A 479,062-nucleotide genomic window follows, 5' to 3' on the forward strand; every position below is an offset into this window, starting at 1 on the left:
CAATGTACACGCAATATTTTGGAACAAAGTATATTTTTTATATAATAACCACTTTTTTTTTAATGGATGATAATGGAATGGTAACCCCACCCGCGCTATCGGTATACACCGGCAGGATTGAAGGACCGGCACCAGTGAAGGATGATAGGTGAGGATGAAGTAGGTCAGTTAGCCCATTGTAACGAATTCAACAAGAATTGTTCACGATGGTTTCCAGGGGAAACCACGTGGAGGTCGACCTAATAAGGTATATTGCTAACAATGGGGCTGTTAAACTCCATTGCTAACAATCCCTTTCCTAACTAAGCTAACTACCTAAATTAAACGAACTAAATTAAGAAAATTTATTTTCAGACTTAATCTTTTTAGGTTTTTTTTTTTATATTTTGTACATAGGACATGTTATTGCAATGAATTAAATACAACGGTTTTAATACTACAACTTTACAAAATAAATATATCAGAAGAAATGCAAGGTTCGCAGTTTATGTGGTTGGTTGGAATATTAAAGAAATGTCTACCCATCTCGTTCTGATATACGTCCGTCTCTCACAATTTCTCATTTCACCGTTCACTTGTTTAGCGAGTCGTTATTAAGTATGACCGAGTTCTTACTTAGTATAAAAGAAATACGTTTTCAACCTTATTATTAGGGTAAGTAGGGATTTTTTTGTTGACACGGAGAAAGTAAAATGGAACTCTTTCACAGTAACTTTTCAACTGCAATATGTATGTTTCTTATTTTACAGTGTTAAGTTGGTCAGTCGGCTAGTGGGTTCTTCGGTGTGACACCGGACGCACGTCTTGGTTCGCTGTTAATAGAATTATAACTGAAAAAATATAAGAGAAAAAAAAAATAAAATAAAAAATGCAGAAAAAACCGTTCAGATGCCGGCAATAAAATAGATGCATTAAAAAAATAAAATGTGAACGAAATTCGAATTTTAAAATCTTAGGTGAATTATTAAAGAAGCTTATTCCATTTTTTTTTAATTTACGCGGGAAATCAAACTTTTTTTTTTTTTTTCTTCGGGTTCACAAATCAAACTTCACGATGACAGTTCGTGTGTGGTTCAAATTTGGAATTATCCGTAGTGATGTGAAACAGCTGGTGTTATTGTTTGTGTTGTTATCGATATTGGACAATTTTCCTTTGATATGTAAAGGTGAAGACTATGACAGAGGTAAGAGTATAGATAATATTTTTCTATTTTATTTGATAAAAACCATACATAATATATAAACATATAATAGAATTAAATTATAGATATATGTACATTTGAAATATTTAATAAAAATTAACAAGAGGGGTTTAAATAAGAGCATTAGGAGAAACAATAACTGTTAGATTGTTTGTCGTTCTATCAACGTGTTTGCTTCGGTTTAACACAAAAACTACTGCACCAAATTGGATGCAGTTTTCACAACTGTATTTATGAGGATCTAACTTAATATCTGATAAAATTTTATATTAGATTAAAATTTCTATGCGATCGCATACAGATTGATCAATCTGTAAGTATATATCTCTTCAAATAAAAAAATAATTTTCCAAATCTGTTTCCAAATTTGTTCTGACGAAGTTATGGGGTAACAAACATAAAAAAAGTACAACCGAATCGAGAACCTTCTTCTTTTAAAATTCAATTCTTTGATACAATTATAGGTTGCTCTATGGCAACACAAATTTATTTTTTCTCACATTTTGCTTTACTTGTGAGTTTGTTGTAAACATGTTTATTTAACAAATGAACATAATCTCAAAGATGTGCAAACAAAGAGTTCAATTTTGTTTAATTTCTTAAATTCTTATCAAAAAATATATAACTAGTAACATATAAAAATATTTGCTCTTATTGTTTGCGGTTTGCAAAAATGTCGATCACTGCCGAGTTTCGACCACAATTGTGTTACACGTGTTTATCGACAAATCACGATAGCACTAGTTGATTGTGATAATTAAAGATTGTGTCCCACAAAAAAAAAAACTGATTTTACACACATACATACATACATACATCTGTCACGCCTGTCTCCCATTAGGGTAGGCAGAAACAATGGAACGCCAAATGCTTCGACTTCAATTGTGACAAAACCAGTTATTTTGATCTAAAAACTAAACCACTGAACCGATTTTGATAAAATTTCTATGAGGCCAATCTGTAAGTCGGCCGTATGGTCTGGGCATAGAATAAGCCTCCCCTCTCTATCCCGTGGATATCGTAGGAGGCGACTAAGAAGGATGGGCAGCAGCGTCCGTCTTAAAACATCTCTAAAGTCTGGCTACGGTTGTCAATCCGCCTGCCAAGCGTGGCAACTACTGGCAAAATCCCCCAAGGGGGAGGCTTATGTTCAGCAGTGGACAGTTAAAGGCTGATATGATGATGATGATGATGAATCTGTAAGTATATCCTTTCAGATATCCTTTCATGTCCTACAGCCTCAATGGTCGCGTACTGCGCGGTTTCAGAGATGTTTCCTCCCACGAACACTCAGGTTGTGGAATGAGCTCCCTGCCGAGGTTTTCCCAAGAGACTACAGCATGGCGTTCTTCAAAAGGGGGGTAAAGAGGTTTCTTTAGGGTCGGCAATACGCGCGCATAATACCTCTGGTATTGCAGGTGTTCATAGGCTACGGTAACCGCTTACCATCAAGTGGGCCGTATGCTTGTTTGCCACCTCAGTGGTATAAAAAAAAAGATAAAGAAATTTCCAAATCGATTTACAACTGACGGAGTTATGAAGTAAAAAACATAAAACAAAATATAACCCAGTTGAGAATGTCTTTTTGAAATTGAAAAAAAAAATTAGAGGTAATATTCTATTGTTATATGCCTTATTATCTTTACTAGTCATACACTCCGGCTTCGCACGGTGTTTTCTGAACTAATATTATTCAGGGAAAAGTTTTGATTTTTGTATATTTATTTGTAATGGAAAAACTCAAATACCGTTTAATAGATTTTAAAAAATCTTTCACCTATAAAAAGCTACATTGTCAGCGAGTTTAGCAGTGGGAGACTGTACAAAAGTCGTTTGCTTGGGCACCTCTGTCCCATTCGTGTTTCTACCGTGAAGCATTTGTGTTTTGGTTTTGTCTACATTAAATTACCCTATTTTTATGCAATTTAGAATGGCAAACAAGCTGACGGTCCACCTGATGGAAAGTGGTAACCGTCGCCTATAGACATGAGCAGTACCATGGACATAACAGAGTATACTGTTTCGCCCATGATACTCCCAATGCGTTGCCATTCCTGAGGACTCAGGTGTTATTCCTCTGTACCCTGTAAATTCACTGCCATATCGCACCCTCCAAACCGAAACACAGCCATGCAAACACAACTGCTTTACGGTAACTTCTTCTACTTTCTGTTATTCCTGTGTATAGTCGACTGGCACATAACGCCATATGGTGTTATGTCCGCCATTTACACTTTCTAGGTTTATTAGAGTTTAATATATATATATATATATATTAAACTCTAATAAATTTCAGCTTAACACACAGAATACTTTATCTAATTATCAGCATTCCTAACTTACGAAACAATATAAAACAATAAAATTTAAAAGCAAAACATTATGGTCTTATAAAAAAAAAAAAAGAAAAAAACAAAAAACCGAAACGCCTGAACCCGTTTCTCAAATAAAAAAATATAATTACGTATCATTTATTACGTCACAGCCGGCTAATATAAGGCACTCGTGACCCAATTCCTTTATGATTGAGAACCTCAGTCATAAGGTATGGTTAGAAAAAAAAGTAAAATACATTCTATTTTAGAATTATTGCGGTAATTTCAAAATTATTACCATTATTACTGTAATTAGCCATGTAAAATATTATACAAGGTGTAATCCGTTTGATAATATTAGGTTAATGTTCTCCTACCGTGAGAACTACGCCCAGCATTGAGACCTTTTTGAGTTATTATGATTTTATATCAGCCGTTAGCTGTCCGCTGCTAAATTTACCACCAGGTGAGCCGCATGCTCGTTTGCCCCCTGTGTTGTAAAAAAAATATATAGATAGATAGATAGATAATTTATTTATATTACTTACGGCACACAAATTACAATAAAAAAAAATATAATAAAATCCAACAAAAAAAATATAGGCCTTCCAAATAAAAGAGGGTTTTGCCAGTAGTTGTAACATTTGGCAGGCAAGTTGGTAACCGCAGATAGGCTTTGGCGATGTTTTAAGAGAGCGTTGCTGTTCGTCCTTCGACCATTAAGTTCCCTCAGTTACGACACCCACGGGAAAGGAAGGGGTGGCCCTTTCTTCGCTTAGACTACATGGTACGGAGTTATTATGATATTTATATTGATCTATTATTTATTAAAATTATTGACTTCGCTGACGTGAATCAGTTATATACTGTTATATAACTGATTCAGTCAATAATTATATAGTGTTATACGCTAAGTTAGTAAATAGGTAACCTATCCATGTATCAAATTTTAATCGAAGCCGTTTAGTGGTTTTTGCATAAAAGAGTAACAAATATCTATCAATACAGTGGTAGGATAATAATAACATTATTTACTTTTTGGGTCTGTAGGTTACGGTAATTGTTCGAGACAAGGCATACCGTATAGTTACTGATGTTATGAAATATGCATAAAATATTTGTACAGAAATAATAATACATTATTTACAATAAACAGACATAATTTTTTTTTATTATTATTACTATTAAGGGCTTTTACCTTCTTTAGGTATATCAGTCCTATCGTACCCTGAACTGATTTCTCAAACAAAACTCTATCTACTTTCCCTAGACGCGGAAAGAGAAGAATTAATGGGCATCAATAATTTACAGATATTTAAATCAAATGTCTTTATTTCTTTACTAATGTTATAAATGTGATAGGGAGTTTGTTTGTCACCTTATAGTGCCTCAACAGTTTAACCAATCACTATGAAATTTGGTACAAACGTACTATATGGAATAGAGAAGGTTATAGACTAATTTTGTATCCCCGTAATCTAATTTTGGTATACGGGTGGGTAACTTACTACCTAACTTAGCACATAGGATACTTTATATATTGATTCAGGAGTAAAGTCGCGGGATACCGCTACTAAGAAATAATAGATTGGTGTTATTAAGAAACACTTATATGATTTATGGTACATTAAAAAAATTGAGAAATAGAAATTCCCAATTTTTTCCAAAGCCTAACTGCCAATCTAATTACCAAGCGTGGCAACTACTGGCAACCCCCCCCCCTCCAGGGGGAGGCTTATGTTCAGCATTAGACAGTTAAAGACAGTTAAATATGATGTGGTATGTTAACTTATACCTCTATTGTTAATAAACATTCATTAATTAAAAAAATTAAATTAAGTAAATAAAAATTTAAATTATTTCGGTTACTTTGCTGACCGTACTTCTTGAAAGTGCTTTCACCCGACATTATGGATTGAAGTATAACTCCAGGCTATTTATTTTCCAAATATCTTCCTAGAATCTTGTTGAAGACTGTCGTATTGTAGTATTGTAATTTGAACTTTATGCGTCATACCATAAAGTTGTTTTTAACTTTAAATATGATATGACAATAGTACTACGAGAATTTACAGGGTATAGAGGAATAACACCTGAGTAACACCCAACGCATAATGGATGTTATGAGCAAAACAATATACTCTGTTATGTCCATGGTACTGCTCGTGTCTATAGGCGACAGTTACCACTTTCTATCAGGTGGGCCGTCAGCTTGTTTGCCATTCTAAGTTCTGTAAAAAATAAAAAAAAAACAAGTTATTTTGATCTAACAATTAAACTACTGAATCGATTTTGATAAAATTTCTATGAGACCAATCTGTAAGTATATCCTTTCAGATTAAAAAATATTTTTCAAAACCGGTTTAAATTTGACGGAGTTATGAGGTAACAAACATAAAAAAATTCAACCGAATTGAGAACCTTCTTTTTTTGAAGTCGGTTGAAAATAGAGTTTTATCATTCAGGTTTGCTTTTAATAATCCGCTTGTTGTCTTAATACTGGTCTGATTTCTATGCTGTATCACAGCGGTATGACTTTAATGTGTAATTATGGTATAATGAGAGCATCGCCCTCTAGTGTCAATAGTTTTTAGAATATCTTTGTATTGCATATGGGTTATGGCAGTCTATGGAGGAGGTCTATGTTAAGCAGTAGACAAATAATAGCTAAGATGATGTTGATGATGAGGATATATAGCTTACTGGACAATGACTTTAAAAGCCCTCCGAAGCACTGAACGAGTGACAATTATTTTTAAATGATCCAAATTTGAAATAAAAAAATCAATAATTTAGGCTTGAAATCCCAGAACCAAACTCAAGTTTTGTCTGATTGTAGTATATTACAACACTAACTTATACTTGTAACTCTGTCTGCGTGACGTGATTCATGAATCCGGATAAAACCACGTGACCGGAATATGTTCACTGACCGGCATAAAAAGTTCTATGTTCATAATGATTGATTAAGCCATTAAAAAGCTAAGAGATAACAAACAAACATACAAACAAATTCACTTTCACATTTATAATATTAGTAACGGTATTACAAAATAAAAACTTTTTATAAATATATTGTTCGAATTGTACGTACATATAAAAGACATCAACGATCTACGTCACCGTCCGCTAATATGATGTACATTCGGCTAAGATTGTAAACAGTAATATTAGATTTACGCTTTCCACTAATATTATATAGGCATATACCGCAGAATTGTTCGAGTAAATTATTAATAAAATATATTGCGATTGCCAGTAGTTGCTACGCTTGGCAGGCGGGTTTGGCAACCACAGTTGTGTTTTGATAATATTTTAAGAGGAACGCTGCTGCCCATCACTCGACCATTAAGTTCCTTTATACGCCTTTTACAAAACCTACGAGAAAGATAGAGGTTGCCCATTATATGCTGGAACCAGTCGGTATAGAAAAATAATAAAAAGTATCATTTTCCCAGGCGGTATCTGTCCACTGTTGTACCCCATACACTGCCATAAGGAACGATCAAAAGTTACCTGCATCCACTGACTCCCTGTAATATATTTGAGGTCGTTCCATCTAGTGGGGGGTCGTCCTATAAAAGTATATTACATCTTAATCCGTGATATGGATCGTCTGTATAAGAAATTTTATTCAAATCTGTCGAACTATTTAAGTGTAATTGAGTAATAAACATTCAAACAACTTCACATACTTTCACAGTTAGTGCTACGTATCCTGTAGCGTTTCTCGGTATTATTATGAATTAGGCATGTATAATATCGGTAACGCAACGGTATCTATATATCGGGTTCCTCTGGACATTCAACTAATACGAAAAATATCAAATTGATATTTCTCGTATTAGTCGGATATCTCGATTTATTTCAATCAGGTCTTTATTTCGATATTATATATTGAGTAATCTATATTTAATATATCCTATACTAAACAAATATATAGATATTATAGCTACAATATACCAGAGGGAGACTTTGTACAAAAGTCGATTGCTTGAGTACCTCTATCCCATTCGTGTTTCAATCGTAAATCAGGTGTTTTTTCATGGCTGTGTTTAGGTTTAAAAGGTGGGATATGTGGCGTGAATTTACAGGGTACAGAGTAATAACACCTGAGTCCTCAGGAATGGCAACGCAGGGGGTATCATGGGTGTACACTCTGTTATGTCCATGGTACTGCTCATGTGTAATGAAACTTTCCATCAGGTGGGCCGTCACTTGTTTGCCATTTAAGTATAAAAAAAAACAGATATTGCTGTATATATCAACACCTAAAAAGTAGTGTGTTAGTCTAGAACGTGACAGCTGCAAGATAACTCAGAATGCAACTAGCTATTTTAATAAATCCTGAGTATTTATTTGTTAGCTCTTAGCGGTCAATTACTCTTTTAAATCTCTGTTAACAATATGTGTATTTATTTAAATGTACTATGTCTAAAATTACATGGTCGTTAAAAGCCCATGCATGATCGATTAACACTATGCACATTTGTCATTCAAGCAATCGTTTAGTGTGTAATAGGCTTTGTTCAATAAGTGTTTCTTAGTAACAGTTTATACATACCCGTTTAAGAGTAATTAAGTACTGCTCATGTCTATAGGCGACGGTTACCACTTTCCATCAGGTGGGCCGTCAGCTTGTTTGCCATTCTAAGTTACATGAAAAAAAAAGCAAGTATTGTACAAAAATCGTTTGCTTGGGTACCTCTGTCCCGTTCGTGTTTCAACCGTAAAGCAGTTGTTTACATGGCTATGTTTCGGTTTGAAGGGTGGGATATGGCGTGAATTTACTGGGTACAGAGGAATAACACCTGAGTCCTCAGGAATGGCAACGCATGGAGGGTATCGTGAGCGAAACAGTACTCGTATACTCTGTTATGTCCATAGTACTGCTCATGTCTATAGGCGACGGTTACCACTTTCCATTAGGTGGGCCGTCAGCTTGTTTGCCATTCTAAGTAGTATAAAAAAAAATATTTAACATATTATGTGTATGTTTATATTAGTCTAATTATATGTTTATAATATATATATATATATATATATATATATATTATTAAATATTACTTTTATATTTCTTCAATTCAACAATGCACTGCCTACTTATTTCTCGGTTTGCTCAATGGTTGACTAACAGAGAATCATCATCATCGTCATATCGGCCTCTAACTGTCCACTGCTGAATATAAGCCTCCTATTTGGGGGAGTTTTGCCAGCAGTTGCCATGCTTGGTAGGCGGTTTGGCAACCGCAGTTAGGCTTTGGAGATATTTTAAGAATGTACTGCTGGCCAATCCTTAGACCTCCCTTAGTCGCCTCTTACGACACCCACGGGAAAGAAAGAGGCGATAAATTCTATGTCAGGACCACACGGCGGTCCCAGCATAGAATAAACCACCCGTAGTAGAGAATACCGTCCGTTTAAATAAATATATATTTAATACATATTTTCACGTCATAATATTAGTAGGAACTATTAAAAATTAATTGAATAGTGAAATTAATCCAAATGCTACTTGTTGAATATTATCACGTCCCGGGTACAACCCTGGCATACGAAATGTTGTGACCGCGTTTTTGTACTGCCACGAATTACAGCTCAGGCGAAATTAGTAGGGTTGTCAAATTTATATTTGAAATTTTTTTCACTTTTAATTACTACATATTAGGTACATTCGTCATGTGGTCCCGGCATAGAATGGGCCATCTCTTCGTTATCTGTAGGTATCGTAAGAGTAGAGTAAGAGAACTAAATAATCGAGGGATGGACAGCAGCGTCCCTTTTAAAACATCACCAAAGCCTAACTAACCAAACACTCACATAAAACCTCATCTATCATAGATATGGTGTCAGCGATTAAGAGCAGTCGAACTGTGACAAAGTCGGAATAATTTGTCACTTTTCAAAAACAATTGAAAACAACTTTCAAGTATCTCTAATTCATATTTATACTAGCAATATCAGTAGACCTATCAGGTCGACCTACACGCGGTTCCCTCTGGAAACTATCGTGACTAATTTATCGTTGAATTCTTCGCGATGAGCCAACTGGCCTGCTTTCATCCTCACCTATCATCTGTCACTGGTACTCCGTCAGCGTAGCCAATAACGCAAGCGGAGTTTGTTTTCACCCTTTTAAAAAATCATATTTATGAATTGCTCTTTTTTTTCGCAACTTAGAATGACAAACAATCTGACTGCACCTGATGGAAAGTGGTAACCGTCGCCTGTAGACATGAGCAGTATCATGGATATAACAGAGTATATTGTTTCGCCCATGATACCTCCCATGCGTTGCCATTCACGGGGACTCAGGTGTTATTCCTCTGTACCCAGTAAATTCACGCTATGCTAGCGAAGTAAAATTTTGGTCATTCAATAACATTCTTCGATAAGATATGTCAATAGCCATCTTTGAAAATATGAATATTGATGAAAAATAAAAAAAAAACCCAATCCAATTTTATAATAATTAATTAAGCCATTAACGTGCCAAGTGGTAACAAATTCACTTTCTCACATGTATAATATTCGTAAGGATTTATTGAAGTTACACGAAGTTGCCAACCCTAATTTGCAGTCTTACTACGTCCAACCGAACCGGGTCAGTCCCGGACAAGTGTTTTGGCAACCGGTCCCCGTTACCGTAGCAATGCGGCCGTTAAAGCGTTGATTGAGATCAAATTTAGCGAAATATTTAATTATATATTCTTTATTGCAATCAAAACATATAATAATAATAATAACATAAGCAAAGGTGAACTTATCTCTAAAAGAGATCTCTCCCAGTCAACCTGACACAGTGGTATAGGAAGTAGTAGTGGACAGCAGTACATTTTATATACATACATATATATATATATATATATATATATATATATATATATATATATATATATATATATATATATATATATATATATATATATATATAATAGCTATATATCTAGATATATCTATCTATCCTATTTAAGAGCTGCGCTCTTGTTGGTGGAGCTCTTGCCACTCACTACAATTTTCAGCGAGTCTCTTCACCTCTTGATACGACACGACACCAACTCCTTCCTTGATCTGCCTGATGTAACTATGTCTCGGTCTCCCTCTCTCCCTTCTTCCTTCTATCTTACCTTCTATTATAATGTATGTTCATAAATTCGTCGTGTCGTATCAAGTGTCCCAACATTTTTCCCTCTTGTCCTCAATAGTTCTAATAATTTGTCTTTTTTCCTTAACCCTAAGTAGGACCTCCTCATTGCTAATTCGATCCCTCCAGCTAATTTTCTCCATCCTTCTCCAGCACCACATTTCAAAGGCTCTAAGTTTATCCATTTCCTTCTGAGTTAATGTCCACGTGTCACATCCATACAGAGCTATACTCTAGATATAGGTTTTGATAAGCCGCTTTCTAATATAATAATAGATATATATATATAATGCTAAAAATAATATACAGTATATATTACATAATAAAATGTTAAATCTAGTGAAACAAGATGTTTAAAGCCCTGGATTACACCAAGCCTTAGGTATGACAGAGATAAACATAAACTACATGCAAAGACAAGTATAAATATTTATTTATTTATAGCAAGGCAACAGATTATGAATTAATACATTAATAAAATCAATATTACATAAAACAGTATTAAAAATGTACCCCAATAACTGCTCTGCATAACATTCGATATTATATATATTAAAAGAATGACGGCTATATATATATATATATATATATATATATATATATATATATATATATATTCATAATTTATGTAACATTTTTTTTGATGTCAATAAATGTTTTCTTTTTTCTTTCTTTCATATATATATATATATATATATATATATATATATATATATATATATAATGGAGTGACGACCTCAAATACATTGCAGGGAATCAGTAGATGAAGGTGTCTCAGGACCGTTTATTATGACAGCATATGGGAGAGGCCTATGTTAAGCAATGGACAGGTGATGGCTGAAATCGCATTGCATCATGCAAAAACAAGTGGGAAACAAAATGTTTCATACCATTCTAGCGCTCTCAATACACTAATCTACATATTTCTACACAAGTCGTAAAACACCGTCCGTTTATCTGAATTCCGTTGTTATCTCTCTGAGTCAGGTTAACGTAACTGACGTGGGTGACAATATATGATAATAAATATGAATAGCAACATTACTAATTTGCTAGACTTTTATTTATATTTATTTAAACTTTAATGCACAGTAAAATTTTATATACATTTGGCGAACTTAACACCGGACGGTGTTCTCTACCAGTCAACCATTGGGCGAACAGGGAAATAAGTAGGCGGTGCATTGTTTATTAGAGGGAATAAATAAAGCAATACTTGATTTTTTTTTTACACAACTTAGAATGGCAAACAAGCTGACGGCCCACGTGATGGAAAGTGGTAACCGTCGCCTATAGACATGAGCAGTACCATGGACATAACAGAGTATACTGTTTCGCCCATAATACCCCCCATGCGTTGCCTGAGGACTCAGGTGTTATTCCTCTGTACCCTGTAAATTCACGCTATATCCCGCTCTTCAAACCGAAACACAACCATGCAAACACAACTGTTTCACGGTAGAAACACGAATGGGACAGAGGTACCCAAGCAATCGACTTTTGTACAAAGTCTCGCCTCTGGCATTGATATGTTCATATAATATAAACATATAATTAGACTAATATAAACATATTTTAATATACTAATATAAAAATATTTTATATTATTTTACATTATTTAATTTTATTAAAATGATGAAATTGTAACCAGATGTCTGTACATGGGAGGTATTTGAGAAAAATTGACATGAGCGCTCTTTATGGGAGTAATTTGAGTAAATTTTATAATAATACATACATAAATACATATCTGTCACGCCTGTCTCCCATTAGGATAGGCAGAAACAATGGAACGCCAAATGTTTCGATTCAAACAAACCTATTTCGCTTCTTCCACATTCTTCTTATAATAATAATCTTTGGAATTTCTATCTTTCTGTATCTTTGTTTTGATATCTCGCAAAAACTATTGCGCCAAATTGGATTCAGTTTTAATTGTTGTATTCTTGAAGATAGAACTTTACATTCGTTGTATTTTTTATATTTATTTATTTCTAATTGCATTCCATAATATAATTAGTAGATAAAATTTCAAGTTCAATTATGGATACATTATCTAGAAGTAGTTTATTTAATTTATTTTCCTACTTTTAAAGTCTACGCGTACAAAATTAGTATAACTATTTGATTTATTATTAATATAAGTAGTATTTATGTGTTATATGTGTATTTCTTATGTATTATTAGGAGTACAAATAAGTTTCCGCCGTTTTATTGTGGATGGCGCGGCACGGAGTTTCGGTTAGCTTTCGCAGATGATAACCGGCTTAAAAAATAGTTTCGACATTCAAGACCAACATAACCTATTAATATTATTGATTTGATATTGGTAAAATATAATTTTTATAACTTGAAAATGTCAAAATTTGAGCCAAATAAGCGTCATTTGCGGGAAATATTAATTTACTTCTTTAATTTAAAGAAATCTGCTGCTAAGGCGCATCAATTGCTCGTAGAAGCATATGGTGAGGGTGCTTTGAGTGAGAGAACGTGTCGAGAGTGGTTTCAAAAGTTTAAAAACGGTGATTTCGACGTAGAAGACAAAGATCGCAGTGGAAGGCCAAAAATTTACGAGGATGCAGAATTGGAGGAATTATTGGAGGAGGATTCATCTCAAACACAAAAAGAACTTGCTCTAACATTAGAAGTCACTCAGCAAGCAGTCTCACATCGTTTAAAATCATTAGGAATGATTCATAAACAAGGAAATTGGGTTCCGTACGAATTAAAGCCGAGAGATATTGAACGCCGATTATGCTTAAGTGAAATGCTGCTAGCTAGACATAAAAAAAAGGGTTTTTTACATCGTATCGTAACTGGTGATGAGAAGTGGATACATTATGACAATCCAAAAAGAAAAAAATCATGGGGATTACCTGGCCACGCGTCAACATCAACAGCAAAACCGAATATTCACGGAAAAAACTTATGCTGTGTATTTGGTGGGATCAGCTAGGTGTAGTGTATTATGAGTTGCTTAATCCGAGCGAAACAATTACTGGAGCCCTCTATCGAACACAATTGATGAGATTGAGCCGAGCTCTGAAAGAAAAACGCCCTCAATACTATTCTAGACACGAAAAAATTATTCTTCTGCATGACAATGCTCGTCCACATGTTGCGGCTCCCGTAAAAAAGTATACTTGATTGGGAAGTGTTACCCCACCCGCCGTATTCACCAGACATTGCACCGTCCGATTATCACCTGTTTCGGTCCATGGCACATGCTCTGACGACGCAGCGGTTTACATCTTATGAGGATACCAAAAATTGGGTTGATTCGTGGATAGCCTCAAAAGACAAGGAGTTCTTCAGACGTGGAATTCGAATGCTGCCTGAGAGATGGGAAAAAGTGGTTGCAAGTGATGGGCAATATTTTATATAAATCTATATTACCGTTCTTCTATAATAAATATTTAATTTGTGTTAAAAAACGGCGGAAACTTATTTGTACTCCTAATATTATGTATAATTATTTCAGTATGTTGCTGTCATTATGTCATATATTTTTCACCACATCTACCCTTCATACGCTTTCTGTTTTTACCTAATGGTTAGCTGGTAGAGAATACCATATGGCATTAAGCTCGCCATTTGTACAAAGTTTTATTATGCAATAAAGAATAAAAAAAAATAGCAGGTAAAAGCTAGTTATAAATAAACCTTCAGGAACACAGCAATGAGAATCTCATCAAATTTGGTGCAATAATTTTTACGCTTATTATTTTTTCCCTTCCTCCTTCTCCCTTCTCCCTTCCTCGTATTATTTTTTTCTTAAATACCTCCCATGTACTGACGTCATGTACTTAAAATTTTATTACATTATTAAGATAAGATAAAATGTTTTTTTTTTCAAAAGAAAAACTTAATACACGTATTGTATGAGTGTCGAAGGTCATCACGAATTCCATGCAGAGTAATTACCTGCTGTACACCTGGACGCACAATGGTAGGCGGCGGTTGCTGCCGCGCTCACACTAACGCGGTTTCACTTTCGTTGACCTATGTAACTTACTTTCTACCGCGGCGTAGTCTGACTACGTACGGATTGAGTATGTTAAAAAAGTCCTAAGACTTTAAATATTAAAAAAAAAACACTCATATTAAAGCAAAGCAATGTTGTCTGCTTGTTTGTATGTTATCTTTTTGACAATTTTTATGAATTTTGGGATAGATTAGAACTTGAAGAAGGACATACACTTTTCGTATTCGTCTGTAAGAGACTGCCCTAGCGATAAGACCGTTTTTTGTACCTTTATGTATATATTTTGATTTGTACTTTATTTCACTGTATTTAATTTGAATTGTTTATACGTCATTCTTTATTTTTATGTTTCTGGTGCAATAAAGAGCTAAATAAATAAATAATACTATTTTTTGTTAATTTATTTATTTATTAAATATATATCTATAATATAAAAACGAATCGCTGAATGTGTCGCTAAGCGCAAATCTCGAGAACAGCTGAACCGATTTCGCTAATTCTTTTTTTTAGAATATTCCTTGAAATACGAGAATGGTTCTTCCAGAGAGAAAAATTTAAAAATATGCCTAAAAGAGTCTAAAAACAACACTTTTCTATACTCCCATACAAACGATTAGTAATAATACTTACAAGGCAATTTGAGCTTTAATACCATACCATAAAGTTCCAAGTGTTAGTGGAGAGGTTTCTGAAAGGCAAAACAACCGAGTGACGTTACACAGCGTGTTTTATAATTTTAATTTTTCGACATATTGTAATTGTTGACTTATTAACTTTTTTTTTCTTTTTTTATCAGAATAAGTATTTAAAAAAAACTAAGAAATTAAAGAATCGACTGTTAGGCGGCACGAAGTTCGCGGGGTCAGCTAGTTAGATATAGTAACCATTCAAACATACTTGTTTACCATACAACGCGGTTTCATAGATGTTTTCTCCCACAAACACTCAGGTTATGGAATGAGCCGAGATTTTCCTAAGAGACTACATCATGGGGTTCTTTAAAGGAAGGGTAAAGAGGTTTCTTCGGGGTCGGCAACGCGCGCGTAATACCTCTGGTATTGCCGGCGTTCATAGGCTACGGTAACCGCTTATCATCAGGTGGGCCGTATGCTTATTTGCCACCTCAGTGATATAGAACTTATTATTGTGAATTGAATAGAAAATATTTTCTCACACCCATAACTTAGAACCTGGATGGTCGCGTATAGAGCGGTTTCAGAAATGCTTCCAATTACGAACGCTCAAGTCATGGAATGAGCTCCCTGTCGAGTGTTTTCCTGAAGATCACGGCATATGGGTTCTTAAAAAATAGTATAAAGAGGTTTCAGCTAGGGTCAGCTACCATCAGGTGGGCCACATGCTTGTTTGCCTATTCAGTGGTATAAACAAAATGTAACCGAAAGCAAGCAACCCGGGTGTATTGTATTATGTTTTTATTTTATTTATTTATTTATTTGTTACATCCACTGGGTGAGCCTTACAGTCTTCCAATACGCTCATCCAGGATTTTATTTTATCTTTATTTGGTCTCCCAGCAATTGTTACACTAATAAGATCTAATATTAAGATTACTACCTATTTATAAATAGTTTACAATCATTTTAAAGGAAACACAGCATGCTAATTAACAGATAAACAATAATATAATTATTTTGAGATATTTAAAATAGGTATAGTTTTCAAATTCAATAAATGATTGCTTCACATAGACTTTTGCTATTCAATTAACTGCAATGCTTTCCTATAAAAATGCCTTCCTGTCCGATGTTCCGATTTCTTACAGTCAACCTTTGAGTAGCTGAAAGAAAACTATAGAATAGAAGTCATAGATAGATAGATACTCTTTATTGTTTCCTCCATAAGATTACAATAGTAAACTTATTATAGATATAAACAATTACAAGAAATAATCACAGTGAGAAAACAATGGGCGGCCTTATCGCTAAGAGCGATCTCTTCCAGGCAACCTTTGAATAGTGATTATAGAAGTCTTAGTGATTGGTTAAGGACGGATTCGACCAAACTTTAGTTTATACATGAATAAATATACCGCCGATAGTCTATTCCATGATCTTAATCTCGAATAAATTAAAAGTAATTTTTCCATGCAATCTAACGTATAACTATACTTGGAATAACTATTCGTGACTAATAAAGTGAACGGTGACCGAAAATGATACCCGACAAATTAACGTTGTCCTACAGGGAGATGACATAAAAGCTTATTTATTTATTTTATGCTTTATTAACCACATTACAAAAAAAATGTCTGGTACAAAAGGCGGACTTAATACTATATAGCATTCTCTCGCAGTCAACCTTTGGCTAAACAGAAATTTTATTATGCGGTGAAAAAAATTACAACACATACAATAGAGATTATAAAAATATACATACATATAAGCTTATGTTATATCAACTTACTTTTGTTGTATTGTAGCGAATGAAAAGAAAATGCATGCATTTTGTTAATGACAACTGACAACCACGTGGTATATTTACATTTGTTGCATTTTGTTAGTTATTGTTGTGTCATATCTGCTTTTTCTACTTATTTTGCAAGAAAATGGCTAAAGATAAACGGAAACATAGTCCAAATTGAGTACCAGAGGGAGACTTTGTACAAAAGTCGATTGCTTGGGTACCTCTGTCCCATTCGTGTTTCTGCCGTGAAGCAGTTGTGTTTGCATGGCTGTGTTTCGGTTTGAAGAATGGGATATGGCGTGAATTTACTGGGTACAGAGGAATAACACCTGAGTCTTCAGGAATGGCAACGCATGGGGGGTATCATGGGCGAAACAATATACCCTATTATGTCCATGGTACTGCTCATGTTTATAGGCGACGGTTACCACTTTCCATCAGGTGGACTGTCAGCTTGTTTGCCACTCTAAGTTGTATAAAAAAAAATTGGCTACAATCGGAGAGAGTTACTGTTAAGTTTAGTGGAGGCCCACTATAATATTTTATATATAACATTTTATTTATTTAATACGAAAGTGAAACCAAACCGAGATTACCAGTACTTAATTGTACTACGTATAGAAATCACCACACGCATTTGACAGCTTATGAATCTTAGATCATGTGGTCCTGGGACGCCATTTTATTTTACTATTCTTGGAATATCTCTGTTATACCGCGCAAGATAGTGGTATAGTAGCTATTCCCGAATAAGATCGTTAATCTTAGAATTGTAAATGGTAAAACGTAAAATTAATTTATACTCGAACAACTAGCACTTTAATCTAAGAATAAATTTTATTCTCGTTTGATCGAATCCGCCCTAAGCCGTTAAGGCGCTATAAGGTAACAAACAAACAAACTTTCACATTTATAATATTAGTAAGGATATTTCAATGCTATCACACCGTCTTACGCAAATGCTGCGTCAAGATTTTCTCTTTCAAAACTTTCGCTGTTGAGTGAGTTACTGCGACCCGTGACGGTCTAGTTAATTTAACTATTTAACTTGATTCGCGGAAATCTGTTTGCGTATAAAACATGTCACTCTCGTTACGAATCGTTTGATCTTTTTTTTTCTTAGCCGACTTAAAAAAGAGGGGTTCTCGGTACGGTGTTTTACGGTCTTGTTATCTGAGTATATTTAATGGTATTTTTTATGGTATTTTTTTAAACCAAATACTTCAAACGATATTACATTCGGTGGTACATTTTTATTGTTTGCTACCTCATATGCCATGTGGTCCTGGCATAGAATGAGCCACCCCTTCTTACCCCTGGGTGTCGTAAACGATGATTTTGTGTTAATGATTTTTGTATGTTTATCCCTTATTTCAGACACAATGTACATTGTTTTTTGAATAAATGACTAATGGGGGAGGGGGGGGGGGCAAGGAAGAACAGAAACATTCCTTTTAAAACATCTCTAATAACATTACTGCGGTTGCCAATTTGCCTGCCAAGCATGGCAACTACTAGCAAAACTCCCCTTATGGGGTAGGCTTATATCCAGCAGTGGACGCTACTGGACATAACTACTTCACAACTCCGTCAGTTGTGAAACGATTTGGAAAATTCTTTTTTTTTTTTTTATTTAAAACGATATACTTTCAGATTGGCGACGATCATATGTACAAAAGCATTAATAACACATGTCGTTGTTATATCAGCCATTAACTGTCCACTGCTGGACATAGGCCTCCCCCATAAGGGGGGGTTTTACCAATAGTTGCCACGCTGGGCAGGCGTAGTTAGGCTTTGGTAATGTTTTAAAAGGGACACTCCTGCCCATTCCTCGACCATTAGGTTCCTAAATCGCCTCTTACGACACTCACAGGAAAGGAAGTGGTGGCCTATTCTATGCCGGGACCACATTGTCGATTAATAACATATATTGCAAATTAAATAAAAGCTTTTAAAAATAACTGCGTGTAAAAGTTTACAAGCAAACAAAACTGCCGCGATAGCCGGTTATCAAAGAAAAAACTAAAGTGTGCACTTACCAAACTTTTGAAACCAGTTTAAAATTATCTGCAGATCAGGTTAAAGTTAACTTCTTACCAACTTTCTACGGTAAACATGTGAAAACGTGGCCATTAAGTAAACTGCGGTTTTGAGAAGTGAATAAAATGACAGTCAAATATTATGTCCGTTATGTAAAATAGTTAAACTGGACGCTTTTAGAGTAGTTCTAATGAATCTATATATTAATACGCGAAGCAAAAACTTTGTATTCCTTTTTGCGAAAATTGCGCGGACGGAGGAGTATGAAATTTCGCACACTTATAGTTTATATAGAGAAGGAGTACAGAATGCTAATATTTTTTTTTAAAAATACATGAAATCAATAAAAACAATTATACGAGGTTTGTCCGGAAAGTACGTATAAAAGTTTTTAAAAATTTTATTTTACAATTATTCAGGTAAATCAATTTTATCCCCTTCAAAGTACTCCCCCTGTGACATAATGCACTTGTGCCAACGCCGTTTCCACTGTGAGAAGGCTCCTTGAAAGTCCTCTGGTTGTAGGTTTCTCAGCTGCCCCGTCGTAGCTTTTTTTATCTCATTTATGTCCCCCAAATGCCGCCCCCGAAGTACCAATTTGGTTTTGGGAACAAGAAGAAGTCACACGGGGCCAAATCCGGCGAATAGGGGGTGTTCGGTCACCGTAATGGAATTTTTACTCAAAAACTCACGGACAACAAGAGAGGTGTGGGCAGGGGCATTGTCGTGGTGAAGAATCCAACGCCCCTCTCGCGCCAATTCTGGACGAACTCGTGCCACACGAGCTTTGAGGCGTCTGAGCACATCGACGTAGAATTTTCCATCAACTGTCTGGCCTGGAGGGACGAATTCTTGATGGACAATCCCCCGAACATCGAACTCTTTCTCGGCCCTCTCTGAATCTTTTTAGCCACTTGTGGACGGTTGGTTCCTTCACAGCATCATCCCCATAAACTGTTCTGAGATCGGCAAAAATTTCACGGCCATTCTTGCCGAGTTTCGAGAGAAACTTGATTACGACGCGCTGCTCTTCAACGGAAGCGGGCTCCATGCCGACGGGGTTTCGTTAAGAGGTAACTTCACAGATGGCGTGACAAGCCAGTTCGCACCGCACGGCGGTCAGACCAGAACTGAAGCATTGTTAGGGACATAAGGAAGGGGTCCTGCGCTTACCTGGCCTCCCCACTCCTCTTTCTCGCATTCCAGAACACTTTTATACGAACTTTCCGGACAGACCTCGTACACACTACCATGTATTCGACACACACACGCATATATACTCTTTTGTTTATAGTTAAAGTCTGTGGTCGAATTGAGAATATATTAATATTGTTTGTCTGTTAATATTATTTGTCTATAGTCTTACTGAATGTCAAACGTAACCATAATAAATTCATTTATTACAATATATGTATATTACAGTCGAATTTTTACCACTGGACGGCCACTAGCAAATATAAATAATTAAAATAAAGCCTGTTTTAATAAAATTAAATAAAATACCTTTATATTAAATGTGTTAAACTTTCACAATATACCACTGCATTTACCATAGTCGATTTGTCAAATCGTTTGCTTGGACACCTCGTTCCCATTCGTGTTTCTACCATGAAGCAGTTGTGATGCCCCCCATGCGTTGCCATTCCTGAGGATTCAGGTGTTATTCCTCTGTACCCTATAAATTCACTGTCATATCCAATCCTTCAAACCGAAACACAGCCATGCAAACACAACTGCTTCACGGTTGAAACACGAATGGGACATAGGTACCCAAGCAATCGACTGCATGACCGGAATATGTTTACAGACTGGGATAAAAAACAGCCTATATCTTTCCCCGTCTCATATAGTATGTAATATACTAAATTTCATAGTGATTGATTAAACCATTAAGTTACAATGAGGCAATAACCAAACTGACTTTCACATTTTTAATATTGAGTAAAGATTCGAACGGGCAATGCCGCGGGATATAGCTAGTAAATAATATTCTAATAATGAGAGTTCCACGCCTAATATCCACTTAATAATTTATCAATATTTTTTAACACAACTGTTGTGAGATGACCTTTTGAAATGTAGGTCACTGAATACGTTCAAGATCTTAAGGTTACTTGAAACGTATCACTTTAGATTTATAGAGATTAAACGACAGACAAAACACCTGTCTAGTGTAACAAGTACATTGGGCTTCACAAGAAGAAAAAACATCCTCTTAAATATTGAGTGTCAAAACACACCAAAGAACGGCGATATGTATCATAGATACCTTACATTGATAAGCGTATTATTACAATGTATAAAATCAAATGTGTACACACACCTACACACAAACTCGCACACACACACACACACACAAACGCGTGCGCGCGCGCACTTGTACACATACAGGCAAACGCACACATAAATACTTAAATATCGCATGTCTACAAGACACGAGAGTAAACACCAACGATTACAACAAGAATTGTCGTAATCAGCGGGTCTACCATGAAATGAAATTCCGAAATTTCGGACTCAATTTCGTGTTTTTGTTTATACCAAAATCGGACCAATAAATGGAGTTGAACATTTCGTTCGTCATACATCCTATCAAAAAAGTCCAAGGGAACAATATTTTAACATTTTTAATATTTCCAAACGGCATGTATTATGTAATTTTAACATCAAATATGTATTTCGTTTGGCTCCGAAATTTCGGAAAACATTTCATGGTAGGCCCTCAGTTTCCAATTAGCGCAAAAGTAATTTAATATTACCACAAAAACAAATACACAACCGCTTTCTTTTAGAAGTCACTAATTTATTTAATTGACTATCAATCTTATTGTCTGGGGGAAGGGATTGTTAGTAATGGGGTCTAACTGCCCTATTGGGTCAATGTCCACGCGTATCCCCCTAGAAACTATCGTGGTTAATTCTCGTGAAATTCAGCACGATGGGCTAATTGACCTTTCATCTTCACCTATCACTGGGGCCTCCATAGCGTATACCGATAGCGCGGACGGGATTACCATTCCATCGTCATCCATTAAAACAAATCTTATTGTCTAGCATCTGGAACTAGATGGCGCTGTTCAGAGCTATTCAATTAAATTAAAAATTAAATTTGTAGAAAGACATCAAAAAATCACTTGTAGTCGTTTGTGAAAGCCACACACACAGTGGTATGAAAGAAAATGCGCGCAAGGGCGCGTCGCCTACTCATTTTCACTATTCACACGTAATAAATACATACAAAAGGTCATTGTTTGTTGGTGATGAACTGTTGGTGAGAATGATGTTGTTCACAGGTGGCACAAAGAAACTTATTATGATACACCTCACTCATTTAATTATGTGCTTAATGACATTTCCCGTATAAATTTAACGTGTGCAATTTTTTTAGGGTTCCGTACCTCTAAAAAGAGAAAATGGAAGACCTTTGTTATACGTCTATGAAACGAGACCTTGTTTCTCAGGAACGTGTGAAGATATCGTTCTGCAATTGATATCAAATTTAATATTATATCAACCGTTAACTGTCCACTGTTGGACATAGGCCTTCCCCACAAGGGGAGTTTTGCCAGTAGTTGCCACGCTTGACAGGCGTGTTGGCTACCGCAGTTAGTCTTTAGTTGTGTTTTAATAGTTATAGTAGTCTTATAGTAGTTAATAGTTAGTCTTTAGTTGTCTTTTTTCTCTCTGGCAACACTGCCGATAACAGTCTTTGTCAGTTGGCTCTTATTTATTTATTGTTTTTAATTTATTACTTGCGAAATAACGATACTAGTGTATATAATCAGTGAGTTTTGGTCATAAGTAACGTCGATTGTTGTTGGTGTGTAAATCTGTGATTTCTTTGTGACAAAAATCTACGTTACAAAATTTGTGGGACCGCCAACTGTCAAAGTATTGGTAATTTACAATAGAAGTCTTGGATTTCTATTGACTCCTTTAATAATTAAATACAGTTATTACACTTCACTATTACTATATCCATTTACAAATAAACAATAATATTAAAGTCAAATATTCGATAGTGAAGATCGGTTGTTGTTGTTGAGAGGAAAAAAAAAAAAAAAAACTACCCACTAACATAAAATATTATTGCAATAATTACAGCTCATAAAATTTATTTATTATCATATTGATAATATATTCCAAATAGCTGTGCGAAACTAAACTTATGTATTTTATTAAATAACAATACAATATTAGTAATCCATAGCCATTGCTAGATATCATATGACAAATTAAGACATATTTACTGTAGTGGTAATATATAAGATTAATTATTTTTTTTTTTTTTGTAACAGTATTGGTATTTAAAGTTTTTACTAACAATATTTATTTATTTATTATTAAATTATTTATTGTATTATTTTATTGAAGGGAAATAGCGCACTTTCAACACTGTATTTCTTCTATTGAATAATATTCATTGTTGTCTTGTTTCGTAGATATTTAACATAATAATTAAAAATGATGTCCCGCAGAGCATGTGATCTTGATGCTAAGCTCAAGGTGACACTCTTAGAGTTAAAAAAATCCAATGAATTAAATAAAGCCTTATTACAGGAACGAGATGAAAGTGAGATTGAAATTAAGTTGATGTCTGATAAATATGTGGCTCTGAAGAATGACCTAGTGAAGATCAGTACAGACTTTGAAGTTCTACATATCGAAAAAGAAAAACTTCAAGAAATTGTAAATAAATATGATCTGTGCAGAGACACATATGAGTCAGCATTGCAGAAAATCACTCATCTAGAGCGGCACCTTGAGGAAGTTCAATCACAAAATAAATCTTTGTTGGATCACAGGCGGTTGAGTAGTTATAACGAGACCATGGATCTGTATACAGAAATGTTAAATACTACTAGTGATCAAACATCTGCTCTGCCCCTTGTGACCATAGATTTGACAAATACACCAAGCTCCTATAGTCCTAATAAAGTACCTATTAATAGTAGTAAGAAGTTAAAAAAATATGTAAAATTAAATAAATTTATTCGAAAATCAGAAAATTTAGTGAAAAGTCATAAAAAGTGTTTAAAATCAATTATTACTAGGAAGCAAAAAATTGACTTATCAATAGAATTAAATAATTGTAAAGAAAAAATATATAACAAAGATTTAGAAATAGATGAATTATCACAAAAAATTAAACTATTAGAGAACTCGTTGTCCAATTTATCTTTGAAATACGAATCAGCTGAGAATGAAATACATGAATATTCTGATCAGTTGGATAATTTAATAAAATTGGGTAACTACAACATGGAGCGGTTTGTTTCTCTTACGGATAGATGTCACTGTAATTCACCAGAGTCTGATAACTATATCCAACCGTCCCACCATAATCAGTTGAACATTGATATCTCATCCGTCACGGAACCAGACGTTTCATGTTTACCCACACGAAACAGTACAAAAGTAAATAAATGCAGCACTGTACATGAAACCATCAGGAGAACAATTGTTTATTCAGATGAATTTGGCAAGGATTTAGGTAGTTTATTATCGAACTGCCTCTCGCAACAAGTAATAAATAATTGTTTTCCGGGATCAGGTATATATAAGATTATAAAAAATATAGTAAATGAAAAATATGATATTCACACGACCCTAGTAATAGCGTTAGGGAATTGTTTGCATATGCGTAAATCTGATATAGTTAATTTAATAAAATCATTATATAATATAGTGGAGCTTGGTATAGGTAAAATATTATTATGCGCATTTCCCTACTCTCAATCCCTGACTAATGAACAGAATAAGTTCATTTATAGTATAAATAATTTAATTTATTCGATGACATATCATTGTAATGATATATTTTATTTTGAAAGTAACAAATTTGTTACAAATTATTATATGACGGGAGGTAATTTTTATCTTCTTAAAAAACAAAAAAAGACTATTGCTAGTTTACTAGCGTATAACATTTATGATCCCATTATAAGTAGTATAACGGGTTTAATTAGTAATATTAGTAATTATACTAATAATGTGACATGTGTTAATTTAAACTAACATCTACGACATTGGTTAAGCCACAGGATATGGTCATTATTCATCAAAATATTCGTGGCTTCTCCAGCAAAGAATTAGAATTAAGTCTTTTCTTAGAATCTAACAATGTACAGGTGTTATGTCTGACAGAACATTGGCTTAAACAATATGAAATAATTTGTCCTTTTGAACATTATAATATAGCTAGTTTTTTTGCTAGAAACAATGCCATTCATGGCGGGTCAATTATTATTTTAAAAAATGATGTAGAATATAAAAACCGTCAAGACATTGTAAATATTTCTATTGAGCAAACAATTGAACTATCTTGCGTAGAATTAGTTACTTGTATAATAATTTGCGTTTATCGTACGCCATCGGCTTGTTTTGATTCTTTTGAACTGGCTATGGAGGAAGCATTGAGACGAGTCGCACGGAGGAATAAAACATTATTTGTATGTGGCGATTTTAATGTTGATTTATTATCGGAATGCTCAATAAGCTTAAGATTGATTAACTTATTTAAATCATTTAATTTGCACAATCTTTTTTTAGAACCCACTAGGGTCGCAGGAAATTCTGCCACTTGTATAGATAATGTTTTTTGTAATTGTGAAGTAAAGGTGAAAATGAATTTCGACTGTCTTGGATCTGATCATTACGGACAAAAAGTTATAATTGAAACTAAGGGATCCAAAGGGACTCAAACAATTACATGCAGACAAATAACACAAAAGAATTTGGCACGTTTTAAAAATAAAATTGAACATAAAATATCTAGTGTCATAGTACCTCAATATGACCCGGACATTGTATGTGAACATATTTTTAATTTAATTGAACATGAAGCTAGCAGTGAATTTAAAACAAAAACATTTTCAACTAGTGTAAAATCAAAGTTTTGTGACTGGGCCACGTTTGGTATTTATAAGTCTAGGGCTAATCTTTACGAACTTTACGAAAAACGAAGCTATATATCCGATCCCTTATTTCATGAACATGTAAAATCTTATTCGAAAATATTTAAAAAGGTTTGTCATACAGCTAAGTCTCTCTATTTAGGTAAAATAATAACTAAATCTAAAGATAAAATAAAAGCCACTTGGAAAGTAATAAATAGCGAAACTGGAAAAGTTAATTTTCAAAATAGCAAAATAGCTTTAAATATTAATAACAAATTGGTAAATTCCGACACAGAGGTCGCGCATACATTCGAATCTTATTTTACTAATATTCCATTAATTACGACACAGGCTCTAAAATCTTCCCCGTCTGCTGCTGAAACTTTACTAACAGACAATGTTAGCAAGTCATCAGCTGTATTTAACTTTAGACATACATCATCAGTAGAAATAATGAAAATATTCAAACAACTTAATAATAAAAAAACAGAGGATCTATGGGGTATATCTGTTAAAATACTGGATAGTATAATGGAAATTATTGCGCCCTCTCTTGCTTTTATTTTCAATAAATGTATAGATGAAGGTAAATTTCCTAACATAATGAAAATTAGTAAAATCATACCGCTTTTTAAATCTGGAGATAGGAGTGACCCAATAAATTATAGACCTATATCCATACTCCCAGCACTCAGTAAAATTTTTGAAAAAATAATCCTTATGCAACTTGTCAGTTATTTCAATTTAAATAATTTAATCCACAATAGTCAATTCGGTTTTTCCAAAGGTCGTTCAACTACAGACGCAGGTGCAGAGTTGCTTAGACACGTATTTGCTGCATGGGAAACTAAAATGGATGTGATAGGTGTTTTTTGTGACCTTTCTAAGGCTTTTGATTGCGTTGATCATAATACATTGCTAAAAAAACTTGCTTTTTATGGCGTCAAAGACAATGCTTTAAATTTAATAAAATCTTATCTATCTGATAGAACACAGAAAGTGAAGATTAGCAACGCTACGTCTGACGGGTCACTTGTGCAAATGGGTGTACCTCAAGGATCTATTCTCGGTCCATTTTTATTCCTAGTTTACATTAATGATCTCCCATATGCCATGCAGGATAGATGCGGCATAGTATTGTTTGCAGACGATACTTCATTGATTTTTAAAGTTAATAGAATGACTAATAATTATGACGATGTAAATAGTGCTTTGCGGCGTCTCCTGCACTGGTTTACAACTAACAATCTTATGTTAAACGCTAAAAAAACAAAATGTGTTAATTTCTCTCTATCTAAAAGTTTTAATATTAATTGCAATATTAAATTAAATGACGAATCTCTCGAATTTATAGAATCTACTGTCTTTCTAGGAATCACACTAGATAATAAAACACAATGGGGTGCACAAATTCAAAGCCTTGCAGCGAAACTAAGTTCAGCAGCTTTTGCCGTGCGTAAAGTTAGACAGTACACTGATACTGATACTGCTAGATTAGTCTATTTTAGTTATTTTCATAGTTTACTCTCTTATGGAATATTACTATGGGGAAAAGCGGCAGATATTAAGAATATATTCATATTACAAAAACGTGCCGTTCGAGCGATCTACTGTATGAAGAGTCGTGACTCATTAAGAGAGAAATTCAAAGAGGCAAATATTCTCACCGTTGCTTCTCAATTTATATATTCAAATATTCTATATGTTCATAAAAATCTTGACTTATTTCCAAAAAACAGCAATATTCATAATATTAATACTAGATTTAAAGACAAACTTGCTGTCCCCAAGTATCGTTTAGAAAAAGTTAATAGGTCTTTTATGGGAATAGGTATAAAAATTTACAATAAGATACCAAAGGATATGTTGGAATTACCCTTAAATAAATTCAAAACATCTGTTAAATCATATTTACTGAGCAAAGCCTATTACTCACTAAACGATTACTTGAATGACGAGTGTGCATGGCAATAGTTGTTCATGCACTGAATTTTCATTTAATGTTAGACATAGACACCTATATAAATATACATTGTAAATAAACTGGCTTTAAAAAAAAAAGTAATTCAATTGAGTTTCTTGCCAGTTCTTCTCAATTGGATCTATATACCGAACTGGACGGTAGGGAAAATATAAAATTATAATGTAAAAATTTGACGTTCATAAGCGGCTAAAATGTCCTACATGAATAAATGATTTTTGAATTTGAATTTGAATTTGAATTTGAATAGAAACGCTGCTGCCAATCCGTCGACCATTAAGTTTTTTTTTATACAACTTAGAATGGCAAACAAGCTGACGGCCCACCTGATGGAAAGTGATAACCGTCGCCTATAGACATGAGCAGTACCATGGACATAACAGAGTATACTGTTTCGCCCATGATACCCCTTATACGTTGCCATTCATGAGGACTCAGGAATGGCAACGCATGACTTCAGGTGCAATCGCGGGATGCCCGGTCAGAGGGTTAAAGGAAAAATCTGAAAATCATATTGTATTACAGTTAAATCACAATTTTATTATGCAATTTTTTTTTTCTTTATAATTCGTGCAGAACCCTCGATGCGTGAATTTGAACCACACTTCGCCGATTTTTTGTAATAATGTCACAATATGCTAGCACACCATTCTAAGTGAACACAGGGACAATATGATCCATGAATAAGATCAATCTAAAAGAAATCTACTCTCTAAGGTTGGCTGCACTATGCCAGCTGACTAGGTGCTTTTTTACACTACGTTTGAAGGATTCGAGGTTATATGATAAAGGAGAGGCCATCCCACAGTGTTACGGTACGGGTCACGTGGGGGGAAAGGGATTGTTAGCAATAGAGTTCGACAGCCCCATTGCTAGCAATATGCCTTATTAGGTCGATCTCCACGTGGTTCCCCCTAGAAACCGTCGTGAACAATTCTTGTTGAATTCGTCACGATGGACTAACTGACCTACTCCTTCCTCACTTATTATCCTTCACTGGTGCCTCGCCGGTGTATACCGATAGCGCGCGTGGGGTTACTATTTCATTATCACCCATAAAAAAAAAACAACTTGACGGTCCACTTGACGGAAAACAGTACCCGTCGCCTATAGGCATGAAGTATACCATGGACATCCATTGCCAGAGGGAGACTTTGTACTAAAGTCGTGTGCTTAGGTACCTCTGTCCCATTCGTGTTTCAACTGTTAAGCAGTTGTTTTCATTGTTGTGTTTCGTTTTGAAGGGATATGGCGTGAATTTACTGGGTACAGAGGAATAACACCTTAGTCCTCAGGAATGGCAACGCATGCGGGGTATCATGGGCGAAACAGTATACTCTGTTATGTCTATGCTACTGCTATTGTCTATAGGCGACGGTGACCACTTTCCATCAGGTGGGCCGTCAGCTTGTTTGCCACTCTAAGTTGCATAAAAAGAACCCAACTTAGCCAATTTGTCACCTGCGGCAATCCGAAACGAATCAGTTCAACTCTACTGTTACTTTCTATCAAAACGCTAATGAGGTTACGTGTTTTTCGATAGAAAGTGACAGTAATATTACAAATCGAACTATAAATAAACCGCCAATGTTTTTCAATCGGTTATGGTCATTTCTAGCGAAGTCTCATTTCCTTTTAACTTTTTAATTATTGATTTATGAATTTGTTATGATCATTTAGCTGCGTGATTGTTTTTTTTTTTCTAATGGGTGATAATGGAATGGTAACCCCGCCTGCTCTATCGATATACGTTGACGGGGCTGGTGACGTCACCTATCATGATGGGTCAGTTTTATTTATTTATTTATAAAAGACAAACCAACAATCTATCTATCTATCTATCCATTTAAGAGCTGCGCTCTTGTCGGTGGAGCTCTTGCCACTCACTACGATTTTCAGCGAGTCTCTTCACCTCTTGATACGACACGACACCAACTGCTTCCTTGATCTGCCTGATGTAACTATGTCTCGGTCTCCCTCTTCCCCTTCTTCCTTCATCTTACCTTCTATTATAATGTTCATAAATTCGTCGTGTCGTATCAAGTGTCCCAACATTTTTTCCCTTCTGTCCTCAATAGTTCTAATAATTTGTCTTTTTTCCTTAACCCTAAGCAGGACCTCCTCATTGCTAATTCGATCCCTCCAGCTAATTTTCTCCATCCTTCTCCAGCACCACCAATATGCTCACAATAATTAAGTAGACAATATACAGTGTTATTAGTAAGTAAAAGAGAAAAACTACTATTAAAAAATGCTTATATCACTAACACTAACAATCCCCCCCCCCCCACCGCGTGACTGGGTTAAGCCTACTGACCAGGATGAAAAGTGGCCAATAGACTTTATGAAATGCCAATGAGTCTTATGTCCAGCAGTAGACAGTTAACGGCTGACACGAAGATCACGAACCTTAAAATATTCAAAATTTATTTTTTTTATTCATTAAACGATTGTAACGACCAGTAATGACAACATTTGTGAAATCGCATGAAAATGTACCTAAATTAAGGTACTTTACATACAATAATTGAAGAAAATAAAAAGAAAATTCCATTAATTCTAATTTCACTTTGTTAATTAACTTTTAAAAAAAAAAAGTGGTACAAATTCAAGTTCGTGAATCTTGTGACCAATTGTTGAGATAAGATCAGTTCCACTTTCATTAGTGCACCATAGTTGCCTTCGTTGTGTTGGTAATTAAATTTGAAATATTTTATCTTTATAGTGATCATAAATTTGATTAAATGATAAATGGCAGAAGAGAAAATTATAATTAAATACTAACTTTTGCCCGCTACTTGGAACGCGTGGATTTTTGAAGGAGGAAAACTATTGAAATAGACGCCCACTTCTAGATGGCATATGAAGTAATATATATATATGTACATATCTATTAAATATTACTTTAATAAAGTTTAAATAAATAAAAGATATACTAGTTTTAAAGTTAGACCTTTATTTTATTTTATTTTATCTTTATTTGGTCTCCTATCAATTGTTACACTGATAAGAATTAATATTAAAATTACTGTCTATTTATACTTAGTGTACAATCATTTTAAAGGAAACACAGCGTGCTAATTAACAAAACAATAATATGGTATAACAATCTCTTGAGGTATTTGACATTGGTATAGTTTTTTAGATTCAATAGATGATTGCTTCACATAAGTTTTTTAGCTATATACCTTAAACAATATCACTGCAGAAACTACATCCAATTTGGTGCAGTAGTTTTTCTGTAATACCGGAACAAACAGACATATAGACGGACAGTTAAAAATTCTAAACAATATTTCACAGCTTCCATTGCTGTTATTATTATTGATACTTCGTTCTCTCTTCAATATCTTTCATGTACAGACATCGTTAAATTATAATTTTATGACATAAATAAGATTAAAACTAAAAAGTAAAACAAATCCGATATTATGTTATGCTTATCAGATATAAACATATAATCATTAGATAACTCAATATAAACTGTTAACTACAAACGCATCAAAGCCGGAAGTTCCATATAGCAAACAGAGCGTGGTAGAGAAACGCATACCACGATGCAGCGCGGTGCAGTCTCACGACTCAAAAACTGCACCGATCGGGTCAACGGGCTCAGATTAATCGGCCGAATGCAATATTATGTACGTTTAAGATTGATAAGTTGATTGTGACAATGTCACCATTAACTAACCGGTAAAATTTTTAACAATATATTTAATTTATTTAATTCTTTATTGTACACACCAGTTATAAGAATATGACAGAGGTAATCAAATGTACAAAGGCGAGCTTAACTCTAATAGAGTTTCTTCCAGCAAACCCAAAGTGGAAAGGAACATCAATGTCAACGGGTAGAGTGTGTATACGTCGAAACAGATTATTCTGGAAATGTTATGAGTCAAAAACTGCACCGATCGGGTCAACGGGCTCGGAATAATCGGCCGAATACAATATTATGTACGTTTAAGATTGATAAGTGGATTGTGACAATGTCACCAATAACTAAGTAGTAAAAGTTTTGATAGTTTCTGTTGTGACAATATGTATAAAGAGAATGCCATAGAAATGCTATGAGCGTTTGCCTTTTTTTAAGGGATGACAAGTGAATGGCAACCCCGCTTGCACTAATGATATACACTGGCGAGACACCAGTGAGCGATGACAGATGAATGAAAAGGCAGGTCAGTTAGCCCATCGTTATGAATACACCTGGAATTCACCACAATGGTTTCCATAAGGGGGACCACGTGGAGGTCAACCTGACAAGGTATATTGCTAGCAATGGGATTGATAGTCCTCATTACTAACAATCTTTTCCCCCATGAGCATTATAGAATAGCAATGGAATGACATTATTGCGCAAACGAACAAATAAAAAATATACCTACTCTTTCGCGACATACACTAGTGGCATAGTTATTTCATTTGAACGGGTAATGTTTTTTAACTATGTCGATATACGAGTATATGTATAACGGGAATTTTATGTTTACTATATTTGTTTAAGTATCTATTTACAAGTGTAATGACTGTTTGTGCTACAATAAATTAAAGAAAGAAAGTTTGTCGTTTCCGACACTTGTTTCGACTACATCCGAAAGTCTTCTTCAGGGGGTGTATGGCGCTTTGCGTTTCAGCATCTCATCTCGCACTGTGAGTTTTAAGCTCCCAGAGATAAACTGTTAAATAAATATATTAAGTTATTATTATTTTTTGAATTTTTATAAAATTCACATATCCTCTCTTAAGGAGAGGAGATGGCAAAATAACCCCCGGTAGAAGCACAGCCGGCCGGGGTTCAGGGCCCCAGGGAGAGAAACCGGCGTACAATGCGGGCAGAATCTAAGAGCATCGCTTTCTGCATCTTTCCCGGGAGTGAGCCGCCTCGGAATCCCAACCGTCTGAGATGTTGTTCCAGACTAGCTGGGATAAGACCATTCACTGTTAAAACGATTGAAATGATTTCGGTGGACGTCACCCCCCACATTTCGGTCACCTCGTGAGCCAGGTCGAGATATTTTCTTTTTTTCTCGGTTTCGGCTTTCACGAGGTTCTCGTCATGCGGTGTGGTGACATCCACCAATTATTATTATTATTGTCAGCCGTTGACTGTCCACTGCTGGTCGTAGGTCTCCTCCATAAGGTTTTTGCAAAGAGTTGCTATACTTGGCACTTAAACTTTTGGTGATGTTTTAAGACGGACACTGCTACGCATCTTTCTACCATTAAGTTCCCTTAGTCGCCTCTTATGATACCCACATGAAAGAAAGGGGTGGCCCATTCTATGCCGGGACCACATGGCAATATCGTCTGAATAACTAAATAAATATTATCGCAATAATATCTTGTAAAAAGAATAAAAATTAACTTCAAACTCTTAGTAATTGGGGGGAGGGATTGTTAGTAATGCGGACTATCAGTCCCATTGCTAGCAATATATCCTGTCCGGTCGACCTCCACGTGGTCCTCAATGGAACTCGTCGTGCTGAATCCCATGTGTAATCATCACGATGGGCTAACTGACCTGCCTTTTCATCCTCACCTATCATCCCTTACTGGTGCACCGTCAGCGTATATCGTTAGCGCAGGCGGGGTTACCATTCCATACCAGACATAAAAAAAACTCTTAGTAATAAAATAAAAAGAAATAATAAAAGGGCTACATTATCAATATGCAACACGGGTTGTATATTTTTTAAATCTATCTTTCCACCTGTCCACCCGTGCGAAGACGGGGCGGCTCGCTAGTCTCTTATATAACCGCATGAACTTTCGTGGCCAATAAATTTCAAAATTAGCGTAAACGCTATAACGTTGCGTGTGTTGTTGAGAACAAAAGTGGACTTTCTCTTTTCTACAGAAAAATATGACGTCACCCATAAAATCGTGTTTCATCGTGCAGTATGAGTCATTTTAGAAACAATTTCACGTTATTTTTATACGGAAACGTAACTATATGAAATTAATATAATTCGAAGACTGTGTTTTTGCCGCGTACTGTGGCCCCGGCATAGAATAGGCCACCCCTTACTCCTCTCATAGGGATGGGCAGCAGCGTCCCTCTTAAAACATCTCCAGAGCCAAACTGCGGTTGCCATTTCGTCTGCCTAGCGTGGCAACTACTTGCAAACCCTTACAAGGAGGAGGCTTATCTTCAGCAGTTGATATGATCCTCATCATCATAATTTCAGCCATTATTCGTCCACTGCTGGACATAAACATCAGTTGATGTGAATGATGATGATGAATGACTGTGTTTGTAATGACTTTTTACCAACCCGAATCTAGCAGTGGAATTAAAAAAAAAAAAATAACGGTTTAAAAAAGCTTATAAACAAGTCTATTTTAATAAAGATTATTTTTATTCTATCCTATCCTATTCTATCTTATTCTGTCCCATTCTATCATATTCTATCATGTTCTATGCTGTTCTATCCTGTTCTAATTTATTCCATTCTATTCCATCCTATTCTATCCGATCCGGAAAAGAAAATAACTTCCTCAATTACAAACCAATTTGGAAAATCATTTCCAGAACGAGAAGTACAGAAGTCGTCTGCTTGGGTACCTTTGTCCCATTTGTATTTCTACCATGCAGCAGTTGTGTTTGCATGGCTGTTTTTCAGTGTGAAGGGTAGGATATGGCAATGTAATTACAGGGTACAGAGACATAACATCTTAGTCCTGAGGGGAAAAGGATTGTTAGCAATGAAGTTTGACAGCCCCATTGCTAGCAATATGCCTTATTAGGGCGACCTTCACGTGGTTCCCCCCGGAAACTATCATGAACAAATCTTGTTAAATTCGTCACGATGGGCTAACTGACCTATTTCATCCTCACCGATCATCCTTCACTAGTGTCCCGCCGGTGTATACCGATAGCGCGGGTGGAGTTACCATTATATTATCATCCATTAAAAAAAAAACACCTTGACGTAACGAGTATAACAAAAAATACAACCAAAAGAACCTCTTTCTTATTGAAGTTGGATGAAAAGGAGGAGATTTTTCCTGGAAACCATTGTGCTGAATTTCAGGCGTATTCATCACGATGGGCTAACTGATCTGCCTTTTTATTCTCATCTGTCACCCCTCACTGGTGCCCCTTTAGTTAGCGCAGGTGGAGTTTTTTTTTTTGATGGGTGAAAATGGAATGGTATCCCCGCCTGCGCTAACGGGATACGCTGGCGGAGCACCAGTGATGAGAATGAAAACAGGCCAGTTAGCACATCATGATGAATTCATCATGAATTAACGATGATAGTTTCCAGGGGGAACCGCGAGTAGTTCGACCTAGTTGGGTATATTGCTAGCAATGGGATTTTCTGTCCCCATTACTAACAATCCCTTTCCCCCGCGCAGGCGGGGTTACCATTACATTATTATCCATTGAAAAACACTAGTTTACTTTAGTTGCTTTTTTTTTCTTTGTGGAACACGATTTTAAATTATTACACTTATAAACCTACGCATAATCTCTTTTAGTGAATCAGTTCGCATTTCTTATTCATTCTAACATTTTACTATTCAGCACACACGTCGACATACAAAATACATCCTGCACAATTTGTAGCAAGTCTTCCGTCAAATTGAATTTGACCTGTTGCCCTAGATATCAAGGTCGAAAATTGAGTGACGGTTCCGCTGTTCTTGGTAATTTAACCTGCTTCTTTTTGAAGTCGGTTACAAATACAATATATTTGCAATAGCGCAATAGTCACGGCGGGCTAACTGACCTGCCTTTTCATCCTCACCTATGACTTGTCATTAGGTGCCCCGCCAGCGTATCCCGTAAGCGCAGGCGGGGTTACCATACCATTTTCACCCATCAAAAAAAAAATCCTGTAATGTTGGTGCAATAAAGTGTTAAATAAAATAAATAATAATAATAATAAATAGATTTATTTTTTCTTCACAATTCATCACAGTGAATAACAATGAGGCATACTTATATTAAAGTAATTAAATTATAAATATAAATGACTGAGAAACTGGTGCCTGAGATAGGTATAAGAGTACCTGTATTACAGGCCACCAGGGCCTCACTCCGCAGGATTACTTACTAAGTACTTGTAGTAATGTAATTTCAATGTAATTTGCATGGCTGCGTTTCGGTTTGAAGGGTGGGATGTGGCGTGAATTTACTGGGTACAGAGGAATAACATCTGAGTCCTCAGGAATGGCAAAGTATGGAGGGTATCATGGGCGAAACAGTATACTCTGTTATATCCATGGTACTGCTCATGTCTATAGGCGACGGTTACCGCTTTCCATCAGGTGCGCCGTCAGCTTGTTTGCCATTCTAAGTTGTATATATATATAATTTAATCTGGAAGTCGTGTGTGTGTGTGCATGTGTTGCGTGCGTGTGTGTGCGCGCGCGCAAATAAAATAAAGAAATAAATATACTACACTTAATTTCAATTTGTCACCCGACTGGGTAATTTGCGATGCCATTGTTTACAAATCTGTATATTATGCTAAACATAGCAAATGTAGTTGGTTGCTAACGGTGCGACCTGCCCCAGTCTCCTAGCTCTTAATTTAAACGCTGTAATGTTTGGTCATTGTGGATTTACCAGAGGCAGTTCTATTAGCCGTTAACTGTCCACTGCTGAACATAGCCCCCCTCCCCCCCTATAGGGGAAGTTATGCCAATAATTCCTATGCTTGACAGGCTGGTTGGCAACAGTTAAGCTTATGGTGATGTTTTAAGAGAGACGCTGCTGCCCACCCCTCTCCCATAAGCTCTCATAGATGTAGCTACATGGGGACTTTTGTCCCATTCCTGTTTCTGTACAAAATAAAATTATTCAAAAGGAAACAGTAACAATCCCATCCACTTGTTTGGATATTATTTTTCCCAGCAGACTATATATATATATATATATATATATATTGTGATGCTACATATGTGTGTGTATGTGTGTGTGCGCGTGTAAACGGAGAAACAGACAGACTCACTCATCTCACAGACATCTGTGAGTAATTTTTGTTTTATTATATATTCAATTTTTTACTAGGTATTATTTAGTTTATCTTTAACTGTACAGTTATTACCCTTGTACATTCTACAGTTTTCTTTCAACTTCTCAAAGGTTGACTGTAAGAGATCCCTTTATGGGATAAGTCCGCCATTGTATAATGGATCTTTTGAAGAATTATGAATTGTGAATAATGTACAATAAAGACTTTACAATACAATACAATACAACTCTAATGAAAAAGTCTCTCATCAACAATTTACTACATCATCATCATTTCAAGCATTAACTGTCCACTGCTGAACACATACCTTCTCCATAAAAGGATCTTTTTGCCAATAGTTACCACGCTTAGCAGGCGATTTGGCAACAACAATTAGGTTTTTCGAGAAGTTTTAAGAGGGACGCTGCTGTCCATTCCACTATACCATTAAGTTCCCTTAGTCGCCTCTTACGACACCCACAGGAAAAAAAGAATTAGCCTTTTCTATGCCGAGACCACATGGAAAATTTACTACGTAGCACGCTATTACTAATAATAGTACATTACTGCAGCGGCCAGCAACTGAGGTATTGATGGACGAACGTGCAAATGTGGGCCGAAGCGTGGCCGAGGCACACATACGTGAGTCCATCAATTCCTAGTTGTGGCCAAGGCTTGTATAGTACTTTTCTCAAACAATGCGAGGAAATCAAAAACACAATTTTACTTTTTAAGTTCAATGATGAATAACGAACAATAATAATTTTTCACGCGCCATAATGTTCCTTTGATTTTTTTTTTTCAATAAACAGCTTTCTATTCAAGCCAGTTCGAAATTTAAATAAAACCTTTTATTAGTTACCTCCTTGGTAGCCATGTTTCGAAGTAAAAGGTCAGTCCATTTTTAAATTACAGGACAGATATGAGTTTACATAGTAATTTAACTGGCCGCAAAACACGACAAATATAAATTTTCATACAACTTTTGCAGAACGGCAATTTTGATTTATCTCATTACCATTTTAATGAAATTCCAATATCTCAGGAAAGATTTCTATGTTGAAACCGGGAGTTTCCACCGCATTCGCAAATCGTAATCAAGTCACGTAGTTAGCTTTCTAAGTCGATTGAAATTTCACTTCGGATGTGTCAACTGTTGGATTACGGTTCATATATTACACTTAACTTTTTAACTAAATTATTTTTTTTATTTTAACTTAAATTATTTTTAACTTAAATTATACGGAATTGACGTGTGGTCCCGGCATAGAATAGGCCACCCCTTTTTTCCGTGGGTGTCGTAAGAGACGACTAAGGTAGGGCGAGGGATGAGCAGCAGCGTCCCTCTTAAAACATCTTCATAGCCTAACTGCTGTTGCCAATCCGCCTGCCAAGCGTGGTAACTAAACCCAAAAGGCAGCTTATGTTCAGCAATGGACAGTTAAAGTCTGATATAATGATGATGATTATATAGAATGACGAGAAAAGTCAAGGACATATTTCTGTCTGAGATAGTAATAATTTTTTCTCAAACATGCTTGGAAATGTGAGCATTATTTTGACAATCTTCTTCGAGATAAATCAAAATTGCCATACTGGCCAGATACATGCGGGCAGCGGCCGGCAAAAGTTGTATGAAAATCCATATCTGTCGTGTTTTGCGGCCAGATAAATTACTATGTAAACTCATATATGTCCTATAATTTAAAAATGGAATGACCTTTTACTTCGAAACATGCCCACGTTTGCACGTTCGTCCATCAATGCCTCAGTTGCTGGCCGCTGCAGTAATGTACTATTATACACATTACAAGTAGATTGTAATCTATTATCTATTCATACATTTCTTGGGCCACGTCTTCCTTTCCCGTGGGCATCGTAAGAGGCGACCAAGGAAATTTAATTATCGAGAGATTGGCAGCAGCGTCCGTCTTAAACATCAACAAAACTTAACTGAAGTTACCTACCCGTCTGCAAAGCGTGGCAACTGCTGGCAAAACCCCTCTTATGGGGAAGGCGTATGTTCACCAGTGGACAGTTAACAACTGAAATGATGATGATGATGATGATCTATATCTTATAATGCCTGAATCGATTCACTGGAATAAATCCTTTTCTATGAGCATCAAGTATTTACGAATAAAATTATAGCTATTAAAGACACAGTTTTAGTTGCCAAATTAAAGTAATATTAATTAATAATTTAAACAATACTTATTATAATATTGTGGTCCACAAAATAAAAAAAGAATTCAATTTGTAATTACATCCCATCAGAAAAAAAGTTAATTTTCCAAATCGGATTATAACTGACGGTAATAAACATAAGAAAATTATACAACCGAATTTAGAAGAACAAATTGGTCATTACTCAGTTCACTGCTATACAACTACTTACTTACAACTTTATTGAAACAGCACTATAACTGATTTTCTATCATGACCAAAAATTGGACTCATCATTTATCTTTGCAGTAAACACAGTAACACAAACAAAGTTTACTTTGTTTAAACAAAAAATACTTGCTAATTGAGAAGTTCTATTTCTTTTTTCATAGTAACACTGCTTTTTTTTTTAATCAAAATACTGAAATAGAATTGCTATATTTTTAGACTCGCTTTTAAATTTTTTTTTCTCTTTCCAGATTCATCAAAATTATTCGGCGGCTATCGAATAACACCGACGTACTGTAAAGCTACAAGAACAGCAAAATACAACAGAGGCAACACAATATGCATGTTCAATCACGAATGCATGCAACGCAAGGGAGAAGTAGTTGGCGCTTGCATGGACGGATTCCTGTTCGGAGCATGCTGCCAACTTAAAAGTGATAGTCAATCACATATACCAAAAGGACCTGGAGTAGTTATGACGAGCTACTTAGATTATCCTGACCTAGAATCAGAAACAGCCGACTACGAAGCCGAGCAATTAAACGCTTGGCACAATAGCTTTAAGCCCGTAGTAACACCAGGCTACAAACCAGATAGAAATCAAGTCTCATCCACTACCTCACCTGAAGATAAAGTTAGTGAAACACAAGAACTTATATCTGAAGGATTCAATCAAATTACTAATACATTGTTAAATTCCCCACCAAAAGATGATATTTATATTAAACCTGAAAGACCTGGAGGGATATATACACATAGTACAATAGATCATAATATAGCTGATACTATACTCTTTCATAAGAATGGTTCGATCGCCGATAATATTGCTAGGCCTTCAGACTTCAATATACAAATATCGTCAATGCAAACCAAACCGACGTATTCACCTATATCAACATCGACATCACCTCCTAAAACAGTGTCGACCCATTTGCCTATTTATCCTAAGCCAGTATTCAAACCAAAGCCAGCAAAGAAAAATACAACGCAAAGCAGTACAGAAAATTATGTAATAGTATCAACAGTTACGAAGGAGAATCAGAAAATTACGGAGCTCTCTTCAATAAACAGTATAATACAAATGCTGAATGACAGTACACCAAGTTTGAAAGAAGATACAACATCTCCATCGTCTGATATATTAGAAAATAAATCGTCACCGTCTCCAACATATAATTATTATGTATCTCCAGGTCATTTCGTAACAGTTAGACCTGGTGCTAGTGTATACAGTACTACTTTTGCATATAGTACTAAAAAACCTTACACAACAAAGAAGCCTTACTTCACTACACCTAATAGTATACCTGAAGTGGACAAACCCACAACAAAACCCCAATACTCGTCACCTATACCTAGTCTTTCTACTAGTCAAGCATTAGAAGCTTTCAATAATTACCCAACAGACCCTAATAATTTTGGGCAATCTCTAACAACATTTAGTTATGTAAGTTCAACTACTACCCATAGACCGACCACTACAACTAGAAAACCACCATCTACAAGTTACGTGACTGGATCAAGTCCTTTAAGGAGACCTGTCACTTCACCATCAAGTATTATTTCAAGTTATGACGCTGGGGATACATTTTCGAGCGTAACCCCAACAGTTATAGTCCTACATGGTCTGCACACACCCAAACCAGAGACATCTACAGAAGAAAAGGAACCAGAATTCGTCGAAATAAGCCAAGAACCATTCAAGAAGCCTATCAGTCAAATAACAGTGAACAATCATATAGAATCAACGAATAACATTTTTGTAGGTAAACCTCCTCAAAAATATGACAGGCCATCATCTCCTACTGTGCTTATTACTCCTAAACCAACCCCGAATACCACACCTTATCCAGTGAAAGGAACCACTCGACCTGTTTCTATAACTAGTCCTGCGTTCGATTCATATACTGAATACTATTCTCCTACAACGCTGAGACCAGAACTGCAAACGTCACCTGATGATCTGATCAATTTCCCACCAGTCAGAAATCCAATGCTTAACGCGACTGGTTCGAATCCATTAATATATAATACAAGCATAACATTATCGAATGACGAAATAGAAAATATTCCTGATATTGACTTCACAACACCTTCATGGCAAGAAGATGAAAATTTGAATGAGAAAATGAATTTGTTTGTTAATAAAATAGTGGGTAGTCTCCAAGGTACGTTCCAAGAATTACACGATATCGTTATATTGGATAAAAAGACAAATATTACATCGGTAAATACTAAAACAACCACACCGAAAACTATTAAAAAGACTCCAGCCACGACTAGAAAACCGGTCAGAGTGACTACAACTAAAAAACCTACTAGATTGACCACTACGACTAGGAAACCAGTGAGAACTACTAAAAAACCAACGAAATTGACAACAGCTGCTAGAAGAACTACCACTATTGCTCCGCAGACGACTACCACAGCTAAAAAGCCGGTAAGTATTATTCGACAATAAAAAATATTATATTCCGGCTATGTTATATATTTTTAAATTGGCATATTTTGTTCATAACGCCCACCAATTAGTATTGAATATATCATTGTATTATTAAAAAACTCTAAATACTAGTAATCGTTATTAAAAAAAAATTTAAAGTCTACTCTGCATTTGCATTACAAAAATACATTTTTATTTTCCAATAAATTCGCTAATCGAAGATCGAAAGTAAGAAAAAATATTTTTAGTTTTAACTAATTACATTTTAGAATAATAACATTATTTTAAGACTGTGCTCTATCAATAAAACGTATATGTTTGTCAAAGAAAAACAGATCAAAAAACTCTATTTGAGCCTCACATAACTGATAAATCGCATCCAACTATCAAATTAATACAGAAAGCTTTTTTTTTGTTAGATTACGACAGATGTTTATTTGGAAAAAGTAATTAATTAAAAAAAAAATATTCTAACATCCATATCCATATCAGCCATTAACTGTCCACTGCTGAACATAGGCCTTCTCTTGGGCGGTTTTGCCAGTAGTTGCCACACTTGGAAGGCGGATTGGCAAGCTTTGATGGTGTTTTAAGAATGACACTGCTGTCCATCTTTCAACCATTAAATTTCCTTATTCGCCTCTTACGATACCCGTGGGAAAGGAAGGGGTAGCTTATTCTATGCTGGAACCATACGGCACACACGCTTTTCTAACATAAAATTATGAAAAAAGGAACCTCAGTTGTATACATAGGTATATTAATAATACAGATTAGAAGGTTGTCGCATAAAACATAGCGACAGATTTTTTTTTTATACAACTTAGAATGGCAAACAAGCTGACGGCCCACCTGATGGAAAGTAACCGTCGCCTATAGACATGAGCAGTACCATGGACATAACAGAGTATACTGTTTCGCCCATGATACCCCCCATGCGTTGCCATTCCTGAAGACTCAGGTGTTATTCCTCTGTACCTAGTAAATTCACGCCATATACCACCCTTCAAACCGAAACACAGCCATGCAAACACAACTGCTTCACGGTAGTAACACAATTGGGACAGAGGTACCCAACCGCCACCGCCGACCGTCGCCTATAGACATGAGCAGTAATATGGACATGACAGAGTATACTGTTTCACCCATGATACCCCCCATACGTTGCCATTCCTGAGGACTCAGGTATTATTCCTCCGTACCCAGTAAGTTTACGCCATATCTCACCCTTCAAACCGAAACACAGCCGACACAACTGCTTTACGGTTGAAACATGAATGGGACAGAGGTACCCAAGCAATCGACTTTTGTACAAAGTCTCCCTCCGGTAAAAATTAACTTTTAAGTTACGAATTTGTTAGTGTAACCAAAATATATACTCATATTAATTGACCGGGCCAAAAAGCAACATGTATATCAAATTTTATGACGACAAGTCGAGCCGTTGTATTGTCAAGAGGTGGCAATGGCAAACAGGAAACTCATCTTCATATATAATACTAGCTTTTACCTGCGACTTTGTCTGCGTGACCGGGATAATAAATAGCCTATACCTTTCTCCATCCTATATAGTACGTACATACCAAATTTCATAGTAATTGGTTAAACCGTTACATTTATAATATTAGTAAAGGGAGAATTGTCTTTACCACTAATCAAAATTCTGAAAATTCTTTAACCTACTTGTTTTCCGGGTATGTGATTGTATCATTTGCAGGCAACCACCACGAAAAAGACTAAGCCAACAAGGAAAGCGACGACTACCATCCCTACCACCACTTTCACAGAGCAATCTGAAGAACTCACCACTGAGCCGTATCGTGACACGACAATAGACTACAACGACAAAAATTGTAAGTACTACATTTATTTCTCATCAAGAGCTGACTGTATGCTTGTTTTTTTTTTTATACAATTTAGAATGGCAAACAAGCTAACGGCACACCTGATAAGAAGTGGTAACCGTCGCCTATAGATATGAGCAGTACCATGGACATAACAGAGTATACTGTTTCACCCATGATACCCCCCATGCGTTGCCTTTCGTGAGGACTCAGGTGTTATTCCTCTGTACCCAGTAAATTCACGCCATATCCCATAAAAATAAAAAGCCTATATCTTTCTCCGTCTAATAAACGAAGAAAAAATTGGAAAGAAAGAAAGAAAGATATAGATAGAGATAAAGAAACAGACAGAAGGAAAAAAGATTGGTCAAGCCGTTAATGTAACAAACAAACTTCTTTGAGACATAGCAAAACAGTATTTTTTAAATAAAGTAACAAAGCAAAAACAGCATTTTTCGAATTTTAGTTTATCTTTCTGTGAGTCTGTATATTTATTTGGGGATTCACGCAAAAACTATTGCAACAAATTGAATGCAATTTTCACAGTTGTATTCCTGAAAATTTAACTTAAAATCTGGTATATGTTTCACTTCAATATATTATCAAGAAGTAGTTATTTAATTTTAAAATTAAAGCGTACGAAGTTATCAGCGAAAGCTAGTGAAATGTATGATCTAAATCCAGTACGTATTCTACATTTTCAGTGTGCGGTGTTCGACCCCTAGTCAAGTCAGGTCGGATAGTCGGCGGCAAGAATGCTGAGTTTGGAGAGTGGCCCTGGCAGGTACTCGTCCGGGAGTCCACGTGGCTGGGACTCTTCACCAAGAACAAGTGCGGAGGTGTTCTGATCACGAACAAATTTGTCACAACTGCTGCGCATTGTCAACCAGGGTATGTAGAGTATAGATTTCTGTTTAAAATAATAAGTACAACACAAAAACACCAAACACTTGATTCTCAAGCTAAGGAACTCGGTGTTATGAGAAACGAAACAACGAACATTTGGGGGAACAACCCAGACCCGAGTTAATCAGACTACTCACTTGCTCCTTAAGCTAATAAACTCTTTATTATGACATACAAGGCAACAGACGTCCGGAGGCACAACCCAGAACATCCAAACTTGAGAGAATTCAGAATAGTTCGCTTCATAAGTAGACCCGCAAACCTAAAATCGAACCTGAGACCTCATTTACACAAAGCAACATGTTCACCAATACTCTAAAGAAGTCGGCGATAACAATTAAAGTTCCGGATAGCTTTTTTTAGCTTTAATTATTGGAATGGGATAGTAACAGTCTGGTCAACAAAACTTAGATTCCGATCCAATTATCGTAAACAACTTCATTCAATTTTTTTTTTAATTAAAATACAGTTAATTGATAATGTAACTTTTTGTAGCTGAAAGGCTTTTTAGAGTCTATTAAGTTTTTTTTTTTTAATTTATCCATTAAAAACAAAACATTCACTCTTTTCTCTTTATAATATTAGTTTAAACATCTAAAAGAAAAATTACTTCATTACATTCCAGCTTCCTCGCTTCCCTAGTAGCGGTCTTCGGGGAGAACGACATATCAGGGGACAAGGAGCCCAGGAGACCTGTCTCCAAGAATGTGAGACGAGTGATCGTCCACCGGCAGTACGACGCTGCGACTTTCGAAAACGACCTGGCACTCCTCGAGTTAGAAACGCCTGTTAAATTCGATGCACATATTGGTAAGTACTTAATAGTCGAGGAATAGGTAGTAGTGTTCCTCCTAAAACATCACCCAAGACTGATCATCATCAATCACTCATTGCTGAACATAGGCCTTGTACCAGAGGGAGACTTTGTACAAAAGTCGATTGCTTGGGATTGGGATTACCTCTGTCCTATTCGTGTTTCTACCGTGAAACAGTTGTGTTTGCATGGCTGTGTTTCGGTTTGAAGGATGGGATATGGCGTGAATTTACAGGGTACAGAGGAATAACACCTGAGTCCTCAGGAATGGCAACGCATGGGGGGTACCATGGGTGAAAGAGTATGTGTGTGTACTGTTATGTCCATGGTACTGCTCATGTCTATAGGCGTCGGTTACCACTTCCCATCAGGTGGGCCGTCAGCTTGTTTGCCATTCTAAGTTGTATAAAAGAAAAACAAAAGGCCTTCCTCATAAGGAGAGTATTGCTAGTATTTGCCATGCTTCACAGGCGGTTTAGTAACCGCAGTTAGCTTTTTTAGTCTTTGATAATATTTTAAGAGAAACGCTGCTGCTCATTCTTCAACAAGTAAAGTCTTAGTCACCTCTTACGACACCAGGGGGTAAGGAAAAGAGGGCCATTCTATACTAGACCCACAGTACGCATGCAAATTTAAAATTATATATATATATATTCTTTATTGCACTTGTAAGTTACATATAAAATAATCTATTTATAAATGTTGTGAGCAAGGGTGGACTTATCTCTGACAGAGATCTCTTCCAGTCAACCCAGTACAGTAAGAAAGCATTTCGTTAGCGGACAGCTGAAGTGCTACAACTATTAATACATAAACAAATATACAGTTAAATAAAATATTAAAATATATAATAAAATATTACATAAATACATACACTATAAATATATACAATACTTACCTACTTATATAGTATATGTTAAAATAAATTAATATACTACATACATTAGAAATTTCGTTTAATGATTTTAAGATTTGAGAGTTCAATTAGAAAAATACAAAAAAAAAAAAATATATTACTCAAGGGAAAGAAAATGTGATTTTAACCTCTTCTTGAAAGAGGTAATAGAGGGACTCTCTTGTATGTGGGAAGGGAGTTTGTTCCATAACTGGACAGCTCGATACGAGAAAGAGTTGCCCATAAAGTGTGTCCTACACACAGGAAGTTCAAGCATCCTGGATTGCAGTTGACAGGAGCGTTTAGGACGGACTGGTGGTGGTAATAATTTAAACCGGGAGCGGAGGTACGATGGAGAATTGGGGTTATTGAGTATGTTATAAAGGAAAGAAAGGATGTGCATATCACGTCGAAGTCGGATAGGGAGCCACTTTAACTGGTTGCGAAAGGCAGACACGTGATCGTATTTACGAAGACCAAAGATGAACCTAATAGCTAGTAATAATCTTCTACATAATAATTGGAAAAGAGTAACTGTTGACATTCTTGCGAGTTCTTCTCAACACATAACGACATCTCGAACTCAGCAGTACAATCATAAAGAATTGACGATTTAAAAGAGCTTGTAAACAAGTCTATTAGAACTAACAAAATTTTTCATCGTGCCTCCCACCAAATTGTTTATAATTACTCCTCTCCATCCAAAGGTCGCCTGGAAGAGATCGCTCTTAGCGATAAGGTCGCCCATTGTTTTCTCGTAGTGATTATTTCATGTAATTATTTATATTTATATAATAAGTTTACTATTGTAATCTTTTGGAGGATACAATAAAGAATATCTATCTATCTATCTATATATTTGAATAAAAAATATTTCTATTCTGTATTCCTACCTTTTTTTTTCCCAATTATTATTTGTGGTCGGCGTAATATGTTAATATACATATTACAAAAAGATTTGGCTTTTAGTTTTACGACCGGCCGCCTGCCTACGTCATCCCTCTTTAGTAACCCTATTCTATTCTATATGTTTATTGTTATTGCAGTACCAATATGTATGCCACCGGACGACGCTGACTTTACTGGACGGATGGCAACGGTGACGGGATGGGGGCGGTTGAAATACGGTGGGGGGGTACCCACTGTATTACAAGAGGTCCAGGTATGTCTAAACCCGATCATTATCGTCATCTTCCTACCCTTATCCCAAATATTTATTTGTAGTCTGCGTAATATGTTTTCCTCTTGCATTCGTCTCTATTCCCAGTCATTTCCGTATTCACTCCCATTCTGGCCTTATCATCTTTCACACAGTCCATCCATGTCTTTTTAGGTCTTCCTCTGCCCTTATAAGCATCCACGTTTATACTTAATACCTTTTATAAAACCAATATTATAAAATGTACACACTTTTTAAATGTATATAATTAAAGTAGAGAGTGGAACTTCAAGTCGGGTTCGAAAAATTCTTTTTGCATTTGGGGGCTCAATCGTTGAGAGAGGTTTCTTTTTAATAGAATGGCGACCTCACACGCTCTATTGGTATCGGGGCACCAGTGGGATATCACCGAGAGCCCATCGTGACGAACTCCATTTAACCAAGATTAACAAAGAATTAAGAGTAACTGTCGAGTGGCTTGCGGGTTCTTGCCAACGGATAACAACTTTCTGAACGCTGCAGTTCATTCATAAAATATAAGGATTTAAAAGTGTTCGTAAACAAGTTTATTTCAATAAAGATAATTTAAATTTTAATTTGATTACAGTCTATAACAGTCTCTTGATTATATTAATTTTGTTATTCATTACAGCTAGTAAGTACCCCAACGGTCGACAGTAACCATTTATATAAATAAATAAATTAATTCACATTTTTATGTGAATAATTTATTTATATAAATTAATTTATTTATATATATATATTTAATTTTAAAATAAATTTATATAATGTTTAATTTTAAAATAAATAATTATTACAGTCTTGAATACATGTAAATGTAGTTTAAAATGTTTGTGTAAATTGTCCTTCCATTCCAGGTGCCTGTAATAGAGAATTCCGCTTGCCAGGAGATGTTCTTGACTGCTGGACACTTCAAGAACATCTTGAAATCCTTCATCTGTGCAGGATACGCGAACGGAGAGAAGGATTCTTGCGAAGTTAGTATATGTACCATATTTAATTATTAGTTATATATATAGTATTTAATTAATTTTAAGAGACGCAGTAGATAAGCAATCAAGAAGTATAGAGATACGTCTGTTGATAGGATAGACAGAGGTTTATCCTATCAAGGGTTGTTCTAAGCTTTTTTTTCTATAATAGATACATTTTTAGTTAATATTGACCTGTAAAAGCTTTTACATTGCGTTAAGTTACAATTGTGTATATAAAATAAAACACGTTTTTACCCGTTAATTCGAGCATTTTTTTAAAAAAAAAAAAACTTACACCAGATTTTTAAGTCAGCCCTTTAAGAATATAACTTTTATTTATACAACTTAGAATAAAAAACAAGCTGACGGCCCACCTGATGGAAAGTGGTAACCGTCGCCTATAGACATGAGCAGTAATATGGACATAACAGAGTATACTGTTTCACCCATGATACCCCCCATACATTGCCATTCCTGAGGACTCAGGTATTATTCCTCCGTACCCAGTAAGTTTACGCCATATCTCACCCTTCAAACCGAAACACAGCCGACACAACTGCTTTACGGTTGAAACATGAATGGGACAGAGGTATCCAAGCAATTGACTTTTGTACAAAGTCTCCCTCTGGTAAACCTGTGGAAACTGTAATTTTTGCGTGGTACCAGAACAAATATACAGACAGATAGACGACATTTTTAAAATATACGCTTTTGGTGTCTATTGGTCTTATAAAGACCCCTTGTACAGACATCGTCCAATTAAAATTTTATTATATTACTAGCGGCCCGACTCGGCGTCGCAAAGGTGGACATTTTTAACATTTCGCTTCACTGCTCTGCTCCTATTGATCGTAGCGTGATGAAAAGTATACTATAACCTGCCCAGGAGTATGAAGAATAATTGTACCAAGTTTCGTTAAACTCCGTCGAGTAGTTTTTGTTTCTATAACGAACATACAGACAGACAGATAAAAATTTTACTGATTGCATTTTTGGCACCAATATCGATCACTAATCACCCCCTGATAGTTATTTTGGAAATATATTTCATGTACAGAATTTACCTCTCTACAGATTTATTATAAGTACAGATTAAAATAATAACAGGTCTATTTGATGTTATCACATGTTTTACCTGATTTAATGCCCGCTTCTCACATACTTCCAGGGAGACAGTGGCGGTCCGCTAGTACTGCAGCGAGAAGACGGCAGATGGCAACTAGTAGGTACCGTCTCCCATGGTATAAAATGCGCCGCTCCATACCTACCAGGTGTTTACATGAGGACCACGTTCTACAAACCTTGGCTGAAGAGCGTCACTGGTGTACATTGATGACAAGGTTACCAGTTTTTATGTATGAAATTTGTGAATCAAACAAAAGACTCTATTTGTAACATCCACAAGGTTGAATGTTAAGTGTAACTAGAAGAAATTCGTTTCGAGTCGAAAAAGATTTGGATGTTCATCCACAGATGGCATTAGTGAGACTATCGTTATTTTTTTTTTAATGCCAATTGACGATAAAAAGAATTGATTTTTAATTGGCGCGTATGTCCATGTCAATTTATTGAATGAAAACTCCTCGTTTTCAAGATAATGTAATATAAAATTGAAAAAAAAAATTACAAGAAGCAAGAGACAAGAATAGGTGACCTTATTATTAAATATATTAAACTCTGATGTATAAAAAAATATTATTGCATTAATATAAATTTGATAAAATGTTTAAAATGCATCCCCCACCTTTCATTATCATAATTTAAGTTTTTATTCAACAAAAGAATCACCGACTTCAGTCTTGATGTAATTATTATGAGACCGATATAGGATATATACTATATCGATTAAAAAATTAATCATTAAAATCAGTTCTAAACTTGACGAAGATATCGCGTAACATCTACTCTCACAAATTCAGTCAATTTGAGAGTTTCCTCATTTCCGAAGTCGGTTCAAAATGTTCAGTATTTTAATTGTAATAGTTGTATATCATTTTAATTATTTATATTAACCGTGTAATTTCATTTTTTTAATTATTAAATTCAGCATGAAAAGACATTTAAATATGAAAAGCATTTATTAAAAAATTTTTTTTTATTTAACAAAAATTTAACATTTGATTTGTATTAATTATATAATTGTTTCACAGTAGATATAAATATAAAATAATGGATACTAAAAATGTGAATATAAAGTCTTAATTTAATTAATATACCAGCTCTCTATTTAATAATAAAACAGAGCTTGAATACGAAAATTGTAATATACAAAAATAAATGTATATTATTCTCTAGTATAATTTGTAAATTAAAATGCATTTATTTATTTTTAAATTTAAATTTAACTTAGTATATAAGACTGAATTTAAAAAATAAATGTATAAAACTTATTTATTACTTGTTAAATGCATTACATAGATTTAATATTTAACGTTCATATATTTTGCTCAAATATATAAATTTGTTATTTTTCTGTTGTTTCATATATAAAAATGCAAAATTATGAATCGCTCAAATGAAATGTAGGTAGGTGAATGTTTATAATTGCAATTGTTATGCATTTATTAAATATAATACATTGTATTACATAAATATTTAATGCATTATTTATTAAACCTTTTCACTACTATGCAGTTGTCACAGTGTATTTTGTAATACCCTCGGTACTGTTCATGTGTATCATCATATTAGCTGGTAACTGCCCACATAGGTCTACCCCTATTGGGGGGTTTTGCCAGTAGTCGCCACGTTTGGCAGGCGGGTTAACAACTGCAGTTAGGCTTTCGGTGATGGTTTAAGAGGGGCGCTGCTGCCAATTCCTCGATCTTTAAATTCTCTTAGCCGCCTCTTACGACACCCACGGGTAAAAAAGGACTGGCTCATTCTACGCTGGGGCCACATAGCAATGTTCATGTATATAGGTCATGGTTATCACTTTCCATCAGATGGATCGTCAAACTATTTGCTGTTCTAAGTGTCATAAAAATAAGAATAATAAAAAAAAAACTTCTTTTTTCACGCAACTTAAAATAAGAGACAAGCTTACAGCCCACCTGATAGAAAGTGGTAAGCATCTTTATTAATATTATAAAGATAAATGTATGTTTTTTTTTACCTTATAGCGCCTTATCGGCTTAACCAATTACTATGAAATTAGGTATACATGTGCTATATGGGATTGAAAAGATATAGGTCAATAAACATATCCCGGTCGCACGGACAAAGACGCGGGTAAAAGCTAGTTGCCCATAAACATAAATTTTACAACCTATTTATTTTCATTCGAATCTTATTGACTTCATAAAATATACTGTGACGCCATAGTACTATTCATATGTTACCGTTCCTGACGACTTATCAAGTTTCCATACTTATATGCGTTATTTGTTGACGGTGGTAATCATCCAACACAAAAATTAGAAGAGTTACACCAACAATGGGGATAATTAGGTAAGGTGTAATGAAAGATTGAATTAATTTGCCATCATTTATATATTATATATTTACTACTAAACACTTTAATACATTTATGCCATTTTGTGTCTATGTTTATAACAAACATGTATATATATATTCGATTGAACATTCTAATATTATAACATTTTTCATTTTACAACACACAGATTTAAATAAACATATTACAATAAAAATTTAACAAAAACATAATATATTGCAAAGTAATCAAAATTTATATTATTAATAGATTAATTATATCTATATACATATGTAAATAAATATTAATGAACTATGGTTTTGTCGTTTACATATATATGTAGATATTGGATAAAAAATGAACATAAATTTTAAAGATTAATTATATTTATATATTAATTAATTACTTTTTTTTTAATAATTATTATCACACACGTATGAACATTACTAGCCTAATATTTACTACATTTATTTAAACATTTAAATACATATATTTTATTTTATATGAATTTATAAGTAAAAATATATTAAGTTTATAGATATATACATAATATAATGTGTTATTGATTTAGCACAGCAGTATATATAATATAACATTTACTTAAATATACATAAATGTAAACTAATATAAAATGAATACTACATATCTTCATATACATATACATACATAGGTACACCGGTTACTCACTTAACAAACTAATATTTCTTTATTTATATATTAATGTTCTTTATAATGATACAGAAACTAAACTATTTGTAACATTAAACAATTATATTACAGAATGAAATAGAGTTTATATAAATATAAAATTATGTCATGCGTATAACATTGTGATACTTATAAAAGAGTTAAATAAATAAATATTTTGTATACACTCATTCTGTACATAAATAAATTCATATTTAAAAATTTAAAATTATTAACAATAATACAAACAGATAAATAATACAAAAATTATAATAAATATTCTAAGAAAATGAAATGTTTTTTTTTAATAAATATACCTACACAAATAAAAATTAAATGCATCAGTTAAGAATAGCTAAATCAAGTACAAGAACAGTGCCTTGTAATTTTTTAAGGGGAAAAGAAAAATATAAAAATATGATATATGATATAATCATTGATTTTTAACTGTCTTTATTTAATCAAATTACTATCAATAAATCAATAAATAAAATAGAATAAATAAATGGCTTTAAATTAAGTATATCATTTACAATATTAAATATAGTAACTAAATACGACATTGTGCATTAATTTATGAATAAATATAATGTATATAAGTTACATATAAGAAGTTTGTTCATTATATTTTCATAAAATATGTAGATTATTATACAGTCAATATCATTATTATAATTTAGTGAACATTTTAAGCCATATTATAAACATTTTTAGCCATTATCAACATCAATTACATTTTTTTTATATCATTCTTAAAACTATTTAAACTAGTGATTACATTTCATTTATTAAGAAACATTAATTATTAAATTCTTAATGTACAAAAAAGCGTGTATATAAAAATAATAAAGAACTAAAATTAAAACAGTTTTTAAACAAAATTTTAAGATAAATGTACGTCATTTAAGTAAAGATTCAAATGATAATTCCTGATGATCTGTACTAATCACCAAGAATCATCAAAAAATGTACATAATCTTACTAATGTAATAAAACTGTAACGACTTAACGAGACCAATAAATGCCAAAACAATAAATTTCAGAAATTTTACGTGTCTGTCTGTATGTATGTTTATATACGGCATCATACAAAAACCACTACATCGAATTATATGTATTTTCACAGTTGTATTCCTGATGGTCTAATTTAAAATCTAGTAATCAAAAATTTTTGAAAATTATACGTATGAAGTAGCAAGAAAAATTTGGTATAACGTAAAGAATATAAAAGACAAAACTCTAATTGGAAATCACAAAAACTGTATATCTAAAGCAAATTTTAGATGAAAAAATATATTTTTAACGATTAATTTATTTATATATTTATTTCTATTATACACCACACTATTAAACATCGTCTATACAATATAACATTATTGCTAAATACACATTTCGGTAATACTTTAATACCAGTAATTTAGAAGTTTACTCAGTTTAAATTTAAATTATATATATAAAATTAAGTAAACTTAAATGTTTTTTGTAACATTTTAAATTATTAAACTGTAACAGAATTTATTAAAATTTAATATTTCATATTAATTAAAGTAAGGATTATTAAATTTCGTTATTTATCAAATGAGATGTTGTATTTAGAATAAACTAGACTAGCTGTAACCTGCGATTCTGATCGCGAGAAATTTGAATAGTGTTCCTATAGTAGGTATTTATATTTATAGATAGAAAGTCGATATAATTTTTATAATTTATATAATTTACACACATCACATATTATGATAGACAAATAATAATAATAAAATGTTTAATAACCTGAATTACTTAAATAGCCACCGAGGTCTTATATATTATTTAGTTTTTTTATTTTAATAACACTGTTTAATAGCATAGTTAATTACTACTAGATACAGGGGGAGAAGGGATTGTTAGTAATTTAGACTAAAGGCCTTATTGCTTTGCTAGCAATGGGGTCGTTAGTCAATATATTCATTCAAGTCGACCTCCACGTAGTTTCCTATGGAAACCACCGTGCTTAATTCTTAACGAATACACCAAGATGGGACAACAGATTTATTTTCATCATCTTATATCATCCCTCACTGATGCTCCGCTAATCAACCAATAGCGCAAGCGGGGTTACCAAATCATTGTTATCGACATCTCAGCCATTCTTGTTCATTGCTGAACATGGGCCTTCCCCATAGACTGCCATGATTAACGGTCCTGAGCTACCTGCATCCACTGACTCTCTGCAATTCATTTAAGTTAATCATTCCATTATCATTATCACCAGTTTTACTTTTTAAATGACTCAAACTCAGCTACATATAGTATATCTCAGCTATCTGAGCTGAGTACAATTCCAATTACAACATGAACTATCTGTCGTAATTTTTCAATCTCCCTTTAAACTGAATTAAGTCTGACGTATGCGCCATCTAGCGTGTCATAAACTAACTACCGGTTTGATTGAGTAATTATTCTCTTCCCTACATTGTGCTAGGAATATATAATTTTTAATAGTACCTTTGTCTAAATATGTATGGAAAATATTTTAAAATGCCCAATTGTGCATTTCTCAATGTAGTGTAAAGATTTTAGAATGCTTTTAAAATAAAAAATAGGTACTATATGAGAATTAAATTAACATAACTCAATTAAAATTATTAAATAATTTCAATTTAATATAAATAATTTTATATAGGGGCAAGTAAAGTAAATTAAATAGAATTTAATAATTAAAATTTAAATTAAATGTATTTAAAGAATATTATAATTAATTTATTTAATATTAAATGCCTTAGCAATACTTTATCTATGATTGATATGTGTGCAAGATTGGGAAGGAAGTATAATAGAAAAACTGATCTTGACTACGCCTAGTATAAAAATTAAGTCAAAAAATTATACTATTTGTATAATTTTTTATCTTAAAGATTAAACTAAAAACGTATTCCTCTGATACCAAGTAAATTGCACCAATAGACTATAAAAGATATGTAATTATGCACCGATTTATTTAAAATTAAAATTAAATTATAAAATTAAATAATATAACATCTTTATGGAAACGTGATGTTATTTGATTGTGATAAATAATAAACCATTGACATGATAACTGTGATACTAAGTCGAAACCCAGCGATAATAATATGTGAAATTGTACAAAATATAAATATTCTCTAGTTAAAACAACTTTCCGCATGCACTTGGTTCTTAACTCGAAATCTCATATTTACTTTTAACTTTTCTTAGAAATCGTGCGCAATATTAAATAAACTACAGCATTTTCTATGTAAACATTATAACAACGTAATTTATGTGTACAATAAAGCATAAATAAATAAATAAATACAGCTCTTTCAATATTTTTTTAAAATAATCAAAAGAATCTTCAATCGTAAACAAATCGATAAACGAAAAGACATTCCGTGGATACCCTTCAATAATAAGTCATCAATAAATTCAATAATATTGTAATCAGTGTTTTTGTTCCAAATTTAAAATTTAAAATATTAAAAAAAAAATTGACAAAAATAAAACCTACATTGTCAATATTGCGTGTTTATATATAAATTTTTAAAAGTAGATTTACAGACCAAGCATTTTCTTGCTCTGTAAAGAATAACGGCAGATTTAATAGTCACAAAATTAATTTGAGACCAATATGTAGGTAAATTCTATTGATTAAAATAAGAATTGTTGTCAAAACAGTTCAAAATTGCAAATATAGTCGCAAAACAAAACCCAGAAGATCAGAACTTTCTTCTTTTGAAAATCCATAAAATGTAACAATTGATTATTTAAATAAAGAAGAATTTGTAATTATGCATGTTGCTGTAGGTAACGAAAATATTTGTAACATTTTTTACTGAAGTAACGAGTAAGTCGCTAATTAATTTCAAATATTCCAGCCAGTGTCTACTTTTCTTAATAAAATTAAATCAATATTTTATTTACTTAGATATCTTCCCCTTATAGTGCAAACATTTTTTACAAATCGCATCGGCTCTGTCTCTAATCGATTGAGTTGAAATACCTCTTTCAGATTCAGGCTTGGGGTCCTCAGTTTCGAAAGGGCCTTCACTGAATTGTTGGATCAACTTCTTAATGTAGCTCCCCGGTCCTCTAATAGTTAATTTTGCATTACAATCATCCGATTTATTATCATCCTTATCCTCTATATTATTCTGTCGATATTCGCTTAACATTTGCAGGCCGTCTTGGAAATTTTCAAACGCTTGTGTAATTTTGTCACCAATATTGAGTTTTTCTTCAATATCACACAATACAGCCTTCTGATTATCGACAGATTCGTGTATATTCTTTGAACCAGTTGGTGTTATAATAATCTCACTATTTTTCATATCTATTGTTATTTTTGCATCGTCAAGCTTTAATCCTGTAAGAGATACGTCAACAGATTTGGACCGGTATTGTCTTGATGGTGTTGGTGGTACTTGTAACTGGTTTGAATCAGAGTTGGAGTCCTGTTTGATAGTGCCGCTAGATGTCACCGGTGATAATGATAGGGATGATCTCTCGCCAGGGCTCGATCCTGGATTTAAGAAGCTTCATAAATAAACGTTTAATGCTGCATTAAATTATTATATTATTGTTCGTAGTATAAGATAGTTACATCAGGCAGATCAAGGAAGGAGTTGGTGTCGTGTCGTATCAAGAGGTGAAGAGACTCGCTGAAAATCGTAGTGAGTGGCAAGAGCTCCACCGACAAGAGCGCAGCTCTTAAATGGATAGATAGATAGATAGTATAAGATTATGGTTGGATAATATTATTTTATTATGTTACTTTTTACACTTAAAAATTATAATTCTTATATCTGTTAATATACCCTCCACCAAAATATCAGTGTCATCATTACCTCTGATTTAATGTAGGGCATCAACAGCTTCAGTATCATGTTCTAGAACATTAATAGATATAACATTTTAATATAGCGAAAAAATCCATTTCTTTCTTACTGAATTATTTTATACATATTTTTTTATACTTATTGACATAAATGTGCAAGAAACTGTGTTTATTCTTTCAGAAAATTACATTATATTTTCATATTCTTATCATTTCAAAATACTACTAAATGGTTTTGGAAGAGATTTAACAGAGAAGGGACAACAATAAATATCTAAAATTACAGTTGTAAGAATGTTTATATTAACTTCATCATCATCATTGCAGTCATCTGTCATTCATTATTGTATACATATCCCTATCTCTATAGATAGTTAGAAGAACTTGTCTTGAGACATAATCGACAGCACATTTGAAATCATTGCTCTATCTAGAAATATCATAATTATTAATTTGCATAGACAATAATTGGAGCTAGTTAAGTATGTAAGGTATGTATATATTTATAAGCAGTATATATACGAGTATTTAACATACTTTTATATTATATTCAAAATAGCTACGGCCTTCTTTCTTTTCTTCTCCACTCAAAGATTGCCTGAAGGAGATTACTTTAACGACACGAACGTTTAATGCACGTAATTTAATTATGTGTATATTTTTGTATTATTCTTCAACTGATGCGTAAATAAAGAGCAAATTAATAAATGATCCATCTCTTATAGACATTCCAAGCAATGTCATTGTATTTTGCAATAATTAGCTCTAATTTACCATTAGAAACCTTTACGTACCATTTGATATATCCTCCACGTCTTCAGAGCAAAGCGGCAACGGCTGCTCCATCATCAGACCCTGCACCATATCCATGCAGGAGTCAAGCGAGAACTTCTTACCGCACATTTTGATGCCACGGATGCGCCGGCGCATCTCTGTTATGTTAGTGTTGTTAGTGAAATGGTTCGTGGTGTTAGTAATGTTGAAACAGTACATTAGTAGATGCAAGATGCTCTTTAAATAAATGAAAGAAATGAACACAGGAATTAAACTTTTTTTATATTGTTTTCAATCAAACTGATGGCCAACACCTGATGGAAACCACAGAATAGTCGTAAAGTATCATCTCGCAGATATCATATAATCTATGGTGTTTGTGGATATTGTATGTGGATACTATCCTATTTGTGATATTTTTGACACGTGAAAATTGAACGATAGTCTCCCCCTTGCACTGATATTAAAATTAAATAAAATGTCAAGTGAAAAATTTATTGTAGATATTGTAATGAAATATGAATACAAATATTGTTATAAATAATGCAAAATTATACGAATAAGCGACCAATGTAGATACACAGGCATGGTATGTATTTAACCCCAATTATTTAGCCCCCTTACCTTATCCATTATATCAGAGACTCCACTGCCCTTTAGATAGAAAAATGGCAGATACTTAGTGACTTACCAGGACTATCCTTTGGCTCCATCTTCAATTGGGCGAAGGTTTGCGCGCAAGATGTCAAAACTTGTTCATAATCGCAAATAGCTGCATGAGTGCCATTTACGATTTTTGGACTCATTGGACTATTGGCGAGAAGTAGGCTGGTTCCAAACGTTGCATTAAGTTCTCGAGTTTCTATAAATGATTACAATTTTATAATTTTTTTATTATCAATTGTTAATTAAAACGAATTAGTAGCAATAGATATTATTGGCCACAACAGAATATCAGTGCTCTTTTGAAGGCAAAGCAATAAACTGAGTTGTGACCACTTTGTGCTATACACGTATGAAAGAAGGAAATTGTTGTTTTATTTATTTTGCTTTTTGTTTCTTTTTGTTGCTTTTTTTTTTAATTTTTCATTCTTTTATCTTTTTTACTGTGTTTGTTTATATTATGTGTATGTTTGTATTGTTATTGTTTGTGTTGTAAGTAATGAAAATAAATTATCTATCTGTCTATCAGTAGCTACTAATTAATTTTAATTAACAAACTTTAAAGTTGTTCTAGTACTTGATTCAAATTGTTAATGATCTTAATATACGAATGAATGAATTGACACTCACTCACACTCTTGATTATTCCTTTCAAAGAGTGATACAGATTATAAATATTAACAGTATGTACACAAACAATATTAATAATTAATCACATAAACTTCATTACATAAAAGCAAGTGAAAGAAGCAACAATGGGCGGCCTTATCGCTAGATAGCGATCTCTTCCAGGCAACCTTAATTATATTGTACGTCTTGTTGTATATCTTATACTGTACTTACCTTTCAAGGAAATTCTTGGTTTCTTTGGTACAATGATATTACCATTCTCCGAACCAAATACGTCTATAAGTATTTCCTTTGCCACCGTCTTAATTTCATTCCAATCGTCTGAAATTAAAAAAGGAACCAAAACATTAATAAATAGATCATCATCATCATATCTGACGTCAACTATTTACTGTTGAACATAGGCCTCCCCTTATTGATGGGGTTTTGCTAGTAGTTGCCCTGGTTGGAGTTGATAACCGCAGTAAGACTTTGGTGACGTTTTAAGGGGGACGCTGCTGCCCATCCCTCAACCATTAAATTCCCTTAATCGTCTCTTACGACACCCATAGAAAAGAAAGGGGCGACCTGTTTTATGTTATTGGATTATAGGTTAGAAAGGAGTGGTACTTCTAGTTGGTTTCTTTATTAATTGAATTATTAAATGATTGTGTTATTGTATGAATTGTATGTTGTTGTTAAAATTTTAATTCCATGTGTATAATTAAATTTATATTTTGATTAAATGAATCCATATCCTTCAATAAATCACATCAGATACCTTCGTATATTTTAAGGTAGCATACAAAAATTACCAGAGAACTCTTAGGGCAAAGTGTAGAGCACCCATAGAAACATAGAACGGATTCTTAAAACGAACTAAACCAGAATAAAGCCCGAGCTATATACTCGTAAATATGCAAAATTATGAAAATTATTCAAAACAGTACCAAATACTGCACCACAAAAATCCCATAAAGAAGTAACTCACCCAAGATGTCCTGATTGGTAGTCCGCTGAGAGGTCACTGTGAATCTGATCACATAAATGCCCTTGAAGCAAGCTGGTACTGCGTGTATGAAGCCACGAGCATTCAACCGCTTTAATAAGCGCTCGGTGAGTGCATTATCCCCCTTCAATCTGAACGCAACCATACCTAAAATTGTATATAATTTTATGCAAATTAGAATTGTAAATAGGCCACCTAAAACTTGTCAGGTCGTCCTCCATGTGGTTCCCATTAGAAACCATTGCAGTTAATTATTATCGAATTTATCTCCATGGGCTAAATAACCTGCTTTCACCCTCTCCTATCTCATCTCAGTTTTGTATCGCCAGCATACGCTGATAACGCATACGACGGGGTTACCATTTTATTTGCTTTCGCTTTTGTTGCGCAGCAATAATATTAGTCTATTATACATACCTAAATTCCTTGGTTGTGGAATTTCAAATCTCTGATCAGCTAAAACTAGGGCTTCAAATTTTTGAGCTAAACGGACACTCTGAAATACGAAAAAAAAATAAAGATTTAATCTCTTCGCCTAAATTATGCAAAGTAACAAATAGCTTAATAAATGAAAAATGATATAAATAAAATGGATAAATAAAGTCTGCACGTGCACATTATGAAAAGAAATGAGATAAAGTTGATACGTGTACATGAAAAGAAAATAACTTTAAAAATAATAGAAATATTCATAGTCATAATGATACTAAAGACAAAGATGAACTAGTTAAAGTAGAAACACAAAGTTATATTGTTGATCTATGCGATATAAGGTATATATATAGTTTTGTTATATGACGTGACTGAGGACATGACTATATTAAGACCGATACAGAAGACAAAAATAATAGTAACAACAAAAAACTATGATAATAAATTCGAGACTGATAATGATTGAGGGTGAATGAGAAAAGAACATTAATAAAAACAATAGAAGAAGCAAAATGCTAATTCCCTTTATAATACATGACGATTTTTTAAAGAGTATACTAGAAGGAAAATAGAAGACAAAAAAGGAAGAGGAAGACCGAAAAATAACTACATGGAATATATAAAGGAAATACTAGACGTTATATCGTATAGGAAGATCAATAATATGGCTTGGGATAGAGCTGGCTGGAAGAGAATGCATGAATTAGTTGCTCCGACAAGAGAAAAGTTATAAATGAAAAGGAAAAAGAATAACACAAGACATTATAATGATCATACTAACTTCTCGGATATGCTTCTGAATCCCGGAGACACCATAATTCCTCAATACGAACCATAGCTTCAAAGCTCTAAAACGTCGACTCAATGGTATTTGCCAATGCTGTAAACATATAGATGATATATAAGCATGGAATAAGAATGAAAAATAATTATTACAATGTACTTAAAATTAACTTTTTAAACAAGCAAAATTTTATTAATTTTATTGGATTTTTTCAAGTTCTCATAACAGATACAAGCGTGCTTTATAAAAATCGCATGCGTTTATTTTACAAACAATTATTAGTTTTGTTGTATAATTTTTAAAATTAATCTTTAATCGCTTGTGTGTTTGATAAAAGAAAGCTATAAACAGATTTGGATATACAAATAAAGAGGTTTTTTTCCTAGAATTGTATGTTTCTTTATATATAGTAAAAGAAAAATGGAGAAATGAAGACAAAAATGTTAGTCAGTAATAACTTATATAATAAAATGATGAAGTTTAAAACGTTTAGTATTAATCATCATTTCCAATCACCATCACTATCAACAAATTAACCCATCACCTAATTTTAAAATTCTTACAAGCATCTCCTTTTTATCAGGATTCTCCAGTTGTATAGTTTTTCCACATCCATGCGATATCTTGTTGTATCCATGAAGGTTTCTTTCATTATTATACAGGTCATTTGTATCGTCAGTTTTATCATCAGACACATCCTTATTTCTATCAGTAACTTCAACATCATCAGCTTTTTTGAGATCACCATTCATAATAGCATGCTTGTCATTATCAACTTCATTAACAATTGATGCATCACTTTTTGTATTTGGTGATTTATCAAAATTTTCCCCATCATCTTTGGTGCGAAATTTTCTTCGAGTATTTGCTTTTTGCGTACCCAACTGATTATTAAATGGAGACATTGATAGTAAATAATTAAATAAAAAGTAAATAAACATTATTTATACAAATTTAGAATAGAACAGAATTTATTAAACTACTATTATGAACAAAAAAGTAATTAAAAAAATTAATAGAAATTAAATGAAACATATTAATTAGTTAATTCCCAATCTATTGAAATTAAATAGAATTAAATTGGATTGGAACAAATTATAAATTAATTAAATATAAAATAATAGCTTACCATATAGTCGATAGCTTTGCCTGTAAATAAAAAGAATATAAAATGATTACAGTCAATTTTTATGAAATAATGTAAAATAAATTTTAACAAAACCAAGTTCAATATTACAAATATACATCATTATACGTATATATATATATATATATATATATATCTCTATATGTATTTATAAAACGAACAGAGTTTCGTGCCTCCACTCAAACTGTTTATAATGAGTCTTCTCCATGCAAAGGTTGCCTGGAAGAGATCGCTCTTAGCGATAAGACCGCCAATTGTTTTCTTAGTGTAAATGTTCTTGTAATTGTTTGTATTAACAAGTTTACTATTGTAATCTTATGGAGGAAACAATAAAGAGTCTATCTACTTACTGTAAAAACATAACATGACTTATTATTAACAATTGTAATTTATAGTAATATTATGACTGTGTTGCTTTAGTAATTAAAAAAAAAAAAACAGGGAAAAAGATGGGATGATGACATTAGGGAAGTGGCAGAAAAAATGTGGGACAGAGTGGCTCAGGATAGGCGAGAGTGGAAACGGTTGGAGGAGGCCTTTGCCAAATGGCAAACAGATCTTCAAAAAATAAATAAGAAACAATTATTAGAATAAGTTACTTTAAGTTTTTTTTTTTTTCTTTTTATTTTATGTTTGTTTTTAATGTACTAAGTTGATCTGAATAAAGGCTATATTATTATATAGCGGTAAATATTCCTGAGCATTTGTAATTAATTTTAAGATTTGCTACTGCCCATCACCAATATTTAGTAAATAAAAATTTATTCATTAATTCATACGTCGTTTCGACTCCGCTGAGGAAAAAATTTAGATTTATATGTTCGCCAAATTTTGTGTAGATAAAATTGAAACTTACAAGTTACAAGAACATGCAACATTATAAATGACGACTGGTGAGAATGAAAAGGCAGGTCAATTAGTTCATCGTGATGAATACACCTGGAATTCAGCACGATGGTATTTACCAGATGGAGACTTTATACAAAAGCCGATTGCTTGGGTACCTCTGTTCCATTCGTGTTTCAACCGTGAAGCAGTTGTGTTTGCATGGCCGTGTTTCGGTTTGAAGGGTGGGATATGGCGTGAATTTACTGGGTACAGAGGAATAACGCCTGAGTCCTCAGGAATGGCAACGCATAGGAGGTATCATGGGCGAAACAGTGTACTCTGTTATGTCCATGGTACTGCTCATGTCTATAGGCGACGGTTACCACTTTCCATCAGGTGGACCGTCAGCTTGTTTGCCATTCTAAGTTGTATATGTATATAGCGCGAGAAGTTCAACTTAACAGGACATATTGCTAGTAATTGGACTGGTAGTCCGCATTACTAACAATCCCTCCCCCCCCCCCTTTTACTAATTAATAGTATAGATAATGTCTAAAAGTGGCATGACAGAAATTACCTGAATTCTCGTGCCTCAAATAAATGGGGTTCACATTAAATGTTCTATGAAGTGCTGTACTATCTTTGACCCTGAAACAAAGACAAATGGTCGTGTCAAAATCACACAAATAGATTTTAATCTAAAATAAAAGAACCCCATTAACTTCAGACGTGGCAAAATCTGTTATTTTAATTTAAAAATCAGACTACTGAACCGATTTTGATGGAACTGCTATTATGGATGTAAATAGAGTTGATAGCCCCCACCTGTGCTCTCCGTATATATAGGCAGGATACCGATGAGTGATCATAGGTGAGGATGGTAGGTCAGTTGCCTCATCATGGCTAATTCATCAATAATTATCCAAGAATGTATCGAAGGTCCCGTTGACGTGTAGTCCCGGCATAGAATGGACCACCCCTTCCTTTCCCATGAGATGTCGTAAGAGGTGACTAAGAAAACCTAATGATCGAGACATGGGCAGCAGCGTCTCTCTTAAAACTTCACCGAAGCCTAATTGCGGTTGCCAGCCCGCCTGCCAAGCGTGGCAACTACCGGCAAAACCCCCCCATTAGAGAGAGACTCATGTTCAGCAGTGGACAGTCAACGGCTGATATGGTGTGATATGGTATGGTATCCAGGGTGAACCTTATAAAAGTGCAGGAAGCAAGAGATGTATATAAGGAAAGAGGTCAATAGCAATCGGTTCTTTCTGCCTACCCCGCAAGAGAATTGGCGTAAAGAGAAAGAGATAAAAAATAAATGTCATGCAATAACTCCAATCGTCTGTTTCTCAAGCCAAGATAAGTTATGAGAAATTTGGTGAGGAACAGCCTGATGTTCGTTGCCTCCAAAGGCACAACCCAAAAACCCCACACACGAGCCAATTAAGATAACCTCATTTCTTAAATTGGTCTGACCGAGAATCGAACCCGGTACCTCATCACGCAAAGCAATACGCCAGCCAATGCATTAAACTGGTAGTCCGCATTACTAACAATCCCTTCCCCCCCTTTACTAATAATAGTATAGATAGTCGTCGTAAGTAATACTCTTGCCATTGCATCACTGAGGGAGGAATTTCCCATAATAATACACTTACCACATGGCGGTACAGTCAAAGTTCACCATCAACCACTTGGAAGGGTTGAACGCGAACGAGTCTGCCAATTCTACTCCATCCAGCCAGTGCCTGAAAATTTAAGTAAAAATTAAAATCTACTTTTCTTTGAAAGAACAGCCAAAACAATAATTTTTAGCAATTTTATCTAGCTGTATATCCCATTCTTTCCCATGGGTGTGTGTAGGATATGGAAGTGAATTTACAGGGTACAGAGAAATAACAAAAGTTCTCAGGAATGGCAACGCATGGGATGTATCATGGACGAAACCGTATACTCTGTTATGTCCATACTGCTCATGTCTATAGGCGATGGTTTCCACTTTCTATCAGGTGGGCCGTCAGCTTGTTTGCCATTCTAAGTTGCATAAAAAAAACTGTTATATATTACTCACCCCTAGTTGACAAGACAAAAACCAAGCTATGAATAAAACACATTTTGCCAACCCCAAACAATTGGGATAAGAGCAGAAAAATGGCGATGAGCTTCCCACCCACCTGTACTCAGGACATATGAAGGCGCTGCCAGCGTATGCCGCGTCCACGTGCAACCAAGCGGAGTGCTTCTCACACACTTGACCCACCTCCCGCAGGTTGTCGAAGGCAACCGACCCCGTGGTTCCCAATGTTGCACACACCTGGAATGGACAATTTACAATACATATTTTTTTTTTATTCACACACTTTTATACCATGTAATTATTAAGATTGTTTTTGGCAAAAAATATCGACTTCAGTTTTTTTTTATGCATCTTAGAATGGCAAACAAGCTGACAACCCACCTGATGAAAAGTGGTAACCGTCGCCTATAGACATAACAGAGTATACTGTTTCGCCCATGATACGTTCCATGCGTTGCTATTCCTGAGGACTCTGGTGTTATTCCTCTGTACCCCGTAACTTCCTTGCCATATCCCATCCATACACCAGTTATTTAAATATAAAAACTAAACTATTGAACTAAACTATTGATTTTGATACTATGGGACCAATCTGTAAGTATTTCCTTTCAGATAAAAAAATAATTTTCCAAATCGGTTTACAACTGACGGAGTTATGAGGTAACATACATAAAAAATACAACCGAATTGGGGAACCTCCATCTTTTTGAAGCCGATTGAAAAATAATTGTTTGTTTAGCAAAAAAATTACTTCCATCATTTATTATGTATTTAATGTTGTTATCTCTTAAAATATTTATTTAATTTAAAAAATAAATGTTTTTGTTAAATCAATGCATCACCATTCTCTCTCTCTCCCTCTTTCTCTGTTTAGCGTAACGGTTGACACCAGTCAACCTCTATCAAGTCAGTCTCTACCAAGAGAATGCCATTAGGTCACTAAGTCCATCCTGTAGAAATATTTTAAAGAATGCAAAAATATAAATAAATAAATATTTAATGTTAAGATGTTTCATAGGTACACCTATATTTATTCATTTATTACTTTATTGTACACATTAATATAACAAAAATAAATTAATATAACAGCAGTAAGTAAATATACAAAGGCGAGCAAAACTCTACAACTTCCAACAAATTACCAGAGGGAGACTTTGTACAAAAGTCATTTGCTTCGGTCTATCGTGTCTATTCGTGTTTCTACCGTGAAGCAGTTGTGTTTGCATGGCTGTGTTTCGGTTTGAAGGAGTGGATATGGCAATGAATTTACAGGGTACATAGGAATAACACCCGAGTCCTCAGGAATGGCAACGCATGGGGGGTAGCATGAGCGAAACAGTATACTCTGTTATGTCCATGGTACTGTTCATGTCTATAGGCGACGGTTACCACTTTCCATCAGGTGGGCCATCAGCTTGTTCGCCATTCTAAGTTGCATAAAAAAAGAACTAGTCTTAGATATAGAATAGCTACATCGTGTAATCAGATAGAGAAAACTTACAAAAACAATCTTTAATATATGTACATTGTAATATAAGGTCGCGTATTCTATTAAAATCCACTTATGAACTCACGTCTATCGACGTATCACATGCAGGTTTTAATAGCATTACTGATAGGCATAGAAACGAGACTAGTATGTTTCATATATCTAAAAATGCCTACAACATATACCTCTAACCCATACAATATAGAAAGAGTACTGAGTGTCAAAAATAATTCAAATTTCAATTAGTGAAATGTGACATTGGCATTTTTTTTAATGGAAATCTTTATAAACAATGCGCGCTCAAATCTCTTAGTAATTTGATAATAAATTTCCCAGACCGTATAAATTTTAAAAATTTAAATTGGGGACTACCGTGTTTACCGTTTCTACCGTGAAGCAATTGTGTTTGCATGGATGTGTTTCGGTTTGAAGGGTTGGATATAGCGTGAATTTACATGGTACAGAGGAATAACACCTGAGTCCTCAGGAATAGCAACGCATGGGGGTATCATAGGCGAAACAGTATGTGTGTACTGTTATGTCCATGGTACTGCTCATGTCTATAGGCGACGGTTACCACTTTCCATCAGGTGGGCCGTCAGCTTGTTTGCCATTCTAAGTCGTATAAAAAGAAAGACTATTTTTTTCTAATATAATATGTGGCCACAACAGAATATCAGTGTTTTGCTCTTTTGAAAGCAAAGCAATAAACTGAGTTGTGACCATTTTGTGTTACTATGGCACACGCATGAAAAAAAAGAAATTGTTGTTTTATATATTTTTCTTTTTGGTTTTTATGTTGCTTTTTTTTTTTGTTTTTCATACTTTTATCTCTTTTACTGTGTATTATGTGTATGTTTGTATTGTAATTTGTATGCTTTTTTTATACAACTTAGAATGGCAACTTAGCTGACGGCCCTCCTTATGGAAAGTGATAACCGTCGCCTATAGACATGAGCAGTGCCATGGACATAACAGAGTATACTATTTCGCCCATGATACCCCCATGCGTTGCCATTCCTGAGGACTCAGGTGTTATTCCTCTGTACCCTGTAAATTCACGCCATATCCCACCCTTCAAACCGAAACACAGCCGTGCAAACAAAATCTCCCTCTGGTAAATACTGTAAGTATAAAATGGGCCACCCTTTCCTTTCCCGTGAATGTCATAAGAGGTGACTAAGGAAACTTAACAATAGAGGGATGAGTAGCAGCCTCTTTTGAAACATGACTAAAAGTCTACCTACGCTTGCCAACCCGACTAAAAAGCGTGGCAAATACTGACAAGACCCCCTTTATGAGGGAGGCCTATGTTCAGCAGTGAACACTTAACGACCGATATGATAATGATTTGTATAGAGGTACTCTATCTATATAATGTAAGATTAGAAGTCGAAATTAGAATTTCTTCTTGTTTTGAAGTCGGTCGAAAATTTATCTTTATCTCTCTTGTTTCGATACAAAAATAAAAACCCATGTGAAACAATAACCATCGTTCCGTTGTTACATGAGAAATATACATGTATAGATGGATATGTATCATTATTAGTAAAATATCAACTTTAAAAAAGTTATAGAGAGCTCCAGTTATAGAGAGTTATTAAACTAGATAAGATCTGGCCCAAGTTATAGGAACATGGATTTAGTAGTCTGATAGCGAATAATGACAACCAATTTGCTATAATCACTCTAATGAATGAGGTTAAATAAAATAAATAAGTTAATTAAATTATTTACTGAAGATAGCTAAATATAAACAAAGTCCGTAAGTTTACAATTAAATCTTACAAATTATTTGCATTATTGTTTAGGTTCAATAAATAAACAAATAAGCAATAGTAATCAAATCAAATCAAAATAAACTTTATTTAAGTAAGACTTATATTGTTTGAAATGGTTACTTAATTAGCATTATTTTGTTTAATTTTATATATTGGTTTATTTCTGGTATCATTAGTATGTGCATGACTGCCAACACTCGAAGATTGACTGACATCAATTATTATCAGAAGTTTTGCAACTAGCCATATTAGCCTTCAATCTCCAACTGTAATTTCGTCCACGCACGTTTTGCGACAAGTGTTCTCTTTTTTTCTATTTCGATTAATTTACAAGCTCAGTAGCATAAGAGGTCAGTAGAGAGTAAAACAATATCTACAATAGGGCTCTTTTAATGACGAAGCAATAAACTGAGTTGTGACCATTTTGTGTTACTATGGCACACGCATGAAGGAAAGGAAAGAAAGGAAATTGTTAGTTTATATATTTTGTTTTTTTTTTTTGTTTTGTGCTTTTTTTTATTTTCATTCTTTTATCTCTTTTACTGTGTATTATGTGTTTTTTTTTATTGTAATTTGTGTGTTGTAAGTAATGTAAATAAATTATCTATCTAACTAATAATATTTACTGATATAAACTCGTATTTCAAGCTCGACCCAATTAAGTATAAACAATCTTACTCCGCCCACCGCTTTTCACTTAGACCATGCCCCAATTCCTGACATTCCTAATCTCTAAAACAAATTGGTCTCACAGGGAATACAACAACTGTGAGGCCATTTTAAAATGGAAACATCAGATCTTTCCGCGGATACTAATTGGAGTGGTTTTAAATATATTTTCCATTGGCCACAAGAGAATTATGAAGGATTTCTCGAATTAATTTTATACTATAATAATGCAATTTTATTTTTTTCTTTTTTGCTGGTCAAAAACATGGATGTTAAAGTCGTGGACGATACTATGGACTGTATGCTGTATATATTTTTTATAATGAAACAATGGAGTTAAAAAAAAAAACAACAACTCAAGAAACAACGAAAGTACACAAAGATTAAGACAGCGAACTAAATAATAAAAGAGTTTTAAAAATCATCACACAAATTATTTATTTGGGGTCAGCGTAATATTTTTTTTTTCTTCCATTCTTCTCTATTCAGCCTTTTCCGCGTTCACTTCCATTCTGGCCATATCATTTACTCTCTTCATCCTTGTCTTTTACATACATGTACCTATTTTTAAGTCTTTTTCTGCCCTTATAGCCGTTAAAAGTATAAAAAAATAAAAAAATAAAATTCATAATAAACGAAAGAGTTTGCAACAAAAGTCCAAATTTAAATGTCCATCGGAAAATTAATTGATAAGATTAAAAAGTTTGTACAAAAGTCGTCTGCTTCATTTAAATTTTTAACCGTGAAGCAGTTGTGTTTGCATGACTGTGTTTCGGTTTGAAGGGTGAGATATGGCGTAAATTTACTGGGTACAGAGGAATAACATCTGAGTCCTCAGGAATGGCAACGCATGGGGTGTATCTTGGGCGAAATAGTATACTCTGTTATGTCCTTGGTACTGCTCATGTCTATAGGCGATGGTTACCTAATCTAAGACTAATCACAATGGTTTTCAGGAGGAACGGCGTGGAGGTCGACCTGACATGGTGTATTGTTAGCAATGGACTGTTTTTTTTTTATGGGTGGAAATGGTATGGTAACCCCGCCTGCGCTAACGGGATACGCTGACGGAGCACCAGTGAAGGGTGATAAATGAGAATGAAAACAGGCCAGTTAGCCCATCATGATGAACTCATCAGGAATTAACCATGATAGATTTCCAGGGAGAACCGCGAGGAGGTCGACCTGGTTGGGTATATTGCTAGCAATGGGATTCTCAGTCTCCATTACTAACAATCAGCAATGCACTGTTAGAACCTAATACTAATAATCCCTCCCCCCCTCCCTTTTGTGTTTCACGGTAGACAGTCAAGCTGAGATTATCCTTAGAGACTGCAGCATTAATTTCTTTAAAAAGGGCGTAATAAATTTTCTTAAGGGACAACAAGACGCGTGTAATCGTTAGAATTACAAGTATCCAGAGGCTACAGTGACCGTTTACCATCAAATGGCCGTAAGCATGTTTGCAAACTTAATAGTATAAAAAAAAACTAATAGGAAACTTACCCAAAACGGCACCAGGCCTTTAGCCTTGTCGCTGATGATGGCTTCCTCCAGTTGAGCCCCGCGCATGCTCTGGTTCTCGTCAGATTCGATGTATCTCATCCTGACCAGACCTGGTTGAAATGGAATAGATATTTATCTAAAATTACATTATCAAATTATTTAATTTAATTCCATTTTAATGTTTATCTAACACGAAGCATGCTGTGATTGCCTCTATATATAAGAACAGTTAGATCTAATATAGTGTATGTGTATAATAAAGTGTATTGTATTGAAATGTTTTGCTGTATCTTATGTTGGTGATCCTTTAAATAAATAAATATATAAATAAAAAAATTTGTTTTTAAACGGTGTGTGTTTATCCTCGTATATTATTTCATGGACATCTTATATTGAAATATCTATTTCGTAAAATCGCTTTTAAAAAATCAGTTTTCTACTTTGCAAAGTCAAACAAAAAGTTGTATAATCATATAATTAGTATAGGACCACCGTGAGATTAAACCCTATAGTTCTCAAAAATAGTCATGAAAATCGGTTCAGAGCTGAAAGAAACAAATTTAGAAGTTACATAAATAATTAAAACAACAAAACTCACCAATCAATCCCGCCTTCTCAACTGAGGAGTGGGCCTGATCAGAACAGTAGCAGATCAGGTGGCCGAGCAGTTCCGATGACTGGAGCTCAGGGTTCAACTTGGCAAGCTCCATGAGTGCCCTGGTGCGAGCTGCTAGCAAACTAACAAGCGTTGCTTCACTCGCTGTCGTCTGAATGAAAAAAAATCTCCCTTAAAAACAATTAAAAAATATATATAATCAGTAGTATTCTTGAGTTTTAAATTACGTTTAACGACGATAGATAGGCAAATTATAAGAAAAAAGAATAAATATTCAGTTTTTACTCAATTAAAAAGGTTAAATGCTAATATTTTCAAATTTAACTTGTTTCTTTTTTTTATGCAACTTAGAATAGCAAACAGGCCACACCACCCACCTGATGGAAAGTGGTAACCGTCACCTATAGACATGAGCAGTACCATGGACATAACAGAGTATACTGTTTCGCCCACGATACCTCCCATGCGTTGCCATTCCTGAGGACTCTGTTATACCTCTGTACCCTGTAAATTTGCTGCTATATCCCACCCTTCAAACCGAAACACAGCCATGCAAACACAACTGCTTCACGGTAGAAACACGAATAGGACAGAGGTACCCAAGCAAATGACTTTTGTACAAAAATCTCCCTCTGGTAGTTAAATTATTTAATTCTAATTTATTGTGTCAACACATTTTAATATTTAATTATACTACCAAAAACAACGACAGCCGGTCTGGGTGACTGGACGTTAATGATGAATTCAGATAAAAGTCCTCGAAGATACCATAGCGCGATATGATTACTTTGCTGTACAGTTTGAAAGCAAATTAATGGACCGCTAACGGTTATTGTGAAAAATCAACGAAGGATCTATTAATAAGAAGGTGGAATTTATATAAAAATATCAATAACCAACGACTAGCCTCAGCTATGCATTTATTTATTTATTATATTAATTAAATACAGCCCATAATACCCGCTGACAATGTTTTCTATTGGTGAAAAGGTTTTTAAAGTTGATATCTTATAATATGAGTTTATTGATTTAAAAAAAATCATATATCTATTTAGAATATTTGAACAAACCCTTATTGACATCCACAGGTATAGGTATTAATTTAGGTTTTTTTTTTATACAACTTAGAATGGCAAACAAGCTGACGGCCCACCTGATAGAAAGTGGTAACCGTCGCCTATAGACATGAGCAGTACCATGGACATAACAGAGTGTACTGTTTCGCCCATGATACCCCCCATGCGTTGCCATTTCTGAGATCTCAGGTGTTATTCGGTGATCTGCGTAGGTCTACAGAGATTTTATTCCAGACGGTGATAATGCTGATATGAGCTGTGCTTAATTAAAAAACTGTTTGTTTTAAAAATTTGTGTTTGACCGTTCCGATATATATGCTTCACCTAGATTTGGCAGTGATGTTCAAAGACATACCTGAATGACTCCACCGCCCGGACTATCGTTCTTCTCGTTGAGGAAGCAGTCAGGAAGGCCCAGTAGCTTGCCGAGCCAGTTCATGGCAATGGTCTCTAATTCTGTACCAGCTGGCGACGACGCCTGCAACGGAAGCGTTCCTTTTAGTTCTATTTTAATATAATTTTCGAAGGACTTCAAAAATGGAAGAGGTGCTCAATCCGTTACCTTAGAACTCCGCCATTTGTAAACCGATCTGGATAATTCGTTTTTTATCTGAAGGTACATTCGGATTGGCCCCATAGGATTTTTATCAAAATCGGTTTAATAGTTTAAATCTAAGAGATTTATATTTAGAATCAAAATAACTGGAAAACTTGCATAAACTGAAATCGTTTTTAACTGACTTCAGAAAGAAGTTTTCATTTCGGTTGTACTTTTTTTTTGTGGAACACAATTTTATATTTATTTAACTTTTTATACTTTAAATGATATTATCGTATTTCATTTGTTTTCTTCTTTTATGTATGTTTGTAAATTTGTATACCTCGATGTATGATGTCGATTATAGAGGACTTATCTTGTTTTGCCATCCATTATTATCTACCTATGTATTACAAAATAAATAAATTAAATTAAAATTAAATAAATGAATTTCTTTTATACCACAAAAGTGATAAACAAGCATACAACCTGTCTGATGGTAAACGGTCACTGTGGATGCCTGCAACACTAGAAGTGTCACGTACGTATTGCCGATTTCATTGGTTCGAAATCCAAGCATACATGTTACCGGTAAAAGCTAGCAATAAAAATTATAGGAAGGTCTTACCCAAGTGAAGCAGAGTACATTGAGGGCGCTGGAAAGCATGTCTCCCATGATAGACGGGTATGAAGTCAGGGCTGGGAAGTAAGCGTGCATATGGGGGCTCTGCCAGTGGACCAACTGTTAAAGATATATACCATCTATTGGCGACCGGCCGATGCAAACTCTTTAGACGTTATTATACTTTTTTATATACATTTACTTTTAGAATATTCTTATTATTTGTAATTTCAATTTTATATTTTTTGACATATCATTATTGTTCCTTGCTCGCTGTTCAATACATATATTTCGCTACTAAATTCCGTGTCTACATCATTTCATCACCTCATCACAGTCCACCGCTCCGTAATACCATCAATACGAAATTCAGTACCATCTTACTAATGTAATAAAATAGTTAATATCTGGCTCCTATTGCCAGGATTAAATCATTCATGAGCCCTGATTAAGGGGTTTTTAGAAAATTACCAGAGGGAGAGTTTGTACGAAAATTATTGGCTTGGGCACCTCTGTTCTATTCTTGTTTCTACCGTGAAACAGTTGTGTTTGCATGGCTGTGTTTCGGTTTAAAGGGTCAGTTTAGGTAGTGAATTTACAAGGTACAGAGGAATAACACCTAAGTCCTCAGGAATGGCAACGCATGAGAGGTATCATGGGCGAAACAGTATACTTTTTGTTATGTTTATGGTACTGCTCATGTCTATTGGCGACGATTACCACTTTTCATCAGGTGGACCGTCAGCTTGTTTGCCATTCTAAATTGTATAAAAAAAAACTGTTAATAATTGGCTCTTGTTGCCAGGATTAAATCATTCAAAATTCCTGATCAAGGGCTTTTTAGAAAATTACCAGAGGGAGATTTTGTACAAAAGTCGTTTGCTTGAGCACCTCTGTTCCATTCGTGTTTCTACAGTGACACAATCGTTTGCACTGCTGTGTTTCGGTTTAAAGGGTCAGTTTAGGTAGTGAATTTACAAGGTACAGAGGAATAACACCTAAATCTTCAGGAATGGCAACGCATGAGAGGTATCATGGGCGAAACAGTATACTTTTTGTTATGTTCATGGTACTGCTCATGTCTATTGGCAACAATTGCCACTTTTCATCAGGTGGACCGTCAGCTTGTTTGCCATTCTAAGTTGCATAAAAAAAAAATTTTAAGCCATTCATTCTTTTGAGTAAAAACAGTTGTGTTCTCAGAAGTCTAATATAAAAACTGGTGTATGGATTATATCGATTCTTTTTGTATTTTATATATTATACAATAAATAATATATTATTATATTAATATATAATATTGATATCATTGATAAGGTCCAGTTACCAGTATATTACTTTTACCTATCCCAATAATGAAGTACAGCGTACGTGATTCACTGTTCATCCCAGAGGTTGACTGGTAGAGAATGCTACTAGCATTAAGTACGCCTTTTGTAACATTATTTCTTTTGGTCAATAAAGTTATTTGTACAAATAATTAAATATTGTGCGAGGATCGAACCCGCGACCGTTGGAAGATAAAGTGGTACGTGGAACTCCTAACCATCAATGTCGTCATGGTCGAGTATTCGTCAGAGTTCTAAAACTCGAATGAGTATTCGATTTTTTTAAAGAATGGTAAAAATCTGCTATTGAATGCTGAATCCCAGGTGTATTGATCATGATGGGCTAACTGACCTGCCTTTTCATTCTCACCCGTCATCTTTCTCTATTGCCCCGTCAGTTAGTTACTAATGCCCATTACTAACAATCCCACCCCCTCCCCTGCAGATCACTCTGAATGAATATGACACACGTACCCCCGGCATTATATGCTCTTCGACATCTTTAAAGATGTCATCCCACTTCTCAGGCTGCTGCGGAGCCTCAGTCGGTAACAGCTTATGGAGGTAGCCCGGCTGGACGCCAGGGTAGACGCGACGCTCTCGAATGTTCTCCAGATAGTCGGCTATGTAGTCCACCATTTCTTTAGCTGAAAGAAAATTGATTAATTTAACATCAATTAAATTAATTACCTATACGTAATTTTGACTATTCGTCAACCTGAACAAAAGCCTCGCTTTTGTGGGGTTTTGCCAGTAGTTGCCACGCTTGGCAGGTAAATTGGCAACCGCAGTTAGACTTCAAAGATGTTTTAAGAAAGGCGCTCTTTCGTTATCCCTTAATCGCCTCTTACGACATCCACGGGAATACGATACTCACTGGAAAGGAAGGGGTGGCCTATTCTATGCCAGGACCACACGACCAGTTTTGATTATTATTTACTTAAATATACAATACAAATTCAAATGTCATCTACGTTTAACTATAAAAACTATGATATAATCTACATATAGTCTCGGCTTAGAATGGGCCACCCCTTCCTTTCCAGTGAGTATCGTAAGAGACGACTAAGGGAACTTAATGATTGAAGGATAGGCAGCAGCGTTCCTCTGAAAACATCACCAAAGCCTAACTGCGGTTGCCAATCCGCCTGCCAAGCGTGGCAACCACTGGCAAAACCTCTCAAATAGGAGAAGGCCTATGATCAACAATGGACAGTTAACGCCTGACTAAGGGATTGTTAGTAAAAGAGTCTACCTGATCCATTGCAAGCAATACTCCCTATCAGGTCGACCTCCACGTGGATCCCCCTGGAATCCATCGTGGTTAATTCTAGTGGAATTCGTCACGATGGGCTAACTGACCCGTTTTCATCCTCACCTATCACCTCTCACTGGGCACCGGTGTATACCAATAGCGCAGGCGGGGTTACCATTCCATTATCACCCATTAAAAAAAAAACCTGATATAATGATGATGGGCTATATTTAATTTTCAAAACTATGCGAAGAGGTGGCAATTTGTTAGTACATAATAAATGTACCAGAGGGAAACTTTGTACAAAAGTCGTTAGCTTGGGTACCTCTGTACCATTCGTGTTTCTACCGTGAAGCAGTTGTATTTGCATGGCTGTATTTCGGTTTGAAGGGCAGGAATTTACAGGGTACAGAGGAATAACACCTAAGTCCTCAAGAATGGTAAGGCATGGGGGGTATCATAGGCGAAACAGCATACTCTGTTATGTCCATGGTACTGTTCATGTGTATAGACGACGGTTACCACTTACCATCAGGTGGGCCGTCAGCTTGTTTACCATTCTAAGTTGTATAAAAAAAATGTTCTAAGTCGATTCAAATTAAACGCATTCTTATACGACCACAAGTGCATTTAGTTTCTTTCAATCCTTTTGTGGGCACAGTCGATTGCTACTTCAACAAAGGCAGTGAACAATGTTTAATTCGATTGCGGAATGTGTTTGAGCAAGTTAACAAGTCTTTTTTATTTATAAAGTTATAACTAGTCACCCTCCCTGGTTTTGCACGGGTTTTTATTTTAAATAAAATCCATTGACGCTTTCAAGCGACGAGTGAAAGATTACCTTCTTTCTATTTGACAGGTTCTTTATACCGCAGTTACACTTTAGAGATGTTTTAAAACGGACGCTGCTGTCCATATATATATATATATATATATATATATATATATATATATATATATATATATATATATATATATATAATTTTCAAATTAAAAGTACCCGTAATCGGCGAGCGTGTATGAAAAAATTGATTGATTGATTGAGCATTTGGCGTTCCATTGTTTCTGCCTACCCTAATGGGAGACAGGCGTGACAGATATGTATGTATGTATACATACATACATAAAATACATCGGTTTGTTCATCAGACTCAGTATACAATAGATCGAATCGAGATATCACATGTAAATCCAGCTATATTGTAAATCCAATGACCCAATAAATAGTGTATAAACAAACAAACGATTTAATATAGACTTCGATGTACAAATGTGTTGATCTCATTTTATTGCATCGGATAATGTTAAGGATACTGTTGCTCAACTGCGTCGATGGAAGGGGTGTAATGTTATTGTGATATATGTAAAGGATATAGGAGATTTTTTTATGGGTTATAATGGAATAGTGACCTTGTCTGCGCTAACGGTATACGCTGGCGGGGCACCAGTGAGGAATGATAGGTGGAAATGAAAAGGCAGGTCAGTTAGCCCATCGTTACGTATACAAATGGAATTCAGCATGATGGTTTCTAGGGGAGGCCTCGTGGAGGTCGACCTGACAGGGTATATTGCTAGCAATGGGACTAGTAGTCCGCATAATAATCCCTTCCCCCCTGGGATATAGGAGTTGTATATTCATTGATTGAATTACTAGTGATATAACCTGGACTCGCATGGATGAAATAAATATTAACTAACGCCCTACTTGGGCACCTCTGTCCCACTCATGTTTCTACCGTGAAGCAGTTGTGTTTGCATGACTGTGTTTCGGTTTGAAGGGTGGGATATGGCAATGAATTTACAATGTACAGAGGAATAACACCTGACTCCTCAGGAATGGCAACGCATCTTCCATGTACAGAAAATGACCAGTTACGAATTTATTATATGTATTTATAAAAAATAAATAATAAATACATAAACATAAATATATAAATATACTATTTAGTATTTAGGTCAAGGCAAATCACACGTAAAACAGGAATAAATAATGCGATTATTAATCTATATTTAATTTATTTATTTTTAATTCTTTGACATTATAATTCTCAATCGTTAATAATTATCTAAATGCAATTAGTACTAGAATTAGAATATCGCTACGTGATCGGAATATAAAATAAAATTATATATATTATATATATATATATATATATATTTATATATATATTTTATAATTATATATATTATTAATACGTATATATATATATATATATATATATATATATATATATATATATATATTGAATAATAATTAATAATGGACACACACAATTAGTTACATATTTATTTAATTTTTAGAAAATTTACATCTCTCTTAAGGAGAGGAGATGGCAAATTAACCCCCGCCAGAAGCACAGTCGGCCGGGGTTCAGAGCCCCAGGGAGAGAAACCGGCACACAATGCGGGCAGAATCTAAGAGCACCGCTTTCTGCATGTTTCCCGGGAGTGAGCCGCTCCGGAATCCCAACCGTCTGAGATGTTGTTCCAGACTGGTTGGGATAAGATCGTTCATCGACAAAACGATTGGAATGATTTCGGTGGACGTCACCCCCACATTTCGGTCACCTCGTGAGCCAAGTCGAGATATTTTCTTTTTTTCTCGGTTTCGGCTTTCACGAGGTTCTCGTCATGCGGTATGGTGACATCCACGAATTATTATTATTATTAAAAAAAAACCGGATTCGAAGCTCTACTCTTGTTTGTGAGAGGCGTGATCTTTTGTCTTCTTTCTTACTAGTATAGAATAAACTCTGCTTAGTTTGCAACTAGGTGGCGTTGTGTAATATACCGTATAAAACCTATATTTATTTTGTCTTCTAAATTTACATCATTGCTTGCATCTTTTAATGCGTAAATATTTATTTTATTTATTAAATAATACATTAAGATAATTTTTTTTTGACGGGTGAAAATGGTATGGTAACCCCGCCTGCGCTAACGGGATACGCTGGCGGAGCACCAGTGAAGGGTGATAGATGAGAATGAAAGCAGGCCAGTTAGCCCATCATGATGAATTCATCAGGAATTGACCATGATAGTTTCCAGGGAGAACCGCGAGGAGGTCGACCTGCTTGGATATATTGCTAGCAATGGGTCTGTTGGATCTCACTATTTACAATCCCTGTCCCCCCTGGCAGCCGCAGTTAGGCTAGATAGGATATTTAAGAATGACGCTGCTGCCCATCCCTCACTCTCCCTTAGTCACTTACTCGACACTCACGGGAAAGGAAGTGGTGACCTATTCTACGCCGGGACCACACGCCGACTTTCTATATATGTATATCTATATATATTAATAAAAATCAATTGCCGAATGCATACAATAGTTCCATTTTTCCTTTTGTGGTACGGAACCCTAAAAATAAAATCTTACCTTTTACCCTGAACTCCGCGTGTTCCATCTTCTTCGACAAAACTCCCGCTGCGTTCTGAAAGAAGAATATATTTTTAAAGATTTCCAAAATTGTGGTTGTTCTTTATTCATCTAATTTTCTTTTTTTTTTCTTTTTTATGCAACTTAGAACGGCAAACAAGCTGACGGTCCACCTGATGGAAAGTGGTAACCGTCGCCTATAGACATGAGCAGTACCATGGACATAACAGAGTATACTGTTTCGCCCATGATACCCCCTATACGTTGCCATTCCTGAGGACTCATGTGTTATTCCTCTATATCCTGTAAATTCACTGCCATATCCCACCCTTCAAACCGAAACACAGCCATGCAAACACAACTGCTTCACGGTAGAATCACGAATGGGACAGAGGTGCCTAAGCAAACGACTTTTGTACAAAGTCTCCCTCTGGTTTATAGCTCTGTTACTTTCCAAATAATCGAGTTGGTATCAGTACAGTCAAAAATATATACATTTATCTATTTCATTTGTGACAAATCCTTATTGCAGAGCAAAACAGATTGTCACGAGTTGAGTCGCTATTTTATTGCAGAGCAAAATCGTCTATTCGACTATACGTAAAAATCGTCCACTCTACGTCTCAACTGGTTCTTGGCCACAGCAGAATATCAGTGTTTTGCTCTTTTGAGGGCAAAACAATAAACTGAGTTGTGTCCATTTTATGTTACTATGGCACACACATGAAAGAAAACAATGTTACTTGTTTTATATATTTTGCATTTTTTTTTTTGTAGAAGCATCATTTTATCTCTTTTTACTGTGTACGTCTGTTGTTATTTGTGTGCTGTAAGTAATACAAATAAATTATCTATCTATCTATCTAATCTATCTATTCACGATATATTTGAAATAGTGTATTATACAATAGCTTTAATCCTGTTTCTCGAGTGCTACCTATCGAGTGGGGGCACACTGAAAAGCAAAAGTGCAGCGCTGCAGGACCACGCTGCAGCTTACGCTGAGTGGTGACCGTTTCAGCTGCTACCACATAATTATTATTTTAATGTATAACTATATAATGTATATCTTTAATATTGTTATGTTTTGTAGCTGAATTGAATTGATTTTCTAATTATTATTATTATTAAATACTTGTTCATTGCGCCTCTGTAATTATTGTAAATTATTTTTTATTTGCTAATAAAAAAATAATTCAATTACTATATTAATAATAATGAAATTTCGTTTGTTTATACGTGCTAATCTCTGGAACTACTAGCTGTATTTAATTTTTCATTTCATATGTTATTTTTCTATACGCTATAACTGACTTCAAAAAAAGAAGGGAATCTATTCGGCTCTTTTCGGTTTGTAACCTCAAAACTCCGTCAATTATAAACCGATATGGAAAGTCCATTTTTTATCCAAAAGCATATATATTCTAATTAATCCTATATAAATTTCATCAAAGTCGGTCTAGTGGTTTGGTAATAATTTTGATAATAAATAAGTGGTTTTGCCACGATTGGAGTCATGTTGTGGAGCAAAATCTACACGTGTACCGCAAAACTTAGAACGTGACAAAAATAAAATAACACGGTTAATAAAAGCGAATGATTACAAAACTGATTATCGTTCAATAAAATTAGTAACTAATTAGTTAAAAATTAACTATGTATCTAAACTTACTACACGCACTATTTACAACTGTTTTATCTTTCTACACATACACGTGTAGTAAAACTAATATTATAAATGTGAAAGTGAGTCTGTTTGTTTGTCACTATTTAACGCTTTAACGCCTAAACCGATCACTACGAAATTCGGTATACACGTACTAAGTGTATACGATGAAAAAAGACTCAGTCTTTTAATCCTGGTAACGCAGACAAATACGGAGGTAAAAGCGAGTGTTATTAAATATTATAAATGCAAAATGGATGGATAGATGATTGTTTATTACTCTTTCATGATAAAACTACTGAATTTTAATGATTTTTTTTTTATACCACTGAGGTAGCAATCATACGTCCCATATGAATCCTATACTGTTATGTCGATGGTACTGCTCATGTCTATAGGCGACGGTTACCACTTTCCATCAGGTGGGCCGTCAGCTTGTTGGACATTCTAAGTTGTATAAAAAAAAATACGGGTAGATATAATCCAGTTAAGACACACTAACTTGGTAAATAGGTGCAATAAAGAATATATATAGGATACTTTAATATATTGATATACACGGGCGAAGCTACTGGGAAATGAATAGTAAAGAATATATGAACCTTTCGGTTTTAGAAGTTGCTTAATTTACGCACGCATGCACGCACTCACGCACGCAAGCACGCATCCACGCACGCACGCACGCACACAAACACACACATAGTCACACAATTGTATCTTTATTATAATTCTAATAGCTTATAATTAAGATAAAATTGTACAATATAAAATCTGATATATGTTTCATCTTGATATATATGCTATCTAGAAGTAATCCATTTCATTAGTTTTCCTGCTTCTGACATTAACGCGTACGAAAGAACAGGCAAAGAGTCTCAAGTCTGAATTTTTTTTGCATCAATATGTTACTTTCTGTATTCGTAGACCATATCGAGTTGTAATAAAAAAAATATAAACGTCAAACTCTTTCAATCTTCATCAATCAACCGTTAATTGTCCACTGCTGGACGTAGGATCTCCTCCATAAGGTGAGTTTTGCCAGTAGTCGCCACGCTTGGCAGGCGAGTTGGCAACCGCAGTTAGGCTTTGGTGATGTTTTAAGAAGGATACTGCTGCTCATCCTTCGACCATTTAGGTCTCTTAGTCGCCTCTTACGATGCACACGGCAAGGGGGGAAGGGATTGTTAGTAATGCAGACTCTCAGTTCCTATCAGGTCGACCTCCACGTGGTCCCCCCTGGAAACCATCGTGTTGAATTCCAGGTGTATTTATCACGGTGGGCTAATTGACCTGCCCTTTCATCCTCACCTCTCATCCCTTACTGGTGCTCCACCAGCGTATACCGATAGCGCAGACGGGATTACCATTTCATTATCACCTATTGAAAAAAAATACACAAGGCAAAGGAGTACATTGTATTCCAGAAGTAGGGGAAGCAATGTATATCAATCATTCTTCTACTTCTAAAATCGACTTGTACAAATTACTAGGTAAAAAGTTTTTTTTATGCAACTTAGAACGGCAAATAAGCTGTCGGTCCACCTGATGGAAAGTGGTAACCGTCGCCTATAGACATGGGCAGTACCGTGGACATAACAAAGTATACTGTTTCGCCCATGATACCCCCCATGCGTTGCCCTCCCTGAGGACTCAGGTGTTATTCCTCTGTACCCTGTAAATTCACTGTCATATCTCACCCTTCAAACCGAAACTGAGCCATGCAAATACAACTGTTTCACGGTAGAAACACGAATAGGATAGAGGTGCCCAAGCAAACGACTTTTGTACAAAATCTCCCTCTGGTGAGTAAGTAGTAAGTGGTAAAAAGTAGGTAAATTATGGAAACATTCTAGTAAAAGATATTTGGCCCCGTTTTTTTTTATAATGTATTTACATATACCTTTTCTACAGTAAGGCGATAGGACCCAGTCGAACGTTTGTAGGGCTTCCGCATACTACACTTAGGGATTATCGTTTTAACTAACTAATGTTACTGTTAAAACCCAATTTTCACTTAAATTTAACGTGAAAATCAACTGTTAAATAGTTATTCTGGAACAAGAACTCTTAATTAATAGGATTAAATTAAAAAATCTCATTATACGACTGTCGAAAATAGCAATTTATAATTTTTAGAATTCATGTGTGTATGAATGCATGTTGGTATCTTTATTTCAACATAACTTCTAAATGCCGGCACGAATTGTATGTATGGAATATCGTTGGAATTCTTATACCACCCCGAGTGATATTTTGCTGTAAATGTTTGAAAAATAAATTAAATATGACAGCTATAAAGCACCGTTTTGAAGTGTGAAAATTATTCTTCATAGTACATTACTGCAGCGGCGAGCAACTGAGGCATTGACGGACGAACGTGAAATGTGGGCCGAAGCGTAGCCGAGGCACATATACGTGAGTCCATGAATGCCTAGTTGTGGCCAAGGCTTGTATAGTACTTTTCTCAAACAATGCGCGGAAAGCAAAAACACAATTTTACTTTTTAAATTCAATGACGAATAATGAACAATATTAATTTTTCACGCGCCATAATGTTCCTTTGTTTTTTTTTTTCAATAAACAGCTTTCTATTTGCAAGCCAGTTCGAAATCTAAATAAAACCTTTTATTAGTTACCTCCTTGGTAGCCATATTTCAAAGTAATAGGTCATTCCATTTTTAAATTACAGGACAGATACGAGTTTACATAGTAATTTATCTGGCCGCAAAACACGACAGATATGGATTTTCATACAACTTTTGCCGGCCGCTGCCCGCATGTATCTGGCCAGTACGGCAATTTTGATTTATCTCGAAGAAGATTGTCAAAATAATGCTCACATTTCCAAGCATGTTTGAGAAAAGTTTTAGTTCGTGTTCAGCAGGGCAGTGAGGTTTCTTAATATATTTTTTTTTAATAATTATTACTCATTTTAATTGTAATTATTTGTAACTTTGTATTTTTTGTCAAATAATAAATTTCTATTTATTTTTAAAATAAGAACTTTTAACCGTAAGAACATAAAATACAATCTCCTTTTTCAATTACTAAAATGAAATATTCTAAATATGAATATTTTCAATCTACGTTTTTACGAGGTAATTCATGGTTTGTTTATAATTATTTATGGTGTTTTGTTACAAGTGAAATCATTATTTTATTTATTAAATTTTTGTATTATTCTACTAACATTATAAATATAGAAGCTAACTGTAAACATGTTTGGATGTTTGTTACACAGTCATGTTTAATCATAATAAATCTTTTTATATTAATTTATTTTTTGCCACAGATGGCGCTAGTGAGACTAACTTTTTTTTTCGTTTAATACCAACTGATAGTAAAGACGTGCGTATTTATTAATATTTATTAATAATAGAAATAATATATTAAATGTATTTTAAATAGATATTAATGAAATTTAATACAAAATAACCTGCTTGCACACCCAACATTCACAAGGGCAAAGTTACTAGAGATAGCTAGTCACCTAATAAATTCTTATCCGTTTATTTATTGATTACTAGCGGCACATTTTTACATTTTTAAAAGTGGCCATTAAGACTGCACACGCGACAGAAGCTTAAAAGTGGAGTAACTTCTCCCGTTTTCCCAACATGTCCCTTCACTGCTCTGCTCCTATTGATCGTAGCGCGTTGAAAAGTATACTGTAACCTGCCCAGGAGTATGAAGAATAATTGTACCAAGTTTCGTTAAAATCCGTCTAGTAGTTTTTGTTTCTATAACGAACATACAGACAGACAGACATACTCGTAAATTTTACTGATTGCATTTTTGGCATCGGTATCGATCACTAATCACCCCCTGATAGTTATTTTGGAAATATATTTCATGTACAGAATTGACCTCTCTACAGATTTATTATAAGTATAGATTAATTCATCCATAAATTTTAAAACGCAAAATATAGAAACAAAAAAAATACACGCGACTTGAGAAACTCCTCTGCGTGATAGTCGTTTAAAAATAAAATGTTATCAACCATTCTCAAATAAGACAAATACCATAGAGTTTTTTTTTTTTTTTTTAAATCACGTATTGGAGGATTCAATATTGATGGATTGTGATGTATGAGAGTACTGTACTGTATCACTAGTTTACTTATAGATGATTGGCTTTCTGAGGATCTTTTGTATCTATCAAATACTAGCCAGATGCCCTGGCTTCGCATGTTTTTTGAAAATAAAATACTATTCAATTGAATCGCTAATAATGTAGCTTTCAGGAGAAATCGGTAAACATACACAAAAAAATTTTTAGTTCTCAACTCTAGTTGAACGTATGAAAGAAAAAAAAATGTATTATGCACAAGCATACGACAGCATGCACATAAAACAAAAAAATTAAAACAAAAAACAACTAAGGAAGTATTGAAATATTTAGGGGGAAAAAATTAAGAAATTAAACATTCACCTTTTTGGAGTCGGTTAAAAATAAACGATAAGTCCAAAGTATTAAATTAGTTGAGTGGTCCCAGCATAGAATAGGCCATCTTTTCCTTTCCCGTGGGTGTCATTACAGGCGACTAACTAACTAACAAAGAGAACTTATGTTCGAGGGATTGGCATCAGCGTTCCTCATAAAACATCACTAAAAGCCAAACTGCGGTTGCCAACCCGCTTGCCAAGCGTGGTAAATACTGGAAAAGGCTATGTTCGGCCGTAGACAAATAACGGCTGATACAGCAATAACTAAGTACTAATGAAATAACGTAAAAGAAATACCGATCGAAAAATAAAACCTGTTCCTATTTGGAGTCGTTTAAAAATAAACGATTACTCCAAATTAATTTAAACTACAAAATAGACCACCACAATAGACTACCAGAGGGAGACTTTGTACAAAATTCGATTGCTTGGGTACCTCTGTCCCATTCGTGTTTCAACCGTGAAGCAGTTGTGTTTGCATGGCTGTGTTTCGGTTTGTGGGATATGACAGTGAATTTACAGGATACAAAAGAATAACATCTGAGTCCTCAGGAATGGCAACGCATGGGGAGTATCATGGGTGAAACAGTATACTCTGTTATGTCCATGGCACTGCTCATGTCTATAGGCGACGGTTACCACTTTCCATCAGGTGGGCCGTCAGCTTGTTTGCCATTCTAAGTTGTATAAAAAAAAGACAAAGTCACGGGTCTGACTAGTAAATATTTAGCGTTCATATCCTTATTTCTTTTAGTGGAATCATTCTACCGTCCTTTTTGTATGGTGTCACGCTATACTAGGTCACTGAACATTCATAATAGACCGACACCCGTCCTTCTCTTAGTAATTAGTAAATTAATTTTAAAGAGAGATTAAACATAAGCTAATTATCGCCCTTCGTAGTGCTGCGGTGGACGCGTTGCTTCTTAATTAAGTCCTAGGTTCGATTCTCAGTCAGTTCTCTCCTTTTCGTTTAACACTTTCCTCTTGTAGGTGCAAATAATTCATGCATCTTCCAGCCAGCTCTATCCCAGGCCATATCTTTGACCTCCCTATACGGCATGACACCTAGTGTTTCCTTTATCAGTCCCATGTCTGTCCTCGGTCTTCCCCTTCTTCTTTTGCCCTCTATTTTTCCTTCTACTATCCTCTTTAAAAAATCGTCATGTCGTATAAGCTGGCCCAGCATTTTGCCTCTTCTATTCTCTATTATTTGTATTATTGTTCGTTTCTCATTTTCCTTTTTCAAGACTTCCTTATTCCTTAGTTTTTCTGTCCAGCTTATCCTTTCCGTTCTCCTCCATGTCCATGTTTCACACGCATATAATTAAATTAATTTAATATTATATATAATTCTCAGTCATGGCAGAAAAATTACAAAGTATGGCTTTTTTTATGGGCGATAATGAAATGGTCACACCACCTACGCTAACGGTATGTGCTGACGAGGCACCAGTGAGGGATGATAGGTGATGATAAAAGCAGGTCAGTTAGCCCATCATGATGAATTGCACTAGAATTAACCACGATGGTTTCCAGAGGGAACCACGTGGAAGTCGACCTGATAGGGTGTATTACTAGCAATGGGGCAGTTAGATCCCGTTACTAACAATCCATTTCTCCCCAGGTATAGAGGCTATTGGCAGCAGACATCTTTTTAGCCAACAACACAAAAAGAGGGGTGTTATAAAATTGACATGTTTCTGTGTCTGTGGCATCGTAGCTCCTAAACGAATTATTATGCGATTTTTTGTTTGAAAGCTGTCGTGATCGAGATGGCTCTTAGTACGTAGCTACAATTTATGGCGCATGATCAGGCGTTTCAAGGTCATCAGCTCGGGGGTTACATAACATTTTTTATTTTTAACATTTATTATTTTATTGATATATAAATTTATCTGTTTGTTTATCATTATCATATTAACCGGTAACTGTCCACTGCTGAACATAGGCTTCCTCCATGGGGGGTTTTGCCAATAGCCACCATGCTTGGCAGGCGGGTTGGCAACCGCACTTGGATGAGGGGAAAGGGATTGTCAGTAATGGAGACTGAGAATCCTATTGCTAGCAATATACCCAACCAGGTCGACTTCCTCGCGGTTCTGCCTGGAAGCTATCATGGTTAATTCCTGATGAATTCATCATGATGGGCTAACTGGCCTGTTTTCATTATATATATATCCTAACGATTAATGCCATTGTTTTTATTTCGTTCATCCTCTTTGCATTCTCTGAATTATTATTATTATTAATATTTAATTAAATTATTGATTTAATTAATTAGTTATTAAATAATAGGATATTGTATTTTTTTAATTGTATAAATTCAATGGGATTTATTCCCGTGTTGATGCTATATTAATTTGGTCACTGTTAAAGAAGCCTTTTTTCTGAAAAAATAAGAATGTCCTTCATAATATTTAATTTATCTCTTTATCACTTCTTAAAATTATGTTTAAAGCAATAATGCTTTAATTAATAATAATAGAATAAAAAATAAAAATAAGAGAAAAAAAAGGGAAAAAAACAAAGACAAAGGAAAACACACTTTTAATTTCTACACTATGACTACTTGGCCGTGTGGTTCCGGCATAGAATAGGCCACCCCTTCCTTTCCCGTGTATGTTGTAACTGGCGACGAGGGAAGGCGAGGCGATATGATTATGATGATTTATAACTATAAGTAGATTTTGCTCCGCAAAGAAATAGCAAATTCAATAATTACAAAATGAATATTGACTAGTAATGACACTGTTTTTATTTTAAAACTAATAAAACGTACCAATAAATAACGTTTATTTCTTAGATATAATAGATTTTAAAATAGATTTGAATTTAGAACGTGTCTACAAAAAGTTTTTACACCGTAACCTGCAGGATTTTGCCCCGCAAAGCTGCTGACTTATTTTCATTTTTTAATATCAAATGTAAAGTTGTTACAAAAATTGGTTAATAAAAATCATAAAATAAATTTAATATATAATTATCCTTTGTAATAAAAAAAATAACCAATGTCACTGCTCTCAAAATCTTTCGTCTATTACTGGCAAATAAATTTCTTTGCCGCTTTCTTAAATTAAATAAAAAAAAAAAAACTTTTAGTACAAACATTTATTATCATAAGACTTACCTAAGATTTATCGAAAAATAAAACACTGGCAGCCACTGAACAACTGTTTTTTTTTTATGACAAAAACAAAACAGAATATGAACAGTACAGGACGTGGCGGAGTCACTGTTGCTTGTAACTTAAGTTTACCGTTTATATAGGGGGTTGCAAATAGTCAACCGATGCGACGACGGATCGCTCGATCGGTCGGGGTGACACCACATTGCACGAGCGTAGCGGATTTCTGACGTCGGTCACGGATCGGGCGAAATGTAACATGGAATACAACATGCATTGAAAATATTTTCCGCCGTGTAAGTCCCGGCGTAGAATGGGCAACGCCTTTCTTTCCCATGGATGTGATAAGAGATGATTAAGGGTAACTTAATGGTTAGAGAGTGGATGGATTGAGAGGAGTGGGTAGCAGCATCCCTCTTAAAACATCACCAAAGCCTAACTGTGGTTACCAATTCGCTTGCCAAGCGTGGCGACTACTGACAAAATCCATCTTATGGAGAAGACCAACGTTCAGCGAGGGACAGTTAACGGCTGATTTAATAATGATGATTGAAAGAATTTGATGTCCACGTTTTTTTTTTTAATTATACTACCACATGTGACCTCACATCATCAACCTGAGCACACACAGAGGCAACATGGTCCATGTATACAAAAAATACATAAATTAAAAAATATATAAAAAAAAATTCAGACAAGCTCTTTGTCTGCTGCTTCGTAAGCATTAATTTTAGATGTAGGAAAACTAATGAAACAGATTATAGAAATAATTACATTTTGCGTATTAAGATAAAATATACGCCAATTTTTAAACTACACCTTCAGGAATGCAACTGTGGAAATCGCTTATAACTTGATGTAGTAGATGTTGCGTGATGCCAGAACAAACATACAGACAGGCAGACAAAATTTCTAATTGATTCTATTGCTCTTATTAAGAGCCTCGCACCTGCAACGTATTAGTGAAAACTACATTCAAATCTGCAAGCACACACAAACATACATACAAACAGACAAATAGACAAAAATTGTAAATATAATTATTTTGGATTCTATTGCATTCATAAAGCCCTCTCATAATAGTTTTTCTTATATATCTTCCATGTACAGACAGCAGCCAGTTACGATTTTACTATATGTATTGAATAATGATGGTATTTATAAAATCGCTACCGCTCATACACTAAGCACGCACACAGCTTGAGGACACTAAAACTAGACTAAAATACAACTTTTAACAGATTTTCCGGGTCGATGTAAAATGCGTACTTCAAACATAGATCATTATCGCCAACATAACGAGATGTTATCACATCCAATTAACGATCGCAACTTATCTCACCAAAATCTATATTTCTTGAATATATGATAGTCAAAACAAATATAAGGTCAAAATTATTATATTATATATATATATATAATTATTACTAAATACCTAACTTGACAAATTTTTATCCTGTCCAAACTATTCCGCTGTGTGAAAAGATACAACGGTATCGCTAGTATATATGTATATATGTGAGCGGCCCGTCCCGGCTTCGCACGGGTGGACATTTTTACAACATTTTAAAAAGTGATTATTGTGACACAACGATAATAGTTGGACATATAGTATCGTGAAGGTTTTTGTAGTTATTGATATTTTCTTCAATATTGTAGAACATACTTTTGTTCTATCACCGATAGTTTCCGCAGCGCACGCGACGAAAGATATTTTATAACATTTTTTTACACCTTGAGTTACGTTACTAAAGTTTTAGTAAGCATCCTTAATCTTTTCTAACAATAAATATAGCCTATGTTACTCAGAGTGAATGTATCTTTCTAATGGTGAAAGAATTTTGAAATCGGCAAAGTAGTTTTTGAGTTTATTCATTACAAACATACACACAAAAATGCATTTAGTTCTTTACGAAGTCATGTAATACTACTAAAATTTATACCTACATATTTATTAAACTCTCAGCAAAAAATAAACAAATATTCTAGTCGAAATGGCCACCTTTGGCTTTTATACAGGCCTTTAATCTGTCTGGCCACGAATCTATGGATTTACCTACGCACTGTATCCAAGGGAAATATCGCCGCTGCTTGTTCCAAAGATTTTTTAAGAGACTTAATGTCGCCGTGTCGTTTAGAGTAGGCCATGTCCTCGAAAACTGACCATAATTTGAAGTCTAAAGGATTGAGGTCTGGGCTAGATGAGGGCCAGTCTTTAGCTCTTATAAAGTCCGGAACGTTGCTTTCAAGCCAGGCTTGGGTAGTTCGTGCCTTGTGACTAGATACAGAGTCCTGCTGGAATCAGGATTGTCGACGATTACGTCGACAAAACTGATTCCAGTTGTGGCTATGTTATGGAGATTACCCCATAACATAGCCACAACTGGAATCAGGATTCACACGAATTGAAAACCTAACCTAACCTAACCTATTGGGGGGAAAGGGGTTGTTAGTAATGGAGACTGAGAATCTCGTTGCTAGCAATATACCCAACCAGGGAGACCTCCACGCGGTTTTCCCTGGAAACTATCATGGTTAATTCCTGATGAATTCATCATGATGGGCTAACTGGCCTGTTTTCATTCTCATCTATCACCCTTCACTGGTGCTCCGCCAGCGTATCTCGTTAGCGCAGGCAGGGTTACCATACCATTTTCACTAATCAAAAAAAAACCTAACCTAACCTAACATTGTTACAGCTTGTGTGGATTTTAAAAAAAATTAAGGCAGGAAATTAAAAACAGGTATATATGTATATATTGCCTACAAACTGTTATAATTAATATGACGTAGTTTATAACTAAAGCGCGTGTTGCACAATCAAATTTAATCGAATTAGTCAATCGATTTAACGACCTTGACGGTTTAGCGGTATATACTGCCTCACCTTCTGATAGTCATAGGTTCGAACCCCGCACATTTATATTTTCAACCGATTATAAAAAGAAGGCCGCGTAGTCCCGGCATAGAATAGGCCACCCCTTCCTATCCCGTGGGTGTCGACTAAGGGAGAGCGAGGGATGGGCAGCAGCGTCCCTCTTAAAACATCTCCAAAGCGTAATTGCGTTTGCCAATCCGCCTGCCAAGCGTGGCAAAAATCCTCCTTATGGGGAAGGCCTATATTCAGCAGTGGACAGTTAATGGCTGATATGATGAGAGAGAGTGTCTCAGGTACAGAATCTCACCAGAGGAAGACTTTGTGCAAAAGTCGATTGCTTGGGTACCTCTGTCCTATTCGTGTTTCTACCGTGAAGCAGTTGTGTTTGCATGGTTGTGTTTCGGTTTGAAGGGTGGTATATGGCAGTGAATTTACTGGGTACAGAGGAATAACATCTGAGTCCTCAGGAATGGCAACGCATGGGTGGTATCATGGGCGATACAGTGTACTCTGTTATGTCCATGGTACTGCTCATGTCTATAGGCGACGATGACCACTTTCCATCAGGTGGGCCGTCAGCTTGTTTGCCATTCTAAGTTATATAAAAAAAAATTACGAGTCCTTATTTATAGAATCATAAACATCTGTATTAATATACTCGTGGAACTCATAAAGCAGATAATTTTGTTTGTTTTAAAGCAATTATCTCTGGAACTGTTAGTTAGTTTTAATACATTCTTTTAGTATTTACTAGCTCATTCCTTGAGGAAGGTTGCAGGCTATTTAACGACACGATACGACTACAGACGAAGCCGTAGGATACAGTTAGATAGGTTAATAAATCCCCCTATCGACAGCTCGATCTAGTAAAATTCAAATTTACACCAGTCTGCTATCCAAGCGAAGTTTGTTCCCAGTTATAATACTACTACGGGTCGGCAACCGCTAGTGTCTTTTTTTTTAATGGTTGACAATGGAATGTTAATCCCACCCGCGCTATCGGTATACACCGGCGGGGCACCAGTCAAGAATGATAGGTGAGCATGAAGCAGGTCAGTTAGCCCATCGTGACGAATTCAACAAGAATTGTTCACGATGGTTTCCAGGGGGAACCACGTGGAGGTCGACCTGATAGGGCATATTGCTAGCAATGTCAAACTGCATTGCTAACAGTCCCTTTCCCCCCACTACTTCCATGTTAGGTTCATATTAATTTTATGACGCAATTAATTGAAGCAACCCTTTTTTCATTGCAGAGCAAAATAGCTGATTGTTGTGAAGCAAAATCTATTTATTTTATTTTTTTATTTGATCATGTAGGTCCCGGCATAGATTAGGCCACCCCTTTCTTTTCCGTAGGTGTCGTAAGAGGCGACTATGATGATGGAGGGATGGGCAGCACGATTACCAAGCCTGTTAAGCGTGGCAACTACTGCTTGATAAAAACCCTTCTTATAGGAGAGGCTATGTTCAGCGGTGAAAAGTTAATGGCTGATATAAAAAACCTATTTACGCCATTCCGTGTTCTAAATTTAAATATTTCAAATAATATTTTGTTTATAACATCTCGTCGTACATCGGTGCGTTTTATTCGTTTTACAATTAAATTTTGTTTCACAAATAAAAAATAGAAAATTAAGACAAAACCGGTTATTTTGAATTAAAAACTAAACTACTGAATCGATTTTAATAAAATATCATGGGCAGCGGTAGTCACTTACCATCAGGTGAGTCGCATGCTCGTTTGCCCCCCGTGTTGTAAAAAAAAACCAGAGGGAGACTTTGTACAAAAGTCGTTTGCTCCTCTGTCGCATTCGTGTTTCTACCGTGTAGCATTCGTGTTTGCATAATTAAGTTTCGGTTTGAAGGGTGGAATATGGTAGTGGATTTACAGAGTACAGAGGAATAACACCTGAGTCCTCAGGGATGGCAACGCATGGGGGGTATCATGGGCGAGACAGTACACTCTGTTATGTCCATGGTACTGCTCATGTCTATAGGCGACGGTTACGACTTCCCATCAGGTAGGCCGTCAGCTTGTTTGCCATTTTAAGTCGTATAAAAAAAACTGTTAATTTTTATGCAGTATAGCAACATTATTTGTGCAACCAACTTATCTATAACTAATTAGGGGATTCCTGAATGTTTTTGCATCATGATTCAACTACTTTTTGATGGCTAATTTGTTAAAAATATCCGTATATAAGTTTCACGGACAATCCAATGTCATTACGAGATCATCTCCGTACATTTAGATACTCTTAGATCGAATTAATGCAGGATTTTTTATTGTCATTTCCATCGAGTGGGCCGTCAGCTTATTCGCCATTCTGAGTTGCATAAAACAAATGCTGCATCTCCAATAATAAAACGCATATTTTTTTTTATAACTTAGAGTGGCAAACAAGCTGACGGCCCACCTATCATAAACTGATGGTCGCCTATAGACATGAGCAGTACCATGGACATAACAGTACACACACATACTCTTTCGCCCATGATACCCCCATGCGTTGCCATTCCTGAGGACTTAAGTGTTATTCCTCTGTACCCTGTAAATTCACGCCATATCCCACCCTTTAAACCGAAACACAGCCATGCAAACACAACTGCTTCACGGTAGAAACACGAATGGGACAGAGGTACCCAAACAATCGACTTTTGTACAAAGTCTTCCTCTGGTAAAAACCGTGTGTGTGTGTGTGTGTGTGTGTGTGTGTGTGTGTGTGTGCTTAAAATATTAAAATCTTGATTATATAGATAGAGTATCTCCATAGAAATGCTTCGAAAAAACGTGTCAACTTTTCCATACAATTTTGCGTGATAAATAGTTATGAGTGATTCCTTTATAACTTCTATATTTATTTTATCTTATAATTTCTGCATCTTTTTATTATTTAATATATAAACACTAATTTTATTTATTAAATAATACATCAAAACACACTTTATACGTAAATATGTAGAACACTGATAAAAAATGAGTCAGCTAATTTGACAATTAGATGACAAAAACTTGACCCGTTTTTGAGACTCGATGCTCTATCTATATAATCTAAGACTACAATATAGTGAAGAGATTCCAAATTTTGCTCCGCAATAACATACTTTTCAATTGTGGCAAAATTAATGAAGGACCAACGATCGGTGGCGTATTTAAAGTTATTTAACCCAGGTAGCAATTATACGTAATATTGACGTCAATTTTCAGTCACCGACCCTAAAATGACTTAAAACTGACGTCTTATTTGAGTCGCAGACCTTGCTAGCTGGGAATGGGTTCTGACCCCCGTAACAATGGCGTATTTACCATGATCAAAACATATCTTTAAGGATAACAGAAAACTTCATTCAATTTATGAGATAGGAGTCAGACAATTCTCTGGTGGGCATGACCCTCTCACACCCATTCTCCCCTTAAACACGCCTATGCCAACAATGACAAAAATAATTATCAAAATCTGTTCAAAATTGACAAAAAAAAATATAATTAAAAATTGTGTCCCATTAAAAAAAGAACTTCAATTGCGACAAAACCTGTTTTGTTTTATTTAAAAACTAAACTACTAAAGCAATTTTAATAAAATTTCTACGAAACCAAACTGTAAGTATATCCTTTCAAATAAAAAGAATAATTTTCCAAATTGGTTTACAACTGATGGAGTTATAAGGTAACAAACATACAAAAAAAAAACAATCGAATTTAGAACCTCCAATTTGAAGTCGAATGAAAAAATTATGTCTCCATCAAAACACCACAGTCCTTCGGAATGACGTACGTCGTCTTGAGACGTACATATGACGTCATAGTATATCCTGTGATGACCATGCTAATGTATATCTATATAGGCGGCAGTTACCACTCTCCATCAGGTGGGCCATCAAATAATTGATCATTTTAAGTTACATAGAAAAAGCACAAATCGAAAACATCACATTTTACCAGAGAGAGACTGTACAAAAGTCGATTGCTTGGGTACCTCTGTCCCATTCGTGTTTCAACCGTGAAGAAGTTGTGTTTGCATGGCTGTGTTTCGGTTTGAAGGGTGGGATATGGCGTGAATTTACTGGGTACAGAGGATTAACACCTGAGTCCTCAGGAATGGCAACGCAAGGGGGGTAACATGGGCGAAACAGTATACTCTGTTATGTCGATGGTACTGCTCATGTCTATAGGCGACGGTTACCACTTTCCATCAGGTGGGCCGTCAGCTTGTTTGCCATTCTAAGTTGTATAAAATAAAAACATCATTCTCCCTCTTCGTGACTCTTCGGCGATCTTCGGCAGTCGTCGTGTATATTCGGGAATCACCAAAAAGTGTTTTAAAATATAATTATGTTTACATTATGTACAAATTATTAGAAATACCAAATAGGTTAATTAGCTTGTAACACCAATCAATTCGCTATATCTCTGAAGGGCATCTAATATTGATAATAAATATAATATTAGTATGTAATAAAAATAACTCAAATTTATAAATAGGTACACTAGCTGCGGAATATTATTGAGATATAAATAATATGGGTGACGCAGTATTCGAATAAAGTGCATCACGGTCGGCACAGTATATCCTGTGATTTTTATGACGTTACACGAGTAAATATTTACTTTATTACAATTACTAGCGGGCCCGTCCCGGCGTCGCACGGGTGAATATTTTTACATTTAAAAAAATGGCCATTAAGGCTGCACACGCGACGGAAGCTTAAAAATGGGGTAACTTGTCCCGTTTTCCCAACATTTCCCATCACTGCTCTGCTCCTGTTGATCGTAGCGCGATGAAAAGTACACTATAACCTGCCCAGGAGTATGAAGAATAATTGTACCAAGTTTCGTTAAAATCCGTCGAGTAGTTTTTGTTTTTATAACGAACATACAGACAGACAGATAAAAATTTAAATGATTGCATTTCTGGCATCAGTATCGATCACTAATCACCCCCTAATAGTTATTTTGGAAATATATTTCATGTACAGAATTGACCTCTCTACAGATTTATTATAAGTATAGATAACTTATTATTATTTCAGCCGTTAACTGTCCACTGCTGAACAGTGCTGTGTGGTCCCGATATAGAATGGACCACCCCTTCCTTTCTCGTGGGTGTACGACACCGGTGTAGAGACGACTAGGGACGGCGAAGTATGGACAGCAGCGTCCCTCTTAAAACATCTCTAAAAGCCTAACTGCGGTTGCCAACCCGCCTGCCAAGCGTGGCAACTACTGGCTAAACCCCCTTAAGGAAGAGATTTATGTTCAGCAGTTGAAAGCTGATATTAATGATTGAAAATAAATAAATTAATTAGTATGTTAGACCAGAGAGAAGGTAGGTACAAAGGTAGCCTGATTTTGTTTTCTTTAATGTATGATAATGAAATGGTAACCCTGCGCTAACGGTATACGCTGGCGGGGCACCAGTGAGGGATGATAGGTGGAAATGAAAATGCAGGTCAGTTAGCCCATCGTGACAGGTCACCTGACCAGGAATTCAGCTCGATAGGGGGACCACGGGGGGTCGCCCTGACAAAGTGAACTGCTAGCAAGGGAACTGGTAGTCTGCACTACTTACAATCTTCTTCTTTTTGAAGTCGATTGAAAAAGAACCGGTTCTGTTACTATGGAAGTCGATGCTTCTTTGTGGAGCAAAGTCTTTAATAATTTACAGAGCAAATTCCGTAGTTTATACGTTCGTACGTTTGTACGTAAAGTTTCCATTATTTTGTTTAATGATATTTAAGTATATAACAATTAAATCAAAATCCTTGAGTTCCGATGATGAAAGATCAAGAGCAGTCATTACGCATGATTGCGTTTTCAATTAATCATTAATTGCAGCAGTGTTTTGCTACGTGCAGGAATTTATTTATTATTAACATTAGCCCGCGACTTCGTACGCGTGGAACTGAGTAACCACTAGACGATATAGCAAGATGTAACACACCAGTTTTAAAGTTAGAACTTCAGGAATGCAACTGTGTGAAAGTGCAGGGCCCCTAGACAATTGGCAAGCGAATTCGTCGATGTAATCTACATCCCTAGCGAGTCCGTGAGTTGGAATGAGCCACCCGATGTTGCTATCTCATTCCGTCTCACGGACTCGCTAGCGATGTCGACTCCATCGACGAATAAGCGAATTCGTCATCGTCATCGACATCGTTAGCGAGTCCATCAGTTGGAATGAGTCACCCGACGTTGCTATCTCATTCTTCCATCGACGAATTCTTTTTTTTTATACAACTTAGAATGGCAAACAAGCTGACGGCCCACGTGATGGAAAGTGGTAATTAATTGACATTGGACATAACAGTACACACACATACTCTTTCGCCCATGATACCCCCCATGCGTTGCCATTCCTGAGGACTCAGGTGTTATTGCTCTGTACCCAGTAAATTCACGCCATATCCCACCCTTCAAATCGAAACACAGCCATGCAAACACAACTGCTTCACAGTTGAAACACGAATGGGACAGAGGTACCCAAGCAATCGACTTTTGTACAGTCTCCCTCTGGTACCCTCCCTCTGGTGGTCTGGAATTCGCTTGTCACTTGTCTATAGGGCCAGTATTTTATTCGTGATGCCAGTTACAGACAGACAGACATACAAATGTTCTAGAAATAATTGTTTTGACTTGTTTTGTCATATAAATTTTCAATCGACTGCAATAAGATGGTGATTCTTAATTCGATTATATTTCTTTTTATGAATGTAACTTCATAACTCCGTTTTTTTTTTGATGGGTGAAAATGGTATGGTAACCCCGCCTGCACTAACGGGATACGCTGGCGGAGCACCAGTGAAGGGTGATCGATGACAATGAAAACAGGCCAGTTAACCCATCATGATGAATTCATCAGGAATTAACCATGATAGTTTCCAGGGGGAACCGCGAGGAGGTCGACCTGGTTGGGTATATTGCTAGCAATGGGATTCTCAGTCTCCATTACTAACAACCCCCTTCCCTCCTAACTCCGTCCGTTGTAAACCGATTTGGAATTTTTTTTTTATTAAAAAGGACATATTTACAATTGGATCCAATAGAGAATTTGTCATAATCAGTTCAGTAATTTAGTTTTTAAATCAAAATAACCGGTTTTGCTACAATTCAATTTGATTTTTTTGCGGAACCTAATCTCAATTATTCAGGGGGAAAAGGGAATGCACACAAGAACAGTAATTATTTGTTATATCAGCGCCATCTAATACGCTTTCATACTAATTTCTACAGTTCATGGCTTTATATTTACACAGTGCTAAGTATTAATTAGCGCCATCTAGTAGCTCTCAAAGTAATTTCTACAGTTCATGGCTTTATATACAGTGTAATTTATCCATGCTCAAGTTCAATTTAAAAAAGTTTTTCTATAAAATTCATAGATGACGTTAAAAATAATTATTATTTGGGCCACTAACAACACTTAATGGTCGAGGGATCGGCAGCATCGTCCCTCTTAAAACATCACCAAAGTCTAATTACAGTTGCCAATCCGCCTACAAAGCGTGGCAACTACTGGCAAAACCCCTCAATGATAAAGGAAACATGGTTTTCAATAGAGACTACAGAATGTTATCTTCAAAAAGAGTGTATTAAGGTTTCTTAAGATTTGGCAACGCCCGCCTAACATCCCTAGTGTTACAGGCGTCCATTACGGTAAGTCCGTTTACCATCAGACAGGCCGTATGCTTGTTTGCCACCAGTATAAAAAAGGGACGGTCTATGTTCAGCAGTGAACAAGTAACGGCAGATGTAATAATAATAACTTTCTTAAAGTTGACTACATACTTTCTACGTGGACATAGTATAGAAACTTTCATTAAAATCCAAATTTAATTTAATTATTTATTTATTTGTGTCCATATCATCATATGTAGATTATTGAAAAATCTATGAAACATCTGAAGGCATAGCAATAGTTAGGAAGGGACATTGAGGGGCAATGCCCTACTATAAAAGGCCCAATACCCTATCTTTAAATGGAGTGTCCCAATAAAATTAGAGAAAGTCGCTTTTTCAGTTAATTATGGCCATGGCCATTATTATCTGCCCTACCAAAAAGTTCTTACCTACCATAAGCTTGGGTCTAGCTACGGCCCTGCTTGAAGAACATCATAAAAGTAAAACAGCTCGACCATTCGAGCCATTAACATTAAAATTCATCATAAATATGTTTAAGATCATGTTAAAGTCCCTCGTTTCCATGTCTCTCAAGTTCTATTAATTTTTAATCGACTTCAAAAAAAGAAAATTCTTAATTCGGTTTTTTATTTATATATTAACTAATTTATTACAATAATGTCATTACAGATCTTTTGGCCTAATGCGACAACATTTAGCTATTATAATACTTATATCTATGTTACATAGCATTCGAGTAATAAAACAATGACCTTTCTGTGAACTTTTTATCGTCAATACTTCGTCACTCTCCTCTCGGCTTGGAGTGCCATCTGCACTCGCCCCTGCACGCGCCCGGTGAAGCTGTTAAGGTCATCTGTGGCCAACAGCAAGTACAGCTCGAAAAAATCTGTCGATTTCTCCGTTGAACAATTAAATATATCAATTTTGGCGTCTTCGCTTAACATCTCAAGCAAAAGAATCGCTCTGGTGATTGGCGTGAATTGCTGAAGATTAGTTCACAAAGAGTACCTCGAGCAAAGCCGATTCGGCCCTTCTAAATATATGTTTGTTGCATCAAACTTCGTCATTTATAAACCGATTTGGAAAATTCCTTTTTTTTAATTTACTCGTACTTTCAGACTAGTCCTTTATAAATTTCTTTAAAATTGGATCTTCAGTTTAGTTTTGAAATAAAAATTACTGGTTTTTTTTATTTTGGAATTAAATCTTCTTATCCTGATAAGATGTTGCTATAGTCTTGTCCAGATCAGAAGGTATTGATCAATTTTTTTATCATATCCACAGACTCGTTCTCTCCCATACCTTCGATATATGCAGTTGCTTTCTTCGCGTGATCCTCGTAAAGTTTCTTCGTCTTATCAACAGCGTCTGTTTTCAATATATTAAACTTCAAATCTTCATAATCAACGTCCTTAATATCATTCTTGCCTTGATCAATTATTTTATACAAATCCGGATTGCCTTCCAACGCGAAGAGCACAGGGGCGCTTGCTAAGCAAAACTGGTCTTTACTGTCTGATGTTAACTGTTGAAGTTCTGTAGCAGCCTGCCAAGCTAAACCCACATGGCACCCGAAATGGTATGCGTAGTTCTCCATCTCTTTACTCTGTTTGTTCAACACCATAGCCGCCTGACATCCCCTTCCTAATAAGCTGACGCCATTAAAAACAGTTCTAGCTGTCCATTCTCTTCTAGGTTTACCAATTACTTGATCGACACTAATGGATGTAGTATCGAATGTGATCTGGTAATCCTCACCTGAAGTTTTAGGTTTCCCTGGCAAAGGCATGTTCTGTTCATCTCTCTCCCCGAAGAATTCGCCTTCGGATAGATCTTTTAAAGCCGTAGATATAATATAGGACACATCAGAGTTCCTGAGACCAGCTAACATACCGTTTGCTGTAACTAGCAAGTAATCACCGAGCAGAAGAGCAATTTTATTCCCGAAAATTGCTGATTCTGTATTCTTGGAACGTTTCGCAAAAGGTACATTCACGATACCCCGGTGAATTAAGTGTCCCGTTCTGATCATTTCGGTTAGTTCCGCTAATATCCTTTGCTGTTCTTCGACTTTCTTCACCGGCAGTGTTGAGGTGGTCTTCACCGATTTGGAGAGCAGTAAGATGATGAGCCCCCAGGGTTGAAGGTTTTTAGAGTCACCGTAGAGAACGTTCTTAGCTGTCTGCATCACAAGGTGATTGCTACCGACCTGTAATTAAAAAAAATAAATTAAATTTTAAGTAATTACAAATATTATTTACAACCATGGCCGTATGGTCCCAGCATAGAATAGGCCACCCCTTCCTTTCCAGTGGGTGTAGTGAGAGGCGACTAAGAGAACTTAATAGTTGAGGAATAGGCAGCAGCGTCCCTCATAAAACATCTCTAAAAGCTTGACTGCGGTTGCCAACCCACCTGCCAAACGTGGCAACTACTGGCAAAACTCCACTTATGGGGGAGGCTTATGTTCAGCAGTGGACAATTAACGACTGAAATGGTGACGATGATTTGTGGCCTATTCTATGCTGGGACCACACGATCAATAATAATAATAATTATATCGCAACTCGAAATTCCTCATATTTTTGCTCTATAATTGTGGTTAAAACCGGATAGTATGGGGGAAAAGGGATTGTTAGTAACGGGGTCCAATAGCACCATTGCTAACAATATACCCTCTCAGGTCGACCTCTACGCGGTTCCCCCTGGGAACCATCATGGATAATTCTTGTCGAATTCATCATGGTGGGCTAACTGACCTGCTTTCATCGTCACCTATCATCCCTCACTGGTGCCCCGCCAGCGTATACTGTTAGCACAGGCGGGGTTACCATTCCATTAATCATGCATTAAAAAAAAAACCAGATAGTACAACATTCGATATTGAAAAGTCGATTGCTTAGGTACCTCTGTCCCATTCGTGTTTCAACCGTGAAGCAGTTGTGTTTGCATAGCTGTGTTTCAGTTAGAAGGGTGGGATATGGCGTGAATTTACTGGGTACAGAGGAATAACATCTAAGTCCTTAGGAATTGCAACGCATGGGGGGTATCATGGGCGAAACAGTATACTCTGTATGTCCACGGTACTGCTCATGTCTGTAGACGACGGTTACCACTTTCCATCAGGTGGGTCGTTGCTTGTTTGCCATTCTAAGTTGTATAGAAAAAAAATCATAATTTTTTTTTTTATTAAGTAAATACTTTTGTGCATTCACTTCTAATTGGGTACCTCCTTCTTTTTGTAGTTGGTTGAAAAGGTTGGTAGCATCCGGTGACCCTGCCACTAATAATCGTGCGAATTAGTTATGTCAACTCATAGTTTACCCTTGAAACTGTGATAACGAGCGTCAGCTTCTATTGAATTTTCTATATAATACACTATATGACATATGTATATAATACACATAAGGATCTAATATCACAAAATATATATATATATATATATATATATATATATATATATATATATGTATATGTATATATATATATATATAGAATAGATAGAACTCGTATATATATATATGCATGCATGCATGCATGGCTGTGTTTCGGTTTGAAGGGTGGGATGTGGCACAGAGGAATAACACCTGAGTCCTCAGGAACAGCAACGCATGGAGCTATCATGAGCGAAACAGTATACTCTGTTATGCCCATGGTACTGTTCATGTCTATAGGCGATCTATAGGCGGTTACCACTTTCCATCAGGTGGGCAGTCAGCTTGTTTGCCATTCTGAATTGTTAAAAAATACTCTATTAGTCTCATTAAGACCCGTAATTTTTTTTTCAATATCTTCACGTACTGACATTGTCTAGTTACAATTTAATTATATTAGTATTTTATTTTTGAAATTTATGAAATAAAATATAAATAAAAATACCAAATATTTATAGAATTAATTAAAATTATTAAAACTACCGTTAGCATGAATATGCGTTATGTTTTCCCCCGTGAAAGTATACAATATTCTTCGGCAATATAGTTGTAGGTTTACGTGTCTCCACTTTCTAATGCTTTCACTGCTTAGAGACAAGTTTTATAAAAAAAATATTGTTTATGGCCAGAACTTGTTACTTTTTAATTGACTTCAAATAGAATGAGATTCTCAATTTAGTTGTATTTTTTTTTATATTTAAAATTGTATTCTACAAAGAAAAAAATATTTCAATTATGGCAAAATCGGTTATTTTGATTTGAAAACTAAACAACTGAACCAATTTTGATTAAATTTCTATGCGACCAAATTGTAAGTATTCCTTACAGATAAAAAACGAATTTCTCAAATTTTATTTATTCAATAATATTATTTAAAAACCCATTTAAAAAAGAAAAAGAAAAAAAAATGTAAATTCTAACGCTTATCTATACGCTTTTTTATTTATATGAAATTATTTTACACCATACGAAGTATTTTCTTTTATAGCCGAAAAAGTGTCTACAAATTATAGAAAAATAAATTATTTACGTATATATCATATGCAATCCATAAATAAAATTAAACAAATAAAAGAAATAAATAATAGTTATTCTATAATTAAAATAAATTAAAAAGTTAAACTTACCAATTTTCTCAGATACAGCGCCAGATTAGCGAACTCGTCACTCAGCAAGCATCTTAAATTCATAAAAGAGGTCGGATATCCGACGACTTTCTCTGCGTCCCTAATTGTGTTGCTCCAATTTGTGAAAGGAGGTCTCAGCAGTATCAATATTTCATCTTTCGTCAAACTGGCCACTGTCGATTCGTATCTTTTTTGAAAAAGGAACGGCGACGCGCGCCTTAGAACGCGGGAAACCGCGTACGACACTGACATTGTTTATGATATAACTTTTTTTATTTTTTAGAGCAAAGGTGAGATCGTTATATTGCCTTCCGTATCAGCATGCAGCTGACCGAGAAATGCTTCTATAGTCGAATAGGTACCTATGGTAACAGCTCTCGATTTAAGGGTTACCATGTCTGTCTTTCACTTTACTCTATATTATATATTAATTTATTTATTTATTTATTCCTACGTATGATAATACATCTTGTTTTTATTTGAAGGCTTTATTCTGTGGCTTTATCTAACTTTTCTTTTTAATTTTAATATAAACCGAAGTAAAAATTATAAGTAAGAATTAGCCGGCCATAGATATCGAAAAAATCTGATGGGAAAAATACATTCTCTAGTGGCGAACTAGTTTATAAAAACTCAGTGACCTACCATGAATAAATGTAGCGAAGAACTTATGTGTTGAAAGAAGTCATAGATGCAAATGGCTTAGGAAGTTAGGACCATTCAGTTTATCAAAATCGGTTCAGCAGTTTATTTTTAAATCAAAATATCTTGTTCTGCCACGATTGAAGTGAATGCTTTTTTTTTTGTGGAACGGAATTTACTGGTCATTAAGTTCTTTTTAAAGAGAGTATATTAATTTTTAATAGCCTCCGAATCTATAAAAAATCTTAATACAGACGTCGTAAACTCCTCACTATTAGGTAAAAAATATTAATCTAGCAACACCGCTGATCTTGACCGTGAAGAGAAACGCGGCAGCTCAAGTTACTTCTCCACATAAATAACACAGTACAGAAATTAATATATCCATTCAATTTCAAACCCTAAGTTTCTTAAGATAGAGACTACGAATTAACATTTCGAAAGCATCATTAAAATTGTTCAGTTACACGCAACAATTCTATCGAGAGCTGTGTTTTATATGACATTTTATGGGAGAGAGGGCTCGATTTAATATTGATAATTTGAAACGACTTTTTTATTAGATTTTTTTTTATTCATAATGTATCCAAGATACTTCCGACCAGTTTCATTATAATTGTAATCCAATATGAGAAAATAGGTTAGAAAGATAACTAGGTGTTTTTTTTTTTGTTGGATGAAAATGGATCGGTAACTCGGCTTGCGTTAACGGGATATGCTGGCGGGGCACCAGTGAAGGGTGATAGCTGAGAATGAAAACAGGCCAGTTAGCCCACCATGATGAATTCATCAGGAATTTTAACCATGATAGTTTCCAAGGAGACCAGGAAAAAGGTCGACCTGTTGACCTCCTCTCACCCTCCCCCCAATAACTAGGTGTTTGGACTTATTATTATAATATAGACTTTGATAATTATTTTTGTAATAGTAGTGTTAGTTTGTATCATTCATCTGCTTGAAAAATCGATTTTTATCTGAAAGGTTTATAACTTATAGGTTAGGCTCATAGAAATCTGAAGAGTACGACCAATCTGTAAGTATATCCTTTCAGATAAAAAAAGAATCCAAATCGGTTTAAAACTGATGGATTTATGAAGTAACAAAAAATCAAATTAAGAATTTCTTACTGGCATAAAACAAAACTGCCAAACGTAGCAACAACTGTCAACTCCCTCCCCCCCCCCCTCTTTCTTAACGCTAACAAGCAGGATGCAATATATTTATCAGATTAATAAAACCAAAATATAAATTAAAAATATAAAATATTTATTTAATAAGTATCTATATATTAAATATCTTTTACAACTAATACATTTTTATATCTGATATCTGAATAGGTGGATATCAGTCCTAGTGAGTGTTCATACCTTTACCACAGATAATATAATACTATACTTTACTATGTCTATGGTTCTTACTTCAGCTTACTGAAGTGTAACAATGTTGCAATTATCTGACAATTTTATTTATTTTTATTTCATAGTATTTATGGTAGGTTTCAAGTATGTATTGATTAATTTTTTTTATACCACAAAATTGGCAAACCCACATATAACCCGTCTGTTAGTAAAAAATCAGATGCTTCTTATTTTAGAACCATTTTTTTTAATTTTAATCACAAATACAATTTACATTTTTTTTTAAACCAGTCTTTTTCTCTTTAGCGCGTTTTCCTTTTTACTTTTTCTTTCTCTAATGGGCCCCATATTTTTTTCGTTATAGACCATTGTAAATAATAAAAACCTAAGCATAATATTACGATAAAACCCATCACAATATAGAAATATACGGTTCCGTATATCTTCTGGAATATAGGGTACACCCATCTCCTGCTATCCATATACGTGTAGATTAACCTAAAAAGAAAAAAAAAAATACAATTATTTAAAAGTCGAAAAATATTTTTAAGAACTTTTTAAAAGCCCTTATAAGGTAATCCGCCGGGGGGGGAAGCGATTAATAGTAATGGAGACTGAGAATCCCATTGCTAGCAATATACCCAGCCAGGTCGACCTCCTCGCGGTTCCCCCTGGAAACTATCATGGTTAATTCCTGATGAATTCATCATGATGGGCTAACTGGCCTGTTTTCATTCTCATCTATCACCCTTCACTGGTGCTCTGCCAGCGTATCCCGTTAGCGCAGGCGGGGTTACCATACCATTTTCACCCATCAAAAAGAAATATAATCCGCCATCTTGTGGCGACAAACATTTTAAAATTATGTTATTTATTTAATCATTACCTACTTTTCAATACATTTAATTTGATACCCATATTCATATGTACATCATCCGCCATGTTGTGGCGGCGGCCATTTTGAAAACATTACATTATTAAATGTTGCGTATTCAGCTAAAATAATATTAAATAAATATACTTACACACTCAAATACAATCCTAGGTATAATACCAAATGCAGTACATTCTTGACGTGTGACTTAGGAACAGATCTAGGCTGGAAAAGTACCTCCCAAAGTGCTATAGGTATTATAGCTGTATGCATTATATGGTTTGAAGTTGGAGTCACTATTTGGTCCAAAAATGGAGGGAAAATTAAATTTCTATCTATCACATATAAAGTCCAGAAGAATGTAAAGACCAGCTGCAATAAAAATAATATACATGTTAGCGAATTTATTAAAAAATAATAAATTTATCTGTAAAAAAATATATTTAAACTAATTGCTCGCTACTTCGAAGATACATAGATAGACAATAAAGAGGAACTCTGTTTATTGTTTCTTCCAAAAGATTACAATAATAAATGTATTATACAAACTATACCAAAAAAATATTACACTAAGAAAACAATGGGCGGCCTTATCGCTAAAAGCGATCCCCTCCAGGCAACCTTTGGATGGAGAGGAGTAATTATAAACAGTAGGACTGGAGGCACGAAATTTGTATGTGTACTTCGTACGTATCAATGTAATCGGTGTTTTTTCAACGTGGGTCCTTCGCCCCACATGGGGGCAATTTAATAGTTAAGGGAGGACAATTAAAAAATGGACTCGAAGCGATTTTAACGCTTTTGCTCCAAGCCATTTAAATACAATGCTACGAGTAGATATCGGTGCCAAATTTACCAAAAAAAAAGTATATTAAAAAAAAATTCTGTAAATATTTATTAGGTATAATTTCGTATGACATTACCAAAATATCAACTGCGCAATTAGAGTCATCAAGTAAACATTGTCGGGAAAAAATTATATATGGGGGCATAAAAATTTTAGAAATGTTCAAATGGGACACGACACAAAAAAGGTTGGAAAACATTTAATGAAATAACTTCTAGATGGTATACCAAAGTCAAATACATCAAGTTTTTAGTTAGATCTTCAAGAACCTAATTGGAAAAGCTCATCCAATTTGGTGCAGCAGTTTTTGTGCGATGCCGAAAAGCAAATGTATTCATAAGATTTTTAGTCATAGAGGGAGACTTTGTACAAAAGTCGATTGCTTGGGTACCTCTGTCCCATTCGTGTTTCAACCGTCAAGCAGTTGTGTTTGCATGGCTGTGTTTCGGTTTAAAGGGTGGGATATGGCGTGAATTTACTGGGTACAGAGGAATAAATCCTGAGTCCTCTGGAATGGCAACGCATGGGGGATATCATGGGCGAAACAGTATACTCTGTTATGTCCATGGTACTGCTCATGTCTATAGGCGACGGTTACCACTTTCAATCAGGTGGGCCGTCAGTTTGTTTGCCATTCAAAGTTGTATAAAAAAAAATATAAAAAAAAACCTCATTGAATAGTTTCAATGCAAATATAATGTTTTAATAGCAAATAACGATATTACGTCTATAAATATAGACATATTGTCTATGGTTACGTACCAAAGTAGAAGGCCAAACGATAGCAGCAAAAAGCGTATCCCTGAATCCTTTGAGATATTTCGGCAGCTCATAGTTTTTCTTTGAATTCTTTAAAACCATAACATCGCATGTCAGACCACAGACTGCATAGAATATTTGCAGGAACTGTAAAAAAAAAATAATACCACTATAACATAATAATATCGGGGAGAAAGGGATTGTTAGTAATGGACACTGAGAATCCCATTGCTAGCAATATACCCAGCCAGGTCGACCTCCTCGCGGTTCTCCCTGGAAACTATCATGATTAATTCCTGATGAATTCATCATGATGGGCTAACTGGCCTGTTTTCATTCTCATCTATCACCCTTCACTGGTGCTCCGCAAGCGTATCCCATTAGCGCAAGCGGGGTTGCCATACCATTTTCACCCATATAAACCGCAAATTTGCAATCAAAAGTACTAATAACCAACAATTTTCAGTCAAAACCACTTTTTTTTTACTTTTTGACTGATTTTCCTAGTCAATAGTACTTTTGACTGGTTAAGAGTTTTGACTGCAACATATAGATACATACAAATGTCCAACGTGTGAAATATCGAGTTCTCATTTCCATATAGCCTCTGATGTATGGGTCCGCCATTATATGCTTCGGTTTGGGTTGTCCCATAACATACAAGTTTCCAACGTGAAGGGTGATGGTTGCCACGTAGCCCAATATACGAAGGTAAACGTGACGAGACATCCTGAAATAAAAAAAGAAAAAAAATTATATATTTATCATGTGGAGTGGAGACCGCGAATCGGCAAGCGTAGTGTTTTTGTATTGACGATAATGGTATGGTAACCCCGTCTGCGCTATCGGTATACGCTGACAAGACACCAGTGAAGGATGATAGGGGAGAATAAAAAGGTATTAAAAGGAATTTACTAGGTACACAGGAATAACACCCGAGTCCTCAGGAATGGCAACGCATGGGGGGTATCATGGGCGAAACAGTATACTCTGTTATGTCCATGGTTATGTCTGTTATGGCTCATGTCTATAGGTGACGGTTACCACTTTCCATCAGGTGGACCGTCAGCTTGTTTGCCATTCTAAGTTGTATAAAAAAAAAAGGTAAGTCAATTAGCCCATCGTGATGAATACGCCTGAAATTCAACATGATGGCTTCCAGGAGAGATCACGTGGAGGTCGACCTGACAGGATATATTGCTGGCAATGGTACTTGTAGTCCGCATTACTAACAATCCCTTCCAACGGATAGATAAGATTAATTATGGTCACGTGTAGGTCCCTTTACTGTAACACGCGGGAGAATCCGCGGGTTACAGCTAGTAATATGTAGATATTTTTTTTATACCACTGAGGTGACAAACAAACATACGGCCCACCTGATGGTAAGCGGTTACCGTAGCCTATGAACGCCTGCAATATCAGAGGTATTACGCGCGCGTTGCCGACCCTGAAGAAACCTCTTTACCCCCCTTTTGAAGATTTTACTACCTATATCGTTTTATGAAAATAATAAAATAATTTAACAGCTTCAATAAAATAATAATCAGGCGGTGATTAAAGAATAAAATAAAAATAAATTTGGTCACAACTTTAATGCCTAATGAAGGGGAGGGGGGATTAGTGAGTACTTTTTTTAATGGATGATAATGGAATGGTAACCCCGCCCGCGCTATCGGTTTACACCGGCGGGGCACCAGTAAAGGGTGACAGGTGAGGATGAAGGCAGGTCAGTTGGCCCATAGTGACCATTTAAGCACTATGGTTTCCAGGGGTAACCGCGTGGAGGTCGACCCGACAGGGTGTATCGCTAGCAATGGGTCTGTTAAATCTGATAACTAACAATCCCTTTCCCCTCAATGGTTAGTAATAGAGTCTACCAGCCACGCGGTTTCCCCTGGAAACAATGGCGGCCGATTGTTTGTCGAATCCATTACGATGGCTTAACAGGTATGTTGTTTATTTCATCCTCCCCTGGTGCACCGCCAGTGTATACAGGGTGTCCAAGAAGTCGACGTCAAGTCGGAATCTGGTAACGTAACACCTTATATAAGAAAATAAGGTGTAAGTAAGGTGTTATAACAATATATATACCAGAGGGAGACTTTGTACAAAAGTCGTTTGCTTGGGTATCTCTGTCCCATTCTTGTTTCAACCGTGAAGCAGTTGTGTTTGCATGGCTGTGTTTCGCTTTGAAGGGTGGGATATGGCGTGAATTTACTAGGTACAGAGGAATAACACCTGAGTCCTCAGTCATGAGGCGAAACAGTATACTCTGTTATGTCCATGGTACTGCTCATGTCTATAGGCGATCAGGTGGGCCGTCAGCTGTATAAAAAAAAAAAAAAACACTTTATAAACTTTAAATATCACGATTGGTAAACTGACCTACCTTTTCACCCTCAAGTGTCACCCCTCACTGGTGCCCCGCTAGCGTATGCCGTTGGCGTAGGTGTGAACACCGTTCCATTCCCATTGATTAAAAAAGAGTACCCATTGAACGAAAAAATATACACGGATCGGCCGTGTATCAAATTATACCCAAATCCATTCACCGTTTTAATAATTGAATAACAATAGATAAATATCGGGGGGAAAGGGATTGTTAGTAATGGAGACTAAGAATCCCATTGCTAGCAATATACCCAGCCAGGTCGACCTCCTCGCGGTTCTCCCTGGAAACTATCATGATTAATTCCTGATGAATTCATCATGATGGGCTAACTGGCCTGTTTTCATTCTCATCTATCACCCTTCACTGGTGCTCCGCAAGCGTATCCCATTAGCGCAAGCGGGGTTGCCATACCATTTTCACCCATATAAACCGCAAATTTGCAATCAAAAGTACTAATAACCAACAATTTTCAGTCAAAACCACTTTTTTTTTACTTTTTGACTGATTTTCCTAGTCAATAGTACTTTTGACTGGTTAAGAGTTTTGACTGCAACATATAGATACATACAAATGTCCAACGTGTGAAATATCGAGTTCTCATTTCCATATAGCCTCTGATGTATGGGTCCGCCATTATATGCTTCGGTTTGGGTTGTCCCATAACATACAAGTTTCCAACGTGAAGGGTGATGGTTGCCACGTAGCCCAATATACGAAGGTAAACGTGACGAGACATCCTGAAATAAAAAAAGAAAAAAAATTATATATTTATCATGTGGAGTGGAGACCGCGAATCGGCAAGCGTAGTGTTTTTGTATTGACGATAATGGTATGGTAACCCCGTCTGCGCTATCGGTATACGCTGACAAGACACCAGTGAAGGATGATAGGGGAGAATAAAAAGGTATTAAAAGGAATTTACTAGGTACACAGGAATAACACCCGAGTCCTCAGGAATGGCAACGCATGGGGGGTATCATGGGCGAAACAGTATACTCTGTTATGTCCATGGTTATGTCTGTTATGGCTCATGTCTATAGGTGACGGTTACCACTTTCCATCAGGTGGACCGTCAGCTTGTTTGCCATTCTAAGTTGTATAAAAAAAAAAAGGTAAGTCAATTAGCCCATCGTGATGAATACGCCTGAAATTCAACATGATGGCTTCCAGGAGAGATCACGTGGAGGTCGACCTGACAGGATATATTGCTGGCAATGGTACTTGTAGTCCGCATTACTAACAATCCCTTCCAACGGATAGATAAGATTAATTATGGTCACGTGTAGGTCCCTTTACTGTAACACGCGGGAGAATCCGCGGGTTACAGCTAGTAATATGTAGATATTTTTTTTATACCACTGAGGTGACAAACAAACATACGGCCCACCTGATGGTAAGCGGTTACCGTAGCCTATGAACGCCTGCAATATCAGAGGTATTACGCGCGCGTTGCCGACCCTGAAGAAACCTCTTTACCCCCTTTTGAAGATTTTACTACCTATATCGTTTTATGAAAATAATAAAATAATTTAACAGCTTCAATAAAATAATAATCAGGCGGTGATTAAAGAATAAAATAAAAATAAATTTGGTCACAACTTTAATGCCTAATGAAGGGGAGGGGGGATTAGTGAGTACTTTTTTTAATGGATGATAATGGAATGGTAACCCCGCCCGCGCTATCGGTTTACACCGGCGGGGCACCAGTAAAGGGTGACAGGTGAGGATGAAGGCAGGTCAGTTGGCCCATAGTGACCATTTAAGCACTATGGTTTCCAGGGGTAACCGCGTGGAGGTCGACCCGACAGGGTGTATCGCTAGCAATGGGTCTGTTAAATCTGATAACTAACAATCCCTTTCCCCTCAATGGTTAGTAATAGAGTCTACCAGCCACGCGGTTTCCCCTGGAAACAATGGCGGCCGATTGTTTGTCGAATCCATTACGATGGCTTAACAGGTATGTTGTTTATTTCATCCTCCCCTGGTGCACCGCCAGTGTATACAGGGTGTCCAAGAAGTCGACGTCAAGTCGGAATCTGGTAACGTAACACCTTATATAAGAAAATAAGGTGTAAGTAAGGTGTTATAACAATATATATACCAGAGGGAGACTTTGTACAAAAGTCGTTTGCTTGGGTATCTCTGTCCCATTCTTGTTTCAACCGTGAAGCAGTTGTGTTTGCATGGCTGTGTTTCGCTTTGAAGGGTGGGATATGGCGTGAATTTACTAGGTACAGAGGAATAACACCTGAGTCCTCAGTCATGAGGCGAAACAGTATACTCTGTTATGTCCATGGTACTGCTCATGTCTATAGGCGATCAGGTGGGCCGTCAGCTGTATAAAAAAAAAAAAAAACACTTTATAAACTTTAAATATCACGATTGGTAAACTGACCTACCTTTTCACCCTCAAGTGTCACCCCTCACTGGTGCCCCGCTAGCGTATGCCGTTGGCGTAGGTGTGAACACCGTTCCATTCCCATTGATTAAAAAAGAGTACCCATTGAACGAAAAAATATACACGGATCGGCCGTGTATCAAATTATACCCAAATCCATTCACCGTTTTAATAATTGAATAACAATAGATAAATATCGGGGGGAAAGGGATTGTTAGTAATGGAGACTAAGAATCCCATTGCTAGCAATATACCCAACCAGGTCGACCTCCTCGCGGTTCCCCCTGGATACTATCATGGTTAATTCCTGATGAATTCATCATGATGGGCTAACTGGCCTGTTTTCATTCTCATCTATCACCCTTCACTGGTGCTCCGCCAGCGTACCCCGTTAGCGCAGGCGGGGTTACCATACCATTTTCACTCATAAAAAAAAAATAGATAAATATCATAACTTATAATTTTGCAAAATTTCACATTTATAATATTAGTCTAAAAATGGAATACCACAGAATAAATGTATAATAATTTAATATTTAAAAAAAGAACTTACGTGAGGTGAGAGAAACGAAGGCCGGTATAAACAAGTACACAATTACAATAAAATGTAACTCAAACTCCAATGACGAACATAGTCTGACGTGGCTGACACCTCTCTAATATCACTGCAGCACTAAATCAATTAAAATAAGATTCAAATCCCCACAGAAATATTTATAATTTTATTTTTTTCCAAATAGTAGTGATGCTACCTTTTTTTTTATGGAAAATACAGAGTACGCACGCGCAGAGCGGTTATAAACAAGGTCATAGACGCTGATGTGATAGACGCCGAGTAGCGAGTGACTAAGTGATGAGCCCAGTGTTGCCAGATAAATTGGAGCCCAAGTAACTTAAAGCCGCTTCAATTTTTTTTATTACAATATAACCTAAATCGCCCAAATTTAGAGTGAGTGAAGTTACCATCATTGGCGTATTTAAGATTATTTTTCAGTGGTTGTAGAAGAAAAGCAAGCCCGTTAAAAAAGACGAATATGTACTCTTGTACATGTCTGCGAAAATTTTCTCGCATCCTGCACCAAACTATTCTGGGATGGACACAGCCTACTCAGTCCCCTCCTCTAAATATTCATGTAACTGAGAGCTTAGTGTAATAATCACTGACAACTAAATTTTGTTTCCACATTTTTGTTTAAATAAAGTTTATAATATTATTAAAAAATGCTTACCATTCTAGTGATGACAAATTAGAAAAAGTTGCCAAATGTTACTAAAAAAATAATTAATAAAAAAATTATGCTCGTGAAACGTACATATAGCTCGCTACACGTTTTAGTAAACTTAAAGTTTGTAATTTATATTTAAATAAATAAATGTCCCTTTGTGTTCGTTTGTACGGAACTCTAAAAAAGTTAAGGTTGATAAGAATGGATTCGCTCTTCTAAAGTGAAAACTTTAATTTTAACGAATTCGAAACCATGCCATAAGAACGATACGTCATGTAACATACCTCGATATGAATTTAATAAGTTTTAATATGAAAATAAGAAGAAAGAATAAACATTATTTCTTTTATACACGTAACAATTATTAATTCACTCTTGCGCCACCTACTTACTTCTGTCTGTTCTCCTTTAACCAAAGGTTGTCTGTATGAGATTGCCCTAGTCATAAAACCACCTTTTGTATCTCTATGAATATACTTTAATCTGTATTTAATGCTAGTGTATTTCATTTCAATTGTTAACATGGCATTGTTTATTTTTATGTTACTAGTGCAATAAAAAGTTAAATAAATATTTTTTTTATATGCTACAGTGTAAATATTTCAGTAAATACATTTTACCTTTGATAGCTGTCTCAGTCTCTTACTTCATTCTTATTAAATTAGTAATAAAATAGTAAACCCGAATACGTATTTAAAAACAACTTACTATCTTTTCTGTTAAGGTTCTAATAAAGCAACATAAAAACCGCCAAAAGTAATTAAACTAATTTCAGTATAAATGTTCTTTATAATCCAAAATGGTCGAATTTTTTTTTTCATAATAGCTAAGAATTTAACGATAAATTTTCTTTATATCTTAAAATGGTCGAAGTATTTTTTTACGAGTCTGCTGTCCCGACACACTTCTAGATAGCCTAAAAGGCACATTATCGCGTAATCTGGCAACACTAAAGAAGCCTGATGAGGTAGGTAACACAAGTGGTAGGTAACGGTTTTGGTATCGATTTACCGTGCGTCGCGCATTGAATATCTAGTATCGATAATATGCGTGTATTTTTTTTTTATATATCCAATTTCTTTGTATTACAAAATAGAGGGAAAGAATATATTTAATGCCTGTGTATTAAATATTATAGTATAATAATAATATGGTATATAAACTGGGCAGTTTATAATATTATATCACATATTTCTAATGAAATACCTAAATATTTTTGTTAAGGTTTGTAACCCAACCCTTAAACAACTGTAATCATATCAGCCTTTTACTTTACACTCTTGATCTATAAGCCTCCCACTTGGGGTGTTTTACCAGTAGTTGCCACGCTTGGCAAATCGATTGACAACCGCAGTCAGGTTTTGGAGATGTTAACTGTCCACTGCTAAACAAAGGTTTCCTTATAGGGTTTTGCCAGTAGGTGCTACGCTTGGCAGGCGGGTTGGCAACCACAGTTAGGCTTTTTATGATGTTTTAAGAGGGACGCTGCTGCCCATTTCGCGCCCTCCCTTAGTCTCCTCTTACGACACCCACAGAACAGGAAGGGATGGCCTATTCTATGCCGGGACCACGGCCATAACCAAATAACTGCAAACAACTGTCAAATTACACAAATCTATCAACAACAATATAACGCATCAATTAGCACCGGCTTTAAACAGATTTTGTCTTTTAAATTAAAAATTTCTCAGTTTATTTTCGTTTTTGGTTTCATTTTTCTTTTTTTATATCAGTTCATTTTTTTAATCAAGCTTATATTGTAAATCCTACCGATTGCAAAAAGAATCCTAAAAATCAATGCATAATTGACAATGTAATCGCTTAAAGCAATTGCAAGAATCCTATTTTGGTTTAACAGCCCTTTATAGATATTTATTTGTACTATATCTAATCTAATTTAATCTAATCTTTATATAAGATATGTGTGACCTTGTGACTTGTTTGTAAATATCTTTCTACTCCTAAAATAAATTTGAAAATTGGATGGAAAAGAACACAGACTACCTTTTGTACTGGTCACGTAAACGAAGTCGGAGGTAGAAATATGATAATGTAAATAACGGAACAGATTTTGAAATAATTTAAATAATTTAATTGAATAATTAATCAAAATCAGTATCTTTGGTTTAAACAAAACTACCCAGTTATTTTAAATTAAACTATTAAATCGATTTTAATAAAATTTCTTATATGATCAATCTGATAATTTTAAAATGAAAAATATCTGAATAGGTTTATAACTGAAGAAAGTGTGAGGTAAGAACCCATAAAAATAGCACCTCATTTTTTGAAATAGGTTGAAGATTATCGATAGCGCGTTATACATAGTCAATAGGCACATCCCTAGTAACAGGGAAGACGTAACCGGTTTATTGCTATCTCTTTCTGTCACCACATGATTTAATGCATGTTTTATATTTTTTTTAAAGCGAGCAACAGATTCTCGAGTAGTCTTTATTTTCTGTAGCTATTTTACACGATTACGTAGACAATTGACAGACAGTTTTTAATAATTATTTTGCACTCGAAAGGGTTTATTGCCGTCTTAGCTCTTTTAATTTATTTTTTTTACGAAGCAAATGCGGTTTAAAGTCTATAATTCTCCTAATTCCTTCATATAGTCTCTGCAAGTGAAAATGATGCAAATTAATTCAATTATTAGAATAATTTCAATTTGTTAATAATTGAAACTAAATAAAATACAATAAAATAATTTATTTATTAAAAATAAATATTATTATAACCGTGTAAAAAGATACCCGTATCCATCTTTGATACATAATTTTTTTTTTTTAGTACGTTTGTTCCGTTTGGAACAGGCTAAGGTCGGAGACCATGCTGCCTAGTCTTCAAAAAGATAATTTGTCTGGAATCTTTGATACATAACTACAATTAAAAAAAAAAACTTTGGTGAAATCTGGTTACATTAATATGATTGTATTTGATGTAAAACACTTAATAAGTATTATAAAGGACAAATTGTACACTAAAAACAATAAATAAAATGCAGTAATCGTTGATTAATATTAAAAAAAAAAAAAAACTAGATGTACATTACAAAATTCGCAACTCACAAAAATTTCAATATTAAAACAAAAAAAAAAAAAATAAGAAGTGAAGAGCCAAATACTTGTATTATGTTATTTTTTTTTTTTGTCATTTCTAAGCAGCTAGTGTGAGTTGTACAAAGATTTACGTCATTTATGTCGCGAAATTCGTGTCGAAATCTGAGTTTACGATACCACCCGCTAGAGGCGCTGCTTAGTTTTCAATATCAAAATTATGGTACGAAGTAAAAGTATTATATGATATGAACACTAACGCACTCGTAACGTAAGTCTGTGTGCAACTCTCACTAGAGAGTCAGTATGTTTGAATAATTAATGTCACTGGCTAGTTTTTTTTTTTTTTCTTTTTTTGTGGCACTGGCTAGTTACAAATAAAAGTTTATGAATGATTTGCATAAATGCATTCTATTTTTTTTTTATGTTATTAGTTGTCAATCTTTTTTTTTTACACGAATATATCACTGGCCATAGTTAAGTACTTATAAACCGTTTTAGTAATACTTAATGAAAAACTAAACAAGTTTTGTCAAAATTGAGGCTTATTCTGAATCGCCACTTTTTTAAACCCATTTCTTAACTTAATATTTAAATTTGAAGTTACAAATTTACAGTCAAATAAACTAAAATTATAAAAATAGTTCAAAAAAAAAAAGAAAAAAGTTAATATTGATCCTTACAATAAAGATGTGGCTGTAATATCAAATATAAAATTTAAATCTTAGAAATGTTTAAGAAAATGGCGCTTCAGTATCGACCTCATTATTATAAAAACTCACACTAAATACAATTAAATGTATTTTACAATTTTTAATCGGGCAAAGTATTCGTTTGTTTATTTTTTCATTAAGTATCATATAAGAAACAGGTTATTGTAAGTATCAGTCTACTATTCAAGTAAAAATCAAATGTTACCCCTATCGTCTACACTTATTGTACTAAAATAAAATTAACTTTACATAATCCTTGTACCAAAACCAGTCTTTTCTACTTATCGTATTTTCCTTTTTGTTTTCTGTTTCTCCAATGACGCCCAAGCTTTGCTCGTTAGAGGCCATTGTAAATAATAATATAACAAGCACAATACTGAGACGAAAACCAGAACAACATAGAAATATATGGTGCCGTATATCTTTTGGAAAATCGGATACACCCATTTTCCTTTTTCCACGTACGTGTAGATAAACCTGGAAAAGAAAATAAATAATATTATGCAACAGGAATTAAGTATCGTTATTACATATGTATTACTACAAGATTGATGAATGTGGAAGCAGCGAAAGAGGTTTGTTTGAATCGAAGCATTTGGCGTTCCATTGTTTCTGCCTACCCTAATGGGAGACAGGCGTGACAGATATGTATGTATGTATGTATATTACTACATATATATATAATTATTTACTGGAAGTAAGTAGGTTTAAAATAAATCACTAGTATTTTTCAATTCCAAATTCTGATAGAATTCAAATTTCCATAAAACTCCTCCACGTAAATGTTGTCGAAGTCATAACATGAATATTTGTACAACTCACACTAGGCACTCTGATACCGTAGTGTGAGTTTAACACAGATTTACATTACTGATACGTTAATATTTATATTGATAACTAACGATGCTGCCTGGTTTCACACAGGTAGATAGAATTTTCAGAAATAATGTAAACGCGGATCGTAACGGAAATGTTTGTAAATCTCACACTAAGCATCATTTTTTTTTTATACTACTTAAAATGGCAAACAAGCTGACGGCCCACCTGATGGAAAGTTGTACCCGTCGCCTATAGACATGAGCAGTACATACATACACTCTTTCGCCCATGATACGGGACTCAGGTGTTATTCCTCTGTACCCTGTAAATTCACTGCCATATCCCACCATTCAAACTGAAACACAGCCATGCAAACACAACTGCTTCACGGTAGAAACACGAATGGGATAGAGGTACCTAAGCAATCGACTTTTGTACAAAGTCTCCCTCTGGTAATGAGGCGCTAGTGTGAGTTTAACACAAAATTACATTACTTGCTGGCTTTTTATATACTCATACGGGTTCCATTTTCGTGTATGTATATTAAATTTATGTTAAAATGATAACAATGATATGATATGACATCACGACGTCGCGATTCTTTAGTACTTTTTTTAAATTGATTACAGAATAATCATTTGAAATTGTCATTTAATATCATATACCTGAACTAAACTAATATTATAATATAATATAATACAAGGAATACTGTTTTAAAATCTATTGATTTATAATCTCAATGACAGTAGTACATGATTTTTTTTTTATACAACTTAGAATGGCAAACAAGCTGACGGCCCACCTGATGGAAAGTGGTAATCGACGCCTATAGACATGAGCAGTACCATGGACATAACAGAGTATACTGTTTCGCCCATGATACCCCCCATGCGTTGCCATTCCTGAGGATTCAGGTGTTATTCCTCTGTACCCAGTAAATTCACGTCATATACCACCCTTCAAACCGAAACACAGTCATGCAAACACAACTGAACGAATTCACGAATTCTAAGAAGCTAGTACTCAGAGCCGTAAAACTATTAACTTAAGGGTTTTTTAATAATTTAAGGATTTTTTTGTTTTTTTTTTTTTTGTGAAACACAATTTCACAAAAAACCTTATAAAAAAACTTCAATCTTAACCAAACTAGATAGGCCACCATAAAATATTTTCCGAAATTTCGGGATCTAACGAAATATAAATTTGATGGTAAAGTTATATAATGTATACCGTTACAATTAAATTACATATTAAAAATGTTAAAGTATGGTTCCTTTGGCTTTTTATACTAGAATTTAAAACGAACAAATGTTTAGAACCATTTACTAGGCGGATTTCAGTACGAACAAAACACAGAATTAAGCCCGAAAATTCGGAATTTCATTTCATGGTGGAACCCCAGTTGTTTTGATTTAAAAACTAAACTATTGAACCGTTTTAATAAAATTTCTATGAGGCCAGTGTGAAAGTATATTCTTTCAGACAAAGAAAAATTTCCCAATTCGGTTATTCGGAAGATAAAATAGACGACAAAAGAGAAAGGGGAAGACTGAGGAATAATAACTACATGGGACAGATAAAGGAAACACTAGGTATCACGTCGTATAGGAAGGTCAAAGATATGGCCTGAGATAAAGCCGGCAGGAGAAGAATGCATGTATTAGTTGCACCACCAAGAGGAAACTCCTAAATGAAAAGAGAAATTGTACAATTGTTTATTATTCTAAATAAAGTAAAAAAAAAAGAAAAAAGCGATGGAATGTTAAACAATACTTACACACTCAAATACAATGCATAATATAATATCATATGTATTAAATTCTTCTTATGTGATTTGGGAACAGATCTCGGCTGGAAATATAACTCCCATAGAGCTGACGGTACTATAGCTGTATGCATTATGTGGTTTGACGCCGGTGCTAGAATTTTGTCCAAAAACGGTGGATAAATTAATTTTCTGTCCAACACGTATAACGTCCAGAAGAATGTAAAGACCAGCTGAAAAGAAATAATAACTTTATTTACTAGATGTTTCCCGTGGCTTTGTTCGCGTAAATCACTATGTAAAATAGTCTATGTGTCAAGTTGGGACATAGCCTCAAAAGAGATTCCTCCCTAGAACGCTCAGGTTCTGGAATAATCTTCCTGCTGGGGCTTTCTCTACAGACTACAGCATAGCGTCTTTCAAAAAGAGCATATTAAGATTTCTTACGGTGTTACGGCATCCATAGGCTACGGTTACCCCGTTTACCATCAGACGTGCCGTATGCTTAGTTTAGTTTAGCGTTAGTATAGGTTTACTTACCAAAGTAGAGGGCCAAACTATAGCAGCGAAAAAGGTGTCCCGGAATCCTTTGAGAAATCTCGGCGGCTCATAGTTCCTCTTCGAGTTTAACAATGTCAATACATCGCACGACAGGCCGGTGAGTGCATAAAATATTTGTACAAACTGTAAAGAGAATACGATACAAAATCTTAAAAACTTTAAGAGATTATTAAAAACTTTAAGAAAATATTAAAAAACTTTAAGAAATTCTTAAAAACTTTAAGAAAATCATAAACATTTTAAGAGAATGTTAAAAACTTTAAGAAAATGTTAAAAATTGTAAGAAAATGTTACAAACTTTATTAAAATGTTAAATTGTTTAATAAAATAAAAGTGTAAAAACTTTAAGAGTTCATGACGAAATGTGTGTCAAACATGTCTAAATCTTATATTTGTATTTAGTCCAATTTTATTTATTATAATTTAATTATAATTTATATATCAATTATAATTTATTCCTAATGGACGTGATCTCAGTTTCTATCATAGTTATCATAGACTATAAGAAACTTCTCGATTTCTTATAGTATATTAAATTTACATGCTCAAATATACATATAGAGTCCTTCCTCAGTTAACCATAGACTAAATTACTATTTATTTGTTTATTTTATTTATTTACAAGAAACATGGTAAGTGTATAGATGTTACAATAAGTATAAGTCCTCATATTTCCCCATAATTAGGCATGCAAAAAGAATACATCAAAAATGTCAACAATAAAAAAAGAAAGAAAGAAGAACGTTCAAGAACATTCGAATACTTTATAATTTATTGTCTATGATTATTAAAAAAAAAAAGTAGAAACATAATAAAAGCGATGCATTCATTTTGCCCATTGTTGCCTCTACACCTTGTTTCTTGTAATTAAGATATTGTTTTTAGTACATATTGTTAATTTAAGTATTATGCATTTTGAGAAGAAAGACAGTTTTTCATTCATTCATTCATCTATCTCATTGAGGAATCATTCGAATAAATGTTTTTTAACCTTCTAGAAGATTCTATATTCCTCTTTGTTACTTACCACTGTCCAATGCGTTAAGAAACGGCTTCGCATATCGACGAAGCCTCTGACTTTAGAGTCCGCCATTACGTCTTGTGATATCGGTTGGGTCATTACGATCCAATTTCCAACCTGTAGAGTGATTGTCACCACGTAGCCGAGTATTCGGAAGTATATGTAACCAGACATGCTGAAATGGTGATCAAAATTGATTAACTATAATTTTCGCAAGTCAAAATGCACTTTTATACTAATATTATAAATACGAAAGTAAGTTTAGATAGATAGATAATTTATTTGCATTACTTACAACACACAAATAACAACAGACATAAATACATACGCAAAAAAATACATATAAAAAAAACTGGTCAAATGCGAGTTGGACTCGCGCAAAGAGGGTTCCGTACAAAGTCATCAAGTTTATTTTTTTCTGACAAACAACTGCAAATTTACGGGTTTCGCATTTTTTCTTTTATTTTGCTACATGGCATTGCTTCTTGCCAAATTACATGATTTTTTGACAAATAACAGTTTTACGGGTTTCCGATTTTTTCCCTCTATTGTGCTGCATGGCATTGCTTGTGGCCAAATTTCATGATTCTAGGTCAACGGGAAGTACCCTGTAGGTTTTGATTCCCTTTGCGAATGTCAAAATATGCGATATAAATGGAACATAAACGGCCGTATCTTTTAATTGTATCGATTTAGAAGCTTGATTTCTTCACTGCTTTAAGAGATTGCAGAGCTGAGTATATGATTAGAGATTAGTTTCAATTTGATACCTTTAAACTTCTTAAGAAAAAAGGGTCTTGACAGACGGACGGACAACGAAGTGATCCTATAAGGGTTCCTTTGGAGGTACGGAACCTTAAAAACGGAAAATACATAAAAGAAGTAACATAATTTTTCATTTCGTGAGCGTGCCACAGTAACAGCAAATTAACACATTTCAATTTATTGTTTTGCCCTCAAAAGAGCAAAACACTGATATGTTATTGTGGCCAAAAACCAAAAAAAGTCAGCTGCGAGAATTCTTGACCAAAAAAAAAAAATAAATATAAATAAATTAAACTAATTGTGTGTGTCCATTACTGTTAATTATTAAAAATTATTATAAATTATTGTAATATAATCATTATAATATAATAATTACCGTTATTATTATATTTTAATCTAAATTAATAAATAACAAATACCATTAGAAAAGGGGGTAATGAGAGGTCATTCTCTATCACAGTCAAGCCATTCAAGTGATAAACGTTTCCTACCTATATACTTACTATATATACATACATACCTATTTTTTTTTAATTGATGATAATGGAATGGTAACCCCGGTATACCGTTAGCGCAGGCGGGGTTACCACTATCTACCTACCTACGTGAGAGGGGTGATAGGAGAGATTTTTTTTTATATACACCTTAGAATGACAATACAAGCTGACGGCCCACCTGATGGGAAGTGGTAACCGTCGCCTATAGACATGAGCAGTACCATGGACATAACAGAGTATACTGTTTCGCCCATGATACACCTTATGCGTTGCCATTCCTGAGGACTCGGGTGGTATTCCTCCGTACCCAGTAAATTCACCCCATATCCCACCCTTCAAACCGAAACACAGCCATGCAAACACAACTGCTTCACGGTAAAAACTTGAATGGGACAGAGGTACCCAAGCAATCGACTTTTATACAAAGTCTCCCTCTAGTGAAAAGACAGGTCAGTTAGCCTATCGTGATGAATACACCAAGAATTCAGCACGATGGTTTCCAGGGGAGCACACGTGGAGGTTGAATTTATGGGGCATATTACTAACAATGGGACTGATAGTCCGCAATATTAACAATTCCTCCCCCCCCCCCCTCCTACATACTTATTAGCTATGCCAATTTTGCCAGTTTGTTTGTTACGCTATTACGCCTAAACTGCTAGATCGATTATGATGGATTTTGGTATAGAGATAGATGTGACCTTAAAGACGGTTATAGACTACTTTATCTTGCGAAAAACTTATAAGGGGTGGGATGAGGGAGGGATTTTTATTGCGTCGTTCGATTTGCTTTAAACTTTGCAGAATTATTGCAGATACTTGGAACGAATCACAGCTATTCAGGCACAGTTGGTTGACAGGATGAATACGAGTGGGACAATGGTACCCAAGCAGACGATTTTTGTATGTAATGCCAAATAGGAAAAGGCTAACGAGGAGGAGGATTGTTAGTAATGCCCATTACTAGCAATATACCCTGTCAGGTCGACCTCCACACGGTTACCCCTAGAAACCATCGTGATTAATTATTATGGAATTTATCGCGATAGGCCAACTGACCTGACTTCATCCTTATCTATCACCCCTCACTGGTGCCTCGCCAGTGTATCATTATAGCGCAGGCGGGGTTACCATTCCATTATAGTTCATTAAAAAAAAATAGGGCGAGGCTGGGAGGGGGAGAGGTTGTTAGTAATGCAGAGTACCAGTTGCTAGCAAAATACCCTATCAGGTCGACATCCACGTGGTCACTCCTGGAAACCACCGTGCTGAATTCCAGGTGCATTATTTACGATGGGCTGACTGTCCATCCTTTTCATTCTCACCTATCGTCCCTCACTGGTGCCTCGCCAGTGTATACCGTCAACGCAGGCGAGGTTACCATTTTATTACCATCCATTAAAAAAATAGGGAGAGACTTAGACATATATAGACTTCCATAGCAAAATATAACCATCATTATATCAGCCAGTGACTGTCCACTGCTGAACATAGGCCTCTCCCATAGAATACCGTACATTTAAGGTCATCGCTCCATCTAGTAGGGAGTTAGGATAACTCCCACTGCGTTTACCTGTACAGAGTAGACACTCAAGTATAACAAAACCTAATTTAATTAACTAATAATTTACAAAATCAATTATTTATGTTAAAATCAATTTAAAATAAATCTACTTACTTTAAAAAAAAACAAATACACAAACTAATACACCAATATTAAATAAGACTTTAATTCTTATAACAATAAAGTTTAAATTGCTCCGAAAATATTTACAATAATAATCACAGAAAAAAAAACCTAGCTCCGTTCCATGTTCAAATTTCGAACGAACAAAGTACACAAACGCAGGTCACGGACTGTGAATAGTGACTGTCTAGTGAGGGGACAGCAACTATCGACGAATCGAATAACGGTGAAACGAGTGTGTAGGCATGGACGAATGAATGATGTTTGTGTTGACGATAATCGATTATAATTTTATCCGATTATCCATATGAATATTATTAATAATTTAAGATTTTGTTACACAAGAAAGCACCGACTTCAATTGTGGCAAACTATGTTTTTTTTTTTAAATATAACATATTGAACCGATTTTGATATAATATAGGACCAATATGAGTTGTATAAATATGTCTGTAGGACTAATATTCAAGGGACATTTGGAGCAGAAAGCGAAACTGGCTCATAAGAAACTTGGGGTGGTCCCCCCTGGAAACCATCGTGCTGAATTCCAAGTGCATTCAACACGATGGGCTAACTGACCTGTCTTTTCATTCTCACCTGTCATCACTCACTGGTGCCCCGCCAGCGACACTCATTAAAAAAAAACCGCAAATTTGCAGTCAGAAATACTAATAACCAATAATTTTCAGTCAAAACCACTTTTGACCAACCTGTTCCGTCAAAAGTACTTTTACTGATTTTCCTAGTCAATAGTACTTTTGACTGGTTAAGAGTTTTGACTGCAACATATATATGCATGTATATCTAATATATAAAATTCTCGTGTCGCGGTGTTTGTTACCAAACTCCTCCGAAACGGCTTTACCGATTTTTATGAAATTTTGTGTGCATATCGGGTAGGTCTGAGAATCGGCCAACTTCTATTTTAATGATAAGGGTGACCCACTTCAAAATATATTTTTTTTTTAATTTTTTAGCAATTTTTTTGTTTTTATTTTATTATGATTTAGCATTGAAAAATACATATTGGGTAAGTCTGAGAATCGGCCAACATCTATTTTTCATACCCCTCAATGATAAGGGTGACCCACTCCTAAATTTTTATTTTTATTTTATGACATTTTTTTATTTTTGTTTTATTGAAAAATACAACTTCAAATTTGAAGTACGGTAAATTTTCATGTATAGTTCTCCAAACTATGTATATATAACTATGTATGTATATGGTAAAACAACGTTTGCCGAATCGGCTAGTAGATATATATCATATATTGTACTAGAAAGAATTATCGATTATACCAAGTACATCTCATCGTTTATGTACATCACTAGCAACTAAAGAGAGATAACAAGTTTATTGCTATCTCTGTCCCGTCCTATCAAAGATAGGTGATAAACGGATTAATAATATAGTCAATACCTAAAACTTATATAATAAATTTAACTTTTATCTGTAAATCTATTCGGATACATTATTATAACAGTTTTATCTGAACCGACTTCAAAAAGGAGGTTCCTAATTTGTTAGTTTTATTTTATTAGTTACCTCATAACTTCGTCAGTTATAAACATACATACCTGTCACGCCTGTCTCCCATTAGGGTAGGCAGAAACAATGGAACGCCAAATGCTTCGATTCAAACAAACCTCTTTCGCTTTTTTTACATTTTGTTAATAGCCGTTATAAACCGATTTGAAAAATTTTCTTTTTTATCTGAAACCATATCTACACCGTAGTAGTGTAAAGAAAAAAAAAATATCTCCCATGTACAGTCATTGTTTTTATTATATTAGTAAAATCACTTTTTTATTTTCACCAGAGGGAGACTTTGTACAAAAGTCGTTTGCTTAGGAACTTCCCTCCCGTTCGTGTTTCTACCGTGAAGCAGTTGTGTTTGCATGGCTGTGTTTCGGTTTGAAGGGTGGTATATGGCAGTGAATTTACACGGTACAGAGGAATAACACCTGAGTCCTTAGGAATGACAACGCATGAGGGGTATCTCTCTATATCTGTTACGTCCATGGTACTGCTCATGTCTATAGGCGACGATTACCACTTCCCATCAGGTGGGCCGTCAGCTTGTTTGCCATTCTAAGTTGCATAAAAAAATTTACAAAATTACATAAATAAATAAGATAAATAAGAGTCATGAAGGTCAAAACAATCATTTTTAGATTTTTTGTCTGTCTGGCAAACTGTATGTTTGTTCCGTCATCACGCAGAATCAACTGCACCAATTTGAATGCAATTCTGTATTTCTGAAGGTGTAACTTAAAACTTACCTACATATTTAAATAGCCGTATGATCCCGGTATGAAATAGGCCATCCCCTCCTTTCCCGTAAGTGTTGTAAGAATCGACTAAGGGAACTTAATAGTCGAAATGAATAGGCAGCAGTGTCCCTCTTAAATCATGACCAAAACCTAACTGCAGTTGCTAGGGGGGAAAGGGATTGTTAGCAATGGAGTTTGACAGCCCCATTGCTAGCAATATGCCTTATTAGGTCGACCTCCACGTGGTTCCCCCTGGAAAGCATTGTGAACAATTCTTGTTGAATTCGTCACGATGGCCTAACTGACCTACTTCATCCTCACCTATCATCCTTCACTGGTGCCCCGCCGGTGTATACCGATAGCGCGGGTGGGGTTACCGTTCCATTACCATCTACTAAAAAAAACTGCAGTTGCCGACCCACTTGCCAAGCGTGGCGACTACTAGTAAAACCCCCATTGGCAAATACCGCGGGAAATAGCTAGTAATCAACTAACTTCCTCATTGACAATGTCCTCGGCGAAACATCATTGGTACAAATGATATGTTTACGACCTTAATGATAGTACTGCGATAATATTAACAGACGATAATATTGACTAGAGGTCGCTGGGGGGGGGGAAAGGGATTGTTAGTAATGGAGACTAAAAATCCCATTGCTAGCAATATACCTAACTAGGTCGACCTCCACGCGGTTCCCCCTGGAAACCTCCGCCAGCGTATCCCGTTAGCGCGGGCGGGGTTACCAATCCATTTTCATCTAACAAACAAAAAAAAAACTAGTGGTCGCCCCGTGGTCGAAATTCGACCATAACATATATTGTAATAAATGAATTTATTATGGTTACGTTTCACATTCAGTAAGACTATAGACAAGTAATATTAACAGACAAACAATATTAATCTATTCTCAATTCGACCGCAGACTTTAACGATAAACAAAAGTGTATATATGCGTGTGTGTGTCAAATACATGGTTGTTGGGGGAAAAGGGATTGTTAGTAATGGAGACTGGGAATCCCATTGCTAGCAATATATTCAACCAGGTCGACCTCCTCGCGGTTCTTCCTGGAAACTATCATGGTTAATTCCTGATGAATTCATCATGATGGGCTAACTGGCCTGTTTTTATTCTCATCTATCACCCTTCACTGGTGCTCCGCCAGCGTATCCCGTTAGCGTGGGCGGGGTTACCATACCATTTTCGTCCATAAAAAAATACTCACCTTTCAGATGAAAGACTCAATATTCATCATCATCCAGTCATTATCCGTCCACTGCTGGACATAAGCCTCCCCCATAGTCTGCCATAAAGAACGGTCCCGAACCACCTGCATACACTGATTCCCTGCAATTTCAGGTCGTCACTCCATCTAGTAAAGGGTCGTCCTACACTGCGTTTACCTATACACGGTCGCCACTCAAGAACTTTCTTCCCCATCGGTTGTCGGTTGTTCGAGCTATGGGACCAGCCCATTGATCAAGCAAGCTGAAGTGGCAATACTATTATCTATGTATTATCTATATATATATATATATATATATATATATATATATATATATATATATATATATATATATATATATATATATATATATATATATATATATATATATATATATATATATATATATATATATATATATATATATATATATATATATATATATATAAGGGTCATTAAAACAATAGAAAAATTACTAAAACGTAATTTATTCATTCAACAAAATATTTGATCTTTGGACAATGTAATTTATAATTATTAAATTGACATGAACGCTTTTTTTATACCAAGAAGATGGCAAACATGCATACTCGTACAGCCCGTCTGATGGTAAACGGTCACTGTAGCCTATTGACGCCTGCAACACTAGGGGTGTCACGTACCCGTTGTCCACCCTGAAGAAACCTTAATATACCCTTTTTGAAAAACCCCATACTGTAGCCCCTAGGGAAAACCTTAGCAAGGAGCTCATTCCACAGCCTGAACGTTCGCAGGAGAAAATTCCTTTGAAACCGCATTGTACATGACCTCTTTAAATCTAACTCGATACAGTTACAATAAACACTACCAATATGGTAACTACATATCTCCCGCCACATGCTATAAATTACAATATGAAAGTAAGTAATTAAAAGTTCAGTACCACAACGCTTGTTAAAAAAATTCAGATATTCTGTGGCTGGTATTCACTCTGGAAATCCCAAATTAAAAATTCAGCCTGTACCTCTGAATTTACATAGTCATTTTTTTTTTATTTGGAAATGATTATAACTTATCACGCTTAGTTCTGGTACTTTGATAGTTTCAAATTTGAAAACTCTATCAAAAAAAGAAACAAAAAATACTTAAAAACGGAATCGTGACTCCAGAGATATTTTAAAATACAGGGCTCTTTTATATATTATAGGCCACTGAAATTGTCTACCTTCACGCTAAATCGTTTATAAGGTACAGAGGAATAACACCTGAGTCTTTAGAAATGGCAACACATGGGGTGTATCATGGGCGAAAGAGTATACTCCGTTATGTCCATCATACTGCTCATGTCTATAGGCGACGGTTACCACATTCCATCAGGTGGGCCGTCAGCTTGTTTGCCACTCTAAGTTGCATAAAAAAAAGAAAGAGACAGTTCTGTTGAAACAAGTGCTTAATAATTCCTTGAAATTAATTTATATACAATTTAATAAATTATTTTTTCTCTATTCCGTAATGCAGTTTAAGATTTATTACGTTCTTTTTTCAAATTTTGTTTCCTAAGAACGAGAATTAATTTGCTAGTGTATTTTTATTTTGTTTTTCTCTTTCTCTAGTCGCCCCCAAATTTTGACTGTCAGATACCATTGTGCGTAATAAAAACCTATGCACAGTAATAGAAGGGACAATATAACTATATAAAAATACGATGTACCATATAGCTTCTCAAATATGGGATATATCCATATACTCCTTTCGAAGTAGGTGTACATGAATCTGAAACAAAAAAAAAACTCTTATTTTGGGTGACGGGATTATTACTAATCCCATTGCTAGCAATACACCCTGTCAGGTCGACCTCCACGCGGTTCTCACTGGAAACGATCATACTGAATTCCAGGTGTATTCATCACGATGGGCTATCTGACCTGATGTTTCATCCCTCAGCGGTGCCCCGCCAGCGTATACCGTTAGCGCAGGCGGGGTTACTCTCTCATATTTTGCATTAAGTACAATCTATTCAGAAGCGAACTCCTCAATCGTCAATTATGTAGGATTTTTATGGAAAATTATACCTTAACTTCCCTGCAGTGAAGTTAAGTAGTACCTACCCTAATTACAGAAGCCTCAATCACCCTAATGACATAGTATCAAGCTATGATGGCATGACAATCATCAAATGATGCGAGTTGCTTGTGCATGTCATTATCGTAATGATAATTTCTTCATTGACGATCATTGATCCGGTCCATTATCGTACAGGTAGAGGGAATTTTTAAAAATAATATGTTTTTATATACCTATATACCTATGTTACTCCCTAAAAATGTAGCTTTCTATAGATGAAAGAAATTTTAAAATCGGCTGAATAGTTTTTGAGTTGATCCATTACAAACAAACAATCAGATATTTCCTATTTTTGATATTAATGTATACTGGTTTTTCCTGTGGCTTTGCCTTACTATATCTACTTATATATTTAAAGCGACTTCTACAAGGTGGAGATACTCAATTCGTCTATATTTTCTGTAGCTATTACTGTTACAATAAATCTGAACCGATTTTTATAATTCTTTTTTTAACCAATAAAGTTTACTATCGTGACGGTAACGTATTTAATTTTACAACCATTTAAGTTTGGAAGGAGGGAATTAACAATATGGACTATCAGACCCATCGCCAGCAAAATTCTCTGTCAGATCGACTTCAGTCTGGGAAACCATCGCGCTGAAATCCAGGTGTATACATCACGATGGGCTAACTGATCTGCTTTCATCCTCAGTTATTATCCCCCACTGATGCCCCTATACCATGCCACCGTATACCGATAGCGTAGGCGGGATTTCATTATCATTATATATATATATTCTGACTTCATAAAAATTATGACGAAAAATATTTATATTATTATAATGTTAGAACAATGCACCACCATTAACTGCCTCTGTTTAGCGTAACACTTGATTGGTAAAAAAAGGCATTAAGTCCGCCCCGTAGACTTATTTTTAATGTGTACAAAAGTATAAAATAATTAATAAATAAATTGATTGAAATAAATACTTACACGCTGAAATACAGAGCAAGATGAAAGACCAGATGCAGCAAATACCTCGAATGGGATTTCGGGACATATCTGGGTTGAAACACCACCTCCCACAGGACTATAGGAACAATCACTGTATGCATGATGTGATTTGATGTGGACGTCAGAAAGGTATCCACAAACGTTGGATATATTAGACTCCTATCATATAAATATAGAGACCAGAAGAAAGTTGACACCAACTGTGGAAAGAAGAAAAAAAGTTCAACAATTAAAATTGGACTTCAAAATCATACCGTGATAACTAAATTGTGTTCCAAAAAAAAACGACTTCAAATGTGGCGAAACCAGTCGTTTTGATTTAAAAACTAAACTACTAAACCGATTTTGATAAAATTTCTACGAGACCAACCTGTAAGTATATTCTTAGTATATTGGTGTCTAATATTTAAATATTAGCGAAATACTCGTTCTGTTGACCCTCCCCCCCCTCTCCTACACCACTTTAATCATACTAATCTTAAATTGTTTTATTTTTTAGTTTTTTTTTAATACTTATTCTGCTATTCGCGACGCCGGGTCAACTAGTAAGATAAAAAAAAAGAAAATAGTACGTTACTGCAGCGGCCAGCAACTGAGGCATTGATGGACGAACATGCAAATGTGGGTCGAGGCATAGCCGAGGCACACATACGTGAGTCCATCAATGCCTAGTTGTGGCCAAGGCTTGTATAGTACTTTTCTCAAACAATGCGCAGAAATCAAAAACATAGTTTTACTTTTTAAGTTCAATGACGAATAACGAACAATAATAATTTTACATGCACCATAATGTTTCTTTGTTTTGTTTTTTCAATAAACAGATTTCTATTTGCAAGCCAGTTCGAAATTTAAATAAAACCTTGTATTAGTTACCTCCTTGGTAGCCATGTTTTTAAGTAAAAGGTCATTCCATTTTTAAATTACAGGACAGATATGAGTTTACATAATAATTTATCTGGCCGCAAAACACGACAGATATGGATTTTCATACAACTTTTGCCGGCCGCTGCCCGCATGTATCTGACCAGTACGGCAACTTTGATTTATCTCGAAGAAGATTGTCAAAATAATGCTCACATGTCCATGCATGTTTGAGAAAAAGAAAGTTAATAAGTTAACAATTACATTCTGACTAAAAATAAAAACTATAAAACACGCCGTGTCACGTCACTAAATTGTTTTGCCTTCCCGGAACATCTCCACTAGCACTTGAACTTTATGGTATGGTATTAAAGTTCAAATTAACTCTTAAGTATTATTACCAATCGTTTGTATGGGAGTACAGAAAAGTGTTGTTTTTAGACAATTTCAGACAATTTTTTTTTTCTAATTTTCTCTCCGTAAGAACCATCCTCGTACTTCAAGGAATATTCTAAAAAAAGAATTAACGGAATCGATTCAGCTGTTCTCAAGATTGTTCTGCGCTTAACAACACATTCAGCGATTCATTTATATTATATTACTAGCTGACTCGGCAAACGTTGTTTTACCATATACATTATTTCGAGAACTTTATATGAAAACTAGCTGACCCCGTAAACGTTGTTTTACCACTTATTGCGAAATATAAAAATCGCGATTAAAATACAGGGGTTGATCGTAAAACGATGAAAATTTAAAGTTGTATGTATTTTTCAATGCTAAATCACATTTAAATAAAAATAAAAAAAAGTTGTGAAAAAAATAAAAAAATTTTTTAGGGGTGGGTCACCCTTATTGTTGAGGGATATAAAAAATAGATGTTGGCCGATTCTCAGACCTACCGAATATGCACACAAAATTTTATGAAAATCGGTAAAGCCGTTTCGGAGGAGTTTGGTAACAAACACCGTGACAAAAGAATTTTATATATTAGATATATAATAATGTATGTACGGATGGCAACCCTATCTATCAGTATTTAAAAATATTTCACTAAGTGACCTTCTATTGATAATGGTCTCAGTATAGTTCAAAGATTAATTTTAAATCTTATATTTATGTTTTATACATTTAAAATGATCCACAAAATGGCGGCCTTTAATGACTTATGATATTTTCAAACGACATCCAAAACAACTCGTTTTTTAGGGTTCCGTGCCTACTAAGGAAAAAACGGAACCCTTATAGGATCATTTCGTTGTCCGTCCGTCCGTTCGTCTGTCTGTTAAGACCCTTTTTCTTAGGAACGCGTGGAGGTATCAAGTTAAAATTATTATCATATATTCAGGTCTGCAATCTCTTAAAACAGTGAAAAAATCAAGCTTCTAAATCGACGCAACCAAACGATACGGCCGTTTATGTTCCATTTATATAGCATATTTTGACATTCGCAAAGGGAATCAAAACCTATTACGGGATACTTCCCGTTGACCTAGAATCGTGAAATTTGGCAAGAAGCAATGCCAATGCACAAGTATAGGAAAAAATCCGAAACCTGTCAATTTGTAATTATTTCACGAAAAATACATTTGATGATTTTGTACGGAACCCTCGTTGCACGAGTCCGACTCGCACTTGACCAGCTTTTTTAGACATAAAAAGAAACCAGACCTACAATGTTGAAGATCAACTAAAAGACATGTTGACAAGTTTTTGTTTTTATTTTACAACTAGAGACTTTGTTTCACGAATAAGCAGACATCAATAGTTGTTTTGATGTAAAAACCAAACAACTGAATCTGTTTAGGTTATGAGCTATGCGTGCATCAAATTTCATCGAAATACGTTCAGTCGTTTAAGTGTGACAGAGTAACAAACACAAATGAACTACAAAACATTTTTAGAGTTGTGTTTATGAATGATTGAATGTCCTACAGCCTCAATGGTCGCGTACTGCGCGGTTTCAGAAATGTTTCCTCCCACGAACACTCAAGTTGTGGAATGAGCTCCCAGCCGAGGTTTTCCCAAGAGACTACAGCATAGGCTGTAAAGGGGGGTAAAGAGGTTTCTTCAGGGTCGGCAACGCGCGCGTAATACCTCTGGTATTGCAGGTGTTCATAGGCTACGGTAACTACTCCATCAGGTGGGCCGTATGCTTGTTTACCACCTCAGTGGTATAAAAAAAATTATCGTATATTTGCATTAAACAGTCTTTTTATGTATGATAATGGAATTGTATTATTAGTCATGCGGACTACTAGTCCCATTGCTAGCAATATACCCTGTCAGGTCGACCTCTACGTGGCCCCCATAGAAACCATCGTGTTGAATTCCAGGCGTACTGATCGCGAGGGGCTAACTAAAATGAAAAGACAGGTCGTCTTTTCATTCTCACCTATCCTCCCTCACTGATGCCCCGCCAGAGTATACCGTTAGCTCAGGCGGGGTTATCATTCCATTATCGTCCATTAAAAAACCTCGCCTGCGCTATCGGTATACACTGGCGAGGCAAAAGTGAGGGATGGTAGATAAAGATGAAAGCGAGTGAATTAGCCCATCATGATGAATTCCACAAGAATTAATCACAATGGTTTTCAGGAGGAACTGCATGGAGGTCAACTTGATAGGGTATAACTTGCTAGCGATCCATTTCTCCAGTAAACACAGTCTTTCTTAATGGGATGAAAATGGAAAGATAACAGGTGATGATAGGTGAGGATGGAAGCAGGTCAGTTAGCCCATTGTCACGGGGGGGAAAGGGATTGCTAGCAATGGAGTTCGTCAGCCCCATTGTGGCAATATGCCCTATTAGGTCGACCTCCACGTGGTTCCCCCTGGAAAGCATCATGAACAATTCTTATTGAATTCGTCACAATGGGCTAACTGGCCTGCTTCATCCTCACCTATCATCCTTCACTGGTGCCCAGCCGGTGTATACCGATAGCGCGGGTGGGGTTACCATTATCCATTATCACCCATTAAAAAATTAAGAAAATAAAAACGAATTAAGAAAACGTATGGAGGTCGATGTGATAATATACCCTATATTGCTAGCAATGGGACAGTTTGAACCATTACTAACAATCCCTATCCCCCAGTTAACACAGCCGCCATCTATCTGTCAGTTCGAAAATCGGTATAAAACCAAAATAAGTAACTTATATAGAAACATATTTACCCAAGTGCAGGGCCAAAGGATCGCCGCGAACATAGTGTTTCTGAAACCTCTGAGGTATTTCGGTAGCTTGTAATTTTCATTTCCGGAGTTCTTCAGTATTAATATGTCACAAACCAATCCACTGAACGCAAACACTATTTGTAGGAACTGTAAGAGAAATTGTAGTGATAGTCACAAACGAGAACGTTATCAACACGTGACAAAGTCACACACTGTTTCATGTATTAGAATTATAAAAAATTTGGTGTGACGAAGTCGCATATAAGTGGATATGACAAAGTCACAAACAAGTTCGTGTTGCGAAGTTACATAAATGTGGATATGACAAAGTCACAAACAAGTTCGTGTCACAAAGTGACAAAAATAATATACATATATAATTTTTGTCATCGTTACGTATAATAAATATCTATTCCTTCGTTTTTTTTTCATATAGTATTTAATACACTTTCTAAGAGGAAGAGTTTGTACAAAAGTCGTCGCTTGGGTAGCTCTCTTCCACTCGTGTTTCTGTGTTCTAAGTGGCTATGCTTTCACAGGTGTGCTTCAGGTTGAAGGGTGGGATATGGTTGTGAATTCACGGCACATACATTTATTGCACTTTAAAAAAAAAACAAAATAATATAAAATCTCTTGTAATAATAATATATATATATATATAATATAAATAAATACTTACGAAGGTCCAACAAGTGAAGAACCGAGCTTGCAGCTCAGCGTAAACCTTCACCCGCGGATCTATTGGTATGTGCTTTGCCCTAGGCTGTGCCATCACCACAATATTGCCAATATGGAGGGCCATTGTCACCACATACCCCAGTATCCTGAAGTAAATGTGGTAAGCCATGCTGGAAAAGTAAATACGATTTCATATAGTTTTCTAACATGCTTTTTAACCAACTTAAAAAAGAAAGAGGTATGTTTTTAGACCGATTTGCAAAACTTACCAGCCGGAGACTTTGTACAAAAGCCATTTGCTTGAACACCCCTGTCCCATTCGTGTTTCTACCGTGAAGCAGTTGTGTTCACATGGCTGTGTTTCGGTTTGAAGGGTGGGATATGGCAGTGAATTTACAGGTTACAGAGGGAACACCTGAGTCCTCAGGAATGGCAAGGCATGGGGGGTATCATAGGCAAATGTGTTATGTCCATGGTACTGCTCATGTCTATAGGCGACGATTACCACTTTTTATCAGGTGGGCCGTCAGCTTGTTTGCCATTCTAAGTTGTATAAAAAAAATACTTATAGATTTGTCCTATGGAAATTTTATCAAAATCGATTTCGTAGGTAGTTTAGTTTTAAAATCAAAATCGCGGGCGTCAGCTAGTATTTGTTTTCTTTTTTTGATGGGTGAAAATGGTATGGTAACCCCGCCTGCGCTAACAGGATACGCTGGCGGGGCACCAGTGAAGGGTGATCGATGAGAATGAAAACAGGCCAGTTAGCCCATCATGATGAATTCATCAGGAATTATCCATGATAGTTTCCAGGCAGAACCGCGTGAAGGTCGACCTGGTTGGGTATATTGCTAGCAATGGGATTCTCAGTCTCCATTACTAACAATCCCTTTAAGCATTATCAAAAAACATGCATAAGATTGTGTTTCACACAAAAAAAAGACTTCAACTGTGGCAAAACCAGTTATGGTGATCTAAAAATTAAACTACTCAACTAATTTTGATAAAATTTCTATAGGACCAATGTGTGAGTATATTCTTTCTAGAAAAAAAAAAGAATTTTCCAAATTGGTTCACAATTGACGACGTTATAAGATGACAAACATAATAACAAATATACAATCGAATTCAATTGAATCACCTTCTTTTTGAAGTCGGTTGATTATATAAAAAAAAAAACAGTAAATTAATACTTAAAACATACACTTATTTTTCGTCAACAAAAAATGTTAATCACTTACTTTGAAACTTTAGTTATGTCACTGCATTTAAGTATATGTTGTTTAAGTTAACAACACTATACAAGTGGTAGCGGCCTGGCTAAGTGGCAAACTACCGTTATCCCACCGAATACTTGTTCGAGTTGAGTGGATTAGTGATGTGGCGAGTCGAACTGATTCGAGTATTGACTCGAAATCACATTTATTTATTTATTTATACTGTATTGTACATACTAGTCATCATCTTCCTACCCTTATCCCAAGGGGGGGAAAGGGATTGTTAGTAATAGAGACTAAAAATCCCATTGCTAGCAATATACCCAACCAGGTCGACCTCCTCATGGTTCCCCCCGGCAACTATCATGGTTAATTCCTGATGAATTCATCATGATGGGCTAACTGGCCTGTTTTCATCCTCATCTATCACCCCTCACTGGTGCCTCGCCAACGTATCCCGTTAACGCAGGCGGGGTTACCATACCATTTTCACCCACCAAAAAAAACCCTTATCCCAATGTATTTGGGGTCAGTGTAATTTGTTTTTTTATTCATATTACAAAAAGATTTGGCTTATAGTTTTACGACCGGCCGCCTGCCTGACGTCAACCTTCTTTAGGCATGTATTTGTTGATGGTTTCCGCCACCTACAGTATGGAGCAAAGGATTGAGGAAAAAAGGAAGGGAACGTTGGAAATGAAAGCGTGAAGGAAATCGGTAAATAAGAGGAATAAAGGAATGGAAAGGGGGGGGGGATACTGCAGCGGCTGTACACACTAGTAATACATAAAATTATGACAAAATAATCAAATGTACAAATGCGAGCTTAACTCTACAAGAGTTCTTCTCCAGCAACACCCAAAGTGGAAAGGAGCATCAATATCACATTGATTACACCAATCTAATAATGCTGTGAATACCTAATAATCAGACTCTCTATATTGAGTAATCAAATATCAGGCATTCAAGTTTTTAAATAATTATATACAGCACTATGGATATTACAGGAAACACTGTGACGCCCACAGTAGCCCTCATGGCAGCCATGTTATAATTCTGTACCCTAGAATTTTATCGCTACCTATAATTCTTGAAACTGGAACACAGCCATGCAAGCACAACTGCTTCATGCCAGAAACACAAATGGGACAGAGGCACCCAAGCAGACAACTTTTGCACAAAATCTTCCATTAAATGACTGAATATTACTAGCTATATTTTGCATCTTTGCCCGCGTGAATCAATACACAAAGTATCCTGTGCGCTAATTTTGGATATAACCTATCCATGTACCTAATTTCATTTGAAATCTGTCCAGTAGTTTTTGTTTGAAAGAGCAACAAATATCCATCTATCCATCATTACATTTATATAATATTAATAATCGAATCTTTATTAAAAATAATAGAGTTGGACGAAGTACTCGAATACGCATTCGAATAATCGAATACTTATCAGAATTTTGGACTCGAGTCTTTATTCGATTGTTTTCCCATTCAGTCACAACATATTCGAATGTCAAAAAAGGTCGTTTAGGTACACCACTAACGCGGATCAACGCAGTGCGGCGATAGTGACGTGCCGTGTAATATAACAGCTGTATAAGATATGACGTTCCGTCACTTGATATATGAATATCGATAAAATATGATTTTATTTGAATGAATGAATGGAAACTATTTATTGTTCCCTTCAATGAATGATATAGATTATAAAATATGTAACGGGAGGGCCCTTATCTCAGAAGTTTGTGTAATAAACAATCTGAAATAATTATAGTTCTATGTATATGTGCTTCTATGTATATGTATGTATATATATATATATATATATATATATATATATATATATATATATATATATATATATATATATATATATATATATATATATATATATATATATATATATATATATATATATATATATATATATATGAAGCGAAAGAATTACGCTATTATTCAGTACGGAAACCTAAAAATTACGGTTTCAATTATTTACAAAATTGATATGAGACCAACATGGGAATAAACCTTGTCGATTATGTTAAAATCGGACCAACATGAAAAAGAAGAATCGACTCGGTTGATTTTTTTTATTTGTCACTTTGTTTACGAGGGATGGGAAGTGTGACAGAGATATTAGAGAAAAAGAACTGTTAAAATCGGTACATTATTGACTGACACTAACACTCGTAATCGTGGGTATGGCAGAAGAAGCATAGTAAGATAAACCGACATAAAAAAGTGTGATTAGAGAGAGTGTGAAAGACGATGTAGTGACAAAAATCGATGTTGCGTTGGTTTGGTCATTTGGTTGAGAAGAATTACGAAAGAGATTTTTTTTATTTGACCAAATCACGTGCTCAAATTAAAAACTAACCGACGAGCGTGTCAATTCTGATTTGGCGTTCCCGATTTGGAAAATTCTTACCGATTTGGAAAATTCTTTTTTCCTCTGAAAGAATATACTTACAGATTGATCCTATAGAAATTTTACCAAAATTGGGTCAGTACTTTAGTTTTTAAATAAAAATAACTGGTTTTGTCACAATTTAAGTCGGTTTTTTTTAATATGGGACACAATATTTAATTATGGAATTTGCTTAAAAATACATTTTTCTTATACTTACTAATATAAAGAATGTAATAGTTGTTTGTTTGTTTTTTCTTTCTTTTTAATTAAAGAGCTTTACCTTCTTCAGGTATATCAATCCCTGATCTGGTTTTTCAAAAAAATCATATCTACTTTCCCTAGACACGGAATTAATGAGTATCAATAATTTAGGGAGAGTTTGTTCGTTTGTTAACTCTTATCGCTCTGACGGCTCAACCAGGAGGGAAAGGGATTGTCAATTATGAGATTTAACAGCTTCATTGCTAGCAATACACCCCATCAGGTCGACCTCCACGCTGTTTCCCCTGGAAACCGTAGTGGTTAATTCTTGTTCAATTGGTCACTATGGGCCAACTGACCTGCCTTCATCCTTACCTGTCAACTTTCACTGGTGCCCTGCTTCACCCTTCACTGGTGCCCCGTTAGCGTATACCTATAGCGCAGGCAGGATTACCATTCCATATTCACCCATTAAAAAAAAGGCTTAACCAAACACGATGAATTTTGGTATGCAGGTAGTATATGGGATGGAGAAGAATATAGACTACTTGTTATCCGGATCAGTGAACAAGGGATATGGGATATGATCACGTGGACGAATTCGCGGGTAAAAGTTAACTAATGCAATGCTATTTTACTAGTTAACCTTTGGAATTACCTATTGGTAAATTACCTACGTAATGAATCCGGGTCGACAAATGTTGACCCGAGACGAAAATTAAAATAAAACTTAATTTAAGAATAGAAAAACCGAATAAACCTTGTATAGATGGAAACTCAGTAGAAAAATCGCTTGCTTGGGGACGTCTGTCCCACTCCACTTTTTTTTAATAGGCATTAATAGAATGGCATACCCCGTCAGCGTATACCGTTAGTGCAGATGGGGCTACCATTTCATTATCATCCATGGAGCTGTTAGGCTGTTACATTCCCTTTACTAATAATCCCTCCCCTCACCCCCTCATGAAGGGTATCTAGAGCGCCACAGTATACACTATGATGCCCACAGCCACTTTCTACCATCGTGCGGCTCGCCATCGACAAAGAGTTCATCCTCATGTCCTACAGCCTCAATGGTCGCGTACTGCGCGGTTTCAAAGACAAACACTCAGGTTGTGGAATGAGCTCCTAGCCGAGGTTTTCCCAAGAGACTACAGCATAAGGTTCTTCAAAGGGGGGGGGGGGGGGGGTAAAGAAGTTTCTTCAGGGTCGGCAACGCACGCGTAAACCTCTGGTATTGCAGGTTTTCATACGCTACGGTAACCACTTACCATCAGGAGGGCAGTATGCTTGTTCGCCACATCAGTGGTATAAAAAAACTGTGTTGTCCACGGAGTTGTTCACGTCTATAACTGACGTTTACAAGTCCAACACTGCGGGGGATAATTGTCAATTGACAGTCCCATTGTTAACAATATATATTGTCAGATCGACCTCCACATGGTCCCCCTTGTCCTCATCGTGCTGAATTCCAGGTGTAATCATCATGGTGGGCCAACTGACCTGCCTTTTCATCTTGATCTATCATTCCTCACTGGTGCCCCATCAGCGTGTACCGTTACCACAGACGGGGTTACCATTCCATTATTAAGTCCTCTACCCAAAGGTTGTCTGGAAAAGATTGTTTAGCGATAAAGCTGCCTTTTGTATCATTTCTCTTTAATATTTACTGTATTTTTTTTTGTTGGTTTATTGGTGCAATAAAGTGTAAAATAATTAAGTAATTTCCAGAGGGAGACTTTGTACAAAAGTCGATTGCTTGGGTACCTCTGTCCCATTCGTGTTTCTACCGTGAAGTAGTTGTGTTTGGATGGCTGTGTTTCGGTTTAAAGGGTGGGATATGGCGTGAATTTACTGGGTACAGAGAAATAACACCTGAGTCCTCAGAAATGGCAACGCATGGGGGGTATCATGGGCGAAACAGTATACTCCGTTATGTCCATGGTACTGCTCGTGTGTATAGGCGACGGTTACCACTTTCCATCAGGTGGGCCGTCAGCTTGTTTGCCATTCTATGTTGTATAAAAAAAACCATTGAGAAACCATATTATTATGGCTATTGACCTTGTTTAATATTATTACCGGTCACTGTAAATGCTGATGGATAATTAATTACATATCAATTCATAACAAATTTGTTGAATGAATAGGTGCTTCCTAGGGGGGAAAGGGATTGTTAGTAATGGAGACTGAGAATCCCATTGCTAGCAATATACCCAACCAGGTCGAACTCCTCGCGGTTCTCCCTGGAAACTATCATGGTTAATTCCTGATGAATTCATCATGTTGAGCTAACTGGCCTGTTTTCATTCTCATCTATCACCCTTCACTGGTGCTCCGCCAGCGTATCCCGTTAGCGCAGGCGGGGTTACCATACCATTTGCACCCATCAAAAAAAAAATAGGTGCTTCCGGGAGGAAAGGGATTGTTATCAATGGTGTTTGACAGCCCCATTTCTAGCAATATAGGGCATATTAGATCGACCTCCACGTGATTCCCCCTGGAAACCATCGTGAACAATTCTTGTTGAATTCGTCACGATGGGCTAACTGACCTACTTCATCCTCACCTATCATCCTTCACTGGTGCCCCGCCAGTGTATACCGATAGCGCAGGCGGGATTACCATATCATTATTATTAAAAAAAAAATTGGTGCTTCCATACACACTAACTGAATTAACCGACTTGGTTTTACACGAGATACCGCAACTTTTTGTGGTTAAAGAACTGTGTTGCGAGCTTGGCAATTTTTTCAAACTACTTCAAAAAAAGAATGTTCTAAAATCGGTTGTATTTTTTTTTTATATTTGTTACCGATTAAATTTTTTTTTATCTAAAATGATGTACTTACAGATTGGTTACATAGAGATAGTATTAAAAACAGACAAGTAGTTTAGTTTTTAAACCGAAATGAACGTACATAATGTATTTTATCTGTATTTCTTTCTCTTTTTTTTTTATTATTTTTTTTTTCAGTGGTATTTCGCGGCTCACTTTTAGCCACAACAGAATATCAGTGTTTTGCTCTTTTTAGAACAAAGCAAAAAGCTGAATTGTGGCCATTTTGTATTACTGTGGCACACGCATGAAGAGAAAAAAATTGTTACTAATTTTATGCATAAATCAAATAAATTATTTAAATCACACTGGCAGCGTGTCATTTTTATATATTTTATGTTTTTGACGGAATTTCACCTTTGCGTCATTGTTCAAAGAACCTAAATCTAAACACAAAAGGAATTGACGACGCAGCAGCCGAATATAATATTACACGAACTATTTCGAGTTACTTTTGACGCACTCACAACTCGAAACCTATTTAATAATCATAAATAAAATTTAGCACAGTTATTGCTACGCTGATTTTATAATATTTGATTTGTTAGTAAAACCTAGCCAAGCGAAATTATAAGCTTGAATTACATCCCAATCTTGACTAGGTTTTACGAAATAATGAGCTTAAGTTACATCTCAAGTAAAATAAATATATCTTTAAAATTTAAGAATTTATAATACCTATTAAGTAGTAAACATGGTGGTAATGCTAAAAAAATATTATATATGTACATTCATTTTTTCATGTCGCATATTTATACGCATACAGAGTAACTTATAAATTTTAAGATCTCAATTCTTTTTTCAAAAACCGACAAGAGAATGTTGCGTTGGTTTGAACATTTAGAGAGGATGGAAGAAAGAAGAATTATGAAAGAATGAAGATGTCGGTAAAAGCTGCCCTAGACGGACATGTCGATCATATAGGCGAGGTGCTGAAGAAAGGCCAAATTAAAAGTATCCGTGTATGAAAAGATTGATGAATGTGCAGGGAGCAAAGAAGGCTTGTTAGAACCGAAACTTTTGACGTTCCAATGTTTTTGCCTACCCTTAAAGGAGACAGGTGTGTTGGATATACATATATTTATATGTATGTATGTATGTATCGAAATAATAATTTGTAATATTGAACTTGACTCTCGTTTCACATTTATGTTTTTAATGAGATAATAATATACTCCAAACGTTCAAGACTTATGATATATGTAATCATGTAACTTTTTTACGCAGTAAAACACGTTTTTATTTTTCATTCAGATTCAATACACGACAAACGTTCATTTTGGCCTCTATATTAAATGTTTTGTGTTTTTCTAAGCAAATTACGTACACGCAAACACGAGAAGGTATGATCTATTATTTTTTATCATCATATATCTAGCTATCATCATCACATCAGCTTTTAACTATCCATTGCTGAAAACAAGCCTCCCCCTTGGGGGGTTTTGCCAGTTGCCACGCTTAGTAGGCGGATTGGCAACCACAGTTACGCTTTGGATATATTTTAAGAAGGACCTCCTTCGAGTATTAAGTTCCCTTAGTTCTCCTATTACTACACCTACGAGAAAGGAAGTGGTGGCCTATTCTATGCCGGGACCACACGGTCTTTTATTACTATACTAGTTTTTTTTTTTTTTCCAACCAACCAACGTCTTACCAAAGTCTTACTGCGGTTGCCAAACCGTCTGACAAGCTAAGCAACTACTGGCGAAACTCTACTCCCCAAGGGATCTCCCCCTTATTCAGTATTGGAGAGTTAATGGTTAATATTTATTTATTTATTTATTTATTCTTTATTGACCACATTCCAAAAAAAAATGTCTGATACAAAAGGCGGACTTAATACTATATAGCATTCTCTCCCAGTCAACCTCTAGCAAAATAGAAATTTTATTATGTGGTGAAAAAAATTTCGTATAGGGAGATAAAGGATATGGCCTGGGATAGAGCTGGCTGGAGGAAGATGCATGAATTAGTTGCACCGACAAGAGGAAACTCTTAAATGAAAAGAAGGTGAAAAAAATTACAACACGTACAATAGAGAACTACGGCACATTATGGTTATATAAATATACATACATGAATATACAAATATGTCATCATAAAAACATACATACAAATATAAATATACATATATATATATATATATATATACCTACATATTATACTAATAGATTATATACGATAACACAAATAAACAACGATAGAGATCAAAAGTGATGATGATGAAGATGATGAATATTATGATGTGATATAATGTAGCAGAGGGAGACTACAAAAGTCGATTGCTTGGGTACCTCTGTCCCATTCGTGTTTCTACCGTGAAGCAGTTGTGTTTGCATGGCTGTGTTTCGATTTGAAGGGTGGGATATGGCGTGAATGTACAGGGTACAGAGGAATAACACCTGAGTCCTTAGGAATGACTACGCATGGGGGGGCGTCATGGGTGAAACAGTATACTCTGTTATGTCCATGGCACTGCTCATGTCTATAGGCGACGGTTACCACTTTCCATCAGGTGGGCCGTCGGCTTGTTTGCCATTCTAAGTTGTATAAAAAAAAATTAGCCTTAGAGTTCGCGGGAGAAAACTCCTTTGAGACCGCACTGTACGCGACCATTTAGGTTCAAGCGTATGAGGATGAACTCCCTGTCGATGGCGAAAGGTGAAATAAATCTAAATGTAAGGTGGTAAGGTGTAAATTAATACTGCCCAGTGATCGTACCATCCTTTTTTTAACCTACTTCAAAAAGAGGGAAGTTCTCAATTCGGTTGATTTTTTTTATGTTTGTTACCTCATAACTCCATCAGGTGTGAACCGATGTGATTTTTTCTAATCTGAATCAGCCATTCATTATAAAAAAAGTATGCATGGTGCCAGTCGATCATCCTGTACGGGCTTTTCAATGACCATGTAATTTTATACGTAGCACATTTAAATAAATACACATAATGTTAACAGAGATTTAAAAGAGTAACTGTTCAGTTTTTTACGGGTTCTTTTCAGCAAATAACAGCATTTTGGGCCCTGCAGTAGATTTAAAAAAAAATACGATTTAAAACTGCTATTTGAATTTTGAATTTTATGATTATTCCTTTTTACAGTGTAATGGAGAATTTCATATATTACCGTTTACTTGGATATGTGGTGACAATATGTACGCATCTTGCCAACTTCGCTGTGGTGACGTCACGGCTGCAACAGAAACTGCCAACCAATCCTGAACTGACTATATTTCTGAACCTACAATACCGATACCTCACAGTGTGGACTGCGGTATGATAATATTATGATTTGCTAGCGACGCGCCCTGACTTCGCACGGGTAGACAGAAAAAAAATACAACCATCTCTACACGCTATGTTGTCATCGAATAGGCCACCCGTTCTTTCCGATGGGTGTCGTAAAAGGTGACTAAGGGAGGGCGAGGGATGGACAGCAGCGTCCGTTTTAAAACATCTCCAAAGTCTAACTGCGGTTGCCAATCCGCCTGCCAAGCGTGGCAATTACTGGCAAAACCTCCCTTATAGAGAAGTCTTATTTAGCAGAAGATTGTTAAAGGCTATTTTTTTATTTTTTCTAGAAAATGTAAATTATACTCTTTTTCCGCGCTAAGCCTCTGATTTGGACCATTGTGCGTATAAGTCGCTAGTACGGCTAGCCCAGCTCCGCCTAGAAGCACAGAAGCTTCCTGGGAACTTCACAGGCCTCACAGAGCGACCTATTGTTATTTATAAACCAAATGATAAACAAACCAGAGAGAGACTTGTACAAAAGTCATTTGCTTGGTTACTTCTATCTCATTCAAGTTTCAATCGTGAAGTATTTGTGTTTGCATGGCTGTGTTTCGGTTTGAAGGGTGGGATATGGCGTGAATTTACAGGGTACAGAGGAATAACACCTGAGTCCTCAGGAATGGCAACGCATGAGGGGTATCATGGGCGAAACAGTAAACTCTGTTATGTCCATGGTACTGATCATGTATATAGGCGACGGTTACCACTTTCCTGCAGGTGGACGCTCAGCTTGTTTGCCATTCTAAGAAAATAAAATCTTTACTTTATAACATTGTTTAAAAAGATGGACTACATTATGTTTGTTCCCTCATAACTCCGTCAATTGTAAATCGATTTGGGTAATTCTTTTTTTATCTGAAAGGATACACTTTCAGATTGGTCCTATAGAAATTTTATCAAAATCGATCAAGTAGTTTAGTTTTGAAGTCAAAATAACCGGTTTTGCCCCAAAAAAAAAATACGGTTTTTTTGGGGGACACAATCTTAAATTACATTAAGTTACATTTATAATGTTACATTATCATTATGTTTTTAAATTAAATTATAAAATAAAAATAATATTTTGTCAACAGGTTTTTCAGTTGACCTACGCCATTGTTGGTCTGGTGTGTGATACCTTAACAGTAATAGGAAAAAACTCACCGAGACTTAAAACTATTAGAGAATCCAGTAATAAATATTTCTCGGCCATCGTACTACCCTACACAGTGGTAAGCTTTAACTAACTTCGAAACAAAAAAAAAAAATTAAATACAATTTTGCAATTAGTACCAATTTTAAGTATTCATTTTTATTAAAATAGTTTATTCATGTGTTAAATATGTCCTCAATGGGTCCATACATACAATTTTCTAGCGTTAAGGAATTATTCGTATTAAAAAACTAGCGAGCGGTCCCGGCTTCGCACGGGTAGGCAGATAGGAAGGTAAATTAGTATGTTACATCAGCTTTAAGATATTTTGAGTTACATTATTGTAGTTTTTGTATAGGTCTCTAATTTTTCAAAAATGTAGCATTCTATATGTGGAAGAATTTTTAAAATCGGTTGAGTAGTTTTTGGGTATATCCATTACAAACAAACATACAAACGAACAAATTTTCGCTTTTCATAATATTAGTGTAGAAAGTATAAACTCTTGCCTTGTGGTCCCGGCATAGAACGGACCATCCCTTCCTTTCCCGTGGGTGTCGTAAGAGGCGACAAAGGGAATTTAATTGTCGAGGGATGTGAAGCAGAGTACCTTTTAAAACATCACCAAAGCCTAACTGCGGTTGCCAACTCGCCTGCCAAACGTGGTAACTACTGGCAAAATCCCTTTATGGGGGGCTTCCGTTCAACAGTGGACAGTTAACGGCTGTAATGATGAAGCATCTAAAAATAGGATGTTGCTAATTCGAGGGTATTTCTCGCGTATGTTTTTAAACGATTTTTAAAAATAAGTTTCTAAATTGGTATGATGATGTTGGTAGATGCTGTACAGGGTACAGAGGAATGACACCCGAGTCCTCAGGAATGGCAACGCATGGGGGGTATCATGGGCGAAACAGTATACTCTGTTATGTCCATGGTACTGCTCATGTCTATAGGCGACGGTTACCACTTTCCATCAGGTGGGCCGTCAGCTTGTTGGACATTCTAAGTTGTATAAAAAAAAACTTAGTCTATGTTATACATACTTCATTAACATTCTGTCATCATCGTCATGTTAGCCGATAACTGTCCGCTGCTGAACATAAGGCTGACCCGTAAGAGGAGTTTTGCGAGTAGTTGCCACGCTTGGCAGGCGGCTTGTCAACCGCAGATAGGCTTTCTGATGACGTTGTAAACGCTATTTCCCATTCCGCGACCATAACGGTCCTTTAGTCGCCTATTACGACACCCACGGAAAAAGGAAGATTGGCCCATTATAACCACATTACTGATTCACTATCTATAATTCATTAAAATTTCATTAAAATCAACACTGTTTGTTGCAGCTGGTCTTCACACTGTTCTGGCCCATTTATTTCTACGACAAGCCACTCGTGTTCCCACCAAAGGGCAACATGATCATAAGTTGCACTTCAAACATTATCTTTCACGCGTTCATACTACCCGTTGTCGTATGGGAGTTGATATTTCAAAGGAAAACAACGAATGTTTCACATAAACAGAACTGTTTATATATTTTTCTGATGTACGTGACATATAACAGCGCGTAAGTATATATATATTTTTTTAATGGTTGAAAAATAGCATGGAAACCCCGCCTGCGCTATCGGTATACACTGGCGGGGTACCAGTAAGAGGTGATAGGTAAGGATGGAAAGGCAGGTCAGTTAGCCCATCGTGATGAATTCCACAATAAATTAGTCACGATAGTTTCTAAAGGGAACCGTGTGGAGGTCGACCTGAAAGGGTATATTGATAGCAATGGGGACTAACCTCCTCAATACTAACAATCACCTCCCCTCCTCACCGTAAGTTTATATTTATATCATCATCATCTCAGCAATTATCCGTCCACTGCCGAAAATAGGTCTCCCTCCTCCATAGACGGCCATTAAGTAACCCCTCCCCATGGTAAGTATATATATATATATATATATATACTTGTTAGATTAACTGTTGAGTTTGTTGCGTGCTCTTCTCAACAGATAATAACTTTTTGAACCCTGATCAAAAAGTTATTATCTGTTAAGATCTCAGAAGTAGAAAAACTAATGAAATAAATCACTTCTACATTTTTTTTATACAACTTAGAATAGCAAACAAGCCGACGGCCCACCTGTTGGAAAGTGGTAACCGTCGCTTATAGATATGAGCAATACCATGGACATAACAGAGTATACTGTTTCACCCATGATACCTCCCATGCGTTGCCATTCCTGAGGACTCAGGTGTTATTCCTCTGTACCCAGTAAATTCACGCCATATCCAACCCTTCAAACCGAAACACAGCCATGCAAACACAACTGCTTCACGGTTGAAACACGAATGGGACAGAGGTACCCAAGCAATCGACTTTTGTACAAAGTCTCTCTCTGGTATGGTTACATCATAACTCCGTCTGATATGAATTAATAAATTATTTATACATTTGAAAATATTTTTAAAAAATAACCCAACACTTGTGAAGCAATAATGTATTTTGAATTTCAGGTTATTTTATACGCGCTATGGAGATTATGGTGTTTGGCCGTACCTTGTCTTGAAGGTACTGGAAGGTACAATATTTTTCCCATTATTCTTTTTATACATATTAATAGTACTATACGTCGGTTACTTTACACAATGGCGTATAAAGTCTACCGTCTGGGAACGTAGGGACAAAAGTTGTATAAAACAATCTTAATATTTAATTAATTATTAATTACAAATAACTTAATAATTAATTACTTTTATATTTTGCATTATTATACTAAATTATTTTTTAATTATGTATTTTTAATTTTTTCCTTACCTTTTTACTCTTGTTTATCATTATTAAGTTATTATTAAGAGACGTACTTTTACAAGCATAAAAATATCTGTGACACTGAGACCTTTCCATGATCTGTTGTGCTCGCCCTTTTTTTTTAATGTTCGCATCTAATTCCTATCAGTGATAGAAATTTTAAGATGCTTTCTGTGGCAATGTTTTTTAGCGATGGGACTGGTAGTTCACATTACTAACAATCCCTTCTTTTTTTTATACCACTGAGGTGGCAAACAAGCATACGGCCCACCTGATGGTAAGTGGTTACCGTAGCCTATGAACACCTGCAATACCAGAGGTATTACGCGTGCGTTGCCGACCCTGAAAAACCTCTTTACCCCCCTTTTGAAGAACCCCATGCTGTCTGTCATGCATGCATGTCTCTTGGGAAAACCTCGGCAGGGAGCTCATTCCACAACCTGAGTGTTCGTGGGAGGAAACATCTCTGAAACCGCGCAGTACGCGACCATTGAGGCTGTAGGACATGAGGATGAACTCCCTATCGATGGCGAGTCGTACAATGGTAGAAAGTGGCTGTGGGCATCATATTAAACAAAACCTCTGAGCACAATCCATTGTACACGCGGTAGAACACGCAGAGTGAGGCAAAATCTCTCCTAAAACTTAAGGGTTCGATACCGCTTGTGAGCTTGGGATCATCGACAATTCTCATAGCTCGTCGTTGCACTGAGTAGAAAGGTTCAAGCTGGTATTTAGGTGCTCCGGCCCATAAGTGACAGCAATACTCCATGTGGGGCCGGATTTGCGATTTGTAGAGCATTAATCGCTGATCCGGCGTGAAGTACTGCTTCTTTCTTCCTTTTCCCCATTATAGGTACTAGACTACACGAACCCATACTCACACAAATCCACATACATACACTCAAACACACACGATATAAATACCAGTTCAGCTTACTTTGAAATTAGATGGCGATACACTTCAATATATTTTTTATTTACTCATACATACAAATTGATGATTATATTGTTTTATTATTATTATATCAGCTGTTAACTGTCCACTGCTGAACATAGACCTCCCCTATGAGGAGTAATTTGCTAGTAGTTGCCACGTTTGGCAAGCGGATTAGCAATCACGGTTAGCCTTTGGTGATATTGTTCATCCCTCGACCATAAATTCTCTTAGTAGCTTCTTAAGACATTAAATGAGAAAGGAAGGGGTGGCCCATTCTACGCCGGGTCCTAATTACCATTGTGCAAGGTTAAAAATAAAACGCGATCCCTTTGCAAGTGATTCGAGAATAATAAAACAATAACATTTATTCACTATTGGTTACCAAACCTCATCTTCCATCTACTTTAGGTACAATGTTTTGTATTGAGTTTATAAATCAACAAAGCTTACATACAGGTTGATAGAAAACCGAATATTTTATCAGGTTACAATAAAAATGAAACTAATTAAAATAGTATATAACGTTTATATATTAATTACTTGTGTACCAATTTTCCATCAACATGTATATACAAAATACGTATTTATATATTCGACTTTCTTTACATAGATATATGTTTTATATTTGTTACTCTTCTCAATATGTTTTAAAGGTAATGTGTAAAAATACTTAATATATCATTAACAAATCAATATTTTCGTAATATAAATCATCTCATAGAAAAAACAAGATACATTATTTATTTATTTATTTTTATTTTTACTATTTTTTAAATGATCGAGATACCCGTATCGGTAGGTACCTTTGTACAAAATAGAAAGCTCTCCACAAACGATATTATTGAAATGAAACCACTAATGGAACCAATATAAAACGGGCCTAATACAAAACACACTAGCTCTCAAACAATTTCATCAATTATTCCCGTGGCGTGTCACGCATGCGTACTCAAAATATTTTATTACACTCTAACCGTTATGTGTCCAAACCTATATAATTAGTTTTAGTGGAAATTTAGCAAAACATAGTACAAAAGTTTTTAGAAATACCTACTAAAACTACCCAGCAATTAAAACGTTTACCCTATATCTATCACTATCGCACTGACACCCTTCGTATGTGCGCGAATGAGAGACGTTACGCGTCCCGTTTCGTTTTCAAATCGTCTGCACCATTCAAAGTCTACATTATATGAAATATAGAATGGACACGGCCTGTATGCGAAAAAATAGGCTTCGTATTTCAAAGTTTTTGGTTTTCTTTTTTTGTCAAATTCGACAAAAATATTACATTTTTGAAAATAGAATTCTAGATTACGAACTCGCGTAGAAACTAGTTGATTACAATCTGAACTCATTAATTAAACAAAAAACACACAATAAAAAGTTAAAAAAAAGAACGATTAAAAATTTATAGTTTTTCAACAGAATTAATTTTGAACACAGAAGCACTAAAGCCGGTTTACACGGGCAATTTTTGAGCAATAACTTCTTAGAAAATAAAAACATTCAATTTCCTATTGCACTATCTCTGGCCATCGTTACATATATAGATATTAAAAGCTCGATCTTTAATGATAACAAAATGTCCAGAATTGCACACCTAAATTGCCCGTACACGTATGTCTTTTGCACACCTAGATTGCCCGTACATCTATGCCTTTTTTACACACCTAAATTGCCCGTACATATCGTTTTACACATCTAAATTGCCCGTACATATCTTTTTACACACCTAAATTGCCCGTACATTTATATCTTTTTTGCACATCTAAATTACTCAAACACGTATATCTTTAGAATAAGAACTCATTGTTGATTACCATAGACAAATAATGAGTTCAGATTTGATTGCTTGTCTTAATTTTCATAAGTTTTTTTTTTATTGTTTTATCAATGTATTCAGCCGAATTTTCAGTCTTAGTGCTCTAAAACGTTTATTTATCGAGTTTAAAGTAAATTATATAATGGGGAATGTCCAATTGTTATAAACATAATAATTTCGTTACTCGTATTATACAAACATATAATTATGAAGTATAATTAAATAAATTAATAAAAATATAAGGTAGTAAAAATAATATTTACAAAGAATAAACGAAAAATATTAATATATAATATAAAATCAATAATTGATTGGCAAATTGCTAATAGCAACGTTATTAATTTAATTTCGCCGTATAATTATTTCAGATGTAATAGATTATTAGTTGAATTAGATTTGGAATTGGACAAGCCCCATTATTAAGCTAAATGAATCACTAATTCGTCTAATGTGCGCCTAAATTCTTATATTTAAACAAAAAAAAAAAGTTTTAAATATCGCTCAGTGAAAAAGTTACATTCACTAAAATCACTTGAATATAAGTTTTATATTTTTTTTTTTCATAACAATATCAATAAAACAAACGGGAATATATAAATGTAGCTATATATATATATACATATATATTGTGTTTAAAAATAATATATTGAACCACCCGTATATTTTTTACTATTATGTATCTCACTATTTATGTACGATTATTAGCTATATTATGTATTGTTTTAAATAAAAAATATGACGGTGCTGTAACGGGGGGGGGGGGGGATCAAATAATATTAATTCGTGTAAAAAGGAACGCATAAAAAGAAATTAACCAAAAAAAAATAAAACAAAATAAAACAAAACAAATAGACAATAACAGATTGCTTTATTTAACAAAAAATATATAATATATAGAAAGATAAAAAACAACACTTTCACATGATCGTTCAAGATTCGACATCCCGGCAGGTCATCGTGGAAAATTTGTTTTTCACTTTTTTTTAATAAAATGTAAAATTAAAATTAACCCATTGAACCTTATAATGACATTTAATATAAAATACATATGATTAATTACTATTTACAAAATACGAGTTAAGATTTATACTTCTTTTTTATTATTAATATAAACCAGTCTATAGTAAAGGCTATTCGACAAAACTTAGCGTAAATGTTAGAAAAATTGATGGTTAATATTTCTAATAGACGTAGCAGGCAATTTTAATATAGAAAAATGAGGAAACAAAGATTCGTTCTTGATACGTACATAAAAGTGCGTAAAGCGTAAAAAAACTGTAAGTATAATTTACGTATTACAAAAAAATATATATATAAATTACAGTAAAAAATGTACTTTAAAATTCAGTTGTACAGTTATTATTATGCATTGCTTACGGCATAATCTCTTGTTTATTATGCAAAAAAACAAATAATGTTGAATAAATTCCAAACATGGCACCAAAGCGAAGAACGTGCAAAAAATGAGATCAAATTTATTCTATGAAAATATGTAAATTGCCTGCTGAGACAGTACAAAATTAATTTGATCGGTACAAATTTGATTGGTTTATTTATTTATTCATTTTTCAATATAATAATAATAATAATGTTCGACTGCGATTTTGTTCAATGCACCGTACAATAATACGTTATATTCCATCTTATTATTAGTTTATATTAAGTTATTTATAATTTGAAAATTTTTCATCGCTTCACTTGTTCAAGCCAACGAAAAATAAAATATATAATAAAATGGGCAGTATTGTGTATCCTATATTACAACTTATATCATCTATGTTGAAGAGAAATAAAAAAAAAACATCAATAATAATAATCATTTGAAATAAATAACAAATTACAATATTCTTTATAAAAAAAATTGTTAAAAAATAATTAGGGACTAATAATTACAGTTCTGTTTAGAAAAAGAAAACTGTAGTGTGTACATTACGACGCTATAACGTTATAAATTTATTCACTTCTTAATAAAAACTCTATTACTATTATTATTTTTATATATAATTCTTACTTTCTCATCAAAGTTATACATTTATGATAATTATATTACGATACGCCTCTATATACAAACACACAACAAAACATATATGTATTATTATGTATTTATATAAAGCTCACAAATTCAGGTTCCATATATTCCCATAATCTACATTTGTTATGAAAAATAAGAGCATAACAAAAAAATAATATAATACCATCTGACATTACGTATGAAGTGTGAACACCTATAACGTGCCTAGATTCAAAATTAAATAAACATTTAAATATTAATATTGTACGTACGTACCTATACGTAAAATATCATTATAACAGTCTCAAAGTACATACATACAATTATAAATAGGTTAACAAATAACGTTCCAGGTGTCCACAGTTCAGGGGACAATCGAATAAAAAAAAATACATAGCTGTCAAGTCTTTAAATAAAAGTCGGCCTCACTACTGCCACCTCCGGATTTCGTAGGCAAAAATGAGATCGTACAAACCCCAATTAAGAATATAACCCATGGAATAATTTGGCGAAATTATCCGTGTGTATAATCTAGTACACTGTCTAAAGAGAATAGTTCTTTGTAGAGTGCTGGGAATACATGATGTGGATGTGCCGCTTTAAAGCGACATAACGCCTCCAAATGCATGAGCGATAGTTCTCTGTAACAAAATAAATGTAGTTGTTGTAATGTTACATATAATTCCATAATATATGTACTTAGTTATTTTATGATCTTACATTCCATTTGTCTCTGCTGGACACATAAAGGTAGGGACAAGTGAAAAAAAATCTACTATTACTCCCCAAGGGGGAAAGTTGGTAGGGGCAAGTGGAACTGGCCAATTAATTTCACATGAACGCTAATTCTGTATAGTAGTACATGTAACATATAATTTCAGAATATATGTACTTGATTATTTTATTATCTTAATTAATAATACAATAATTTTCTGTAACAAAGTAAATGTAGTTACATATAATATCAGAATGGATGATTGATTTAGAAACAGGTGATTCTAAAAGCTGAATAAAAGATAATAATTTAATAAATCTATTTATGTGTATTGATCAATAATATCATAACAAAGGATTAACACCCCACTGCTGGAAACAAGTATCTATACATATAATGAAACTGGTCGAATGTCTGTACATAGAATAAAAAAACGCTAAAAACTGAGTCATGGGGATGTTTAACAAATTTTTTAATTCTTTGTCTATTTGTCTGTTTGTAAAAATTAATCTGCAAAACTGTTGGACCGATTTAAATGAAATTTTTCATGGTGATACCTTACATCCTCGGTCAACATTTTAGATACTTTTGATCACGGAAAATTAAAGAGTTTCCGTGGGATAGTTAAAACACTATAGTAAATTATACAACTTAGTACACAACCTATTTAAGTAAAATTATTTTAACCTAAGAGTGAGAACACGTGTCACGTCACACAGTGACACGTCATTTGTTAATTTTGGTTCAGTATTCGGAGACATAATAAATAGGTAGGTACATACATCGATACATAACAAAACAGGAATAACAAAAATCATGCGGACAAAGTCGTGGACATCAGCTAGTCTCACATAAGAGAAAGCTTACTGTTTTCACGCTATTCAGAGTTCCAGAAAAGTTTACAAGACACCCCCTGTCCTAATTACGTTACGTAATACTTGAACGCCTTTTACATATTACATTACACATTTTTAATAGAATTTTTCTATAAACTGATCTAACTTAATTAGTACATATAAATTACATAATAATATAAATAAAATATACACATACCTGAAGGTGGGTATTTTCGCGAGCAATGTGTCCAGCACTGTGACGTCACCTTTGAGCGGTGCGTGGTTAGATTCGATCTCGTGGCGCATTGCCGCCATCGACATATTGAATAGACACTGGATCTCTGGATTGCCACGAACTCCATGCCGTTCTGTAAATTTATATGTAGCATAACCAGAATATGTACATATACAAAATTTATATAAAAACCAATAACCCGTCCCAGTTCCGTATAGTTGCAAAATCTGGACAATAGTGCCACTTGTCGGAATTAAAACTATCTAATTAAATCAAAAAACAATAAAAGCAAACAATACAACTTTACAATTTTTTATTAAAATCTCTAGAGAAATTTCAGAAATAAACGGATAAGACCCGGGCAACTTTCATTATGTTTTTTATATGCTTAAATATGTTTTATATTGAAACACTAAATAAATGGAAATAAAAATCTAAATACAATAGACAACTTACCTGGCCACAACAACACAAGACTCTGATACAAAGCCAACTCAGTCTCAGTCAATTTAAGTCGCGCGATGGTCTTCGCGGCGTCGAATATGCCCACCACAAGTGTCACATCCCGGGGGTCGCTAGAAACGAGAAGTAATTAAAAATTAATGAAAAAAAAAACTTGTACTGTGAGTAATTCTGAAATCTTCATCGGACGGGCTGTATGCTTGTTTACCACCTTTGTAGTATAAAAAAAATCTGAACTTAAGGAAGCGACAGAGAACATAAACTTTACACACATATCATCATTATCATATCAGCCGTTAACTGTCCACTGCTGGACATAGGCCTTCCACATAAAGCGAGTCTTGCCAGTAGTTGTCACGCTTGACATGTGGGTATACACATATATTTGTATTAAAATAACAATATAATAACAATAGATTTGTTATAATAACTCCTACGATTTTATACACAGGAATGGGATATATTAATTAAATAGTATAACAAGTATTCTAAATCAATATGGCACGTTGAGGCCACTAAGTGACACCAAGAAGTGACAAACTCCATTAAACTATAATGTTAGTAGAATTAATTTCTTCAAATATATGTGTTGTACAATTTTAAAGGAATTGAATTCACTGTCTGTGTTATAACTACTAAATTAAAATTAAATTTAACACATTAATATAAATAAATTACAAAAATATATGTAACACACCAAGTAAATTTTTATACGAATATATGTAACTCACCGCGCGTGAACACACTCCCGTATTGGCAACACGACGTCACCGTACAACACTTGTTCGCGGTTCACGTCGATCAGCCGCGACAGACGAACTATTGCCAACTCGAATGAACCTGTGGAATAATTTTACATTAATATTAATATATGAATATATGTAATGAATTATTATAAGACTACTCATGTGTTTCACATTTTAAGTAGTCGAAATGTTTCAGAAACATCAACGAAGTCATTCTTATATTTAAATTAATGTAACTAAAAGATTTCGTTAGAAATCAAATATGAAATGTATTACGGAAATAATGTGCTATTTTTTTCTTTTTTTATAAAATATTTACTTTTCCTAAATATTCGTAGAATAAAAAACTATGATGAAAGAAAATTTGAAAAATAAATATATGAAAATTATATCTTTTACCAAATGGAATCATTTCATATATATTTTATACCTGTTGTTACTTTAACTTTATCAAAATAAAGGATAAGAATTACACGAGAGTAAATCCACTCAATATATAAAGAACAAATGAAATCGGCTTAAAATTGGCGTAGACAGCCTCCACCTGTTCGAAATGGATTAAGAAAAAATCTTTATACATTTCCTACCTAATTTTTCTTGTCATTCTTTTAACATTATATTTGCTGCGATTCTTAAAACATCAATATTTCCTTGAAATTGTATGAGCTTATAATAGAGGTGCATCGTTGTACATCCTAGCCAGCATGATTGTGTATGGTGTGATTGTTTGTTATGTTGTTTTCTTTACAGCAACTAGAAACGAAAATCTCTAAAGAACTAGGTAGAGAGACAGTGGTTACTTGAATAGTTAGCATCATATATCATGGCCAGAAAGTTTTATAACTGGCCTAGTTATATACTACTTCATACAGTAAAACCACTGCCATTCTCAAACCACCCTCACCTTTTAGGGAGGAGGGACTGTTAATAATGCGGACGCTAGTCTCTAGTGCTAGTATATTATCTTTTAAGTCCACCTTCAAACGATCTTGATAAATCCTGGTTAATTCCTAGCGATGAGCCAACTAAACATGGCTTCATTCCCACCTATCATCCCTCACTGGTACCCCACCAGTGTATACCGATAGCACAGACCGCTTACTGATACCCCGCCAGTGTAAATAGTGCAGGCGGTTTGCCATTCCATTTTCATAAAAAAATTGTCTAAAATTTAGATAACAATACAATACTCACCTGACTTGAGCAGCAGTATCTGGTCGTCCTGAGAGAGTTTCATGAAGCCGGGTATCAGCTTCGCAAACTCTATAATGTTTTGTATCATCCCTGTCAACTTGTCCGCGCAGTCTAACCACATCTCCTCGTAGGTCATCGAGTTGTAAAATAAAAGTCTGTATCAAAAAATAATTTGATTTAAAGGATAGAATTGAATTCCTTGATTTTTTTTATTAAAAGTAAAAGGAAGAATAATTAAAATAAGGATAGGAAAAATTAAAGTAATTACACCTCCTAATTTATTGGGAATAGACCGAAGAATTGCATAGGCAAATAAAAAATATCATTCTGGTTGAATATGAACTGGTGTTACTAATGGATTTGCAGGGATAAAATTATCAGGATCTCCTAATAGATAAGGGTTAGTTAAAGATAGTCTAATGATTATAGGAATATATGTAACATTTAAATACATATAAATAATTAGTAAAAATCTATAAAATATTATAAGATAAATATTTAATTTTTAATCAACACAAGTAGTTACTAAAGATCTGTAAGAAATTATATAAATATACCTGAGGACTCTGGTGTTATACCTGTGTACTTTGTAAATTCACTGCCATATCCCATCTTTTAAACCAAAACACAGCCATGCAAATACAACACGAAAGGGACAGAGGTAATTGGTTACCTCAAACGCATTTTGTACAAAATCCCTTTGACAATATAGAAATATAATAATATAATATAAATTCCATCATCTCGTTTCCCATAACTTGCACACTCGAATATTTTTTTTTTTTTTTATTAAATGTCGATTAATACTAAAAAGTGTCACTTACTTAGAGACATCAGGTGGTTTTCTGAACATCTCGTGGACGTACTCCAACTTTGGATTTGTGTTCGCGTGTGCCTCAGCCAGACTCTTCACCAACACCTTGCTGATGTCACCTTCCGCTGGAAATATCATCAACATTTTTTTTTATACAACTTAGAATGGCAAACAAGCTGACGGCCCATCTGATGGAAAGTGGTAACCGTCACCTATAGACACGAGCAGTACCATGGACATAACATAGATACAGAATGTAATCATTTATTTATTAAAAAGTGTACATCTTAGTAAGTATATAAAATAACTGAATCCTTTGCTTGTTAGAATTAAGATAATTATCAAATATTTTAATTTAGAATATGATCTACCCAAATTTTATTAAATCATTTTGTTAAACAGATTTTAACATAATTTGTGATAGATCATAATCTACAATTTACGTATATTTAAGGGTTGAAAACTATTTATAAATTAACAATTTAATAGCTATATTTGTGTAACACTAACTACGACAATACGACATTTTAACAGATTATTCAATATTACCAAAACCTTATTTAAAAAAAAAAGTACCTTATAAAACAAACTTTAGCGTTAAATAAAAAAAAACAAAGATCGAGTAACAACAACATAAATGAGTTTAAAGTAACGATATTTTAAACATAAATAAAGTGAGCGAATACAGTAAATATCTAAAACGAAATAAAAAATAAAATATTAGAAGAAAATCTTCATCTACATTTTTATATAAAAAATAATAAAACAAACATAGAGTAACAATAACATAAATGAGTTTAAAGTAACAATGCTTTAAACATAAATAAAATGAGCCAATACAGTAGGTATCTAAAAGGAAATTAAAAATAAAATACTAAAAGAAACTTTTCGCCTAAATTTTACAAATAAGTGCATAAACTAGACAATTTTAGAACTGAATAAAAAAATAACATTATAACTACTATAGAGCAAAATATAAACAGATCTAAAGTTTTACTGTAAATAAATTATATTGATGTAATAGGTTATTTGAATGGAAGTAAATAAATATTTATAATAAAACACTACTCATAAAATAAACTAAAATTTACTGATGTATAAAATAAATAAAACACCTAATAAATTAACCCTTCTTTGCATAATGGTGGAAATTTCCATTATAACATTGAATGCCCAAAAATTATATAAAAGAACAAGTTCACTTTTAAGTTGATCGTGTCTGGATACCTTCTTGACGTCCATTACAGAAAAAACCCTTAACTGTCACATTTATTTTTTTAACCATTTATTCTTTAATTTTGAACATGAATTATGTCACCTTGATTTATTTCACCAATAAAAAAAATAATGCAAAGAAAGGTGAATATTTTCTATTTTTTTGTTGCAAAATACAAAAATAAAATTATTTACAGATATAGTCAATTAAAAAAAAAATTCTAAATTATGCTAATACAAAATTACCTACATGACTTTGTATTAACATACCATAGATAAAAAAAAAAAACAAACTTACGTATAACAAAAAATATATAAAAACTATTTGTAAATTTTTTTGTGGTTTGTAATAAATATGGCATTATGACATCAGAATGACAGTTTAAAGTTTACTAAATAAAATTATTATAAAAATAATTTAAATATGGCTATGGAGCCAATAACAGCTTTTATGCTTGGCGCGTGTTTGATTGCTTGTTGGCGTAAGTACTCTTTCAATATTATTAAAAATTCAAATGCTGGACGCAGTTACTGTATTACAAAACATCAGTAATTTCAGTCGTTAAATAATTAAAGATTGTGTTCAACAAAAAAAAACCGAATACAAATATTTTAATTTAAAAAGTGAACATCTTATAATTTCGATAATATAACTATAAGTATTGTTAATACTTTTTGGTTTTTCAAAATTTAAAGCTTTGATTGCGTGTGTTCAATTTTGACTGTCGTTTATTATAAAAATAGAAAATTTGTAGATGGTTTAAACATCAAGTGATATTGTGTGTTCGTTTATATATATATATATATATATATATATATATATATATATATATATATATATATATATATATATATATATATATATATATATATATATATATATATATATATAATTTATTTGTTTGCCCTTATAAACTGTATAAGTGAAATTGACAAAATTCTTACTACCAATCCTTGGGGAGTTCTCTTGCTGTTCAAGGAACAAGGTTCAAGGTACGAATATCATTAAGTAGTATATCCTTTTAGAGAAAAAAGAATTTTCCAAATGGGTTTAAAAATAAAGGAGGATTAATAAAATACAACCTTTTTTTAAAGTTGGTTAATAGATATATTCGAATCAACACAGGAGTGAACCTTATAGATTGCAAAAATAATTACGAAAATGAATTCAGATTTTGCGAATTAATTGTATAACATAATTGCAAAAAATTCAGACAAATTGAAAATTGCTTTTCAACCGACTTAAAAAACCACGAGGAAGTACTGGATACGGTTGTATTTTTTTATGTTTGTTACACCATATCTCCGTTATATACTGGGAATAGAAAAGAATAGAAGAGGAAAACATATTAGGCCGACCCCAAATAATAATTGAGATAAGGGTAGGAAGATGATGATCTCCGTTAGTTATAAATCGATTTGCAAAATTACTTTTTTATTTAAACTTTCAGATTAGCCCCATAGAATCTTTACACCAAAATCGATTTAGTTATTTAGTTTTTGAATCAAAATAACTGATTTTGCCCCAACTGTAATATTTTTTTTTTTTTATTTTCCTGTATTATGGTAGTCCTTTAACAAGTTGAGTATTGAAACAACTGTTACAAGCGTTCATAAACTATGATGACCACTTAATATCCGACAGGCCGTATGCTTGTTATTTATATTTGTAATAAAGCGTTTCTTTCTTTCTAGCATGCTACTTGCCCTGCTGTCTAGCGCTACCTATAATTTCCCTTCCTTTTGTAATTGTTCGTGAATCTAGCAGTTCGAAATGGAAGAAGCGAAATTTTAACTGTAAGTATATTGTTGTTGTCGATATAGCGCCATCTCGTGTTAAAAGTTAGGCAACCTTCATTATATACTGTTTAGGTGCAAACTATGTATTAATAAACTCTTTAGTAAAATTTGAAAATAGAAAAAGAAAAATGTTGTTGCCTAGTAACGTTAATATTTGTTGGTATTCTAAAAATTGACTTTTGTCTAAAATTGTCTTTACAAATGTTTTAATATAATAGCGCGATACAGTGTTTTATATATTTAGTGTGTGTTGTGTTATAAATAAACTGTCAATTATTTGGACTATAAAAGAGACTAAATCTATTGTGATATATTAATGCTACTTCTACTTTCACGCTGGTCACATTTCCACGTATATCTACTTCTAACAAGGTAGGTATTCAAGTGCTACTCTAACATATCCCCATCTCTCCCAAGAGACTACAGCATGGGGTTCTTCAAAAGGGGGGTAAAGAGGTTTCTTCAGGGTCGGCAACGCGCGCGTAATACCTCTGGTATTGCAGGCGTTCGTAGGCTACGGTAACCGCTTACCATCAGGTGGGCCGTATGCTTGTTTGCCACCTCAGTGGTATAAAAAAAATATATATATACTCGGACTCGGGGTCGGTAATATACAGCAATATCTATATATTTCAGTTACAAGAACTATATACTGGCCCAACAACAATAACAGACATTTACAAATATATTGTAAATGTTTTGTTATTCAATATTTAATATCGAAATGAAGACCTCGATCAAAATTAATATAGATATCCGACTGCTACGGGCGATATTGGAATGGGTATTGACCTTTTTTCCGCCACTAATGTCCAATAAAACTCAGTGTTACCCACTCCTACGAAGGAATCTGTCAGCCTACGAAACTACAAGTATAGTTATTACGTGTCCTCCAAAACACGAATCATAAGATATTTTATTAAACTCCTCTATTTATACATAAATACGTATAAAAATCAATCGTCGAATGTATGGAAGCGCCTCACTTCAGAACGATTGCATTTATTTGGTGAAATATTTTTTATTTGTAACGACAAAGTTTGTATGAAAGAATATGCTTGAAAAATAGCATAGATAAGTAAAAATTTTAAGTATTTAAACAGGAGACTTGGTCTCATTCTCTTTATAAGTACATCCGTGAATACTTCAACAGTACATAATAAAACTGAATTGGGCATCTAATATTTTATAAATTTCTAAATGATTTATTTATGTATTAATCCAGATCTCTCTCGATACCTGCTCTCTTTCTTCCTTCTCCTATTTATTTGTATTAACATTAAAATAAACAAGATTTTACAAAGTTTTAAACAAAATTTACCTACATAACCTAACATACTAAATGCTGCTAATAGAATTTTATTAATTATTGTAATTATTTTACTTTTAGGATAACAATTGTAACAATTACTACATAGTTTAGACAAACAGTGGATTCTTGTTGAAGAAAAAAAGAAACGTAACATAATTCAATTTTGTAACTAGTATTTGTAAATAAAATATGACGTCTAAATCCTAATATTATTTTTATTATAAAAAAAAAGAAACATATCTCATCCTTAAAATGTGATGCAATAAAAAAATATATAACAAGTCATTAAAAACAGAATGAGCTTAATAGACTGTTTAAAATAAAATAAAAAATCAGAATGCTACAATTTACTACTATACATATAAATGTAAAAATATCAAACTACAAGTGTACATAAAATTAAATTAATAATCTTGTAACAATATAAAGGAATGTAAATATTGAACTCGGTCAAATAAAAAAATAAATCTAAGCAAATAAAATACGAAATAGCAACCAAAAGTGTAATTCTAAACAAAGACACTGAGTAAAATACAACATGTGCGTTGAATTTATTGTATGTCAAAAACTCAGTAAACTCAGTAAATATTAAACTCAGTGTATAAACAAAAAAAATATAATAAACATCTATAGTTGTATTACAATTTAATCTAGCGTAAAATATTGCAGATGCATGATAAAAAAAAAAGATAATTTAAAACAAGGCAACCAGTGGCAACCAAACGGCAAACTTACACGGCAGGTCTTCAGAACTCGACGATCCACTGTGACTTGAACCGTGATGTCTTCTATTCGTGACAGCGTTGGGGTTAACCATCCCCATACCAGATATATTCATATTTAAAGGGTCTATCAACCTTCCGTGTCCACTACTGGACGTCAAGTCATCTGGGCTCAGTTCCTCGCTTGTTAACGAGACAGAATTCTGCCCGGACACCAACACTGAATTCTGTATGTCCATCGGACTATGTTGGATGTTAGATGGACTGTGCAGAAAGGTTGTTGAGTCCACATAACTGGCAACCAGGTTGTCTACGCCCATTGACGTCTCCGGCTTGATTTCCTGCTTAATACTAATAACTCCGCTGGATATAGAGGCTGGAGATTGAATTCTGTCCTCGTATCTATCGAATTCCTGTATTCTAGGCCTCGGCATGTCAATGGTTGACTGTCGGAGGGTGGTTGTCGATGTGGTTGCTGTTGTGGTTGAAGTGGAACCTGGTGGTCGTACTATGGCGCTTTTTGGCTGGTCGTCTATTGAAAATGTTAGCATCTGTTAATCGTTGTAACCTACTAGCTTGTTAGATTATTAATAAAAAAATCTACCTGCCTAGTTTTTTTTTTTTTTTTTTTATTAAGTTTTCTCATGCAATTATTAGCGAACGCAAGGACATCGTGATTCATGAATATAAACAAACGTAGAGATAAAATCACTATGCTGATATTAATCATAAATTAAACTCTTTTATATCCGATACGTAAAGGACCTATGGTAAGAAAAAAGAGACACCGCAGTATTCCTTCTCGCTCGCTTCTTTAACCATACAAGCAGTGACTTCTTAGTCTTTCAAATCCAATATAGGACTGTTTGCTAAATATTTCATTGAAATTTAGTCATATGCCTTGCGCTAAAAACATCGAATGAAGTTGTTTCTGCCCTATACAGTGAATATGCAAACTAATATACTAAAACACAAAACTTAGACCATTGTCATAATTATAAAATGACTATTTTTGTTGATTTTAGTATGAATGAAAATGGAACATTAAAACAATGTAGCTCATTGAAATTATTTGTTTTGTAATTTTCCCAATACCTAAAGTCACTTGAATATTATTTAAAAATAATTAATGGGTTTGTGAGAATCAGTAGTAAAAGCATAAAAAACTGATTTGCAACAGCTCAAATACTTAAGTAGGGGGGAAAGGGATTGTTAGTAATGGAGGCTGAGAATCCCATTGCTAGCAATATACCCAACCTGGAAACTATCATGGTTAATTCCTGATGAATTCATCATGATGGGCTAACTGGCCTGTTTTCATTCTCATCGATCACCCTTCACTGGTGCTCCGCCAGCGTATCCCGTTAGCGCAGGCGGGGTTACCATACCATTTTCACCTATCAAAAAAAAATGCTTAACTATCAAAATAAAGCTCACCATGTCCGATAAAGTCGGCATCCAAAAAACCTCCGGTCTGCTTCGGCTCGTATGCTGTAGTGGAGTCGACGTAATCTGCCGACACATCGTAGGGTTGCTGCTGGGGCGCCTGGGGTTGTATATTCATATTTGATGTAAGAGCTGGCCCCGCGTTCCCTCCGTACCCGTACGAGGAGAGAGGCGAAGCGTAGCCTGGGTAGCTGGAATACAAAAAAAATATAAAATATGAGTTTTGATATCATTTATAAAACATATTTTAAATACACTATTAGTATTTAACGAGAATCGATTGCAAATAAATATTCAAAATTAACTAGTTATCAACCAGGTGTAGAATATATATCTAGTTGCTTTTTAAGAGTCGGCAACGTATGCGTGACACCCCTGATATTGAACAGGCGTCCATAGACATCAGACAGGACGTATGCTTGTTTGCAATCTTGAGATTTTAAGAAAATCTAGTTTTTATACAAAATTTGTGAGTACAATAAGTACTCATATCAGCCGTTAACTGTCCACTGTCGAATATATATACTGTCCATCACAAGAGGGTTTTGTCAGTAGTTGTCACGTTTGGCAGGCGGGTTGGCAACTGCAATTAGGATTAGATGTTGTTTTAAGAGGGAAGCTGCTGTCCATACTTTGACCATAAAATTCTCATAGTCGCCTCTTATGACACCCACGGGAAAGGAAGGGAGGCCCAATTCTATGCTAAGACCATGGTATAAAATTTGATTTAATTTTATTAAAATAAAATAAACGACTGAAATTTGAAACAAAGTATCAAAACAGTAAAATATGTAGTTATAATAGATTTTCAGATCGTTTTGCAAGAATTAATAAGGGGGTAATTCTTTTTTGTTTCTTACCTAAATCGATATAAAGTATAATGAAAGTAATTAATGAAATGCATTTCAATTATAGGAGGAAATAATAATATAATAGAAAATTTAATAATGGGGCCTTCGCTAGTCTTTCTTATCAGACATTAATGGCGATCTCCAGGAAATTATTGTGGTTATTTCCTGATGGACTCGTCACAACTGACCTCATGAAGTCAGTTAATTTATCTACGACCCCTCACTGGTATCCTATCAGTGTAAATTAACAGCAATAACAAAAATACATAAAAACAATTCACAAAAATCCCGGTTGAACTAAACAGTGAAATAAATAATGACTAAGTTGGCATTAGTGTTTTATGATTTTACTAAGACGACCACATTCTATTATAAGAAATTAATTGAAAATTGTTTTCTTGTAAGAAGTCAATTAGAAAGAAAAACTATGCGGTCGCACGGCCTACACACAAACACGTGACACCGCCATCTATCAACGGATACAAGAAACATTTAATACCGCTACTCGCTACTAGACGTCGCTATTTACATTTACCGTTGTGCATCAACGTCGGGCGGTTACCGTTGCACGCCATTCAGTGTCACGCACATACCGTTGCCAGCAATAATGACATCTGATGCACCGCTGACACGAATAGACGTAATGAATTATGGGATAACAACGGTATTGTACCATTGAGGAGACAAAGTTAGCAAACAAGATACCCACCGGTGTGTATCTACCGGTAAGATGGCAACACTCGATTCGAGATTAAAAATTATTTAATTATTTTAAAACGTGAATTACAATTTTTAAAGAGAATTGAAGTTTATACAGATATTTTAGATATTTTTACTATCATAAGTGGCAGCTATTATATTCACATAACTGGGATATGCTTTGAAAAATTTAATTCTAATATAATCTATGGTATTTTCTAAAGAATTTGGTCAAATATACTTAAAAAAAAAACATTAATGACGTACTACAAGTGGCGTTATATATGGAAAAGAAACCCTACATTATGTTATTGTTTAAAATTCTTATCCCATTTGTATTGGTAAGTCCATTTTGAAACTTTGAGTACCCTTTTAGGAACCCCTGGCAAAGCCTATAAATATTTTTTTCAAGTACTATATATTACATGTAATATATATGAACTAACAATCTGTAAAACTATTACAAATATCAAAATGATACCATTAGTAGTTGCTGAGATATAACGCTGTGACAGACAGACTGACAAAGTCCGTCCTTGTCCGTACCGAAAAAGTATAAAAGAATCGTACCTTTTGGGTAGGGAACCTTAAAAGAGGTTACATTCTTTTATACTTGAAATCCTATGTTATCGTCATCGTCATATCAACCGTTCATTGTCCACTGTTGAAACTGGACCTCATATAACATATAGGAGGTTTTGTCGTAGTTGCCACGATTAGCAAGCAAATCAAATGCAATTTAACTAAAATGACAATTATTATTGCTAGATAGATGAAAGAAGAATTACGAAAGAGATTTATCGAGCAAGAATGAATGGAGATGTCGGTAGGGGCCGCCCTAGACGGACATATGTCGACCAAATAGGCGACGTGCTGAAGAAGGGCCAAATTAAAAGTATCCGTAACCGGCGAGCGTGTATGACAAGATTGATGAATGTGGAAGAAGCGAAAGAGGTTTGTTTGAATCGAAGCATTTGGCGTTCCATTGTTTCTGCCTACCCTAATGGGAGACGGACGTGACAGAAATGTATGTATGTATGTATTGCTAGATATAGTGTTAATTGCGACCGTTAAACCTATTAACGGTTATTTAAATATTTAACATAAATAACATACAGTTGTTCAACAAAGTGTAGAGAGAGAGAGAGATAACTACAAATTGTTTAGTGTACTTAAACATTTGTGTTCAGTTAGTGTTGTGCCAGTTACACACTTTATGACAAATTTCCGCGTATGTGACACCAATTGGCTGAGTTTTATCGCGCTCTTGGCTGGAGGTGTGACGGTGGAATTTTTCTGTCGCATTGTGAACTCTGTGTAGATCGGTCGGTTACCCTTGTGTTTGAATTAGGTTACTCTTATTTTAAATTGTTAATTTTAGACTTATTATAGCAAAAAAAAAGGAAAATTAACTAGGTTACTCTTTTTTACTACTATAACATGTAGTATATTTCATTTACTACTAGCGACCCGCGCCGGCTTCGCACGAATTTACATTACGTCATATCACATTTGAAACCTCTAAATTTATCAGTGTTTCTCTACAATATTATGCATGTATTCTACATATAATCCTTCCTCTTGAATCACTCTATCTACTAAAAAAAAAAACGGATCAAAATCCGTTGCGTAGTTTTAAAGATGTAAGCATACATAGGGACGAACAGACAGCGACAGCGACTTTGTTTTATACTATGTAGCAATCATTATTTCAGAATTTTATTTTACAGCGTTTTTTTATAATTTTAAAAGTTTTGGTTTAACATTTATAATTGAAAAAAAAAAAAAAAAACATTTAAATAACTCTGAAGGCACTTTTAATCCTTAATATTATAAATTTTAAAGTAAGTTTGTTTCATTGTTTGTATAAGCTTTATTGTAGATTTATTTTTAATACAAATAACAGGTTGTAAACTAAATAACAAGGTACATGGGCGAAGTTATCCCTTGAAGGGATTTCTCCCAATTAACCTTAGGAGAAACAGTCAACATTGGAACCAACCCGAAAGGAGTATCTGTAGGGTTTATATATATAAAGTTTGTTTATTGCTTCTTGATTTCTTAGCGACCTAATTGTCATAAAATTTATATATACACGGGTACATGGTCCTTCATACCAAGTGGTAATTTCCAAATGAATTCCAAATTGGAATGATGGACACAGGCAACTTTTTATCTTGATCAATTAATATATACCGGGAATGCAAATAATATTATGGGTAAAAATTTGTGTTATATACCATTATTTCACTTTCTTCTTAAAGAAATGTAGATGAAACAGAAGTGGAGATGGGCAGGTCATCTAGTAAGATACAAAGATAAAAGGTGGACTCTCCAAACAACAAAATGGCGAGGTCCAGCAGGAAAAAGAAATGTTGGAAAGCAAAGAAAAAGATGGACTGATGACATAATAAAGACAGCAGGTTATAAATAATATTATTTCACAGAATGCCGTATGGTCTCGGCATAGAATGTGCCACTCCTTTCTTTCCAGTAGGTATCGTAAGAGGTAACTAAAAGAATTTAATGGTCAAGGAATGGGCAGCAGCGTCCCTCTTAAAACATCACCAAGCCTAACTGCAGTTGCCAACCCGCCTGCCAAGTAAGGCAAGTGGCAAAAACACCCAATGAGGACGCCAATGTTTAACAGACAGACAGTAAACAGCTGTATCATCACTTCATAGAATAGAGTTCACCTCTACACCTATATATTTTAGAAATACCTGCATCTTTTGAATAACAAATAACAATTACAAGGCTTGTCTTATACCTGGACTTATATTTACTTCAATATCAAATAGGGTAGAATATATATGGTTATGATACATCGTCTAGACAGTATAGTTCTTTTATAACATGTCTGCATCTTGGCACTTCATATTTTTTTCTATAGAATGTTTTAAATGACACCACTTAATTACAGATGCTTGACAACAGACGGCGTTACTTACCCATTATAATGACCATGGAATTGGTCACTGGAGCTCGGCGTCTGTTGTTGGGCGTCATACACCGAGTCCGGAGCGGCGTCTGTCTGTGCTCTCATCTGCGCCCGATGGTAGCGCACTTCATCCTCGACCTTTTCGCGTTGTTTCTTCGACATCCGACCGAATTTCACCGCTGTAAAAGATAAAGAATGCATTCGTAAAAAATTAGTTCATCCACTCACCGTCAATAGCGCTGTTAGATAACAAACAAAAAATGTATGCGATAATCCGAAAGTGTTCTATTCGCCGCGAGAAGCGCTGTCGTCGCGTGAAAAATAAATGACATAACCGGGGAACTCTGTTTCCAATCTATTCCCATAGCTCCTTACTAGATATTCTCACGAAAAAAACACTAAAATCAGTAAGCACTCGCGTCTTCACAATACAATGCAATTAGTATGTTCTCAATGACACCTAGCAGCATCGCGCGGTTACTCAATACCTCACTACTACTACAGTTGTAGCTGTGTGCGAAACGCGTTTGTGTTGTTTAACGTAATTGTGTGCGTTACTAAGCGGCCTTTGATTGGTGTGTGCGATTTCTTCGTCGATGTGTGCGTTCGGGACACATCGGCCGTTGGCACACTGCCTAGTGGAACAACGAACTCTCGAACTTCTGACGTATGTATGTATACGTAAAGTACGTACGTGTGACGTATAGCTACGTAACGCGTCGCGGTCCCGTTCGGTGTAACGCGACCGGATCGAGACGCGCACGGGTCGTTCCATCGTGCATTCAGTTTAATGACCTACCGAATTCTATCGGATAATTTGTCGATTTGGTAGGAGTATATTTTTTTTTATGTGCAGTTGTAAATTTTCGGTCTATGAAAAGTTTTCTTTGTAGGAAGTTCGATGAACTTTAACGCAACCAATTTGAGTGGACCTCTCTTATAAAGAGTTATCTATGATCGAAAGATTGATAAATGTTGGTTATCCTAATTATTGTTATAGGCGTATTGGAACAGCGACCTCTAGCAGGCGGTATATTGTCCCACATTAACAGCCATACGAAATAAAAGTTAACAATAGATTTTCTGTTTGTGCTTGAAACATAATAAAATTTTTACTGTAGCTAAAAAATATTGGTGATTAATACTAAAAAGGTTTATCTTTGTTCATTTTCCAATAAATTTTCGTTCCAAAATGAGCTTGTCAATTCGTCTGATTTCAATGGAATTTAAACAGAAGTAGTATCTCAATTCGATTGTATTTTCTTTTTTATATTTATTTCTCATTAACTCCGTCAGTTCTAAATCGATTTGGATTTTTTTTATCTGAAAGAATACACTTACAGATTGGTTTCATAGAAATTTCATCAAAATCGATTTAGTAATTTAGTTTTTATATTAAAATAACTAGTTTTTCCACAATCAAAGTAGTTTTTTTTTTTTTTTTTTTAAATATAATATAAAAGTTTGTACAAGGTTTTAGTTTTTATGAATAAGAGGGGAAAGGAAGGAGGCAAGACATTGTATCTTGGTATGAAGATTGAAAATTTGGATTCATCACGATAGGCCAACTGATCTGCTCACATCCTCACCTGCCATCCCTTCTTGCTGCCCCACCAGTGCATACCGATTTATTTAAATATACAGAATTACCTTCTTACCAACAAAAATTAACCACGATGGTTTCTGTAGAGAACCGTGTGGAGGTCGAATAAATTAATTTAATTTATATTAATATATGGGTATACTCATATTGCAGCTCGAAGGAATCACCATTATAATAACTATTTAAAAAATCGCTTAATAAAAATTCAGATAAATTTATTTATAAATAAATAAATAAACAAATTTATTTATTTATAAATTAAACAAATAAATTTATGTACATTTCAAAATGAATAAATAAATAATTTTATTTGAAATTTTTAAATTTAACATTAAAGATAAATTTAGAGCTCCGGACTTCCTTTCTTCTTTTAGGAATTGCCTAAAAGTTTTAACATTTGGGTCATTGTGTATATCATGAGAACACAAATAATACACTGTTAACATAAATAACCGGGTGTCCATGCGTGGCGTTACGTGCACAGAACGTTGATCGATAGATGTGCGAGTATGTGTGTATGTAACACTTGCACATTGCACAATACATTGGGATGGGCCGTTATCGATCCGTCAACAATATCGATATTTTAATTTTTTTTCAATTGACTCCAAAAAGGATGTTCTCAGTTCGATTGTATTTATGTTCGTTACCTCATAACTCCGTAAGTTCTAAACCGATTTGGAAAATTGTTTTTTATCTAAAAGTATATACTTGCAGATTGGTAGCGTAGAAATTTTATGAAAATCGGTCTCAAAGAAAGCTAAAAATAATTTGTCGCAATTAAAGTCAGTTCTTTTTTGTAGAATTGCAAAAAAAAAAAATGTTGTTACAACCAGTTATTTAAATTTAAAAATTAAACTACTAGACGGATTTTGATAAAATTTCTACGAGACTAATCTGTAAGTATAACTTTTCAAATAAAAGAATAATTTTCAAAATCGGTTCACAAATAACATAATTATGAGGTAACAAACATAAAAAAAAAGTACACATTAAGAATCTTATTCTTAATTTAAATCGGTTGAAAATGTATTATTTTTATTTTTAATCCCTTCTCATAAATTCCAACTCTAAAATGTGTGTCTGCTATGTAAATATTATCCTGTTGATATATGTATATCCATTTGTAATGTCAAAATATATACTTAAATATATCTCGGCTGTCAACAATGTGTTTGTTAGAATTATATTATTTAATTCTTGTTTGTACGAATGACGTAGATTGATACGATGTTATGACAGTTTGTTTTCTTTAATTATTTACATTATTTTCTTTAAATGTAGTATATATTTTGATTTTTTTTTTAAATATATTATCGACCCAAATAATACAAATTAATGTTTCTATATTTCATTTAAGAAATAAGATGGTATAATAACAATTTTTTTTAAAGCAACAGCTGCATTTCTTGCCGCTTGTTCTTGGCTGATATTGCGTTCCGAATGGGCGGTAATAAAAAAATTTACCATTCAAAAATGCTCAAGTCTATGTTTACTTGATTAAAAATATTTCTTTCTTATTTTTTTTTAACAAACTATATGTGTGTTTTGGGGATCTAATTTATTAATATCCTTATTAATGTTATGTATGTGAAACTGAGTTTGTTTGTTATAAAATGGAATAGAATAGAAATAATCTTTAGTCACATACAATTTATAGTTCAAAGTTTCGTAAGCGCACTATATTTTAATTACCGGTTTAACTTACGTGTAATTAGAACGAACAAGCTAAATCGCTCATGACTAAGGATCACGAATTGATTCCGAAACTAATCCAGCTTTTTCGATCATATAAACTTGTTCACAAGTTCTTTTAAATCGGCAATTTTTTTATAATTGTGCTGCTAGCAGTACAAACATTAATCAATATTTGCCGAGAGGAACCCGTAAGAAACTCAACAGTTACTCATTTTAAATTATTATGTACAAGATAATATTACATTTTAAATTTGATATACATATACGTATATGGGATAGAGAATATACAGACTATTTTGTATCCTGCTCAATGAACTTATCCCGCTTATTCGGACGAAGTCACGATAAAAACTAGTATTAAAATAAATTATAAGTATATTAATTAGTTATTATTTTCTAATTAAATTAATGTATCTAATTTAAAGTCAATCAGAGTGACAGTGGTAGACTCGCCACCAGCCACGTCGATTCTAATGTGTTCGGCGAAATGTGGGTATGTTGACTATTATATTGGTAAAAGATGCAGTATACCTCTGTCTACCCCGTTAGCAATTAAACGAGTAGATACCTATCATTTTGATAAACAATAGATTACCTTTATCAACCGACTTAAAAAAAGGAGATTCTCAATTCGATTGTATTTTTTTATGTTTGTCACCTCATAACTCCGTCAGTTTTTTTTTTTTTTTGGATGGGTGAAAATGGTATGGTAACCCCGCCTGCGCTAACGGGATACGCTGGCGGAGCACCAGTGAAGGGTGATAGATGAGAATGAAAACAGGCCAGTTAGCCCATCATGATGAATTCATCAGAAATTAACCATGATAGTTTCCAAGGGGAAACGCGAGAAGGTCGACCTGGTTAGGTATATTGCTAGCAATAGGATTCTCAGTCTCCATTACTAACAATCCCTTTCCCTCCTCTTATTTATGTTGAGAACTCATTTTCTCCAACACTACATATATGTTTATGTTAAACACCAACCACAACCGACTCAGTGTCATCAAATAATTACTAATTAATTTTTAATTAATTACACTTGTTTTAACTACGCGCGCGCGCGTGTGTTTTTTTTTTTTAATTACACTGCAATGTGCGTGACAAAGGCATATTTTTCAGTAAATCTGCCAATCGGGTCATTAAAAAACACGGTTAGAGTTCGACCACCACAACCTCACCTTACAGTAATAATGGTGTTAACGAAAAATGAACTCAAACTACACGGTATATGGTATATTTTTGGATTTTACTTGAAAATATTGGACTATACAGGAATTGAGGCTGTCTACGTGGTCGCCATTTACTCAACAGGGACACCTTTTCACCAGTCTACTTCCATAGCCTATTTCGATAAAATATAATAATTAATTCTTTCCCGTGGGTGTCGTAAGAGGCGAATAAGGAAACTTAATAGTCGAGGGATGGGCAGCAGAGTCCCTCTTAAAACACCACCAAAGCCTATTTGCAGTTGTCAATATGCCTGCCAAACGTGGCAACTACTGGCAAACCCCTCTTTATAGGGGAAGCCTATGTCCAGCAGTGGATCTTAATGATAGATATGATGATGATAATTATGTCCCACAAAAACACAATTACGATTGTAACAAAACCAGTTATTTTGATTTAATAACTAAACTACTGAACCGATTTTGATGAAATTTCTATGGAACTAATCTATAAATATATCCTTTTAAATTAAAATAAGAATTTTCCAAATCGGTTTACAACTGACGGAGTTATGAGGTAACAAACATAAATACAGTCGAACTGAGAACATCTTTCTTTTTGAAGTCGGTTGATAAACGTAACTAAGTCTTGTTGAAATTATCACAGGAACATTCTCTAAATTATTTTTTTATACCACAGAGATGTCAAATAAGCATACGACCTATCCGATGGTAAGCGGTTACCGTAGCCTGTGAACGCCAGCAATACCAGATGCATTACGTGCGCGTTGCCGACCTTGGAATAAAACCTCTACACATTTTTTTTAAAACCTCAAGCTACATTCCTCTCGGGGAACCAGCAACTCATACAACTTATATTTTTATATTTTAATGTTTGTCAAACACAAGGCATGCTGTGGTTGCCTATAAATGTAAGAACAGTGAGATCTGAGCTGCCAGTGTATTGTATTTAAATTTAGCTTTATTGTAGCTGTATCTTATGTTGGTAATCCTATAAATAAATAAATAAATAAACTCGTTCATTCCATAACCACAATATCTATAAACAAACAATGAAAATAATAACGAATCGAAATATCAATTCAACTAATCGACTTTTGATTTGAACTATTATTAAACATTATTAGAGTGTCTTGTGGTTGGCGCCTACGCTAACGGTATACACTGGCGGAGCACCAGTAAGGGATGATGGGTGAAGATGAAAAGGCAGGTCAGTTAGCCTATCGTTATAAATACATTTAGGAGGGGGGAAGGGATTATTAGTAATTGGGAGGTTAGTCCCCATTGCTATCAATATACCCTATCAGGTCGACCTCCACGCGGTTCCCCCTGGAGACCATCGTGACTAATTTATCGTTAAATTCGTCCCGATGGGCTAAATGACCTGCTTTCATACTCATCTATCATCCCTCACTGGAGCCCAGCCAGTGTATACCAATAGCGCAGGCGGGGTTAACATTCCATTATCACCCATTAAAAAAAAAATAATGTTTAATTGCGGACACCGGCTCAAAACATCATTGAGCAGTTTCAATGCAAGAGGGGAGCTTGCTTAGCCAACTCTGTTCTTCTCAATGGAATCTACACTAATATTATAAAGAGGAAACATTTGTATTTTTTGTGTATGTATCTTTGTAATGAATAAACACAAAAACTACTTTGCCGATTTCAAAAATTCTTTCACCATTAGAAAGCTACATTCACTCTGAATTACATAGGCTATATTTATTGCTAGAAAAGATTAGGGATCCTTACTAAAACTTTAGTAACGTAACTCAAGGTGTAAAAAAATGCTATAAAATATCTATCGTCGCGTGCGCTGCGGAAACTATTGGTGATAGAACAAAAGTGTGTTCTACGATATTGAGGAAAACATCAATAACTACAAAAAACTTCGCGATACTATATGTCCAACTATTATCGTTATGTCACAATAACCACTTTTTAAAATGTTGTGAAAATGTCCACCTGTGCGAAGTCGGGACGGGCCACTAGTATCAAATAAGTGTCATCTACGTGCTCACACATAGCGAATGCTCCTATTGATATGGATACCAGTACAGTTTGGTTAATTTTCACCCCCCGTACTAATTTTAATTAATAGTATTATCGATATATCGATAATATTGCGAGCGACCCATCACTATTCGTTACGTGCTATTGCGCAACGTAAACGCGTCAGTGAGTTCCTTCTGCGACGCGCTATCATGCAACCACTTGGATTGTTATGGAATTGCATTGTAATTATATACATTACTAGCTACATCCCGCGGCTTCGCTCGCGTGCATCACTACGTACAGTGCTAAGTTAGGATATAACCTGTCCGTGTACCAAATTTCATTCAAATTATAATATTAATATTATAAATGTGAGTGAGTTTGTTTGTCTGTTTGTCACTTTATTGCGCATTAACAGCTTAACTAATCACTATGAAATTAGATATATACGTACTATATGGGATGAAGAAGTATATTAGCTACTTTTTGTCCCGGTCAATGAACATATCCCAGTCATATGGACAAAGACACGGGTAAAAGCTAGTAGTTTATAAATGCGAAACTTTGTAAGGATTGATAGATGGATGAATGTTTGTTGTTCTTTCACTCAAAAACTACTGAACAGTTTTGAAGGAAATTTGGTCTCACTACTAAGTACGATATTAGTCTATCATCTTCAAGCCTTGCCCCTTATGGGGTAGGTAGTGAAAACCGAGTGTTAACACACAGTAACGACATTACACCATAACAGAACGCCATAAAAAAATATAAAAAGTTCTACATCAACATAACTACCATAACAAATAATTTATAATAACATAACCACGATAATATTTAAAACGATTTTCTTAATCTCTCGCAGTTAATAAATGGAGAACAAACTCATTGGTAACTGCGAAACGCACCTATAAAATTGCGGCTTTGCGCATAGACGGAGCGACAAGAGGTAGCGTATTCTTAGTATATATATGTATATACATATTTTTCATTACATGATACACATAGGAAAATATATAGCGACTTATTTTATCGAAATTATGCAATAAAAATAAGACAAACAAAACAATTGACAAAATATCTTAAGATTTGAAAAAATTAGGAAATTAAACGACTGCATAAAGAACTTTAGCAAATGTTTAAGTAACATAGAAACCTTTACTTTAGTTTTTGTTTTATAAACAAAAATAACTAGTGGTCTTTTTCATGAGTTCACAACTAATAAATAGTTATTTCAGTAACAAGTTGTAATTTCTACATTTAAAAGTATTCCAAATTTCAAATCTTTCGCATTATTAGTTGTTGAAATTTAGCGGTGCGTGGGAAAAGGTGGACAAATGAACGAAATCTCATCATAAAGGTTTCTTTTGACTTTTTTGATATGGAATTTCTATAATACAAGAATCACAAAAGTTTTTCGATAGGGACGCAATTAAAAAAAATATTTAAATGCTATGCCAAAATGAACTATTTAAAAAAATTTGAGTCAGTATCACTTGGGATGATGTAAAAATTAAAAACTGTAAACTGCATTTAAAAGTTATTATTGAATAGAGAAACTCACATACGTATGAAATACGTACATGAACCCTAAATACATTGCATTCCTTCTTTATGCAGTCGCGTAATGAACGAAGTCGCATTATAAAGGTTACTTTTTACTTTTTTGTTACGGAATCCCAACACAAAACCCACAAGTCTTCGATAGATAGGGACGCAATAAAACTGTCCGCTACCCGCTATCCGCTACCGCCTATACAAAATAGCACGACTCGTAAACGTATAAACATAACATTACGTTATCAATACTGATAACGGGTCGTTAACCCCGAGTTCGCTTCCTCATACCGCCACGTGTTTCATCTAGGTAATGTAATTACTTTCTCACCATATCTGTTATATTTGTGTAACTATATTTCAACTTTACGTCATTGTTTGAAGGTTTATTTTAGTGATTACATTATTCTAGCTTTTTGCTCGCTACTTCGTACACGTGGATTTCAGAAGTATGAAAACCTATTAAACATACTATTTCAAGATGGCGTATCAAAATAAATTATACATCATAGATTTTAAGATAGGCCTTTCAGAACAGAACTATTAAAACAGCATGGTACAATAATTATTGCGTGATGCCGGAACTAACATACAGACAGACAGAAATAAAAAATTAAAAATTACTTTGGCATCTATTAGACTTATTTAAACCCCTCATATTAATTCCTATCTGTAATTTCATATAAATACTTGCATTTAGAATGCGGAAACGTGTGTATACATGCAGATTTTGATTCGTAACAAGCATTTTTTTGCACCGCAAAGAAATTCGGCAGCTTCAATCGTCACACAATTTATATAAGAGCAACACGAGACTAAACCCATATATTCGAAATTTTCATTATATCAATCACAAAAAGAATCCAGAAAATCGGTTCCGATTTGGTGACGTAATCGAGTGACAGAAAAAAACGGACGAATTGAGAACCTCCTTTTTCGAAAGACGCTTAAAAATAACATGTCATAGGTATCTTGTACATGAAAATGTATATTCTGAGTTGGGATAACTCAAAATTCTGGGGAGGGGGTGGGGGGTAACTGTTCGTGATGGAGTCTAACAGACCCACTGCTAGCAATATTAACCCTATCAGGTCGATCTCTACGTGGTTCGCCCTGGAAACCATCGTGGTTCATTCTTGACGAATTCGTCATGGTGAGCCAACTAAGCTACATTTATCCTCACCTATCATCCCTCACTAGTTCCCCGCTATTGTATATCGATAGCACAGGCGAGGTTACTATTCCATTTTCACCCATTAAAAGTCCTCAAAATACGTGCAATCTTTCGACGGCAGAGGGCGCCACTCTCGCGTGTTTAGTAATTATAGATCAGGACTCACCATCGCGGCTCATTCCAAGCTTGAGGCACTTCTGCAGCCTGCAGTACTGGCACCTGTTCCTGTTGACTCGGTCCACCACGCAGGCCTTGTTGCGTGGACACTGGTAGTTCACCACTGAAAGAATTCACTGTATTATTAAGGGGAATATAGTCCCACTGGTAAACACAGTACTGAGAAGAGGTATTGGCCTATGTATACTACTAGCCACGCGGCTTGAATTGTGTTTTCCAAAAAAAAAAACCTCAATTGAGTCAAAACTAGTTATTTTGATTTAAAAATTAAACTGTTGAATCGATTTTGATAAAATTTCTATGGGACTTGTAAATAGGTATATTCTTTCAAATAAAAAAAGAATTTTTCGAATCGGTGTATAATTGACAGAATTATTAGGTTACAAAAAGGTAAAAAACACAACTAAATTAGAACTTTTTTTTCGAAATCAGTTGATAAATTTAAACTCAATAACCATGTAACTGGCATAAAATCACTTTAAAATTTTGGCATAATTTTTTTTTAATTATTTAATTGTTAAAATACCTGGCGATCAATAACTTAAAATTACCTTTAACTCTTTTTTTTCATACTATATATTTTATATACACCATACCTACTCCAGTGGCGGACTAAGCCCGTTAGAGGCCCGAGGCGGCAAAACTGAATGAGGCCCCCAGTTTAAGAAGTTGATGTAATTTTACTAATTCTAAATTCATTTTTTTGTATATGCATTTTATCTTTTTCTACTGCGTATGTCTATCTATGTCTGTTGTTGTTTGTGTGCATGTAAGTAATGCAAATAATCGCACCGCTTATCATCAGGTGGACCGTATGCTTGTTTACCACCTCAGTGATAAAAAAATATATATATATCGTCATAGTCGTAGAATACTGATGGAATACTGATGAATCTTTGTCAGATCCGTCAGTATTCTACGGCTATGACGATATATCTATCTATCTACAGGCTTATTATTCAGTTCACATTTGTACGTATAAGTGTTTATTTTTATTGGTAGCAATACAGATTTCCAGTCCCATTGCCAACAATATACCATGTTAGGTCTACCTCCACGTAGTCCCCCCTGGAAACCATCGTGCTGAAATCCAAGTGTGTTTATCACGATGACCTAAGTTTCATTCTCACCTATTATCCCTCACTGGTGCCCCGTCAGCGTATACCGTTAACGCGGGCGGAGTTATTAGTACCATTTTATAAAAAAAAAAAACACTTACTGGTACCCCCCCCCCCCCGGCATATGCTGATAGCCCATTTCAATAAAAAAAATGGATGTAGTATATAATATAGTTTTATGATTTTATCTAAACTAATATTATAAAAACCAGAGGGAGACTTTGTACAAAAGTCGATTGCTTGGGTGCCTCTGTTCCATTCGTGTTTCTACCGTGAAGCAGTTGTGTTTGCATGGCTGTGTTTCGGTTTGAAGGGTGGGATGTGGCGTGAATTTACAGGGTACAGAGGAATAACAACCGAGTCCTCAGGAATGGCAACGCATGGGGGGTATCATGGGCGAAACAGTACACTCTGTTATGTCCATGGTACAGCTCATGTCTATAGGCGACGGTTACCACTTTCCATCAGGTGGGCCGTCAGCTTGTTTGCCATTCTAAGTTGTATAAATAAATATTTTAAAATATTTCAACACTTAACCAATTTTAAAATTCTTCCATCTATAGAATGCTACATTATCGGCGAATTACATGGGCTGTATTTTATTTTCCCTACCCATGTAAACCCGGGGCGTATCACTAGTCTTATAATACAAGAAGGATGATAAATGAACCTGACCTGTGCTCTGTGACCGGCGGAAGAAGCCCTTGCAACCTTCGCACGTGATCACCCCATAGTGGACCCCTGATGACTTGTCGCCGCACACCTTGCATGGTATTATTTCAATTTGGGCTGCAACAAGAGAAACAAATATATATTATTAAAATGCACACTCATATTTCGTTTTGCGAACAAGTACATTTATGACCGACTTGAAAAAAAGAAGGTTCTCAATGCGGTTGTATTTTTTTTTTGGTTTGTCGTCTAAGAACTCCGTCATTTGTAAATCGAATTGGAAAATTCTTTTTTTATCTGAAAGTCACTTTCAGATTGGTCCCTATAAGTAAGTAGTTTATCAATCATTTTTCATCACAACAGTAAATACTGTCGATTGAAAAAAAATTGTAAGAATCAGTTTAGAATTGGCAACGTCACCACGTAACATAACCACAAAAAAAAAATAGAGAACTTCCTCCTATTGAAAGTCACATAAAAAACTAGCTACGTGAGTCATAAAAAAATCATGTTTAAAAAGTCATGTTTATATAAATTGTACTTATTTGTATTAAATCTAAATACATTTTGATTCACTATTTCTTTTTTTTTTTTTTTGCTAATAAAAGAATTATCACAAAATAAATGTACGAACCAATTCAATATATTATCGTTTGATGTATTATGAAAAAAAGGCGTTAATTGATTGCAAACAAAACTGTTACGTTGTTACGAAAGGTGACAAAATTCAAATTTCGAACTGTCACGTTCCACGACGGCTACCGTTTTCGGTCGAATGGTTCATCGACCCCGAGGCAAGGTCGGAGCGCGGCCAATGACTGGCCGTTGCGTGTGTGCGTGGCTCAAGTCACAACCACATCGAACCTGGATAAGGCTAAAGCAGGGATCCCATTCTGCTATACTCGATGCGAGTCGTAATCTTGTTTTTTTCAAAGATTTCAGAATTGTTCTAAGGTTTTTTTCCTCGTTACAAATTAGATATAATCTCATCCGTGACGTTTGATTCTAACAACAAATTTGAATTTAACGATTTCAACGATTAATTGTTAATTTGTAATTTCTGCCACGTGTACCCTAAGTATATGGTACTCGTAGCAAATTATATAGCCGTATATTTCTTTTTTTTTTTTTTGAATAACGATAATCTATACTAATATTATAAAAATGAAAGATTTTTTTATATGTTCGTTTGTTTGTTTTTTTTTTTTTTTGTTTGTAATGGTTAATAAACTAGAAGTAGTCAATTTTATTTATTTGGCACACATAACAGACGTTTAAAAATAAAAATTTAAACTATAACATGCAAGTACATTAATGTACTGATCAGGTAAACTTGCCATCACATGTGCACACAGTATGATCCAATAAATGCGACTGCAACAAAACCATTCGGTTGCAACAATTGGTGATAAAAATTAAACAACAACAATTGATATTAAAAATTCTTTCATCTATAGTAAACTACAATATCAGCGAGTGGGGAGGAAAGGGATTGTTAGTAATGGAGACTGAGAATCCCATAGCTAGCAATATATCCAACCAGGTCGACCTGCTCGCGGTTCCCCCTGGAAACTATCATGGTTAATTCCTGATGAATTCATCATGATGGGCTAACTGGCCTGTTTTCATTCTCATCTATCTCTCTTCACTGGTGCTCCGCCAGCGTATCCCGTTAGCGCGGGCGGGGTTACCATACCATTTTCACCCATCAAAAAAAAAATATCAGCGAGTAACATAGGAACTTATCTTTTATACTGTGTACCCGTGAGATGCCTGGATTGCTGGCGTGTAATGATTTTGTTACGTTTTAGTTACTTGGCTCTACTGCATGCATAACAATTATGTAAGTGCGCCTTTAAATTCTAAGAATGCACTAAAACAGAATTTACATTTTATAATTAAACACAAATGAAATATTAGTAGAGATTTTCCGTTAACGAAATTTATTTTAAATTTAAAAATTAAGATAGATTTAATTTTTATTCTTTTTTTAAATTCCAATTATTGTGTTCAATTCGAGCACATATATCGTCATAGTCGTAGAATACCGACGGATCTTTATATGTAATCTTCGTAAGATCCGTCAGTATTCTGCGACTATGACGATATGATAACTGGGAGTAATGTTTGGAATTTGGAACCTAGTTTTTTTTGTGTTATAATCTCAGTTATTATCTAGATGAAATTTCCCAACAGCTTCTCAATTGTAATTTCATAGGAAATTCGTAATTAAGAAATATTGCAGGTGTCCATAGGCTATAGTACCTATTTACCATCAGACGGGCTGTATGCTTGTTTACTTTTGCCACAAAAAAAATCAAATTTTCAATTTCATGTCAAGGAATTTATTTACAGTTATGTTTTTCGTTGTTCATTTTTAAATTGCATTTTTTTTTAAATAATTTGATAAAAACTATTTAAATTATTTGCACCACAAGGACATCGCCATTTCATTAATCGATTACATTTCTAAAATGGCGTCGCGGCATAGACAATAATAGTGATGTAACAATGAGCGATTATTTTTATGTGCCGTATACCTTGCAACACCATTGTCTGTGTGGCAATATCCTACATCTTAGCCGCAATTTTATGGTTATTTGTTATTGCTAAATATTTTAGTTTTGGTCTAGAACATAGACATACATAGATAGATCTAACTTCAATATCACTACATAGTATAAAACAAACTCGCTGTCGCTGTCTGTCCGTCCCTATGTATGCTTAAATCTTTAAAATTACGCAACGGATTATGAAGCGGTTTTTTTGAATAGATACGAGTGATTCAAGAGGAAGGTTTATATGTATAATACATGCATAATATTGTAGAGAAACACTGATAAATTTAAAGGTTTCTAATGTGATGTCGTAAATAAACACATTTTTTGCGCTTAAATTGCAAACGCTGGCTGAACCCTACGAGATAAATCAAAATAATAAAATAAAATATAAATAAAATAAAATAAACGATGGATAAATTTAATCTAAATATAATTTATAATCAATAAACAGTATTGTACACTTCGACAAAAGGACAACATATAAAAAAGTCCGCTGTTTTTGGTATATGTCGTATTTTTTGTATCTCTTTTTGTTGTTTATAAAGATATTCTGTAGTAGGTAGGTATATTTAGTATCAGTATTGCACCCGTGCAAAGCCGGGGCGGGTCGCTAGTATATATTATAGAGGAGTAATCAAAGGTCTCTAGAATCAGTATGTATACATGAGACAAGTTATGCAAGTGCAAGTAAGAAATATACTAGTATGTAAGGACATACGACTTTGGCATTCAGTAACCTCTACACTTTTTGGGTGAAGATAAATAACATCAAAATATCTGTATTGTATTTTTTTGCCCGTGTCATATAGATTTTTAGAGTCATCGTAATGCATTTTTCTTTTTATACGTAGTTACAATAATGTCAGTATATTATAAACATATTTAGGTCCATTGCCCACCTCATAATATTATGGTGCCCACCCTAAAAGCTGAAACGAACCTATCAGCTGTAAGCAAAGACATGTCTAAATATACATATGTTCCTAATTTACGAGTAGGAGGTTTGAACACGCCTATACAAGTATTTTCTTTTGTTTCTGCTTATCTTTTACACAGTCTATTCATCTCTCTCCATCGTTGTTCATACTCAACGAGAACGTTTACTCCTAGATGTATTTGTCTTATAATTTCCATACTAATTTTGTCAATAGTGAAATAGGATTTTTAATTTATTAAAATGATTTTGAAAGTGTATCGAGATTATCGATACCATAAACAAATATAGATAAATAAATACTGTCAACATCTTATTTTTTTTTCTCAGCATACATCTTATTGATAAAATACACGCAATATTATTATATTACATAATAATAGAAATAAAATTTAAAAAAATCAACACTATTAAGAAAAATAAACTTTAATAAAACTGCAGGACACCACTAGTTTGTATGGAGATAAACACAGTCGTGCTTCCTGCAATCGGGTAAAAAAGGGACAAGCTATGGACCTGGCCCGTTGCACACAGCCAGCTGATCGTGACGTCACCGGTCGCCGACCCCGCAGCACCGTTCAAATATCGAACTCCTCGTTCGAAATTGTATCACGCCCGCCGTGACGTCACCGCGTTTTGAATTTGGAATACGTATTAGGTAGGTTTATTGCACCGTTACCAACGTTGGCTATGTGTGCGTTGGCAGTAGGTCATTTTTTTGTTTGATTATTTTTCCATATTACGTGTTTATTTAAGAATATTCTCTGTTTTTGTAGTGAAAAATGTATTTTTATTTATTCCTTCCATATTTAATGATTTAAATAATTTTTCTGAATGGTAATCTAAGTAGGAAGATATATTCTTTGTAAAATTATGAATATCTTAATTCTTAATTAAAAAATTTTGTTCGCTTGAAATTAAAGTTAAAGAACCAAGGGCAAGTGGTTTTTAAAGTTTATATTCACTTGACTTATTGACACCAAAAGTCGTGAGTTCAAATCTGGCTGACAATAAAAATGTCAATTTAAATTTCAGATTAATTCTACAGTTAGAAAAACCACCGTTAATAAACCAAATTAATATGAAAGACGCGGTGGACTCGCCGCCTGATGTTGGATTCAAATCTTGTCAGTGTTATATGGGCATTTCATGGTCTATGAATTTTTTTTAAAGTGGTAATCTGTCACTATCTTCTTTTTTATAAAAAAAAAAAAAGTTTATGGCGAAAACTTTCTTACCTTTGTTAGTTTTATATCTATGAATTTAAATTGTTTTTATATGTTTCTATTAACATTAACGACTCAATTTCGCACGAATAGATAAACAGAAAAATAAATTATATTAGCTTTGATAGGCAAATTTTAGATACTTTAACTTTCTTTTTTGTAATTTTCGTAGGAATCTCTAAATTTTTTTATCTAATATAGCTATAGCTCATGTTACTTTCGATAATAAAGCTTTCTATAGGTGAAAAAATTCCTAAAAATCAGTTGTTTAGTTTTTGAATTTGACCATTACAAACAAACATACAAAAAATATATATATATATTTCCTCTTTATTATATTAGTGGAGATTCTTTTTTTGTTTTTTTTTCGACAGTATTTACTGTCGTGTTGGTCTCATACATAGGTATTAATTTTGTCATGTAGATATGAAGATACCGTATTTTTTACAGAACAATATATTAAATTATATAGATTCTTAATACTTTCCTTTAGAATGCCATCAATTGTCATCTACCATCTCAAAATTATAACAAAAAAAAAAATTATTTAAGTCACGTTATTCGAGAAAGCGTTTTGCATCCAAATCGATAAAAAAAAAACTAAATGGAATGTAGTCTTGAACTTGTCTTGAGCCTATTTATTAATTAAAAAAAAAAAATAGAGAGTACACCAACACACCCACAGAACGTCACAATCGTTGGCGGTCAATGGCCTGTCGAGCCTTCATGCTAAACCTCGAACACCAGGCTCTAGTTCCAAATTTGAATTTTAATCTAACGGCTTGCGTACGTCACGGGTGAACGACCGCGGTTGTCCGAACTAACGTTACACTACCGCCTTAACTTTACCGTCCGCGAAGAAGCACGTAACACTTATTACAAAGTTAATAGAACATAATTTCGTTTAACAATTAATTTTAGTAAAGCCAAGTACATCGCCGTTCGAAATTCGTATGAGAGAATAGTGCTCGAAATAGTTTTTATGTGCATAGTGGCAGGAAGTTAGATTTTTATTTGCTCCATTCGAAATTTAATAACTAAGGAATTGTTTGATGAAAACCACTTAAAATTAAAAGCTTCTTGGAGATTATCACGCGGAATCGTAATCTATAAATGGGAACGTAATTATATAATCTTCTTTCCATTTTAGCTGGAAAAAGCTAGTTAGGTTATGATCAGAATTAATTAAAGAATACCTTTTAACTATAACTTTTTCCCCGCAAAAAAAAAAAAAAAACAGATATTTCAATAGTGATACAATTAGCCAGTAATTTAAATACCTATTCTTATTTTAAATCGAAAAAATGCACCAATGAAAGATGAGATGTTTCGTAGAGACATTACATTTAAATATTTGAATTTAGAACGCGAAATCATATACCCATGAGTACAAGTTTGCTTTGTAACAAGCGCTAATTTCTTTTAAAGAACAAGCAGCATCTTCAATGGTCCCAAAGATAATAAATACGGATATAATATTCATCATGACGGGTCAACTGACCTGCTTTCATCCTCACCTATCACTCCTACTGGTGCCCCGACAACGTATACCGATAGCGCAGACGGGGTTACCATTCCATTGTCATCCCATTGAAAAAAACCCTAGAACTGTATAGGCTGTACATACAGGAAGGAAAACAAATATTCACAAACGTAAAGAGTATGTTACATCCCTGTCATTCCTTTTTTTGTAATGAAGTCTATGTGCAAGCACTATGTGTCTAACAAAAAAAAAGTTATTTCAAACTTAACAATAAAATACATTCATAAAAACTGATGAGATGTTTCGTTTCAACATTAAATTGAAAATGTTTGAATTTGGAACGCAAAATCAAAACACAATTCCGTATTCCAAATTCAAATGTGTCCAATATTATAACCACGAATCATCTTTTCCTTCATCGCTGTATCTGTGACGACAAAGTCGCTGTTTTTTTTTTCTTTTTTGCGGAGCAAAGACTTTTATTTTTTCACATGTCCTTCAGTCAATTCTGGCTAGAGTGTTTGAAATTGACAAGCGTGCTCTTAAAATGACGGGTTCATTCACCTTAACGCGCCGCGACTGATTCCTCGGCCAAAACTATGTATATAACTATATGCAATTGTATTGAATCGATGTAAATAAACGCAGTTATTTTAAGATCGTGTCTCTATTTACAGCGACACATGCAGTTTGATAATATATATAGATATACCACAAGGACCATAAACTTTACAGAGTACACTGTAATGCCATGGTACCCCTCATGTATCATCCACTCCTAAGTACTAAGATGTTATTACTTCATACCCTGTAATTTCACGGCCATATCCCAACCTTTGAACTAGCCATCCAATTACACCTATTTGATGGCAGAAATATGAATGGGTCAGCGGTACCCAAACTAACAACTTTCTGGTTAAACTACATCTCGGTCACGTGAGCTACTTATATGGTAAATCACAACCGATCATACAAATTCGTTACGTCATATACTCTATTATTTATTTATTTACGTAATATTCAGTTAAATAATAATTATTACATAATTAGAAATTAACAAACTGTGTTTTAAAACGATGAACGAATTAAATCGATAACAGTATATCGAAACGCGAGATGCTATCAGAGATAAACCGCTGTTGCTAACTATAATCGCGTGATAACCTCCCGTAACTTTATATACGCCAATCGAGAATCGATTTAATGGCCTATCCATCAAATTGGATAGATTTTATGGATTAAAGTGTTATAAAGTCGCATACAGCTTTATTATTTGCCTAACAGGGAGTCCTAGGTGGTTATTTGAAAGACATAACTAATATGAACCTTAATTAGCACATCATTATGTTAACAAGTATATTAAACTCAATATAAAACACAAAATTTAAAATTGTTAAAATAAAACATTAAATAATGATAAATTTAGATATATTATTTTAATCAAATCAAAAAAGATTTTTCTCAACAAAGGAAAACGAGAGCTTCAATCATGATAAAATAAACACGGTATCAACAAGTTAGTAAACCCTATTAATTACACAAATAATTGACACAACTGATTCAGAATTAATGATGTCATCAGGTAACATCAGAATGTAGAAACTTCTTTAGGAAATATCCTATAATATCTAGAATAAATAAAATTTTACCAGAAGGAGACTTTGTGCAAAAGTCGTTTGCTTGGGTACCTCTGTGTCATTAGTGTTTCTACCGTGAAGCAGTTGTGTTTACATGGCTGTGTTTCGGTTTCAAGGGTGGGATATGTCAGTAAATTGACAGCGTACAGAGGATTAACACTTGAGTACTCAGGCAACGTATGTGCGAAACAGTATACTCTGTTATGTCTATGGTACTGCTCATGTCTTACCACTTTCCATCAGGTGGGTCGTCAGCTTGTTTGTCATTCTAAGTTGTATAAAAAAAATATTCAGATACATTAAGAAAAGTTGAACCTATGACCTCATTGACGCAGTGTTAATAGCGCTACAAAAGTCATCAATAAATGTTGAACGCACTTCAAATTATATAAGTCGAGTATTTTATTTATAATATTAATATTGTACATTGATAATTACAATTTATCTTTAAGTATAAAAATTGCAAACAAATAGGTACACAACCCGGCAAGTGACAATGACCCAATATCGGTCACAATGTATCATTATCGTTATCGAAGAATCGCACGTAACGCGCGTAACTGTAGTGCAGAGTGACGTTTGTGACATCACGGGGTCAATGTGCTCTCGGATAACGCGCGTTTATGTTTTATAATTGAGTATAGCCCGAGATCTTTTTTATTGACCTACCGGGGTTCATGAGTCTCCATGTTGAATTTAGAAGACATTTTTTAAAAATATTGATTCCATTTTCAAATCTATTTTTTTATTGCAAATTATGAACCCAGTATGTGTCATAGAAAAGGTATTCTTAATCTATAGTACAGGGTCTTCATAGATACTGAAATAAGTTACGCATAGGAGTTTATCTATGTACAGTAATTGATCTATTTATAACTTATGTATAATAATTATTTAAGTAATTTATCTAAGGTCATATCTTCAAAAGGAGATTCTGATACATAGATGAATCATATATTTTGTCCTATTTATTATTATTATTAATTTATTTTTCTAGTCCTAATGACTACAATTTCCTTCGATTATTTATTTAAGTGTTAATTATTTAAAACATGGCCAATATTCTAGAATATTCGTAACTCGATACAGTTCACTGAACCCGTGGCCGGATTAGTCATAATTATTGTCATTTGATTACACGTTTTATTACCACATCAAAGCAAATGCAGTGTTTGCTTATTTTTAACACTACTTTTTACTCGCGACTTCGTCCGCGCGACCGAAATATGTTCAATGACCGGGATAAAAAGTAGTCTCCTTTTTATTTTTTTTATTTTCACTTTAATGCACAGTGTCAACATATGTATATTTGGTGGACTTAACGGCGTTCTTCTACCAAATTTCAGTGATTGATTAAGTCGTTAGAGCGTTATGAGGTAACAAACACACACACATTTATAATATTAATAAGTATATTTATTATTATTAATTCAGCCATTAATTGTCCATTGTTAAACATAAGCCTACCCCATAAGGGGAGTTTTGCCAATAGTTGCCACGCTTGGCAGATGGGTTGGAAACCGCATAAATGAATGAATGAGTATACTTTATTTGCATTATACAATATAGGAAATAAGCAAGACAATTTACAAACACGACGATACAATTGTATAAGTACAACGATGGACGGATATTAGTTAGTCTTTCAAACAAAAACTACTAAAAGTTGGTACTCGTGTAAGCTATATCTTATCTTAGTATATAGGTTACTAACTCACGTGGGCGAAACCGCGAGATACAGCTAGTTTAGCGAATACATTCTTACGTAATCGCTTAACATTATCACAAAAATTTAAAATATTATTTTTGATGTCGCTTAAAAACTACAATTGTATTTAGTCTATGCTTTTTATGCCATTGTAAGGTAAAAAAACTTACCGTATCTTAATTTAAATTTAGAATCAGTCAGAATAAAAGGCGCCACTTGACTCAAAGTCATCATTCGTCAAATAAATTAGAGCGCGCTCAAAAATAAAAGTGACAGCCAAGTGTGACGTCACGATGACGTCAAAGGTCACTGAACTCTTGCCACCGCGCTGTATGGCACGTTCGATTTTTAAAGGCCGGTGTTCTTTAAGCGACTTACACATTGAGGTATTTAAGATGGGCCTGGACACTTAAAAAAAGCTCATATGCACTCTCAAAGATATCTGCGAAGCTTCGCTGGCATCTTTGGGTGGGCACTAAAAGATTCAGAGGTGGGCACGCCCTCACCCGGCCCTACGCTTAATATGCCTATGAACTTATACAAAGAGTAGGTTCTCAATTTATCCGTATTTTTGTGGTTTAAGAAACCGATTTTGATAATTATATTTTCAATCAATAGTTTACTCGAATGTTAATTTAATTTTGGGACAATTAAAGTTGCCGTTTTTCTTTGCTAAACTAAATATATAGCCGACACACGATTGCGCGTTCTAAATTCAAATATTATTTTCAAATTAGGCAATGTCTCTACGAAACATCTTGTTGCTCATATCGGTGTTTTATTCGTTTTTAAAATAAGAATGTTGAGATATTATTTTTGTTATATTTGAAATTTTAAAATAGGAATATTGAATATTAAATTTTATCACGATTGAAAGTCACTTTTTTTAACACAAATTAAAAATGTTCTATAATATTACATTAAGAAAAAATATGTTTTAATTTTTATTATACTTACGTATTCTAAGCAAAGACCATAATATTGTAAGGTTATAAACTAGCTCCTAGTGTTCTATTGCATGAATAGAGACAAACTAGACTAGACTTCTTGGTAAGTTGATAACTGTTGCAATATGAGATGACAATGATGACATCATGCAAGTAGGTGTTTGCGTTTGCTAAATTGACTGCAGTAATAATATTTTAAATAGATACCTAACTTGTACAATTTCTTTTAATTTAAAACAAATAATTGAGTATTATCATAGTTTTTTTTTTTAATAGATTCTGGTCTGAGTGTCTATTTCATTATTGTATTTTTTTAATAAATAATTATTTTCTGTAGAGTTATGTAAATAGATAAACCATCTCTATCTGTGTTGAGCGGACTTAATGCCCCTGATATTGCATCAGACGGGCCGTATGTTTGTTCACCGCCATAGTGATATAAAAAAAGCCAGAGGAAAACGTTGTTCATAATTAAAGATTATGCCCCACGGAAAAACCCGACTTTTAACTAATTGTGACAAAACCAGTAATTATATTGTGGTCTAAACTAAACTACTGAACCGATTTGGATAAGATTTCTATGGAACCAATCTGGAAGTATATCCTTTTAGATAAAAAAAAATTAAACGGAATTGTCTTCTTCTTTTTTAAAAATTGGTTGAAAAACCTATCTATGCCAGATATATATATGTAGCGTTAAAACAAGCCAGTTGTGTTTGCATGGCTGTGTTTCGGTTTGAAGGGTGGGATATGGTGTGAATTTACTGGGTACAGAGGAATAACACCTGAGTCCTCAGGAATGGCAACACATGGGGGGTATCGTGGGCGAAACAGTATACTCTGTTATGTCCATGCTACTACTCATGTCTATAGGCAACGGTTACCACTTTCCATCAGGTGGGCCGTCTGCTTGTTTGCCATTCAAAGTTGTATAAAAAAAATATCTCCTAATTCGTCCACCTCGCGCGGTGAACGCATCCACAAATTGATGGTATTCTTGAACCCGACTAAACTAATTCACTCAATTAACCAATCGTCTCATCCCGAAATATTGAACAACTACACTTGGAAAGGTCAAAGTTTTGTCTATGGTACGGGCCACAGATAATATAGTACTATACTAGTATCTATGATGAGCAGTTGGTGTTGCCATATTTTTTTATTTATTTATTCATTAGTACAAATGTGTGTACATGGCGGACTTAATGCTAAAAGCATTCTCTCCCAGTCAACCATAGGGAAGTGTCAGAATACTCGAATGCGGTACTAGTAATTGTTGATATACGTACATACTAAAATTACATATATAAACGAATAAATATATATGAATAACAAATATATTTACACATATATGATATATACTATATTATACACGAAATTGAGAATAATATAAAGCACTTACTGCTCGGATAAAGTAAGAAAGTGAGCGTGAACGCTTTTTTTGAAAGACGGTTTAGTCGGTAGTCTCTTAATGGCATCAGGAAGCGCGTTCCAGAGTCGTGAAGAATGTAGGAGAAAAGAGTTTAAAACGTAATCAGTACGGTGAGAGGGGAAAGATAATTGGAGAGTATTATTGGAACGAAGATTATATAGTCCTGGCATAGAATGGGCCACTCCATTCTTTTTCGTGGGTATCGTAAGCGGCTAAAGGAACTTAATGATCAAGGGATGGGCGGATGTGTCCCTCTTAAAACATCAATAAAAGGCTAACTGTGGTTGCCAACTCGCCTGCCAAGTGGGGCAAATACTGGCAGTACCCCCCTTATAGGGTAGGCTACGTTCAGCAGTGAACAGATAACGGCTGATACAAAAGAAAAATAGAGCTATACTTTTTTTTTTTTTTTAAGTATAGAATGTTGTCTCGGAATAATAAAATTTGTCGACAAATCATTGTCAGTCTTTGAGAAATAGGGTTTTAAAAAAAACTGACTAAACGTGAGTCCTACTTGCGCAATGAGGATTCCGTACAAATATGATAATTGAAAAAAAATTTTTGTTTTTTTGTGATATAACTACCAATTTATTTTTTGGTTATTTCCCTTCTCTGGTGTTATACGACACTGTTTCTTGTCAAATTTCACGTTTCTAGTCCAACGGGAAATACCCAATAGATTTTGATTTTCTTGCAAATGTCAAAAAATACGCTATAAATGGCCGCGACTTTTGCTTGCGTACACTTAGAAGTAAAATTTTTGATTTGAGTATTTGATATGAATTTGACCTCAATACCTCCATGTGTTCTTGAGATAAAGGGTCTTCAGAGACTAATAACAAAGTGATAATGTAAAATTGCCTTTTCCCTATTTATACGGAACTCCAAAAAACAAGTAAAAACCTCAAAATTTAAAAAAAGATATTTTCGCTATGATACTTATCTAGATAAACATTTTTTATTTTTCGCTTATGGCAACAAATAATATACAATTAAAATCTACGCAAAATACGCTAAATACAGTACCATCAAAATCTACGCAAGTCAAAGTGCAAAGGCAGTATGTCAAGTGCATTCACCCCGACGTATACACGTGCACTGTATACGCAATTGAAGAGTGACGTATGTCCACTACATATTAATCCAATATAAACCTTCACACTTAAGGAATAAAACTAAAATTTAAATGGCAACACAACATAGTGTATCATAGAACAAAAATGCAAATAGCGAATTTTAACAATACAAAATGCGCCTTATCTTCAAGTAGTACGCATTATTTTAGTACAATGCAACGGTAACTGCAAACGTTAGTCTAACCCAAATTTCCTAACAATTAACACGAATTCCGAACAAAGAAGAAAAAAATCGTTTTTAGTGGAAAACTGTATAATTTGGGACATACGCATTTAAATGCAATTGGGATCATGACGGGCAGATAACGTGATTGTTTATTAGTATTCGTAAATATTTTGTTTGTAGGTCACATAAGAGCTACCTAACTTGCCCGCTGTTTACGACAACCAGGTGTCTACCGAGTTATCGTTAGACACTAAATTAGAAGGAAAGAATTTAGTCCACAGGTAAAACAAATAAATTTTGCACAAAATAATCAGCAACTTCCATCGTAACGAAATTAAATTATTACTATTTTATACATATAAGCCGTGTGGTCCCGGCATAGAATAAACCACCCCTTCCTTTCCCGTGGGTGTCGTAAGAGGCGACTAAAGGAACTTAATGGTCTAGGGATGGGCAGCAACATCACTCTTAAAATATCTCCAAGACCTAACTGTGATTTCCAACCTGACTACCAGGTGGGAGGGGCTAGCGGTATACCCTGTCAGGTCGACCTTCACGTGGTCGTGATCTGCTTTTTCATTATCAACATATCATCCCTCACTGGTGTCCTGTCAGTGTATACCGTTAGCACAGGCGGGACTACCATTGCGTTATCATCCATTAAAAAAATTACATCTTAATATACCCTTTTTGAAGAAACCCCTACTGTAGTCTCTGTGTATGCATTTATGTATATGTATATATATATATATATATATATATATATATATATATATATATATATATATATATATATATATATAATTTGCTCTTTGTTAGTCTTGATAAAACTAAAAAACGTCTTGACCGATTTAAATATGTCTTTTAATTTGTTTTCTTATCTATAATACACGAGTGAATAAAAAGAAATAAACTTTACAGCTGAAAAATCGAAATATTACATTCTGTACAGGACTCGCTACTTCGGATTACTTTTAACAGATGGCGTTGTAAGTGATACGAGATTCATCGGGTCGAGTAGATTTAAATAAAAAAAAAAAATTACGCAATTCACACATCGATTGATAGCGTGTACAAATAGACTGACATACAGATAAAATATACCTATATAATCTATACGTTAACTAAATATTAAAGGTAAATAAACGGACTGATATTTTTATTTACTTATTAATGTCGTTATATTTAATTATCATATTTATAATAAATATAATCTATATATATATATATATATATATATATATAAGTACGTGATGCAAAAACTTTGTGCCCCTTTTTAAGAAAATTACGCGGACCCTGTTATGATCCGTCGCAATCCTACGCGGTCCGCGTAATGCCCCTGGTCACAGATAAATATAATACTATACTAGTATTGCAACCGTTCATAAGCTAAGGTAACCCGCTTACCATCGGGGGAAAAGGGATTGTTAGTAATGGAGACTGAGAATCCCATTGCTAGCAATATACCCAACCAGGTCGACCTGCTCGCGGTTCCCCCTGGAAACTATCATGGTTAATTCTTGATGAATTCATCATGATGGGCTAACTGGCATGTTTTCATTCTCATCTATCACCCTTCACTGGTGCTCCGCCAGCGTATCCCGTTAGCGCAGGCGGGGTTACCATACCATTTTCACTCATAAAAAAAACCCGCTTACCATCAGGTGGGCCGTATGCTAGTTTGCTACCTGAGTGATATTGTATAAAAAAATTATCAGAATTTACCCGCGATTTCATATGCGTGTCCGGGATAAAAAATGGTTGACAAGTTGCCACGCTTGGCAGGCGGGTTGGCAACCGCAGTTAGGTTTTAGAGATGTTTAAGAGGGAGGCTGCAGCCCGTCCCTCGACTATTAAGTTCCCTTAGTCGCCTCTTACGACACCCACGAGAAAGGAAGGGATGGCCTATCCTATGCCGAGACCATAGACCAATTTACGTCTGCACAGTCGGTTAAAAACTAGTCTAGGATACTACTGATCTAATGAACTAATAACTAATAAAAAAATATATATAATTGTAGATGATGTTTGGTCCATTAAGTAGGGTTGTCACTCGTCAATGATTATGCGACTTCTTTTCAATTTTTTAAACCACATTATATCTATTATGAAAAAATCATTAGAAAATTCTGACGCCAGAGGGCGACACTCATACGAATAGTAGAAGTAGTAGCAACTTACAAAAACATATTTTCAATTTCTTTGTATTATTATTGTTTTTTTTTTCTTTGTTATATTTTTGTGAATTGTGAACTAAGTTGTTTTAATGATTTTAATACTTTAGGCATAGGTCAACAATATAATAAATAAAACTAAAGTTATTTTTAATGACAAAGTTAGTGTAGACTATTGTTTGTAAACTTTAAACGAGTATAAACATAAATTCGGTTGATGATCGCGATTTATTGTTCTGTTTTATTTATCTCTATTATGATTTATTTATTCATTTAAAATAAAATAAAACAAGCAGTGGCAACCCTAGTAGCAAATAACTTTTATTATACGAACCTATTAGTTCTAAAGATATATTAAAATGAATCATAGTACATCTTTTAATATTGTAGTTTATGTTAATATATACGTTTTCTTATTTCACGGAAGGTGGGATTAAAAGAATCATCAAAATCGGTTTTTCATCCATAGGTGCATTGTAATTGATTAAAGTCGCTGTTTTTAGAATGCTTAAACGATTTTGATAATTTTAGCACACATAAAAGTAATTAAGAAAAGGATAAAATAATTCAAACTAGTTTGACCATACATTTTTTGTATGACGACTATAATTTACGACTTTAAATCATAGGATTCTTAAGTTGTTATTAAAAAATTTACTGGCCAGTTATAATTATAACATGCCAGAAATAATTTAAAAAAATAATAAAAAAAAATGTACCTCTAATGGAATTAGCAGCTTTCTTATCCATGAACATTCCGGATATAGAAGAGCCAAACATCCCCTCACTGCTCCCTGGTGGAGGGGATGTGCTGTCAGCAACCGAGCCTGAGGTTATGTCCATGCCCATCTGGTTATGCATCACACCTTGAACGTCAGTATGGGGCTCTCTCTTCAACTGCATCCCTTGAGGGAGTGGTGACTGCGCCTGATGCAGCATGGTAGACGCTGACGAGTGCCCACCATGCTGATCAGGGGGCCACTGCGATCCGAACAACTCGTGGAACTGGCTGTTGTTCATTTCGAAATTTGAAATTTCAACTTTTTAAAAAAGTTTTCTTAATTCAACCGTATCCTGCTTCCTTTAGGTTACTCTCGGCGAATATTTTTGCAAACGCGCGAATTGCATTCGCATTGCGTCTCTTTTTACACTAGTATCACTGAACGTTTTGGTGTTTTGATGTTTTTTTTTCTTGAATGTTGTTTTATCGACTAAGTCGATGTTAAGGCAACTTTTTTGTATATTTTTTTTAATTATATCACCATAAGAATTTTTCTTTGAAAAAACTTTATGGCACTCCCCAATGTTTCTCCAACTTGGTTGTTTGTTATTTTTGATTTTTTTTATTATTATTATTTTTCAGTTTTTAACTGATAAATATATTTCGACCGAGCGGCGATGTGAGATTTCTTTTAGCGAAATTGATTTCGGGTATTATCTTTTTGAAGAGCAACAAGTTTTTTGGCATTTTGTCTCCGTGGTTTGTTTGTTTATTTTTTCTTCGTTTCCTCTTAAATAAACATTATAAGGCACTATTCGGTTTATTGTAATTATTCACTTGTTCCCGTATACTATTATTTTTCTTACTGATCAAAATTTGCACAAAATATCTGTAAAGAGAAAACCAAAGCAGAAAGAAGAATTTATTTGATTTAAAAAGATGTTATTCGAATAAAAAAGTATAAATGCCAATTTGTGTTCGATTTTTAAATATGTAAGACTTTAGCTAACCGAACGTAGTTATGTTCAGTTATCTAAAATCCGGATAGACGAATTTACATGGGGCACGAATTTTTTATTTTTAAATTTAAAACTTTTAAACACCACTACGTTCCATTTTCCAAAGTAAAATCCTGGTCACTGCACTTCAAAGGCACTGTCACTGCATTAAAAAAAAAAAACAAGATGCGTTCACCTCACTGCTGGAAAAATTTGTACGTTATATTTTGTACTATGGTTGTTCACAACTCGGCTTCCCGACTACGACTGGCAGTACCAAGATGTTGACGCCAGGGCAGTCCGAACGTGACTGACGCGTTGACTAATCTTTACATAGGTTCACGAAAAAATTATATATTTTTTCATTCCGACCGAATAATCAACTTAGCTCATAGTGATAGTTCAATCGCCCCGGCGCAATGCGGACTATAATGGTTGAAAATATCTCCTTAAATATTGATACATAAGAAAAATCTCTTCAATAATCTTAAAGAAAAATAAATAAAATTAACTTTTTAGTTAATAAATGTTCAAATTTACTCATAAAAAGAGAGTAATTAATCAAGAAAATTGCCCATTATAGTCCGCATCAACTACAAGGCGACTCATCTTTGTGTGCGTACGTCGCTGCCGCGTACCGATGTAACGGCGCGCGCACACAGTCGAGCCGACGACACAACGGTTCATCGACCCCAGGACCCAAACAAAGTAGATTTCGGTGAAATGCTGTTGAACTCTAGTTTTGAATGTAGAATCGCCAGGGTGATAATGTTACGTTGTTCGTGATTCGCAACTCTTTTGCAGGACGTTCGAAATATGAATTTTCTCATTTCCTTTTTAACAGCCTTGTTTCAGTTCTATGATCTCCTTAGAATTTAATACGTGCCTATTTCGAATTTTAGCAATTTAAAATTTAATAGCGATGCCCATTGTATTTTAATAACTATACTATTTTCTAAACATGTTTTCAGTTCTCTTTTTAAATTAAAAATAACAGGCAGTATTAGTTATAGGCTAAGCTGTTGTATCGAAGTGTTAACAGGTCATTGACTCGGGAAAACGTTGTCAGCCGCAAATAGTTGGCGATTTTGTTTATCCTGAAGTTCGAACGGTAAGTGCCTACGTAGGCAGATAATTCGAAAACTACATTACGGATCTTAACAGAATTTATCATATTAATTAGTTCAATGCTAAAAATGAAAAATATTCATGCGTATGACATGTATTTTTTTTCATTTCCCTGCTTATGTTTTTCTATCCTAATATAATCTGCACCAATTTAGGGCAAATGTGAATAGACTGTTCATGGGCCCGCGAGCCCCATCTTAGACCATATCATCGTTTTCTATCAGGTGAGATCGTGATCAATGGCAGGACCCTTTAATAATTAAAAATAATTACTAATAAATTAAATGCAAAGATATATGTATTGTTTTCTCATTGTGATTATTTCTTGTAATTGTTTATATCTTCTATACTTATAATAAATCTGTAGAGAGGTCAATTCTGTACATGAAATATATTTGCAAAATAACTATCAGGCGGTAATTAGTGATCGATACTGATGCCAAAATTGTAATCAGTAAAATTTTTGTCTGTCTGTCTGTCTATATGTTCGTTATAGAAACAAAAACTACTCTACGGATTTTAACGAAACTTGGTACAATTATTCTTCATACTCCTGGGCAGGTTATAGTATACTTTTCATCACGCTACGATCAATAGGAGCAGAGCAGTGAAGGGAAATGTGTCTGTTACATCAAAACCACTGAACCGTGAGCAAGGACATAGGCTACTTATTTTACGAAAAACGACGGAGACACGGACGAAGTCGCGGGCAACAGCTAGTTTATAATAAGTTTATAATTGTAATCTTTTGTAGGAAACAATAAAGAGTATCTATCTATCTATGTATGTACATATGTACCTACTTTAAAAATCGTATAACTTATTTACCAAGATTATGTTTTTAGGATAGTTTTTCATACTTATATCTTTCATTTGCAGTAGTACATATATTATGATGCTGGATCATCCCTCTATGTTGTTTCTTACTTAAAGTCGCATAATTATGGATGGACTCATCAAAATCAGTTATAATATATTGTTATTATATATTTCCAGGTTAAACTTAACTTGACAATTTTTTTATGCAACTTAGAATGACAAACAAGCTGACGGCCCACCTGATGGAAAGTGGTAACAGCACGAAACCAGACCATACGAAAGTGAACCCTAATGAGTGCAAAAAATAATTTCAAATTAATTTAAATAACTTTATTGACCAAATTAAAATAAAGTACAAAAGGCGGACTTAATGCTAGTAGCATTCTCTACCAGTCAACCTTTGGGGTGAACAGTGAATCACGAATGCGGTTAAAAAAAAAATTACCAAAATGAGAGTAGAATTGACAAAGATGTTGTTTTATATTTTTACCAAAAAAAAAATACATGCTTTTTTTTTAGAAGTCTTTTTAACTTAAAAAAATAATATATTTTGTGATAGAACAATGATTCATTATTATTTTATTCAATTCAAAAATATTAACTTGCAATCAATATAATACCCATTATTAAATGTAATGACGTGAAAATAAAAAAAAAATCTTATCTTACTCATATATTAAAACTGTAAATGGACGACGTTTGTACATGGCAATTGTTTAAAATTATGTCGCACAAAAAATCGACTTCAAAAAATCAGCTCTGTAGCTCAATTTTTAAAGTCGGTTGAAAATTAATAAGACTAATCATCATTATTATTAGAAATTTTATCTGTTTGTCTGTCTCTGTGTTTATTCTGGCATCACGAAAAAACTACCACTACAAATTTGATGCAGTCTTCACAGCTGTACTCCTGAAGAACTAAATTAAAATCCCGTATATGTTTCATCTTGACAATTTATCTAAAAGGGGTCTTATTTATTAGATTTTTCTATTTCTGTAATCCACGAATACGAAGTCGCGGGTAAAAAGCTAGTTTGTAAATATTTATCTAACGGAATATTATTTTTTAAACATGTAAATATTTTCCTCGAGTTCTAAAAGCAATACGAGTTAGTAATAGCGAGAAATTGCATGAAAACGAACTTATTTGGTTAATGGTCGCATCCACATCCTAAACTATATTGATATTAAAAAAAAAAAACAATAATAAATTCACCATTAAGAAAATCCTAATTTCAATTAAACATTAAAATAAAATAATTTTTTTTATAATACAAATAATATCTAATGTTATTAACCCAGGGAAGCCGCCGACCTTGCGATGGAAAGAGACGACCGATACGTCACATATCTTCGTCCCGCTCACACTCACAGGCTAACGACCTATCGATTTCTGACCACGTGCTCACTGTACATTTCGTCATAATTTCCATTAATATTTGTCATTGAATGATTCGTCATTAATATCCAAATTCGTTATTTCACACTTCGTCACACTGTTAAAATTAGCAGTTATACTAACCTGTTACGTTATAGTTATGTGCACTCGATTCAGTCACAAGAACTGTGCCAAATGTCAAGTTCACAGCACTGCTTGAAAATTTAATGCACGTTTTAGGAATTTCTAACCTTTTTTTAATTAATTAAAATACGAACAAAATTAAATAAAAAAAAATTATAGTAAGAATACTGAAGTGGGAGGAAGGGATTGTTAGTAATGCGAACTGCCAGTCCCATTGCTAGCAATATACGCTATCAGCTCGACCTCCACGCGGTTCCGTCTAGAAACTATCGTGGGTAATTCTTGTTGAATTCGTCACGTGGGGTCAACTGAGCTGCTTTTATCTTCACCTGTCATCTTTCACTGACGTGTGGTTCCGACATAGATTAAACCAACCCTTCCTTTCCCGTGGGTGTCGTAAGAACCGACTAAAGGAAGGCGAGGGATGGGCAGCAGCGCCCCTCTTAAAACATCACTAAAGCCTAACTGCTGTTGCCAAACGTGGCCACTACTGACAAAACCTCCCAAGCCAATGCGTATGTTCAATGTTAGCCTATGTCCTTCTTCATGTCAAATACTACGTATAAGGGGGAAAGGGATTGTTGGTAATGGGGTCTAACTGACCTATTGCTAGCAATACACTCTGTCAGGTCGACCTCCACGCGGTTCCCCTGGAAAGCATCGTGGTTAATTCTAGTGGAATTCGTCACGGTGGGCTAACTGACCTGCTTTCATTGTCACCTATCATCCCCCAATGGTGCCCCGCTAGCGTATATCGATAGCGCAGGCGGGGTTACCATTCCATTATCACCCATTAAAAAAAAATACTACGTATATGCAAAACTTCATGACGATTGGTTGAGCTGTAAAAACGACAGGATGTGACAAACAAATAAACAAACTCACTTACAACCTTATATACCTTATATATATCATTTTTCATCCAATATAATAAGTGTATACCAATTCAAAAAGGGTATATTAAGGTGCCTTCAGGGTCGACAACGTGCACGTGACACCCCTAGTGTTGCAGGCGTCCATAGGCTACAGTGACCGTTTACAATCAGACGGGCTTGTTTGCCACCTTCGTGGCATAATAAATAAAAATTATGACCCACAAAAAAACCAACGTCAATTGTCATAAAAAGTTACTTTGGTTTAGAAAATTAACTACTAAATCGATTTTGATAAAATTTCTATCAAACTGTAAGTTAATATCTTTACTGATAAAAAAAATCACAATCGGTTTACAAGTGCCGGAGATCTAAGGTACAATAATAAAATAAAAAACTGAATTGAAATACTGCTTCTTTTTTTAAGTCGGTTAATAAAGAAAAGAAAAATTAAACATTTACGTGACCAAAATCAAACCAATGATCCTAAGCTATCAGATGGCGTATCGGTCAAATTAATTTTATCGACACGTTATGATACGTCCGCTCTTTTACGGTGTCAATGACATTAACGCTATTGCACAAAACTTTATTCATAATTACAGTCATCAATAATTGAAATGTGCATACATTGTTCTAAAATTTAGGTCGGTGATACACGAGGTACATTGGTTTTTAACCGACTTTAAAAAAGAATTCTCAATTCCGTTGTATTTTTTTTATGTTTCATTATATCATCATATCAGCCTTTAACTGTCTACTGCTGAACATAAGCTTCCCCCTAGGAGGGGGGGTTTGCCAGTAGTTGCCATTCTTGGCAGTCGGATTGGTAACCGCAGTTAGACTTCGGAAATATTTTAAGAGGGACGCTGCTGTCCATCCCTTGGCTTCTCTTAATCGCCTCTTACGACACCCAGAGGAAAGGAAGGGGTGGCCTATTCTATGCCGGGACTACACGGTTTTTTTTGTTTGTCGTAACCTCGTAACTCCATCAGTTCCTTTCCTGTGGGTGTCTTAAGAAGCGACTAAAAGAAATTAATGGTAGAGGGTTAAACAGCAGCAACCTTCTTAAAACATCATTAAAAACCTAACTGCAGTTGCCAACCCGCCTGCTAAACATGGCAACTACTGGCCAAACTCCCCTTATGGGGAAGGCTTATATTCAACAGTGGGCTGTTATAGGCTGAAATTTGTAAACCGATTCTTCTTCTTTCTAGTTCTTTTTTATCTGAAAGGGTATACTTACAGATTGGTAATACATGCAAATTTTATCTAAACCGGACCAATCCTTATGGCAGTCTATGTGGGGGCCTATGTTTAGCAGTAGACCGATAGCGACTGATATGATATGATAATCATGTTTATTTGTAATAAAATATCACTTAGATTATGGTATCTAGGTACTTATGTTAATAAGTGATCAAAGATTTAAACAAAATCTGAGATCGATTAGGTATTTATATATTTCTATCTTGAACGACCTATCGGTCAAACGTTGACGGTTGAATAACATGAGAATTCCAAATTCGGAAGTTTGAAAGAAGCTCTATATTCGAATTTCAAATTTGGCGCCATATTGTGAAAGTACAACGAACTATGAACTGTGTGACCCTTTCATTGTGTCACTAGCTTTGCTCGCGACTTAGTCCCAGGACATGAGGTCGCCAGAATATAAAGTATGTCCTTCTTGTACAGTACGTATATTCCAAATTTTTATAACAAATGGCTGAGCCGTTATGTAACAAATAATCTCATTTACTCACTTATACCACACTATCTATAATGGTATTTTTTTATCTTATTATATTTTTGTACACATAAATCCAACGGTGTTAGTTGAGCATCTTTATTAAACTAATATCAAATATTATTTCATAATTTCTAAAAAGTTTTAACTGAACACAATTATAAAGATCCGTTAATATGAACTCGTTAAGAAACGGTTGCTAGCTTGTTAATAAACTTTTATTCGTTTTCACTGACTTTTCTGGCACCGACGTGAAGTGAGGAAAAACCCGTTTAAAACAACTAGCTAATATAGCTGTGTCGAATCAGTTCGATCCGCCTGACCAGGGACAATATCACAGTCACGAGTCGAGCAATTGTCCAAAGAGTAATTGATTCGAAATTCAAAATTCCATTACAACAAATCGAACGGATAGTTCGGAATTCAAATATTCGCGAATTGCATCCACCAACGCCCAATGTAGCTGGCCGGCTAGACGAGTGCCGTTGAACCCGCAGTTTCGGGGTTCGTCGGCCGGCGCGGACGAGCGTCGAACCGAGCAATTTGAACGAGATAACCACTCGAAACGATATCGATCGTCGATTTGTTAGTGGCCAGTGACGGGCGAAATTGATGCGCTTCCGTCACGCGTACTCCAGACTCTGATGCGGAAGTTGAGAAAATGGTGTTCTAAATTTAAAATGAACATCTGTGAATTACTAAATTTAAAACTAACGTATTCAAAATACCTTCGTTATTATTAAATAACATTTGTCATTTGTTATATTCGAAAACAAAACACCTAAATGCCAGTACAATATTCTTTTAAAAATTGCACTTTAATAAGAAAATTATTATTGGAATTATATCAGTGCTCTTTTTTTATATTCCTAAAGCAAAGAAACATTCAGGTATAGGTATTAAAAGAAATGTTCTGAGCTCTTACGTACCATCGTAAAATTTACGTTTAGCTTATAATTATAATCTGCTGACAATTGCTCGACACCATAATTATATAGGATTGTGTTCGTCATAAAAACTTCAATTGTAGCAAAACCAATTATTTTGATTTGAAACTTAAAATACTAAACCGATTTTGATAAAAATTTTATGGGATCAATCTGTATATCGTTTCCGAATTAGATAGTATTACGCAAATCTCTTACAATTGACCGATTTATGAGGCAATAAATTAAAAAAATATATATTTGAATTGAGAACCTCCTTTTTAAAATCAGTTGAAAATAAACGATAGAATAGAAAATATTTATTGTCGAAAAAACACAATAATAATAACGGAAAAGAAAAAAAGGACAATAGCATAATACCTTAATCTGGGGCTAAGGAATTGTTAATAATACAGACTACCAGTCTTATTGCTAGCAATATACTCTGTCAGGTCGATCTCCTCGTGGACCTCTTGGAAACCATCGCGGGTAAATGAGCATGCGGCTCACCTGATGGTAACTGAATACCGCCGCCCATGATCACCTGCCACACCGGAGGAATTACAGGTGTGCTGACGACCTTTTAATAGAAATACGTTTTTATTGGAGGTTACCATTTTTTTTATACAACTTAGAATGGCAAACAAGCTGACGGCCCACCTGATGGAAAGTGGTAACCGTCGCCTATAGACATGAGCAGTACCATGGACATAACATGTCCTATTAGTTCAATTTAGTTAGTCTATGATATATCGATCGTGTCGTTGTATTCTAAATTTGAATATTATGTATCTAATAATCAATTTTGTATCTACTTAATGGTTGAGGAATGAGTAGCAAGGACCCTATTAAAAATCACCAAAACTTAACTGCGGTTGCCAACCCGCGTGCCAAGCGTAGCAACTACTGGCCAAACCTAGTTCAGTGGACAATCAACGGTCGATATAATAATAAAATCTGTGTACTCAGGATCGTTCTTTAATACAGTCTACGGGGAGGCCTATGTTCAGACAGACAGTGGACAAATAATGACAAATATGACGATGATGATGATGAGACTGTCTACAAAACATGTCATCGTTCATCGATGTTGTTTTCTTACAAATATACGACAGAAGTCGCCGTTTATTACTGGCAAACTTAATTTGTATGCCTTTTGGACAGTCTAAAGCTACATATACGAATCAGCCATTAACTGTCCACTGCTGCTAAGTCTCTCCCATGAGGGGAGTTTTGCCAGTAGTTGCCAGGCTTGGCAGGCGGGTTGGGAACCGCAGTTAGGCTTTGGTGATGTTTTAAGAAGACCTTGACCAATAAGCTTTCTTAGTACCCTCTTATGTTCTGTGTACCTCTCTCTTGTAGGTCAAGAAAAGAAGGGATGGCCCCTTCTATGTCGGAACCACACCACTATCGATGTGTTTTATCACGAATTTACAAAGAAATTCGTCGTTTTTTACGGGCAAAATGAATTTGTATGCCTTTCGGACAGTCTAAAGCAACATGTATACACAATTAAATGTAATTTCCCGAAAAAGCCACTAACCCACTTTCAAATAGCGTATAAGCAAACATCGGCGACCCAGTTCTACGTGGGTTCATCACACCCTAGCGTTTGTTTAGGAAGTCAATTTATAACGTTGTAAACTCACGATTATTTTAGACCGGCGTTTCAACAATTCTAGGTTCCTGGTTCGATTCTGCTAAAAGATATTTCAGTTCAAATGATTTGTGCGTGTGTAACGGAAACGAGTGGCGGCCCTGTGTATGCAAACGCAATAAAGTGACCCCCGATGCGATGAAGTGTCAATCTTAATAAGTATATTGTCGCCGCAAAAAATGGATCATGATGTCCACGATGAACGACGAAATATTTTGCAAACACTCACATTTCTGCATTCTAAATTCAATTTGAATTTCAAATTTTTGAATTTAGAATGCAGAAATGGATGGATATATTATTGATTTTGCTCCGCAACATATATCATAAAAATAATAAAGGGGAACAACTAGTCTGCTTGTACAACGAATTGTGCCCAGAGGAATTGTTCAATATGATGCCCACAGTCACTTTCTACCATCATACAGCTCGTCATTGACAGGAAGTTTACCTCAATACCTTAGAGCTTGGATGGTTGAGGGAGCGAAAAAATAAATATTTTTATTTTCTTTGTTCAACCTCTATTTAGTCTAAATAGAGTATCGTATAAAAGAGCATAATTTGCTCATACTAAAACCGGTTTTATATCTTTATATGCTCCGTCCTTTCCGAATTATAATAGAATATGTAGATTCGATGTAACAAAAAAAAATTCAATTATATTTTATTTACAGAAATTTCCAACCAATACCAAAGACTTACCAAAACATTCGAAAAAAAGCATTTTGAAAAAAGAACGCGCGTTCGAAAAGGACAACTTTTAAGGTTCGAAAATTGAACCGGGAAGCTTGTACACGGCGCGATAAGACGGGCCGGTTCCTCTGCAACCCACGTGGTGGGTCAACGCCTGCCCCACTGCGCAGCCCGAGTTCGCTGAACGCGCACAACAGAACACACACTGGAGAATCCACAACCTCACGCATACTTGTCAAATGGTACGATGCAAACACACACACGCACTGGGGCGTAGCCGCACAGGTGACTAATTGTATGTTCCTTTTTCAAAATCCTTTTTTATGCTACTATAGTGTAGGTGTCCTACATGTACGGGCTTGTCTGTGGTGTTCTTTTTTTTAATTTTTTGGCGCGTGATGTCATGTCTCGTTCAGCCATAATTTATATGTATTCGATTTTATCGTCGTACAATTATAATGATAATCCATTAGCAAAAGCAAAAAAGAATCGGCACATCACTGAGATACGAATACGTTACGACATCATTTACAAAAATAAATTTACGTTATATCATGTCAATTGAACATTCGCTCAAATCTATTTTAATCGATAAGTATAAAAAATACTATTTCTACAAAAAATATATTTTAAAAAGAATTTGAGATAGTTCTAAATTTAAATATCATATTTTGAACATGACGATAACCACAGATATAGAATTTTTGCAATACAAGAGTCAACTAAATCGAATCATACGCAGTTACACTGCGTCACATATATTTTTAGTGATGCAAAAACAAAATACCTATATGTTTATATGTTTACATAGCCTGTTCCTTGCTCAGGTGCGTTCAACTCTATGGTATTCCGTTCGTTTAATTATAGATACCTAGGTTGTGAACAAAACGTGACGTAGAATTGCGCAATATTTGCGGGTTGACTGTTTGAACGATCTGAACCTAAATGTTTTATTTAGTAATGAAAAAAAAGTTTATGGTTTTTCAGCGGCTTTTTTGCCAGCGACAAAAAGGAGGAGTTTCTCGAGTACAATTAATTAAGTAGTACAATTAAAAATTTCGAATCGTGTGGGATTTGAACCTTGTACCTTGTACTATGGTAAACATTTAAATATGTTTTGCTTCCTCCTATAAATCTGTAGCTACAGATTAAAGAGCTTAGTAATGGAGACAAACAGCCCCATTGCTGGCAATATCCCTGTCAGATCGAAACCCATCTCCCTCACCCACCCCCCTCCCTCCATCTTTGAAAACCATAGTTGTTAATTTCAAGTGTTCATCACAACGAACGAACTAATCTCCGCCTTCATCCAAACCCATCATCTCTCAATGGTGTCCCAGCAGAATACACCAGTTGTCCAGACGGGGTTACCATTCCATTTTCATCCCATTAAATTGTGCAAGTCTATTTTTAGTTTATACCTGAAGCATTAGATTAAATTGGGTTAAATCAAACACGACTTTTTATCTATGGATTTGAATGTACGGGTCATTTAACTGACGAGTTCATAGGTAAATGTCCTTTGGTGTGAAAGATACAACGCTATGTTTATTGTTAAAAATCAACCAGGAGAGTACTGAAGAACTAGACATGGTTCCGTAGCTATATTTTAAAATTTTCAACCGACTTCCAAAAACAGTTCTTTTATGATACTTAAAATGGCGAACTAGCTGAAGGCCTACCTGATATAATGTGACAACCGTAGCCTTTTGATATAAAGAGTAACTATAAACATCACAGAGTATGCATATCCGTGTTGCGTTCTTTTTTTAATGAAGGTTCTAAATTCGACAGTATTTTTGTCTATGTATTTTTTCAACGACTTTTTTAAACATTTTTTTTTAAACTGTTTGTCACAAAATCTACTTGCGTTTGCGTTTCTCATTACATAAAAAAGAAAAAGAAATTAATGATAAATCATCAGCTCAGATAAATTACTACACTCCAGTATTTGTTTTATATCTTTGATGTGAAGTAGAGCTAAAACTCATTAATTAAGTCCTTTTTAAATCTAACACTGAATTCTAAATTTAAAATAGAAAGAATTTCAAATATACAAAAAAAAAATATGCACGTAGAATAAACTTGGAAACTACTCAGCGACCGAACGTCACTACGGGAAAATAACGTAACATGTCACGTTAGTTATTAATCAGGCGTATTGGCGTATGTCGTAGTACGAGGTCGAGGTACGACCGAGGTACGAGGGCGTTTCCCCGAGATGTAAGTCTATCCTACATAATCATCTACACAATTATTAAACACAAAATTGAAAATGGAATTCTACATTTAAAATAATAAAAAAATTTAACAAGAGAAAAGAAAAAGAAACTTAAAATGTTTTGGTGACGTAACATGTCACGTTACTTATTAATTAATAAGACATGTTGATGTATGTCGTACTACGACGTCGACGTCCTTATGGAGTAAATACATAAACGTAATGCACTTACAGTTGCATCAACAAACAGTACATCTAATATGGAATTCTACATTTAAAAAGTGAAAAATATCAATTTAACAAAAAAAAAAAGAAACATAACTTTCGATGACCGGACGTCACTACGGGAAAATAACGTAACATGTCATGTTAGTTGTTAATTAATAACGCGTGCCAGTGTATGTCGTACTACGAGGTCGAGGTACGACCCTGAGGGCGTTTCCCTGAGGGGTGAAGACTAAACAAGCGCATTGCACCTACAACACGCGTTCATTGTGATCGTAACCGATTTGTATCTAAGCGAGTACTTCACTCGTATATTGTGAACAAGAATGTGAAATAAATATTTAAAATGCAAATTATCACATTTATAATTTAAAAAAACGAACAATAGTAAATTTTTTTGTATAATTTTTATTTACGATATTCCATTTTCAAATGATTACTTGTTATTCAAGTGTTTTTGGAAAAAATATAAATGGAATTAAAAAATTAAAAATAAAATTTGTTTTTATCGAAAAATTATCATACTTACATGTAGATATAATAGTCATAAAAAATGAGAACCTTTAATTTTGGAACCAGTATAAACAAAATTATTTCATAATTCATCAATGAAAAGCTAATGAAGTACTTACAGAGAAGCAAATTTTTAATGGTCGCTGAAATTGGAGAAGCAAAGAGCATTAACCATACTGCTTATATATTTTTAATATTATATTGTGTATAGTAATTGACTTTATTTTTGCAAATACCACTTTCATGTCAGCCAGTATAGCATCATTATCTGTGGTCCAGCTATTCACCGGTAGAATCAACTAGTACGACAGCAAATTTCGGGGGTCGACGTCCTATAGGTTACCGACCGCGCAATACTGACCTATGTTTAGGTGATCTACCAACAATATATACTTACAATATAAATCATAGATTTAGCATTCACTTTTCTGTCTTTTGGCAAATTTTATATTTATAATCTTACAATAGTTTAGTTTTTATTGCTTTGTTAAAATAACTGCCTGGAAAAAAGCGGGTATGTCTTAAATTTACAAATTATGACAAATATATATTATTATTATTTTAAGCTTAGGTTTTAGTTTTTTATATATATATTATGTTTCACATCCGAAATGGTAGGTAAAGGTATTACCGACCTGCATGAATGCTGAAGTTATAATGAGATAAGGGGCCGCCTGAAAATCAGCGCTGTATACCTATAGGTACATATCGCTGGAGATGTACATATATAGCAACAGCTGAGGCGGCTCTAGCAACCGGCAAAATGTACTTATATTTTTTTCTTAATTGTTGTTTAATTGTTTATTTATTTCATTTTTTGCAACTTAAAATGGTAAACAAGCTGACAGTTCACCTGATACAAAGTGGTAACCGTCGCCTATAGACATAAGCAGTACCACGGACATAACAGAGTATACTGTTTCGTCCATGATACCCTCCATGCGTTGCCATTCCTGAGAACATAGGTGTTATTCCTCTGTATATATACTATACATATCCCACCCTTCAAACCGAAACACAGCCATGCAAACACAACTGCTTCACGGTAGAAACACGAATGGGACACAGGTGCCCAAGCAAATGACTTTTGTACAAAGTCTCCCTCTCGTATTATTATCTGGTATTATTTTATTTGATTATAACATTACAATCATATGGATTTATACTACATAGACAAATTGACATATATGTACCTTTCAGCATTGTAATGGAAGCGAGAGAAATAGATACGAGTATCCTATTAAGACAGGACAAAAACAAAAGTTATTTCCATTTTTTTATATATAATTATTTCAGCCGTTAACTGTCCACTGCTGGAGATTAGCCATCCCCATAAGGGGAGTTTTGCAAGTAATTTCCACGCTTGGTAGTCGGGTTGCCAATCGCAGTTAAGCTTTTAGAGATATTTTAAAAGAGACGCTGCTGCCCATCCCTCTACCTCCAATGGAATGTAATGGAAAGGATGGTCCATTCTATGCCGGGACCACATGGCGACGTTCAATTTTTATATATGATAGTAGTATAACGCTGACCTACTTGCTTTTTCATTCATCCCCAAAAATAGATATCATTCGCTTCTATATTGGAAAATTATATGTACATACATAGTAGGGGTAGCAAAATAAAAAAATATATATATAATTAGAAAATTTGCAAACAAAAGGACATGCATTTACAAATATTCCTTTGTCTTATTCAACGGCAAATGCTAGATTCTACAATGCAATATATTTGTATATATATAAAAAAGAAAAATTTTGGAACAGTCATTGAACGTTCAATGACAATATTGACTCCGCACATACATTGTGCGTTGCATGGACTTGTATGTAAGCGATTATGGTTAATTAAATATTTATTTTTCTAAAGTCTGGCGAGAGATATTTGTCTACACAAGTACAGACACCTGACTAAAAGGTTTGAGTAACTAAAGCCAACAATAAATGGAATATAATTAAAAATTAAACAAACCTCATCTTCTATTGGTCAATTAAAACATTCCAATTTTAAAATGTACAGTACGCTGTACACCCGATGGTACGCTATAAACATGAACAGTACCAAGTCAGAATACTCTATCATGCCTGTGATATTTCTCATCAGTTGTCATTCCTGAGGACTACGATATGCCTTTGTATCTTGTCATTTCACTGCCTTTTGTTTTTTTTTTTTTTTGTGGAATAAAATCTTTTTTTTTTTATACAACTTAGAATGACAAACAAGCTGACGGCCCGCCTGATGGAAAGTGGAAATCATAGAGTTGTCTGATTTGTAACAAAATTACTAGCACGTGAATTTTGCAACAAAAAGTCAATTGTTAAAATTGATATATGTATTTATTATAATATTACATTAGCGAACAGTTTTTTTTATTCTGGAAAGAAAAACGGAAGTTTTAATCGTTACATGATTGTTATGGGACCACAATGGAATTAAACTTTATCGATAATAAAAAGAATTGTAAAAATCGGTCCAAAGTTGGCGACGTAATCGCGTAACAAAAAATATAGATGATTCAGTTCAACTTTGTTAGCCACTTCTTTTAAAATGATTTTAAAATAACATAATTACAACTTTTTATAATTAGAATACGAACCAATTTTTAATATTAGAATAAATAAATTAAACTGTACATACTTATCGAAATTTTGAAATTGGAAAACATGTTTTCACGTACTTCAATTGTATAGAACTACAATTACTCTAGATAATTTTGGGGGGGTCAATGTACTGAGCCGGGTTGAATGTGCCAATACATGGCTGGCATAACTTGAACACTCGATATACTATTGTGTCATATACCTTGACTGAACTTGTTGGTGTAGGTTAGCAATGTCGCGGGTTCGATTTTCGGGGTAATCAATAATATCTCTGTAGATTCAAAAATATTTTTAACCGACTTAAAAAAGAAGAAGGTCCTCAATTCGGTTGTCTTTTATTTATATTTGTTACCTCATAACTCCGTCAGTTCTATGCCGATTTGGAAAATTATTTTTTAAACTGAAGGGATATACTTACAGATTAGTCCCATAAAAGTTTGATTAAAGTCGGTTTAGTACTTTAGTTTTTAAATCAAAATTGAAGTTTTTGTCACAACTGAAATCGTTTTTTTTTGTAGAACATAATTTTTAATTATTTTTTATATTTATAAATTGGAATGGTAACCCCATTTGCGCTATTTTACGCAGACTTTACCAGTAGCCACCATTTTAATATTATGAAATTGTTTTTTAAAAATTGATTCAGTGTTGGTTCCATGTAGCAACTGTTTAGTTTTTTTTTTTTATACATCTTTTTCTTCTTAAACAGGGATTGTTTAATAAAAAAACTGATACATTATTATGCTCTATCTACACTAATATTATAAAGAGAATAGATTTATATTTTTGTGTGTATGTATGTTTGTAATGAATAAACTCAAAAATTACTTCACCGATTTCAAAAATTCTTTCACCATTAAAAAGCTACATTCACCCTCAGTAACATAGGCTATATTTATTGCTAGAAAAGATTAGGGATCCTTACTAAAACTTTAGTAACGTAACTCAAGGTGTAAAAAAACGCTACAAAATATCTTTCGTTGCGTGCGCTGCGGAAACTATTAGTAATAGAACAAAAGTATGTTCTACAATATTGAAGAAAATATCAATAACTACAAAAAACTTTGCGATACTATATGTCCAACTATTATCGTTATGTCACAATAACCACTTTTTAATATTTTGTAAAAATGTCCACCCGTGCGAAGCGAAGGGACGGGCCGCTAGTTTTAGATAAAATAGTATTTATTCCATTTTCAAATATGCCCTTTATTTGATCCTTCGACCAGAAACAAGGACTCTCCATCCACATTTTTTTACTTAGGTAATAATTTTAATCGATAAGACGCCAACCGTCCTGCGAGATAAGATTTGTATTTTTGAATACTTAATATAAACTAGCATTTTGCCCGCTACTTCGTTCGAGAATATTACAGAAATACGAAAATCTATTAAAATGACCATTTCTATATAGCGTATCAAGATAAGACATATACTACATTTTAAGGTAAACCTTTAGGAACACAACTGTGAAAACCGAATCCAATTTGGTGTAGTAATTTTTACGCGATGCCGGAACAAACATACAAACAGACAGACACGAGAGGGAGACTTTGTACAAAAGTCGATTGCTTGGGTACCTCTGTCCCATTCGTGTTTCTACCGTGAAGCAATTGTGTTTGCATGGTTGTGTTTCGATTTGAAGGGTGCTATATGGCGTGAATTTACAGTACAGAGGAATAACATCTGAGTCCTCAGGAATGGCAACGCATTGGGGGGTATCATGGGCGAAACAGTATGTATGTGTACTGTTATGTCCATGGTACTGCTCATGTCTACAGGCGACGGTTACCACTTTCCATCAGGTGGGCCGTCAGCTTGTTTGCCATTCTAAGTCGTATAAAAATGGACAGAATTATAAAAATTACTGTTTTGGCATCTATTAATCTCATTAAGTGCTTTTATATTGATTTTTCTCAAATATCGTCGTCATGGACAGACAATGTGCAGTTACAATTTTTATATATAATAATAGCAAGATAAGCAAAATTTAGTTTTATATTTGCAAAAATACATGTTTTTGCATTAACACAGCATGCTGAGTTGCCGATAAACAGTGTACAGTATCAATAGATATAAAGGTCATTCAACTTGCTAAGTACGTTGACATGCCAAAACACCAAGTCGTGTTGTTTCCACTAGCTACTCGTAATACAACACTTAGCCGCGGATTTGGATGTATTAATTGCTATTTATATGTAATTAAATTATTTATCTATTTCTATCCGTCGTGTGGTCCCGCCATAGAATAGGCCACTCCTTTTCCCGTGAGTATCGTAAGAGGCGACTAAGAGAATTTAACAGTCGAAGGATGGGCAGTAGCGTCTCTCTTAAAACATCACCAAGGCCTAACTGCGGTTGCCATTTCGTATATCAAGCGTGACAACTAGTAGCGTAACTTCCCAAGAGGTATACCTATGGTCAACAGTGGACAGTTAACATTCACTGATGAGGATAAAGTTAACCATTTTATCCTGATCAGTGAATGTTAACTTAAATAGGCGCTACGAGGTTCCAAACAAACAAACTCATTTTACATTAATTAATTAATTAATTAATTTTTTTATTAATTTAAAATATACTATGTATAGTTATTTATATATGTATTGTATGTGATTTATGTATGTATATTTTTTATAAGTATATTATTCTATATGGTTGTATGTTTATTGATCATACATTGTTATTATCTTTCAAAATATTTATTTAATTTACAATTTTTTTATTAAATCTATGATGCACCGCCATTTACTCTCTCTGTTCAGTATAACTGTTTTTTTATTGGATGATAATGGAATGGTAACCCCACCCGCACTATCGGTATACATCGGGGGGACACCAGTGAATAATGATAGGTGACGATGAAGTAGGTCAGTTAGCCCATCGTGACGAATTCAACAAGAATTATTCACGATGGTTTCCAGGGGGAACCACGTGGAGGTCGACCTAATACGGTATATTGCTAGCAATGGGACTGTCAAACTTCATTGCTAACAATCCTTTCCCCCCCAGTGTAACTGTTGACTGATAGAGATTGCCATCAGGCATTTAGTCCGTCCTGTAGACATATTTTAATGTGTGCAAAAGTATAAATAAATAAATTAATAAGGATTTGGTCAAACATGATCAGAACATATCGTGTACCGTACATACAAAAAAAAATTGATATTTTTTTAATAAAGAAATTCAAAAAAAACATTACTAAAACTTTAACCCCTGGTGGAGTATTTATTTAAGGATGAAAGGAATAGTAAATCCGGTTGCACTATCATTATACGCTGGCGGGGCACCAGTGAGTGATGATAGGTGAAGATGAAGCGAGTCAGTTGGCCCATCGTTGCCCAATCTTCACATTATCAATGAATGAATGATTCTTTATAGTTCCCTTCAAAGAATGATGATTATACAACTTAGAATGGCATACAAGCTGACGGCCCACCTGATGGAAAGTGGTAACCGTCGCCTATAGACATGAGCAGTACCATGAACATAACAGAGTATACTGTTTCGCCCATGATATCCCCCATGCGTTACCATTCCTGACGACTCGGGTGCTTTATTTTTCAGTGAATGATAATGGAACGGTAACCCCGCCTGCGCTATCGGTATACGCTGACGGGGCACTAGTGAGGGATGATAGGTGAGAATGAAAAGGTAGGTCAATTAGCCCATCATGATAAACACATCTGGAATTCAACACGATGGTTTCCAGGGGAGAGCACAGGGAGGTTGACCTGATAGGTTATATATTGCTAGCAATGAGACTGATACTCTACAGATTATAAAAAATATCATATATATATATATATATATATATATATATATATATATATATATATATATATATATATATATATATATTCTTTATTGCACTTGTAAGTTACATATAAAATAATGTATTTATAAATGTTGTGAGCAAGGGTGGACTTATCTCTGACAGAGATCTCTTCCAGTCAACCCAGTACAGTAAGAAAGCATTTCGTTAGCGCGCAGCTGAAGTGCTACAACTATTAATACATAAACAAATATACAGTTAAATAAAATATTAAAATATATAATAAAATATTACATAAATACATACACCATAAATACATATAATACCTATCTACTTATATAATAAATATTAAAATAAATGGATATACCACTTATATTAGAAAAATAGTATTACACAAAAAAAAAATTACATAAACTTAATTACATAAAAGCAAGATATAGAGACAACAATGGGCGGCCTTATCGCTAAATAGTGATGTCTTCCAGGCAACCTTAAGATGGAGAGGAATAATTAAAATTATGTCTGGTTGAGGCGCAAAAGAAAAATAATAAGACTAAAAATGGAAGAAAAAAAAAGAGCTAAAGATTGTGAAGTTTGTGACAGTTATTATGTCCATTCACATATTTTTGTTGTTAACTCAATTTTGATTTAAAAAAAGCTGAGAAGAAAACAGGAAACTCAGTTCTTGTTTGCTCTTCTCAGCTGAAAATGGGTTCCTAATTAATATTTTAAAGACAATTAATAATACTTATAATTAAGTTGTCTTAAAAAATATTTTTAATTTATTTTAATTATTAAAGTAATGGCGAACTTGTCAATTGATCCACAGATCAAGGGGCGGTAATGGACGATAGGGCGAACCTACCGCTCTCAGATTAAGGTTTGTTAACGGCGTACTCCATCGCCGGAGAATTAGTCGATACAATATTTTCGTTTGTGCCAACGACCGATTTTCGAATCCACGACCTTTGTAAAACAAGTGGGAATAGTAAACCGCTTGGTCGCCATTCAGTGTACACAATTTAATCTGAACATTTATTTATTTTTAAATAAAAATATATATAACGCTCTAAATATAAAATTTAGGCCAAAAGAAATCGAACCTAGTTACCAATGAACACCCAAATATTGCAAAGTTCATCGGTCGAACGTTCAACTCTTAAGTGTAAATGACCTCGCAAACATTTGGTTGGCGACTTAAGTGCTGTTTGATTTTTCTCTTCCTGCCCATCCTGCAGATTGTTTATATTTATATTATACATTGTTTTATAGAGAATTTAATGGGCTTTCCAGTCGTGTAAGTTTTATTAAAATCGACTCAGTAATTACAAAGTTATGAGTGTATAATTACAAGGCTTCTCTTAATATTAAATTAACAAAATATGCATTATCTTACATACATGTAAATTATCTACTATGGATACAATAAAAAAAATTGTTATCAAAAATATTCGCGAAAATATCATATTGTAGGAATAAAATCGATAAAATGGTGCAATTTTTTTTTTATTATCAGATTTTTGATAAAAACTAGGCATAGATCGCGAAAAAACCGGTGTACGGTGTAAGGTTTTCGTACATTCAACTCGGCTCGGTCGTTCGTTGACCCTAAATTTCGGCGGTCGTCGACCGGGTCGGCGGCCTCTCGTATTTATATTTATAGTGTTCGAGCGAGACGGCCGTATCGACACGTGATCGTGACGTTTATGAAGTTTTTTTTTTAATCAACAGTACTTTTTCGTAATTACAAAACTATGCAATATTTATGATATCAATTCGCAATTTAAATTTTGTAACGGCAAACGGCACTGGCCAGTTATCAAAATATAAAAGATTTTATTTATATTTGAATTTCGAACTATTCTGGAACTTGTTGACACAATGTCACTGTGAATTTCACAATATTATGACACATTTAAAACGAACTCCGAGACGCAAAACTTTGTATCATTAAATTTCCTGAGTGTTCTAAGATGTTTACATGCAAAAAAAGACTCCCATAATATCCGTGTTTGAAGTGCGTTATGACAAAATAGTGTAATGTAATCTACAGTATCTATTAAAAAATATGTTTACGACTATAGTCCCTAAAGGGGTAAGCAGAGCTATTTGTCAATTGTTGCCATTGTGGTGAACGTAACAATCCACGTGCCCATATTTCGTCGACCATTGTGGTAAAAGGCGAGCCTACCACCGTCACTCGGATTAATTTGATTAAACACAGATTTTGATGTCAGCAAGACTCGAATACACGACCTTTACGGTCTGTAAGTCAGAGTAGATCACTGAGCCGCGATGCTCTCAATATCTAATAATATAGTTTTTATTTTAACTTTTATTGTTAATATTTACAATCGAAGTAGCGGGCAAAAAGTTAGTTTATATTAAATATTTAAAAATACAAATCTTATCTCTCAGGATATGTACGTATCTACACACTATAAAACAAAATAACTTCCCGCCGTCTGTACGCTTAGATCTTTTAAACTGCGCAACGGACTTTAATGCGGTTTTCATCATTACATAGAGTGATTGAAGAGAAAAGTTTATACATATAGTTTAATATTGTTTGTATAAATTTATCGAAATATAACGATTATTTTTCAAGATGTCGGAAGAAATCAAGTCGACTGAGAGCTTTCATCAAAAATGCTGAAATGTAACAAAATAATGTATAATAGAACTGTTCCTTTTTATTAGTACTACTAGCCGTGTGGTTCCGGCATAGAGTAAGCCACCCCTTCCTTTCCCGTGGATGTCGTAGAAGTCGACTAAGAGAGCTTAATAGTCGAGGGATTGGCAGCAGCTCCTCTTTAAACTTTTCCAGTAAAATGTAATAAGTCAGTACAATATCAACAAAATAATACTAAATAAATAGTACCCAAAAATCCTGAAATCCTATCTAAATCTGAAATGTACATGTAAGGAAAAGTATGTATGAAATAAATGTCAAAATCCTGGAAATCAATATTCGGGCATATATGTATTTAAAAAAAACTTTTCCATAGTCTAACTGCGGTTGCCAGCCCGCCTGCTAAGCGTGGCGACTACTGGCAAAACCCCATTGGTATGGAGGGTCTTAATAAAAGCAATAGAAGCCTAAATATTTTTTTTTTGAAATTTGGTCTGTCTGTTTGTCTGTCTGTATATTTACCCTGAAATCACACAAAAATGAAATTTGCTCGAAATGTGATAATAATAATGGTCTTAAATATAATAGATCTACGCATTTCGCCTTATCTAAAGGCATGCAAATTTAGTATTATAATTTAGTGGCTTACGTATATTAACAGCCTAGTAGGAGTCAATCCATATATTAAAGCTTATTGGAGATATATAAAATCAAAGGAATCGGCAAACGATTTACCAAGTCAAATGAATAATGATTCTGATCTAGCAGACAATAGAGGCGATATTGTAAATTTATTCGTAAAACATTTCTTATCTGTTTACAATACTCACTCGAAATATAGTAGTTATATACCCAATTTTCCTAAATCAAATAACACAATCTCCTCTATTATTATAACCGAATCGGATATTAAAGCAACTATAAAATCATTAGATGTTCAAAGGAAGCTAGGAGCAGACGGTATATCACCATTTTTTGTTAAGAATTGCAAGAAAGCCTCTATGCATTTTATTCAATAAAAGTTTAAATATGGGCAGTTTCCCAAAATTATGGGAAATCGCTAAAATTATATCCATTTACAAGACACCCCTGACTATACCTAAACAGATAATAAAAACTATAGACGGGTTAGCATACCAGACCAGACAGACCAGAGGGAGACTTTGTATAAAAGCCGTTTGCTTGGACACCTCTGTCCCATTTGTGTTTCTCCAGTGAAACAATTGTATTTGCATGGCTATGTTTGCGTTTGAAGGGTGGGATATGGCGTGAATTTACTGGGTACAGACAGGAATAACACCTAAGTCCTCAAAAATGGCAACGTATGTGGGGTGTCATGGGCGAAACAGTGTACTCTGTTATGTCCATGGTACCGCTCATGTCTATAGGCGACGGTTACCACTTTCCATCAGGTGGGCCGTCAGCTTGTTCGCCATTCTAAGTTGCATAAAAAACATACTGAACTGTTTCACAAAAATGTTTGAAAGTTTAATTTGTAAACATATTTATTTTCACTTGAAACCAGTTATAAGTAGCAGACAACGTGGTTTTGTTACGGACCGTTCAACAACCACCAACCTCTTAACATATATACATGGTATCAATGATGGTTTTAATAAACGTTTGCATGTCGATTCGCTTTACACAGACTTCGCGAAGGCCTTCGATAAAGTGGACCACAATATTATTTGCCATAAGGCAATTAACGATGTACAATTCTAAAACAATTACTTAGTTATATAACTTATTATAATTAATGTAATGTGAACTGTATTACTGTAGCTGTGCCATTAAATAAATAAATTACTAATGACTCCATACTGGCATCACATTATTCCTATATTGCACCCGTGCAAAGCCGGGGCGAGTCGCTAGTACATATGACAACAGAGCAATAGTGTCATTGCCTCGCTGAATATTTCGATCGATAAAAAATAAACAAAATATAAAATGACTATTACCTGTAGGTACTATATTAGTACATTAACCCTTGATACAAAAAAAAAATAATTAAAGGTCAATGCACCGCAAGGTCAGTAACTCTTCCGGATACTGGATACGCGTCAACATTAGATAACACAGTCGGTATAATGCTAAACAATTGGGGTTCTGTGTTTGGGACCGACTGCAAAAATTGACAAGACTCCCGATTCGGCTGCAATTTTTACTTGACTACAGCAAAGTCAAAAAGAATAGTTGTGTGTTTCTAATTGACTTTAAAATAAAATAACAAAAGTACTTAATTCGGTTATATTTTTTATGTTTGTTACTTCATAACTCCCATCAGTTATAAACCGATTTGGAAAATTCTTTTTTACTTGAAAATATATACTTTCAGCTAAAAAAAAAATAAACAGTAAGTTTATACATAAAATTCATTCAACAAACATACCAGAGGGAGACTGTACAAAAGTCGTTTGCTTGGGCATCTCTGTTCCGTTCGTCTTTCTACCGTGTAGCAGTTGTGTTTGCATGGCTGTGTTTCGGTTTGAAGGGTGGGATATGGCAGTGAATTTACAGGCGAAGGGAACTTAACCGTCGAGAAATGTGCAGCAGCGTCCCTCACAAAACGTCACCAAAGCCGAACTGCGGTAACCCGCCTTCCAAGCGTATCAAACATGGCAGCTACTGGCAGAATCGCCGTTATAAGGGATGCCTATATTTAGCAGTAAATAGACGGCTGATATGCTGATGATGACGGGAGATCAAGAGATAACAGGTTTCAGGCGGACAAAACTATAAATAGCCTGTAGTTTAGTCATTCCTCAGTTGAGTGACCTGAGAATTGACTTTGATATTGGAATAATTAAGCAAATACACATTTCCTAGTCACATTCGACAAATAAGACAATAATAAATTTAGTTTACTCTTGATAAATCTATATTTAACTCTACAAATATTGCAGAGTCGATAGAGTAAAGATAGTGGTCCCACAAAGAAAAGTCGACTTCAATTGTGATAAAACCTGTTATTTCTATTTAAAAACTAAACGGATTTTGATAAAATTAATATGTAAATAGTCGGTGAGTATTTCCTTTCAGATAAAAAACAGAATTTTTCAAATTTGTTTTACAATTGACGGAGTTATAAGGTAACATATATAAAAAAATACAACCGAATTGAGAACCTGCTTTTGAAGGAGGTTGATAAAAATTTTTAAATTGTCTATGTTTGTACATGGAAGATATTTATTTATTTATATATTTAAGAAATATTATTATGAGTTAAAGTTGGACGATCGCAGCGCGCCTCATCGAGGTTACTGGTTACCCAAGAGCTGGTAGCTATTTTGCCCAAAAGATAAGTTTGGCAATCCAAAGAGGTAATGCTGCCAGTATCTTGGGTACGCTGCCTCGGTGTGGTGCGTTGGGGGATTACTTATAATTAGTATTAGTATTTAAGGAATTTTATATTAACTTTAATTTATTGTTGTATTGTTTTTATGTCCTGTATCTAATTTTTAATAAAAGATTTTAGAAAGTTATTATGAGTTTATGACAATATATTGTTATTTATTTATTTATTTTCTCCACAAATTTTACAGAAAAGTACAGTTTCATAAAAAAATACAACTATATGTGTATAATTATAATGGTATGTAAAACTTGTGGGAGACTGGACCCTAAACTAGATCAGAGATCTGTATCTCAGGAATCCAGGCCCACAACTCGGACACCATGTACAGCTTGCATTAAGGCTAAAATTAAAATTTGCGAAAATTTGTTTATATATATATATATATATATATATATATATATATATATATATATATATATATATACATTATGTATATTATTAACTGAGTAGGTCCCAGTATAGAATAGGGCACCCCTTCCTCATCCACGGGTTGTGTATAAGCCGATTAAGGGAGCTCACAGTGGAGGGATGGGCATCCCTTTCAGAACATCACCAAAAGCTAAACTGAGGTTGCCAAATCGCCTGCCAAGCATGGCGATTATTGGTAAAACCTCACTTATGGGGAAGACTATGTTCAGCAGTGGACAGTTAACGATTGATACAACATTTATATTATATTAATGAAAGCACATTCGTGTATGTCGGCTTAAAACCAAGAGACCCGGAGGTGGTAGCCTTTGGAGTTGAAGCTGGGGTGATGGAGTACGCCCCGAGGCCACCACCTCGCCCGCCCACACCATCTGGCGGGCCTAGAGAAGGCTATTGATGATGAAATCCTCGCGTACAAAATAGCAGGCAAAATACTAGATTCCAATAAGATTGCACAATAAATAATTTACCTCAAACTCCTCATACTTGTGTGACCTAAATTTTGACTTGTCGAGTCGACGATTCGAATTTAATACAACATAAACAAAATTTATCCTTATATACTGTAATACGAAACTAATGGAAATATGCAACGAACTAAAAATTTGTACTCGATAACATTTTTTTACATGATTGGCAAAAAAGCAGTGTAATTATTATTATTTTCAGTATGTATATATTTATGTATATTAACAATATAATTTATATTTTTTTATTTTTATTTATTTTTTATGTATATGAGTTTTTTTATTCCATCGTAACTTTCAAATACCTCAGTAGAATCGTATATATGAAATGTTTCTACCGTGAAGCAGTTGTGTTTGCATGGCTGTGTTTCGGTTTGAAGGGCGTGAATGTACAGGGTACAGAGGAATAACATCTGAGTCCTCAGAAATGGCAACGCATGGGGGTATCATGGGCGAAACAGTATACTCTGTTATGTGCATGGTACTGCTCATGTCTATAAGCGACGGTAACCACTTTTCATCAGATGGGTCGTCAGCTTGTTTGCCATTTTAAGTCATATAAAAAATAAGTACCATTAGAATTCTTACTGCCTGATACTGGCAATAATTTTTTCGTTTTTTTCTTTTTTAGTAAAATCGTGTTTTCAGTCTACTTAAAAAAAAAGGATCTTAATTCATTTGTTTTTTTTTTTATGTTTGTTACCACATAACTCAGTCCGTCAGTTGTAAACCGATTTGAAAAATTCTTTTATCTGAAAAGATATTACTTACAGATTCGTGTCATAAAAATGTTATCAAAATCGGTTCAGTAATTTAGTTTTTAAATCAAAATAACTGGTTTTGTCAGAATTGATGTCGGTTTTTTGTGGGACATAATTTTTACATTTACAATTATAGATATTAAAGTACAAATATAATATATAAATTATAGATAATAAATAGAAACTATCTAAAACAGATTTCTTGTATATTTGTATGTTTAATACTTTGAATTTCAAATACTACTAGCTGTATTCCGCGACTTTGCCTGCTTGAATCAGTACATAAATTATTCTATGTTAAAATTATTTAATTATTTAGGTCAGTAACCTAAATAAATATTGTAATAAATACATTAGTAATCAGTCCACCATATGTACTGAGAAATGTAATAAATTTAACACGAACTTATGAAGCAGGAAAAGAAATTTAATATTGGATGGATCGTTTAAGTTTATAATTATTTGTATAGGTTTATAATTAACCGCTAGCAGAACTGGCAAACGTTGCTTTGCCCTCCACCGCCACCTATCGGGTACTATTTTTGTTTTATCAAGAAAAAATCTTTCTATCTCCCAAGTTGCAGCAAATAATACACATATTATCTTAGTATCTTGTTTATTTTATTTTTTTAATACTTTATTGTACACACTAATTATACGTAAAAATATGACAGAGGTAATCAAATGTACAAAGGTGAGCTTAAATCTAAAAGAGTTCACTTCCAGCAACACCCAAAGTGGAAAGGAGCATCTTTTTTTTTATACCACTGAGGTGGCAAACAAGCATTCGGCCCACCTGATGGTAAGCGGTTACCGTAGCCCATGAACGCCTGCAATACCGGAGGTATTACGCGCGCGTTGCCGTCCCTGAAGAAACCTCTTTACCCCCCTTTTGAAGAACCTCATACTGTAGTCTCTTGAGAAAACCTCGGCAGGGAGCTCATTCCATAACTTGAGTGTTCGTGGGAGGAAACATCTCTGAAACCGCATTGTACGCGCATCAATGTCGTAGAGCGATGTGTGACTTAATTGTGAAAATTTTCAAACAAACGAACAATTCATCATCATCATCATAAAATCAGCCTTTATCTGTTTACTGCTGAACATAAGCCTTCCCTTTGGGGGATTTGCCAGTAGTTATCACGCTTGGCAGGCTGAGTAGCAACCACAGTTAGGCGGGAGGAAAGGGATCGTTAGTAATGGAGTCATACAGCCCCATGACTAGCAATATACCCTGTCAGGTCGACCTCCATGCGGTTCCCCCTGGAAACCATCGTGGCTAATTCTAATTGAATTCGTCAGGATGGGCTAACTGACCTGCTATTACCTCATCAGTTATCTATCACTGGTGCTCCGCCAGTGTATACCGATAGCGCAGATGGGGTTACCATACCATTATCACCTATTAAAAAAAAGCACATTTAAGCTTTGGAGATGTTTTAAGAGGGACGTTGCTGCTTCTCGCCTTCCCTTAGTCGCCTCTTTCGACACCCACGGGAAAGGAAGTGATAGCCTATTCTATGCTAGCACATATACGGCGCAACAAAATATAGGCGTGGTTTAGGGGGAATGGGATTGTTAGTAATGGAGACTGATCAGCTCGACCTCCTCGCGGTTCCCCCTGGAAACTATCATGGTTAATTCCTGATGAATTCATCATGATGGGCTAACTGGCCTGATTTCATTTTCATCTATCACCCTTCACTGGTGCTCCGCCAGCGTATCCCGTTAACGTAGGCGGGATTACTATACCATTTTCACCCATCAAAAAATATATAGATATAGGCGTGGAGGATAAATATAAAAAAAAAACAGATTACGTAAGGAACCGGCGTCCACTTTGTATGTATAATAAGATTATGTACGACTACTTGGCTGACATGACTAATGTAAAAGTGTCAAATGTTACACTTTCATAGTATTGCGTCTATATTTTTTTTTTTTCATAAACACCCGGTCAATAAATTACAAGGCAAGGCCCGTGGGTCCAATAACCGCGGCGAGGAGCAACGTACTCGATACACTAACCAGACGCGGGGATACCTTTGGTCAGCGCCATCTATTGTCGCGTAGATGGTATTAATAAAATGAATGAAACGAGGATTTTAATTATTGGCGTAACAAATTTACATATTATTAATTTTTTTTTATTATTTAGTAGCCTCTGTCACTGTGACGTTGGATATGTGTAGCGCGTTGAGTGATGACAGCACAAAGGTACCAGTCAATAAATGTTTTTAATTATCCCATAACGAATTACAGTCGTGACAATATTTATTTATTTTCTTTATTTTGCTTTGTAATTCCCAAAGAATTCTAATTTTAAGGAGTTCATTTTTATAATTTCATCACTTACTTGTGTCCCACCATTGCATAAAGAAGAAGAAACTGTGTCAGATCGACCTCCACGCGGTCTCACAAGAGATAAAGAAATTGTTAGTAATTAGGAGGTCGGTCCCCATCGCCAGCAGTATACGGCGTTAGTTCGACATCCGCGCGATTCTTCTTAGAAATAATTATGTTTCATTCCTAGTGAATTTGTTTGTAGTGTACCACAACCTGACCTGTCTTTTATTTATTATTATTATTTATTTATTCATTAGTACATATATATGTACATGGCGGACTTAATGCTAAAAGCATTCTCTCCCAGTCAACCATAGGGAAGTGTCAGAATATTCGAATACAGTACTAGTAATTATTGATATACATACATACCAAAATTACATATATAAACGAATAAATATATATAAATAACAAATATACTTACACATATATATAACATATACTATATTATACACGAAATTGAGAATAATATACTTTGTCTTTAGCTTCATCTATCGTCACTCACTGGTTCCCCGCCAATGTATACCAATGGCGCAGGCGAATTCACCAGGATAGATCAATTGAACTGACTTTATGATCATATTATCTTTTACTGGTACCATTCCATCCTCATTCATTAAAAAGCCATTATATTTCTTATTCATATTCTTGAAACAGTAATAGATACAGTAATTCAAAGAATAGATAAACTAGTGCTATTTTTTCAGAACAAGAGGCACAATTAATTCTCATGAGTACCAGGTGCCTCGGGCGTCACAGCATAATTATTACAGGAAACAACGCCATCTATTATCAGATAGTGGCACCAAAGTTCAACCGACTGCCAAACTAAGGTGAACGACCCAAGCTTATCTCGCATTATATGAACGGAGTGACGCATACATGAATTATTTTTTCCATATTGTGCACAAGGAAAATAATTTATTAATTGCGGTTTCTTTGTTTGATTTCCGAGATCCGGTGATGCAGAACGGATTGAATCAGTTTATGCGTTCGCAAATATAAATACAGTCTAACTTTAGTTGGAATTATCGCAGGAACACTCTTCGAATGAAGTTAGCAACAAATCGAAACGATCAATCGATTGATCGATTTTTTATTTCCACTACTATTGGATATTAGAGGCAATTATGTGTTTGTTTACGTTTTTATTATATTCTCTTGAAATAGACTATAAATAATGTTACCCTATTCAAAACAGTAAAGTCCATGTTCAGATTTTTTTTATATTTCTCGAATTGATTAACAACCTAATGTCTATTTCATTCATTTTCATTTAAGAGTTTCCTTTTGTCGGTGCAACTAATGTCTATTTATATATCTGTAATAGTAATTTTATTTATTCATAATTTTATTGTAAAATCATGAATTATTTGAATAAACTATATATTTGATTTGAATTATGAAATATATGTATTTACTTTTATTTGATAAAAACAACAGCTGTATTTCTCGTCCGTTCTTCTCAGCTAAAATTGCATTTCGAACTTGGCGGTAATTTCGTAAAAAAAATACTATTCAATGTTTCTTTTACTACTATTTATTACTATTCAAATGTTTATTATTAAGTTCACTTGAATATAAATTATTAATTATTAATGAAAAGTAGTTGCCGTGTTATTTGTAACCTGTTGTATATAAACAATACAATAAACATGGTGGAATACACTATGCTTCCATGATACTTTTCATGTATAAAACAATATAAGTGTAGATGAAAGCAGGTCAAGTTAGCCCATAGCAACGAATTCCACAAGAATAACCTCGAAGGTTTTCAAGGAGAACTGCGTGTAGGTCGACCTGATAAGGTATATTGCTAGCAATGGGACTGTTACACCCCATTGCTAACAATCTATCTTCCCTCCTCCCACCGAGGTATCGTGCTATTCATGTGTACAGGCGCGGGTTACCACTTTCCACCAGGTGGGTCGTCAGCTTACGTAAATAGCATGCATGGAGGCATATATCGTAGGTACATAGTATTTTAAAAATAGATTTGATTGTTTATTTGTTTGTATAAACTCTAAAACTACTTAACCAATTTTAAAAATTCTTTTATCTATAGAAAGCTATATTATAAATGAGTAACGTAGACTATAGATTATTTTTAAAAGTTCTATCTGTGCGAAGTCAGGCCAAATCACTAGTTCAAAATACGTTAATCATCAATAACAGTTATTCTAATGTAGTATTAAGTACTATAAACTAGTTGGTATCAATCATTTACATGTACTTGGATTGTATTATTGATCAATAGCACATTCAAATAAATGATGTGGGTTGAATGATTAGCTCATGTATTTTATCTCTTTTGATTCGAAAAGGTTTAACCGCCATGGATTTAGCAAAAACAATTTAATTTTTTTATTTATTACATGGACGCGCGGCAGCGTATCCAGCCAAGTCAGAGAATAGTTTATCTACAACAGTTATTGTAATTGTAAAATCGTTATTGTACTTACAGTTTACATTTTATTTATAATACTAAAAAAGGGTTTAAGAGTGTGTTCCAATAACCGACATTTTTAAGTCGGTTGTTAAATGTATAAGCAAATTTTGATCTATACAGAAAAAAATAGCTGCTTTTATCGTAAAACATCGATGATCGATGTGATTTTGTGATGATGTGACTTTTAAAAAAGAGGTCCTCAATTTGGTTGTTTAATAAAATAAAAATCTTAAATTGTGACAAAACCAGTTATTTTGATTAAAAACTAAACTACTGAACCGATTTTGATAAGATATCTATGAGACCAATCTGAAAGTATATCTTTTCAGATAAAAAAGCAATTTGCCCAATCGGTTTACAACTAACGGAGTTATGAGGTAACAAATATAAAAAAAAATTACAACCGAATGGAAAATCTTTTTTTTTAAGTCGGTAGAAAAACGTTACACAAACATAAGATAGCGTTACTTATATAACATAGTATTCGTATATTAATGTCGATAATATGAAACAATGGCGGCAGTCCGTCTGTCTACTTATCAGCCTGAAGTCTAGACGTAGCGTAATTTATTGCGAGAAGATAAACCACGATTGATGAAACTCAGTTTCAGCGAAAATAAATTTGTAAATAGACAAAAACGACATCCTTATTAATATTATAAATGTGAAAGTGAGTTTGTTTGTCACCTTATAGAGCCTTAAACAGCTTAACCAATCACTATTAAATTTGGTATATACATACTATATGGGATGTAGAAGGATATAGGATACTTTCCCCGGTTAGTGAATATATCCCAGTAACGCGGACGAAATCGCGTGTAAAAGCTAGTAATTGTACATTTTCTACTAAATGAATAAATTTAGAAACAGGAGGGAAAGGGATTATTAATAATAGTATCAAATAGCCCAATTACCAATATAACCTGTTAGGTCGACATTCACGTGGTTCCCCCTGGAAACCATCGGGGCTAATTCTAGTTGAATTCGTCAGGATGGGCTAATTGCCCTGCTTTTGTCCCCAACAGTTATTTATCACTGGTGCCCCGCCAGTGTATACTGATAGCACAGACGGGGTTACCATACCATTATCACCCATTAAAAAAAATTAGAAACATTATACTCTAATACACGCAGACAACACCGGTTATTGGTATTATGTATGTAAAAATTTGTAACGATGTTTAGATATTTATTAGTCAATTACTCTTAAACAGTTTATCAGATTTGACTGCAAATAAGCACATTGATAGACAATATCCAAGCGTAATATTTAAGCGAGATCATATACTATTTTACGGGGAAAGTCGAGGGTTGAATCTAGTATGAAATTATTACTGGCTGTCGCGCGTCATCGAAGTAGGCGTATTTATAGCGTTCAACAACACGGTAGTAAAAAAAACAATAAACTGCAATCGGTCAACGCACGATTAGTGCAGCTATGTACCTATATCGCTGTGATAAAAAAATATGACATAATAAACAAAGGTCGGTGGCAGAGGAAAACGGCGCCATCTAGCGATTGCGTTCTGAAAGTTAGTTAAGTTGTTGACTCCTTATTTTCACAACATATGTACAGCAAATTGTGCAGATATTTGTGAATTTCTCACTAAATGAACATAATATGTAAATAAAAATGTCAAAGACCCGTGTGTGGATATAAACAAATTACTAATCATAGATGTTTTTGTAAACATGTTAGTGTTGCTACTGGACAATAGATGGCGCTTATTTAGAAAGTGACAATCTTATTTTAAAATGCATTAAAATAATTATCTTATTGAATGTGTTTTTGCAACGCAATTTTTAATTGCATTCTTTTTAACCTACTTTTAAGATTTTGTGTTTATACTTGGTATAATATGCAATACTGAATTAGTTTCGATAATTCAAAGCAAAACACGAGGGGTTCATTCAACCGACTTTGAAAGGAGGAGTTTCTCAATTCAATTGTATTTTTTTTTTATATTATTACCTTATAACTCCATCAATTATAAACCGATTTGTGAAAATTCTTTTTTTATGTGTAGGGATATAATTTCAAATTATTTTTACTATTTCTAAAATCCACACGTACTAATATATATATAGGTATATTTAAGTACTTACATAGTAACATTATCTTACTATGAGTAAATAAACTCGCTTATGAGTCACGCATGTTTATTTTTATATATTTCTTGTATAACGAGAATTAATACTAAAACAGTTTATTTGGATTTTACAGTCCCATTCACTTTTAACCGTTTTGAACCGTGTGGTCCCGGCATTGAATGGGTCATCCCTTCCTCTTCCGTGGGCATCATCTGACGACGACTGGGGGTGGGCGAGAGATGGGCAGCAGTGTCCTATTTAAAACATCTCTTAAGCCTAACTGGGGTTGCTAAACCTGGCTGCAATGCGTGGCAACTACTGCAAAACCGCTCTTTGTGGGTGAGGCCTATGTTCAACAATGGACTATTACTGGCTGACATGATAATGATATGATAAATAAAATATATAAAATATTATGCTTTTTTTTTTTATACAACTTAGAATGGCAAACAAGCTGACGGCCCACCTGATGGAAAGTGGTAACCGTCGCCTATAGACATGAGCAGTACCATGGACATAACAGAGTATACTGTTTCGCCCATGATACCCCCCATGCGTTGCCATTCCTGAGGACTCAGGTGTTATTCCTCTTTACCCAGTAAATTCACTGCCATATCCCACCCTTCAAATCGAAACACAACTGCTTCACGGTAGAAACACGAATGGACAGAGGTACCGAAGCAATCGACTTTTGTACAAAGTCTCTCTCTGGTAAATTTTGCGTTTGTTATATTTATGTGAAAAATATCTAATATTCTATTATCTACTTGTGAATATAGCTCACTTTATTCACAAGAGTCCATAACTCTCTTTGCAGGTCCCAGTCTCAAGGTCGAGAGAGCTCTTAATGAAAAGGACCCTTTGGCGGGATTGTCGCCATTTTCTCCCGTTCCTCCTGTTACACAGTACCGTAACAATATGTACTCTGTTTTAACGGAACCTAATAAAAAGGTAACTATGTTTTGGTCAAATTATCGCAAGATACATTACTTAAATAAAATTACTAACAAATTGAAACGTTCCAACAATTAATCTATTTTTTACTATATGTATCACGCAGGTTCACCCGCGTGAATTATTATACAAAGTATGTGCTAGATTAGGATTTAACCTACCTGTTTACGGAATTTTATTCAAATCTGTTAAATATGTTAACATGAAAGAGTAACAAACATCCATTCATCGCGGCATCATTACAAACTTTCTCATGTTATTATATATCAACGTATATCATTTATTGGAGCTTTTATCCGCTGCTTCATACGCGCAGATTTCAGATGTAAGAAAACCAAGTAAATAGATTATTTTTAGATACCATATCAAGATAAAACATCCACCAGATTTTAAGTTAAGGAATAGAAATATGTTTTTAGTAGTAGAAGTAGTTTTTCTGTTATACCAGAACAAACATAGTAAATGTAAGGACTAAACACTTCTAAAAATATTATTTTTGCTCCTATATATATATATATATATATATATATATATATATATATATATATATATATATATATATATATATATAATGGCACATTAGCAGTGAGTATATATTTGTTTTTATATTTCACTATCTTTTACTCGCGACTTCGACCGCGTGACCTAGACAATAAGTAGCTTATATCCTTCTCCATCTCATGTAGTACGTGTATACCATATAGCAATTTCATGGTGATTGATTAAGCCGTTAAGGCGCTATAAGGTAACAAACAAAGTCACTTTCACATTTACCCCCTTATGCGTAAAAACTAAAACCTACAAATTTATTTTAACTATTACAAAGTTTTGTCACTTTATTTCTAATTGTGAATTTAGTGTAAAAGAAAGAGACAAAACATTTCAATAGATATAATAGGTTTATGAAAGATTTTTTTACAACACAGGGGGCAAACGAGCATGCGGCTCACCTGATGGTAAGTGACTACCGCCGCCCACGATCACCCACAACAAGGTATAGCATGTGTGCTTTCGGCCTTTTAAATTTTTATAAATAAGGGCTTCATAAAATTAGTAAGTACGAATTTGGGATTGGTATATCATTATAGAAAAAAGCTTCTAAATAAAAAAGTAAAGAAAAAGTATGAATTGTCTATGACGGTGTAAATAAAACCTACTACTGTTCTAACTTTAATGTTGCTGTCATATTGCGCAATCGGTCGTCACTGGAGACATCTGGCGGCGACCACGGACTGTGTAACACAGCAGTTTAGTTATTCCAACTACGATAGCTTATGTACATGTACGAATAGATTTAAAGTTATTTTATAGTTTACACGCGATGTTTTATGCAATCCGTTTTTAGTATTCATTGGAAATACCTATGAGTAGGTTTTGTGTCTAAACAAAACACTAACTGTTGGTCTCAGGCATTCTCTCAGGTTTGTATTAATAAATCAATCTTAACTGAACTTACTAACTAAAATTTTAAATTGACATTAGTGTTATTTTCCACTTTGGATTTTGTTTGAAGAACTCTTTTTGAGTTAAGCTCGCCTTTGTATATTTGCTTATCTCTGTCATATGCATAGAGAGTATTTAGTTATCTTTTTAGACAATTATGGTTTTTTAAACTATATAGCCGTGTAGGTAGGTCCAAGCATAGAATAGGCCTCCCTTCCCATGGGTGTCGTAAGAGGCGACTAAGGGAACTTCTAGTGGAGGGATATGGGCAACAGCGTCCCTCCATCAAAAACCAAACTGCGGTTGCCAAGTCGCCTGCCAAACGTGGCAACTACTGGCAAACCTCTCCTTATGGGGGAAACTATGTTCAGTGGTAGATAGGTAACGGCCGATACAACAAATCTTATAGCAGTATATAAATCAATACTATATACCAATTAACGTAACGTGAGATGAATAAAGAAGTTGTGAAGTCCCTACAGAAAGGCCATCCCTTTCTTTCCCGTGGATGTCGTAAAAAACAATTAAAGGAATTTAACGGTCGAGAGATAGGCAGCAGCGTTCTTCTTAAAACATCTCTAAAGCCTAACTGTGGTTGTCAATCCGCCTGCCAAGCGTGGCAACTACTGACAAAATCATCTAATAGAAGCAGGCCTATGTTCAGCAGTGGACAGCTAACGGCTGATATGATGAAACAAATACCAATTTAAGTCGACACAAAAAGATCACGAGTTGAAAGCATGTTTGGAAAATTTTCTATAAATGTTTGCTTTGAGCTTCCAAAAAATACCTGACCGAGACCTACTGCACGGGTCTCTTTATTCGAAAACGATAAAGAACTTATCATATCTTTTCGCTATAGATAATAAATTGTTAAGTCGACTGTATACAGGAATTCGTTTGCGTGGAAGTCAGGTGGTATTATTATAACTAGACATAAGTAATATTCGAACCGTTCTGACATCTATATATTAGGTTCCTATGGAAGATGCCAATAATAATCCTATGGCAATATAAATATGGTATATGGAGTGTAGTCCAGGCATAAAATACGCCACTTCTTTTTCTACCGTGAGTGTCTTAAGAGGTTATTAAGGGAGGACGAGGGATAAGCAGTAGCGTCCCTCTTAAAACATCTGCAAAACCTAACTACAGTTGTCAACCCGCCTGCCAAGTATGGAAACTATTTGCAAAAGCCCTAACAGAAGGAGGCCTATGTTCAGCCGTGGACAATTAACGGCTGATATGGTATGGTATAAATATAAATATATCCGACCGATATGAGCGATATCAAAATGGGTGATGACCTTTTTCCTGCCATCAATGTCCAGAGAAACCCAATATATAGATATCGGATCTGTATACATAATATCCATGCCTATGAATGATTATCTGCGAGGCAAAATTTAGGTACATGTTAACAAATAGTGTAGACTCCTAATGACCTCTCAATAAAGCAAACAGGTTACACAAACACCTTCCACCTTGAACTGGGGCAAAGCCTCGGCTTTGACCTCAAAAGACCTCAGAACCAAGGCCGTTGAGGTCGGTACAACCCGTTCGGTGGCCGAAATGCGTGACCTGCACCGACCTGGATGACCTATATCCAAGTTCGAGGTCACATCCGATTTCGGGAGAGGTCAATGCAATCATTAATTATGGCGAATTCACCGGCACTTTTTAATAAATCCATGCACAGGTTATTTTGAACACTGTTTCCTATTGCGCAACTTTACTGGTTTTAATGTATTTTTAATTTTAATTATTTTTCCTATTGCGTAACTTTACTAATTTTAAGTTCTTGTTTCGCAACTCATTTGAATTTAAGTAAATTTATTTCTTACTTTCTCTTCCTATTATGAATTCGTTATAAAATTTACAAGATAACTTCTCGAATCTGCGAAGAAACGTTAGTATTAAATACAGCTATCAATCTCGGTCAATACCACAGATAATAGATAAGTGAATGAATGTCAAAATCGAGGCTTCACTGCCGTATTTTTGAAACAATTACAAGGAGAAGATTCTGAATTGGGCTGTAATTTTTTGCGTGTATATTACACGATATCTGTTATTTCAATATCGATTTAAACATTACTTTTTGATATTGACAGTTTCCCCTTGTGTTGATTTAAAAAAAAAGGTGGATAATATATAACAATATCTATGTATTCCTATACCATTGTGTGGTCCCCGCATAGAATAGGCCACCCCTTCCTTTCCCGTAGATGTTGGAAGAGGCGACTAAGGGAACTTAATGGTCGACGGATGAACAGCAGCGTCCCTCTTCAAATATCACCAAAGTTTAACTTAACTGCAGCTAGTAATCCATCTGCCAAGCGTGGCAATTACTGGATATTACTATACTACTTTGATCTAAATTAAACTATATGGACTAAAATAAACTGAACCTATATGGACAAAATTTCTATGGGACCAATACATTTAGTTAAAAAAAGGAATTTTCCAAATCGGTTTACATCTGACAAAGTTAGAAGGTAAACATAAAAAACAACCGAATTGAAAACTGCCTTATTTTTATAGTGACTTGGAAATATGTCAAAAAGTAACAATGATATTGCGTGAACCCACACAAGAGAAATAAAATTACAAAATACAGTAGAATTTTTGAGCTCGCTTAAAATACCTTCACTTCACTTTCTCATGAGTATTGCTTTCAGCATGAATACGAAATTGAAAAACGTTTTATTCCGCAATAATTTAATATTCAAACGAAATATACGCTATCCACCAAAGATAATGTAACCCCTGTCCAATACAAATCATTCGATTCAGAGTGTACCCTCCGAAACAGAACTTGTGGGGGGAATACAGGCCTTTCAAGACGGCCACGTGCCTGAAAATAGGTCATCCATTGTGGCATGACAATTACAATATATCTATCCTTTTCTTTGATTTATTTTTTCACAAAAGAAAAAGAGGGAAGTCCGTTTTATGTAGTTCCCCTCAGTTATTTAATGATAGCGTTCAGATAAGTAGTTCGCTATTTTTAATAAGCACAAATGTTTTTGTGAAATGTAAAAAATATAAGAGTTGGAATGTACTAATTTTTTTTTTTATTTACTCTGTATTGAAATGAAATTAAACGGATTAATTTTACTAGAATGTAGGTAATTTTTAGTTGAAAGAGTTTTACATTTTCCGTATACATACTGCCTCTATGTCGACGTGCATTTATTTTACATTATAAGAAATTATATATATATATATATATATATATATATATATATATATATATATATATATATATATATATATATATATATATATATATATATATATATATATATATATTACACTTATAAAGTACAAAAGGCGGTCTTATCGGTAAGCAATCTCTTCCAATCAACATTTGAGTACAACTTGGAAACAAGAAAAAGGCGGTAGCTAATTGACACAATAAATATATCTTACAAAAAAGCTCGTATTAAAAAAACATAAGCAGATAATCATATGAATACCATACATAGATGTACTTTTATATGTATTGTACTTTTTTTTATTTATTTGGTTAAAGTAACAATTTTCTCTCTCATACTCAATTTACTCTTACTACACTGGATTGGCTGGAAGAGATCTCTTTCAGAAACAAACCCATGCTTACTAATAAGTATACCATCAGGTGAGCCGCATGCTCGTTTGCCCGCTGTGTTGTAAAAAAAAAAAAAAAAAGTTTTTAAATTATTTTTTTTACAAGTACAATCATCGTCAATACATATAAAAAAATCGTAACTGGTTGCTGCCTGTACATAATTTATATAAGAAAAACTATTACAGGGAAGCATCATGAATGCAGTATAACCCAAAACAATGATTTTTAGAATTCTTGTCTGTTCGTCTGTACGTTTGAGCACGCTAATCTCAGAAACGGTTTAACCGATTTGAATGCGGTTTTCAATAATGCATTGCGGTTTACTTCATTTAACATTTAGTGTTTGTTTTATTTTAATCGGTTTATAAATGAAAAAGTTTTGTCAATCTAAATAATCACATATAAAATGCTATAAAATAACCGATCAGTTGAATTGGCTGAAACTTTATGAAGGTATTAGGTACGTAATAATTATTTAAAAATAATACAATATAAGACCGGATTTATGAGGAGTTTCAATGAAAATGATATACGGGAACTTATTTGCCAATAGTGGCCACGCTTGGCAGGCGGATTGGCAGCCACAGTCAAGGCTTTAGAGATGTTTTAAGAGGGACGCTGCTGCCCATCCCTCGCCCTCACTTAGTCGCCTCTTACGACACCCACGGGAAAGGAAGGGGTGGCCCGTTCTATGCCGGGACCACACGACTGTGTGTATTTTATTACAAAGTACACTTTACGTGCGTTATCTATCGTGGTACTGAGATATAGAATTTTATCAATACACATGCGAATGTAAATATACGTTTTGCGGTTTACCATCGCAAAAATGTTAAAAAAAAAAACTTGTTTGTATTTGTTATCATATCCACAATTTATTGTAATCTGACAAATAAAGGTCTTTTTATGTACTAGCTCTATTTAGCGGCTTTACCCGTATGAATCAGGTTGACTGGTAAAGAATGCTACTAGTATTAATAATATATATATATATATATATATATATATATATATATATATATATATATATATATATATATATATATATATATATATATATATATATATATATATATATATATATATATATATATATATATATATATATATGGGCGAGATATCTATAGGCGACGGTTACTACTTTCCATCAGGTGAGCCGTCAGCTTATTTGCCATTCTAAGTTGCATAAAAAAAAATTAAGTCCACCTTTTGTACTATATTCTCTTTTGATGAATAAAGTTATTTAAATAAATAAAATCAATACATAAAATATCCTATGTGCTAAATCAGGATATACACTACCCGTGTATCAAATTTCATTTAAATAGGTTTAGTAGATTTTGCGTGAAAGAGTAACAAACATATATCCATTCGTCCATGGTTACAAACTTTCTCATTTATTACATTAATGGGTTATTATTTTAATAGATGTTATTTGAAATACAGTCAAAAAACATTTGAGCCATTTGTTTTAAATTTAAATAGTAAAGTTATAAAGTTAAACAGTTTTTCCTCTATTTTGTGGTAAACATAATCGTAAGTGTGGTAAACTAACATATTATTATTTACATTAATTTTTAAGCGACTTCCTAATGTTTCTTATATCATCCGTTTTCTTTTTTATAAGCATGTTACACAATATCTATGGTAATTCTAAACCATTTTTGTAAATTATACTGCAATCAATGGGATTTATTTCCGTATTGATCCTGTGTTAACGTTGTCACTATTGTAGCCACTTTTTTTTGTTGCTTAGGGAATTTACTTTAAAGTATTGTATAAATTACATAAATTTTATAATACAATATATCTGTGAAACATCTTATTACCACACCTACCCTCTTCAAAAGAAAGATGCTATTATAGGTAAATCTTTTTTTTTTATTAAAATTTACTAATTTGTAGTTTGGACACTGATGGTAATGCAGACTTTTCGTAATGCAACTTGATATAAGTTCTGACGTAAGTGAAAAATACATTTTCATTTGTTTTTATTTTTACAAATAATAGTAATTTTGTATTCTAATTAATGGAAATAGTAATAAAAGTATTACTTCACTTTTATGTAACACGTGCGCATATTATACCTATCATACATATTAATAATTCAATACACAACATTAAATAACCGTTGAATAAAACATTTCCTAAAACAAGTCAAACCCCTTTCTTTTACTTGAAACGAGTTATAAAATGTTAATTAATGTTACATTTATTTTCCTATTACGTGTGGTTATTATGTAAAGAGACAAAAAAAAAAAAATAACTAACAGCTACTTCACATTTTATATGAACAAATTGTAATAAACCTCGTTGCATTTTAACTATAATTAACACCGTTATTAATACTTATAATTCATATTTCATATACAGAAAACCGTTTCACACCTCTAGTTGAGTCGTTAGTAATATTAATTAGATTTTTAGCTAAAGAAAGATTTGTGATCAGCATGTCGTTAGTTATTTCAACTTAACACGTTTACTGCTATTCTCTACATCACTATTATTTTAATTTAATTACTAGCCGAGTTGTGACAACCATAGTTCAACTAATTAAAAAAAAAGAGAACTCAAACCTCCCGTCATTCCAAAAATAAAATTCCTTTCTTAAACTATATCCACTACACAACACATAACTGGTCACATAAAATTCACAATAAAACCACTAAAAAACTATGCTCGATTTTTTAAACATTCTAATTTCGAAAACGCGCGCCGAATTCTAAGGACCCGCTCACACCGAGATGTTGCAAGCGGGCCATCGGGGGAACAACTAGGAAATGAACACAGGCGCGTGGCACACCAGCAAACGAAGGCTACAAGTGTGTGCAGCGCGCTTGTTCATGCATGCCTGTATGTATTGTGGAGGTGCATTTATTTTGACAGGCACATGTGAGTTTATTTATAGGCCTATGCGTGCTATATGGCACACGTTTGTGTGCATATTTTTATAGCGGAATCCTGGCTATTGTTTTTGCAGTTAACGATTACAATGTTAATTTTATGTGTTTGAGAGTATATTAGATACTTTTTGAATAACAATCGCATAGTGTCTAACTAGAGAACAAAAGCGGATAATGAAAAGCAGCTAATGGCGATCCGGTGCAACAATTAAAATTTTAATCAATTCCATCGTACTATTCAAAATGGGAGATTAAAAATCTCGGCATAGAAGCTATGTAGCGGTTCCAAGAGAAAAATGTTACGCGGCAAAATCACAACAACCGTTATTACATAACAGTCTGTTGGAAAGAGAGGTGCAGTGGCCGGTCGATGCATGATGAAAAGAAACGACGCTATAGCAAGTCAGGTTGTGTAACTACACAGAGAAAGCTCACACGTACTTTCTTTGTACATAATAAACACTGCCTCACCGCTTTGATACTGCAGGCGCTTGTGTGCGCTAGTCTTTACATTTTTGAATTTCGAACTAAAGAGCGTAAGTGGCGGGTGCAATTTTTCAAAATGGAACTCTTTTCTGAAATATGCGAGGTGGAATTTCAAACGTTCGCAGTGTAGGCAGTAGGTTTATTTTCGGGTTGTCCGAAAGATGCATAGCTGCTTTTTGAAGAGGTTCAATGACACGTGGTTTGGCATTAGCCCGCTGATTTTTTTCCGCCATAATGTAGGCATAGTCGAAAAGTGCACAAAAGACGTTTTCACTGAACTAAAACTAGGGCATGCGTAGTTGGACATATTTTTTCTCAGCGATCGATTTTTCCAAGAAAGACGAGGATAAAAGTACGTGTATTTAGTCGTTGAATGTTTGTTACAAACAATAGCCGAGTTGATGATTTGTCAGTAGCAAGAATTGACCGAAAATGAGGACAAATAAATGACAGGGCAATAAATTATAATTTATATAGTTTTGCTATTCGACGAAAGATGGCGTTGCGAATATTCAGCACAACGATATTACATTATGCGATGATCCTAATAAAAACGTCATTTATGATCAATAACACTACATACAAAATAATAAAATATAATAAATAAATTATCTATGGCATAATTATTACTAGCGAAGTGACTTTCCCGCCAAAATCGCCCCTAAATTACAAACAAAATAAAAATATAAGGAGAATAAATAATAGGCACGTATATACATAATATACAGAGAAAACGTTACATTTCATTGATATATTAATAAATATATACGCATTAGGGCAACATTATTGTCCTATATTTATTAAATGGTTTTGTTAATATATAAATACAATAGAATTATAAAATTTGAACCGACAAAAGCTATGAAATTTTATCTCGAAGTAGTTAATATACTGCACATCGCTATTGCATCACAGCGAAGGAAGTGAAATAACAGCCATAATATTTATATAGCTATCTCCTTCCGTCGATGTGTCGTCATCTTTGTCACACGCACTGCGTTACTCATTAGGAGAGCGGAAGCGTGCGTCATATATTTATACTTGTCGCGCGTCTGCTACCGCGTATATGTCTATCTCGCTCGTGCAAGGCAACGAAGTGCATTGACCTGTCCTTGTTGTGGTAGTGTGCAGCCTTGCTTTACTGTTACATGATGTTTCTATGTAGTGAGCGTGCATCTTAAGGGCAGATCCACACGTAGCTATTTAAATTTAAATATAAAAATAATTTTATTAATATATTCAATTTAATCACAAATTTTCAACGGATGTGATTGATGTATAGTATCGTTAACGTAAACATACTGTATTGTATTCATATTATACTTGTTCAATAATTCTGTTGGGAAATAAAGGGATGGTCCGGTCGACCTCCATCCGGCTCTCTCGGGAAACCACCATAGTTTAATTATTGTTGATTTGTCACGATGGGCTATTTGACCTGCTTCATCCTCATCTATCATCCCTTACTGGCGCTCTTGTGTATAATGATAGCACAGGTAGGGTTACTATATTATTTTCTCCTATTAAAAAGATCTGTTAAAAAAATATATTAATAGATATTGTTTCAATTCTATACCATTGTATAATATATTTAGTGGTATAGCGATTTAAAACACTGTCTCGTCATCTGATGATCGCGGATTTGATGCCCGTAGAATACAAAGATTTATCTTCATGATTATCACTGTTTGTATTGATCTCGGTGAATTCTGTGATGTATAGTATATACGTATTTAAAAAAAAAGTATTGGTAGTATTAGCGCTGCTCAGTTTAAGACTAGAGGGCGCTGTGTGTATAATCGTCATCATATCAACCTTTAACTATCCACTGCTGAATATAATCTACCCTTTGAGGAGATTTGCCAGTAGTTGTCATGCTTGGCAGGCTGATTAGCAACCAAAGTTAGCCTTTAGCGTTTTAAGCTGTTACCTATCCCTCGTCCTCCCTTAGTCGCCTCTTACGATACCCACGGGAAAAGAAGGGGTGGTCCATGCAAGGACACGACAATTATTTTAAATAAATAGGTCCACCGTGTGTCTGTATAATATATCCAGTATCATTTATCATTATCGTATTTAATCTGAAACTTCAGTAAATTTACGTGATTAACTTGAATTTTTAAATCAAGGTTTATTGTAAAGTTCAAACGATATGAATTTGAAATGAATCTTCATGGAAACAATCAGTAGTATCAATCATGTTATGTTTAAAATCATTTAATAACGATCAAATGATGATGATGATAGATTGGCATGAAACGATATTTCATTATTATTAATTTATTTTAACAATATTCAAATTCAAAATAAAATACAGGACATTACATTCCTTGTACTGTATCGGTATATGTGCATGTTTTAGTTGAAGAACTATATTTTAGTTTATATATATATATATATATATATATATATATACTATATTACTCTATAATTATAAAATTCCCATATTAAAATTATATAATTTCAGTAAAAGGTAGAAGAAGTACAGATTATATTCGCAGTAATAATAGTTAAATCAATAAATAATTATCTTTAAATATCCTATTTCGTTTGTAATCCTTTGGAGGTAGCAATAAAGCATATTTGTTAGTGCATATTTTATTACTGTATTCTTATTATATCTGTTTATTTAATTATATATCAAAATTAATTATTGGACGTAGTATGGATGTTGTAATTGCTATAAAAAAAAATACAATAATGAAATAGATACTTTTGGAAAATTAAAAATTTATTTATTTATTTATTTTACATAATTGGTTATGATTATGTTGGTACTTTATATCTAATAACGTATTACAAACATGTTTCACTCATTAAAAAACAACTAAATACGAAACCTTTTTTACGCATGGGTTATTCCGGTCCTCTCAATTCGTGGTCACGTAATGCTTACCTGTTGACAAGGAAAATCATCTGATTAGTATTACACAACGGAATATACATATAGAAAAATAATGTTTTTGTAAGGATAAGATAAAGGGCGTACAATTTTTCAACAAACCCTTAAATAATTAGAGTATCATATAAAAAAGGTAAAATCATTATATTGAGATTTTTTAACGACACAATATTTTAAATAATAATTTATAATTGCATCAGTCAATAGCTCTACACCGCTGAACGTAGTCCTCACCTTATTAAGAGTTTTGCCAATAGTTGCCATGCTTGGCAGGCGGGTTGGCAACCGCAGTTAGGCTTTAGTGATTTTTAAGAAGGACGCTTCTGCCCATCCTTCGACCATTAAGTTCTCTTAGTCGCCTCTTACAACCCCCACGGGAAAGGAAGCGGTGGTCCATGCAGGGACCACACGATAATTATTTAAAAAAAAAATATATTAGAAAATTGCTGATATAATCGTCAGTAATATATTTCGTTTTAAATAACATATTTTTTTTAATATTTGTTAATTTTAAACGTATATTGATAATTATATTTTAAATCAATCCCTTCGTTGTGTCGGTCTCATATAAATTTTGTTGTTATTGAAATTATTTATCTTGTTGAGCAAAATCTACTTCCATAAAAAATCCTTCAAAATGTACGGAAACAGTTTTGAAAACAGTTAAACTTCTAATAACAACAAAACTTTATGTACAATAAAAAAAAGTAGCAACCATCCTGAAAATCCAATTGGAATATATGGAACCGCCCTAACTACGCTACGGTTATAAAAAAAAACTTGCGTCACAGTCCATAAAAAATGTCTGCGAGGCGTCAACGGTGTTACATCACTATTCTGTTACTCGCGAACCTGTGTGCGTTTCTCCACGTAATTCAACACTACACATGTGCATTCGCACACTACACACACACACCAACGTGTAGTCTACGCGTGTGTGCCTAATCTTTTGTGGAATGCGGGCTTCATACCTTTAATGAATGCTTTTTAATGAAAAGGGAAATATGCCTCTTTCAAGTTTTCAGTTTCCAAGAATTTTCTGATGATTACGCTTACGTTAATTTTAGGTTTGACTTACTGACGAAATGTAAGCACGTTTCAGTGTACGCTGCAAATGTGCTTGGTGCTTATTTTGTTATTTTTTCGTGGTATATTATACACGTATTAGCGGGGGGGGGGGGGGGGGAAGGGATTGTTAGTAATGGAGATTGAGAATCCCATTGCTAGCAGTATACCCAACCAGGTCGACCTCCTCGCGGTTCCCCCTGGAAACTATCATGGTTAATTCCTGATGAATTCATCATGATGGGCTAACTGGCCAACTGTTTTCATCCTCATCTATCACCCTTCACTGGTGCCCCGCCAGCGTATCCCGTTAGCGCAGGCTACTATTCCATTTTCTACCAATAAAAAAAAACACATATTAGCGCAAATTCCAGTTGTACAAAACGAGCATTTATTTTTTTACTATAGTTATAGTTATTTTTTTATTTTATAAAAGTTTGTAAAATTTTATTAATATATAAACAAAAGTTTGTAATGATGGATGAATGGGTGGATGTTTGTTACTCTTTCACGCAAAAACTACTGAACGGATTTAATTTAAATTCATTACACGGGTAGATTATATCTTACCTTAGCGCATAGTATATTTTATACACTGATTCACGCGGGTAAAGCCACGGGATGCAGCTAGTAAAAGAATAAGGAAATGGATATAAATAGACAATTTTTTATTAAAAAAAATACTATCTATATTCCTGTTACTAATATAATAAAATGGAAAGATTTGTTATTTGTTTGTTTATAATGGATAAATTAGAAAAACTAATCAATTTTAACAATTTTCCCACTTATAGAAACCTACATTATCAGTGAATAATTATATAGAATAATTTATTTTCAAAAATTCTATCTACCCGAACGGCTGAATCGCGAAAAAAATATATAATAAAAATAATATAAGAGAAGTAACAAATATTTTAGAAACAAGTCATTAGAATCCTTTTGCAGGAGTATAACGAAATGTACAGGCGGTTGTCAACCCGCCTGGTAAGCGTGGCGACTACTGTCCCCTCCCACCCCTCCCTACAGCTCCTTCTGTCTATGTTCAGCAGTGGACAGTTAACCGCTGGTATATGGTATTCTAATCAAACACCCGGAAATATTTAAAATATCGGTTATTGAACTAATGTATAGATACAATAATTACACATATTGCTAGGTATATATCAATTTCTAGTTCAAATTTTTTTTTTATACAACTTTGAATGGCAAACAAGCTGACGACCCATCTGATGGAAAGTGGTAACCGTCGCCTATAGACATGAGCAGTACCATGGACATAACAGAGTATACTGTCTCGCCCATGATACCTCCCATACGTTGCTATTCCTGAGGACTCAGGTGTTATTCTTCTGTACCCAGTAAATTCACGCCATATCCCACCCTTTAAACCGAAACAAACTCAAAGTGGCTAGGATGAGTTGTACTAAGCTTATATATGCCTATTTTTTTTTAATGGATGATAATATAATTGTAACTCCGCCTGCGTCAACAGTAACACTGGCACGACACCAGTGAGGGACGATAGGTGATAATGAAAAGGCAGGTTTCCAGGGAGGACCACGTGGAGGTCGACCTGACAGGCTATATTACTAGCAATGAGACTAGAAGTCCCTTCTACATCCCTCCCCCTTCCGTCATATATAACTGTTACGTATATATATTATGAGCTTCTACCAGCTTCTATTGTCCGCGTGTATTTTAGATATAGGAAAACCAATGAAATAAACCACTTCTAAATGGCATATCAAGATCAAACATCAGATCAGATTTTGTGAAAATTTATTATTAAAATTTATTATTATTTATTTTTTTGTTATTTTTTTAATTATTTTTTTAATTTTTTATTTTATTCTTACCTTTAAGAATACAACAGTGAAAACCGCATCCAATTTGAGTGCAGTAATCTTATTAATACCCCTCATATTATATTTTCTTCAATATCTCCCATATCCCAGGCATCGTTTAATTATAATTTTTTTTTATTCAAAGGTATACACAACAATCAATAACTTTATAAACATTTATATAAAGATATTATCTTTTGAGCTAGATTAAGACTCAGACAGGTGTACACACAGCATGGTTAAAGTGGTTGGCAAACAATTATTGTACCATACTATACCATATCAGCCATTAATTGTTAACTGCTGAACATAGGCCTCCCTCATTTGTGTGTGTAGAGGGGGGGGGGGGGTGATATTTTCAGTAGTGCCACGCTTGGCGGGTTGGCAACCGTAGTTAGGCCTTGGAGATATTTTGAGAGGGACTTGTCAATTTTGTGTGTATATATCTCTAAGTTTCCGAAACTTAGTCCGCTCAGTTAAGTTCAATGACTTTGTTGACGTTCACAAACGTAAATGTAAACGTGATTATGTAACGTAAATCTTTGTACGACTCACACTAGCCATTCGGAACTGATTTTCAATCGACTTTATTTTTCTTTATACAACTTATAATGGCAAACAAGCTGACGGCCCACCTGATGGAAAGTGGTAATCGTCGCCTATACCATGGACATAACAGAGTATACTGTTTCGCCCATGATACCCCCCATGCGTTGCCATTCCTGAGGACTCAGGTGTTATTCCTCTGTACACAGTAAATTCACTGCCATATCCCACCCTTCAAACCAAAACACAGCCATGCAAACACAACTGCTTCACGGTTGAAACACGAATGGGCAAAGACTTTTGTACAAAGTCTCCCTCTGGTAAACTCTGGTGACTTCAAAAAGGAAGTTCTCAATTCGGTCGTATTCTTTTTATGTTTGTCACCTCATAACTCCATCAGTTGTAAACCGATTTTGATTTTTTTTTTATCTAAGAGTATGTATTTTCAGATTGGTCTCTTATTCCATCCTCGTTGCTACTGTTAAGTACGATTATATGACATGAGTGAAACAAGCACTAGCTATTGACACAGTGTTTAAAAATACAACCCAAGTCTTGGTTGGGCCCACTCCAAAATTCTTAAGTGTACCTACCAGTACAACAGAAATTTTATTAAAACCGATTTAGTAGTTTACTTATTTTACCATAATTGAAGTCGTTTCTTTATGGGACACAATTTTTTATTATTTATGTTGGTCATCTTATAATTCCGTCATTTGTAAACCCGATTTGGAAAGTTCTTTTTTTAATCTCAAAGGATATACTTAGAGATTGGTCCATGATTGTAGCTAGGGGGGGCATTGAGAGGCAATGCCCTACCTTAAAAAGACTAATGACCTACCTTAAAATGAAAGGCGCCAAGAAAAATAGATAAATTATCTTTTTCAAAGTCACTTACGCGTCTGTCCTACCGCAAACTTCTTTTGCCCTACCCTAAACTTGGGTCTAGCTACGGCCCTGAATTGGTCACATTCACAATTGAAATGTGTTTCTTTTTTTTTTATTTATAGAATAAAATCTATTATCCTTGTGTTTAAACAGTCGTAAAATGAACGAAAAACCATTAAATGAAATAATCTTAATTAGAAATACGACACTGACCAATTTTGCGTGTTGTCGGAATGTTGACATTAAACGCTGACAGTAAGTGCCTAGACACAGGCAACCGTAAATGTCTAGAATACTAATTACCTTAATTGCGACTAAGTACTAATGTAATGTTAACCGTGTAGGTCCCAGCGTAGAATAGGCCACCCCTTCTTTTCCCATGAATGTCCTAAGAGCCGATTAAAGGAGCTTATGGTCGAAGAAGCAAACGATTTTGTACAAAGTCTCCCTCTAATAAATAAATTCCTACATAAATTGTATCCAATATTTTTTTTTATACAACTTAGAATGGCAAACAAGCTGACGGCCCACCTGATGGAAAGTGGTAACCGTCGCCTATAGACATGAGCAGTACCATGGACATAACAAAGTATATTGTTTCGCCCATAATACCCCCATGCGTTGCCATTCCTGAGGACTCAGATGTTATTCCTATGTACCCTGTGAATTTACGCAATATCCCTTCAAACCGAAACACAGCTATGCAAACACAACTGCTTTACGGTTGAAACACGAATGGGACAGAGGTACCCAAGCAAACGACTTTTGTACAAAGTCTCCCCATGGTAAAATTCAAAATTGATACGTAAAACTAACAATTTATCCACGTTATTGAAGATAGAGTAAATTACGGAAGCGATTTTGATAAATATTCTGTTGGACTAAACTGTAAGTATATCTTTTCAGATAAAAAATTTTTTTCAAAATGATTTAAAAGTGATGAAGTTATGAGGTAACATACATAAAAAATGCAAACGAATTAAGAATTTCCATCTTTTGTATGATAGTTAAAAATTACGTTTATAGAGAATATTCTAAAATTCACTTAAAAAATGAAGATCTTGAAGTTTATTTTTTATTTTACATTTAAAATTTTTCTTTTATTTATTTTTTTTTTGGCAAAAGGAACTGCCTAAGCTGATGTTCTGAGTATCCAAATACAATGTGTATAGCTGCACAACGCTAGTTTTTAACCAGTCCTTCTCTTTACATAATACAACAAAATATAAAATTTTCGAAGTCATGGACATCAAAAATCAAAAAACATCAAAAAACAGTCTTAATAATATTAGGGAGAAGGTCATAAAAAATTTGGCTGTATGATTTCATTCCCACGCTTCCGAAATACCACCGAAAAAAAGTAAAATTAAAAAAAGGCACGCCCGGAAAATCCGTTCGGTGCGTTCGAAAAAAAAGCTATTTTTTCTGCATCGCAATCACGAGACGAGCGCGTCACGCCGCGGGATCTACTCGCGTGGCTCGCGTTCTATGTGTGTATCCGTGTGACCCACTTACGATCGCGTTCGGCCACCTTCGGCTCCTTCCGCCGAACATATGCTGCGTCGCGACAGCCATCTTTACTTATTGACTACCGCGGCCAGCTTAACTTGACCTACCTCCACATTGTCATTATCTTAAATTTAGAACGGAAAGAAAAGTAGCTGGGGGTCAGGTGAAATTGGATATTTACATTACGTAAACTGTGTTTACTGGATGTTAAGTTTCTTTATCATTAGATTTTGTCTATCATTTCCTACGGTTAATTGCTTATAGATAATCTGTAGCTTGAGTAGGGATTGATAGTGCAATATTTAATTAAGTTAATAACGTTTGCTATCACTAATAGAGTTGATAAGTCAACGAAATAGTTGAGCAATGAATGAGTCATTGTTTAGGCGGGAATTCTCAGTGAAGAGAAAATTAATGTTAACGGCATGACGTGGATACAGAGGCTCTATTTTTTTAATGCATGAAAATGGGATAGTAACCCCGTCTGTGCTATCAATATACGCTGACGGGGCACCAATGAAGGATGATAGGCGAGTATGAAGCTGGTCAGTTGGCCTATTGTGATAAGTTCATTAAAAATTTACCGAAAGTTTCCAGGGGGATCCGCGTGGAGGTCGATCTGTTACGGTATATGGGTACTAAAGGGCCTGTTAGGCCTCATTACTAACAATCCCTAAGAACCAATACAGTAGACCATTTCTAGACGGCCTACCAAAATAAAACATAAACCAGAGTTCAAGTTAGATCTTCAGAACCTTAACTGTAAAAACTGTTGCGTGGTGCCGAAACAAACATACAGACAGATAAGATTCAAAAAATATTTTAACGGCCTTTAATTTGGTGCAGTAGTAAAAAACTTAAAGATGGATTTAAAAAGAATAAATCCTATTATGACTCCCCATATTAGTTTTTCTTAAATATTTTCCATCTACAGATACTGTTTAGTTATTTTTTTTATATTTGTAAGACAAGATAGCTTTCTAAGACAATCTGCATACACATACTTAGTTCTGGCCATTTATTATGTAAGAAATCAATTAAAAACATTACGTGATATAACAAAGCTCGCGTGTCGATATCCGAACGTAACTTCCGCGTTCGAAATTCAACTTTTTCGCGAGTGGTACATAAAAATTTTTTTAAACACATTTGGCGGGCAACTTTCACCGGGCATTCGAAAGTTGAAACCAGAGACGAGAGTGTGCGTTCACAGCTATTTTTGGAATGGCCAGTCCCATGGAGCTTTTAAGAATAAGTTTTTAATAACATTATAACAATATGTTATAATAACGTTTTGTAATAACCGTTCGTTTAGTGATTGATAAATCGCACGTTTAATTTATACAGTAATGTATATGCATTTGTATGTATAAAAGTAATTTATGAATTTATTACTAGTCTACGTAATTATTACGGGAGTAAACCCTATATATTGCAATAAAGAATTATAACAAGTAAATTTTGCTCTGCAAAAAACAGCGACTTCAATCGTGACAAATTTGTGATAATTATTTATTAAGTAATGTTACTGTTCTTATTTTAAAACGAATAAAATGAAACCGATGAATGACGAGATGTTTTCTAGACAGTTTAAATTGAAAATATTCGAATTTAGAACTTGTAATCGTAAATAGATTTTGCTTTGCAATAAACCGTTTTCTCAATCATCATAAAATTAATAAATCTTAATAATTAATAAATTGAAATTGAAGGATGTCTCTATATGGGAATCATTTAAGAAAAATTAATATGAAGGGTCTTAATAAGACCAATAGATGCCAAAATAATATTTTTAAAATAAATAAGATTGTGTTTGATTGAAACAAAAGCAAACTTCAAATGTGGTTAAAATCGGTTATTTTGAATTAAAAAGTTTACCACTCAACCGATTTTCATAAAATTTCTATGGGACCAATCTGTAAATAACCCTTTCGGATAAAAATAGAATGTTCCAAATCGGTCTACACTGACGGTGTTATGAGTTCTTTTTTTTTAATTGACAATTATAATCACATACTACGCAAAAAAATTCGACGAATTTAATCACCTCCATTTTTAATTATATAAATTTTTCTGCCACTGTTTTTTTTTTTTTGCTGTACGGTCACCCATCCAATTTAATACCACAGCTAGGGTAGCTTAACCCCGATGATCAATAGTACGGTGTGCGCCGCTGAAGTATCAACATTTATTCTCATTAAACGTAATCGTATACTTAGCAGAACGTAGGGACAGAACCGAAATACTTTCACCGGTTAGATAACGGACCGGTCGTGTCGTGATAAACCGTAGTGAAGCCGGTGAGTCGCTGGTAGATACTGGCCGCACCTCGGACATTCGGCCATTGTGTTAAATGGGCGGATGAACTTTTTTCAATATATTTAAAAAATAATTAAAAATTGTGTCCCTCAAAAAAAAAAAGCCGACATAAAATGTGATAAAGCCAGTTATTAAAACCGATTTTCAGATTAAGAAAAAATTTTTCAAATCGTTTTAGTTTTTTTTTATACAACTTAGAATGGCAAACAAGGTGACGGCCCACCTGATGGAAAGTGGTAACCGTCGCCTATAGACATGAGCAGTACCATGGACATAACAGAGTATACTGTGTTGCCATTCCTCCTCAGGTGTTATTTCTCTGTACTGTACTGATGAAGTTATGAGATAACAAACACTTGAAGTCAGTCGAGAAGATTCTCAATTCGATTGTATTTTTTATGTTTGCCTTATAACTTCCACAATTTTGAAGCGATTGGAACTTTTTATCTGAAAGGATATAGTTACAGATTGGTCCTATAAAAAATTATCAAAATCGGTTCAGTAGTTTAATTTTTAAATCAAAATAACTAGTATTGCTACAATTGAAGGCGTTTTTTTTTTTTATTTTGTAGAACTATAGGCGTTTTTTTTTGTTTTGTGGAACTATCTATTATATATAAGGGGAAATTCGAAATTTGGACAAGCTGGTTTTACCACAATTGAAGTCGGTTTTTTTATGAAATTCTCCATAGATAGATTAACGTTTTTAGGGAGGAAAATGGAGGGGGGTATCATGGGCGAAACAGTATACTCTGTTATGTCCATGGTACTGCTCATGTCTATAGGTAACGATTACCACTTACCATCAGGTGGACCGTCAGCTTATTTGGCATTCTAAGTTGTATAAAAAATGGCTGGTTTTGTCACAATTAAAACCGGTTTTTTTATGAAACTCTTCGTTGTCGGATTAAAGTTTTTAGAGGGGAAAAGATAGGATTTAGGATATTTGTATTTATAAAGGATAAGAACATACAATAAACGTGTGTTAAAATATTCGTACTGATGATTCGCGTGCGACGAAACACGGTGAAGGTTTCTTAAACACCTTCTGCATATTTACAGCGCAATTGTTCATCTCTGATAGATTTGCTCAATAATTAGACACGCCTAGACGTAGCCTATTGTTATTACAATGAATGTTTTTTAGCAATAACATTTTGCTCCGCAAAAAAATAACGATTTCAATCGTGACAAAATTAATATATTGACTGGTAATAGTACTATTTATTTATTTAAATGACTATCGATCAAAAGAAAATATGGCACAAAATGGCGGACTTAATGCTAGTAGCATTCTCTACCAGTCAACGTTTGGGATGAACTTCATTATTGGGCAGGTAAAGAAAATAACAATTAAAAATGTATACTTATATACAATAAATAATATATACATAAATAACATAAAATGATGATTATAATATGCAAACATAAATATAAAGAAATATATATTTATATATACAATTAGATAAATATATAAAATATAAATAATACTATTCCTATTTTAGATTCTTTTGTAAATTGTAACGTTGAATGATGAAGTAATTAATAGGTATCATTTTTTTATACAAGTTAGAATGGCAAACAAGCTGATGGCCTACCTGATAGAAAGTGGTAACCCTCGCCTATAGACATGAGCAGTACCATGGACATAGCAGAGTATACTGTTTCGCCTATGATACCCCCCATGCGTTGCCAATCCTCAGATGTTATTCCTCTGTACCCTGTAAATTCACGCCATATCCCACCCTTCAAACCGAAACACAGCCATGCAAACACAACTGCTTCACGGTAGAAACACGAATGGGACAGAGGTACCCAAGCAATCGACTTTTGTACAAAGCCGTTAACTGTCCACTGCTGAACATAGGCCTCCCCCTTTAAAGGTTTGCAAGTAATTGCCACGCTTGACAGGCGGATTGGCAACCGCAGTTAGTCTTTAGAGATGTCTAAAGTGCGACGCTGCTACCTAACCCACGACCATTCAATTTCCTTAGTCACTTCGTACACTCACAGGAAAGGAAGGGGAAATTATTGATTTGTATTTAATTATTTTTCTCGACGACCTGATGACTGTTTGTTTGGAAAGAATTTTCATTTCAAATAATATAAATTTCTGGTAAGTTTTACGAATCATCTCACATTCATTGGAATCAAAATGAACTGACCCACAAAATAAGCTGAAAAATTAATCTTCCGACATATGACAGCTCGATACCCATATCTTTCAACCACAGACTTTTTATAACTATTCTGCGAGTTTTTTTTTTTTAATAGTTTTACGGCTTTGAATACTTCCTTACAGTCTATTTTCAATTTACATGGATTTTTTTTATACAACTTAAAATGGCAAACAAGCTGACGGCCCACCTGATGTAAAGTGGTAACCGTCGCCTATAGACATGATTTTGTTGTTGTAAATAATCTTCTTGAAGGTTTCTTGATTGATTCCATATCTTGATGTTATTATTACAGAGTTTTGATAGAAGAGAGGATAAATTCATAAATAATTGGATATATTCTCTCTCTGTTAAACTAAAGAAAAAAATATTATTTAGGTGTAACATTATATTTTTTTTTAACTTTTATTTTTTTAAATGCCATCGAACATAACAGATTAAATACTATTGAGTGGAAAATTTCACCAATTTTTTTTAACTTTACAAATATTAAAAATGTTAAATTCAGTTTGTTTGTTACCTTATAGCGCTTTAACCGCTTAAGCAATCACTATGAAATTTAGTGTACATGTACTATATGAAATGCGGAGATAAACGTATTCCAGTCACGCAGACAAAGTCGTTTTTAAAAGCATATTTAAAAAAAATTGTAGACCCTCTATGCGTCCTCCGTTTATAAAGCAGTCTCTTTCCATGACATCACAGAAGTACCGTACCGGCGGAGTCACGGTGGGGCTCGCGTGCCACTCCGACCTCGGCGTTGCATAAATAAATACATAACACTTTCTGGAAGCCACTGGGAAACGTGACAAAGATAGAGAAATCAATGCTTTTTAGCGATCCGCGAATGGCATAGAATAAGGTTGCGCCCCACAAAAAAAAAAACTGCGAATTAGATAGTGACAAAATATGGGGCTATCATGGGCGTAACGATAAAATATACACCCGTGTTTATTTGAACCATATATTAATTTTGTTTACAAAATAATTGTCATAGAAGTAGATTTTGCTTATATATTGAAAAAAAAGTATCACAAATAAATTTTGCTTCGCAAAAATACTACGACTTCGATCGTGACAAGCTTGTGATAATTATTTATCAAATAATGTTACTGATCTTATTTTAAAAACGAATTAAATGAAACCGATGAACCGCGAGATGTTTCCTAGGCAGATTAAATTGAAAATATTCGAATTTAGAACATGAATCGTAAATAGAATATGCAAAGCAAATTGTATAAACTGTTGTCACAAAATTAACAAAACTTACTAATGTGATAAAATTGAAATTGGATGATGACTATATATGGAAGATATTTAAAAAATAAGTAAGAGACTTTAATAGTATGGCTTTTGGATGGGGATAGATTTTGATAGCAACAGAAGTCAAAATAATATTTTTTTAAATTGTCTATCTATCTTTTAAAGTTATGGAAGGGGTCTTATTAAGAGCAATAGATGCCAAAACAATATTGTTTTTTTGAAAATTTTGTGTATCTGTCTCTATGTATGTTTGTTCCGGTATTAGGTAAAAACTATTACCTACACTAAATTTAATGCGATTTTCACTATTGTGTACCTAAAAATCTAACTTAAAAACTAATGTGTTTTATTTTTATATGTCATCTATAAGTAGTCTATTTATTGGCTTACCTAATTCTGAAGTCCTTAAAAACTATTACATAAAAAAAAAACTTGGACACAAAACAGGCAACACTTTAGTTCTCAGACTACTCTGTGATGCCTGCGTTAATATTCATAGACCTGAGGATTGTCTACCATTACTATTCAGGTGAACCGCAACTTTTACAATTCCCAACAGAAAAAAAAAACTATCGACTCAACTGATAAAGGTTATAGGTTAGGTAGGGCGGCACTGCGGCGATGCAATATTGACCTTGTGGCCGCATAAATTAATAAATTAGCTGATAAATGTATTTTAAAACGTCAAGAAGTGATGGTAGATGTATGGAGCATGCGTGACACAATGCGTGTCAATATTGCTACTTAGAATGACGTGTACGTGCCGCATAAATATTCATAGACAACGGTATATTTTGGCGGGAGACCACTGATTTTTTTTTTCTGCTGTTTAGAAGCGATTATAGCGCAGATTTGGGGCAAAACATGTGACAGCATTTTTTTTTAAATGGCACACTATATTTTTATGCAGGCAAAGGTTGTAAAACTATACAGCCTATAGGAAATATAGATTCGTTTGTTAGTAGCTACGTTAGATGTGATATGCAGTTCTATAGTATAAGCTTTTTAAAGGGGGAGGAGATTGTTAGTAATTGAGACGACTGGCCAGATAATTAGCCATATAGCCAGTCAGATCCGTGAATATCAGTTCACAGTTCCTTCAGGAAACCATAATCATAGTTTTCATTTCTGACTTCATCCTTACCTTATTAGGTGGGGAAGAGATTTAAAGTAATGTTGTCTAAGGGCCTCATTGATAATACTATATCAAGTCAACCATCACGCGGTCCCCCCTGGAAACCATCGTGGTTAACTCACGATATATTCGTCATGATAAGTCAACTGTTATGACTTCATCCTCACCTATCATCCCTCATTGGTCTTCTGCCAGCGTACACCAAAACGCTGGCGGATTCACTACTCCATTTTCATTCATTAAAAAAACAGTTGTACACTCTATTTAAACTACAGTTCTAACTTGCGAAAGTGTTGAAACACTTGACTCTAATGTCTGGCTCACGAATCAGTTTTATTTGATGCGTTGCCCACAAGGCTGCGCGCACGCAGCGCGCGGTGACGTCACTGCGCCGGCGCATATGGTACTATCCCTTGTAAGGCTTAGCAGAAATCATATGACTGTATTTGGTAGATTCAAATAGAATTTCTTAATATATACAATAGTATTATATACAAGTGACTAAATTAATATGGGACAAAGCAAAATAATAAATATAGAAAAAAAAATCAATTTATTTAAAACTTGACAAAGTTATCTCGTGAATTAAGAGCTAATAGTTTTAATTATAGTCAATTAGGCAATTATTTGTCCACTACTGAACATAGATCTCTCCCATAAGTGGGGGTTTTGCCAGTAGTTGCCACGCTTATCAAGCGGGTTAACAAACCGCAGATAGGCTTTTGATAATGTCTTAAGAGAGACGCTGCTACTCATCCCTTGACCCTTAATTTTTTTTTATACAAATTAGAATTTGGCAAACAAGCTGACGGCCCACCTGATGGGAAGTGGTAACCATTCTGAGCAGTACCATGGACATAACAGAGTATACTGTTTCGCCCATGATACCCCCCATACGTTGCCATTCCTGAGGACTCAGATGTTATTCCTTCACGCCATATACCACCCTTCAAACCGAAACATAATCATGCAAACACAACTACTTCACGGTAGAAACACGAATGGGACAGAGGTACTCAAGCAATCAACTTTTGTACAAAGTCTCCCTCTGGTAAAATCGTTTTCTGCAAATTATGTAAATTAGTAGTTCGATAACTTTGGAATTATTTTCTTGTTTGTACGTTTTCGATTTTGTCACAACTGAAGTATTTTTTTTGCTGAGCAAAATCTACTGCGGTTCGAATCTTTTTAAATGCTTAGTTAGGACTCGCAATTAACTCGCACATCGACAGCGTACGCCTCATTCCCTTGCACGTGTATAGCGTGAGCGCGTTTTTTTTTTTTTGTAAATACTATTATAATTGTGACAACCCTCCTAATAATATGCAGGATCTAAAGCAGAATTTACAATTTTTTTTACGAATGTATGAATGATTGATAACTTTATTTGCTTGGTTATTACATTAGAAGTATTATAATAATAATTAATTACTAGTACCGCATTCGTATATTCTGACATTTCTCTATGGTTGACTGAGAGAGAATGCTTTTAGCATTAAGTCCGCCATGTACACATATTTGTACTAATGAATAAATAAGTAAATAAAAGTATTTAATTTTAAAAACATCTATCTGTGCTCAATCGTGCGGTGTACAAATATTTGATTTGAAACTTGCCCATAAGATTTTTACATTAAAATTGTAAATTTGAAATTTTATTTTTGTTAATTATTACTAATTTATTTAACATACAATTCAACGGATAATACATTAAAATAGTATTCAAGTGAATAAAAACATTTCTCAGTACGCTAATTGTAAAGTTTCTCATTTATTTTTTTGTCTTGTCTGTCTGTGTTCTGTCGGTAATTTATTATATATTTTAACTGCAATATAGTAACAATTTAGTTGTACAATGTCAATCTATATCGAGGTATTGTAAGTGGTTTCTGTACAACCTTTCTCCTTAACAAATACTTTATGTAAATTTTTTTTTGTACCACTGAGGTGGCAAACAAGCATACGGCCCACCTAATGGTAAGTGGTTATCGTAGCCTATGAACACCTGCAATACCAGAGGTATTACGCGTGCGTTGCCGACCCTGAAGAAACTTCTTTACCCCCTTTTGAAGAACCCCATGCTATAGGCTCTTGGGAAAACCTCGGCAGGGAGCTCATTTCACAACCTGAGCATTCGTGGGAGGAAACATCTGTAACACATATATATGTATACTATATGTGTTTTTTTATCAACTTTTAATGACGAATAAGCTAACGGCTCACGTGATGGAAAGTGGTCACTGTGTCACTTATGATACCCTCTCAGACGTGACTATTCCTGAGATATATAAAATATAAGATTGCCATACTACCCAAATGGATATTCTTCTTATGATGGAACTTCTTATGAATCACAAACAGGCGGATATGAAGACCATAGACAAAAATATAGTAACATTTTAATTTCTAAACATTACGTCTAAATAAAGCTGTTTGTGGGCACGACCTGTTAGTCATAGCTTTCCCTTGAAAAAAAAAATCGCCTCTGTGTTGCAATAAGGAAAAAGTATACACAATATACTAAGTACTGTTTGCAAAATAAATCACATTTTAGTATTCATAATATTTATTTGTGCATATATTTACATCAATATCTTACGGGATATGCAGGATAAATATAGGGGAAATACTCGAAAAAATGTTTTTGTATATTTACTAGTTTATACCCGTTACTTCGTCCGCGTGACTGAGATATGTTCACTATGATATGTAGCCTATGAATTTCTCCATCCCATATAATACGTGTATACCAAATTTCATAGTGATTACTTAAAACGCTAAGAGGTAATAAATGAACAAACAAACTTTCTGCTATATTTATAATATTATAAACACTCAAAAAATTTATTTATCAATTCTCTTAATATTATTAATGAGAAAGTTTGTAGATAAGACACGGGAAATAGCTGGTAATTTAAAATATGCAAAACTAAGCCTAGTATAAAATAAGAAAAAGTGAAATTTACATTACTGCTGCGTATTATGACGTGAATTTACTGGGTGCAGAGGAATAACACCTGAGTCCTCAGGAATGGCAACGCATGGGGGGTATCATGGGCGAAACAGTATACTCTGTTATGTCAATGGTACTGCTCATGTCTATAGGCGACGGTTACCACTTTCCATCAGATGGGCCGTCAGCTTGTTTGCCATTCTAAGTTGTATATAAAAAAAAAGTATTAATTTGTATTGAAACTTGCTGGATCTCTAGCGGATTATTTCAAAAACTCAGATATCTATTTTTTTCTTTTACGCTTATTAAATGCATACGATCGGTAAATTACTTGTACAATATATTTATGTTAATTGAACATTAAATGTCAGATTAGTAATTTATCACTGAGCGATTTTTGTCTCAGTTTACTTTTTTCGCAGAAAAAGTAATCCCACCTCTGAAAAAATTAATCCGAGATAAGTCATGTTCGAAAATTTTAATTTTAAATGATTGATTATGTCAACGGTACAATGGCACGAGTGTACACCCGTGAGGATACGTTGCGCAAGCTATACACACTTTTTGTTTACATTTACACTTTGTACTTCTGCTGGTATCTGTTGTTTCGTGCTTACGTCACTATGATGGCCGCGTAGGCAAAGGAAAGTGTTTGGTAAGCTTTAATTATATGGTTTTTATTATCGTAAACTGCCAGTACGAAATAGTGATGTCCATTATTAAATTAGGAAGGCTTGTATAAAATGGTTTGAGTATCTACTTCTGAGGGCAAAATAATTCGTATACTGTGTCACTTTAAAAAATCATGATAATCGTTACAACAAATCTATTGTCCACTACTGAACATATGTTTTCCGAATACTGTGCCACAAGTTACGATACCACGCTATCTATATCCATCCTTATAACATTTTTGAAGTCGCCACACTATTTCGTAAGAGTCTTTACACCACATTTGTCTATACGGAGTCGCCACTTGAGAACCTTTCTTCCTTTATGAAATATCAGAAGCTTGAGCAGTGGCTGACTACCAAGCTTAGTAGGCTGGAGCTAGGCTTCATATTTTAGGTGTAGCAAATTTAGTACCATAAAAAATTTTTTTTTTATAAAATTACGATTTTGTTGATAACAAATTTGTGAAGCTCACGCTCATGACACAGCCACTCATAACTAAGAATCCCGGATAGTCCCGACACTAGTCGAGCTTCCTCGACTAAAGTACACATAAGTTTTTTTTAATGGATAATATTCCTATCAGATCGACCTCCACGCGGTTCCCCCTGCGTGGAGGCTGTTGTGCTAGCAATGTTAAATCTCATTGCTAACAATCACTTTCCCCAGGCGCAGGCGGAGTCACTATCCCATTATCGTCTATAAAAAAAAATTCAACACCTGTAGTTTTTTTCGAGGACGTAGCAGGCAAAGGAGTTCTTGCTATAAGATCATCACGTTTTGTTTTCAAAATTTTACGTGAGTCACAACGTTAGATTTTAATCGTAACTTGTCATGTTTCAGAGATAAAACTACATATATAAATAATTACATTAGACTAAATACGGTATTGTTAGCTTAACGTTTAATGACGCGAGGTCATCCTTACATTATCTACTAATAAAAGTTGTTATGTCAATGCATTACCTTAATAGTGCGAAAACGATAGTCACCATTATTCTTACTAATTTATTATTTAACTAGCGGCCCGTCCCAGCGTCGCACGGGTGGACATTTTTACATTTTAAAAAGTGACCATTAAGGCTGCACACGCGACGGAAGCTTAAAAATGGAGTAACTTCTCCCGTTTTCCCAACATTTCCTTTCACTGCTCTGCTCCTATTGATCGTAGCGTGATGGAAAGTATACTATAACCTGCCCAGGAGTATGAAGAATAATTGTACCAAGTTTCGTTAAAATCCGTCGAGTAGTTTTTGTTTCTATAACGAACATACAGGCAGACAGGCAAAAATTTTACTGATTGCATTTTTGGCATCAGTATCGATCACTAATCACCCGCTGATAGTTATTTTGGAAATATATTTCATGTACAGAATTGACCTCTCTACAGATTTATTATAAGTAAAGATATAGATATTACTATTTTGCCGTGTGTGTAGTTTTTTTTAATGGGTGATAATGGAATGGTAACCCCATCCGCGCTATCAGTATACACCGGCGGGGCACCAGTGAAGAATGATAGGTGAAGCAGATCAGTTGGCCCATCGTGACGAATTCAACAAGAATTGTTCACGATGGTCTCCAGGGGGAACCACGTGGAGGTCGACCTATATAGGGCATATTGCTAGCAATGGGCTGCCAAACTCCATTGCAAACAATCCCTTTCCCCCACAATCCGTGTGTGTAGTTCTCGCATAGAATAGGCCACACCTTCCTTTTGATATCGTGAGAGGCGACAAAGGGTACTTAATAGTCGAGGGAAGGACAGCAGCGTCCCTGTTAAAACATCACCAAAGCCTAACCAGCGGTTGCCAACACATCACGCCAACAAGTGTGGCAACTACTGGGCAAACCCCTCCTTGTGGGGAAGGTCTACGTTTAGTAGTTGACAGTTAATGGCGGAGCACCAGTGAAGGGTGATAGATGAGAATGAAAACAGGCCAGTTAGCCCATCATGATGAATTCATCAGGAATTAACTATGATAGTTTCCAGGGGGAACCGCGAGGAGGTCGACCTGGTTGGATATATTGCTAGTAATGGGATTCTCAATTTCCATTACTAACAATCCCTTTTCCCCTAGCGTATCTAGCGCAGACGGGGTTACCACACCATTTTCACTCATAAAAAAAACCATCCATTCATGATTACAGTAGGTATTTATTATATTAGTAAGATTATATAGGATAGGATGAGAAAGTGTGTTTGTTAATTATCTTTTAGTCTTTTTTTTTCAATTGTCACGAAATTCAGTATACATGTATTATTTTGGATAAAGAATAATTAATATTTATTAATAATTTTTGTCCCGATCATTATATATGTATATTCATCACGGGGACAGAGTCACGGGTAAAAACTAGTCGTTTAATAATATTATTATTATTTAGCAAATTCCAAAAGGATTGTCTAAATTTACTTTTAATTTTACTCCCACGTTGGTAATATTAAGTTTTTCTTCCGTGTTTGTCTTGTGTTCAATTTGTCACAATGGAAGTCATTTTTTAACGTTGCGATGCACAACCCTATTTGTTGAGAAGCAAAATCTTTTTGTAAGCGCACAATTCCGCGTTCTTATTTCAAATATTTTAATTTTATTATTTTTATAGAGTATTTAACCATCCATTAGAGCGTTTTAATTGTTGTAAAATAAAGACAATGTATTTACCAGTCGATATTAATTTTGTCACGATTGAAGTCGCTCTTCTATTTTGCGGAGCAAACTCTAATTGTATTAATATTAATAAATAATTAAAGATTTTGTTTTATTATGAAATAGCAAAGGTTCAAACGTAATAAAATGCATATAGAAACATCAAGACAGTGAACCCTATCTATTGCAGAAATATTTATCAAAATCGTTACTCAATTGGCAAAGATATCGTGTAACATACACACAAAATTAGTGCCCCATGGTGAGCACCGTGGGCATTGCAGAGTATTTTGTGATTTCTGCCGTACTTTTAATGTCTGTACCACTTCCCATCAGGCGAGTCATCGGCTGATTTATCTTTTAAGTTAGATAAAAAAACTCGAATTTGAAATCGCAAAAAAGCAGTGCATTTCTCTGCATAATTGAATCACACAATTAGAAACTACCGAATAATTTATGCCTATATATTTTACGCATGATATGTATATATATATGGTTATGTTTACGCGTTATTAAAATAAACAGATAGGCGAGGGTTGCACATCCGCGGTTTTGCGCGCGCACTCATAGATAGCTCCGCAGCGGTTCGGCCTTGCGCATGCTATTCAACTCTGTGACACACTTTTGAGTTGGCTTGACGCCGTACTAACCCACAAACGATACGAACACTTATTTCTAACACCATAAGATCGAGTATGACATAGCTGAATTCAAAAATATAGTTTTAATTGAGACAACGTTCGGCGTCCTATCGCGAAATGTCGAAATTTAAATTTCGAATTTCGCGGTTTTCGCGAATTTGTATTCGATTATGTATTTGTTCGATGCGTTCAACGACCAGCCCCGCGTCGATACAAGCAACAAAACGTTTGTATGAAATCTATGCAACCAGTTCTTTAAATTCGAACAATTTACACTATAATGTAAATACTTCAGTATCAATATCGATACTGCCTATCAATATCGATGTTTTGAACATTAATAAATTATGAATAGTTGTACAATACTATGAATATTTTGCTGTATTCATACTTTTCGTACCAACTCTTTAGTAACGTAGTAATTAATTGTTCCACTCTTTTATATTATTTTTTTTTAAATTGTTCTAGGTTTAGCGAATGAGATAGGTAGATAGACAAAACTGATAAGTATTCATATTTAGAAGGAAAGATAAAAAAAAAAGTAAAACATAAATATAAATAATAATCTACGTACCTCATTTAAAATTTATTACGAAAAAGTTATAATTACTTATAACATACGAATAAAGAAATTTGATAAAATTCGTTGTCTACTTGACGAAAAGTAATAAAAGATTCTTAAGTAACATGCGATAAACTCTCATATTATCGGTCATTTCCATTGAACTGTCCTACATTTTTAAATAAATTTTAGTCATATTTAGTTTCATTTTTTTTTGTTACAATTTACGTTAATTTATTATATATTTATGAAAATTAGTATATTTATATAACCATAATGTGCCGTAGTTCTCCATTGTATGTGTTGTAATTTTTTTCACCGCATAATAAAATTTCTGTTTAGCCAAAGGTTGACTGCGAGAGAATGCTATATAGTATTAAGTCCGCCTTTTGTACCAGACATTTTTTTTTTGTAATGTGGTCAATAAAGAATAAATAAATAAAAAAAAATTGTAAGAAAAATATTGTGAAATATATGTATTTATTTCTCTAACAATTATACTGTTAATATTATAGCTTTGCAGTTTAATTGATTCGTAAAATTTAGACGTTTGTTATGCTTTTATTGTAGCAGTAACTGTCCATTGCTGAACATAATCTTTCCCATAAGAGGAGTTTTGCCAGTAGTTGCCACGCTTGGCAGGCGAGTTGGCAACACAGTTAGGCTTTGGTGGTGGTGATTAAAGGCTGATATGAAGATGATGATGATGATGTTTTAAGAGGAACGCTGCTGCCCATCCCTCGACCACTAAGTTCATTTAATCACCTATTACGAAAGGAAAGGATGATCTATTATATACCGGGATCAGACGGCAGTTTGTTAATTAATTAAGCAAAATATACGAAACGGCATCCAACGAACTAATTCCTGGGTTCTTAAATAGGATAATTCTTATGGCCAAAATTCCATTCTACAATGAGCAGAAATAATTTAAAATAGACAATTGATTGATTAAAAAGACATTAAAAATAAAGGCTCTAGATTTCTTTTCAATCGACTCCAAAAAGAAGATTCATATTCGGTTGTATTTTTTTTTTTTGTTTGTTACCTCATAACTCCATCAATTCTAAACCGATTTGAAAAAATAATTTTTATCTGAAAAATATACTTACAAATTAGTTCCATAGAAATTTTATCAAAATTGCTTAGGTTTAGGTTTTAAATCAAAATAATCGGTTTTGTCACAATTAGTAATTTTTTTGTGAGGCACAATCCTTAACGTGATATTCTAAAATTCAAATATTTTCAATACCGTACCGTAACGTATGTTGTCAAGATTGAATTCGCCTTTTTTCTTTGTGAAGCAAAGCTTTTTTTTTGTGTACACACGATTCCGCGTTCCAAATTCAAATATTTATAATCTAAAATGTATACGAAACATCTTATCGTTCATCGGCATTTTGTCACGATTGGAGTCAGAGGGCCTACCATGAAATATTTTTAAAATTACGGGCCGAACGAAGCACAGAATTGAATTATAAGTATATAATACATACCGTTTAAAAATAAATTAAAAATGTTAAAATTTTGTTCTGTTAAATACTGGACTTATTTCAATATAAACAAAAATATGAAACTGAGTCTCTTTGAGTGAAAATTCAGAATTTCATTTCATAGTAGATCTCTAGTGTTACTGTCACTGTATTTTATTTTGCGAAGCAACTACTTGAAAAAACTACTGGTTTATTTACATTTAAAATAAGATCAGATTAATCATAATATTAATAATAAATTATTTAATTTAAACAACTGACGTATAAAAGTACTTCCCACATTTTCCCTTTAAGTTTTCCACTAACCTTCAAGGACTGCCCAGCGACCCGGATTCGGTTGTCAACTTAAAAAAAAAAACTCAATACTTGTCACCTTGGTGGTTGCGAAAAATGAAAAAGCGGGCGATGGCGTTACAACACCGACGGAAGGCTGGATTTCTCTTTTATAATGACAATTTGATTGATTGTCGGGATGTTGACAATGTCATTGTTCATAGAGTTCTAGACGTTTTAACTTCAGACCAGGGTTTAAGGGTTCGGTGGACTTTGCATTTGTAGCGACTTCTAAAAGAAGGTTTTTCAATTTGTACGTTTTTTCAACAGACTTCAAAAAGAAGGAAGTTCTCAAATTAAATCTCACAAAAAAAAAACGGTAGTATTTCTTACCTCATATGTCCGTCAGCTCTAAACCGATTCTGAAAATATTGTTTTATCCGAAAGGATATACTTTGGTCCCATTGACATTTTATCAAAATCAGTCCAGTAGTTTAATTTTTACATCAAAATAATTGGTTTTGTCACTTTTTTTATACGACTTAGAATGGCAAACAAGCTGACGGCCCACCTGATGGAAAGTGGTTACCGTCGCCTATAGACATAAACAGTACCATAGACATAACAGTACACACACATACTGTTTCGCCCATGATACCCCCCATGCGTTGCCATTCCAGAGGACTCAGGTGTTATTCCTCTGTACCCTGTAAATTCAAACCGAAACACAGCCATGCAAACACAATTGGTTTACGGTTGAAACACGAATGGGACAGAGGTACCCAAGCAATCGACTTTTGTACAAAGTCTCCCTCTGATAAATTTGTACAAATTTCTTTTTTTTAATTAGGAATCTCGTCGTTTATCGATGTGTCTATGATTGAAGTATAATAGTATACGTATACGTTGCATATAAATATAAGTAACATATTTTTATATGCAACGTATACTTGTTAATTGCAGTTTTGCACAACGCTAATTCGTGTTACAGTTGGCAAATAAAGTTTATCTGCCCATCTGTACACGTTGCTACAATTCCGTTGTTGACGGTATGTGGTTGACACATAGATGAAGATAGAAGACTCATGTACCTCGACTTATGTATAACTAGTATTTATCCGCGACTTTGTTCACGTAAGCAGAAAAGAAATCAGTCGATGCCCTTCTTCATCCCAAATAATACGTGTACTTATGACCAAATTTTTTGGCGATTGATTAGGTACACTATAAATATTCTTCATTTCAGCCGTTAACTTTCTAGTGTTGAACATAGGCTTCCCCATATTGATGGGTTTGCCAGTAGTTACCACGTTTGGCAGGCGGGTTTGACAATCACAGTTAGGTTTTGGTGATGTTTAAAGAGGGACGCTGCTGCCCATCCCTCGTTCATTAAGTCCCCTTAGTCGCCTCTTACGACACCTACAGGAAAAGAAGAAGTGGCCCATTCTATTCTATTCTATGCCAGGATCACACGGCGACTTGAATATTTTTATTATTTTATTATAAATATGAGGTTATTTTAAAGCTATCGTTAACAAGAAACAAGTGCTAAATCCGCCTGTATATTTACATGTACATATAATAGGTATATTTAATACTTTTTGAAATCAATACAATATTATTTCATATCAATTCATTTAGTTCCTTTTATGTTATTCCTATATTAATTTTGTCACCACATGAAGTCGCCGTACACTGCTCCGTATAACGGAGCAAAATCTTACGGAATTAAATCTACACGTATGCACACGATTGCGTATTCTAAATTCAAATATTTCAATAACGCGTATATATGACATTACGAGTATGTAGACATCCCGTTGTTTTTAAATTTGGAATAATGAGATTTTAAAATAAAAAGCTTCGGAGACGTTTTAAAATGGACGCTGCTGCCCTTCCCTCGCCCTCTTACTAGTAGCCATCTCGTGGGTGTCGACCCACGGGAGAGGAAGGGGTGGCCTATTCTATGCCGGGACTACACGATAATTTACGTATATATTGGAAAGTTATTGAAAATCGTATTCAAAGTTCGTGTTTAGCTATTAAATCATTTGATATCAGTATCAATTCTAGCCTAGACTACATTATCTATGTTGATACTCTGCAACCGGTTGCTATATTAATTTTACACTTTATCGTACTTCAAAAAAGTGTTTATGTTACGCGTTATCTTCGTCTATTGTGAACCGATTTTCAACCGATTTCAAAAAAAGACGTTCTCAGTTTCGTTGTATTTGTTTTTCATTTGTTACCTCAGAACACCGTAATTTATAAACCGATTTGGTAAAATTCTTTTTTTTTTATCTGGAAGAATATATTTTTAGATTGATTCTATAGAAATTTCATCGAAATTGGTTTAGTAATTTGCTTAAAAATCAAAATAACTGGTTTTGCTCTGATTTGAATTTGATCTTTTTCAACCGATTTCAAAAAGAAATTTTTTATGCACATTAAAGTGGCAAACACTCAGGTGTTATTCCTCTGTACCCTGTAAATTCACAATTCGGTTGTAAGTTTTTTTTTTATGTTTATTCGTACGCCCATTTACACATTACATCCACTGAGTCTTTTTATATAATTTTGTCATTGACTTACACCCCACCCTGTCTAATTTTAATACATAATGCCTAGTGACGTCATCATGTGAGCGGCGCGACACCGCAAGCGACGCGTGCGCACACAGCCGCGCGACTCGTTCGCTCGCTGCATAGGCAAGCTTTCAAGCACTCGCGCGAGTTGAGCTAGACCATCAGTATTTTTCCTAAAAATTTTGGGGGGTAACGGAGTGTTAACAGTGTGTAACAGTGCTCCATTGCTAGCAACATACCCTATTAGATCGACTTCCACGCGGTTTCTCATGGAAACCACCGTGGTTAATTCTAGTGGAATTCTTCACGACAGGCTAACTGACCTGCTTTCATTCTCACCTATCATCCCTCACTGGTGCTCCGCCAACGTATATCAGGCGGGGTTATCAATCTATATTACTCATTAAAAAAATAGTACTTTTCCTACAAAATAAATATCAACACATTTATGCGTACCATATAGGATGGAGAAGGATAGAAGTTACTTTTCATCTCAGTTACGCGGACGATGTTGCGGGTAAAATCTAGTTTTATTATATTAGTAAAATACGGGACATGACAATGAAATTACTAATAATACATATGTATATGTATACAGTATATATGTATACAGAGGCATAAGATCTTAGTCCTCAGGAATAATAACGCATGCGAGGTATTATAGGCGACAGTATATTCTGTTACGTTCATGGTACTGTTTATGTCTACAGGCGACAGTTACCGCTTTCCAGGTTCATCTTTGCCATTCTTAATTGCTTAAACATAATTAATTCCAAAAACAGTTATTTTGATTTAAAAACTAAACTACTGAACCGTTTTTGATAAAATTTACACTGAACCAATCTGTAAGTATATCCTTTCAGATAAAAAAAAAACTCCAATTCGATTTGCAATTGACGGAGTTATAAGGTAAAAAACAAAAACCTCCTTCTTTTTGAAGTCGGTTGCAAATAAATATCATTGCTGACAGCGCCTAGACAATTAGTTGTGAAGGCAGCACCGCTACACACACACACACACACACACACATCTGAGTCTAGTACTTATCAGTCCCTGCTAGTCACTTCACTAGTACCTGAGTGCATGTTCCACGCATGCGCATACAGAAATGTGTGTACCATGCATGATTGCACTTGATACTTTAGCAATTTCTAAACGATTCCTAAAAGAAGTAGGTTCACTACGTAATTTTTTGTTTTATAAATATATCACTGCGATTATGTCCTACCTATGTGTAAATTAAGAACAACGCACTTTGAAATTATTAAAAAGTTTTCAGTTTTATTATTTATTAACCACGACCTCATCCATGTGACCGATTTTCTTGATGGATTACGTAAAATAAAAAGTATGCTATGTTCTACCCTGCCCCAAATATTGCCTATCTACCCAATTACATTAAAATTGATTGAGCTATCTATCTATCTGTCAATCAATCAATCCCTTAAAACGCTTAAATATAACAAACTTACTTTTATATTTATAATATTAGTAAAGACTAGCTTTAGCAGCTTTTCCCGCGTGCATTTGTGTATAACATATCATTTGTACAAGTTAGGATATAACCTACTCGTGTACGAAATTTCATTTAAATGAATTCTGCCATTTTTATTTTATATGTATTTACTAACGTAATCAACCGACTTAAAAAATAAGGAAATTCTCAATTTTTTTATGTTTGTCCTCATAATTCCGTCAATTGAAAACAGATTTAGAATTTTTTTATGTCTGAAATTATATTGCAGATTGGTCCTATAGACATTTTAACAAAATTGATTTAGTACTTTAAGTTTTAAATAAAAATAACTGGTTTTGCTACAACTGAATTCGGTTTACTTTTTGTGAAACATAATCTTATTATTTTAGACAACAAGTTTTATTATAAACGTAGGCTCATAGACAAACCTTAAAGTTTAAAATACATATTTAAGAATACATAAAAATTATGTAATATGTATGTTAACACGTGGTGTCGACAGTGCGTGATGCGCAGTACCAGGTGGCTGTCCCTGAAACCGCCGAAAAATAACACTTTACGGCCTTTTTGCGTGAAAGAGTAATAAATTCATCTATCCTCACTAATTTTCGAATTTCAAATTCAGTAGAATAAAGAACATAGCAGTTCTATATTTTTATACATTTACACCATGTGTATTCTGACACAGAATAAGCCATCCCTTCCTTTTCCGTGGGTGTCATAAGAGGCGACCAAGGGAGTTTTCTCTTAAAACATGATCAAAACCTAACTGCAGTTGTCAACCCGCCTGCCAAGCGTGACAACTACCAGTAAAACCTTCCAACAGGGGAAGGCCTGTGTTCAGCAGTGGACAGTTAACGACTGATGTAATGGTAATGATGATTTATAACAAAATCATCTACGCATTCAAAATACATGAGCATACATGAAATTACGTTTCTTTTCATAACTACAACATTATTACATAGTCAACAAATAATTTATACAAGTGTCATTAAACTCTGAAGGTTCAACAAGTACCAAGTCGGGTCGGTCGGCACGCATCGTCCGCGCTATATGGGTCTTGGCCGTGCAACTTTTTCTTGCGTACTTCTATACGTTCGTTGGACCAGTCACATGTTTATGTTATCCTGGTACTTCGGTTGTTGATATTTTTGTTTTTGTTAAAAAAAATTTAACGGTGGCAAATCAAACATACGAGCAGCTAGTTGTTAATAAGAGTTTAAATTACCAATGTTAACAATTTAACCTGTTAGGTCGAACGCCACGTAGAAACCACTATGGTTATTTCTAACTGGCCTGACTTTATCCTCACCTATCATCCTTCACAGATACCGTGCTAATGTATATCGATAACGTAAAATAGGATTGCTATTCCATTTTCATCCCTTAATAAAACTTATCAAAGCCGATTAATCCTTACAATGCCAAAGTCATCACGTGCGCATTTACTGACTTTCGTGACATAAAGATCCAATAATTACATTGCTATTACGACTTCATTTTGATCTTTAAAACAGTGCCTTCGGTCATATATCTATGAATGACGAGCTATTCCGTTTAAGCATTTTTTTTAATGGATGATAATGGAATGGTAATCCCAGCCGCGCTATCGGTATACACCGGCGGGGCACCAGTGAAGGATGATAGGTGAGGATGAAGTAGGTCAGTTAGCCCATCGTGACGAATTCAACAAGAATTTTTTACGATGGTTCCCAGGGGGAACCACGTGGAGGTCGACCTAATGAGGCATATTGCTAGCAATAGGACTGTCAAACTCCATTGCTAACAATCCCATTCCTCCCTCCGTTTAAGCATTATGACTTAGAATTGGCTACGGCTTCTATTCCTGTGGGTGTTCTAAGAGGCGACTAAGGGAACTTAATGGTCGAGGGATGGGCAGCAGCGTCCCTCTTAAAACATCTCTAAAATTCTAAATGCGGCTGCCAACCTGCCTGTAGTTACTGGCAATATTTTTATCGCTCTGTATATTTGTTCCGCCATCACGCAAAAATTACTGCACCAAAATCGATGCGGTTTCAATATTTGTATTTATGAACGTCTTAAAACCTAATGAATGTGTCATCTTAAAACGCTATCTAGAAGTGATAAATTTCATTAGTTTTCCGACTTCTGAAATCCAGGCATACGAAGTGATAGGTAAAATATTACTTCGAAATGCAATATATAATTTCATTGCAAAATCGGTAACTGGCGAATAAAACATGACACGATACGCACAAAATATTATAAATATTTTATATATATTATATTACGCAGTCGAAATAAGAAACTATTCCTTTTAAAATAGGTTCAATATCGAATAATCACAATTTTATTGCCGAATGTATTAATAATTAAAATAATCCAAATCCAACAAAATCAGCAAATATTTATAATGTGATACATAATGATATAAAATAGTGATTTCACAGCTATTATTGCTTATAACAATAAACAAGATCGAATTTCACTTAATGTCTCAACATTTTGTGTATTTAGATTTTTCCTAATATTACTCGTAATAGGGATGGCCACAATATAACTAGGAATAATAACTGTGATTTTATATTTTCACAGCTTGTTATATTTATAACGAATTATAAATGTGTGCCTTTCTCCCACTCGTGTTGCTACCAATAAATAGCAGTGATTACATAGTTGTGTATTGATTCGAAGAGTAGGATTTTGGAGTAATATTACAGGATATAAAGGCATAACACGTCAAGCCTCTGGAACGGAAATTTTTAATGAGTTCCACGAAAAATTGTTGGATATGGCAGTGAATTTACAGGGTATGGAGACATAATACTTTAGGCCTCAGGAATACAAAAGCATGGGAGTATTTCAGGTGGTACACTGTATTCTGTGATTCATTTAGTTGATGTTTATATGCGACAGTTACAACTTTCCACCAAGTGGACCGCCAGCTTACTCAATACAGCAAATTGTTAAAAAAAAACCTACTTTAAATAATTAAAAACCATATGCAAAAAATAATAATAGAATATTATGTAAAACTGCAATGGGTAATTAAAAAAAAAGTATTTAAATGTTAAGTAATTTTCTTACAATAAAAAATATCTAATTCTTAAATTAACGCGGTGATAAACTCACAAATTAAATTATTTAATTATTCACTACAGTCTTATATAATATCCGTAGTGTAATTAACATAACTTTTTTTTAATAAGTTACTAATATTATAAATGTGAAAGTAAATTTGTTTATTTTTTTATTTGCGTGCTTGTGATCTCTCGGTCATTTAACGACCCCAACCAAACGTCATGACATTTGACATTTTTATCTCAAACATACAAAATAATTTCGGTCACGCGGACGAAGTCGCGGGTAAAAACTAGTAAATAATAAAATCAGTAGTTCAATTTACATTACTGGTTTTCGTTAAGTGATTAATGATATCACGTGATAGGGAGATTGTGACAAGAGTGACGAAAAGTGGATCGATTGTATCGAAATGTATTATTGAGCTATAATGCAAACTGCAGTCACTATTACCGATATTTTGTAACAGATGGTGTTGAAATAATTATAACAATTACATAGTGAACGAATAATGATCTTTTTAAATTGATCAAGCACGAGTATATTTTGCTCCGCAAAATAAAAGCGACTTCAAACGTGACAAAATATTACACCGGTAAACAGCATACACATTTGTGTGTTCACAACCAGCAACTTCAATGATCACAAAATTATTATGTGACTAACACGGGAATAATACCTCTTATCGGTTACGAAAAGCTTTGTTAAATTACTTTCGTAATTGGCAACGTAATCGGTAACGTAACATAAAATTAAAAAAATGAACATGTTGGGAACCTCCTTTTGGAAGTTTTAACAAATAATATTTGATTAAGTTATAATAATCAAGAGAAATTCTAAGGATTTTCTTTAATTTTACGAGATAAGTAATTCGCGTAAAAACCCAGTTTCAAGTACGCTGCTTGATAGATATATAGCTAGTTTAGCACCTTACTCATTCTATTTTATGTTTATCACGTGACACTGTTACCAAATATCAACGGTACTTATTATGTCTATGTATGGATAAACTCTACGACACTAAAGGCTATTGAACAAAGAATTTAATTTAAATAAAAATAAATATTACATGATAATTATTGTGATAATTTTTCAAATAGAGAACGAATTGTTATTTTGTGCCAGCACTAAAAATAGCTAAGTATGATGAAAACAATCAAACTTGTTTATTAGGTATTGTAATATCAGCACTACTGTATTTTTAATGACTTAGTTCTTTTTTTTTAATTTTGTTGATGTGGTTATAAATTATTAAGCAATATATCAAAGTTCCAATGTTGAAATAGCTACTTTTTTGTACAATAAATATAAAATAATATACTAAACTACATGAGCATGCTTCAAAGATGACGTTTTTGTTTCTTTTCATTTTACGCATTAATTATATCATCTGCTTAAATATCTAAACATAAATCTTAGATTACAAACTTAAAGGCATATCGTATTTCTGATGTGGATTCGATGAAAAATAAGTATTTTTATTATAATTTTGAAATTTAATCACATTTTGAAGTGAGCTTAGAAACAACGCCGTTGAACAGACATCGTGAGAAACCAGTAAAATTTGCAATGTCCCTTTAATCGCGAATGACATTTAAAAATTTCGATAGGGGCAAATACTGGTCCAGTTCCATTCACATATGAATAATAAAACAGAAAAATAAATAGTCGTAAACTGGTTATCGCCGTTATTCCACCTCGCGTTACGCAACGCGAACGTGTTATTATTTAAAAAAAAGAAACCAGATTTCGAGTCGGTGCTTTCTTGAGACAGGCATGCGAAATGTCCTTTATTATTTTAAATTTCGAGCACTATACTCTCGTGAAAGTTGAAAATTAAATGTCAATTATATTGAAAAGAAAAAATTAAACGCGCCGTTCCGATATCAACTGCGCTTTCGAAATTCAAATTTTAGCGCGCCATTTATTAAAAGTTCTAAAAAATGCATATGTTTAAAACACTTACGCTGTTACATCACGCGATAGGAATGAGATAGAGCTACGACAATGCCAGAGACGGCCAACTGTTACCGAATTTTAATTGGCCACTTTCTTAACGTGTAACTTTCAGTTGCGTAACTATAAAACGAAATAAGAAACAATTATGTATGTATTAATACACCGGAAAAGAAGTGTTTTGCTTACTTTCTAGAAATTTTGTGTTGTTCTCGGTATATTCTTGTATGCCTAACTGATTATCTCACGCCGCGACGGCCGCCTTGTAATATTATTGCCATCATATTGTTACGTTATGTTATTAATGGAAAAGACACTAAACAAGCATTTTAATGTAATTAGTTATAAAAGATTGTGTCCCACACAAAAAGAAACGACTTCAATTGTGATAAAACTAATTATTTTGATTTAAAACTAAACTACTGGACCGATTTTGATAAAATTATTATGGGGCCAATCTGCAAGTTTATTCTTTCAAATAAAGAAATAATTTTCCAAATCGGTTTTTAATTAACGGAGTTATGAGGTGACAAACATAAAAAAAAATACAAACGAATTGAGAACCTCGTTCTTTCTGAAGTCCACTGAAGACATGTTTATTACGAAAAAGAAATTTAAACATATTTTTTATGTATTTAATATTTTTATTTATAAATAGTTATAATAATATATTTACTATTAGTTTTTCTTTAACATTTTTTTTATTAATTTAAAGAATCAATATCACAAGACATACATATGTCTTTTAAAAACCCGTTATTTTTATTTATTTTTTATCGACTTTCAAATATTCACTCTTCTTAATTAAAAAAAGTTTGCTACTCACGCAATTACGCTGCGAGTAATTAACTGTAAACGGTTTTTTACAACTATCTATTTGCAATCCGTAAAGTTTACCTGAGATTTGTTTGAATCGAAGCATTTGGCGTTCCATTGTTTCTGCGTACTCTAATAGGAAGGGGGAGGGATTGTTAGTAATGCGTAATTGTAATTAATTACTAGTCCCATTGCTAGCAATATACCCTGTCAGGTCGACCTCCACGTGGTCCCCCCTGGAAACCATCGTGCTGAATTCCATGTGTATTTATCACGATGGGCTAACTGACCTGCCTTTTTATTCTCACCTACCATCCCACTACTGGTGCCCCGCAAACGTATACCGATAGCGCAGGCGGGACTACCATTTTATTAATAACTAACACACCAAGATTAATTTACTTGGAATTGAACATAAGAGGTTTTCAGTGGGAACCGCGAGGAGGTCGACCCGACAGGGTGTATTTCTAGCAATGGGCATACTAATCCCCATTATTAGGTTGTCTGTAAGAGATTGCTTTTAGCGATAAGGACGCCTTTTGTATATGCACATCTATATATATATAAATTAATGCCACTTTTTGTTGTAATTTTATAACTTAAGAAAGGTCTCACGTATCCAAACCAAATGTTTAGGCTTTGTTCGGACTATTTAGTAGATAGTTTATGTGAAGTTTGCAGAAAATCGGTCGAGCGGTTCTTCATTTATCACATTTTTTGTAACAAATGAATTCAATAAATGGCGGATCATTTTGTTAATGGGGATTTTTGTGTCAAATTCAAACTTATTTTTAAGATGGGGATTGTGCTGAAATAATTGAAACTTTTTATATGTTGACGGTACAAGCATGTTGTTATGTCATTTATGCGGTCATTTTTTTTTTTTTTAATCATTTCACTTTATACGTAGCGAAGCACGTACCGGGCCGCTAGTTCCGTATAAATACTCCTTGTATACAACTCTATTGTACGCAATAAAGAGTTTATTATTATTATTATTATTAGCAATCCCCTTTCCCCCCGATGGGTATTAGTATATGGTAGTAGGTAATATTTACTTGTTCTTTCTCTTTTACCTCTTTGACAAATGTGTTTGTGCAACTTACGGTTTTAACTTTAGCTTTGTCGAATATAATGAATCATTTTATCTATGACTCTCCACTCGAGCGTTGTTGTAATCGGGTACCGATAAACTAGATTCTGTTGTACTACATCATGTTCATTTATAAATTTGCCCTGTACTTATTAAATTAATAATAAATAAACACTAGCTGCACCCCGCGACACTGTCTGCGTGAATCAGTAAAGTGTCATATATGCTTAGTTGCCGTGTGTTGCTAGCCCAGAATAAACCACCACTTCCTTTCCAGTGGGTATCATAAGAGGTAACTAAGGAACTTAATGTTAAAATATCACTAAAAGCTTAACTGCGGTTGCCAACCCGCCTGCCAAACGTGGCAACTACTGGCAAAACTTCCCTTACAGGAAAGGCTTATGTTCAGCAGTGGACAGTTAACGGCTGATATATGTATATATATACTAAATTAGGATATAACCTCCCCAGATACGAGAGGGAGACTTTGTACACAAGTTGTTTTCTTGGGTACCTCTGTCCCATTCGTGTTTCTACCGTGAAGCAGTTGTTTGCATTGCTGTGTTTCGATTTGAAGGGTGGGATATGGCAGTGAATTTACAGAGTACAGAGGAATAACACCTGAGTCCTCAGGAATGGCAACGCATGGGGACTATCATGAGCGAAACAATATACTCCGTTATGTCCATGGTACTACTCATGTCTATAGGCAACCGTTACTTGATGGAAACCCATCAAGTGGGCCGTCAGCTTATTTGCTATTCTAAGTTGCATAAAAAAAACTCGTGTTTCAAATTTCATTCAAATCTGTTCAGTAATTTTTGTGTAAAATAATAACAAATATCTGTCCATTCATCCTTTCTTACAAACTTTTGCATTTATAATGTTAACTAGCTTTTACCTACGACCTCGTTCGTGTGACTGGAATATATTTACTGACCGGGGTAAAAAGTAGCCTATGTTCTTCTCTATCCCATAGAGTACGCACGAGTATATACCAAATTTCATACTTTTTGGTTAAGCCATTAAGGCGTTATGTAACAAACAATAAACTCGCCTATTAATCCCTACTAATATTATAAATGTAGGAGGAAAGGGATTGTTAGTAATGGAGACTGAGAATCCCATTGCTAGCAATATACCCAACCAGGTCGACCTCCTCGCGGTTCCCCCTGGAAACTATCATGATTAATTCCTGATGAATTCATCATGATAGGCTAACTGGCCTGTTTTCATCCTCATCGATCAGCCTTCACTGGTGCCCCGCCAGTGTATCCCGTTAGCGCAGGCGGGGTTACCATTCCATTTTCATCCAATAAAAAAAAATTATAAATATGAGTTTATAAATGCGAAAGTGACTCAGTGTGTCTGTTAATAATAATAATAATAATAATAAAATTTATTGCCATTCTTCACAAATTATAATGTACATATATTAATTAATCAATATATTGTCCATTAATCGTATGCGCCTGGCAATAGGTACAAACTCAGCTTTTGCTGGACTGATGTTCGTTCAGCGCTGATTTTCAGTTTGCACCTACACGGGGCACCGTTTCATTATCAAATATATATATTGATGTAGATATTACATCTTTTCACGTCTAAATTACTAAACCAATTATGATAAATTTTCGTATAAAACAGATTGGACCTTGTAGAAGGACATGGCTTCTTTTTATTGCGAAAATAAAATTTTAAAATGCTACTTCAGCTGATGAAAGTTTGTATGGGGAATTAATTATTTCTCAAATAAAGAGTATAAAACTCATTTCTACTTAGACAAAGTCGCGGTCACCAGCCAGTGTTTGAATAAAATATTTTTTTAGCTATCTAGATCACTTTTAATATTCACAAACACATTTTGCTCTGCACGAGAAGTCACAAAAATAATTATGAAGTTCGGTTCGGAATTTGTGACATAGTCACAAAACATATTCGAACGAATTGAGACTCTCCTGCTTGAAAAGAGTTATTACCGATAGACTATGTATAGACATTTTACTGACTTAGATGTTATCTTGCGGAAGTCCATATCACTAGTTATTTGATTAGAAACAATTTTGTTTAGTTCCGCTACCATTAGTATGTGTGTGACTGCCAACACTAGAAGATTGACCACCACTATTACTAGCAGAAGTTTCACAACCTTCCATATTAGCAATCAATCTCTGACTGCCATTTTGTTCACGCACGTTTTGCGACACGTGATTCACCATTAAACGAGGCATGTTCAAGCAAATTATTAAACCGTCGTTTAAAGTCTAGTGTTAACCATTAGTTTTGCCGTTTAACATTCGAAGATTGATGGAAGACTGTGGAACTTCTGTTAGTAATAGTGGTGGTCAATCATCTAGTGTTAGCAGTCAAACACATACTAATGGTGGCGGAATTAAACAAAATAATTCTAAACAAATAACCAATGTATAGAAAGTTTAAATCAAAAATGTAAACCAAGTAAATACTAAATAGAAACTATAATTAAAGTCAACAAAAAGTATGGGATTTTTCCTTCATGCAACATGAAATGGCAATCAAGCTAAGAGACCGTCTGCTGGAAAGTGGACAGTTATCTATAGTGGGCATCATAAGACTACACTGTAATTGCTCTGGTACCACCCATGCGTTGCTATTTCTGAAGACTATGGTATGCCTCCGTACCCTGTAACTTCACTACCATATCCCACCCTGCAAACCGAAACACAGTCTTGCACAACTGCTTTACGGCAGAAATACGAGTGGAACAGAGGTGTTCTAGCAGACGACTTTTATACAATAATCCTCCTTATGTTATCCCAATAAAAAGGTTCAATAAGGTTTTTCCATTCTTTTTTTCGGCACGACGCCATGATTAACTGGAAATTACCTTTAATGCTCCCACCTGAGGTGTGTGGTTGCTGACTCTGCTGCACGTTGCTCTGTGCCTCCAGCTTGGTGCTCACCGAGTTCCACATATCAAACATATTCAACATGGTTGGTCCCGACCGGGACCGGATTCCTCACAACAACTGTTCCATAACACCGCACCAAAGCCGCGCTCACAGTTCCTCCATTTCTTAACTCTGCGGATTGTCCGTCCGTTGTACAAAATTGTAAGGCCTATTCACTGATCCCTGATTTTATTTGAATTCTTTTTTATTGCATTTATAAATATATTACAAATTAATATACTAATTATAAACTTTCTCAAATCCTCAACTAATGTAAATACGCTATACTCTCGTCAACTACATGGATTTAAATATCAGTCTAAAATTTCGTTCGTAAGGTTTTGGGTTTATTTGCTTGGATATTTATACATACTTGTGGGCGTTTAGATACTAAATATTTGTGATATATTATATATTATTGGATAAAAACTATTGTTTTACGATTATAATGCGTGTAAATTGAATAAATTGTGATATTTATTTATTATTATACTTTTGTTAAATGCGCTCGGAAATAAATCGAATATTGTCACAATGCTGCTATTCATAGAGTATATTTGTCTTGTAATCTATGGTTACGTATGCGGTTCCTGAATTTGCCGTGGATGCGTTTTTTCCTCTTCATAGTTCGTAATCGTCAACGTCCCTTCGACCTCTTGTTGCCGGCCAGTGTTAGAAAAACGCGACGGTTAAATCACACGCGTACAGGCACATATTCGAAATTTAAAGTGTCTTTATATATATATATATTTAATTGGAAACACGAAACTTTGTAAATGGAATGTGTTTTTTGTTAATACTTTGAGAGTTTATTGCGTTGTATTTTTTCAGTTTTTAGTGACGTTCTCGCATGCACTGAAGTGCAGTTGCAGTGGGGTGAGTTTCAGCTTCAGTTCGGGGCGGGGAGGGGGTCGGAAGTGCCGGCTCGGTGTGCGCATGCTCGGAATCGATCCCGCGTGGCCAGTGAGGTATCCCAACTGAAACACTACTTTTCTTCACTATGTGTTGTCTATGGTATATGTGCTTATAGAGGCGTCAGCTCTATTATGTCACTCCCTTTGATGTTTCTCCGAGTATTTTACAGTACACTGTACAGCTAGCGAGCGAAATTATTTTTAAATATGATTTTTTTTTCCACATTTTCTTTGCAAAAACTGGCCAGTAACGTAATGTATATGAATAAGTAAGGTTTTGATGCTGTTCTAATGTTTAAACCTGTTCTCTAAATAAAACAATTAAGAATGTATTCCTTAAATAAATCTGACTTCAATTGAAGCAAATCCTAAGTGGATTTTAATTTAAAAACTAAACTACTGTTGATAAAATTTCTATGGGACTAACCTGTAAATATATCCTTTCAAATAGTAAAAGAATTTTCTAAATCGGTTTATAAATGACAAAGTTATGAGGTAACAAATATAAAAAAAGACAACCGAATTAAGAACCTCCTTCTTTTTTGAAATCGGTTGAAAATAATTATAATTATAGACTCATTATGAAGCGTAATATTTACTACGTTACTAAAGTAATTTATACTATGAAATATAATGTCTACATTAAAATTAAAAAAATAACTTCAATTAAGTCAATACCAGTTATTTTGATTTTAAACTAAACTACTGAACCGATTTTTATAAAACTTTTAAGAGACTAATCTGTAAGCATATCCCTTTAGATAAAAAAAAAAATACAAATCAGTTTAGAACTGACGGAGTAATGAAATAACAAACGTAAAAACAAAAACACACAATCGAATTGAGAACCTCCGTCCTTTTGAAGTCGATTGAAAAAAGAAATTAGACTGGTTTCAGAGATTAACGCGTTCAAACAAACACATCCGTTTAAAAATTACATCAGCCATTAAAGTTGCATAGATTAACTCTAGTATTTCAATTAATGAAAAAAACAGAAATGCAACCGCTAATACAAACTGTATTGCAGTTTGTATTAGCGGATTACTGCAGATTGCGGAAAAATTTGAATTTTCTATTGAAATAGATTATATTAATCAGCAGTCGGTCGGTGCGCGCGCGCAGCGACAGTTGCACAACGTTACGTTACACGCACACACACGCGCGAAAGCCGCTACTTTTGGCGGTGTACGCTCAAGTTAGAAGCGACAGCGGCAAGCGACGCGATAGCGGATTAAAATAAAGCGATGATTATAGTTTGATAGGAGTGGTTGTTGTCTAAACTATATAATTGTAAAATAAAAGTAGTTTTTTTTTAATACATATACTTAAAATACTTAACCGATTTTAAAAATTCTTTCACTTACAAAAACTTAAAAAAAAGCTAAAAAATAGAGAACCTTATAATAACCCCTGTGCGCGAAGCCGGGGCGGGTCGCTAGTTGTTTATAATTAAAGTTGAAGTCGATTAAAAAGTATTACATTATTTGTTTTAATTATTTTTCCATTTGATTAAATATAATATTTTTATTTCACATGCGAAATGATTACGTAACTTATAACGTAATCATGTGTATGTATGTATGTATGAATGAATGTATGCATAATATTATATATCATAATCTCATTAATATGTACTACTAGCGATCCGCTCCGGCTTCGCTCTAGTAGATAGATACATTAATGCTATTATTGTAAATATCTTAATAATAAAAAATACATGTTACTATCTAATGTATGTGATTAGGTATTTTTATTTTATCCATTTCAAACAAGAAATCAATTTTTTTTCTTTTAATAATATTTTTACGCATACATTTAATGAAGTTGTTCTTTTAAATATAATATTATAATACTCTAAGAAGGAAAGAGGAAATTTAATTTAAATTCAAAGTGTTACCATTATATAATGTGACGGTATTTATCAAATTAAATCTATCTTCACGACAAGTCTCTTGGGGAGTAAGCAGCTTGAGTCGAATGCCAAAAGCTTCTATCTTAACATACATATCATGCTTTGTCCAATTTCATAACTCGTCACTCACATGCATGCCGACTCTAGAGATAGTCTCCTTCCCCAGGTGAAGCACGGTCTCTCTAAGTATAACATGTTTCAAGAGAACTTAATGAAAATAATAAATGAAAATATAAATAGTAATAAAACATTCAAAATAGATCAGTCGATTACATTTTATTTAGAGAGTATTTCTTTGATATTTTCAACAAAACTTGATATTTTTTTCATTAAATTCTATTCAAATAGACTATAGGTTAAAAGCCGTGTGGTCCCGGTATAGAACAAGCTATCCCTTTCTTCCCCGTGGGTGTCGTAAGAAGCGACTAAGGGAAAGTAATGGTCGAAGGATAAGCAACAGCGTCCCTCTTAAAACATCACCAAAGCCTAACTGCGTTTGACAACCCTTCTAATGGCAAAACCCTTTTTATTGAAAAGGCCTGTATTCAGCAGTGGACCGTAAATGGCTGATTTGATGGTGATGATGATGATGAATGATTAGTTTAACCTTCCCCAGTACTTAAATATAGCAGTTCAAAGATATTTTAAACAAATCTCTAACGCTTATGCCTTGTTCCGTACACGGAGCAAGTGAAAGTTCGCTGCCAAAAACCCATGTGAAAGCGGCGAGAGCTTGATAAACGTAATTATTATTACCCATTATACGATATATGCTAAAAGCAAGAGCCGGATGTATCTGAATATCGATTGGACTATTGATATTATTATCATGTATTTATATATATATTTATTTAGAGGACAACTAGGTTTTTTTTAATGAATGATAATAGTATAGAAATAAATAAATATACTAACAAAAATGGATCCAAATTATCTAAAAATAAATAAAAAAATAGTAACCCCGCCTGTGCTAACGATATACGTTGGCGGGGCACCAGTGAGGGATGATAGGTAAGGATGAAAAGGCAGATCAGTTAGTCCGTCGTGATGAATACACTTGGAATTCAGCATGATGGTTTCCAGAGGGACCATAGGGAGGTCGACCTGTTAGGGTAGATTGTTAGCAATGGGACTGATAATTCGCATTTCTAACAATCCCTTCCCCCCCGGAAAACCAGGGTTACACTAGTGTATATAGAAACAATCCAGGATTATAAACTAAGCTATTAACAGGTTTTCGCAAATGATAACAAAATAGAAGTTACTACACATGAAGCAATAGTACATCACTATTTACCTTTTAGTAAGTAAAAGCCGTGTAGGTCCCAGCATAGAATAGGCCACCATTTACTTTCCCGTTGGTGTCGTAAGAGGCGACACCCACGGGAAAGGAATAGGAAAGGCGAGGGAAGGACAGCAGCGTCCCTCTTAAAACATCCCCAAAAGCCTGACTGTGAAAACGTGGCAACTATTGGCAAACCCCCAATTGGGGGAGGCTTATGTTCAGCAGTGGACAGTTAACGACTGATATGATGATGAGGATAAAGGAAATTTTGCTCCCAAAAAAAAAACACCAACTCCAATCGTAATGAAACGAGTTATTTACATATAAAAATCAAACTACTGAACCGATTTTGATGAAATTTCTACGGAACCAATCTAAAACTGTATATCCTTTCAAATAAAAAAAATACCAAAACGGTTTATAAGTAACGGAGTCATGAGATAACAAACATTAAAATATAACCTTCTCCTTTTTTAAGTCAGTTTTTATTTTCTTTTTTTAACGCCATCAAAATATGAGATTTTCAATTCGTTTAAATCTTTCTGGTAAGCGGTAAACGGTTATGGTAAATTTAACACTCATCATACACATATATTGCCGAGCTTTTTAGAAACCAATATTGTAAGGGGCGAGCCTACCGCCGCCACTCGGATTACGGGTATGCACGGGTATACTAATGGAAAAATGAGACTAAACCTTTCTTTTTTCGATAGTTGCAGACAATAGCTGAACATGTCAAAATGTATGGTACCGCAGAAGAATAATTTAAAAACTGAATTACTAAAGCGATTTTAATAAAATTTCCACGGGACCAATCTGTAAGTATATCCTTTGAGATAAAAAAGAATTTTCCAAATTAGTTTACAATTGACGGATTTATGAGATAGCAAACTTAAAAAAATACAACCGAATTGAGAATCTCATTTTTTTAAGTTGGTTGAAAATAGGATTAAAATATAGGACCAAATCAAAGGTACGAATCGCTCGGTATCGAACACTAATAGTGGTTAAGTACATCAGTATGTCCTTGCATCACGCTAAAGCCACAGAACCGGTATATGCGTATAATATTAGAGATAACTACATCTATTTGAAGGCAAAATATATTTTGTACTAGCTCTCGCACTCAGGCCCTCTTGAAATTTAACCAAACCAACCAAATTTATGAAGTCCTCTTTCATTAGTACACTATATTATACTTATAAGAAAGGACTTAATGAAATAGTCTAAGATTAATTCGTTAATTAATTATTATTTTTAAATATTCTTCTTCACTATTAAATTATTTATTAATTGAAATAGATACATAGTTTATTTTCTTGTTTAGTTAAGTTTCAGTATGTTTTATACTAGCTCTCGCAGCCAGACCCTCTTAAAATTTAACCAAAACAACCAAATTTATAAAATCCTCTTGTATTAGTGGACTAAATTTTATGTACTAATAAGAATGGACTTAATGAAATAATTTAATGGATTTTGCCAATAGTTGCCACGCTTCCTAAGTGTAAACCCACCTTATGGTGTACTGTCATAAGGAACATCCCTTATGATAGTCTATGTAGAAGGCCTATGTTGAACAATGGACATACAACAGCTGATATGATGTTAATGATGATGACCACTATTAGTATTATTCGTTTGTTTATATTTAAATTAAGTTGAATTGAAACAGACTTACGGATCAGAAGGTATTTATTATGATCAAAAGTTTAAATTCGTCTCCAAAAAATCCAACTCAAAACATGGAACTGTTTTAAGTTGGATACAATAAAAACTGATAAAATATCATCGACATCATGCTACAATGAATAGAGTATAATTATACATTTTTAATTTCTTTCACAATCAGTAGGGTTGACACTGGTCTTCCATATTAATATTATCACGTTTGAAGTCTTACTATTTTTGTTTTAGTGAAGTAAAATTAAAAAAGTGAACAACACCAACTTCAATTGTGACAAAACCTTTTCATTGCGACAAAGAATTTTCCAAATTGGTTATGAACTGATAAAGTTAATTGAGAAACTCTTTCTTTTTGAAGTCGTGTGAATACGGTAATCAAGCCAGACTTGATGATTGGCAAGACTTAAAAAAAAATTAAAACACAGTCTTAGACACATCCAATTATCTATGATTGACATTACTTAGAATGCTAACAGAATACGAGAGCCATGATTGATTCAAAGAGAGAAAGATTTGAAGCTGACTGTCAGGTCGACCTCCACATAGTCGCCCCGGATACCATCATAATTAATTCCTGGTAAATTCATCACGATGAACCAATTGACATGACTGGGGAAGTGGGATTATAAGTAATAGTACCCTATCAGGACGACGTTCACGTGGTTCGCCCCTGGAAACCATAGTAGTTAATTCCTGGTGAATTCGTCACGAAGAGTGACTGATCATTCCGTTTTCACACATTAAAAAAAATTTACTTCATCCACACCTATCTACACTCACTAGCACCCCGAGAAGACACTCTCTTTGACTTTTTGACCTTTGTTTTCACTCAAAATTACTTGATTTTTTCTTAAGGTATTAACTTTAAATCTATCGTACATTCTATTAAAATTATTATTAATCTATTGGTTTTGCGTATACTTTTTTACCACCAATGTAAAAAGTTTAATGCATCAGTGTGTCAGTGTATGGCGTCATAGCTCCTAAACGAATAGACCGATTATGATGTGGTTTTTTTGTTAGAAAGCTGACTTGATCGAGATGGTTGTTAGCTACAATTTATTTATATAAGGCACAGCTACAGTCGTACAATTCACATTACATTCACTATAAGAAGCTTTATAACTAGAAAGAAAGAAAGAATTGTAATTGAGCCAAGTAATTGTTTTAAAATTGTACATCGTTAATTACTACACAAAGCGTTAGCTTATGGAAATCTGTTCAGGCGTTTTGAAACTTACTTAATTTTTTTAATTTCATTTATTATTGTATATATTTTTAACTAAAGCCAATAAATCTTTTTACTACATAACCTTTGACTCCATTTTCATAAGTTGATCGGTTAAAAGTTTTGACGTATCTAATTGGAATATTTAAATTTCGAAATAGGACTCAAACACATATTCTTCAATTACCTTTTAATATTATTTTTTATCTATTTTATTTATTTCAGAAAATTAAAAAGATTCATTTTTTTTTTTGTTAGTGCGTGTATTAAAAAACTATGACTTTATCTATGGTTTTTATTTTCTTTTAATAGAAGCCCTCGTGAATTACGAAAGCGGCCTAAGAATTATACCCTCACACGATAGTAATTATTTTATTCCAAAAATTTTACTCGATATGATATATGTATAATAGATAGATATTTTTATAATGGATATTCCAGCCAAAATCACTAGCAATCTTTCTGTCAGTGAGACCAATATTTTTTGCCAAAAAAAAAATTAACCGAAAACCGAGAAAAAAATTTAGGGCTTCATTCTAATTTGAGAACTGGAAATGCCATGTCAATAGGGGTTGCCCATATTTATTGACGTTTTTCTACCCATCCTGATTTTTTAAAGGTCCAGTTTTTTTAAAAATCAACCCCTTAATAGGATGTTAATTATTTCGATTTCATCTAATTTTTAACATTAAAATTACAGCTGTTTGACTTTATACCTTTACATTGCCCTAAATATTGTTCAAACAAAAGCAGATAAATATATTATCATAATACAAATACACAAAAAGTGCCCTTCAGCCCCCGAAAGAGAAAAATGATATTTCCCAACAGTTTCCTAACGTTCTCTGTCCCTTTCTGTCACGCAAGGTCGTTTTGTTCCCTCTCGCTCGCACAGTGCAATACGAGATCTCATGCAACTGAGACCTTGATAAATTGCAAGTTTCGTGATAGATAATTGGTATACGGGTGATTATTATACAAGCCTTTTCAAGTACACGAAATAATAATTATTACTATAAACTATAAATACACACTGGCCGATAAATATATTTTTTTACTATTTATTTTTTCCATTTAATTTTTACCGAATGTTTAAGTTTCGAATCGTGTTAAAAATTTGAAAAAGAACACAGCAATTTTGTAAACTAATTGGCCCACAAAGTATGTACTACACAAACGCATGTTCAAAGTACAACGGACGAACAATCTCAAAACGCTTACTATATATTACTCACATCCAACGCAATGCATTTGTTACAATCCAAAACTCACTGTAGATACACGAAAAGTCCAAATTAGCACTTGTCTTGTCAAATGATCATAAAACAAAATAAAGTCCGATTAGAATTTGTGTAAAAAAAGAAACAAAATCACAACTGTCAAAACGTTCGAAATGTGAAAAATTTGCGGAGCTTCCAAATTTGAAAATTTCGGCGCGCAGAACGGCCGCGCGCGTGCGTTCTGCAACACAAACTGAATTTTGTAAGCGCAAGCGAATGGTTTGGCTTACGCCGGCATACAAGGCAGAATTGTGAAGGTACCAGCCGCAGATATTTAATTTGAGGAGTTGTTCTAGCCATCAAATAGTCATTCGTATATTGACTTTGAAATAGATATAACAGAATAAAACTTATTTATTTTAAGAATGTCATAAACAATTTTTCTTTATTCAAATTCCGAATTCTCTTTTCAAAACAGGTGTTACAAAATAGACGTGACACATTAAGAGCGCCGAGAAGCCCGCATCAATCATTATCGCATTAAACATTTTCAGTTGTATCCAAGAAAAATATTTTTTTTTCTTCTAATCGATTCAAATGACCTACATTTTAAAAATGTGGCCAGTCTTCATAAATAATCCGCCCTTCAGTCGTGGAGGGTTTTCACTCGCAAATTTAACCCTTTGTTTGGCCCCCCTGTACAAAAATGACAGGACATGTAAAGTCCATTGAGCTACAAACCGGACCACATCTCGAGAGGGTTAACATTTTTTTTTATTATTTATATAGGACCAGATTTTTCTAAAACCTCTTTTTTGAGATGGGAATTGTGAATTTGAAATTAGAACTCGAATATAGACAGCGAGAATTAAGAGCGTTCATAACGAAGTATGGCAACGTCGTAATCATCTGTCAATTTTGAAATACATTTGAAAAATTTTCGACATTTTTGATTGATTATTTAAACAATGCTCTGTAAATTTAATCATAGAATACATTGCATATAAATCAAATTTAAAAAATTTGCAACTACTTCATATTTTTCTTTGTAATTTTTTATTTAGCAGCCATTAACTGTCCGCTGCTGAACATAAATCTACCCCATAAGGGAAATTTTGCTAGTAGTTGCCAAGCGTTAAGCAGTTAAGCTTTTAGAGATGTTTTAAGTTTCTTATAACACCCACGGAAAAGGCCCATTCTAATCCGGGACCACACGGTAGAACACTTGTATCAGAAGACTGGGGATTATTACAGATTTTCAATCGACTTCAAAAAGAAGAAGGTACTCAATTCAAAAGGTCACAAAAGCCCAAAACCTACAAAAGGTCACAGTAGTAAACTTAGTAAAAACGGACTTACTCGTTTGCTCTCTGTGTTATAAAAAAATAAAAACAAAAACTTAGTAAAAAGTACGCACAAAACCGTGTCCTGAAATGAATTGCCAATGACTTGTTCCATCCTTAAATATTGGATAGGATAGGTTATAAATGTAATAGATAGAGTGTCTCCATACAAATTCTTCGAGAAAAACGGGTTGATTTTTCATACAATTTTGCATGATAAATAATTATGAGTGATCCCTTTATAATTTCTGTTTATTTTGTCTTAAAATTTCTGCATCTTATTAATGCAAAAAAAATATTCATTTTATTTATTACGTAATTTAATTCTACCAAGATTAATTGCGTGCATAAGTATATGGAAGACTAATAAAAATACAAGTCAGCTAATTTGACAATTAACTGACAAAAAGTTGACCTGTTTTTGAGATTCCATATTCTATTTTATAATCTAAGATTATAAGTAACAAAATAGACCTTACGTTGTCTGAATAAATAAATATTATTATTATTTTATAAAAATAAAATTTACATCTCCCCTCTTAAGGAGAAGAGATGGCAAACTAACCCCCGGCAGAAGCACAGTCGGCCGGGGTTTAGGGCCCCAGGGAGAGAAACCGGCGTACAATGCAGGCAGAATCTAAGAACACCGCTTTCTGTATCTTTACTGGAAGTGAGCTGCTTCGGAATCCCAACCATCTGAGGTGTTGATTCAGACTGGCTGGGATAAGACCGTTCACAGATAGAACAATTGGGATGATTTCGGTGGACGTCAGCGCCCACATTTCGGTCACCTCGTGAGCCAAGTCCAGATATTGTGAGTCTCGATATTTCCTCGTGACTTGTAAGTCAAGATATTTTCTTTTCTTGTTAGTTACGGCTTTCACGAAGTTCTTGTCATGCGGTTTGGGAGCATACACCAAAAACACCCTCGAGAGTGCCAACACCACGATATCGAGTTCATTCGCTGAAGCTGTCCTTATTATTATTATTAAAAAAGAAATACCAAACAATTACAAGAAAACATACAAACATACATTCTCGTTACAACAATAGTAGCTAATCATCATATTTTATATTTAATTTATTTATATATTATAGGTATAAATTATTAGTTATTTTTTACCTATCCCAATAATGAAGTACCGCGTTCGTGATTCACTGTTCATTTCAAAGGTTGACTAGTAGAGGATGCTACTAGCATTAAGTGCGCTCTTTGTACCTTATTTTATTTTGGTCAATAAAGTTATTTAAATATATAAAAATACATTGTGAAAAAAAATCCGATTGATTTTTGCAAAGACATCGTAACATACACAGAACAATTCGGACGCATCAAAAACCTCTTCTTTTAAGTCGTTTAAGAATAGAACAGAAGTACCATGAAATAACAGATAGAGCAAAATCATAAAGATCGCACTCACAACACCGTAAAATAATACTGTGTAACCTCATTCCGTCCGATACAGTTGTGATAACAGGTATCGGGGTTCATATCTCGGTCATTGTCCGATAAATTAAATTAGATGTTACATCTACTTAAGTATTATACCATATTCAAATTTTCCTTTACAACTTGGTAGTTTTTTTCTATATTTATATTATAACTATGTATTACTTTCCCGGTGGGTGTCGTAAGAGGCGACTAAGGGAACTTAATGGTCGAGGGATGGGCAGCAGCGTCCCTCTAAGTCTCCCCCTAGGGGGTATTGCCATTAGTTGCCACGCATGGCAAGCGGATTGACAACCGCAGTTGTGCTTTAGAGATGTTTGAAGAGGAACGCTGCTGCCCATCTCTCGCCCTCCCTTGGAGCAGCAATTTATTTTATTTGAAGATGTCTCATTTAGAGGTGAAATACTGGTCTCAAAACATGCGTGGACAGAATAGTGGTTGGGGATTGATAGCTAATGTGGAAGGTAGAATTTCTGTTAATAATAATAGTAGTCAATCTCAAAGTTCTAAATCTAAATCTCAAAGTTCTCAAAGTAATCAATAATATTTAAACATGTCTGTAATTTTTATTTTTGACAATTTTCCGTCGCCATTGTAGTTCCTTCTCGTGACCGGGATAATATTTATTCGTTCGATACAAATAAACAAACTTACTTTCATATTTATAGTTCTAGTAGGGATACTCTTACGACACCTATGGAAAAAAAAGAGGTAACCTGTTCTATGCCGGGACCACACAGTGGTAATGAAATGATAACATTTCACCATTAGATAAACCTCATTGCACTTTTATCACCCTGTCCCTTATAAAATCTATACTTTTTTTTTATAACAATATATTGTATTAATAATATTTTTTATTCAAATAAACTTAATAAGTCATTTTTGTATGATTCGAAATGCAATGTCAACTGAATAAGAACGGGCAAGAAACTCAACTGTTGCTTTTTTTCAACAAAACTTGATTTCACAATTACAAATTTGTGTCAGTACAGAATGGCAAACGGTATAAGAGTTGTTTCAAATACTAGACAAATCAAGTTCATTATTATAATTATTATATTGAACTAGCGACCCGCCCCGGCTTCGCACGGGTGCACATTAGAAACATATCATATCACATTAGAATCCTTTAAAATTTATGAATTATAAAGTTATCAATAAATAAAATTATCAATGTTTCTCTACTATATTATGCATGTATTATACATATAAACCTTCCTCTTGAATCACTCTATCTTTTAAAAAAAACCGCTTCAAAATCCGTTGCGTAGTTTTAAAGATTTAAGCATACATAGGGACGGACAGACAGCGACAGCGACTTATGTAGTGATAATATGTCAAAATATTAAAACTTAAACTTAAAACATCACCAAAGCCTAGCTGTGGTTGCTAACCCGACTGCCAAGTGTGGCAACTACTGATTGAACTCCCCTTATTGGGGAAGCTTTATGTTCAGCAGTAGACAGCTAATGGCTGAAATGATGATGGTGATGATGATGATATATCAAACAGTACATATATAGTGACATAGTTTGTTTGGTGTTGTAATAAACCGTTTAAAAATCTCAAAATCTTTCTAATACAGTTACTCTATATAAGCAACATTCTTTATATTTTATTTATTCTACTCAACTTAGTTACCAGAGCGAGACTTTTTACAAAAGTTAATTGCTTGGGTACCTCTGTCCCATTCGTGTGTGTTCTACCGTGAAGCAGTTGTGTTTGCATGGCTGTGTTTCGGTTTGAAGGGTGGGATATGGCGTGAATTTACAGAGTACAGAGGAACGCCTGAGTCCTCAGGAATGGCAACGCATGGGGGGTATCATGGGCGAAACAGTACACTCTGTTATGTCCATGGTACTGCTCATGTCTATAGGCGACAGTTACCACTTTCCATCAGGTGGGCCGTCTGCTTGTTTGCCATTCTAAATTGTATAAAAAAAAAGTGAGTAAAAAAAATAATTAAAAATATTTTCCAGACGGTAAGTATTTTTATACTCTTATTTCAGTAAAAAATAAGATATTTTTTATTGAAATTTGTTTAAAAGAGTTGCTTATATAGAACGTTCACTGTATATTAAAACTGTAACTAGATGATGTCTGTATTAAGAGAGATATTTAAGAAAAAGTAAGACCCCTCGTGGTCTTAATAACACCATTGTTATGGCACACGCACGAAAGAAAATTGTTTTTTTTTTTTTTTTTATACTACTTAGAATGGCAAACAAGCTGACGGCCCACCTGATGGAAAGTAGTAACCGTCGCCTATAGACATGAGCAGTACCATGGACATAATAGAGTATACTGTTTCGCCCATGATACCCCCCATGCGTTGCCATTCCTGAGGACTCAGGTGTTATTCCTCTGTACCCAGTAAATTCACGCCATATCCCATCCTTCAATTGTGCTTGGCTTTATGTATTTTTTTTTTTTATCATTTATGTTATCTCGTTTTTATGTATATGTTATAATTTGTGTGCTGTAAGTAATGCAAATAAATTATCTATCTATCTATCTATCAATATAGGCCATATCAATAATTTTCAAAATGTTTGCTCGTCTGTCTGTTTGTTCCGGGATCACGCTAAAACTATTGTACCAAATTGAATGCTATTTTCACTGTTATATTCCTGATGGTTCAACTTTAAATCTGGTATATGTTTCTTCTTAATACGTCGTCTAGAAGTAGTCTATTACGTTGGCTCTCCAACTTCTGAAGTCCACGCGTAGGAAGTAACAGGCAAAAGTTAGTAATATCGAGTATATTGCTAACCGTAATATCTGGGAGGAAGGGATTGTCAGTAATGGGGAGGTCAGTCCCCGTTGTTATATATCAGGTCGACATCCACGCGGTTCCCCCTGGAAACTATAGTGACTAATTTATCGTTGAATTCGTCATAATAGGCTAACTGACCTGCCTTTTCATCCTCACCTATCATCTCTCACTGGTGCCCCGCCAGTGTATACCGATAGCGCAGGCGGGGTTGTCATGCCATTTTCAACTATTAAAAAAAACTGTAATATCCAAAACATCCATATTTCAAAATTATTCACAAAAATAATTAATCCCAAAATGTAAGTCTCTAAATATAAAAAAAAAATGTTGCTAACGACTTAGAGGGTAAGAGTTTGCTAGTAATGGATATCTAACAATCACTTTGCTAGCAATATACCCTATCTGATTGGCCTCCACGCGGTTCCCCCTGAAAACTATCCTAGTTAGTTCTTTATAACTTTGTCACTATGTGCCAACTGGCCTGTTTCAACCACACCTATTATCTTTCACTGGTGCCCCGCCAGCGTATACTGTCAGCGCAGGCAGGGTTCTTATTCCATTATCAACCAATAAAAAGATCTCCCTGTGAGGTTCGTTTTTCATTTTACCCGCGGAACCCTAAAAAGTGTAAAATTACACAGAGCACGTGTCATTTACATTTATTTAACGCTGACATTGTAAATACCAAAATGAAAATAATGTTAATTAATGTAAAAATTTGGTAGGTATTTATTATTTTGCATATAATTGGCAATAATATAGGGAACGTAATGTGGTTGCGTTTTGTGTATATCAATAAGGTTAAAGTTCTCAGGTGTGGTCCCGGCAGAGAATAGGCCACCCCTTCCTTTCTCGTGGATGTCGTAAGAGGCAACTAAGGGAAGGCGAGGGATGGCAGCAGCGTCCCTCTTAAAACATCTCTAAAGACAAACTGCCCTTGCCAATTCACCTGCCAAGCGTGGCAACTACTGGCAGAACCCCCTTAGGAGAAGGCTTATGTTCAGCAGTGGACAGTTAAAAGCTGATATGATGATGATGACGAATAAAGTTAAGCATCGTTGACAACGGTCACTTTTTTTATTTTATTCTTTTATTATACAACTTAAAAAATATATAAAAAATACAGCCGAATTGAGAATCTACTTCTTTTTGAAGTCATTTTAAAAAAGTCTACCTTACACGCTATTATATTATGTTGTTAACAAACATGTGGAAAATAAGTTACCATGATATATTAATAAGGTACTACGATTTTTTTTAACTAAAAGTATGATATTTCTAGATTAAATTTCATCATCATCATCTCAGCCATCATCTGTCCACTGCTGGACATACGCCTCCCCAATAGACTGCCACAAGGAACGGTCATAAGCCACCTGCATCCACTGACTCCCTGCAATACATTTGAGGTCATCATTCCACCTAGTGGGGGATCGTCCTACACTACGTTTGTCCGTACGGGGTCGCTACTCAAGAATCTTTTTTTTCCCGTTGCCGCTTCAGAATTTAATTTTATTTGATTATATTTATGATATTCCATCACACAAATTTGTCTTGATCACATAATATTTTATTTATTTTTCTATACGGAAAGGCTAATTTAATATTTACAGAGTGATAACAAACTTTCTAATATATAAAATGAGTGGGTGTTGTAAAAATTGTTGGACTCTGACATCATAGACAACATTCACCAGAGACAAACCGAATCGAAGACTCGAGATTTCAAGAGCCGACTTCAAATAATTAATGATTGTGTTACACAAAAAAAAAAACACCAACTTCAGTTGTGACAAAATCAATTATTTTAATTTAATTATTTACTGAATTAATTACTGAATCAATCTGTAAGTATATCCTTTCAGAGAAAAAAGAATTAACCAAATCGGTTTATAATTGACGGAGTATGAGGTAACAATCATAAAAAAATACAAATGAATTGAAAAAATTTAAATATACAAATATTATATTAATATGTATGGTTATTTTATGAATGTTTGTAACTACGTACATTACCACCTTATCTATACTTATAATAAATCTGTAGAGAGGTCAATACTGTACATGAAATATATTTCCAAAATAACTATCAGCGGGTGATTAGTGATCGATACTGATGCCAAAAATGCAATCAGTAAAATTTTTGTCTGTCTGTCTGTATATTCATTATAGAAACAAAAACTACTCGACGGATTTTAACGAAATTTGGTACAATTATTCTTCATACTCCTGGGCAGGTTATAGTATACTTTTCATCACGCTCGATCAATAGGAGCAGAGCAGTGAAGGGTAAGGTTGGCAAAACGGGAGAAGTTACTCTATTTTTAAGCTTCCGTCGCGTGTGCAGCCTTAATGGCCACTTTTTAAAATGTAAAAATGTCCACCCGTGCAACGCCGGGCCGGGCCGCTAGTGATAAAATATAAATAACTTTATTTTCTTTAAACGGCCATCGAGTATCTTTGCACATTCTAAAGTTTGACAGGTAGAGAATGCCTATAGCATTAAGTCCGCCTTTTATACCACATTTTATTGGTCAATAAAGATTAAATAAATAAATAAAATTTAAATATTAACACTGAATTAATAATTGATTATCGAAAATCATTGAATCTCTTTTACTATAATTAAACTTTAATATAAATCATTATTCATATTATAAATGAGAAAGTGGGTTTGTTTGTTTGCTACCTTATAGCGCTTTAACGGCTTCACCAATCATTATGAAATTTGAATACACATACTACATGGAATGGATTATTTATTTATTGAAATTACTATTATTGCGGTTATTAAACATATTTATTTATTTAACATTTTATTGCATTGAAAATATACGAATTATCGAAGGATTTCAGCCGAACAAAAACGGTAGGTTAGAATTAGTAATAAATAAATATTAATTTTAGAAATACTTAACTAATGATAATTAATTAGTAATATTTAATTAATTATTAATTACAAAAGTTAATATTTATTTATTATACATTTAATACCTTTTTGTCTAAATTATAAAAGAAAACTGTTAATTTGCTTTTTGTTTGTATAAATAAACTCAAAAAATACTTAATCTATTTTAAAATTTTAGAAAATTTTTAAAAAGACAGACTACTTTTTTTTTTATACAACTTAGAATGGCAAACAAGCTGACGGCCCACATGATGGAAAGTGGTAACCGTCGCCTATAGACATGAGCAGTACCATGTACATAACAGAGTATACTATTTCGCCCATGTTATCCCCCATGCGTTGCCATTCCTGAGGATTCAGGTGTTATTCCTCTGTACCCAGTAAATTCACGCCATATCCCACCCTTCAAACCGAAACACAGCCATGCAAACACAGCTGCTTCACGGTTGAAACACGAATGGGACAGAGGTACCCAAGCAATCGACTTTTGTACAAAGTCTCCCTCTGAATACTTTTGAATAAGAACCGCTAAAATGTGAATTGAACTTGATAAACTAAATAAAATTTTGAGTTTTGAATTTTTTTTTTTTCTAATTGTTTCCATTACAGTATGTTTAGACTGACAATATAAAAAAAACTATATTCCAAATTTCAAATTAATAGTATTATTAGTTATTAAGATACATAATCTCAGCCTCCAATTCGAATCATGCTCAATCCAAAAGTTTACTTTTTTCTAAACTGACTCGGGTTTGAATATTCTAGATTATTCTTCCAAACATTCGCTACCTCTCATATCACTAAGTATCCTAACACAGGATCAAGGGACTAGTATGCCTGTGAGGCACTTATTCTTTATAAAAAATGATTGCACAATTCCATGTAATACGAGGTCTGTCCGGAAAGTTCGTATAAAAGTGTTCTGGAATGCGAGAAAGAGGAGTGGGGAGGCCAGGTAAGCGCAGGACCCCTTCCTTATGTCCCTAACAATGCTTCAGTTCTGGTCTGACCGCCGTGCGGTGCGAACTGGCTTGTCACGCCATCTGTGAAGTTACCTCTTAACGAAACCCCGTCGGCATGGAGCCCGCTTCCGTTGAAGAGCAGCGCGTCGTAATCAAGTTTCTCTCGAAACTCGGCAAGAATGGCCGTGAAATTTTTGCCGATCTCAGAACAGTTTATGGGGATGATGCTGTGAAGGAACCAACCGTCCACAAGTGGCTAAAAAGATTCAGAGAGGGCCGAGAAAGCGTTCAAGATGACCCACGTTCAGGACGTCCTTCCACTTCACATTCCGACGAAAACGTGGAAAGAATTCGAACTTGTGTTAATGGGGACCGTCGTTTAACGGTCAGACAGGTGGCTGAAGAGCTTAATTTGGGCAAAACCGTGGTCCACGAAATTCTAAGAAACGAACTTCAAATGAAAAAAATTTGCGCCAAGATCGTTCCGTGAGTTTTTGAGTAAAAATTCCATTACGGTGACCGAACACCCCCCCTATTCGCCGGATTTGGCCCCGTGTGACTTCTTCTTGTTCCCAAAAACCAAATTGGTACTTCGGGGGCGGCATTTGGGGGACATAAATGAGATAAAAAAAGCTACGACGGGGCAGCTGAGAAACCTACAACCAGAGGACTTTCAAGGAGCCTTCTCACAGTGGAAACGGCGTTGGCACAAGTGCATTATGTCACAGGGGGAGTACTTTGAAGGGGATAAAATTGATTTACCTGAATAATTGTAAAATAAAATTTTTAAAAAACTTTTATACGTACTTTCCGGACAAACCTCGTATATAAATAATTTCGCCGCATACAAGCTGATAGTAACTTTGAAATAATTTCGTGAGTGAAAGTAGCACTACGATTTCGCAAAAACTGCGTGGCACACAACCGAGGTAGTTTTATGAACATTTTCTAGACGCTAGTGCGTTTAAACACTGGTTATATCCATCAGTGATATAGATAGGCCAAAATATGTGAAATACACAGCGCAGTAAAAAGATTATCACATGTATTAGAACATTCGTGTTTCTATCGTGAAGCAGTTGTGTTTATGCAAACAAACTTCAAACCGAAACACAGCCATGCGGCTGTGTTTCGGTTTGAAGGGTGGGATATGGCAGTAAATTGACATGGTACAGGGGAGTAACACCTGAGTCCTCAGGAATGGCAACGCTTGGGGGGTATCATGGGCGAAACAGTATACTCTGTTATGTCTACAGTACTGTTCTTATCTATAGGCGACGGTTACCATTTTCCATCAGGTGGGTCGTCAGCTTGTTTGTCATTTTAAATTGCATAAAAAACTGTTTCGCCCATGATAGCCTTCATGCGTTACCATTCCCGAGATTCGAAGTGTTATGTATACCCTGTAAATTCACGCCATATCCCACCCTTCAAACCGAAACACAGCCATGCAAACACAACTGCTTTACGGTAGAAACACGAATGGGACAGAAGTACACAAGCAAACGACTTTTGTACAAAATCTTCCTCTGGTAAAAAATAGGCATGACTAATTACCGGTCCGATATTTATATATTAGAAGGATTCTACATTGACATTGATGGCGAAATAAAGCTCAGCACCCATTTTGATATCGCCCATGTCGGTCGAATATCTAATTTTTGAATATATTAAAAGTCTGTTTTTTTTTTTGGTGGATGAAAATGGAATGGTAACCCCGCCTGCGCTAACGGGATACGCTGGCGGAGCACCAGTGAAGGGTGATCGATGAGAATTAAAACAGGCCAGTTAGCCCATCATGATGAATTCATCAGTAATTAACCATGATAGTTTTCAGGGGGAACCGCGAGGAGGTCGACCTGATTGTGTATATTGCTAGCAATGGGATTCTCAGTCTCCATTACTAACAATCCCTTTCCCCCCAGTAAAAAGTCTGTTTTTGAACAATAGCTTTTTAACATATTCATTGTTGGACCAGTGTATCGATATTGTAACTGAAATATATAGATATTGCTACATATTATCCAACCTTAGTAAGTAATTTAAGATATCTTTGCAAAAAAAGTAGCAACTTTAATAATGAAAAATTGATATTAACTCAGAACCCTCTTCCTACTCCCCAAAGGTTCTGATGTGAAGATAAAGTTACAAACAAAGTTCTACGAATCAATACGAAATTCCCTAGTGGGAGTTGCACAAAGATTTACGTTACGATCGTATTCACGTTTACTCGATAAATTTGTATTGAGAACTTAACAGCGCCCCTAACGTATGTTTTCGGAATCTCCAATTTCAATATAAACTTATCGACGTAAATGTAAACTGGATTGAAACATAAATGTTTATAACATAAACAATTCACACTAGGGCGAAACCAACCCCTAGTGTGAGTTACTGATCCCTCTGCAGTAATTTTATATAGAAAATTTAGCAGCGCCTCTAGCGGATTATTTCGAAAACCTAGTTTTCCATACAAACTTATCTTTAGCATAACTTTTTTACATTAACGTAAACTCGAACTCGTTATCGCAACGTAAATCTTTGTACAACTTACACTAGAGCGATACCGAGACCCAACTGTGAGTTAGGGATTTCTCCGCTTACCCCCGAAGAGGTCTAGTGTCAAGATAGATTACGTCATGAACGCGTTAAATTCTACTAAGTAATGCCGATAGGCACTTACCCAGAAAGTGCCGTATATCTGTTTCACAGTTTCACATTTTTCTTACCTGAAATGAAAGAAAACATTAAATAAATTCAAAATTCTACGATATCTGAGTTACCTTAAAAATGAAGGTTACACTTGACTCTATTTTTTTATATAACACACACAGGAAGACTTACAAGCGGTTCCCGTGGAAACTACCGTGGTTATTAATTGTTGAATTCGTCAGATTGGCCAATTGGCCTCACTTCAGCCTCACCTATTATCCCTCACTGGTGTTCCGCCAGCGAATACCGTTAACGCTGAAGAAGTTATCATTCCATTAAAAAAAAACGCTAATGTAAACAAGTTGTGTGGTTTGCAACGATTGTACAATCACATAATTTACCTACAAGTCATGACTAAAACGTTCCCAAGTGAAGAAAGAAAAGCTAAACGCCCAACTGTTTCCATAAATACGAGGCATTCCTAACAAAAAGGTAGTATTACAAAACAAACACGCCAAAGCACTTAAAACTGGTTTGTTGTAACGGGACGGTCATCCCGGATCCTCGCGGGGGCACACATACAAAACGGCTGCGTCACACAGGCGCGACATCAGCTGAGCGAAATGTGTGTCACTAGCGGTAGCCGTGCAACGGTACAAAAATAGTTTGCGCTACTCGACGACAGATGGCGCTAGTATACACTACACATAATTTTTTTTATTTATATTTTAAAATATATATATAAATACATATTATCATTTGAATTGGTTTAAAAAAAATAAACACTCAAGTCAATGTATCAGTTAGATTTCTATGTATTACGAAAACTGTTTACAGTTATAACAGAAATAATACAACCGCTAGATGTCGTTAATCGTCGGCATTTCAAGATGTCAAGTCGAAGCCAGTTGTGAGAGGTGCATGCGATTAATTAAAATACCCATCTCCGGGTGTCCTATTCATTGCTAATGATTACATGAGAAAAGCTTCGCTTATAAGTACCGTTGTAGCAGGTTCCTAAATGTGTCACTTGGTGCCACTTTTATTCAATAGATGGCGATAGTTGCAGGAACTGTGACTATAAATTCTAAAATAACTTTAGCATAGGATTAATTAAGTACCACTGGCCTATTATAAGTACATTGATTCGATGTAAGAAATATCTTTTACTACCACTATTGTAATATATTATATATTTGCAACATAATTTACAAATATATAATATATTACATCTATCTATCCATTTAAGAGCTGCGCTCTTGTCGGTGGAGTTCTATATATTACATATTTAACTAAAATATGTGAGATTCTTTTTTTAATATTTTTTTATTTATTTATTTTTTAAGACAAAGGAATATTTGAAAGACGTTTGATTTATTGTAATAATTTTTTTATTTCATCTATTTATCAAATTTTAAACTTTTTTTTATGTAACTTCATGATTAACAAGCTAACGGCCCACCTGATAGAAAGTGGTAACCGTCGCCTATAGTCATGACTAAATACGTATGGACGTCACTGAATACACTATGACACCCATGATAATCCCGTGCGTTACCATTCCTGAGAACTATGGTTGTATGCCTCATTTTAAAAATATTAGAAGTATTAGTTAATTCTTAAATCTATCGTACATATTTTGTAATAATAATAAATCTATACTAATATAAGTATATTATAAAATAGGAAGACTTGATTTTTTTCATCTGTTTATTTGTAATAAATAAATTCATAAACTACACAAACTACATTACTACATAAAGAGGTTTCTTCAGGGTCGGCAACGCACGCGTAATATCTCTGGTATTGCAGGTGCTTATAGGCTACGGTAACCGCTTACCATCAGGTGGGCCATATGCTTGTTTGCCACCTCAGTGGTATAAAAAAAAAAACAATTGAATTTAAAAACTCTTTCACACTTTATGATTAGCGAAAACATAAGCATAAAAAAAACATATTATTTTCGACAAATAATTAGAGATCTGTATTAAAATAAAAATAATGTAACCCAAAGTATCACAAATTTCCCTTCCTATCCAACCCTAATCTTTTCAATTGGAATCAAAGCTGTAATATAACGTATCTTTCTACCCTTGATAAGTTGTATATTAATTAAAAAAAAAAAATTATAACACCCCAAAAATTAAAATAATGTAATCTAAAGTATCAAAAATTGCCATTCATTCCATTGTCCACATCACAGGATCGTAACTAGACCCATATTTTAGGTAGGGCAAAGGAAGTTTATGGTAGGGCACTAGCCATAATTGTCTTCAAAAAAACGAATCTGTCTAATTTATTAGGGGCCTTTCATTTTAAGGTAAGGCATTGGGCCTTTCAAGGTAGGGCATTACCCATCAATGAACCCTAGCTAAGGCCATGCCTCATCATCATCATCTTCCAACCCTTATCCCAATTATTATTTGGGGTCGCCGTAATATGTTTCTCTTTTCCTTTCATCTCTATTCTCATTCCGCATTCTGGCCCCATTCTGGCCATATCATCTTTCACACAGTTCATCCATATCTCTTTAGGTCTTCCTCTGCCCTTATAGCCATCCATATTCATTTTTAATTCCTTTCTTAAATTTAAATTTACGAAATTTACGCATTAAATTCACCGCCATATCCTACCCTTCAAACCGAAACACAGCCATGCAAACACAACTGCTTCACGGTTGAAACACGAATGGGACAGAGGTACCCAAACAATCGACTTTTGTACAAAGTCTCCCTCTGGTGTGTGTGTGTGTGTGTGTGTGTGTGTGTGTGTGTGTTTGTGTGTATTATTATATATTTTGTGATGATAATAATAATAATATAACAGAATAAGTTAACAATTGATTTGCATTTTGTAAACTTTTAATCACCTTCGAGATTGCGAGAGTTCGAAGGGGCTTTTCACATCAATAACTTTTAATGACTTATTCCTCATAGGATGACGATGTTACGTTACACGAAAATGAGAATATTAGGGACTAGTGATCCGGCCCGGATTCGCACGGGTATATGAACTTTTCTTATTCTATATATATATATATATATATATATATATTATAATATTAAAAACAAGAGGAATTATTAAATAAACAATTAATAAACTAATTTACTTTATGAATGTACATACATAAGTAAGAAAGATTAAAATATTATGTAGTAATAATATAATTTAAAAAAAGTGATAATCTGCAATCTTGCAAGATGCAATTTAAATATTTACATACATTATAGATAATTTTATATATATATATATATATATATATATATATATATATATATATATATATATATATATATATATATATATATATATATATATATATATATAATAAGACACTGTGTCTAATTGATTATATAATTAATTAAACATAATATAACGATGATAATAATAATTATTGAAAAAATTGTTACTTCTTTTATATATTTGTTTTTTTTTTTTTTGTATATGTATTCCTTTATCTCTTTTTACTGTGCAAGTCTGTGTCTGTTGTTGTGCTGTAAATTATATATCTATCTAATTATTAATTATGTAATCCCTTTATGTACTTTCACGATACAGTCCCTCTTAGTGCGGGGTGCAATGTACGTATTTGTATATTTATTCTGGATAATAATAAATAAATAAATTTACACATTCATAATAATATATTTTTTTAATAGATAATAATAATTTATAAATAAATAAATATTCCTAATAGTAGATTTTTTTAATGTATGATTATGAAATGGTAATCCCGCTTACGCTATCGGTATGCGCTGGCGGGGCACCAGTGAGAGATGATAGGTGAAAATGAAAAGGCAGGTCAGTTAGCACATCGTGATGAATTCCACAAGAATTAACCATGGCAGTTTCCAGATGGAACCGCGTGGAGGTCGACCTGATAGGATATATTGTTAGCAATAAGGTTTGATGAGATTGCTAACAATCCCTTACCCCTATAATAGTAAGTTCATCCTTACACACCGAGTAATCCTGTTATATCCGCGTATTGATCCGAATTTCAGAGTTTCACGCAAACCGTAGGAAAGCGGTGTACCGCCGTACTGCGTATATAGAGAGACATACATACATACATATATATCCAGCTGTGTTTAACGCGATTTCCGAAAGAAAGAAAGTTCTCAATTCGTTTGTTTTTTTTTTATATGTTATGCGATGACGATGACAATGCTGAACCGATTTTGATAATGCCTTTTGCAATCGATAAAATTTACTCCAGTGTTGGTCTCTATATTTTTTTTTTTATAATTGAAGCATCTATTTTTCTTTACAGTGCTAAAAATCTTTCTAATATAATAAAATTGCAAGTAGACGATTTTTTTTTGTACAACTTAGAATGGCAAACAAGCTGACGGTCCACCTGATGGAAAGTGGTAACCGTCGCCTATAGACATGAGCAGTAACATGGACATAACAGAGTATACTGTTTCGCTCATGATACCCTCCATGCGTTGCCATTCCTGAGGACTCGGGTGTTATTCCTCTGTATCCTGTAAATTCACGCCATATCCCACCCTTCAAACCGAAACACAGCCATGATGTCTGTACATGGGAAGTATTTAAGAAAAATTTATATAAGGGGTCTTTATAGGAGCAATAGAAGCCAAAACAATCATTTTGGTAAGGTGAGCCGCATGCCTGTTTGCCTTCTACGCCATAAAACATAATTTGTCTCTCTGTCTTTTTGTTTTGGCATTACGTAAAAACTACTATACCAAAATGGATACGGTTTACGCAGATGCGTTCCTAAAGGTTTAACTTAAAATTTATTTATTATATTTGTTTTATATTTAATGCGTTGTAGAATTAATGTCTGCATTAAAATCATATTTATCGATACCAGATTCCTGGGTTACAAGCCTAGAGCTTAGTGCAGCTCACAAATGCAACATCTTATGTTGTTTATGTTAATGTTTCTAGCAAATAAATTTCATTTCATTTCATTTCAGGAATCGCTGTTAGTATTACTTTATCTGAGTATGTAAAATAAATAAATAAGTGAATAAATAAAAAATCTGATGTGTTTATCATGTCGATACGCCAACTAAAAGTGGTAAATTGCATTGTTTTTCCTATTTCTGAAACCCACGCGTACGCAGTAACGAGCAAGAAGCTAGTTCATTTACAAAATCCAAACACGCATTCTAATTTAAAATATTTTAAATCTAATAATGTGTCCACAAAACGTCTCGTCATTTATCGAAATGTTTTTTTTTTTCTTTTAATATTAATAGTAATAATAATATTGTACGCACACTGCCCGCTGGTAATTAATGCTTCTCTCCACTCAGGGTTTGCTGGAAGACAACTCTTATAGAGTTAAGTTCGACTGTTGTACATCTTTGTGTGTATGTGTTTGTATGGCTGTGTTTTGGTTTGAAGGGTGGGATATGGCAGTGAATTTACAGGGTACAGAGAAATAGCACGTGAGTCCTCAGGAATGACAATGCATGGGGGTATCATGAGCGAAACAGTATACTCTGTTATGTCCACGGTACTGCTCATGTCTATAGGCGACGGTTACCACTTTCCATCAGGTGAGCAGTCAGCTTGTTTGCCATTCTAAGTTGCATTAAAATCTTTATTTAAAATAATAATAATAAATTTAATATTTAATATTATAATTTAATATTATAACAATGTAACTTATGTGTACAATAAAATATAAATAAAGAAATAATTTTAACTTTTACGACTCGGTTTTTTGCTGAACATAGCCTCCCCCATAAAGGGGGGTTTTGTCAGTAGTTGCCATTGAGTGTTCACATACAAATTTTGTCATGCAATATTTTTTGTGGAGCAAAATACTACGTTGCTCCACAGAAAATGCAACACACAAAAAGATAAAAAAAGAATAGTGAAAATCGGTTCAGAATTGGCCACGGAATTGCGTAACAAAAAAATCCAACGATTTTTTTGTTGTTTTAAAAGTTGCTTAATTAGAACTTTTGCGAGTAAATGGTACTTACATCTCTAATTACAAAACTCAATTTTAATCTGTTTTGAAGGATAATTGTTAGCAATTATATTCATTTTAATTGTAGTAGATCCTAATCCCTACTTAATACCATAAATGTGAAAGTGAGTTTGTTTGTTACTCCTTAACGCCTTAACTAATCACTATGGAATTTGGTATACACGTACTTAATGGGATAAAGAAAGATTCTTCTATACCAGTGAGATGACAAACAAGCATACGGCCCACCTGATGGTAAGGAATTACCGTACCCTATGAAACTTCTTTACTCCTTTTTTAAACAATCCCATGCTGTATGTCTCTTTTTTGGAAAATAAATAAAGTGAGAACTAACTCTTGAAGAAGTCAGTTTTTTTTTTAAAAACAATTATCATCTATTAACACCAATAATTATAATTTATATTAATTTAAAATTAAATTACACCATAGGAATTATAGTTCTAAACCAACATCATAAAAAGAAAATATTTCATTAGTTGTTTGTTTGTTTGTAATAGATAAACTCGATACCAGGACCCCTCCCCTTTTATGGGAGAGACCTATGTTCAGCAATGAACAGTTAACGGTTGATATAATGGTGATGATGATTGGATGAACTCAAAAATTTCACATTTAAAAAAATATTTCACCTATAGAAAGCTACATTATCAGTGAGTAACATAGGATATACATTATAATATACATTATATTTTTTAAAATTCTATCTACCCGTACGAAGCCGAACCGAATTATTATAATTTCATGAACTAATTTTATACAGTAAAAAAAAACAATAAATAAATAAATAATTATTATTACTGATATTAATTACTAAAAGCTAAAACATAATTATTATTAAATATTAAATTAAATATCATTCCAAAAGTTATTTATGTTTGTCTATGAATTTGATTGAATAATAATTCAAAACTTTATTCACTGTAAACCTTTATTAATATTATAAATGTGTAAATAGTTGCCTTTTTTCTCTATTTATTTATTAATTTCTCTATTTGTTAATTTATTTCCCATTTTGTTTATTTATTTCGCTATTTGTTTTTTTTATTTCCCAATTTGTTTATTTATTTCTCATTTTGTTCATTTATTTCCTATTTTGTTTATTTCATAGTTACATAACGAGTCTGTAAGTTTCAATTCATGTCTTTATTTGTTCTTCCCTCTTATTGCTTTAACGACTTGGTCAATGCTCATGAAATTAACCATACACGCGGTATTTACTTATAAACTCAAACAAAACCTCGACCAGATGTAACTGCGTTTGCAGAAAACTGTAGATTTTGTTCTGTTGCGTTATACACGCGTATCGATCCACGGTAGGGGGGCGGGGGTGTAATTCGGCGTACAGCTGTGTAGAGGCGATATTATAATCCACTACGGTATAGTGTTTTTTAAACTTACCATAGATAAATGTCTACAATAGATAGATACCTATACACCTGTCATTATATTTACCCATCTTAATAATTAAGCACCGCGTTCCTAATTCAATGGGGTCTATCAATCTATATCTCTTAAGTTAACATTTGTATTTGATAGTTTAGCAGAATTACAGTTTTATACCATCATAAATTAAATTTATAATAATTTTGACTTAAAACTATTAAATATTTAATTCATACTGGCCCTTAGAACAAAGTTTTTACTGTGATATAGACTTGAAATTTTAATTTTAAAGATAGATCTAGACCTATCTTAGATGTTTCAACCGTGAAGCAGTTGTGTTTGCATGGCTGTGTTTCAGTTTGAAGGGTGGGATATGGCGTGAAATTACTGGGTACAAAGGAATAACACCTGAGTCCTCAGGAATAGCAACGCATGGGGGGTATCATGGGCAGTATACTCTGTTATGTCCATGGTACTGCTCATGTCTATAGGCGACGGTTGCCACTTTCCATCAGGTGGGCCGTCAGCTTGTTTGCCATTCTAAGTTGTATAAAAAAATGTCGTTATTCATTTATTTATACTTTATTGTACACACTAATAATGTTAATTATTAAAATTACTGCCGTGTTATGTGGTCCCGGCATAGACTGGACCACACCTTCCTTTCCCGTCGGTGTCGTAAGAGGCGACTAAGAAAACTTAATATTCGAGGGATGGACAGCAGTGTCTTAAAACATCACCAAAGCCTACCTTCGGTTAACAAACCGCCTGCCAAGCGTGAGAACTACTAGAGCTCTCCTTATGGGAGAGGCCTAGGTCCAGTAGTGGACAGTTAACGGCTGATATGATGATGATGATTATATTACTAGACATGTGACAACGCTTCAAGCAATCGTCATAAATTCCTGTATCACGGTCACGTGGATGAAGTCTTTTTTTTAATGGATGATAGTGGAATAGTAACCTCGCCTGCGCTAACGGTATTCGCTGGCGGGGCACCATTGAGGGATAATAGATGAGAATGAAATGGCAGGACAGTGGGGACCACGTGGAGGTCGACCTGATAGGGTATATTGCTAGTAATGGAACTGGTAGTCCGCATTACTAACAATCGCTTCCCCCCCCCCCCCCCCCCTCACGGATTGAGTTAACTGGGCATTATATGCAATTTATAGTTCTGTTGCATGCATAGACTTGTCTATACAAGTTGCCTGGGAATCAGGAATTGGCGTGGTAGGGAGGACGTATAAATATAGAGTTATTGTAACCTACATAGCGTAATAAATATAAAATAGTATGGTACTTGTATCAACAGGCCTTCTATTTCAAGTTTCATTTCTAACCGACTTCGAAAAAGAGGCAAGTATCTCAGTTCGGCTGTATTTTTTTTAGGTTTGTTACCTCAAGTATGTATAATACGTACATACAAGTAAATAAAAGTAATTTGAATTTTTTTTTTATTTAAGCGACTTCTAAAAGCAGAGAAGTTCACAATCGCTTAGTTATTTTTTGTGACTTAGTTGCTTGATTTCGTGGCTAATTTGGAATCAGTTATAAAGTTGTTAGAATTAAAATTTTGAACTGACTTCAAAAAGAAGAAGGTGCTCAATTCGGTTGTATTTTTTTATGTTTGTTACCTCATAACTCTGTTAATTGTAAACGGATTGGGAATATTCTTTTTTTATCTAAAAAAAATTACTTTTAGATTATTCACAAAAAAAATCATTAAAGTCAATTCGGTAGTCTGTTTTTAATCAACTTTAAAAAGAAAGAGCTTAACAATTCGGTTGTACTTTTTTTTTAATTCGAAAATCCTTTTGTTGCCTGATAGGATATATAAGTTCTATCAAAATCGGTTCAGCAGTTCTATCGATAGCATTAATATATTATTATTAATAATTGTTGAGACATAACGCTGTAACAGACGGACGGAAGGACAAAGTCACGGAACAAGGATTCCTTTGTATAATGTCACATTTCGGCGATATGGCGTTAAATATTATATTGACATAAAAAGCACATTCGTGTTCAATATACAATTGTAGTTATACCCATTAATTCAGTTTTGTCATGATTAAAGTAGTTTTTTACTTTTTTTTTTTTATTTTGTGAACAATATCTACTTGTTTGTGGTCTTTTCACGATAATTTTGCTAAATCGATTTCGATTGACGCTTCACAATTGATAGTTTATTCCCATCATACCGTGTTTGTCTCATATTATTATTATATCGAATTTACCGTTTTTTTTTTACGGTGCAAAAATGTATTTGTTACGAAGCAAAATCAACACGACTGTGAGTTTAGAATTATTATTTTCAATCAAACAAATATTAGTCACATTAATAAATGTCTTGTCGTTCATCTTTATTTTGCAACGTTCGAAGTCACTGTTTTTTTTTTTTATTGAGATTAGAAAAAAATTAGAATATTGTCCAACCGTGTGTTCAACTCCTTGTTGGTTGCTACTTTTTATTATTGATAAATTTGGAAGAACTTTGATCCAGAAGAATAAAATTAAAATAAATACTTGCAACAGGTAATGGGAGTTGTACCCATTTGTATTTTATTGTGTATTTTATTGTGTTAACCCTGAAGTGATGTAACATTTGATTTAACATTATCTTTTCAAACACCTTACTTAGAACTGGCAAAATAGATATAGGTCTATAGTTCCCTGGCTCAAATTTATCTCCTGATTTAAATAGTGGGATTAATTTGCTAAATTTCATTAAATGTGGAAAAACGCCATTATCAATACATTTATTAAAAATAGTGGCTAGATATGGAGCAACAATATCTATGAAAGAACTAACTACTTTTACAGACATGCCCCAAAGGTCTTCCCATATTTCAAAATTGGCCAGTAGACTCAGTTCTGCTGCATATGCAATTAGAAGAATTAGGCAATTAACAGACGTGGCGACGGCTAAACTTGTATATTTTAGTTATTTCCATAGCATAATGTCTTATGGCATACTGCTGTGGGGTAAAGCAGCCGATATAAATACTATATTTGTTTTACAAAAGAGAGCCATACGTTCTATTTATGGTATGGGTTCAAGAGAGTCATTACGTCAGTGCTTTAAAGACTCAAATATCCTCACAGTTACTTCACAATACATTTATGAAAATATTATGTATACACGGAAGAACTTAGCGAGTTTTAAAAAACTCAAAGACTGTACAAGTAGAAACTTACGCAATATAAATAAGCTTATTTTACCTAAATGCCGTCTACACAAAATCAGTAATTCATTCTATGGTAATTGCATAAGATTTTATAATAAACTGCCGGAATCTGCATTAAATCTGACAGAGAGGCAATTCAAATCTTATATTAAACAATTTTTATGTAAGAAAGCCTATTACAGGATAGACGAATTCATAGATGACAACATATCAAGTAAATAATTAGTTTATTAGCATACAACGTTATAATTTTATTTTCTCATTGCTTTCTTGATTTAATTGATTAATTTTAGAAATATGAAAGCGTAGCGGTTTTTTGTATTAATTGCCGCATGCATTCTTATGTAAAATGTGAATACTATAACTATCAGATGGCAATTGTGAGTAGCTTTGACGTGGTCTAGTGTTTTGAGTAGTCATGCTCACTAAAATGTCCAGACTTGTGGCGGCGTGGTGGGCCGGGTCATTGGGCTCCCTAAAATATGGTCGAGCGCAGTGATGGCTGGCTCATCCGTCATACTCGTGAACGGGTGCTGCTTGTAGGGACTGGTCTGCTCTAATCACTATGACTGATTTCCTCTTATTAATTGTTTAACCAGTTGGTTATGTATTCAATATTTTTTTTCTTTTTGAGTATTTAATTGAATTAGTGCTAATTGGTGGTTTGTATTCACACAATTAAACTTAAAAATGTAAAGTAATAATAAAATTATTTAAAAGAGCATCACGCAAGTTTCTTGCTCGTTCTTCTTGTGATGAGACAGCTTTCCGAACGAGCGGTAAATTAAAAAAAATGTAATGACTTTTCAAAAGTGCTTCAATGTAAGTTTATTTGAATAAATGATTTCTATTCTATTCTATTTTGTTAAGAGAGGGGCTGGCTGAAAACCAGCGCTGTGCAGCTGTATACATTGCACTGGGATGCTCAGCTGAGTCAGTTCCTTTTGCCTAATATAAGACACTTCTTATATATAATGTTATTTATTTATTTATTTATTCTTTATTGTACACAAAAAATTACAACATATATATAAAATAAAGATGTACAACAAGCGAGCTTAACTCTGTAAGAGTTCTCTTCCAGCAAACCCTCAGTGGAAAGGAGCATTAATTATTAGCAGTATGCGTACAATAATAGAAGGAAACATTATAGATGTTTCTATTTTAAAAATTAATAAATATGTTATTGTATTTTTCTAGCTAAAAAGATTTTTTATTATATTCCTTGTAACCTTTTTGATTGGCAATCCTAAAAGTCGATTAAAAATATTATTACTATTGCCATTTCATGAAAGGCACGAGATACGGTAACATGTATCAGACACTTGTGAGTTGACATCATTGTGTACAGAGATAACGTCGTACCCAAATCATACCCGGCGATAGTGACGTAACAGTGTTGATAGTATTGAGTAAAATAAAGGGAACGACGTACGCACAGTACATTCACACGATTATTGATATAGATTACGTTCCGTTTCACGTAATGTTTGTAACAACTTCAATCTAAACTTTTATTATAAAACGGAATGATTATTTTGTTCGTAATGGTTCTTCGCCGATTTTAAAATTTCTTTTACCTGAAGTAAATTATTTGAATTAAGTATTTACCTTATATTTCTTTTTAATAGATTTTTAATAAATATTAATAGAATGGTAACCCCGTCTGAGCCAACAGTATATGCCGACGGGGCATCAGTAAGGGATGATAGATGAAAAGCGTGATGAATACACCAGGAATTCAACACGTGGAGGTTGACCTGATAGCGTATATTGCTAGCAATGGGACTGGTAGTCCACATTACTAACAATCCCTTCCCCCCTGTAGCTTACATCATAGGCTGTTTTTTATATTAAAAAAGCTGTGCAAAGCCGTGACGGGTCTTTGTGTACAATAAACAAATGAAACTAATTTTATAAAGAGGAATGTATTATTTTATAAGAGATTGCTTAGCGATAAGGCCGCCTTTTGTATCACTTCCCATTAATATTTACTGTATTTGTTATTTCTCTTGTTACTTGGTGCAATAAAGTGTAAATAAATAAATAATTTTTTTTGTTTATAATGAACTAGCAATCCGGTTTCGCGAGAGTATTTTTTAAATCGGTTGCACTGTTTTCAGTTCATCCAAAAACCAAATCTTGCCTATTTGGAATATTAGTATAAATAGTATAGATAAACTTAAAAACTACTCAACTGATTAAAAAAAAAAATTATCTATAGAAAGCTACATTCAACGAGTAAGATAGACTGATAGATTTTTTATCTAAAAAAAAATAGAATCCCCTACGAAAATGACAGTAATGTAACCCAAGGTATCAAATACTTGCCTAATAAAACTTATATAAAATACTCATAAATTTATATAAATAATTAATTCGCCGTGTGATCCCGGCATTGAATAGGCCACCCCTTCCTTTCCCATGGGTGTCGTAAGAGTCTACTAAGGCAGGACGAAGGATGAGTAACAGCGTCCCTCTTAAAACATGTTTAAAAGCCTAACTGCGGTTGCCAACCCGCCTGCCAAGCGTGGCAACTACTGGCAAAACTCCCCTTATGGGGACGGCTTATGTCCAACAGTGGACAGTTAAAGGCTGAAATAATAATATTAATAAACAATCCTCATTAATTTTTCTCTATTTACGATTATTAGGTTTGAAAACATTGATTTAAAAAATAGTTAATATAATTTTTTTCACAATTTAATAGTTTAATGTAATTTTTGTTTAATGCAATATAATGTAGAACTTGCTATAGGTGAAAGAAAATTTAAAATTAGTTGAGTAGTTTCTGAATTTATCCGTTACAAACAAAAAAAAAATCTTTCCTCTTTATAATATTTGTATAGACGAATAAAACGCATCGATCTACGATGTGATGGTTTGTAGACACATTAGATTAAAAAGTATAACTTGCTCCGTAGAAAAGCGACTTCAGTCGTAACATACCTATGAATTTTATATGTCTATGAAATAAATACTAAAATACACAAGATATTTTATAGACACATTAAATTAAAAATAATCTTTTCTCCAGAGAGACAAATTTTACTATATATATACAACTTAGAATGGCAAACAAGCTGACAGCCCACCTGATGGAAAGTGGTAACCGTCGCCTATACACATGAGCAGTACCATGGACATAACAAAGTATACTGTTTCGCCCATGATACACCCCATGCGTTGCCATTCCTGAGGATTCAGGTGTTATTACTCTGTACCCAGTAAATTCACGCCATATTCCACCCTTCAAACCGAAACACAGCCATGCAAACACAACTGCTTCACGGTTGAAACACGAATGGGACAAGCAATCGACTTTTGTACAAAGTCTCCCTCTGGTAAGGTAATATAACTAATAAACGTCTATAGTTGATTGTATACGAAAAGTACTTATCGATAATAATTATTATACCTACTTAATTGGAAATCAAATCTAAGTATTATAAATATTGATAACAAGACCTTAATTTTTTTTTTAAATCACTGCCTGTTGGTAGGGTAACTAGAAAACTATTTATTGTTCCAAAAATATAACAATATGCAATGACAAATTAGAAAATTCATATATTAAATATATAAATGGCGGAATCGGAACGAAAAATCGCATTTGTACAATTCCGTGTTCTATATTTAGTTTTAAGACGCCATTGTATCGTTAACCACTATGAAATGTTAAATCTATTGTGTCTACAAAAAGTGTTGCCATTCATCTGTGTATGAGTATTTACGATTTAAATCACTTTTTAATAGATAAAAAAAAAAGTAGGAGGTTCTCAATTCGTTTGTATTTTTTATTGTACTTATTACGTCATAACTCCGTCTTTTCTAAAATGGTATAAATTTTCAGTTTTCTTACGTGGAAATTTTATCAACAACGGTTCAGTAGTTTAGTTTGTAAATCACAATAACTATTTTTATACGATTAAAGTAACGAACAAAACGTATGATTCACCTCTGACCTTTCTATGTGAGGATGGACACCCAAGAATGACAAAGCATAAAAATACCACACAGTAATCTAGAAGGCCCTTACATGATCTACAACGTCATGAAATCATTAACCATTTTAATGTAAATTGGACTTCAATTATCGCGATAAGCAATTTGGGCTATTATACGTATAAATTAAAAGAACCAGCAAATTCTTTGAAATTCCAAGTATTATAATAGAGTATCATTAAGACTATGTTCCACAAAAAAAAACCGACTTCAATTGTAGCAAAACTAGTGTTTTTGATTTAAAACCAAACTACTGTATTGATTCTGATAAAATTTCTATGGGACTAAAGTATATCCTTTTAGATAAGAAAAACTTCCAAATCCGTTTAAAACTAACTGAGGTATGATGTAATTAATGTAAAAAAAAATACAACCGAATTGAAAACCTTCTTCGACTAACTTCAAAAAGTCAATTGAAAAAAAGTTTACAGTTCTAAACTTTTTTTGCGCGTCACATTGTACACAGAAACGTACTGGCCAATGCTCCACTGCCCTCCCACAAATGACGAGACGACACAAACATAATATTACACAACCAACATTACCTGACGCAGTAGTGGTTGCCGCTGTTGTTATCGACACAGTTGTCGATGTCGACGTGCTCGATTCCGTCGACGCGTTCGCCGAGTTCGTCATCTCCACGATCCTGTCCACTGCTATGCGATTGCCCGGCAAAATTCCTGAACTCTCCGCCGGTTCCGTGTTAGTGTCGGACTCTGTCTCCACAATTTGGGGGCTCGGCGCCGTCTGGCTTAGATCATTAGCCACAATAACGTTCACGGTGGTCAGAGACTCCAAATCGGAGCTGTCGCCTCCAACGTGAGAATTGTCGATGTAAACAGCGGCGGACCGCGCGCCCAGCGTTTCCATAACGCTCTCAGCTAACGACCGGGTCGACAGTTCATCGATATCGATATCCTGTTTTATGTCGATTATTATCTGGTGGCGTTTCGTGCCGCTGCCTGAGGGACTCTGCACTTGGTGGACGCTGACCTGCGCCTCGGTCCCGGGCTGGGACATGTGGTGTTGTATCACATGCGTCAGCTGACCTTCGAGCGTACTCTCGCGGTTGCCCGCCATTTTGTCGATTCGAATTTCAAAATTTAACACTCGTACACACTCCGCACATCGATATATCGATAACCCATGCGCGCGACACTAAAATTACGCACTAAGTAAAGTCGAAATGAAATTTTTTTTAAGAGAGAAGTCAGACTTTTGAGTTTCAGTCGAAATTAATTACTTTAAAATTATTGCACAAGACCTCTAATCTAGATAAATACACACAGGATTCTATTATGAACTAATGAACACGGGTATCACACTGCAGGAATAGGGTTATATCCTTTGAACACACTCTTACTTCCTTGCTTCCTTATTTGTTTAGCTGCCCCACTGCGGCAGTGCAGCGCGCAGATGCATATTAACTAGGTCAAGGGTCAATAGACTTCGAAAATACGCCACTCCGTTATCTGTGCCTTTGTGCGTGATTTTTGAATTTTGAAAATCGAATGGCAGTGTTCGTTCGTTGGAGGCACTATTTGTTTTACATTTTTAACTATTTTTTTCTTTTGTTTGGTTTGTTGTCTATGGGCGGTTTGTTTATGGTCTGGGAGCGCAGGACACGGTGACACGGTGTCCCAGATCTAGTAACGGACCGATGGCTCTCGCCCGCCGTAGCCACTGCAAGGCCTACGAAAGCGTAGCGCTACGCCGCCGCCGCCCGTAGGCGCTACACACTGCATACTTCCGTGTATTTATCTTGAGATAATTCGTATGGTGCTTTTTTTTATATTTCCCGATGAAAAAAATTATTTCTTTGATATGTAATATTAGATTTATGATGCTTAAAATATTAGATTATTGAATAAGATATTTATCTTTTTACCAAGTTTTTTATATGATCTTTCAGAACAAAAGCTACTTTAAAAATAAACAATTAAGCTACAATATTTTGAACACAATTTAAATAAATAACCAATAATAACTGTTCTATATATTTTCTGTAACTTATTAATCGAGCTAAATGACATTAAAATCCCCAAAAGAAAAAAATATATAATTGTACACGCTTTGCAAAGAAAAATAACAGCTACTGCCATCACAGATATAATATAGAATCAATACAGAAGTTTACCTTGTCGAATACCCTTTTGTTTTGTAAATCGTGATCAATAAAAAGTAAATAAATAAATGTCAAAATAATTGCAAAAATCGATTCCGATTTGCCTACGTAGTCCAATAAAACAGTCGTAAAAGAAAGATTCAAACGAATTAAGTATCATCTCCCTTTGGGAGTCGCTTAAAAACCCTAAGACATATCTCGGAAAACACGGCCCGTGTGTAGCAGTCCAATTCTGCCGACACGTGCCCACGCGTGCGCAGAAATGCCGCATCTTGCGTCTCCCTCACACCGTATAAGCGCATCCCTGTCTACGCGCTTCGATCGTTTCAGAATGACGAAAAAGGCATATAATCGAATTTGTGTTGTAGCCCGGTATTCGTATCAAAGTACGGTCGGCAGACAAAATAATTTGGTCAGACGAGGGATGGCCTTGAGCTAGATTTTGTGTAAACAATTAAATCCTAACTAATCCTACTTAGCATTTACCATGGAACTTTGTGAAAATGTTCGTATTGTATACTAAATCGGGGCTACTACCAAGAGACTACAGCATGGGGTTCTTCAAAAATGGGGTAGAGGATTCTTCAAGGTCGGCAACGCGCGCGCAATACCTCTGATATTGCAGACGTTCATAGACTACAGTAACCGCTTACAATAACAATATAGCCTGTCAGGTCGACCTCCACGTGGCCCTAGAAACTATCGAGCTGAGGTCCGAGTATATTCGTTATGATGGGCTAATTGGCCTGCATTTTCATTCTCGCCAGTGGATCTCACCATTCTATTTTCATCCATTAAAAAAACATTGATTTTTATTTATATACACAACACTTTCAATCAGAGGGGAAAGGGATTGTTAGAGACTGAGAATCCCATTGCTAGCAATATACCCACCCAGGTCGACCTCCTCGCAGTACTCCCTGGAAACTATTATGGTTAATTCCTGATGAATTCATCATGATGGGCTAACTGGCCTGTTTTCATCCTCATCGATCACCCTTCACTGGTGCTCCGCCAGCGTATCCCGTTAGCGCAGGCAGGGTTACCATACCATTTTCACCCATCAAAATAAAAACACTATCAATCAATATATTTACTTATATATTATTTATTTATATACTTGTGTACAATGAGTTATAAAATAGATATTAGGTTATAACAAAAATGGACACAGACGGACTTATCTCTTAAAGGGATCTCTTCCAGTCATCCTTAAGAGCCCGAAAGAAGAAAGTTTCTATATCAATATAATAAAGATCCATCGAGAAATCACAGTAAAAAGTACATTAATTTAAAAATATATATATATTTTACCAAACGTTGCCTCCTTTGCTGACGCTACGACGTCATTATGTAACGCGGCGATGACATTCAAAACAGGGAAACCCGAAGTAAATGTCCTAGCTATATGCATTTGGCTTTGTTTGTTTATGTCCAATAATTTTGATATGACACTTAATTTCCGTGCCAGATTACTCGGTTGTTTTGTTTTGAATTTATTTACAATAATACATATAATAATATATTAGAAATAAATTGTCCACCATTTATTTCGACATACACAGTCGGTAAATTAATTATTTTAATACTTCAATCGTAGTATCAATAGTATCCCATTGTCTAACTAAACTATCGACAACAATGTTTATTCGCAAAAAGAACAAAGAAGTCGCTGTGATTTTAAGACGCAGTTTCTGTTTACCTATATCCTATATGCATAAGTTTCACAAGCAAGTAAGTATCTACATTATACTATGTAACAAAGCCACTTCTGTCGTTAATACATATTTTAATGAACAATTAGAGATTTTGTAGACACATGAGATTGAAAATATTTAAATTTAGAATACGTAATATACAGCATTTTTCACCGTAAAGAAAAATCAAAAACAAGTGTTTTTTGCTATGTAAAAAAAGTTATTTCAGATGTAAAGACACACGTCGATAAATGATATATTTCGTAGATACATGAGACTGAAAATATTCGAATTTAGAATGCGGAATCGTACATATACATATTTATTTTGTTGCGTAATAGTTTTTTCCGCAAAGAAAAATTTCAAATAAGTATTTTTTTCCAAGTAAAAAAGCTACTCAGACGTGAATATACATTACATTTTCTTTTCAGCCGTTAACTATCCACTGCTGAATATAAGCCTTCCTCATAAGGTGAGTTTTACCAGTAGTTGCCACACAGGCGGGTTGGACACGGCAGTTAGACTTTAAAGACGTTTTAAGAGAGACGCTGCTCTGCCTATCCTTCTACCGTAAAAATCCTTTAATCGCCTTACGACACCTACAGGAAAGGAAGGGATGGCTTATTCTATGCATACATATATGAATAAAGAATTAGACGTTTCATAGACACATGAAATTAAAAGTATTCGAATTTAGATCGCGGATTCGCGTATCTTCGAGTAAATTTTGCTTCATAATAAGCAAGTACATTTTCCGCAAAAAAAAAAATAATTCTGATTTGTAAAAAAGCTATTTTAATCGTACAATACATACATACGTTGATGGAGGATGGAGGAAATATTTGAATTTAGAATACAGAATTGTATGTCTACAAATAGATATAATATATATATATATATATATATATATGGATTTGGCTGGTACGGGTTCCTCGCGTTCCAAGCGTGTCATGAAGAAGTGAGCTGTTGTGCAGATTATTGTGATGGTTTTGGTGGCAATATTCTTGTTGTGGGTATATTATAATTTCTTTTTTTTTTTTACAAACTTATATAAGGTAAACTATTCATCAATTATTGTAATCTTTACGGGGTATGTTAAAAAATTTTATAAAAATTCTCATTATATTATGACATTTATAAATTTCAAAATTATGTTTTGGTTTGTTTTCTTTGACAACTCATTCAGAATAACAGATATGATAGATTAGATTGACAGTTCCTCAACATAGATAGAATACATGTATTTTTATTTATTTATTTATTTATTTATTTTTTTTAATTAGATGGGTAACAATATAATCATACTACTGTTGGGGGTTTATATCTATTCAGCTATCTAAATAAGTTTGACTGTCCTTACGCTGTATTCTTCTGTATCTACACGTATTATTATATTTGCTAATTTAATGTTGCCGCCAATGCCAAAACAAAAACAATTTACTGTTTTACTTTTTTTATATTAATACTGTTTTTTTTATTGTGGATTTTATCCAAATATATTTTTTTTTTTCCTTTTTTTAGTCAATTTCGTAGTCCACTACTGGCAGGTAGATGAATTGAAGTTTTTCTATTTGTATAAAGAATTTTTTTTTTGTGTTTATATATTTATATATATATATATTAGTATTGTCTTATACACATACATACATGGTTTCAGAATCCGATTCTGATGATACATTTCTATCCGTTTCTTCTTCTAGCAATGTAAGTTTTCATAGTTTGCCTACTCCTTTAGAAGAAATCTTAAAAACTAATTTTTCTTCTCATCCTAAAAACTTTAACACCGTTCACATAAATGCCCAAAGTATTCCTGCACATTATTCGGACTTGCTATCTACATTTAATGTAAATAACCTCCATGGCATATTTATCTCGGAGTCATGGTTGAAGCCCTGCCTTCCATCTACTTCCTATTCCTTACCCGGTTTTAATTTAATTCGTTGTGATCGCACCGGAAGGGTTGGTGGTGGTGTTGCTGTATACCTTCGTTCTGATATCCCTTACGCTATTATTAACTCTTCTTTAACGGTAAATTCTTCCTGCAATTTTGAACACCTTTTCCTTGAAATAACTCTCTGTCATACCAAGGTTCTACTAGGAGTTTTCTATAGTCCATCTTTCACTACTGATTATTTTTCCTCTTTTGAAAGCCTCTTAGAGAACCTAATCCCGTCCTATAATCACACTATTATTATGGGGGACTTTAATACTTGCCTTCTTAAAAATGACCTGCGTGCGAATCGTCTTAAGTCTCTGGCCCATGCTTGCAATCTAGAGATCCTGCCCCTCCAAGCCACCCATTTCTTTCCTAACTGTAATCCTTCCTTACTTGATTTGATTTTAGTCTCCTCTCCTGACCATGTTGCGAAACATGGCCAATATCCTGCAGATGCATTTTCCTTCCATAACCTCATTTATCTGTCTTATAAAATACGTCCTCCCAAAGTTAAACGGAAAATCCTTATGCAGCGCAATTTTGGTGCTATTGATATTGACCGTTTACGTCACGATGCTGCGGATTGTGATTGGTCGAGTATCGGTACAGCAGCAAATATTAATGATCAGGTAGAATTATTTAATAAATTAATTTTAGATCTGTACGATAAACATGCTCCCATCCGCCCGGTCAGGGTTAAGCATTTACCTGCACCTTGGCTTACAGACAAGATCAAGTCCATAATCCACAAAAAAAATATTGCTAAAACTAATTATAAGTCGGATCCGGACAGACATCGTAATGAGTACATCAATACTAGAAATCTCTGCAACAGGGTGTGTAGGGAGGCTCAACGACGCCACATTCATAAATCCGTAGAAAATGGTGATGCAGCAAAAGTTTGGAAATTTCTTAAGTCATTAGGGGTTGGTAAGAGTCATAACGATAATCCTGGTAATCTTGATGTTGAGTGTCTTAATAATCATTTTTGTACTTCTACTGTCATGGACAGCAATGTAAAATCTAAGACATTGCACTATCTTTCATCCACTATCGCCCCTAATTGTACTCCTTTTATTTTTGATCAGTTGACCGATTGTGATGTTGAAAAGAGTTTACGGTCTATATCGTCAAACGCCATTGGCACAGATAGCATTAGTCGTAATATGATTTTACCTATCCTTGATATCCTTTTACCCACCATTACCTTACTTTTCAACAATTCCCTGTCCTCCGGTTTCTTTCCTTCAGCTTGGAAAGCAGCTTTCATAATCCCTCTACCAAAAAAGAAACTTCCTTCCTCGTTCTCAGATTACCGTCCAATTTCTATACTCCCTTTTCTATCCAAAGCCTTAGAACGCCTTGTCCAACAAAAACTTAACTTTTACCTATCAAGAAACAATCTCTTAAATCCTCTTCAATCTGGTTTCCGTCCTGGTCATAGTACGACTACTGCTCTTATTAAAATTTCTGACGATATCCGTTTTGGCATGGAGAATTCTCAATTAACGGTCTTAACATTATTGGACTTTAGCAATGCCTTTAATACTGTTGATTTTGATATTTTGTTAGGATTGCTAACCTCTCTCAACATATCTCCAACGGCAATTGACTGGTTTCGTAGTTACCTGTTTGGACGTCGGCAACGTATTCGCATTGATGACGTTTTATCTTCTTGGTGCCATACGTCAGCTGGCGTGCCGCAGGGTGGCGTCTTATCTCCTCTTCTATTTGCCTTATTTATTAGCACTATCACTTCGAAACTTCAATCTTCCTACCACCTTTATGCAGATGATTTACAGATTTACTCTTTAGCCCCTCTGGTTGATATCTCTTTAGCAATATCTACTGTTAACGCCGATCTGGAACGTATATCTGCCTGGAGTAAATCTCATGGTCTTGTTATAAACCCCTTGAAGACACAAGCCATTATTATTGGGAGTCCCATACTTATTTCCAAAATTTCCTCGACCAGTCTTCCGCCTGTGGTTTTTGATGGGGTTATGATAGATTACCAGAAAAAAGTAAAAAATCTTGGCATTATTTTTGATAACACTTTGTCATGGTCTCCACAAATCTCGGAGATCAGTAAAAAAATGTTTGCTGCAACTTTTGCCTTAAATAGACTACGTAATTTCCTCCCAGTTAACACCAAAATTGCGCTCGCACACACCTTACTCCTACCCATTCTTGATTATGCCGACTCATGTTATTTAGACCTCACCGAAGAGCAATTAAACAAGCTTGAGCGTCTCCAAAATTTATGTATCCGCTTCATATTTGGTCTTCGCAAATATGATCACATTTCTCAATTTCGTACTCAACTCAAGTGGCTCTCTATCCGTTTTCGTCGTAATCTGCATATCCTGTCTCTTCTTTACACAATCCTTTTTAATCCTGCTGCTCCTGATTATCTAAAAGACCGATTCTTGTTTCTCAGTGAGGCTAATGATCATACTTTACGCAGTGTCAATAACCTCCGACTTAAATTTCCCACTCATTCTTCTTCCTTTTATTCTAAATCCTTTACTGTTCAGGCAGTTCGTCTATGGAACTCACTACCTACCTCTATTCGGTGCGCTCAAACTCTTACTAGCTTCAAAACCTCTGTTAAATCTTACTACCTCTCACTTTAGTACTATTTTCCTGTGTTCTCTCTTCGTTTTCCTTCGTCATTTTTTTCTGTTGTATGTATGCTGTTAAGTATGTGTATGTTATGTATATATTTAATTGTGTATATATTATATATGTATGTGTATATATGTATGTATGTATCTATATATGTTTGTATATGATAATATTTATATAATAGTGCGCCACCTACTCTTTGTCTTTTTCTCAATGTCCTCTACCCAAAGGTTGTCTGGAAGAGATTGCTTAGCGATAAGGCCGCCTTTTGTATCACTTCTCATTAATATTTACTGTATTTGTTATTTCTCTTTTTATTTGGTGCAATAAAGTGTAAATAAATAAATAAATAAATAAATAATAAATAAATAAATAATATATATATAAATATATATATATATATATATATATATATATATATATATATATATATATAACAAATAACAACTTATTTAATTCTGCAGCAAATTTAAAACAAGTGTATTTGGATAAAGACGATTTGAATTTAAATATGTTTACATTTTCAATGAAAGAAATTCATTAATTTTCTTCAAATATTTCTTTTATTAATTCATCATTAATTTTTAATGAAAGAAATGAATAATTGACTTAATTTAGTAGCAGCACAAATAATAAAGGTGCCAATTTGTTACATGTATTAATTTCATTCGGTGAATGTTTTTGTTACTATTTCAACAGAACTTGTTTTTTTAAGGTGATACTGGAATGATAACCCCGCCTGCGCTATCGGTGTACGCTGCAGCGCTGGTGAGACACCAGTGAGGGATGATAGGTGAGGATGAAGCAGGTCAGTTAGTCCATTGTGATAAATACAAAATTGACCGCAATAATTTACAAGCGAAACCATGAGATCGACCTGATAGGGTATAAACTTTTCAACCGACTTCAAAAATAAGAGGGTTCTCAATACGGATCTAATTTTCTATTTTTTTTTTAAGATATTTTTATCGATTGATGCCGTAAAAAAAATATCAAAATTGGACTATGTTTTTTGTTTAATGTATGTTAATGGGATGGTAACCCCGCTTGCGCTATCGGTATACATCGGCGGGGCACCAGTGACGGCTGATAGGTGAAAATGAAGCAGGTCAGTTAGCCCACCGTGACGAATTCCACCAGTATTAACCGCGACGGTTTCCAGGGGGAATCGCGTGGAGGTCGACTTGACAGATTGTATTGCTAGCAATGAGTCAGTTAGACCCCGTTACTAACAATCCCTTTCCCCCGGACTATGGTGTTACGCGTCCATACCCTGTAATTTCACTGCCGTATCTCATCTTTCAAACCGGAACACAACCATTTCCATCAGGTGGGCCGTCAGCTTGTTTGCCATTCTAAGTTGTATAAAAAAAAAGCTTCTAAGAGGAAAGGATTATTAGTAATGCGGACTACCAGTCCCATTGCTAACAATATATCAAGTCAACCTAAACGTGCCCCCCCCGCCTCCTAGAAACCATCGTACTGAATTCCAGGTGCAGTCGTCACGATGGGCTAACTGACCTGCCTTCTCACCTAATGTCCTTCACTACCTTGCCAGTGTATACCGTTAGCGCAGGTGCGGATATCATTCTATTATCATACATAATACAGGTGGGACAGAGATACCCATGCAAATAGCTTTTATAAAATCTATTTGGCATTATTTATTTATTCCTCTGCGGATTAAACAAATTTTGGCGCATTGTATAGGCAACTGAGTGATAGTGTGAGCGCACTCTATTATCCGATAGCGGTACTAAATTGCAAATTTAAAAGTAAAACCACCTATCACGTACGCCAGCTAACGGGAAATAGCCGAATTGCGTTCGTTGAACCCGCTGCGTTTCATTGCGCAACTTTCAAGTTCTGTCACGATTACGGTGCTTTTGAACTTCGAATTGTCACGTATATTCCGTGGCGCGAATTTTAAAAATGGAACTGTACTTTTTTTTCATAATTTAAATGCAAAAATGTAGAACGCTATTCTTATGGGAGACACGTATTATAAATATACAACATCTGTATTTAGTAAAATTAGGTCACTTGGATATTATGGGACTGATTTAATTATGTAACAACAGTAAGACTGTAAATACATTAAATCATAGACAAAATAAAAATATCAAATACATTTTATTATAGATGTCAACTATTGTTTTTTTTTTTTGTTACAATAAAAAACATAGGTCGTAATGAGTAGATGAATGTATACACATTGTAGTACAAGTACACAGTAGTACAACTCGTTTTTTTCTTAATAATAAAAAGTTTTACCGTGTGGCTGTGGACCGGTCGAGGTCAATAAACTCTTTCGGCACGGAATCTAGAGGCAATGGTACATTATAAATAACACAAATTGATTGAGATACGAGAAGTTGAAACGGTGACTTGAGTTTATGTCATTTATAGATAATTTAATACATTATGATAATTACAATATTTACGTTGACAGTTTGTTCACTGTAGTGGCACTAATATAAATCTTTTTTTTTATAGTATTAAGTTGACAAACAAGCACGTAGCATAAGTTTATACTAAAATGAATATCCTAATATTATTATCACTTAATATTAACTTTACAATAAACGAAAGCTTCAATAGTTACATTTATATCACAGACAAGTTAAGAAACTCATCCTTTTTAAAATCGCATCAAAAGAGAAATAAAATTTATCCGCTCTCATTTGATAATAAAATAAACTTCTTACTTCAGAAAATAAATTTAGTCTAAAATTAATTAAATAATTAAAATCTAAACTTAAATTTATTATTTATTTGTTATATTTAATATTAAACAATTTAACTATCCTAAAATAGACAATTTCATTTAAAACTAAAATAATATAAATGTATTTTTGAAAAATGATAAAATTAAAATAGGCTGTATGCCAAGGACATCTCTGGCATCTGTAAGTTTCAATTATAGTTGCGATAACCGTTCTCAGGAAATTTAAATTGTGTAAAAAATCAAACGTAATTATTACATATTGTTATACGTTTAATAGTAAGTTCGTAACTAAAGGTTATTGACCACTGACCAATCGTATATTGTATATGCTAGATATAAAGATAAAAAGTCTAGACGATTTCGTTTATTTTAGTGTTCTATTTAAATATCAAGACTAGATTTTAAGTTTTCGTGTTACAAATAATATAAAAATTATGTTTCATTAGACATGTAAAAGAAAACATTAAAAGTGAGAAAAAAAACACCTTTAATAGTTACATTTATAATTCAATAAACGTTTAAAATACACTTAAACTAATTTACGCATAATTTTTAATTAAGATTAATTAAAAAAATATGGTCATGACTATAATCCCTAATGAGATAATCAGAAGAGTATAGTGTGATCCATACAATCGGTGAAAAAGAAATAGAATTTATAATTTCATTTAAATACATATTTTAAATACGATTTTCTCAATTTTAATACGAATATGTACAGAAAATTACATTTAAAATAATGTCAATAGTACTGATTTAATTATAACCCTACTACAACTAATCGATTAAAAAATGTTTGTTAGAGACATGAAACAAAGGAACGAAACATACACAGCCGTCATTTGAATCTGCCATAGACAAACATTTACTTTTTACTCATCCCAAGTACAGGCACCCGACACTACAGCCGGTCCCACGGCGTCGCATGCACGAAACGCGTCCATATAACGGGTGCATGCGCACAGTTACACAGTATGTGGGTGAGCCGAGGCTAACTGCGAGCACCGTTAGCTACGTCACATCACAAGAACTAGTGTTGCGCCGCGGGGGTGTGTTGTCGAGGAAAATGCGTACGCAAGATGAATGCGTTAAATCACGATCCTAATGTAAGTTATGGACTAAGTAACAATGTATAAATCTATTTAAAATTCCAAGACCTTTAGAATTAATACAAAGAGATACATTTTTTTTTACACAACTGAGGTGACAGACAAACCTACAGCCCATCTGATGGTGAGCGGTTACCTTATGATGTACGTACCTATGAACTCCTGAAATACAGGGGTATTACGTGTGCAATTCTACGACCCTGAAGAAACTTCTGTACTCCTTTTTTGAAGAAGCCCATGCTATAGTCTCTTGGAGAAACCTCGACAAGGTGCTCATTCCATAACCTTTTGCTTCGCGATTTAAAACGATGATGTAAGGATTGTACCAATGCTTTCAAATCTGTTCAAGCATTTAAAAGTTCTGGTAGAATAAAAAATTACATACATGAACCCTAAAAACATAAAACTTCTTTATTGAAAAATCGTATAAAAATAGCGACTTAGTTATATCAAAGTATTTCAATTAAAATTTTATACAACATGTATAGCAATTACATTTTTTTTCTTACACTTCAAATTCACACAAAAATTCACTAAATAAATTGGGGAATTCTACCTAATCAAAGTAGTCTTAGAGAATGTTACCATAGTCAAACAAAACCTCTCCTTCCAATTGTTCAACAAATACGTCTATATATACAGCCTCTACATTCTCTAATCGTCATATGATTGTTCGAAACATGAATAAGCTAGTTGATTCACTGATTAATGCTTGCACTGTGGCTTTACCATCAGAATGTTCCCGAGTTTCATCTTGGATGTTTCTGAGTTTCAACTGTTGATGGACATATCTAGATGTTTAGATTTTTGGGGATTTGTTCTTAAAATACGTAGGTAAAATAAAATACGTGGATAAACGTATGAATACATTTAAATTATATTCAGAACAGTTAGAATACATTCTTAATTAATATATAGGCTGAAATCAAATACAATTGAATTCTTTTAAGGGAGTTTTCTGCCACTTAAACAACATTATTTTTTAATAAAACGTTGGTCTAAAAAAGTACAAGAAATTTTGAATACTTTTATACCTATTAATTTAAAAGCTTCGTGTTACTATAGGAGGTTAAGAAAATTTTGTGGATTTCGACAAAGTTTTTTTCGGGGGTGTAATATATTTTATTTTACAGCTAAAACCATTTTATTATGCTGTTATTTTTTTTATTTCACCTGTATATGATACTCTGATAAGTGATTCTCAGTTCTATTAGGATAATTTACAATTACAATAGACAAGGTGTTATAACGACCTGACTAGTATAAAAAAAAATACAAAAATACATTACAAACACTTTTCATGTCATCATGGTATATGATGTTAACTGTTCAATATCAATAACCATTCAGAAACCGTCGATCCGTTAGAAAAAAGTATTGTAAAAAAGTCGATACCGTCAAGTTTATCGACCCCGAAAGCCTTGTCGAGAGAAATTGAGAACTCGCACATCACTAGCTTAGAGTACCGTACGCTACGTCACGAAGAAAGGGATTGCGGCAACGGTAAACAGAGGGCCTTGCCGTATCGCCTAGCGGTCGCGAAACTGTCGCTTTTCCGTCGTATCGGGGCTTGGAGTGATGACCTTTCTTTTCGTAGTATACAGAATTGATGCTAGTCATATGTACTTTATAAGGGACTTCCAAAAGGAGGTTCTCAATTTATCTGTATTTTTTTATCTGTGTTATGCAATAGCAGCGCCAATTCTACTATTATTAGAACAAAGAACTGTTTGTGGCAAAGCAAAGTCTTGTTGTAAAATGGTTCTGCTTTCTAATTTAAAATTTTTAGTATAATACGTTTACGAAATCACTAATTTCGGGCAAAATATACTTGTTTTCAATATAAATTGATAAAATTTCTTACTCATTCATTTTATTACTCATACTAAATCATATTACTGATAAGATTTTTTTTAATTGATAGATATATTAATCATAACATAATCTAGGAAACAAATATTTTGATACTAGGAATAGAACATAAAAATAAATAATAAATGCGGCCTCGAATAACTTAAAATTTACTAGCGCGCTCTAAAGTAACACATATTTCCATAGACAATTTTTGAACGTACAGTTCGAAACATTTTTGAACAAAGCGCCAAGTCGATACACCGATAGCCCTCACGTTTGAATATCCAAAACAGTACGGTAGTTGCTGACAATGTGAATATTTAAGATTTTTATTCTCTTTCATCATGTTATTGTAATGTGGTGAGATTTCATTGAAATATTTAATTTAATTTTTCTCACTTAATCTCTATTAAAATAGCATCATTTTTTTTTCATTTTTTTTTATTTTAATAAATAATAATCTTAGTGAACCTATAATGTTAAGTACAGATTTATAGTAAAAAAGTGGAGATGATAAGACATAGCGCTGACCTATGCAGACATTTAATACCAATATATCTTTGTAGGTCAGGATTTTATAATATTACATTCATAAATCTCTTCCCTGTCGACTCCTGATGTCTTTCTCTAGAAATTATTATAATTATTATCTCAATAATTGTCTAATAATGAAGATAAAAATCTTCAATTATATGCATTTTAATATATTTTTATTTGATCTAACTTCCGAAAACTTTCGAGATTTTAAAATTGATTACTTCAGATTTTAACCATACGTTTGAAAATGTGAAATTAGGAAACCCTTTAATGACTGATCACTGATCAACCTTAACTACTTTTATTTCCCATTAAAAAATGCCATCCTTATACAGTCATTGAATTTAGCTAACCAATATAACTAATATTTTAATAATACTTTTATGCAACCTTCAACAACAAACAAAGGATTGCTGTTACCACTTTTGAAAGTAGTAACAGTCGCCTATAGCTATAAACAGCATCTAGAACATCATACCTAAGCTATCCCTCAGACGTTACCACTCCTGAAGACTGTGATGTTATGACTCTGTATTCACTGTCATATCCCACATTTCAAAATGAAACTCGACCATAAAAACGCAACTGCTGGGCCGTAGTACCTAATACCAATAAGATAACAGTAGGTACCCATATAAATAAGTTTTGTCAACTTTATTATTTCATATCTGTAATGACATTAGCATCCCATTTTATCCCTTTAAAATTTAATTGTGAAAATAGTATATATTTTCAATTAATCTACTTAGTTATCATGTACAGTTAGTATTTACCACTTTTAAACAGGTGGGCAAAAAAATCTATATTATTCGCTTCTAAAGGAGTTAAATGTTTTACTCAATACTTTTATTTCTTTTCTCTTTTCATTTTATTTCTAATACATTGAATTCTGCATATACTAACTATATATATATATATATATATATATATATATATATATATATATATATATATATATATATATATATATATATATATATATATATATATATATATATATATATATATATATATATATATATATAATTTCAGGAAAATAAACATTATAGAAAGTGACATAAACCTAATTCAGAATTGTAAATTTCCAGCTGCGCGGTGTAAAATTCTAATTTTTGCTTTTTAAGTCACGCATTTTGTTTCCGTCAACAGAAAGCAAAAGAGCGTTCACCTTTAACACTATTATATTATAGATACATAAAGTTAGTTTTAAATATAAATAAATAAAGAAAAAACAGACTTATAGATATTCATGAGATTGAAATAAATATACTAGCAACCCGCCTGGGTTTCATACAGGTAGATAGATAGAAGCACTGTTGTATAAATAAAAGATATTACTGGCTGATAATGTAGCTTCCTATACATAAAAGAACTTTTAAAATCGGTTATTTTATTAACTATTTTATTACTAATAAAAAAAACTATTTTTTCTGTTTGTAATATTAGTTTAAATTTGATTATTTAATATTTATAACTTACCTCTTATAGTGCTGGGCATTTTGAATAAATCCTTATAATGGACACAATACTAAAACATACAATCCAACGTAACGTAAGTCACTACAGCCAACACAAAATTATCCGAATTCAAGCATGATTTTCACAGGTACACCATGCTAACACAATTTTCACTGAATACACTTTTTGAAAATGGAACTGTTTTTCGCGCCCATCAGCTGTCAATGTCAAATTTCCCGCGCTTTCGGTCCAGAAAGCCACCCGCATACGTCCTAGTGACGTGCTGTGGCTGTGGCTTGTGCTTTTTTCGTTGCGGCGCGCGGCCCGAGACTCTCCGGTTAACTGTAATTTTTTTCGTGATGCGAACAGAGTAGTAACGGTGTCGAGGCCGGTTCTTCCACTCAGTGGATCTTCTCGATAGCATGGAATCAATTGGTGTCCGATGAATTCGATGAACGCGCAAGTAATGGGAGATAGGACACCATATAGCTTCGATATAAAATTTTGTCTATGGTTAATTGCCATTTTTAGTTGATTTTGTTTTTAAATATTTTTTTCACGATCGAATATGGCACGTCTGCTGAAAAAAGAATATATTTTATAATTTCCAGAACTTTAGTTTCTGTTTTAACATTAGAATAATGAAGAAGTCTCCACAGTCGGGGTCCCAAAAGTGAGCAAACTAGCTGCACGAATTTATTGGAGATTATCGTGTTATTCACATAATCAGCTTTGTTTCGAGCACATAAATTCTATTGCAGAAATTAACTCTTTTTTAACTCCTTTCAACTTGTCCTATACATTACAGGTAGAGGCCCTTAACTCTTAGCCGTCATCAGCTGAGTTGAAGATTTAGTGTAGCACAGGCTAGAGAAATGGACAGAATCGTAAGCTACAAGTCACCCTTGATTTATTTTAAAGTATGGTGGGTAGTACAAAAGTACAGAAGGCTGTTCAAAAAGTCCAAAAATATAACAGCTGAATAAATAAGGTGGAAGAAGGAAGCGTTATACACCCATCTGCTACCCTCATAATGTAACAAAATCTAGAACTCATAGTACCTGTCACACGTTGTCACTCCTGAAGAGCAAGATGTTGATGATGATTCGTTTTATTCAAAACACTTGTAAGTAAGCTTGACGATCGACTCTACTGTCAATCAGATTGACTTCCAAATCAGTCTCCTCTGGAAATCATCGTGATTAATTTCTGGTGAATTACTATTCCAACTGACTTGACTTCATCTTCACCTACCATTTATTTATTAAAACTTTATTGAGCAATAAAATGTGTTACAAAAGGCGGACTTAATGCTATAGGTATTCTTTACTAGTCAACCTTTAGAATACGCAGTCACTCGATGGCGGTTTAAAAAATATATTTTAGTATAACTTAATAATTATATACATACAAATATTCATAAAATGAACATACATATTAATATAATATTTATGTATTAATACATATAATGAATTACTGCCTGCTCGATAACTTGTTTTGATTTAGAGAATTCAATAGGTGAGACTGAATATTCTTCTTAAAGGCAAATTTATTAGAGAGGGCACGTATGCAAAGGGCGTCACTCACTGATACCTCGCCAGCGTATGCAAAGGGCGCAGGCGAGATTACCATTTATACATTAAAAACACTTTTATATTTGTATAACTTTATACAGAAACAATTTGTTTAAAACAATTTATCAACTGAATTAAAAAAAAAAAAACAAAAACAGGTTCTCAATTCGATTGTATTTTTCTATGTTTGCTACCCCATAACTCCGTCAGTTGTAAAGCGATTTGGAAAATTCTTTGTTTATCTGAAAGGTTTTACTTACAGAATAGTCTTATAGGAATTTTATCAAATTTAGTTGAAGAGTAATTTTTAATTTAATTTAATTGGTTTTGCCATAATTGAAATCTTTTTTTTTTTATGAGACACGACGATTAATTTATGTTTAATTGTATAATTTATGAGACTTTTTCACAGTGTTTGTATTATTTGTGCTAATAATAAATTAATTAGTTTTCTCAATTTCGATAAATGTTAATTTATTTACAATGTCGACCAAAAGCTGAATAAGAATTGTAGAAATAGAAATGTACTTCTAAAATAAAACAACAATAAATTTGAAATAGATACTCATTAATATATAAAAGGCACTACAATAAAATATTAAAACAATTGTACGTGAATATACTAAAATCAAAAATATAATTATAATTATATATATTATTATTATTTTTACTGAACACGAACAATATAGCGTAAAAGAAAATACTTGGTGAACAAAGCAGAAATTCAGCACTTTTACATAGATATACCAATCTAGAGAGTTAACTCTTACAACAATTAAAACAACCGTTATATATTATAATTTTTACTTTTGAAACTATACACTCAAAAGTGGCCATAAGATAATAAACTAGGTGTAAATTAATAGTTACAAGTGTTACCGGATAAAACCGTTATTTTTTATAACTACATGTCTATAAACGTGTGAATCTGAAAAATCTGACAAATTCAAAATTCGAATCTTCCGGCGATGTCAAATTCCCGCGTAAACAAAACACCTGAGAGGACGTTGAACCCAACGGTACAGCGCAACTTACACGAACCAGTTGGACTGCCTTGTTATGACGTCATTTTAGTTACTCCACTTGCCCACAGATGGCATTTTAACGTTGGCAATAAAGATGGCGAGTAATAATTAAGTTTTGCAAATAAATGTGCACGCACGCACAGGTGTCAATGATCTTTCGTTGCTAAGTGCCTGTTATTCATCTTAGCAAATGTAATAATGAAATTGACTTTTTTTTTCTTTTACTTTATTTATACTTTATTATGTATACTAATAATACATAAAAATACATTTTTTATGTATTATTATGTATTTTTTTGGCATATTATTTTATCTGGTATTTGGCATAGGCATCTCCTTTCTTTTTCGTAATATCCTAAGAGGCTAAGGGAACTTAATCGTCGCGGGATGGGTAGCAGCATCCCTCCCTAAACATCACCAAAACCTAAGTACAATTTGGCAATGGCTTAGCAAGGTTAGCCCCTGTCAAGCGTGTCACGCTTCCATAGAATAAATCGCATAAATTGCACATGATTGTCCAGCTTAGTTTTATACTTTCTACAAATGTTTGAGATTTTTCCCTTAACAAAATTGATTTGGCAACTACTGGCAAAACCCCCCAATAGGAAGTGATCTATGTTGGGCAGTGGACAGTTAAGGGTTTTTTTTTTATTGATGAAAATGGATTGGTAAGCCTGCCTGTGCTAATGGGATACGCTGGCGGGGCACCAGTGAAGGGTGATCGATGAGCATGAAAACAGGCCAGTTAGCCCATCATGATGAATTCATCAGGAATTAATCATGATAGTTTCCATGGTGAACTACGAGGAGGTCGACCTGGTTGGGTATATTGCTAGCAATGGGATTTTTAGTCTCCATTACTAACATCCCTTTCCCCCCGACAGTTAACTGGTTGATATATATTATCATTTTATTTGATGTCAGAGTATAAATAAAATTGTATGTCACCAATTGTTTTCAACCTGCTATATCATGACGAATTTAGCAATAACACGATGATGATTTCCACAAGAAATCGCGTGGAGCTCAACCTGTAGGGTACATGTTGTGAATTAGCTACGATAGGTCAAGTGACTACCACTCACATCTCTTCATCATACACTGGTACCTATGCTAACGATATAACTATACGTACCTTTGTATATCGTTAGCATAGACGGGCGCATCATTCCATCTTCATTCGTTAAAAAATCGTTAGCTTTTTTGCCAAGTGCATAAAATCATCATGATTCATACAAAATCGATCATGTAATTGCGGGATTATTATGAAAAATTTCAAAAACATTTTGAAATTTAAACTTTATTTTTTAAGAAAATTGTTTAGTTTCATAAAGGACAAACTATGTTACAGTCAAAGTTTTCAGCTGTTAAAAAGTATTTATAATTGCAAAAAAACCAAGGTATTTGTCTGCTATCTTTTCAAACCGCGATTTTTATCATTAAACCACTTAAAATGAATTTTGATACATTTAAAACTAAACCGCGGGAAATCTGATGGAATGGCTGTCTGTGTAGCTGTAGCAAAGATTAAATAATTTCAAGATTTGTTTAAAAGTTATAAAATATTAAAATAGACATATTATATTAGTTCTCCCTGCTTATTCTGTAAAAGACTTAGTTTGAAGGTCTAAATTTTTAAAATGTAATAAAAGAATTAGCGCCATCTGTAATTGACTAGCTAAACTACTAGTGCCATTCATGCTTGGGACTACAACTTGTCAAAAAGATAATTTTCAGAGATGGATACTAGATGCCGCTGCACACCGTATACATTGTCTATAATACTCATTTCACTATAATACTTTTTATTAGGGTTTCATACAGAAATGGTAACATGGAATCCTTATAAATAATAAACGGCAAGTCTAAGAAATTAACAGATTTTAATACTATTGCTTTCCATCACTAGGATGCAATAATAGGATAAGCAATTTATTTTAGTTGAAAAATCTCGACTAGTTTCGAAACCATTTGGGACCCTTAGTAATGAGCGGCTGTGACATGAGCACGAGCCCCACAGCCGCTCAGCTACCCAACCCAATCCAGAGAATTCTGAGATGGACGAGCCCCCCACCCCCTTCTACATGCACCTGAGATTAAGTATGTATACCTCTATAATTCTAACTCTATAAGAATCAGTGCAGTGTGGAAAAAAATATTAAGGGGTAATCTAGTGCAGAAAAGGTACAAGAAAAACTGTTTTTTTTTTTAATGTAAATTAAAAATAAACGCTGCAGCACCAAGCTGCAGCTTATGCTGAGTGGCGACCATTTTAGCTGCTGCCACATAATTATTATTTTTAATGTATAAAGTTTTTGTAGCTGAATAAAAGATTTTATTATTATTATAAATTTTAATTTATTTATAAAACTAAATATTAATGTCACATTGCAAAATTAAATATTGCTGTATTCTTTAATGGTTTCCAGTGACGGATAATTTATGAACCCGATACGGGTATCATTTGTACGATTATAAAACGTTCCAATTTAAAAACGAAAATCCCATGTCATTTTGTCAGTTGCAACTTTGTTGATCGCTTCATTTTATTTTAGGGTTGCCAATTTATTTTTGTTACAATATCTCTCTGGTAGTTTGTTAGTCTTTCACAAGTATATACTTTTTCGTTATGTACAATTTTTTGACGACCCTATCCACTTATATTTTTTTATCTAAATTCTAGTTTTATCTGAAATAAGTAACAGCTGAGTTTCTTACCCGTTTTTCTCAGCTGAATTTGCATTCCGAACTGGGCGGTACATTATTAAAAAAAAGACTGTTCAAAAATGCTAATAATTAAGTTTACTTAAATAAAAAAAATATTCTACGGGTTTTTTTTTTTAATATGCATTAGTAATATGCATGCATTAGTCACTAAAAATTTGGGAATAGAGTTGCTTGCCAGAAATTGGGTCTACCGTAATCAATATTGGAAATATGTGTTGTAAAGGTGGACCTCCGCGCAATTTCTCCTGGAAACTATCATTATTATATCAAGCATTAATTATCCACTGCTACATAAGCCTCTCCTATAAGACGGGTTTTGTCAGTAGTTGCCACGTTTGGAAGGCGAATTGACAACCCAGTTAGGCTTTGGTTATGTTTTAAGACCTGCCCATCCCTCGACTATTAATTATCTTTAGTCACCTCTTACAACAGTCACGGGAAAGAAAAGGGGGAGCATTCTATGCCAGGACCACACAGCAGACCTGGAAACTGGACTAAATAATAAATTTGACAATATTTTATTTTCATCTTTTCTAAAATAACGCTCAAATAACAATACCCTTTTTTTTAGTAGCAGTTGAGTAAAACATTCATAGTTAGCATTTTTTATAATAAATAACTATTAGAGTACATATTTTAATATATATATATATATATATATATATATATATATATATATATATATATATATATATATATATATATAATATATCGTATTAATGTATTAATTTGTATTCAAGTACTTTGCTATAAATAAATAAATAATGTATATAAATAAATACGATGCCCAAAATCAGATTCAATTTGCGACGATTCTAATTAAAAAGCAACCGAAATCCATCACAAAGGGAGCAAAACGCAACGCATAGAATAAATAAAAAGAGCCGAGTACGTGGCAACGGCGAAAGCATTGACTATACGTCTGTCTCACTTTAATGTAAGGATTATAGAAACCTGTCCCATTCTCACATCTCACTGCCCCTCAGACGTGTGACATCCCTGCGGGCTTAACTCTGCGGTTTAGGGTTGGCGATGATTAAATAAATGTAAATTATTATTTTGTATTAAAATTCAAACAAGTCGGTGACAATGTTCGCGTGAGATTATTACAATACACATTTTGCAGTAAATTTTAAAGTCTTCATTTATTCATACTTCTGTTGTACGCGTGAATTTCCTTTTGAATTATCTAAATCGAAACAAGTAATAGGCAATAGTACATCATAGGTACATACACGTATATTTTTATATTTATATATTTATATACTACATTAATATGTATATTGGGGGGCGGGGGAGGGATTGTTAGTAATGGTGACTAAGATCTCCATTTGCTAGCAATATATCCAACCAGGTCGACCATTTTCATTCTCACCTATCATCCCTCACTGGTGCCCCGCCAGCGTATACCGTTAGCGCAGGCGGAGTTACCATTCCATTATCATCCATTAAAAAAAAATTATATTTATTTTTATGAATGTTTGTAAGTATGTAATTTTTTTTAATAGGTGAAAATGGAGTGCTTACCCCGTCCGCGCTATCGGTATACACCGATGGGCCACCAGTGGAAGATGATAGGTGAAAATGAATGCAGGTCAGTTGGCCCATCATGATGAATTCGACAAGAATTAACCATGATGGTTTCCAGGGGAAACTGCGTGGAGAGAGGGTATATTACTAGCAATGGGGATATTAGATCTCCTTACTAGCAATCCCTTTCCTCCCGTATGTATGTAATTACCATCTTATACTAAAATACATATTTTTTTAAACTGCCATCGAGTACCTCTGCACATCCTAAAGGTTGACTGGCAAAGAATGTCTATAGCATTAAGTCCGCCTTTTGTACCACATTTTATTGGTCAATAAAGATTATATAATTAAAAAAAAAAAATTAAAAAGATATCAAATTTTAAGTTAGACCTTCAGGAACACAAATGTGAAAACAGCATCGAATTTGAATTGATACGATTAGTTATTGCGTGATGACAAAACAAGCATACCTAACCAAATTTCTAAAAAATATTGTTTGGACTACTATTGGTCTTTTTAAGACCCCTCATATTATTTTTTTAAATTCATATCTTCCAAGTATAGAGATCATTAAGTCACACCATTTTATTATATTGTTAATTTATTTAGTATTTGTAATTGTCGTTTAATTAATGTTAAAAAAAATAAACAATTTAACAAATTTGGTCACCACTGTGGCATCCCATTTGATATCCCACAACACTGACCAATGCAAGTTTAAGTAATGTAGAGTTTTAGCAAGTAAAAATTAAATTCACTATTTCAATAACTCGCGGTGGACAGCCCTGCCGGCCGCCGCCCCTCTCACATAAAATCAATATTTATGCCAGCAATATATTTCACCTCGGTCTGTGTATTCGTCGTGTCTCTTACGATTCCATCGTTATCGATTACCTCTCTTTGTTACACTTAATCGGGGCGAATAGAGGGCGATTCTATTGTAACAACTGAAGCTAGGTACTTAGCTATATATTAGCTAATGTAATGGGCAGTTTCTGAAGTCTCAATTCGTTATTCTTTGCGGATTTGCAGAGTAAAGAACTCTTTGTTAAAAATCAAATCGAATGCTCAGTGGACACACAATTCCATATTCTAAATTCAAATATTTTTCTGTCACTGTTTTACAAAAGAGGTTGTCTATTTGTCTGTAAAAATCCAGCCGACTTTAAATGATAATTTTAAATTGTACTCTACGAAAAAAAAAATTAATTAAATTATGGCAAAATCAATTATTTGAATTTAAAAACTAAACGACTATACAGATTTTGATATTTGATATTTTATTTTAAATAAAAAAGAATTGTCCAAATCGGTATGTAACTGACCATCTTTTTTAAGTCGGTTCAAAAGGAGAAGGTTCTCAATATGATTGTATTTGTTATGTTTTTTACCTCAGAAATCTTTCACTGACAATCCGATTTGGATTTTTTTTTTATCTGAAAGGATATACTTTCAGATTAATCCCATAGCATTATATGTATTTTTACATAAAAATCACTTTAGTAGTTCGGTTTTTAAATCAAATTAACTGGTTTGTATATATATGTATATAAATTTTGTACATGTTATTTAAAATATATTTTTTATTGCACTTGTAAATTAATTAATTTACTTGTTTCTTACCCACTTACTTGTTGTTGTTGTTGTTACGTCATGTCTGCACCGATTTTTAGAAGTCTTTTTGCAATCGATAAAATTATTTATATATTAGTATAACATAAAAGTAATTGCCGCATGGTCCTGGCATAGAATGGGCTAACCCTTTCATTCCCGTGGCTATCGTAAGAGACAACTAAAAAAAAGTAAAGCCTAACTTGCGGTTGCCGGGGGGAAAGGGATTGTTAGTAATAGAGACTGAGAATCCCATTTCTAGCAATATACCCAACCAGGTCGACCTCCTCGCGGTTCCCCCTGGAAACTATCATGGTTAATTCCTGATAAATTCATCATGATGGGCTAACTGGCCTTTTTTCATCTATCACCCTTCACTGGTGCTCCGCCAGCGTATTCCGTTATCACAGGCGGAGTTACCATACTATTTACACCCATCAAAAAAAAATCTTGCGGTTGCCAACCCGCCTGGTAAACGTGGTAACTTCTGGCAAAACCCCCCCCCTACAGGAAGAGGCCTATGTTCAGCAGTAGACCTCTAATATTTTTTTATTACTTCATATTTTTAAAGTGTGATTTTACAGTATTCATGTTTTAGAGTTTATATTAAATACGCAGTAAAATCCGTCATAATCACACCTCCCTTTTAACAACCGAAATAGAGGCAGCTGTGTGAATTTAATAATATCTTGTTACATGCAAAAAATGCATTAATGCACGTCTGAGCGAGATGGTTGTACGTGTGACAGAAAAGGAAAGTGGTTTAGGCAACTTTAGGCACGGGTAATATTAAGGATAAAGTTATAATAATAAGTAAATCGTGATGATAAAGCTATTTTAATCAATCATCATCACTATATCAGCCGTTAACTGTCCATTGCTGGACATAAGTCTCCCTCTTGCAAGGTTTTGCCAGTAATTGCCACGCTTGGCAGGCGGGTTGGTAATCTCAGTTAGGCTTTGGTGATGTTTTAAGAGGGACGCTTCTGCCCATCCCTCGACTATTAAGTTCCTTTAAACGCCTTTTACGACACCCATGGGAAATGAAGGGGTGACCCATTCTATGCCTGGACTACACGCCAACGCGAGGTAAGATCAAGAGCAAACCCGTCTTGTAATTAAAAAAAATACTATTTATAATTAAAATTGTGTTCCACAAAAAAACCGGCATCAGTTGTGTACTGAACCAAATTTGAGAACAATTTTTATATGACCAATCTGTAAGTATCTCCTTTTAGATATAAAAAGAATTTTCTAAATCGGTTCACAACGGACGGAGTTATGAGGTAACAAATATAAAAAAATACAACCGAATTAAGAACCCCCTTCTTTTTGAAGTCGGTTGCAAATAAATATCATTGCTGACAGCGCCTAGACAATTAGTCGTGAAGGCAGCACCGCTACACACACACACACACACACACACACACACACACACACAAACATACACATATGAGTCTAGTACTTATCAGTCCCTGCTAGTCACTTCACCAGTACTTTTTTGAAGTCGGTTGATAAGAGCAATAAATATGAATCAAAATTTGAGTTATAACCATAATATATTTTAAAAATTTCGATGCATAATACATATAAAATAGATGCAAAGCTTTTAGTGGTACGTGTATGGGCGAAAAACTAGAAATCCAGAGGTCGGCAGCGAGACTTTCCTAAATCGGTATGCCGTTCGCAACATTTTAAATTAGTCGTACCTTTATGATGAGATGGTTCTCCTGCCTCCTTGGGCTGCTGTCCTTCTCCACGACGCAGGTAAGGATCCTTACGGGCTCCGGATCACGACACAAAAACTTGTATTGAAATAAATTGGCGTAATGTAGGGTACTTCACATGTCCATGACGCATATCAGTTTTTACAATAATAGAAACGTAGTCTTATTATGACATCTAGCAACTTGCACACAAAACCACGTCGTAGTAAATTATGAATTCCACTTACGAGTAGATGTCGTTTATTATAAAATAAATACACGAAACAGAGCGTATGCTGCTGACATCCCATGATCACTTTTCGCGCCAACGCCATATTGTTTTTTTTTTATCTATCCAATCATAGGTGCGCTTAGTGCGATGCGATATACGCAATACGTTATTCTATAATTGACAATATATAGCTCATTAATTGAGCACTTTTTAAATAATCAATCAGAATCATTGAAAAATGTTGAATTATTTTTGAAAATTCACCAGACTGACTTATTACATTAATTTTATTTTTTAATTTTCAATGCAAATCGAAATTATTGCATGATAAATGTAATGTTTTTATAAAACAAGCAATTATTTATAATAGTAAATAAATATAATCTAAATTGGCATTGATGCACGTATATTAGCTAACTAGCGATAAAAATTTGCTGTACTCATACAGAGTGGGGGGAAGGGATTGTCAGTAATGCGAATTACCAGTACCATTGGTAACAATATACTTTGTCAATTCGACCTTCACGTGGTCCTCCCTAAAAATCATCATGTTGAATTCCAGGTGTATTCATTGGGCTACAATGGGCTAACTGGCCTGCCTTTTCATTCTTACCTATTGTCCCTCACTGGTGCCCCGCCAGCATATGCCGTTACCACAGGCAAGGTTATCATTCCATTATCATTCATAAAAAAACCCCAAACCGAGTTCATGTACTTAGTCTTCATAAAAACATTGTAATACAGAGTATATTACAATGTTTTACCAGAGGGAGACTTTGTACAAAAGTCGATTGCTTGGGTACCTCTGTCCCATTCGTGTTTCTACCGTGAAGCAGCTGTGTTTGCATGGCTGTGTTTCGGTTTGAAGGGTGGGATATGGTGTGAATTTACACGGTACAGAGGAAGAACATCTGAGTCCTCAGGAATGGCAACGCATGGGGGGTATCATGGGCTAAACAGTATACTCTGTTATGTCCATGGTAAAGCTCATGTCTATAGGTGACGGTTACCACTTTCCATCAGGTGGGCCGTCAGCTTGTTTGCCATTCTAGGTTGCATAAAAAAAAAAATATTATGTACATAAATGCATTAAAGTAAATATAAAAAAATAATCTTTAATTGCCTACGTTGCCTTTAACTGTCCACTGTTGAACATAAGCCTCCTCTTTGGTAGGACTTTGCCAGTAGTTGTCACGCTTGGCAGGCGGATTAGCAACCGCAGTCAGGCTTTAGAAATATTTTAAGAAGGACGCTGCTGCCCATCCCTCGCCGTCCCTTAGTCTACTCCTTCAATAGCAACTAAAGTTATAAACACTTTTATTATACGAATATTACTTATTATTTATTCCAGACAGACAAAATTGTCGCTTACAGCAGTATACTAAATAAACAGTATACTCTGTTATGTCCATGGCCATGGCTCATGTCTATAGGCGACGGTTACCACTTTCCATCAGGTGGGCCGTCAGCTTGTTTGCCATTCTAAGTTACACAAAAAAAAAGTATACTTAATCTAAACTAATATTAACTACTAATGGGCCAATTTCAAAAATTCTTTCATTATTAGAACGCTATATTATCCCTGAATAACATAGGCTATAAAGAGCATTAGCTCTTCTTACTTCAGTAGGAGATGAAAGTTTGTATAGAAGCGAGCGAAGCCACGGGCAAAAGCTACTAATATTATAAATGTGTAAATGAATTTGTGTATTTATTACCTCTCAGCGCTTTAATGGCTAAACCGGTCAATATGAAATTTGGTATACACACGATATGTGTGATGGAGAAGAATATAGGCTACGTTTTATCCCGATCAATGAGTATATCCTGGTGCCGCGAATGAAGTTGCGGATCAAAGCTAGTAAACTATGCTCGTTTGACCCTGTATTATAAAAAAGTAGTACCTTCTGTGGTCACTGCAAATTATTCATTTTATCATCGGGGTAGCTTAGTAGTTTGTATTCATACAAATTCATCATGTATATAATTCAACTTTTTGAAAAAAGCAATAGCCGAGTTTCTTGCCTGTTCTTCTTGGCTGAAATTGCGTTCCGAATGGGCGACATAACAATGAAAAAATGACTATTCAAAAATACTTAAATATAAGTTTACTTGAATAAAAATATTTCATCTTTCTTTCAAATGAAATTTGGTATATATATACACGGGATTGGGAAGGATATACCATAGTCTACTTCTTACCTTTAGTAAACATATCCCGGTCACGCGGATGAAGTCGCGGGTAAAAGCTAGTTAGTATATAAAGTATCCTATGTCATAAGTAAAGATATAACCTATTCGTATAAATTATTACACATTGTCATCCGACCAGTAATTATCGCATAAAGAAGTAACAAATATCCATACATATATACAACCTCACAAGCCTTTAACATTTATAATAGTAATAAATAACAGTTTAACTTATGTGTAATTAGATCGAAAAATCTCGACTACTTTCGAAATCAAATCATCCTTAGTCATGAGGGAAATTTTCAACAATAAAATTTATAATAGTGCCAATATTTGCAAACAACACAATCGCAAACATGTCTTTAGAATATTGATTTATTCAACATCTTCCATATCTCTTCGATGTCAAGCCGTCAACTTCCGCCTATATTTAATGTCCAGTGTAAGAAGATCTCCGGATGTACACACTCGTCCCCCGTTATCGTCTATATGTGCTAAGAGTACGTAGAGGCAGGGGAGATCAAGTGAACTGGACATGCGAAAGGGCAACGACCTCCTATGTGTATGAGATTGCAGTGTTTTCCACAAGAATAATCGTTTCTATAGGATTATTGTTACTTCATTACAAGAGGTAGTCATAGATGGTACACTAGTTGTATACCATGACTTTGCTCGCGTGAAATCAGATAAGAAGTGTCCTATCTGTTAACGTAAGTTCTATAGTTTGCCTACTTACTACTTTATTCCTCTCCATCCAAAGGTTGGCTGGAAGACATCGCTTTTAATGATGAGGTCGCCCATTGTTTCCTCATTGTGACTATTTCTTGTAATTGTTTATATTTATAATAAGTTTACTATTGTAATCTTTTGGAGGAAACAATAAAGAGAATCTATTTATCTATCTATATGCCAAATTTCAAACAAATATATAGTAACAAATATCTATATATCTACGAGTACAAACCACTATCTATATATTGTAATGAGGCCTTTAACATTTTTCTGCATAATGCAACGAAAAACTGGAGTTTTTGAAGTTATGGGAGTCTATGAAATTAAATTCTGAATTTTCAGACTCTATTTCAGTAAATGGAGATTGAGATTATGTTCTTACTAAATCCTACTATAAAAGTCCAAAGGTACGATAATTTAACATTTTTAATATTTTTAAACGGTAACGTATTATGTAATTTTAACATGAAAAATTTGTTTCGTTCAGCGCCGACATTTCGGAAATCATTTCATGGTAGGTCCTTAGGTTCTAAACAATTAAGAGTATTGTATACTTTTTTAATGCAAATTAGAATGGCAAACAAACTGACGGCACACCTGGAAGGGTGGACTATTCTATGCCAGGACCACACAGCAATAATTAATATATATATATATAATACAATTATATAATGTTTATCAGAGGGAGACTTTATACAAAAGTCGATTGCTTGGGTAAGGTATAATAGTATTTTATATTAACTCTAATATAATAGACAATTTTTTATACTTTTGGTTATCTCCAGCTTTACAGGGGGATAGAAAGATAAAATTATACAAGAACCGGACTATAAATGGCAATAAATATGGACTAAATTAGCCACTCACTGACTACTACGATACAGGCCTGCGAGCCTAGTGTAGTAATCACTGTATAATAAATTGTGTACCCGATTTTTAGTTACAATAAAGTTATTATTATTTTTTTTTACAAAAAATCTCATCTCCCCTCTTAAGGATTTGATGGCAAACTAACCCCCCGCAGAAGCACAGTCGGCCGGAGTTCAGGGCCCCAGGAAGAGAAAGCGGCGTACAATTTATTATTATTATATATAAATTTGTATTTTATCAACCGACTTCAAAAAGGAGGTTTTCAATTTGATTGTATTTTTTTTATATGTTACCTCATAATTTCGTCAGTTGTATACCGATTTCGAAAATTCCTTTCTTTATCTGAAAGGTTATACTTACAGATCGATCCCATGGAAATTTTTGTCAAAACTGAGTTTAGTTTTTTAAACAAAATTACTGATTTTGACACAATTTAAAGCGGTTTTTTGTTTGTGGGATACAATCTTTATATTATTTTTAATAATAAATAACCTATGTTACTCGCTGATAATGTAGCTGTCCATAGGTGAAAGAATTTTTAAAATCAAATACGTAGTTTTAAAATTTAATCATTACAAAAAAATAACAAATACACAGATTTTTTTTCTCTTTATAATTTTTTTTTTATACAACTTAGAATGGTAAACATGCTGACGGCCCACCTGATGGGAAGTGGTAACCGTCACCTATAGACACGAGCAGTACCATGGACATAACAGAGTATACTGTTTCGCCCATGATACCCCCTGTACCCTGTAAATTCACGCCATATTCCACCCTTCAAACCGAAATTTAGCCATGCAAACACAACTGCTTCACGGTTGAAACACGAATGGGACAGAGGTACCCAAGCAAACGACTTTTGTACAAAGTCTCCCTCTTGGTATGAAATTTTTATAATATTAAAAAATTACATATTTTTTAATATTATAAAGAGTAGAAAGTTCCACGATATTGTAAAGAAATATCAATTGGTTTACACTGGTGGAATACCTGATACTACCCACCCCTAATCCTCACCTATCAGGCTGATGGGTGAAAATTAGGCGTGGGTTAATTTTTTTTTATTTTATTATAGCAATATCTGTATATTTTAATTACAATATCTTTTGATTACATTAATCCGTATACTAGTTCAACAACAAGTATGTTCACGTACTAGCCATTAATAATTTTGTAAATACTGGCCGGTAACAATCTGTTCTACGAGTATTTATTTATACTTTCAATGAATAAATTAGTGTTTAACCAACTCGCTTGCGTATCACCACAATGTTAATTATCTGTTATCTAATATTTAATGTCAAATGAAGAAACCGATCGAAATTAATATAGAAATTCGACCGGTATGGACGATATCGGAATGGGTGATGACCTTTTATTCGCCATTAATGTCCAAAAGTACCTAATACATAGGTATTGGGGGAAAAGGGATTGTTAGTAATGGAGACTGAGAATCACATTTCTAGCAATATACCCAACCAGGTCGACCTCCTCGCGGTACCCCCTGGAAACTATCATGGTTAATTCCTGATGAATTCATCATGATGGACTAACTGGCCTGTTTTCATTCTCATCTATCACCCTTCACTGGTGCTCCGCCGTCGTATCCCGTTAGCGCAGGCGGGGTTACCATACCATTTTCACCCATAAAAAAAATACATAGATATTGGAACGGTACCAATATTAGCCATGCCTAGTAAGGATGGAAATGTACTAGAATTGAATGAACATCATGTATGTATGCGAATGCTACGCAGTACACGTATAGCTTTGAAAGTCTGATCACACGTTGATTTGGATAAAGGAGATCCCGGATTCAATTTTTGAATGGGCTGATTTTGGAAATAAAGGTTATCCTAACTGGTAGAGGCGGGGGGGGGGGGGATTGTTTGTAATGCGGCCTACCAGTCCTATTGCTAGCAACATACCCTGTTAGGTCGACCTCCACGTGGTCCTCCCTGGACGCCATCGTGTTTAATTTCAAGTGTATTCGTCACAATGGACTAACCGACCTGCCTTTTCATTCTTACCTATTGTCCCGCTCTGGTCCCCCCCAGTATATAACATTAGAGCAGGCTGGGTCACCATTTCATTACCATCCATTAAAAAAAAACTGGAAAGAGGCAATAATCGTGGGATTATGACGAATTGGTAATTACTGTGGTAATTATTTAATTGATAATTAATATTTACTTAATCTACTCAAATATTATAAAGAGGAAAGATTTGTATTTTTGTATGTATGTATGTTTGTAATAAATAAACTCAAAAACTACTTTGCGGATTTAAAAAATTCTTTCACCATTAGAAAGCTACATTCACCCTGAGTAACATAGGCTATATTTATTGCTAGAAAAAATTAGGGATCCTTACTAAAACTTTAGTAACATAAATCAAGGTATAACAAATGCTATAAAATATCTTTCATCGCGTGCGCTGCGGAAACTATTGGTGATAGAACAAAAGTATGTTCTACAATATTGAAGAAAATATCTATAACTATAAAAAACTTCGCGATACTATATGTCCAACTATTATCGTTATGTCACAATAATCACTTTTTAAAATGTTGTAAAAATGTCCGCCAGTGCGAAGCCGGGACGGGCCGCTAATTAATTTAATAATTTCGTAATATGGCATTATGAAATTTGGTATACACTTATTAAATTGTATGGAGAAGGAGATACGCTACTTTTTACCACGTGTAAAAGCTAATTTAAATATAATAACATGTTATGTAAAATGTTAGTGTGAACACTCCATGTCAAATTTCTCTATTCTTCTAGTTTTCCTTTGTTTATTGGCTATTGGCTATATTACTTTGTCAATTCTGATTTGATATTCACAATAATTTTTGCATTATAATTTTTTTTTTTTAATATTTGAGAATGGAATGTTAATCCTGCCTGTACAATTGGTATATGCAGGTGGGGCACCAGTGAGATATGATAGGCGAGAAAAGCAGGTCAGTTGGCCCATCGAGACTGAAAAACGATGGTTTCGTAGAGGAACCGCGTGGACGTCAACCTGACAGGGTATATTACTAGCAATGGGGTCATTAAACTCCGTTACTAACAATCCCCTTGCAATTCGTGTAAATTCTATAGAGTTTACTCCCGTGTTAATTGCATATTAATGATGATTTCAATTATTTTTTGGTGGAGCAAAAAAGTGCATTTTGCGTAGCAAAATCTTATTATAGGCACATGATTTTATAAGTAGGTAACTTAGAATGGCAAACAAGCCAATGTGTAATAGACATCTCATGAATTATCGGTCTATGTGTTCAATAATAAAGTCCCAATATGTGATACTCAAGTTATCTTGAAGTATCTTCTCGCTAGGTTCTTTATGGACTAGGCAGAATAGAAACTGTTTAGCGTTCAACCAATGGCCTCTATTTAAGCCTGGATAATAAAAGTCGTGCAAATATCTAATGTACAGTAGATATACACGAAAATAGTCGTCGATAGCTGAATGTCAGACAATGACATACATTTATAACATCCATACAGCCATATTAGTGGCAAACGACGATAATGTTACTGGCAATAACGTACGTACTGGCTGGTTAGAACGCATAGACTAAATTTATGCTCTTTCATTCCATTTTCAATCGCGAGACGCGAGAGCTACATTTAACTAACATCGGTTTATGCAGTACAGGTAGGTACGAGATGCGGGGCCCGAAAGAGACAAAACCATTGCTTGAACTCGGCTACATTTTAACACGGACATTAGACTCCGCGTGGACTTTCTTTCAACTCCGGGCGGCCGACAAATCGATACAATGAACGGATCAAAACTGGCGACATCGAAATTCGACATTACACCCGCCATTTTAGCGACACATGCCGCACATACAGCTTTTTACGCGGGAGACGACATCACCGTCGCATAGAACGGGAAAAATTAACCTAAAAACGTGTGCAATACGTTTATGTAGCGAGTTATAGCGGCAGGACGCGGCATCGGTTAGGCTTTGAACGGTGGAGGGACGCGCGACCGTAATCTGCAATCAAAATGGAAGCCGTGAGCCGTCCGTCGGCCATCTTAGGTCTGCCGCGAGCGGGCTCGGCCCGCTTCGAGAATTTGGGAAATTGGTGTTTTTTTGTTGTAAAGAGAGCAGTACGTATATAAGAGGTCGGTAGGCAGAGGACAGCGGTGCGGGACGGGGGGTGATCTCCGCACGGGCAAAGCGGTGTGAAGGGAAAGAACTGAGGAGTGAGCTACAGGGTTTGTAATCGCGGGATATATCTCGAGATTGTGTCGATTGCGTAAGAGAATGACTGACATACTATGATAAGATTATTATATTACCAACGTTTACTCGCAAATTGTTCTACTTAACTATAAAGACCTTTTCCATCTAAAATACCTTCTATATACAAAATTCATTATACTTAGTTCAGCCATTAAGACGCTGAAGTAAGTTCGTTTGTTTATTACACAAACTTACTTTTGTATTTATAATGTTGATAAAATATTTATTTTTATTTATTTATTTATACTTTATTGCATCAAGTAAAAAGAGAAATAACAAATACAGTAAATATTAATGAGAAGTGATACAAAAGGCAAAACATCAAATTTTACGCCACAAAAAGATATCAAATACTTAAATATTACGAATATAAATATAGAATCAGCATGAGATCGTATTTACACGATCGATTGCATAGCAATTATAAAAATGGATTTACAATTAGCGAAAATATCGCATATAGATTACAAAAAAAGGTGTATTAAGAGTACTTTTTATATTTTTTATAAAACTAATAAATTTAATATAAACACGTATGAAAATTTTATAATATTATCTATTAGTACTTTTCTGCAGTAAAAGATATTGTATAAAGATACAACCTACTCGTTTACCAAATTTCATTAAAATCTAATCAGCTATTTTTTTTTTATACAACTTAGAATAACAAACAAGCTGACGGCCCACCTGATGGAAAGTGGTAACCATCGCCTATAGACATGAGCAGTACCATGGACATAATAGAGTATACTGTTTCGACCATGATACCCCCCCCATGCGTTGCCATTCCTGAGGACTCAAGTGTTATTCCTCCGTAGCCAATAAATTTACGCCATATCCCATCCTTGAAACACGAATGGGACAGAGGTACTCAAGCAATCGACTTTTGTATAAAGTCTCCCTCTCTATTTAAGCGTAATTAGATAACAAACATACAATACAAACATCTAAATATCTTTACAAATGTTCACATTTATAATATAATACCAGAAAAAGAATCTTCAATCAAACATTTGACGTTATAAGTTTTTTATTATAAAAATAATAAGTTTAGAATAAACAAAGTTTGGATTCTGAAATTTAACTAAGTATACTTATTATCATTGATGAATATGTGCATTTACGGAAAACATTCAAGAGAAAAAATATTTTTTAAAGATAATTTTTATTATCGATTCTATAAATTTGAAATTTAAAAGAAACATTGATAAATAATTGACAGCCCCGAAAATTATTATTAATTATTTATTCAAGTAGAATATTGATTCTACTCGACAACAGGTAGTGTAAAATTAATAATATTAAAATATACTAAATTGTGTCGGAATTAAAAGTCTAGCATTTTTAATATACGTGCGAATGAATCGAAATCTTTTTTGCTTTACGCGATTTTATTAATCCGACTACTAAATATATGACTGAGCAAATTATTCGAATGATTTAGTAGTCGTCCGACTACTAATATCATTCATTAATAGCCGTTGATGTACGAGTCGACACGAACATAGTATTCAGATTCTAGAGAAAGGACTTTGTCGTCATTAGTTACTAATTAGTAAAATCATTCGAATATAGAAATAAATATCTTACTGATTTAATAGTCGAATTATTTATTAATTATTCGAATAACAAAATCGTTCGGGTTCGCGCATTGCTAGTTACTACATTAAAATAAATGATTGACACAGACCGATAACCGGATATATCTCTAGACGGATCACCGTTCCCCGTCTCTCTTGTGCGGCCGCCACCTATCTTTCATTGCACGTACGCGGCGCGCGGGGGAGCGACCGCGCGGCATACGCGGACGCGGATCGGAGCCATCTTGCTAGTGGTCGTTGAAATGCTTGCGTCTCTGCCACAAATCGCTTTTAATTCGCACTAATTAACCTTTAAATACAACAAAAACAATATAAAAACTATTGCACAAGTGTAAAAACTGTGATTAACGTGTGTACAAAGCCGTGATTGCAAAACATTGTTGACATAAATTGTGTGTGTTGTTGTTTTATGTGTGTGCTGGCTGTGTGCATTCCGGCCGCCTAGGTGAGTAGTGTAGTGAAGTCTTTGTGCGCGACAATTATCATTTGATCGATTCGGTGCGCGGGGGTGTGCAGTCGGCTCGTTTTATATCTTTTGTTGTTTTGTAACTGCGAAATCAATAATTTTAGTGGCGGCTAGCTGCTAACCCCTGTTAAACCTTGCTCTCTTGTGTCTACTTGTAACGTTCTGTGAAAGTAGCCGATGACTTTTCAATTTTATAGTGTGTGTGATCTCTATTCAAGGTACGTGCTTACAATTTGCGATTGTTAATTCACCTATAAATCCTTAGTTTTATTTAGTGAGTGCAATAGACCGCTTTCAAATCATTCCATGTCTATTTATAGAACGCAGGGTGCGTGTAGTTATACGTAATTTATACCGCTAGCGTAAATCACGCCAAATATCACTTCATCAATTATTTATTGTTAGTCTATGGATTTTATACTCATTATTTTTGCTTTATAAAAGGCCTGTACGCTCGTTATTAAGCAAATAGGAATGTAAAATATCCACCGAAGTGGTCACTATCACGATAATTAACCGGTTATTTATCATTAGCCATCAGCCGAACCATATGCTTGATTGATTTGGCAATGGCTTAATTTTTAAAATACTGTCACATAATACAAACTAAATAAACATAAAGCTGTATACATATTTTCCTGTCTATAAATAAAAAAAAACACTAAAGAATTGTCTGACGGCATAAGATCAGTTATTATTTATTTATTTATCTATTATTATTTATTTACTTATCTAACAAAAGTTGCATTGTTTTATTATCTCTAAATATTATGAAACAAAGTTAATCTTCGAATTTATTTTTTCTTTTCTAACGCTACAGAATTTGATACGGGTTTTATTGTCATTTAAATATCTTTTAACGGAATATTAAAATTATGTATACCTACTCTCCAAAGGTACTGTGTTCTATAATACTACTGATTAATAGTTTTTAGAACTTTTTTTTCTTAATTTTTTATCACTTTTCTACTTGCACAAATGAATGAATGAATGAAAACTCTTTCTTGTTCTCTTCAAAGAATGATACAGATTATAAAGATTAAAAATATGTACACAAATAAAATGAATAGATAATTAATATTAATTAAGGACGACAAATCTTATATATGTATCGTGTTAGTGTTTGTGATCAAAATTTGAGCAAAACAGATTTTTATAATTTTTTTTTATGTATATTTGGTAGGTATGAGAAAAGGTCGTAAAGTATATTTCATACCGCTAGGTGATTAGGGTTCTTTACCCAGAAAAATAATTTTTATGGTAGAACAACATTTGCAATGGTTCAGCTAGTTTAATTATAAAAAGAGACGTCCATGTTATGCACTTGTCATTATTTTATTTAGACCCCCCCCCCCCCACCTTATCTGCGAAATATGGAGAAAACCCCATCTCCTCCTTAAAATATTTTTTCGTGAAACTTCAAACAATTAAATTGATATCTAGTGTCGCAGGTGTCCATAGGCTACAGTTACTGTTTACCGTCAGATAGGTTGTAGGCTTGTTTGTCAACTTTATGGTATAAAAAAAAACGATTCAGTCAAACAATAGTCTAATAAAACTTGTTTTTTTTTTTTCTCTTCTCTCTATGATAGACGTAATACATAATTAAAAGACCTAGGTTGCATTGCGACGTTCAAGGCTAAACTGTTTTATAATCTAATTTAAAAGAACATTACTTTTAAGTCATATTAGAGTCGACATCGCGACCGTAAAATGACTAATTAGTGATTTCTTCACAGAGACACAGTTCGTTGTTTTTTTTTTTATAATTTTTGCATGACATATCGTAAAATAACCAAGTAATAACATCGCAATCCGTCATTTTTAGTTAGATAAGGTTTAGACCATAAAATGACCAAAGAATGACGTCGTTTTACAGGTCCAGTTTATAAATTTCACTTATTTTAAAGCCATAATCATAAATCCAAATGAACTATTATTTAAAGACTTGTTTTGTCATTCTTAAATATATTAGAACTGCGACTGTAAAAATACGTAATTTTTAACAAATAATGACGTAATTTATTAATGACATCACATATTTAAATTAACCCTGTTCGCCACACTATAACTGTTAAATTTCTAGCTTTGACTTCCACGAGACAGGCTTTGCCTAGTGTGGGGTCATAGTTATATTGTATTACAGGCTCATTTTGTTTAAGGGAATAAAGTTATTATTATTTATAATGCCCATTTCAACAATATTAGTTATTTAAGGGTTGGGATCGGAACATGACCAAGTATTGACGTCTTAAAGTTGTGTTTCGTCATTAATAATCAAATAAGGACAAATACCATAAAATGACAAAAGTTTGACGTCTTATTAGCTTAACTAGATAATATTTTTTAGTAATTTTAGGGCAGCGACTGAGTAATGACTAAAAAATGACATTCTATGTAGTTAATGACGTCACTTTGTTATCAGGGTAATCCACTAAATCTGTTATTCATAAAAACTAAAATCTACAAACCTATTTTCGTTATTGCACTGCTTTGTCACTTTCTTTTCAATTGAGAATTAAGCACAAAAGAAAGGGACAGAATAGATCAATAGCTAAAATAGGTTTATGAGAGATTTGACGATTTTATAAATAAGAAGGTAAATGTTTACCTATTTACCCTTCCATACAATTGCTTTTAAGAGCATTTATTGAAAAATCGGAAATATCTGTCAATATTAAAAACAATTTAATAATCTTCAATACTTCTGATTGGGGGGAAAGGGATTGTTAGTAATGGGATCTAACAGCCCCATTGCTAACAATGTACTCCATCAGGTAGACCTCCACGCGGTTTCTCCTGGAAGCCATCGTGGTTAATTCTCATGGAATTCATTACGATGGGCTTACTGACTTGTTCTATCCTCGCCTATGATCTTTCACTGGTGCCCCGCCAGCGTATACCGATAGCGCAGGCGGGGTTACCATTTCATTATCACCTATTAAAAAAATCATTATATTCCACTCGCGCAGACGAAGTCGCGGGTAAAAGACAATATTAAATTATTGATAAAAGTAGATTGAGGTTAATTACGTAATTTAACTACATCTGTTGTATCTGTGGTCACATCACATAGTTTTCTTACTAAGTAGAAACATTCCGTATAATTTAACCGAATTAACATAATTACGCCTACTTCACTAGTAGGTATCTATTGAATTTGTTAACTAGAACCACAGTAAGCGGAAGTTATAATTAAATTAATAATTATGTTGACAAACGGGTACGTACTTACTTACTTATTATGTACGTGGAAGTTATGTTTGACTTTAAAAAGAACATTCTCAATTTGGTTGTTTTTTTTTTTTATGTTTTCTTACCGCATAACTCCGTCAGTTGTGAACCGATTTTGAACATTCTTTTTTATCTCAAAGGATATACTTACAGTTAAACCCTATAGAATTTTTTTTAAAATCGGTTAAGTAGTTTATTACTTTTTAAATCAAAATAAATGGTTTTGCTATGATTGCTGTCTGTTTTTTTTTTTTTGTGGAACATAATTGCTTTAACTATGTATATTATGCGTTTATTCGCAAAATACAACTGATTTTTTTTTTTTATAAATAAGAATTACTTCTGTAATAATTATTTCTGTAAATATTAAAGCTGTCGTTTTTCCTTGTAAACACGCTGTTAAATATTCTAACTTCAAATATTTTCAATGTAACGTATCTACTACATATCTCGTTTATCAGTAAGTCTGTTCACGATTGAAATCGCTTTTTTATAGAGCAAAATGTTTAAATAGGCCAGTAACTTTGACTCCTCAAAAATATAGCTACTTCAATTATGAAAACTCATCGATAAACAACGAAACGTTCCGTACACACATTGAAAATATTTGAATTTAGAATGCGGAATTCATGTCATTTTTTGTACGTTAATTATATTTAATTAATGGCATGCCATTAGTCATAATCAGCACTTACCTAAGGCAAGAAAGTGATAAAAATTATTCGCAAAAATGTTTATAATAACATAAACAAGGCCAGAGTGCCATTATCTTTCATTCACACCACGTACTATCATATGTTCTCTATAACGTAACATTAAATATTACAAACGCTTGCGTAAGTTTAGATAAATTATTACATCATTTATATATGTACGATGTAAAAATAATAATAGACAATGGATTAATTTGACATCGCATATGTTTACTAGGCGGTGTTCACTGAGCAAATAATTACTGTGTTATTTAAGAGTCGGCATTGCCCCTATATAGACGAAACTGGAAATGAAATTATACAACCATTTAGAAGCAACAACACAAATGAATATTCATACAGTGTTGTGCAACTGTATATAATATGCTTGTCCAAAATATCGGTATACATTGTACGTTGATATCATAAAACACATAGCTACTTTATAGTGTACGTACTTCTTTAAACGCAAAAGATAAGGATGTATGTATGTTTGTTATTCTTTCCCACAAAAACGAATCAATGTGTTTGATATAAATTTGGTATATGGATTGTTTATTCTCAACTTAGAACATAGGATAACATTGTATACTAATTCATGTGGTCGTGTAGGATACAGATAGTAGTGAAAATTTTTTAAATTCAGCTGGTTGCTTGGAATTCATACAAATATTTTTTCTTCGAAGTGAGGCAAGCCTGGCAATCTTCAATGCAATTTCTTTTTTATTGTCTTCAACAATTCACTAAGAAAAATAAACAAATTTAAAATTCGAACGCATTGCAGTTTCTATTATGGAAGCGCTGTAAGTAGACGGATGATGGATAGCATACAAAACATGAAATAATTGCATTGGTTCACGACCGCGCCTTGTGAACGGCCTCTCTGAATCTGACTTCATATTCACTAGACCTACCTACGTACTTTAACCAGAATTACTACCTATCGTTATTACCCGAACGCGTGAAACAGCGTGAACATCATCCGCCAACCCGCGGATGTGGCGGTCATTTTAAATTTGTCGCATTGCATTCCACAGACAAGACGGGTCATCATGTTTTTTTTACAGATCGGCTCGAGGTGCTTCGGCAAACTGCCTATTATGCGATCCGCTGTGAATGTTAGTTTCCGACATTCACTGTTGCAATTATCGGCGTCTCCCATAATTTGTTCGGTTAATCTTTTAGTGCTGAATCATCCTCCGTGATGTTATTACGTCCGACTAGCTAGTTTTTTGACAATGACCGATCATTTGTTTATTGTATTTAGATAGAAAAGTCACTGATGTTACACGTGTGCTCCGACATACTGCATTGTACCGAATAGAATACAGTACTCTACATAAAATTAAGCAAAAATAAGCCAAACCTTGTGTAATATGAACAAAAACATTACACCATCCCCAAATAGTTGGAATAAGGGCAGGAAGATGATGATGAATATGGTTTAATAATAAGTTAGGTACATTTTAATAAGCCAAAATTAGCAACTTCAAACATGCCAAAATATGGTATCAATATGGGGGTACACGCGACGAGGTTGTAAAATAAGATTGTATTCCACAAAACAAACCGATTTTGATTAAATTTGTATGGAAATAGCCTGTAAGTATATCCTATCAGATAAAAAAAAAAAGAATTTTCCAAATCGATTTACTGACAGAGTTATGCGGTAACAAACATAAAAATATATAACCGAATTGAGAATCCCCTGCTTTTTGCTTTTCTGTTAATAAGCTAGTAAAAGAGAAAAAAAAAATGAGACTGACATAAATTCTATCGACTTTAAAATTGATTCCAAATTAGCCACGAATTCAAGTAATAAATTCATAAAAAGCAGACCGAATGTGAAAGGCGCTGTTTAAGAAGTCGCTTAAAAAAAGAAGAAAAATACGATTTAAATCAATTCTATTTACTTGTACTATTGTACATACTATATAATAATATAATAAAGATATACACTCATCGTTTTATGGCCTGATCGACCTATTCGGACCAGTACCGACCATTAGAATCGAGGGCAAGGCTGCGACAACGCAGCCATTTTTCAATTATTATACTAATAATAATTAACTATATAAATATGAGATCTCACATCTGACAGAAGCATCGTATTAAGCATATTTTATTAAGAGGAAACCTTCTGATTGGAGTTTTCTAGCTTATGTTTCTACAGCTAAACAACTTGCATGAATGTGTTTCGGTTTGAAGTATATACATATTTACAATTGGTCAGTGTTGTTCTTAAATTGTTTTAAAGTTTGTTTAATTGGTACTAATTTATTAAAATCCCGGCATAGAATAGGGCCACCCCTTTTTTTCCCGTGGGTGTTGTAAGAGGCAACTAAGGGCGAGGGATGACCAGCAGCCTCCCTCTTAAAATATCTCTAAAGCCTGACTGCGGATGCCAATCCGCCTGCCAAGCGTGGCAGTTACTGGCAAAACCCCTCAAGGAGAGGCTTATGTTCAGCAGTGGACAGTTTAAGACTGATATGTGACTGGTAGTCGCTTAGAAATATGCACAAACAATAACACTATTTATTAAGCTGCAATATAAAATTGTCATTGGACGACCTTAATGCCAGCTACATGCAGCCGTGTGTCAACTTGGCCGATTAATACAGTAATTACACATCTTTGGAGCAGATGTTAATTTTTTTTAGTCAGTCATAAATAAAATACTAGTGTGAGACTTTGTACACAAGTCGTCAGTATGGGTACTTCAGTCCCATTCGAATTTTTGCCGTGAAGCAATCATGCTTGCATGGTTGTTTCGTTTTGAAAGGTGGGATATGGCAGTAAAATATCAGGATACAGAGATATAACATTATAGTTGCCAGAAATGAACGGATGAAAAGCACCATGTTGTTCATGTCTATTGGTGATGGTTTTTTCTTAATGGGTGATAATGGAATGGTAACCTCGCCTGCGCTATGGGTATACGCTGGTGGGGCACCAGTTAGGGATGGTGGGTGAGGATGTAAGCAGGATTTTAACAAGAATTAATTACGATGGTTTCCAAGGGCAACCATGTGGAGGTTGAACTTATAGGGTATATTACTAGCAATGAGACCTTTGGACTTCCATTACTAACAAGCCTTTCGCCCTATGACAGTTACCATTTTCGTCAGGTTGTCCAACAATACAGTGGCCATCTATAAAATGTCTCATACGTTGTATCTCTCTATATCTTTATATAACAGGATGCAGTATAGTGCAAAGTATATATAAAAAAAAAAATGTATTGGCTTTAAACTGAGTATTCCATGTAATTCATAACAGAGTTTAACAGTACAATAGATATAACAATACCCTGATATCTCCTATGGTATCTCCCATGCGTTACTATTCCTGAGAACTAAGGTGTTATCGTTCCGTACCCGGTAATTTTGTTGTCATATCTCGAAATTAGGTATATATAATATCGGTCCCGCTTCAATATCTATATATTGGGTTCCTCTGAACATTTATGGCGAAAATAAGGTCATTATCCATTGCGATATCTCATACCTGTCAGATATCTATATTCATTTCGACCCGGATCTTTAGTCCTATTTTATGTATTATATAATCGATAAGTTATTGTGTCAATATACAAATATTGCAACTACAATATATAGTTATTACTATATATTGCTTAGCGATAAGGCCGCTTTTTGTATCGCGTCTCATTAATATTTACTGTATTTGTTATTTTTATTTTTACTTGGTGCAATAAAGTGTAAAATAAATAAAATAAATAAATATTACCCATCCCTAATTGAAATAAAGCCAGCAGAGATGCTTAGCGGTAGAAACATGACATTTCTTATCACAAGGTGCCAGCTTAAAGACCAGGCAGTTAGTGGTAATATCACTTCCTCTCTCCCAGGGTGACCTAGTAAATTCTAGTCTAGCATATTTATTTATATTTCCACCTTTCAGATTACCAGGAGCACATAAATGTAAAGAGGTTGAATTCTCTTGTCATATACGGCTAGTTTGTTTGAAAATAGGTCAGGCTGAATAGGTTATATCAGGGCATAGCACACTGGGCTCTCAAGTGTACATCTATATTAGTTTTTAAGCGATTTTCAAAAGAAGAACGTTCTAAATTGATTTATAAATATATTTTTTTTGTAGCTATGTTATGCTATTACGTCGCCAGTATTGATCCTAGTTTAATCATTATATAACATACAAAGTAGTAAAAAAAATTAGTTTTCAAATAAGAACAGTGAAGATTTTTTGTAGTGGAAGAACTGTGTTGCAGACTTGGCATTTTTTACATTTTATATATTTAGTGGAATCTGTGTACTCACTCTTTAAGGCCAACAGCCCACTCTTTACTTAGCCCACTCAAAATCTACATGTAAAACTGTCAAATATCAAAGGCTACCGAATAAGTTTTGCAAGAAGCGGGAACGGGATGGACAAATCAAAGTCAGACGCACGGCGACGTCCCGAATGCATGGCGCGGAATGCATTCCAGTACAAAAACTCGCTCCCCTGCCTACTACAGGGTTGTCAGTTCGGGCAAGCAAGATATTTGAAATACCTTGCGTAGTACTACCAAAAAATATTTAAGAGTCCTCGAGAGCTTTACGATTTGGAGGTAGAATTTCGATTAAATTCGAAAGTGCTTGTATGCATGTATATTTACATGATAAGTAAATTTTGCTCATAATTAAGTCGCATACAACATAACAAAAATATTACTATTATTATTATTGTATTACTTAATAGTAATACAATAAAATAGGGTTTTGGAATATGAGTTTTAATCGTTAATCTTCGTTTGAAAAATCGTTTAAACAATTTGCCATTTTGCCCTGCAAAAAATGGCTACTTCCGTCGTGATAAAACCGTAACATTAACATCTCAATCAACATCGCCGTATGGTCCCGGCATAGAATGACCCACTCCTTCCTTTCCCGTGAATGTGGTAAGAGGCGATTAAGAAAACTTAATAATGGAAGGATGGGTAGCAGCATCCCTCTTAATTCTTTGCATGGTTTTTTTATTGGTGAAATTAATCAAGGTGATATAATTCATGTTCAAAATTAAAAGAAAATGCTTAAAAAAATAAATTTGACAGCTGTTATTTTTCTGCAATGGACATTAAAAAGGTATCGGGACACGATCAACTTAAAGTGAATTTGGTCTTTTATATAATTTTTGGGCATTCAATGTTATGATGGAAATGTCCACCATTATGCATAGAAGGGTTAAAACATCACCATCATAGCCTAACTGCTAACCCGCCTGCCAAGCATGGCAACTACTGGCAGAACTCTATGATTTATAAGAGACAAGAATTAACACGATTATTAAGGTAAATTGATAATTAATCTGTGTTGTCTCGGCTAGTCACTGGCCGTAATCACGAGTTTGATGTAGTGTAGATTGGAGAGGGGGCAGGGCTCTAAATTAAAAAAAAAACTAAAGGGTGCATTGTATACTTCCACCAACAGACACCTAGTACTTACTTTAACGAGTAGAAACTGCACGTCTCTCTATCACAATACGTCGCGGCTTGCGATGTCGGCCATATTCCGCCGCGACCTAGTTGCATGCGTTTCACCTTTTCGATATACTTAGTTGCCGTGTGACGTTGGTGTAGGTAGATTTGTGTCGGAAACCATCAATTAGAGGCCCTTCTACGCAAATGGCTGCCGCGATATCGTATAATTTTGTTGTTTTTAAATAATGTTATGTTACATCTACGTCCGCGACTAAAACCTAAACAAGCAGCGTCTTAAATCAATGGCAAAATTTACTATGATAGTATCGACGTGGAAATACACCTTGTGGACTTTAAAAATAATATTAACAAATAGATTTTGCTACGCAAAATTTCAACTGGCACAAAATTAGATTAATTTTTAGAATATATTGATTAGTATTCTGACCATTCTTATTTTAAAAATACCAGTCGACCTCGGCTTCTCACGATTTTATGAAAATAAAATATAGCCCATATCGCTGATAATCTAACTTTCTAAAGATGAAAAAAATTTTACAGTTCGTTAAATACTTTTTGAGAGTCATATAATAAAAAAAAAATCTTTCCTCTTTATAAGTGTATAATGTAGTGATGAATAAAACGCTCATATTAACGACTAGATGTTTCTTGAACAGAGACACGAGATTTAAAATATTTAAATCAAGAACACGCAATCACGCGATCTTTTTTTTTTTTTTTTTTTGTAAAGTCGACTTCAAATGTGATTAAATTAATATTTCATCAATGTGGGACTAAACTATTGATTGTAAAATGAATGAATCAAAATCCTTAAAATAATCTATTCGCTTTCAATTGTGAACTTCCGTTTTGAAATCGTCTTATACCTCTTTTCATTTAAGAGTTTCCTTTTGTCGGTACAACTAATTCATGCATTCTTTTCCAGCCAGTTCTTTTCCAGGCCATATCATTGACCTCCCTATACGACATGACACCTAGTGTTTTCTTTATCTGTCCCATGTAGCTATTTCCCTTCCTCTTTTGTCCTCTATTTTTCGTGTGTATATATATGTATAACACATTAAAATTGTATTGTACATCGCTCTACCCGCTGACATTGATGTCGCTTTTCTAATTTGAGTTTGCTTGTAGAGTTAAGCTCGCCTTTGTACATTTACTTACTTCTGCCTTATTTTTACGTATTATTAAATAAATAAAACTTAGAATGACAAATAAGCTGACTGCTTGCCTGATGGAAAGTGATAACCGTCGCCTATAGATATGAGCAGTACCATGGACATAACAGAGTATACTGTTTCGCCCATGATACTCCCCATGCGTTGCCATTCCTGAAGACTCAAGTGTTGTCCCTTGTACCCTGTAAATTCACTGCCATATCCCACTCTTTAAACCGAAACACAGCCATGTAAACACACGTAAACATTTAACAGTAGTTTTTGTCGTTAAACAAAGTGACATTTCTTTGTGAAAAATGTCATATTTAATCAATTTGAAATTGGAACCTATCCAGACATCATTGGCGGCCATTGCCAAATACAACCAACGGAGGAGATGCGCCAAAACCATGCTCGCTCATTTAAAAGTATAATGTAACCCGTTACTCTTTTAGATGGATATCTTTATTATCTATTGATAAATTAGTACATTTTGCTCTGCAATAAAACCAGCAACTTCAATTATATTAAAAACACAACGAATGATGAGATGTTTCGTACATACATTAGCGATGAACAACAAAATTTTTAGTAGACACATGAGATACAATAGATTGATTAATAGTAGTGACAAAACACAATGATGAACAACAAGATGTTTTGTAGACACTTTAGATTGACTTAATACATTTTGCTCCGCAATAAAACCAGCGTTTTAATCGTGACAAGCCACAGTTATAAACTATATATTTCATAGACACATTAGATTGTCCACATTTTATACATTTTACACCGTGACAAAAACAGGGACTTCAATAATGGCCAAAAACAGCGATAAATGACGAGATGTTGCGTAGATACATTAGACAATAAACAGCTATTTCAATAGTCATACAATTAGAGCAATAGTAATAAAGCCGAGTCGCCAATTCTGAACCGATTTTAATAAGTATTTTACAATTAATAATTTTTTTTATTTCCCGTATTAGTGCAAATACATTTAGCTATTGTTTTCTCGAGGAATCCACGAGAAATATCGCAAAACGTCTACTAGTATCAGTAATTTTGATGTACGTTTATTTTTTTATTGCTCTGCTATGGATAATTTCGCCGCCAAAACTGATGCGTATATTTATTAATTGTCAGTTGTTTTGAAAGAATTCTAATTAATATACGGAACTCGATGTTGGCGGCGTGCCAGTTCGGTATTGGTATGTCAAACTGGTGAAACGAGGGCAATATACTTGGAAGATTTAACTTTAATGTTAATTCGTGACCAGGAAAAATGGCAGGTAATAATTTTTAACGTATAATCCATAAGAAGAAGGTTTCCGATTCATCGGTACTATTCAACCGACTTAAAAAAAGAGGAGTTTCTGAATTTGGTTGCATATCCTTTCTTACTTATAACTTACTTCATAACTCTTTGCATTATATATAATAAGGTTTTTTAACCATAGGTAACGAGTGTATTTGTGCAAATACCCCAGTTGTGCAAAAAGGCCATAGTAAACGTTTACCATCAGGCGAGCCGTATACTTGATTACCACTTTTTCCATCGAAAACGTCGCGTGCATTGCACAGTGCTAATACGACTCGATGGTCGTTTTATGCAATTGCTTTCTTGTAGCTTCACTATAAATAACGTTAACTTTCACACTTGACATTTAATACATCTGTCCACCCAATTGGGTATTAAGTAGCGTGAATTTACAATTGTAATCGTGGTAACGGATTGGCGACTTGAAATTGTAATTGTTTCTCTGTAGTTTTTTTTTTTTTTAACAAAATATAAGAAATTGTGTTAAAAAAACCGACTTTAATTATGGCATAACCAGTTATTTCGTTTAAGTTCCACAGAAATCTTATTAAAAGCGGTCTAGCAGTTAATTTTTAAATCAAAAGGCTGACTTTGTCACAATTGAAATTGTTTATTTTTGTTGTGGGTGCATAAAAAAAAAGTAAAATAAAGTACATAGATGGATACAGATCGTGCAGTACAGTGTAATAACCTTACGGACAATCGCACCGCGTTTTATAATAGCTAGACACTGTCATTGTATGTACATACAGACGGACGGTGCGTGTTTGAGTTACACCATTCGAAATCAATAACAGCATTCCACAATAAGCCGTTGTCTCGAATCTCGGTTCGGCTGAATTAATACTTTAGTGCCGGGGACTGGATACCTAGCGAGAAAATCGATTTGCATTGATTTATGAGTGTACTGTGACGTCATAACGACGCTGATCAGGCAAAATGTGTTAAGCGGCATGTTTTTTAAGCACCTTAGAATGGCAAACAAGCTGACGGTCAAAATGGTAACCGTCGCCTGTAGATATGAGCAGTACCGTAGACAACAGAGTATACTGTTTCGCCCATGATACCCTCCCATGCGTTGCCATTCCTGAGGACTCAGGTGTAATTTCTCTGTACCTTGTAGATTCCTTGCCATATTTCTTTCAAACCGAAACACAGCCATGCTAACATAACTGCTTCACGGTAGAAACTCGAATGGAACAGAGGTGCCCAAGCAAACGGCTTTTGTAAAGTCTCCCTCTGGTTCTTTTTTTTTAAGAGTTTGCTCTTGTCTGGGCAACTAATTCATGCATTATCTTCCAGGCATCTCTACTCAAGACCTCCCTATACGACGTGACACCTAGTTTTGTTCTTTATTTGTCCCATGTAGTTATTTGTCTGTCTTCTTCTTTTTTATTTTCCATTTTTCCCTCCAGTATGCTTTTTAAAAAATCGTCGTCATATAAGGTAAGCGCCATTTAATGAAGCAAAAAATAACACGATACGACCTAATCGTATATAATGAGTATTAGAGTAAATATCTGATACAGTTAAAAATATCACAATTTTGTCATTTTGATATCATTATCATTATATCATGCTGTGTGGTCCCGGCATAGTATGGGCCACCCTTTCCTTTACTGTGGGTGTCGTAGGACTAAAATAAGTTAATAGTCGAGGGATGGGCTACAGCGCCCGTCTTAAAATGCACCAAAGCCTAACCTGCAGTTGTCAATCTACCTGCCTGGCATGGCAACTACTGGCCAAGATCTATATTCAGCAGTGGACGGATGATATCATCATGATGATGATAATTATGAAATAAGTTTACAATTGTGTGAAAGCTACATTAAAATTTTTGCAGTGTTATTAATTAAATTGTAGTACTTGGTCTTTAAAATACATAATTGTATTTCGTATGGTCATTTAATCGGTTGAAAATCGATACATAATCACGTTCATTATGATTAGACACGTAATTATTGATTGCGAATAAATCGCATAATGCTACATTTCAACCGACTTTAAAAGAACGAGGTTCTTTATTCGGTTTATTTTGTTTTATATTTGCTACCTTATGAGTCCGTTAGTTGAAAACCGATTTGGATTTTTTTTTATATCTGAAAGGATTACAGACTTTATTTATTTCTTTATTGCACCAAAAACATAAAAAAATCATCATTAGTCTTCTACATTAGTTATGGTAGTTTTATAGTTTTTTTTTGGTGTAAAATTATGTCCAATTTCGCTATGATCAGGTCGATAGTACGACTTGAAAAGGTCGTATTGCGTTATGTTACATAATAGTTGAAACCGAAACAAAATCCAACGTATTAACTAAACCTCGTATTCATAAAAACTAAAACGTCCTATAAACCTATTTAAAATACATAAATTAGAGTGTTTTCTCACTGTCTTTACTACTGTCAATTTTATTTACTACTGTCATCTTGTAGTATCATGTTCTAAAAAATGAAAAAAAAAATATTATTATTTCTAGAAATTGTTATGGACAGATTGTACCAAGTCAAATAATAATAAGAAATGTTTATTTAAGGAAAATTTTGCAGTGTATATATATAGTATATATAGTATATATATATATATATATATATATATATATATATATATATATATATATATATATATATATATACTATAATATATTTAAATCTCTTTAATATATAATCTATAATATTAATCGTGCGAGTTTGGAGTCTGAACTAGGTTGAAACCTGTTCTACAGATTTCCAGATAATGATGAAGCATCATTAAGTAGATCACTTTCGGTGAAAACAAAAATCTTTCACGAGTTTTTGATTAGGAAATTTTGCGTCAAGATACAAGCCTGCAATGTATCGTAAATTGCATTTTACTCTGCAATAGCTACTTCAATTGTGACAAAATTTATATAACACCAAAACGGGGTGAAATAACAATATATATAATCAGTAATAAAAACTGATTAATTGAGAATCTCGTCCCTTTAAAAGACTCTGTGTCTTATTGTCTCCGAGACTACGCAGTAATAAAGCATTGATTGCACCATCATTGAAAATAATCATTAGTGTTTGAAACGTGTCTGCCAATGACCTTAAATGTGCCAGCCTCGAGTTTATAATTAAGGTATAATAAGTGTTTAAAATGTAAGTTATGTTACTAACGTAATAAAATTGTAACTAGTCGATTACTTTTTAAAATGCCGGCAGCAAACCTGCAGTGCCTCTGGTGTTGTGGGTGCTCATAGGCGGCGGTAGTCACTTACCATCAGATGAACCGTTTGCATGTTTGCCCCCCTCTGTTGTAAAAAAAAGATTGAGGATATTTTTTTTTATGCTACTTAGAATGGCAAACAAGCTGATGGCCCACCTGATGGAAAATGGTAACCGTCGCCTATAGACATGAGCAGTGCCATGAACATAACAGAGTATACTGTTTCGCCCATGATACCCTCTCATGCGTTGCCATTCCTGAGGACTGAGATTTAAGAAAAAAATTAAACAAATCAATAGAACAAAATAATAATATTTAGAAATTTTGTCTATCTGTTTATGTTTGTTCCGGAATCATATAAAAACTACTGAACCAAATTGGAAGCGGTTTTCACAGTGGTATTCTTGAAAGTCTAATCTAGATACGCCATCTAGAAGTGGCCTATTTCATTTCATACAAAAGTATTTTTTCTCGTTTTCAAGCGTACTTTTTCTGATTTTATTATTTAAATGTCATTTTGGCCTTATTTAGTTGTGGTTGGAAGATTTTTATATTATAATAAATGTCGGAATGTCTGAACAATTGTCTGTTTGTGTAACACATTGTTTACGCTTTCCCAAGAACAATGCTTTGCCTTCCGATATGACATACACGTAGTCTTTCTTCCTTATAAGCAGAAGATTCAAGTGTTTAGGACTGTTTGCTCCGCAAAAAATAAAAACGACATCGCTCGTGACAAAATTCATCTTGACTTGTAATTCCATTATTCTTAATTTAAAATTGAATGGACAAAAAATGTCGTTTCGTCACATGAAATTTAAATATTTATATATATTTGAATTTAGAACGCGTAATCGTGTAGTGTGTAGTTGTAGTGGATTCAATTGTGACAAAAATTTGGAAGCAATACGGAAGTAAATCCCAATGAGAATTATTAAAGTCGATTTAGAATTGGCAGCGTAATTGTGGAACAGAGCCATTCACAGAAGAAAAGCAAACGAATTAAGAACCTCCTTCTTCTGGGAATTACTTAAAAATACACTCGAATTTAGAATTGCCTGCCGTTGAAAGTCGTTTAAAAATTACAAACGTTCTTTTTCCTCGGTGACGCCTAATGCAAAATACGAGTAATCCGTATCTCTAAGCCCCCATGTCACCCAAACCCAAAGTAACAAAAGCTCCAACTCAATCATACTATCTCGGATCTGCGCAGGCGATAATTTTTTGTCGGACCCTTGCCAATCCATCTTGCTCCAACACAAACGAGAGAGCGAGAAAACAAAGTGCATGCACGAAGGACATTGACTGCGTTACTTTTTTCTCAAATCCCAGTTTTGTTACATGTTTAACTGCTAACTCTTATCGGATTGTGTTAAAGTTTAATTTCCAATGATTTCTTTTGATATGTAAATGGTGTTTTTTTTTTAATTGGTAGCACCTGGATGCATAGGTGTAGTTTTATGAGGATGTTGAATTGTAACTAGACATTTTAGTATTTAATTGCCTTCTAATAATTTTCATGCTATTTATTTAGTATCATATCATCTATAGTAGTATATAGTAGTCATATAGTAGCCTATCATAGTTCTGTTTTCAACAGGCTTAAAGAATGAGGTCCTCATAACTCTGTCATTTTTAAACCGATTTAGATATTTTTTTCTGCAAAGATATACTTACAGATTGGCCCCATAGAAAATTTAAAAAAAAACGTTTCTGTAGTTTAGTAATTAGTGCAAAATAACTGGTTTTGTCACAATTGAAGTCGGTTTTTGTCGTTGTGGGACACAATTATACTAACGCGGACAAAATAGGACATTTGACGGTTTAGATGATTACAAATAATTGATATATTAATAATTAAATTATTATTATTAATCACAAAAGAATAATCTAATACAAAATAGAAACAGTTTTCCATTACTAAGTAAGTGCACTTAAACATAAAATATTTTGTTAGTAGAATATGTTTTTTTTTGTTGGGTGAAAATGGTATGGTAACCCCGCCTGCACTGACGGGATACGCTGGCGGAGCACCAGTGAAGGGTGATAGATGAGAATGAAAACAGGCCAGTTAGCCCATCATGGTGAATTCATGAGGAATTAACCATGATAGTTTCCAGGGGGAACCGCGAGCAGGTCGACCTGGTTGGATATATTGCTAGCAATGGGATTCTTAGTCTCCATTACTAACAATCCCTTTCCCTCCAGTAGAATATGTTTGCCGTACAATTGTCATTATAATCATTATAGAAATAAAAATATCTAATATTGTTACCGGTCACTGTAAATGCTGATGGTTAATTGATTACATATCAATTCATAACAAATTTGTTGAATGAATAGGTGCTTCCATACACACTAACTAAAATAACCGATTTTTGTGTTGCCATACTTGGCATTTTTTTATCCGACTTCAAAAAGAAGGAGCCTATTAATTCGGTTGTATTTTTTATGTTTGTTACTTCATAACTCCTTTAGTTTTTTTTATGTCTTTTTTATACCAGTACTTATTTAAAGGTAGAATAAACATATATGTATTTCAAGGAAACATTTTTTACTAACAAAAATATTAATTCTCCTTCAGTTGTATTAACCGATTTGGATTTTTTTTATTTGAAAGGAGACTCTTACATTATTGTGGATTCAGTAGTTAAGTTTGAAATCAAAATAACTGGTTTTTCCACAATTAAAGTCTTTTTTTTAACACTATCTTAAAGTATTAAATGATCCAAATATGATTTTTGAAAAATTACAAGATTTAGAGTTCGTGTTCTCAATTTAAATATTTCGTATTATACGAAATATTACGTCGTTAATCATCGCGTATTCTATTTATTTAAATCTATCTTCTATATCTATACTTATAATAAAACTGTAGAGAGGTCAATTCTGTACATGAAATATATTTCCAAAATAACTATCAGGAGATGGGTAACTATCGCTACTGATGCCAAAAATGCAATCAGTAAAATTTTTGTCTGTCTGTCTGTCTGTATGTTCGTTATAGAAATAAAAACTACTCGACGAATTTTAACGAAACTTGGTACAATTATTTTTCATACTCCTGGGCAGGTTATAGTGTACTTTTCATCACGCTACGATCAATAGGAGCAGAGCGGTGAAGGGAAATGTTGGGAAAACGGGAGAAGTTATTCCATTTTTAAGCTTCCGTCGCGTGTGCAACCTTAATGGCCACTTTTTAAAATGTAAAAATGTCCACCCGTGCGACGCTGGGACGAGCCGCTAGTTTACAATAATACTATACCATATGTCAATTTTAATTTTGTCACCAGTGGAATCGTTTTAGTGGAGTAAAATCTAAACTGTAACTTTCGATACAATGTTAAGGAAACAAGACCATTGGAATTCGGAATCCAATGTCGAATCTAAATCAATACGAACTAATCTATATTATGTATACCCATTACTTCAATCCACCGCACCGGTCAACAAATAAAGTTATTACTGTCTCATTCTATCCCATTTATTTACTTGGATGCAAGTGAGACAGACATAAGAAGGTCTAACCCTTTACTATATCGTTATAACTAGTTGCTTTAAACTTAATTGTGTTTTAAGCCGCTTCTAAAAGAAGATTCTTAATTTGTATTGGATTTCGGATTCTAATGCTCATTTTTTTAACATTGTATCGAAAGTTACAACTTAGAGTTTGCTCCACTTAAAATTCCCGTTGTGATAATATTGAAAAAATTGGGGATTTTTAATAATTTAAGATTGTGTGTAAAAACCAACTAAGTTAGTGACGAAATCAGTTCTCGTGTGGTACCGGCATAGAACGGACCACCCTTTCCTTTTCGTTGGGTATCGTAATAGGTGACTAAGGGAACTTAAAGGTTGTGAGATGAGCAGCAGCGCCCCTCTTAAAACATCACCAAAAACTTAAAACCCGACCGCCAAGTTTAGCAACAACTGGCAAAACCCCCCTTATAGGGAAGGCCAGTGTTCAGCAGTGGACAGTTAAAGGTGGATATGATGAATCTGTAAGTATATCCTTTCAGATAAAAAAAAAGAATTTTTCAAGTCGCTTTACAACTGACGGAGTTATGAGTTAATAAAAAAATACAACCGAATTGAGACCCTTCTTCTTTTTGAAGTCAGTTGAAAAAAAAATCGTGTTGCCATCTACATCTATTCTCCTCCCATGTCATTGTAAAGTTTTTGAGGTCGTCGCTCTATCTAGGAATTGCTAATAAACTCCTTTATGGTCTCAGACGCCTCAGTGGAGCTTTGAATTTCATGTCGTGTATGTAGGATATTTTTTTTATACGACTTAGAATGGCAAACAAGCTGACGGCCCACCTGATGGAAAGTGGTAACCGTCGCCTGTAGACATGAGCAGTACCATGGACATAACAGAGTATACTGTTTCGCCCATGATACCCCCCTATGCGTTACCATTCCTGAGGATTGAGGTGTTATTTCTCTGTACCCAGTAAAGTCAGAAGCATAACGTTAATGAACAATATATAGAAATACAATGATAATAATAAATTTATAGTTTCTATTTACGGAAAATATCCATTCACTCAAAATAACCAAAGTGAACTTAGTAAATAGATATTTGCTTCGTTCCTCTCATCATCTTTAATTATAACTGGATTCGACTGTTTAATAGTTTTCAATTCATCTAAATTCAACATTTTTTTTTAATGGATGATAATAGAATGGTAAGCCCGCCTCCGCTATCGGTATACACTAGCGGGGCACTAGTAAAGGATGATAAGTGAAGATGATAAAGCAAGTCAGTTAGCCAACGATCAACGATAAATTAGTCAAGATGGTTTTCCCTGGAAACCATCGTGATTAAGAGTCGAGGTCGACCTGCTAGGGTATATTGATAGCAATGGGGATTAATCTCCCCATTACTAACAATGCCTTCTCCCCAATTCAACATATTATAGTCTGTTTGGGTAGAAAGGATAACGTGTAAATAAACGGATAGTTGACTCGACCATAAAACAGCCTGCTCGTGTCAAATATTAGTACAAATAAAAAATCGTCTAGTCGATTGAACGATTCGATTTCTTACTCGTTTCATTTGGCGAGTGTTTATCCGATGATTTCAACAATATTTAGTTACCTTTTCATGGGCCTGTACTGCAGCAGACCCTAGTACAGTACCCACTTGTACTATTAAGAGCAATAAATGAGACGCGTTTCTGGAATTGCTCTAAAGTCTAAAGAAAGCCGGTCCGAGACTGGTCCGGGGCGTCACCCGTAATCTGCACACAAGTAAACATTACCGAAGCGAGTTGCCGGCGACTACCTGTCCCTTTCACACTTAATAGCCACCCAAATGGATGACAGGGACAGAAGTTAAGGGCCGGAATCAATACGATATGACATCGGGCTGTATTTTATTTTGTGGAGACAGTTTGCTTACGTGTGCGTCCAATGCTATTCGGCTTATGATTGTGATGTTTCTTTGTTTCGTTTTGTTTGAGTTTAGACAGAGTTGTTTCAATGTTTGCTTCTCTTATTAATTACATTGTATATTCTATAGTTTAGTATTAATAGAATTAATCCCCAATACCGGTCAGGGTTTAAGAATGGCAGTATTGCGTTTAGCCACTTCAAAATTTCACATTGGCTTGCGTATTTTTAGCAATTTCCGAGAAGAGACTTCAATTCGTCTGATTTCCTTTTTGCAATATTTTAAACAATCACGTCGTCAATTGTATATTCACAATTCTTTTTTGCAATTAACAGGATTAGTCCTTCTTTTTAATTTTGTGACGATTGAAACTGCCGGTTGTAAACTGAAACACAGCCGCTGGTTTACGGCAGGAACACGAATGGGATAGAGGTACCCAAATAAACGATTTTTGTACACAGCCTCCCACTTTGCGTAGCAATGAAGCGCTTTGCGAAATTTGTATGTAAAAGCGCAGCATTTACAATGTGGATATCTATGGAATATCTCGCCGTTTATCAGTGTATTCACGATTGGAGTCGTTTTTTACGGAGCAAATATATATTTGTCATATAAATAAGTATTTACGACATCTAGCTCTGTTTATATCTGTGGTAATTAATTATGTGAGATAGAAATATGACTGTTTTATATATAAATGAAATGGTATGAAAAAGACAACATTATGGGATGATAGGCTAGGATGAAGACAGGTCAGTTGACACATCTTGATCTCTAGGATTTAACCGCTATGGTTTCCAATGGAGACTGCATTGAGTTCTAACTGACTGGCCTGACTGAATAATTAGACTGCTAGGTGTGCTGTGGCCGAGGACACCGTTCCTAATTTATCTTTTTTCATGAAATAGATATGTTTTTTTAATGGATGATAATGGAATGGTAACCCCGCTTGTGCTAACTGTATACGTTGACGGGGCACCAGTGAGAGGTGATAAGGGAGTTTGAAAGATAGGTCAGTTATTCCATCGTGATGAATACACCTGGAATTCAACACGATGGTTTCCACACCACGGACAGGTCGACTTGACAGGGTATATTGTTAGAAATGGGCCTGATAGTCCGCATTACTAACAATTCTCTCCCCTTAATAGATATGATTTTTTTTAATAATACGCCGGCACTGGATATTAATTTCCAAGCTTTTAACTTTTATTATATTTTTTCCATCTTATGTATGTATGTATCTACTACATTCTACTTATAAATTACTTATTCTATTATTAAAATCATAGATATGTGTTTTTCGTCATATTTCCTTATGTGTGCTTTGTATATATTTATATGTGTATGTATATGTAATTTTTTTTTTTTTTTGATGGGTGAAAATTGTATGGTAACCCCGCCTGCGCTAACGGGATACGAGAATGAAAACAGGCCAGTTAGCCCATATTGATGAATTCATCAGGAATTAACCATGATAGGGAGAACCGCGAGGAGGTCGACCTGGTTGGATATATTGCTAGCAATGGGATTCTCAGTCTCCATTACTAACAATCCCTTTTTCCCCCTTAACATAGATATGTGTTAACTGCTGAAGAAGTAGCAGATCAAAATACAAAACTAAAACTGCAATAAATCATTTTGAATGATGATTCAGTATACACGGGGGTAAATCGTTAAACATTTGGGGGTAATTTGCCAAAACTATTGAGTATCAAATAAGGGCGAGGGGGCGAGAACCCCAGTTGTATTACAGTTGTAAGGACACCCGTACACGGTCGCTTGTCCCGCGAATTACTCTTTTGAAATGGTAACAATCTATGCTATAATAAAAATCATAAGTGGTTTTGTTATGTGGTTATTTTCATAGAGAAAAAAGAATTTATTCTTTATAGTCATTTTAAAAAAAATGCACTTAAAAATGGAAACTTTTTAATATCCAAATTATGCATACGAGTGTATTTAGCCTTTTTAAATAGTAAGGAAAGCATGAGGTTACCAATTTGTCTACATTTTTTTTACTAAGATTACGTAGTCAATCCTGAACTGATTTTTACAATTATTTTTGCAATCTGTAAGGTTTACTTCCGTTTTGGTCCCATTTTACTTTTGTGTGCGAAGAAAAAAACTACATTGTACAAAACAAAATCTACTCGTAGACACAGATTGCATTGCGCGTTCTAAATTCAAATATTTTAAATTTATGTCTACGAAACATTTCGACGTTTATCATTGCGTTTATTAGTTTTAAATTTTAAAATAAGAATAGATTAGTAATTTTGACATTATTGAACTAGCTGTTTTATTTTGATAAACAAAATTTTACCTTTTGTGAGTTACTTAAATACGTAATTCGAATGCTCTGTTTAGAGTTTTAGTAGAGAGCATTGATTTTTAATTTGAGACGAAACTTCTTTTATAACCCTCCATGATGCATATCAGATTTACTTTAGAATTAACATACGAATGACATATTAAACAGCAATGTACCGCGAACAATCTCCAACTTCAACAGAAAAGGGACAGCGATACGATTAACTTGCAAGTGTGACAGAGTGAATAGTAACAGGGGACGTGGAATAGTCAATAGGCTCGTTTCTATTGTCATAAACGGTAATTCGGTAGAGATCGTTATGGCTACAGAGGGGCCAGATTTGGTCCTTTTTCGGTTAATTTTCGCTTCGGAACGTAAACGAAGCGAATGAATTTGAAATTTGAACGTGGAATGATTTCGGAACGTGAATATTGTGCTCTTGTGATTTTTTCTTCTCATATGAGTTGGTATTGTTTACGATTGCTTTTCGACTGACTTCAAAAAGAAGGACATTCTCGATTCGGTCGTATTTTTTTATGTATGTCACTTTATAATTTTTTTGTGTAACACAATATTAAATTATGTTATTGTTAAATAATCGATGCTTATTGTAATCCAATGTTTTTTGCAATAATTTTACTTCTTATTTAAAAACGTATTAAACCCTGATTAATTTAGGACATAGATACAAAGTTCTCAAGTAAATTTTGCTCAAAAAACCTTTATATGACCTCAGTTTTGACATTTGAAATTAACATTGAATATTTTACCGGGAAATTGAAAGTTATTATAATTATTATCAAAAATAAATATGTCTCATGTTGATATGGTCACTGTAAATGTTGATAGATAATTATAACAAATAAGATTACAATTTATAACAAAATTGGTGTATAGGTACTTCCATAGACACTAAATAAAATAACTGACTTGGTTTTACTTGTTTTTTTTTTTAGATCTGACAACTTTCTGTAGTTGAAGAACTACGTTGCGAGAGACTTGGCATTTTTTTACATCTTATGTTTTTAATAGGATATATTTTTGCTGTTTTTACCGTTATCTCATGTGTGTAGTCTTAGTCACAGAAATGTGCTACTTGACAGTTGCCCATTATGTCACTGGCAATTAGAGCTGTGAGTCGAAATGAACATTTTGGAATCGCCTTTTTGTACTAAAATTATCACGCAATAAACATTAGAATATACTATTTTGTAATTTATTTATTATTATTTATTGGTTTTACTCACGTTTTAAATTCGGTGATGCTTGTATAGTTTAAAACTCGATAGGATCTCTTATTCATGAGCGCGATCCATGACTGTGTCGCTTAGTGTATGTGTAAGTTCTGCTCGCGAATACATACAGTACAGCCATGAACCGCGCTCATGATTAAGAGCTCCTATCGAGTTCGGAACTAGTCGGGCGTCCCCGAATTTAAATCCACATACATTAGAGTAGAGTCTACATACATAATTACAAACCATACTGGTTTATAACATACATACATACATATCTGTCATGCCTGTCTCCCATTAGGGTAGGCAGAAACAATGGAACGCCAAATGCTTCGATTCACACAAACTTCTTTCGCTTCTTCCACATTCATCAATCTTTTCATACACGCTCGCCGGTTACGGGTACTTTTAATTTGGCCGTTCTTCAGCACGTCGCCTACAGTTTATATTTTATAATATTATTTTATTAAAACCTGTACAGAATTTATTTTCGTTTTAGACTCTCGCCTTAATCATATTAATTTTGTCAGTATTAAAGTCACTATTTTTAATTAATTCCCTAGTACTGTCAAACTATTGTTTATTTTTTTTTTTTTTTTGTGTTTGTTAGCTTACCTAATGTTCTAATTTGATTGTTACAGATCTCCAATATCGGATATACCATGTGCTAAGTGACAGTGCCAGTGCGGTGCAGTGTTAATAGTGACCATGTGTAGTGATACAGTGACAGTGCTTCCATCTGACGACAGGTTCTGAATGAATATAGACAAAGGTGAGTCGGTTGTTTATTGACTGGGTGCAAACTTTATTACGAATCTAGCTATGTTAAGAGAGAGACTGGCTGAAAATTAGCGTTGTGCTGTTTATACCGATAGCGCAGACGGGGTTACCGTACCATTATAACCCATTAAAAAAAAGTAGGACGCTGTCATCAATCGACTTTATAAATGAAGTTCTCAATTCGGTTGTTTTTTTTTATGTTTGTCACCTCATAACTCCGCCACTTATAAACCGGCTTGAAGAATTCTTCTTTTATTTAAAAAGGTATACTCTCAGATTGATCATATAGAAATTTTATCCAAATCGGTTCTTTTACCCAAATAACTGGCTTTGCTCCAATTTTAAGTAGATTTTTTCAAATGGTGTACGGATGTTTGTCAGTCTTTCGCGCAAAAACTACTAAACGGACTTGAATTAAATTTGGTACACAGATAGATTATATCCTTAATTAGTATATAGGATACTTCAAACAATGATTTACGAGGACAAAGCCGCAAGATATAAAATAGAATAGCAAAAATTTTTATTGCTAGAAAAATACAATTACAAAAGAAAATACATATATAAGAAGTGTCTCATATTAGGCAAAAGGAACTGGCTCAGCTGATGATGTGCGATGGTGGGATATGGCAGTGGATTTACTGGGTACAGAGGAATAACATCCGAGTCCTCAGGAATGGCAACGCATGGGGGGTTTCATGGGCGAAACAGTATACTCTGTTATGTCCATGGTACTGCTCACGTCTATAAGCGACGGTTACCACTTTCCATCAGGTGGGCCGTCAGCTTGTTTGCCATTCTAAATTGTATAAAAAAAAACTTTCCATTAGGTGGGCCGGTCAGCTTGTTAACTATTCTATAAAAAATAGTACTACATCTATACGTAGAGATGATGATGTCAACGTATACAATCGAGATAGATAGAGTATTACAGTATATCGTCATATATCAGACACTGTAATTATTCAATACAGTACAGTTGTATGTGTGTGTATACCTAATGCAATTAACATCTGTCTTAAAAGCAATAATGTGTATGTATGTATTTATGTATCACACATGCATGTGAATGTTGCAACTTCCTGCGAAGAGCGGCACACATCTCTCAAGTATAGGGTTGCCAACCGTGACATTCTTGTTATATCTAATAATCCCTCTAACAATTTATTAATAAAATGTCGCTATATTTATTTTTAAGTGACCTTCAAAAGTCCATTCTACGCAGTGTGTTCTCGGCATAGAATCGGGCACCATTTCCTTTCTCGTGGATGTCGTATGAGGCGAGTAAGGAAACTTAACGGTCGAGAGATGGGCAGCAGTGTTTCTCTTAACGACAAATCCTGACTGCGGTTACCAACCCGTTTGCCAAGCGTGACAACTATGTTCAGCAGTAAACAGTTAATATCATATGATATGGCAGTATTTTTCAACGTGTGGGTCGCGACCCCCTGTGGGTCACTCAGTAAAAAAAGTTATACAATATTGATTTATTAAGAATAATGATAATTAAAACATACAAATGTTAATACAAATTAACAAATAAATAATTGGGGGGTCACGAAATATTTTTTTTCATACTAGAGGGAGTCGTGTCATGAAAAAGGTTGAAAAACACTGTGATATAGTATGGACCTTTCAAAGGTTGAGATTCTCAATTCGTCTGTATTCTAAAAGATTTTAACTTATTTGTATGTTAATTTGTATAGGTTTAATATAGTAAATTTAATCAGAACCAGTTCCAGCTAACAGATTTTGCTGTAATTTTACATATACCTTGAATTCTGGCGAAAATGCAATATTTTGTATTTCTTACTAATATTATAAATGTGAAAGTGAGTTTGTTTATTTGTGACCTTATTGTGCCTTAACGGTTTAACCAATCACTATGGAATTTGGTATACACTTACTATATGGGTTGGAGCAGCATATAGGCTGCTTTTTATCCCGGTTAGTAAACATCTCGGACGAAGTTATGCAATTATATCGCCAATTCAGAATCGATTTCGATCATTATTTTTATATCAGTATGATTTATTCCCATATAGATTCAATTTTAAATTTAAAGTGGCTTTTTTGCTGCTACATGCTTTTTACCGAATCATCATCATCTATCATACACTGCCATAAGAAGCTGTGTCATTCTTTATAGCAATTTACAATTGGGGGGACTTTGCCAGTAGTTGTCATGCTTGGCGGGCGTTTTGGCAACCGCAGTTTGGCTTTCGGTGATGTTTTAAGAGGGACGCTGCTGTCCATTCTATGCTGAGACTACACGACAATTTTTACCGAAGACAGTGTTGTCAAAATATAATTCATATGAATTCGTTATAAAGTTGACAACCCTAACTATGTGTTCTTGATTCTTAAAAAATAACGATTTGAGAAAGAAACGAGGCTATCCAATAAACTAACACCAATGATCGATGTGAATAAAACAGGACGTTAGCAGGTTGAACGTTACAATCGTTTATTACCTCGGAACGGTAAAAGAAATCGCAATTAAAGTGCTGCCATCTGTTACTTTACGCATTCTAATTTGAACCTTGTGTATTAGAAATAGAGTTTACAAAGTGTGCTACTGTTGATTATATTGACAATGCGTTAAGATTCATAAAGGTTCTTAAGGAAATCGTCTCGGTGTGTTGTCTAATTGTACATTGTAATTGATACCTTATTTCATTGGTTTTAAGTTCAATGTTCGCTTATTTATACTTAAAATCCATATATGGCGCCAATTGTTCGAAGCAAGTAAGTTGATATGAAAGTAGTATTGCTGTCTGTTTGCTTGTCATTCCAAGATGCATAAATATTTTTGTTGTGCGTGTACAAACAAGGTCAGGGTCCACCTGATGGACTTATAGATATCAACAGTATCACTGACATCACAGAATATACTGTGACGCCTATAGTAGTTTTTATTCCTTAGCATTAACATGTTGTCTCCTTAAGTTCACTGTAATTTTACTATTTTACTCAATAAAGTGTTATTTTAAAAAAGTTCATATAAACATCGTAATCCCCTAGCAGTATCCGTCCACTGCTGTACATAGGCCTCTCCCATAGACTGCCATAAAGAACGGTCCTGAGCCACCTGCATCCACTCCCTGGAATGTATTTAGAGTCGTCACTCCATCTAGTATATATTACTGGGGGAAAGGGATTGTTAGTAATGTGGACTACTAGTCCCAATGCTAGCAATATACCCTGGCAGGTCGACCTCCACGTGGTTCTCCCTGGAAATCATCGTGCTAAATACCAAATGTATTTATCACGATGGGCTAACTGATCTGCTTTTTCATCCTCACCTATCATCCCTCACTGGTGCCGCGCCAGCGTACGAGGTCTGTCCGGAAAGTTCGTATAAAAGTGTTCTGGAATGCGAGAAAGAGGAGTGGGGAGGCCAGGTAAGCGCAGGACCCCTTCCTTATGTCCCTAACAATGCTTCAGTTCTGGTCTGACCGCCGTGCGGTGCGAACTGGCTTGTCACGCCATCTGTGAAGTTACCTCTTAACGAAACCCCGTCGGCATGGAGCCCGCTTCCGTTGAAGAGCAGCGCGTCGTAATCAAGTTTCTCTCGAAACTCGGCAAGAATGGCCGTGAAATTTTTGCCGATCTCAGAACAGTTTATGGGGATGATGCTGTGAAGGAACCAACCGTCCACAAGTGGCTAAAAAGATTCAGAGAGGGCCGAGAAAGAGTTCGATGTTCGGGGGATTGTCCATCAAGAATTCGTCCCTCCAGGCCAGACAGTTGATGGAAAATTCTACGTCGATGTGCTCAGACGCCTCAAAGCTCGTGTGGCACGAGTTCGTCCAGAATTGGCGCGAGAGGGGCGTTGGATTCTTCACCACGACAATGCCCCTGCCCACACCTCTCTTGTTGTCCGTGAGTTTTTGAGTAAAAATTCCATTACGGTGACCGAACACCCCCCCTATTCGCCGGATTTGGCCCCGTGTGACTTCTTCTTGTTCCCAAAAACCAAATTGGTACTTCGGGGGCGGCATTTGGGGGACATAAATGAGATAAAAAAAGCTACGACGGGGCAGCTGAGAAACCTACAACCAGAGGACTTTCAAGGAGCCTTCTCACAGTGGAAACGGCGTTGGCACAAGTGCATTATGTCACAGGGGGAGTACTTTGAAGGGGATAAAATTGATTTACCTGAATAATTGTAAAATAAAATTTTTAAAAAACTTTTATACGTACTTTCCGGACAAACCTCGTATACCGTAAGCGCAGGCGGGATTACTATTCCATTATCATATATTCACCTGTGAGGCACTGGCACCAGTGAGGGATGAATACACCTGGAATTCAGCATTATGGTTTTCAGGGGTGACCACGTGGAGGTCGACCTGACAGGGTATATTGCTAGCAACGGGACTGGTAGTCCGCATTACTAACAATTCCCTCCCTGTCAACAGTAATTTTGGTCATCGACATCTTTTCATACATCCCTTGTTCGCTATTTGTTTATTTAATCGTTATTACATAGGCACAAGTAGGTCAGTGCATAATTCTATTTTGCGCAGTGCACCGTAAAGCGATGCAACCGAGTGTGCCCTAAAATAGTGTTAGGCAATTAATTACTAATCGATATATCTGTGACAAGTTGGTACTAACGTTTATAATGTATTTTTTTAATTACATACATACATACATACATATCTGTCACGCCTGTCTCCCATTAGGGTAGGCAGAAACAATGGAACGCCAAATGCTTCGATTCAAACAAACCTCTTTCGCTCCTTCCACATTCATCAATCTTGTCATACACGCTCGTCGGTTACGGGTACTTTTAATTTGGCCCTTCTTCAGCACGTCGCCTATTTGGTCGACATATTTTTAATTACGATCCTTTTAATTTGTATAAAGTAAATAATCTATACATTGTAATTTGTGGAGATGAATAGACAAATTTTTATTTATTTATTATTTAATTTTTGTTATCTCTTTAATAGCATACTTAATAAATAAAGATATAAATTGATTTATTAATATCCAACGCAAAAAGAGATGTATTGTAAGTTAGACGTTTCTGTGTGCCTGTCTGTGGTATTGTAGTACTCCGAATAAATCGATTATGATGCGATTATTTTTATTATATTAGTAAGATAAGTATATAGCCCTTCATATGCTTTCTGTTTTTAGCCTCCAACGCAAAAAAGGGTGTTATAAGTTCGACGTATTTCTGAGTATGTGTGTTTATCTGTGCATTCATAGCTCCTAAACGAATATACCGATTATAAAGCAATATTTTTTTTTGTTTGAAATTTGACTAATATGGTTCAATATGGTTCTTAGTTATATTTTTTATAAAAAAAAAACAACGTTAAATAAATACATTTTGCTCTGTAAAAAACGGCTACTTCAATTGTGAATGAATTAATATTAATTTAGTAATCTGACTGTTCTTATTTTAAAACGAGTAAAATCCACAGATAAACGACAAGATGTTTTGTACAGACATTCGATTGAGAATATTTAAATTTAGAACGCGGAATAATAATGTCTATAAGTACATTTAGATCCTTAACGAACAGTTGAAGAATATTAAGATTTTTTTTTGATGGGTGAAAATGGCATGGTAACCCCGCCTGCGCTAACGGGATACGCTGGCGGAGCACCAGTGAAGGGTGATAGATGAGAATGAAAACAGGCCAGTTAGCCCATCATGATGAATTCATCAGGAATTAACCATGATAGTTTCCAGGGAGAACCGTGAGGAGGTCGACCTGGTTGGGTATATTGCTAGCAATGGAATTTTTATTCTCTATTACTAACAATCCCTTCCCTCCCGAATAATACGATTGTATTTCACAAAAAAAAATCTTCGATTTTGGTAGAACTAGTTATTTTGATTAAGAAACTAAAGAATTGAACTGATTTTGGATAAATTTTCTATAAAAACAATGTTTAAGTGTGATGTAACAAACATAAAAAAAAATACAACGGAATTGTGAACTTCCTTTTTGAAGTCACTTGAACAATGCGAACGAATTAAATGCTTCGCTTTTTAAAGTCGCCTACCAATATAGAGACAGCACATTTAACACTTCAAAATAGGTTTACTCGTGTGTTTATCAAATTGTTTCTAATTCGAGTCGGAGCGGGCGATCGGTAAGCGCTGAGACAATGAGGGGTCACTGACCTGCCGACCGGCGTGACCACTGCTAAACAGATGTGAGCCATAGAGGAGCAATTAGGCATAAAAGTCTAGAATCGAACCTATTGTCGCTACATCTGAAGATCGCGTGGCGGTCGACCTGACGTCTTTTTTTTATACAACTTAGAATGGCAAACAAGCTGACGGCCCACCTGATGGAAAGTAGTAACCGTCGCCTATAGACATGAGCAGTACCATGGACATAACAGAATATACTGTTTCGCCCATGATACCCCCTGATCCTTTTATATCATGCGAGGGGAAAAGGATTGTTAGTAAAGGGGTCTGTATGTCCCATTGTTAGTAATATACCCTACTGGGGGTGGGGGGGGGGGGGACGATTGTTAGCAATGCAGACTACCAGTGCTATTGCTAACATATCCTGTCAAGTTGACTTCCACGTGGTCCCCTCTGTAAACCATTGTGCTGAATTCCAAATGTATTTACACAATGGGCTAACTGACCTGCCTTTTCATTCTCAGCTATCATTCCTCACTGGTGCCCCGCTAGTGTATACCAGTTAGTATAGCGCAGTTAGGGTTACTATTTAATTTTCATCCATGAGTCCCAGCACAATTTATATTTATTAATAACATAAATTTTTTTTTATTTAAATTATTTGCAAGAAGTCAGTAGATGCAGGTGGTTCAGGGCCGTTCTTTATGGCAGTCTATGGGGGAGGCTTATGTCCAGCAGTGGACGGATAATGGCTGGAATGATGATGATGATAAAAATATTTGCATTCATCAGTATATCTGTTTGGGTTTTTAATGGATGATAAAGGAATGGTAATCTCCAGCTGGGTTATCAGTATACACTGGCAGGGCACTAGTGGCAGATGATAGATAAGAATCAAAAGGTAGGTCATTCGACCCATAGTGACAAATTCATAAAGAATTAAAATGGTTTCAAGGGGAACCGCATGAAGGTCGACCTGATGGAGTATATTGTTAGCAATGGGGTTGTTGGATTCCTATTACTAACAATTCCTTTTCCCTCTCTTTATAGGTTTTGTCAGTTGCTAAGTTTCTGTTCATAGTATATACAAGCTTTACTTAGTTTGGAACTAGATGGCGTGGGCGATGTATTTTGGGTTTTATTATCCACTACCTTTTACCCGCGACTTCGTCCGCATGACCAGGATATGTTTACTGACCGGGATAAAAATACATACAGTACGTGCGTACTAAATTTTATAGTAATTGCTTAAGCCATTAAGGCGTTATAAAGTAACAAACACACACACTTTTACATTAATGACATTGGTAAGGATTAGATAAAAGAGTTTATATAGAATATTTATTAATATTGAGGTCAGTGACTTGATAGGTTACACTTGTTTATGTACGAAATTTGATAATGTAATTGTCACTAGAAATAGTAATCATGATAAGCATTATATCAGCCTTTAGCTATCCACTGCTGTCCATCATATTATTAATTTTAATAAGGACGGATTGAACTAGTATGGTCACGCATCTATGTTCTTGATATTAATGCCTGTATGCTGTCGCCCACTAATTCTTTCTCACGCTGCCTTTTAAGGTGATAGTCTGTCTACTGCCCGAGCTTCGATGCGGATCATCGGAACGTTCATTTGACTTGTTTAATGAGTGAAAATGGAATGTTAACCCCGCCTGCGCTATCGGTATACACTGGCGGGGCACCAGTGAGGGATAGGTGAGAATGAAAGCAGGTCAATTAGTCCATCGTGAAGAATTCCATGAGAATTAACCACGATAATTTCCAGGGCAAACCGCATGGAGATCGACCTGATAGAGTACATTGCTAACAATGAAACTGTTAGATCCCATTACTAACAATCCCATTCGGGGGGGAAAGGGATTGTTAGTAATGGGGTCAAATAGCCCTATTACTAGCAATATACCCTGTCAGGTCGACCTCCACGTGGTTCCCCCTGGAAACCATCGTGACTAATTCTAGTTTAATTTGTCAGGATGGGCTAACTGACCTGCTTACATCCTCATCTGTCATCCATCACTGATGCCCCGCCAGTGTATACCAATAGCGCAGACGGGGTTACCATACCATTATCACCCATTAAAAAAACAATCCCATTCCCCCCCGTTCATTTGACTAGTCACATACCCCGGTGTTGCATGAAGTCTTCGAAGATTTTGCTGCACAAAAACGACAACTGCAATAGTGACTAAACATGGCGCCGCCGCCAGTAGTTAACGCGACGAGATTGTAAAAGATTATTGAGTTCCAGAGAAAAAAAAATTGACTTCAATTATGACAAAACCAGTATTTTGATTTAAAAATAAATTATTCATGAATTTATCACGATGAGCCAAACAACCTGATTTCATCCTTACCTATCATCCCACGCCAGTACTTCGCTAGTATAAATCAATACCGCAAACAGTGTTATCATTCTATTTTCAAACTACTTCAATAATTAATAAATAATGAACTTACTGGGTACAGAGGAATAACATCTGAGTCCTCAGGAAGTGCAATGCATGGGGGGTATCATGGGCGAAACAGTATACTCAGTCTGCTCATGTCTATAGGCGACGGTTACCACTTTCCATCAGGTGGGCTGTCAGCTTGTTTGCTATTCTAAGTTGTATAAAAAAAAAAAATTAAATATTGTGGACCACAAAAAAAAACGGACTTTAAATGTGACAAAATCAGTTGTTTTGATCTAAAAACTAAACTAGTGAATCGATTTTGATAACATTTCTGCGGGACCAATCTGTAAATATATCCTTTCAGATAAAAAAAGGATTTTCCAAATCTGTTTGCAATTGACGGAGTTATGAGGTAACAAACATAATGAAAATACAACCGAATTGGAAACAAAAAGAAGGCTTTTTGAAGTCGGTTGAAAAAATCGAATAGAGAGTCTATTACGATACAAAAAACAACATATTACAAAAAAAACATGCAGTTACTACATCTATTTTGATATCCATGTCCGTGCTACACAAAATACCTACGCGTAATATGTAAATTCATTTCCCATTCACATAATAATGTATGGCCATAACTTGTTTTAATGAATTTAAATTCTTTCATATTACTTATGTCATAGAGATGTATTGAGATAAATTACAATATTAATATTTATAATTTCTATTGTTTAAATGTAGCTATGTGAATTTAAACATATTGTATATACACTATATTTAAACATATTATATATACACACACACACACACACACACACACACACACACACATATATATATATATATATATATATATATATATATATATATACACAAACTAGTTTTTCATTTGTTATACACTAGTTTCTCTGCATGCTTGGTGCATGCGAGGTTATCTGCAAAAGAACCAAAGCAACCGACATAGCCTGAAAGATAAACAAGCTAAAGTGACAATGGGCTGGTCACATAGCTGGAAACATGACGACCCCGTACTGGCAAACACAGTGTAGAGCAATCCCCCACTAGATGGAGTGACGATCTCAAATGTATTGCAAGGAGTAAGTGGATACAGGTGGCTCAGGACCGTTCCTTATGGCAGTCTATGGGGGAGGCCTATGTTCAGCAGTGGACAGATGATGGCTGAGATGATGATGATGATACACTAGCTTTTACCCGCGACTTCGTCTACGTGACCGGGATATGTTCACAGACCGTGATAAAAATTTGCATATAGTACCAACGTGTATATCAATTTTCATAGTGAATGGTTATACCGTAAAGGCGTTAAAAGATAACAAATAAACTCACTTTCACATTTATATATTTTTTTTTAATTGGTGATAATGGAATGGTAGCCCCACTCGCGCTATCGGTATACACCGGCGGGGCACCAGTGAAGGACGATAGATGAGGATGAAGCAGGTCAGTTGGCCCATCGTGACGAATTCAATAAGAATCGTTCACGATGGTTTCCAGGGGGAACCACGTGGAGGTCGACCTAATAGGGCAAATTGCTAACAACCCTACCATACCATATATAATATTAGTAAAGATTTCGTTAATGGTATTTATGGGTTGAGATAATGATGATGATAAAGTTGTCCTATTAATTAAATGTTAATATTTATTTTGATGTTTACGTGTTCGGTTGTTTCTTACACAATCTCACCTAAACGGCTGTATAGATTTGAATATAATATGGTACACGGTGTTCAATACGAACAAAAACTTGATTTAGAAACATATTTCGTTATTGTGAAATACTTTTTTGTTTTTCTTTTGTTTCGTCAGTAATGTTTTTTGTTTTGTTGTTTTCACAATATATGCTCGTCGATACATGGCATTTTGTTTTTATTTTGAACAGAATAGAATAGAAAATATTAATTGAAAGAAAAACACAAACCAGAGGGAAACTTTGTACAAACGTCGATTGCTTGGCCACCTCTGTCCTATTCGTGTTTCTACCGTGAAGCAGTTGTGTTTGCATGGCTGTGTTTCGGCTTGAAGGGTGGGATATGGCGTGAATTTACTGGGTACAGAGGAATAACATCTGAATCCTCAGGAATAGCACCGCATGGGGGGTATCATGGGCGAAACAGTATACTCTGTTATGTTTATAGGCGACGGTTACCACTTTCCATCAGGTGGGCTGTCAAAACCTTGTAATGTAAGAAAGACTCTGTTTTCCGCACTTAGCCTCTCATTTGGGCCGTTGTGCGTGTGAGTCGTGGCTAGTACAGCCAACCTAGCTCCGCCCAGAAGCGCAGAAGCTTCCTGGGTTCTTCACAGGCTTCACGGAGCGACCTCACCGTTCCGAGGATTTCTAAACGTTGATGGGCCACAGCCTCACATTCCAGGATTACGTGAGCAGCCGTTTCTTCAGCGTCGAAACAGCCTCGACATAGAGGGCTGTCTGTGGCTCCTATTGTGTATAAATGTTTGTTTAATGGACAATGACCCGTTATTGTCCCTATCATTATTTTGAGGTTTTTTCTATCTAGATGTAATAAACGTTTTGATAGTCGTTGATTCAACGTAGGTACGGCCAATTTTGATTGTCTGCAATCAGTAGCCTGTATCCATCTTTGGTTTTGTATGTCAGCGGATCTTTGACGAATCCACATTCGAAATTGCGAGAACGGAAGAGGAAGAAGTGGATACGGGCCAAAACCGTGTCAAAACCTTACCACTCAGGGTTTGCTAGAAGATAACTCTTAAAGAATTAAGCTCACCTGTTGTACATCTTTATTTAAAATAAATTATAACAGTGTAATTTTTGTATACAATAAAGTATAAAAACATAAATAATAAATAAGCATAATTACTACAATGAATAAGTTATTTTGATTTAAAAATCAAACTACTGAATGGATTTTGATAAAATTTCTACGGTGCCAATCCCAAAAAGTTTATTTTTTCATATAAAAAAAAAATAGAATCGAGAACCTTCTATTTTGAAATCCGTTTATAATACACAAAAAGTACATACGTATTGAGAATCTAATTCTCTTGGAAGTTATTTAAATACATCTGTCGCTTCGGTTTCATAATCATTGCGAGAACGACATCATTTTCTCCTTATTGACGAAATCGTCATGAGTACGATTAATTGATACGGAATTCTGTTTGTATATAAAGAGATATTTCAAGGGGAATCGAACCGATTCTACTTGCTTGTGGTTTATTTATTTATTTATTTTAATGAGGTATATATATATATATATATATATATATATATATATATATATATATATATATATATATATATATATATATAGGTAATTATGGTTTTTTTATTAGGTTACAATTCAAAAATGATATTTCTGAGGATTAAGATGTTATTCCTCTGTGCCCTGTAAATTCACTGCTATATCCCACCCTTCAAACCGAAACACAGCCATGCAAACACAACTGCTTCACGGTTGAAACACGAATGGGACAGAGGTACCCAAGCAAACGACTTTTGTGCAAAATCTCCTTCAAATATATAAGATATTTTTTTTTATTGTATATAACATTATATATAAGTTTATATTTTAACCGGACTTGTTTACAATTTCGTGGAATGGGTTTGTGCATTGCTATGTTCCCTTTATGCTGACTAGGCAGCTTCAGCTCCATCCTTCGTCTTGCCCACACGTTGTATTGTGTATTTAAATAAAAGTTTATTATATATGTGTTTAAATAAATAGGGAATAAAGATTTATTTTTTAAAACATATCCATTTTGTCTTATAACATGGGTAGCAGCGGTGGGACGATGTCTTTTCTGATTTACAAGTAGAACAAACTAAATACACTGTTTCAATAGAAATTAATAAAAAGTTTAACAAAATTTTGTTGAAATTATCACAGAAATACATACATACATATCTGTCACGTCTGTCTAAGTTTGGATAAGAAGAAAGGAGGTAATCCTAGGATTTACAGTTTTTTATCAATTCTTCTATGTAATTCCTTGTTCTTAGTTTTGTACACACATTAGATTTCAAATATTTGAATTTAGAAACCGGAAGTAGATTGTTTCGATATTTCATAAATTACAGCCAGTAATCGTCACGAAATTAATATGGGAATTGGGACCGAGGTGGCGGTAAACTTTATCGATTGCAAGAATAACTTATTAAATTCTCCTCAGACTTGGCGGCGTAATCTATCCCTATCTATTTGTCTCTTTCTTTTGTGCTAAATTCACAATTTGAAGGAAAGTGACAAAACAGTGTAATTGTAATAATAAGTTTGTAAAAGGTATTAGTTTTTAGGAATAAGGGGGTACGTCTATACTAATATTATAATGAGGAAATATTTGTTTGTTTATTTGTAATAAATAAACTCAAATATTACTCAACATATTTTAAAAATTCTTTCACCTATAGAAAACTACATTATCAGCGAGTGATTTAGGCTATTATTGTTTAAAAAAAAAATAGAGATCTACGAAAATTCGTCACGGTGTTTGTGATCGCACTCCTCCGAAATGGCTCTATCGATTTTTATGATTTTTTTATGTATATTTTGTAGATATGAGAAAAGGTCGTAAAGTATTATTTCATACTGATAGGTGATTAGGGTGTTTCTGCCTAGAAAAAAAAAAAACTATTTATATGGTGGAAAGTTTTCCGGGTCAGCTAGTATAACTATAAATACCGGAAAATCGACTGTCCTGTCCTAATATATTGGGTGGGACAGGTTATAAAACGTGTGTATTAACCGCTCATTTACTAACATAGGTTAAGTAAATTATAACTAACAAAATGGACGTTACGTTGCCTGAGTAAATAAATATTATTATTATAAAATATACCGAAGAGTTCTTTCTTTTAGAAATCGTTTAAAAAGCTTAAATTATTCTATTTAATTTTATTACATTTACTATATTATAATATAATTTTGAGCCAAGTGTACATAAAAATAATTTGCGGTATATTCAAATACGGTACGTAGTACTACGCCCGGCCTGAGGCGGCCCCCCATCAGCTGTGAGAGTGGCGCGAGGGGAGGGGGCAGGGGCAAGCGTGAATCGAGGGCGGGGTGGTGCCCCTTATTGCATTATCCTTGTATGTAAACTCGGTACTTTCAATGAAAATTTTGGTGTATGAGAAAATAAAGAAGTAATTTTTTTTTTAGTAATTTTTACTCATTTTTTTTTTATTTTTATCTACTAATAATCAAAGGATAGTTTAATAGTTTTAATGAAAACTAGGACACTAGCAGGAAAAAAAGTTTGTTTTTTTCTATACATAAGTTTTTACAATAGTGACATAGTATGTGTTAAACGTGGAAGTAATAAACATTCTTGATTGCGAAATAAATTATGAAAATTGGCATCTCTAAAATAAGAATAAAATAAGTAGAAAAAAAAAACTAAAAATACTTCATTTGTTTTTTGTAATCTTTTGTTACAATAACACGTGCTTCATAACCGACAGTGTACATATATGGACCCATGGTCGATGGATTTACTAATTAATCTTCTTTTCATTTAAGAGTTTCCTCTTGTCGGTGCAACAAATTCATGCATCTTCTTCCAGCCAGTTCTATCCCAGGCCATATCCTTTATCTCCCTATACGACTATATACGGGTTTAGTAATAAGCGTTCTAAATTTCATCAGCTAACTTTCAGGTCTAACATCAGCTCCTCGTCATCAATAGAAGAGAACCGAACTAGTTAAGAGCCCAAATAGTTGTTTCTGAATTAGTATGAATTTTTTATGACAGCTACACGAGTATATAACAATCTATTTCGTATTTTAAAAGGTTTCTAAATATACCACTACACCATCGTTTTTTATGGATGATATTGGAATGGGAAACCCGCCCACGATATCGGTATACGCTGGCCAGTCAAGGATGATAGGTGACAATGAAAGCAGGCCAGTTAGCCCCACGTGACGAATTCCACAAGAATTATTTAAGATAATCGTGTGAAACCGTGGGGAACTCTGTGGAGGTCGATCTGATAGAGAGTATATTGCTAGGACTTGAATGGGCGAAAAATTAAAACTCGAGGGGTTGGCTAAGAGGACGGTTAGCGATAACTTTCCTAGAACGATATATCCCATGATCACTTTTCGCACCAACGTCATATTGTTTTTTTTTTCCATCTATCCGATCATAGTTGTGCTCAGGTGCGATTCGACAGCACTCTCTCGCGGGATAAAAGGATCTTCAAGCCGTGCGATGCAACCGGTATCGTATTATCAACATTAAACTAACCCAAACAGGGCTATTATATCTCCATTACTAATTATTTCATTCCGTAATACACCCCAGTGTTAAGTTTTCTGGAAGAAATATTCAGTTTCTGATTATCAATCTTGAAACATGAAAGTCAATCCTAAACCACAATACTCTATTTCCATTAATATTTAACCACCTTGTTCATAACTAAAACCTACAAACCTATTTCAACTATCACTTTCTTTTAAATTTGGAATTTAGCATAAAAGAAAGGGACAAAAGAGCTAAAATAGGTTTATGAGAGATTTGACGTCTTTATGAATAAGAGAGCTAGAGTGCAATCTTTACTTCTTAAATAATGTTTTAAGTGTCAAAGTAAATTTATTAGTTTGTGAAAAAGTAGACACAAGCTACTTTTTCATGTTAATGAAGCCATCGGTGAAAGCTTGTAAATAATATTTAAGAAAAAAAAAAATAGAAAATAATTGTTCATTTTTATCAGCCATTCAGTGCGTGGGAGCGCTGCAAAGGGCGCTTGCTTGCTGACTCCATTCATACCACCCCCGGGCCCCGGGGGCACCACCCCCCTGTTGGTTTAGGTATCACTCTGTAATTTCGGGCTCTTGTTAAATGGCAATTTAGGAAATTTTATTTTTATTTTGTTTGTTACTCGAAAGAAAAATAAAATATATATTTAAATGGTAATTTTGGGTTGTTGCAGTTGAAGTAGCAATTTGGGATTATTTTTAGCTCAAAAGAAATAAATATAATAGTAATTAAGAGCTGTTGATATTTAATTAATAATTTAGAAAAATTTGTATTTCTTTTTTCAAAAGTAATATGATATCATCATCATATTAGCCATTAACTTTCCACTGCTCCATACATACAGGACCTTTGTCCCATTCGTGTTTCAACCGTGAAGTAGTTGTGTTTGCATGGCTGTGTTTCGGTTTGAATGGTGGGATACGACGTGAATCTACTGGGTACAGAGGAATAACACCTGAGTCCTCAGGAATGGCAATGCATGGGGGGTATCATGGGCGAAACAGTATACTCTGTTATGTCCATGGTACTGCTCATATCTATAGGCGATGGTTACCACTTTCCATCAAGTGGGCCATCAGCTTGATTGCCATTCTAAATTGTATAAAAAAAGCATCCCTTTTGAGAAAAAAAGAACTTTCCAAATTGATTTAAATCTGACGAAACAAACGGTTATAAAGTAACAAACATAAAAAAAAAAATAGACAACGAAATTGACTTAGTGCCTGAAGCATATTATTCTTAAGCAATTAAAATATAAAAAGTTTTTCATATTTGAAAAATATGGTCCACGAGGACTAGTATTACAACGCTTAACCAGTTATCTTGAAAGTTGTCGTCAATATGTCTAAAGGATACTGAAGGAATACCTATTTAAGTTAAAACTACTGTTATTTATGTGGGAGTTCCCCAAGAAACAATTTTGGGACCCTTATTATTTTATATGACTTATCTCTTGCAGCTGAACACCAATATACCTTATTTGCGGACCATTTTTCAGTAGTGTTATCACATAATCGACAAACCAGTTTTAATACTGATATTCATGATACTGTTGCCTATATTTGGAATGGCTAAATTCAAATCACTTAAGAATTAATATTGAAAAAAATATATATAAAATTTTATAACAGAAAACTAAAAAGTGACCATAGAATGATTACAATTCGCGGAAAACATGTAATTGAAATCTCTTTCTTGGTATTAGTATTTAGTATTCCTTTTGATTAATATTGAACAATAATAATATATGAAAAAATTGTACATGCCAAACAAGCTGAATTTTTTTTGTTTTAATGGGTGATAATGGAATGGTAACCCCGCCCGCGCTATCGGTATACACCGGCGGGGCATCAGTGAAGGATGATAGATGAGGATGAAGCAGGTCAGTTAGCTCATTGTGACGAATTCAACAAGAATTGTTCACGATGGTTTCCAGGGGGAACCACGTGGAGGTCGACCTGATAGAGTGTATTGCTAGCAATGGGTTCATTAGATCCCATTACTAACAATCCCTTTCCCCCCACAAGCTGAATGTTAAGACTACCGAAAAATGTATAAGATTATTTCAACTTACCACATTTATTGCAATTAATCTCATTTCATTTCATATCTGCAGGCCAATACTTATCGATTGATGGTATTTTCAGGCGGGGTATGGAGAAGGAGAACGGCGAGGGCGGCGAGCCGGCCGGCAAGCCGCCGCCGGACGGGTTGCTTGACGCCGCTGGACTCTTTGGCGGTAAGTGTGTAGCGCGCCTTATAATTAGAAACATGCGAGATTGCAAACAAAAAATAATGACTTTTTTAGTGACAAATATAATGTTAAAACCAACACGCAGTGATTCGAAAAAAGAAATTCGGTTCAGAATTGGCCAAGATATCGTAACACACACGACAGAATTGCTCAATCAAATAAAATTAATATTAACTTAGTAATCCCGCTGTTCTTATTTTAAAACGTATAAAACCCACAAATAAACGACAAGATGTTTTGTAGACGCAATAGATTTTAAATATTTAAATTGAGAACGCGGATTCGTACAGCTTACAAAGTACAAAGAAAAACCGCAGAGCCAATCATCACAAAATCAATATGGGGTAAACAATACAACAATACCCTATCGATTACAAATTGAATTGTCAATGTCCATTCATAATTGACGATGTAATTGCGTAAAATATTCTTAAAAACAAATAGATGAATTAGAAATCCCTTCTTTTGTCAGTCGCCTAAAATTAGATCTGCCTTGTGGTCCACAGGCGGTATATCGATGCAGCGTTCAAAGATTATTTTCCTTGTTGACCCAATTTTATAGAGTACTAGGTTACAACCAATAACCTTGACACAGTCAAGGTCAAGTTCAGCGACACAGCATTGACCTATTTCACAATTTGAGATCCTGTTGGCCGCGAGCAAGTAAATTTTGTTCCGCATATATAGCAGCAACTTCGATCGTAACAAAATCCATTTTAATAGATTTAAAATATTTAATTTCAGAATGCGGAAGCGTGTGTCTATAATTACATTTTTTTTTTTATGAAATGGTAATGGAATAGTAATCCTTCCTGCGCTATCAGTATACGTTGGTAGGGTACTAGTGATCGGTGATAAGTCAAGATGATGTTGGGTCAGTCGGCATATCTTGACCATTTCACCACAATGTAGGTTTCAAGGTGGATCACGTGGAGATTTCCCTCTTGGACGCAGTCTACGCCCTAAAACGTCGGAGCCGTAGCTTTTACGGTTTCAGCGACTATAACGTGGGGTCGAATTTTTCGCCTTTACGATACAAACAAAAAGCCTTTATTAGGAAAATAATAAAAGTACAGGGTACAGAGGAATAACATCTGAGTCCTCAGGAATGGCAACGCATGGGGGTATCATGGGCGAAACAGTATACTCTGTTATGTCCATGGTACTGCTCATGTCTATAGGTGACGGTTACCACTTTCCATTAGGTGGGCCGTCAGCTTGTTTGCCATTCTAAGTTGTATAAAAAAAGTAAATAAAGTAAAACGCCATTTCCAATCGTCACGTGCTATAAAAAATATTAATAAATTGATGACCTTCCAGTTACATGAGCAGTTCCTTTTATGACCCAAATTTGTAGTACATTATTAGGTCAACGAGAACAACCTTGACACAGCCAAGGTCAAGTTCAATGGCGCAGCATTGTCCCATTTCAGTTTGAGATACTATTGACCGTGAAAAAAACCAGGCTTCCTTGCCAAGAATACTTTTTGTTACCGTTAGATTTTATTGATGCTGTTTTGTATTGAGTCATCGAGATTTCTACATTTTTTTAAGTATTTCTGAGTCATTAGAAAGCCTTTGAATGAATATACTCGCACTTTTTAAGTGACTTCTAAAAGAAGTTTTTCAGTTCCACTATTTTTAATCAAAAGTGTGTGTCTATCCATCTGTCTGTCACAGCAAATTTGCTTCGAAACTACTGGACCGGTTGAGTTGAAATTTGGTGCACATTTGTAAGTCGATGACCCGAAGACTTACGTATAAATGTAAAGAAATAAATTTTAAACATGGAAGCCATTTTTGGAGGGTCAATAGAAATAGAAAAAAAAAATGTTTTGCTAACTACATATATAATATCACATATGAGAGCTTGTGAGAATCTCATATTAATAATTTTACGATAAATAGTTACATTTATCGTAAAGCATAATAGTTACATTTTTCCACAGTTTCAGGTGATTGTAGGCAGGTTTTTATATCAACCGTTTACTGCCCACTGCTAAAAATAGGCCTCCCCCATGGTGGGAGGAAAGATTTGGGTTTGTTGGACAATTATTTAAATATTAATTTCAGCTTGATACCTACATGCGTTCCTTACAGAAATAGCCTTGACGGACGTACAGACTAACATAGGTGTTTTTTTTATTATTATTATTTCAGCCTTTAACTGTCCACTGCTGAACATAAGCCTTCACCATAAGAGGAGTTTTGTCAGTAGTTGCCACGCTTGGCAGGTGGGTTGGCAACCGCAGTCAGGATTTTAGAGGTTTTTTAAGAGGAACTCTGCTGCCCATCCCTCGCCCTCCCTTAGTCGCCTCTTACGACACCCACGGAAAAGGAAGAGGTGGCATATTCTATGCCGGGGTTCATACGGCGAGAACATAGTTCGAACATACGAGTAGGTGTGGAACCCTTTAAAACGGGGGGAGGGGAAGGGATTGTTAGCAATGTAGTTTGACAGCACCATTTCTAACAATATGACAATATTCTAACAATCTATAATCATGAAATTTGGCAAAAAACAATGTATATGACATTGTTTTTTGTACAAGTAAAGGAAAAAATCCAAAAACCGTAAAGTAGGTATATATTTCGACTCACACTTAACCGGGTTTAATTTTTATTTTTGTGAAATATCTACTTATATAATTTGTAAAACAAAATGTATTCGTTTCAATTTCTTTTTAATGCGTACGCGACGTCGCAGCTTGGCGAAGTTACAGAATTGTCACTTTAGTAAAATTGTTCTAAATCGTGACAATTGCGAATCACTAGTACCAATACTTGTACCACCAAGTAAATCGCGTGCTATTCCACCGTAAACCCGTCCTAGGTCAACGACCCGCGATCTTTACGGTTCACCGGTTCACATCACACTTTATCACATGGGAATAAAGTTCAAATTATCCATACGTTCTGTTTATATCTTCGACGTACAACATTGATTACACGATTCTTATTAAAACGAAATAGGGTTGAAAATTAAATGGAAATTCTATTAATTAATACTGTGACTGATTGGTGACGTCAGATGTTTTGTATAGGACACCGATGGGGTATTTATAACGTACTCAGTGTGAAATATACCGAAATAACCATAAGTGAGACACTTCGCCTCGCACTTCTCGGTGGGGGGTATTTCGTTAGTTAATTTTTTTTTTTAATAAGGTGTATTCGCGTATTATTTACAACTAGATTGTTGGGCAAAGAAAACAAACTCGTAACAAATTAAATGTTAACTATACTTTTTTTTTCAACTGATTGCAAGAAGAAGGAGATTCTCAATGCGGTTCTATTCTTTTTTTGTTCGTTACCTCATAACTCCCTCGGTTCTAAACCGATTTGGAAACTTCCTTTTTTATTTGAAAGGATATATTTACAGATTGGTCCCATAGACAATTTATCAAAATCGGTTCAATAGTTTAAATTTTTTTATACCACAAAAGTGGCAAACAAGCATACAGCCCGTCTGATGGTAAACGGTCACTGTTTGAATTTGAAATCAAAATGACTGGATTTGTCCCAATCGAAGTCCAAAAGAAGTTTTTTTTAATGGCGCACAATTTAATTATTAGTGGAACATTAGCCATACAATAGGCCACCCCTTCTTTTTCCTGTGGGTGTCGTAAGAGGCGACTTAAGGAACTTAATGGTAGACGAATCGAAAGCAAGCATCCCTCTTGAAATATCTCTAAAAGCCTAATTGCCAAGCGTGGCGACTACTGGCAAAACTCCTTATGAAGGCAGTTCAGCAGTGGACAGTTAATGGCTGAAATGATGACGATGATGATAGAGACGAGTAGGTTTTAAGAAATAAATAAAACATTTGCGGTATTTCTAATGCATTTCTTACATGGAGTCGGAAGACGTCGGTGCGTTACTGCTAATTAGATGTTTTTGTATGGTTTGTTGGTGCGTACTAAGTTTGGTTGGAAGCGGCAATTCATTCGCTATGAATGAAGAATATATTACCGTAGACTATGCATTTTTTTAATGGGTGATAATGGAATGATAAGTGAAGCCCCGCCTCGGTATACGCTGGCGTGGCACCAGTGATGGATGATAAGTGAAGATGAAAGCAGATTAATTAGTTCTTCGTTATGAATTCCTCTAGAATTAATCACGATAGATTCCAGGGAGAACCACGTTGAGGTCGATCTGATAGAGTGTATTGCTAACAATTAGTCAGTTAGACCCAATTACTAACAATCCCTCCCCCCCAGACTATGCATTTATATATTATACCATGAAATATAATTGGCATTTAGTTACTAAATTTAATTTAAGTAACTATGTACTACCGTGTGTGCCCCGGCATAGAAGGGGCCACCCCCTTCCTCTCCCGTTAGTGTCATAAGAGACGACTAAGGGAGAGCGAGGGATGGCCAGCAGCGAACCTCTTAAAACATCTCTAAAAGCCTAAATGTGGTTGCAAACCCACCTGCCAAACGTGGCAAATACTGGCAAAACCCTCCTTATGGGGAAGGCTTATATCCACTAGTGTACAGTTAACGGCTGAAATAATAATTATGTACTAAATGTTTAGCTTCTGTGCTAAGTACTAAGCTGGTACATATTACTTAAACAATTTCACTTAAAATAATATTTAAAATATTTTCTATTTTTTTGGCCATTGCAGCCAAAGTTAGTAATGAACATTCGTAAAAAATACCTAAATCGTTTAGCTAATACTTTTCAGAGGTCTGTACTGAAAACCTACAAAGGAACTCTTATGATGTGATTTTGACCGTTTTGTAATAATTTATTTTGTATACATTATGTATTGCACTAAAATATACAGTAATATTAACAATCCGAAACAATGTAAGCAAAGGTCTCTTCCAGTCAACCTAACACAGTAGTATAGAAAGTAGGGGGTGGCCAGTACAGAAATCTAAACAACAATATTAAGTATCTCCCAAACGGGGACAGGCGTGACAGATATGTATATATGTATGTAATAATACATATTTATAAATTATTAACATATTATTTGTAATGTCTGAATAAGGGCTTATTAATAATAATTATTTTTACTGTGTTTTTTACAGCATACTGGGGTCGAGATGGCGCTGCGAGCGGCGGCGCGGCCGCGCAGGCGCAGGCGCAGGCGCTCTTCGGCTTCAGCGGCCGGTATCCGCCGCCGACGACGCTCGGCGTCGCCGCCAACCAAGCGGCCTCACTCGGCCTCCACCCGGCTGCCAGTGAGTGTTCATAAAATGAAAAGAATATATTTCAGTACTAGCTGCTTCTCGCGTCTCTGCCTGCGTGAATCAGTATATAAAATATCATGTGTTTTAGGATATAACTAACCCCTGTACTAAATTGCATTAAAATCTGTTCTTCCTTTTTTTTACAACACAGGGGGCAAACGAGCATGCGGCTCACCTGGTGGTAAGTGACTACCGCAGCCCATGATCACCCACAACATTAAAGGCATTGCAGGTGTGCTGCCGGCCTTTTAAAAAGAAATATGCTCTTTTCTTGAAGGTTATGTTGTCGTATCGGTTCGGAAATACTGCTGTTTTACCGTTATTGAGTAATAAGCCCAGACTATGTGCGGGTAAACGCAGTTGAAGACGATCCCCCACTAGATGGAGTGACGATCTCAAATGTATTGCAAGGAGTTAGTGGATACAGGTGGCTCAGAACCGTTCCTTATGGCAGTCTATGGGGGAGGCCTATGTTCAGCAGTGGACAGATGATGCCTGAGATGATGATGAGTAACAAAAATGTAAACATCTTCACAAACTTCATATGTTTTATAATATAATAAAATTGTAACTATACGATATCTGTACATGAGAGATATTTAAGAAAAATTAATATGAAAGGTCTTAATAAGAGCAATGGATGCGAAAACTTTATTTTTTAGAATTTGTACCTGTCTTCTGTTTCTATTTGTTCCGGCATCACGCACAAACTACTGCTCCAAATCGGATGCGGTTGTGATTCTAGATTGTGTAACTTAAAATCTGGTATATGTCATATTTTATCTTGACACATCTAAAAATAGTCTATACCTATCATTGGGTTTCTTACATCTGTGATTCGCGCGTACGAAGCAGTGGACCAAAACCTAGTTTATAATTAAATCATAGCGTCATCTTCTTACAATTTTATTAACTTCAAAAACAAGGTTCTTAATTGGGCTGAAATTTGTTTTTTATATTATATTGTTACTTCATAACTCCATCAGTCCTAAATCACTTTGGAAAATTCTTTTATATCTTAAATGATTTATAGATTGACGTACAGATTGGCCACATTCAAAATAGTTTAATTTTTAAACCAAAATAACTTGTTTTGTCACAATCGAAGATTGTTTTTTTCTTCGTGGGACATAATCTTTAATAAATATAATATAGTCAAGTTTTAAGCGACTGCGAAAAAAACATACGAGAAAATTTCTTTTGAAAATCGTATAATTGAAAAGATACGATTTAAAATTCTCGTCTTTCCTCAATCCAATCAAATGTCGTATCGATGTTCTGATAATTTGGGACGCGTCCTGTTTATCATACAGACGGTAATGTGGATTATACAAAAATGTTAATGCAATAAGGATGAAAAATAACGGGAATACATGTATTACAAAGTCGTGTTTGACAGTGTATTGATATGTATGTATATATTTGTTTTAGAATACTAAATATTTTAGGCCTGCTACGATGGGTTGTGTTATCCACATTAGTGTTTTTTTATGTATTTTTTTTATACAACATAGAATGGCAAACAAGCTGACGGCCCACCTGATGGAAAGTGGTAACCGTCGCCTATAGACATGAGCAGTACCATGGACATAACAGAGTATACTGTTTCGCCCATGATACCCCTATGCGTTGCCATTCCTGAGGACTCAGGTGTTATTTCTCTGTACCCTGTAAATTCACGCCATATCCCACCCTTCAAACCGAAACACAGCCATGCAAACACAACTGCTTCACGGTTGAAACAATGATATAATAATAGAATGGATGTATGATAATGGAACAGTAGCCTGCGCTAACGGTATACGCTGGCGGGGTACCAGTGAAGGATGATAGGTGAGAATGAAAAGGCAGGTCAGTTAGCCCATCGTGATGAATACACCTAGAATTTAGCATGATGGTTTTCAGGGGCGACTACGTGGAAGTCGACCTGTCATATTGCTAGCAACGGGACTGGTAGTCCGTCTTACTAACAATCATACTTGACTTACAAATCATAACACACAACGGAGAACAATAATAATAATAACAAACTCTTTATTGCGCACAGTAGAGATGTATACAAGGAGTATTTATACAGAATGTGCACATACAAAAGGCGGCCTTATCGCTAGAAGCAATCTCTTACATACAACCTGGCATAAAGAATGGATAAGTACAGAGAGAAAGGTAGATGGCGCTAGTCAGACACAGTAAATACATAAAAGGAATCAAACAAAATGCAAAATATTCTAAATATAAAAATAAGATTACAATACATAAATATACATACATGAATACATTAAATAAATATTACATACGTGTAGATAGATAGATATATAATTTATTTGCATTACTTACAGCACACAGATTATAACAGACACAGATATACATAAAAAGCGTGATAAGAGAAATTATTAAATAAAATATATAAAAGCCAAGTACAATTTTTCATTTTGCGCGTGTGCCATAACAATACAAAATGGTCACAACTCAGTTTATTCACAGAAGTTTATACTCAAAAGAGCTTGTATGATATATATGCAAATATATATTATAAAAACATATTTACAAATATAAATATACATACATGAATATATTAAACAAATATTATTTACGTATACAAATATCTATCTATACTGTACATGAAATATATTTCCAAAATTACTATCAGGGGGGGATTAGTGATCGATACTGATGCCAAAAATGCAATCAGTAAAATTTTTGTCTGTCCGTATATTCGTTATAGAAACAAAAACTACTTGACGAATTTTAACGAAACGTGGTACAATTATTCTTCATACTCCTGGGCAGGTTATAGTATACTTCTCATCAGGCTACGATCAATAGGAGCAGAGCAGTGAAGGGAAATGTTAGGAAAACGGGAGAAGTCTCTATTTTTAAGCTTCCGTTGCGTGTGTAGCCTTAATGGCCACTTTTTAAAATGTAAAAATGTCTACCAGTGCGACACCGGGACGGGCTACTAGTATAAAATAAAAACATATATACAAATATAAAATATACGTACATATTTACAGATTATATACTATAATACCAATAAACTACGATAGAGATCAAAGGTGATGATGATGATGATGATGATTGTGTAGCATTTATTAATATTATTATTTAAAGCAGTTACTCATTAAGAATTTGTTTATTAGGCGCGGCCTGGTGGTCGATGGCGTCACACCTAGCAGCTCAGGACTACCTCGCCCGCCTCCAAGCTTCCGGGCTGAACTTCCCACCACTGGGCGACCCGTACTCAGCCCTATCAGCCTTGTCCGCCACCGGCTTGAAACAACCGTCGAAGCCGGGGAAACAACCTAGTCGAAATGACAGGTACATTAACATATATTTAATCTACGATTCATTAATTCATACTTCCATCATTGCATTTACCAGAGGGATACGTTGTAGAAAAGTCACCTGCTCAAATGTCTCTGTCACACTTGTGTTTCTTTGTGAGTTATTCATACATGGCTCTCTCAAAGATGTCAAATCTAGTCTATGGACGCCTGCAACACCAAAGATGTCACGTGCATGTCTTGATCCTTTAGAATCATCAAGAAATCTCAATACACCCTTTTTGTATCAATCATCCTTCCTCACTGATCAGCTGGCTTAGTGGTTTTGTATGGAGTTTCCTTTCTAAATTATGCTTGTTCTTATATTACAGATCAGGCAGAAGTAGTACATCATCGAGTGCGTCAACGAAAGAGAAGAGCCCCTCCACTAGTACTTCGAGTTCGCAACCCAACATGAGTGAGTGGGGCACGTATCTTTCTATCTCTTTCTCACTGTTGCTTTTCTATATTGCATAACCCAAATCAATCTCACCTGCTCTAATGATCTTCTCTGGCAGTCAGAGATGGTAGATAATTAAGTTAGGTCAATTACCTTACCTTATTAACTTATTTATTGGCTTACAAATTCACTTGGAATTAATCACAGTAGTTCCCAAGAGCTGCATATGACAATGACCTAACTTGGTTTCACTACTTCTTATTACTAACAGTCCATTCCCCCTCCATCTATGGGTTTTAAGATAAAAAATATACGTTCCTCCTATCTCCACTTCATTATCAGTATGCACCGACGGGTTTCTTTTGTTTTGGATAAAAATGAAATGGTAACCTCTCCTGCACTAACGGTATACGCTGGTGGCCCTGAGAGGTCATAGATGAGAATGAAAAAACAAGTCAGTTAGCCCGTCGTGATGAATACGCCTGGAATTCTACAAGATGATTTCCAGGAGGAACCACCTGGAGGTCAATCTAATGGGATTTATTGCTAATAATGGAGACTACGCTTGCAATGTTGGTGGCATATGGATTTTTCTTTATGCCTTATTAATTCTTCTAATATTTAGTTTAAACTTTAGATAAATTGAGGAAGAGAGTGTCTGATAACCATATCTCAATTGCAGGGTCATCTTACGGCTTCCCAAAGACCTCGTCTCCGTCTACGATGCACTCGCAGTCGCTGTCGAGCCTGGCGTCTCTGAATAATTTGGTGTCCGCGCCGCACCAGTCCAAGCCGAGCAGCAAGCAGCCCACCGCACCATCACAAACCAGTGAGTTTCTTTTAAACCTTGCACGCATAAAAGTGTTATAACTTTATCGTATCGGTCTATAGCATCATAGCTCTCAAAGGAATATATAGATTTTTATTAATTATATGCAATGTAATACAATAATTAATACTATCTGTGGTTATTGACAAATTTATATGTTAGCAACACTCTTTATAAATGTTGTCTGTATTGTTCCATTCTTCCTTTGCCATTATGCATATATAATAATACATATAATGCTGCTTTTATAAAAATATATTTTGTTTTTTGTTATTGAATCTGCGTATTTCAATTATATCTGTATCAATTTTTTTTTTTGTTCGTAAACTTTTTTTTTATATAACTTGGCATTTATACAACTTTTTTTTTATATGAATGGCAAACATGCTGACAGCCCACCTTATGGAAAGTGGTAACCGTCGCCTATAGACATGAGCAGTACCATGAGCATAACAGAGTATACTGTTTCGCCCATGATACCCCCCATGCGTTGCCATTCCTGAGGACTCGGCTGTTATTCCTCTGTACCCAGTAAATTCACGCCATATCCCACCCTTCAAACCGAAACACAGCCATGCAAACACAACTGCTTCACGGTTGAAACACGAATGGGACAGAGGTACCCAAGCAATCGACTTTAGTACAAAGTCTCCCTCTGGTTGATGTGATCGAGAAGTTATAATTTATGAAGATATGTTCTAGCGTTTGAATACTATCATGTCATTTTCTGTTTTCCAAAGGTATTATACCCAATTCCAGAAGATAGATTAATTTTAAAATTGAGTGTACTGTTACTTTGATGGTATTTCCATGATGACATGATAACATTGATTTGATCTGCAGCACAAAGCAGTCTGCTCAATTCTTCAGCAAACTACAGTAATTATAGCGTGTTGGGGCTCATTAGAATTATCTCAATGAGTACATGTTAGATAATTATCGAAGCCTAATATAGAGTAAGTTATAGTTGATATCGTCAAACTTGCGTGTATATTAGGCATAGGTAATATGGGTACTGATCCGATATCTATATATTGGGTTACTCTGTATATTAAAGGAAAATAGGTCATCACCCGTTATTTTGATATCGCCCATATCGGTCGGATATTTATTTTTTGGATAACAGACTTAACATATTCGTTGAACCAATATATACATATTGCAATTAAAATATGTAGATATTGTATTGTAACTCAAATATATGTATATTCCCTATCCTTAGTTTATATATGTTTATTAATGAGTGAAGATAGAATGGTAACTCCACTTCCGTTATCTAATCGGTATACGCTAACGGGGCACCTGTGAAGAATTACCAGTGAGGATGAAATCAGGTCAGTTGACCCATCTTGACAAATTCAACAAACCTTAACCACAATGGTTTTCAGGAGGTCCATGGAGGTCGACCAAATAGGAATATTCATTTAGATGACAAGGACAGACAATATATTGAGTGGTTCTGTTATAGGGAAGCCGTCGTCATCAGCCAGCAGTACGGGCTCGAAGGGCAAAGAGCGGGAGCTGGCGCTGCTCCGCGGCGACCTGATGCTCGCGCAGGCGGCCGCGCACGGCGCCTACCATGCCGCCGTTGCCGCCGCCGCCAAGGGGAAGGTATTGGAGATCTACTAATATCAAACTAGCTTCTACCCGCAACTTTGTATGCATGCATTTTAGGCGTGACTGTAATTATACTTATTGACTCAGATACGTTGTTTTTTAAATACACTATTGGGACTTACTGTGATAAAAAATTGCAGGTATATAGTACTTATATATTTGCTTTTTTATTGTCGACGTTTCGACGTGGATTGCGTTGTGTAGGGTGGCTCTAGATTAGCTTTTCCCAAAGTGGGCGATAACTCCCCCTTGTGGACGCTGCAAACCTAAACGGGGCGGTAAGAGACCCAGAAAAAAAAAATACAAATTTACGCAATTGATTAATTTTATTTGAAGTAATAGTAGTTTTTAAGTAGGTGAAGAAATGGGGGCACTAAATAATCATTTAATCTCAAAGTGGGCAGTAGACAAAATAAGTTTGGGAATCCCTGCTCTAGATTATAATGGTGACAGTGTGAGGGTACTGCTAGAGACTGCGTGGGCTGCCAGCTGAAGACGCCGCTCACTTCAGTCCTGTCGTGACCACGACGTGGTGCATCCACGTCGAAAGTAGGAGAGAGCTCTTAATTATTGTATTGTAAAATTATTAATGAAGCTGTTTTTTTATTTTCAGAACATGTCGCCTCTGTATCCGTTCGGTGTGGGTTCAGACAAGGACCGGCACGGGATTGACTCCTTAACTGGTTTACCGCATACAATACTCAGGTAAATACGAAACATTACTATTATAATTGTATGAATAAAATCGTAACTGCTGGTCTCTCACTTAACGTCACCATTTATCATCGCACCGCTCACCATCGACGGGAATTCATCTTCGCGCGCTTGAACCTCAATGGTCACGTACAGTGCGGTTACAGAGAGGTTCCTGAGAATGTTCAGGCTGAGATCATGTCAAAATACAGTATAGGGTTCATCGAAATGTTTGTATAAATTTTGCTTTAGGGCCAGCAACGCGCACGTGACACCCCTACTGTTGCAAGGAAACCTGCAATAGGCTATAATGACCGTTTACCATCAAACGGGTTGTATGAACGAATTGTAACTCTTTATTGTTCCCTTTAAAGAATGATACCGGTTATAAAGATTAACAATATGTACACAAACAACATGAATAATTAATTACATAAGCTTAATTACATATAAGCGAGATAAAGAGGCAACAATGGGCGGCCTTATCGCTAAATATCTTTGTGTTGTTATATGATTTGTAGTAGTAAAAGTGATGGATGGACTGTTTGAATGATGATATGGCCAGAATGGGAGTGGATACAGAAATGACTGGAAACAGATGAAAAAAAGGAAAACATTACGGGGACTAAAAATAAATAATTGGGACAAGGTTAAGAAGATGTTAATGTAATTTTTGGGGTGGAGAAGTGCATAAGTTACTTTTGGTTCTGGCTAGTTTATATATATATACCAGAGGGAGACTGTACAAAAGCCGATTGCTTGGGTACCTCTGTCCCATTCGTGTTTCAACCGTGAAGTAGTTGTGTTTTCAGGTTGTGTTTTGGTTTGAAGGGTGGGATATGGGGTGAATTTACTGGGTACAGAGGAATAACACCTGAGTCCTCAGGAATGGCAACGCATGGGAGGTATCATGGGCGAAACAGTATACTCTGTTATGTCCATGGTACTGCTCATGCTCTATAGGCGACGGTTACCACTTTCCATCAGATGGGCCGTCAGCTTGTTTGCCATTCTAAATTGTATAAAACAAACAAAAACATATTCTCATCCACTTGCTCCGCCTGGATCTACATCTTCTGTTAAAAAGTATATATATATATATATATATATATATATATATATATATATATATATATATATATATATATATATATATATATATATATATATATATATATTCTTTATTGCACTAAAACATACATTAACAACAATAAGTTAATAACAATGTTAGCAAAGGCGAATATACATATTTCAAGCCATTGTTTCGTTTGATAAATACGAGTACTATTTATCATTACATGGTCCATAATAAATACTCATTTCTCTTTTAGTGCTGCTTTGGAAGGAGGGTGAGTTGAGCTCTAATATATAGCCTAATATCCCATAAAACAGGAAAAGTTCTGTACTAGTCAAATTACCTAGTTTTCGGCCGTGTGGTCCCGGCATAGAATAGATCACTTCTTCCTTTGTATGTCGTAAGAGACGACTAATGGGGGAGGGGGAGAGATGGACAGCAGCGTTCCTCTTAAAACATCTCCGAAACCTAACTGCGATTGCTAATTCACCTGCCACACGCGGCAACTACTGACAAAACTCCCTAAGTTTTTTTTGATGGGTGAAAATGGTATGGTAACCCCGCCTGCGCTAACGGGATACGCTGGCGGTGCACCAGTGAAGGGTGATAGATGAGAATGAAAACAGGCCAGTTAGCCTATCATGATGAATTCTTCAGGAATTAACCATGATAGTTTCCAGGGGGAACCGCGAGGAGGTCGACCTGGTTGGGTATATTGCTAGCAATGGGATTCTCAGTCTCCATTACTAACAATCCCTTTCCCCCCAACTCCCTAAGTTTGAAGTTTATGTTCAGCAGTGGACAATTGAAGGTTGATATGATAACCTATAAACGTAGTGTAGGACGACCACCCACTAGAGGGAGTGACGACTTCAAATTCATTTCAGGGAGTTAATGGATGCAGGTGACTCGGTGCCGTTCCTTATGACAGTTTATGGGGGAAGCCTATGTCCAGCAGTGGGCTAATACTGGCTGAAACGATGATGATGATGATGACCTATAAGTCTTAGATTATACTATAAATACGTATTAAATAAATAAATTCCATTGCAGCGACCCAGCGTCCGTGCTAGGCGGAGTGCGACTTCCACCAGACACCGAGATCATTAAATACACTTCATCACTTGCAGGACCCAAGGTAAGACCGTATATGACTTTTTTGCACTTTAACCATGCACTGAATAGATAATCTTTGTTTTTCTTATTTCTAATTTAATAAAATTCTAACTAGATGATGTCTGTACATGGGATGTTTTTAAATATATTTATTTGCTATGCTATGGCACACTCACAAACGAAAGTTGCATTTGGTTTTATGTATTTTTTTGCCATTTATGTTATATCGCTTTTTTTTGTGTATGTTGTAATTTGTGTGCTGTAAGTAATGCAAATAAAGTTGTCTATCTATCTATCTATCTATCTATTTATTTACACATACACTAAACAAACTTTTCATTTAAATAATATCATTGGTTAAATACAATCGCTCTTTAAGAAAAATAATATAAATTATACATATTAAATATAACAAAACAACATAATAATGAAGATTACACAATTATATAATAACATTACTATTTTACTTTTAATTGAAATTTAAAAGAAAAACATATAAAAAACAAAATGAATGTAGCAGTGTTTGTGCAAAGGACCTAACTCAGCATATGTCGCAGTTACAAATCTGAAGCTACGACACTGATTTTCAGTGGGCCCTAAATACGTAACTCACGGACACATGTGTGCAATAGATGTTATGTATAAATATATAAGAGTAATATATAAAACAGTGATAAATATATAAGATAAAAATATATGTATATGACATGTCTTAATAAGAGCTATCTACCTATGCAAAGTCGAAGGCGAATCTCTAGTATAACGTAAGTTATACATAATTTTACCAGTTTTGTCCTAATTGAAGGGAGTCAAATGGCGTGATAGAACTAGTAGTGAATAGTTCCATATTCTAATGTGTCAGTGTTGTTTCAGTCAACGCCGGGGTCGACGACCCGCGGTCGCAAGAAGACGATCTCTCTGGATCCGCCGCACGTGTCGCTGCATCCATCCGCCTCGTCGTCCACAGCGCCTGACCGGACCACGCACCCCAGTAAAAGGCAGAAAGTGGTGAGTGACGTCACTACATACATATACATATAAACAGGGGTGAGGATTTGTACAAGAGGAATTACGATTAGAAATACCAACATTATGCATTATAACATATGTATATAACAAACCATTACCAATCATATTGCCAGAGGGAGACTTTGTACAAAAGTCGTTTGCTTGGGCACCTCTGTCCCATTCGTGTTTCTGCCGTGAAGCAGTTGTGTTTGCATGGCTATGTTTCGGTTTGAAGGATGGGATATAGCAATGAATTTACAGGGTACAGAGGAATAACACCTGAGCCCTCAGGAATGGCAACGCATGTAAAGTATCATGGGCGAAACAGTATACTTTGTTATGTCCATGGTACTGCTCATATATATAAGCGACGGTTACCACTTTCTACCAGGTGGGCCGTCAGCTTGTTTGCCATTCTAAGTTGCATAAAAAATATATATGATATAACTATATATTGATTACAGGACGAGTACGGTAACTCGCGGTCGTCGGTGGAGGTGATCCGGCTTCCCAACAAGCCGGAACGTGGCGGTCACAACTCGCTGTCGGGAACTCCGCCGCCCAACCTCTCAGACTATGCGGGTAAACAAAATTATATTTAATTGATGGAGAAGAAAGGTTCTCGAGTGACGACTCCGTATGGGCAAACATAGTGGAAGCGACCCCCCTCTCCCGCACTACATGGAGTGACGACCCCAAATACATTGCAGGGAGTCAGAGGCTCAGGACCATTCCTTATGGCAGTCTGTAGGGAACGCCTATCTTTAGCAGTCGATAGATAATGGCTGAGATGAGGATGTATTGTAAAGTAGTAAAAGAATTAATAACATATGTTTAAACAAAGAAATGTACTTGTTTAATTTCACCTCTGTTGTTCTCGTTACATTCAGGCATATCCCGGGAGCTGCTGCAGACCATAGCTAGTCAGAGCGGAGTGAGTCTGGCCGCGCTCGAGAGACAGCTCGCTGGGTCTACTGCTCCCTCAGGTCAGCTGCCGTTAAAATAGTTTTACACCGAAGGAAACTACATAAGCCATCTGCTCGGGGAACCCTGTCTCACTCACGTTTCTGTTAGACATGGGCTATTATGGATACTGTTCCATTATCTATATATTGGGTTTTGCTGGACACTGATGGCAGAAATAAAGGTCATCACCCGTTTCGATATCGCCCATACCGGTCAGATAGCTTTCATTTCAATTCGGAAGCGAGGCGGTACTGATATTACTCTTGCCTAGCTGACAGCCCACCTGATAGAAAGTGTAGACTCTTGCCTGTAGACAGAAACAGTTCCATGGGCGTCACATAAAACAATGACACCCACAGCACTTCCCACCCCATTCCCATAGGTCCCATAAGCAGTTGAGGACTAATCCCTTACTTTTCCGTAACCTATAATTTCTCTACGCGCTTCTGTAATGCCTCAGCGATGTTTGCCGAAACACAGTGGTTTTGACGCAGTCTGGCGTAAAAAGACAGTTCCGTTCTTAGAATACGCGGAAGTAGCAACAGTATCCTGAACATGTTTGTAAAAAAATTAGATAGTCCTCTAGTGAGAATGCTCGCCGAGAGAACTAGAACATTATTAGTAATTAAGTATTAACATAGTTTTTAAGTATATCTACTAACAAAATATGGACTCAAAATGTCTGAAATAAAGAAATTAAATAATGTACAACAAGAAACCTGTTCTCGCTATTATCCATTGATAATTATCAATTATTATTACAGATTCGGGCCTAAATCTAAGTACGAAGTCTGGTGGGGCGAGTGGAGCTAGTGGGACTACTGGGGCGAGTGGGGCGGGCGCGGACGACAGCCCACTCGACCTCGGCGTCAAGAGTGGGGACGACGATGCGCCTCTCAATCTTTCACTCAAGCCTACACCGCGTATGTTGTACTAATTTTTACTCATGCCTTCATGCCTGGAGAGTGTTGATTGATCAGAACAAAAGGTAGCCTTTGGAGTGGGGTCTCTATGTCTCTAAAGTTATGTCTATATTATGCTTTAATTTCGTTTCAAACAGCAGTGAGTGATGATAGGTGAAGATGAAGTCGTTAGCTGACTTATTGTGATGAATTAACCGCGGTCCTTTTCAGAAAGACCACATAGAAGTTTTATGGGTAATAATAAAGTGGTAACTCTCTCTATTCTGGCGGGGCACCAGTGAGGGATGATAGATGAAGATGAAAACAGGTCAGTTGGCACATTTTGACGAATTCAGCAAGAACTGAACCAGAGGGAGACTTTGTACAAAAGTCGATTGCTTGGGTACCTCTGTCCCATTCGTGTTTCAACCGTAAAGCAGCTGTGTTTGCATGGCTGTGTTTCGGTTTGAAGGACGGGATATGGCGTGAATTTACTGGGTACAGAGGAATAACACCTGAGTCCTCAGGAATGGCAACGCATGGGGGTATCATGGGCGAATCAGTGTACTCAGTTATGTCCATGGTACTGCTCATGTCTATAGGCGACGGTTACCACTTTCCATCAGGTGGGCCGTCAGCTTGTTTACTATTCTAAGTTGTATAAAAAAAAAACCCTTTCTATGCTGGCGGGGCACCAGTGAGGGATGATAGATGAAGATGAAAGCAGGTCAGTTAGCACATCGTGACGAATTCAACAAGAACTAACCACGATAGTTTCCAGGAGGAACAGTGGAGGTTGACCTAATAGGGTCTATCTAGCAATGGAGCTATTACATCCCTATTACTGACAATCCCCCAAGATGTCGACTTGAGATGTATTGCTATTTATGGGCTTACTAGAACCCATTGCAAACAAACAGTCTTAAGAGGCAACTGTGGGGTTTAATCAGTGTTCAAAGTAAAGAATTGGAAAAAATCATAAAAATGTTATTTACAGCGAGCACACAAGCATCGGACGCCCTCTCGCGGTTAACTTCACTGAGTAGTTCCCTCAACGCGACTGGGAGCAACGACAGGATATGTTAGTATAATGATATCATTCTTATTTAGCAATAATTGTTTACAAAAAATTAACATGCCTATAGAATATACCATAGTTCATGATTCGGTCTCAAAGATGAAATATGGTAGTAATATTACAGGGTAATACTTAAAACCTCCTGAAAATCCTTTGGGCTGGCAACTCATGTGTAATCACAACGTATTTCGAAACTGCCGATGTCCACCCTTGAATGCTAGCGAAGTCTCACAAAGACATGTCTTAGTCCTTTTTCATGGAGAGAGAGGAAATATATATATAAATAAAAAAAAAAACTTTACGGTATAAGTAATAGTTCTGAAGTACAGTACGGATATTCCCTGCCGCCTGCTGCCTCACCCCCTCTCAAACACGCGAACATATAAACTATTTTACGCACTAACGCTAACTACACACGCACACGTTGTCACATGTACAGACATTACTTGTGTATGTAGTCGTGACAGGCACAATTCGTGGCGTTTTTGTATGAAGTGTTCGAAGTAAGGTATAGTTGAACATTTCTCGTGTGCAGCTCGCCGGAAGCCGGGCGCGAAGCCCCGACGGGTCGCTCCAGAACTGAGCTCTCAGCCGGCAGACTCGCCGCGGCCCAAGTCCAGCGGCAGCGAAGACAGCGAGTGTATGTGATATTTATTTATATATTACCTCGAATTCAACTACGTTTTACGTGTGGATTTTAGAAGTAAGAAAAACCGACAAAATATGTCACTTATAAAGGGCGTCTCAAGATAAACCAGAGGGAGACTTTGTACAAAAGTCGTCTGCTTGGTTACCTCTGTCCCATTTGTGTTTCTACCGTGAAGCAGTTGTGTTTGCATGGCTGTGTTTTGGTTTGAAGAGTGGGATATGGCAGTGAATTTACAGGGTACAGAGGAATAATACCTGAGTTCTCAGTAATGGCAACGCATGGGTGAAACAGTGTACTCTGTTATAACCATGGTACTGCTCATGTCTATAGGCGACGGTTACCACTTTCCATCAGGTGGGCCGTCAGCTTGTTCGTCATTCTGAGTAGTATGAAAAAAAGCATATACCCCATTACAAATTATACCTTCAGGAACAGAACAGTGACCGCATCCAATTTGGTGCAGTAATTTTGTATGATGTCGAATTTTACAAAACTTTCACATTTGTAATTTTAGTAACGTAAATCTATTTTTTTACTCCCCATTTCATTATCATTTCTTATGGTTTTAGCTGTCCCAGCGTGGCCGAACCGGGAAGGTAGGCCTCGTAATCTCGGGCGGGGGGTGAGCAAGCCAAAGAAGAACACCGTCGCCTCATTATTGGCCCAAAGCAGAGCCCTAGGGCTCCGGCCTGCGCTCGCGCAGCAGCTGCTCGGCGAGACTGACTTGGTAAGATAAAAACCTAGTGAAAATGCTCCTTTGTGGATTAGACATAGAGTGACGGGTGGTAAAAGCTTCTTGTGGGCTCCGTAAATGGCCAGGCTTTAGTCAAGCACGGATCTATTGTGGCTTTTAGAATATACATAAAAGTTAGTGGTCTAAATCTTCTTCTTAATAAAATTTTGCATATTTTACATGTAAGTTAATTATATATCGTTATTTACATTAAAAAATCATACATTTTCCCGTGTGGTCCCAGTATACAATAGGCCCCCCTTGCTTTCACATGGGTGTCGTAGAAGGCGACTAAGGGAGGGCGAGGGATGGATAGCAGCATCAGTCTTAAAATATTTCTAAAATTTTACTACGGTTACCAATCCGCCTTCTAAGCATGGCAAAACCCTCCGATAGGGGGAGCTGATATGATGATAATGACATTAATTAAGTGAAATTAATAAGGAGGATATCTCCTTATTTACATTGCTAACAATGGGACTTGTAATCCTTATCACTAACAGTCCCTGTGTCTGGGGTGGGGTATGTGGGATGTCCGTGTCCGCGGTAAGAGCGTGTGTTGGGTGTGCAGGAGAAGCTGAAGGCGCTGCTGGGCGAGAGCGCTAGCACAGACTCGGAGTGTCCGTCGGACAGCTGCCCGTCCGACTCGGACGCCAGCGACGCCGGCCGCCGCCCGCACGACGCTCAGCTACGTCTGCCGCTCGCGCTCGGTTAGTACTGTACTCCATATACACCTATTCAAATCCACATGACCACATAAAACATATATCAGATTTTAATTTAGACCTTCTGCAAAACAACTGTGAAAAGCCAGTTCAATTCGATGCAATAGATTTTGCTACCACAAATATACAGGCAGATAAACGAAGAAATTTTCTAAAAGTCATTGTTTTGATTTATATTGCCCTTATAAATATGCTAAGGATGATGTTTGTATATAACAACAACAACATGGTCTTCTCTTGCCCGCCGAATGATGTGTGGGCGGGCGAAGTAGGGGCCTCGGGGCGTACCCCATTACCCCGGCTTCTACTCCGGTGGCGACGACTTCTGGGTCACTGGGTTTGCAGCCGGTCTGTGGTCTGTGTATGCCGGCGTGGTGTCTTCTGTTTATATATACTGTGAATGCTAAAGGAGCAAATTGTCAAGGAAACTGTCAACCTTCTTAAGTTGACAGTTTTCTTGACAATAAATAAATAAATAGATGGCTACAGAGCCATATATTTATTTATTTATATTTATACCATTGAACATATTTATAATTATTATTTATTAATTTTGATTTATATACTTCTCAGGCTGGAAGCGCGTGACTGTGATCAAGGGTCTCTCCCGTAACTGCAACATCAAAGGCGACGTCAGCTACTCCCCGCCCGAGCCGCACGCATCGTTGCACATCAAGAACATGCAGGAGTTGCAAGCGGTAAATTGCATTGTGTTACTATCAAAACATTACATATGACTTCTTGATCATAATCGCTGACCAGAATCGGTTATTTTGCTTTAAACTAAATTATATAACTAATTTTTGATAAAAATTTTATAGGACTAATCTGTCCTCACCTATCATTTCTTAATGGTGCCCCGTCAATTTATACCGATAGTGCAGGCGACCATTCTATTATCATCCATTTATAAAATATATATGGATAGTTTCCTAGTTTCAAGTGGACTAGGTTTCAATTTCAATTGTACCCTTTATTTATCGCATTGTGTTTATTTATGTGCAGTTCCTCGAGGCTCGTCCGTGCCCGCCGCTGTCTGCGGACAACTTCAGCTTCAGCGCTCGTCATGTTCTGGGAGAGTACGTGCAGCCACCAGCCTCGCCCGATCAGGAGCCACTGCTCTTCAACGAGACCGAGATCACCAAGAGGTTACCGTCACAACATTCTAAATAAAAAATAATAATGTAAAAAAAGTCAGCAACGCGCACGTGACACCTCTTGTGCTGCAGACATCCATAGGCTACAGTATTATTTACTATCAGACGGGGTATATGCTTATTTGCTACCTTCGTGGTATAAAAAAGAAATTCCATCCCCCTTATTTATAAAACACACTATTTTATGAATAAGGGTTATGCATTCTCATACCTTTATGGGGTAGGCAGAGACAATCAAGTGTCTTATGTCCATTATTTGTGTTAAACGGATCTGGAGATATGACTACTCTCTCAGATGGTATAATAAACTATGTTTTTAAGTATAGTTGAAATTTATAGGTAATTTGTTTGAAGTCCTTGCAATTTTTTTTTTTATTAGGAAAGGTATTGATCATAGATATTGTATCACTTACATATACATATATTTACGTATTGACAGATTGACAGAGATTTAAAAGAGCAACTGTTGAGTTTCTTGCTGGTTCTTCTCAACGGATAACATCTTTCTGAACCCTGCAATAGATTTTAAAAAAGATGACGATTTAAAAGTGCTTGTAAATAAGTCTGTTTGAATTTTCGCGTTGTTTATCCATATTTTAAATATACTATTGGGACTTAATGGATACATACATACCTGCTTCTGTATTGCTTTGGTCCTGTCGTGACCACTACGTGGTGCAATCCACGTCGAAACCTCGGCAATAAAGAAGCAGGTATGTAAGTACTATTTACTTACAAACATTTTTTATCGCGTTATATCCCGATATAAGAGAGGTAACACACACACAAGGAGACACCTTTCAAGGACACGACCTTCAGTAATGAAGTGGACAAAGAGAGAGAAGATATCTCTATAGTTGAAGGGTGGGATATGGCGTGAATTTACAGGGTACAGAAGAATAACACCTGAGTCCTCAGAAATGGCAACGCATGGGGGGTATCATGGGCGAAACAGTATACTCTGTTATGTCCATGGTACTGCTCATGTCTATAGCCGACGGTTACCACTTTCCATCAGGTGGGCCGTCAACTTGTTTGTCATTCTAAGTTGTATAAAAAAAAGTGTATAGGTCTTTTTGTGTTGCTACTCGTAACATTGGGCCATGTTTCTGTGGTAACCAGGCTGGAGGAGGCGCGGTCGCTGGCGGCGCTGGGCGGGCGGCCGACGCCGCCGCCGGTGGACCGCCGCATCGAGCTGGCGCGGCGCCAGCAGGCCGCCCGCCACGCGCGCCGCGACGCCTGCGCCCGCGACCGCGACCAGGTTTGTCAGGCCCCGCCTTGACATTTTTTTTTTTGACTGGTGAAAATGGTATGGTAACCCCGCCTGCGCTAACGGGATACGCTGGCGGAGCACCAGTGAAGGGTGATAGATGAGGATGAAAACAGGCCAGTTAGCCCATCATGATGAACTCATCAGGAATTAACCATGATAGTTTCCAGGGGGAACCGCGTGGAGGTCGACCTGGTTGGGTATATTGCTAGCAATGGGGTTCTCAGTCTCCATTACTAACAATCCCTTTCCCCCTGACATTTTTATTACCTCCACTATCATTTGAAACTCTTGCTAATGAATTTTTATTATCTTAATGTTATATTTCTTGGCTTACTACGTCGCCTTCTAGATGTCTTTAACCTGCCTTCGAAAAGAAAGATTCTCTTGTACCTTTAACCGACTTCAAAAAAAGGAGGTTCTCAATTTAGTTGTGTTTTCTATGTTTGTTACCTGGAAACTTGGTCAATTCCAAACCGATTTTGAGAATTCTTTTTTTTTTTATCTGAAAGGTATATCCTTACAAATTAATCTAAAGAAATTTTATCAAAACCGATTCAGTAGTTTAGTTATTAAATCAAAATAGCTGGTTTTGCTACAACTATAGTTGGTTTCCTTTTTATGAAATGTCAATATCAGATTTAAGAACCTTCTTCTATTAAAAATACAAACTGATTAATAAACCTATTAGTTATTTAAAAACTATTTCTTTTTGTGTGACTAACTTGTTTAATTACACAATAACTACAATAAATGCATTTTCACCACAGGCGAGACTAGTCAGAGAGCTAGAGAGGACCGAAAAAGCGGAAATGGCCAAACGAGAGAAAGAGGCCAGGAGTCAGCAGCTTTTAGAGGTGATATTTCATTGTAATCATATATGTATTGGGCGTTTTTCAAACAGGGTATCTTTATATAGGTATGTTTGTATTAATTGTATGGTAGCTCCCATATTATTAAAAATAAAAATAAAATATCTTAAGTGTGAGAAGAATGTAATTTTCTTCTGCAAACAAATATATTTTAAACAGTGTCAGGAATCGTGACTCTTTTTAAGGGATAAGTCCGCTTGCGTACCTTGATTTATATATATATATATATATATATATATATATATATATATATATATATATATATATATATATATATATATATATATATATATATATATATATATATTAAATGTGAATGTATAACATAGCTTATGCAAACAAACACGTCGCTAAACAACGAGATATTTTGTAGAATCATTATTGTATCAGCCATTAACTATCCATGGTTGAACATAGGCCTCCCCCTTAGGTGAATTTACCAGTAGTTGCCACGCTTGGCAGGCAATTTATTTCTTAATGTGTCTACATTTAAAACATGTATACATTCAAACAAAAATAGCTACGAATTGAGAATCTCCTTTCTTTGAGAGTCGTTTCAGAATCAAATTGTTCCACGCGTTCTCAAGTCATGTCCTTATCAACGATAAGCATTCAATATTTGCTAGTGATTCGCCCTGGCTTTGCACGGGCACAAGTTATTGAAAGATACTGAATTTATCTATGTTCACATAAGTTTAATTACTATATATTGTCAGCAACGCGCACGTGACACCCCTAGTGTTGCAAGCGTCCATAGGCTACAGTGATCGTTTACGAACAAACGGGCTGTACGCTTGTTTGCCACCTTTGTGGTATTAAAAAAAAAAAAAAACATAAATCTTCCATAAAAATGTATCTAAATGACAGTGAAACTCATTTCAAAATCCGTTACATGGTTTAATAGTAAGCGGAAGAAATGGACGGACACGTGCAGCGATTTTATTTATTTATTCTTTGTTGATCACATTTCAAAAAAATGTCTGGTACAAAAGGCGGACTTAATGCCATATAACATTCTCTCGCAGTCAACCTGCGGCAAAACAGAATGTAATTATGCGGTGAAAAATTGAAATTCGTTGTAAATAAACTGTAACAAAAAAAAATAGTTTGTACTTGTTGCATACAATACATATATATATATTAAAGATATCAATGTATAATTCAGATTTGTATGATTTCGAATATGGGACCTACCATTTCTTTTTTATTCTATATCTATGTGTTTAAACCATTTGCTTGTGTTTATTATTTTATTATCAATTTGATGCTTGGCAACATTGTGTTCACATACGTAGCTCCTTCAAAAGCAAAAAGAACCTTATATTTAGGATAATTTAGTACGAATCTTGGTCACTTTTTGCTTTTTTTTTTAGACGGCAAACTCTACGCTTTTAGTTAGTAGTTACTGTGTGTCTTAGTACATCTATATAATAGTATACTTTCTCTATCTATTTATGTAAATCTATGGGCTGAGTTCTAACAAAAAAAAATTATAATAATATGGGGAAAATTGACAATGTTGTCAACAATCCAATTGATAATAAACCCCCGGCTTGATATCGAAAATAATAAATCGATTATGACAGCATATCAACAAGAATCGATCGCAGCTGACCATCGAGCCGTTGCCGGCGGCACACAAAATCGGTAATGCCGATTGGAAGGTACCAGATGTAGTGATGGGACCAGCCAAATCGAATAAGGATCGAGTGATGCCGCCCATTAGTTTGTCCCTTATACCAGTTGGGCCTAAAGATACCCAGAATTCGCCCATCAAAGCTCTCAACTTCGAAACCACGTGGAAAGAGAACGAAGAATACAACGCTTTGGATAAAATGAAGGATTTCGCCGAGAAAGCCGCGTTCGACTTACCGAAACCGGCCAGTGACAAGTATTACGACTTTACCCTGATGAGAACGAACGAAACACGACCTAAGGCCCAGGACAAAGAGAACAATTTGGAGAAACTCATAGAATCGTACTCGCGGATCAGCGAGTTTATGAATGGTTGCGATTGGTCGAAATTTCAAGCGGACAAAAAAAGCGAGGACCCCAAATCATTGGAGCAGAAATATTTGGATGCCAAAAACGAATTCATGTCACAAAACCTGAGTTTGATGCCTAAAGAGAATCACAAGTCCGTCCTCAAAGAAGTGATCGACTTAAGCGAGGACGATGACAACATATTGAATGATATAATATCGAAAAAAATAAGCAAAGGCACGTTCAATATCGGCAAAGATGGAGCTTTATCGATATCGGTCCATCCGTTCGGCAATTCGGTATGTTGGAGAATTGAGCAATTATACTAACTTTCGGGTTTCACTAACACAACTCTATGGTCTTAACTAATATATTGTCTATGGTTCATTAACTACATCACTTGAGCACGAACTCGTAGGGCACGCGACATTGCTAAATAATATGCTGTAAATGTATCATGCGTAATAAATATAACGCCGCGTTATATAGCTATATGCATTTAGTTACCACGGAACGGAAAAGGGGGCAGCACTTTACATCACCATATGATTAATCTCGATTATTACTATACTTGCTATATTCCTAAATATTATATTAATATTAAATTGCTCGTATGTAATACTAATTTTAGTTTTATATATGCTATATTTTTTTTATTTTTTATATATAACCTATTTTTTGTTACTATTATTTTGACATAATGTATTTTGTATAAATGTTGCTTCACGAAAAGCAAATATTTTTTGCTACGTAAAGAAAAATGACAATTGTACTCGCCATAACATTAATATAGGGCCAACACAATTAATTACAAAAAGAAATGTTAAAATCGGTTCAAGTTTGGCGATGTTATCTCATGGCCAATGGTGATGTTATTGTACTTACTAAATTGACGTAAGTAATTGACATAAAAAAATTAAATATAATTAATGTCAATTTATTATTATGTACTGAATTCGTATCAATAAAGTTGGCACTTATAATTCTGCGAGTTTTGTATGATGCGAGTGACAGGTCATTTAAAATATGTCCATGATACTGCTCATGTCTATAGGCGACGGTTACCACTTTCCATCAGGTGGGCCGTCAGCTTGTTTGCCATTCTAAGTTGTATAAAAAAAATACTTAAATGAAACTTACGCATTCAATAAAACATTTAATAATAAGAAAATATCATTTATGATTATTAGATTGATGCTAACTCTAAAAATCTGAATAAATTCAGTCCCAAAGATAAGTGGTAAACGAAACGAAAATTAATGATAGAATCGTTTCAGGCAGTGTCCACGCAAGGAAGAATAAGACATACTACATCACTATTTCATTCTATTTCATGAATTCCCTTATATTAATAATCTCAGATCCTTCAAAGCGTGAAAAAGTACTTAGTAACCCGGTATATTATGGCCAATTGAGAGTAGAATATTCCTTTTTTTTATACCACTTAGAATGTCAAACAAGCTGACGGCCCACCTGATGGAAAGTGGTAACCGTCGCCTACAGACATAAGCAGTACCATGGACATAACAGAGTATACTGTTTCGCCCATGATACCACCCATGCGTTGTCATTCCTGAGAACTCAGGTGTTATTCCTCTGTACCCAGTAAATTCACGCCATATCCCACCCTTCAAACCGAAACACAGCCATGCAAACACAACTGCTTCACGGTTGAAACACGAATGGTACTGAGGTACCCAAGCAATCGACTTTTGTACAAAGTCTCCCTCTGGTAAAATTGATCTCAGTCATAGACCATATCGTCCCTGAGTTAGCACAGCCAGTGTAGGCACATGTCAAGCTTTATAAAAAAAAATCTAATTTGCAATAACGAGTTTGTCGATGGATTCGTTTACGTGTCTAAGGGGCAGTTCTTTTGTAGCAAAAGCTGTTAAAATGTCAACTGTCATTCGCACCATACTATAACGTGCAGAGTATAAGCTATTTATTAGTATAATCAATTTTTAAAATTACAGAATTGACACTAATGTTTACTAAAAAGAAAAAAATTAATAATTATTTATATTTCTCACTTCATAAATGGCGGCTTAATTTTTATTTTCCAAATATATTAACATTATTTAATTATGTAAATTCACCGCTTTTTTTTTGTTCACAATCTTAAACATTTTCATTTCTTGTTTCATGTTTGCTGTTTTTATAATTTGCTGTACCGCTTTCAATGTTGTTCGCACGTATGTAATGAAGGCTAAGAAGAGAAAACAGGAAGAGGTAGAAAGACAAAGAATAGAGGAACAAGCGAAACGGCAGCAGGTTTGTAGCGAGAGGGTTTACTTTTTTATTTTTAATTATCGTAAGCCAGTTCATTACAACAAACAAAAAAAGAAAAAAATAGGACCGTAATTTTTTTTTTTTTGTTTTCTTATTATGTACATAAAAAAAAACTTTCACGATCGGGACTTAACGCAACTACTATTTGATTTTTATTATCAATGTTTAACCATTAAGTATGTAAATTCCGAACGTAAATATATAATTTAAAATACATTAAAAAAGTTTCACGAAAAAAAAAACTGGAATAAATTGTATGGACGAAGGTTCAAAATTGGTGACGTAATTACGTAATGTAGTAGATAATAACAATAATAATAGTCTTTTGGAATAAAAAAAAAATTTGTTACTATTACAAAAGTAGTAGTACGATATTGTGGTTTAACTATAATAGTTATGTAATGTGTGTGTATAATGTTATGTAATGTACCAGAGGGAGACTGTACAAAAGTCGATTGCTTGGGTACCTCTGTCCCATTCGTGTTTCTACCGTGTATCAGTTATGTTTGCATGGCTGTGTTTCGGTTTGAAGGGTGGGATATGGCGTGAATTTACTGGGTACAGAGGAATAACACCTGAGTCCTGAGGAATGGCAACGCATGGGGGGTATCATGGGCGAAACAGTATACTCTATTATGTCCATGGTACTGCTCGTGTCTATAGGCGACGGTTACCACTTTCCATCAGGTGGGCCGTCAGCTTGTTTGCCATTCTAAGGTGTATAAAAAAAAAGTAATTCAAACTTCATCATTATTATACCAGCCCTTAACCGTCCGCTGCTGAACATAAGACTCCCCCTTGGGAGGGTTTTTCCAGTAGTTGCCTCGCTTGACAGGCAGATTGGCAACTGCAGTCAGTTTGTAGATGTTTTAAGAGGAACGCTGCTGCCCATCCCTCGCCGTCCTATAGTCAACTTTTACGACACCCACGGGAAAAAGGGGTAGCCTATTCTATGCCGGGACCACACGGCTATGTTATGTAACTATTATAGTTAAATCACAATAACCTACTATACTATACAAAGCTTTATATGTTTATGGCTTTGCTGACCTTTTTTTTTTCCAGGTAATTATAACTATTATAAACATATATTACATAATTTTTAGTATAATAGTTTTTGTAGCGCACGCCCAAATAATTATTTCCATAGACAATTTTTTCTCATTTCTGTATTTTTTTTAATAATATATAGCTTATTTTACTAGATGATAATGTAGCTTTCTATAGGTGAAATCATTTTTAAAATTGGTTAAGTAATTATTGAATTTAATTGAAAATTGTGTTGCAAAAAAAAAAACTTACTTCAAAAAGGAGGTTCTCCATTCGATTGAATTTTTTTTATGTTTGTTATCTCATAAGTCCGTCAGTTATAAACCGATTTGGGAAATTATTTTTTACCTAAAAGTATATACTTACAAATGGGTCTTATAGAAGTTTCATCTAAATATGTAGCTTCAATAGTTTAGTTTTTAAATTAAAATAACTGTTGTTTTTTTTTTTTGTGGTAAATAATCTCCAATTATAAATGATTCAAGCATGAATTTTAAAATACAAATGTTTAGCCTGACATTCTAGGATCTCCGGATCGTAACCAAACGTTGTACAACTGAGGTGTCGCTGTTGCGCTAAAATTGAAGTTAGTTTTTTTTTTGGAACACAATCTTAATTATCAATTATGCACCATCTTTATGAAACATATTCAGCAAATAAAATATTTGATTGACTGATTGATTGATTTTTGTTTCAGGAAAGAGAAATAAAGCGACAACAGGCAATGCTGTTAAAGGAACAGGTACTTATCACGGAATGATTCAAACATTATTGATGTGTGTGTGTGTGTGTGTGCGTGCATGCATGCTTGCGTGCGTGCATTCGTGCGTGCGTGCGTGTTTTTATCTTGTATATACTAGGTAGGACAGAACGACCCACATTCTAAAAATATCGGATCTTTTATGCAATGTATAATAGCAAACAAGCTAACAGCCAACTGATAGTATATATATTTTAACAATTATTTGTTAACTAGTTTTTATCCGCGACTTCGTCCGCGTGACCGTGTAGTTTATATCCTTCTCCATCCCATATAGTACGTGTATACCGAATTTCATAGTGATTGGTTAAGCCGTTTAGGAAATAAAGGGTAATAAATAATCTCACTTTCACATTTATAGTAATTGTAAGGATATCTAGTGTAAATACAAATATGATATGGAATTTCCTAGAACGTTGGTTTTTCTGTTCTAACTTATAACTTGAGGGCGTACCATGAAATGTTTTCCGAAATTTCGAAACTGAACGAAACAAAAGTTTGATGTTTAAACTACATTACTTATGATGAATTAAATGTTAAGGCTCCATTTACTGCACCAAATTCGGTACGAACAAAAACACAATTTATTTATTTATTAAACTTTAATACACTTAGAAACTGTAAATGGCGGACTTAAAACTATATACATTCATGCACCTACTAACACGCACTCGCTCAACTTTCACTTACTCTCTCACCCATACTAGTACATACACGTAGATTATAATTTTTTTTTATTTCATTTATTAACTTGTATACTCTTACCTTTACAAATTAAATAAAATAGATGTCCTTGAGTTTGGGAGCCTGGTGATCTGTAAGACGGGTTATCCTAGTACCGATACCATTCTCTCACAAAGATTGTTTTAAATTGTAACCTATATAGCTGTAAATATAGCTGTAAAAATTTCAATCATACTTGTATTTATGCACATAAATTATATGACCTTATCTACCAGTCGACCGTAGAGAAAGTTAGAGATTAAACTCGAAAATTCGGAATTTCATTTCATGGTAGATCCCTTGATTGTATGTGTGTGTGTGTGTGTGTGTGAATGTGTAGTTTGTGAGACTATGTTTTCCTCTGTTCTAAACGCAGTGTGTATAGTAATTAACAATACTTTACTTTCTAACACGTTTTATTGTAAATATTCCTTTGTAATTAAAATATATTTGTGGAGAGTGCATTCGTGAGATTGCCTATAAGCAGGATGAGGTTTGGATTTCGCATCTCGAGTTCGATACCCGGTCAGTTTCATTTTAAAGGTAATAATAGAATTTGTAAAAATTCATAAAAAAAATGTTTTTTTTTTTCATAATGATGATTATAGAAGTATATTCATAAATTAGATAATTTATCGAAAGTATCAAATATTTAATTTAATAAAGTTTAAAATAGTACAATCAAGAGTGTTTAATACATTACTTGACATACATATATATTTGCAACCGTCAAAATATCGCTACGTATATAAAATACAAAAAAGTTACAGACGAATTGAGAATAAAAACCCATATTTTTTATGAAGACTTAAAAAACTTGTTTAATTTGTACATGTATGATATATGTAAATAATATATGTAATACTATTTAAATATATATACTTACTATTACATTATTTTGACCCCCAACTTTGGATTTTTTTATGCAACTTAGTATGGCAAACAAGCTGACGGCCCACCTGATGGAAAGTGGTAACCGTCGCCTATACACATGAGCAGTACCATGGACATAACAGAGTATACTGTTTCGCCCATGATCTCTTGGTGATGAACCCATGATGATGATTTTGAGTTTATCCATTACAAATCAAACAATCAAATCTTTCCACTTTGTTAATATAAGTGTTATTATTTCTTGTAATTATTTTTGTATCTATAATAAGTTTACTATTGTAATCTTTTGGAGGGAACAATAAAGAGTATCTATCTATCTATCTATCTATAAGTGTAGATTAGTAAGTATATTGTGTAACTGTCTGTACATTTGTGTCCGTTTTCTTTTCCAATCGCCATCTGGAATGTTCGCGGTGGTCACAGCAAAAGTATATTACTGAGGTAATTTCTCTCTCTAATGATTTTAGCTTCAATAAGTAGTATAGATATTTTATACTTATACTACTTATTGACACATGATATTTTAATGTAATAACTACCGGTTTAACTTACGTGTAATTATATCGAGAAACCTCAATTAATTTCGAGATCATTACAGACTCGTGCATAGCGTCATAGCCGCTCATGATTAAGGGTCACAAAGTGATACCGAAACTATTTATTGCATCGTAAACAAAAATATACACATAAAACTAGTTGTGCTTTCACGATCTAATTACATGTAAATTAAATCGTTAGTATTTACGTTAAAGTATATTATTTGTATTAAACAGTACTGGTAGTGCATGGTATTTATAATCTCAAATAACAGAACTTAATGAAAGGTAATCAAATGTTGATGAATTCAGACATACATTTTTTTTAATGGGTAATAATCTCCTAGGCATATCCCCCGGCATAGGGTTTTTCAAGAAATAAATAATATAAAAAATAATAAATATAAAAATAAAAGGATAAACAGGGGGATTACTATGAAATGAAATTCGGAATTTTCGGACTCAATTTCGTGTTTTAGTTCGTACCGAAATCTTTAAAAAAAAAATCTATATTTTACCATTTTTAATATTTTTAAATGATCACATACCAGTTAAATGCTGCTTAGCATGTAATTTTAACATCAAATGTATGTTTCGTTAGGCTCCGAAATTTCGGAAAATATGTCATGGTAGGCCTTCAGGTTTCTTCAGGGAAGAAACAATTAACAAACAAATATTAGATTACAAGATTCTTAAGTATATATTTAAAAGAACAACATAAATAAGTATTGCTTTACATTTCCTCTATTCAATAATGCACCGCCTACTTATTTCCCTGTTCGCCCAATGGTTGACTGGTAGAGAACACCGTCCGGTGTTAAGTCCGCCAAATGTACATAGAATATTACTGTGCTTTAAAGTTTAAATAAATAAACAGTGCATAATCTCGAGGTTTTTCCATTAGACTACAGCATGTAGTTCTTCACAAATAGGGATAAAGAGGTTTCTTATGGGTCGGCAATGCCCTAGTATTATAGTAGCGTATGAACGCCTACAAGCCTGCAATAGGCGAGCTTGTTAGCTTGTTAGCCACCTCAGTGGTAAAAAAAAAAACCGTGGCGTAACTATACTATCCTAGGTCCGTAATAAATTTATTGGATAGGAATTCTTTATCTAAAAAAAATGCTCGTAGTTATTGTTTCATTTTAGGCCGGGGAAATGGAAATAAGAAATGAAATTCTTAGGCCGGGAGTCCGTGGTAATTTGCCCGCTTTGCCACTCTATTGTCATCCCATTGAACACTATCTAAATGATGTTAGTAACAAATCGAAAGATTCAATCGATAAATCGATTTTTTATTTATACTACTATTGGACATGAACAGATCGTCTTACTGGTCGATTTAGTCATTAATTTGATTATATTTTTATTAAGTTTTACATATATTTATAACAAATAATAATAACAGATTGTATACTCAGGAGCAACGAATGCGGGTCACCTTAAGAAACCTATAAATCATGGAAACTTAAATGACAGATTAGAAACAAGAGCGAAATCAAATCAGTAATTTCGTAGTTCCAAATTCGAAAGTCTTCCTTTTTTAAATTAATTTTTTTTTATGACGTAACCTTGCAGTAGGCAAAATACCCTAATATCGGGGTTAATGTCACTAAAGAAAAATTATTATAAAATTTTATTATTAAACTATTTATTAATTAATTTTACAATATGAATATAAATAATTATAAAATACAGAACATATTAAATAACTATATAATACTAATAACAATTACGATATGAATAGATACACACCAATACTTAAATAATGAATAATAATAATAATAATAATGAAATTGAGATTCTGCCCGCATTGTACGCCGGTTTCTCTCCCTGGGGCCCTGAACCCCGGCCGACTGTGCTTCTGCCGGGGGTTAGTTGCCATCTCCTCTCCTTAAGAGGGGAGATGAGAATTTTAGTGAAATTTAAAAAATAATAATGAGAGGTTGCCGTACTATAAGTACGAGCCCCAGCCGGTCCTCGAAAGCGACAGCGTAAGGCTCTACTGGGACCGATCCATCATCACGGACAGGACCGTTCTTGCGAACAAACCTGATATCGTGGTGATGGATCGGGCACTCTCGAGGGTGTTTTTGGTGGATGTCACCATACCGCATGACGAGAACCTCGTGAAAGCCGAAACCGAGAAGAAGAGAAAATATCTCGACCTGGCTCACGAGGTGACCGAAATGTTGGGGGTGACATCTACCGAAATCATCCCAATCGTTATGTCGGTGAACGGTCTTATCCCAACCAGTCTGGAACAACATCTCAGACGGTTGGGATTCCGAGGCGGCTCACTCCCGGGAAAGATGCAGAAAGCGGTGCTCTTAGATTCTGCCCGCATTGTACGCCGGTTTCTCTCCCTGGGGCCCTGAACCCCGGCCGACTGTGCTTCTGCCGGGGGTTAGTTGCCATCTCCTCTCCTTAAGAGGGGAGATGAGAATTTTAGTGAAATTTAAAAAATAATAGTAAGAAAATACGTAGCTATCGTGATACAATTTCAATGACTGGATAATATTGTAACAGATCCTTAGACTACTCGTATTTCTAAAGTGAAAAAAGTGTTGTCCTCCTCTCTCGTACTTGCTGTACCCAACAGGGTCCATAATTGAAATGTTATCTACTAAGTATATTATGGAAGGCAATAAGAAATAAATAAATAAAGAAGAGAAAAACCTTGCAGTAACTATGAAGTTTTAATACCTTAATTTAAGATGTATTCATATGTCCACTAAACAATTTCATTAAGCTAGCATATTTTCCGTGATTGATACAATAGGTTTTTCTAAGTGACCCGGATTCATTGCTCTCGAGTGTAGACGGGTATGGTGTGGGCTTTGGATACTAATAAGTTAAAAATAATCGTCTGGTCCCGGCATAGAATGGACCACCCCTTCTTTACCCGTGGGTGTTGTAAGAGGGGGGATTAAGGGAACTGAATTGACAAAAAATAGGCAGCAGCGTCCCTCTTAAAAAAACTTCATGAAAGCCTTACTGCAGTTGCCAAACTGCGTACCAAGCGTAGCGACTATTGGCAAACTCTCCCTTATGGGGTCCATATGTAGCAGTAATCAGTTAACGGCTGATTTGGTATGAGAAACAGACGTGATGGACATGTATGTATGTATGTATACCTCACCAAAGCCTTACTGCGGTTGCCAATCTGCTTGCCAAGTTTGGCAACTACTGGCAAAACTTTAATGGGGAAGACCTATGGTCAGCAATGGGCATTTAATGGTTGATATGAACACGCAGGGGACATCTCTAGTCTTGTAGGCGTCCATACGCTATAGTGAGCATTTACCATCAGACGCGCTGTATGCTTGTTTGCTATCTTCGTGGTATAAAGAAGATACTATGTAGAATTCACACTAATATGACAGATTCTCTGTCCGTTTTATCCGACGTGGATAGTATAGGCACAGAAATATTGAAAAAAAAAAACTGTATATGACGGTTTTTTTTTGGATGAAAATGAAATGTTACCCCGTCTGCGCTATCGGGATACGCTGACGGGGAACCACTGAGGTACAATGACAGACCTAAATGATAGGTGAGGATGAAACAGGTCTATCGTTATGAATTCATCAAAAATTAACCACAATGGTTTCTAAGGGGAACCGCGTGGAGGTCGACCAGTTAAGGTCGATCTGTTAGATCTCATTACTAACGATCCCGTCCCCCTGTTTGAGGGTTAAAATATTACTGCAGTTTCATTAACGGATTATAAGAAATCTAAGGCTTTCAAGGAATAGGTACCAATAAGGGATCATCAATAAGGATGAAGTAACAAAATACTTATATAAATCTGTATTTGTTTTAGGAACGTGAGAGGCGGCGGCAACATACCACCTTCATCCGGCAACTGGACTCGAGGAGGAGATGGGAGGAGCGCGAGAGGAGGAAGCACCAGAACCTCCTAGACCGTCTCCTCGCCAAAGAGAAGAAGCTACAGCAGCGGCGGAAGGAGATGGAACTGCTGTCTGAGTTGAGGTGCGTTCGTCTGTGTTTGTTAATATAAGCTTCATTCTACATATGTACCTATTAAAGATAATTTCAGAATCTATTTAAAAAATAATTACTTTATTTTTTTTTATCATGGTGGTAAACAAGCATACGGCTCGTCTGATGATAAACGGGGTTACCGTAGCCTATTGACGTCTGTAATACCAGGGATGTTACGTATGCGTTGCCGAAGCTTAAATTATGGCATAACTGAACACTGACTGAACCGATTTTGATAAAATTTCGATAGCATCAATTTGTAAATATAGGATAACAGCAGGTAAAATAGCGTAATAGAAAGAGACAAAAAACGTTCAATAATTAAAATAGGTTAATGAAAAGTTTTATGGGTTTATGAATAAAGGGATAAGACTACATTGAACGTTGTATTTATCATCCAGGCGGCCGCAGGAAGACTCCTCGTTATCAGATCAGAAGCCGCTGCCGGTCCTGAACAGGATTCCCGGCCTGAAGCTCCCCGGACAGGCCATGGCCGATTTACTACAAGTTTTCGAGTTTGTACACAACTTTGGACAGACATTAGGATTTGGTGAGTGAATCCAACTATTATAGACGTGGAAATTTGTAAGGATATCTGGATGAGTGAATGTCTATTAATCCTTCATGCAAAAACTACTGAATGAATTCCAATGAAATTTGGTACATGGGTAGGTTTTTTTATGGACACTAATGGAATGGTAACCCCGACTGCGCTAACGATATGCACTGGCACCAGTGAGGGATGACAGGTGACGATGAAACAAGGTCAATTGATCCATCGTGATTTTGCCAGTAGTTGCCACGCTTGGCAAGCGGATTGGCAACCGCAGTTAGGCTCTAGTGATGTTTTAAGAGGGGCGCTGCTGTTCTATTCTATGCTAAAACTACACGGCAATCTGCCATATTAGCCATCAATCTCCGGCTGCCATTTTGTTCACGCACTTTTTGCGACAATCTTCAACTTCAGGCAAATTATTGTATGTCTAGTGCTAACTGCTCACCTTAGTAAGCACGTAAGTATGCAACTTAGAATGGCAAACAAGCTGACGGCCCACCTGATGGAAAGTGGTAACAGTACCATGGACATAACAGAGTATACTACGTAATTAGTGTAATTGTTTCATTATTAGATTTTTTTTTTAATTATTAGATGTTTTTAAATTAAATTAATTTGTTTTGTTATAATTATATGTGTATTTTAATCATCATTTTATGTTATTTATGTGTATATTTTTATTATTTATGTGTATTTATAGTATATCATCATCACCATATCGGCTGTTAACTGTCCACTGCTGAACATAGGCCTCCCCCAATTGAGGGGTTTCGACAGTAGTTGCCATGCTTGGCAGGCGGATTGGCAACCGCTCACATTATTGTATATAGGTATACATTATTAACTGTTATTTTCTTTACCTATCCCAATAATGAAGTACCGCGTTCGTGATTCACTGTTCATTTCAAAGGTTGACTAGTAGAGGATGCTACTAGCATTAAGTCCGCCCTTTACTCAATGAAGTTATTTATATAAATTTGTTAAATTACAGACATGGAGTCGCTCCCCACTCTCAATACTCTGCAGATGGCGCTGCTACCGGACTGCAGCACTGAAGCCGAGGATGAATTAGTCCAAGTGCTCACACAGCTGCTGGTCTGCGCGATAGGTATTTGGAATTTGTCCAATGATTGACTGGTAGAGAACACTGTCCGGTGTTGAGTCCGCCACATAGAATTTTACTGTGCATTAAAGTTTAAATAAATAAAATTATAATTTGCTAGTATTGTTACGGATATCTGGCTTTCGTATTTGATACTGAAATAAAAATTTGTGACAAAGTCTGCAAACATTGATTGGGTGACAAGTTGTTGGAAGTAAAGAAAGGTCACTGAATTCTATATAATCTTATACTAGTTAGCATCACATAAAATTCAATAACATATATATATATATATATAATTTTTTTTTTGGTGGATGAAAATGGAATGGTAACCCCGCCTGCGCTAATGGGATACGCTGGCGGAGCACCAGTGAAGGGCGATAGATGAGAATGAAAACAGGCCAGTTAGCCCATCATGATGAATTCATTAGGAATTAACCATGATAGTTTCTAGGGGGAACCGCGAGGAGGTCGACCTGGTTGGGTATATTGCTAGCAATGGGATTTTTAGTCTCCATTACTAACAATCCCATAAAATACTATTATTACTGTAATTGTAATTGACGTTGGTTAAAAAGATTTCTATTGATTCAACATAATGATCGTTGAATGTGTAACATGGTGGTCGAAAAAGGCGGGAAACATTAAACATGGCGATATTCTGGAGAATGAAACTAAAATGAAAATACTTGACGCTGGTAGAACTAGTCATATAAATAAAGACCAATTGCCTTTAAAGAAAAGAAAAAAAGAAGTCTGTAAACACTTTTTGGGCATAAGTTCTGTCGTAATTTTGTGACAATGAGGAAGAAACGCCGCAGCACTTAATTTGTGGCTGTAGCCCACTCATATATAAACGATATATCTCCTTTGGAAAATACATTTTATATCCTGAGGAGATAAAAAAACATCGCTGCAAAGAACATCTTGTTTGTTACCTCATAACTTCGTCAGTTGTAGACCAGTTTGGAAAAATCTTTTTTTACCTGAAAGGATATATTTACAGATTGGTCACATAGAAATTTTACCTAAATCGATTTAGCAGTTTAGTTTTTAGATTAAAATACCAAGGTATAAGGTCCCACAAAAAAAAAAAAAACAAGTATTTTTTTGTGAGACACAATCATTTAATTATAAATGATCCAAAAATGAATTTTGAAAATACAAAGATTTGAGAATACAAAGACCTGACATTTTAGGATCTCCGGATCGTAATCAAGCGTTTTACAACTGAGGTATCGCTATTGCATTATTTTATACTGTGTCACCCTCTTAGAACAAGTTAGAATGGTAATGATGAATGCTCTTATACAGGCATAGTGTCGATACACGACAGTTAGGCATTAATGGCTCTCTATACTTGCAGAGGATCCTGGCATCCCGCATCCGGGGCGGCACACCACGCTGCTGGGCCACGCCATCCGCATGGGGGACATCACGCCCGCCAACCTCAGCGAGGTGCTCAGGATATATCTTTACGCTAATGCCACTGGAGAGGTCAAGGCACTTACTGGTGAGTTTTTCTATTTATTTATTTACTAGTCGTTTCTCGCGGCGTTGCCCGCTTCTAACTGTATATTTATATATTCCCATTGGAACCCTTCATGAAGCCAGTCTTATATTGTGTTATATACTTAAATGAGAATTACTTTTCTTGATAAAGTGTCAGCCAATTCAATTGATCGGTTGTTTTATAACATTTTATATGTGATTCTACAGATTCATTTAACTTTTTTATTTATGAACCGATTGAATTGAAATGGGCCCGCCAGCTCCATCTTAAACCATATACTATACCATATAACGTATAGAATAGAATAGGAGATATTTATTGCCAGAAAAACAAAATTACAACAGAAAATACATATATAAGTAGTGTCTCGTGTTAGGCAAAAGGAACTGGTGCAGTTAATGCTGTGAGTGTCCCAGTGCAATGTGTACAGCTGCACAGCGCTGGTTTTCAGCCAGCCACTCTCTTAACAAAACTCTTAAAAAATATATTTTCATAAGATGAGTATGTAACTAATCGCGGAACCCTTCAATAGGTGGGGGGGGGGGGGACTATTAGCAATGGAATTTGACAGCCCTATTAGTTCGACCTCCACGTGGTTCCCCCTGGAAACCATCGTGAACAATTCTTGTATTCGTCACGATGGGCTAACTGACCTGCTTCCTCCTCACCTATCATCCCTCACTGGTGCTCCGTCGGTGTATACCGATAGCGCGAGTGGGGTTACCATTCCATTATCACCCATTAAAAAAAACCTTTAAATACTAAAAAAAGAAAACTTTCATTGTTTACTCGCGTGACTGGTTTTAAAACTTCATTTTTGAAACCTAATATGTTTTCCAAGGGGGGAAAGGGATTGTTAGTAATGGAGACTGAGAATCCCATTGCTAGCAATATACCCAACCAGGTCGACCTCCTCGCGGTTCCCCCTGGAAACTATCATGGTTAATTCCTGATGAATTCATCATGATGGGCTAACTGGCCTGTTTTCATCCTCATCGATCACCCTTCACTGGTGCCCCGCCAGCGTATCCCATTAGCGCAGGCGGGGTTACCACTCCATTTTCATCCAATAAAAAAAAAATATATATATATATTTTCCAGGTCTAACAGCGGAGCGGGAACGCGAGCGGCGCATCGCTGACCACCACCAGACCGACGCGGAGATGCAGGTCACGTGCTCCAACTCCAAGAACGGGACCTACTACGAGCATCTGCACAACAACAGCACGTACAAACTGTCCGGTCAGTATACTTATATCATCTTCATCGTTTCAGCCAGTATCCGTCCACTGCTGGACATAGGCCTCCACCATAGACTGCCATAAGGAATGGCCCTGAGCCACCTGCATCCACTGACTCCCTGCAATGCATTTATATAATAATATAGCCTTTATTCAGATCAACTTAGTACCGACATTAAAACAAACATAAAATTTAAAAAACTTAAAATAACTTATTCTAATAATTGTTACTTGCTTATTTTTTGAAGATCTGTTTGCCATTTGGCAAAGGCCTCCTCCAACCGTTTCCTGCAATACAATTATGCAATGCAATGCAATGCATTTATATACTCGTATACTAATGGGTGTCCAATTGCCCAATGATCGAAATTCGACCACTGGGCGATCACTTTCGCTTCATTCGTACATTCGGTTCTATTGTCGAAGACTATGCTATACATATATTTTTTTTTTTATGCAACTTAGAATGGCAAACAAGCTGACGGCCCACCTGATGGAAAGCGGTAACCGTTGCCTATAGACATGAGCAGTACCATGGACATAACAGAGTATACTGTTTCGCCCATGATACTTCCCATGCGTTGCCACTCCTGAGGACTCAGGTGTTATTCCTCTGTACCCAGTAAATTCACGCCATATCCCACCCTTCAAACCGAAACACAGTCATGCCAACACAACTGCTTCACGGTTGAAACACGAATGGGACAGAGGTACCCAAGCAATCGACTTTTGTACAAAGTCTCCCTCTGGTCACATTATATATACACATATACAATATCATTGTGTACATACATCAAACATAAACAATTACTATTATTTCTTGTTGTTATTTATGTTTATAATAAGTTTACTATTGTAATCTTTTGGAGGAAACAATAAAGAGTATCTATCTATCTGTGTATATCTTCACGCCAACGTTAACAATTGCAGAGTCACTTCGTGACAAACCATTCCTGGCGCTAAACTCGACGGCTAAAACGAAGATACTAGCATTCCTTTGCAACGAGCTGCTTCAGAACAAATCAGTGCTGCGGCAGATCGACGGCTCGCTGGAACATCTCAATCAGCTGAAGAAGGAGAGGTACCTCCTGGATATGAAGATTAGGAAGTGAGTCACATTTTATTTTATCCATATTTCATACTTGACATGTTTTGGTTAAGGATTTTTAACCGACTTCAAAAAAAGAGGAGATATATATATATAATTTATTTTCATTAAATCTGTACAATATTGTCTGTGTATGTGGATAAATAAAACAATAAAAAGAAATAAAAGAATATATAGATAAAAAAAGCAAAGTACATAAGAGAAGTACATAAAAATTGTTTTCCTTTCATGTGTGTGCTATAGTAACGCAAAATGGTCACGACTCAGTTTATTGTTTTGCCCTCAAAAGAGCAAAACACTGATATCCTTTGTTGTGAGGAGTTTCTCAATTCGCTTGTTTTTTTTTTTTTGTTTCTTACCTCGTAACTCCGTTAGTTCTAAATCAACTTCCGTATTGGTCTCATAGAACTTTTATTAAAATCATTTCAGTTATTTAGTTATAATAACAGTAAATTATAATAACTGTTTTTATTTTTTTTAATAATATACAATCTTAAATTATGAAAATTTTAAATCCACAGAATACGTGTGCTCCATCAACGCAAATTACGCACCGAGCAAACGGAAAAGCAACAAGCGCTCGCTTTAGAGCGCATGCAGCGGCTGGTGGAAGAAAGTACCGCCAACTTGAACAGAGTCTCGCCGCAGCCGCACGAGGATACCGTGTGGAGAGGTAACTTGACTATTGGCAATATAAACTATATTATAGTACTAGCGAGCCGCGGCTTCGCACGGGTCTAGAGTATATCATCAACATTGATAATGATATTAATGATATACTCTACGTGAATGAAACACAGGCCAGTGAGCCCATCATGATGAATTCATCAGGAATTAACCGTGATAGTTTCCAGGGAGAACCGCGAGGAGGTCGATCTGGTACAACATTATTATCTCGGCCGTTATCCGTCTACTGCTGAACATAGCCATCCCCCAGAGACTGTCATAAGGAATGGTCCTGAGCCACCTGCATTCACTGACTCCCTGCAATGCAATGTTGCCAATCCGCCTGCCAAGTGTGGCAACTGGTAAAACCCCCCAAGAAAGCTTATGTTCAGCAGTGGACAGTTAAAAGTTGATATGATGATGATGATTATGTATCAGAAACCTTTGCAAATAAATTGATTGCATTTCATTTGGATGGAGTCGCGGACAAAAGCCAGTTAAAAATGAAAATTACAGATATACCTGCCTAAAAAATAACAATATTTATTCCACAGAAAACCCACCACAAGATAAAGAGACGCCCAAGAAAGATCTGTCCCCACCAGAAGCGGACGACAAACCTATCTCCCCGTACAAGGACGCGCCGCCCGATGAGAGCGACAAGGAACTATCGCCCTTAAAGGACCTGTCCAACAATATGAAAACGAAGGAGATACTCAACAACAATAAGGAGGAATGTTCTCCGACAGACAATAAGTTGGACAAAGACAGTGTGATGGGTGATTGTGATGCTATATTAAGTGATTTGGAAAGCGAGGGAACGCAACCAGAAGAGGTGAGTTCAACATAACGTTATCCATAAACTTATACCAGAGGGAGACTTTGTATAAAAGTCGATTGCTTGGGTACCTCTGTCCCATTAGTGTTTCTAACGTGAAGCAGTTGTGTTTGCATGCATGGCTGTGTTTCGGCTTGAAGGGTGGGATATGGCGTGAATTTACAGGGTACAGAGTAATAACACCTGAGTCCTCAGGAATGGCAACGCATGGGGGGTATCATGGGCGAAACAGTATACTCTGTTATGTCCATGGTACTGCTCATGTCTATAGGCGATGGTTACCACTTTCCATCAGGTGGGCCGTCAGCTTGTTTGCCATTCTAAGTTGTATAAAATATATATATATATATATATATATATATATATATATATATATATATATATATATATATATATATATATATATATATATATATATATATATATATATATATATATATATATATATATATATATATATATATATTAAACCTTACTAATATTTTAGACGTGAAAAAACTTTACCTGTCTCGATATAGATTATATTATATTGGGGATTATAGCTAGTCTAAAATATATCCTGACTTGGTTTCCAGGACGAGGACAAGAATTTATCATCAGAAGAACTAGGCCGCAAGCTGGAGAAGCTGCTCAGGCAATCAGAACAGCAGTTACAACAACTAACAGCCGGGTCACACGCACTAAGAGCCACGTGTTATGGACAGGACAGGTAAGCGGTACCCACGCTTTGTCTAGTGCCTACCCCAGCATCATAACCTTAAAAAAAGAAGAGCGTATTTCTGTAGTTTATTTGCAATGCCTCTGGTGGTATTGGTGTTCATGGACGGCGGTAGTCATTTATCATCAGGTGAGCCAAATGCTCGTTTTCCCATTTGTGTTATAAAAAAAAATCCCTACGTAAAAGCTTGTCTGAGAGTACATGTCTTATTAATATGTTTTTTTTTTTTTTTTAAGTCAGCAAAGGATAGTAATATTATACACATCAATTACATTTAAACTTTTTTAGAATAATAAAAGAAAAAACTAAATATTCGAACTTTATATGTGTGAACTTCCTTTAATATGATTGCTTATTCATTCGAAAATATAACGCCGTCCTTTCAATTTCGCCCAATATTTTTTATATTATACTTTATTGTACACACTAATTATACATAAAAATAAATTAAAATTAAATATGATATAATTAGTTATGTATAAATTTAAATTTGTCTAGTTACATATTTTCCCAATATTGTACACCACTCTACCCGCTAACATTGATGCTCCTTTTCACTTTGAGTGTTACTGGAAGACTGAGTTAAGCTCGCCTTTGTACATTTTTTTTACCTCTGTTATATTTTTATGTATTATTAATGTGTACAAAAAAGTATTAAATAAATAAATAAAAAATATGACAGAAGAGTTCTTTTCCAGCAAACCCAAAGTGGACTTTTTGTTCAAATATTCCTCCATCAAACATTGTACTTTGCTAAATGTCTTTTTTGCCACTTCCGTGGTGTAAAAAAAAAATTGCGGTATTTACAAATCCATAAATCTATCAGGTACTGGCGACGGTACTGGTCCCTGGGCAAGTCAGGCGGCATCTTCGTCGAGGCGATGGAGTCTGCCCAGCCAGAGATCATGCAGTACCACCAGGGGCTGGAAACGAATGCGCTCAACGGAAAACAGAATGAAGATAGCAGCAAGAAGAAGAAGAAAGGTGAGTTGACAGTTCTATAATCTATTGTTTAATTTTTTGGAATCCATCATTATCATCATATCAGCCCTTAACTGTCCACTGCTGAACATAGGCTTCCCCCTTATCCTCCTACTGGCCTGGGTTTGCTAGTAGTTAACACGTTTGGCAGGCGGGTTGGCATCATCTGCTACTCATCCTTTGCCCTCCCTTAGTCGTCTCTTACGGCATCTACGGGCTAGGAAGTGGCTCATTTTGTGTTCGAACCACACGGAATTTTTTTGGAATTGCTTTAAGTCATATATAAATCTCCTAATTAGGCCTTGAGAATAGCAAGTGCCGACTACTTGTTCTATATTTGTTACTTTTCTAATATTTACCAGGCGGCAGGGAAAAGAAAGAGACAGAAGACAAACGAGACCCCGAGACGGAGGCTCTGAAGAAAGAAGAGGCGCTGAAAAGCGAATTAGAACTAAAAAGCATCAAATCAGAGTTGAACTTGAGCGATCACACGCAAATTATTAAATACGAGCCTAATGTCAAACACGGAGCTTGTAAAGTCGAAGGTAAGTAAATGTTTTTAAACGACTTCAAAAAGAAGAAGCTTCTCAATTCGGTTGTACTTTTTTTTATATTTGTTATCTCATAACTCCGTCGGTTATTCATAAGCAATTTCCGAAAACACGAATTTCTTTTTTTTATGCTACTTAGAATGTCGAACAAGCTGACGGCCCACCTGATGGAAAGTGGTAACCGTCGCCCATAGACATGAGCAGTACCATGGACGTAACAGAGTATACTGTTTCATTCTTAATACATTTTTCAACCGACTGCTAAATGAAGGCGTTCTTCAATTTTGTATTTTTTTTATGTTTGTTGTCTCTGTTAGTTGTAAACTTATTTGAAAAATTCTTTTTTTTTTTATCTAAAGAGATACACTGTTCCTATAGAAATATTATCAAAATCAATTCTGTAGTTTAGTTTTTAAATTAAAATAAATGGTTTTACCACAATTGTTTTTTTATTTTTTTATTTGGAAATTTTGTCTATGTGTTCTGACATCACGCTAAAACTAATGCACCAAATTAATAATAATAATCTTTATTCACTACTCACAAGGAATATTTTACATTGTGTGACTATTTAGTATTTTAACTTAAAATTATTATCCTTGTGAGAGTCTGGAGTCTGAACTAGGTCGAAACCTGTACTACAGGTCTCCATGCTCTCTCCGGAGTTTTACAATATGTTACTGAACATCTACATTTTTTGGATGCATCTTTTGTTTGTGTTCTTAAAAATGTAACTTAAATTCCAGTGTATGTTTGATCTTAATACGCCACCTACAAGTGTTCTATTTCGTTGATTCTCCTAATTTTGAATTCCACACGTAAGAAGTGACTGGCAAAAACTAGTGAGGTATATAATGTAACTCGTTTTCATGATCTGAGTAAATTTATCAAACTTTATTTGTATTTATCGCCATGTAGTGTTAAGTCTGCCATTTACACTTACTTGGTCTATTAAAGTGTAGTAAGTAAATTTGTTTTTTTTTTTTTATGTTCTCTTCAGGTTCGTCAATAAAAATGGAAGAGAAATACATCCAACAGAAACAGAACAACGAGGAAGAAGACATGCTTGATATAGAGGACTCCATCCCCACAGCGTTTCTCGTACAGAAGCCCACTCATAAACCCATGTATGCCACCCAAGCGGAACCCATAGACAAGCCACAAGAGATCGTGAAAGTCGAGAACGTAGTCAAGAATGAAACGGAAGACGAATCAAAAGAGAAAGATCAACTAGTCAACAATTTAGAAGAATTAAGAAAGTTAGCCGAAGCTGTCTCCTCGCAGATCGACGCTAAGGAGGAGATAAAAGAAGAGAAAGACGTCAAGGAAGTGAAAAAAGAGATCATGGATCCGGAGTCCGCTCACAATCATCTATACGCGAAGATGTTAGAAGGAAAATGGTTCTCAATACTGAGGCACGAGAATTCATTTTTGACTAACATCCACGAGGAGAAACATGATAAAATACCAGAGTACTGCGATAACGAGCACACGTGTTCGGAAGTGGTGGTGTGCCAAGGCCACAAGTGGGATGTTTCAAATAACTTACACTTGCTGAACGACCCGAGTTTGTTCACACTGAATAGCATGGTAACTAGTGTACAGGTGCCATCAAATAATGTGTATGCGGACTCTAGTCTGACCATGTCTGGGTTAGACCAAGTCATGATGGATGCGAGTTTGAACAAAGACAGCAGTGTGCAAGAGAATGAAGTTGAAGAGGAGAGTAAGGAGATGGTAAGTGATATATGCATCTTCCTGCCTTTATCCCAAGTATTATTCGTGATGGGCGTAATATGTTTTCCACTTCCATTCTTCTTTATTAGCAATCTTCACTCCCATTCTGGCACGTATCGTATCGTATCGTATCATCTGTCACACAGTCCATCAATGTCTTTTTACATCTTCCTCTGCCCTCATAGCCTTGCTTATGTTCTTTATTCCATGCCCATATCTGCATATCAGATACCATTTAAAATCTACAATCTGACTTAATTATTAGTGTTTGGACACATAAGTTTATGAAATTATTTGTTCCGGGTTTATTTAATTTTTTTTTATTAAAACAAATCGTCATATGCCACTCACAACCTTGCAGGACAATGACCTCGAAAAAGAACTCCAAGCAGACGCCTTAAAACACGACGCAGCGTCCCAAAAGGCCAAAGCTCAGAGCCTCACCAGCCTTGGACTGCTGAACTTCAACGCCCTCTCGACGTACGTGACCTGTGACAGTCCACCGCCGATACAGATGTCCCCTGAGGAAATGGAGCAGTTGGAGAATTGTAAAGTCAATGGTCTACCGAAGAAGATTGAGGGGAACTTTGTATCTAGGGAACTTAGGTAAGATTTTTTTTTTAATGAAATACAGCCTGTTACTCGCTGATAGTGTAGTTTTCTATAGAGAGATTTTTAAAATCAGTTAAGTAGTTTTTATGTTTATCCTTTACAAACAAACAAAAATTTGCGAGTAACATGGGCTACATATTATTTTAAAAAAATGTGAGATCTGTAGAAAAATTGCAGTAATGAAACCCAGACTATCAATAATTTACTATATAATAATCATTTATATTTCTGTCTATTTATCCGTGTCTATAATTATATTAATAGCCATCCGCCCAGGCATATAACTCAGTTTATTAAAATTTTGTTACATTTAAAAAACAATCCTAGGCCTCCCACTATATTTTTTTAATAGATGACAATGGAATAGTATCCCCGCCTGCGCTACCGGTATACGCTAGCGGGACACCAATAAGAGATGATAAGTGAAGATGTAAAGGCAAATCAGTTAGCCCACCATAATGTATACACCAGGAATTTACCACGATCTTGGTTTTATAGGATGAGCGCGTGGAGGTCGACCTGACAGGGTATATTGCTAGTAATGGGACTGGTTATGCAAATTACTAACAAAGCCCTCCACCCCTCGCACTAGGATTACTATGAGAAGTAGTGAAGTACTATAAATACTTATAATCCCCGATTATTTAACAGACACGGCTGGTGGCGTATCACGGAACCTGAACAGCTGAAGGACTTGATGGATGCTCTCCATCCGCGAGGAGTTCGCGAGAGGGAACTGCACACGGCCCTTGTGCAGCATGTACCCACTGTTAATAATAAGGTATGTCATAATTCGTTGTATTAGAGTCGATTTTGAAGTGTCATTTGTTAAAAAAAATATAGTTTTTATTGTTCAGCAAAATTATTATAAAAGAAAAAAATACATATTTCATTCCTGCTTAATCCTACATTTAATTCCCCACTTTAATTGTACACTTTATGATAAAAAAAAATAACAATATAATTAAGATTGTGTCCCACAAAAAAATCTACTTAAATTATGGCAAACCCCGTTATTTTGTTTTCAAAACTAAACTACTGTCCCTATTTTGATAAAAATTCTATGTGACCAATCTATAAGTATATCCTTTCAATAAAAAATAAATTTTCCAAATCGGTTTATAACTGACGCAGTTATGAGATAACAAACATAAAAAAAACTGAATTGAAACGTTTTTGAAGTCAGTTGGAAATCTGTTATATGCTTTATCTTAAGACGCCATAGAAGTAGTCTCATTTCATTGGTTTTCCTACTTCTTTAATTAATTCGTGCGAAGTAGCAGGTAAAAAGCTAGTTTACAATATTCCGATTGAATGAGTATTAGTAAGGATTTTTTTTGCTTACTTTACAATCACACCAATGGCGTGATACTGGAGCTGCGATACCCTGAGGGCCTACCATGTAATATTTTCCGAAATTTTGAGGTCGAACGTAACAAATTTGATGTTAAAATTACATATGCCAATAAATTATTTGGAAAGTGTCCAATAATTAAAAGGTTATGATTGTATATATTGTGATTGCTAAGGGAGCGCATTGGAAAACTGTAAAGCTCCGTTAGTTGGAAAAAATAAATAAATAAATAATACATACCGTTTCCTTCTAGACTACTATGGTAGGATTTATAGCGAACAAAATATTAAGCTCTCTTTACGAACGAAAACACGAAATTGTCCCCCTGTTTTATGTAGAACGAGTGGACAAACATGACAATGATAGCTGACTAAAACTCAACAGCTGTACATAGAGAAGGGCGACATGCTGAGCACGGAGCTGTCCCTGTCGCACGTGGACCGCGTGATCGCCCAGAGCGGAGGCTTCCCCGGCCCGGACCCGCCGGCCTCCTACTCCCTCGCCACCGCCAGGAGGCTCGACATGCACATACTCAACACGGTAACGCTTCTACCTCATACTCTACAAGCTTCTTCAAATTCAAATAGACTTGTTTACAAGCACTTTTAAAACTTTTTTTTTAATCTACAGCATGGTTCGGAAAGTTGTTATCTATTGAGAAGAGCCCGCAAGAATCTTAACATCTTTTAAATCTCTGTTAAACATTATGTGTATTTATTAAAATTTGATTTATGTATATCTATTCTAATATTATAAAGATTTGTTTGTAATCAATTAACTTAAAAACTACTCGACTGATTTTAAAAATTCTTTCATCTATAGAAAACTATATTTTCAAACGGGTGTTTTAAGCTATCATTATATTATCCGTTAACTACGGTTTGTTGGTAGTTGCCACTTTTGGCAAGCGGGTTGGCAACCGTAGTTTATCTTTTAGCAGTTGAGTTTTCTTACTCTCCTATTACGACACCCATGGGAAAGAAAGTGGTGATCCATTCTATGCCGGGACCACACAGTAAACGAGGACAGTACGGTCCATAAACGCCTTTTATGCGATTGAAATGACAAGCCAAGAAAATTTTATTTATTCCGTTTCCTTTTTTTACCACCAGGTGGAGCAATTAGAAGAGCGCGTAGCAGCAGCGTGGATGCAAGTCAAAGGCTGGCGACCGACTCGCGGTGTCGACGACACTATGTCCATAGTGGCGCAGGCGAGGAAGAAGTTGGCACAACTAGAGGCCCACATAGAGAGACGATACTTAAAACCGCCTTTGGTACAAAGGTATGCTAGGTAAAGTGAAAATCATCTGACTTAATTGTGGTGGGTAGTTAATGAAACCTGCATGTTGTTTTTGTGACACACAAAATGATTTTTCGCTATATGAACTGTCCCGGTAAGAATTTTGCCCGATGAGGCAATAATAGTTTTGTTTACAATATTATCATACCTACTTGTACAACAATTAGTCCTGAGTTTGTCTTGAAAAGATTGCTCTCAGCAATAAGACCGCCTTACTGTACTTATACAACTGTATCGTTACATTTATTAATTGTCTTGCTTATTCCCTATATTGTATAATGCAAATAAAATATAAAAAATAATTAAATAAATACCGGTTTAACTTACGTACTGTTACAGCTTTAGCGTGTAGACATATTGCTGAATAGCAATATCATTTATGTCCATTTAAATCAGCAGTATTATGCCTTAATAAACTCATACAAACTCTAAATAAGCCAGTTGTAATGTAGCTAGCCAAATTACTGGCTAGCTACAGGCCTGGTTTGTGCCCGCCAGTCTGGCCAGTAATATAAACTAGTTGGATTTATCATCCGGGCTCAATAAAACCCTGAATCAAGGGTCTCGTGCGTCGCGAGTACCCCTTTACATTGGTACTTAATTTTAATGCTTCTAACCACTCAGGGTTTGCTGGAAGAGAACTCTTGCAGAGTTAAACTCGTTTCTTATACATTTTTATTTAAAAATAAATTATAACAATGTAATATTCGTGTAAAATAAAGTATAAATGAATGAAATGAAAATGTTATATTGTTCTAATTTTATTTTATTCTAAAGACCAATATAAACTAAATTTCTGATATATTTAAATGAAAATTATTATAAATCGAGCTTGTGATGGTCCAGAAAACAGTAATTTTGCAAAACTATCAAATTAAAATATTAGATTAATCGATAGATTTAGAGTAATGATGCCTCACAATCGACCAATTGATTCCCTTGTTGACACATTGGATGTTGTAATTGTGTGTGGAAATTAATTAATAAAATTAATGTTTTGCGTGTAATTCTTACATGACCATTATCCTTGCATGCATTGTGTATGTATGTATGTGTGTGTGTGGGTGTCGGTGTGGTGGGCACGTGCCTATATCTGTATATTGGACTGTGTTTGTGAGTTATCCACAGTTTGTGTTTATTAGCCATTTTAAGCTTTATAAAAATAATTAACCGAATAACCAATTCAACTATATCATTGAAAATGACAAAATTTTAAAGTAAGACTAAAGTTATTAAATCAACAATGTTCTAGTGTCGCCATATTGAAAGTTAATACTAGTAATACATCTTCATCATTACCATCTGTTAACTGTCCACTGCTGAACATAGGCCTCCTCCCCCTTTGGGAGGTTTTGCCAAAAGTTGCCACGCTTGGCAGGCGGGTTGACAACCGCAGTTAGGCTTTGGTGATGTTTTAATAGGGACTCGACCATTTTTTTTTAATGGATGATAATGGAATGATAACCCCACCCGCGCTATCGGTATACACCGGCGGGGCACCAGTGAAGAATGAAGGTGAGGTGAAAAAGGTGAGGATGAAGTAGGTCAGTTAGCTCATCGTGACGAATTCAACAAGAATTGTTAACGATGGTTTCCATGGGGAATCACGTGGAGGTCGACCTAATAAGGCATATTGCTAGCAATGGGGCTGTCAAATTCCATTGCTAACAATCCCGTTCCCCCTCGCTCGACCATTAGGTAAGACCATTAAATACATCATGCTGATTAGGAATTTTTAAACAGCACGGCCGAAGCAACCCTGGGTGCAGTGTTGCAGGGCGAACATGGAAACTCGTCGGCATCCTCACCACAGAACGCCGATGGTGCTACTGAGGCAAAAGGTACTACATTAAATATCCTTCATTTTGCAAGTTTTGTCATGATTTCGATAAGTTAAGAATTATATCGGTTTAGCTGAAGACGGAGCTGGTACAAAATATTAACTCTTCAACCGACATCAAATGATTAAATATTGTTTCAAAAAAAATTTTTTTAATTGTTTTCAATTGTCACAATTTTCAAGTGTGACAAAACCAGTTATTTTAGTCTAAAAATTAATTGACTGAACCAATTTTGATAAAATTTCTATGGGACCAATTTTTAAATATATTCCACTTTGGTAGTAAACAGGCATTCGGTTCGTTTGATGGTAAACGGAGCTACCGTACAAATGCCTGTAACGTCAGGGATGTCAAGCGTGCGTAGCCGACCTTTATGAAACCTTAAGCGCCCTTTTTGAAGATCCCCATGCTGCAGTCTATAGGGCAACCCTCGGCAGGAAGATCATTCCTCAACCTAACTGCTCGCGGGAGGAAGCTACTCTGAAACCGCATTGTGCGTGATTATTCTGGTTCTAAGGTGTAAGGATGAATTCCCTGCCGATGACGATGTCATGCCAAATATTTGTTGAAATAAGTGATGTTTGAACTTAGCAGATACAAAAGGCATAGCCCGAGGACTAGCGACGTGGAGGGAGGCTCTGAGCAGGTGCAATACGTCCGCGCAGTTAGCGCAGCTGGTGCAAGCTCTGGAGGCTGCCGTCGCTTGGGATAAGAGCATCATGAAAGCGGTAAGTTCAAAAACTAGCCATCCGCCTCGGATTCACATGGTTTTTTATTTAATTAAAATATAACCCATGTTATAGTTTATAGCGGGTTTAACATTTATTTAAATGAATAAATTACACTTAAGAAGGGCTTCTCACCATAGTAAAAAGGATCCAAATTAAATAATTATAATTATATGCACCTATTGCAATATATTTGTTCTAGAACTGCCAGTTCTGCTTGCGCGGTGACGACGAGGAGCAGCTTCTTCTATGCGACGGATGCGACAAGGGCTACCACACGTATTGCTTCAAGCCGCGGATGGAGAAGATCCCGGAGGGCGACTGGTCAGTCGCAACTACCTTATTTTACTTTATTTTCTATATTTAGGATAACAGCTTTAAACTTACAAATTATTAGATGCCAAAAGCCGTGTGGTTCCGGCATAGAATAGGCCACCCGTTCCTTTCCCGTGGGTGTCGTAAGAGGCGGCTAAGGGAGGGCGAGGATGGATGGACAGCAGTGTCCCTCTTAAAACATCTCCAAAGCCTAACTGCCATTGCTAATTCGCCTGCCAAGCATTGCAACTATTGGCAAAACTCACCAAGGGTTATGTTCAGCAGTGGACGGTTAAAGACTGATGATGATGAAGAATTAAATATCATAGGCCAATAATGGTTACCCACAAACTAATTACAAGTGAATATTACAATTGGTTTGAACCGACAATCTTTAAAAACTCGGTGTGCTCAATAGAGCGAAGCATTACTTCACGCCGGATCAGCGATTAATGCTTTACAAATCGCAAATCCGGCCCCATATGGAGTATTGCTGTCACTTATGGGCGGGAGCACCTAGATACCAGCTTGAACCCTTCGACTCAGTGCAACGACGAGCTATGAGAATTGTCGATGATCCCATGCTTGCAAGCGGTATCGAACCCTTAAGTCTTAGGAGAGATTTTGCCTCACTCTGCGTGTTCTACCGCTTATACAACGGATTGTGCTCAGAGGAATTATTCAATATGATGCCTACGGCCACTTTCTATCATCGTACGGCTCGCCATCGGCAGGGAGTTCACCCTCATACCTTACAGCCTAAATGGTCGCGTACAACGCGGTTTCAGAGATGCTTTCTCCCACGAACACTCAGGTTATGGAATGAGCTCCCTGCCGAGGTTTTCCCGAGAGACTACAGCATGGGGTTCTTCAAAAGGGGGGTAAAGAGGTTTCTTCAGGGTCGGCAACGCGCGCGTAATACCTCTGGTATTGCAGGCGTTCATAGACTACGGTAACCGCTTACCATCAGGTGGGCCGTATGCTTGTTTGCCACCTCAGTGGTATAAAAAAAAAAAGAGTGAGGTGTTGTAAAAAAAAAAGTACTGTCATAGATAGGTTTTATCTTATTTTCGCATATGGGGTCAGCTAAGCCGTTGATAGGTAGATCATAGATTATAGATAGTGTGGAATACAGGCCACATATATTATTTATAGCTATATGTTATTATTTACCAAATTCGAAATTGACACGCATATCTATTGTTTCCTTTTGGCTTGCCTTCTCGGATATAGTCTTCTAAGTTCCTTTGATTATTATATACATATTTCAAATTTCCATCCCTGGTTTCCTTTGTCGCCCACAGATAGATAGATTCTCTTTATTGTTTCCTCCAAAAGATTACAATAGTAAACTTATTATAAATATTAATAATTACAAGATTGTATATTATTATAGTGTTTTCCCCTTAATTGTAAATACCAGAGGGAGACTTTGTACAAAAGTCGATTGCTTGGGCGCCTCTGTCCCATTCGTGTTTTTACCGTGGAGCAGTTGTGTTTACATGGCTGTGTTTCGGTTTGAAGGGTGGGATATGGCAGTGAATTTACAAGGTATATAGGAATAACGCCTGAGTCGTCCGGAATGGGAACGCATGGGGGGTATCATGGGTGAAATAGTATACTCTGTTATAGTCCGTGTACTGCTCATGTCTATAGGCGACGGTTACCACTATTCACCAGGTGGGCCGTCAGCTTGTTTGCTATTCTAAGTTGCAGAAAAAATAAATATTGATATATGCTACAAATAATTTTCATTATAAACAATTCTTAAATTAACCGATAGCAGCCATAAGAGGTAAATGTTTACCTCTGACAACAGTAAACGTAGTTTAAATAGTTATTCCCTTATTCATAAAAACATCAAACCTCTCTTAAACCTATTTTAGCTATTGAAGCATTTCGTCTTTTTCTTTTACACTAATTTCTCAATTTGAAAGACAGTGACAAAGCACTCTTACCTAGTTAAAATAGGTTTATATATTTCTTTTTGTTTTTTGTAAATAAAGGGGTTAAAATAATATGAGAATCATACTTCTTGCAACTTCTCCCGACACTCAAGGATGTAACTTGTAACTCCTATAAGAAAAGTAAATGCATGTTATAGAATTCCTGTGAATTCTTACTAGCTTCAAAACCTCTGTTAAATCTTACTACCTCTCACTTTAGTACTATTTTCCTGTGTTCTCTCTTCGTTTTCCTTCGTCATTTTTTTTCTCTGTTGTATGTGTGCTGTTAAGTATGTGTATGTTATGTATATATTTAATTGTGTATATATTATATATGTATGTGTATATATGTATATATGTATGTATATATGTTTGTATATGATAATATTTATATAATAGTGCGCCACCTGTCCTTTGTCTTTTTCTCAATGTCCTCTACCCAAAGGTTGTCTGGAAGAGATTGCTTAGCGATAAGGCCGCCTTTTGTATCACTTCTCATTAATATTTACTATATTTGTTATTTCTCTTTTTACTTGGTGCAATAAAGTAAATAAATAAAATAAATAAATAAATTTTTTAGCGGCTACATAAATAAAAAAGTATATGTTTGCTGCAGGTACTGCTGGGAGTGTGTGAACAAGGCGCGCGGCGAGCGTGTGTGCATAGTGTGCGGCGGCGCTCACCAACACTCGCGCACCATCCCGTGTGCACTGTGCGTGCGGGCCTACCATCAGGACTGCCACTACCCGCCACTGCCGAAGGTGTGCACATTTTATCTCTGCCTCCCACACTCCTCTAATTAACTCTTTTTATATTTTAATGTCGTTTATTGCAATTTAGCGATTAGGATATCCGTTTTGCCTCTTTGTCGTACTTCTTGTTACGTCTTTGTCCATGCCCAGCAGTGGGGTATTAATAAGTTAATATAGTGATGGTGTGATTTAATCTTTGATTTTAACATAAAGTGTGTTTACGATTTTAACTGACATTATAAATTTGACTCAATTACGTTTAGACATTAATCAATCTTAATATGGACAGTAATCAATGTTAATATGAGAGTGTTTTTTATTGTTTTTATGTCTCTGTATCTGTTAAAAATAGACATATTTCAAAACAACTCAATCTTTGTTTAAGAAAAATATTCTATTACATTGGTAAAACCTTAAAAGTTTGCTAACTATTATCCCTTTTAGACCTTTCTGAATAAACACTATTGACTTCATATTCCAATTAACGTGATTAAGCCTTTAAATTTAACTTTACATTTCCTCTATTCAATAATGCACCGCCTACTTATTTCTCTGTTTGCCCAATTGTTGACTGGTAGAGAACACCGTCCGGTGATAAGTCCGCTATATGTACATAGAATTTCACTGTGTGTGAAATAAATAAAATAAGAAACTAAAATCGCATAATACAGCTAATAATAAATATACGTTTGTATGTGTGCAGAATCCCCGCGGCAAGTGGTACTGTTCGCAGTGTATATCCCGCGCGCCGCCCAAGAAACCGCGGAACACAAAGAAGAGGGAAAGCAAACACAAAGACAGCCTCGAGGTCGACCAGAACATGGTGCCCAGGTGAGACTATTATTTATTTAACTCTTAATTGCACCATAAATAAAAATATACAATGACGAGTGAATAATTCAAGTGAAATACAGTAACATAAATACAGATTGAAATATACACATAAAGGTACAAAAGGTACTATTACCATAAGAATAAAGATCCACGTACTACTCGTGTGAGAGTGGCGCCATCTAATGCGAAAGCCTATCTTTTCATTCTCATCTATTATACCTAACTGGTGCCTCGCCACTGTTATACCATTAGCGCAGGCGGGGGTGAGGGGGGGGGATCATTCCATTATACAGATGGGCAAAGCACCGGGTTTAAACCCGGTGCTTTGGTAAAAACCCAATAAACACCCATAAACTCCCATAATCACCCAAAAAAATAGGTTTTTACGTATTTTTTTGAAAATATGTAAGTAATACTAATAAATTATTTTTATAAATTGTATTGATCAATTCTACAATATTAAATAAAACGTTAACTAATAATATTTCAGGAAATTTTAAAAATCTATATATAATAAAATGAAAGTAATTAATTTTCAGTGTTTTCATGTTGCAGTTGATCAACATGTTGGCCTTTTGCTTCCCGTAGATACTTTAAAATTTCTTCATAACACCTCGTTCGCACACATGGCCGTATATATTTAAATTCTTGAGCCACTAACAGTCCGAAATACTCATTTCTTTTATCCTCTTCTCCATAAATTAAGCATTTAGAACAGTTTGTTTCTTCTTTCAGTAAATTTTCTTTTACTTTATCCTCGTTTTTTTCTTTGTTGCGACGACGCTGGGTAAATCATCTGGACACTGGGTCTCACTATCGCCAAATATATTTGGAGATCGGCTTCGGCTACGGCTTGGCAGACATTTTTTTCTTTCTACAATTTTAAATTAAATTTATTAGAATAAATGCTTCGAACACACGCGATCTAAGTACCTTTTGTGTTTATTATACCTTACCTACCTAGGTATAAAAAGAGTACTTACGTAGATTTTCTTTTATTAACTGTTTTATACGAAGATCTTGATCTCTCAAATTAGCATCCATTTTACTTCCAGTGATTATCAACTAAATTAATAATCCAAAAAGTATTAAATAACGTTTTTATGAAATATTTAGCACAAAAACAATACCCTTTAAATATCGATCGTCAGTAACTGTGGCTGACTTACCTATATTCTAGCAAGCAGGACTGCCAGATGTGAAGGGGAAATCCCCAATAAATTGTTGCATGTGACTGATGATGTGAGCATGTTCGTTTCATAATAAAAATGTTGCCAGGTAACCAAAAAGTCGTATGTTTTTGTGCGAATTACGATCATAATCTTTACGATCGTACATTAAAAAATAGACAAATAATAGTATGAGTACGATTTAAATCGTATATCTGTCAACCCTGCTAGCAAGACAGCGACAAAATCACGTTGCATAACAATGTAGCCCAAGCTTATATCTTATGAAATATACGGAAGAGATACGGACTTAGAAAAAACAGAAATGTTGTTCTTTGTGGAAGTCATTGATGAAATTCTATGTATTTTAGCCCGCAAACTTTCTTCAAACAAAAACAGCGCCATCTAGTATCGAGTTCTGTAATTATCTCTTTGTTTATGGATTTGAAGTAAGACCGCCACGCATGCAATACATTATGACTGGGGATTCCCCTATTCGTCGACGCTGAATATGAGGCGACGACAATCACTGTCAAACGTGTTCACTATTACTCTGACTCTGGTAACGTGACTTCCTGGTAACGTGTTAGGTAGGAAAAGCAGTAAAAAAGTGCATATTAAGGGAGCAGATTTGAAATAATATTTATACTTAACAAGAAATAATTAAAGGTAAGTGGATTTTTGAATGATACAATTATATCATGATCACTTAACAATTTTAACTTAAAATTAGATGTATTATTACAAGCTTTTATTTAGCTTGCGTTATGTAAATAAAAGTATGTAGGTATGTTCGTATGTTGATGCAATTATCCTCAATCCTCAACCGACTGGGATAAAATTTTCCATACACGTTTATTTTGGATGATAGTGCATAGTTAGCTGAGAGTCGTCATTGGATAATAATGGTGGATAGCCTAAGATGTGTACTAGATATTTATTTTTAACATAATATGCGTAAGTACCTAATCGAATTAAAGAAGTTGCTGAGAAAAATACAGAACAATACGATAATAAACTAGCGTCTGCGTTTAATCCTCCGAGGAGATGTAATTTTACAAAGGTTTTTTGTATTTATTTTATTATTTTTTTAATAAATTTATTGTAAATAACAAGAAATAATCATTGTAAAAAAATAGGCACTCTATTGTTGAATTTTCGTCAGACCAACTAATCATCGTTCATTTTTTTAGGTTCAATGGGGAGACCTAAAGATTTACGCATATGGGAGCACTACCGTACTTTACCAAACAAGTCTGTTTCTTGCAAGCTTTGTAATAAGGTCTACAAATTCAGTAATGCTGCCAAAATGCTTCAACATCTTATCACTTGTCCAAAATCTCCAGAAACATTAAAAGACTCTATGAAACTTATAAAAGATAGCTCGTCCAAAACCAAAATGTCTGGACTGTCAGAGATAGAGACAAATGATTCTTTTATAAGCCCCTCGTCGTCTGCTAACACTACAATAAATGCTGAGTTTCAAGACACCGATGATCATATAAAAACAGAATTAGCGAGAGCTATATTTGTAACAGGGACGCCATTATCGATGGTGCAACATCCTTTATGGATACAATTTTTCGAAAAATTGCAACCAAAATTTAAAATACCTTCACGTAAAGCTTTAGCGACAAAATACTTAGATAAAATATATAGAGAAATGCGTTTTGAGTTAAATGAGGAACTAAATGCTTGTAGTTACTTACACCTTCAGTGCGATGGCTGGTCTAATTTAAGAAATGAAGGAATAATAAACTTTCTTATATCAAAACCTCAACCTGCATACGTTAAAAGTTTGAATACAGAAAGTAATCCTCACACTAGTGAATACCTTAGCCAAGAAGTTGAAAAAGTAATGAAAGTGTATGGAGCAAATAAGTTTCTTGTACTTATTGGCGATAACGCTAGAAATATACAAAAGGCATTCGAATTAACAAAACTCAAATATCCACATGTTGTTCCTCTCGGTTGCTGTGCACATATCCTTAACTTGTTGTGCCAAGATATTGTAAAGATACAAGAAGTAACTGTGTTTATTATGCAAGCCATAAATATAATAAAAACTGTTAAAAGGAGTCAACGATTAAGTTCCTTGTTGATAAAATCAAGGCAGGGTGAAGATTCTACACAAACACTAAAATTGCCTTGTGCTACAAGATGGGGAAGTCATGTTACTTCGTTAAAAAGTTTGAAAGCAAATAAGATAGCTTTGCAAATATTAACAGTTAGAGAAGATGTGGTAATTTCAAGAGATATTAAAGATTTAATTCTAAGTGATGATTTCTGGACGAAGACAGGGGAATGTATAAGTATTTTGGAACCAGTCACTGAAAGCATATTTTACTTAGAGAGCGACCAGAATCGTTTGCATCGCACATACATTACATTTAGAGATGTACAAGCTAAGATACGTTTTGCATTAAATGAGATTTCGACATTGAGCGAAGAAAGCAAACAGCAGATTCTAACATCAGTATCTTCAAGATGCAATATGGCAATGAGGCCAATACATTTTGCAGCATATATTCTAGACCCCAGGACTCTAGGAGTCGAACTTACTCAAGAGGAAGAACTTAAGGGTATGGAGTTTATCTACAATTTAAGCCAACACTTAAGTTTGTCAAATGTAATGGCAGATTTGGCGTGTTATAAAGCTAAAGAAAACTTTTGGGCCAGAGGATTTGTATGGAGCTCATTAGATAGCATTGAGCCCCTAATATGGTGGAAAGGTATTTGTGGTTCCACTGAGTTAAGCAAAGTAGCGATTCGTATTCTATCAGCTCCCTGTACTTCGGCAGCCACTGAGCGTTCCTTTAGTATCCAAGGCTACATACATAATAACAAAAGAAATCGACTTACAACTGAAAGAACTGAAAAAATTTCATTCATTTGTTATAACTGGAATCTTAAACATAAAGCTGAATGCGAGGACATTCAGTTTAATGAAGAAAATACCTTAGAAGCTTTCATTGAGCAAGTAAATGAACATAACAGTTTAGACGAAATAGAGCCTATCGAACCTATACAATTCATCGCTTGTAATAACTCTGAATCTGACAGTGATTGACTGTAGTTTTACATTTTACTTTCATCTCTTTCTTAATAAACTCAAAATCAAATTAAAAGTTTTTTATTCTGTAGGCTGCATAATAATATTGTCTATGTCCAGTATAGTGGACGTCTTGCGGCTGAGATGACGATGATGAAGTACAAAATCATAAACACCCAAAAATTTGGGTGTTTATGGGGTTTAAACCCAATAAACCCAAAACACCCGGTTTTTACCCACCAGACTTTAAACCCACCCAGGTGGATTGCCCATCTCTATTCCATTATCATCTATTAAAAAAGCGAAAGCCTGGGGGGAAGGAATTGTTAATAATGCGGACTACCAACCCCATTGCTAACAACATAATCTGTCAGATCTAACTCCTCGTAGTTCCCCCTAGAAGCCATCGTGCTGAATTCCAAATTCACGATGCGCTGATTTGCATTTTCATTCTTGCCTCTCATCTCTCACTGGTGCCTCGCCAGCGTATACCGTTAGTGCAGACCCCGCCTGTTTTTACAATTATGTTCCTGAAGGTGTAACTTAAAAACTGGTATGTTTTAAATCGGTTTAGCCATTTACAAATAGTCTATTTTGTTGTCCTACTTTTGAAATCAACGTATACGAAGTAGCATACGAAAAATTAGTAAATAAGAGGGAGAATTTGTACAAAAGTCGATTGCTTGGGTACCTCTGTCCTATTCGTATTTCAACCGTGAAGCAGTTGTGTTTGCAAGGCTGTGTTTCGGTTTGAAGGGTGGAATATGGCGTGAATTTACAGAGTACAGAGGAATAACACCTGAGTCCTTAGGAATGGCAACGCATGGGGGGTATCATGGACGAAACAGTATACTCTGTTATGGCCGTGGTACTGCTCATGTCTATAGGCGACGGTTACCACTTTCCATCAGGTGGGCCGTCAGCTTGTTTGCCTTTCTAAGTTGTATAAAAAAATAAAATAAAAATAAAAGTGCTGTATTTGCCCATAGTCCGGCGGCGTCGCATGCTTCCACCTCAACTACCGCGGAGGAATGTCCCCCCGCAGTACTGAGTACGCCCGAAAAGGCCGACGGCTCGGACAAGCTCGACGAGTCGCTCGCCGAGCCTGAAAATGGACTCAATCATCACCCAGGTAACTTGTACACGTTTATAATAATTAGAGGCTGACGTCCTTATTTGGTATTAAGATTTTCTTCCATCAAAAAGAAACACAGACTTCGATCATTGTAAAACCAGTTGTTTTGATTTAAAAACTAAACTACTGAATTATTACCCTTGTACATTCTACAGTTTTTTTACAACTTCTCAAAGGTTGACTGTAAGAGATTCCTTTATGGGATAAGTCCGCCATTGTATATTAAATCATTTATTAGTGTACAATGTGAATTTTGTACAATTAAGATTTTACAATACAATACAATGCTGAACGGATTTCTAATTAATTCGAACCAATTCCAATGCATTTCAGACAACAAATTAATATCCCAAATCAGGTTACGACAGACGAAGACGCAAGTACAGAGTTATGAGATTTGAGAACGTCTTCCTTTTTTTTTTAAACTATTTCAAAAACGTCAAATGTTAAGAAGGATTTTGTTTTGAGTTTGTAATGGATAAATTGAAAAGTATTCAAAGGTGATTTTAAAAGTTACTTACAAATAACATGGCATGTATTTTGTTATCAAAAAATAATCCAAAGCCGGGCCGGGTCGCTAGTTTTGCGTAATTTCTACGAAATGTAGTTTATATGACGATTATATTACTTGAGAGTAACGTATGTGAGGTAGAGTCTTATTAACGGTTATTTTTTTAGAGTAATCCATGTGATAGGTGGTTTATGTAACTATTATTTATATTGGGGTAGTATATTTTTTTTTTACAACACGGGGCAAACGAGCATGCGGCTCACCTGATGGTAAGCGACTACCGCCGCCCATAGTCACCCACAATACCTACGGCATTGCAGGTGTGCTGCCGGCCTTTTAAAAAGGAATATGCTCTTTTCAAATATATAGTATATGTAGAATTTATTTTAAATTGCCTGTTATCACTCAGCTGTGGCCGCGGGCGAGCCGCCGCCGGAGGAAGGCCCGGCCGACAAACGGCGCGCGCTTCTATACGTTGGTGGCAATGGGCAGCTGCAACACCACGACGACCATGTACACGGTATGACCTGTACCTACTTCTCTTCTTTTATGCATTTTTTTTCTTTATGTGACATGGAATTGTAAACAAGCTAACTGCCCACCTGATCACAGCATTTTTTAATGGTTATGTATAAATATATAGATAGATACTCTTTATTGTTTCCTCCATAAGATTACAATAGTAGACTTATTATGGATACAAAAATAATTACAAAAAATGATCACACTTAATTAACATAAGGAAATGAGGTTACAATGTGCGACTTTATCGCTAAAAGCGATCTCTTCCAGGCTACCTTTGGATGGGGAGGTTTCAATAGAATTAAAAAAAAAGTTTACCTTTTTTCTGTGATTTATTTTTATGAAACAAGCTGACGGTCCATCTCATAGGAAAGTCGAGCTGCCTAGTTACTGTGTATACTTTTATTACTTCTATACCCTGTAATTTCGCTCATGAGAAGTTTTTTTTTTTTTTACAGAACATTTTAAAACATATTAGTAGAAACGTTCATGCAATCTAGTTTTTTTTTTTATATATTCACTACTTATATATATCAGCAGACTGTCTTATTGTAGGTGTATTAATTGGTTTGTTAAAATTTTCCTTAAATGCTATTCAAGCTGGTTTTTTTATACAACTTAGAATGGCAAACAAGCTGACGGTCCACCTGATGGAAAGTGGTAACCGTCGCCTATAGACATGAGCAGTACCATGGACATTATAGAGTATACTGTTTCGCCCATGATACCCCCCATGGTTTGTATGCTAATATATTCAACTCAAATATTTTATATTCACAGGTGAAGACCAAGATACTGAAAATGTCCCACTACTGTCGCGAGCGAAGAAGGAGAAGACCTCTGCCAAAAAACTGCAAAAAGATATGCAGATATGCAAGTGAGTGCATCGTTGATTTATCATATCGTCATCATATTAGCTGTAAACAGTCCACTGCTGAATATAGGTCTGCTTTTGGAGTATAGGCTAGTAGTTGCCATGCTTAGCATTGGCAAGAGCAGTTAGGCTTTGGTGAGGTTTTAAGTAGGATGTTGCTGTCCATTCATCAAACATTAAATTCCCTGAGTCACCTTTTATGATACCCACTGGAAAGAAATGGGTGGATATACCAGGACCAGACGGCAATAAAATAAAAATAATTAATGTTATATCTTACTCTAAAAATTTCTTACAAACAAGACTTCGTATACCTATAGATCTTGATGTAAAACCAATTTTTTGATAGGAACTTGCTGTGCGAGATGGAGTGCCACGAGCACGCGTGGCCGTTCCTCATACCGGTCAACACGAAGCAGTTCCCCCAGTACAAGAAGGTGATCAAGTGCCCCATGGATCTCTCCACCATCAAGAGGAAACTGCAGGATAGCAGGTCAGTACAGCTGCTCTTGAAATCGGTTCCAAGCCATCGACTTTCATCTAAATAAAATTACATTATTAATAAGTAACATAGGCTATATTATTTTCAAAAATTCTATCTGTCCATGCGAAGCCGGATTGAATCCCTAGTCTCGTATAATTGTAGACAGTTACCGTAATATAAATTTTATTTTCACACAGCTATAAGAGCAAAGAAGACTTCGCGTCCGACGTGCGACTGGTGTTCAGCAACTGCGAAGTCTTCAACGATGACGACAGCCCCGTGGGCCGCGCGGGACACTCGATGCGGCAGTTCTTCGAAGACAGGTGGTCGCAGGCCTGACTGCTGCACTGTCAACGCACTGACGACTGTCGTTCTGAGTGAAAGTTTATAATAAAAGACAGCGAGCCAACACTGACTACTGTCGAATTTAAGGGCAGTTATAATAAAAATTGCTGGCAAATGTATTGATTGCTGTCGGTTTGTGTGAAAGTTTATAATAAAAGTAAGCACTGACCACTGTTGAATTGAGTTGCAATTATAATAAAAATTGTTAGCCAATGTATTGATTGCTGTCGGTGTGAGCGAAAGTTTATAATAAAAGTCAGCTAGTCAGCACTGGCTACTGTCGGATTAAGTGTGCAATTATAATAAAAATTACTGGTCAATGTAATGATTGCTGTCGGTTTGATTGACACTTTATAGAAAAAGGCAGCGAGTCAGCACTGGCTACTGTTGGATTGAGTGTGCAGTTATAGTAAAAACAACTGGTTAATGCAATGACTGCTGTCAGTTTGAGTGAAAGTTTATAATAAAAGACTGAGTTAGCATTGACTGTCGGCCCGTGTGATATAGAAAGTACAGTCGACTGATACGTTGGTAATGCATTAACGACAGTAAATACGAGTGAGACTTTACAATAAATGATAGTTAACATACTGACTACTGTCCGTCTCGTGTTATGTAATTATTACAGTGGCTTGTTGCACTGTTCAGACATTGATTGTCATATTTAGTGAAGTTTATAATAAACACAATATGGACAGCTGGTCAGTACACTGTGTACTGTCGTTTTGAGTGAAAGTTTATAATAATAAACAATGGATCAACGCACTGATTTGACGACTGTCGACTTGAGTGATATTTTATTAATACAATCGATTGACTGTTAATACTCTGATGGCGATTTGAGTGAAAGTTTATAATAAAATTAGGTCAACATACTGATTGCAATCAGACCGTATGGTAACATAAAAATACAGTCCAAGGACTGTAGAAGTCGTGTTGTTTCAATTATTATAATTGTCGGAATTATAAATGACTGTCGATCTTAGTGATTTATAATTATTGGCCATATTGGAAAATAGGTATGGGTAATATCAGTACCGCTCTGATATCTATTCATACGATATCAACACAGATGTCTGATGTATATTAATTTTAATCGGTTGATTTATTTCAGTTACATATTACATACAATTTGTATTAATGCTTATAAACGTTTTGTTGTGAAGCTATTTTGTGCATCTAATAAATATATAGTCGATATATATTGAGACAATATATAGATATTGTAATTAATAATATGTATGTAATTAATAATTAATAAGTAATATATTACCCATTCCTATTGGAGAATTGAAATATTTGAAAGTAAACTTTTGACTTAATGAGACTGATTGAGAATGGATATGTAAAGTTACTAGTTGTTGTTATGAGTAACTAGTTTGCTATTATATTTTAATATATAAATCGGTTTGAGTATATACAGTAGTGTACAGTCACGCACAATAATACCTATTGAAATATTACCTTTACTAATAATATAAATTTGAAAATAAATCTATTTGTGACTTACACTTATTATATAGAATGGATATTATTCATCCTGTCAATCGACATATCACCAGGATATGTCGATTGACAGGGATGGATAATTTTGCGGACAAAGTCGCGTGTAAAACTTGTTAATTGATATTTTCTTTTGATCATACATTATGTTTTAGTAATTGTTTTATGGAAAATAATGATAAATCCAAATATTTTTGTGTGTGATTGTACAAAAGATCTTACAATATGGACTGTGGACAACTGTCAATAATTTGACATATGTCAAAATACCATAGAGCAATCTATTATGCTCTAGAGTCGAGACTTGTATTGAAAATGTCTCATACTAATATGACACGTTTATGATTTGTAAAAGGATAGATTAACGCGATCATTTTAGTAAACTATGATAATGTTTTTGAGTTATCTAGAAGTTTCTACCAGGTTACGCCGGTCGTCGACGACGCATAATAACTGAAAAACAATATAAAATATTGAATTTGAAGGTACTATTTGAAGTTTATAATTATATTTCGATGATTTCTGTAATATACGGTTAAATCGACATTTTTTCGGCTTCTTTTAAGTAAGTAAGAAGTTTCGTACCTCCCATACGGAGTGGCCGTATCCATCTGTCAATATGGGAGCTTAAATTTTTGTCGTTGTATACATTTACAGAAAATGTCCAGTTTGTTTAAAAAAAAATTTTGTTAATGATTTTTTGATGATTTATTAATCAATGGTCGTTTTCCATACGCTAACGAAAAATTCTTTTATTTATGGAGAAAAATAAATATTTCCATTGGAAATGTTCTCGGATCCATTTTTTTTTTTTTAATCCAAAGCAGTCTATTCTGAAGCATTAAATCTCTTGAAAGCAAATAACAAACTAAAGGTTACGTGACCATTTACCATAAGATGGGTTATATGCTTGCGTGCCACCTTTGTGGTATAAAAAAATATTCTTTCTATCTTATTTGATTCGCTAAATTATCAAAATGGATTTTTCATCAATACATAGTATAAAACAAAGTCGCTGTCGCTGTGTCGTCACTATGTATGCTTAAATCTTGAAGCGGTTTTTTGCAATAGATAGAGTGATTCCAGAGTAATGTTTATATGTATAATACATGCATAGTATTGTAGAGAAAAACACTAATAAATTTAGAGGTTTCTAATGTGATGTCGTAAATAAATACATTTTTTTGCGCTTACATTGCAAGTACTAACTGAACCCCACGAGATAAATCAAAATAATGTACTACAGTATTGTACACCTTAAAAAGGTCAACAAAAAGTCCAGAATGGTATATGTCTATCTCTTAAGGATAACCCACAATAACCATTTCTTATCCTTTACATTTTAGGGGAAAAATGGCGTATTTACGAAGTGATTTTAAGCAATACAGCATTAATTTTTATCCAATCAAGTATATTGACCATTTACAACATGTAAATTAAATGATTATTTTCGAAGATATTACATTATGATTACTATTTAGTATCAGCATTGCACCCGTGCGAAGCCGGGGCGCGTCGCTAGTTTTAGACATAAATATAGAGAATGATGCCTCAGAGTCTACTCCAATATTTAGCTTTGCCAATAGTATGTTTTTTGAATATTTTTTTTTTAATGTACACTGGCAAGCTAAATGATCGATTCACCCCGTTCACACTTACTGAAATACATATATAATGGGTCCCGATTATAGAACAATAAAAAAAAAAGTTCAATTTTTTTTTCAAACAGTCAATGTTTTGTTTCCCTCAAACACGATTAATTTTAGTCAGGTATTTAATTTATTGTTTGCCAGTATATTTTTCAATGGAAATGTATTTGTATATGGCAATGTGTATAAATACGTTAACTTATATTTATATAATTGCTATTACAATATAAATTCTGATTGCAAGTTCAGAATAAATTAATTTCCATTTAAAAATTCATTCCACATTTCTCGATGACAAAAACACTAAGCATTCCATAAATATATGGACTTACGACCTTTTAGGTCATATTGGATATGAAATTGTAAAAAAATACGAATCTCATGTATAAATTACGGACTTTTATAAAAAAAAAAGAAGGAAAAATGTGAGCAACGCACACATTAATGATGAGTGTATTTAATTGTGTAGGTCACTGTACATAGATAGTATTAACTTTAGACTCTAAAAGTATTAGAGCAAGATCTATTTTTAAGTATAGGCGATGTAGAATTATTGAATGTCATTTTCGAATATTATTTTTATAATAATTTGCGAGTAGCAACGAAGCAGTATTTTTAATAAATTCATTATATTTATTGACAATCGAAAATAATAGTTCTCAATTTAATTTTTGAATTTCGAATACTTGTTTCGGTGGCCAGTTATAGTAGAGTGACTTCTTGTAAATGTATTGGATGTGTAAAAAAAAATTAAAAATAGTCTATTTAAAAAATGTTTCTCTATAGATGCGAATAACGTAGCTGCATAGTGAGAGAATAAGTAGATGTAACGGCTCGGCAGTTACTGTGACCGGTTTCTGTAACTTCGTATTCGGTTCGACGTTTCTCGATCGCAATGATCGGCTGTGACGGACCCAACATAAATTTTCTAATATTCCCGCTTTTTAAACGCATTAAATATACATATTTTATTTAATCGATACCATTGACTGATAGGTCAATAAATATATCGAGAAATGTAGTTCCGATCATGCATTTTAATTATTGTATAACGTTTTTTAGAGAATTTACAATAATAAGGGCGACATTTCATATCAACTATACTCATAAAAATGTAATTTAGCTATTGGATTGTGTACCTCTTTCTTTCAACCTAAATTCTTTATTTGAAATGTGATAAAAGAGTTCATGAGTTGTCATAGGTCTAGGAAGATAAGGCTGTATGGCTTTATTCCTTTCTATGACTATAATGACTTATTTTCTTTTTTTTCCCATTGTGAATAAATTTACTACTAGTAAGATAGATGTTTATGAATTAATAGTTTCAGCCACTCATCGTCGCCCATTGTAAATTCTGTATTAAATAACATAATATAATTGGACTTTTATTAATAAAATATATATAGAATTATTGTGATTATTTAGAATTTTTTAACAAACGGAAAGGCAAAGGTGTCACAAGCAAAGTGCCGAATAATTTGTAAAACCTCGTGGTCGATTCTGGTAGATAAACTAAAACTTTAAAATTTAATTTGATATTTATTTTTGAAACTGGTATTTGAATAATATTTTAGTTTTTGAAAATATCGCTTCAGTATCGACTTCGATGCACTTTTGCATTACCTATATATCGTTATGTATCTATATATTTTTATTAGTAAAAGTCATATATAAGATATCAGTTAGTCTGCCTACATTGAAAAATTGTAAATTGAGTGATTGAATGAATGTTTGTTATTGTTTTGGATTTCTTACACATATCAGAGTGCTGTATTAGTTTTCAAGTGGATTATGTGTCATTAAATATGCCCTTCAACGTTTGAAATATAAGTAAATCCTATCTATTGCAAAGTAACTGTCCTTTGCGTGATTTTTTTTTTATTGGTGAAATAAATCAAGGTGATATAATTCATGTTCAAAATTAAAGAAAAAAATGGTTGAAGAAATAAATTTGACAATGGACATTTAAAAGGTATCCAAACACGATCAACTTAAAGTCAACTTGTTCTTTTGTATAATTTTTGGGCATTCAATGTTATGATGGAAATTTCCACCATTATGCAAAGAAAGGTTAAAACAATGATGAATGGATGAAGATGATATGTCGATTTGCAATAGACTTCAAAAAGAAGAAGCTTTTCAATTCGGTTATATTTTTTTTATGTTTGTTGATGAATAAATTAATTCGGTTTAGAACTGTTGAAGTTATGAAGTAACAAACAAAAAAATACATCCGATTTGAGAACCCTCTTCCTTTTGAAGTCGGTTGAAAATATTAGCGCTTTAAATAATACAATTTAAAGCATTTTATTTTTATGTCATCAAAAATTATATTTAAAATTGGAAACGGTATTCTGTATTCAATACCTTATAATTATGGATAATGTTATAAACAATGGTTTTAAAATTTAAGAGATGACTAATACCTTAGTACTTTTTTTTTATACAACTTAGAATGGCAAACAAACTGACGGTCCACCTGATGGAAAGTGGTAACCGTCGCCTATGGACATGAGCAGTGCCATGGACATAACAGAGTATACTGTTATTCCTCTGTACCCAGTAAATTCACACAACATCCCACCTTTCAAACCGAAACACAGCCATGCAAACACAACTGCTTCACGGTTGAAACACGAATGGGACAGAGGTACCCAAGCAATCGACTTTTGTACAAAGTCTCCCTCTGGTAATACGAATACGAATCTGGTGGTACGAATGAAAAGTAATAATTATATGGCAGAACAACATTTGCAAATGTTGCAACATTTGTTCAACAAATAAATGTTAATATTAAATAAATATTAACTGTATTGATTTAATATTGACAATTCTTTTTCTTTTTAAATATTTACACAGTAACTCTGATATGTGAAAGGTCTATATACTTCGGCACAAATTATTCCATACGAGCAATTTTATGTTTTTAATTGTTGTAAAAAACACTGCATTCAAAAGTCTATACGGACAGTGATGTTAGAAGTGTAGCAATATGTTGTTTAATATCAGATTACTGACGGAGTTTTATTTGTAAAATATGAAAAAATACATTATTTGATATTGAGCTATGTCGCCCAAAGTTTTAATTTATTTATAAATTACTCACCGCACTTACAGTATCCCAAAACGTGTAGTGAGCCATGGGTTTATTTTACAAACTTAAAATTTTTAAACAACATTCATTTTAACAAAAATAATCATCATCATTGTCTTATCATCTTATTATGTCTGTCCACTGCTGAACCTAGGCCTCCCCCATAGACTGCCATAAAGAACGGAGCCGTTCCTTGGGGCAGTTTACCTTTGGGAGATGTTGCCAGTCGTTGCCATGCTTGGTAGAATGTTCTAACTATATCAAATTTGTATATTATATTATTTTTAAAATACATTTTAATTTTGCTTGCAGTGTTTTTACATATTCTTCTAGTTAGTTTGTATAAAATGTACGAGTCTTTTTTTAGCTGTTTTCATATATTATTTATTATATTTTTTATTTATTCTCTAATAAATTGGCGACATATTACTGTGTACTTATGTTGACAAATAATTTTAATGTGAACATAATAAATATTAGTCGAATACGCATACCTACTTTTAATGGAACTTAATTTTTTTTATATTTTAAGAAAAAATATTTTTTTTTTTTTTAATAGTGAACTATTTAGTCAATATATTTGTTCCGATTTTTTTTTTATTAGAGATTTTGCTAATAAGTATGTTTCATTTGAAATGTGATTTTACAACTAGAACGCCACAAAAGTATAAAAAAAAACTTATTACATTACGAAGTATTTTTTAACGAAAGTATTAATTTTAAATAAGCTCTGTACTCACATCCCGCGTCCATATTTTGTATTTTTTTTTTTTTTATTAAATTATTGCTTGGTTAGTTATTTTAATTGACACATGTCGGCCAAGTGAGCGTGAACCTTACTGCCAGTGTATAAGGTCGATGTTTGTATACATAATTGGATACTGTTCGATTCGTCCGCGACGCAAGAATGCGACAGTACTATATTAAGATGTTTATGTTGTGTGCAACGGTTGATTTTAACTATAAAATGGATATATAAATTATATATACGAATAAATAAATAATTTTTTGAAGCACTTCCATCTTGTTTTATTTTTAAATAGCTCTACCTTTGTTTTAACCCTTAATAGTCTGATTTTTTAAATCAAATTAAAAAATATATAAGTGTACCCTTTACTGTGTTTACTGATGGGGAAAAATAGTAAAAATATCAAAACGATATTTTTATATATTTATTTTGAAATAAAATATTAGGTATAATTTTTGATACTTTAGGCATTACGGTATTCAAAATATTTAAATTTATTTAACAATAAAACAATGCAAATCCCGGTATCGAATTTGAAACTTCAGGTATTTAAGGGTTAAACAAACCGTGACTGTGTGATCGGGTTAAAAAGTAGTCAGTAAAAAAGGCACATGTTGTACTTTCAGACATGTCTTTGGGCATAGTTAGAAGCTACACTTGTATCTGGGTAGGGTACCAGACTTCTGGAAAGGAAGGGGGGGGGGGGGGGTGAGTAAGGACTGTTAGTAATGGGGTTTAATAGCTCAATTTATTGTTATTATATCAGCCATTACCTGTTCACCGCTGGACATAGGCCTCCCCCATAAGGGAGGGTTTTGCCAATAGTTGCCACACTTACACTATCATGGTTCATTTCTATGAAATTCGTCACGATAGGCTGATTGGCTTTCACCTTAACCTATCGTCCCTTATTGGTACCCTGCCAGCATAGTCGGGGTTATCGTTCCATTCTTATTAAAAAAAAATCTAATCAATTCTGAGGTCAGAACGGCCCATCTGGAGTCTTCAATACACCTCATCACCATCATCTCACCCATTACTGAATATTGGCATCCTCCATAGATAAAGAACTGTCCTGAGCCACCTGCATCCACTGACTCCCTGTTTAAATACGCCTATTGTATTATAAATCTGAAATATATATTTTAGGCCTCCGTTTAGAATTAAACTACAAGATATTGTAAAATACTTTTTATTAAAAATTTCATCATTGATTCTGCATTTCCTTTGCTCTCGCCTGCTTCATCTTCGTACGTCGATGGCTTCGTTTCCTGTTTAGAGGCATACTGCCAATCAATTTTCCTGACTTCTGTAGCGCCAATAACTTAGCAGACTTGCTCTGGAAACAGAAACAAGCGCCTTTATATATTTAACATATTAAGCTTTTAACCCTTAAAAGCCTGATTTTTTTTTTTTAATCAAATTAAAAAATATACACGTGTACCCTTTACTGTGTTTACTAATGGGGAAAAATAGTAAAAATATCAAAACGATATTTTTATATATTTATTTTGAAAAAAAAAAAAAACTTAGTAACATGTAAACAGCCAAATATTAAAATCGATTGTAGGCGCCCAATGCGATTTATAACCCCGGTATCAAATTTGAAACTTCAGGTATATAAGGGTTAATCAACTACTTATGCGTGGTTTGCGGACTATATTGTTCCTATTTGGACATCCCAGGATGGTGTGGTCACATATGCTATTATAGAAAAAAATAATTACCTTGGCTTCGGCCTTAGTGATTTTCCCGTTCTTCTGCGCGGTATACAGTACGTTGATCCTCTTGGTGCCCAGCATTGAGTGATGTTTTGATAACGCCAACTAAAATACCAAACACCATTCTTAACTAATATTATAAATAAAAAATAAAATAAAAATAGCCTTTATTCCTGAATTAAAAATCCTTTTTCAATTGTAAATATGTATAAATAATTAATGTTGACATCAGCAACATCTTATTTTTCAGGTTGTTCTAGAACATAGGCCTCCTTCATATTTCTCCATTGGTTTCGATTCCTTAAGCAAGCAATCGTTAACTAATATTACAAATGTGAAAGTGTGTTTGTTTGTTATCTCTTAATGTTTGATGGCTTAACGCATCTTAACGTCTTATATTTAATTATATAGACAACATAAGGCCCATTTTGTTAGTTATAAATTTACTTAACCTATGACAGTAAATGAGCGGTTATGGCTTAACAATTACTATGAACTGCTTCACGGTAGAAACACGAATGTGACAGAGGTGCCCAAGCACACACACTTTTGTACAAAATCTCCCTCTAGTAAATATGATTACTATGAAAAAAGTATCTGACATAACAAAAAAGGAAACATAACAATAACAGTTTTAAAAAATATTTTTCCATATTCAATTATGCAGAATTTGCGCAAAGTCGTTTGTTATAACCAACTAACCTCATAAGTGGGTTCATTCTTTAATTCAACGTAAGCAATGGCGCTTTTCTTTCCTTCGGCAAGTTTCGGGATACGGACGTCTACAATATGATCACTCACTTCGGAGAAATGTTTCATTATCTATAAAAATAAAATATTATAAGTATATTAGATTGGCGGAGCTAGGTTGGCTGTACTAGCCACGACTCATACGCACAACGGTCCAAATTAGAGGCTAAGCGCGGAAAATGGAGTCCTATTCACATTTACATTCACACACAAGTATATTAGATTATTCTCACCATAACTTTACAATACATATACACAAATATATTGTATGTATGCAGGAATCTTCAACTGTTTTTCAAAAACAGCGATCTCAATAATTTCAACACTAGATACAAATACAAACTTGCTGTTACGAAGTAACGTTTTGAAAAAGTTAATAGGTCTTATTTATTTATAAATTACTCACCACACTTACGGTCTCCCAAAACGTGTAGTGAGCCATAGGTTTATTTTACAAACTTAAAATTTTTTAACAACATTTTAAAAATATATCCATTGTGTCATTAAATATATCAATATCTGGCTGCTGAGCGATCAGAGAAATGAGCAAAGAAATAGCCTGATAAGTGAGAGCAAACTGAGCAGTACAGGTGCGAACCGGCGGTGCCGATAGTAATCGACAAGCACGCAATCGTATGGGAATGGGCATTAAATGTTATAATATAAAATACCGAATGATATTTTGGATCTACCTTTTAAAACTTTTATTAAAAAACACTTATTAAGCAAAACCCAATAAACTCATTTAATGATTACTTGAATGACAAATATGTATGGTGTTAGTTGTACATGTACATATAAATAAATATATATAATGTTAACAGAGACTTAAAAGAGTAACTGTTGAGTTTCTAGCGGTCTTTTCTTAACAGGTGAGAACTTTCCAAAACCCTGTATATATATAAAAAAAAAAAAATGCAATTTAAAAGTGTTTTTAAACAAGTCTAACTGAATAAAGACGATTTTAATTTGACTTAGAATTCAAAAACTCAAAAGTTCTTTTAGATTCAGATCTTTTAAATATATTTATAGTAAAAAAAAAAAAAAAATTACAAATAATAAGCACCATCAAATTTGAACAATTTTAAATTTTAACATAATATAAATAAAGTGTATTTTCATACCTTTTCCTTGTCGATATCCAATGGTAAATTGCCTAAGAACACGACATATCTTTTCTTTCCTTTAACTTTCTTCACCAACTGTTGCTTTTTCTCTTTGCTCGTGTCCAACTTTTCACTGTCTTTCTCATCCTTCAACAGTTTCTTTTCAACTATAACTTTGTCAACTTTTTTAACTTTTTCCTCTTTCTTATGATTTTGTACTGCAGTTTTAAGCATATTGTACAATATTCTAATTTTTCTCAAATCAGTGTCGGTCAAGTTCTCGGAACTTTTGAGTATGAGCTGTATTTTGTCGTAGATTACATCAGGTAATAAAGAGTCTGATGTGTCTTTCAATTTGTCCCTTAAAACTTGACGAACTCTGCCTGAAAAATTTATATAAATTTAAATTAGTATTTATTACACATATAGTAATTCAATATTTGTGTAATTTTTAAATAAAAAATAAAAAATATATAATAGAAAAAAAAAAATTTAAGATTGTGTGCCACAAAAATAAACTGGCTTCCATTGTGACCAGTTATTTTAATATAATTCTTAAACTGCTGAATCGATTTTGATAAAATTCCCATAGGACTAATCTGTAAATATATCCTTTCACATAACTCCAAATCAATTTACAACTTATGGAGTTATAAGGTAACAAACATTAGAAAAATGCAACCAAATTGAGAACCTCCTTTTTTTGAAGTTGGTTGATAATGAGACAAATATAACACGATCTGGCCTGTCATATGACTGACAAGCTGTATTTCATTATACCTGATGATATTATTTGTACAATATACTTATTTGATACTCAGTACAATTATGTACCATACTCAAAAACCTCGTAAGGTATCAGCCAGTCATTAGTTATATAAACTACTGCTAAGTGGCTTCAAGCATCTATTTGAAACTTGGAGCCTTAGTGTGCTACTTGACCTCCCTGCTCAGTTGGAAGCTGTGCCATTTATGATGACTCACCTTTCTGATTATTATTCATTGGTACACTAAGAAACCTTTGAACAAGTTCCATATCAGTCAGTATTGGATACTTGTTTCCTATTTCCTCTTCACTCATACCTTCGAGCATCGTCTTGGACACAGCCGTTTTTTGCACAGCTATAAATATTAAAAAAAAAGTTAACATTATTTAGATAATTAAGATTATGTTCTACAAAAAAATTACTCAAATTGTGACATAATGAGTTTTGATTTAAAAACCAAAATACTGAACCGAGCTTTTCTTAAGAACTCTTTATCCTATAATTTAAGATATTACAAATAAACTAAATAAAATAAGTATTACAAACAAACTTAAACACAATTTTAGGTTATATATATATAAATATTTCAAATAATAAAATGGATACATAATTTATTTGCATTACTTACAGCACACAAACAGACATAGATAGATATTCACAGGGAAAAAAGATAAAAGAATGCAAAATATTTTAATAAAACTAAAAAAAACCTCACTATACACTCAAATAAATACACAGAGTATTAAGAGATGTAACTGTTCAATTTCTTAATAGTTTCTCATCTAACTCTTATGCAACTTTACATAAATAAAAAAATATGATTTAACATATACTTTTCTATAAGTCTATTTAAATAAAATTTTCATTCGTGTTTCAACCGTGAAGCAGTTGTGTTTGCATGGCTGTGTTTCGGTTTGAAGGGTGGGATATGGCGTGAATTTACTGGGTACAGAGGAATAACACCTGAGTCCTCAGGAATGACAACGCATGGGGGGTATCGTGGGCGAAACAGTATACTCTGTTATGTCCATGGCACTGCTCATGTCTATAGGCAACGGTTACCACTTTCCATCAGGTGGGCCGTCAGCTTGTTTGCCATTCTAAGTAGTATAAAAAAAAAATGTTTTAAAACCAGTTTATCGCTATCAGAGGTACAATGTAAGAAACACAAAAATATAATTGAAATCAACACTTTCTTTTTCGATATTGGTTAAGAGATATAGAAAGCTATGCATACCGGCATGCTGTTTAGTCTTCTCTACAGACATTTCCTGACTTTCCTTCTCGACATTGCCCAATTCAGATATTGATATTTTTGTCTTCTTCTTATGTTTATGTTTTTTTAATATTTTTGGCACTGAATTAACAGTTTTCAATTTTTCTGCACTGGAAATATGTAATTTCATAAAGTGAATTTAACAAAAATATGATTTATAAAAACAGATGGAGACAAGATATAACAGTATACAATGGTATTATCAATATCATATCAGCCATTATCTATTCACTGTTGAACATAGGCTTCCTCCATAGACTGCCATAAGGAATGGTCCTGAGCCACCTGCATCCACTGACTTCTTACAATGTGTTTGAGGTTGACACTTTATCTAGTAGGAGGTTATCCTACTCAGACAAAGGTAGCTCTTGTTGAACAACATAATAAAGGTAACTCTATCTGTCATGTTTGTATTGCAAAGCAGCTATGCTTGTATGGTTACATACCGAATTGAAAAGTAAAACATGGCAGTGAAATAACAGGGTACGGCAGCACCTTAGTCCTAAGGATGGGCAACAAATCAGTGGTATCATAGGTGTCACAGTGTATCCTGTGATTTCTATGATTCTGTTAATGTGCTAAGACGATTACCAATTTCAAACATCTGGTGGAATAGTCAAACAGAAAGTTTAGTTTTCTTAATTATAAAAAAATAAAGAAATTTAAAATTAGAACATAAAAAAACTACAACGCAACACAGCCAAGGAATTTAACATAAAGGCTGATAGATATCTAATAAAAGTTACCTTATATTTTTCACCATGTTTATTTTTTCTTCACATTTATTGTAAATCAAGCATGGACTTTGGAGGTTAACATGTCCTAATAGAAAAATAAAACAATTATATTAAACGACATCAATTAAAGACAATAACTTATTTATTATTATAGAAAATTTCACATGCTCTTATTCTTTTATAAAAATAGCACAATCAATTTTTTATTCTATTTTCTAACCATTTCCTTGTTTTGTTTCTTTTCTCTTATACAAGAGATTGACGTGATATGACAGCAGTATTGAATGACATTTTATGACATATGGATTAGACAGCTTGATTGACATGGACAAAAGCATTCTGGTTCATAGTTTATAAAGTATAAATACGTTATAGTAAGTCTATGGTTTTAATTTCTCCATAACTCCATTGTATGGACTAATAATATCATCATCATTTCAGTCTATGGTTTTCAACAGTCTACTCAAAAATTTTATAGTAATGAATAAAGCGATTTATAATTACATTCCACTGTCGGAGAAATTAAAAATTGCAAATGTTTTTTATTACTCTCATCAAATAATAAAACTACAATATCAAATTTGATATTGTAGTTTGTGGGTTTTTGCCGTATCTTTATAATTGTTGTTTTTTTTTTTTAATGGATGATAATGGAATGGTAACCCCATCCGCGCTATCGGTATACACCGGTGGGGCACCAGTGAGGGATGATAGGTGAGGATGAACTAGGTCAGTTAGACCATCGTGACGAATTCAACAAGAATTGTTCACGATGGTTTCCAGGGGGAACCACGTGGAGGTCGACCTAATAGGGCATATTGCTAGCAATGGCGCTGTCAAACTTCACTGTTAACAATTCCTTCCCCCCCCCCTATTGTACCTGGTTATTAGTATTTAATTATCTCGATATTTGTAACTTTGGAGGTTGATGTCTTAATAAATTAAAAAAAAAAGTCTGTGATTTAGTCAGATCTGATTAAGAGTGGTAAACTTCGCCTATAGACATGAACAGTATAATGGACATAACAGAGTATTATATAACATTGTTTCGTCCATAAAATCCATGCGTTATCATTCCTGAAGGCTAAAATGTTGTCTTTGTGCTCTGTAAATTTAAGAAGAATGATTTCTACGTGGAGGTCGACCTGATCATGATTATAATGCAGCTGATTGCATTGCCTCATTAAATGCAATGATTGTAAAGATAACCTTATAATGACTGTAATACATCCCACAAGTAATAAAGCTATTAGTCCTCACTACATACTAACAATCTTATTTATTATTATTTTACCAGAGGGAAACTTCACAAAAGTCGTTTGCTTGGGTACCTCTGTCCCATTCGTGTTTCAACCGTAAAGCAGTTGTGTTTGCATGGCTGTGTTTCGGTTTGAAGGGTGGGATATGGCGTGAATTTACAGGGTACAGAGGAATAACACCTGAGTCCTCAGGAATGGCAACGCATTGGGGGTATCATGGGTGAAACAGTATACTCTGTTATGTCCATGGTACTGCTCATGTCTATAGGCAACGGTTATCACTTTCCATCATTCTCTTTTCGCCCTATGTAGTGGGGTAGGTTTATGGGGTATCTTTAATGGATAAAAAAAAAAATAACATAGGTGGGGCTATGTTATACATATACCGCATCTAATTTAGTGCTGTCGTATTTGCGTGATGCTGATACAAACATACAGACAGATAAAATATCTAAAAGTTCTTATTTTGACTTCTGTTACCATTATTAGGATCCCTCATATATTTTTTTCTTAAATATGACTCATGTAAGTAAGATTATGGTGAACTCTAATGCAGTAGTAACAACACTAGCTACATGGATTACATAATAATTACTGATTACTTAAAAATCAAGATGTCCAATACAAAACTATCGACTGATTCCATTAAGCGATAACGTATGAGATGTAACGTGGACGTAAGTAGGTCAGGGTGAACTTGAAGTATGATTTATCTAATAAAATCCTTACGTTTATTAGGGCCTACGCGTTGAACTGTGATAGAATCGTCTACACTAGTCTACATCTACACTAATATTATAAAGAGGAAAGATTTGTATTTTTGTGTGTATGTATGTTTGTAATGAATAAACTCAAAAACTACTTTGTCGATTTCAAAAATTCTTTCACCATTAGAAAGCTACATTCACCCTGAATAACATAGGCTATATTTATTGCTAGAAAAGATTAGGGATCCTTACTAAAACATTAGTAATGTAACACAAGGTGGTGTAACAAAATATCTTTCGTCGCGTGCGCTGCGGAAACTATTGGTGATAGAACAAAAGTGTTTTCTACAATATTGAAGAAATTATCAATAACTACAAAAAACTTCATGATACCATATGATCCATATATCCAACTATTATTGCTATGTTACAACAACTGCTTTTTAAAATGTAAAAATGTCCACTCGTGCGAAGCCGAGACGCTAGTATTAAATAAAAACAGTCATATAAAGTTTATACGCAGTGAAGGACGATCCTCCCCCCCCACTTGATGGAGTGACGACCTGAAATGCATTGCAGGGGGTCAGCGAATGCAGGTGGCTCAGGACCGTTCTTTATGGCAGTCTTAGGGGGGAGATTTATGTTCAGCAGTGGACGAATAATGGCTGGAATGATGATGATGATATCAAGTTAAAATCAATACAAATTCTTCGCTATTCTTTAAACTTATCTCTAAAATTACAATATTATAGTATTATGGATTAATCTTTCTTTTCTTGCAATATACCCTGTCAAGACGACCTCCACGTGGTACCCCTGGAAAGGATCGTGCGGGATCCCAGGTCTATTCATCATGATGGACCTGCCTTTTCATTCTCAACTATAAACGCTCACTGGTGCCCCGCCAGAGTGTACGGTTAGCGCAGCCGGGGTTACCATTCCATTAACATCCATAAAAAAACTACTGGTAAAATACCTCAATAGGGAGAAACCTGTATTCAGCAGTGATTGGCGTGTCGCTGATGATGAAGCTACGTAGATAGATACTATCCTTCTTTCTTCTTCTGTCTGACTATCATGTCGTATAAGAAAATCGAAACGTCAGCTAACATTTGGCGGAACGTTTGGTATAAATGTATTTTTTTATGCAACTTAGAATGGCAAACAAGCTGACGGCTCACCTGATAGAAAGTGGTAACCGTCGTCTATAGACATGAGCAGTACCATGAGCATAATAGAGTATACTATTTCGCCCATAATATCCCCTTGCGTTGTCATGCCTGAGGACTCAGATTTTATTCCTCTATACCCTGTAAATTCCCACCCTTCAAACCGAAACACAGCCATGCAAATACAACTGCTTCACGGTAGAAACATGAATGGGACAGAGGTGCCCAAGCAAAACGTTGTACAAAGTCTCTTTCTGGTCTGTATGAAACAAGTTATAAAACTGAATCAAAATAATTATATATTTATTATTTATTTAAAAAATATGTATTTATTAATGAAATACGACACTGTAACAGCGGAACGGACCGACGGATAAACTCATAAGAGTTTCCTTCAGTGGCGTAACAATAGGGTGGCAGGGCTGGCAAAATGCCACGGGCCCCCGACCCAAAAGGGCCCCGGCTAAAGAGGCCGCGAGCTCAGAAATATTTTTTTTACATTGTACCTGAGTATTTTATTTTACTAGAAAAGTATTTTTTTTACTGATAGGGCCCCATCAAAAGAATTTGCCACAGGCTCCAAATGGTATAGTACGTCACTGGTTTCCTTTCATATTTAGGGGACGGAACCCTAAAAACAAAAACTTTAAGTGATTACTCACACGTCTTAACTGCAACTCTGTAGTCAATGTGTCGATTTTCTGCGGCTGACTCACTTACGAGTATTGTGTTGACCCACACTTAAGCAAAAGTTTTCTTATTTTTTTATTGTATTTGGAACGGTAAATACGCTATCACCTTTGCCCCCATCTTCATCACGATGAAGAGGAAAGGATTGTTAATTTTTTTTTATACAACTTAGAATAGCAAACAAGCTGACGGCCCACCTGATGGAAAGTGGTAACCGTCGCCTAAAGATATGAGCAGTAGCATGGACATAGCAGAGTATACTGTTTCGCCCATGATACTCCCCCATGGGTTGCCTAAATCGCATAAAAAAAATTGCAAATAAAAATCATATATTTTTAATTGTATGTTTTATGTATATGTGTAAGTGAGTATATTTAATAGAAAATAGAAATATACATTTACATTATTGCAAATTGCATTAAAATTTTCATTGTGCCTCCCATAACTACTCCTGTCTTAGCCATAAGGCCGCCCATTCCACATAGACACAAAATAACCATGCCCTGGTTTGTTGCCGTCCTGAACGGATGCCTCTCAGGTAAATGGTTTATTACATTAACCTCTTTTACTTTTAATTATCAGTATTAAGTCAAAGTCTAAATACAATATCTCTTGTTGTCTGGCATTAAATGGAATTGAATTTGAATTTAATGTTTCAAGCAACCATCATGAAAGGCACACGTAATAGATACCTATATATATAATATAAATATAGTATAAGATATAGTAATATATATATAAGAGATTGCCCTAGCGATAAGACCGCCTTTTGTACCTTTATGTGTATATTTCAATCTGTATTTATGTTACTGTATTTAATTTGAATTATTCACTTGTCATTGTATATTTTTATTTATGATGCAATAAAGAGTTAAATAAATAAATAAATAAATATAAATATATATTACTATATCTATCTATCTATTTAAGAGTTGCGCTCTTGTCAGTGGAGCTTACCTCGACCTCAAATAACAGATATATTAACTAACGGTTATCCAATATATAATATGGAAAAGAACTCGCTCGTAATGAGTATAGATATCTGACTAGAATGGGCAATGTCGTAATGGGTGATCGTCAAGGTCCAGAAGAAATTAATATAGAGATATCGGGGGGAAAGGGATTGTTAGTAATGGAGACTGAGAATCCCATTGCTAGCAATATATCCAACCATGTTGACCTCCTCGCGGTTCTCCCTGGAAACTATCATAATTAATTCCTGATGAATTCATCATGATGGGCTAATTGGCCTGCTTTCATTCTCATCTATCACCCTTCACTGGTGCTCCGCCAGCGTATCCCGTTAGCGCAGGCGGGGTTGCCATACTATTTTCACCCATCAAAAAAAAAGACATATCGGATGTTTCCCATCTCTACTATTTGGTCTGGAGAAGACTACTTTTTAACCTACCTCAAAAAAGAGATTCTCGATTGGGTTGTAATTTTTTAATGTTTGTTACCTCATAACTCCATTAGTTCTGAACCGATTTAGACAATTATTTTTTTATCCTAAAAGATATGCTTGTAGATTATTCCCGTAAAAATTTTATCAAAATCGGTTCAGTGGTTTAATTTTTAAAGTAAAATAAATGGTTTTGTCACAAATGAAGTCGATTTTTTTGTGGGACACAATCTTCAAATATTATCCCGGTCAATCTATCTGTCATAGTCACATGATTGAAGTCATGGTATGGTAAATAAACTGTCCGCCCACCTGCTGGTAAACAGTGACCGTCGCTTATAGCCATGAACAGCACCATGGCCCAGTTTCGTACCAAAGAAATAATAAATTCATTTGACAACTGGTCTCTTTCAAAACATTCTTAAAAACAAGTTTTTTTAATGTACCTAATCCGCCATCTGGTGGGCATTTTAAAAAATATCATTTATACATCTTATTTATTACTACATCCCAAACAAAAACCGTAACATCAAGTGATGGAATGAATACTCCTGGTACCCCAGAACGTTTAATCTAATAAGCCCCAAATGAGACGGTATTATAGAAGAAGGAAGCAGAAGAGCAGAGAAGAGAGGACCCTGAGAGAAAATTCATATTTTTTAATGGGATGAGACTGATGGGCAGTTTACAAGAGGAACCAAGCGGAGAACTTGCCAGAGTATATTGTTACTTGAAGGTGGACGGAGAGACAGGCGTATGAATGGATGAATTAATGAAAACTCTTTTGTTTCCTTTAAAGAATGATATAGATTATAAAAATTAACAATATGTACACAAAAAAATATATAATAATTTTTTTTTATACAACTTAGAATGCTAAACAAGCTTTCAGCCCACCTGATGGAAAGTGGTAACTGTCACCTATAGACATGAGCATTACCATGGACATAACAGAGTATACTGTTTCACCCATGATACTCCCTATGCGTTGCCATTCCTGAGGAGTCAGGTGTTATTCCTACCCTGTAAATTTATGCCATATCCTACCCTTCAAACTGAAACACAGCCATGCAAACACAACTGCTTTACGGTTGTAACATGAATGGTACAGAGGTGGCCAAGCAAACG

At 34.8% G+C, this 479,062-nt stretch overlaps 10 protein-coding genes and 1 long non-coding RNA gene across 48 annotated transcripts; 4 read left to right on the forward strand and 7 right to left on the reverse strand.

Moving 5' to 3' along the window:
* The first annotated feature begins 1,023 nt into the window (after positions 1-1,023).
* Positions 1,024-50,515, forward strand: LOC113515357 (serine protease filzig). The gene is made up of 8 exons (XM_026899530.3): positions 1,024-1,184; positions 39,605-41,793; positions 43,514-43,649; positions 44,345-44,531; positions 45,172-45,356; positions 47,302-47,417; positions 48,293-48,412; positions 49,578-50,515. The coding sequence occupies exons 1-8, from the start codon at positions 1,055-1,057 to the stop codon at positions 49,740-49,742; spliced, it is 3,228 nt and encodes a 1,075-aa protein (XP_026755331.2). The 5' UTR covers positions 1,024-1,054; the 3' UTR covers positions 49,743-50,515.
* Positions 50,516-52,056: 1,541 nt separating this feature from the next.
* On the reverse strand, positions 52,057-89,310 carry LOC113515349 (histidine decarboxylase). Of its 4 annotated transcripts, XM_031914494.2 has the most exons (20): positions 89,187-89,310; positions 79,943-79,997; positions 75,786-75,958; positions 73,990-74,103; positions 73,179-73,301; positions 71,730-71,898; positions 71,132-71,241; positions 65,784-65,923; positions 65,268-65,357; positions 64,184-64,254; positions 62,761-62,780; positions 62,195-62,515; positions 61,629-61,727; positions 60,833-60,911; positions 60,398-60,562; positions 59,641-59,748; positions 58,826-58,996; positions 58,155-58,292; positions 57,371-57,412; positions 56,908-57,045 (listed from the first exon to the last, which is right to left on the reverse strand). In XM_031914494.2, the coding sequence occupies exons 2-19, from the start codon at positions 79,968-79,970 to the stop codon at positions 57,378-57,380; spliced, it is 2,154 nt and encodes a 717-aa protein (XP_031770354.2). In that variant the 5' UTR covers positions 79,971-79,997; positions 89,187-89,310; the 3' UTR covers positions 56,908-57,045; positions 57,371-57,377. The 4 variants fall into 4 exon arrangements, with proteins under 4 accessions (XP_031770352.2, XP_031770353.1, XP_031770354.2 ...); XM_031914492.2 differs by lacking the exon at positions 57,371-57,412 and having other exon boundaries at positions 52,057-57,045; XM_031914495.2 differs by lacking the exon at positions 58,155-58,292.
* An 11,010-nt stretch (positions 89,311-100,320) lies between these two features.
* LOC113516249 (all trans-polyprenyl-diphosphate synthase PDSS2-like) lies at positions 100,321-104,614 on the reverse strand. The gene is made up of 2 exons (XM_026900644.3): positions 104,268-104,614; positions 100,321-101,915 (listed from the first exon to the last, which is right to left on the reverse strand). The coding sequence occupies exons 1-2, from the start codon at positions 104,517-104,519 to the stop codon at positions 100,953-100,955; spliced, it is 1,215 nt and encodes a 404-aa protein (XP_026756445.2). The 5' UTR covers positions 104,520-104,614; the 3' UTR covers positions 100,321-100,952.
* Positions 104,615-106,154: 1,540 nt separating this feature from the next.
* On the reverse strand, positions 106,155-109,477 carry LOC113516109 (androgen-dependent TFPI-regulating protein-like). Its single transcript, XM_052898390.1, has 4 exons — positions 109,309-109,477; positions 108,751-108,894; positions 107,293-107,513; positions 106,155-106,765 (listed from the first exon to the last, which is right to left on the reverse strand). Exons 1-4 carry the CDS (start codon positions 109,474-109,476, stop codon positions 106,570-106,572), a joined length of 729 nt encoding a protein of 242 aa, XP_052754350.1. The 5' UTR covers position 109,477; the 3' UTR covers positions 106,155-106,569.
* Positions 109,478-117,466: 7,989 nt separating this feature from the next.
* LOC113515338 (androgen-dependent TFPI-regulating protein-like) lies at positions 117,467-136,866 on the reverse strand. 3 transcript variants are annotated; one of them, XM_052898368.1, is made up of 6 exons: positions 125,648-125,844; positions 125,423-125,542; positions 122,714-122,882; positions 121,666-121,809; positions 121,138-121,358; positions 117,467-119,018 (listed from the first exon to the last, which is right to left on the reverse strand). In XM_052898368.1, exons 3-6 carry the CDS (start codon positions 122,879-122,881, stop codon positions 118,823-118,825), a joined length of 729 nt encoding a protein of 242 aa, XP_052754328.1. In that variant the 5' UTR covers position 122,882; positions 125,423-125,542; positions 125,648-125,844; the 3' UTR covers positions 117,467-118,822. The 3 variants fall into 3 exon arrangements, with proteins under 3 accessions (XP_052754328.1, XP_052754329.1, XP_026755307.3); XM_052898369.1 differs by lacking the exons at positions 125,423-125,542; positions 125,648-125,844 and adding an exon at positions 136,856-136,866; XM_026899506.3 differs by lacking the exon at positions 125,423-125,542.
* On the reverse strand, positions 129,625-138,281 carry LOC113515515 (androgen-dependent TFPI-regulating protein-like). The gene is made up of 5 exons (XM_026899760.3): positions 138,174-138,281; positions 136,934-137,102; positions 136,255-136,401; positions 132,195-132,415; positions 129,625-130,906 (listed from the first exon to the last, which is right to left on the reverse strand). Exons 2-5 carry the CDS (start codon positions 137,099-137,101, stop codon positions 130,711-130,713), a joined length of 732 nt encoding a protein of 243 aa, XP_026755561.2. The 5' UTR covers position 137,102; positions 138,174-138,281; the 3' UTR covers positions 129,625-130,710.
* Positions 138,282-144,824: 6,543 nt separating this feature from the next.
* Positions 144,825-150,815, forward strand: LOC113515316 (androgen-dependent TFPI-regulating protein-like). Of its 2 annotated transcripts, none has more exons than XM_026899484.3 (5): positions 144,825-144,947; positions 146,706-146,877; positions 147,971-148,108; positions 149,376-149,596; positions 150,541-150,815. In XM_026899484.3, exons 2-5 carry the CDS (start codon positions 146,710-146,712, stop codon positions 150,731-150,733), a joined length of 720 nt encoding a protein of 239 aa, XP_026755285.2. In that variant the 5' UTR covers positions 144,825-144,947; positions 146,706-146,709; the 3' UTR covers positions 150,734-150,815. The 2 variants fall into 2 exon arrangements, with proteins under 2 accessions (XP_026755285.2, XP_052754316.1); XM_052898356.1 differs by lacking the exon at positions 144,825-144,947 and adding an exon at positions 145,589-145,614.
* Positions 150,816-154,449: 3,634 nt separating this feature from the next.
* Positions 154,450-332,641, reverse strand: LOC113515726 (probable nuclear hormone receptor HR3). 18 transcript variants are annotated; one of them, XM_052898272.1, is made up of 14 exons: positions 241,721-241,927; positions 200,015-200,103; positions 198,904-199,794; positions 182,784-182,897; positions 180,980-181,093; positions 171,610-171,778; positions 167,100-167,299; positions 165,676-166,194; positions 160,624-160,738; positions 159,800-159,954; positions 158,591-158,699; positions 157,854-157,972; positions 157,380-157,530; positions 154,450-156,252 (listed from the first exon to the last, which is right to left on the reverse strand). In XM_052898272.1, the coding sequence occupies exons 3-14, from the start codon at positions 199,202-199,204 to the stop codon at positions 156,126-156,128; spliced, it is 2,193 nt and encodes a 730-aa protein (XP_052754232.1). In that variant the 5' UTR covers positions 199,205-199,794; positions 200,015-200,103; positions 241,721-241,927; the 3' UTR covers positions 154,450-156,125. The 18 variants fall into 18 exon arrangements, with proteins under 18 accessions (XP_052754232.1, XP_052754236.1, XP_052754237.1 ...); XM_052898276.1 differs by lacking the exons at positions 198,904-199,794; positions 200,015-200,103; positions 241,721-241,927 and adding exons at positions 281,292-281,487; positions 289,650-289,857; XM_052898277.1 differs by lacking the exons at positions 198,904-199,794; positions 200,015-200,103; positions 241,721-241,927 and adding exons at positions 281,307-281,487; positions 289,613-289,857.
* Positions 162,192-165,147, forward strand: LOC116413742 (uncharacterized). Its single transcript, XR_004224236.2, has 3 exons — positions 162,192-162,310; positions 163,524-163,625; positions 165,019-165,147. It is a non-coding gene; the product is annotated as an uncharacterized LOC116413742 (long non-coding RNA).
* Positions 332,642-352,579: 19,938 nt separating the features above from the next.
* LOC113515327 (bromodomain adjacent to zinc finger domain protein 2B) lies at positions 352,580-466,620 on the forward strand. 15 transcript variants are annotated; one of them, XM_052898411.1, is made up of 53 exons: positions 352,580-352,835; positions 377,496-377,626; positions 394,593-394,684; positions 399,751-399,903; positions 403,053-403,230; positions 403,568-403,662; positions 404,318-404,464; positions 405,933-406,075; positions 406,695-406,786; positions 408,106-408,123; positions 408,903-408,987; positions 409,839-409,973; positions 410,438-410,555; positions 410,864-410,959; positions 411,704-411,862; positions 412,839-412,922; positions 413,455-413,559; positions 414,138-414,295; positions 414,873-415,011; positions 415,600-415,724; positions 416,032-416,174; positions 417,306-417,444; positions 418,224-418,310; positions 419,912-420,607; positions 422,517-422,582; positions 424,348-424,392; positions 426,451-426,468; positions 430,390-430,559; positions 430,973-431,121; positions 432,119-432,235; positions 433,596-433,742; positions 434,844-434,984; positions 435,914-436,091; positions 436,613-436,764; positions 437,312-437,592; positions 438,171-438,304; positions 439,140-439,297; positions 439,657-439,839; positions 440,846-441,582; positions 441,944-442,188; positions 442,846-442,975; positions 443,933-444,088; positions 444,661-444,839; positions 446,592-446,689; positions 447,281-447,417; positions 447,620-447,741; positions 450,295-450,439; positions 451,134-451,261; positions 456,475-456,617; positions 457,541-457,651; positions 458,434-458,530; positions 458,877-459,020; positions 459,209-466,620. In XM_052898411.1, the coding sequence occupies exons 3-53, from the start codon at positions 394,600-394,602 to the stop codon at positions 459,348-459,350; spliced, it is 7,833 nt and encodes a 2,610-aa protein (XP_052754371.1). In that variant the 5' UTR covers positions 352,580-352,835; positions 377,496-377,626; positions 394,593-394,599; the 3' UTR covers positions 459,351-466,620. The 15 variants fall into 15 exon arrangements, with proteins under 15 accessions (XP_052754371.1, XP_052754373.1, XP_052754375.1 ...); XM_052898413.1 differs by having other exon boundaries at positions 447,284-447,417; XM_052898415.1 differs by having other exon boundaries at positions 444,661-444,830.
* Positions 466,621-467,526: 906 nt separating this feature from the next.
* On the reverse strand, positions 467,527-473,025 carry LOC113523143 (nucleolin-like). The gene is made up of 8 exons (XM_031914531.2): positions 472,928-473,025; positions 472,717-472,792; positions 471,932-472,080; positions 470,912-471,049; positions 469,946-470,310; positions 468,774-468,893; positions 468,078-468,176; positions 467,527-467,689 (listed from the first exon to the last, which is right to left on the reverse strand). The coding sequence occupies exons 2-8, from the start codon at positions 472,731-472,733 to the stop codon at positions 467,558-467,560; spliced, it is 1,020 nt and encodes a 339-aa protein (XP_031770391.2). The 5' UTR covers positions 472,734-472,792; positions 472,928-473,025; the 3' UTR covers positions 467,527-467,557.
* Positions 473,026-479,062: the final 6,037 nt, after the last annotated feature.

Source organism: Galleria mellonella, unplaced genomic scaffold (assembly GCF_026898425.1).
Source record: "Galleria mellonella isolate WM207_F2 unplaced genomic scaffold, CSIRO_AGI_GalMel_v1 utg424, whole genome shotgun sequence".
In the NCBI taxonomy this organism is placed as follows: Eukaryota; Metazoa; Arthropoda; class Insecta; order Lepidoptera; family Pyralidae; genus Galleria; species Galleria mellonella.

Excerpts from the sequence above, each read along its gene's own strand:
- LOC113515357 (XM_026899530.3), top strand. The coding sequence starts at position 1,055 with ATGACAGTTCGTGTGTGGTTCAAATTTGGAATTATCCGTAGTGATGTG. Across the intron at positions 1,185-39,604 it reads AGGTGAAGACTATGACAGAG|ATTCATCAAAATTATTCGGC; the intron begins GTAAGAGTATAG and ends TTCTCTTTCCAG. Across the intron at positions 41,794-43,513 it reads CTACCACAGCTAAAAAGCCG|GCAACCACCACGAAAAAGAC; the intron begins GTAAGTATTATT and ends TATCATTTGCAG.
- LOC113515349 (XM_031914492.2), bottom strand. The coding sequence starts at position 79,970 with ATGGAACACGCGGAGTTCAGGGTAAAAG. Across the intron at positions 73,302-73,989 it reads ATGTACTCTGCTTCACTTGG|GCGTCGTCGCCAGCTGGTAC; the intron begins GTAAGACCTTCC and ends CTTCCGTTGCAG. Across the intron at positions 62,781-64,183 it reads TTTGAGGCACGAGAATTCAG|GCAAAGCTATCGACTATATG; the intron begins GTAATTTCTGTC and ends TTTTATTTACAG.
- LOC113516249 (XM_026900644.3), bottom strand. The coding sequence starts at position 104,519 with ATGTCAGTGTCGTACGCGGTTTCCCGCGTTCTAAGGCGCGCGTCGCCG. Across the intron at positions 101,916-104,267 it reads CGCTGTATCTGAGAAAATTG|GTCGGTAGCAATCACCTTGT; the intron begins GTAAGTTTAACT and ends TTTTAATTACAG.
- LOC113516109 (XM_052898390.1), bottom strand. The coding sequence starts at position 109,476 with ATGTCTCGTCACGTTTACCTTCGTATATTGGGCTACGTGGCAACCATC. Across the intron at positions 108,895-109,308 it reads ATTTCACACGTTGGACATTT|TTCCTGCAAATATTCTATGC; the intron begins GTATGTATCTAT and ends TTTTTTTTACAG. Across the intron at positions 106,766-107,292 it reads CTAGGATTGTATTTGAGTGT|GTTAATCTACACGTATATGG; the intron begins GTAAGTATATTT and ends TTTTCTTTTTAG.
- LOC113515338 (XM_052898369.1), bottom strand. The coding sequence starts at position 122,881 with ATGTCTGGTTACATATACTTCCGAATACTCGGCTACGTGGTGACAATC. Across the intron at positions 121,810-122,713 it reads TCTTAACGCATTGGACAGTG|TTTGTACAAATATTTTATGC; the intron begins GTAAGTAACAAA and ends TTCTCTTTACAG. Across the intron at positions 119,019-121,137 it reads TATGCATTGTATTTGAGTGT|GTTTATCTACACGTACGTGG; the intron begins GTAAGTATTGTT and ends TTTCTTTTCCAG.
- LOC113515515 (XM_026899760.3), bottom strand. The coding sequence starts at position 137,101 with ATGGCTTACCACATTTACTTCAGGATACTGGGGTATGTGGTGACAATG. Across the intron at positions 136,402-136,933 it reads TCTTCACTTGTTGGACCTTC|TTCCTACAAATAGTGTTTGC; the intron begins GTAAGTATTTAT and ends TTTCTCTTACAG. Across the intron at positions 132,416-136,254 it reads TCCTTTGGCCCTGCACTTGG|TTGGTGTCAACTTTCTTCTG; the intron begins GTAAATATGTTT and ends TTCTTTCCACAG.
- LOC113515316 (XM_052898356.1), top strand. Across the intron at positions 146,878-147,970 it reads ACCTCACAGTGTGGACTGCG|GTTTTTCAGTTGACCTACGC; the intron begins GTATGATAATAT and ends TTTTGTCAACAG. Across the intron at positions 149,597-150,540 it reads TACGTGACATATAACAGCGC|GTTATTTTATACGCGCTATG; the intron begins GTAAGTATATAT and ends TTTGAATTTCAG.
- LOC113515726 (XM_052898264.1), bottom strand. The coding sequence starts at position 317,327 with ATGGCGGGCAACCGCGAGAGTACGCTCGAAGGTCAGCTGACGCATGTG. Across the intron at positions 166,195-167,099 it reads TGCCGACTTTATCGGACATG|ACGACCAGCCAAAAAGCGCC; the intron begins GTGAGCTTTATT and ends CATTTTCAATAG. Across the intron at positions 158,700-159,799 it reads GATACTGCTGCTCAAGTCAG|GTTCATTCGAGTTGGCAATA; the intron begins GTGAGTATTGTA and ends ATTATTCCACAG.
- LOC113515327 (XM_052898411.1), top strand. The coding sequence starts at position 394,600 with ATGGAGAAGGAGAACGGCGAGGGCGGCGAGCCGGCCGGCAAGCCGCCG. Across the intron at positions 415,725-416,031 it reads ACATGCAGGAGTTGCAAGCG|TTCCTCGAGGCTCGTCCGTG; the intron begins GTAAATTGCATT and ends ATTTATGTGCAG. Across the intron at positions 432,236-433,595 it reads GCTGCTGGTCTGCGCGATAG|AGGATCCTGGCATCCCGCAT; the intron begins GTATTTGGAATT and ends CTATACTTGCAG.
- LOC113523143 (XM_031914531.2), bottom strand. Across the intron at positions 471,050-471,931 it reads GAAGACTAAACAGCATGCCG|CTGTGCAAAAAACGGCTGTG; the intron begins GTATGCATAGCT and ends TAATATTTATAG. Across the intron at positions 470,311-470,911 it reads AATGAATAATAATCAGAAAG|GCAGAGTTCGTCAAGTTTTA; the intron begins GTGAGTCATCAT and ends TAAATTTTTCAG.